Genomic DNA, 569,229 nt, shown 5'->3' on the forward strand with positions numbered 1-569,229 from the left:
AATAGGAGTCTACAGTCAAAAGCTGTGTCCTAATGAAAGACATAACATTTGAAGAAATTAGGGTTTATTGGACATGTGCTAGAAACACTTTAATAACGAAAGTTAATGAAACTGAGCCGATATTACTGAACTAGCAGCTTTCACCACCCCAATCAAACTGTCTTCTCTTTTCAAGTAGAGCTTTTGAACTTTTAAATCTGGCAGTCTACAATATCTGCAAGTCAGTCCCTGCCAATCCAAAGCTGTAAAATAAATATGATTTATTTTTCAAAATGCCAGCACTTTTAAGGAAAAGGAAATGGAAATCTCCTCATTGTTACAGAAGCAGCATACAGTATATAGCACTGGGAGCGCTCTCAGAATGTTAAGTGACCTTGACATATGTTTTTTCCCCCCTCACAAAAATTTTGAAATGTCTTCTCACAAAATTAGACAATGTGCACAGTTAATATTCTGAACCATTTAATCATATGTTTTAACTATTTGTTTTTGATTAAAATTGTTGAAAACATTGAATCAAAAAAAGATTTGAAAAAACAACACTTTTCTAAATGTAAATAGGTTGACATTTTTATATATTCAGTTTATAGAAAAAAAAAAAAAAAGGACAAAATGTTTTAATGTCTGCTTAATTATTACATTTGAAAATAAACACACATTCATAAACTCAATTGCAGTAATCCCTCCTCCATCGCGGGGGTTGCGTTCCAGACCCCCCCGCGAAAGGTGATAATCCACGAAGCAGAAACCATATGTTTATATGGTTATTTTTATATTGTCATGCTTGGGTCACAGATTTGCGCAGAAACACAGGAGGATGTAGAGAGACAGGAACGTTATTCAAACACTGCAAACAAACATTTGTCTCTTTTTCAAAAGTTTCAACTGTGCTCCATGACAAGACAGAGATGACAGTTGTGTCTCACAATTAAGAGAATGCAAACATATCTTCCTCTTCAAAGGAGTGCGCATCAGGAGCAGAGACTGTCATAAAGACAGAGGAAAGTAAACAAATCAATAGGGCTGTTTGGCTTTTAAGTATGCGAAGCACAGCGGCACAACGCAGTTACAATGAAGGCAGCAGCTCACACCCCCTCCGTCAGGAGCAGAGAGAGAGACAGAGAAAAACAAACAATTAAAAATCAATACGTGCCCTTCAAGCTTTTAAGAGAGCGAAGCACCGTGCAGCATGTCGCTTCACGAAGCTGCTGCACAGAAGGTAGCAACGTGAAGATAATCTTTCAGCATTTTTAGACGAGCGTCCATATCGTCTAGGTGTGCAAACAGCTCCCCTGCTCAATCCCCCAACGTCAGGATCAGAGAAAGTCAGCGCAAGAGTGAGAGAAAAGTAAGTTGGGTAACTTCTCAGCCATCTGCCAATAGCGTCCCTTGTATGAAATCAACTGGGCAAACCAACTGAGGAAGCATGTACCAGAAATTAAAAGACCCATTGGCGCCAGGAATCCGCGAACCAGCAAAAAATCTGCGATATATATTTAAATATGCTTACATATAAAATCCGCGATAGAGTGAAGCCGCGAAAGGCGAAGCGCGATATAGCGAGGGATTACTGTATATAACTTATACTCTTCCAAAGTTAACCAACGTTCTAATAAACCCTTACAAGGACAAAAAAATGTAATATGAAAATTTGAATTTAACAATTTAAGTTAAAACATCCTAAAATAATTTATGAACTCAGCATTATAACAACTCATTCTTTCAGAACCAGGCCACATATAGCAAACCAAGTTTAATCTTGGCTTGGAGTTTCGCCAACAATGTATGATTCTTTAGAAAGTATTGTTCAGTCTACAAGTAAAAAGGTTTAGAGCAAAAGAATTGCAAGCTTAACAATTATGTTTTGCTTTTTGTGTTTACTAAAACAGAATTGTTAAAGGGTTTAGAACCAGCAGTACCATAGCAGAACTCCTGGGTTATATTTCATATATGGACTTCAGTATAGTGTGATACTGAATCATATATATTTAACATAATACCATAGAAAAAAAACAAGCGATGTATGGAAATATACTGCAAAATATAAGAACTAGAAAAAAATAGAAAAAAATAGAAAACATTCATTTAACAATTAAAAATACACACAGGGTTGGTGGTCATTAATTAAGGAATTGCTTGGCCACCATTTCAGAATGGCAAGATTTTTCAATGTGCACAGTTTCTTTCATGCTATATTCCTCTGAAGTGATGTGAAGGTATCAAATCAATTCTAATTTTATTTGTCACATACAATAAGAGTGCAAACAGTAGTTAAATGCTTACATACAGGAGCTCAAGAAAAATAAAGATTATCTCTATATTATATAAAAAAATCCTGCGACGAGACGAGACTTTTTGGAAGATTTTTTCAAGTCCTGCAAGTCGAGACTTTGGCCATGAGATGTTTTCAAGTCATGCTCTCCTCTCAACCATTTATGGTTAACGTCCCACGCACATGGTCCTCTCACCTCTCATTTGTGTGAATGCTTTTGACAGACACAGTTCTTGCTCTCTCAGCTCTTAGAAATTTTAACATTTTCCTCACTTTAAGTTGCCAATTAAAGACGACGTATTATGTCCAAATCTTATTGAAGAATTTCATCATGAAGGGTTATCAACAGTAAGAGTACACAGGCAATCCTAGCACCGAGAAACGATGAAGTCAAACGAATTAATGCCAAAAATGACGATCTGTTACACGGCAAATCAGTTAAATGCGTATCAATAGACTGCTGAAACAGTTGGTGGTGATCGTGCAAAAGATAAAAGCATCAACTTACAATATCCCGTAGAATATCTACAACCGTTAACACAGTTCAGTCTTCCTCTGCATGAATTACTGTAGAAAGAAGGATGTATCCAAGAAAGGTAATGTTTATCCCCTGAAGGTGTTCTACATTAGGCACCAAAGGAGATCTTGATATGCCACTTGTATTAAAACGTTAACAGTGTCCCATTAGAATAGCTTTTGCAAAGACAATTAACAAATCTCAGAGCCAAACATTCGAAAAAGTTGTTTTACAGAGAGAAAAACAAAATTCAATCACGGGCAGTTATGCAAGTCCAAACACAGAACCAAAATTCAATGTGATATTGATGAAAATTAAATTCACAAAATTGTTTTTACTGAAGTTTTACAGTAAAAGTGTAAGTTTAAAAAGTTTCTGCGTGTTAATTTCAAAGTCAAACAGAACGAAATCGTATTACGCAACAAATAACGCAACATGAAACATAATTTACTTTCAAATTATTACATTTTACTATTTTTTAATATGGTTAATTACTCACTGTAATGTAAAATAATTAGTAAATTGTACATCTGCATTCCCATACATGAGCGGCAAAGAGGCTAGATCTAATACGAGATCTCTCACAATATGTATTACATGAAGCCTGTGCTGTGATGAGACATTCTTTACTAATATTGTCCAGCCTCTTACTAGGCATTTCATATGCATTGGTGACTGTTGGATTAATTTGTTTTTTAGGAATAGTTTGGCACATAATGAATGAAACATATCAACTCTTCTGTTACCGTATTATCTATATCATTGGGAAGTTAGGTATATGTGCTTCAGATACAATTCTACTAACTTGTAACTCTCCTTGTCATTACTTTATATACTTTCTTCCATATTTCAGCACCTTTTCATATGCTCTACATGAATATTACATTTACAGTAATGACATCAACACTCATTTCAATTTTATGCAGCTTAAGATCTTCAATTTTTTATTAAGTTAATATGAAAATATACTCCCCTCCGTGTGTTCTGTCCCTTTAAATCATCGATTGAGAGAGGGTGAGATGTTAATTGCCAGTGTGCTGTCGTTAGCAGGCAATCAGATGCCAGCTGAGCAAACCAAGGAGAAACACAAGGCTAACAAGACTAGTGGTGGATTAGTAAACTTGGAACTGATCTTATGCCACTGATCACTGAGGCAGCACTTAGACCTGAAGATCATCTCCTCTTAGTACCATACTACATACTCTGGTCTTATCATCTTACTATCTCGGGTACACTGCAACTGACCCACTAGGTCTTTCTGGAACATTTTGAAGGACTGTGGATGAACATCACAGCCACAGAGGCAAAGTGAGCACAGGAGTGATAGTTAATGCTTAGTATGTTAAAGCTGCACCTTGAGGACTAACAGAAGTCTACCACATATCAGCTTATTGTTAAATAATTAAGACTTCATGGGCTGTCATTTTATAAAAGGTTGATTTAAATAAAAAAAAAAACAACTTTGTTATATGATTTAAACTAGAGTGGTCTGTCAAATCTAATAATTTTGAATACAAGCTAACAATAAGCATATAAATGTTCAGGTAAATAACTTTCAAAACACATTTTACAAAGACTAAGTATTTTTACAAGCAAATGAGAATCACTGGAAAACTGTCAAGAAGGCTGGCATGGTTTAACAAAAGACTGCAAAAGAAACACGAGGCTCAAAGATTAACAATAAAAAAATAAAAACAACAACATAGCTTTACCATTCTTAAAGCATAAAGCGAGTTAACTATACACCCACTGAACAACGTATGGTCCAATGTCAAATATCCCTATGTGCTGTAATATTCTTAAATTTAAGAACAAGAGATGTTGAAAGGCTAATTTTAACGTACATTGTCCAACTGCATCTTATGGCCTGTTGCATCTTTCCAAAAATAATGTTAAATTTACAAACTTCATGATAACAGCATTTAATAATTCTTGTTTGAAACTTCATTCTTGGGGGGGAAAAAATATGTAAGTTTTAAAGTAAAGATTTGAGTCTACTGTAATTGTACTGCTTTTTATTATTCAATTTTTGTTCATTTATAATTAGGGATGAGTTTTCTGATACTTGAAATGACACTGTCACAAATTCTAATATTAGAGAAAACATTCTTTTTTGTTTAGGGGTGATTATGTAAATACATTTATTAAAAAGCTGTAACAAGACCACTAGGAGAGTGCCAGCAAACCAACCCGACACAGACAGACACGAGAGGCACAATTATAAAAACAAATGTTTTATTTTTCTTTTCTTCGCCAATGGGCAACGCCTTCCCCATCCCCACAGGCACAACACAGTCCCAACACAAGCACAGTCCACACAATACTTTTCCTTCTCTTATTCATTATCCTCCACTACTGTCCGGCAAGCTTTGTCTCCCTCCTCCAGACTCTGGCTCCCGGAGTGGTGGCTGTTGGCTCCTTTTATAGCCCACCCGGAAGTGCTCCAGGTGTTTGATGACCCACTTCCGGGTGTGGCAGAAGAACCGCCCACATGGGCTCAGGAACCACTGCAGCGCCCCCTGGTGGCACGCCCGGATCCCAACAGGATCGTTGAGAACTCCATCTCCCATGGAGCCCTGCGGGAATCTGAGGCGCCACTGCCACCCAGCGTCCCGGGGGAGGAACTGTTCAGTCCAAGCCTGCTCCCCAGGACCATATACAGAAGAGGCGCCCCAGCCGGGCAAGGGCACAGGCTGTCCACCACAAAGCATACCTTTTCATCTTCTTTCTAAACAAACATAACTTTCAGATGGTGTACTTAAACATTATTACTGTAGTATATTTAGCCGATGCTCTTATCTAAGGTGACTTGCAAGTATAGAATACAGCACTGTATAACTGTAGACAGCTACGGTGGGCTGGCGCCCTGCCCAGGATTTGTTCCTGCCTTGCACCCTGTGCTGGCTGGGATTGGCTCCAGCAGACCCCCTGTGACCCTGTGTTAGAATATAGCGGGTTGGAAGATGACTGATAACTGTAGACAGATTTTTCTTTAAAACATTTGGAACAAAGACGGGTTAAGTAAATTGCACAGCATGACATAAAAAGTCACTGAACTGAATGGACAATCTTGAGGTTTATGGTCCAGTGTCTTGTCCACTTCTCCACAGTGCCAAACACACAAACGTCAAAGTAAAGGATGGCTACCAGGCTAATGCTGGCAAGAAGTACTGCTCGGGGTACACAATGTTAGCATGCTGTGGAACAGACCCTTCTGAAACGGGTGTGAGGCATAATATCTAGAGGACTGGGATTAACAGATTCTTCATAATAGCAAAATGGCATGCAAAACGTACGTGTGTCACATTTAATGTCAAAATACCAAAAGGATTTTTCTCAATTACTATAGTATTCAGCAATAGTGTTTTATGTGGTAGTACTTTCTGTGAAAAGGTTGACATAACAAAGCTCGAAAATAGGCAGCCAGGAAGTTGTCATTTTTTAAAGTTATAATTATAGTACTAGTTGAAGATTTTTCTGCACAATGAAAGTGTAAACATTTATAGTACATATGTGCCAATACCAAGTAACTAAGCATTTTATTTTGCTTTACTATAAATATTTGATAACTGAAATTCCAATCAGACTGACTGGCCTGTCACTTACCAACAGCACTGTACTTTGTAGACTTAGAAGTTAAAAGCCTGAGGCACTGAAAAACCAATAGTAGGAAATCCAATTTTTACTTGAGATATTAAAATAAATCACTGTTATACTCTTACCCATTAAGTGGCATTATGAGAGCTATGGCAGCATTTTCTAATTAATTTGTTTGCTAAGCCCAAGTTTAATCGATTTGCCCTTGCTATTCAGTTAAAAAAGTATTTGTGTCAGGTTTTCCATAAATTAGTAAGCACCGTTATCTGAATCCAATGTTCAAGGGTAAGTTCATCTTCTGTAATGTTCACAAATCAATACTCAAGAAATTTCACATTACAGAAATTTAACAATCGTTTGTGACGACTAACCACCGCGACCTTTCATATTGGTCTTATAACATGGGTATTCGTTCCTGTTCTTACTTGATTTTAATATATGTCTTGAAAGTTTCTATCACTAGATATCTAGTTAGAAAAAAAATGTCTATTATTATTAAAATGATTCCTGTAAACCTTACGATGTTAACGGACAGGAGTCTGGTTGAAAAGGCATGGTTTCTCTCAATCAAAGCAACATCATATTTGCTCACATCTTACTATGAAAGCCGTACAGAGTGAATAAAGAATTTCCATTTAGCCGAAATCATAATCCGTTTGCTAAATAGACATAAAAATATAAATATTTCTAAAGTCTTCAGCGCCCAGTATGGTAGCTTTGCCGGGCCACAGGGATCGCCGAGAGTCCCAACATGTCAGCAACACGCCTCCTGTGTGTTCTCTCGGCTCACGGCACCACGCCTTGCTGTATTTATGTATTTTTTTTAACAAATCCATTTCAGTCTTTGGACTCAAGTTTACACTTTTACAAAACAAACTCAATATCAATTCCATATGCCAGCTATCGCCCAACAGAAGATATACGTCTGTGTTAAGAAAGAAGGGCCGCACTGGTTACTGCCTCATCCTGGAGTTTTCCTGCTTTTCCTCTCAGGCCCCCAGCGCCTCGTTCCAGCACATTTCCCACAAACTTGCATCGCGCATCCTCTGGCATTGAGGAGGGAGAGGGCAGCACAAGAAAAGCCACTCTGGTCGTCTTACCTGGAGCACTGCAGTCCGCGCACACCTCGCTTCTCTGCACCTTACGAGACATCCTGCTTCTTGCCCGCGATCCGCTGTCGCCGCAGCTCCCGTCTCTGGCTCGCAGCCTCAGAACCGTCCCACTCGGCCCTCGACCGCCAGTGCCTTGTCTAGTTCCTGTGACCGCTGTGTATCCAAATGGTCTGAAAGTGATGGTAGTCGCCGCCGCCGCCGTCGTCTTCTTCTTCTTCCGTTTTCGCTCGTTGTCTCCCTGTCCGCTTGGAGGAGCTAAGAATAGAGAGAACCGGAATAAATCACTGGAAACGAAAGGCAAAAAAATCGCTCCCAACTGACGGCGTCTCCCTCCCCAACAGCCGCCACCTCCTTCTCTCTGCAGAGCAGCGGCTCCACCTGGGGGTGTGAAAGAGGCCGCAATTAGGCGGTGAGATCACTGGCACCCCTTCCAATAACCTCTGCGCAGCTTTCAGGCGCAGTCATGCCTGTACATACCGGGAACATGCAGAGTCACGGCTGCGGATTTACATCAGCAAGCATACGCGATACATCCATCCCTATGTGTTTCATATCCGGACTTGCCGCTGCTGTGCATATCATTCGCCACGAAGGCTTTGAGCAACCGCTGCTCCGCTTTACTGTTTGTTCATTCTACATAGGCAGTAGAGAGTCGGTGCGCAATACTGTATACCATAAATTGGCTGACGTATACATACGTATGTGCTAAAGCGATTTTCAAATGGGTGCTTAGCACAATTTATCAGATGCTTTCTAAATCCTTTGTTATACATTCTCTACACTTTTGCTTGCTTTAATTTGGAACACGTATTGGCATCGGAATAAGAATATAAATCCACATGCTGTGTGTGCTATGAGGCCTTTCAGGTATATGGAGCATTTATGAAAATCTAAAGAAAGCTCCTAATATTCTTGGTGATGGTTGTGTGAGTACTCCTAATCACAAATATTGTAAAAGAGGTAATGAGTACACATGTATACATCCATCAACTCTAAATATCTTTATAGAAAAATGATAGATGGATACCACATTATTGTTATCAGTTCATTAATTGGCAAGGGCTCCCACAGGAGCAATCACCCAACACAGGACATTAGACAAAAAAATAAGGTGCAGGTTAACACAGAGCTGGCTCTAACATAAGGCCAAGAAGGCACCTGCTTTGGGCCGCCATGACTTGGGGGCTCCAAAGACCCCCCCCCCCCCCATTCTTAGATGCCTTATAATACTAATATCAACACAGTCTTTTGTTCGATGAGACCCCCCATTCTTATATGTTATCTAATACTGAAATCAATGCACACCTTTAAGGGGGCCCCCACCATTCTTAGATACCATATAATACTAATATCAACACACTCCATGATTAGATGTGATGTTATTTTGGAAGAATTAAGTGGCTAGGACTGATGAGCTTTGTTGGGCTGAATGGCCTGTTCTCTTCTAGATTTTTCTAATGTTCTAATACATCATGTAAAAGTAAAAACAATTGCAAAATGAGCCGCTGACAACAAAGAGTACTGCCGTAATACTTTTGTAAAAGTATTTTAAAGAGGCAAATTTCTTGGAGGGGGTGCCATATACCCTGCAAAAAACAACTCTATACCTTAATAGTTTAAGAGATCAACCCCAGCTCATCATTGAGAGTTATAGCAGTGCGTAGAAATAACCTTAAGTAGCATTCTCTGCAGCTACACATATTCATTTACTAATAAAAGTTTATAATACTGTATCTACTGACAACCCATACCAACAACATGAGGAGGGAGGGGAGCAGATGTCCATCAAAGAGCGTATATAAAAATATTGTGCTCATTGTTCAGAAATGGTCACAATTTTTGTATGTGTAGTGTTCACATCAGGAAATATATGTAGCATGTTCACATGCTTTGGATATTCTACAAATTAAAGACTTGCAGATAGATTTTTCTTGCATATACCAAATTTAGCAAATGGTTCTAGTAATCTCATGGATGGAAACAGCCACAAGAAAATCCCAACTCTAAACGCCCTGAAAATGGTTTACCAGGCCCTGAAGCAAGTATTTCATGCTAGTGAACCTGTAAATGTTATGGGATTGAATATGTTTACTGTAAAGGAATGGGCCACAGTTCCTCCTTAGAGGTATGAAAAACTGGCCAATATTTAAAGAAAGCATTTGGTTCTAGTTACTGCAGTTAAAGTCAGCGCAACCAGTTACTGAATCTGAGGTGAGTGAGTTCCTTTTTCAAAATGGACCTTGGATGTTGGCTGACATACTGACCTAGCCTATCTCCAATCTCCTTAAACCAATTTAGAGTCACAGTAGACCAGAGCCCACCCAGGCAGCATTGGGTGCAAGACAGGATCTAACCCTGGACAGGGTGCCAGTCTATTTCAAGGCCCAGTCACCCATACACTCAAATTCGAATCTTAAATTAACCTAAATATGTGAAACTAATGAGGCTTTTGCTAAATGTTTTAAACACAAAATAAATGATGTTAGAGATAATATAGTACATACCCTCCAAGTTAATTCTGTTGAACCCCAGCATGCCATTTTAAACAAGATAATTTGTTTCACTGAAATACATCTACATGAACAGTGCAGAATAATTTCTCAGCTGAAGCCCTCCCCCTGCAACTTTGACCCAGTACCAACAGGCTTTTTGAAATTTCAATTAAAAAATAACGTATAGTGTACTTGACACAGTGAACTCATCATTAGATATTGGTGTCTTCCCTGACTGTCTAAAGACTGCAGTTGTTAAACCCCTGCTCACGAAAAATAATCTTCACTCCTCTGTCTTTGACAACTTTAGACCAATTTCTAACCTACCTTTCTTAAGTAAAATTCTAAAAAAAAGGCAGTTTTTAAGCAATGAAATGGTTACTTGAATAAACATTTTATTCTTGACAAGTTTCAGTCAGGTTTTAGAACAAATCATAGTACAGAAACTATACTACTAGCTAAAGTAGTAAATGATTTGCGAGTTAATGCAGACAGACACCATATATCTATTCTTGTTCACTTAGACTTATTAGACATGGACGCATTTGACACTATAGACCACAGCATTCTTATAAATCAGGTCTCTCTAGTAGTGTCTTAAATTGGTGTCAGTATTACTTAACAGGTAGAAAATTCTTTGTTAGTTGTGGTGATTGTTCTTCAGAGTTCCATGATATGCTACATGGTGTATCACTAGGATCTATTCTGGGTCCGCTGCTTTTTTCAATCTACTTGCTTCCATTAGGTCAGATTATGTCAAAGCACAAGGTGAGCAACCACAGCTATGCAGATGACACACAGGTTTGTTTATCGATAATGTCTGATGACCCTGACGCTCTTGGCTCTCTGATCCAATGTCTTAGCAGTATTTCCAATTGGACAAGTAGAAACCTTTTCAAACTAAATAAGGAAAAAATAGAAATCTTACTGACTGGCAAATATGGAAATAGTGAGGGCATTATAAATAAACTTGATCCCTCATGTTTAAAAGTCAAGGTGGAGGTAAAGAATTTAGGGGTAACCACTGACTGCCCTGGGTATGATGTTAACCTGCATCCAGCCCTGCAAGTGGTCCTCCAACTTGTTCGGAAATTATGGGGGTTGGTGGCAGGATTGACATTCCAGCCAGTGTAAAAACTTCATGCAGTTCTGAAACGATAGATATGACTCCTTTCTGCTCTCCACAGAAGTAGTTCTGCTACAGCCCCCAATAGGAAGGCTGCTCACATTATGAAGGGAATAGAGTAAAGCCCTCATGAGCCTCATCCCTAGAAGAGTCAAAACTGTTGGAGAGCCAGTGGGGTCAGGCCTGTTGGGGATCAGAGCTGGTGTGGTGCTGAGGTGTCGCCCACTGCACAGCAGAACTTGGGTCCCAATTTGAGGTGGCCCATCCAGGTAGGTACATGGAACGTCTTGTCTCTCTGGCAAGATGATCATCTTCCTCTGCTGTCAGAGGAGCTTTGTAAACTCCGCATTTCAGTGGCGGCACTCTCTGAGGTGTGCAGACCTGAGACCAGCCAGATCTCTGTAGGTGCGTACACTTTTTATTGGTCTGGTCAATCTGATGGCTGTCATACTCAGGGAGCAGCTATTACTGTAGCATGTCAGCTCCTTCTGATGGTGTCCAGTGTCACTCCTTTCAACAAGTGTATGATAAGACTCATATTAAGTCACACTCTGGGTGCCTTGTCTGTTGTCTCAGTGTATGCTCCGACTATGGTGATTGATATCTCAGTGAGGGAGACATTTTATTTGCAACTGTGCTCAGTGTTTAATGGATGCCTACAAAGTGACACTCCTCTGGTCATGGTTGACTTCAATATGACCACTGGCACTGACAGGGCTGGTTATGAGGATTGTGTCGGTCCCTACGGGTCTGGCGACCGTGGTGAAAGTGGCTCCGTGTTCCTTGACTTTACAAAAGGTCAGGGGCTGCAGATTGCTTGATCCTGGTTCCAGAGCCTTGAGCCACTTGGACTTGGTATTTCAATACTGGTGGTGCGGTGAACGAGATCGATCACATCCTTGTGGCAGACGTTAGAGGTTCCTACAGAACTGCAGGGTCTACAGAAGTGCCCAGTTTGTGAATTTTGAATAGAGACTTTGGTTGCTTTTCTGAAGATCCAGCTTAGGTCCAGTAGGCTACCACCTACTAAGAGAATGAGGCTGAACCTGGCCAGACTCCAAGACCAGCCTGTTTTTAATGAGTCTGCACACAGTTTGTGTGAGGAGTTTGCAGACTTGGGTGCGACTGCTGATCCTAATGTGATGTGGGAGACCTTCCGTGACAAGACCCTGAAGGTAGCTGAGTGTGGGTTGGTGTTACCCGTGTTCCCAGAAGGAGGTGTTTCATCTTGCAGGGCACCCTGGGTATCATCAAGAGGAGTCGCAGTGCACAGCTTGATGGCAACTCCGGTCTGTACCAAGAACTGAGAAAGACAGCTGTGAGGGCTCTAAGGACAAACAAGGAGGTGTTTATTAGAGGAATCTGTGAGCAAGTGGTACAACATCTATGATCTAGTGACCCATGTCCTGCTTACAGAGGAATCGAAGCATTATGCACATCTGAATTTGTTCCTTAAAGAGTTGCAGTCAGGGCGGCTGATGGAACATTCCTTATGAATATCGCTGCAATTGTGACCCACCCCACTGGGCTGGCTACTTTGAGCAGCTGTTTAAAGCTGATCCTCCAGCTAGGATATTGGACATCTCTGGGTCCACTGTTCGTGAGGCTGATCCTCCAATTAGCTGTGAACCACCCAATGTCACTGAGATTGCACAGGTGGTAACCAGCTGAGTGCAGGGATCAGTGGTATCCGGGGTCAACTTCTCCAGGCTGGTGGTAAGACGGGCGTCATCTCAACTGACTGGAAAACAGGACTTGTCATCCCTATCTGGAAAGGGAAGGGTGATCGCCTGGATTGTGGCAACTACAGGGGGAATAACACTGTTCACAGTGCCGGGTAAGGTCCTTGCTTGGGTTATGCTCAATAGGATCACTTGCTCACCTACCAGCAACTGGAGCAGCCTGGTTTTACATCTAAGAAGTCTACCATTGACTGTATTCTGGCACTGAAGGTTTTCATGGAGTGCAAGAGCGAATATCAGCAGAGATTCTTTGCAGCCTTTGTTGATTTTTGTAAAGCATTCGACCCAGTTGATTGAGCTGCCCTGTGGGACATCTTGCAACTTCTCAAAGTTACTGGATATATAAGTAAATGTTTTTTTTTTGTCAATATGTACATTTTTGGGGAGTGTGGGAGGAAAAGTGGAGTACCTGAGCACAAACAAGTCAGTGATACAATGAAAACATGCAAATTCAACCCAGATGAGCTGACATGGGATTCATACTAAAGAAGTGTGATTTATGCATCAGTAATTTTAATCAGTGGCTTTCTTCTGTTTGCTGATGACCCTTTATTAGCTGTAATTTTAATGTAAACTAGCCAACATTTTCTCCTGAAAGGCACACATTATATCAGTAAATACATATTCAACATTTATATGCAGTGTAGATAACAGACAAAATATGCACAGGACTCATCCAAATGTTACTTGACACAATGGTGTTTAATACTTAATCAAATTTAGCATCCATTCACCTTTTTAATAGGTAACCTGGGCTTGTCTGATTTTTTACAAGTTTGTCAAAATCAGGGGTAAGTAAAGAGAATACAGACACAAATATGTTTTAGTTTGCATGCAGTTGAATTGTTTAGAATTTCACTGCACTTACTGATGGCAAGATGGGCTGTTCTGCAATGGTGTGCGCTTTCTTATATTTGGGAATTCAATGTGCAACAAGACGATGCCCTGAGTGCCCACTTGACTTGTTTATAAACATGCTAGAATGTTTTTTGTGAAGCCCCAAAACTGAATTTGTTTCTTCATTTAAAACAAATCAATTATTTTCTGTGAAGTAACATATTGTATATTGTTTCAATTTGTCTTTATAACCAAAAGCTTCATGCTTTCATTTACTAGTACCACAACTCAGACAACACACAACAGCTGTTGCTAGCAATGGCTTCACGGTAAAAGTAAATCAGATAATCTGTGTTGTATGTTCCTTTAACATTCCTGTTTGCTTCAGTCTTTTAGAATGAATTTTGTGAGGTTGATGCTGAATTGGAAGAATTCAGAGTAGGTGATGGCATTTGATGAACTTGTCCTTGTTCGCTGGCTTTCTTAATGGAGCGGGCCAGGTTATCATCTGCTCATACTGGACTCACATGAGTTGTTTCAGTTTCCCAATTCATAGCTGCAAAATGTCATTTTGACTGGGTGCAGAAATGAAACCTGCAATTTGGGTCTCCCTAAGCATTAAAACAAAGGCAGATTTCTATCTATCTATCTATCTATCTATCTATCTATCTATCTATCTATCTATCTATCTATCTATCTATCTATCTATCTATCTATCTATCTATCTATCTATCTATCTATCTATCTATCTATCTATTGACCCATCCATGGCATCCAGTGACCTTGGTTCTAATCACACTACGATTAATCACCATGCTGCCTATTTATGTAACTGTTGAAATAAATAAACAAAATAACATACTTATCTGTTAATTTGGGTTGTCTTTATCTATTATAACAGGATTAGATAAAACTGTCAATAGTATGCAAAACCTTTTAAAAAAAAGTCAGAAAGGCTAAGGGAATAAAAACTATATCTAAAATCACCATATTTGTGAAAAATATACACTCTAACTCAGAGTAGCCAAAATATCAAATAAATAAATGTAAAAATAACTGAATCAGCCACCTCTCCAGGCCTGAAAAGATAAGTCATGTCTATCAAAGGTGCTATGATTATGTACAGTTTTAAATTTTTTTTATGCTTTTCCTTGTTTTTTTCATGTTTTTCTGGGCTATTTAGTGGTGTTTTTTAGTAAAGAATCTGATTTTGTCATATTTTATTTTGGTTTTGACTAAGTTAGTATTTTTTCATATCTCATTTTTGCCATGCCACAACGTCATTTTCTTTTTCAAAATAAAGATATTCAGTATAAAGGTGAGCATTGTGCACTTCTAAATTATATAAGATTATGGATACTTTTGCAAAACTTTGAGTATGTCTTTTGTTATCCAGTTAATAGATCTCCAGCTACTTCTTTGGACTTTGATTCTTGCTTAGTATTTTGGGTTTGATGCTTTCCATTCTGATCTCCCTGTTTTGACTTTTGGCCTGATTTTCATCTGACATTTTCAACTCCCAGTCCCTTTGCTCTTGTGGTGTTCCAAATTTTTTATCTTCTGGCAAAACAAATGAGATAACTTGTCCACTTTTCCACCCTGAAGCACTCAACTCCCCCTCTATGTAGCCTGGTCTATCTTCTCGGTAGCATTTGAGCCATTGCCCACTATAATAAACAGCCTGATATTTAGTTAATCCCAAAAAAAAGAACAGAAATGGCTAAACACCAATAGATAATGAAGGTACCAAAGAAGGTTTAAGCAAAATAAAAATAGCCAAAGTTTCAGGCAATGGCAATAACAAAAAGTAAATACAATCTCCAAACAAAACCAAAATGTCAAATAGGAACTGAAGTCAAAACTAAGAGTAAAAAGTTCTAATCATAAGTTAAATTCCTTTCACTAAGAATAATCTGCAATTTTTCAGTGAAGTGATCCAAAAATTCTGGATGCTGGATGATGCCTGCTGGCATTTTAAATATAGTTATGATGACGTAACACAGTGGGTCACATGACAATGAACTTCCGGTTCCCCTATATCACTTCCAGGTTAATCACTTAAAACCGCCATCTTTCCAAATCTTAGTCAGTTCATGTCTGGACTCCAAACCAATCACTTGTCTGAAAACCTAACCCATTGTAGCCAGGGATATTATACGGGTGGCTGCCCCAAACCTTTTTAAGTGTGTCGGGTCTGATCATTTTACAACATATTCTTAAGTGAAGCATAATGCTCAAATGTACTTAAAGTGGTATTCGTATTAAACCTAAACCAAGGCTGCAACTGAATACTTAAAATCTGCTATAGAAGCAAAAGCATAACACACCAACTGATTCCTTTTTTAAAACTATTTTTCTATATCATATCCTATTATTCAGTCATCTTGTCCAAAATCATTTGCAACATTTTTGATATTACTTCACATGAAGAACAGTCAAGTCCTGCACATACATGAAGATCTGCGGGCTGCACACCAGTAAGTCTGACTTTCAATGTGGAGAGAGTCTACTTTTGGCTCAGTGTGAACTGATACACTTACTTTTCCAATGATTCATAAGAGTCACAAACAGAGACAAATGCAAAACAAGTAATGGATAATCAGTTCCTTATTATTTATACTAAGATGGGAGTAGATTCATACCTGGTAGCATGGATCGTGGACTATCTTAAAGACAGACCTCAGTATGTGCGTCTCAGGAACTGCAGGTCTGACATTGTGGTCAGCAACACAGGAGTACCGCAGGGGACTGTACTTTCTCCGGTCCTGTTCAGCCTATATACATCGGACTTCCAATACAACTCGGAGTCCTGCCACTTGCAAAAGTTCGCTGATGACACTGCTATCGTGGGCTGCAGGAGGAGTATAGGAACCTAATTAAGGACCTTGTTAAATGGTGCAACTCAAACCACCTACAACTGAACACCAGCAAAACCAAGGAGCTGGTGGTGGATTTTAGGAGGCCCAGGCCCCTCATGGACCCCGTGATCATCAAAGGTGACTGTGTGCAGAGGGTGCAGAACTATAAATACCTGGGAGTGCAGCTGGATGATAAATTGGACTGGACTGCCAATACAGATTCTCTGTGCAAGAAAGGACAGAACCAGACGGTTGTGGCGAGCGCCCTCTTCTACGCGGTGGTGTGCTGGGGAGGCAGCATAAAGAAGAAGAACGCCTCACTCCTGGACAAACTGGTGAGGAAGGCAGGCTCTATTGTAGGCATGGAGCTGGACAGTTTGACATCCGTGGCAGAGCGACGGGCGCTCAGCAGGCTCCTGTCAATCTTGGAGAATCCACTGCATCCACTGAACAGTATCATCTCCAGACAGAGGAGCAGCTTCAGTGACAGACTGCTGTCAATGTCCCGCTCCACTGACAGACTGAGGAGATCGTTCCTCCCTCACACTGTGCGACTCTTCAGTTCCACCTTTAAACGTTAACATTATACAAAGTTACTGTCTGTTATGCTTGCATTTTTATTACTCTTTAATTTAATACTGTTTTTTATTAGTATGCTGCTGCTGGAGTATGTGAATTTCCCTTTGGGATTAATAAAGTATCTATCTATCTATCTATCTATCTATCTATCTATCTATCTATCTATCTATCTATCTATCTATCTATCTATCTATCTATCTATCTATCTATCTATCTATCTAATAATTTTGTATGATTTGTCTGATTTTAAATTTTAAATCAATCAATTTGTATCCTGCACAATATTTTTATGCTAAACAAGGTACTTATCTAAAACAAAACCTGTGCCGCACCAGTGAGAAGAAGATTGGGTCAGTTGAGTTACTCAGAAAGTGAGAAGTGGGATTTCAATGTGTAATCTCAAACTTTCATTTAGACTTTTTTCATCTGAAAAACCGGATTGCCGGTAATATGCTAAATTCACACATAGTATAAGAATAACAGAGTTCCTCAGGCTCATTTGGTTAGTTGAGAGCGACATTGTCCAAAGCCTCACTTTTACTTCAGAGACTTTACTTCAACTCTACATGACTAGTATTTTCTTTGAGATCACTGTGATCCTGTGTTGTGAAAGAGTGCTGCCTTACTTCTAGCTCAAATATATTTTCCTTTAAATTCCACTAGCGTTCCTAAAAGATTTGTTATTTACAGTTTTTCTAGAGTGGTGCCTAAAACTGCACAGAGTTGTCGACATTTAGACTCAGTAGTTCATTGTACACTTGGAGCATGACATTAATCGGTTTGAATGAAATGGCTTTAATGTTATGAACTTACAGTTTTCTGTCTTTTTAATTATTTTGGCACATTGCCTGGAGGATCAGACTTCTGTGTCATCATAAACCCCACATCCTTTTTGTAAAGGACACCTGTTAAACTAAACACAAAAACAATATAATGTTAGTGGAATTCACTTTTCCAAATTGATGACAAAATTTAATGTTGTAATGTTGCTACATTCAGCTTCCATTTAATACAAATATTTTGCATAGTTAGGTGGATTAAGAAGGAATTAGGGAGCTGATGGGCATGTCAGTCTAAGGGGCGCAGTCTTGCAGGTAAGGGGAGAAAGGAACCCCATAAAGAGTGGAGAGGGCGCTGAGACAACCACCAATCTTTGCTCATTTGATTAACACCCTTTGCCATTTTAATGTCATTCATTGGAAAGCTACATTATATTTCAGGAGAAATTCTGCATTTTTCCCCTTTATTTGGGTACTGAGCTTCTAACACAGAAACTTGTGTACTTTGGGTCCCTATTGTCATTTTGCTGCTGGGGTTGAAGACACAAGAGGCCATATAGCACGCAAGCCTAAACATAACAGCCGTTCTCTAATTCATCTCTGTTTCAGCTTTGCTGAGAAGTCTACTTGTTATCCACAGATGCATAGTGTGAAATTGTTGAAGGGAGTCATTTATAAAGCTTATTTTAAGCAATACTGTTTCTTATCTATTAACTACACTTTAACCACAGTATTTTGAAGGAATTCTTTTTTCCTTTTATATTTACTCCTTTCCATTATTTAAGTTATTTCAGTTATTTAAGGACAGTTGCTCTATACGCTAAGATTCAATAAGTAAACACAGAAAAATCGTTCTGTTTCTGCATCTACTGCTTTCTCATTTGTCCATCCACCTGATTTCACCTGGCAACATCCATTTTAATAGAAGTAACAGTGCCTGTGTGTCTGTCTGTGTGTCTGTCCAGTTGCTACGTCTCTGTCATTCCAAAAGATGACGCAATACAAACATTTCTAGTAATAAAAGGCATTGCATTTGTCATTCCAACAGATGGCACACCACAAACATTAGAACTGCTTTTATGAATCAAATACCAAATGGCATATAACAGAGACATGCGCATTGCATGGCGCACTGCAAAGATTAACACTGTGGTCTACATTGATTAGACTTCAAAATGTCATAGATGGGCAGCACAGATAAAAAAAGTATCTGACATGGATGAGATGTCAGGACATTTTACAGAAACAAATGTCTTCAGTCTTCAGACAGAAGGTGGGTACTGACATAAACATGTGAAAAAATGTATTTCCGTAGCCTGGGATTTAAAGTATGCTTAACAGCAGTGCTGTGCCTTTAGTGTTGTTGTTTTCTTTTGGGTTTATCTTATTATTTAATTCCAAAATTAAAAAATCTTCATATTAGCTTAATTGGTGATTTTACTGGCCGCATATGAGTGAATGGTATGTGTATGGTGGTGTGTTTGGGGCCAGCGATAAACTATCACTCCATCCTGGGTTGTTTTCTTTCATTCACTAGATGCTCCCAGGATGGGATCTGGACCCCCATGATCCTGAATTGGGTTACGCAGTTTGTAAAATGATATGGCATGCCCTTGGACGATGCTATTGTCTTGGGATTGATAAAGTTGATCTAATTTAATCTAATCTAATCTAATATCATCTATGCACTGTGGTATCAAATTTGATTGATAATTTTGTTATCTGTTTACTTTTCCCTACTAGTATTACATTTATACCTATAAGCCTCATGCTTATAATTTGTGACTAGCAAACTCCTCATCAGCCTATAACATCAATACTATTTGTTTTCATTCCTCCCTACGATGTTTATACTAAAACTACATATTTCATGGTCAAGAAAGAGAGGGTGTTATGCTGAAAATGGGTAAAGATAGAGAAATTATGAAATGCATCAAAGAAAGGAAGGTGGGACATTTTGGTCAGATAACAGTGCTAAGCACCATCTCCTACTGTTAATAATACAGGGGAAGGTGGAAGGGAACAGAAAAGCAGGAAGCAGGACAACATTGTGGCCATTAAACCTTCTCCATTGGTCAGGATTCTCATATACTGCATTGCTCCAAGCTGCCACTGAGCATGTGAGATTTATAAAATATAAAAGATTAGTTTAGCTTGTGATATCAAGACCTCTCACCCCAAATGAGCTCCATAATCTCTCTATTATAAATGAAAATCTTGAGACGAGACTATTGCCAAGAGATTTTTTCAAGTCCTGCACTCCTCTCGACCATTTCCGGTTAATGGCCCACGCCCACGGACCTCTCATTCATTTGAATGCTTTTGTCAGACACAGTTCCTGCTCTCTCAGCTCTTATAACTTTTTATGTTTTCCTCACTTTAAGTTCCCAATAAATGAAGACATATTATGTCCAAATCTTATTGAAGAATTTCATCCCGAAGAGTTATCAACAGAAGAAATGAGTACAGGGGCAATCCTAGCACTGAGAAACAATGAAGTCAAATGAATTAACGCAAATATTTTCGATTGGTTACACGGCAAATTGGTTGAATGCGTATCAATACATTATGCTGAAACAGTTGGTGGTGATGGTGTGGAAGATGAAAACATCAACTTACAATATCCCAAAGAATATCTACAACTGTTAACACCGTCCCGTCTTCCACCAGCTGAATTACTGTTGAAAGAAGGATGTATTGAAATGTTATTGCATAATTTATGTATGAGTGATGGGCTATGCAATGGGACAAGATTAGTTGTATTCAATTACTCGCTGTAATGTAAAATAGTTAGTTCTAGTATGCATATGCAACAATTCCCAAGAAAATAACAATGTTTTTAAATTGTACATCCGCTTCCTCATACGCGAGTGGCAGATCCACAAAGTGGCTGGTGTGTAGCGACCACCTGGAGGTTGGTGAGCGAAGCAAGCAGCCCCCTAGTAATATAATAATTTTCTCTCTCTGTCTTCCTGATAACCTCCCACATCAGTTGGTTGTTCTTGAAGTCCATCCATAAACACACACTCACTTTGACCATTCCACCCCACAAACTGCAGTTTAACTACAGTATAAGAACATACCAGACTCTACAGTATAAACAGGGGTGGCCAACTCTGATCCTGGAGAGCCGCAGTGGCTGCAGGTTTTTGCTCCAACTCAGTTGCTTAATTAGAAGCCAGCCCTCACCAATAATGGACCTTATTTAATTTCATGGCTTTTTAGTGTTTTAACTCTACCATGTCAGTTCATTCTTAAGTCAAACATTGTTTTTTCCTTTCTAATGATACATGTATCATCCAAGTGATTTGAAGCCTAAAACTGTTGAGTAATTTTCAGTTCTTCAATTTCTCTTCAGTTTCCTTTTAAGTACTTAATTAAACCAAATAGTGAATGATGTCATCTGCATCTTATTGCTAATAAGGAGTAGTTAAAACAATGAATATAGCTGTTTAAGAGTAAAATAAGCAATTAAGGGTTCAAAATCTTAATAAGTGAGACAGCTAAAATGAACCAGAAAAATGTCACTTGAGCAATAAGTGCTTCATCAGCAATGAATGATTTCTCATGAAGCAACTGGGTTGTAGCAAAGACCTGTAGCCCTCCATGATCGAGGTTGCTCAGCCCTGATTTAAAGGGTCCGAGTCTTAACTGGCAAATAATTTAAATGAAGTTAATTAGTAGCAAAAACTAGTCACCAATTAAGAAAATGGATAGAATGAAAACCTGTAGCCACTGTGGCTCTCCAGGACTGGAGTTAGCCATCCCTGCTATAAACAAAATGAACACAGGAGAAACAAGCAAATGACTCACAGAAGGCATCCCTGCTTGGAAATGAAGCATTATGCTGCACACCACACCAGGATACCAACCCTTAACCACTTGTTACCGAGTGTACACTTAATGTATCTGTTTATGCTGTATATTGACAACACAGTTCCAATACTTCTTATCTCCAGGCTGAATCCATTTTAATGTCACAAATTATGTTTACATATACAGTACCTATAAACCCAGGCAGTAATCAAACAAAGGTTACGTAATATTTAGAAACTGATGGTAGCTCAGATCAGTGCTTGAAGTGGAACCAAATTATTAGTAGTACTCTTTTGAGTATGGCGATACAGTGACATTGGATCAAAGAGTTTTGGCAAGCACGGATGGAGAACCTTGAAAGCCCTGAGTGCAGAGTCTGGACATGACATGTGTCCATTGAGGGTTATATACATTCATACACTAAAACTAAGATGGTGTAATTTTAGAATCAAAAAAATACTTTAGTGTGCATATTTTAGGGCGTGGACGCAGACAGGATTATTTGAAATAAAAAAAAAAACACAAGCAGGAATCGTGCAAACTTCATACAGTAGATACTGGCCAAGGATTTACAGCCAGTCTATGGGCAATGTGGAGCTCTAAATAGCGAGCCAGCATGCCAGAGGCTAATTGCAAGTTTGCAACAGATTCTGAATGAGTAAATTCATTATTGCGATTCAATTTCAAGAAATCGGATTTATTTCTTTTCTTCAAGATTAATTCAATAATCAAATAACCATCTTCATATATGTAGCGTTTCTCTTTATGAATGCCGCATACAACAAATTCCGCCCTGCTAGCTGTTGATTTGAGAGATCCCAGCCAGAAGAGGTCGCTATGAGGCCAACTAAACACTTCAGAAGAAAGAAAATAAAACACCCTCCCATTTTTGTGTCTGTATAGATTTTACAAGAACATCGTTAAACTTTCGCAGATATATACTTATTAAATGATCCTGCACTTTTTGTTTTATTAGTTTAAGTGTATTAGGCTCAACGCTGATATTAAAAGAACAATGTATTTCTTGTATAGCCCAAAATCATAAGGAGTCCCGCAATGGGCTTTAACGGGCGTTTTTTAAACAGCCACCACAACCCCAATCCTTCCTCTTAGCATGTCTATTCGCAATAAAAAGAAAGAAAGAAAGAAAGAAAGAAAGAAAGAAAGAAAGAAAGAAAGAAAGAAAGAAAAACTTTAACATGAACTCGTTTACGTGTAACGCGCTGATCGCAGCCGTGATGTTTCCTGTGCAGAATTCGTGCATTCTCCATCTGTTGACTTGCACTTTTACGGCGTCCTTTCCCCACTTATTAAGGGTCTCTCGGAGGTGATTAACCACTATCAATGAATGCTTTCTGATTATGTTCAGTAGAGAGCACTCTTCATTTCATTTTGCGTAAAAGGCAAGTATTTCACACAATAAATAATCAAAATAAGGTAATCTCAACTGCGATTTATAAATAAATTGTGTGGAGTCAGAGGCTATCCCAGTATTAGACACAAGGCAGGAAACAGCTATGGGAAAGGCGCCAGCTTATCGCCGAGCCCACTGCCACTGTCATCCTCGCAATACGAGCACACGGAGTGAAGTATGGCCATGAAAGGTACCCTGGTTAGGTATTAGGTGATGGACTGTTAAAGGAATACCACACCCAAAAGAACCGAATTGTGGACAACGCTGGACTACATTAAACAACATTAAAAACATTCATGAAAAAATCTCACATAACTTATGTTACATAATCCACAAGACACGTTGTTCAGTTGTATGTCCACAACATGCAAAACATATGTTTTTTTTTTTTTTGCCAAAACATCTTATATATAAATGTCTATGCGTGGAAGTTTGTGTGTCTGTCCGGCCCGGAAGTGAGAGGTGGAGTCAAGGTAAGGGCTCCACCTCCGAAGAAACAGAAAACTCGCTTAGCCGCTAATAACACAAGCGAGGCCAGCACGTCAGCAAAACAAAACCTCAGAAGAAAGACACTCCCTTAGCCAATAACATCTGCAAAGCGGTATGCCTTTTACTTTTCCTCCCGCCGCTGATACACAGGCGAGGCAACCACGTTGGCAAAACGAATCCTCCAAGGAGGGAGATACCCAGAGTAGGTCCTTTCAATTACCTGACATCTCTACATTTCAATATTTTTTTCTGACAATTTCAATAGTTTCTAGGACCCCGGGCTTACACAGCTAGTTGTTAAATAAGTAATTTTGGAAAATGAAAGTAGTCCATAAACAGGAAGCCCTTTCCTGGTTGTGCTTTTGAATTGAAGACATCATTCTTAACCAATGAATGAAAGGGGGAGATTGTTGGTCATCCCATTCCCAAACCATTGGCATTAATATGGAAGTGGCCCTTCTTCTGTGATTTCCAGAAGATTTGGAGTGTGTCTCTAGGAGTTTCAGTCCATTCAACCAAAACAGTATTTGTGGGATCAGGTGCAGATGTTGGACCTTGCTCATAATCGGCATTACAATTCATCCCAAAGGTGTTCATTAGGGTTGGGGTCAGGGCTGTGTGTAGGCCACTCGAGTTCCCCCACACCAGACCTTCCTGACCATCTCTTTATGGACCTGGCTTTGTGCACATGGGAACATAAAAGGACTTTCCCCAAACTGTTGCCACAAAATCAGAAGTGAAAATTAAAAAAAATATATCTTTTTGCTGTTGCATTAACAGTACTCTTCACTGGAACCAAGAGGCCTAGCAAAAACCCTAATAATAGCCCTAGACCATTATCACCCTTCCACCAAACTTTATAGCAAGTGCTGTGCTGTCCAAAAAGTACTGTTCTCCTGGAATCCGTCAAACCCAGATTTATCCATCAGACTTCCAGATAATGAAGAATGATTCATCACTCCAGAGAACACGTTTCCACTGCTCCAGAGTTCAATGCCAGAGACAATGCTTGGCACTGCATACAGTAATCTTAGGTCAGTACACCTTCTCAGTCATGGAAACCTATTTCATGAAGCTCCCAACATACAGTTCTTGTGCTGGTGTTGCAGGCTGGAACTTTGTTGTGCGTGATGTGACAGAGGATTGGCTATTTTTATGCACTATGATCTTCAGCACTCCAAGTTTGTGTGGTCTACATCTTTATGACTAAGCTGTTACTGCTTTTAGACACTTCCACTTCATAGTAATAGCACTTACAGTTGACTGGGGCAGATCTAGCAGAGCAGAAACTTCATTGTGGCAAAAGTGGCATCCTATGACAGTGCCATGTTTAAAGTCACTGAGCTTTTCAGTACGACTCATTCTACTGTTGATGTTTGTCATTAGCGATTGTGTACGTTTGTCAGTAGCGTAGCGTGGGTGTCAGCCGCCCGGGGCGGAGGAAAATTCCGCCACCCCTTTATTTAGGTATGGTTCAAATTTTTACAAGATATTTTTATTATTTATTGTGAAATTTTGCCGCCCCCTAAAAGTGCCGCCCGGGGCGGGCCGCCCCTGCCGCCCCCACTACGCTACGCCACTGGCGTTTGTGCTCGATTTTATGCACCTTTTAACTGTGGGTGCCGCTGAAACACTTGAACTCAGTAATTTGGAGGGGTGTGTAAATACTTTGGACATAAAGTGTATATTCTGGCTTCAGCAACACTGCACTGGATTCAGTGACATGGAGAAATAAATGGGGGGATAGAGGAAAGTTAATATCTAATTTTGGGGTACTTTTAAGGTACTGACAAAAATAAACAGAAATTTTAAAAATAAAATAAAATTGGATCATGGAACACTGGTTTGCTTGAATTTATCTAGATTTGATTTTGTAAATTAACGGACTGTCCAGTACATAATGTATTGATTGTAAAGAGCTCTTTCTTAAATAAGATGGCAACAGCAATAATAATAAGGTTCTAAAAGATTCAACATTTAATGTTCTTTTTTTTGGGTGATGAAGTCAAGTCTAGTCAAGTGGTTTTATTGTCATACCATTCATACACTGTATCGCAGTATACAGTGGGATGAAATGACGCTCCCCAGGACCACAGTGCAACATATACATAAACACAGGACAAGTGCAAGACAGGTAAATAAAAACACGATTAATAAATAATAATTTGAAACAGATAGTAGTAAATAAATAAATAACAGCTAATAATGAAGGTCTACAGGACAGTAGTGAGACCAGCTATGTTATATGGATTGGAGACGGTGGCACTGACCAGAAAGCAGGAGACAGAGCTGGAGGTAGCAGAGTTAAAGATGCTAAGATTTGCACTGGGTGTGACGAGGATGGATAGGATTAGAAATGAGTACATTAGAGGGTCACCTCAAGTTGGACGGTTGGGAGACAAAGTCAGAGAGGCGAGATTGAGTTGGTTTGGACATGTGCAGAGGAGAGATGCTGGGTATATTGGGAGAAGGATGCTAAGGATAGAGCTGCCAGGTATGAGAAATGCCTAAGAGAAGGTTTATGGATGTGGTGAGAGAGGACATAAAGGTGGTGGGTGTAACAGAGTAAGATACAGAGGACAGAAAGATATGGAAGAAGATGATCCGCTGTGGTAACCCCTAATGGAAGCAGCTGAAAGAAGAAGAAGAAGAAGAATGAAAAACAACAGTAGTGACAAGTGTAACAAATGTACTGCATATACATTCTGTACTAAGGAGCAGATCTGAGGATAGGGGTGCAGCACAAAGTAGAAGCTATTACAGAACCTGGCTGAACTAGTTTGGATGCTACAGTACCTTTTACCAGATGAACGTTTGACAAAGAGGCCATGTGGACACATTGCTTTATAAGGATGTCTGTAATGGAGGGCAGAGAGGTCCCAAAGATCCTTTGTGCTCTGTGAACTATCTGTTGTAAGATTCTTACAGTCAGAGACACTGCAGTTCCTAAACTAGGCAGTGATGTAGCTTGCCAGAATGATCTTGATGTTGCCCCTGTAGAATGTGGTGAGGATGAAGGAAGGCAGAATTGCCTTCTTTATTCGCTAAAGGAAGTGGAGATGCTGCTGTATCTTTTTGGCAATGGAGGTGATGTTAATTGACCAAGTAAGGTCAGCTGCTCAGTGCACACCAAAGAATTTGATGCTCTTGACCAGTTCCACTGCAGAGCTCTCGATGTGCAATGGGGTGTGGACAACATGGGCCTTCCTGAAGACAATAATCACCTGTGAAAGGTGCCCAGACACAGACAGCCAGAATCGCCCACAGCACTTCCTGGTGTTTCAGAAGTTCTGCATGGGCACCCAGAAGCACTCCAGGTGCACTCGGTTCCTCTTCCAACAGCACTTCCTCGTGTGGAGGAAGTGCTGCTGTCCAGGGCTCTGGGATCGTCCAGGCGCCCCCTGGCGGTGGCCACAGACCCCAACAAGGTTGAGCTTCCAAGCTCTCCGTTCGTGACCATGATGTAATTCAGGGGGGCTGCACTCTTGTGCCTCGGGGAAGATATTACCCCTCTCCCGGTCCTTCCCTTCTCCAGGCATCCCGGTGGGGCAAGGTTCCTGGTCGTCTGCCACACACCTTTTTCATCTTATCTACATTAAGAGACAGATTGTTACGCTTGCTTGTAGCTGTTTAGTTTATACCTCAGTGTCTTAGCCACTAGACTCGGCATCCTGTCCTAAGTATATGTTTTATAACTGAAACAACAACTCTTACCAGTCAAATTCATGGCAGAAATGAGAAGAAACTGAATACTAACCAAACAATGGACTGGTTCTAGTAGCTAGAAACCGTAGAGGAAGAAAAAAATTGGGAAATGTGCACATACATAGGTGAGTTCTTATGTAAAATAACATTTCAGCCTCAGTTGTTCTTCGCTCTATGGCATCAGTAAGAAGCCATTTCTGTTGCCTGAATGGGGAGGTTGTTTAATTTGAAGAAAAATAATGCATCTGAGTTTTATTTACTGATTTTATTTTCTACTCTATACAGTTATCTGCCACTGAGTAAAATTATGATGTAGGAAGTCAAAAATTCCTTTGTATAAAATTGCTTTTGGAGGAACAGTGCCACTGGCTGGAAGGTGTAGAGCATCCATTTGTGATCTTCACAGATCATCTGAACTTGATTAATCTGACATCTGTCATAAGGATGAATTTGAGAAAAACTAGATGTTTGCTCTTCTTTAGGTGTTTCCATTTTTCTGTTTCATATAGAGCAGTAGATAATACGATAATACCTTAAAAGTGGTTGCTCTTTCATGACAATTTGTGAGTGCAGAATCCCATATTGAATCTGAGAATATTCACCCTGCAGGTACATTTTGGGGACTTCAGTTTTAGACTTCTCTGAAAACTTTACTGATATTGTTAGATCAGTCTTATAAACTTTTCCATCTCCTGCTAATGTACTTTACGATACCCTTATGTGTCCTCCTCAGTTAGCAGGTGAAGGTTTAACTTGGGGACATAGCCTAATTATGATGTGTCACCCTGTTATTATTCAGATGTAAAACCTAATTAAGTTTTATTTCTGATGGGAGAATTTGTTTCAGGGTGTAAAAGAAATTGTACAGACTTGTAAGTTTAGAAACAGGGCTAATTTTCCACAAGGTTAACTTGTGGGACTTTAAGAACTCATTGTACCTCAGGCTAAACCATGGAAAGGAATTACACTGATTTTACTACAATTCTTTCTTTGCCACAGGGATACACCACTGTTTTGGTAGTGCTGGTCAGATTCTCCGGGAGTTCATACTTCAAATCTCTTAAAAACCTTCCTTCATCAAAAGAACTGGCTGACAATTTCACTTGCAAAATTTGATTATATTGTTTTTTGAAGACTATTATTCTGGACTGTGGTCCACAATCCATATCCCATTTTTGGAGGTATATTTGTGAAAAATAGGCATTCGACTTAATCTCATGTCTAAGTAGCACCCTGAGTGTAATGCCAGACGAAGCAAACACAGACTTGGAGAAATTTTAATGGTGCACCACTGATTCATGTCAATTCAAGTGGAGGTCTGGCAGAATTTTTGAGGAACGTTTTTTTTCAATTCTGCTATCAAGGTGTCTTGTTTTGAATGTTGGTATGGATTTAAACCTCATTTGCTGAATATTCAATGAGTCAGCTTCACAGTTCCTGGTCTGTCATATAATTTTATTAAAGTTATGGGACAATCAGAGTACCATCAGGAACAGCTGGATGATGGGAGAAGCCTCTGCTAAACATTTTGAGGACTGTAACAGACGTATTACAACAAGAATGTGGTTTGCTACATGAGATGTCTGTGTAAAGAATGAATCTGGAATCTTGCACCAAGGAAAATACTGTAGGTCACTACACTAACCTTAAACACATGGGCACAATAATAGCTAATAAGTTAGCTTTAACACTGCATTTCAAAACCCACCGTATGTGTCATGTTTCTCACTTAAAACCTGTACGTTCTTGCCTATATACAGCTAAATCTCTATGACTCCTCCTTTTTGTACAGTATGTAGTACCGTGATAAATGTGTTCTCTATTCCATGAGAAAAACAAAATCTCTTGCAGAATGCAACCCATAATTGATTGTAATGTTTATAGTTTATATATATATATATATATATATATATATATATATATACTGTATATATGTATATACTGTATATATATATATATATATATATATATATATACTGTATATATGTATATACTATATATATATATATATATATATATATATATATATATATATATATATATATATATATATATATATATATACTGCTCAAAAATATTAAAGGAACACTTTTTAATCAGAGTATAGCATCAAGCCAATGAAACTTCTGGGCTATTGATCTGGTTAGTTAAGTAGCAGAGGGGTTGTTAATCAGTTTCAGCTGCTTTGGTGTTAATGAAATTAGCAACAGGTGCATTAGAGGGGCAACAAAAAGACGACACCCAAAACAGGAATGGTTTAACAGGTGGAGGTCACTGACACTTTTCCCTCCTCATCTGTTTTTTCACTAGTTTTGCATTTGGCTACGGTCAGTGTCACTACTGATAGCATGAGGTGATACCTGGACCCTACAGAGGTTGCAAAGGTGGTCCAACATTTCCAGGATGGCACATCAATACATGCCATTGCCAGGAGGTTTGCTGTGTCTCCCAGCACAGTCTCAAGGGCATGGAGGAGATTCCAGGAGACAAGTAGTTACTCTAGGAGAGCTGGACAGGTCCTTAACCCATCAGCAGGACCGGTACCTGCTCCTTTGGGCAAGGAAGAACAGGATGAGCACTGCCACAGCCCTACAAAATTACCTCTAGCAGGCCACTGGTGTGAATCAATCAGAAACATACTTCATGAGGGTGGCCTGCTGGCCCAACATCCTCTAGTGGGCCCTGTGCTCACTGCCCGGCACCATGGAGCTCGATTGGCATTTGCCATAAAATACTAGAATTGGCAGATCCTCCACTGGCACCCTGTGCTTTTCACAGATGAGAACAGGTTCCACCTGAGCACATGTGACTGACGTGAAAGGGTCTGGAGAAGCTGTGGAGAACGTTATACATGACCGGTTTGGTGGTAGGTCAGTGATGGTCTGGGAAGGCATATCCATGGAGGGATGCACAGACCAATACAGGCTAGACAACGGCACCTTGTCTGCCATTAGGTATCGGGATGAAATCCTTGAATGCATTGTCAGACCCTATGCTGGTGCAGTGGGCCTTGGGTTCCTCCTGGTACACGACAATGCCAGCCTCATGTGATGAGAGTATGCAGGCAGTTCCTGGAGGATGAAGGAATTGATACCATTAACTGGCCCCCATGCTTGCCTGAACTAAATCCAATAGGACACCTCTGGGACATTATGTTTCGATCCATCCGATGCCGCCAGGTTGCGCTCAGATTATCCAGGAGCTCAGTGATGTCCTGGTCCAGATCTGGGAGGAGATCCCCCAGGACACCATCCATCGTCTCATTAGGAGCATACCCCAGTGTTGTCAAGCACATGGGGGCCATACAAACTACTGAGTACGATTTTGAGTTGCTGCAATGAAATTTCGGCAAAATGGATTAGCCTGCCACATTATTTTTTCACTTTGATTTTCAGGGTGTCTTTGAATTCAGACCTCTGTGAGTTGATAATTTTCATTACCATCAAATGATGTGGCATCCTTTTGTTCCTAACACATTACCAGTCCATATCAGAAGAGATATCAAGCATGATTTTTTTTTCCATTGAGATCTGATGTGTTTTCAAAGTGTTCCTTTAATTTTTTCAAGCAGTTTATATATATAAATGTGCAGCGGCATATGTCAAAAACACTTGCAACTCATATATAGGAACATGAAAATGCAGTCAGAAGAAAGGACCCACAGTCTCTGATTTACACACATACAAATTCAACTGAAAACACATTTAAATGGGACTTGGTGCAAGTAGAATTCAAGGGTAATACTAAAAGTGACAAGAGAACTGGCTGAAATGTGGCTGTCCAATGAAAATGCCATTAACAGACATTTGGACATTAACCCAGCATATACAGGCTTGAAAAGAAGAACATGCAAATAATACATAAGACTTTATAACCAACACCCTCTGAACCTTTCCTCATCAATCCTCCCCTCCTTATTTGCCATATATTGCCTTGGATTCCTGTAAGTCTAATGATTTTCCTCTGATGATGATTCCTGGTAGAAATCAAAGGATTAGAAATTTAAAAAAAAGTGATTTATTTGCTCCCTTTGTGGATTTTCAGGTACAAATTATATATATAAATATAATATATGTATATATAGTAGTAGGGTGAATGATGTAGCAGTGCAAAATCCAACTGCTTGGGATGCCAACCAAGCAAAACCCTGTTTAATTCGAACAAAAGGAAAAACATTTAAATAAAATATATGCTTGATGGCACTCTCTTGCTAGGACAATTCCTTTGGGATACTGCTCTTTTATATAGAACATACTCTTTCCCACTCAGTTTCAATAGCGGTCAGGTCTGAAATGAGACATCACCTTCTAGGAGCGTCATTTTTTTATACTGAATGGACTGGAAGAGGTGGGGTTTCCTGGGATGGTACCATATACCTTATATATCCATCCATCCATCCATTTTCCAACCCGCTGAATCCGAACACAGGGTCACGGGGGTCTGCTGGAGCCAATCCCAGCCAACACAGGGCACAAGGTAGGGAACCAATCCTGGGCAGGGTGCCAACCCACTGCAGGACACACACAAACACACCCACACACCAAGCACACACTAGGGCCAATTTAGAATCGCCAATCCACCTAACCTGCATGTCTTTGGACTGTGGGAGGAAACCGGAGCGCCCGGAGGAAACCCACGCAGACACGGGGAGAACATGCAAACTCCACGCAGGGAGGACCCGGGAAGCGAACCCAGGTCCCCAGATCTCCCAACTGCGAGGCAGCAGTGCTACCCACTGCGCCACCGTGCCGCCCCTACCTTATATATATATATATATATATATATATATATATATATATATATATATATATATATATATATATATATATATATATATATATATATATATATATATATGATACAGTACTTGCCAAATAATACAAAGAGTACACAACACGTGTTTCACCCTAATTACAGCTCATCAGGTGTACGGACCTTTGCTTGCCCTTACCGGGATCAAACCTTGGACTTAGCCTCTGACGTTGTGCCATGGCGGCTAGTTCGCTTATTTGACAGGATGAAGATCAGAGTATTACATTCATAGGTCTGAATCTCAGTCTGATTATTTGGATGGTTACCTATTAGGTAACGCTCTTGTTCGGTCGGCCAGTTGGCAGTCTAGCGTTGCCTTGGTAGTATGCTTGAGGTCATTGTCACGCTGATAGGTGAACATGCGACCCCCAGTATGAGGTCGCATTGCACTCTGGAGCAGGTTTTCTTTAGGATCTCCAACTTGCAGTGAGAACTTGGAGGTTGATAGCAGGTTTGCTGCTCCAGCCACTGTATAAAAACGCCTCACACTTTTCCATTCCATTAGAACTAGTGTAGTGCTGAGGTGTCACCCGTTGCATGGCTGCACTTGCGTCCTAGTTTGGGATACTGAGGCGGTTTGTGGTGTGGTGGGTTTGGCAAGGCGCTGTATCAGTGCATGCTCCCAGTCTCTGTCTCTGTACTTGGCTGCATTCATCCTTCCCTCAATTCTGAGCAGTCCTTATGCCCATGCTATTGAATGATGCCCCCATTATGCTGCCACCACCATGTTTCACTGTAGGGATTGTATTAGACAGGTGATGAGCTGTGTTGGGTCATTATATGCTATCATATATTTTTTTACTCAAGAGTGGCTTCTATTTAGCCACCATACCATTAATTCCTGTTTGATTGAGTGTTGTTGAGGTGTTTTCTTTGGTCACTACCCTGACAAAGGCCCTTCTTGCCCAGTTACTCTGTTTGGCTGGAACTCTGGGGAGAATACTGGTGGTTCGAAACTTCTTCAATTTCACAATTATTGAGGCCTCTGTGAATGTTCAGAGGTTTAGAAATGGTTTTAGACACTTGCCTTAATATATGCCTCACCACAATCTGATTGCAGTTGTCTACTGAGAATTCCTTGGCCTTCATTTCTTGGTTTTTGTCCCAAGATACAGTGTGAATTATGGGACATTATACGCACAGGTGTGTGCTTTTCTAAATTGTGTCCAATCAATTCAATTTTCCACAGCTGGGCTCCACTCGAGTTCAAGGCATTGCTGCCTCAGTTGAAATCCTGGTCTGTGCTCGCATTTATCATCAAAGTGAAGAGTCAGGGTCACATGATCTGTAGATCATGGTGCATAAACAAAATGAAATAAAATACCATAAACAGTGGGAAGGGGATTCTTCTGAAAGCACTGCTATGGCTCATTTATTGTTAAATAAACATTCCCGTAATTGGGCTTAACTCTCATTTGGTGTTGGTATTTTCATCTTAGTGTTTCATATAGTTTTATTCTTGACATTATTGCAGTGTGGCAACAATTAAGTGCTCCTTAGAGAAATATCCAACCTTATTATTTTTTCCTTCTTCTGCTTCTTTGATTATTATCATTATTATGATAGAGCTGCCAGGTAAGAGAAAAAGAGGAAGGCCTAAGAGGAGGTTTATGGATGTGGCAAGAGAGGACATGCAGGTGATGAGTGCAACAGAGCAAGATGCAGAGGACAGGAAGATTTGGAAAAAGATGATTCACTGTGGCAACCCGTAAAAGGAGCAGCCAAATGAAAAAGAAGATTATTATTATTATTATGAAGCCTTACGGTAAGTATCAGAAAACTAAAAAACATTATCATGATTGCCAATTTGCATCTTGGGGTTCCATAAAAATGTGACATCATTCATTCTCAAGCATGGCCTAATACTCCTTACTCAGAGTGGGAGTAGGACATTTCATAACTACTGTTCATCTTCTACTCTGGGGTAGGACAATCCTGGTCAGAATTTTTGTGCAATTCCTAATAGTAGTTCACTAATTATTCTCCAACGTCCCAAATATTTGCAGGGTATAATGGATCAGCAACTCTAAACAGGGTGAATACAGTTGTGTGTTTTGCTTTGCAATGGACTGCCATCTTGTCCTGGGTTGGTTCCTTGGCCCTGTAAATTGGTACAGCACGCTCAGGAAATTGATGGATAAATATAACTGACTATGTAACATATTCTTTACACTTGAAGTGTAAACAAAACAATACTCTTCTTCTTGTTTTTGAATGCAAGTTTTAAAACTACCTTGTTGGTCAAAAAGTACAAGAACATTTTCTATATTATAGGATAAGGGAAAAGAAATGCAAAGTAATCACAGCCATTAAACATTACATGTCAAAAAATAGTTCCATTTTAATTTATAGATATTTTTGTATTTTTTTTGCATCAATTTCATATTCTGTTCATGATTGCATTAATTGCTCATTAGGTATAATAAAAATGGACTTGCATGACACATAAGTCGGAATTGCATTGTATTTATCTGTAATACTAATACTGTAATACCAGGTAGCTTTGTGATAGCACTACCAGCTGTACTTTGAACCTGTAACACAATAAGCTGTTGGTTTTCTGACAGTTGTAATAAGAGCGTAAACTGAGCATACAAAAGAACTTGTCCGCATTAAATAAACAAATGAAGTATTTTACTAAACCCGTATTCATCATTGTGTGGTTCGTCACAAAAGCTAAGTACAGTTGTTAAGTACAGGATACAAAGTATTCACACCTTCCCATGAGTGACTGTTTGCCTATGAGTATGATGTTTGCAATGAGGTGGAAATTAAATATATGAGAGAAGCAAGATCAGAATTATATTTACATACAGCTCAACAGTGACTTGCCAATGTGCACATGCTTTTCCAAATATGCACAAGGTGTTCTAAATGTATAGCCAACATATATTCATTAAACAGCATGCAAATAATAAACTCTTACATATGCACAATTTTTTATAAACACACAGAAAAATAAATACATTACAAAATGGTAAGCAGAGATAATGTACAATGACACACACAATTATTTTTAGATCACAGCACACATCTGAAAAACTGTACAACTTTTCTTTTAAATTGAACTGCACATTTGCATAACTCAAATACAACTGTGTGTTTGCACCAGGACTATTGTGAGTTTTCTCCAGTATTTCTTGTTTTCTCTTCTATATCACAAAGTCTTACGTATGTGTGTTTAGTGAATTGGTGACCCTAAAATGGCCTGGTATGAATGAGTGTGCGTACTGTATATGCATAAGTCTACCCAAGTTCCTTCCTTGTGCATAACACTACTCGGGTAATCGCCAACTTCCCGTGAATATAAAGTGGATATACGGGTTCTATAGTAAAGCATTTCCTTGGAGTCTAACATTGACACAATAATTTGTTAACAAACCAGTATGTTTGTAATTACAAGGTCCTCACTCTGTGAGCCTACATTTATGCCTGCCATCCATGTTAAACAAACAGAGTTGAAGTGTGTGCATATCTACTATATAAGAAAACGCTAAGGTCTGTGTGTGTCCAATTCCTCAGAGCAAGCTGATTGGTCAGTTTGGCTTGGTATGATTGGTCACTTTGACCATGGTGACAAGTGCAAATGTGAGACACAAGAGGAGGACTAAAAGTGTGGAAGGTATGCTGAGAATCGCCTACAAAGATGGGAAGTATAAAAACAGACAGGAGGAAAGTACGGAGTGTCAAAATGGCAGCGTCTGATAAACACGCTTTAATGGAATGCAATTGAGAGAGACAGTGCTGGGCAAGACAGGTTCGGACACACAGGGACACAGAAGAAAGGCGCTTAAGTTACACATAGGGGAAGAGATATTGAATATTTTTAAATGTATTCCACTACCTGTATTCGACAGGTAACATGGCTTGTACTGTATAAAATGTACAAATTCAAAAATACCAAACTTTCAGAACATGTGTTTGAATTTAACATTCATGGCGAGATGGTTGATTAGGTAAGCTGGATATGAGTGGGTAAAATGTGCGTGCATATAGTCCTGTACATGGATTTTCCTGCCACCTCACCAAGATATGTGCATTAGATTAATTTTTCTAGCATGAGCGAATTTGGAAGTGCAAGTCAGTCAGCCCTGCAATATATCATCAGTGTATCATCTACTGTGCCCAATCCTGCCTGGGTGAGTCAGCTGTTACCATATTGAAAAAACAGGTTCTAGCTCACATTCTCATAAGCAGGAGGAGCGCACCCCAGCAGCATCATTCGCAAGGCAGGAATACACCCACAGTCATTCATACTAGTTGCCAATTAAACTAACATGAATGCTTTTGGCATGAAGGAGGAAAACCCCCAACAGACATGGAAAGAACCTAAAAACTCAATAATGCCATACATACCATACATATTACATAATAAACAATCACTCTTCAGGCAACACGGAAAGCACATAACAACACTGTTAGGCTATGCAAGATAGGAAGGCAGAACACATACAAAATGAACACAAAATATTGAGACACCCATCACTATAACCCTACAGTAACAATAATCCCTCAGACAAACAGACAGCTTCATGCTGCTACACCAAATTCAACCAATGACAGAGGCAATGATGCAATATAATTTCGCATTACTGTCATACAAAGTCTAGCAAAGACGCTATAAACCACTCATCACTGCGGTAAGGAGTCCTCCCATCTCTAGTACATCCTTATATACATCTGAGAGCGAATGGAGAGGGGAGTGGAACTGGAGAGAGAGAGCGAGTGAGGGCGAGCGTGTGAGTGAGGGAGCGAGGTGGCTGCGAGTATGTGTGAGCGACAAAACGAGACAGCACAGCCCGTCTGACAGGTTGTAGGGTTTTAATTGATGGCATGCTTGCTAAAAATTGCAATATCTACAGCATTAACCTATATTCAACAAAAGAATACATAACGTTATGGTTATCGTATCCTTTCTTTCCACTTAAACATGTATAAATAGAGATGCAAATTTAGACCTTATTTAGAACGAGAGAAGGTAAAAGACGGGGAGGTGGACAGATAAAAGCGAAGTATGTGCATAAGATGATTTCTGCTAGAAAAACTCCGGAAAAAAGTAAATACCCGCTGCATTTCCTGGTGTGGTACAACCGGCACCGTCAGCTGCAGAAGGAGCTGTCCTCGGCGAAGCAGGTGAGTGCGACTCAACCAAGCTCGGATTGGATCGGCTCGACTCAGCGGGCGGTGTTGTGTTGCGCTAAAATCGCGGGTCTCGGGCGCGGTATAGACGGGCAAAATTCAAAGGAACGACCGAACAGTCCCACGCTTCCGCCCAGACCTACAGGCGGTACCCTAGTGCGGTCAAGCGCAAGGGGCGGTGGAAACCCGAGCGTTTTCTGGACCATAATGAATATATGAATGTGTGACGGGAGATACTAATCTGTGCATTTGACTGCATTAAATGTTCTGAATTTGAACCATTTAGCCATTATTAACATTGATGGTTCCTGTTGCTACTTTGGGTGGGGGAGTTGGTTAGTTAAGAGCTTTCACTGTGGGCGAAAGGCTAGACGCAGAAATGGTTAACAGAAATCTTTATTCCTTCTGCCTTACCCATCAGTAAAAGCCAGCCAGGTCTTGTTATTTATCATTCCTAAACTGGGGGAGCATAAGCGTGCGTTAAGAAGAAAATGCCATCAGAACGATGAACTAAAATGCACAGCATGTATTTGCCTCCTTATGAAATCTCATTGTGGTGGGGGAAGGGAAATGTAAGAATATAAAGTAAAATACAGAACATTGTGGAAACATAGTTGCTTGCCTATCTATCTATCTATCTATCTATCTATCTATCTATCTATCTATCTATCTATCTATCTATCTATCTATCTATCTATCTATGCATTTTAATTCAATTGCACTACACAGGAACACACTGTATGCACATGTAATATTAGAGAATATCTTAATTTGCAAGCAGAATAATAAACTAAACTTTCTCATCAAAATGATGACCTGCTAGCAGTGGAGCAATGCAGATACTGTATGCCTACCTTCTTCCGGTTAGCAATCTTTGATAGTAAAACTAAACATGCAGAAAATTTAGCTTCAGCTTGCAGTCAGAATCCATCAGTTGTATTGTTGGGTCTCATCCCTGTGCTGTGAATGTCTGCTATCCTCCTCAGGGGGGTTTGGGGGGGTGGGCTGGTGAAGGTAAGAGGAAACAATCCTGTCAGTTTTCTCCAAGAGTACTTGCTTGAATCCACTGACAACAGATAAGGTCCGGGAAATCAAAATCAAGATTCATTATAATTACATGTTTTACCAGGGTTATCCTAAGTGGCTTTGTCCCTGCTGACTGTCAGCTCTGTGTTGTTAATAAAGGCATTGATGTTTTGTGAATTATAGTACAGAGTCAAGTCAGTTTTACATTTTTATATATTTGTGAATATGGGATACGGCTGATAGCTCTGTTGACTCACAGAAGATAAGGAAAAGAGTAATATCAATTATTTTATTTTAATGTGTAAGTACATTTAAAATCTTTGCATCGGTTAGTGAAAGTTTTCTGTGAAAGTAGGTGACATATCTTATATAGAATTATATTTTTTGGATGAAAAGAAGCCTTTCAGCTCATGGGGGGTTCTTTTTTTATCACTCAGCCATGCATTTGTAGAAGCTTATCCTAGAGTAAAATCACACCATAAGTGATGAGACTGTCACAGATGAGGCTTTTCTTATTCCTTGTATCCATGACACCTCATGACGTAATCAATTTAAATATTCATGATTTTAGTGTAACAAGTAAAATAGTCTGTCTTTCTTCTTTACATAGTTTCAGCCACTTCATTTTGTTTTACCCAGCATATTAAGATTTTCAGTGAGACACAGTCACCTCCCTCATCCCATCACAGAGGAGCATGTTTAGTGAGTTACTGACTTGATATGAATGAGTTTGGATGGCTTTCCACTGAAAGGAGTTGCTGTCACCTCCACTGTTTGTTTAAGCTTTGCACCAAGTCCTGTTGGAATGTTATATTTAAATCGATGCTTTATCAGTATGAGAACTTCTACATAATGTTCATTCCCTCTATATACAAGCTAATTGTGTTATCTAGCATAGCTATTAATAATAAGCATGTTCTGTTTCATATGTACTAATATTAATATAAATATTTTATGTGCAAAACTAGGACAAGTGGGAAGTGTCACAGCTATGATTGTATGTGGTTCCAAATTATAAAAATGTTACTGATACTAATACAATTTGTTCACTGAACTTATTTATTGGTGATGTAACATGGCATCACTTTGAGCAGCAACTGTGGCAGTGTGTTTGGATCATGAAGTTTGCATACTTGGCACAGAAATTGTAGCTACAGTATATACAGAACTGTCCATGGCAAAACAAAGGTATCTAATTTCTGGAAAAGGGTTTGAACTTTGGAAAATATCAAGGAAATTTCTCCTCAGTTCTTTCTTTGGAAATGATAGTGCTTATGAATTCTAGCCACAGTGGGTCCCCAGGATCGAGTTTGGGAAGCACTGTTTTACATGGTTATGTAATTGTGTTCAGGGAGCCATCAGGTGCTCTTATGTATACCTTTACATTCACACTATCCTACAGGAAAAACAACTCATAAAGCATTTAGGATATTTGTTGTAGGCCACCCATAAACAATATAATCTCAATGATATGAGTGGTTTGGCCTGCTGTTTCCTGTATTTAAATATTTTTGAATATCGTGGTGTGTTTGCTCGTTTGCAGATGCATACTGATCTGGCTAGTCTGATCACAGTTTTACGGGTGTACGTTTCCGATCTTGGTGAATCTATAGATCACATTTATAATTCCCTGCTCTTTTATCATCTTAATAATTTTGAGACTAATTCTGAAGCTTTTTCGGGATATGGTTAATTGGCGATCCTGAATTGGTGAGGTGTGTCTTTAAGTGTAGGTGTTTGGGAGATTGGATCATAGGAAGAACTGGCATCCTGTAGAGGGCTGGTTCCCACAATGCACTGGATTCTGTTGGGATAGTCTCCAGCCCCCTGCAACCCAGAATTGGATTAAATGGGTTTGGGAATTTAAAGGACAAGTTTGGTGTTTTTTAAGTCAAAGTTATTTCGTTACAAACATGGTGAGTGTGCATTTGCCATGCAAAATTGTGTTTTTAGGTTAAACGGTTTTCAGTCTTGGTATTTTACAACGAACCCTATGGGACACAAGGCTCCAGCTGAAAATAAAACCATAAAAACTTACTGAATATGTCCTCTTTGAGTTTTGATAAAAAAAGAATACTTCCATGTTTGTGATGCATGTTTGTGACAACAAAAGGAATCTAGAAATAATTGTTTTATCACATATTCCTGGTATTGTTTTTATCAATGTAAGGATATGTTTTCTATTCGCTTGTATGAGTTCTCATCTAAATACCCAAGTAATGCAAAACAAAACCAACAATGTGACATTAACAGTTTACTGTGATTTGGCCTCTCACCCCAGGAGGTGAAAGCCATTGCAGAAGACGAGCATTGAGGTAGTGTGCACACCTGGTTTTCTTTAAAAATGTCTGAATCTCATAATATTGGTGTTTTTTATTCACAAATTAAATGTACAAACTGTTTTACAATTGTATGTAATCGCAAGACATGGATGAATATTCGACAACTGTGTTGGCTTGAAAAATGGAAGTATTCAGTACGTTTTTATACTTTAGGCCATGTGCCTCATAAGCTTCAATGTAAAAATCCAACCCTGGCTATGTTTTTTTTTTAAATTTATATAACACATTTAACCTTAGAACACAATTGCAAGTGGCAAATGCATATATACAGTATACCACATCTGTGAAGAAATCACTTTGACTTGAAAAATACCAAACTTATATTTTAATGTTATGCCTACAAAGTGTGAAATGTATTGTAATGAATGGCAGATTCATTTGCTTACACTTTTATGTGCAACATTTATTTTTCTTTCTTTTCTTTTCTTTTGTTTAACTGAGGGAAGGATGCAGCTGTATGTTGATAGATGGTGCAATATAAATTTCTGCATCTCTGAATCTATACTAGTATCTGTTATGATGGTGAAGTGGAAGGCAGGCTAACATAGTGAAAAGGTCCATAACATAACATAACATTTCAGAAATCGGCTCAATCCAATTCAGGATTGCATGGGACCCCAGCCTATCAATGAATGATCAGGTGCCAGGTAGGAACCAACAAACGCCATTGCAAGGGCCTTTCATACACATCCAGACTCACATGAGGCAGGTTTAGCAGTCATCCTAATGCATGTCTTTGGGATGAGGGAGGAAAACCTACACAGACACTTGGGCAACATGCATACTCCACCATGGGAATTAAATAACAGGACTATCTTGGAAATAAAAATATTGTCTATATAGTGTGGACCAAAGGGGCACGAACAGCCGCCCTAACCTGACACAGACAGGTAGGACACCTTTATTTACAGGTGGGGAAGCGCTTTCTTCACTCCCCACATGAGTACAATGTCCACAAAAGCAAAGCACAGTCTTTTTCCTTTCTTCTCTCTCTCTCTTTTCTCCATCTCCACTCCCTTCCCGGCAAGCTTTGCCCACCTCCTCTTGACTCTGGTTCCGCAAATGGAGTGAGGTGCCTCTTTTTATTCAGCTCCTGGGAGTGCTCCAGGTGGCTCATCAGCATTACCTGGAATCGCTCCCAGGTGTGGTGGAACTGTACTGTAGGACTCTGTAGCTTCCCTTGGTGGTCCCCACGGAACCCAACAGGGCTGTACCAAACTCCAACTCCCAGCATGCCCTGCGTGAATCCGTGGTGCCATCTAGCGTCCCACGGGGGGTAGTGCCTTGCAGATGCTCTCTCCCTGGTCCATCCATCCAGCTGGAGTCACACTGCCCCTCCCTCAGCTGAGCCTTGCGGGATGAAGCGTCCTGTCCTGCGAGTTCTGTTGTTCTGCCAGATGGGGAGTCAATCTCATCTGGACCATGGTTCCGTCCTTTAAAATAAACACAAAAGGGGGATGGGGAGGCACTGCTTCAATGCCCTCTCCAGGCGTCTATTGGGACCCAATTAGGACAGCACCTCCACCCATGGCTGACGTGATAGCACTCTTAACATCGCCGCTACCCGCCTCATGTCCATGCCCGTGGGAACGTCCACTCTACCTTACGCCCAGCTGAGGTCGGGCCATCCCTCTGCCCCCACAGAGAGCGGTCCTCCATCCCACGTGAGTACACAGGCTCACGTGTTGCACTGTTTGGAGACCCTATCTTTCCCTTCTGGGTCCTTCTTATACTCTGGGGTACAGCAACAGTCTGAGTCTGTCTATGGCATACAGAGAAACCACGTGCTGTCTGGAACCCTTTCGACTTGGACGTGGTGACCACCGGCATAGGGGGCTTGGCACTGTGGGAAGGGGAACAAACAAACTGGCCCTTTATGTGCGCCTCAGCTACTTCTGCTGCTACTGCGCGACTGGCCATTATACCTACGTCTACTGTAGGAGTCGTGGCTATTTGGCATCTAGTACTGGTTACCTTCGCTCTTTATCCCTCTTTTCTGTACGGTATGGGTGTCACTCACCTGTACCACCTCGTCAAGTCAACTGGAGAGTCCCACACTGCATCACTTCAACCACTCGTGCACTGCCTTCAGCCTTCAGTGGGACTTCTGTCATCCTCTCCATCTTCTCGACTGTCTGCCTCAGCAGGCTGATTGCCTCTAAAAGAGACTGTACGGGTTGGAAAATGATCTAGAGAACGAGTAGGATATCCGTTTCAGGTGATGGTGGACTTGGGCTTCCCTTGTCCCTGTCCGTCGGCCGGGAGATATTGAGCGTGTGCGCCTATTGTGCTGCTCTATCAGGAGTCCCTTGAAATAGATGTTCGTTGGCCCCGCTTGCAGCCAACAATCCACGGGGATCTGACACACCATCTATTCCCTTACCTGCTTCATGGAGGGTGGTCAAGCCCTCCACCGCCCCCTGCTCCCTCGGATTAGTCCTGATGGGGACATGAGTCCAGATGGTCTTTCTCTGATGCTTGCCCTTCGGAGAACAGTGGGATTGGGTTGTCCTTGGCCAATTCCTCCGAGGTCGTCTCTCCGTCGCTCCATGGATTAGCATGTTTAGACCAGAAAAGTGGATCCACTCTCTCCCTCTATGAGGTAAGTGTATGGGACTGACAAAGAACCTTCCTAGGACAATCTTTCCCGGTGCCCAACACCTATCCCCAGTATCCTGCGGTCCAGAACACGCCTTCTCCGGCTGGCCTCCTCTTCTGACACTCCGTACTACTTTTGCCGCCCGCCAATTGGACACCCAATATTTTCAGGCCTTTCATGGGCTTGTTCTTCTCCAACGGGTGGGAGTGGTGCTTCCGTGGGCATCTGCGGCCTTGTAGTGATCACTGTGCTGTTGCTGGGTGATGTGCCTCGCACTGCTTTGTCAGGATGGCCACAGAAATTATTTAATTTGAGTCTCCTGCCAGCAGTTGGCCAGGAAGTCCCATCTGGGATGCCAACTGTTGACCAACGGGGCGTGTATAGTCGCCCTAACCCAACACTGACAGGCAGGACACCTTTATTTGCAGGTGGGGAAGCGCTTTCTTCACTCCCCACAGGAGCACAATGTCCACAAGACCAAAGTACAGTCCTTTTCCTTTCTTTTCTTTCTGTCAGTTCTCTGCCTCTTCCCCCAGCAAGCTTTGCCCACCTCCTCCCGGCATTGGCTCCCTGAATGGAGTGAGGGGGCTCCTTTTATTCAGCTCCTGGGAGTGCTCCAGGTGGCTCATCAGTGTTACCTGGAATCACTCCCAGGTGTGGTGAAAGTCCACTGTAGGGCTCCAACAGGGTTGCACCAAACACCAACTCCCAGTGTGCCCTGTGGGAATCCGTGGTGCCACAGCTGCCCAGAAGGGGTACCCTCTAGCATCCTAGGGGAGGTAGTGCCTCGCAGATGCTCTCTATTAATGCTATTATGCAGTGTACAAAAATACAAATTACAAGAGCCTGAAGAAGGGGCCTGAGTTGCCTCGAAAGCTTGCATATTGTAATCTTTTTTATTTAACCAATAAAAAAAGGTGTCATTTACCTGACTTGTCACTAAGTTTGACACACAGAAATCAAATTGTAAATTCACATAAGCAGCTATGGGTTCAAATCAGTTATTAGAGGCTTGTGTTGCCTTATTGTTTCTTGTGGACTTTTCGTGACCGTTCTGTACTGACATTTAAGCCCTCATGTAACAGTCGTCAGAACTTTTGCTATTCAACTTTTTCAATCATTTCAATTAATTTACCTCTAAACACTGGGTCTCGCCACTATATGTTGTTAGAAGAGTACTGTGGGATAAAAGTCTGCATAACTGTTTTTTTTTACTTCACAGTATTAAATCATAAGGTGAGCACAGAGCTATAAAGTAATGCATTGGTTTTCACTTTGTTGCTGCATTACCTTTCCCTGAATAACATGTCAGTCTGAGTTCCTTGTGGCGTTTTATTACAGCTATACACAAACAATTTTAAAAGAACATCTACTCTGCTCAGTTAGGGAGAAGAAATGTATTTGGAATACACAGTAACTACAGTTGCATCTACTTTTAATTTTGAGGAATTCTTGTGTCAATGCTTTAAAAAATGGCAGTAGCCCAGTTTACAGTAAGGCCATTTTTCGGCTATTTTTGAAAGCTCATTTCAATGTCTCATTTTAAGCAAAGGTTTAGCTTAATCTGAAATGCTTAACATTTTCTGAAAACAGAGACCTGTTAAATTAACTAATGCATGCCAAACAGTTATTAAAACAATTTGGAAGTCTGCTTCTTGCTAGTGTTTAAGAGCAAATGCACTAAACTTGTAAATGCATTATTCTTAGTTGCCATGATCACTCAGCTTAAATTACAGAGATTTTAAAGATGTCATATGTCTAACTGTATTGTTTAAAAGCTTATATTTCCTTAACTGTGCACTTATTTAATGCAGATGTTTCACAAATGGAGCATTTTATATCCATTTATAACATAATATTCTCAAATCATTTAATCTTTACCCTTTTATTCATCCAGAATGCTTGTGAACCCACTTATTCTAATGCAGGGTCATGGCATGGGGGTCATTCTATAATGCCTCCATTACAGAATATGGAAATACAGTGTGCATGGAACATTTCATTTATTATTTTCTTCTTGGCATTGGTAATCTTGTTAGCTGTATTGTAATATTAAGAATTATTCAAATTGTATCAAGTTGAATGGCATGTGATCACTTTTGCCTCGCAATGGCTCTCTTTGGAAGATTTTTTCCCTTTATTTTCTTGTCCATTACTTATTATATCTTTTAATGGTATGATTTCTGTTTCAATGCAGGTCTGCCTCACATGCCCAGCCTACTTTAAAAAAAAAAGAATCCACTTCCCAGAAACCCTTGCAAATGCAAATACTTTTATCAGGTATTATTATTATGAACAATAGGTGCTGTTCTTTCCTTATGAAACAACGAAATTTATATAAACACAAGTTTGTTTGGTTAGCTAGTCATTAAATGATACACATCTACCCCTGAGTTGGGGTGAAAAGTTGAAAAAGACTGAGTTATTATTCTTAAACTTGTACCCTAACCTGTATAAAAAGGAAGTGAAAGAAGAAAGTAAAAAATATTAGCTCCTTTTAATTGTAAATAAAATTTCCCTTTTTGTTCCACTACATTTCCAGTATGGAGCCACAATGAAGTCTCTTCATTTTCCTTAGCATTTCAGCACTGGGGCTTTTTTGGTTTCCCTTTTCTAAGAAGATTCTAGTGTTCATTTGTCTGTTAACATTTTTATTTTGGTTTAAACATTCACACTCCAGGCAAGAAAACATGTGTGAATTGTTAGTAACTGATGAAATTCTCCTTAGCGTCAATACCCTCCAACTAAACATATCTCATAACTGCTGATTAGAAGTACAAGGAATTTTAGACAAAACTGTTTCAGTTCATTTATATTTCTGAGATCCCTTAGGTGAATGGTTCATGCCACAGCATCTCATTTGAGTTCAGGTCTGAACTCTGACTTGGTCAATCCAGAGTTCAAATGTTCTTCTTTTTAAGCTGTTGTGCTATTCATTTATTCGTTTATTTAGTCTCATTGTCTTGTTGCATCACCCAACTTCTATTAAACTTCAAGTGGTGGGCCGTCCCCTTGACATTCTCATATAAAATTTCTTGATATAATTTTGAACTCATTTTTCAAAACAGGCTGTCCAGGCCCTAAGGCAGAAAAGCAGTCCCATACTGTGATGCTCCCTCCACCACACTTCATAGTTTGGGGGGGTGTTTGGTGTTTGTATACAGTGCTTTTTTGCCTCCTAAAATACTGCTTCATGTTCTTACCAAAGAGTTCAACTTTTGTCTCATCCAACTATAGCACATTGTCCTGGAAATGTTGTAGGACACCATAGGAGTCTTATGTACACCTTGGGACATGTACTGATGTTTCTTTTGGAGAGCAGTGGTTTCCTCTGTAGTGTCCTTTCCGGAATGTTTTTCCTGTTCAATTTTTTTCTTATAGTGGACACATAAAAAGAGACTATGGCAAGTTCAACAGATTTCTGTAGGTCCTTTGCAATTTCCCTAAGGCTCTTTTTCATCTCCTTTAGCAATGTATACTGTGCTCTTGCATGGCATTCACTCCTAGGGTGCATAGCAACAGCAGTGAATTTCCTCCATCTGTAGACAATTTTGTTACACAGTGGATTGTTAAATACCCAAACCTTTAGAAATTCTTTTGTAGCCTCTTCCAGCTTTATTGATCTCTAAAATTCTTCTAAGGTCCTCTGCTACTTCTTTTGATCAGGGTATGGCTCTCACAAACAGATCTTTCTTAAGTTCTGCAGATGTAGTGTGTGTTTTTGTTGGTCAGGACACCTCAAGCCCACACCACCAGTCGCATCTCATGGTCTGGAACACATTAGTCATCTGAATCTTAACATCAGGAAAACTGAGGAACTGGTTATTGGCTTTCACCGCACCAAACAGTCCCTATGTCCGGTCAATATTCAGGGAGTAAAATTTTAATGTGTTGTGCTCCTATAAGTACCTGGGGGTCCACATCAGTGACAGGTTGAACACAGAGGATCTCAGAGCAGGCTCTTTTGTCTTAGGAAACTGCGTTCCTTTAATGTGAGAAGTGACATCCTTCACATCTTCTACAACTCTGTGATGGCCACTACAATTTTCTTTGTGGTGGTGTGCTGGGCTGGCAACATCACTTCAAGTGAATCAAAAAGCTTATTAAAATGGCAGGCTTAGTTATAGGATACCATAACTAGATCTCCTGGAAGTAGTAGCAAAGGAGAGCATTAAAACAAAACAGTGCCATTATGAACAATGCTGCACTTCATCTCTCTCTCTCTGACACACTAACACTGAGGACTTTCAGCCAACAAATTATACTGTAGTAGCCTGTCAAGAAACGCTACCGGGGCCCCTTTATACAAAGAACAATATGTCTGCATAATGCCTCACTGGGACTGTGTCAAGTCAGTTGTTTTTTTCTTTTTATATTTTCTTCCTCTTTAATTATTTTAGTGTGTGTGTGTGTGTGTATGTATGTATATTTATTTATTTAAATAGCTTCTATAAAATTACAAATTTTCCCCTGAGGACAAATAAAGTTCTGTCTACTCCGATTAGCTTTTGTAGAAGTCATTAACAGAGAGGGTCTTCTAACCCAGACTACGAACCTTTAACCAATATATTTAGTATTGACAAGGAGAAATACAACTGTTTGTGTGGTATTAGTTTAAGCAGATCATGTTTGACTATTATTTGAAGATCAGATCACATTTTTATGAATAATTCTTGCAGAAGTTCAGGTATTTCCAAAGGGTTCAAATACTGTTTCCTGCATCAGTTCCTGTGTGTTAAAGCTCCTGACCTCAGTTGTAATATGCTGCCTTATTTTTAACTGTAATTTAAATTGTTAGAAAATGACCATTCATTTCTAACGTCTTTTTAGAACAATAATACAATTGGCAGCCTATCTTTTGTGTTAGCAACTTTTTCATATCTTACATTGTTAAATTTCATCCTTGTAACTCTAATGCATTTCCATTTCTTATCAGTACATGATGAATTTATATTAAAGGCTATAATGAATAAGTGATGTGTTTATTTGAGTGTTAAACTTATGAAAGGAGGTGTTAGTCAATGCTGCACATAAGTAAACACTTTATTGCCAAAATAATGCCAGCTACGTGGAATTTGCTTCCCAAACAGCCAGCTAAACACATATTTAACACATTCAGACGTATTTATTATACTGTATTATTGTGGATAATTCTTAAGCTCAAAATTTTAAGTTCATGCATCTCACAGATTGGAGATAAATACTTTTATAAAATTTGGAGGTTCCAGTCTCAATTGACCTGGGCCATCTGTTGTGCTGGTATTTTAGGAGATATTTCGAGTATCTATCTGGTAGCTCAGAAGTAATTGAGGTGTATTCCCTGCTCAAATGTATATATTTTGCACTCTTAGCTCAGTAGTTAGAATTTTTTTCCAGTCCTTTTGTAAGTTATTTTGCAGAGAGCTATGAGTACATGATACGTGAGAGCTGAAACCCGTTACTTCCTGCCAGCATGATCAGGCGATGAAAAGCAGAGCACAGTTTCATTGGCAGTTTTAATTAAAATATTACCTTTTACATTATTTAGAGGGCAGCATGGTGGCGCTGTGCTAGCGCTGCTGCCTCGCAGTAAGGAGACCTGGGTTTGCTTCCCAAGTCCTCCTTGTGTGGAGTTTGCATGTTCTCCCCATGTCTGCGTGGGTTTCCTCCCACAGTCCAAAGACATGCAGGTTAGGTACATTGGCGATCTTAAATTGTCCCTAGTGTGTGCCCTGCAGTGGGCTGGCACCCTGCCCGGATTTGTTCCTGCCTTGCGCCCTGTGTTGGCTGGGATTGGCTCCAGCAGACCCCCGTGACTGTGTGTTAGGATATAGCGGGTTGGATAATGACTGACTGACTGACATTATTTAGACACATACATTTATGCTGTTGGCTTGCCTTTATGTGTCAGCTGTATTTTAATTGCAAAAATACATACACTCATACCTCAATTGAATGTCTTTCATTTTATGAACATACCGAGTTAAAATATTGTATTTTAATCCAGATATCAATATTTATATGTCACATGGGTTAAAAGATCACAAGCCTTGCAGGCAATGGCAGTCAGATCACTTCTTGAGGCCGTTACTCTGGAAAACAGGGATCTTTGTTTTTGCACTTGAAATGGTGTGAATGAGGATATTGTTTCATCACTTTAGCTAGCACTGTCTTTTTTAGCACATACATCACTGACAAGAAGTTTCAGGAATATTTGGTTAATTATTGAAATTTATTCTTACATATATATTTAAATTCTTTATAAAATGTTTTTGTTCAGTGTATATAGTGGGAATATTTGATCGATCAAATAGTTTTATTTTATTAAAGAAGGATGTTCAGATCCTGGGACCAGACTGTTCTCACCATGCCTGTGTGGACATTTCACCACCTTTGTTTTTCTAATCCAAAGTGTGTAGATTAGGTTAACAAGCGCAAGCGTCTATAAATTAGTCTGGCAAGACTAAATGTACCCTGCATTTGAGTGGAGTCACATCCAGGGTTGTTTCCTGCCTTGTGCCCAATGCCGCTGAGATAAATGCTCGCTCCCTGGTTGTGTATTTTGAGACAGTGCCAATGGTCTCCTTGTCTCTGTGTTGGTTTTTCTCTTGCTCTTTTCTCTGATATCCCAAAAATGTTAAGTGTTAAGTTAATTGGTAACTCTGATTTGTGCCAATGTGTGTGATTGTACACTGAAATGGGCTAGCACCTAATCTAGAGTTGGCTCCTGCCATGCGCCCCAGAATATGTCCCACTTCTTAGTACCCTAATTTGGGTTAAGATCAAAAGTTGGATGTTACATTGATTTATATTGTTTCTTACGTTGCTGTGGAAAAAAAGTGTAATTTTTGGTCAAAATTCAAATAATTCTCTTTTACATTCCATAGTGCCACCTACTCATAAGTCATTACACTTATTTCTAAGCAAAATGCATCTTAATTCTGCCTACCTAATTACTTTATTGATCATTAATAATTATATACATATATATATATATATATATATATATATATATATATATATATATATATATTAGTTATAGAAATTACTATAATCTGTTAAAAACTGTAAATGATCCAATTCCATAGAAGTATGTATGGGCAATGGTGTAATGCTGTTGTCTGTATTTGTTATATGTGGTCTTAAACTGAAAGTAACATGAATTCCAGGTCTGCAATATATTTTGTATTTATATTGTTAAATACTCTTGTTGCTTTTATATTTTATTTTCTTCTTTTGTAGTATAATAGCTTGACTGGTATAATACTTTACATATAGTAAACATCTAATCAGACAGTTGAAATGGTATTGTACAATAAAATTTGAAATTGCATTTGTACAATAAAAAACAATTTTAAGGAAGATGAATTGATTTAGGCTTGAGGAGAATGAGGCTTATTCTACAGTGCCATTGACCCATATCATGACCTATTGGATAGATCCATAAATAGTTCAATCATACAGTAGATGGAATGAAGATTTATAATTGAGTGGCAGAACCTGAACTTCTCTGAGACAGCTTGCAGTTACATATCTAAAGAGGGAAAGTTGTTTTCAAAATGAAAGCATCAAAACTAAAGTTCCACTAAGCCTTCCTCTGTCTGAGCAGGAAGTGAACTTAATTTGTTTTTACATTTTCTCACAAAGATTTAGCATGGTGGGTAGCTTAAGAACATTTTGGGCCATGAATTTCTATAAAAGACCAGCATATATATGAAATGGCTGCTATTATGTTGTTCATTGACACATGCTTCTGCATGACTGAAGACAACACTTGCGATTATAACATCTTAGTGCGCAGTCCATACAACGTCATTGACACAAGATGTTTAATGGCAAAACCTAAAGAAAATAATAAAATAATAGTATCTACATGATTTGGTACATAAAACATAAAAAAATTAAGAAAATGCTTAGACACCAGTAAATCCTGATAATCCCAACCTACTTACAGAAATCTTTAGATGTCCCTCTCTCATAGTTTAATGAGGGTTTGTTGATCTGCCGGTGGGACATCAATTGTCTACCTGTCTTGTTACTAACATTATGTCATCTAGTAATCCTGTCACAAATCTGTTGTATTCTGTTGTTGGCCATGGTCTGGGACTCTCCTTTGGTTTAATGTTCATCTCACTTGTCTCCTTTAGCCAGGTAATCTTGGTGGGTGTATTCTAAGGTAAAGCACTTCTGTGGATCCTCATCCCTAAAGAAGCCTGTTTGACTGTGTCAAAGACCTCCTATAGACTAATAGTCCGGTAATATATGTGGTGTGGTATAGTGTTCCTCAGGTGTGTCTTTAATTCTGCTCTAGTCTTCTCGGTGTTTTTTTTTTTGGTAGTCCTTACATGTCTACTATGGTATACATAGTAGTGATGTTACTCATCTTGTATGGTCTAGAAAGGATGACATATGTCTACTTGATTCTGTCAAAGATCTGCTATGGCCTAGTAGTCCTGCAAATCCTTGTGCATGTTCTTTTTCTACTAAGTTTTAGGCTTTGTAATCCTGACATATTTCCGTAATTGAAGTACTCTACTTATTCTTATCTTATGATCTAGTACTCTGTGCAAATCTCAATTTTTGCCAAGGATCTAGGAATCTAGCAAATAGTATTTTTGTCACAGTTGTGTTGTTATGTAGTGCTTCTTTCACAGTTTGAATATGGCCTACTAATGGTGATAATTAGATACAATCCTTATACTGATCTACTTGATTTTGTCAAACACATGTTATGGCCATGCAGTCATGTAGTGTATGGGCCTTAGTCTAGTAATCTGACACATGTCTGCTACTGTGCAAATCTGATCTCATTAGTTTACAATAGTCTAGTAATCCAGATTAAAGTCGGGTTGATTCTGTAATTGTCTAGTCCTGGAAAACAATGGCCATGGTCTAATAATCCTGTCACAATGTTTGCTGTTATGCATTTTTCCTATAATGAGTTTTCTATGACCTAGTAATCCTGGCACATTTCTTCTACCATGTAGTATTCCTCTTATGAGGCTTCTGTAGCCTAGTAATTCTGATATACAGTGGTGTGAAAAACTATTTGCCCCCTTCCTGATTTCTTATTCTTTTGCATGTTTGTCACACAAAATGTTTCTGATCATCAAACACATTTAACCATTAGTCAAATATACCACAAGTAAACACAAAATGCAGTTTGTAAATGGTGGTTTTTATTATTTAGGGAGAAAAAAAAATCCAAACCTACATGGCCCTGTGTGAAAAAGTAATTGCCCCCTGAACCTAATAACTGGTTGGGCCACCCTTAGCAGCAATAACTGCAATCAAGCGTTTGCGATAACTTGCAATGAGTCTTTTACAGCGCTCTGGAGGAATTTTGGCCCACTCATCTTTGCAAAATTGTTGTAATTCAGCTTTATTTGAGGGTTTTCTAGCATGAACCGCCTTTTTAAGGTCATGCCATAGCATCTCAATTGGATTCAGGTCAGGACTTTGACTAGGCCACTCCAAAGTCTTCATTTTGTTTTTCTTTAGCCATTCAGAGGTGGATTTGCTGGTGTGTTTTGGGTCATTGTCCTGTTGCAGCACCCAAGATCGCTTCAGCTTGAGTTGACGAACAGATGGCCGGACATTCTCCTTCAGGATTTTTTGGTAGACAGTAGAATTCATGGTTCCATCTATCACAGCAAGCCTTCCAGGTCCTGAAGCAGCAAAACAACCCCAGACCATCACACTACCACCACCATATTTTACTGTTGGTATGATGTTCTTTTTCTGAAATGCTGTGTTCCTTTTACGCCAGATGTAACGGGACATTTGCCTTCCAAAAAGTTCAACTTTTGTCTCATCAGTCCACAAGGTATTTTCCCAAAAGTCTTGGCAATCATTGAGATGTTTCTTAGCAAAATTGAGACGAGCCCTAATGTTCTTTTTGCTTAACAGTGGTTTGCGTCTTGGACATCTGCCATGCAGGCCGTTTTTGCCCAGTCTCTTTCTTATGGTGGAGTTGTGAACACTGACCTTAATTGAGGCAAGTGAGGCCTGCAGTTCTTTAGACGTTGTCCTGGGGTCTTTTGTGACCTCTCGGATGAGTCGTCTCTGCGCTCTTGGGGTAATTTTGGTTGGCCGGCCACTCCTGGGAAGGTTCACCACTGTTCCATGTTTTTGCCATTTGTGGATAATGGCTCTCACTGTGGTTCGCTGGAGTCCCAAAGCTTTAGAAATGGCTTTATAACCTTTCCCAGACTGATAGATCTCAATTACTTCTGTTCTCATTTGTTCCTGAATTTCTTTGGATCTTGGCATGATGTCTAGCTTTTGAGGTGCTTTTGGTCTACTTCTCTGTGTCAGGCAGCTCCTATTTAAGTGATTTCTTGATTGAAACAGGTGTGGCAGTAATCAGGCCTGGGGGTGGCTACGGAAATTGAACTCAGGTGTGATACACCACAGTTAGGTTATTTTTTAACAAGGGGGCAATTACTTTTTCACACAGGGCCATGTAGGTTTGGATTTTTTTCTCCCTAAATAATAAAAACCATCATTTAAAAACTGCATTTTGTGTTTACTTGTGTTATATTTGACTAATGGTTAAATGTGTTTGATGATCAGAAACATTTTGTGTGACAAACATGCAAAAGAATAAGAAATCAGGAAGGGGCCAAATAGTTTTTCACACCACTGTATGCCTGGTTTGAGTCTGGAAGAACATTTGCAGTGGTCTAGGCAGTCCTGCAACACATTGACCATGGTCTAGTAATCTGACACTTGACTGCTATTATGCATTTTTCCTTTCATAGGCCTTCTATTACTTAGTAATCATCACGAGTGCTATTGTGAACTATTCTTCTTACAGGTCTTTTTTGATTAAGTATTTAACGTCTGTCTGATTTTATTAAAGATAGCCTGTGGTGTAGTAGTCCTGTAACTCAAGGACATGGTCTAGTAATTTTGAGATATTTGTGGTAAGGTGTAGTGCTCCCATCATGCTTGTTCTGCAGCCTAGTCATAGTATCAAATGCTGCGTAGCACTCCTGACTCTTCTATATTCTGGATACCCATTTTCTTGATTGTGTCAAATAGTCTAATAGGCCTGTAATACATGTGCCAGTGTCTAGTAATTTTGAAAATGTCTGATACTGTCTATTGCTCAGCTAATGGGTTTTATTTGATCTAGCTACATGGAGACATGCCTGCTTGAGTCTATCACACATCTTCTTGGTTAACCTGTTGGCACCTAGCATAATGTGTTAAGATTTTCACACATTATCTGCTGTTGAGTATCCCATTTACAAGTTTTCTCTGTTTGTGGTTTGCTATCCCTGCCGCAGGTTTACTGACAACTATGGCTAAAGCAGAGTAGTGCTGCTGTCACAGAACTATTATACCTGTTTTGTCAATGGCTTACTGTAGATTTATTACATTTATTATCTACTAGCTGAAGCCCGCCGTAGCATACGGCAGTGTAAGAATAGGAATGGAAAACGGTGAGAAAGGAATTCAGAATTCAAGAAGGAATAAATACTTCTTGAAAGACGCAGTTGTGAATAGGTGTTTTGGTGGAGACGACAGATAATGAGTCGAAAGATCTACTCGTACTACAATATCAGGTCTGTGCTCTGGTCTTTGGGTATCCGACAGTGCATGTAGAATTTCTGGCCAAGCAGGATTACATGTGAAAGTGATAAATAAATCAGGCTTTCCAAATTTATGTACTATGGCCATGGCATCCTGATAGTTTTGTTGCATGTATCTTGGACTTCCTGGAAATGTGGATGGTAATATGATCATTTTGCCTACACGTATGTTGTTATTTTTAGTGTTTGCTTGCAGTGCATCTGATAGTCTTTTGTATTGTTCCACGCGCAGATCTTGTTGATGTAATCTGAGATAGTTGAGACGCGCACCCTCTGTTTTAACATATGCATCTACGACGTACTGTTGGAATAGTTTGCCACTAGAGTGCAAAATACTAAATGTATTCCTCATTGCTAATCTGTACGCGTAAAATTGGCATTGAGTAAGCCTTATTCGCTTGCCGGTTCTTTTATCGGGAACGTATTGTAAATCTTTGTGCCAGCCAATGTCTCCGTAAGGGAATAAAAGTGGGTAAACCATAGGATCGCAATTCATATTGAGTCTGGAAATCTGTTTACAGGAGTTGCCTATGGGATAGATGCAAATGTCCCTTTCAGCAGGCGGTTTGCCATCTTCTCCGACGAAAATGGCTGCAACATCGGTGTGACATGTCGGAGCATTGTATCGTCGTAAATCCTGCCTAGGGTTTTCCTTGAAAACCTTTCGTACAGATGCTGTTGGATTGGACTGAGCGATTTATTTAGTGAAGGGGTTGATGGTTCTGAGAATGGAATCTAGCTGGAGAAGTAAATTTTCGCTGCATGCAGAGTTTGCTTTATTTTGTAAGTGTACTTCAGTAGCTTGCGCTGTGTCAAAAACATACAACTGTCCATATCCTGGAGAGGTAGAAGTGTTAGCGTATAGTGGAGAGATTTGGTGATAAATTTGCCCGTGTATTTTAAAACAGTATGGTCCGTGGCCAGGTGGTTGAGTTATCTGTGCACCCATGGAAGCAAACGCTAGAGAAGAGTTGTATTCTCGAATATGTTCACGATGTAGCTTCTGATGTTTGCTGTGTAAGAAGCTGTTGTAAAGACACAGGTGGCTCCCGCAAAGGTGGTAAAGCTACTTTACCGTTGTGGCAGCACCTCGAGTACTTGTTGGATGTATTACGCTCAGCAGGCAGGTATTGTGCATGACAGTATTTGCACTGCTGGTCTGGAGTCCCAATGTTGTACTCTTGGACAGGAAGACAGGAATTAGGTGAAGAAGTACCTGTTGTAATGGGAAGAGGATTGTGTGTATGTCTGCTGAGACTGCGTTGGTTTGGAAACGTTGCTTTGCAGATGTCGCAATGCAAGAGTTGTGAATGAGTTTTGTTGTGTTTAGTCAGACAATCCTGTGTAGTGAACTTCTTATTGCATTTCTGGCACTCATATAATTGTTGGGAAGAATGCCTTTTCTTGTGTTTAGCAAGTGAGGTTCGCATTTGAAAAGTTTTGTTGCAGGAATCGCACTGAAGAATGTGGATAAGGGTTTGGAAGAGGACGAATAGGAATCGAGAAATGCCATGTCAGCTGCGTGTGAGTGGGACCGGTTTTAAAGTGGAAGCAGGACGAACCAGAAGAGAAATATATATAAGAAATTTTCTGCTGTAACCTAGTTTTCTAGTCATTGGCCATCTGTAATTGTGTAGTGATGTCTACTGCCAGCTGTGGTCTGATAATTATATCATGTATAGTACTTTACTTGCTCATCTTCTGTGGTTTTAGTAGTCCTGATGACTGCCTGTTGTGGTGTGTTAGTCATTTCACTAGTCTACTGTGGTTTGTTAATCCTGTCTCACACAGGGCTAGAGACATCTTTTGGAGCCTAGCCGGTCTAGTAGTCTCTCTATAACCATACTCTGATCTATTAGCATGGCTGATGCTCTAAATTTGTAACCTTTATGTTTGTGTGAACTGGGGCCTCACTTGATCTTTCAGTTGTATGAGAACCTGTGTTTGCCATAAGAGTGTAACACTTGATGCTGTTGTACTATCTGCTGGTTTGTTGTCTTTTATGAACCCCTGTTTCAGACCCTTTTGGGCTTTAACCTAGCCTAAACTGGGACTGAGTTTGCTCCTGCTCTATAAGGAGAGGGTTTTTCTAGATACATATAGGATCGGTTCAGTTACTATGGGGAGAGAGTTCCCTTTGTATGTATTTTATTTCCATCTGTTGTCTTTGATTGAAAAAAGAAATTATAAAGCCATCCGATATCATTGTACCTTCACATGTTTAATGGTAAAGATTAAGAGCATCATCGAGTAAAACCATCATCATACAGCAGAGTGTGGGGAAAAAAGCATAACTCACATAAAGTGGTATGATAAAAGAAACATAGGCCACTCAGAGTGCTACAATAATAATTCATTACATTTATATAGCGCTTTTCTCAATACTCAAAGCGCTATCCACACAGGGAGGAACCGGGAAGCGAACCCACAATCTTCCACAGTCTCCTTACTGCAAAGCAGTAGCACTACCACTGCGCCACCTGTGAGGACAATGAAGAAAATACACCCAATTTTAAAGACCATAACGAGGAAAATCAAAACTAAATCCATCCATCCATTATCCAACCCACTATATCCTAACACAGGGTCACTTGGGTCTGCTGGAGCCAATCCCAGCCAACACAGGGCGCAAAGCAGGAACAAATCCCGGGCAGGGCGCCAGCCCACCGCAGAGCACACGCACACACACACCAAGCACACACTAGGGACAATTTAGGATTGCTAGTACACCTAACCTGCATGTCTTTGGACTGTGGGAGGAAACCCACGCAGACACGGGGAGAGCATGCAAACTCCACGCAGGGAGGACCCAGGAAGCGAACCCGGGTCTCCTTACTGTGAGGCAGCAGTGCTACCACTGCGCCACCCATCAAATCTAAATTCATACCAAAATTCTCAATGAAATCCAGCTCATAAAAATTCGGACATGAGCGTCAGCTTTGCACCCTACAAACCAAGTTACCCAAACTATTCCATAACATTTCAGTAATTATTTACCACTCTGATGCTGACCTTTCTGATCACAAAAAGGTCATTATGATAGCAATTGATGAGCAGAATTCATAATTAATTGCAGAATTACAGTATTTGAGGCTTCTTGTAGAGTGCTTCTTTCTCTTTCATGATTTGACTCAAAAACTAGTCAGCATATCGTCATCTCAAAAACAGGCTTAAGTTTCGAGTTTGGTATTTTTCCATCCAGCTGTTTTAGCTTTAGACCGTCCTCAAGAAACTGTGACACACAGACAGACACAAGGCCATTATTGAGATATCAGTGTTTTCAGGATCAGGGGACCCTAAAACGTCAAGATCCGTTGAAAACCGGATATCGAATTTTTTGACGAAACTAAAGCTTTCGCTCATTCCCTATAGCTGATCGGTTATGGTGGGGAAGGGTTCAAAGCAAAAATTAGTATTGTTATTAAACAAGAGTGAAAATAAATTACTCTGCACATTGAAGATAGTTTACAGTATGTAAAGCCTTACAACAAGAGATGACTATGACCTTTAGTGGCTACATACCAGTGGTATAGCTAGAGTTTTTGTCTCCCGGGGTGGTCTTTGAGATTGCTAACTCCACCCCCTGTCTTACAAAATAAAACATAATACATATGAAACAAAAAATGAAAACAATTAAAATGTTAACTACATTTTTAATTACTGATTACAATTGAGGTATATACATAATGACCTTTTCATTCTGTTTTACTACTTCTTCCCTCATCTTTTTCTTTTTTCTAAAATCAGCAATGCTCTCTTTGTTCACTTCATCTTGAGATTAAGTGAATAATAAAATATTAATAATGAGATTGAAGGGTTCATCCCTTTCGGTCAGAATTAAGTCGGTCAGAGTAAGCTGGTAAAGTGGTCAAGATTGTCATTTGTAAAATATAACTTACCAACATACTGTATGTATTTGTAATTGTGTTTAAACATTAAAAATTGTGTCATTTTGACATAGATTACACACATTAGCTTGCCAAAACCCTGTCAAACAAAATTGTCAAAAAAGTCTAATACTAAAGTTTATTAAAAAATTATCGCCCAGGGCAGACCACCCCTCCACCCCACCCCCACTAGCTATGCCAGTGCTATATGCACAACAAAGGCAGAGTCTTTTTACACACACACACACACATTGAATAAATATAAAAAAATATATATATACATCCATCCATCCATTTTCCAACCCGCTGAATCCAAACAGGGTCACGGGGGTCTGCTGGAGCCAATCCCAGCCAACACAGGGCACAAGGCAGGGAACCAATCCCGGGCAGGGTGCCAACCCACCGCAGATATATATACATATATATATAAAAAAATTTTCAAAATGTGCATCTTCCATCCATCCATTATGGGAGCCTATCTTAGCCCCAACAACAGCAAGGTGGAAACCAAGCCTGGATGGGGCACCACTGCATCACAATCACACTCATATACAGTCCTCTGCTCACTCATAAGGTACCAAACTATAATAAAAGAAAATAAACTCATACGGACATGAAGGGAATAGGATAACTCCCCATAGACAGTGCTTGGGTCAGGCACTGACACTCACAACGGTACCACCATGCTACACTATTTTCAACTTTATCTATTGGAAATATCCAAATGGTGTTATTCAGTTAAGGTTGTATTCTTTTATGAAGAAATCCCAGAACTATTTACAATTTCTATTATTATTATTACGATTGGGGTATTATGGATCTCTTCAGAACTTTTTGGTGCTTTCTCGAGCCCTTGTATTTATCACCTCCTACAGTGACGATGTGTCTGTTTATTCTGTCGGTTTCTGTCAAAAAAGAATTGTGGGAAGGTCCTCTTCCTCTAGATTTTCTTGGGCATACAGTACATTTACATTATGTCACTTCCGAGTCTCTGTCACAGTTAGGTTTTAAGACTTTATTCTGAGAAAAGGCGAAAAAATTAACAAGCCTAGTGGCAAGTGTAATTTCTGTAAACCCTTGTGGTGTTGTACCCTGTGAAAGAACAGAATCCCAAGGTGCCTTAAAAGTCTACACCTGCAATATTCTGTGTTAAAATTAAAACTTGGTCAGGATAAATTACTTGCTTAGGGTCACACTGTGAGCTTGTTGATAATGTTCAGTGTGTTAACCACTTAGTCACATTTCTTGATGCGCAAATCAAAACAACAACAACATTTATTTATATAGCACATTTTCATACAAATAATCTAGCTCAAGGTAACAAGACTGCTTCAATTCTATTTACTGTTCAGAGGTTCAGATTCAAAGTCAAATAAACCAAAGTACTTTAATATACAATTAAATGCTAGAAACAACAATGGGGTCCACAGATAACATAAAAATGGAAATTATATTATTATACAGTGATTTCTCTAAAACTGAATATAGTGAGGCAAAGATTAGCACAGGAAGAGCTTCATGGTTCATATTTTAGTAATCAAGTGTGTATCATCATGCCAAGTCATAATTTCTCATGCAGGCACCTTGATGCCTCTTATAATGGTCTATAATTACCAGCAAGTGCCAAATGAAGCACACCAGTGGGAATGAAAGGCATCTGCTAAGATTACATACAGATTCAACCTACAGTAAGTACAAATGAATACAAAGAACATTGAACAATAAGAGATTAAAATAACAATTGTAAGAATGCTTTCTTTGCATTTTAATTAACTAAACCTGTACATTTATTCTTGAATTTGACTCTTTTGTGCCAAGTTGTGCAGATACTGGTTCTGCTTTTCTACCATCTCACACTGTCAAATCTCAGTCAAATCTCTGTCAGTTTATTGTTATGTATGAAGACTCTTCTAAATGGGTCTCCTTGTAACTTATGTATTGAATGATCTTAATGGCTTTTCTGTAACTATATTATCCAAATTGAATTGTACTAAATGAACTGATCCTGATTCTACTTCATTGTTATCTCACACTAAAAATCTACTTCCATGTTTGTGTTTCCTTATGTAGTCTCCTTGTAATCTGTCACTCTACGAATGATCTTGCTTTTTAACCTGTTACTCTGAATTGTAATCCTGTTTGCCAGGTAAAGCACCCTGTGTTGGTATGTCTTGTGAATGGCATCATTCCACAATTATGTCCTTGTCAGAATCCTATATATCTATATCTTATCTCATCTTAATAAGGCTGAACTACAGACTGATTTGATATCACAATCTACAAAAGTAAAAACGAGTTTTGGAGACAGATTTGTTTTTTCTAAGATGTATTGTGCAACCAACTATCACTTTTCTAGTGTATAATTATGTAGGTCTTTAGCCTTTATTAGCCTAAAAATTAGAAAATAACTGGGATACAAATCAGATAAAATGGCAGTTTTAAAAGAAAATATGTGATATAAAGTAGATCTATAATGAAACCATGGGTGGAAAAATCTTTGAGAATAGTATGGCAAAAAATTGAGTTGGTTATAGAACTGCAGAATTCCTGTAATGTTACAGAATGCAAAATTGGAGCACCATAAAATACATATATTATTAAAATGAATGACCAGAGTCAACTTTATTACCACAGCAACCCTTCAGGTTGCTACATTTTTATTATATTAATAGGCTCATCCAATAACGCAAGTACAGTACATGTGAAAAGCAGATGTAATATTAATCATACAATATAAAACACATAAATGGCACAAACAGCACAATAAGAAGATTACAGGAGACATAACTTATTGTCCACCGCAGGGTGCTCACACACACACATCTGGGATTGGCTCCAGCAGACCCCCATGACCCTGTAGTTAGGATATAGCGGGTTGGATAATGGATGGATAACTTATTGCAGTACAAGCAGCTTGAGTGACATCAAATAGAGAAACATAGGCTAAATAACGCAGTTCAATTTACAGACAAACAGTAAAGCACCAGTGTCAGACATACTCTTACAAGTGGTTATATGAAGAGTGCATCTATACAGTCATATGAAAACGTTTGGGAACCCTTCTTAATTCTTTGGATTTTTGTTTATCATTGGCTGAGCTTTCAAAGTATCAACTTCCTTTTAATACATGACATGCCTTATGGAAACAGTAGTATTTCAGCAGTGGCATTAAGTTTATTGGATTAACAGAAAATATGCATCATAATAAAATTAGACAGGTGCATAAATTTGGGCACCCCAACAGAGATATTACATCAATACTTAGTTGAGCCTCCTTTTGCAAATATAACAGCCTCTAGACGCCTCCTATAGCCTTTAATGAGTGTCTGGATTTGGGATGGAGGTATTTTTGACCATTCTTCCATACAAAGTCTCTCCAGTTCAGTTAAATTTGATGGCTGCCCAGCACGGACAGCCTGCTTCAAATCATCCCATAGATTTTCGATGATATTCAAGTCAGGGGACTGTGATTACCATTCCAGAACATTGTACTTCTCCCTCTGCATGAATGCCTTTGTAGATTTCGAACTGTGTTTTGGGTCATTGTCTTGCTGGAATATCCAACCCCTGCATAACTTCAACTTTGTGACTGATGCTTGAACATTATTCTGAATAATTTATTGATATTGGTTTGAATTCATCCGACCCTCGACTTTAACAAGGGCCCCAGTCCCTGAACTACCACACAGCCCCACCGCATGATGAAACCTCCACCAAATTTGACAGTAGGTAGCAGGTGTTTTTCTTGGAATGCGGTGTTCTTCTTCCGCCATGCAAAGCACTTTTTGTTATGACCAAATAACTCAATTTTTGTCTCATCAGTCCAAAGCACTTTGTTCCAAAATGAATCTGGCTTGTCTAAATGAGCATTTGCATACAACAAGCGACTCTGTTTGTGGCGTGAGTGCAGAAAGGGCTTCTTTCTCAACACCCAGCCATACGGATTTTCTTTGTGCAAATTGTGTTGAACTGTAGAACGATGTACAGATACACCATCTGCAGCAAGATGTTCTTGCAGGTCTTTGGAGGTGATCTGTAAGTTGTCTGTAACCATTCTCACAATCCTGTGCATATGCCACTCCTGTATTTTTCTTGGCCAGCAACTGTGCCTGTGGCCTTCCATTTCCTGATTCCATTCCTTACAGATGAAACGGACAGTTTAAACCTCTGAGAGAGCTTTTTGTAGCCTTCCCCTAAACCATGATACTGAACAGTCTTTGTTTTCAGATCTTTTGAGAGTTGCTTTGAGGATCCCATGCTGTCACTCTTCAGAGGAGAGTCAAAGTGAAGCACAACTTGCAGTTGACCACCTTAAATACCTTTTCTCATGATTGGACACACCTGTCTATGAGGTTCAAGAGCTAATCCAACCAATTTGGTGTTGTAAGTAATCAGCATTACATGCATTCAAATCAGCAAAATTACAAGGGGACCCACATTTTTGCACAGCCAGTTTTTCACATTTGATTTAATTTCATACAACTAAATACTGCTTCACTAAAAATCTTTGTTCGGAAAACACCCCAGTACTCAGATGTTCCTAGGAAATGAAAGACATACCACTGTTATCTTTTTTGTTGAAAGTAAATTATTATGCAGGCTGAGAGGGGTTTCCAAACTTTTTCATATGACTGTATATACACTTAAAGTGTTAATTTAATGCTGGCAATTTTGTGGTGAAAGCTGAGAAATTGTTGGAATACGAGTCATACCATGTAACTCAAAAATAGCACATAACATATAAAAGTCCAATTCATTACCCATTTGGGGATAATAAAGTTCACCATGACCTTGACCCTGGAAGGAACACAAGTTACATAAAATAATGTTTAGTGACAAATAAATTCATCCATTGTGCGTGACCTGTCTGATGCTCCTTCCTGCTATGCAACAAATGCTGCTTCTGGATGACAAATACAACAAATACTCATACAGTATACTACCATTCGATAATAGTGGGGATTATGAGTCACCAAGTGTGACAATAAAAGAACATTAATTATGTAAAATATCACAATAGCGAGATCATAAAACACTGATATCTAAAAAAATCAGAAATGATAGGCAGAACACAGGGCATATATACAGTAGTGGCATGATTTAGAGACAAATAAAGAGAGTATACACTAAAACTTAAAAAAGGGCACATTTTCCAATTACAGCAGACATAGCGAAGGACAGTATTTACAGCTATATAAAGTCATGTAAAACAGCACAAGTTTCAGACAGATGTAACAGATGTGTACTGTGTTCACTACAGCTGAATATGACTCATACAATGTAACACAAAAAATAACACTGATTACATATATTAGACAACAAATTATCAAAATAAAAGAGTTGTGGGTCTAATTAAGAAGAATGACAAAGACAAGTTTCGTAAATTTGCACAATTAATATAGTACAAGTCAAATAAAAAGGCACAATTGACAGCCCATAGTAGCAGAATGAATTCAACATGATTCACATAAAGTAGAGCTCTATAGTCAAATGCAAATGGGGGCAGCATGATTGTACTAGAATGGTAAAGACAACCCAGTTTATATATGATGAGACGTCAAAATGAAGGCACATGTAACCAGGTAAAGTAGGATGGGGCAGACAACATGACTCACCTAAAAATCCCTGACAAAAATATCAATAAGGACACAATAGTTCAATGGAGACAGCATGATTCCAGTAGCAAGGAGTACTAGGCCTGATTTAACTTATGGAAACATGAATCACATAAATAGCTCAATGTAGAATGTGTATATTAATTTACAAAGACAGATGAGTTTGATGACAAGACAGCATGCAAAAATGCAGGAACTTGCACAGTGCTATTCAAGAGAGTCCAAAGGAATGGCGTAGCTTCAGTTCTGGCCTACTGCCTCATGTTTTAGAGAATGGTGCACATCTGAACTTACATCTGGGTAAGTAAAAAGTAGACGCCAAAGTGGTGATGGATGGATCCCCCTGGCTTTAAAAGCATTACAGATCAGCAGGGGTCACATATATATATATTACAACAAACATGTGTCCAGTACAGGAAAAGAAGGCATTTGTGTAGCTGCTTCTATAGTTTCATGTAAATCAATGCTATGTGGTCAAGCCCTACAGCAAAGATACAGTTGCCAGCCCGCATTGGAATACACACAACTCTTAGAAGATTGACTACTACTAGGAGTTCCAGACTTAACACATGCACCTCAGATCAGCAGTGGTGGGTGCCAAGAGAAAAACTGAGTGTAACATTTTGCATTTTGGCTTCTAGTGGTATCCTGATGGGAAAGGAATGGAAAGAAACTGTATAGTCATCCTGTTTAGTAGCAAAACAACAGCTTTTATTTAAGTTCCATCTAACATTCATCAAGGTTATCACATTGAGATGACATCATTTTACCCAAGCAGTATTTACCAATTTATAACTTTTATTTATGACTGGCATACAGAAGAGCTGGTAAAGGTTTGGATAATTAGGTGTCAAAGGCTCTGCCTAACCACTTCAATAAATTGTAACAGACAGTTAGATAGAACTTTATTGTCCACAGGGGGAAATCTGGATTTTTAAAGAAGCTCTTTAAATAAGTAAATACATAAATAGAAGGAGAAATAAATATGCATACATTCACACTATGGCCTGAACACAATCCAAAATGACAAAAAGGCAAGAAAATTTAAACAAGAAAGATAATTTCTGATTTGGCAGTCCCAGTCCCAGTGAGGCATTATGCAGACTTATTGCTGTTGGTATAAAGGAGTCCCAGTCTTGTTTCTTGACACACTTCTACTGAATAAAGCATTGGCTTAAAGTACTCAGTGTTAGTGTGTCAGAGAAAGGATGTGCAGCATTGTTAACACTCAGTTTTGTTTGTTTGTTTGTACAGTATGAAAGCATAAATAGGAAGTATTTGTGGAATTGTAAGAGTGGCCTAGAAGACAGTGCAACATTGTATTATACTGTAACTGGTTTAAGACTGAAAATGGTAAGCCCAAATTTGAGTTAAGAGCTGTGTGACATGTGTAGCAAAGTGATTTTAGGTGTATGGATACCTGCAGAGATGTTCAGTGTGGCAGTGCCTGAAGGTCCAAAGTACACTCTCTAAATAGGTTAGAATATCAACTTCTGCTTCTAAACAGATGTCATTAAACATGACAAACAGTGCTGCAAAAATGTAAGTAAACCCAAGAAAAGTACTGATTTTTTTAACTTATGTGATGGTATGGACATTTTATCTTCTGGATGGCACCCTGGTCAACCTGCTTAGCACCTATAGTACAAGTCCAGTTTCCCACATTGCTCCACAAAGTGCTGTCAGAAGTTGTTTTTACAAGCTGCTATCAGACCTCACAACATATCCTCCAGTTTAAATTAAAATATACTGCTACATGCATAGAGTAAAGTAAATGTCTTGCTTGCATCTCTGACCAACATGCAACATGTCATCACTCTCCATTGCCATGACTGGCAAATATTAATAGTCAAAAGTTAAACATTACCTTGGATTCATGAGTTCTAAAATGCCACTTATACTACATACATGACCTAGATTTGACTAAACTAACTGCATAACAAATTAGTTTATATTTTATGAAAACAGAAATGCTACCTAACATTTTCCTTCCTCTTTTTCAAATTATCTGCACTTTGGCATAGTGTTTAGCTCTGCTGCCTTACAGCTCTGGGCAGCTCCAAGTGTCATTGTGGGTTTTGTTCCAGGTTTCTCATTTTTTTTACAGGCCAAGTTCATTAGTAACCATAAATTGGCCCTGTGTGAATCATTGTGCCCTGTGATGGATCGGCACCCCAACTAGGACGCTTTGCAACTGGTGCTGCCAGGACAGACTCCAGTCCTGGTTAGCTTGCAATATATGGATGGATGGCTGGGTTAATATTTAAAATATAACATTTTGCATTAAACATCATATCTACCAGTTTCCTGGCTTTAGTAGAAAACTGACTGATTTCCATTTTACTTAAGTGAGCTGAGCCTTGTTCATCCATCCATCCATTGTTCACCGTTTATCCGAAGTCGGGTCGCAGGGGCAGCAGCCCTATCAGGGAAGCCCAGACCTCCTTCTCCCCGGCCACCTCCTCCAGGGGGACCCCGAGGCGTTCCCAGGCCAGCCGGGAGATATAATCCCTCCAGCGTGTCCTGGGTCTGCCCTGTGGCCTTCTCCCAGTGGGACATGCCGGGAACACCCCCCTAGGGAGTGATCCTGATCAGATGCCCGAACCACCTCAACTGACTCCTCTCAATGTGGAGGAGCAGCGACTCTGAGCCTTGTTATTTAGTAATAATGAGAGTGAGATGTCATTGAATCACTTTCTCCTTTCTTATTCTTCTTTCTTGTCTTTCTTTTCTTTTATACAGTATTCATGGTCACAGTTTCCAAAATGGATATCTTAAAATATCTCAGTTATAGAGACAACACAACATCCTCCTTCTCATATAGGATCATTAGTCTATGTGCCCAACTGCTTCATTTAAGCCATGTTCACTCCTTTTGACATGCTTTTCATACCCAATATCCAGCTCACAATTGGCTTTCAGAACAGAGCTGCATCATTTCCATAGCATCATATTCTTCAGGGTGGTGTATAAGACACATGCTTCATGCCTCAAAGGGGTACAGTGGTTAGTGGTGCGGCCTCACAGATCCAGAATCCTGTGTTTGAAATCCTGTGCTTAGTCATTGCCTATGTAGGGTTTGCATATAGTCCCCTTGTTTGCAATGGTGTGCAGGTTAGATTAAAATTGTAATACATTTTTGGCTTCTTGATAGTTCACAGCAACCGTGAATATCAAATTCATTTTTTATCTGAAATCTGAAAGCCAATGAGCAGGTGAGTGTTTAGAAGTTGAAAGGAAACTTTTTCATGTAAGGTTGCTCTGGTAAATAATTCAGAAATAGAACCTTGGGCAGCAACTAAGTGAATCGGGGTGACAGATGTCTGTGAAATGGCAACCCATCAAGTATGTTCTTGATCATTCCATGATCCACATGCATGCAAGCATCTCTTTCCCTTCTAACTGAATGCTTTCTTTCAGGATATGTAATATTCAGTTAGAGAGGAATATAGCTGATAAGGTGAAAGAAGAACCAAAGAAATTCCTTCAAAATTTTAGTAGTAAAAAAACAGTCAAGGAGGAGGTGAAGTTCATCAGGAATAGTAAAGGAGAAATCAAAAAATACAGACAGTGAAATAGCACATGCTCTAAACTTGCATTCTTCTGAGGTCTTCACAAGTGGCTGATTAAATTTAATGTAAGTAAATGTAAAGTATTACAAGTAAGAAGTAAAAATGTTAAGTTTGAATACACAATGAACAGTGTTCAGAAGCCATTAAGAAGGCAAACAGAATGTTAGGTTTTATAGCACGATGTGTGGAGTACAAGTCCAAGGAGGTTATGTTCAAGCTTTATAACACACTGGTGAGGCCTCATCTGGAGTACTTTGTGCAATTTTAGCTTCCAGGCTACAAAAAGGACATAACAGCGTGAGAAAAAGTCCAGAGAAGAGCGACTAGGCTCATTCCAGAGCTACAAGGGATGAGTTATGAGGAAAAATTAAAAGACCTGACCCTTTTCAGTTTAAGAAAAAAGAGGTGACATGATTGAAGCTTTTAAAATTATGAAGGGAATTAGTACAAAAGATCAAGACTGTTATTTACAATTAGTTCTTTAAAAACACAGGGACACAGTGGGAAACTTCTTAAGTGAAGTTTTTCTTCACACAGACAACCATAGACAGACAGTAAAACTTTATGGACCTTCAGTATTCGACAATGTTATTTTGGAAGAATTAAATGAATAGGACTGGCACGCTTGTTGGGCTGAATGGCCTGTTCTCATCTAGATTGTTCTACTGGTCTTATGTAGATGGAGCAGTATCAAAAGGCACCCTTTTCATAGTGTTACATGTTGTTTTGCTTTTGGGAAGCTCTGGTTTGTTTTGTCAGTCCAGCTGAATGCACTCTCACCTTATTCCTCACAGATTCTATAGTTGTATCATAGCAAGTTTACGCTGTATTTGCCATACCACACTGTCAGGTCTATGAATGATTAGAGGCCTGGACCATAACTCATAACTTTGATACAAGTATAGTTTGGTGTCAGGGTATTTATAAGCTTATAAATTTTATTTTTTAATGATCACACTAGCTTCTCTGTTCTCTCTTGTTATCCCTGTGAATCTGAATTGTTGCTAAGGTCTGTGTATCAAGTGTTGTGTTACATCAAGCCATGCATAATAAGATCATCTGAATGTTGTTATAAATAAAGGAAAGACTTATTAATGTGAGAGGAATAGCCTCTTCAGAAATTTAATGAAGTTAAACAATAGTTTAGATTCTCAAATTCAACCTATTTTTAGTAACTTAGAGTTGACTGCCCTGTAACAAACATTCTACTGTTTTTTTTTCTTCTTGTTTATCACACTGCACCCAAGTGAGCACTCTACTACTTTTTCCACTTAAGAAAATACATCTTTGCCACTCACAACTTATTCGAAATATTTAGTTATTAAGTCACTTGGAATGATATTAACTGTTTTAGTAGCAGGCAATCTTTGCAGATGATGTGACCCAGAAATGTGACTTTCTTCTAGTGAAGTAAGTTTATTCAAATTCAGATCTGCCACCTGAGATTTATGAAGGATTCATTTTCGATACATAGTGTGTATCAGAGCAGAGTGTCCATTCCATTAACCAATAACACTAGATACCTAAAAGAGCTGCAGCTGCAGTAACTTCAGTAAGTCAAGAGTATGCTAAGTGTTTATGAGTTATAAAGGCAGTCAAGGCTACTGCCCTCATGCAATGGGGCCATGATGATAACTGTTTACAACATCAGTGGCAGAAAACTCTATTATACGTCTTATCTGCAAAAACACCTTAATTGTGTGCCATTGTGTTATTATCATAAACAATTGCTTTACCTGGATTCCTAAAATTTGCATGCCTTCAGATTCACCCAAATTTTCTAATAATACCCAGGGTGATGAAATTCCATATTCAGCCATTGTAGACATTGAGACTTCTATTGAATGAGTGAAACATTACAATTTATGTGCAAAATCCTTTGTATGGCAGATGAGGTGCACGCTTCCAGCATAGACTGCTTGCAGGTAATATATTCATCTGACACACAAGTTCAGGAACTGTTCTGGGTCTCTGTCAAGTCACTCACTCTTTCTACAATGTCTGTCTATCATACGGTTTATGTATTTCTGTGCTCCCTCCATAACAAGTTGGTTACTTTTGGAATAAGTATGAAAGAGTACATAAAATCGTGTGTAAATGATATATCATAAATATTCAAATCTTCAGACAACAGTTAAGTAGAAGAGCCTGTGTGTGCTGTCAATTCAAATGGCTGAATAGTTCCAGATTTTCCATCCATCCATTATCCAACCCGCTATATCCTAACTACAGGGTCACGGGGGTCTGCTGGAACCAATCCCAACCAACACAGGGCACAAGGCAGGAAACAAACCCTGGGCAAGGTGCCAGCCCACTGCAGGGCACACACACATCCACACACCAAGCACACACTAGGAACAATTTAGAATTGCCAATGCACCTAACCTGCATGTCTTTGGACTGTGGGAGGAAACCGGGTTTGGGACAAAAACAGTATTTGTTGTAAGTGCAGGCACTTCAGTTGCTGTAACCTTTTATTTACTAGCAAAATGAGAAATTTTGACTGTGTGATGTAGATGCTAAGTATTAATTTCAATCAGTGGTGGTAGAAACGATACAAGCATACACTAGGGGGACTGTGAAATCTCCCCAGGACTAGCAATCATACCTTAGTGCAAGATTGCAATTTTTACTTTTCACTTTCTTCTTGACGTATTTTGCTTGTACTGGAAGATCTGCTGGCTAAAATAGTGTGTTTATATTTGACAAGCATTGATAGCTTGACTGGTAGTTGGTGCCACTTTCTGTTAAGTTAAATTGGCCTTAGACAGGAAGCATTCACAATTCCAGCTAATGAACTATTTTTCAACAGGTTGGCCTCCTAACCATTGTGGGAACCAGCCTTGACACGGACAGACATCACGACAGCCTATGTTCAAAACACACACATTTTTATTTAATTTATCCAGTCAAGTGAACCAAACTCACAGTCCTTCGTTTTCCTTGTTTCTTTTCTTGCCGCCTCCACTCCTCTCTTGTAAGCTCCATCACATTCCCTCCCAACTCCGGCTCCTTGACTGGAGTGAGGCGGCCCCATTTATACAGTACCCGGATGTGCTCCAGGTGCTTCTTGACGATCTTCCTGCAGCACTTCTGGGTGTGGCGGAAGTGCTGCCTGTGCACCCGGAAGCACACCGGGAGTATTTGCCTCCTGGTCTAGCAGCACTCCCTGTTGTGGCAGAAGTGCTGCAGTCCACGTCTCCTGGAACGTCTGGGCAGACCCTGGTGGTGGCCGCGTGCCCCAATCGGGTGGAGCTTCCCAGCTCCAAACGTGTGGATCACGTGTGAACCAGGGCAGATGCCCTCTTGTGTCCTGGGGGAGGCATTAGTCCTCTCCTGGTCCTTTGACTGTCCAGGCATCCCTGGCGGCGCAGACGCCTTAGCCGTCTGTCACACCATTTTATGTCTGCAAGCACATAACACATGAATTAAGCCATGTATAAGTCTTTGTTCCCATATATATGGCTTTTAATGTTAACATTTGTGAAAACACATGTTCTCTACCAGTATATATGTTTTACCAGGATTGTAAATAGGGAAAAATTCTTAATGTTTCTGTTATAAAGCAATGATGCAGTTTGCACCAGGGCTGGATTAAGACCTTTAGAGGCTGGAAAAATGGCAAAACCTCCATATGTCATGCAAAATAAAAAAAAATAGCATTGCTTGTAGGAAGAGATTGACATCAAAATAAAGTAGGTGAAATATAGTGATCTAGAAATCATTTAAATAAAGAAAAGGAAAATCCAAAATGCAAGACAGGAAGAACTTTAATCAATGAATTGAATAAGCTATATCAAAAAATGAAGGTAATTACAGGAGGTATCATATTGCTATACACAACGCAAACTGAAATAACAAAAAGAAAACTATTAAATTTGGCCAAACTGAAGTGAGAAGGAAAATATGCTTTGGACTGACATTAAAAAAAATTAAAAATAAGAATGGTGATTTTCACTGTAATACAAATGAAGTTCACAACTTGCCAACAATTGATTCTGTAAAGGTGTTTAATGTTGTGATCTGGGGAGTAAGAACTGTAACAGACTTTTTAAGATTATCCTGAGACTGGCATCAAACCAAAGAAGTAAATTACAATAAGTTGTTACATGGGTACTGCATGTAGAGGTTATCATGAGTCTCATGCTCAGACTTCACAATATCATTTTTTCCTGGTAATCTCCCGTTTTCCTGTTGTTGAATCAGGCATTAAGGACTGTCCATAACTCAGCTACATTCATGAAGAGTTGAATATCATCAATATGACCTCATAACGTATGCGTATGAAGGTGAATGAGGCTGATGTTAAATGGACACACACAGTTTTTCATACACAAATTACATAGCACAAAATGGACCCAGGTGAGCTCAGTCAGTTTTGTGACAATTCTCAGTCATCAAGGAAAGCAGGAAGAGAACCAGTGTGAACAGGCAGAGTGAGGGCTTTAACAAAATTGGGTGGGAGAGTCCAGTAGGCAGTTTGGTGTAAAGGATAAGCCTGAGGCCATTGGTCATTACTAAACAGGACAATGTAGCAAATGTGGAATAAAGGTTAAGTTACGATGTTCATAAAGGTAAGGGGGAGTGACATGGCAGAGAGCGAAACTGAGAGACCATTGACTCTTTCATGGGTCTTATGCAAGACATTTGGGATTTCCTGCTCATAATGTGCTACCTCACAAGGAGTTTAGAAGTATGGATCCAACTATCCTGCTCTTAAATGAAGCGAAGAAAAGTGACAACAAAGCCATTACTGCGAAAAGAGTTTTTAATCCACACATTAATACCTGAATCAGAAATTGACTATTTTATTATTTAAAAATTATATTAACAACGATAATGGTTGCTTCCAGGAAGAAATTCTTGTACCATAGAGGCAAAACTAGAGTTATGCCCCAGAGAAACAATATATTCTGCTGTTATTTGCATTGCTGTGTAAATTAAAATGGTGTTGATATTCCATGTCAACATGGTTATCTATAGTATTTCCATATACGGTAACTGGAGTACACCCACACTAGAAGAGGAAGTTGTGGGATGGCTTCATCAGTTGAAAAGTGATGTTAGTGGCCTATGTAAACAAAATAATCAATAACATGTAGAGTGTTAAAGATAAAAAATACAGACCGTACCTTTAAATAAGAGAATATAATTGAATAAGAGGGTTCTGTAAATAGTATGACATACTGACACCCTTTTTATTACTGCTACATTACAACTTCAGAAGGCCTAGCCTGATTAGTTTCTGTGTACTCTGAATTGGCCTGCAGTTAGTGAACATGTGAGTGAAAATGTGTTGTGCACTGCAGTGGTGCAAAGCTGGTTTCTACCTTATGTTTAGTCTGGCTGGGTTAGCCTCTGAAACAACACAAATCTACATTTGAAAAAAGTGGGCCTGACAATAATTGCATGAATTGATATATTGTGTTACAGACCTATAATAGCCCACAATAAAATGCCCCATCTCTCATCTCTGTTTGATTTGTGCCTGCTGCCAGGATAACTCCTGGCTACTAGCAGGAATGTAATGTATTAAACTAGTTCTGATAATGTCATGGCAGAGTAACATAATATGAATAAATAGACGAGGGATACAAAATCAGACTGAGTGATCAGAATACAATTGTGTGGGACAATGTCTGAAGTAATGAAACAATGTTCTGAATATAAAGGAATAGTGTCTGGCATTAAAGAAGAGACAGTGTGGATGGTGAGACTTCTGATAGGAATAGAAAACATGAGGCAAGAACTGAGTTGAGGTGTAAACCGAGACTCAGCATTTACACTTTTTAGTTACCCAGAGAGGGTTAAGAGGATATGCTGTTAAGAAGCGGCAGCTGCATTGTTTTTTTCCCATGCTCTGTGAACAGAGTCTCACTAGAAACAAGCAAACCTGTTTGATTTTGGGCGTTGCAAGTGCAGGGATTTGCACTATCAAGAATCACTTCATGACAGGGTGGAGCATGAACCCAGGGTGACACCAAATCTCAACTGTGGATGGCAGTTCAGCTAAACTTCAGACTAATGTGACAAAAGGGCTGACTCTATAGTGTGTCCTAGATAACAGTTCTGTATACACTGTTGTACACAGCTATAGCAGTAATGAAAAATCATGTAATCTACTTTCTTATTATGCTACTTAGTATAATATCCAGGGAAATGGGAGTTGATATTAATGATACTCTCCAAGTTAATGTCAGTCAGACAGTCATTGTCCAACCCACTATATCCTAACACAGGGTCATGGGGTTCCACTGGAGCCAATCCCAGCCAGCACAGGGTGCAAGGCAGGAACAAACCCCTGGAAGGGCACCAGCCCACCGCAGGGCACACCCACACACACATACCCACACACCAAGCACACACCAGGGACAATTTAGGATCGCCAATGCACCTAACCTGCATGTCTTTGGACTGTGGGAGGAAACTCACACAGACACAGGGTGAACATGCAAACTCCATGCAGGGAGGACCCGGGAAGTGAACCCAGGTCTCCTTACTGCGAGGCAGCAGCACTACCACTGCGCCACCGTGCCACTCTCCATGTTAATGTACCTATCCATAAATACATTTCAGCTAGAGAAATTAATTTAAGCATTTCCACTTTGAATGCTCCTTTCAGTGTATCATGTAAGACATTGTCACCTCATCCAGGGCATTGTTCAGTCCTACAGAGCTGTGTACTACAAGTTTTTGTTCTGGCCAGTCTGATGATGAATTAAATTACACTTCAAAACAAACTCCTTGCTTAATAAGAATGCTTATTTAGAGTGACTTGTGTTGGTTTTCTAGCATTATTCATAAAAATGTTTTGCTTTTCAGTGTGTTCAGTTTTCAGTAAGAACATATATATGTAAAATTCCTTTACAGCCATGAATTTCTGATGAGAAGACTGTTTGAGTTATCAATTATTTTTCAGATCAAGTAGTTCACTCTGATTTCTCCTCTTGACTGGTGACCTGTCTTTTATCTGTAAGTACCGGATTGGATGGACTGGCATCCTGACTGGACTTGGCAATGCTTACCTACCCGGCTGGGATGCCAAAATGGATGGAGCCCAAGATTGGACATACAACTTGGCTTGGACGGTTGTCAGGTACTGACCCGTTTGGGATGACCAAATAATGGCTGGACAAGTGATGAGTGGACCTTTTGTCCATCAACACAAAAGGTAGAAGTGCTTCCCTGGCTGAAGTATAGTATGGACACCCTCAGGGTGCCTGGGTACTGTAGACCAGAAGGGAGATCCTGAAGGGTGCCTTGGGCGCCACAGAGGGGTGCTGTGAAGAATGAACCTTACTATTTTGGAGAACATCCATATGAAGTGGAAGTGCTTCTGGCATGCAATGTAGTGACACCGGAAGTTCTCGCAAGGTCTGGCATTAAAGGAGCCTCTCTGCCTCATCTAGGAGAATGAAAGTCAGAAAGCTGAGGTCAAAAGCTCATGTGGAGTGAAAGGAGATGGAGGAGGAGAAAGGGCTTTATTAACGATGAATACTTTGTTCGATTATTTAAAAAAAAAAAGCCTGTGAATGTTTCTCTGGGTAATAAAAAAAAACTTTTATTTTATCCCTATGCTGCGTTTGGTGGAGTTGTGTCTGGTGTTAGGAGCTCCATAGCACCCCAATATGGTAACAGACTCACATAGCATATACATGATCTGACCAAAACCTGGCAGAGTAAATAGTAATGCCTTTGGAAAAAAATATAAATCCGCTGTTCTTCTAAAGGGAAATGGAAAAAATAATACTGCTACACCATTTTAAATAAATAGATAATAAAACCAAATTAGTGAAGATGTTCCATCAAAGGTACAATGCTCATTTTTTGCACTCAAAATTTACGGCCTTTTATTTTTGGAGTTTTAACCACATTTGGTTTATTAAACCTTGTGGTTGTGATTTGCTCCCCATTAGCCCTTTATGAACTTTTTTCAATAGTTTATATGTCAGTCAGTCAGACATTGTCCAACCCGCTATATCCTAACACAGGGTCACGGGGGTCTGCTGGAGCCAATCCCAGCCAACACAGGGTGCAAGGCAGGAACCAATCATGGGTAGTGCACCAACCCACCACAGGACACACACTCACACACATACCAAGCACACACCAGGGACAATTTAGAATCACCAATCCACCTAACCCGCATGTCTTTGGACTGTGGGAGGAAACCGGAGTACCTGGAGGAAACCCACACAGATATGGGGAGAACATGCAAACTCCACGCAGGGAGGACCCGGGAAGCGAACCCGGGTCTCCTAACTGCAAGGCAGCAGCACTACCACTGCGCCACCGTGCTGCCCAGTTTATATAGTGATCTACAAATAAATACGAGGGTTGTCTGGGTTCAGCGCAGAATTTTATTGTTTGTCGAGTGTCAGCCTGTCGAAACCTGTTCTGCTGTGTAGAGTAAGTGGTTGCATGTTTTTGTTCAGATGTTTTGCTCCCTCTCTTCCTTCAGAATGAACACGAGAAGCAAACGAACTGAGAGTGCGCGTCCGGCGCTAGCGGCGAAGGTCCCGACTCCGTGCGTGCGTGACTTTCGAGTGATGATTTTTTACGACTTTTCTGATGGTTTAACAGCTAAAGAGTACTGCCAAAAACTTTCTCGCATCTTCAAGAAGAATGCTCCAAAGAAGACGATGGTTTTTAAGTGGTTCCAGCGCTTCAGCACAGGCCACTTCAACTTTGACGATGAAGAACGTGAACCGAAACCGCGAAGTTCGACTGATGGCAGAAATGCTGATCGTGTGAAGGAGTTCCTGGAAGAAGATGGTCGTGTGACCATCAGGAAAATTGCCCTGGAACTTGGGATGACCCGGTATGCTGTCGACACCATCATTCGACGAGATCTTGGCTTTACAAAGAAATGTGCCCGATGGGTTCCAAGGCTGCTGACTGTGGAACAAAAGCAAGCTCGCGTGGAATGGTGCAAGTTTTTCCTTGACAAGTTCAACAATGGCCAGTCGAGGACTTTCAAGATGATCACCACTGGAGCCGACCAAAAGTGCATTGATGTTGGCGGTGAATACTTTGAAAAAGTTTAAAAAGGATCGAAGTACATGAGAAAAATAGAAAAAAAAAATCCTTGGCTACTTATTTCGAGTGATTCTGCGCGGAACCCAGACAACCCTCGTATATTTATATTTCCATTATTATTGTATATTTGGCTGATGCCTTTATACATAAATGTAATATATATATATATGCCACGCGGGGACTGGTATCCCAGCCAGAGCTGTTCTAGCGAGCCCTACTTTGTCGGGCTCAAGCCTGACCCGGAAGTACTTCTGAGCCACAGTTTTGGGACACTGGAAGTGCTCCCTGGTTTTACATAAAAAGATCTGCCTGCCTCAACACAGAGGGCCAGAGTCGAGAGGAGGAAGACAAAGCTTGCTGGATGAGTGATGACAGAATTACTGAGTGCGAGAGTGTCATGGAGAAGGGAAGAAATAGAGTGGTGGCTGTGGTGTGTGAAACGCTTGTGTAAGACTACCCTACAATAAAATCTTTTGTGTTCATAGTGAATTTGTGTGTGACCTTTTGTGTTGGGAGTTTGGGGAGCTGCAGTGTCCCCTGGTGACCACAATATATATATATATATATATATATATATATATATATATATATATATACTAGCCGTTCCCTGCGGCTCCACCCGCATAGTAGTGAAACAGGACAAACTTTAAAAACCAATAAACTAAAATGGTATCGCTAGCTAAGCGGAGGCAAGTTCCACTCCAAAACACAGAGGTAGACCGACTCCCCACTCCTGACATCACACTTCCCCCTCCCCTTGGCCCGCAGCTTCTATCTGGAATCAGCGGCACAAATATAACGCTCCAGCAAGCGAACTATGATTCTTAGCGTGATGAGAAAAGTCACAAAATCAACCAGAATGTTCAAGCATATTATAGAAAAAAAAAAGATCTAAATCTGTTAAGTAGTTCTGTCATTCGCTAGCTAAGCGGATGTAAGATACGCCCCGAAGCTGGCACATCAGTGAGGGGGGACCCACCCCCCCTCCCCTTGGCCTGCTGTGTCTCTCTCGGATTCACGCAAATAAATCCGTACCGCAAGTGAACTACGATACTTAGCGTGATGAGAGAGGTCACAAAATCAACCGGAATGTTGCAAATTATAGAAAAAAATATCTGATCTAAATCTGTTAAGTAGTTCTTTCATGAAAAGCGGACAGACATACAGACTTTGGATTTTATATATACAGTATATACATTTATATATAAATCTACGAAGGGACAAAATGAATCACATATCTTAAAATAGTCTTTAATTCCTGAGCTTTTGACACCTATCAGGCATCATCATCAAAGGAAAATGATTAGACATGCAGGAATCAAAGACAATATACAGCAAATTGGTGTGTAAGAGGAGTGGATCAGTAAAGTGGTGTTCAGAGGTGTTAGTCTTGAAGTATTTTTATTATTACATGAAACACAGCGTACAGTATACCATGCAGAGCATGCCCAGCTGTGTAAGTGGGACAAACATCTAAAACACTCTCAAGATGGGTATAAGAACATCACAATGCTGTCAGAAGGAAGGACCCTGGTCTCTGATATATTCTGCCACAAACTCGAACAAGAGCCATAGCAAGGTTTGGGGCTGCCACCCGTATCTTGGCTGCAAAATTGAAAAAACAAGTGATAGCACTGGTATGCACAGATCAGAGTCCAAAACAGAACTGCCCTCCTATGGAGGGGAGTGAAGTTTTATAGGGAGTCTTGGGGAAGTGACGTTGTCCTCGGGGCCGGGACAGGAAGTGACGTGTTCAGAGTCAAGGGACCAGAACCTGGCAGGATTTCCCGGGAAAGGTCTGCAGGGAACTCAGAAAGAAAGTTAGTGTAGCCCGCCACTCCTGGTCAGGTGAGTCAGTACTGTTCTCTAAGCCCTTTAGTCGCCTCCTACTCGAACGTGTGTGACAATGCATATACCAATTCAACAGGGCACACGTTTAACTGGGACATGCTGAAAGTGAGATTCAAGGCAAACTCTAAGAGTGCCAGAGAGCTGGCTGAATCATGGCTATCAAATGAAAGTGCCATTAACAGACATTTGGACATGAACGCAGCATTTGCAGGCTTAAAAAGAAGAACATCCTAATAGTAAACATGAATAGATTTAGATGTTTTAGACATCCTTAAGCATGACTTGACAACTTTGGAACTGGTCCCAGTGAGCATCAGGCTATGGGTCTGTGGACACCAAAACTTCAAAAACAAGTTTATGAATCCAAATGAAACTTGCCACAGTTATTAGCATTGTAAAACACTACACACTTACTGTATTGATTATGAGCAAAATCATTCCAGCAGATTTTGCTCTACAGAGATAATTTTGTGCATGTGTGCCCCTTTTCATTTCACATAGTAGCATATTGGCCCATATGATATAACCCTTTCAGGGTTAGTTTGTGCCTGCTGTAGCTGAGATATCTGCTACATTGTGCGTGAGTAAACAGATCATTAAATGGCTGTCTGGATGCCTTGTTATGTGTGTGGGCTCCTGCTTGCGTATGTAATGTGAACAGTGACATCATGTTGACCATGTTATTAAAAGATGGCTTCATACCATAAACAATGTCTGAACTTTGTCGAAATATAAAGGAAAGAATATGTGAAAAAAGATTTCTGAAGATTATTTCTACAGGAAAATTCTGGTTACAATTCTGATTTTGCTTCTGGCTATGAATTTGGTGGTCCCACTTTAACATTATGATTGATGTCTTGTACTCCCATGTTTGTCATAAGATAAATCTGACTTCTCTTCAGTAATGATCCACTTGATTAAATAAAAGTGGTCAGTTGGGACTTGTACGTAAAATCCTGATGGGCACAAGAAAACAACTCCTACATCACATTTAATGGTATGGTCTAATGCAGGGGTCCCCAACCACCGGTCCGCGACCCACTACCGGGCCGCAGCCGTCTGACAGTCGGGCCGCGAGAGAACTGCCGGCAATGGAGACTCACTCAGACTTTTCAGAATGCTTGGCGGGCGGGGCTTTGCAGCGGCGCAGAGAGAGGAGAGAGACCGAGGTGAGAGAGTATTACAACAAAGTATTTTTATGGTCCCGACAGTTTCCCCATATGACACAAGTCTATAGAAATCTCGTTACTACGAAGTACATTCAGCAGATGCTTTCATTACAACGAAGTGACCTTGAAATGCTTGAATGAATCATCCACAGAGCAGTTAGATCTGTGGTCCCAGCTCAGTTGTACACATTTACACAACGATCCCCAAACAGAAACATTGTAAAAAAAAATCTCTTTCTTCGAACTTTACTCGTACTGTTTTTTTTTGTTGATGTTTTTATTGTCTGTGGTTTTCAGTGATACCTTTTGCTTATTGCTTGTCAACATTTGAAAAACATCCATTGGAATTTAACTCATTCTCACCCTCCTATAGAAACGGCAGACACGAAAAAAATGATAACAGTGTTAATGTTTGTGATGTGCAATCTGTTGGAATGGCAAATGCAAAGCATATGTCTTTGTTATATGCAAAAAAAAGAAGAAAAATCTCGGGTTGCAAACGTATGCGAACTGCTTAATAACTTAATAACAATAGAAATGTTATATAAATTGTATATAAAACTGGCATGTCACCAAGTTTTTGGACTTTTAAACAAATCTCATCGTTCAGATCTTCAGTTGGAATTTCTCTGATTAGTATTGGTTTTGACTTCTTGCTTTTTTCCCATCATTAACTGAATGTTTCTCTCTCATTTTGATACTTCATGTATTGCCCTTTTCAGGTTACTGACTTTACCTGTTTTCTGAACTAGTCTTTCATCTAGCAACTAAATATACATCTTCGTAGTGCCCAGACTGGTTTCTTACCTTTGGATGGCATATTTGTGCTTGTATTACTGTCCCTTTTTCTACAGCAGTTTGAGTGTCTGGGCAGTAATCATGCTGTAACTGAAAATGTCAGAATTCTTGCTATCTTTGTGAAGAAAGCTGCCAGTGACCATTGCATCATTTTTCACTTTGCAATATTATTCTCTGATTTTTATTATTATTTTTACCATGTATGAAATTCCCTTGAGAACTCTATGAACAAGTTAGCACTCTCTCGCCTAGCATGCTGTATATTAGAAAGCATTCATTCTGGTGGAAGCATGTTGTTCTAATTATTGTGTGTCAGAAAAGTTCCTGAGGAGTCTATAAGAAAAACAATTCTATTTTTAAATCCACCCTAAGGGTTTCACCTTTCATGTCAAGTTCACATGTCTCTTTCTCTCTCACACACACACTTTGTCACCATCTGCACTATTGTTAAGGTGAGAAGGAAGCAAGGCAAGGTGAGACACTAGTTTTATGTTTCTTATTATAGTTCTTCAGCTGCCTTTCCACTTTAATTTTCTCCTCTAATATTAAATCCTTGGTTTTCTAGTTTTTACTGGGATGGCCTTTTATTTGTATGATAGTTACACTTCATGATTTTGTGGCAGAGATTTGTTTCTATATTTCTTGTAAGTGGGGTGCCCCTCTGAGGTACATCTCCACAAAATAGGCTCCCATTTGTGGCACATTTTATGATCTACAACAAAGATACAAAGCTCAGATAGTTAACTAATTGATATAAAACTTTGTGAATTATACATAGTTTGTAGAATCTTTTTTCTATTTTGTATTGCTTTTTATAAGAATTCCAGGTTAGCTTCAACATTTTATGAAAATAATTTTTTGGAATTCAATCATATCATAAAATCAAATTAAAAAACAAAGCATGCTTCACGGCAAGAGAGGATCATCCATGTTACTAACCGAGAATGGTAAACCAGATGGCATGGACGCAGGTACACAGCGATGGGACCATGAGACGTACTGCGCAGGCGCGTACAGCGCACGTCTCATAAACCGCAAGCGAAGTCGTATCCACCGCGCACGAAGGAGTCACAGCCCAAAAACGAAAAGGCTCAACTGACGTGAATGAGAAATGAAGCAACAACGCGCCCATAGCTAACGACTAACGACACAGCCACACAAAAAAGAGGATTCTGCGCTGCAGCCCAGATTCAAACGGAAGAGGCTACGGAGGCCCCACATGTCCACAAAGATAGTACGGAACGTGCGGGAAAGTACGAAATGCAAAGGTACGGAAGGCGCGGGCGTCACCGCCATATTGTGAGTGTCACTACTGCGGAGTGCAGTTAGGAATAATGTGCTGCTTGGGATTGTACAAACCGCTGAACGCTTTACACCAAATTCAAACACAATACAGCTCAACGATACAAACACGAGCCCACCTGGATAAGATCAATGAACGCAGGCGCCTACAACGCGCTTCTGAAACTGCGGAAGCAAAGCAGGCATGGGTTCAAAACGAACAAGCTCGACTGACGGATATTCAAACACGAGCCCGCCTGGATAAAATCAACGAACGCAAGCGCCTACAACGCACGTCTGAAATGCCGCAGGCAAAGCGGGCACGGCTCCAAAACGAACAAGCTCAACTAATGTATTTCAGGTTACCCAACGCCGGGGGTAGGCGAGCAAAGCGAGCAGGGGGTGGAGCCCCCTTGTTTAATTTTATTTACTTTAGTCATGTGCTGTGCATGAATTTTGACAGAATCTTGAGAATTAAAGGCAACATTAAAAGTTTAATTGACCACCAGGTTCAGTATTTTATTCTTTTGCTATTCCATAAAAATACCAATACTACTTGTTTTATAATAAACACTTAAACAAATATATACTTGCACACATCCATAGAAAGTATGGCAAATACAAATGGCAACTTTTTGGACTATGAGGGCAAAGTTTACGCAAACATTTGTGTTAAACTGGGTCAGGTGGGAGCTCTGAAAAGTAAGAACTGTTCCTTCCTGCAGCTCCCTCTGGTGGTCCCCATGGGACCCAGCAGGACAGTCCCACTGGACTGCAACTCCCAGCATACCCCAAGGCCATATGAAGGGGCACACTGCCCCAGTAATGCTGCCACCCAGCGTGTCAGAAGAGCATGCACTCTTGAGAGGATGTCTTCCCATGTTTATCCATTATCCCAGCCTCCTGGCCAGATATGGGGAGGCCAAACTGTTCCATTGATTCCTTACATTATATATATTGTACATACTCACTATCTGCTTTATTAGATGCACTTACAGTATCTAGTACCAGGTAGGGCCCAGTTTTAACTGTAGAACAGTCTTAATTTTTGAAGGCATGGATTCAATAAGATGCTCTAAACATTCTGTAGGGATTTTTTGTCCATGATGACGTTAAACAGTTTGTAGTTTGTCAGGCACAAAGTCATGCTGCAAATCTCCAGTTTTACTTCATCCCAAATCTGCTTTGTTGGATTGAGATCTGGGGCTGTACAGGCCCTTGGATTAATCTGAAGTCACAGTCATTTTTGTGAGATGATGTGTGCTTTGTGATATGATTTACTATCCTGCTAAAAATATAGTTTTAAAATTGTAGACTGTGTTCATAAAGGCACTGTATGTACATGGTCACAAGCAAAGCTTTGCTTCACCTCACAATTACACTACCTCCAGCAAGCTTATAGTTGACATGAGCCAGGATGGATTCATGGTTTTATGCTGTCTATACCAAAATCTGACACTACCATTTGCATGTGGCAGTAGAAGTCAAGATTCATAAGACAAGGCAAAATCATTCCAACCTTTAGTTGTCCAGTGTTGGTGAGCACATGCCCACTCAAATTTCATATTCCAATTCTTGACTGACAGGTGGTGAACCTGGAATGGGATTCAGCTACTGTGTCCCATTCACTTCAAGGTCCAATGCGTTGTGCATTCATAGATGTCCCTCTGCTTCTCAATATTATAAAGAGCTGTTATTTTATTATTTGTGGCCTTTCTATTAGCTTGAACAAGTCATTAAAAAGAACTTCCACTTACTGGATGTGTTTTGTTTATCACATCATTCTCTAGAAACACTACAGATTATAGTGCATAAAAACCCTGGAGGGGAACTGTTTTTGAGTTGTTAGAAATGCCATGCCTGACACCTACAATCGCTGCTGGAGTATGTGAATTTCTTCTTGGGATTAATAAAGTATCTATCTATCTATCTATCTATCTATCTATCTATCTATCTATCTATCTATCTATCTATCTATCTATCTATCTATCTATCTATCTATCTATCTATCTATCTATCGTCAAAAGTCACTTCAGAAGGATTCAGACCCTTTCACTTTTTAAACACTTTATTGTGTTGTAGGTTCCATTTTAAATTTGACATTTTTGCCCATCAAGCCACACATATTTTTAGAACAGGTTGCAAATTTATTAAAAATAAAAAAGATCTCATTCCCTGTCCAAGTTAATGTTTGGTCAAACATCTTAACCAAGTCTGTATGTTATATACTGTGCACTGAGTTTTAATCACACAATTGGTTATTTGGAGAATAAAGCTATTGGCATTGAGCAGGTCTACCTAGTAAAGAGACCATTGAATATATTGTATATACATAAACACACACATGTACATGCCATATGGCACCTATGGGACCAGTTGAGAACAATTGTTTCCATATTTTTAAACAAGAGCAAAGGCAGCAGTGGTGGCTCTCTCAGGACCACACAATAGGTCAGTACTGGAATTGTAGTGACAGTCTTGTGGTTTACAGTCCAGTGCCTTAGTAGGCCATGCTGCTTACAACTTCATTTTGTCCCAGAAAAAAACGCTTCAAACAGCCAAATTAGCTCTGAACCTTTTAAAATTTAATTTTGCACCCATTATTTCTTGTTATTTATCAAGACCAATACCAGGACATGTGTCTGAGAGTTTGTCTCAGGTCATACTTGTCCCACTTGAATTAAATAAAAATGTTTATCACCCCAAGAGGAAACAATGCTTTAGTTTATGGTAATTTAAGAACAGCCCACCTAAAAAGACACTGAGTTAACATTTATGAAATTCTTTGGATAGATTTTATTTTCATGTTTGCGTTTAGGATGGTTTCCTAACTTCCTTTATGAGCCAGTGACTGCTGAATAAAGTTTATAGAAAAAAATAACATTATTCAAGCTTTGTACAACAATGTAAGGGTACACAGTATGCACCCCACAGTGGTTATGATGACAATTTATATCATCCATCCATTATCCAAGCCGCTATATCCTAACACAGGGTCACGGGGGTCTGCTGGAGCTAATCCCAGCCAACACAGGGCACAAGGCAGGAAACAAACCCCGGGCAGGGCGCCAGCCCACCGCAGAATATATATCATCCATCTGTTAATATTTGGAAAAGTTGTATAGTGAATAAATTAAATAATTTGCATTTACCTCTTTATGATGCACACCTGTCCTCAAATCCTTTTGTGCCCTTTGGTGGCTGCAAATTCTCTGAGTTTGCAACCATCTTTATGTGTACCTTGAGGTATGATAGCAATGTTTCCTGATATAATAATGTTTCCTGTGACACTGGACTGGATGAGAAATTAAACAGGTGTTACAATATGTTAACTTTTCAGCAGTTCAGACATCTTCATAGATGAATACACAGACTGACTGTAGAAATATCTTTTGGTCATGGGAGATTGCCTGAATAATATTCAAGCCATTTTTCCAAGGGGTTCACCCCAGAGGAACTGGTGTAGGAAGTGTAGGAAAAGCAAAAGTATGTGCAGAAAATTTAGACTGAATGTTTTTATTAACCTTCATGTTTTTATTAACCTTCACTATAAAGAATTCCATAATTAAATATGGAATGTTGCTGGTTCAATGCCAGACTAGGATGTCTTGTTTCTGTGTCTGAATGTTCTACAAGTCCAAATGGTTTTACCTGAACAGGATAATAAAGTATGCCATGTTTTGATCTGCAAGAGAACTTACAAATGTTCTAATTGTTCATCTTGTTGTAGAATAGTACAAAAATATAGAAAATTTTGAATTTATCAGCTATAAATAAATGGTTAATATGAGGTAAAAATGTAAGACTACAGTGACTATACCTAAATGTAAACATTCGACTAAATTATTCCACAGCAGAACAAGAAAACTCACACAACATAGTCCAAAGCACCCCAGGACTTCATCCAATGGTCTCCATACTTTTCCTGCTGCAGATAAAGTTTATGTTCATGCATTCACAGAACAACACAAGCTGAATGTCAATAGCATTCATAGTACAGGAGCCAAAAAATTCTCTCAGAAAAATTACATCACAAATATACTTTGTAAAAGACCATGGGATTGTTCTGTAGATTTTTATTAGGATGTCCTCTGGTTCTGTTTTTAGATCTTGATTCTCTATAGCTCATCATCAAAGGAACAATTAATTCAGAGTCATTGAAGAATATTCTGGACCTTTAACTGTCTTTTAATCTGTCTGTCTGTGAGTTGAAGTAGAGCTGAAAATCAGTGTTACAAAATAGCAATGATCCCACATTATCAGGAAAATTGTAAAGAAATGAATAAGAGAAAACACTTAAGTTTTAGATGTGCCAATTCAAAGTCCAGATCTCAATGCAACAAAAATATTTTAGCAAGACCTGAAGACAGGCTTTTATGCAATACGGTTTAAACATCTGAAGCAGGTAAAGTGATTTTGTGAAGAAATTGCTTAAAGCAGAGGTGGGCGGCTACGGAAAACATTTGCTTGCGATCATAGCTGCCAAAGGATGTGCACCTGATTATTGAATTCATAAATTAGAAGAATGCTTGATTAAATAAACAATGAACCAACTTATGTTTTCAGTTAATGTCTATTATTTGGTGCATCTTCATTAAATATTGGAGTTCATACAAAATTTAGAGGTTGTAGTCAGGGATCCAGCTGAAATCAGTATGCTCAAAAATGTGTGCATGTATTCCATTAAATCTTTAGAAAATAAATATCCTCAAAATTTGAAACTGGTTGATTTTTAAAGAAGTGTATTTGTAACAGACATTGCCTAATCATGTTTGCAAATATTCTCTGTTCTGCTATTTACTTGTATACCAAGTTTTCTATATAAACCCCATTTCCAAAAAAGTTGGGACACTTTCTAAAAATGCAACAAAAACTGAAATCTGTAATTTGATATTTCACTTCAACCTTTATTTAACAGGCAAAAGGACAAAGAAAAGATTGTCAGTGTTTTCATTGACAAGCTTAATTCCATTTGTTGAACATAAATAAATTTGGAAATTGATGCCTATAACACACTCCAAAAAAGTTGAGACAGAAGCAAGTTTACCTTTATTCTTTTAATTACACTTCTTAATCGTTTGGGAACTGAATAAACTAATTGTTAAAGTTTTTCCAAGTGTAATTTTTGCCTATACATGAACTCTCTGTCTATGAAGCCACACTTTTGTAATTTGTGAAAAATGAGGCCTGGCATTGTCATGCTAAAATATACTCAGAGTTTCTGGGAAAAGGCATCGTCTTGACAGGAGCATACATCTCTCTATAATTCCGATGTAAGCCTCCGCATCAATGGTGCCTTCACATATATACACATCTCCCATGCCATGGTCACTGATGCACCCCCATACCGTCACATATGCTGATGTTTGCACCTTTCGTTGATAACAGTCTGGATGGTCTTCATCATCTTTAGAGCATAGAATCCAACATCTGTTTTTCCCAAAAACAAGCTGAAACCTGGACTCATCTGACCACAGAAGATGTTTCCATTGTCTTTTGGTCCATCTCAGATGAGCTTGGGCCCAGAGAGCTCACCAATGTTTCTGCACAAAATTGATGTATGGCTTTCTCTTTGCATAATACAGTTTCAGGGAGCATTTTTTGATGTAGCTATGGAATGGGTTAAGTGACAATGATTTCCCAAAGTACTCCCGAGCCCATGTGGCTATGTCCATCACGGTAGCATGATGGTTTCTAAAGCAATACCGCCTAAGGGCTCGAAGGTCACACATATTCAGCAGTGGTTTCTGCCCTTGGCCTTTACACACAGAGATTTCTCCTGACTCCCTGAATCTTTACACAATGTTATTAACTGTAGATGGTGACAGACCTAAATTCTATGTTTTTAAATTGACATATAATTCTCTCACAAAGTTCAGCACAAAGTGGTGAGCCACAACGCATCTTTGCTCGCAAAGACAAAGTTTTTGGTGGATGTTCCTTTTATACCCAATCTTGATACCCACACCTGTTACCAGTTAATCTGCTCATTGAGGAACCTTACAGAATGTTACTTGTACAACCTTTACAGTCTTACTTTGCCTCTGTCCCAACTTTTTTGGAGTGTGTTGCTGGCATTAATTTCTAAATTTGTTTATTTTTAACAAATAGAATTACATTTTCTTTGTCCTTTTTCCTTTTAAATAAAGGTTCGAGTGGATTGCCAAATTACAGATTTTAGTTTTTCCTGCATTTTAGGAAGTGCCCCAACTTTTTTGGAAATGGGGTTTGTAGTTTTCAGTTGAATATGATGCTTTTCTTTATTTTTTATATGTGTATCTATCACCACTGAACCAACAATGCCCCGTATTTTCCTTCTCTAACAAAAATAACCATGTCAATCCAAAACAGTAGCTAACTATCACATACCAAACCAGTCACTGTAGATGCAGTCAAAAAGTGACACTTATGAAGAGCAGATACATACAAATACTAAATTAATTTCTCCTTGATCTGCAATTCGCATGTCTATGTGAATGTGTTCACGTACAGTACTTTGTAATCACAAGCTCTTCCTCTGTGACCCTTCCACTGAAGTGTTATTGTTTTAGTTTGGGAAAATGGTTCAAAGGTTTTAACAGAAAATAAGCAGGCAAGAATCAGAGAGGAAAGGTCCAATACTTCAATTGTTTACTTGTTCAAATATAATATCAGTTACATACAATATAATAGCAATATACATGCAGATATAGGAATTGTACTATTGACTTACAGTAATATATATAAAGATATATGATTTATACTATTAACTTACAGTAATACAGATATGTGAATTATACTATACTTACAGTAATATCAAAAGACCCAGAGCCATCATCCTAGACCAGTAGACTGAGGGAGCCCGCGTGTCAGTCTCGTCAGAGGATCAACTCGTGAGCCTGGTCCAATACCGGGCGGTGTGCACGTTCCCCACGGTTGAGCTTCCGAAGAAACTGAGGGCGGAACCTTCCCTTATATACTAATTGAGTGTCCTTACCCAAAATGGCTTACGTGTAAGCAGTGTATACAGAAGTGATCAGTTTCTGCACACCTTCTTCCCACGGGACATCTTATTGTTTTTCTTCTACTTGGCCCTCACTGAGATGGTGCCTAGTATCAGAAGACACACAATAACAAGCGTTGCTTGCAATGAAGCCCCTCGAAGTGAAAAACAAGTACATGGCCTTGACTGTATTCCCATAACATTCTGAAACTCTTTATGAGAAACAAGTTTTTGCACATTCTGTCGCTATCATCCCAAACATTCCAATCTTTGTAGCTGGTTTTGCACTGAAGCGACCAACCCCCCCTCTTACTCCTTTATTTCATCCCTTCTCCTGTTACAGAGAAAACCTTTTTTATTACAATCGGTCCCTCGCTCAGCGCAAAATCAGCAACCTTGTCTGTTGTGCTCTATTATTAATTCGTTTTAAAACACAAAACACATAGCAATTGAATATAGTCATTAAAGCAATAATAATAATAAGCAGCACCAAAGGGTATCCGTGTGCAACAACAGGTAAAATGTGATATCTACACAAGGTTATCATAGTGGTAACATTATATTGAAACCAATACCCATTACATATTGTATCATTACACCTAATATATTCAGGTTTAACCGTTAACCATAAGCTACTGCTAATGTTCCATATATCTTGCCATATTTGCATATTATTAGTCCTTAAAGCCATTTGCATGTTATTTTTCTGTATCTGTGCTTGTAATATGTTAAAAGTGCATACAGTCCAGTTCATGAAAGTTGACACATTTAGCCATCGAGTGTCATTGCTAGCCGTGATTATCCAATCTGAAGCGCGTTGTTCCCAGTTTACTGTTTGCTGATGAGAGACCATGGACTGAGGTAACCACCTAGCCATTTGGTCTGCCACTTTGTGAGTATGTCGTCCCACATTCTCAAGCTTGTTTGCAGTTATTTCATTATCTACGGTGTTTAAAGTTCCTAGGGTGGTGCCAACCCCTCCTAAGAAAGTGTCATACCATGCCCGTTTAGCACGCTTACACTGTGGCAACAGTGGAAACGTCACTTGCCATGTAACCTTAGTCCTTTTTGCTGTCATAGAAACAAGTTTACATGTGTCAATTATTGGTTCTACATGTGACTGTCTCGTTATGGGGGTTCTAGCCCACACGGCTATAGCAAGCATTGGTATAGTCCTGTTAATAATTTCAGTTGCATTGATCCAGCCAATGGGCCCAGTCTTATTAGAGGTGTATTCGCTTGATGTTGCATTGTCCTCGCACTGTACCTTGGAGCCGTTCCAGGGCCCCATACACCAAGTTACTTTCGACGTCCAGGTAATATTTAAGTTTTCAGAGCACTCAATCAGATACTTCTGTGGTTTTACCCCCGGCACCTTCAAGTTCGAGGAGTAGATGGTGCACCCGTCACCAGTCGTAATGTTGAGGACATTGCAAGACTGATTCTCCAGACACGTGGTGTTCTCCTGACGTCTGGGCTTAGTGGAATCGTTCCACCACCATCGGACCGGAGTCGTCTCCGTTGCCTCGCCTCCTAATGTGGTGGCTCCTACTTCATTCAGAACACCCCCAATTCTGTAAAACAAGAACACAGCATGTTGCACCCACTCCTCACTCCCGTCTATAGCAGTGTTTTACAGGAACATTTACCCATGCTTCTTCTCCATTGTATAGAACAGTTACAATCAAATCCTGTCCCATTGCGATGATTTCTGCCGGGCGGGGTAGTTCATGGGGTTGTTTAACCCACACCTTCACCCCGTTAACCAATTTAGGAGCATCTGTTGATCCAAATCCCCCCACATTCCGGCCAGTCTTAACTACTGGTGCAGTACTTTCCTGCACTTTTCCCATGTGAACTGGTATTATTAACAAGTGCGCTATTCGATCTCCCTTAGTCAATTTGATCGGATCCCCCATTGAGGATTGTAACAGAACTTTGACGGTCCCTTGGTAATCTGCGTCGATTACGCCTGCTAGCACAGTGACTCCCTTTAGCGCCAGACTTGATCTTGGGCATACATGCCCGTAGTGTCCCTTCGGGATTTTCACCCCTTTGTTTTACATGCTGAGCTCCAAAAACTGGATGGTAAGCCACTGCCTTTCATTTACTTATTCCCCAATATGAATGTGCTGCTTGAAACACCAATAAGTTTTTTCATTCCAACTAACTGCTAAAATGGCCATTCCATTAATTCAAATGCAGTACTTTCAAAAGCTTTCATATACAAACACGTGCTTTGCTTTCATCTCCTCTATTTCTTTCTTTAATTCACTTAGTTTTCAGTCACATTATTCAACTCATGCCCTGCAGTCTACAATGGCTATACAAATCCACCAGTTTCTCCACATTCAATGTCTAAATCAAATCTTACCTTAGCACTGGTTACTTTTACAAAAAGTTATGAATTAACTATTGGTATAACATTTTTAAACCTCAAAATTATACAGAGAATGCAGTGCAGTAGAGAATAAATGGAAGAAAACATTCTTACTCTTTTCCTTTTCTTTCAGTCCTCTGTTTTAACTTGCAATTTGGCATTGGCTGTTTTTATACTGCCACATGCCATTTTTCATACCAATTATTGCATTTAAACAAATGCACACCATATTGTCACTTACACTTTCCTTCATTACTACATACAAGTAACCCTCACATTATAGCAGCTTTACTTGTAAACTGACGTCTCCAATATACATATTGTTTTCTCTGCAGCAATAATCAACACAGGGGCTTTGAAAGGAGTGCTCCCAATAACCAGCTTAAGTTCTACTGCTGTTCCTCAGGGTCAAAAGACCCCGAAATCAAAGCACACACTTTAACACTGAGCGGTCGTTGTTTAATCCGTATGGCATTCTCCTTATGCATCGCTACGTGTACTGCTAGCTGCTCGTGACTTTTTAGCCAGGTATTACTCCTCTCTCTTGCTTTCCCATCTATTTGCTTTATAATAATTATTAACCATACACAATCTGTCTGACCAGCAGAAAAGTTTAGGTTTTCTGTTTCAGCCGCCTTTGCCTCCACTTGATGCAGAGACGGCTTATCTGCGTCTTTGACTAGCGCAGCTGCTGCAGCTGACTCCGCCCTCCTCGAGGAAAGCACAACGGCCTCCGATTCGACTCTCTCTATCGCTACTGCTACGGTTAACGTTGCCGTTAAAGTTTCTGTTGCAACTACTGCTGTCTCCATTTTTAGCGAGGAAAACACAGCTGTAAAAGCTGATTCTACCGTACACCTAAAAAACTTCAGAAATGCTGTTGATGCACGCTGACATTTGCAGGCTGTATGCCAGCATGCGATTACAGCATATTTGCCACCTGTGGACGATCCATCCCTATTATATACTCTTTCACTGGGGTGATTAGTACGGGGTAGGGTCTCACGGGCAACTGACCAATTTGTAACATCACCGTCACCTGAGTGGCAGGGATGTCCGTTCCCCCAATCCCCTGCACTGTCAATCGTTTCCCCTTGAATTTAGATGGATTCTCATATATCAAAGTGGCCTCCGCACCCGTATCGATGAGAGCCTTTACTATTTGTTTGTTTTTAGTTTCCCAATGTATCGTTACCGGTACAAAAGGTCGAATGTCCGCATCATGCCAATTTAGGGCTCTCACCTGTGCTTGGCCCCATCCCTAACAATCTCGTGCTGCGCGTTCTAATTCTTCAACGGGATATAAAGTCCTTCCTTTATTTTTCCCTTTCCCTTTAGCTTTTTTCCCTCCTTTCTTATGCTTACTCTTGCGTCGGTTTTTCTCCCTATCTTCCTCCTCCTCTTCCTCCGAGGAGCTCTCGGAAGATGAAGAGGGGCCAGTTTCATCACGCTTCTTACTCAACTTTTCCCACTCAGCAAAAGTAAGAACTTCGTCATGCTTTTTACTTAATTTTTCCCATTCAGCGAAGGTAAGAAGTGAATGTACTTCTGCCTTTGCTACTCGTTTCTTTATTCCGCCAGACTTATCTATAAGTCCTTTTTTCTTTGCCCTGTCCAGGAGCAGTCCTGTAGGCTGTCCATCTATCTCCTCCTTAGGGACCTTAGCATTAATTAACGCTCCCCATAACTCCTTCCTATTCACTCCCCCTGTTCTATAGGCGCTATTCCTTGATGTAGCCCCAGTGGGTTGTGTTGCAGCTGTCCCTGGCGGGGCTCCTCCCCACTCTCCCAGGTCACCTAAATCCCGTAATTTAGCTACAACTTCCCCCACTCCTGCACCTACCTCATTCAGTAAAAGAGTCATTATTATTCCTTTCAAGTTAGCAGGGGCTGTTTTTATTAGGATGGTCCTGGCTATAGATGTAAATGGGAACACATCTAACTGATCCGCTTGGCCCGCTACCACGGCGTCCCTCATTGCCAATTCTCTAACCACTCGAATTGCCTGCTGCAAAGTCGTCCATGGTTTTACTTCAGGCCAATTCTGTGGGTGTGGATATATTTCATACGCTGCGTTCGCCGCCAGCGCCATCAACGTGCTGTCCCCTTCTAACTTAGTCAATTCTTGTCTCATTGCTTGTTTAAAACGGGGATCGATGGCATAATCTGTAAATTCGTTACCATCCCCCCCATCCAGTGACACATGCCCGGCTCCTGCATCATGCAAGCGTACAAGCCATGTGTCTACTGGCTCATTTCGCCCTTGTGAATAACGTGATCTAAATCCTTCCCTTTCTTGTGCAGTGTAATCTTCATAAACATCTCCCCTCCTAACATTACCATGTGCGTCAGTAAAAAGTCTGCGACGTGTCACGGGTTTAGCCTGTAAAGGCAGAGGATCAATTACCGACCCTGCATCGGGTCCGTCATCATCCTCATAATCATCATCCCAAATGTTACCATCCCATTTTTCAGGATCCCACTCATGGACATTAGCTGCGGCTACAAACGCTTTAACCTTCGCAACATCCGGTCTGCGCTTCTTTTTCGCATTCACCTTGGCTATGCAAAAGGCTGCCTTTTCCGACATCCCCTCGGCTCTCTGTACCCGCGGCAATAATACAGCTACCTGGGATTCGGCCATTGAGGCCCGCCCTAACGCATCCGCCAAGTCCATTTGCATTTTCTTAATCTCCCTTTCTTTTTCGTCTACCAGACTATCCAGACTTCTAACCGCAGTTAGCAAAACCCACCCCCGCGTCTGCAAGCCCGTTATGGGTTCCTTTACAGACACCTGACATTTCTTAAACATCTCTGATTTCCTTTGCCTCACTTAGTAATTCAATATTTTACCAAATTCCCCAAAATCCTGCAGCGACTACGCCAAAATGTTTTAGTTTGGGAAAATGGTTCAAAGGTTTTAACAGAAAATAAGCAGGCAAGAATCAGAGAGGAAAGGTCCAATACTTCAATTGTTTACTTGTTCAAATATAATATCAGTTACATACAATATAATAGCAATATACATGCAGATATAGGAATTGTACTATTGACTTACAGTAATATATATAAAGATATATGATTTATACTATTAACTTACAGTAATACAGATATGTGAATTATACTATACTTACAGTAATATCAAAAGACCCAGAGCCATCATCCTAGACCAGTAGACTGAGGGAGCCCGCGTGTCAGTCTCGTCAGAGGATCAACTCGTGAGCCTGGTCCAATACCGGGCGGTGTGCACGTTCCCCACGGTTGAGCTTCCGAAGAAACTGAGGGCGGAACCTTCCCTTATATACTAATTGAGTGTCCTTACCCAAAATGGCTTACGTGTAAGCAGTGTATACAGAAGTGATCAGTTTCTGCACACCTTCTTCCCACGGGACATCTTATTGTTTTTCTTCTACTTGGCCCTCACTGAGATGGTGCCTAGTATCAGAAGACACACAATAACAAGCGTTGCTTGCAATGAAGCCCCTCGAAGTGAAAAACAAGTACATGGCCTTGACTGTATTCCCATAACATTCTGAAACTCTTTATGAGAAACAAGTTTTTGCACATTCTGTCGCTATCATCCCAAACATTCCAATCTTTGTAGCTGGTTTTGCACTGAAGCGACCAACCCCCCCTCTTACTCCTTTATTTCATCCCTTCTCCTGTTACAGAGAAAACCTTTTTTATTACAGTTATGTAACAGCTCACATTGTATGAGCTTCATTAAATCAAAATCCTTGGAACTGAAGTTGGGACAGTAAAATATAAAGGAGTAAGTAAAAAATTGGGCATGGTTTTACAGTATGTGACTATCGCCTCTTACTCCTCATGTATAAGCAATTCCTTACCACCGTATTCCAAGTTGTTAAGGAACTGCCTTTAACATTTCAGTATCAAAATTGCAATTGTTTTCTGTATCTTTTGCGATTAACCTGCTACTTCAACTCCACCCTCCCACCAAAGAAATACAGTGCAGGCAGCTGCACAAACTGTCTATGCTGGGGATCAGTTTGACGTTCTGTGTGTCTCCGTCATACAGGCACACCTAAGGCCGTTGCTTATAACGATTATACCATGAGTCTGCCCTCTAGACTGAAGTCTTATATGATAGAATGTCTATTGCAAGGTCCTACCATGCCCGTGTTACTGCTAGAATTAGCTTGAAGTCCCTCAGCCTTTTCTAGATTTGATTAAGTATTTTGAAAACCTGATGAATTATTGTTATACTAATAAATATATTCTTTCATGAAACAAAGTAATACATCAAAATAAAGATAATGAACATGTCATGCATGCATGCTAGAGAGTTGCCTTCCAGGCACAGTTAAGGTTTGTGGTACCACCCTGGAACGAGACTGTCGCTGACAATCTTGTCTCCTTTTTCCTTCACAACGTAGAGAAACCGCCCTTTGAAGGCAATGGAGCCAGAGAACTTCCACCCCTTCCAGTCCGGCAAATATAAAAAGGAAACAACCCTGGAAGGTGGCATCTCATTTGAACCTGACAGTCTGACTGTCAGGGATGACTCCAGACCTAAAAACAACAGAGAACGTCGCTAAAGGGCATTAAAAGGCCATCAGCTGCTTTGTTGTGATAGCACCGTCGTGGACCCATTAGGTTTGTTTTTGTTTTATTTTTTTAATTAAACAGGGTTTGCTTGGTTGACACCCTAACTATTTTGGGATTCTCTCTGCCTCTTCACTTGAATCCACAAGACAATGTTTATCCAACAGTCCATTTATTTTCAGACCTGGTTAATCCAATTAAGGGTGGCAAGCAGGCCAGAACCTAGTTGGTAATAGCCAGTGCAATCCTATGATGGGTTTTCATGCAACACTGCCCTCAAGAGCCATCTTCTTTATTTAACAAAACTAGAAACACAGAGACTTATGAATAGGTATAAGGTATAAGTAAATCTTGGCAGGATCGATACAACAGTACGATACAATAATATACTGATAGTCTCTTGCAACAGTCCTGCTGGGCTACAGCTCCACTTCACCATGATAGTCTCTTGCAACAGTCCTGCTGGGCTGCAGCTGCACTTCACCAGGGTTTAAAACTCTTTCCAAGATTAATGGGCCCGCATACACAAGCCATTATAATACCTGCTTCCCAGGCTGATGCAGATATCGCTATTCACTGAAACTTAATTATGGACGTTATTTAGATTACTGTGATACTGAAATGGGATTGCTATATTGCTAGTATAAGGATGCTCTAAAAGCTTGTTCACACTGGATATTTTGTGCAAGAGTGATTGTGTAGGGCAAAGCAGAGTAGATGCACTCTGCTACCCAGGTTTAATTGTGGCTCACTTCACAGATTTGCATGGGAAATCGTAATAGCAAGCAATAACTTCAGAGAGTAATGTTTATAAGGACATCAAGGACATCAGCTAGTTCCCATGGTTAGCTGCCATTCAGTAACAGAAAAAATAAGGGGAGTCAACATGAATACAGCCATGGGTATTGTACTTTAAAGAAAATATCATAAATGTTGAGTATGGGTGGATATCAATGAAGCTAGTGCTTACAGGATTGCAAAAAGTGTGGTGTAGTTGTTAAGGCTTTGGACTTCAAACCCTGAGGATGTGGGTTCACACCCCACTACTGATACTGTGTGACCATGAGCGAGTCAATTGACCTGCCTGTGCTCCAATTGGAAAACCAAAAGAAATGTAACCTATTGTATCATAAATGTTGTAAGTTATCTTGGATAAAGGCATCAGCCACATAAGTAAATATAAAAAAAATATTACTGGGACTGGGCATCATATAATGTTATAGATTAGAGAAAACAATACAGAAGGACTGCCGGCTAAGACTTTAGAATACCACCTCACAAAACTGCAGTAAAACTGTCCCAAGAGACCCATCCTACTTTGTTCACAAAAACATGACAAGCGGCACAATTCATCAGGGTTTAAGCGAGAATGGACATGGTCTAAAATTCCAGTGTAGACAGTGACAAGGATTGCCACTTTGAAAATCTTCTCACTTCTCAATGAGGAGTTTATCTCTGGGAGTACTGAATTTTGAAAGACCCTTTAATTTTTCCATCTCAACCTAATAAAACGATAAGGTGATGACAGGGATTTTTCTGTTACAGGCAGTTGTACATTTCACTGCACTGTTGGGCACTCATTGCTAGGACATGTGATGGTTGCTATGGGCGTGTCCTTTGAGGTTGTGACCTGAGTACTGCAACAGAATGGATATAAAAGGTCTTCTGGGGCAATCTGTCCCTATCTGAGTTCAGGATAATAAAAATAATTTAAAAAAAAAGAATTTGTATCACTTGCTAAAAATCTTTGTGCTTCATTTGTTTTTGTGCTGACATTTTGCTTACATCCTTGACTTTGTTTCTTGCTTTTCCACTTTTTATTGGCCTTGACACACTGTTTTCTTTGATGTCCTGGTTTTGCCCTTTTCAGTTTCACTTCATTCTCTTGGTCATTCCAAATCTCATCTTCTCTAAAGAATTACCAGTTGACTAATACAGAAATGCTTCATGACACCTGTAACTCTTCTAGCTAAATCTGAATATTCACATTGTGCCTTTGTGTCCAAGTGACAAGATGCGGTAGAAGAGCTGAATGCTTTGGGTCTTCATTTCTCCTTTTGATTCTAAAGAAATGGGCATCACACTGTGTTTGACTGAGATGCATAAAATATCTATATTGGTAATGACTTAAAAAAAATAGTGGTATACCCCATCTCTAGTATGGGATGAGCTTTGACTAACAAACTGTGCATGCCTGATGGGAATACACATTTTTGGCATTTCTGCAACGATCTGAAAATGCAAGTGTGGACAGAACACATTTGGAATGAAAATGGCGCTTTTAGATTTATCGTTTTGTTATGGACTAAAACTGACCTGTAACAGAGATATGAAACTTCCCAGTTAGTAAACAGCTAGTATTAATATAAACTACAGGACATATTCGATTATTATGCAGAGATCTTCTCACCAACATGCTTTTCACGTCACCGATTAGCCCAGTCATTGCTGAGGCCTTATTTAACACGTCATGTCATTGTAAACCTGAACGCTTTTATCTTTTTAGAAGTTATCAGAAGTGAATTTCAGAATGTCCTTGACACAATTGTAACAATTCAGGTCTTATTTCACTGTTGAATGATATCTTTTAAACAAAATTGCAGCTACACTTTGCAGTGTATCTTTTTCTTTTAGAGATTTACTGTATGTGAGATTTGTTTGTCACATATGAAACTAATTGGTGTATTAGTTAAGATGAGATTTACTAATTTTAATTTCCTCCTCAGCTGGTATCAAAAAGTTGCACTCCTATTCGGTTAAGCATAGTTAGATGAATAAATTATTAAGAGGTAATGGAAAATCAACAGAAAAATAAGAAAGCCACTGTACAACTAATTAAACAAACCAAACAGGTAAATTCCCAAAAGTAAGATAGAAAAATAAGACCTTTTTTCAATTTATAGTCCTACATATGTGTAGCAAATGCTACATTGACTTATTTTCATTGTATTGTTCTTTTCATTGGACACTGTAAGCTGTGTTATACAGACTATATCTGTTACTGTATCTTTTGCAGCTATGAATTGTTTGCCCTGTTATAATCTGACAACTTCCATGTCTATTAGCCATTGTTAGTGTGATTCTAGCATCCCCGGCATGTGCCTCTCTGGCTGCACATTTTACTCATAGCAGGCTTTAGTTATTAAGGATGTTTAAAGATGGACACATGCTCCCAGGTTTCTTTACATTTTGCAAGTCTATCACAAACATTAATTGCTTTCATAACAGGTAAGTTATGATGTATTTCTTGTATTTTGTGCTGTCAAGAGTTCTACACTAGTTCATTTTTTTTAATTATCACCTGGCTTGTCACCCAGCTCACCCAATTTGCAGAAAATGCACACACAATAAAGTCTAAACCAAAACATACACACACGCACAAAATAACCAAAGCACATGCAGCACCATAAATCACATATAAGAAATCAGTCAATCAGTCATTTCCTAACTTGCTTAGTCCTGAATGAGTTTGTGGGGACTGCTGGAGCCTATCCCAGCTAGCACAGGGCGCAAGGGAGAAACAAACCCTGGACAGGGAGCCAGTCCACTGTAGATGAATAAGAACTGTGCGTATCAGATCACACACACGGTGTGCATAAAACTATATACACACACAATACAAATGAAAACATTCACACCACATGTATAGAAAGTCAAAAAACAAAGACACCATATAGAAAAACAAATCAAACACTGTATACCTAAAACATGTACACACAAGGACAAGTGCTTTAAAAAGCAGTGCTTCTCAAGCCCATTGAGGCCACAGGTTTCATCCCTACCAGCTTTTGGTCTGAACTGAAACCATTCACAAAGTAAGCTTTTATTTCCCATTTCTTTGATTGCTGTCAATCCAGAAACTACAAAACCAGTTTGTTAAATTTTTATTGGAAAGTAGCAAGCATTTATATACTGTATTATTACATGAGGATAATTGAATGTTTGTTTTTTTTATTTTGGAGATTTTAATATTGTCATCATCTTCATGATATTCATTCCACCTCTCCAGGGGACTTATGCGTAGAATTCACACTATAATAGGGCGTACGGACAATGGCGGAAATGTTCGTACGCACAAAAAAATCCAGATGCATAAACCTGTGCGAATGCCAACTTCCACGTTCTTCCGCTCCATAAATGCCGGTCAGCATGAAAAGTATCGCATGTGCACGCGCCTACTGTCCCGCCCCAACTCCTTCCAGAATTACGCCTCTTTGAATATGCAAATCAATATAAATAGCCCTTAAGCTCAGCTTTCTGTGAAAAGACAATGGCAAAAGCACGGGGGAAAACAGAAGAATTTCAGTGAATACCAAGTGAAGGCCAGGAAAAATTTACTATTTGTTGGTTTAAACAGTGGTATAATCAACAAAAGGAAGTTGATCGAATGACAGAGTGTCAGAGAAACTCGAAAGTTCAAGTTCACAAAGCCGCACAGTGTCCGAAATAAAAAGAAGCGGACAGATATCAAAGTCGCCGTGAAAAGGCGAGTCATAGCCCTTCGTCTGAGTGTCATATTAAAGCTTATTAGGGGACAGAGAAAAGAAAAAAAAATAGGGACACAGTGAGAAAAAAGCTCGAAATGCCAACTTTAATCTCAAAATTTCCACTTCAATCACGTAGTTCATTTTGTCATTAACGCAGAACATCATAAACTTCATCTTTAAGTCATTTAATTTACTAGTTTCTCAAATACCATCGTAACTAAACTAGCACATTAAATGCTTTGTTTTGTATATGTTTCTATGTACTCTATGTGTGTGAATCACTATGTGCTTCTTAAACGAGCTTTCTCTTCCTCCAACAGGATACAGAATCCATTACATTCATGATATTACAGCTCTCTGAATAATTAAAATACTGAGATGTATATTTGATATAATTTTCATGATGATAGGGATTAAAGCATGTTATTAAACATGGGAACACAATGGTGCAGTGATAGTGACGAGCAGGCACCTCGTCCACAGATTGTTCCTGCCTCACACAAGATGCTTGCTGCGCCGTGTGCGACCTTCGATGAAATAATTTATTGTAGTACTGTCTCTTTCAAACGTACTAACCCCTAATTCCTTTCCTTCCTTTTCTTTCTCCAAGTAACCAAGCGCCACATAATCAGCTCTGTAATAGATGTTAAGCCACCTGTAAGCTTAGAACGCTGATTCTTCAAAACTTTTAAGGAACATTGAAATACCTTCATAATGTTTAATTTTTCTATCCATCCAGTGTCGTGCCAGCTCCAGCAAGAATACAGTGCGAGGCAGGAACAATCGGGGCACCAGCTCCTTGCTGGCGCTGGGACACTGTGTCCTCACATTTAATTATTAACAATATAGATTATTTAAATGACGTTAACATTTTATCCGTATAATGTAATAAACATATTTTGCTGCATTTCATCTTAAAAATGATATCGTAATCATATGTAAATACGCGCTTTAAAAAATGGAGCAGGTTGTGCAATATTATAACTGTATCGCAAGTTTACAGTGAGGTAATTGTACTTGTATGTACAAACAGTTCTATGAAGAGCACTTGTTGGATTGATTGAGTGTGTTTATAGTTCTTGGGATTAAACTGTTTTTTGAACCGCGAGGTCCATACAAGAAAGACTCTGAGAGCAGTTCAAATATCGAATGGCTGAGGTAGCGTGTGCTTGATTCTGTATATCGATAATTCTCTTTCCGATCAGCTGCTCCGAGTGGTGCAGTGAGAGTAATATGGAAAAAGATGATCCGCAGTAGGATCCCTAATGGGAGCAGCTGAAAGTAGAAGAAGAAGGTGCAGTGAGAGTAACAATGCTAAAGCAGATATGGTATTTGGAATAGTTTGGCCATTCCGTGGACCATTATATTGTTACAGGTTAATTACAATCAAATGCCTTAAACTAATAAACAATATGTGGTTAATTTCAGTGTATATGATAAAGCCGCATCAGGGATGTGGATCTAAAAAGAAAGGGAAACCACACTGGAGCTAAAGCACTGCTTTGACGCTGGGTGCCACCAGTTTGCAAAACCGAGGGGAGAACTTGCATACACCAGGGTTTAAGCTACCATGAAAATGTGTGTGGCTTTACGCCAAGTTTAGGTTTTATACATTGCGATTTGAGTGTGGAAATGGAAGTATGCAACATTTTTGTGCGTACGCATCATTTATACATGAGGCCCCAGATGTTCTTGTTTAGGCCATCATTTACTAATGAGCGTATTAGTGGGTATGACACTGCTGTAGCTGCCACACTGTGTTTTGTTTGCTCTGGTGTCTGCTTGTTGTTAATTGTTATTATTAGGATAAAACTATGGGAGTAAATTCTGCAGACAAAATATGAATTAGTGGGAAAATGAAAAATTGGAGTTGTGCATTTAACAATATGGCAAAATATAAATATTTATAAATTTCTTATAACCCACACTACTGTGCTTAGCTTTCTGAATACCATATATGGGAAGAATAAAAAAGAGGAGCTAATTAAACAGATAGAATGTTTAGAGATAAAATGGCTTATTGAGTATGAACTGGTTGGAACAAAAACCTAAGTCATGGTGTGCACCCAGAACTAAAGAATTACTGCATTCAATTAAATCTACCACATACAAAACATAAAAATTGGTATGATAAACAAACACACAATACTTGCATGAAATAATACACAGAGTTAATCTTACTTATATTATTGACCTATATATTTATTTATGGATTTATTCAGGTTTTTACTGTGTGTAAGGGTAATCTATGCAGGTTTTGTGCACTAGCTACTACTGTAGTCTATTTCTAAAAGGGATAAAGATGTGTTAGTAGACATCAACTGTCCAATGCAGTTATGTAGCCTGGAACTTTGGATAGGTAATTTTATATATACTGACTCCTTGTGAGTGGGAGATAGAATTAGAGAATAAAATATTTATCAACCAGAACGTTTTCATAATAATGACTGTCAACAGTGTGCTTGCATAACTAACCAAACATAATATTGTCAAAGGCTCTTAATCCAATGCAGTGTTGCAGGGGGCTGGGACATATCCTGGAATCACTGGATATAAGGCAGGAATAACTCACACCGACACTTATATATGGCCAATTAACCTTATCCTTTGAGTGGGAAGGATAACTCATGAAGACACTGAGAGAATATGAAAACTCTATACAAACATCAATATACATACATAAAATATACTATTGATATTATAGTATTGCTGACCTTACTACACGTAAGTTCTTCTTGGCTCTTTGTGAGGAGAAGCTCAATAGACACTCTGCCAAGTTAAAGGTGCTCTCCATATGTACCTTCTTTCTCTCAGTTACAAGGACTAGGAAAAGGACATTTAGTGTTGTCTGAAAAATAAATATATATATATATATAGGTAAGTACAACTGAGAACAAAACAAACCCCCAAAGTCACATAAATAAAATTTCCAGCCGTCAGTCAGTGCAGGGTTTTTTATTGTCTTAGTAAACAGTGTCATAAAATTTTTGCATTGTCTAGTTTGCCACGTGTGTGTTGTTGTATCAGTCGAGTCTGAACACTGATCTTGGTGAGCACAGAAGTCTAAAACAACTTAATGTTCACATTTGCCCTTCTGAGAATAATGAAAATGTTGAGCCCTTCAAATATTTATGTATTGCTACCCTGCTCATTTCCTCTTCCCCTTAGTCATGGCAGTCCATGTATGTGTTGTTAACTAGTTTGAGCATAACTGTTTGCTGGATTGGTTATGTAAAATTTGTAAGTTGGTGACTGCTGGCTGCAAAATCAATCTGTGGGGTAAGGTATCATGTGCCATCCTGTTCTTGTTGACCTTTCTTATCGTTTCATTGCCTACTTTCCCTAGAGTTAAAATGCCCATGTGTTACGGTTCATCTGAAATTGGGTGTTTGTCATCTTTAAATTCCTGGAAAAATACGGCGCAAAGGATCCCACTCAGAGAGTGGATGTGTGCATGTGCGTGCATATGTATGTGTGTGTGTGTGTGTGTGTGCATGCTAATTGGATGAAGCACTCAGGGATATTCCCTAATTACTTCTAACTGTACACACAGCCAGGCCTTAGAGACTGAAGCTGGCTGGTGACTCTCTGCCCTCTGTGGGGCTCACAGTGCTGGTCTCATAAGTCTGGTGAAAAACATGTGACTCAAATAGAAGAAAACAGCAGCAGACACTCCCCCCCCAGCACCAGTTTCTAACATTGCAGGGTGTGTGATGAAAGAGAAGGTCTGCTCGTTTTTATGCTTCATTATCTCCTCTCAGATTCTACCTCTAAAAATGGAAATTATCCAAGGTCTGTTCTGCACGCAAACTTGTGCACACACACAGGTGCACAGAAACATACAGTACATATGCATGCATAAACACAAATTGAGGCAGGTGGGTACTGGCCAGGAGATTTCCTTGTCAATTATCAAAAAAATCGAAAAATTCCTGCTTTCCTTCATTGTGAAACATGCTTCATGAAAAAATCATTATGACTTACAAACTTCTGAATTTGGTGTTTACTCCTGACTGTTTTTTAACACAGTCCGCTAAAGCACAAACGCGGGGTGAAGCCTGTCCAGATTTAGTATTTTGTAATAATCAGGACAGAATTGAGGGTCAAGTGACCATAATTTAATACAGTTCTCAGTGTTTTGTAAGAGTGCAGATACAAATACTAAAATTGTTAAGTTTAAGGAAGGGCAAATTTTAAAGAGATGCAGCCAAGTCTAAGGAAGATAGACTAGGATAAGCTTTTACGTATGGAGACAGTCGAGGAACAGTGGAGCTGGTTTAAAAATGCTTTACATGTAATGCAGAAAAGGTACATATCTAAATTTGGAATTAATAGGAAATTTAATTACATCTTGCCTGAAGGGGCCTGAGTTGCCTTGAAAGCTTGCATATTGTAATCTTTTTAGTTAGCCAATAAAAGGTGTCATTTTGCTTGACTTCTAACTAGATAATTAAAAAAAAAACTTCACAGTGAGTTAATAAAGAGTTAAAAAAAAGAAGCTGCAAAGGAAACAACAGCTGTATAAGGTATATAAGACTAATTAGTCTAAAGTGAACCGTTGGGCGTATGAGAACATAAGGACAACCATTAAGAAGGGTGTTATTACACAGGGAACCATAGACACATGGAATAAGTTACCAAGCAGTGTGGACTTTAGGGACTTTCAAAACTAGACTTGATTTCATTTTAGAAGAATTAACTGATTAGGAACTGCAAGCTTTGTTGGGCTGAATGGCCTGTTCTCGTCTAGACTGTTCTAATGTTCGACTTATGTTTTATTTTGGCGGAAGTTAGGGTTCTGCAATTCAGTTTAGTAACGTTCCTACATGTACGATACTACTTAAAGTTGACATAGATTCAGTTAAAACACATAGGTGATGGCCCACTCAAATGTTGAACCTCATTCCTTCTTTAATGGCAATAATGCTGCTGTTTTTGTTTCTTTTAGATAACTCACAGAACACAACCATACTGTAGGCATTCTTTTTCCAGAACTGGCCTGTATGGTGAAGTAGAGTAAGGCCTCCTGTCACCCAAAGGCTGTGAATAAATATAGATAAGTAAGGGTTAACAAGGCTGGGCAGGCTAAACAAAGGATGAAGAGAAACCTTTACAGAATTTTTTCACAATCTCCAAAGCTGCCTACACTTTGAAATTCAAGGCTCTTCAGTATCAGACAATGAAGGAAACATCCTTCACCCCATCTGAAGTTTAAAAAACAGTGTGGAAAAATGAAGAGCTGAGTGTGGTTACTAATATGCCTATTGTAGGACAGTACCCATCCAATAAAATAATTCAGTAAACAAATATTGAATTATCATCAGCAAGAGCATGCAGGGAACAATTGCCCAACATAATTAAGGGGCTCATTATTATAATATTGGACTTTTCCAGGGAAGGGCTTCCTAGTGAAAGTACAATGCAGCTGTGTTACCTGATCTGTGTATGGAAAGGGACCAAGAGGGAATGTGCTGCCTTACATGGATAACAGCTACAGTGAAGATGTCAGGATACCTTTGATCCAAAATACATAATCCTGGTAATACGGACAGTTCAGAGAATACAGTAGGATGGGCTGAGGTAACATTGCCAAAGAATGCAAAAAAGCATACAAATGCTTTCTGAGTCAATGGCTTGTCCATTCTGGGGTATTTTGGTGGAGCTGCACAAAGTGTCATATAGTCTTACTTATGTATTGCTTTCCTTTTTGCTGCTGACGTACTCTTCCCCAGTAAGTTTCTGTCCAGACTAGCCTGACTGCCAGTATATAACATTGCCATCCTTCCTAAAAAATATCCCATCCGTTATTAACCAATGTCACAAAGGGTCAGATTGCCTTTCAGTTCCATGCATTTTCTGAGCATTCAGGGACACCTGAGCCCCGGCTGCTGTTTCATTAAGCGCCTGCTGTAATGGCTTATCCATGTACTGCCCTGCTACTGTCAATTAAACCCTGCAGGTTAGCCGTCTGTCTTGACTCAAGAGGCTCAAAGGGCTCTTTATTTCACAGATACTTTCCAGTCTGCAGTTAACTTGAAGATTGGTCATTGGTTCAAGTGACAGAGCCCTTATATCCTCTCTGCCTGTACTCTTTATTTCTTCTTCACTAAATTTCAGGATTATAACATCACTTGCTTTCTCTCAGTCTCTCAACCCCTCACGTCTTTGGTGGTCTCTGTATTAAGCTGTTTGGAATTTCCTACCTCCTGCTCTGTGTTTGGTTGTACTCCTCTTTTTAGTGTTCTCTGGATATGTCATTCGGTCTCTCTTTCATGGTATATATCCATCCATCCATTTTCCAACCTGCTGAATCCGAACACAGGGTCACGGGGTTCTGCTGAAGCCAATCCCAGCCAACACAGGGCACAAGGCAGGAACCAATCCCGGGCAGGGTGCCAACCCACCGCAGGACACACACAAACACACCAAGCCCACACTAGGGCCAATTTTAGAATCGCCAATCCACCTAACCTGCATGTCTTTGGACTGTGGGAGGAAACCAGAGCACCCGGAGAAAACCCACGCAGACACGGGGAGAACATGCAAACTCCACGCGGGAAGGATGATACATATTCTGTTGTTAATTTTCTAGTGAGTTCATGTGCATGGCAGTGGATTTTATTTATCTTCTTTTTACCTACTTTTTCCTGATCAGAGTTGCTGGGAGCAACATACTCAAATCAAGAAACAAAGGATAGTGGCCTATCACAGGGTGAAAAAGAACCATGTTCTCTAAAAATCAACAAATAATTATAACATAAAATAGTACCAAAATATAATTTCAGTATGAGCAAAACTCCCATTTCTTGCTCTTTGTTGAGTAGTTCATTTTTCAGATTAAGAGGTGTCTATCTGCTGTCCCACCATTTGTTACACTGGCACACATGGACCACTAATTCAGTAGATTACCTGCTTTTTCCTGGTAGCTTTTATAATATTCTGTCGATCCATTTGCCACTCATTCTGATTCAGTTCAAGGTTGTGCTATGCTATGTTCTTTTTTTTTTCGTGGTTTGACTGCTGTTGAACAGCCTTCTCAAACCTGGGCTAAATTTTATTATTATTCCCAGTACAGTATTCAAAAACAATGACCTACTAAGAATGTTGCTTAGACTTGAGCTCTTGCAGGCATCTAATCTGTGTACTGTATTGGATCATCAGATTTTTTATTTTTCCTCAGTTCAATCCCTAGGAATTGTTGATATGCAAGGATATAGTCTAACCTTGTGAAAAAAAAAATGTAGAGGATTGTAATATTTGAGTCTCACCCAAACGTAAACTTGGTTGTTATTTCAAGAAGCACACATCTAGAAGGTGTTTAAATACTTATAAAAGTCTTTAAACACAGGGAGGCAGAGTCTAATACAATAGGGTTAACTTTCCTAGTCCGTGCATGAGTTTTTCTCTGACAACTACAGTCCGCCATGTCCTAAAGATGTGCATGTTAGGTTATTTGTTTTTTCTAAACTGGCCCTGTGTAAGTGTGAGTGAGGGTGTGTGCATAAGTGGACTTTAAGATGGATTAGGACCTTGTCAAGTGCTGGTTCCTGCCATGTACCCATTATTGCTGAAGTAGGTTCTAGCCTCTGTGGTTCTAAGTTAGATTAATCTGAGAATTTTATGTAGGTATTGAAAATGCAAATTAATCTTTTTTTTCCAAAATATGACAAAAAAACTCATTTTGTAACCTTCACAGGTTTACCTTATGAACTTATCAGGCAACACTTTTCAGTATCAATTAAAGAAAGCTCCTTTAACCTTTTTACACAATTGAGTGGCACAGCAGTTAGCTCCAGAGTTATACCGTATGTCCAAATTCTTCCCATGTCAGCGTGGACTGTTCTCTAGATACACTGTATTTCCTTCCACATTGACATGTGTGCCTGTATAAATGGGTGTGTATCCTGTGATGGACTGGCACCCTATTCAGGGTTGATTTCAACCTTGCATCCCATTCTGTCTGGATAGGCTGTGGCCTTCATGATGCTGAGCTTGATTAAGCAGGTGCAGTAATGGATGAACATTCAGATTTTCTCAATGTATGATTTTTTTTTTTTAGTTTCCTCCATTTCCTTTGGGTTTGTTCATTATTATTAACTAAAGTATTCATTTTCTTTCAGTAATATTGTCAACATGTGATGTGCCACTCTAAGCTTGAGTACCTAACACTACTGGATAATCAGGGGGTGCTAATATGATCAGTGCACTGCTTTTTTTTGGTCAGGTCTCCTTTTCCTCAGGCTCTTGTGATGTCTCATCACCTCATTGTATACCTCCTCTTTGTGTTTCCCTTTTCCCTTTCTCTGTGGACAGCTTCCCCTGCTTGTGTCCTGGTTATCCCTTCTGCCTACCAGTCTCTATTTTTGCCCTTTGCACATCTCTATCAGTCTCTTGCCACAGGAGGTACTTAATGGTGTTTCTTTCTTTTTTCCCAATGGTAGCACAGAGAGCTCATTAGTCAGGTCTTGTTAATTAGCACTATGTAATCACTGTGCTCTCACAGTTTCATCTCTCCCTGTCTTTTTCTTTCTCTCTCTCAGATTTGATGAGGTGGGCTTGGTGAGGTGTATGGTTTAGGTGTTATAAAATAAGGATGGGGAAAATCCTTATATCTGTGGCTCCTAAACGTTCTTATATTTCCCAGTTCAATACTTAAAACGGGTCTTTTCTGTAGCCCTGTGTTGAATTGTTTATGTTGGAGAGGCACATTTTTGCTGCCTGCTGTATGGTGCTTACCAGTTCACTTAACAGTTTGAATTCAAGAGATGAGCATGCACTGCCCCCTGCAAGCCTAGTGCAAAGTAGTCAAAGGAACTGCTTGTATGGCACTTCATGAAGTGAAAAGTCAGTGGTAAAGAAATCAGACGCTGACCTGCTGTAGCTCAGTCTCATTTATAGAAAATAAGTTCTGTCCAAGTCAGAACAACAACTAAGTCAAGAATGACCCCCAAGGCACACATACGCAGCTGCTGCAGCGCCCACCTTCTGAAGACTACCATATAGAATATGCAGTCATGTCTTCACCAGGGGCCTCATGCATAATGGCATGCATTGAATTCACACTAAAACATGGCGTACAGACAAAAGTGGAAATGTGTGTATGCACAAAAGAATTCAGATGCATAAAACCGTGTATAAGCCAGCTTCTATGCATTTCCGCTACATAAGTCCCGGTCAGCGTGAAAAGTAACACTTGTGCACGTGCATGCCACCCCACCCTGGCTCCTCCCAGAATTTTGCATATTTTAATATGCAAAGCAATATAAATAGCCCTTTCTGATCAGTGTTCGGTTAAAAGACAATGAAAAAGCATGTGAAAAAAAGAATTTCAGTGAACGCGAAGTGGAGGCAAGGAAAAACTTACTATTTGTTGGTTTAAGCAGTGGTATAAACAACAAAAGAAAGCTGATCGAGTGGCGGAGAAATTTGAAAGTTCAAGTTCAGAAAGTTGCACATTGTCTGAAATAAAAAAGTGGTCAGATATCAAAGTCGCCGTGAAAAGCGAGTTGTAGCCCACCATCTGAGTGTCATATAAAAGCGTATTAGGGTACGGAGAAAAGAAAAAAACAGGGACACAGTGGAAAAAAAATCAAAATCTCCACTTTAATCACATAGTTTATTTTGTCATTAAAGTAGAACGTCATAAACTTAATTTACTAGTTCCTCAAATCCCATTGTAACTAAAGTAGCATGTTAAATGCTTTATATTCTATGTGTTCTTCTATGTACTCTATGTGTGAGAATCACTACGTGCTTCTTAAACAGGCTTTTTCTTACGCCGACAGGACACAGAATATGTTATATTAATGAGAATACAGCTCTCTAAACAATTTAAACACTAAGATGTATACTTGATATTATTTTCAAGATGATAGGAATTAAAGCATGTACAAAACAGGGGGGCAAGGTGGCTGGCGTTGTCCAGAGATTGTTTCTGCTTCCCACAAGATACTTGCTGCACTGTGCGTGACCCTAGATTAAATAATTTATTGCAGCAGTACTGTCTCTTTCAAACACACTAACCCGCAATTCCTGTCCTTCCTTTACTTTCTCCAAATACCCAATCACCACACAATCAGCTCTTTAATAAATGTTAAGCCATCTGTAAGCTTAGAACACTGATTCTTCAAAACTTTTATGGAACACTGAAATATCTTCGTAGTACATGTTTAATAATTCATCCATCTATCCACCCAGGGTCGCGCCAGTCCCAGCAAGCATACAGCGCAAGGCAAAAACAATCCATGAATGGGGCGCCAGTTCATCGCTACCGCTTCTTAATTATTAATAGTATGCATCATTTAAATGAAGTTAATATATCTGTATAATATAATATATCCATCCATCCATCCATTTTCCAACCCGCTGAATCTGAACACAGGGTCATGGGGGTCTGCTGGAGCCAATCCCAGCCAACACAGGGCACAAGGCAGGAACCAATCCCGGGCAGGGTGCCAACCCACCGCAGGACACACACAAACACACCCACACACCAAGCACACACTAGGGCCAATTTAGAATCGCCAGTCTACCTAACCTGCGTGTCTTTGGACTGTGGGAGGAAACCGGAGCGCCCGGAGGAAACCCACACAGACACGGGGGAGAACATGCAAACTCCACGCAGGGAGGACACGGGAAGCGAACCCAGGTCCCCAGGTCTCCTAACTGCGAGGAAGCAGCGCTACCCACTGCGCCACTGTGCCGCAATATAATATATATACAGTATAGATATAACTGTATTTCATCTTAAAAATGATATCAAGAGCTCCAAGAGATAGTGCCTGGAAATCAAAATCGACTTTTTTTTTTTCATCTGTAAATACGCACTCTCTTCTATTGAATTGAATTTCTTCCTTTCCTGGTACAATGAGATTTATGCAAATCCAATCCTTCATCTCCCTCTTACTGTGGAGTTTGCATGTTCTCCATGTGTCTGCATGAGGTTTCTGCCAAGTACTCCAGTTTCTTCCAACCACATCCCCCAAGACACACAGGTTAGAATAATTGTTGATTCCAAAACTAACACTGTGTGAGAGGCCCTACAATGGACTGGTGCTGTGCTTCTAGCCTTACACTTGATGCTGGTCCCCGGATTGAATTTAATCAGAGAATGCAGCACAAGAACTAGCACTGCCAGCTCACAATTCTTGGAATTCTATAAAAGCTGGCTCACTGTAGATACTTACTTGAATGCAGTTTTGTTGTTTTGCAATGTACCTTCCTCAAACTTAAAACAGGCTTTTTCAAATGACTGCAACTTTAAATGGCTTAAATTAGTTTGTGAGAGTTTGTTTTTGTATGTGCCAACATGATGGCCCTTCCAGCTCTGATTGCTGACTTGCACCTGATGCTCATGGGAAAGGTCTTGGTGTCCTGCAAGTATATACTGGAAAATGCAAGTACAGAAAATCAATGGATATGTGAAGCTATTGACTTGTTCACTGTGGTTACCAAGTATTATACTTGAATGTGCTTTCATTATTATTATTATTATTGTTATCATTATTATTATTTACAAAGATTACTGTCTCTCACCTCTAGGAATCTAAATTCAACTTATAGCCTGGTCACTCTCTGCACTGGTGGGTTCTTATGTTTCTTACCATATCTGAAAGACATGCCTAAAAGATTATTCAATATCTCTGGATTGGGCATATGCAAGTGAGTTTTGGTGTGTGCGTGGCCTAGTGGGTGAGAGGATAGGTGTAAACTCCATGCAGACTTGCAGTTAATAAAATATTTATTCATTTTCAAACATACTTATCAGGTTCAGGGTGGGATAAATCCACCTTAATAAAAGGATAAGTGTCTGTGTGCCTGTGTGCCATACAGTTGCCGTGTCTTTGTCATTCCGACAGATGGCGCATCTCAAATATTTGTAGTCATAAAATGTAGTGCATTTTTTGATCAAACAGATGGATCATCACAAACATTAACACTGCTTTTACAAATCACATACCAAGTGATACACAGCAAAGACATATTTATTGAATTTGTCAGTCCAAGAGATGATACATCGCAAACATTTGTAGCAATGCATTTACTTACTACATAAGTTTGTGATGTGCCATCTGCTGGAATGACAAACTACTACATGCATTACAAAATACATTTCAATAAACAGTGGGTGTAATGCAGACGTTAACGCTGAGGTCTACGTTAGTTACTTAGATTTCAACTTGTCTTAGTTGGGCAGCAAAGCTACTAAAAAAGAAAACAGATGGTGCAAGTTATCGAATTGAAATGTTTCATTTATTATTTGATTTGCTTTTGTCCAGTATTTGGCAGTACATCATATTCATGTTAATAATGGTTTTTTCATTTAAAGTTGAAAGAAAGATTTAGCAAAAGCATAAAATGAAAACTGAACCAAAGAGGAGGAAATGAGACTAAAGCGGAAATTTGTAGAAGAGATAAGAAAAAGAATGGGACAAAGGGAGGATGTGAGAAGGGAAGAAGGAAGACTAACAAGATGAAGAATTGATGGAGGCAGAGTGAGGAAGAAAGAAAAGAGAGTGAGCATGACAATAAGGAAGACAAAAATGATAGCATTAAGAATTGAAAACAGAAAAGGGCTGTCAGTCATCTCGAAAAAGAAAGGGAAGAGGAGATAAGGAAAGCAAGAACGGATGACAACCAAATAAGAGCAAAGGTCATAAATAAAATAGTAAAACGACAGCAATCACAGAAAACAAAATAAACTGAAAATAATTTCTTCCATCCATTGATTTTTTGAAACACATTTTTTCCTTTTAAGAGTTGAGGTTAGCTAAAGTATATCCTTGAAACATTTGAGCACAAGTTAGAAACCAGCCCTTGATGTTTTAACCAGGTGGACAGACTACAAATGAATATGGATAACAGCGTTTAATAATCAAAAAAAAAAAAAAAATGAAAGAGTGTGTGTGGGCAAACATAAATACTGACCGTGAACATCTCAACATAAATGACTCTCCGTCTGGAGCAAAGGGTCTCCATCGTTCTGGAGTTCTGTTCTTCATGAAGTTCAGGACAGACTGAGACACCACCTTCTCGGGAAAGTCTGCTTTTGTGATATCTGACCAGAAGGGGCGGAGCCTGCTCTTGGTGCTGGGTTGGGGTTAGGAGTTCTGCCTGGACTCATAACTGTGGATAAACGAGAAGATAACAGTTAGTGACAGTGTCCCCTCTTGTCCCAGAGTGGTATCACTTACCTTAGCAGAGCCAAGCAGATGTTCTCCAGATGTACATGCATGACACCGTACATTCAGCTCACTGCAGGATACACTCACACACACACACATATTTTGGATATAAAAGGAAATCAGGGTATCTGGAGAAATCCCAGAGAGGCAAAGGGAGAACATTTAAACTTCTCATAGTCAATCACTGATCCAGTGATCTGACAAAGGTTGCTAATCATTAGATAGCAACTCTAACCAAGCTGCCACTGTGTCAAGCCTTAATGTTAATTATTTCAAAATTAAAATTAAAGATGAAAAAAATAAAATAAAAGAATATATAATGTTTAGAAGCACATTAAGGCAATAGTGAGCCAGACTGTGTGTAACGTCAATCTGGCTGTGCACTGATTGGATTCTTTCTGTTGATTTACCTAAGCGTACTGCTGTTTCACAGTGTTAGGCTGTACAAAGATATGAATAAAGAATATTAAAGGAAACTCTCCATAGCCAGCAGCACTACCAGCAGGAGCTGAAAGTGTTTTCTGCACTCTGCATTAATGTCTACACTACAACAAATAGAAGTAAGCATAGAATTTAGACAAAAACAGGCCATTCAGTCCACCAAAGATCACCAGTCCCTAAAGCACTACTATCCACCACACTACTTGGTAACTTATCCCATGTGTCTGTGGTTCTTGTTGTAAAGAAAAACCTGCTAATGTTTGTGTGAAGTTTACACTTGACAAGTTTCTAACTGTGTCGCAGTGTTGTTGCTGAACTCATTTTAAAGTAACAGTCTATAAACACTTCAGTCATGTCTCCTCTTAATCTCTTTTTGTTTAAACTGAACATGCTCAGCTTTTTTAACCTTTCCTCGTGACTCATCCCCTGTAGACCTGGAATCAGCCAAGATGCTCTTCTCTAGACTTTTTCTAGTGCTGCTATGTCCTTTTTGTAGCCTGGAGACCAAAATAGCACACAGTATTCCAGATGAGACCTAACCACCTTAGATATAGCTGATGGTGGATTTTGGGTTTAAAAACCCTACAAAGTATATTATATAACAGTTCACAAATAAAATTACGATTCCTGTATTTTTAATCACCTCCTGAATTACTGGCTACATGCACAAAAGTACTATAAGTGGTAAGTTGACCAGATGCAGTAACCTGTTGGGAGGTCAGGATATCCTGCAGAAAGTGCCATGCCAGGTAGTCAACCTTTTGTTCACAGAACATTTACATCACACCTACTAATTTGAGGAAAGGTAAGTCAGGAGAGCTGGCAGAAGTGAATGGATTTTTTTCAATAATACTAGTTCTTAGCAGTCTAATTTGTGATTTTTTAAAATGCTTGTTAAATAAGTTTTTGTGAATTTTAATCTAATTCAAAACAATAACAAGTAGTAAGAGGAGGAATATGAAAAAAGCTTTTCTAATGCAACAAATATTTAAATAATAGATATATTCTGTAGCAAAACTAAAATGAAAGTGAGACAGAAAAATAAAAGTATTAATTACTGGAGGTTCCATCCTCCATAATACTGCTAACTTAATATGCAGAAGAGATCAGGAATTATCGAGGAGCAGGTAAAGACCCTTTGGTTGTAGTTCATAAAACACAAGTGCATATGAAAAAATGTTTTTTTCGGAGACTCTTTCAGCACCAGAGAAAATGTTGCACAATCAGAACACAATATTCAATCATAATTTATGAAAGCAGTGAAAATGAGAGAATCAGAACCGTATCACTTACTGATAAGACTGACTTTAGACTAGTGTTCAAATATTTAACTAGTTTGTAATTTAGAGAACAAAATCCAATAATAGAACAATTCTTTAAAAACATCATAACAAAATATTTTCCAAGACAATCCATGAAACTTGGCACTCAGCGCCATCCCAATTTAGAGAGCCACTGTTTATAACAGGAGAGCACCATCTAAAGTGAATCTTCATATAGAATTAAAAAGCAAATAATAAGGTTCAGCACAGGCCCAAGATACATACATAATTAATTCTTATCAAATTCTGAGAAAATGACAAATAGATACTGTAAGAAGAATTAGATTTTTTCCAATTTGAGATAATGTAGAACATTGCCTTCAAACTGAGTTATAGAAAGTGGATTGGGATTTGTCAAGTTCAGTAAAGGCTCAAAATAAATATATTCAAAAACAAACAAAAATGAAAATACTAAAGATTGACCAAAACTTCTGATTAATATAGATGGAATTAAAATACTGCCAAACTAGGATAAATTAAAAGATATGTGCCTGAACAATTCTGATATAGTTAGTAAACTTGTTAAGTTGTAGATGACTAAAAAATATCCAAAACGTGGCATACACATTGAAAATGCACTTTAATGCAGAACAATGCTAAGTGTTACAAGCAGGACAAAGCAGCATTAATCATAAATACAAGGCGGGCAATACTGCTCTATAGAAGTAACCTCTGAAAAGTATTTACAAGTTGCTCTTGATGCAACACTCCCCTCCTCCAGACAGTGAGCAAAGAAAAGGCAAAATATACCTTAGGTTATATTTAAAAAAAAAACTGAACATAAATCAAGGGGTAGTTAGGGCTGTGAACAGTTTTAGTCACCGTGCATTGAAAAGGACATAGCAGACATAGAGTTTGTAAAGAGAAGAGTTGGAAATTGTATACCAGAGCTAAAGAGCTCATTCTGCAGTGACATGCTGGGAGAATTACACCTCTTAGTCTTGAACAGAGAACAGTGTGTGGAAGATATTCACATTTTTCAAAGTCATCGATTAAGTTGATCTATTAGACATCTTTCATAAAAGAATCACAGAGTGAAAGATGGTAGTTAAGGAGAACTTAATTTAAGAAAGAAGGCCAGTGTTGTTTTTTTACATAAAACATTCTGGAAATCTAGAAAAAAATATAACAAATCACATAGTTGAAGAAGAACATTAATGACTTTTGGAAAGTATCTGGAAGAGATGCTGCAGCATCATAACTATTTGATAACCTGGGGAAGCAAGATGGATAGATTCAATACTTTTCTCTTATTTGTTCAAACTTCTCATACTTTTATGTTGGTGATACAGATGTCCTCCAAGGTGGTCAAATATATCCTGGGACTGAGAGCCCTGTGAACATAGACACATAAAACAGCACTTTATGTCCCAGTGGCAAATTATAAATTTCCCTTTAAACAGCTTCTCAGTTTCCAGCTGAGAATTCCTCTCTGTCTCAAGTCAAAGATGTGTCAACAGGTATCAGGTCAGGTCAGGTTGGGGAGCATGCACTGGTAGCGTGTTGCCTCACCCACCACATGACAAAACAGCTCGGGATCCTGGTTGGCCACCCCTCAGGCAGACACACGGTCCTGTCCCACTCTCTGGAAATGACCATCTATCTGAGTCAGCCAGGTATTATGTTGGCATCCCCTTGGCCTGGTCCAGCCACACGGTCCTCAACAATGAGGATCCCACAAACCGGATCACCCTCTAGGAATCGCGCCACATGGCTGTAGTGCAATAACTGATGCTTCCTCACAATGCAGGTAATGTGTCTCATTCAGGACTCCATGAGCAACCGCTCATTCAACACAGTCAAACCAGCGGTACCCAAGGATCCTTCAAAGATACAGAGTACTGAAAGAGTCCAGTCTTCATCTCAGGTCACTGGATAGCACCCATGTGTCACCTTTACTGAAAGATGCTGCTCTATCCTAGTACCGCTCAAAGGCCAGGAGATGACATTCCTTCTGCACCTTCTCCTGGATTAAAGGAGAGAAAAAGAATCATATCAATGGGTATAAAATTAGAATTAGAGAGCGAAAAAACAGGAACTATCTCAAAGCTTACCCTCTTGTGCAAGAATATCTTATTCTCATTATCACGAGAAGACCTCACCTCCACACCATCGACAGGCCATTGGAAAAAGACAGTAAATTTCCTTAATCCAAATTATTTTAAAATAATTGCCTCCCTATTTTGTCTCGTCCTACCTTCATCAATAAATATAGTACTTCTGCCACTTTGTTGGCACTTCAGATTAACTATGTGAAAGACACGGAGTAGCCATACTTAATGTCTTTACTTCTCCAACCAAACTCTCATTTCTTTTTATCATGCAAAAGTTCAGATTGGGACAGCTGAAAACAGACAACATATAAGGTACTAAATCCAAAAGTTTCCAGGCTTTTAATAAGAAATCTTTGATTAACTTGGCCTAAAGGCATGGTGCAGGGAGACCATTCCCTGAAGATATGGATTATACTGTATGCCCATCCATCCATTTACTTTCTAAATTACTTATCCAGTTAAGGATTATGGTGGTGGAAATATGTATTTTAAAGTCAGTAAACAAAAGAAAAAACAGTTTCCATTTCTGTAACATTCTAAAGACTTGTTCTCGAATCCCAACAATGAACACAAGTAATGGCAAAATTGTTCCACCAGTCTAATTGGATCAGGGAGTCCAATAAATGGACCTTTTTCTGGGGTGGGAGGGAAGATATACAGTGAATGTGTTGCCAAAATTACAACACCCCTTAGTTGACAAATCAGAATAAAATTAAAAAGTATATGTTAACAGTTACTGATTGTCCTGTTGTGTGATACCTGGCCATCAGGCAGCTTGACTCAGAGCACAGAGAAATGGATAGAAAGTGATGGAGAGGAGGTGAGAGAAATCATCAGGGAACTGCACTGATGTTAATCACTTTCTGAATGCAGACAAGTGGAATTGAGGAAGCCTGCAGCAGAGGTGATCTTTATTTAGAAAAAAGCTAATTGATTGGAAATAGTATCACAGTAATGAGAGCCATAAAGCTGATAGATACCATAATTAAAAGTAGAGAGCCATGCCAGGTAGAAGCATTTGAGCTTACAGAGTGACATTTTGCACTGAGTTCTTCTCTGTGCTGATGTGAAGTGCAAACCTGCAAGTTTATTTATGGTGATCTGGCACTGATGAGAAGAAAAAGTGGCAGAAAGGTAACACTGCAAGCAGAATGCATCTTGATTAGGTTTTTTCCCCTAAATACTAGGACTGCGGATCGTTGGTACAAACTGTACTCTTAACTGTTGTTTTAAAAATATGAGTGCAGAACAGAGCAGATATTTCACTAAAACTGATTATCTTATTTGCCTGCTGCTTAAGTTTGCAAAGGCATTCTTAGACGTATGATCTTCTGTCTAAAACCACTAGATACCCTTTTCAAATTCCACTGCAGCCTCATGGTGTAACCCTAAACTGATCACTTCATCGGCTTGTTCTCCCATTATAGTGTAAAGTATAAACTTTATTTATTATAGATACTATTTTGTCTTGAATCTGCGTAAGTAGTAGACTATTTTATCTCTTTTCTTGTTCCAGCTGGCCTTAACTTAGTTTTAGCATTTATTATATTACTAACATTTAGGAATTTTATAATACCATTTAAATATATATACAAGTATATATATATAAAATACAATAAAATATTCTCTGTTGGACTGGCATCCTGTCCAGGGATTGTTCCTGCCTTGTGCCCTATGCTTGCTGGTATAGGCTCCAGCCCCCCTTGACCCTCCTCAGGATTAAGCAGGCTTAGAAAATTGTATTATATGGTATGGTAACATAACATTTCCAAACTGTGTTCATCCAGTTCAAGGTCATAGCGGATGTTGGCTGACTTGCTGACCAACCACAAGCGTTACCTGGTAGGTAACCACCCATACAATCAGATTGTGACACAGACTACGAATGCAATGAATATATATATATATATATATATATATATATATATTGTGGGGGATGGCCGGTCGCTCATCCCGGCCAATACCCCCAGGCCACTAAATGGAGCCCTCTCTGTAGCATGGAAGTGCCCCAAAGTCCAGCAGGAAATCATGGACAATGGAGTTTTTATTCCTGACCCTGCTGGACACCGTGGGGCCCACCAGAGGACGCTGCAGGGAGGCTCAAGGACTTACATGTGCCCTATAACCCGGAAGTGCGTTTTAATTACCGCGACAGAGGAAACAACGTACTTCCGGGATGAAGAAGGAGAGTTTTCATCCGACCTGGAAGTGCTAACGAGTCGCATGGACAAGGGTTCAGGAGCACTTCCGGGTCATGGACTATAAAAGACTGTGGGAAACCCAGACGAGTGAGCTGAGCTGGGAGGAAGGGTGGCTAAGTGTCTGGGAGTGGAGGATTGGTGATTGATTATTGAGTATTATATGAGTAGTGTGGAGTGGAGGGTGCTTAGTGCACATTATTATAATAAAAAGAAGAAGTATTGCACTTTTACCTGGTGTTTGGCGTGGTACCTGAGGGTTCAAGGGAGCAATAGCGCCCCCTACTGCTACAATATATATATATATATATATATATATATATATATATATATATATATATATATATATATATATATATACCATACGTAAAGTATATTGCTAAATAGACAAAGAGAGGCTTAAGAAATGTAGAGGAACAAACAGCTTAAAGGCAAGCAAAGGCGTTATCAGAAGCAGAAACAACAGCGTAAGGCACGCAGTTGAGCTCTGGTCCATTGTCACAAGAAGATTGTTCAGGAAAGCTAAAACTTTTGAGCACCTGTCTCATTTTTTTTCTCATATAATGCTGAATACATCAGCGCTACTTAGACTGCATGTTGACTATCACCAAAAAATACTGTCAGATCCACCTGGTGGCTCAGTGATGCCTATATTTCACATAGTTCTGGTCTCCTTAATCATCAGCAGTACGAAGGAAGCTGTAGAAAAAAGAGAAGCCATTTACTTTTTAAGTCAAATCGCTGAGCTTTGAATTGTAAATCTTTAAACCAATGTGTCTACAAATTTGCTTTTCCTTAATTATCTAATAAATAAATTCCTAACTAAGTGTTGCCAGTTCCAAAATGGACCACATGTAGGCCAACCGAATCACTTGTTTAAACCTCCAGGCCAAGAACTTAACATGTATGAACAAAAACAAAGCTGATATCCTGTGAAACATGAATCGTGTTATTGGCCAGGACCAATTCTAGTAAGTTTTCCTTACCTACACCTAGGGGTGCATAAAGCTGTAAAATATTTAGGTTAAGTATGTAAAATGTTGTGACATCCTTATATACTGTGTTGCTTAGATGTTAATACAAGCCCAAACATCTTGTAATAGATTTATATGCTAATGTTAAAAAGTCTGTGACACAAGTGTAGTTATGGTTTGTTGTTTTGTTTTGCAAGGTTATCTATTTGAAAAATTTATAGAAATTGAAGGGCGGAATTATTAAAAGTGTGCAGAATCTGCATCACAGTCACTTTCATGCTAATGATTTGAATCCTTTTCCAAAAGTAATTGGAGTGATGCGCTTTGAAACAACAGCAAAACATGACTGACTGTGCAGGACCAGCTTTTTGCATCTTCTGATAGCAGTTAAGATATGCAGTAGTAAATCATACAAAATATATTTTAATTGTACTAAGCAACCTCTGAATTCAACCCCTGTGTCACATTGGCTTATTTTATTCTAGACAGAAACGGCTGTAATGGACTGGTTAACACTACATGTGCCAGAGCCTAGCCTTACATCTCAGCCTAGTCGCTGTCTTTATAGAGTTCACACATTCTTACTGTGTCTGCATGTTTTTTTTAAGGTTTTCACCAAAAAGCAATGCATGTGTTAAATTTATTGGTTACTACGAATGGGCCAAGAGTAAGTGAGTGGTAGTGTTTCAACAAATGGCACCCTGCCAAGGGTTGATTTCCTTAGTGGAGGGAAGTCTGATCAGGACCAGGCAATTATGTTTAGCAAAGGACAGCAGTTTCGCCATAAGATGCAATGGTGAACATTGCTTGGAATGCAGTACTGGGTCATCACCAGTAACCAGTGCTTTGTCTCTTAGACTGCAATAGATTTTCAAAGTTGGTTATTCCAGAAGCAATTATTTAATGGAAAGATAGTGAGGGATTGCAAGTGATGGAGCAGTAGTCCCATAGACCAATACACTCTTAAAGATAAAGGTGCCAGAGCGGTGTTTCAGAAAGATGCAACTGAGGAACCATTTTTTGGTTTCCAAAAAAAAAAAAACAACCCACGTGAAGGCTCTGGAAAGAGTCTTTATTATTCAGACCGATAAATACCCATGAAGAGCTTATAACAGCTTTGTAACAAACCAAGGAGTTCCTGATTTTAAAAGGATTCTTGCTGCACACAATGCATCCAAACAGACAATCTAAGTTCTGATCTGTTAATATCCTGCTAGGTAGACTGTTATACATTAAAGAGCTCTATTTTGTCCTCATATTGGGAACCTTTCCAAATCCTAAAGAACCAATGTCAGATACAAAGAATGAAATGGTTCTTTTCCAAGCAGTGTGTCTATGAGGAACCACACAACCCCGTAAAGTGCCATTAAGAAACCAGTATTTTTAAGAGTGCTAGGTGGCAGTGGGGATACGTGTTATGCAAAATATGGCTCTCTGCAACCCCTTGCTATAGGTAAGTGACCTAGGGTTTGTCTGCTCTTATTTAGGAACTGGGGCTCTGGACTGTAGGCACACCTGGGACCGCTAGATGAAGTACTTTCTCTAGTAGTTCTTTCCCAATGCTTAAAAGGACCTTCTTATCACTCCATGACTGAGCTTGAATTTAGGAGGATGAGTTACAGCAAAAGCTTGACAGGAAGCAGGAAGAGAGACAGGAATTAGTATACAATGGTATGGGAGGCATGGTAAAGGAGAGATTATTATATTTTGAAGGGAAAGTCCAGAAGGCAGCTCACCTGTCAATCTGGTGTGCAAGCACTCTATAGTGACAACCAGTGGTGGACAATCCGCTATTTATTTTTGCCTCATTTGTTTGGGGTTTTGCCTTGTTTTACTCCCTAGTCTTACTCTTTTTTGCCATCTGTTCATTTTGCTGCTTTTTGTGTACAGTAATCCCTCGCTATATCGCGCTTCGCCTTTCGCGGCTTCACTCCATCGCGGATTTTATATGTAAGCATATTTAAATATATATCGTGGATTTTTCGCTACTTCGCGGGTTTCTGCGGACAATGGGTCTTTTTAATATTTTTATTTTATTAATTTTCATTGTAATCATTCCATACAAACAGATCAATTTATAACCCAACAAATTTGAAAACAAATCAAACCCCACCCCTGAGAAGGAGAGCTTAGCTAAAGGAAAATTTCTTTAAGCTTTTTAATAAGGCAACATTAGACAAAAGAAGGGGAGAAGTAAATATCTATATAAATAAGAGATGGAGAAGGGAGTTAAATGCAATAATAGTTAATTCTCTTATTCTAAAATAATATTGATTAAATCCTGCCAAGTTTTGAAAAAATTTTGTACAGATCCTCTAACTGAAAATTTGATTTTTTCCAATTTCAAATAATATAAAACATCGGTTTCCCACTGACTTATAAGAGGAGAATTAGGATTCTTCCAATTTAACAAAATAAGTCTGCGTGCCAAGAGTGTAGTGAATGCAATCACCATTTGCTTGTCCTTCTCCAATTCAAGTCCATCTGGAAGGACACCAAACACAGCTGTTAGTGGGTTAGGAGGGATTGTGATACTGAGGCTGTCTGAGAGGCACTTAAAAATTTTTGTCCAAAATGATGTTAGTTTGGTGCAGGCCCAGAACATGTGACCCAGTGAGGCAGGAGCTTGGTTGCAGCGCTCGCAGGTCGGATCCTGGCCTGGAAACATTTTGGACAGTTTTAAGCGAGACAGATGAGCTCGATATATAATTTTTAGTTGAATAATTCTATGCTTTGCGCATATAGAACTCGAGTGAATTCTCTGCTTTGCTACCTTCCACTCCTTTTCTGATATATTGATTAAGAGATCTTCTTCCCAATGTCCTCTTGGATCTTTGAAAGGTAGGGACTCTAATAAGATTTTATATATTACGGAAATAGTGTTTGATTCCTCGGAATTGAGCAGTATTTTTTCCAGCATTGTGGAGGGTGCAAGGTGGGGGAAATCGGGCAATTTCTGTTTAACAAAATTTCTAATTTGAAGATAGTAAAAGAAATGTGTAGCTGGGAGGTTAAATTTTGAACGTAATTGTTCAAAAGATGTAAATATGTTGTCTATATAAAGATCTCTGAGCATTTTAATCCCAAAACTTTTCCAGGTATTAAAAACTGGATATACTTGCGAAGGTTGAAATAGGTGGTTCCCTTGCAGAGGTGCCACTGATAAAAGATTTTCCATCTTAAAATGCTTCCTAATTTGGTTCCATATTCTGAGTGAGTAAAGCACAATTGGGTTATTAGTATATTTGCGATAACTTTCATTTATTGGAGAGCAGAGCAGGGAATATAAAGAAGTACTACAGGATTTTACTTCTATTGCAGACCAAGCCTGTGTATGTGCATTTATTTGTGTCCAGGTTTTTATGGCTTGTATGTTTGCTGCCCAGTAATAAAACTGAAAATTAGGTAAAGCCATGCCACCTTCTGCCTGAGGTCTTTGTAGGGTCGCTCTTCGGATACGTGGGTGTTTTGAGTTCCAAATGAATGAGGTTATTATTGAATCTAACTGTTTAAAAAACGATTTATTGATATATATTGAAATGTTTTGAAATAAAAAGAGAAGTTTAGGAAGGATATTCATCTTAACAATGTTAATTCTTCCGGCTAGAGTGAGATGAAGGGTTGACCATCTATGCAAGTCTTGCTTAATTTTTTCCATACAGACGCCAAAATTTTGTTGATAAAGAGCTTTATGTTTACTTGTGATATTTACCCCTAGGTATTTAAACTGATCTGCTATGGTAAAAGGTAGGGTGTCTAATTTAATATTATATGCTTGTGAGTTCACTGGAAAGAGTATACTTTTATTCAGATTAATTCTAAGACCAGATATCTTTTGAAATTCTGTTAGTGCTGTTAAAACAGCAGGGACAGTGTTTTCTGGGTCTGATATATATAAGACCATATCATCTGCATATAGAGAAATTTTCTGTTCCAGTCCTTCTCTGACAATCCCCTTTATCTGATAAGAATTTCGGCAGTGAACCGCCAGTGGTTCAATAGCGATTGCAAACAACAGTGGCGACAAGGGACATCCTTGTCTGGTACCACGTTCTAGTTTAAAGTAGTCTGAGCAAATTTTATTAATACAAACTGAAGCTTCTGGACTGGTATACAGTAGTTTAATCCAAGCACAAATATTCGGGCCAAACCCAAATTTCTCCAATGCAGTGAAAAGGTAATTCCATTCGATCATGTCAAATGCCTTTTCTGCGTCTAATGATAGTAATATCTCTGGGGTGTTTGATTTTGCTGGTGAATATATAACATTAAACAAGCGTCGGAGATTTGAAGATAGATGTCGGCCTTTAATAAATCCAGTTTGATCTTGTGATATTACCGAGGGCAGCACTTTCTCCATCCTTCTAGCTAGGATTTTTGAGAGTATCTTAACATCATTATTCAGGAGTGAAATTGGTCTATATGATGCACATTGTAACAAGTCCTTATTTTGCTTAGGAAAGACGGTGATTAATGCTTGTCGAAATGTTTGAGGTAGTATTTGGTGGTCTTTAGCTTCTGTAAATGTTACCAATAAGAGTGGAGCTAGCTGAGTGGAGAATTTCTTATAAAACTCTACGGGGTAACCATCAGGGCCTGATGATTTCCCGCTTTGTAGTGACTTTATAGCGTCTAGTAATTCTGTTAGCGTTAGAGGTTTATCTAGTTCCTCAGCACTTAAAGCATCTATTTGTGGTATTTGTGAATTATCCAGAAATGCATTAGATTGCGTGTTGTCTTCTTTGGGCTCAGTGGAATATAAAGACTTATAGTAATCTCTAAATGTGTGCATTATTTTATTATGGTCGATGATTTCTTCTCCATTCTTGTTGGTGATTACTGGTATTGCATTGTGAACTTCTTGTTTATGAATTTGTTGAGCTAAAAGCTTATTAGCTTTTTCTCCGTGTTCATAGTAATGCTGTCTAGACTTATAAATAAGTTGTTCAGTTTCTTTAGTTGTTAAGATGTTAAGTTCTGTATGCAGGGCCTGCCTTTTCCTGTGAAGAGCTTCACTTGGACGCCTGGCTTGTTCTTCATCTATTCTAGTAATTTCATTTCTTAGCTCTGACACTTTCTTGGTTTCTAATTTATTTCTATGGGAAAGATATGAAATAATCTGGCCTCTTAAGAAGGCCTTTAGAGTTTCCCAGAGTGTTCCTGCAGAAACCTCTGTGGACGTGTTTGTCTCTAGGAAGACGCTGATTTGTTTGGATATAAATTCTGTGCAGTTCTCGTCTGCCAATAAAAGAGGGTTAAAACGCCATCTGCGAGGTGAGTACGAGGGGCTTATTGATTTTAGCTCCAAGACTAGAGGGGCATGGTCAGAGATAACAATTGTGTCATATTTGCATGATTTAATTGTAGGCAGGAAATTATTATCTATAAAGAAATAATCAATTCTTGAGTAGCTATAATGCACAGGTGAGTAGAATTACTATTTATTTATTTATTTATTTTTGCCTCATTTGTTTGGGGTTTTGCCTTGTTTTACTCCCTAGTCTTACTCTTTTTTTGCCATCTGTTCATTTTGCTGCTTTTTGTGTACAGTAATCCCTCGCTATATCGCGCTTCGCCTTTCGCGGCTTCACTCCATCGCGGATTTTATATGTAAGCATATTTAAATATATATCGTGGATTTTTCGCTATTTCGCGGGTTTCTGCGGACAATGGGTCTTTTAATTTCTGGTACATGCTTCCTCAGTTGGTTTGCCCAGTTGATTTCATACAAGGGACGCTATTGGCAGATGGCTGAGAAGCTACCCAGCTTACATTTCTCTTTCTCTTGCGCTGACTTTCTCTGATCCTGACGTAGGGGGATTGAGCAGGGGGGCTGTTCCCACACCTAGACGATACGGACGCTAGTCTAAAAATGCTGAAAGATTATCTTCACGTTGCTATCTTTTGTGCAGCTGCTTCCTGAAACGACATGCTGCACCGTGCTTCGCATACTTAAAAGCTCGAAGGGCACGTATTGATTTTTGCTTGCTTGTTTTTCTCTGTCTCTCTCTCTCTCTCTTTCTGTGCTCTTGACGGAGGGGGTGTGAGCTGCCGCCTTCAACAGCTTTGTGCCGCGGTGCTTCGCATACTTAAAAAGCCAAACAGCCCTATTGATTTTCCTCTGCCTTTATGACAGTCTCTGCTCCTGACTCCTTTGAAGAGGAAGATATGTTTGCATTCTTTTAATTGTGAGACGGAACTGTCATCTCTGTCTTGTCATGGAGCACAGTTTAAACTTTTGAAAAAGAGACAAATGTTTGTTTGCAGTGTTTGAATAACGTTCCTGTCTCTCTACAACCTCCTGTGTTTCTGCGCAAATCTGTGACCCAAGCATGACAATATAAAAATAACCATATAAACATATGGTTTCTACTTCGCGGATTTTCTTATTTCGCGGGTGGCTCTGGAACGCAACCCCCGCGATGGAGGAGGGATTACTGTATTGTGTATGTTCTTTATTTCGCCTTATACAATTTCTTGTATTAGGAATTTGTTAGTTTCCGCATACCCCTTGGGGTCACAGCGCAGGGTCAGTCATTGTACAATGCCCCTGGAGCAATTACAGGTTAAGGGCCTTGCCCAAGGGCACAGCAGAGTAGGATCTCTTTTTTGGCAGTGACGGGTATTCGAACCGGCAACCTTCTGGATACCAACGCAGATCCTTAGCCTCAGAGCCACCACTCCGCCCTATTATTTGATATTTATATTAATGAAAGTGGTTTTGTTCATTTCTTTCTGTTTATGTCTAAGTATTTTTCTGCTTTTAGTCATTTGGTGATTTTCTTTTCATCTTTTAGTAATGTCTATTTAATTGCTTGTTGTCCTGATTGGCCATATGTTGAACCTGCTGCTGCCTTGGAGGCCGCCTGAGCACTTCTGAAAGTCTGAGAGGCTGCAGCTCAGGGCTGAGGCATTAGCTGTTCTGATCTTGTTGTTTAGCTGATTTTTTGATTATTTGTACGTTCTCTCTTGGATTCAGTTGGGCTTTTGGAAATTTTTGCTCAGTTTTTCATTTAAGGTTTAGTCTTATAATTTTGGAGTTGTTCACTTTCGGTATGTCTCTTATGCAAACTATTGTTAATTATTTGACCATTTTTTGATTTTATTGTTTTGCTTTATTTTTTAAAAATCTTTTACGTGTATAAATGCTTCAACTATTGAGGAACTTTGCTTTTGTTAATTTGGTCAGGATGTTTTATTGTTTTTGTCTTCCTTTTATAACTTCTATGTATGCTTTGGTCTCTTTTTGTCTGAGCAGACCTGCTTTGTGAGTTTTGGGAGCCTTGTGCTGGTAAAGCTCACTTAGTGTTTCAGACCTGTGTGGGGGCCTTTTAAACTCTGTGAGCCCTACAGTCATTAACGACAGTGCTTACTCCTTGTGTTTGACTCCACCTTGTGTAGTTTGTTTTTGTAATAAAGGACACTCTTTTCTGATACTTATTGAATCCCTGACATTATTTGGGTTTGGGGACTGCTTAAGAGTACTTACTGTTGTTAACACTATTTTGTGCCACATGCTACCAGGTTAGGATCTGGTTCCTCATGACCCTAAACTTGGATGGAAGAATGGATGTATGTAGTAAAATAATGAGTTGACAAAAATAGATATGAGGTAGGGTGTAGGAGTATTCATGCGAAACGTCCAGGAATTCCTTCCATTCCTGGGACTAGCACCCATGAATGCCATTAACCTGGGAAATTAATGGATAATTCAGTGAAGAGTATTGAAAATTGAATGCTGCTAAGATTCCTGAGGAGGCTAACGTGGTAATGCCCCGGAATCAGTATGTAAAAGTGACTTTTGAGTTTGTCACAATTACCATCTCAAGCTTTTCAGAGAGGACGTTTGAAGCATCTTTTATTTTTTCTATAGGTAGAAAATCCTTTTTGTAGACAGCACCTGAATTAATCATCTCTCAAGCTGGCACCACAAAATTATGTCATCAAGGACAGAAACTGAAAGTTTGGCCATCCACTTTTGACTTTCAAATTCCTTTATTCTTTTCTGTAAATGTTAATTTTAAATTCTGATTTTTCAGTTTTTTAATGCTGATTTTAAATAGTTTCATACAAACTGAGTCAACAGCATGGCTTCAAAGAAAACACCTTCTAGTTTCATCTTCTGTGTTCAGGCAATTTAAGGGTGCAGATGTCCTAGACAAGTAGCACAGCTAATGTTTAGTATAATTCTACAAGTGTACATAAATTATAAAGGGCACCGCAGTTACATAGTGGTTAGTACTTCTGCCTCACAGATTCCGTGTTCTGGGTTCAAATCCCAAGTCTGGTTGTTGACCATGTGAAGTTTTCATGTTCATTATGTGTCTGAATATTATATTACTGTGGTACACATCATTCTCAAACCTGCTGAAATCAGCACAGGATCTGTTTGTATTGTGCCATTACCAGCAGAGTTGAATCTAAGCCAAAAAACAGCCCATTGCAATGATCACTCATGCACACACAGACACAGGATCAATTTGGAATCATCAGTCAATCTAAGTAGAATATCTTTGAGGACCCACTGCCCAATATTCAAACACTAGAGAAAAATTTCACTTAGCTTAACTTGCAATGCCATATTAACTTCTCAGAACAAACAGCTGTTTTAAGGCTCTGGAATATAGTACTTTGTAACAAGACACTGTGACCCACACTAGTGAAGACACATTTTCTGTTTCCACTTGGCTGCAGCAGTCAGTGTATGGATGGCGCTCAGCATTGAATCAGTGTCTGATGTTTTGTGACTTTATAATTTTGTTTAAAGTAAGTTTTATTAAAAGTATGTTCTACTAAGTACACTAAATTGTTAAAAAATGGTAGATAACAGATCTGTTCATAAGTTTATCTTTTCTTTCCATCATGTTTCTACTTACATTCTACTTCATTCTGTCCAAGCGTGTTACAGTTTACAAGTATTTGTTAGTGGCTTTTTATTCTCCCTCTGTTTCATTTTTTCGTCCTTATTTTGATGTACTGTATATTCTTGCAATACATCCATCTATATGTGAAATCATGTTTTGGAAGATTAAAGAGCGTAAAAGCATTGTCTTAATGTTATACAGCATGTAACTTTAGATAAAATTTCTTATTTTTTAAGAAATTTTAAAAAATAAGTACAAGATAAGTACTTTAATGCAAAGATAACTATATAATAAGATAATATTCTCAAACCAGCTTAATCAATTTCAGTATCATGGGGAGCCTATCTTGCCAGTACTGCATGTAAGAAAGATAAAAGCCCTGGACAGGGCACTAGTCTATCACGGGCGTAATTCATGCACACACACACACATAGAGGATTAGTTTGGGATGACCACCAACCTAATCAGCACACCTTTGGAGAAGGAAAACTGGATTACCCAGAAGAAAATCCATGTAGACACAGGAAGACTGTAAAACCAACACAAAACAGCTACAAGGCATGGAATTTGAAACCAAAAAAAGTCTTGGATCCACGAGTTAATGGCACTGGCCACTGGACCATTAGTTGCTGCACTTGGTATGTACAACATTTTTAAAAAGGGCTAAACAAAATATAATTCTCTCTCTTTCTCACTCCTGAGCTCAACATCAACAGTTTTCAGTTTGGTATTGGTCACCATTTTGAGGCAACTGACAACCACTTTTTGGTCCCTGGTTGCCAGAATGTCAGCCGTTTTAGTGATATACCATTATTTTGGTCCTGGATTGAAAATGGCCAGTTTTTGGTCATTATGTCTAATTGACAGATCAGTTAACAATTTACTAATCACCTGTTGGTTTTATGATTAAAATAAAAGCTGCACTCATTAAGGTTACCATATTTTCCAAACCAATAAAAGGACATTGTTTTGTCTTGGTAGAGTAATATATATTGCTCTACTTTCCCCTATTGTATTATTAATATGTAGCCTTAGAATGCCTAATCTCACAGACTTACCACTGTTTATAAGGTATTATTATATATAACTTATCCCCACCTTCCCTTCTATATCTATAACCTTAGGCAATTAGATGTAGTAAAAAGACAAGCAGAAGTTAAGTTACAGTTTAAACAATGTATTATTGATAATATTCATAAATAATAACAAAATGCAAAGTACATTTGAATATTGGCAACCATACAACCTGATTAAATGATGATATGTAGTTCAGGTGGCACACAGTCTTCTAGTTACTTAAATGTCTCTAGTTAAGGCATCATTGGTGCTCTGCTTTCAGCCACATGTCTGTTCATAATGGCTGCTGAGCTGTGCTCTTCATCACAGGATAGTAAGAGAGATGCTTCTTTCAGATGTTGGTTAGTGAGAGAGAGATTGTGAGGTTAAACACATACATTTATAGATGTTCTGTCCAACCCTTACAGCCAATAGGACATCATGGTACTTAAAGGCCTCTGAGACAAGCCAATTCCAAACAGCCATACTTCAGACCAATGGGGGAAATAGAACATCTTAACACCTGCCCCCAAACCATATGTTAAAGTACACCTTAGCCAACTTGCGGGGGTTAGAAATGACTTTAGAAAAGAAACACTGCCAAACTGGTTTAAGCACATCCCCCAAATCCTGTCGTAAAATTCAAACAGACCCATTCCTAAGGGGGGGTAAACACTAAATTACATTGCTTTGTCTAAATTACAAATAAAGATATACAGTACAAAATATTCATCAAGTTATATGTAAAATCTCACATCACAACAGACATAAAAATAAACAAAGACTGCAGTTGGAGATTCCCCATGTAGTTTTACTCTGTATAAGAACAAGGGGTTTTTGTTGTCACTTTCCATAATATGCGTCACACACCGTTTGAGAACCACTCATCTACCTCATAATGTCATCTGATGTTTGTTAAGAATATTACCATAGGTAATAATTTAAAAAAAAAAAAAAGATGAATTGAAAAAAGTAAACCTGCTTAGGAACGATGGGCTGCAGTGTGAAACATCCGAAAAAACTGACAGTTTTGTAAAATATGCCTGAACCACCAGATAGACATCATAAAAGAGGACATGCCCAGGGAAACCCTGAGCTTTGATTGACATTTTTGACAGGGGGAAACAGAACTGGATACAAAGTAAAGTAAATGTAATTTAGACTTGCAATGATCCTTAGAGAAGGGCATGATCTAAATTGATTTTGGAATCATCGTGTGATCGAGAAACGTCACACAACACCTGTTGCACTGCATTTCCTGACTTTCCGTTATGCAGGTAAAGAAAGTTAAAAATTAAGAAATGTGTGCATGATCCAAGTGTGAATGTAACAGTGATGTTATAAGTCTCCTTCAGCTTAGGGAGACGAATGTGAAAAGTTTGAAAAATCCTACAGATCCCGCAGTTACTTATAGTTTGTCTGCTGTATGCGAGTCTGTTCAAGTGTGTGAAGATGAAAGATACACTAACTAGAACTTGCATGTGACAGGAAAAAGTCAGATGTGGTGGATTTTTGTGTCATAAAACAGCATTCTTCCGACACCTTTGTTCCCTTCTTTATTATTATTTCTTCAGAGTAGTGCAATGCTAATAAAATGAATTAAACAGCAATTCTACTGGTAATAATTATTTCTTTTTATTTGAATACAAAATTGGTTGCTATAAGGTTGTGAGACATGGACGCTATCTAGTAACCTGAGACGAAGACTGGACTCCTTTCCTATTGTGTCTCTTTGGAGAACCCTTGGGTATCACTAGTTTGACTTTGTGTCGAATGAGCAGTTGCTCACAGAGTCCCAAATGAGGCACATTACCTGCATTTTGAAGAAGAGTCAGTTATGGCCATGTGGCACAATTCCCTGAGAGTGGTTCTGTGGCAGACAGAGAGTAATTTATGGAGGGTGGGACTGGACTGCGTGGACTGGAGGGGTTGCCAACCGGGATCCCCAGCTGTTTCGTCGTGTGATAGGTACAGTGCAAGATACGAGGATCCATATTTTAGAAAGCCAAAAAGGGAAAAAGGGAAGTGTTTGGACTGTGGGAAGAAACACAGGTGAACATGGTGTAAATATGCAGACTCCATGTAGGGAGCACCTATGAAGTGAACCACCATCTCCTTATTGTGAGGAAGCAGCGATACCACTGTGCCACCGTGCTGCCCATACATTGTCAGTCAGTCAATCATTGTCCATCCATCCATCATCCAACCCGCTATATCCTAACACAGGGTCACGGGAGTCTGCTGGAGCCAATTTCAGCCATCACAGGGAGCAAGTCACAAACAAATCCCTGGGCAGGGTGCCAGCTCACCGCAAGGCACGCACACACCAAGCACACACTAGGGACAATTTAGGATCGCCAATACACCTAACCTGGACTGTGGGAGGAAACCAGAGCACGTGGAGGAAACCCACGCAAACGGGGAGAACATGCAAACTCCACGCAGGGAGAACCCGGGAAGTGAACCCAGGTCTCCTAACTGTGAGGCAGCAGCACTACCACTGCGCCACCATGCCGCCCCCATACATTGTACTTTATGAGTCCTTGTTCTGTTGCTTATACTGATGTGATCTGGGGATTTATGTCAAACGTTGGAAAACCTTTTCATTTGGTTGGGTTCAAGAATGGCTTATGGGAAGCCAACTCTGGTAGTTTAGACTTGTTTAGGAAGTTCATTTTCATTTGATGGTGCACAGTAATACATAAAAGCAGGATTATAAAATGGATTTCAGGCTGAAATCATTCAGTGCACTTTAAGTAAATGAATAATATATTTTGTAAGTCTTTTAAAAATAACCATCTTGCACTTTAAACTTCAACTACTAATTAAAAAGTGTTTTAGCTGTGAAAACATTTAGGACAATTGCTCAGTACACTGAGTTATACCTCTCCAGTCCTCATAGGCTAGGTTTGAACAATCCACATGACATGAGGAATGGGTGTGCACAGAGCAGGAATTCAGACATGTTAAGTGATAACACTTCAGACTGAAATGCTGTAAAGTAGCAGGTAGAGAAAGCTCCAAATATATGTTAAAAATGCCAAGCTTGGCAGTCACTTTTAAAAGTCAGTGTTGAGCCTTGCTCTCAATAGTCACTCAAAATATGAAAGATCCCACATGTACAGTAGGTTATCTAAACGGTTTTAAATGACTCAGGAGTCCAATCCTCCCAATCCTTGAGCTATAGACCTTGCAGCAGTGGGATTGGGAGATTGTGTTTGCAAGTAGCTTCTGGAAATATGCTTTTGTCTCTCTTTGCTTTCATTGACATCTTTTGTCTGACTCACAGTGGGTCCCATAAAGAACATGTCATGGTTAAGGTCTCCCAGTTAGTGATGTTAATCAGTAATCAGTTTGTTTTTATGGAAGGCATTAAGAGTGTCTTTGGACTGCCTCCTCTCTCCACTCTAGGTTCTTTGAGTTGACTCAGAGGTGTCTGGGGAGATGGGAAGGGGAATTGGTTCTGCAAGATTATGACTTCAATGCTGGCCATCTTTGCCTAGGTGAATATTTCAGAATTCACAACATTAACCTCCCTGTTGATTTAGAGAATCTCCTGGGGAGTGCTGATGTAATATCTCTTTTAAGTGACAGCGCTAGGTAAACCAGATATTTGCACCATCCAGGAGAGTAATGACACCAATAGTTTTATAGACCGTTGGTCTAGTTACCTTCTTAAGGTCATGGTTCTCAAAGTTTTGGCAGCAGAGTTTCCTGAAGGATGTTCATGCACAGCAGATGTGGTGTTAAAGTTACAGTAAAACCTTGGCTTGCGAGTAACTTGGTCTGCGAGTGTTTTGCAAGACAAGCAAAATTTTTTAATAAATTTTAACTTGTTAAACGAGTGAGGTCTTGCAATATGAGTAGTACGTATATGGTTTGCCTGACGAGCATCATGTGATCACAATTGAGCCGATGGTTCTTCTCTCTCCGCGGGATTGTGGGTAATTGTCTTCCATACTTGGTCTCAGTCGGTGTGCCTCATTCACATAGTCAGCATCCGTATGAGCGGATACTGTTTACTATAGCGTTGTGACCACGTGTGTGTGTGTAAAGCATTTTTTTATTTTGTGTGCGAGCGATGAATCTGTTTAACGACAATGCAATTTCACATTTCCGCAAAATCTTAAAAAGGAGGCAAAAGCAGCTGTCATTGGAGAGGTTCCTTGTTAAAAGTCGCAAAAAAAGAAAAAGATTCCAGTGAGCCAACAGATCCCAGTGATTCCTTTAGTTAGAGTGAAAGTTGTCCTACACAATAAACCTCCTCCTCCTCCTCTCCTCTCTCTTTCGTCTCCCTCACACCAGCCATGATTCTTTTCAAAGGTAAAGTGCAGGTTAATTTGTTTTATGTATTTTTACTTTATATGTTGTATTAATCGTTTTTATATGAATATTTTTGGGTTGTGGAACAGATCATCTGAGTTTCCATTATTTCTTATGGGGAAATTGGCTTTGATATACAGTACGAGTGCTTTGGATTACAAGCACGTTTCCGGAACAAATTATGCTCGAAACACAAGGCACCACTGTACTTTTCTTTGGTTATAATACAAGAGGTGGTGATTGCAGGGGACTCAGTTCCCCTGGCCAGAGACACCTTGGTTGAGGATCTTTGTTTTCTTGTTTTTTATAGGCCACTGAATAAAGACTCAAGAGTAGTCAGGAGTTTTTCCTTGAAGGGTGTATAAACAATACTGTCACATATGCCTGTACAAAAACTGAATACAGATCTCAGTGATGTTACTGTATGTTTACTGGTTATTATTTTTGCCACATGCAACATGTAGCTACAGCCTAACCTGACTTTTCTAAGGATTTCAACATTCTCATGGAGGAAGTCATCCATTGCATAGCTGTATTTAAAATGATACATGACACCACAATCCTTTTATTAGCATATCAAAGAGAACAGATGACTATCCCCTACACTCTCCATGTATTATAAGGTAAAATAAAACCATACAGAGTCTCTGGATTCCAGTGACATCAGTCATGAGTCACTGAGCAGTAGACTTAAAAGAGACAGTGATTTTTTGCTTGTGCCATAAAGTACAAAGGTCTAGACAGACATATTTATTTAAAGTATTTTAGCTTAATTCATAATGTACACACACTTCAGTTTCCAGATGCATGAAGCCATTCATGTGTATATATGTAAAAAATGAACTTAAATCTAAAAGAATATTTTATAGTTGATAATGACAACTTCAGTGTAAAACAAATACATAAACTAGAAAGCTACAAGGAGGCCTTGAAGCTTGAAAAAGCAACAATCTATTACCATAACTATATCACTCATGAGGCAATGAAATGCACAATACTAAAAATAAAAAAATCCATACTGTTTTTAAATTTGCAATAGTGCTATATTACAAGAGCATTATTTAATGCTCCATGGCACTGTTTAGTATCTAGCGATGCTTTGAAATAATACATATTGTGAAGGAGTGGCATTTTAGTTTTCTCTATAATTTTCAGTATGAGACGGTTCATCTATTATTGTCAAATCCACGTAGTTTGTTCAGGTTTGTTGAGACTGGAGCCTATCCCAGTAGCTTTGGACACAAGGCTGGACGCCTGGATGAGGTGCTAGATTATTGCAGGGCACATTTTTGTTCATAATCCCAGTTACTCAAATAGGCTTGTTTTCACCTATTTTAAATGACTTTAGGATGTGAGAAGAAATTTAAAATACAGAAAAATCTAGGCATACATGGGGTGAGAAAGACATTTCTTTATATTAATTACCATATTAATGCAGAGAGCTGTGAAAGATAACTAACTCCCAGTTGAAATGTGTTGAACTTTACTTTGCACCTTATGAGGTGCTGTTTCCGTATACAGTATATATTTTCAGAATTTAACTTTTCACACCCTTTTTAAAAGTCATCTTCATTATTTGGGTGGCATGATTGCTTATTTGGCAGCACAATCACAAATAAATACTATATAAAAGGCTAGTAGGTCCAAAAAAAATACTAAACATGCAGTGTTCATCATTAAAATCAATACAGCCACGACAAATGTGGTTTTGGTATTTGCATAATCCAAAAGATGGAGCATGTTAAAGAGTAATAATGTAGTCTACACAATTTATCTGATCTCTGTTTTCAAATTTCTAGCGGAATCATGGGAACTGTAAAATCATACACAAAAGGACATGAGGGCTTAAATTAAAATATGAGACAAATTATATGAAATGCATTCGATGACTATTTTGATCCTTTGGCAGTTTTTTATGTCATAGGGATTCATGAGTGCTGAATATGCAAAAGAAAAAAAAATCCTAGAAACAGGTTCAAGTGCAAAAAACAGTGACATGGATCTGAATCCATGTGTAATTTAAAAGGTGAGCGAATATCTACCAAAAACTTAGTCCTAAAGCTCCTCACTTTTTAGCCAGTCTACAGTCATATAATTGATTTAAGTGTGGTGGTCAGTGTCTGCTAGCAATGGGCTACTAGCAGGGAAGGAGAAAAAATGATTAGGAGGCAAGATGCTTACCAAGAAAACAAAGCCAGGATTGAAACCAGGTCAGAAAATCAGGCCAAAATGTAATCAAGAATTGTAGTCAAAACACATGGCCTGAAGTTCTAAACCAGTAAAGCTTTAATGCAAGCTTCAAAATGAGGATTCCCTTTTAGTGTTTATCTTATTGAGGGATTTGTGAGACTTACCAAGTTTATATACCAAATTGGTCTACTCTCGCATCTTAAGATTCACAGACATACAGATAGACACACATACACACTCTCACAGATTGTATTCACAAAACTATTTATGTCTGATGTCTAATTGCCAGTCACCCTGTAGTATTCCACATAGGATTCCCCCCCAACACACACACACACACACACACACTGATGCTAGTCACACAATTACATATGTGTGATGACCTACGGCAAGTTTCTTTGTAATATTTGACATAGGATCCCATCCACATGAGAAAATAAGAGTGATGCCTCATGCCAGTCACCCTTCAGTACTCCACATACTGTAGGCATTCACTGTCTCCAGAACTAATAAACGTATGGCTGTCCCATATATGCCACTTACCAACCAGTGGGGTCTTATTTCGACCACACTTGCTCTTCTACTGAGATGCGATCCCTCAGCCTTGATAACCCTGCAGCAATGAGCATATGGCAATCTCCCCTGCACCAGGTGCCCTACTATTTACTTTGATATATCTTTAAGGACTCTACTTCTCTTAATTGTAGATCGTTCTTATGTAATTGTGCATTACTGTTTAATCTTTTATACACTATTTATTAATTATTATTGTTATCATAAATTCAATTTTTTATTTTTGCTTATACAGTAACTACTTCTTTGACATTATGTAAAACACTTTGAGCTACATCCTTTGTATCAAAATGTGCTATAGAAATAAATGTTGTTGTCATTACTTCATGATCCTTCAGACAGGGCATAATTTACACTGAAATTCCACATGGGGGCTCCAGGACATGTGACATTACACACATTTGATTGGCAAGCTGTCCATCGATTGATGATTCTGCTCAAAGGCTTTGATCCTGTTTTCCATTCCTCCTTCCATTAAGCTATAATCTTACTGAAACAGATGCATTAAAGATATAAATTACTGGTACAATACAGCAGAATGTATAAGAGAGGATGCTCTCAATGTAAATTGTTCCTGTAATTAAATTGTCTGAAGGGTTGTAAATTAGTTCATATACTTAATATAAGTAGTCTGCAGTTTCAAAATGTGAAGATTTTCTGCTCTAGGACAAGGTTATCCGCAATCTCGGGATAGTGATGACATGTGTGCACCGACCTTTTATCTTCTTGCCCCTAAGACGTCATGCTCAGCATATAACCCAGACATGACCTAGCAATGCTACAACAAAACACACCAAAAAAATGGCAGTTTTCATGAAAACTAAGAAAACAAAAATAGTTAACATTTTTAAATACACATCAAAGGGTAAAACTATTACAAAATGTGAAATCTCCAATGTTCAAAACCCAAACCAGAAGAGTTATATTAAGAAAAATACAACAAGAAGCTCAGAAACAATTTAAATTAGAAACAACTTCATAACTTTCAGTGTGACAAAAAAGGGAATTAAAAGTAATCATACCTTAAGACTTAAGGTTTTTTTTTTCAAAATTATCTGAGCTAAATGGGTCCCATTTTGAGCATTTATTTGTACTGTAGCTTTACAAGCAGAAGCATTTGTTTGACAAATGAACTATTGCTCCTTCTTCTCAGAGCCATCCTGTAGACACAGAGAACCAAACAGCAGCAGGCTGTAGGTCAACATTCAGATTTTTCCCATGGAATGTCAAAGCAAATGATATAAAGCTAAACATCATGAAAAAGACAGCTTTACATGCAAAAATGTTTTCTGTTAGACAGCCTGTTGGTCATTTTTCACTATCGACTCTTGCTGTGTTCAGAAGGGAAGACATCACTCTTGGCATCCCACTTGGCACAATGCTGAAAGTCAGCTAAAAGTAAAATCAATGTGTGTGACGAGCAACTGCGAAATGGTAAGCTGTTTTCCCTTTGTCTGTTCTTTTCTGACTGTAATTGCCTCCCCACCATGCGGGTTACAAGTATCTTAGTGGACCTTACAATGCAGACAACTGCATGAAAGCAGCAGTGTAAAGATTTGTACAGCAGAATATAGTAACATGCAAAAATACTTTTTGGTGACATAAAATGAACCTCCTAGTGAAAAAAATGTAACAAGCTTCTTTAGAAAACAAAATTACTAATTGTAGCTCAGAGCCTACAATACATTTGATTTTAATTTCAAGATCTTTTTTAGCCTTGGTAATGTTATGTTTTTAAACATGGTGGTAAAAGAAGAAAAACAAACAAAAAATCAAAACCGCCACAAAAGGGGACCAGCACTCTCATGCAAACCCATCTAATAAATCTTCAGAGAAATATGAGAGTCCCTAAAGTGTAATGACATCATACATTTATCAGGCAGTAAACTAACCAGGAGTACAATGGGGGATCAAGAGAATCATGTTAATTGATTACATCATGCAGCATGCCTTGTTCCATTCATTTCTTGTAGACAGACATTGATACTTATCCAAAGGCCAAGCTAATCAATTATTTATTTTTTATCAGTACCTGAAGAAAACACTGGCTAGACTACTGCCCAGGACTAGTGTTTCCTGGATTAACTGCTAGCTCAGTCTGCTCAGGACAAATAACAATGACAAGCGAACATAACCCAAGTGAATAATGCTTTCCTCTGAGGTGATCTTGCACAAACAGCCAGTGCAGTTATAAATAAAATCATCACCTCTGAGTCTTTCAGTCCTGATGAGTGGAGTCTGAGATTCATGTCTCTGACACTTTCTTAGAAGAAGAAGTATTAATCCCTCTCGTGGGGAATAATGCAGTTGGCAAGTGTGATCAGCCTGGCTCATATATCATAGCATTAAGCAGTACGAGCACTTCGGAGGAAAACAGAGCACTGAAAGGAGATGGTCAAGACAAAAAACAACAACAAGTACACTTGTACAGAAATGGAGGAGGAGCATGCCATTTGAATAATATTTATAATGGTTTTGTTACCTATGCAAGTGTCAGGGGAGTAGCCTAAAGTAAAAATAGCGACACTGAAAACAGCACAGTCTAACAGCATTGATTACACTCCTCTGTATTGAATTTATTTACCCGTACCCTAGTCCATACTCAGCTTGTCGTCTCTACTGTGTTGAATTTTGTCTCTCAGTTCTCACTTCTCTTTACTGATGTTTTCAATCAAATCTACTGTGTATTAAGCTTTTTGATTAGTTCTCTATTCTGTATTGATTTTGTCTCATAGTTCTCAGCACTATATTGATTTTGCCTATCAGTTTAGTGCTGTGTATTGAATTTGGTGGTTTTCAATTATCTACGCTACAGTGCGTTTACTCTTGGTAGTTTTCTCACTTTTATATGTGCCTCCCAGTTATCTATTCTGTATTGTTTGTCTCTCAGGTTTTGGAGTGTCGTCCTGTTTTCTCCTCTATATTGATTACGTCTCTCACTTTTCTACTGTCTATAGCATTTAGTCTCAGTTATTTTCTCTGTATAAATGGTGTCTGTTTTCAGCTCTGAAATATGTTTTTCTGTATATGTTTTATTCTATATTGAGTGTCTCTCAGTTTCTACTTTTTGTAAATTTTCTGCACTGCCTTGAATGTGTCTTTCCATTCTTCAGTCTGTATTTCATTAGTTCTTCTTCTGTGACTTGAGTTTTTCTGTGTTTTACTTATTCAGCAGCGAGTGTGTTTCTCAGTTTTCTATACTTTGCATAGACAGTGTCTGAAAGTCTTCTACTTGCTATACAGTTTTATTTAATGTTTACATAAGTTTTCAGTTTGGCACTGAGTATGTCGCCAGGTTCCTTACTTTCTGCTGATGGTGTCTTTCACTTTACTCTGAGATTTTCTGCTTTGTTTTGAATGTGACTGTAAGTCATCTACTCTGCATTACATTTGTCTTTCAGTTCTTTTCTGTGTGTTGAAAGTCTCACTTCGTTTTCTACTCTTTGTTACATTTACTTTTGTATTACTGTGTATTTATTTTTTCATCTTAGTTTTTAAGTCTGCAGGGTTGCCACGTCTTTAAAAATGTATAGCCCTAGGACAGTTCAAATATCAAAAAGTGATGCAAAAAACTAGCACACTGAGAATGATGGATTGAAGATCTGAGAGTTATAGAATGGGATATATACCATCAAATATTGGGGGGGAGCGGTCCCCCTCAGAGATTTTAGAATGATAACATATGTGTGAATGGTAGAGGATGGGTGTCCCCGGTGGATAAAACAAGTGCTAATAAGGTGAAGGAGGCAGTTAAAAATAGCCACAATTTAGCCCAAAAAACCACAACCCTTGAATTCCCATCTTTTCTCATGGATGCCGAACATATTGTATGTAGCCCAATAGGGGGAAAAAACCTGTCAACCAGGCAACATTGCTAGTCTGTAATGAGTATGCCTCTCAGTACTCAACACTGCAATAAAGTAATTTACCAGTTGTGAAACAGGCGGCCCAGACACAGACAGGTAGACACATTTACAGCCATCACCACACGTTTATTTACACTATTATATTACAGTTCTTAAGTGCACCGTCACACAAACAAACCCCAACAGTCTCCCAAAGTCCAGGCTCCTCTTTAAGCCACTTCTCTTTCTCTCTTGCTCTTTGTCTCTCCAGGCCTCTCCTTGCCCGGCTACCTGCCACAGTATACGTACATCAATTTCTACTCTCAATTTTTGGCTGTCTGAGTTTTTCTGCTAATTTTCTACTTAGTATTGAGTGCGTCTCTCAGTCCTACTCAGCATTGAGTTTATTTCTTACTCCTCTATTTTGTGTTGTGTTTATATCATTTTTTTTTCTCAGTGTTGAGTCGTCGCTCCATTATTTACTATGGATCATTTATTGTCATGAGCGTCTGCCAGTCCTGTCTATGTGAAGAAGGCCTATGACCCTGAGCCCAGTATGTTTTGTGGGAAGTGTCACAGGAGTGTGAAATTCCATGGCTGCCATTTCATGTTTTTTTACCTGCATTTTCAGGATGAGGGTGGTGTTTACATTATTATAGTAAAGTTTTTAATGTGGGCATAGGACTCTATCAAGGATGGGCCCCCCTCTCACTCCCCAACACTGTAATTTTTATGGACCACATATCATTTAGCATAATGACATGTGTGTGGTGTCCCTGCTGGAGCTTACATTCTTCTTTCTGTTTTCTACCTGCTTACAATGTGTGCCCCTGCTGGATCATCCACCCCACTGTGGACAGGGATCTCTCCTGTTCAGTGTAATAGCACTGCAACCATCAACAGGACAACAGTACAGAAAATATTTTTACAACCACCAGTTCCCTGTCCAGGAATTGTCCCTGCCTCATGCCAAATGCTTGCAGGGATAAGCTTCAGTTGCCCCACGACCTTGCCCTGGATAAGTGGGTTAGGAAAACGGATGGATGGGTGAATTTTTATAACCAGACAAATGCCAGGTTAAGCAACTTCCTTTTATTTGCAGAATGAGTCAGTTATGAGGAATATTCAGCACATACGCCACACTATGAGCCATATTAAGTGCAACACTAAGATAAGGAGCCAAGTCTTCAATCTTAAGGATGCAGGAAAAGTTTAGGCATACTGGTTTTATTACCCAATATGCTCATCTTCTTATTATCTCTATCTGTCTCACTTTATTTCAGGTGGATATTGAAGCACTGGACCCCCGGGGTCGAACTCCTTTACACCTTGCTGTGACACTAGGACACGTGGAATGTGCATGTGTGCTGCTAAAACATGGAGCAGATGTAGGCAAAGAAAATCGGAATGGGTGGACAGGTATATAACGATAAATTCTTTTAATCCACACTCGTGATATTAAGCATAAAGTGTGATTAGCAGACAGAGAGTACCCAGGCATCTTCAAAGGCAGAGAAAAAAAAACACAACCATACAAAATTAGCATACACGTGACAAATCTCAGTATGGGGACAGTGACAGTATGTAATTGGGAACAAGAGAAATCTCTGGGAAGATGAGGACAAGTTGAAGGGAGAAACAATGAAATATATGAAAGGTATGGATTTCAGGAAATTAATTCTTATTAGTATAATTTATATATGGAGTGGAGAGAAGCTTATTTGGGGATATTAGGTGTGCTTGCATAATTGTAAATGAAGAATGGGCATAAGTTGTTATTACTGTACTAGATGCGCTACCCTTCTAAGAAGTAATCAATGTAGACATAAATAATAATAATACAATAATTCATTACATTTATATAGCGCTTTTCTCAGTACTCAAAGCGCTATCCACACAGGGGGGAACCGGGAAGCGAACCCACAATCTTCCACAGTCTCCTTACTGCAAAGCAGCAGCACTATCACAGGTTAACGTTTGCCATGCACTAACTATTGGAATGAACTTTGTAATGCATGTAGCAATAAAGTGCATTACATTTGTCATTCCAATAGATGGTGCATCACAAACATTTGTAGTAATAAAATGCATTACTAGAAATGGTTGTGATGTGCCATGTGTTGGAATGACAAATACAATGCAAATGTCACTGTTATATGCCATTTGGTATAAGATTAGTAAAAGGAGTGTTAATGTTTGTGATATGCTATTTATTGGAATGACCCATTTAATAATTTTATTACTACAAATGTTTATGATGTGGTATCTGTTGGAATGACAGAGACATAGTAACTGGACTGACACACAGATACACAGACATTTATCCTTTTACAAAGGTGGATAGAGAATTGCTAATAATAGGAGCAAGGAGTATGTGTCATGAAAACTGAACTTTTCCCAGTAAAAAGTCCTGAAATATCTCAAAAATGACCATTACAGGGGGGATCCACCAAACATGGTTAATAACAAGCAAAACACATGTTTAATAATAAAAGATTTATTCTTGAAAAAATGCTCTGAACAAAATGTAAGCTCTGTGGAGTATAAAAGGCAAAAGAAGTTGACAACAAAGGCAATTGAAGGTGAACAAAATCCCAATGTGAAATCCAAAGAGTGGTCAAGAACAGAGCAGGTCAGGTCAGATCGGGGAGCATGCACTGGTACAGTGTGTTGCCACACCCACCACATGAAGAAACAACTTGGGATGCTGGTTGGCAACCCCCCAGGCAGACATGCTGTCAAGTACCACCCTCCGGAAATGACCCTCTATCTGCTGCAGCCAGGTGTTACGTGGGTGTCCCCTTGGCCTGGTCCAGCCACTCAGGTCCTCAACAATGAGGATCCTGCGAGCTGGATCACCCTCGAGGAATCGTGTCACATGACCGTAGTGCTGTACCTGACGCTCCCTCACAATGCTGATAATGTGCCTCATTCAGGACTCCATGGGCAACTGCTCATTCGACACAAAGTCAAACCAGCATTACCCAACGATTCTCCGAAGAGACATAGTACTAAAAGAGTCCAGTGTTTGTCTCAGTCCATATAGCAAGACAGGAACCACCAGGACTTTAATGACTTGAAACTTCGTCCTTTTGCACAGATATTGGGAGCGCCACACACCCCTTTCCAGAAACCTCATGACCCCCCGTGCTCTCCCAATCCGTCTAGTGACTTCATAGGAAGAATCACCAGAGACATAAATGTCACTGCCGATGTAAGTAAACCGCTGGACCCCATGACCTTGCCCAACACCCAGTCCATGCAAGCACTGAACAGAGTAGGAACAAGAACACACCCCTGACAAACCCCAGAATCAACTAGAAAAAACACAGAGGTTCTGCCTCCACTCTGCACAGCACTCACAGTACCAGTGCACAGGCTGGCCATAATATCCAGCAACCTTGATGGGATCCCGCGAACCTTCAGGATGTCCCACAGGGCAGCTCAGTGAACCAAGTCGAATGCTTTATGAAAATCAACAAAGGCTGCAAAGAAACTCTGCAGATATTCACATTTGCGCTACATGACAACCCTCAGTGCCAGGATGTCGTCGATGGTAGACTTCTTAGGTGTAAAACCAGACTGCTACGGTGGCTGGTAGGAGAGCAAGTGATCACGGATCCTATTGAGGATGACCCTAGCAAGGACCTGACCTGGCACCGAGAGCGGTGTTATACCCCTGTAGTTGCTGCAGTCCAGGTGATCACCTTTCCCCTTCCAGATAGGGATGACAAGTCCCGTTTTCCAGTCAGTTGGGATGATGCCATCTCCCAAATGGAAACAAAGATTGTTTGCAATGCCAGGAGGACAACCTTACTACCAGCCTGGAGAAGTTCACACCGGATACCACAGATCTCTGCAGCCTTCCCCTCCCTTATTTGGTTCACCACCTGTACAATCTCAGTGACACTGGGTGGTTCACAGCTAATTGGTGGATCAATTTCAAGAACTGTGGACCTAGAGATATCCAACATCCTAGCTGGAGGATCAGCTTTGAACAGCTGCTCAAAGTAACCAGCCCAACCCAGCCCACAGCCCAACTGCAGTGTCATCCATAAAAACCGCTCCATCAGTTGCCCTGACTGCGACTCTCCGAGGAACAGATTCAGAAGTGCGTAATGCTTCAATTCCTCTGTAAGCAGGACGTGGGTCGCTAGACCACAGATGGTGTGTCGCTTGCTCACAGACTCCTCTAACAAACACCTCCTTATCTGCCCTCAGAGCCCGTGCAGCCATCCTTCTCAGTTCCCGGTACACACCAGAGTTGCCATCAAGCCATATGCTGCGACTCCTCTTGATGATATCCAGGGTGTCCTGTGAGAAGAAACACCTACTTCTAGGAACACCAGTAATGTGAACACAACCCTCAGGAACCTTCAGGGTTTTGTCACAGAAGGTCTCCTACATCACATTAGGATCAGCAGTCACACCCAAATCCGCAAGTTCCTCACACAAACTGCATACAAACTCATTAGAAATAGCCTGATCTTGTAGTCTGGCCAAGTCCAGCCTCATTTTCCTAGTAGGTGGTAACCTACTGGACTTAAACTGGATCTTCAGAGTACCAACAAGTCTGTGGTCAGAATTCATAAACTGGGCGCTTCTGAAGACCCTGCAGTTTTGCAAGAGCCTCCAGTGTCTGCCTACAAAGATGGGATCGATCTCCTTCACCGCACCACCAGTATTAGAGTACCAAGTCCAATGATGTGGCTCAGGGTGCTAGAAACAGAATCCAGTGATTTGCAGCCCCTGAACCTTTGCAAAGTCAAGGAACATGGAGCCACTTTCACCATGGTCACCAGGCCCATGGGGACCAACACAATCCTCATAGCCAGCCCTGTCAGTATCAGTGGTTGCATTGAAGTCACCCATGACCAGAGGACTAAATATGCGAATAAAATGTCTCCCTCACCGAGATATCACTCACCGTGGTCGGAGCATATATTGAGACAACAGACAAGGCACCCAAGGAGTGCTGTAATAGGAGTCTCATAATACACTCGTTGAAAGGAGTGACATCGGACACCATTGGAAGAAGCTGATCCGTTACAGCAACAGCTACTCCTCGAGTATGACAACATCATAGAGACCAGACCAATAAAAGGTGTATCCACCTACAGAAATCTGGCCAGTCCCAAGTCTGCGCGCCTCAGAAAGAGCTGCCACTGAAATGCGGAGTTTACGCAGTTCCTCCGACAGCAGAGGAAGATGATCATCATGCCAGAGAGACAAGACGTTCCACACACCTACCTGGATGGGCCGCCTCAAATTGGGACCCAAGTGCTGCATTGCAGCGGGGTGACACCTCAGCACCAGACCAGTTCTGATCCCCAAAAGGCCTGACACTTTCGAGGATGGGGCTCCCGAGGGCTTTGCCCAATCCCCTTCATGATGCAAGCAGCCACAGGAGAGCTACCCCCGTGAAGAGCAGAAATGAGTTCTTTCTGTTGTCTCACGGCTGTGTGAAGTTTTTTTTACGGTGGCTGGAGTGCCAATCCTGCCACCAACCCCCATGATTTCCCTGCAAGTTGGAGGACCACTTGCAGAAGAACAGAGCAAAAAGGTCAAAAATACATTACATCATAAAAGCACAGAATTAATCACAAAGAAACACTCACCAACTCCCAGGTGCATTCAGAATGAATTGTAAGGAACTGTGGACTGACCTGGCCTTTATAGAGCAGAGGGCAGTCTGTTGTGGTGATGGGCAAGTGGCCCCTCTTCTTAGGGACCCCCCCCCCCCCCCCACAAAGTACAAGGAACATAACACATGTATCAGGAATAGAGGAAATAATTAACAAAAGTAATATTGACATAAATGAATGATTCAAAAATACACATAAAGGACACAAAACAAGTGAATCCCAGGGAAGAACCCTGGCTGAAATAAAACAATATGAAAGCAGGGCCAACGACACCATTAACGCAAATTAGGCATTCACCTAAGGTGCAGATCATAAAGGAGGGAAAAACCCAGCCACACAGGTGAACTACCAAAGAGTCGGTTGGTGCACTAATAAGCTTGGCCTAGGGTGCAAAACAACATAGCAGTGGCACTGTATGACAGGTTATTATCAGGAGAGCTGGAGTATTGAAAAATGCATGTTAGATAATGTAGGATATTGTGAAATGCTTTTTGAAGGGGATGGGTATAGTTAAGCAAAATCAAAGTATAAGAAATTAATTAGGGAGCAGAATGGGTCCAACTGTTAATAGTGATGTAAAAAGAAGCACTAGAGGAGCAACTTAAAGTAATAAAGCATGGTTTTCCTGTTGTTGACAATTGTATCCAAATCAACCCATGATTTAACTACGAGTATCCTGTGATTAATATTTGATACACAGCATGTAAGGGAACCTATTCATTGTGATAAAACATTAATCAATAATGTCAGCCTAGCCTGCATCACATATATAGGCCTTCTCTTGGACGTTCCCACTGCTTCTTTCTTAAAAAACAATTGAAAATTATTGTTGTTAAAGTCTATCAGAATGAAATGCAGGCAATGTGGGGTTTTCCCTGTACCAGAGAAATGTTGGGTTAACTGCCTAAGCACACACTCTGCTCTCCAGGAGAGCCACTCAACATTTTCTGCAAACTTGAAGACCTCAGGGTGTTCCAAGGTGACTGCAGACACTGCGAATTGTAGAAAAAATACCCACACTGTAAATTTGAGGAATATTTTATAATTTGAAGAAGCTCAAAGAGGATCCTTGAGGAGAGAGCAGAGTGTGTGTGGTAAATGCCTATTTCTTTCATTTTTAAAGTATTTTTTATTAGATTGATGTATTAATTCTTTTGTACTTTATTTATTGTATTTTGCTTTATTTCGTTAAAATTGTATCACACTGAGAATTTTCAGCTAGTTAGGATTCTAAGATGCGTGATAAATAGTGGCACAAACCTTATTTCTTGAAAATTAGAATATGCATCTAACCTCCACTGACAGTACATAAAAATAGATTTCACCCTTAAAGTAAAATGCAAAGGAAAATCTAAAAACACAGCAGTTAATAGGTGAGTGAGAGGAACATGGAGTGGTGAGAACATGTTCTTGAAGACTTACCAGATTTTCTGACACTAAAATCTTTATAAAATCATAAAGTTTGTTTAATTCCCTGAACACCTCTATCACTACTGTAGAAGTAAGCAGTGGTGCAGTAGGAGGCCCCAAATGTAACCCAGGATCAGGCAAAAAGCCTCAAGGACAATAAGTCAGCCAGGGCTAAAATTACACAAGTTAGGTGCTACATCCCACACCAGACCCTGAAAACACCACCTCATTTTCAGGATGCACCATGAGTGTGTGCAATTAGGTCACTATTTATATAATGGAGCACGGCGAACACTAAGTCCTTCCACACCTTAAGCCCTATTTACACATCGCAGTTTACTCAATAGACCAGCTATAACAATAGTGGTTATATGATAATTAAATATATTGAAGTGATTAATAAACATACTACCTGCAGCAATGCCAGTATACCATCAAGAAAAAGTCCCACAGACTACAACAATAAATATACAGTAAGTCCAGTAAATGCTGTTGTAATTAAATTAAATAAGTCAACAAACTGAATCAAACTGCAGCTGAAGAATGTGAAGAGGTGAACAGACTAATGGAAAACAGAATATTCCTAACAGTCTGGAGTTTTACAGAAGACTTTCAAGGCACACTCCACTTTGACTTTTCAAAAGCCTCTAAAGTTCCCCAACTGGAGTGTAATGCATTTTCTACTGGAAGACACTGTGATGAAGTAGCTAAAGCATTGGACTATAAAGTGGGACTCATTGTGTGACCCTGAGCAAGTCACTTAACCTGCCTGTACTCCGGTTGTATACATCTGTAATGTGTCCTGAGCTTGTAAGTCACCTTGGATAAAGTTGTCAGCTCAATGTAAAATACTAAAAAAGCAATAACATTTGGTATGCTGACAGTGTCAGCTATGGTGAAGGATCTGCTTGTTACTTACATGAACATGCACAAAACAGCAGAGTAAGATGGTGGAGTCTTTCATTAATGGAAGTGTCCTTTATCTTAAATCAGGTGAGTGTTATGATGCCTGATATTAAACCAAAAGTCCCTTGTGAAAGCTGGCTTGCTCACTGGTTTCAGTGCATTACACTGAAGTCCGCCCTTAACGTTACAAGCATTATAAACTTATTTGAATGACAACAGCAGTGTGAATGTTTCAGTGCATTCATGTGACACTCACTGTGTTCTGACACATTATTGTATGAGCTGCACAGCGGAGTCCTCTGCTAACCTGTACATTTTTGCCAGGAACTAAAGTTCTGGAGAAAGCCCACTCACCCACTCCCACTCCGAGCACAAATAACTGACCTGGCTGGCAACTGAACTAAAATGAACAGCATCATGCCGTCTTGTTTCTACTAATAGTGACGTAATTGTCACCTTTCTTGTAAGTCATCGAATGCTTGTGGTGTGGACTGTAGTTTCAAAAAAATTCAGCTTTTCTCCATGGGTTTAAAATTTTATGCATTGCAGTTTTTTTTTATCTTGTTTTGATTCGTATCTTGTTTGCTTTATTGACAGCCTTATTATGCACAGACCCTATATAAACAAAAGAATGCTTGACTAGTTCATAAATTAGACGTAAATAAGATGTGCATTCTTGCTTTAGTTTGAGAGATATGGTATCTGCTTAGTGTATGTCCTTGTACTGTTTCGATTGAACAGTAAAGTAGTACTAGAGTGTTGTACCATGTTAGCCATTATGAATGTAGAGAAAAGCCAAGCAAAATGACACCTTTTATTGGCTAACTGAAAAGATTACAATATGCAAGCTTTCGAGGCAACTCAGGCCCCTTCTTCAGGGGCCTGAGTTGCCTCAAAAGTTTGAACAGTAAATAAAGAGTAGATTTTGAGCAAACCTATTATGAAAAAACAAGGGTAAAGTGCCAGCACCACACTACCCTTAACCCATTACTAGAAATTGGTATCTCTGTTCTCTTTATCTCCCTTAGTGCTCCAAGAAGCTGTCAGCACACGAGACCCTGAGATGGTACGACTTGTCCTCCGTTACCGTGACTACCAAAGGGCTATCAAGCGCCTGGCAGGCATCCCTTTACTGCTGGACAAGCTGAAACAGGTAACTGCCACTTACAGGACTTCATCCAGTATATGTCCTCTGCAGGCTTGACTGAATGACATGGTGCAGGAAAAAAGCAGTCATAATATTCCAATAACAAATCCTTTGTGCTGCAGGTGGATGTCCAAAATTGTAACTGGCCACCAGAGTATTTTTACAGGGTGCTCTCTTAAAGGACTCTAATAAGCAGAGGCTGTCTTTCTATTTCTTTCTGCCCAGGTTGTATTCTATACCTGTTAACATCAGCCCCCGGGCCAAGTAGAAGCACCTTTACATAGGAAAGTCACTCTATTGGGGATGCGACCAGTCACGGATCTGCCCCTTTTAGTGCCAATTAGTGCAGTATCACTGTGAATGTCATCCTTTAGAGAGACAGTTCATCTTTTCAACCCAAAGCATGGATCTTCCATCTATTATTTTTTGTGTTATTATTTTGTTCTGAATTAATAATATATGGACTACTGCACTTTTTGGTTTTATTTACATTTTCTATTCGAATATCGTAGGTGTGCTATGAATGAAGTTTATTCTGAAGGAGAAAGGGAAATCTCTGTTGGAAATTGAAAAAAAATCCATTTATCTTGATTATGGACCTTTCAGTGTTTCTTTTTATGTACAAATATGCCTTTAATATATTCACCCATTTTCTATATTATAGACATGAAGGCATTTTTCTGATGCCAGCCTTTGAAAACAAATTGAATTAAAAGAAAGGCATAATAACTGAAGGCAAGAAAAAAGAAATGAGGTGGTGTGAAGGAAAGATGCACTAAAATTAGCAGACGGGGCATATTTAATAAAGGATAAGGGGAAAGGAAAGAGAGGAAGATAGGGAGAGAATCAAGGCAGGAAGCAGCGAAGCATGATACAATCACCAGCTGCCTGCAGATAACAGGCGAATGCAGCAGGCGAGGGAAAATGCAAATCTCCACACCCATTTTTAACCTGACAACTGCTTGCTGTTTCCTTGCAATTTCAAGTCTGACAGATAAATTAAAGAATGTTAACTTGAAAACATGATGGAGGCTAACATAAATATTCTGATATGTATACAATAATTATTATGATCACTCCGTGTACACATGCACATGCATGTATGTATACATAATATATGTATATACAGGAATGATAGAACTTTGCATCAGCATAGTTAGAGTATACTATGGAGGTGGGACTTTTCAAGACTGGGGTGCAAGCAATTATGTACACTTTAGTGTACAATTTGACACCTAAAATAAAAAAAATGTATAGGATGCCTGGTGGTATAGGATGCAGCCAGGTAAAATGAGTAACATGTTCCACCAGGATGCCACAGGGCGGGTGCCTCTGGGGTTGAGTGGGTTGGCTGATCCTTCAGTTAAACACAAAAATGTCACCACATTATGGGGCAAAAGTTGAGTCTTGAGATTGAATTTCCACCACTGTCAAGTCAGTAGGGAAGTGTTGGCCTAGTAGCAGAAGTTCTTCAGTTCAAAAAGTGGCAGTCTGAGTTATTCATGGCTTCCTGCTATTAATTATGATCTGGGGTTTTTCTGGATATTTAATATGCTCCACCAGGATACCACAGGACAGTTGCTCCAGGGCATAAAAGTGCATGGCAAATGTTTAAGACCCTGATTTACTTATCCATGGTCCATTGAGGGACACCTGGGGCTGATGAGGGAGTGCTTGGAGGATGGTCCCAGGAGCTTCAAGTACCAGACCTGAACCTAAAAGCTATTTTTGATACAGTACTGGAAGTAGTTTTTAAAAACAGCTGGAAAATATGTATGATGTGAGGAGAAGAATAGATTAATTAATGTTAATCAGTTAGTTATTTAATTATCACTATTGCCTTTTTAAACTCCATTCCACTTTATTTTCCTTATCTTTCTCTGTTTGAGGGATTTCCAGCTGTTAGACTTATATGAAGGTAACTACAGCGTACTCATTGTAAGAGGCAACATAATACAGATGAGACAGACGAACATGTAAGAGGCTGGCTGCTTTCTGGCTATTTAGAGTTCTAAGTTATACTGGCATAAATGAACAGTTTTATGATACCAAGACTTTAAGGATGATATCTGATGCTGTGTGGAGTTGCATGATGTTGCTCCAGGTTCAAATGGAGGACTGTTCTTGCGCTGCGCGCACTCCTGGTTTTTGCTTCATGGTCCTTTGTTCATGGTGTGTGGCTGCCTTCCTCAGATCTCTGTTAGGCTCTTTGCAGTGTCCTTTGGGACTTCTAAAACCACTAAAACCCTAGCAAAATGGGAAATGTCCACTTTGTCTAACAAATCTCTCTTTGCCATTATCTGATCTTGAAGTTGGGAGGACAAGATTTATTAAGAGCACAGCTGATGGTGGAAATAAAGGTCAAAGAGGATAAAAAGACGCATCAAAAGGATTATAACATTGGATTGAACAGTGAAGGTGGTAGCATGAGTGGTTGAAGTTGAAAATTTGTTAAGAATAGAAGGAAGGACATTAGTGTGGAGTACATTTTTGTAAAAGATAAGGACATGGTGCAAGATCTTAATGATAGTGGAGTCACCATAAGAGGAGAGGGTGGGAAGCTGAGGAGAAAAGTGTGAAGAGAAACAGAGCAGATTAGAGGAAAGAGATGGAGTAAAGGTACACAAAGTCCAGGTCTTTCTACGATAATTGATTCCCTACATAATATTATACAGAAAAACAATTGATGTGTCATTACTGATGTTGCCTGGACAAGTCCTACAGAGTTATCTCAAAATTTCTTGCTCAAAATGCATGTACATCTATAGATCCATTACTGCCTACCAGGTGCAGGGTGCTTCCCTCAACATTTTTTCTGCCAAAACTGGGTATAGTTTATCTGTTTCCTAGGCAACCTCATAAACTGTCTTATAGCACCCCACAGAGATGCACCCTAGGCAACCACCCTAATCACCAGTGACACGGGCCAGTCCTGTGTGAGAGCCAAACAGTGAGGCTGCGGCCAGAAAGGAGTGTGACTTCTTCAAAGCTGCCTGACAATTCCACAGACCTTTTTAAAATGAAATGCAGCAACAGCTGTGGATAGACAAAGCAGGAATAATTAAGGCATCATGAATGGTTCTGTGAATAAAAGCACCTGGAGTGTTATATTAGAATGGGGATAATGCATATTTTAAAGGAATATTTTGAAAAAGGGACATGGAAAGAAACACAAGGTATAGCTAATATATACTGTAGAAAATCAGTGAACTCTTATTGATGATAAATTTCTTACATTTACTATTGTCCCTGTGCACTATTGGTTAAACACCTGAACAGACCGTTCTTGATCTACGGTATGTCACTTTAAGTTCCTAGAAAGGTAAGCAACAATGGAAGATAATCAGAAATTGAAAAGTCATGTGAAACTTTCATCCAGCTAGATCAAATGATCATAAAAACAATTATAACGGCAATAGAATAAACATTTTGTAAGGTTCGGCCTTAATGTTCCACAAAACAATTAACTTATTTTCATGTGCCAGTGTTTGGTACCACCATTCAGTAATTTTCCCTGGTTTGTTAAGCCCAAGATACTTAGGAGTAAAACTGGGCTTGACTAACTCTAACCATCATTCTTTGTCAAACTCAACTTTTCCTGTCTAGATAGTTAAAGTTGGATCCTTAAGCACAAGTCAGAAACCAAATGTGGAAAAGTCTCTGGTTTCAGAAAGTCAGCAGCTGTGGTGCTTCAGTGTGCCCAGAGTTTAGTAGTTGTGGCTTCTCAAATGTCAAGGTGTGGTAATGTGATTTTGCAACATTCGGATAATATTGTTTTGGAACAATAAGTCAATCAAGTGTCTAATAATGAGCTTTTCTAGAAATCAAGGAAAACAAAGAACTTCCTTGACATTTATCCTGGCAGAGACCAAAAAATACTTAATTTTCAACTTATATTGCATCAATATGAAAACAAATGCAAGAATGCATAAATAAAAAGGAAAAGCAAGGACTGTAAAATAGTCAAAATCATAAAAGCCAGTTTCTTCCATAGATGATAATAAGTAGAAATAAAAAATATATATATATATAAACAAAGGTTGATCCAAAAATTCACAGAATCAGTCAATAGCACAGGAATAGAGTGTAGTTATCAAATATGCTGCCAGGTATTGTGTGCCTCAAGTGTGGTTAATCAGACTTCCAAGTGGCATTGTGCTGAGTTGATCGAGTGTGTATTTCCAGTGTTTATTCTACAATCGTGGGGTTGACTTTGTCAATTTTTATTCTCCAAGCCACCTGGGCAGATTTTCAAGAGACAATGGTGATCATGTTTTTGACACTGACAGACTTGTTCATAAAGAGTTTGTTCCCCATGAGCAGACTGTTATTCAGTGACATTAAACTGAACTGCTGAGGCGTCAATGGGAAATCAGGATAAAAAATGTCCGGAGGAGTGGTGCACGCGTTTTGCACAATGGAAGCGTGCCTGCACACACAGTATTATCGGTCAAAGATTTTTGGTAACCACCCAGATAGCACCCAATACTGGAAAAATGGTGGGGGCTCTAGACACAGCACAGTTGACTCAGTAACAAAAGAACAGTACAGAAAGTGTAAACAGGAAAGGGGAGGCACTCGGACAAGTGTATTCATCTCAAGGAGAGTAAGTATTTTTTAACAACTCATATATTATAAATTGTTCGTAAGCAGGGTTATTAAAGATACAGACTGCAGTGACGCACTAATTATTGATCTTCCCTGCTGCCTACAGGATGAAAGTATATTAGTGGAAGAAAGCCCATGTGAACATAAGGAGAAGAAGCAAAGGCCACATTAGATCACGACTGACTAAGGAATCAAACCTAATTTTGTGTGACTGTGAAGCCTCCACTGCACCACATGGCATGAATAAATAAAACCCTTGATTATTCATATGACTAGAATTACAAATTACAAAAACAATTAGTGTCCCAAGCAAATTTATATCTGTCCTCGGAATGAAGCATGTATGGGTGACAGGCATTTAACTGATGGAGGTCAGAGACAGAAAAAACATTCATTGAAAGGCAATCACAGAAAAACTGTGTACTGCCTGTAGGCAAAATTGATCAGGCGTTTTTAGAATCAGAAAAAGACATGACTATAGTGTTTGATACTGATTGGCAAAATGCTTCAGGCAGGCTTAGGGGGAGCTCCATGGTCAACAAAACAGGACGCTTCAAAGAAGATATGACAATGTACAAGCAGATGAGGAGTGATGGCAAATGCAATCGGGGCAAATTGAAGGGGTTGATCGTCAGGCTATAAATGAGGTGGAAGAGTGGGAAGGACAAGACGAGTTAATAAGCCAAAAAATGTTGAATATAATTATGATGGCTGCTATCTACAGAGCCTTGGTGATTTCAACTGAGAGGCCAGGAAAACACAATACATCTTAGAACAAATGTGACAAAATAGACACGATTTTGAAATAGGTGTAAGTCAAATTAAACATGTGCCTCAATTCAAAAGTGTCCATAACAAATGAAAGGAATTCAAGACAAGTATATGACACATTGTATTCACACTCCAACACACAGAACTAAAGCATAATTTCCCAAATTGTCTCTCAACTCTAAATGTACTTTTTCCTGCTTGTGTCTTTCAGGCTCAGGACTTCTATGTGGAGATGAAATGGGAGTTCACCAGCTGGGGTATGTACAGTCAGAAATAATCATTCAGCGGAAGGCTTGTTTAGTGATTAGCGTAAGCACTCACGATTTCAAGCATTACAACTGACAAAATGCAGCAAAGACTGGCTGAGAAGGATACCATTAAAATGCATTTGCTTCTATTAACTCTGGTTTCTCAAAGTGCCATAAATATCATGAGTTCCCGGCCTTTGACAAAATTTGTCTGTTAGACATACATCCCTGATAAGCATAAAATATCAATAACATAAAAATATAACAAACACTATTAAGATGACCTAAATGATTAGCAAACTACACATAAACTGGTATACATTGTTATTATTACAAATGGGAAGGTCACTGCATTTGTACAATGGCCACCAACTCATCATCTACTTTCTATTCTTGCATGATTTTTATTTATGTATTTTGCTGATACTTTTATCCAAGTAAAGTAAAAGTCCTATAGATACATGACTTCTGCAACTGGAGCACAGGCAGGTTAAATGATCATCTCAGGGTCACAAAGTGGTTGAGACTGAATAGAGAGAGCCTTATGCTCCAATGCTAGTGCCTTACTGTCTTTATAGATAAGTGACCCAGCTACGTTAAAAATCAAAAATGGACTGAAAATCAGAAAAGGTAAGCATGAATGTCTCTACTTGAATGAAAAGTTAAACAGCAAGTAAAGAACCACAGATCTTCATAAAGTGATCAAAAGAAAGGGCACCAAAGTTGTTCTGTGGACAAAACCCACAAACCAGAAATGCTGACCAAGATGGCATGTTTTAGGATTGATATGGATTTCCCATCAATACAAAGCTTGCTCAGCCGAAACTGAAGTGGAAAAAAGACAAAGAAGATATTAATCAGACTGACCCATACTTACAGAAAGTTTTAGCTTAAAAATAAATACTAGGCAATTAGCAAATATCCACTCATTAGTTAAACACAAACAATAGCTAAAACCAAGCAAGATAATTTTATCACAGTATTTTAGATGTTTGTGACTTACATTTGACCATTATATAACACTAGAAAATCTTTAATATGTCCAAAGGTAGCTTTATTGGTAAGATCTTGGTACTTTGTATTCATGTTTCTTTGACACAGTGGTCTCCTAACATGTTCATATTTAGTCTGTGATCTTCATTCTATGAAAGTCATGGTATGGATTTATTGTGCTAGTCTGTATTGGATCTCCGGTAACCTTGAATTGGATTAGGTCAGTTTAAGAATATTATGTTGTGTTGTGTTCTGCATCTGGCCTTTGTAAAATGTTCACTCTACAACTCTTAAAATTAAAGGTGCCAGGGTGGTTCTTCAGAGCGATGCCATGGGAGAACCATTTTTGTTTCCCAAGAGACCTATCTACATGAAGGTTTATTTATTTCGATCCAAAACAGGCTTCACACAGTAAAAAACATGAATAGATGGTAACAGATTTGTGAAATGCCAATGGGTTCTTGATTTAAATGGGTTGCTACATATGTACAGCAACACAGACTAAGTCCAGGTTTTCTTAATCTATTAGTGTCCTGTTAGGTAGACAACCATACAGTAAAGAATTCAGACTTCTTCTGAATATCAGAAAGTTTTTTCAAGGTACAAAGAAGCAACTTCATATGCAAAGAACACCTCCCAAAATGAAATGGTGCTTTGTCAAGCAAAAGTTCTACGAGGAACCTGACAACCCAGTAAAGAACCATAAAATGCAATTAAAAAACCAGTAATTTTTATGAGTGTAGTTCGTGTACTAATATTTCTTTATATTGGTATTCATCTCTATTCCACACATTCATCTTGCTTTCACATATCTGTAATTACTAGGGGGCTCCACCCCCTGCTCACTTCGCTCGCCAACCCCTGGTGTTGGGAATGACAAAGAGCGTGATGTATGAATGAGATATAGAATAGTGTGACGGTGTAGATGATGCAAATAGAAAGCAAACAATAAAGTGTGTGGCACAGTGTAAAGGTTTATTTGAAAATTTCTTTGTACACGCGTTTAAGTGTAAAAGGTAATTCCAGCTCAGAACTTGTAAGGTCAATGAAGATGGTTATTGTTGTGATCAGAGTCAAGTTTGTCAGAGCTTAGAAAGAGTTGTGTCTCTCCAGGAAGTAATGGAATGACTTGGGTATTTATGTTTTCCACATTAATATTTTTTGGACATAATATAGTGCGTTGTGTTAAAAGGGGCATTTGGTCTAATGAGATTGCTGTTCCAAATCTCTCTGTAACTAAGTGGTCGCAGATAAAGGCTTGAGGAATTATAATAATATGTGGCTGAAGTCCATCTGTATTGGTGAGTGCACCATCTCTCAGTTGTAATAAACAATTGTTATGATCTGGTTCTGGACATCGTATCTTTTTTACTAACTGTATCTTTTGAAAGCAATGCCAATTGTCTGCGTATTTTAAGGTGCACTGAACAATAGCTGAGTGCATGGCATCTGGAAGAATAGCTAATCACTGTCTAAAATATCCTCCTCATAAAAGTACCTTTCCTCCAAATCGAATATTATTATTCATAAACGTTTGTAGAAGTTTATGAAAGGTGTTGAGTAAGTGACGTCATGCCATTGTACATTCATCAATAATTAACATTTTTTCAAGACGGATGTCACGTGCAGTGCCACCGTTAATGTTCATAGTGGATACCGATTTGTAGGATCTAATGCAGTTGATAAAGATTTCACTTTTAGGTACATCGTTAGTTAGAAGCTTTTGTAGATATTCAGTATATGAATGTAAAGGAGGCAGTCTAATTTGACCCTTTTGACAACAACGTGTAAATGTATTACTTGTATTGCCAGTTGTTTCTTCAGGGAAGTGAACTGAATGACAATGATTGCAAATGACATTCATTAATCCGAATGAATTTTCCTGGTGTATGTTTTGCTTGTGCCGTTTGAGAGGCGCGTTGTTGCATGTGTAGTATTTGGGACGTGTTGTTTTGGAGCTGTAATCGATTTGCCTGTGCTGTGTGAGAAGCCCGTTGTAGCCTTCCTTGCCGTTAACGCACATCTGAGACGGGAGGTGTTTTGTTTTGAATCCGTGCCTGTTGCGATGCAGCACTTTGATTGATAGATTGCGTCATGTGGATCTAGGATGTAGATTTGTGCATATTTGCGTTGTTGATTTGTTTCAGGGTGCATTGTTCCAATGCGATGCAGTATTTGTGCACATATGCGAAAGCAGTATGGGCCATTGCCTTTTGGTGGCCTGATATTTACTCCGGTAGATGCAAAAGGAAATAAACTATTGTAGGATCTAATGCAGTTCATAAAGTTTTTACTTTTAGGTACATCGTTAGTTAGAAGCTTTAGCTGAGCTTGGCGTTTTTGGAGTCGAGACATTTTTTCTTTTAGAAATATGGATAAGTAATAAGGAGTATTGCACTCACTGTTAATATGGAGCCTTTTCTGCGGTTGAACGGTTAATAGTGCCTTATTGTAATGAGATCCACCTATGCTGCATAGCCGTCTATTTTGTTGTTTCTTTCGTGTTCGTGTGTTTGTTCCTGTTATCCTTTCCTTTTCGTTTTGTACCCGTGACCGTGTATTCATGACTTGTTTCTTTCTCAGCATGCGAAATATGGATAAGTAATAAGGAGGATCGCAGTCACTGTTAATATGTTTCCTTTTCTGCAGTTGAACGGTTAATAGTGCTTTATTGTAAGGAGATCCACCTATGCTGACACCTATGCTGTCTAGTGTGAAGGTGTTGACGTTCACTTTAGAATATGTGGCTTTGGGTGTCACTTCTTATGGATGTGTGTGTGGGGGGGTGGGTGAGGATTGTTGTTGCGCGAGCGTCTTCTTTCTTTTTGTGTTCCTGTGTCTTGTTGAATCCCCCTCTTTGTGTGTGTCCCGTCCCTTGCTTGTAGGGTCTGTGGGGTGGTTTTGTGTTCTTTTTTTTGTGTTCCATGGGCTTGTTGAATCCCCCTCTTGGTGTGTGTCCCGTCCGGTGCCTGTGGGGGGGGGGGTGGGTGGGTGCCTTGCTGTTGTGTGCGAGCCTCTTTTTTTTTTTTTTTTTTTTTTTTGGGTCTAGTTTCGTGAGCAATGTGTTTCGTGCTTTGCCTGCGTTTGACTACTTTTTTATGTGCCTTTTCCTTTTTTCGGTGCTCGTTGCGCCTCATTTCTCCTTTTTTCTCTTTTTTCTGCGCTCACTCCTTTGTTCTGTGGTCTTGTCCGCCTCTCGCGGCCCCTCATCCACCTCTCGCGGCCTCTTTTGTCCCCCTCTCGCGGCTCCTCATCCGCCTCTCGCGGACTCTTTTTGCACCTGCGCAGTACGTCTTTTTGCGGCTACGGCCCATGGCCGGATGTGCCTGCGTCCATCATCCGGTTTAGCATTCTCGGTTAGTAATATGGATATGACCACTCTAGAATGTTCATTCATGTTGATGATAAATACTGATCTTCTCTCTGTTTTAGCCCATGGATGCATCATCCTACTCAGTACTGGTCTTAGTATCATGCTAAGTCTGGTTCTTTTATTCATTTTGCTTCTCTTCATTCGTCTATATAGAATGGCCACTCTAGTCCATATTTAGTTGGAGTGGAGCCTGGTCTCTGCTCTACGTCCCTTCTGTTTGCCCTTGACTCTGCCTATCAAACTTCAATGTTAAGTAATTACTATTTATACCTCAATCATGTGATGAGGATAAGCGGAATTATAAATGTAGCCCTCTTTTTTTTCAGTGCTCTTGCTTTGAAGCCTTTTGCCTTTCTCATATTTTTGGTGAGAGTCTAAAGATTCTCTTTAAATTTTTGCGATCTTTTGTCTATTTATTTGCTTTTTTTCTCACTTTTGTGTGTTAATAACTTGATTGTTTAGATCCCCTGTCTGTTTTATAGGTTTTCCTTTTGGATTACTGACTTTTTATGTTTGTTTTCCCTGCCATATCCCCACTGTGTATGTGAAAGTGTCTGCTTACCATGATCTGTGACCCTGCTTTTCTCACACTGATGGCCAAGTGCTCTATCCTTTTGTTCTCCACTCATCATGGTTTCCACACCATGAAAGCTGATGTATGTCAAGCTAACACCAACTGATAGTCCATTTAGTAATAGCGGCATACTCAACATGACCTTTCAACATCGGCTTCAATAAGAGTGGACAACACAATGATGCCATGCTTGTCCAGCATTTTTCAAGATGCCTTATACTGAGATATACCATGTACTTTAATGAGTTTTGGTAGCGAATATAACTGCAACTAATGTTGGTAAGGCCTGGTTTGTAATAATTACTAGATCTTCACAGAAGATGTTTTTAAATGGTTAGCTCCACCTGGAATCCATGACTTTTTTTTTTTTTTTACGGATTCAGCCGTTTATTAATATAGACATTTATAGATCATCTTCTGGATCTGTATGAGTAGACAAATTTCAGCAACACCCTTGGCTGTTTCATCAGCAAACTCAATCAATATGAAAGGCATTCTGTTTTCTCAGTCTTCTGTACAATCTAGGTCAGGAACAGCAGGAGGTGGACTCATGTTCACTGCACTCCAGCACAGAATTAGAAACTAGTGTGGAATGCCACGTGTCCAGAATATTTATGTGTTTCAGTAAATCAGAGAACCCAGGTGACAAACCAGGTTGATAGGATGGGGTCTGGTAAGGCTAGGTCGATGTATACTGGGGGATTAGTCCCAATTTCTGTAATTCTGGCTGACTTTTCTTCAGCTTTGCACCACTGCATGAGAAGCTTGCAGTCAACAATATAAGCTGAACCTTAACAGATATGTGAAAAAGTATGTACACACCATGATATATATAATATTAAGTGGACATATCAAGATTTGATCTTCATTTAAACAGAATCTTCATATAAATGTGAGAAAATATAGCAAACATCTTGCCAACTTTACATTCTGTGTAATTTAAATAGACATAAATAGGCATGTGAAAAAGTAAGCGCACCCTACGTTTATCACTACCTAAAATACATCAGATTATAATCAGGTGCAAATGATCAGAACACCATTAGAGATGATCTTGTCTGACTCTGTCTTATTTTAACTTCAGACATTTAGTTTGGATTGCTCTTTGTTGTTGATGTATGTGTTATCAACATGAAGAGATTGAAAGAGCTCTCGGAGGCCAACATAAAGAGGATAATAGACTAAGACTAAGAGTCTGGGAAGGGATTTAAAAAGATCTCCAAACAATTGGAAATCAGCCATTCCACTGTCCTGAAGATCATCTACAAGTGGAAAAGATTTCAAAACAACTGCCAACTTGGCCAGGCCAGTCTACTTCGACTCGTTCAGCCTGACACCATAAAGAAACAAGAATTTAATCATGGGACCACCAGGTAGATCTTGCCACTGTCAATGAAAAATTGCATGAGTTTATCATTAGGAAGAGGCTTCACAAATTATATCTACATGTGTGAAGTACCAGGAGAAAAACTTTGCTGTCCAGAAAGAATGTCAGGGTAAGACTAAAGTTTGTCCATTAACACTTATGGAATGACCAGGACTTCTAGAGCAACGTGCTCTGGACAGATGAGACAAAAAGAAAGTTATTTGGCCACAGTACCAGAAGAAAAATATGGTGAAAACAAAAGGCAGCATCTGACTAGAAGAACCTGAACCACCTCTAAAGAATGGTGGTGAATGGTTTGCGGGTGCCTTGTTGCATCACAGCCTGGGCAGCTCACCATCATAAAATCCACTATGAATTGTTCATTGTACCAAAGGTTGCTTGAGGAGAATGTGACCCCATCTGGCAGAAGATTGAACATGACAATGACACTAAACATACTAGTAATTCTAGCAGGGAATGGATAAAAAGAAAGAACTAGCCATGTCAAGTCCCAGATCTGAATTCTGTTGAGATGCTATGGAGGGATTTGAAACAGACTGTGCACATAAGACATACCTGAAACATCAAAAAGCTGAAAGAATTCTGTATGGAAAAGTGGGGAAATGTTTCTCTCAGTCAATGTCAGACACTGGTAGACTGTTATACTGTAGGAATCGACTACGTCATGGGGCAATACCAGCTATTAGAGCCAAGGGTGGAATAATTTTTTTTGACAGACAAAAATGGCATATCTGTGCACTTTATGTAAATTATTGCAAAATCAAATCTTAATTTTTGTTTTTAATTAAGTCACCTTTATTTATATATATACACATATATATATATATATATATATATATATATACACATATATATATATATATATATATATATATATATATATATATATATACATATATACATACATACACACACACATTGTTTAAATGAAGATCAAATCCACATATGTTAAAAAAAGTTGTGATCCTTTGGGCACACTTCAGTGCTCCCCACCTCATGATAGATTCCAAAAGACATTCACCTCTCCCTCTTACTTCTCTATAGTACCCCTGGTGTCAAAGATCTGTCCCAGTGACACATACCGAGTGTGGAAGAGCGGTCAGAACCTGAGAGTCGATACCACATTGCTGGGCTTTGATCACATGACATGGCAGAGAGGCAACCGCAGCTTCATCTTCCGTGGGCAGGGTGAGTACTAGTGCTGGGCGATATACCGGTTCATACCGAAAACCGTTTATTTTTGTTATGATATGGATTTTTCTTATACTGCAACACCTGTTTAAATAGCCTAAACAATGTTCGGAATGTGGTACAGCTACACTGTTAAACACATGCAATGGAGTACATGTGGTAGTGGATGTGTTGCGCGGTGAAAATGGACAGAGAACATTCCGAAACTGAAGCTGTAGCAGTCGATAAAGTTGAACATGATGACACAGAAGAACTTTTGCTGGAAAAAGGAGTCACGTCTGTTGTCTGGAGATACTTTGGATTTAAAAGGTCGGATGTGGACCATTATGTTCAAATGTGCAAATACTGTTTCTATATTACTGGATAATACTGCAAGCCAAGTTGTACTTGTTTTATTTTTTTCAATACTGTGTAATGTACCTGGGTACTGTGTAATAGTGTGATGACATGTTGACTTTATTCTCAACATTTCTACTTTATTCTCGTCGTTTGTCAAGATTAAAGTCGACATGTTGACTTTATTCTCGTAATTTGTTATAAAAGTAGAACATCGTAAACTAAACTTCATCTTAAAATGAATATTTAATTTACTAGCTTTTCTCAAACCCCGTCATAAGTTATGTAGCACATTAAATGCTTTGTATTAAGTGTTTCCGGAGCCATGTTAATCGCTACGTGCTTCTTAAACTGACCTCCTCTTGCACTAAGAGGAGGCGCTGGCAGCACACAGAATACATTAATTTCATGCTAAGATAAATACTAAATATAATTTTCAGAATTAAATGCATTAAAGCATGATTAATCATGTGGGGGCATGGTGACGTGGAGGTTGCACTGCTGCCTCACAGCAATGGGGTCCCGGGTGTTCCCCGCTTTGAATTTGCATGTTTTTCTGGTGGGTTTACTCGGCGTGCTTCAGTTTCCTTTCAAAGTCATGTAGGATGTGGGGTTTTGTTATGCTATATTGACCCTGCTAGTGTGTTTTGCTCGTATTCACCCTGAGATGCGCTGGTGCCCCGTTCAGGATTTGCTCCTGCCTCACACACAATGCTTACTGGGATGGGCACAAGCCTGAATGGATGGCATAATTAAACATGTATAACAAAGATTTTTTTTAAGTTCTGAACACTCTGTGGTCAAAGTTTATAACTATGTTTAATTTCACAAAGACGTTTATCGTGTAGTGATTGGTTATGTGGAGAAAGAAAAAGGAAAGATAGGAACTGCGGGTTTGGTACGTCAGACAGACAGCACGCGTGCAATAAAGAAAGCCCGCTCGGAAGAACATCCATTGAATTCTGTGTTCGTGTCTCCGACCACCAGATCACAAACCCAATATTTACAAAATATTTAAGTTAAATCTGTGAGATACCCATTCATACATCCAGTTTTTTTGGAGCCTCGTCACACCTGCCATACAGTTCTCTACACTGAACGTACACCTGGGGACCCCTTACTGCGAGGGAGCAGCACTACCATGCATGTTTAATACCTGCTTTAATGCATTTCATCATGAAAATTTATCTTAGCATTCTACATTTTCAGAGAGCAGGAATATCATGAAGTGAATGTATTCTGTGTGGCGATCGCTGCCTGTGCCTCCTCTTAGTGCAGAGGAAGTCAGTTCAAGAAGCACGTAGCGATTAACAACTGGGTTGGGGAACACTTAACACTAAGCATTTAATGTGCTATATTAACTTATGACGGGGTTTGAGAAAATCTAGTAAATTAAAGATTGATTTTAGGATGAAATTTAGTTTATGACATTCTACTTAAATGACAAAATAAACTATGAGAATAAAGTGGAAATGTTGACTTTAATCTCGACATATAGTTTTTTTTTCTTCACTGTGGCCCTAATACGATTCCATAGGGCTATACCACAAATAGCATTATAAATGCAAGTTGCAGTTTTATTATATATGTATGTAGCTTAGCTTGAAGCAAGGTCCATATTAATGCAGTTTGCCTTAATGATGGTTCAGTTGGTAAAGATGTCATCACCAAGTTGCACTTGTTTTATTTTATTTTATTTTAATTTGGTGAATACTGTGTAATGCACCTGGGCTTTGACGTCTTGGAAGTAATAGTATTATTACTGGAAGTTGCACTATCATTTATTGTATTGTTATTATTTATTAGTTTAAATATTATGCAATTTAATGATGGTAAAGTTGTTTAAAAAGTCACTTTAACGTCTTTAATGTGTCAGTGGACAGAGATTGTTAAGATTAACAAAGTGTAGTTGGTTTGCAAAAAATATTTACTATTTATTCCTTTTCTAAGACATGTGCAGTGCAATACAACTTTTGACAAGCACCTCTGGATATTTTACTAAGTCTAAATGCCTCTTTGGATGGTTGAAAATATGTTGTCAAAATTTTAGTTTAAGTTGTTTGCAAAATTTTTTCAATAAAAAGGCTCTATATTTTGACTGCATCCGACATGCAATGTGATTCCTTCTCTTCATTAGTGTCACCCCCTTGAAAACTATCACTTTATGGGGCCATACAAACCTATATTAATACTTGTGTGCACACTGAAATATTTTTTTGTACAATGTACAATTCTCATGACAGTGGAATAGGTTATTCAATGCCAGTAATTGTAGTGGAAAATCTGTTTAACATCCACTCATGGATGGGAAAAAAATACCATCTGATACCGTGAAACCGGTATAATTTTGAAAAATACTGTGATACAGAATTTTGATCATACCACCCAGCACTAGTGAGTACCCAATCTAGTAATTGCCAGGCAGCCGTCCACCAAAAGAGCCATTTACCGCCTAGGGGATAGTTGCTCTCAGTCAGGGAGTTTTTTTATTCCCTCAGTCAGGGAATATTCCTATTCCTGGTTGGCATGAACTTCTTTCAGCTTCGACTGCAGAGTTGAATTTTGCCTCTCAGTTTTTTTAAGGGAGGGACATTTCAAGAGTTGCTAGAGTAAGAAGAGTAGACATTATAGAGCCCAGGGTCACTCAATCATTGTTTAATGAGTTGCAATAGTTAATGTGCTGTGTTACTGCAGGTGCTAGATTACCAGATTTTACTCCTGTCCTTCCTGCCGCTCTGTTTATCCAATTTTTGTTGGACCATGCTGCCCTTTTGAATCATACCAGTGAAAGAAACATTATGCAATTTAGTGAGAAAACCAAAATACCAACAGAATTCTAAAAGCAAAAGTCATAAATAGGCCTTTTTTTCAAGAATTTTTCATTTCACCATATTTGTCCGCCTACTCATGTCCTATCCAAACTCTTCAAAACCTGCAATCTATCCAATTTTTCCAATCACCATCAAGCACAAAACATTAAATGAAACTCAAAGACATGAAGTGGATGATTAAATGACTTACTCATTTTCCAATATTTCTAAACTGCTTATTCATGGCCCTTTGCCCAGCTTGTCTGGTTTTCAGGTTCAGAGGTGGGAAGTGTGTCCCACCATTACAGGCAACTTAGTGAAGAACCATGTATTATACAGTGCACTCCTAAAATGAAGACAATAAACTTGGCAGCATACAGGAGAGCCCTCATTTTTCTCTCTCTCTCTTTCTTCTTTTTGCTATTTTTTTCCTGTGTCCCAGACTCCTGTGCGGTAGTGATGGAGGTGGATCATGACAGACAGCTGGTTTATTCAGAGTCCCTGTCACTGCCTGAACATGACCGAGAAGCCCTACTGAGTACTGTCCAGCCTTCTGATGACCAAGTGACCAGTCGTCTGTCTGCTCCAGTGGTCACTACCCAACTGGACACGAAAAACATTTCATTTGAGAGGTAAAGCTCTGCTATCACAGACTTCTATTCAACAAAGCATGGACCAGCCATTGTCCAAATGTCTGGTCTATTTGCTGTTCCATTGCAAGAGCTAAATTCAAGGCCACTATATTTTCTCCATTTATCAAAGAAGCATGCCATACGGACCTACCTTGCTATTGGGGAACGCATGCTTAACAAAAGTGTAGTTGCCCCTTTCTAGATGGAGGTACACTGCTTTACCATTCTGCTCTTTTTGTGGAAGGCCTGCTGTGTGGTGAAATAGATTTTTGGAAGCTCTGCTTTGCTCTTGTAGTGACCACCTGAGAGCTATGCAGGGAGAACAGTGCATTTTCTGAATACAACAGCACTCAGGCGCACATTTTCTCAGGCTCTGTCCCACCCCACCATACTGTACATAAATGAGCAGGTGTCTGCTTTATTATGACCTAATGGCAATTTTAAACTGTTTCCCAGTCAACCCCAACCAAACATGGATTCAATGCCCCCTTTCAGGTTAAACTCATTCTCTCATCTTGTATGTGCAGTCAGCGCCCCCATCCCCCAGCCTACCACCCTTTTTCTTGTGCCACTCTGTCCTGTCCCGGCCCCCCCAGATGCACCAAAGAGCATCTCTGTAAATATTTCATATCCTGCAAACTAAAAATAAATGAAACACGGTTCCAGGCAGTGTGATGTCGTATCCTAGTGCTGTGGTTCGCAGCACAGCCATTAGAGATCTGCATGTACCCAACCAACCTCCCCCCACCACTAGCACCATCACCATTTCCCCAGCTTCTCCCCTCTCTGTGGATCTGAGATGTATTATAAATAATGTAAAGCCCTGCCTTTTATGCTCATTTGATTTCCCTTTCTTGGGCTTGTGATGAGCTACCGTGTGGTGGGGGTGTAGGGGCAGCTCATTCAGATCTGTCATTTAACATCAAAACCTTGAAATGAACCGACATAAACAAGCAGCTAGAAAATGGATGTAAAGATAATGAGAAAGCTATTGAGCTGGGGAAGGAGATTACATTTCTTATACGGATGGATTCCACCATGGCGGGTGTGCTTCCTGGCATATGTGGCAGCCTTATCCATTTTTAAGGAAGTCGCTGCCACTTAATACAAAATGATGTGATCTGTCAAGAGTGATAAACAAGGAACCCATTCCTGATAAAGGCATGAGTGATACATTGCAAAAATTTTTCCAGTTCTTGGAATAAAATTTTAAAAGGGCCTACTAATCTCCCAAAGAAGTGCCCACGGAGGCTCCTCTGTTTTGGTCAAACTCACATGCTTGTTTAGAGCTCAGTCCTCACTAACATGATCCATCAATCCTTTGCTAAATCAACTTGTTACACTTCAAGGTTGCATGGGCTGGAGCTGCATCTTTTAATACAAAGACAAACAGTCCTGAATATGGAGCCGCTCCACTGCAGGACAAACCTCAGTCATTCAGTAAGAAGTTAGATTAACTAGATTTAGCATCTGAGGGATGTTGGAGAATAACCTAAACACAGAACAGAAAAGACATGACAGCTCTACTGGGAGAAGGAGAGATGAGCTTTAAAACTGTGGCTTCTGTAACCGTGAGGCACCAGCAGCAATACTTGTTGTTGCCACCTTGCTACCCCTCACTTACAAGGTATATGCAGAATTTTCCAGATGGTGCTTTTGGTTTTTGGTTACTGTTACAGACCTGACGGTTGGATAGACAGGGTGCCCTTGAGATCACTTTACTGCTACATGGATCCATTTCTGATTTTCTCAGAAAGGAAGCACTTTGAATGTATGGTCACAGAGGCCTTTCCAATGTCTCATCAATGGTCAGAGTTAATTCTGATTCAGAAAGAATATAGACATTCTCAGTGAATCGGTTCTGACCAAAATATAAGCACCGGACAGCATATTCACATGCTTCCCCTGGAGGCCAGGAGGAGAATCAGTGTGTGGCAGCAGGCACCAACTAGGTAGGCTGTGATCTCCCTGTTTTCTGCATAAAATCCAACATCACCATCAACTTAGCCATCCATTTTCAGAACCCATTTTTTGAGGCAAAAATCTTTAACAATATACATGGGTGCATGGCTGGAATCAACCACACTCACACAACTAAGATCACTCTGATTAGAGTTACCAGTCAACTGAATGCTGCAGTGTTGGAGAAAACCTACAGGAATATGCAGGAAAAAAAAAGAGTCAAGAAGATGTAACCTGCAGACACAGATGCCATCAGACACTGGGGTTAGGTTTAATCCAGGGTCTCATGTAATGTAAAGAGCGGGCCGAGTACAAGTTAAGCTGCCCATTTTCTGGAAGTCACTCACTCTCTTACTTTTACTCTATTTAATTCATTTTCTTGTAGGAACAAGACTGGAATTCTTGGCTGGAGAAGTGAGAAAACAGAGCTGGTCAATGGATACGAGACTAAGGTTTATTTGTTGTTCTTTCTTTTTGATAGGTAATGATTATAAAATGTACAGTTATTCTGTTGTTCAGTTCAACATGTTATTCAAGATTAAGAGACATGGTACAGTAAAAAGCAAAAGGATCAATTTCTGTTCACCACCTCTAGTTTATTTGATCAATTTACTTATAAAGGAGTTGTTGAACACTTCCAGTCTGCACCACCAGGCGTCAGCAGTTGTGTTCCTGAGGCACAGTTGATTGTTAAACTCCCTTTTCTTTTTTAGTTTGGACACTAACTTGGCTCGTTTGTGATATGGCATTAGGGTTCTTTTGCCGTACTAATTTAAGTTTCTTCTTGGAGATTATCCATCCTGTGTTTCTTGCAACATTTGTTTAACATCTCTGCTCACCATGCTCTGATTCAGGCACACAGTTAAAACTATATAATTCACAGTCTCTGTTCAGGGAGGTGACAGGGATGCAGCATACAATGAGGAACACTGCTGCATTTGCTTGAATGCCACTCTGTTAACAACACTGTATCCTTACTCTTGTCAACAGGTATATGGGGCCTCAAATGTAGAACTTATCACACGGACCCGAACAGATCACCTCTCTGACCAGCACAAAAACAAAATCAAAGGTACCTAAAAGGGGTGAAGACTCTGATGGAGGATATGGCAGTGTGCATATTTAACTTGCATATACATACTAAGCAAGAAGGTGGAGCCGAGGTTATACAAAATGTATGAAGCTCATCGGTTTAAAGGACTTGTCCAACCACTCAGCAGGCTGTGTCATTATAAATGTGCACTTAGAGAAACACAGATAAACGCCTGAAAATAGGCATGGCATACATACAATTTATACACTTAAAAATAACCACATGCTTTGCTGCACAAATGATATACATACGTATGTACATGCAATCTTACATTCATTTTCATAGACATGTGCTTTTACATCAGTATACTGTACATGTACATCCCAAAATATGTAAAGGCATACATTCATACAGATGTGCCCACTACCACCCTTACACCTCTGTATTTATAAACATATTCAAAAGAGGTACATATACACACAGAAAGAAGTACACACCTTAATATTAGAATATTACCATATTAAGACAGACATGTAAACATTTCTATGCATACAAATACATAATTATAGGTAAATAAAAGCATGTGGGGACAAGGTTCTAAAATGGCCCCATGTGAGTTACTGGTATTTTCATTAATGAACCCTGCAGTGACCTTACACCCAATACATGTTTGGGTTTCCCCTCCTGCACCTGATAGGCTCCTGCCTTCTGCAGTCCTGAAATGGATAAAACAGGATTTTGAATGTGATGATTTAGGATGTTAGGTTACGTGAATAAAAACATATGCGCCCAGTGTCACCACTACAGCTGTGCACACATATACAATACATCCAAATTTAATTTAAGCTGGCCTCTCTATCAGCTGCTGTGACACCCACCCGGACTGACACAAAGATGAAAGGAAATGGGGGGGGAAAAAAGCTTCTCTATGATTTAGGTGACTGATTTTCTAATTGTCTCTCTCTATCTTTGTTTTTTCTTATAATGCCATTTTGAAATGCTCTGCCACATAAAGTGAGACACACAATGGCCAGGAGTTTATTAACTGGGCATTGTTTTGAATAATCTGAAGGCAAAGACAAATACTACCACCTCTGGAGAGACACTAACAGGATACTTGGGAACTGAGCTGTATTTACACACCTTTAAGTGGTTCAGTGTGCTGGACAATAAAGCCTCTGCAGAACGCTAGCATGCTGTGGTCAGGAGGTTAATATGACAGTTCAGAAGCTTCTAAACCTAAAGTTAGAGAAAAAGGGATAACCATTTGTTCAATTAAATTTTGAAATTTTCACCAGTCCAGCATGCCCCCTTTGTCACCTGTGCCTCCCCAGCATGTGTGCTAGGAAGATGCAAAGGACAGAAATCTCTGAGTCCTTATAACTACTTCTTCTTCTTCTTTTTTTTTTGTAGGTAGTAAAACTCCATTGCAGTCCTTCCTTGGCATTGCCGAACAGCACATGGGACCAAATAATGGAGTGAGTTGGATTGTACATGGCAAGGGAGGGTTGGGTCAAAGGCTTCCATAAAGCGTAAGGTATATATAAATGAACAAATAGGTAAATGCATTCATTATGATACAACTGCAGGAAGATACTTTGGCCATCTCATCATCTCATGCTTTCCAGCTTTTACACAGCAAGAGACTGTGGAATTCTTTGTATAGCTGTTAAATACAAAGTCCACTTCAGTCATTTAGTTTGCTTGTGATACTCAAACACCCAGAACACATCTACTCTCTCGAATACAGACACTAGAGGTGAAACCCAACCTTTCTATTATTGCTCCAATTCCAGGTGAAAACACAAGCTGTGCTGCACACTTAGGATCTCTGAGCTGAAATCTAAATGTTATGACTGCTATGTTAGACTCTGACCCTGAAATGGATTAAGTGTTTTTAAAAACATTATTTCTATTGGTGGCATAGTCCTGGGTTCAGATCCTGGACTTGCCACTGGATATATGTTATCTGTGTGTCCACATGGGATTTTGCTAATTCCTCACAAATTCCAGAAAAGTGAAGATCAGAGTGAATGGTGACTCTGTAATGACCAAAGTGATGCTGCCAGTATGAACTTTGACTCACCCTGACTCTCTTCTGGAATAAGTAGGATTTAAAAAATAAATGACTGTGCGTTACTGCCCTCTGGAGGTAAAACTGAAGTTGTGCATTATTCTTTCCTTTGAAGATCAGATTTTGTACAGCTCCACTAATCACATGCCTACCAGCAATCAAGTCTATGGCTCATCACCACCCTCTGGTGGTACAATACCAACAACCTGACAATTTTCTGAACTCTCTTAGATCTTTTACAGTGTTACGGAGAAATGGAGCCTATCTAAACAGGAACCAAACCAGCAAAGACTGCCAATCTTTCTCAGAAAACACTAATGTAATCATTCACTCACACGCACACACTCTAGCTTGGCCCATTTAGTGATACCAGTCAATAACACAGGTGGTATAGTGGTGAAATGGTAGCACTTCTACATCACAGTAAGGACACTAGGGCTCATGTCTCGGGTCCTCCCTGTGTGGAGTTTGCATGTTCTCCCCATGTCTGCTTAGATTTCCTCCAGGTGCTCCAGTTTCCTCCCACAGTCCAAAAACATGCAGGTTAGGTGGATTGGCAATACTCTTATGTGTGGTTGGGGTGTAGGTATGCATGTTTGTGTGTTCGCCCTGGAATGGACTGACGCACTGTCCAGTGTTTGTTCCTTGCACCCTGTGCTAGTTGAGATAGACTCCCGCATCCCCGGCGACCCTGTTCAGGACTAAGTGAGTTAGAAAATGACAGTCAACGACACTCATTTCTTTCAGAAGGAGAATAAACACTCTCCGGATCGTCAGGGACCAGGCCAGGAGTCAAACATGCTCTGTTCATTTAACATGATACACATAACATGTCTCCTGGAAGTCAGTGCCAGTTCTTGTTGTCTGTGCATTGAAATGCATGTTCTACTTGCCGTCTCTCCTCCAATGAAGGTAAAACCAAGCATACTGCAGATTTCCTCCTCCTATTGCTTAAAAACAAATGCGACTGCACAGTTGCAGCTGTCCACACATCTTCACAGAGTGTGGGTTATTTTGTACTCAAAACTTTCCAGTGTCAGTTTCTAGATGTGGCTAGTAAGGCCTACAGCTGTTTCTCAACTGGCAGCATATGGCTACTAATTGTCAGTCCTCTGATTTTTGAGTTAGACATTATCCAGTTTCTTCCTTTGGTAGTTGTTAATTTACCGGGAGGCTGTTGTTGACATAGTGTGTGTGAGTGTGTGTTTTACTTCTGCAAACAGTTATATTTAACTATCCTTTGCTCAATGTGGCAAATTCAGTGTCATTTACACGTATGACTGTCACATAATGCAGGCTATAAAAAGCTAATAATAAAAGCAATCAAGTAGGCTGAGAAGTGCTATCACACTCCTGCACAAGACAAGTCACATATTTTCAGCACAATACACTCAGAACTTGAATTTTAAATTTTAAAATCACAGAGAAATCTGGAAGGCAAGATATTTGTTAAGTCTCACACAGCAAAGAGGCAAAGGTGATGACTTGTTTCTGATAAAGAGACAAGTTGGAGCGAAAATCAGCACTAAAGCGTACCTATCCTTTACACAACCAACACTTAGAAAGAAACAGAGGAACAATAAGCAAATTTTACATTATAGAATCCCATTCATTGTGAATCCTGTATTATTTTTTTAAATTAGAGTTCAGGCAGGTGAAGTGAGCACCTCCAAGTGAGAAATTGGTAAGATGTTCAGTGACCATAACCCCTTGTTTTTTTTTCTGCCATTGAACCCTCTCGTAGCAAGATACAAAATCAGCTTTATTTAAATCTCCATGTCAGCACTCTTTTGTGCACTGCCTAGTAGTGAGATGTACTGTTGCTTAAACAATAACATGAATTATTGTTGTCCTCTGCCCCTGGAAGGAATCAGTTAATATTGAAACCTGCACCCATGGGGTTTCCATTTAGATCTCCTTGCTACTCTTTGTAATCAAACCCCTTAGTGTTGAGAGGCACAATCTGTTTTATTCAGCACCCTACTCAAACACTACTGTACCTCTGCATCATCTAGTAGTCAAATGTAAACTATAATAATTTTAATTATTTTACAATATGGTGCTGAGGGAACCTTACCTTGAAAGCTCATCCTTCTTTATTCCACTTCTTGTCTTTGCTAGACACTGATCACCCAGACAAGTAGCCACACTAATCCTACAGCCATCACTGCTGAAGAGTACTTTAATCCCTCATTCGAATTGGGGACTCGGGATATTGGACATCCAATGGAACTCACCACGAAGACACAAAGGTAAGGGTGTCTAACACAGAAATCTAACTACAAGAAGGTTAATAAATAATAACAGTTACGTGATCCGAGTGTGCCAAGGAGAATCAATTATAGAGCGACAATGATGGAGATCATAAGTGCCCCCTAAAATCTACCAGTGTGGTGAAGCTGACTTTATGTATTATTGGACCACACTCATCTGCCCTACAGTTGCTGCTAACTACCTTGTTAATACACTGCAATTCAGTTCAGTATAATTTCAAGTAATTTCCCACTAAATCACAAAGCACTACCTTTATTCCAGCTGCAGCAGCAGGTGGCATTCACCTTCCTGTGGTGCCTTTTGACCTAGGAGACATGGGTGCCCCACCAGACTGTTCAGTACTGAAATCTAATCAGATGTTTACATTGCAATGGACATATAACTTGCCAGGTCAACTGGCCTACATAATGCAAAATAGATTTTCAGAGCAGCTATTGCACAGAGCTTGTAATCTTCACACAGCATTCACACCCAGAATTACTCCCCCCCCTCCTTAGTATTTTTCTCTGCACTTCTGATTCTCATCTTCCCTCTAAATTTAACAGCTACATAGTCATGCGTTGTTTGTGTTCCAGATTCACCAGAAAGGAAATCAGTTTCTAAATCTGAAGGTCTCTCTCTGTTCCTCTTAGGTTCAAAGCAAAACTGTGGCTCTGTGAGGATCACCCTCTGTCACTGAGTGAGCAGGTGGCCCCTATCATTGACCTCATGGCAATTAGCAATGCCCTTTTTGCAAAGCTGCAGGACTTCATAACATTACGGCTCCCTCCTGGGTTCCCAGTCAAGATAGGTAAGAGCACCTACTGTTGCTTCTGACTACATTATACTGGAAACTTGGGGTGATGCACAACTTCTCAGCTGTCTGGTACAAAGTTGTAACATTGGATCTAGCTAGATAACCCATGACACCCATCATTTTTGGAGCACCTAACTGAATGTGTATAGAATATGTGACTTTCTTTGACTGTTATAAAGTCATTATTGAGCCTGTAATCTTGATATTTAGAATGTGAGTTGGGGAAAGTGCATCAAAAGTGAATGTATCAATGAGTGAATGAAGACATTAGTTTTTAGTATTCTCTCATTATATAGTTAGACCAGGTTTACTGCTGAATATCTGTGTTCCTTTTTGATGGTTTGTGTGACTGTAGTCTATCTTATATAAAGACTGTGTTTGCTATGAGGGATCACATTATTTACGGTGAGGTCAGGTTTAGTCTTGAATGTTGACTCTTGGTCTTAGATCAGATTAAATCCTTAACAAAAAAAAACATTTTCATTTAGAGTATTCAAAATTTATCACTGAATGTCAATCAGTCATCGTCTAACCCACTATATCCTAAAAACAGGGTCACGGGGGCCTGCTGGAGCACAGGGCGCAAGGCAGGAACAAATCCCAAGTAGGGCATCAGCCCACCGCAGGGCGTGCACACACACACACCAAGCACACACTACACTAGGGACAATTTAGAATCACCACTGCACCTAACCTGCATGTCTTTGGGTTGTGGGAGGAAACCCACGCAGACACAGGGAGAACATGCAAACTCCACACAGTGAGGACCCAGGAAGTGAACCCAGGTCTCCTTACTGCAAGGCAGCAGTGCTACCACTGTGCCACCCATCACTGAATGTTGGCATCTATTTGAATTATAGACTAGGTTTAGTTTTGAATGATTCATCATCCTCTTTAAGCTGTTAGATCTCAGCTCAGCCCTGATTGTTAGATCTTGGTTTAACATTATATCAGGCGTAGTATTAAGTATTGGACTGTAGTATGAGACCAGACCTAATCCTTAATGAGACCTTTCTTATTTAGGGTATTAGGAGAGCAGTAGCTCTGAATATACAGTAGGTTTCATTTGGACAGCTAGATAAGATTTAGTTATGAATGATGAACCTATATAGTGTGTTAGGTCAGATTTGGTCATGATTGTTAGATTTTAGTGTTAGACTGGATTTAATCCTTAATCAGTGCTGTTCCTATGCAGAATAATAAACCTTGTTTAGATCTGTATATAGGCATCTCTTAGACTGCTTTTCATGAAGTGGAGCCTCCAAAAAAGCAAAAAGGCTACGTGGCCCACAAAAGCCTTCACAAGCCAGGCCAGGTCTCCTACACCTGCCTGGTTTAGGCTCCACTCCAAATGGGTTAAACTCCTAACCCCACAGGACTAATTAAGGCCTAGCATATCCAAAAAAGATTTAAGCCTCAAAATGAAAATGCCCAGCAGTGCAGTACAATCTTTTATCTCTTAAATAAATAATCCATATAAACAGTGTGAAGGTGAAGACTAAAAACAGTTCTAATAAATAATCCAATAAACATCAATGAGGTTAAAAGTCAGAGACAGTCCATAAAACCCATGAGCCCCAATAATTCCCTTTAAACCTGGTGTCATCTCCCCTTATCCTGTCTGAACCTTGCAGAAGGAGCATATACCCACTGACAGGTGCAGTTAACCTTCAAATCTGGGCTCTGGTCCCCATTGCTGATGCCTCTGCACCATGGAGTGCTTTGCTGCACCACATACTGTATATCTCCCGCTGCCACTCCCTTGGTGTCTGCAGGAGCACCAAACATCAGGTTGCTCCTGCTCCCAATGTAAGCACTCAGTAAGAGCACTCCTTCCATAGCCTCCAGCCTCTACAGTGGCAAAGCTCACACTCGACCAACTTTCTCTCTTCGTTCAACACGGGCACTCACTTTCTTTTTTTTTCCCCTCTCCTTTTAAGCTCCTTCTCTCTTTTGTCTTTCTCTCTTCTCTCACACTTTCAAGACTACTGTATATCAACCCCCACCCCCCTCCTTCTGCGCAGGCTTCTTTTAAACTATCCTCTCTAATTGTGTGCAGGTGCAACAAGCCACCTCCTCCAAAGTACAATTGAGGTGCCCAACCAATCTGCCTGCCTCCATACATGTATGTGGCGTGATCAGCCAAGTACCCCAATTAGAAATGGAGCAAACCTGCACCTGATTGGAGCCCTGGACACCATTATTTATTTAAAAACTGCCTAACACCACAGACCACTTATTACACTCCACAGAGCAAATGGGGCATTTAAGGAGTTGCCTAAAAAGTCACACACAGTGAACAATTCCCAAAAACACAGCTTAACAATCAAAATCCTTAATACAAGAGCAACAATAATCAAAAAACCATAAAATCCAATACTCACAATTCACAATATCGATTACAATGATTCCCACCTGAACAGTCCATCTCCTTTGCCTTTAAAGGGCTGGAGGCAGTTCACAAACAGATTGATCAGTGGCATTGCCTCTTGGGGTTCCACCCTTAAAGAAAATGGAACACACTTACATTTAAAAGACATCAGTACATTACCACATATGAAATAATATACAAATAACAAAGACCCGAAAGATAACAACTCAAAATAAACAAAAACAATAATAAAACATAAAATAAACATGACATCATTTCTATATGTGACAATGCTTTATTCTGAACAAGAGCTGACCATATTTCGAGCACCCAGTTGGTTTTCAAATGTTGGATCTTTTAATGTTAAATCAGATTTAATTTATTAGCAAAGACTTTTTATTTAGAGCGTGAAACCGAGCATATGGGCTTCTTTTACACTGGGAGATCTACCCATGAATGTGGGCTTATTTTATTTAGAATGTTCTAAATAAATAGTTTTGTCCTGCATACAGACACTTCTTAGACTTATTAACCTTATTATTATTACACTTCTTAGAATTATTAAACTTGATTTTATTTAGGGCAGCACGGTGGTAGCGCTGCTGCCTCACAGTAAGGAGACCTGGGTTCGCTTCCCAGGTCCTCCATGTGTGGAGTTTGCATGTTCTCCCCGTGTCTGCGTGGGTTTCCTCCCACAGTCCAAAGACATGCAGGTTTGGTGCAGTGGCAATTCTAAATTGTCCCTAGTGTGTGCATGGTGCCCAGGGTTTGTTTCCTGCCTTGCGCCCTGTGTTGGCTGGGATTGGCTCCTGTGACCCTGTAGTTAGGATATAGCGGGTTGGATAATGGATGGATGATTTTATTTAGTGTATTAGGCCAAATTTATGCTAAAGTGTGGCATATTTATTATTTAGTAGTAGATTAGAATTGACCCTTAATTTTTGCCCTACAATGGACTGGCACCCTCTCCAGATGTTGATCCTGTCACAGGCTCCAGCTGCCCTCATGGCCCTGCCCTATATAAACAGGTTAAGAAAATCTGTGGATGGATGTTGTCTGTTCTTATTTTGAGTTTTAGGCTACATGCATTTCTGAATATGAGCTAATCTAAGAGCAGAGTATTAGATTAGGCAAAGTATTGAATGAGACTGCACCCTATTTTGATTATTAGGCCATATCTATTATACAATCTTCTTAATCAGGCAACATATTTTAAGAATATATTATTTAGCCCTGGATGATTGATCCCCTATTGGATATTATTCATCCCAATTACATTGTGAATGTTGGATATGTTCAGTTAGGACTTTAGTCTGAATTCTTAATGGTGGGTCTTCTGAAGCAGAATTAGTCCTAAATGCTGATTCTTCTTTAAGACTGTTAGTTCAGATTTATTCTTCTGTATAATTATTTACTGCAAACTCCTATACCACTTGAGTCTTGATTGACAGTTCCAAGTTGGACTAGGTTTATTGCAGTAGACTCCTGTGATTTGGACTATTAGCCATTGTGCTCACACTATTTATAGTTTGGATGAGCTATACCAATGCATGTCCCTAACAAATTCAAAACGCTGTCACTTGTGACCAGTGGCTTGACTTTTTATTGAACACAATTTCTTAGTGGGATGAATGCCTCCATTGCTAAATGCAGTTCTGATTTATGTGCAGCTTGTATACTTTTCTTCTTAATATTCATAATAGATAGAATTATTATTCTCTGGCACTATAGAAACTCTATGCTAGAAAACTCATAAAGCTGGCTTGCATAAATAAGGTGACCCTTATGTAGATAATCTCTGCCTCTGTATTCCTGTTTTTAGTGACACATGTCTCTGTCTCCCACAGAAATTCCAATCTATCATATCCTGAATGCTCGTATCACCTTTGGAAACCTCAATGGCTGTGATGAGGCCTCTAGCACTGTGCGTGCCAGCCCCAGTGGAGAAGCACCATCCCCTGGCAGTGACTCTTCCAGTGTCAGCAGCTCCAGCTCAATGAGTAAGAGGTCTCAGAAAGCACGCTTATCACTTGTTCAACTCCCGCCACCCTCCATCCCCTCAGAAACTGTATACCCTAAATTCAACTTCTCCCAACCTCCAGCACATTACTGAAAACATTCATTGGCATCACAAATTGGTATAAGAGCATGTAGACCCTTTGAGGCCAAAATGAGCTGGAGCCACATGGACAATAAATACATTTTCTTTGCATTGTAAGTGCATTTTATCTCAGTGAGTGGTTGTCCTTTTGCCCTACCTCAATAATCAGGTCCATTTTTTACATTATGCTGTTGTCTCCAGTGTAGGGTTGCCAGATTAGAAAAGTAGAAATATGGGACACTCTTTATATTACTACATATATACATTTAAACATGCCCCCTACCCACCCAGACCAATATATTAGATAGATAGATAGATAGATAGATAGATAGATAGATAGATAGATAGATAGATAGATAGATAGATAGATAGATAGATAGATAGATAGATACTTTATTAATCCCAAGGGGAAATTTACATACTCCAGCAGCAGCATACTGATAAAGAAAATACTATATTAAACAGTGATAACAATGCAGGTATACAGACAGACAATAACTTTGAATAATGTTAACGTTTACCCCCCTGGGTGGTATTGAAGAGTCGCATAGTGTGTGGGAGGAACGATCTCCTCAGTCTGTCAGTGGAGCAGGACAGTGACAGCCGTCTATCTCTGAAGCTGCTCCTCTGTCTGGAGATGACACTGTTCAGTGGATGCAGTGGATTCTCCATGATTGACAGAAGCATGCTCAGCGCTTGCCGCTCAGCCACAGATGTCAAACTGCCCAGCTCCATGCCTACAATAGAGCCTGCCTTCCTCACCAATTTGTCCAGGCGTGAGGCGTCCTTCTTCTTTAAGCTGCCTACCCAACACACCACCGCGTAGAAGAGGGCGCTCGCTACAACCGTTTGATAGAACATCTGCAGCATCTTATTGCAGATATTGAAGGACGCCAGCCTTCTAAGGAAGTATAGTCGGCTCTTTTCTTACACAGGGCATCAATATTGGCAGTATATTAAAGTAGAGACATAAGTTAAAAACATAAACCAAGGATTCTAATGGGTTATGAGGAAAACAAAAGTAAAATCATTTGAAAATTATTTAATACAAGCTAAAAAAAATTCTGTAAAAGTGAAATCATTTGAAAATATTAATTTAATACACACAACAGAGAAATATTATTATTTAATAGAGGCAGTTAGAAAAAAAGTGGGCCGTGGCAAGTAGTAACAACACACTTTGTTGACACTGCATGTTGCAATGCTGATACAGAACTGCACAGCAGCACAGCTGAAGAACAAAACGGTAAGAGTGTCGCTGTCCTCTGAACAAGTTGCAAACAGGCAGCAAACACTAGCTTCCTCGATATATTTGGGTTATTTTCATCAAGAGAATCTGAGGAAAGAAAGTATAATTACTTATAAAGTTACAACTAAGTACCCTAAGAAGGTAGTAAAAATATATTTTTATTACGAAATTTGAAAATGAACTAAATACGGGACAATTGGGTGTCCCTGAAAGGTCAGTAAGAGATAGGGGACAAAATGATCAAATATGGGACATGTCCCGTATACTGTATAAGGGATGTCTGGCAACCCTACTCCAGTGGGATGTTTGTGAAGGCACCTCTGACAGGCTAAAGTCAGTACCCACCTTTCTTCAAACCCACAAAGGTCAATTCAGGTTGCAAGTCCATAACTGGGCACACTCAATCACACACTCAGTTGAATGGTGCCCAGTTAGGAGTAGCCAGAGAGGGAGGTTATTACAAAAATAAATAAAAAACAATACAGTACAAACAGAAACCCCCTGAAGACACATGGAGAATATAAAGACTGCACAGACTAGAGCTGTCAAATATCACTCTTTGAATATAACTCAAATACAGATAAAAAAATTTCTTATTTAAGGCACACAGACATCCGATTGTAAAAGAACAGTCCTTTAGTTTTCCTCTCATTCATGTTGGCTTTGTGTTGCATGCTGCAATACTTTGGTATTGTTAACTTGTTTTGTACATCACTTTCACGATCTGTGTTTCTATCATTTTTAATTGTTAGTTTGCATCATCATTTATAAAACTGACAGATCTTTCTATCATACTGCTCTGTTTCCTGGTTTCAGGGGCATGAAAATATTGTTTTGCTCCTGATCCTGTTCCATTTCACTCTTGAACATGATATCCCTAATTTTCTGTTGCATTCATCGTAGCAAACAAAAACTCATTAAACATGACTGGAAATAATTGCTGTATTTCTGATTTTCCTTTTATTATTATAACAACTTTAAAATTGCCATTTTAAAGAGCATTTTCAATGTCAGGAAAGCACACTTAGCTACCTCAACCAACACCTGTCTTTTGGGGTCTACTGGTTAAACACATAATTCCCATAACAATGGCATCACAAAAAATAAGTATTAAGGCTATATGTGTTATGTTTTTGATGAAATCTGTAAAAGGAGAAAATAATTCCATTTAGTTGAATCCTGTAAAGTATTCTTTGACCACTAGACCCCTGCCACAGCACTCAACTGACACCCCTCTTTACAAATGATCAAATCTGGCTTTTCTAAACAGTTGATTTACCTTCCACAAGCTGCTTTTTTATAAACTATAACCATTGCTTATTGTGATTTGTTTTCATTTTTTTGCTATTTTTTTACTTATTAGTTAAATTTTAAATTGTTGTTAATGAAAAATGTTCACCAAATAAAAGATATAGTGAGGAAGAAATACTTCATTACAATAAAGTCCATGCAGCAACACCATCTGTGAAACACAAATAGACTCACCATGCCTCGATTTATATAAAATAAATATAGACGGTCACTGACTTCATGTCTTTTGCACCCAAACAGCAGTAAAGCACCTAGTGAAGCTGAGGGCCGGAATACAGGGCAGGATGCGGGGGGCTAAAGTAAAAATTGTGTTTAGTAATCTTGGGAGTAGCATCCACTTGCAGAGCCACAGCGCCATACGTCACCGCAGTTGTAGACCCGCAGTTACAGACCCGGAAGTGACGTCACAGTCGTTTCAGGACTGACTTCGTAAAATTACTTTTGGAAGATTTCTGCAGGTCTCGGCAAAGCCTGGCAAGTAACATCGGATCAATGACCTGTTCAGAAACCAAATAATACACATCATTGTGTAGTTCATAGGGTTTCTGCCATCACGTCGTGTCATACATCAAACTAAACAATACGGATCGTTTCTGTGAAATACACCATTAACATTTACGTTGTGTTCGGGTCTGTGGGAACCATTTAACATGTTGTTAATTCAAAATAGATTTTTGTTTACATTCATGAATCAAAATATACATTATAATTACAATGTTTGAACCATGTTAGAGTTTAGTAAAACGTTAATAATAAAAGTGATTATGTTTTTTAAAATGTACTATGCATGTGTGCAATATTGTTCTAAACCAATTTAGAATAAACATTTAAGCCAATCTAATATTTTTAAACATTTATGTGAAGAAAACGGCAATACAGTAATCCCTCCTCCATCGCGGGGGTTGCGTTCCAGAGCCACCTGCGAAATAAGAAAATCCGCGAAGTAGAAACCATATGTTTATATGGTTATTTTTATATTGTCATGCTTGGGTCACAGATTTGCGCAGAAACACAGGAGGTTGTAGAGAGACAGGAACGTTATTCAAACACTGCAAACAAACATTTGTCTCTTTTTCAAAAGTTTAAACTGTGCTCCATGACAAGACAGAGATGACAGTTCTGTCTCACAATTAAAAGAATGCAAACATATCTTCCTCTTCAAAGGAGTGCGCGTCAGGGGCACAGACTGTCAGAAAGACAGAGGAAAGCAAACAAATCAATAGGGCTGTTTGGCTTTTAAGTATGCGAAGCACCGCCGGTACAAAGCTGTTGAAGGCGGCAGCTCACACCCCCTCCGTCAGGAGCAGGGAGACAGAGAGAGAGACAGAGAAAAACAAACAGTCAAAAATCAATACGTGCCCTTCGAGCTTTTAAGTATGCGAAGCACCGTGCAGCATGTCGCTTCAGGAAGCAGCTGCACAGAAGATAGCAACGTGAAGATAATCTTTCAGCATTTTTAGACGAGCGTCCGTACTGTCTAGGTGTGCGAACAGCCTCCCTGCTCACACCCCCTACGTCAGGATCAGAGAAAGTCAGCACAAGAGAGAGAGAGAGAGAGAAAAGTAAGTTGGGTAGCTTCTCAGCCATCTGCCAATAGCGTCCCTTGTATGAAATCAACTGGGCAAACCAACTGAGGAAGCATGTACCAGAAATTAAAAGACCCATTGTCCTCAGAAATCCGTGAACCAGCAAAAAATCTGCGATATATATTTAAATATGCTTACATATAAAATCCGCGATAGAGTGAAGCCGCGAAAGGCGAAGCGCGATATAGCAAGGGATCACTGTACATATTCTACACTGAATTATGCTATATATTAATTGCCTTATATAGAACTGCTTTAGTTTTTGTCATTTATTATTATAAATGATGGGCCATCAAAAGAAAAAAAATAAAAATACTAATAAGAACACTATTTATATAGCACCCTTCCTATGCCCAAAATTCAGAAAGAACAACAGGACCTATATAACATTACCTACAAATTATATCTTCACTAAATAAAGATAAATACAGGATATACAAAACATTCAAATAGAATAAAAGACAATAGTGCAGACTGAAATACAACATATATTATAGCAAAAAAATCTTGAACAAATAACTTAAATTGTGATAAAAATGCAAACCCTGAGTACCTGGACAGAATAGGGGGTAAACTGAAAGAAGGGGCCAAATGTCAGGTCTGTTTAATGTTTTCCTAAACAAATGATTTAAAAATGAATGGAATCAATTGATCTCATTAATTTCAGAAGGTCATTCCACAGTCTGGGCGCTATACAGCTGAAGACCCTGCTGTCACCCACAGAGTGCAGGTTAGTGTGGGGCACAACAAGAAGGCCAGAATCAGAGGACCTTAGTGGGCAGGTTAATAACAGAATTTGATATTCAATCCTGTAAGACACAGGGAGCAGTGAAGGTGCAGCAGGATGGCTGGGATGTGCTCGCTGTTGTTGGTTCGTGTCAGGACTCTTGCAGTTGAGTTTTGAATCAGCTGGAGCTGTGATATAACATAATATTATTATAAAATTAAGATAACTTAATTATTAAATTATAAATTAAGGTATGAGGGTTGCCCTCGTCATAACATAAGCTACATAGTGTCTGACAATGGGTCCAAGGATTTCATCCTGATACCTCATGGCAGTCAAGGTGTCGTTGTCTAGCCTGTAGAGGTCTGTGTGTCCCTCCATGGATATGCCTCCCCAGACTGACCATCACTGACCCACCACCAAATTGGTCATGCTGAGCAATGTTACAGGCAGCATAACGTTCTCCACAGCTTCTCCAGACTCTTTCATGTCTGTCACATGTGCTCAGGGTGAACCTGCCCTCATCTGTGAGAAGCACAGGGCGCCAGTGGTGGACCTGCCAATTCTGGTATTCTATGGTAAATGCCAATCAAGCTCCATGGGGCCCACTAGAGAACGTCGGGCCCTCAGGCCACCCTCATGAAGTCTGTTTCTTTCTGTCAGAAGTCAGAGACATTCACACCAGTGGCCTGCTGGAGGTAATTGTGTAGGGCCCTGCCAGTGCTCATTCTGTTCCTCCGGTCCTCCTGATGGGATAAGGACCTTCTCTGGCCCTGTCCAGCTTTCCTAAAGTAACTGCCTGTCTCCTGAAATTGTCTCAATGCCCTTGAGACTGTGCTGGGAGACACAGCAAACCTTCTGGCAATGGCATGTATTGATGTGCCATCCTGGAGAAGTTGGACTACCTGTGCCAGTGCTGTAGGGTCCAGGTATCGCCTCAGGCTACCAGTAGTGACACTGACAGTAGCCAAATGCAAAACGAGTGAAAAAACAGATGAGGAGGGAAAAATGTCGGTGGCCTCCCTCCAGCTGTTAAACCATTCATTCCTGTTTTGCGGGGTCGTCTCATTGTTGCCCTTTAGTGCACCAAAGCAGCTGAAACTGATGAACAAGCCCCTCTGCTACTTCACTAACCAGATCAATAGCCCACAAGTTTCATTGACTTGATGCTATACACGGATTCAAAAGTGTTCCTTTAATTCTTTTGAGCAGTATATTTTAATTGTGGAATAATGGAATTTATAGAGTTGTGGAATAAAATTTCCTGTGGCCAGCATCCAGCGTAATGTTTTGCCTAAAATCTCCACTCCTCTTTTTGTAGCATTATAGTCCATTATCATTTCTGGCCATGGAATCTCCTATCCCTGTGCTGGTCACATTGTGTCATTTGTTTAGACAAACTTTAATGTCTTCACTGGCCTATTCTGTGTGGCCAGCAGTTGAGATGGGAGCTCTGGCTTATTTTTCCTTATTGTGCTAAGCATTGTTACCTTCCTCTTGAGGAGCTACTGTCCCAGTTTGTGTAAAAGTTATTGCATATAGCATTGTGGCAATGCAGTTTATGTCATGTCCAGGGCAACCCTCACACCTTAATTTCTCACAGGAGTTCCTCCATCTCACTTCCCATTGTTAATGAAATGACATCCTCTGCTCTTCTGTATCTCTATGCTTTTCCTTGAGCATGTTATCCATAGCTTTGGACTGGATTATCTTTTTATGCAGATGATGCTTAGATCTATTTCAGTGTTAAAAGTGACACTTCATCACAGCTTTCTCAGCTCACAACTTACCTCAGTGAAATTAAATTAAAATTAAAACCTGAACAGAGCAAAACTCTTTAAAATTAAATTGCAACATAACTGAACTCCTGCAAAGTGGCACTAAAGTGCAACTTAAGAAAACAAGCTCCTCTTCAACCATTCTGGGTGATGATCTCATCAGACCTTCTTTTACTGCAAAGAACCTTGGTGTCACTTTGATTCCTCCTTTTCTTATTTCACCCATGTAAGCCACATTAAGAAACTTCCACCTGTGTCACATTTCTTATGTTTAATCATTCCTCTCCTTTTCTAATGCTGAGAATCTTGTCCCTGCTTTAATCATGTCCCTCATTGATTATTGTAAGTCACTACTGGCAGGTGCCACTTCTAATCTTATATCACAGTTCCAGCTGATTCAAAACTCAACTGCAAGAGTCCTGACACAGACTGGCAACAGCGAGCACATCACCGCCATCCTGCTGCACCTTCACTGCCCCCTGTGTCTTACAGGATTGAATATCAAATTCTATTATTAACCTGCCCACTAAGGTCCTCTCATTCTGTGCCCACACTAACCTGCACTCTGTGGGTGACAGCAGGGTCTTCAGCTGTATAGCGCCCAGACTGTGGAATGACCTCCTAAAATTAATGAGATCAGTTGATTCCATTCATTTGTTTTTAACTCATGTGTTTAGGAAGACATTAAACAGACCTGACATTCGGCCCCTTCTTTCAGTTTACCCCCTCTATCTGTCCAGGTACTCAGGGTTTGCATTTTTATCACAATTTATGTTATTTGTTCAAGTTTTTTTTGCTATAATATATGTTGTATTTCAGTCTGCACTATTGTCTTTTATTCTATTTGAATGTTTTGTATATCCTGTATTTATCTTTATTTAGTGAAGATATAATTTGTAGGTAATGTTATATAGGTCCTGTTGTTCTTTCTGAATTTTGGGCATAGGAAGGGTTCTATATAAATAAATTGTGTTCTTATTAGTATATTTTTTTACTTTTGATGGCCCATCGTTTATAATAATAAAGTGACAAAAAGTAAAGCAGTTCTATATAAGGCAATTGATATACAGCATAATTCAGTGTAGAATACAGTATGTGTTGCCGTTTTCTTCACATACATGTTTAAAAATATTAGATTGGCTTAAATGTTATTCTAAATTGGTTTAGAACAATATTGCACACATGCATAGTACATTTTTAAAAACGTAATCACTTTTATTATTAACGTTTAACTAAAGTCTAACGTGGTGCAAACATTGTAATTATAATGTATATTTTGATTCATGAATGTAAATGAAAAATAATTTCAATTAACACAGATCTTGATGATTTTAATTTTGTCAACATGTTAAATGGTTATGTACCCCACAGACCCGAACACAACGTAAATGTTAATGGTGTATTTCACAGAAACGATCCGTATTGTTTAGTTTGATATATGACACGACGTGATGGCAGAAACCCAATGAACTTCACAATGATGCGTATTATTTGGTTTGATGTACTGTTTTTCCTTCTCATTTTTATTGCTTAATTTCTGAACCCGACGTAACTTTCCAGGCTTTGCCGAAACCTGCAGAAACCTTCCAAAAGTAATTTTACAAAGTCAGTCCTGAAACGATGGAGACGTCACTTCCGGGTCTGTAACTGTGGGTCTACAACTGCAGTGACGTATGGTGCTGTGGCTCTGCAAGTGGATATTATTGGAATCTTGGGTGATTTTGTACGGGTTTCATATATACATTACAGGCCTGGCTACACTTTTCTCTTTGATCATGTCACTTTCCATGCACAAAAAAATCCAATTTTTGCAAAGGGACATGTTTTCCAAGGAAAAGCTGCGTCAGTGCTCATAAGTACTGCATGCTTTCCAGATGCACTGCATGCAAAAAAGCAAAAAAATAAATAAATGAATAACTGGACATCCCTAACACATACTGTGGCCAAGCTTAGATTTGCAGTCTATTAACCATACTGCCTTACAATCAGAATATTCTGTCAATTTTTAGACACCGTGTACGGAACAGGCATTTAGAAAAAGATAAAATAATCCCGAAAATAATTTAAATGGAGGTTTGTTAGAAGGCTCTGAAGTCAGGATTATTTAAGCAAATCCATAACCCCAAATTCAGAGCCTTCTAACACACTTCTGTTTAAATGAATGGCATACCGACCTCTGGTGACTTGTGTTCAAGTTTTCAGGAGTCACTGCCTTGTCACCAGAATGACTGATAAACACAATATAATCCCCGATTGCCCCTTGCCTTTCCTCCACACACAGCTCTACTTTGCACTTCTAGTACGTAACGGTAATATGAACGCTGCCTCACCCTTCTTACACCTCTCTTTTTCCTCTTGCCTGTTGACTCCTTTCCTAACCGTTTCCTATGTTTGCCGTTTCATTTTCAAACTCAGCCTCATGTCGTGGCTGCGAGATCCCCGCTGGCCTGTTTGAGGTGCCCCGTGGGTACACAGTGATAGGTAATCACCGGGACAACCTGCGAGAGGAGGAGGAGGACGATCTGCTACAGTTTGCCATCCAACAGAGCCTTCTAGAAGCTGGGAGCGAGTATGACCAGGTGAGAAGCAGAGTGGAATGTGTAGGGAAGAAGGGAGCCAAATGCTCAGGGAACCTTCTTCAAACTGTCAGGAAAAAGTAAGTGTGTCACAACTAGACTAGCAATGGAGGTTCTGTAGCCATCAGCAATCCAGCACCATGGAAAAAGGAAACCAAATTAGTTCAGGAACTTACAGGAAAACACAGGCTTGATTTTAATATTTTTCCATATTTGTTTTGTCCAAACTATACTGTAAGTGTCAGTAGCTCGTATTATACAATGCTGTATGGTCTTCTGCAAGAACTTCTCTATCCTGGCAGAGAAGTTTTGCTTCTGATTGTTTTTTCTCATCATATGACATTTGAAAAACTCCTTGGCACTAAAGTTATTTTTAGTGTTCGGTGTACCACACAGTTATGGAATGCCAGAGCCAAGGAAACAGCACTGGACATGGTCTCCAGCTCCACATGGGGGCCACACAAGTCCATTCACATTCACACAGAGACCAGTTTGGAATCTCCAGTTAACCTAACATGTCATAAAAGTGTTCTGCGTATGGCCCTTAATGTTTTGTGGTGAAAAAGTGAGTGGGCATCTGTGGTCACCCAAAGAGCATTGAATGACGGAGACAGTAGACTCCTGTAGTCAGTAAAACATAGAAAAGGCATTGTGACAAACTGACAGCAGGATTGTGGGTTCCTGTGGCTCACTGAAAAATAGAGGAGCATTATGGGAAGTTTATACCCTTTTGTTTCTAATTTTATTTTTAAGTTAGATGTCTACTCTTTGGATTCTCTTAAATAAACCATACTCTCGATAATGTACATAGTTTACTTTCTGAAGGTAACCGACTTAAAATCTCTAATAAAACATATTGTTTATTTAGAAGATAAAAGAAATAAAAGGAGCTTAGAGAGGATTTTACCTCAAAAAATCTATTTTGACTGAAATGTTTTTTTTTCCATCTGTCAAAGTTTGCTTTGTCAAAAACCCATCTGACTTTCCATGAGCTTGTGTAATGTAGTTTATCTTTGTCGAGCAAGTTCTTTTTGAGACTATCTTGGCTATACCTGCTGTTTGACATTTCACTTTATTTACATTCGCTTCAGGGAGGTGCTTTCTTTTACACGCCTTCACATCAGCTTAGCAAACTCACATTCACTTAACACGTTTTGCTGTCTCTATTTGATTAAAATTAGTATTTATGTATATAGCTTGTTGTGAATAACTCTACCTGGCAAAGTCTGAGAAATTATTTGGAAGCTTCATTTCTACTATTTTCTTTTAACATTTTTCTGATTATTTGCTGGACATTTGTTTAAACAAGATGGCCTCTTCTTTATCTTTACTATAGTTTATCAATAATTTCCTTTCATTCCAGTCAGTCATTGTCCAACCCGCCATATCCCAACAAAGGGTCACGGGGGTCTGCTGGAGCCAATCCCAGGGTGCAAGGCAGGAACAAATCCCGGGCAGGGCGCCAGCCCACCGCAGGACACACACACACACACACACCAAGCACACACCAGGGACAATTTAAGATTGCCAATGCTCCTAACCTGCATGTCTTTGGATTGTGGGAGGAAACGGGGAGAACATGCAAACTCCACGCATGGAGGACCCAGGAAGTGAACCCAGGACTCCTTACTGCGAGGCAGCAGCGCTACCCACTGCGCCACCGTGCCGCCCTCCTTTCATTCCATTGGTCATTTATTCCTCTGTATAAGCAAAATTTTTTTAAAAGATTTGACTTTTTTTTTATAAATATGTGTATTTCTAAAGTCTTTGGCTTCTTATTGGATTTTTTTATAATTCCAATTTCCTTATGTTTCTTCCTACCATGTGCCACTTCACTATTTCTGCTTTGTCTTTTCTGTTCATAATAACTATTTTTATGTATGCAGCTGTGTATTTTACTTTTTACATTTTTAATATTGTGTTCATAAGAATTTCTTATAGACACTTTAAAATTACTTAATTTTTTTTTTGTCCAACACCTCCTGACTCACCATTATGAGAAAATATTATTATAACATAATATTCAACTTTTTTGATGCCTTGTTATGCAAGAGTTTTTCTGAACCCACACCCTGCACACCCATTTTTGGTGCTTTAGACCAAATTTTTACGCAATTTGGGACCATATTTTGTACAGGAAATGACACCCTTATGATAAAGAGTAAACCAATAGGTACCTCAAGCTAAAATGATCAGAAGGACTTGAAGTTGTGGTTGCCTCATTAAACGATCCCAAGGGTTCAAAGTTACACCTTTTTACAAAACTTCGGAAAAATGGTGATTGGTAATATAGGCATGTGGAGTGTCATCTTATGGGGTTTCCAGGTTGCTGATCCTGATATTTGACTCTTTACCAGTGGTCCTCGCCTTGGCCACACCCAGAAGGTTACAAATGAGAAATTTCAAACATAAGCATGTAGAGTACTTTTCAAGATCAGCGATTATAAATATGATGTCATTTTTGATTTATGATCCTTCACTAGGGATCTAGCCCCCTATAGACCTCTATCAGAGGGGGAAAAATTACAAATGTCTATTACAATCGAGAATATTTAAACTTTAAACATTTAAATTCAAGCACACATTTTAATATTTCATTTATCTGACTCAACTATTCTTGTTTATTATGTATTAAATAAATCATTACCTTTCTTATAAAACACCCCCAATTAAGGCAGCTAACACTAATGGAGACTTTTTTTCTTTTGTGATTCTCTCTCTCTTTAAGCATTAACTTTCCATTTTCTTAATAATTTTAAGTTAATTTAAGGTAAATCATTAAAACATTAGTTTAGATGATATAACTGTCTTTACTAGAGAGATTTTACTCATTTTCAAAAGTGTAGTAACTATTATTATTCTCTTTTTTTTATGACTTTCCTCTCGGATTTCCCTTCTTTTTCCTCTATGAATCTCACCGTCAAGACTTTCACACAACTATTTTATGTCAGTTTTATTGCTGGGTGAATGCTGCCTGGCCTTTTGCCTTGTCGTCAGCACTCTTGTTTCCTTCATGATAGTGTAGGTTCCTGAAGCTGCGTAGAATTTGTGCATGCGCTTTAACGAGAATCTTACAGATTCTGCATCTTCAGTTAATTTACAGTATATAATGGACATTGTGCCATTTTCACATCCCATCCTGGAATCTCAGTGCATTGAATTTTTTTTGTCTCTTCCTATTCCTGCAAAATGTTTAATAATAAAAACAAATAACATTTTTTGATAAAGGGCATCCTTGGTGGACCTCCAAAGACCCATGCATTTTTATTTTTTCTTTCAAATGTTATTACTAAAAATCTTACTTGTCACACATTTTAGCAGCACTGTATTGTTTATATTACCAATTTTGATATTTTTGATGCATGCCAAACCTTCCACGGCAGCTCATGATTTAAAGTGTCGTGGACTATTAAAAAAAAAATCAATGATTATTCTCTGGGACTTCTTCTGTTTCCTCACAATTTACGTATACTGTGGCCAACATTTTCATCTGACAAAATGTGTAATGCAGCGTAATCAGAACAGTTCAGATGTATTGTCCTCCGAGTACAATAAGCTCATCTGCAGGACTGACCAACGCACAACATCTAGAACTGCAAATCTTGCTTCATAGCTTATTGAAAATATAAAAACGCTAAGTATATTGAGCCAGAATGATCATATGCAGAATCCATAATGATATATACAGTACACATATATATAGAATTCAATTATGATGTAATAGCCTCCTATAAACTGTGATTTTACGAGAAGGAATGCTTGACACAAACATGTAAAACATGATAAAAGGGCACCTGTACTCTTCAATTTATAGTTCTACTTTATGTAAAAGTGGCACCCATCCATACATCAGTATTAACTGTCGTAGGCGCAGATTAAGTTAGACACATCTTGATTTGGACCACCCTGGCAGGAAAAGCTCTGGGCATTTTAGGGGATCCTTTTCATTATTTTATTAAACGTTCACTAAATTAAATTCCATCACTTTTTTCCTCAACAAATGGCTGTATTCTTATGAGGTTCTGCTGTTTTACTTTATGTTCTATATCAGTGCTTGATAAATGGCCATATCGAATTCAAAATTTTTGATATTGATGTGATTTCCTTTAAGTGTCCATTTCCTTCGTTTTTCTTGAAAATGAATCCTAACAAGAACCCTCTTCGGATTTACAGCAGGTTTCCAGTAGACGACATTAAAAATGACCTCTCTTTTTTACTATTAATTCTTATTACATTTATGTGTACTATTTTTATTTTATTTAGTTATGCACTGCTTTTCACTTTTTCCTTTCCTATCTTTCTCTTTATTGTATTTCCCTAGTCTACTGATTTGTCACATAGGAAGGGGTTGCTTTGGTTGTGGTGGGGGGCTTTTCTGTCTCAGTACGGCCTTCAGCCTCTGTATGCTCCTTGCTTAAAAGACTCTTGGGCATGGACTACATTTTTATTTTCTTTCCTTGTTAACATCCCATTCTACGACCTTAGTATTTTTTTCCAGGTTTTGAATCCTATTTTCTATGATTGATATGAAGAATTGTTGTTTGTGCATATAGGACATTTTCCTGCAGTTTCATGTGTTTCAGGAAACAGAGCTGTACTCATTTTAAATTCCCTTTCCTTCTGTAGTTGCTTGGAATAGGACTGCACTACTTCCTCCTCTTCCTCATTTTCACATTCCTAATGTTTATTCTCATGATAGTATTCGTTTTGTTATTTCTACATTTGTATATAGAAGACCACGGACAATTTCATAAGTGTGCTAAACTTTCCACATAGATGCCATTTTTGCATCTGTGCAAAATTGTTGGCAAGAGGCGTTTTATTTCTCTGATCTTATTTGCTGGCAGTCTCCAGTCTTTACACCATGTTTGTTTTTGTCCGTGACTCCTCTTTGCTCCTTACAAAATCTTTCCAGTCATCTCTGCAAGTCTTCAAACTTTTATTTTTTTCACAGAACATCACTTAGGCCAAAGTCACATTATGCGACTTCTAGTCATGGGGTATGCCAGATTTGCGATCTGTAGTCACTGAGCGCGTCGCAGTACCACATCAATAACTTAAAATCGCTGCCCACGTCACATTTAGAGATCACGTGCCGACTCTCTAAGACAGCTGGGCTCACTCCTTTTTCTGACAGCCAAAAGACCACACTGTACAAAGCACTAGCAGCTTCAGCGAGTTCAGCCGCTGTCTCGGCCCTTTTGTCCATTCTGTTTTAAAATGTAAAACACACGACATCAGAAAGATAAGCCTCTTGTCTGTTTCTGAAGTTCGAAAACGCCCACGTTCCTTAGTCCTCATTGCCGCTTTCTACGCCTTGCACTCCGGGACGAGCACTCATTGGTCGCCAGATCTCCTGTACAAACAGCCTGCCCCTATGACTAAAGACAAGTGCGATTTTATTGGTGCGAGTCGTTTGGTATTTCATATTAGAGGATCGGCTTCACCGGATCTCACCACCGAACGTCCCTGACTCGCACCGGTGTCGGGTTATTTTGCGCCCTAGGCCAAGTTTATTAATGCGCCAACAGACTGTTCGGTAGCATGCGGCATTATGATCTGCGCCCTAGACGAATGCCTAATTCGCTTTAATAGTGGCGCCGGCCTTGGCTATAACTGAAAAAGTCAGGTAATGTACACTAACTGATTATGTCTCCCTCCAAGTTTGTAAAGAGAAACTTTACAAGGTTTTGATTTTTTCTTTCTCTTTAAAGACATTTTTGTTAAAAAACATTAGTAAAAACACATTTAAAGCTCTCTCTATTCACATATGCAAATATAAATTGTACTTTCTTTTGGTGTAAATCCCAGGGGTCCCAATACTGGCCTTCCTGTCCATTTTTAGGTGCATTTGCATTTAATACGCGAGGCAGCATTTGCTTCATTTGCATTTGCATTTTGAAACAACTCGGCCCCTCGTGGACATATTTTGTTGAAATGTGAAATTTTAAAATCTCACATTGAAAAGCATTGGCAGATTTCTTGAACTCGTCTCTTAAAACGGAGAAACATTCTTTAAGGCATCAACTACAAATTAATTTACTGTTTTAATTTTACCTTGACACCGTATACACCAACTTTTATATTTTTGTAGATGTCCATCTTTTTCAACCTTCAACAGCCGTTACTGATGGCGAATAGTTCCTGAGTACAAGTGAACGAAGCACCAATGGACTGTGTACGCGTGGCGTGGTAGGAACTCGCAGTCGCGGGCTGATTGCGCACGCGCGAGACAACAACCCGCCATAGTCAAATCTCGCTCAGAAATCGCTGCATCTCCCTCTTCTCCACGCTTTAATTCGCAACGGATAAGGGAACTGATTATACTAACCGTAAAAGTATAAGATGTAAGAAAGAAAAACAACGGGTTGTCAAAATATGAAAAAAGATTATATGGCGTGCAAGCCATTGTGCACAGAGCAAATAAACATTTTGTCAGTACTATTTAACTTGCACGAACCAAAAACTCGCTGCACCGTCATCAGAACGATTCACAGTTTCACTGTAACAATAATTTGCTAGGGTGACCAGACGTCATCGTGACACGGTCAGTCCCGATTTCAGGCCACGCTTAAATAACCATCCATCCATCCATTTTCCAACCCGCTGAATCCGAACACAGGGTCACGGGGGTCTGCTGGAGCCAATCCCAGCCAACACAGGGCACAAGGCAGGAACCAATCCTGGGCAGGGTGCCAACCCACCGCAGGACCGCTTAAATAACCGAAAAATATAAAAATGTCCCGTTTTAACAGACTGGCAAGCTTGTGAAACATTGCTTCGCCGAAACAACCATCCTCACAATATGTTTAGAAAAGAATGTACGCACGGCACTCCAAAGGCGACCCCCAAGTCCGACGGGAAAGGCTTGATTAAGAATTTGTGTTAAATATCAACAACATCACAAGGACGACAACGAAGCAGACAAAAACAGACAGTATTGCCATTTATTTGTTCCCACACCAAGCATTGCGTGTGTTAATTTATGAAAGTGTGTTTTTTTCGTGCCCTGATCCCTCTCTGCTAATAATGAGATAAAACAGACATTAGACAAGTGAGGATGGGCTTTGTGCAATTCAGGAGTCCGGGTCTGGCACTTTGAAAATCTGGTCACTCTTTCATTTACCATCAGAGTGCCACATTCATCTGATATCCATAACGGTCACTCGCTGGTAATAAAGTTTGCCTTTTACTTATGCTATTGCGTAACATTTGACACAACTGAATAGTATTGTAAATCCAATTTCATGAAGATGGCAACGGCAGGACATGCCCAAGCTGAGCAAGAATTAATTGTAAAAGTTTTTGTTTTTTTTAATGTAGATTATATTAATTGGCAATTGCAATTTTTCACCGTGTGTGAATATGGCGTGTGTGTGTTTTATATGTGCTTGAATGAGAATGGGCCCTGTGATAGACCAGAGTCTTGTCCAGGCCTGCTTTCAGCGTTTTGCCCAATCCTGTTTAGATAGTCTTTGACCCCTGCCACCCTGAAATGCATTAAGAAGGTTCTAGAGCCGACCTACTGAACTCACTCCATTTAGGGCCACAGTTCTTACACAACCCTCAAACTCACCTATATGTTACACCATGCATACATTTTCTAACTTGTTGCATCTTGAAGCATTTGGAGCCTGGGGTGGGAGGTTAAACAGCACCCCTCAGTGTCCACAACAAGTAGTCTGTACTATTAGACTTAGATGACTGGAGGGGGTCTTGGTGTCCGGAGCGGGCTCCATTTCAGTAACATAGATGGCTCGAAACAATTCCTAGGATGGGCAGTGGTTTGAGATCAAATGATCATTCATTGCCAGAAGAAATGGCAAAGGAAAAAGAACACTTCTTTCCCAGCTAGTGCCAACTTGGGCAGCCGCCTAGGGTGGCAGGAGGCACCCGAACCAAAAAAATTAATTAGGGAAGTTAAGGGCATACACTCCATAAGTGCACAGAGGGGCGCCAGGGTGTTGTCATTGAAGTCTGATAGTACTGTCTGCCTTCCGTCACCTGAGGGGCCCCTGTTAAGAAGGCGAAGTGGTACACATTCCGAAAATGTCTGCGGTAGTAGGCCTGCTGTTCTGCTTTTGACTCTTCCAGGTGCCATCAGTCTCAGTGCATTGGTGTCTTAGTCACTAAGGTAAGATTTGAAGACCACTAATAAAAATACATTTTTAATGTTTGTATATTACTTAAGGCACAACACTTTACGATTTTGGCCTCCTCCTTTTTTTTTTACCAGCATTCCCAATAACACTATCGTTTCAACAGCAGTGGAGGTGTCTTGTTTTTTATTGTTCTTTTTACTTATTAGTTCTTTTCTTCAATTCCCAGAGTGCATCATATGTTGTTCTAGTATCCAGTCCTCTCTTGCTTTTTCAACATTCTTTTAATATACTAGGGGGCATTGCCCCCTGCTCGCTTCGCTCACCAACCCCCCTGCCTGCACTATGCGCTCGCCTCTTTGAGGTTCTGTCGCTCGCGTATAGGGATGCAGTTGTACATCTGTATGTACAGTTGTAAATCTTTAAAAAGATTTTTATTTCCATGGGAATTGTTACATATGCATAATAGAACTATTTTACATTAAGCAAGTAATTAACCATATTAAAAAAGAGTAAAACGTAATAATTTGAAAGTTAATTATGTTTCATGTTGCGTTAGAGTTATTCGTTGCGTTATACGTTTTTGTTCTGTTTGGCTTTGAAATCAACACGCAAATACTTTTTAAACTTACACTTTTACTGTAAAACTTCAGTAAAAGCAATTTTTTGAATTAAATTTTCATCAGTATTGCATTGAATTTTGATTCTGTGTTTGGACTTTCATCATGACAATGCAACATTTAACTGCCCGTGATTGAATTTCGTTTCTTTCTGTCTATTAAATATAACGACTTTTTCCAATGTTTGTCCCTGTGATTTGTTAATTGTCTTTGCAAAAGCTATTCTAACGGGAAACTGTTAACGTTTTAATACGAATGGCATATCAAGATATTCTTTGGTGTATGATGTTATCCGCGGAGGATATACTATGTTAAGGTGACCACCCGTCCCTGTTTTTCGGGGACAGTCCCCTTTTTCAGTCAACTGTCCCCACTCAGAAACATGTCCCTGTTTTGTCCCCGGTTTAAGATTTGTCCACATTTCCAGTCCTTGCACGATCTTGCGTGAAGTTTTGCTTGTTCGTGTACGCTAGCACGTCGTAATGAAACTGCATTTTCACAACCAGGTAGTCTACGCTCTACTAGCCCCCACCACCCATATCCCCAGATTGGCCCAAAAAATTCTGGTCACCTTATACTACTGTATGTACATTACCTTTCTTGGATACATCTTTCTTTTTACAGTAATATGGCCGGTGGAAGACCGGACGGAGTTAACGGTTGTAGATATTCTATGGGATATTGTAAGTTTCAGCCTAGTCTACTGATACGCATTTAACTGATTTGCCGTGTAACCGATCATCATTTTTGGCATTAATTAATTTGACTTCATCGTTTCTCAGTGCTAGGATTGCCTGTGCACTCATTTTTTCTGTTGATAACCCTTCGTGATAAAATTCTTCAATAAGATTTGTACATAATTAGTTTTCTTTTATTGGGAACTGAGAGAGCAGAAACTGTGTCTGGTTGAATATGGTTGAGAAGAAGGCGTGACTTGAAAAAATCTCATGGCCAAAGTCTCAACTCGCAGGACTTGAAAAAATCTTCCAAAAAGTCTCGTTCCAGGATTTTTTTATATAACAGAGATAGTCTTCAGTTCCATCCATCCATCCATTATCCAACCCGCTATATCCTAACACAGGGTCACGGGGGTCTGCTGAAGCCAATCCCAGCCAACACAGGGTGCAAGGCAGGAACATACCCCAGGGCAGGGCGCCAGCCCACCGCAGGGCACACACACACACCGACTAGGGACAATTTAGGATTGCCAATGTCTTTGGGCTGTGGGAAGAAACCCACGCAGACACAGGGAGAATATGCAAACTCCATGCAGGGAGGACCCGGGATGTGAACCCAGGTCTCCTTACTGTGAGGCAGCAGCGCTACTACTGCGCCACCGTGCCACCATCTTCAGTTCCTGTTCTTGTTTTACACTTGGCATTTCCTTTGATGATATACCAATTGGTTTCTAGCCCACCATATCACACAGCTTCTGTGGTCACCAGAAAATTATTATGGGAAGGAGATTGCAGGCTCCTGTAGTTACTGAAGCCTGGAAGAGTACCGTGAGAATAGGGTGAATGGTCTGCTGTAGTCATTCGAGAATAGAAGAGCATTGTGGGCGTCTATAGTCACTAGGGACTGGAGCATTATAAGAGGTGGATAGTGAGTTCCTGTACCACCTGAAAAATGCACAGTGGGAAAGAAATGGTGGTTTCCTGTGTTTATTAGATGTGTTGGCTCCTGCAGTCACTGGAGCATAAAAGAGCATTGTGGGATGGAGATGGTGGATCCCTATAGTCATGTGATACTTCAAGAGCATTGTTTGAGAGAGAGGCCGGCCATTTTTAGAACCTGCCCATGAAATACAGAAATGAGAAAATGAGCCTCTTGTGCCGAAGGGGGAACAGTAGTGTATTGTAGGAAGGAGATATTGTGCTTCTGTAGAAAGGAGAAAAAAGGTGTTTCTTTTCTAAATAAATACTAATGGTGCAGGGTGAGATGAAGGACTTAGAGTTCTTAAGTTATTAAAGACTGGACATGCATTATGGGTTACATTTTTGGTCTCCCATTACCCAGAGATTAAAACCACTTGGCACAGGAAAATGTGTTGTCCTAATGATTTCTTCTGTATCCACCAGGTGACGATCTGGGAGGCCCTGACCAACAGCAAGCCTGGCACACGCCCCCTGACCTGTGATGGAACCCGGCTCGAAAGGTCCGCAGTCAGTATTGCCATTAATTTCTATCTAATCCACGCCCGGGGTGGGAGGAGGGGGTGACTACTAGAATGGCCCCGATTCTATGGTCTTTTTAGCCTCCAGCTTGATGGGTAACTCTCAGCATACATTGGGTGGGCCTTAGGAGCAAGGAGGAAGAAATGAATACTGGGTGAAAATACTGAAAATGCATGGAATACAGAATTGAGTTGGCCCCCTTAAAAAAGAGATGGGAGTAGATTTGCTCATCTGTCCCTGTGGTGAATATCAGCATCTGCAGATTTTGAGAGAAAGAAGAGAAAGCACACCAAACCTTGTGTTGCGCATGACTGTGTGTGATTCTTGGCCATCCTGCCTGAGCTATATGGTCTCCAAGTAGACAGCACTGCTCGGTTGGCCACTTAAGTGTGGTACAAACTTGGCACAGACAAGCTATCTGCTCTGTAATTTGCTGCAAGATGTGCGGTGTGGGGGCACCGGCAGGTTGATGTCTGAGAAATTTGTGTAAAACTACACACAAACACGAGTGCACACCTTGTTCAGATTGTGTAGTGGTCACATACTGAGGTCACCGTGTGTCCAGCTTATATTATATAAGACTGTTCTGATTATAGATACAGGGTACAGTGAAATTCTTATTTATGGGTCTGATCAACACATGCAACTCATGGCCATTCTCCAGCACCACCATTAGTGGTTACAACAAACTTACCTTGGAACTCCTGTCTTCCTTACCTGAAAAATTTCAGAATATATAACACATTACTGAAATGTCCCAAAATATCAAACCAGTGCTAGTCTTTCAGTAATTGTGGTTATCCCTCCAAGTGTAAAAGTTCTGCAGAGATTGGCTGAAGTGTAATTTGGAACGACACCGAAAACTACATAAATGTTAATGTGTAACCGTGTCTATCTTACAAACAGCCTGCAGCTATTCATCCAAAATGATGCTTCATTATTTAGTGTAACGCTCTCACAATTAGACCCCTATTGTGTAGCAGTGCACTTATATAGCTCACTCCCTGTGGCATCTTGCGCACAAATATCTGCTTTGCTCTCTTTCTCCTCCTAGGACCCCAAGTCACAGGTCACAACCCCAGTCAAGCCCCCAACCCAGTCTGACAAGCCCGGCTCTGCAAAGCTACAACGAGCAGCTGCGCCTGGCCATGGAGCTCTCAGCCCGTGAGCAGGAGGAGGCAGAGCAGCGTCAGCGTCAGGAGCAGGAGGAGCTGGAGCGCATCATTCAGCTCTCTCTTATGGAAAAGTAGCCAAGCTGGAATGTGTGTGCAGGCGCAGCAGGGAGGGGGACATATTAGATCACAGTGGACCAGCTCCCACCTACCTAGCAGCAAGACGCCATTCCTTTGGGCGCCAGCCAAGCATACTGACTCCAGGTGGCAGGAGCCACAGAATATCTGAGTGGAGAAAAGGACCCTGTGGCCTTACCGACACTGACACCAGCGAATGGACATCACCCTTGGTCTTCACTCCTTGATATCCTCACATTCTTAGGGACCAGCGTGGGATGCCCCAGCAGTGCCGCTAACAGCCGTATTATAGGTGTGAGTGGAAACACATCCACCCCACCCCACCAACCCCCCCACCAATGCACAAGTGACAGAAGCACCAAAAAGGACCAAACCTAGGAAATATGTCTGAAGCAAAATGGCTTAAAGAATTCAACACAAATCCTGCTCCTTGCCTCCACTCCACTGTGTGCTTCTGTTTATTTACTTCCCAACCCTCTTCAGACAAAGAAGACATTGAGCCATAAAGCTCAGGTGCAGAGACACTAGTGTAAAAAATAATAAAGCCTTAAGTTAAAAAAAAAAGTGGAAGCCTCACCCCAAAGTATCAAAGAAGCTGTCCAAGAGTGGCCATCAGTGTCTCCTACCAGGAGGACTTGACATCGAGGTGCTGAATGCTTCAACTCCTATGGCTCAGGATGTGCTCCCTTCCAGTCGTAACACAGAATGCACTGCTGTATCATTCTGCCCTCCCCTCTAACGTCACACTGCTTTGACAAGTTGTGCCCTTAATAGCCATAGCAGTTTGTGCTCCACCAATGGCAGCTGGCACCACATCAGCAAAAGGAAAACACTGCCATCATTGATCCTGTGAACTTTAGTCTGGAGTGTCCCTGTGCCATTACCAAAAGCACATGGAATCAAGAATTGCCAATCTCACATTGTCCTCATCCGCACAAACACAGACATTTCAACAAAACAGAAAACTTATAGAAGAAAAACACTTTTGAGGGTGTGCAGCAAACAAGCTACACAAGGATCATATGTGATAAGGTAACATCTATTTCCTGTCCTTTCCCCCATCATACTACACATAAGAAAGATGGAAGTTCAAGAAAGTAGACAATATCCTAATGCTTATGACTTTCATTTTCCACCCTGAACACTGGAAGAAGCCCGGTCTTTCATGGAAATACACAGAGGTCCGTGAGCCTCAAGCAACCTCTGCTTTCAGAGTTTTCCAGTGATAGTCGCACAGAATGGCTAACAAATTTTTCTCTCTGTTCCAAAGATGATGTGTGTGCTTCAGCAGCTCAAAAGAAAAATAGATGTATGGGGCTGTGAAACAAGGGGTAAAAACTGGGACTGAGCCCAAGGAGCTGTGTGTGATGTGTGTCTTAAACTATGGGTGGAGCTTTGAAATGGGAGGAGCTAATAATTCGGTTTCACTAATTTGCTGGTGGAGCTAACAGGGCCAGGGCTGAGATTGGTAGCTGGTGTGGGAAATGTGGGTGGAATCAAAATTAATGGGAGGAGAAATAAAGATGGACAAAAGAAACTGGTGCAGAAGGGCGGGGCTTGAATGGAAGGCATGAAGCTGGAGCTTTGAGTGATTGGTGTTTCAATTATGGGTGGAGTTGTGAAAATGGGAGGGAGTAGACTACAGTTAACATGTGAAATGTGACAGATTGGTGTTTCAACTATGGGTGGAGCAGAACTGCTAACTACCGGCTAATATGTGAAATGTTGGTGGAAGGTGTCTATGAGTGCTGACGTGTGGTAGAGCTTTGGTTTTGACTGAGAATGGTGGATGGACCCAAGAAATAATAGTGGGATCAAGAGTAGTGGGTGACATGTTTGATTTCGGACAGAATTCCAAGTGACAAGTAGAGTTGTAGAATTTCAGTAAGATCAAGACATGAGGTGGAGTTCATATTAAATATGGTTGTCGTTAAGAGCAGAGACTGGACCTGTTGAGATTGTTGAGGGTGATGTTTTCAATGTGGTGGGCAGAGGTGTGGGCTGAAGGATGACACCAGAATCAGGAATGGATGGGTAATGTGGGGGCTGAGTGGAATTTGATGTGAGTGACTGATGTGGAGGTGAAATTGTGAATGAATTAATTATGGCCTCTACACTTCATTTCAACATTGCCACCCATGACTAACCTGAACCCAGGTCCCTTCCATGCTCAAATCTGATATGCCTTAGTGCCGCAGCCCAGTGGACTTGCACATCAGTGGCATGGACAGTTCCTGCAATAAGCTTTTGAGCACTTATATTTTGGTTGGTAGCACCATCCAGCCATAACAAAACTGTGAGGTGGACCACAAGGGGTCATGTGGGGGTTAGACTTTGGCACACAAGGCGATTTGGTCGTCTTCTTTTGAGACTGAAAAACACTGAGCCATGATTTCTTTCTACTGTTTAGTTTTCACTCTGCTAGCCCCAATTGTGGCAGCAGTTTTTAAATTGTTGTACTGATTTGTGGCAACTAGGGGGCATTAGTATAGAAACAGTCACCAAACTTTCTGAGGTGGTACAGAGTTATGAAGGGGCCTTAAACCAAAGCCCCCTGTCCCCCAGCTACCATGCTTTTATTTTCCTTCATGGCTGCTAGTACTGTGGTTCAGCTGCTAATCCTCAAAGCCTTTCTAGCATAAACGTCCTAAGGATCACAGGGGGAAATCAGTACCTCTGGAGTGCCACTGGACACCGAAGGTCAACATTTGTTAAGAACCACTGCTGCTTCTTCCAGAGTGCAGAGGGCGCCATTTGTTTTCCTTGGTAAGAAGTTGCAGGCCTGGGCACCTCAAGTCCACCATATCCTATCCCCTCTAATTAGTGTAAGCAGGCTGACTGAAGTATTGAATTGCTGCTGGACAAGACAGAAGTCCACTCAAATTTTTAAAATGCATTTATCACACAGGTTTGCACACTCTAATCTCTAAAAAAAGAAAAGCAATAGCAGATGCAAACATCCATTCATCGTTTCCATAAACCCACTCGTTTATGTCGACACAGGGTAAGGAAGATCGACTTGCTAATCTATCACTGGGCTCACCGTGTAAACCAACACAACACACACACTTCAGCAATGTGGGCGGAAAAGAGGACAACAAACAAAAGGGAACAGACTAATTTCTTAAACATTTACAATAACTTTAATAGTTTAGCCAACCTCCTTATACAGAATAGTTTAAATCTGAGCAATAACAGCTTCCCATGTCTTTATTGCATGAGCATAACAGCTTTGGAAATTACATTTTTACAGCAATTTTCTAGGGCTCGAAAAAATCACAAACTATTAACAAATAAATATGCAAATTCCACTAAAGCCAGGGTGTCTTCACAATGATAATCGTATCGTATCCAAGTTATGTGCTTTAGGTCAGCATGTTTTGGGATCATCATCCTTCCTCAAGGTCAGGCATCCTGAAGGACTATAAAACAGAGGCACCTAACAGCATTGCATTAAAAATTAGTGACATTTAAGGAATGGGAAGCTATTGTTGCTCAAATTCAAAGTGTTCTGGATATGGAGGTTGGAAAAATGATTGCAGTTAGTGTGAGTGTTTAGGAAATTAGCCTGATGTTTCCTTCATTTGTTGAATACTATATTAACAGATATACGGTCATTTATGACAAGATGGCATGGATACTGATGTAAAAGAAGAATACCCAGAGAAAATGCACACAAGGACAACATGAAAACACCACACAAATGGTGATGAACGCAAAACAGTGCAAGCGTTACTGCACACGTATTTCTTCTCATCTAATGCACGTTGTCTATTAGTATCAAGGCCAATTCAATTCAGCTTATTTCTGTATAGCATCATTCACTGTGACTGCTTCTTCTTTATGTTTTATTCATACACTGTTAAATGTGGACTGCCCAGGCTCTGTGTAGCCCCCCCCCCCCAAAACAGCCTGCTGATTTCGAGGGGCTTGCCTGCCTTGAAAGCCATGTCCCAGGCCAGCAGCTGTCTTCACTGTGCACTGCTAAGCCATCAGTTCAGTAAATAGGGTCCTGAATGTTTGAATGACTGAGACAATGTTTTGATTTTGTTGTCTTTAAATAGGTGAGTTAGGGTATCCAATTTGAACCCTATAAACTTCCATTAAATAAGAAACATAAAAATATTTCTTAACAAGCAGCTCATCAGTAAATAGAGCGGATTTAAGGCTAGCATACTCCCCATCCAGAGTAGTCCTGGTCACACCCTGCAGAGGGTGCCATTTGTTTTCTCTTTCTCTCTTTCCTTCTATAAGGGACCACATGCACCATATTTGTGTATTTTTTTTCTTTGACTCTCTATGTAACATAGTCCAGGTGTCACGTTTTTGAAGTGTTTGGAATGCCATGTCTGCAAGACTTGTTGTCCGTGGGAAAAAAAAATACATGGAATGAATTAAAATTTTTTTAAAGGTCTGCAACATACCTTGTATAATATTGTACCAACAGGGCTGCAGGTGCAGTCAGCGACACGTTTTTAATCCAGTTCAAGTCCAATGTATCAATGAAGACTGGCTTTTTTTTTTGGTGCAACTGTGTGAGACGATCCAAAACAACAATAAAACACTTTTTTGTTAATGGCTGGTGTCATGCACTGCTTCCTAGCCAATGTAATGGTCACTGTGTTCTCTGGAAGCCTAATTTTACACAAGTCTGGAAATAAATCCTAGAGCCCTAAATGTATATACCAAAAAAAGATCACCGGGAATGCTGGCCATTATAAGACACTGCAGCTGTTAACAGTGTCTACGGAAAAGGTAAACCTCCATGACCAAAATGCACATTTTGAGTTGTGAAGGAGTTCAAATTGATTGCTTTCTTTAGAGTCACACATTTTTCTTTATTAATGAAGATTGAAATTCTGAAATATCCTGTTTATTTAAATATTCAAACTCCCTTCATACACACACACACACACACACATTATGGAAACTTGTCTCTTGTCCCTTTGGGGATTTTCACCCACTGGTTTTTACAGATTATCTTGGGATATCTCAAGATGGATTATGACTTTTACAGGCCCACAATCATCAAGTGTTTCCATGGCCATTTTCAAGGGACTTAAATTTGATCATTCTGCTTTTAGGACCTAGACCTCTGTGTCCTGACCATGCTTCAGTGCTTGTCCACCCTTTTGTCCATTTCCAAACCCTATTTCCAGAAACAAACCTTTGACAGCAGTTCAGTCTATCACAAGTCGCACTTCCATTTACATCACACTATTGTGCTTGCCTTTCAAGTGTGGGAGGAAACCAGAGTATCTGGGTGAAATGGCACTCAGAAATGGAGAGAACTCCCATTTCTGTTTGTGCTCAATGTACTTTTCTGTAATCTAGGCAACCACTTAGAACCCCAGATCCAGAGAAAGAAGAGCCCCTGTTGAAACATGAACCTAGGCCCCTGTTTATGATTCCCTGACATTACTCAGCGATGTACCCATCTCTGTAATGTGTGTCACCAAACTTGTTTCACAGCAGAGATGGTTTTTAGATTGTTTGATGAAATGTGCTTGCATTGCACCAGGCTTTCATATCATATTTAGGCCGAAGTGTTCAGATCACATGGACTGAGCACCCAACCTGCACCCCTGAGTGGCCTTTTCTCAGAACTGACTTGTATCTGGCCACTGTTCCATAGTGGCTACAGAGACTCTTCACCTGGTCATTCATGGAGCTCTGCTGTTCATTAAAGTTGGTTATCTTACAAAACATGCACAGATTGAATGGTCTCCTCTTCAAAGGCTGGCCCTAGAAATTTTGATATTGTCTGTTTTTCCAGTAACTGACTTGACAATCCTTCAAGCATCACTTTTATATGGTGGAGTGGTGTGGTGGCTCTGAGGCTAGGGATCTGCACCGGCAATCAGAAGGTTGCCGGTTCGAATCCCGTAAATGCCAATAGGGACTCAGCAAGGCCCTTAACCTGCAATTGCTGAGCGCTTTGAGTAGTGAGAAAAGCGCTATATAAATCCAAAGAATTATTATTATTATTATTATTATTATATTTCTCCATAGATAACTAAGTTGAACTGTAAACTCCTTTATCTTATTTGGTAGACTTTCTTCTCTGACAAGTACAGTCAAACATAGGATTTACTGTACAAGTACTGATTTTCTTTTGAAATGCAGTGACTATGGAGTGCTCATTTGATTTTTAGAGCAACTGCGCAGGAATATGGAGTTGGCTTTATATATGTGAAATCAAGATATAACTGCTTTCTTAATTTCAAACTGTATATAAGAGTATTGTTGATCACATAATGGAGTAATATAAAGTAGTAAGTGATAAAATCCACATACATTTATTTTATTTTAAAAAGAGGCCAGGTACAAGGTGGGAACATAACAGTCCAAAATGGAAGTCCCTTTTTGTTAGAACAATCACACATCCATCCATCTTTCTAGTTTTAACTAACCTCTCGGGTCACTCGGGGCAATGTGGAGTGTCCTTTGAGGAAATCTTTCTGGACGGGACATCAATAAGCAGTAGGGAAGGCACCATCAGTACAAAGTAGACTCTGCTAGACTATGGCACAGCTCACACCACCTGCCTGTGACAGGTCATGCATTACCACTGCAAGGCATGGCAGACACCACCAGACCATAGCCTTCAGAACATGGAGGATTCACATCATCAATCCAAAGCAAGGCAAGGAAGACTGTTTTGTAGGACATACACCACCTGGTTATGGAAGTATGAGGCACATTTTAAAGTCTGCAGCAGGCCATACGCTGCTAATCCATTGCTGGGTTCACACCAGCAGACTATGAAAGCCCATACCCTGCCTGTCCATCCCCGGGCTCACTTTGTGAGTCTGTTGCTGAGCAGAAACCCACACCAGGTCAACCTGATCAGATGGCTTGACTTTGCATCATTCCAGTTTGATGTATTATAAACATGACCCAACTTTTCAAAAAAAAAAAAAAGAAATCAAACACTTTTCAATGTTTTTCTTTTTTATAAATATATTTTTACATACATGATTTATTGTTTATATTTATTTTTTCTATAAAATAAAAACCAACCAACCGAAAGCCTAACAAGCAGATTGAGTCCCAGGCAATGGCAGTCAGCACAGAGACACGGTGACTGCAGGTGCCGGTTCTTTGCCCGTTTTGACACTCTCTGCTCTATCCAGGAATGCTGGAACAGAAACGGGCTGGGAAACGTTAGAGAAAAAAATAAAAAAGGCACAAACCAAAGTAAAGGGGAAGAAAGAAAAAAATGGAAAGGAAGAACAACTTGCAACTCTGATCTCCAGGAAAAGTGCAAACAATTGGGTTTGAATTTGTGTTATTTTGTTACTGCTCAGCACTAAGTGTAAGTCCTCTCTGAGAAATCATTATAATGAATGTTCTTGGTGCCTCTCAAGGTGGACTATGCTGGGCTCAGGGGAGGCTCAGTGTCCTGATTGGCTGCAGGTCAGAGGTCTGCTAACTCCATGAAAAGGTGAAATTTTATAACTGGCCTTCCGCCAAAACAGTATTAATCTGCAGTGCCCTCTGGTGGGCTGGAAATGTCCTGTGATGTCATCATGGAGGCGGAGCCCCAGATTGTACCTGATTGCAACAGCCTGCACCTTCCAGACTTGTGAACCACCCTGAGGGTGCAAGAGAGACGGAGAGATATGAAACGAGAGGTGGGACAGGAAGGGGTGGAGTGTCAGCCTAGGCAGTGCCATTGGTAAATTTGGAGAGCTTGTTCTCTAGATCGCAGATGCGTTTTTCCTGAGACTGAACTGTGACCTTCAGGGAGTGAATCTCCTCGAGCAGCTTCTCTAGGGTGACCTGGTGCTGCTGGTGGAGAAGAAGAGATAACAGGAGAAATGGAGGGAAGAAAAGAGGGAGACAAACAGAACAGGTTGAACATGGAGAAGAGTGAAGAAAAGGAGTTAGTGGGGACAGAGGGATTGGAGAAAGAAAGGGCAATGACACAAAAGGAGGGAAGAGGTGGTGGTGTACAACATGGGGATGATAAAATGTGAGTAATGAAAAGAGTGGAGAAAAATAGACAGGGAGAAGAAGAGGTAAGGGAAAAGAGGAAAAAATAAGGTAGAAAGAAAAAGGAAGGGAAAAGTATGAAAATTAACAAAGGGGAAAAGATTGTGATGGAAAGGAGAAAGGGATGAGTAAAGGAAAGGGGAGTTGGTGGAGTAGATTAAAGAAATTAAGAAATCAGATGGGGAAGAACAGGAGTGCAGTGCAGAGAAATTGAAAGGATGGTGAAAGAAGTAAGCATAAGAAATGGTTAAGATTAAGTGAAGGATGAGAAAAGTGGAGTAGGACAGATTGGCAGAAATAACAAGAGGGAGAAGTAAAGGGAAGAAAGGAAAGAACAAGTGTAAGGAAAAAGAAAAATGAGAAGAGGTGAGATGGGAAATTAAGAATGGCATACAAGAAAAACACACAGGTGGAGAGAGAAGGGAAAAGCAAGAAGAAACGACAAGATAAGTCAGGGAATAAAAAAGAGATGGTAGAGGAAAGGAACAAGATAGGGACAAAAGAAAAAGAAAAAAAGTCATGGAAAGCAATGATGGAAAGGCTGTGCAAGCTTCAGTTACTGGTTAGACCCCCCCGCCTCACACACACACACACACACACATACCGCAAAGTTTCCATCGCACGTGGACATGCTGCGCCGTGGTGCCGGCCGACTGTCCAGGATGTTCTTCTTGACGACCTTTAGTTCGCGGTTTTTGAGAGGTACGTAGCCATCTCGGAGAGATACCAGCAGAGGGTCAGCATTCTTGCCCTCAAGCCAATCCTGGGCCTCAAGAGCAGGCTCAGGACCTGCAGTGTCAGGGTAGAGGTCATCTTGGAAGAGGTCTGACTGCATAGACACAGGGAAGACAAGTGACACTTGGATGCTGATCACAAAATTAAACAGGAAATTTGGAAAAAAATGGGGAAATGTCTCCCAGTTACACCTTAGGCAGATCGCCTCACAAAGCTATAGAAAAGACACTGAGATGGTTAGGGATGGGGGTCTCATCCATTTACTCCTTAAGCAGATCTCCTAAATAATCTTTAAGGGAGATGTAATGGGGTGAGAAAGAGACTTGTCCAGTTAGTTTATTTATATGTTGGCTAAAAATGAAGAGACTGATGGAGATTGGGCTTCCTATACAAAACACCTGTCCCAGTGAGATAAAGTGGAACTACACATATGAAATCCCATTCCACTTACATCTTCACTTTTACACCACTTCTACAGTGGTGCCAAATGGGGTACATGATGGAGAGAACAGCTTTCACAGTTAGGCCTCATTCAGATCCCCAGATGAGCCATTTGGAAGGCATGGCAGAAACTGATGCTCATCCAGCTGAAAATTATTAACACCACATGCACCAAACCGTCAAGTTTAATAAGATATCCTGTGTGGTTAAATATTGGTCCAACATCATCCTAGGGCCAAAGTGGGATATCCAATACATGACTAAATACATAATTTTAAGTTGCATTATAACCAGTCTTCCCAGCTATATTACTGGCAAGCCAATGGAGGTCGTCTAATGTCTCAGCCAGGCTAAATAGAAAGGTCTAGAGGGAGGTCCACTCTCACTTTCACCTTGGCTGGACATCTTGGCTAAGTTTATGGTGAGATACTGAACTGAAATTGTCCCATTTAACAGCTTGACAACAACAGGCCTTACCTCCTAGTTGAGCTAAAAGTTGGATACTGGAGGAGAATGTTCTTCCAGCTGCAATATACAGTATGGGGGGGGGGGGGGGGCTAGCATTTATCCATTGGGATGTCAGCAGGCACTAGAAGATCAGGCCCAATGATTGCTCACACATACCTTCCGAGGGACTGTCATGGTGATTGGCTCACACTTCCTCTCATGAAGTTTGTACAACCTGAAAAGCAAAAGAGGCCAAAATTCAATTTTAGAGCATCCTCAGCCAGTCGAGGCTTAGAGGCAGCAGGCAAATTAGGATAGAATGTCGGATTAACTCTTGTCTTTAATAAGGCATAGCTTGCTATTGGTGCCAAACATGTTCTCATTCATCTTGTAAGTTTTTGGAGTGGTTTTAGACTTGTATGGAAGATCATGTGTAATATTTCACAAGTTTAATCCCACATTTGCTAACAATAGTTAATCCTGTCCAAAGTTGCAGGGGGCAAAAACCTGTCCTGGCAGCATCAGACACAGAGAAGGAACCAGCCTTGGCAGTATATCGGTCCATTGCAGGGTATGCCAACTTGTATGAGGACAATGGGAGGAAAACTAAAGTGCCAGAAATTCCATGCTGATGGTGTTTGGGATTTGGACCTAGCAGTCTGGAGCTATGAAGCAGCAGTATTAACCACCATTCAGATGTGTGTTGGCCAGGTGTATTTCTACAGATTATCAGCATGATATTTTCCAGTATACTCAGCTTGATTGCCCTGCAGAGTGCAATTAGATAGATACACTGTGAAGGTTTTATATTCTCTCAAGGCATGAAAAGCCTGACATTATCCTCCCTCTTGACCACCCTCTACTTGCCAGAATCTGATAACGCAATACAAGTTCTGCTCTCAGCCAAATAATAAGACACAATATATAACCTACAGTAAGTTCTTTGCCCACACTTGTGCTACTAGTATTGTTTTTTCAGATAACGTGCTTTGGAGCAATTTTCTCCATAAAGGGTGCAAAAAATAATTGAATCTAACACGCAATTGCATTGTATTCCATTAAGCTATCAATAAATCGCATAGGTTTTCTTTGAGATTAAGGCATTAATTTAAAATTCATTGAGGGTATAAAGAAAAACAGGTTATGCCTTCATCCTAAAAGAAAAAAAAACTGACCTCCATCATTTACTAAAGCAACTCTAAAGTGGCAGACCTGTGCTGTGGCCTAAAAAAGCAAAGACAAACTGACCTGGCAATCTCACACTTGCTGACATCCAAGCCTCTCTTAGGCATGAATCCCATTCCTCTCTGCGGCTCTTTGCTGCTGAATGTGCTGAGGTAATGGACGTACGGTGGCTCATCGGTGATCTCAAAGTATCGGATACTGCTGTCCCCCTGCAAAGCAAAGAGTCAGGGTAAAAAGAATGCAATGTTAGTCCCTGTGGTACTGACCAGGGAAATGCTACAATGTGTAAGGATTCCAAGAAACAAACACCCTTGAATACCCCAGAAGACATTAAACAGTTTAACTGTACGCTGGGTCATCAGTTACACTGGGACTGGAGAGAGGATGAGAAAGGCCAGGTAGGTAACTGCTTCATGTTCTGGTCATCTGCCCATAAAGCAGTTCACTTATGTCATGGAAGGGGAATATTGACTCATTGATTACTGAGAGCTTCATGCTCACCAAATGATTTTAATACAGTAAAATAATTTGGTCAGACAGGAAACAATTTTAAATATAAAAAGTTTAAGAAAGGGACATTTATTCTTTTTACAAGAGGCCCCAATTGGTCATTGAAGGGCCTTGATGTATACACAGCAATAGTAAAAGCTGACTGGATAATATTAACCTAACATAACACAATGTTCACGAACTTTGCTGAATCTTATTTGGGTAATAATGCACAGTATATTAACAAGGAGATACAGTAAAAATAAATCAATGTTACTGTCTCTTTTTGTGCCAGTGTGGAACACTGTTTACACTCACTGGGGGTAATCAGAGGAAGGGCTAACCAGCCATGCCTTAATGTACTGGAGCATTATGGAGAAGGATCTGGGAGCCATGCTTGTTGTTCCTTTTGGACTTTCAGCTTGAAGGCAACCTCCATTATAAGTTAGAAAGTGAGACACATAAAAAGGAGGACAAGGAGAAATAGTCATGATGTATGAGCACTTACCTTTCCACAGAGGTAGACAATGTTGGTGTCTGGATCATAGAAAGGAAGCAGGACCCCATTGCTGGTGTCCATCTCCTGCAAGGCGATCGGCTCATCAAAATTCACCTAAGAGAAAGGAGAGGGGATCAGCATAATAAAGCGGACGTTGGGGTCTTCTCCCCCATTAATTCACATTGCAAGGCATAGCACAACAAAACCAAGCAAACATCATGCAACATGTTATTTTGTGGCTAAGCAGTTGGACCTGAATGTAGAAAGCTGGCATACTGTATAAATTCCAACAACATCTCTCTTAGTGGCCCTGGGCTAAGCATTTAGAGTGTTGGTGCTCTAAATACAGACACAGCCACAAAGAGTGAGATGTACGCAGGTCAAGAGCTTGAGGGAAGAGCTCAGCATGCATAACACTAAATAAACACATCTGCATCCGTTTATCTATTGATGCTCAGAATCAGCATTCAGGCCATTATGAAAGGTGCTATTTTAGATGGATTTAGGATATAAGCCATTCTTAAAAGTACATTCTCTGAATATATTTTGAGAATTTGTCAAACTGAATGTATCAAACTTGTCTTGTCCTGAAAAATGTCTTAATTCACTAGATATCGGAATTTCATGAACATGGGAAGAATTGATAAAGCTGTGTCATTGAGTGTCCTGTAATCTTTCGTTTTTCGGAGCAGCACAATAAGCAGTGTGTAAGTACAGAACACCCACAACCGGTGACCAGCAGCGTTGGTATGGAGTTGCACTGTTTAATGATACCTTCATGATGAATCTTAAATCAACACAAGCACATGATTAATAAAAACTTTTTTTTTTTCAACAATTTATATTTTATACATGGATTATTCATGATAAGCAGATTCACAAAATCCATCCATCCATTTTCCAACCCGCTGAATCCGAACACAGGGTCACGGGGGTCTGCTGGAGCCAATCCCAGCCAACACAGGGCACAAGGCAGGAACCAATCCCAGGCAGGGTGCCAACCCACCGCAGGATTCACAAAATATCCAGAACTTTATTTATTTAAGGTTCATGGTATTTATTGTGCAATATGAACCATGTATGTTTCAATATGCAGAAATTGCCTTTCAATGTGGAGTGGATGCCTTCTACAGTGAATGCCTGCTTCAGTATACTGTGTAGGCATCTCATTATATGCTGAGGACACTTTAAAGAATGAATTACATCCTAAATAGCACCTTATAGCTTAATGTGTGATAATGCTATAGTGATCTCTAATAATTAGATAGATAGATAACTGTATTTGCTATAAAGTTTCTGGTTGTTGTTTTCTTTTCTCTTAATGACTGACTGCTAGATGACTTTAGGGCAGCTCTTGTCCATTAATGTCCATGTGAACTATCCAGCTTAAGAATTCATGACAGACATAAGAGTCATGTAGCCCCAGTAATTACACATGTCCTCATGTAGAGAGTCTACTGTATTTTCAGAGCCCTCACATGCCTTGTTGTGTCCATTTTTAAAAGCTATCCACACTTACATCTCCATCCTGGAGAGTCATACAAATGTACATAAATGGCTATGCAGCTCCATTTTCTGTCCACTGGAGAGCTCTCCTGGTTTTCATTTCAGATAAGCTGCTGAGATAGCCTACACAGCCTGGAAATTTTCTGTCTCCAGTTTTTCATTTAGCAGCAGTCAGATACATGCAGCCAACAAAACTGTTACATAATATATAAAAAGAGAAAGAGAGAGACACACTCATCTTATAATTCACATCTATTTAAATGGATGTGCTTTGCCCAAGTTCATTTTTATTGATTTACTTAATTCAATATAAATATTGTGTTCTTCTTTGACTATTTATTCTGATTTCACTGTATTCTTGCTTTAGCCATACTGTTTTCTCTTTTGTTAGTCATGCCCATGCCCAGCTTTGAGTCAGAACCTATGCTCAGCAGTCAGAATTAGTGCTGACTACCAGGAGCGCTGAAGCAGGAGCCCAAAGTTAGATAGCACACAGGTCACATCATGCTAGTCTTCAAGGAGCCATGGAACCACGCCACTGCAAACCCCAGGCTGACTCGATGGTGCATCTCAATGCCCTGCTGTGACTCCCACTCAGCTTCAAGCCTCAGGGAGTTGCAGAGCAATGGACATGCCCAGGACCTTAGTCAGCACTTGGCCCATTTTACCGGGTCCCAGAGTCCCAGCTCCCTCTGGCTCATTCGTGTGAAGCCGGTTGTGAAGATGCTGCCATCACGGGTAAAGATGGCCCTCATTGGCCGAATCCCCTCATGGGGACTTAATTTTTCCTGTGAGAATAACATCAATAGATCAGCAAAATAAACCAAACATAAAGAAGAAAAATTATGCATCCATGCAAGCAAACCAAGAATCCTCTTATAAAATGAAAAGGTCAAGACAAATGAGGATGAAACTGAGATGGGAAGCCACAAAACTTCGAAAGGGGCATGTCAGTGATATTTAAATGATCAGATGTGTTGCTGCCTTCAGACCACAAGTCTGCTCCGGTGCCACAGAGTTATAAATTCAACTCTGTTCAGGTGCCAACCCTGTGCACCCCAACTCAACCTGCAGAATGATGGTCACTTTTTCCCCGTAACCTGAAGCCCCCTTCTCCACTTCTGGCTTCCTCCCTTGGCCAATGCTAGGTATATGGGCTAAGCTTACAGAGAAGCAGCACCCTCCGCACTCCCATGTCAGACATCATATCATCCCATGGTCAATGCTGTACAAGACATCTAATCCTGAAGACATCTGTAGCAAACCCACTTTTTTAGGATGTTGGCACACTCTCATTTCATCCTATTTTCACTGGCTTGTTTTTTTTTTTTTTTTTTTAAATATACACCGCAGGATGACATGTGTCTCACACTGATCTGCTGGGACAGGAAGGTCTAATGACCACCATCTGAGTTGCTGGATGTCTGTGGCTTTACCCCAATAAAACAATGACAAGGGCAACAGATAAAAGAAGAGAATCCCACCACCTCATACCGGATCCCACAGGGCGAGCTGCCGTTCACTCATTCTGCTGAAACCAGTAGTGAAGATTTTTCCATTTTGGAGAAATAGACCTCTCATTGGCCGAGAGCCTTCGTGGGCCCTCTCTTGCACCTGGTCCCAAGGGTTAGCATTAAACAGACAGATAGACACAAACTGCAGACAAAGAAATTTCCCTTGCATATGCAGGACAGCACAATGTTTTAGGCAGAAGAGGTACCCACCATAATGTAAATGAAAGCACATGGACCACTGAGCACACAGGCAGCAAACAAGTATATACTTGAAGTGTAAGTCCCCTCTGAGAATTATAGGACATAAACACAAACAGGGTCTGGTGTGTGATTTCCTGCACAAAGGAATAAGATGACTCCATGTGCAAACGTCCTGAATTACCTTATAGTGTGCAGAGCATATAATATCTTCTATACTTCTGACCTAAACAGTTAAGATTCTTGAAGAAATAAAGAACATTGAAGGAATGAAACTAGAACACATCCAGAGAGATAATCAGTGAAATGCATAGAGTGCACTTACTTATTCTGATTATAAACCAAGGTGGCTAGAAATCATGTGCAGATCCTATAAACTATATACCTGACCCCCTGTCCAATGGTTACAATGGTAAATGTGCAGAACTCTAAGTGAATGTGTACCCACCCCACAGCCAAAAATTCCTAGCTCCAAAACTCAAAAATGAGCTTCCGCTAGGTGTTATGAGAAATTAAAACATCACAGAGCTTCAACCATAATTAACATTGCCCGTCCATCCTTCACATTTCCATAAGTTGGTCTCTTCAAGATCTCCTGAAAATTCAATTGCATCCTTAAGTTTCCTGTAGGTTGGCACCTTTCAGTGTTTCCTGCATATACAGTACATGCAGTAGAGGTGGCCTGTCACTAATGCTCTCAATAATAGTCCCTACACAGCTAAAGGATGACCACAACCCTGTCATCTTTCAGAGATAATCCCCATTATAAACGCTAAAGAAAGACTAACTCCACCCCCTTCTCTATTAAACCAATCCAAGACTGGACATCTGCAATTCAAGATCCTCTTCCCAACACGAACTACTTCAGTATTCCAAAAACTCAACCTAATTTCCTTATGAGGTCCATATCAGGGTGATGTAAAGCTAATGGAATGCATTTTGGGATGGTGTTGACTGCACTATAAAAAAGTACTAATGTACTCAAGTGCAGAACATTTGACTGACTTCCAATTACTTGTTGATCTGCACACAATGCATCATGGACCTTTTGCAGCTCATGAATTTTGAGGGAAGTGTCACATATGGTAATGAAATTCCAAAGAAGACGTGACTACCAGATGCCTTTCTTACCGCAACAATCTCTTGCTTGCGGGGGTCAATAACCCGCACCTTCTTGTCTTTACAGGTCGTACAGAAGAGACTACCGTTGCGGTTCCAGCTCACGTTGTAGATTAGGTCGGGATGGTTGTCAATTGTTATCAGATGCTCTCCAGTCCCGACATTCCAGATTATGATCAAATTGTCACTCCCTGGGATTGGAAAAGACAAGAGAAAATATAAATTGAGTGACAAACCGCATGTGATACACCTGCAGTTAGCTCAGGAGGAAGGATGATAGTTCAACACCAGAAGATGCTGAAGGACGTAGAGGAGACATGGCATGAGCACCACTCCATTACCTGCTGTTAGTAAAATGTTACGTGCTGTGGGATGCCAAGTGATGATGCCCACTCTTTTGGAGTGTCCTTCTAGTGTTACAACTGGTTCCATGATTGGTCGTAGTGGAGTTGAGTCGGGAATCTGCCACACCTAAGGAAGAGAATGGCCGCAAGAATTGCAAGTTGGTGTCAATCTGTTATTATTTTATTAGAACTTCAGAACAATTCTGACAAAAACAGAAAAATTCAGCCCAATTTTATACTTACATCTTTTTCAAATTAACATCACGTCAAATTTATGGAGCCAATTCCATTGAAACCCATGAAGTCAAGCACTTTACAAAGGATCAAGACAAGTGAAATTGAGGAGTAAACCATAAGAAATGGAGGCCAGAGAAGATTTAAAAGTCATCCAGGACTGTTCTGCCCCAAACACAGACATGAGACTTTCAGTTCTAACTCATCAAAAAAGGCCAAAATGGAAAAGGAACAATATGAGGCTTACAAAAAACACTTATACTTTTTTATGTCACCTACCCTAAATATTTTGCAGTGATGGCTGAGAAGCATTTTTCATGTCATGTTTTCATGCAGCGCAAGAGAAAACAGCTTATGATATAATAAAAAGTAATGGCGACCTTTTCTGCCCAATGGCCAACAATGTAAAAAAATGTCCATGGAAAAAAGAAATACATTTTCACATTACTCATTCTGCCACATGTCTATTGTGTAACCCACATGTTAACCAATCAAATGCTCAAAGTGTGCAAAATGATGTATTTTTGCAAAATATTATTTAAATTTACTCCTGGAAAAAATCAACATAGAACATAAACAGGAAAGGTGCATGGGTCTTCGGTTCAAGAGCACAGAATTATGTGAATGCATCTTTCCTGTTTATGTTCTACACTCATTTTTCAGGAAGTATAAAAAATATTTTGGCAAAAATGCTTGCGTTTTGCATGTTTTGAGCTCTCAGCTGGATTATGTGACACAAATAACGTGAGAACTGTTTCTTTTTTTCCATGGGTGTTTTTCACATTATTTGCTGTTGGACACAGCAGTCACTATTACGTTACTTTCTATTATAAACTGTTTTCTCTCATTCTGCATAAAAAACATGAGAATAAACATTTCTCTTGGTCCCCGGTACAAACTCCATGGGGTAAGAAACATTTAAATAAATATTTTTTGGGTGGAGTGTTCCTTTAACATGGTGCAACACTGTCTTACAGAAGTGAGCCTCCACCAGATGGCAGTACTTCTGGTACGTAGACTACTAGTGGCAGGAATCTGGGTGCTGGCCCACCACAGGCCACCAGGTGGCAGTGTTGTCTGGTGGGTTGGACACTTTAGCATTACCTCCTATCCTTACTAGCGACCCCAGAATGAGATACAATATAAATGGCTGCTGTCTGCCAAGAAAAAAATGCTAAAATATTTTCCAAATGTCCTTTACTTTTGCACATTTGTGATCTGCCACCTGCTTGGTCACAATCCAGCGTGATGCTTGATGGTTGTAGAAACAACAAGACATTTTGGAAGAAAAAACAAATGTAGTTGTTAATATGAACAATTCAATGAGTAATTCAAATATTATTTCGTTGATCTCACAAGTATCATACAAAATAAATAATTCAGAATTCATTCAATGGACAAAAAGAAATCTCAGTGTCTCAAAGAAGCAGAAGAATTTCCAGAAAGTTTAAGCGTCTTTGAGCTTTTTAAATTTTTACAAATGCCAGAATGAAAAACAGAGTTATCAGTTACTGGATAGCTAAAAAATCATAAATCGTGAAGTGTTCGGCTCCACCTGTTTTTATGGCAGCCAGATGTTGTGCATTTACTTTTGCCTCCCACAGGTCTCTCTGTCATTATCAGCTTTCCTCTCCATAAAGAAGTTTGTTCCAGCTAGTATACGCCACTGGTGCTTCCTAGCTCTCAGACCATTGACACACCCACCCATCTCCATATGGAGTGGTCCACATCCTCTTTCCACCAAGTTTCATTCATTCTGACTACATCTGCTTCAGAAAATGAACTTAGGAAGGGTGGAGTTCATGACCTGCAATCCATTCAAGCTGAAAGAAACTGTTTCACAGGTGGCAAAATGTGTGTGTGCATGGATACCCTCACGTCTGTGCCCCGTACTGGACTGATGCCCCATCTAATTCCTGCTGTGTCCTCCATTACCCTCAGAATGGTGGGCAGCACAGTGGTTATTGCTGCTTCATCCCAGCTTCAGTCTTGCTCCAGTTCTATAATTTCTGACATTAACCTCTCCATCAAAATGGGTTCACTAGGATTGGAGCTAACCAAGGCTGCAACAGAATGGAGCATCAGTGTGACTTTAAATCGTAGCACAGTATATAAAGCACTTAATTTAGGCATGACCACCCACTGCACACTACATGCCTGCTCCACAGATGCCTAGTTTAATAATCATGTTGTGTGCCAGCTCCTGTATCTGACACTTTGATTCCTGGGCCTTTTGCCCACACTTACACTCGGAGGTCACACTTTACCCCTGACAGACAATAAATAAGAAACTATACAGTACACCAAATTCCTGACTAGACCTATTATGTTCCTTCCTTTTTAAGCCAGTTGGTTGTCCAAATGAACCTACAAGCCCTAATCTGATATAACTGAATGCTCCATCTTTGGTTTGATAAGGTACCATGTAGTGCACAGACGTCCGCTCTTGTAATGCAGATTTTAATGTATCTGGTGGGAATTACCCTATATTGATTTTCCCAGATCTGAAACTAGTCAAAAACTTGATCTCTTTGTACTGCATGACACTGGACATTCCACTGAGCTTACCATTGCGGTGCAGTCTTCAGAGCCACTGGCAATGATGTTGTCATTGTGAGGACACCAGTCAATATCCAGGACTGGGCCTGTGTGACCAGCCACCAGCGGGTAATTCTTGTCCACTCTTCCTGTCTGAAAATAAAGATGAATAAACCGATGTGAGTGATCTCAATAGCATGATGTGCTGTATTGACCAAATATAAAGTTAAAGAAACAATTGATATATTGTGTGTTTATATACTATCTACAGTATATATATAATTTACTAAGCAGCCGACCAGGGCACGCAAGACAACCATGGGATATGCACGACATAGCCCTGCCCAACAACTCACAGAGCCCCGCCGACAAACTCTAAGACCATGGGACAAGAACACCTATAACCCGACTGTTACCGGCATTCACCGCAATGTACTGGAGTGTAAAACTATCGCAGCTGCTAAGCTTTCAGCCACGTGAGATTGAGCAATAACAGATCTATGATGCCCTTAGATGTCCGGGGCTGCACGCGCGCTACACTGAATGGATGAACGTGTGCCGAGAGGCGTGGGTATGCCGTTGAACCCCATTCGTGATGGGGACCGGGGCTTGCAATTGTTCCCCACGAACGAGGAATTCCCAGTAAGTGTGGGTCATAAGCTCGCACTGATTAAGTCCCTGCCCTTTGTATACACCGCCCGTCGCTACTACTGATTGGATGGTTTAGTGAGGTCCTTGGATCGGCCCTGCCGCGGTCGCTCACGGCCTCTGGCGGAGCACCGAGCAGACAATCGAACTTGACTATCTAGAGGAAGTAAAAGTCGTAATTCCGTAGGTGAACCAGTGGAAGGATCATTACCGGTTGTGCTGACCCGTCATTGGACGGTTAGGACCCGAAACCTCTCAGGCCCGCTTCCCTGCCCTCTCTCCGGAGAGGCAGAGGGGGCAGAAAGGGCGTCCTCCCCCTCTCCCCCCGTTCCGCCCTCTGCGCCCGACCGCTGTCCAGCCCCGTCCCTCGCTCTGGGAGGTGGGGGCGCGGCGGCAGTCCTCCAGTTTTCAGTCACGGACAATTGTATGTTGCTTTCTCCAGAGTTCCATCTTTTCATTCACTTACAGTCGTATCCTCAAACCCACCCCATTTGGACATCTGTGTCTTTCAGGAAGTGTTCACCCATCAATACATAATTATGCGGCGTATGCTACGCTGTGGGTTGGCTAGTATACTGTATAATATTAACATCAGGGCACTGTGGGGATGAATCATGGTAGCATTCATCCATCCATCCATCCATTTTCCAACCCGCTGAATCCGAACACAGGGTCACGGGGGTCTGCTGGAGCCAATCCCAGCCAACACAGGGCACAAGGCAGGGAACCAATCCTGGGCAGGGTGCCAACCCACCGCAAATGGTAGCATTCATTATTTTCTAAACCTGTTTAAAGGAATACATGCTAATGGTTTGGAAAAACTGGGTACAAGGTTAGTACCATCTAGGAGTAAGTGTCAGCCCAATGCAGGATAGGCTCATTCACTCACACGTGAAGGCCAATGGTCACATTTGCCACTGCATTTCCTGTGCCTCCTCCATGGTGCTGGGCCAAATGAAGGTCTATCAGACCACAAAAGCAAAATCTCTTCAGCTGTAGAGCACCATATATAAGTTTTGTGATGAACACTTTGGAATTAGGACACCCTTACGGCATCTGCAGTCCAACTTAGAAATGAAGTACCGGCAGAGTGTCACTCTCTAGGTCTTTTATCTTCCTGGCTGGCCTCCTCCTCCTGCCATCACTTCCTCAGAGCGCTGACTATTCCTGATGTGAACCCTCTTTAGTGTCATGGTATTTATAGAGATGTGACGTGTCTGATGAAATGGCAGTTTTCTCCACCTAAGTTGTGAGTGGGAAAGGATATTTTTAACAGGGAATGTGATGCCCCGATAGTCAGGTCATTCTGAGCTAAACTGAGAACGAGGCCTTGGTCAACAATGGTGGTGATCTGCACTCAGTCTGGCTACTTGGATCAAGGACAGGATACTTAGGGCATAGAAATTCTAGGTACCTGTAAAAGGATAGAAGAGTGTCAGCCAGTATGCAGGCTGTTCAGATTTAGAAGTCGATTATAGCATCCTGGGGCAGCCACTTGCTCAGTGTGCTAAATACATTAGAAGTCTCAAGGGTTTACAGGCCAGCACATCAGGGGTCAGTGTCCAACGGTATAAAGGGAGTCGGTGTCCTCAGATATACAAAGCCGGCACAACAGACATCAGCATCTGCTGGTATAAGGGGAGACTGCGCCCTCAAGTATATTGGCCTGGCACTTCAGTAGTCAGTGTCCATGGCTTTAAGGGGATTCGGTATCCCTGGGTATATTTAACTGGCACATCAAGAGTCAGTGTCTATGGATATAAGGGGAGTCCATGCCCTAAGGTCTCCAACCATTTTTCCCCTGAGAGCTATTTTTACAAAATGAAAATAGCCGAGAGCTACTCATGTTTTCTAATGTTTTATTCTCATAGCTTATTTCAACCCAAACAAACTGAATAAGCTTGTTTTGTCCGAACATTTACAAAATGTTGGTGCCCACAACTCACATTTTGCATTCAAACATCACGAAAAAATATTTAATTCACATGCAAGTGCATTTTGTATGTCTGCATGCATTTTCTCACACTATTGAATTAAAACAAACAAAACAATGTAATTCCAAATACACAGATATTACTTATTCATTTGTCATTTTGTTCCATGTCACTGTTTCACTGTCTTCACAAGAGTATTCACATGTCCAGTTGCATGTGTGATGTGTTTTTAGTTAGTCAGATGACTGGCACTGCATGGAGTCAACAAGAGCGGTGTATGGTGGAGTGTGGCCTCTTAGGTTCACTCTTCTAGAGTCATTTAAGTGTTCATCTGTCAGTCTTGTTCTGAACTTTGATTTAATGACATTCATGTCAGACTCACAGAGGTATGGAGACCCAAACAAAGCAGACATTTTCAGAGTTGCTTGGTGAAGATTCTTATAGTTATCTGGCTCTACTAAGCTCCAGAAATGCTGAGAATGCTGTTGAGACTTTAACTGCACATTATTTTGAAGGTTTACTAATATATAATATATAAAATCCAATGTCTGTCTGCTTTTCATGAGAGAACTACTTAATGGATTTAGATCAGGTTTTTTCTATAATTTGTTTGAACATTCTGGCTGATTTTGCGACTTTTCTCATTGCGCTATGTATCATAGTTTGCTAGCGGTACCGATTTATTTTCACCGGGTGGTGGGTGTCCGGCTTTTCCTCATTCACTTGCCAGCTTCAGGGTGTGTTCATTAACTCCACGTACCTAGCAAACGAGAGAACAACTGAATTCACCTTTGATATTTAAAATAAAGTGTTACTTAGGTCTTGATGAGTTTGAGTCCAGATATTCTCTTAAGTGTATACCACATTGAAAACATAGATTGCAATTCAGATTGTGGATCGTGATATGATTTTTTGGAAAGATCGCCCACCCCTAATTTGACTAATCAAGTTTTCAAATTTATATACAATTCATTAACCCTTTGGTGAGCTACTTGGAAAGGGGTAGCAAGCTACCGGTAGCTTGTGAGCGACGTGATGGAGACCCCTGACCTAATGTATATAGGCCTGGCACCTGCAGGACTCAGTATCCATTTGTATAAGGGGAGTCAGTATTCTTAGGAATTTGAAGCCAGCACACCTGGAGTCAACATCTAAAGGTATAAGAGGAGTCAGTGCCTCTAGGTATATGAGGCCACTACATGATGAGTCAGTGTCCGCTGCTATAGGGGCAGTCAGTGCCCTAGGAATTACAGTTCTGGCACATTATAAGTCTATGTCCATGTGCCCACAGGTATATAGGCCTAGCACATTAGGAGTTAGTGTCCTTAGGTATATGAAGCCAGCATATAAGGAATCAGCACCCACTGCTACAAGACGAGTCCATAACCTTGAATGTAAGATGCTGACACATTAGGACTCAGTGTCTATGGGAATAAAGGGAGTCAATGCCCTCAAGAATATAGAAATGGCACATTAGGAATGAATCTCCACTGGTATAAGTGCAGATAGTATTCTAGGGCATAGGGGCCCTCCATATTGGGAACCAGTGTCTACAGCATGCTTTTCCAATGCACTAGGCATCAGAACTTTGGAGTAAGGGTTCCTATTAAGGTGGTGTTCACAAGTGAGGTAGAGAAGATCTAGTTTGTCAACTTTAACAATTTATACTAACATGATTATCTAAAATGAACTAATTTTAACACCACAACTGATTTGTTTTTTTAGTCCATTTTGGCATATATAAAATCTGAGCTTCTATGTGCAACATGTTAGGCAGATGCCACACAACATTGGACTACATTACAAGAGTGCCAGTGAATGCATTAAGAATGGCAAACACAACCTCAAACACAACTTTGTGCTAAATCTTCTAGTGTTAAATTGGCACTCGCTCCTTAAATAATCTGCATCAACAGATATCCGTGGAGAATCCCAGTACTCAACATGTGCCGTGTCACGTTTGATCTAGGTATGGCAGTTTCTTAAAGGCTTTCAAATACTTTGATGTACTTTTCACTGGCCCACATATTTTCTGTTGGTTCTCACGATGTAAGGAGAGAGCATTTGGGGTGTGGAGTCCTTGGAGACTGGCATTTGAACAGCCTGGACCTTTGGATTCACCACCTAGGATGTTGGCTCTCAGTTTGTTAAGTTTCATCGGCAGGGGTGTAGTGTTCAGTGTTTATGATGCAAATTCCCATATAATAGCATCAGCACTTGAATTGTGGTGTTCCCAGTTCATTAGGCTTCATCACATTGGCTTTACTGTCCTAGAGCTCTGTGCTAGACACAAATACATTCATTTCCAGCCATAAAGCTTTTTGGGAATAAAGACAAAAGAATGTTACAGTTAAAGGTGTGGTATTCCAGTATGCAAGATTTCAGTCCATAGGCTGCAGAACTCCACAATGCAAGGATGCAACATTTGGCAAATGGGATTTAAGGACCACCAGGTGACACATGAGGCATAAGACAAATAGGTGTCTGGACTCTCACGTGGCAGATTCCAGAGCCTCAAAATTCATTAAATGGGCTGTGGCATGGTGACCATTTTAATATAGAGGCCACCAGATCTATATTGAAGTAATTTTTTCTGTGTAAATAGGCTGACATTTTCTCACAACAGGGTCCTTCTCTCTTTATAGCACCTTACAAAGATGAAATCAGCACTGTACTTCCAGCAGCCCTGTTTCACTAGTGACATACTCATGAACGTATATTACTGCTCTCCATTATACATGACACGTGTCTGGATTGAACCTGGACCCAATGACCTGTTCCCACATAGTAGACTGTGTTGTGACCGCTGTCAGGTGGCAGGCCTCTGTCACTTGCAGGCCGGCAGCCTGACAGCTGTTGAGATTGTTAGCACTCCCCAAGGGATTAGCTGGGCAGCCATGTTACTAAGAATAAATGGCATCGAGTTATGGCTGGGGGGGTGGGGGGGTGGGGGGGGTGGGAAAAAAGTGCCACACAGACCAAAGATCTGTGATGAGGCGATGAGTTGGGCACAAAGGTGAGTGAATACAACCCAGACGTACACCCAGAAGACATCCTTGATCACCCATCATCTGGATTTCAAATCTGTGAGGAGGGGCTCCATCCGTACCCTGTAGGCACTAGGGCAGGAGTCTTGCATTTAAGCTTCTTGGCGCGAGTATATCAGAGGATCCTTTATGAACTCAGTAGCCTTTAAGCCCCCACACCCATTAGCAAACTATATTTCAAGGACAGATGCGTCCATCACTAGAGGATTGTTCTCCAACTTCTCTTATTCTACTTTTATTTTTTAGCAGTTCTACAAATCACTTTTCAATGGTGCTTCCAAAGAAAAAATAGAGATTAATAATTTATCAATTGAAGGATAATTGAAGGATCGGGTTGCGTGCTCACACCCCACTCTGCACTGGTGATGGCACCTGAAGGGTCTTGCTCTTGGTAAAGTTGTTTATGCCATCCCCCTTTATGTGGATCGATCTGCTCCTGAGGTTCTAGCATTTGCAGTGGCATCTATTCTGCACTTAACTCAGTGGGCCTAAACACACTGGCAGTTTTCAGAGTTTGTTTTTAAAAGCCCACTATAGATTTAAAACACATCACCTCACATTCTATTATATTCCCTGTGAACTGCTTGGCAACCAACACAAAGGCCTTTGTCACGCTGTGCCCATGTGTGCTTCTACAGCTGTGCCGTCTGTCTGCAGCCGTCCTGCTCAGCCCCTCACCCAATGCCTAAATATGGGTATGATTTTGCAACCTGGCTCTAGTGGTAGGTGCTAAGAGCTACAGGACAAACACACAGGGAGAAGCGTCTCAGCTGTGTCTGCACAGCCACTGCTCACTGCCCGGAGGCTCCGGCCGACACTCCTTCCTCTCAAAGTACTTTCCAAAATGCAGGCGTGCCCAGTGACTTTTTAAACTGGCACTATTTGGTTGCTTGTCCACAATTCTTTGATGTTCAGCAGCTTCCATTCATCAGGAATGACCTGTAAAATGCCCTCTGGGAAATTTGGCAAAAGAAGACCAATTCTTCTATGCAGTGTCATGTGGCGCCTAGCAAAGCCCAAAAGCATAATGTTTTAATGACAATGACATTCATTCCTCCCTGATCTCAGCTTTTACTGTACATCTGTTTAAACTTTTTTTTTTTTGCACCTTTCAATCCTAACTTGAGCTCAAACTGTTATCTCAACCTGTGCATACTAAGGAACCGATACCCAATGAAAATTACTGTAAATCGACAAACCAACGCACAAATCTACACTCACTGAGCAAATGCACCTGCTTTCCCATGCAAATACTTCTAATCAGCAAATCATGTGGGAGCAGTACAATACATAAAATCACGCAGATACAAGTCAGGAGCTTAATTTAAAAGCTCACATTAAAAAATATGATCTCAAAGCGACTTTGAATGTGGTGTGATTGTTGGTTTCTGTAACTGCTGATCTCCTGGGATTTTCATGCACAACAGTCCCTAAGGTTTATTTAGAACAGCACAAAAATTATAATAACAAATAAATGCACAACATATCAAACTGTGGCACATGGGCTACAACAGAAAACCTGTCGGTCAAAAGTAGAAAATTGAGGCTGCAGTGACAGCAGGCTCACCAAAACTGGACAGCTGAAGACTGGAAAATATTTTTGCAAAAGGACGAGGGTCCAAGTCTTTAGAGTCCTGGTGCTTCCAATTTTGATATATGGTTGTGAGACGTGGATGTTATCCACTGACCTGAGATGAAGACTGAACACCTTTGGTACTGTGTCTCTTTGGAGAATCCTTGGGTACAGCTGCTTTGACTTTGTGTCGAATGAAAGGTTGCTCACAGAGTCCTGAATGAGACACATTACTTGCATTGTGACCGAGCACTATGGCCATGTGGCGAGATTCTCTTGAGGGAGATCCTCATTGTTGAGGACCCGAGCGGCTGAACCAGGCCAAGGTGACGCCCGTGTAACACCTGCCTGTGGCAGATAGACGGTTATTTCCGGAGGGTGGGACTGGACGGCATGTCTTCCTGGAGGGTTGCCATCTAGGATTCTGAGCTGTTGCATCATGCGGTGGGTGCAGCAACAAGCTGTACCAGTGCGTGCTCCCCAACATGACCTGACCTGACCTACTGTTTTTGACTCTGAAGTTTCTGATTGCTGTTTTGGCTTTGATGAAAGCTTTCCTTGTTTTCTGATTTTGATCTTTGGCTCATTTTTTGTGGGGCATGGACAGGAGTGATGGGAAAAAGAAACATGGTGACTCCACATAGAATTGATCGATTATTGATAAGATAAGATGAAAATAGGGGCGCAAAACCGAGCTTTGCTAATGCAGCCTCATTAATCCAGTTTTGTACATACCAGAAAAGGATTTTGCCAAACTTTTGCACAAAGTGAAAAAGGTTGGAGATGAGATGAAAATATAAAGAGGAAAAATATTTATGTATAAAAATAAACACATTTCTTCCTGTGTCAATGGCACAAATTTTGCCACAAATGTAATTTTTTGTCTTGCCTTGGTTACATTTCCAGGTCGCTAGATTAAGCCCTCATTTTTTTTTAATCTCTCTATGCATATATTGGAGGTTTTAAATATTCAAGAAGATATTGATTATCATTAGTTGGTTCTTAGAATCACTAGCTGTGCTATCCGTCTAAGATGGGTTGAAATCTAAGTAATCAATGTAAACCTCAGCATTAATGCTTGCAGTGCATCATACGATACATGTCTCTGTTCTATGCAATTTGGTATGGGATTCTTAAAAGCAGTGCTAATGTTTTTGATGCACCACCTGTTGCAATGGCAAATGCAATGCATTTTATTACTTAAAGTGTTGGTGATGCACCATGATATGGAATGAGAGACATACTGTAGCAACCAGACGTACACACAGACACTTACCCTTTTATTAAGGTGGATTTTTTAATTTCATTTGTGTCTATTGAAGTGCCATTTTGTTTTTCTTGTGGATGCCACATTTTTGAGGGTCACACTTTTAAGATGCCATCCCTAGGTGTTAGAAAGCATGGTTGTGGAAGTCACTAGCTGTGATGTCATTGGCACAACGCTTTACAGGCTGGCAGCATAGATCTGTCATTTTAAGTCCGGTTAGCTGCCTTGTTTATGATAACAGTTAGCTTTGAATATCCAGTTAACAAGTTTGCTTTGGTGGTCCACTTATGATCTGTCCTCTGATCCAAATTTGGATTAAAAAAAGCAGGTGGGCTTCACATGAGCTGCAATCCAGGTGAACCGCTAATTCTAACCGCTGTCTTCCATTTAAAAGAAACAAAACTGTTTATATTTTTTGTTTCTCTCTCTGGCTTTCATTTTTCTCTGTGCCAGAACACACAGTCACTTTTCTAACTCTTCTGTTAAAGACTGGACCCCATTAAATACAGGGTTTGATTTAATCCACAGGTCATAAGACTTCTCAACAGCCACACATACCTACGTATCATTATATTTTGTATATCTTGAATAAATTGTTAATACACAGTAAGCTGCATTTAGTGCATGACGTATTTATTGCCTTTTTATTTTGTCAGCTGTTACTCTTACACTACACTCTTGTTATCATAGTGCCTGGGAGTGGTGATGTGCTGCATATGATGCAAAGAAAAATTTCACTGTGCTCTGTACATGTGATAATATCAATACTAAAACTACTACTACTACCATCACTAGTTTGTGGGAGACATGAAAGTATGAGTTTCTTTGTAGTATACTGTATATAAATGGCAATCAACAGCATGCTAATGCACTCAAACAACACTATGTCCCATATAAGTCTTTTTAGATTTTGAAACCAGTAATTTAAGGAAAATGACAAATGGATATCAGTGCCTCAGCCTGTGCACACTTGTCGCCAGACTTGAAGGCAGCATTTCATGCTTTCAGAAGTGCATGCACCTCTCTGGTGAGCCAGAGTTTCTGACTGGCACGTGTGGTGATATTCTTGATGCCGGTCACATCATCCACACACTTGGATATGAGTCCCGTCACAGACTCAGTATACTCCCCCACATTGATCACTGGTCAACAAGCATTTCGCTACTGGGATTCTTTCACCTGTACTTTACAAATTTCACTTGCTGACTCCAGATTTGAAAACTGTTTTCCTCTTGGATGCCCCGATTTTTAGTTATGATATTCCAGGTCTTGGACAACCAGGGTGACTGGACAGTAAAAGCAGATAACCATATTGATAAATAATGGTAATTCCACCAGGGATTCAATTGACATAAACAAATGTGCCTCATGTTACTAATAGCTGTGAGTTGTTTACCTTGTTTTTATTAATTTTATTTAAAAATTATTAATTTTTAATTAGTGGAAAAGAATATATTTGTTACTAATTTCCAAGTCTTATATGACTCTAAAGCAGGGGTCTCCAACACGTTGCTGACAAGCTACTGGTAGCTCGCAACCCCTTTCCAAGTAGCTCACCAAAGGGTTAATGAATTGAACATAAATTTGAAAACTTGATTAGTCAAATTAGGAGTGGGCGATCTTTCCAAAAAATCATATCACGATCCACAACCTGAATTGCAATCTATCTTTTCAATGTGGCATACACTTAGGTCTTGTTGAGTTTGAGTCCGGATATTCTCGTAAGTAACACTTTATTTTAAATATCAAAAATAGTTGAATTCAGTTGTTCTCTTGTTCGCTAGCTAAGTGGAGTTAAGGAACATGCTGGCAAGTGAGTGAGGAAGGCCAACCCCCCCTTGGCCCGTTGCGTGTTTCTCAGATTTGTGCAAATAAATTGGTACCGCAAGCGAACTATGATACTGTATATAGCACAATGAGAGAAGTCGCAAAATCAACTGGAGTGTTCAAGCAAATTATACAAAAAATCAAATCTAAATCTTTTAAGTAGTTTTCTAGTGAAAAGCAGACAGACATTGGATTTTATAAATTATATATTAGTAAACCTTCAAAATAATGTGCAGTTAAAGTCTCAACAGCATTCTCAGCATTTCTGGAGCTTAGTAGAGCCAGACAACTATAAGAATCTTCACCAGGCAGCTCTGAAAATGTCTGCTTTGTTTGGGTCTCCATACCTCTGTGAGTCTGACATGAATGTCATTAAATCAAAGTTCAGAACAAGACTGACAGATGAACACTTAAATGACTCTAGAAGAGTGAACCTAAGAGGCCACACTCCACCATACACCGCTCTTGTTGACTCCATGCAGTGCCAGTCATCTGACTAACTAAAAAACACATCACACATGCAACTGGACATGTGAATACTCTTGTGAAGACAGTGAAACAGTGACATGGAACAAAATGACAAATGAATAAGTAATATCTGTGTATTTGTCATTGCATTGTTTTGTTTGGACAGCATTCATGTCTTAATTCAATAGTATGAGATACACTAGAAAATGCATACAGACATACAAAATGCACTTGCAGGTGAGCTAAATATTTTTTTGTGATGTTTTAATGCAAAATGTGAGTTTTGGACACCAACATGTTGTAAGTGTTCGGACAAAACAAAACAAGCTTATTCAGTTTGTTTGGGTTGAAATAAGCTATGAAAATAAACGTTAGAAAACATGAGTAGCTCTCTGCCATTTTCATTTTGTAAAAGTAGCTCTCGGGGGGAAAAAAGGTTGGAGACCCTGTTCTAAAGCATAATGACACAACTCTGACGTGACCCTGCACTAGGTAGTCGGTTTTATTGTTTCCTTAACATAACATTGCATTTCAGGACATTTCATTTATCAGATTCGCCATTACTTTGAAAATTGTTGTTAAAAAGTGTTTTTGCTGATTGTTTTACCGTGAACTTTTCAGACTAGTTTCCAGGCATGAGCAGAAGAAGTTGTGTTAACCACCCTGACAATTTTTTAAATGCCTGCGCACAATTTACTCCACAAGACCAGAGAAAGAATATTTCTGTCAGACTTAAAACTGCATACAAGCATTACTTTGGCTGTAAACTTGGTGGTCAAGATAAAGCATGGGCACCTCATGTGTGCTGCACTATTTGCTGTTCAGGTTTAACACAGTGGCTGAATGGCAAGAGGAAGAAAATGACTTACACTGCACCCATGGTGTGGCGGGAACCTACAAATCATCATTCAGATTGTTATTTTTGATGGGTTTTTTTTGAAGATTTCATCAAGGTACTGTATAAAGGTGATGGAAATTCGATATCAGGGAAAATTTAATCCGAGCATGATGGGTGACTACTGTTGGTTCATACAAAGAGAGATGGATGTGCAGTACAAGTGCAAAAGCAAGTGCCTCAAACATTTTTGAACATGTTGACCTCGCTTTTATATTGAGGTAAATTGACATAAACATGTTTTAATGTGTCTCTGGTATCGTCTTCTGGTTTGTTTTCAGAATAAACACATCGAAGCAATTTTGGTGGCCAATAGTTCAAACTCCAGAACTATGTGTTGGTATATTAAACTGATATTCAAAAGTGTTAAAACGTCAACAATGTGTATCTCAAAAACCTGACATGCTAGCTTAATTCCGATTTCATATATGAAATCAGTGTAAAAAACTTAATAAAGAGCTGATCTGAAGTTCTCAGTAGCAAACAGACCAGTGTTAATTACTGGTTTCCAATTCCCATTGGCATTAGATGGTGCTTATTAAGTGTGAACAGAGAGTGGTGAAGATGGCAGAGAAAATCATCGGAACCACCCTAACATCTATACATGATGTGTACTTATCACGCTGCCTTAGGAGAATTACTAAGATAGTCAGAGACCCCACTGCCCACTCTGGCAGAGGCTACTGCAGTATGCGGTCAGTAAGAGTTTCTTCCCACAGGCTATCAGACTATTTAACTCCCACTAATAGCACAGCATGCTGATCTATCCATCCATTATCCAACCTGCTATATCCTAACTACAGGGTCACGGGGGTCTGCTGGAGCCAATCCCAACACAGCCAGCCAACACAGGGCGCAAGGCAGGAAACAAACCCCGGGCAGGGCGCCAGCCCACCGCATGGCACACACACACACACACACACCAAGGACAATTTATGATCACCAATACACCTAACCTGCATGTCTTTGGACTGTGGGAGGAAACCGGAGCACCCAGAGGAAACCCACGCAGACACGGGGAGAACATGCAAACTCCATGCAGGGAGGACCCGGGAAGCAAACTCAGGTCTCCTAACTGCAAGGCAGCAGCGCTACCCACTGCGCTACCGGGCCACTCACACAAAGAATGTTTGAACACAAACATTCAGAATCTCAGATCTCCTAAAATTGTGTCATGTCTGTGCATGTGTTCATGTTTTTCGTCACTTGAATACTTTATAACTATTTACCAATGTGTATATTGAATTATACATATATTCTGTCTGTTTATGCTGTCTATTATATCAATCTGTTGTTGTATAATGTGCACTAGTCTTTATGTTAGTGTTCGTACATTTAGCCTGGAGAAGCACAATTTTGTTCAGCCATGCAATCCTTGTTGTATGGATTCAATGACAATAAAGTAAATGCATCCATCCATAATCTATTGAATTATGGACATCTGTCTGTCACCCTGTTCATACTTCAATACCAGAACTTTAGGATGAAGATGGTGAATGCCTAAAGGTATTCAGACATACAACCAAGTAATTAACACTGACAGTATTTAAAAAAAAAACAAACCTAGAAACTGATATCAGAAATGTAATTGAGAAACCAGCAGGTCTTAATGAAATACGCTCAGGCCTGCTTAATCTGATCCTAAATCTGTCATCAAGCACTTAAGAACTAACTGTGGAGGAGGTATCAGCACATTACAGACCCCACTGACACACACACACGCAGTCTGGCTGCAGACCTCCAGCAGCCGACCCAAACCTGTGGTGTCATTCAGAGGCCTGTGGCTGGAGGTGGAAGTGAAGTGAACGTCTAACACCCTTAAACAGCTCTTCTTCTTTGTTATTAGGTTTTGTTGCTCAGTCTTTTCTGCAATACATGTCTACAAAACATTAATTCACCAGTTTAATAAGGTGAATTTTAAATAGTAACATCATCATATTGCACTGCTGTCTTATTTGTATTTAATTGTGGCATTGTTTCAAGGAAACAATCACAGTGTATTTAACACAAAAGTAAAACTAACACACTACCTCGTTTTTATTATGTACGAAAGAACTCTTTGGAATGTTGTACAAACACTAGATGACTGGCTGAAATCACAAGCTCCAAGAAGTCAACGTTCAGGAGCAGGACTCAGACCAAAGGCAATGAATCCATGAGGCAGCAGGACTAGGCACTGACCGATAACTCAAATAACACTGGAAACAGATTTGTTCAAAAGTGATTGCGATAGACAACATCAAGCTGAATATAAATTAATTTTCAAATTTGTCTCATCATTTCGAAGCTTGAAGAAACATGTTACTCTTATTGAATTTAACATGTTTAATTACTTAATGATGCTGACACATTGCATTAGTTCAACTAAGCAAAAAGTGTTTTGCTGCTGATTTTCATTTGTATTAAGCACCTGTGCTTCACGCTTCAACGTCTAACAACAGTCAGCCAGCACTGACAGAATCCACCTGTCCTGGTGCCACTTTTTCATCATTGCAATGTCCTGGTGAAACCTTTAACCAGATATGTTGCTGACTGCAACAAGATTAGCTGGGAAGAAGCTCAAGGGTGAGTACAGACAATGAAACGTTAGCGACATGCGGTACTTCATGGTTTTGTATGCTTCAATCATGTTGTCAACCAGTTAGATGTAGTTTGGGGCTCTGTAGTGGCCAGTGTGAGATATGGCCGGCCGTTCATCCTGGCCAATACCCCCAGGCCACTAGATGGAGCCCTCCCTGTAGCATGGAAGTGCCCCGAAGACCAGCAGGGAATTATGGACAATGGAGTTTTTATTCCCGACCCTGCTGGACACCATGGGGCCCACCAGAGGACGCTACAGGGAGGCTCAAGGACTCATTCATGCCCTATGACCCGGAAGCACGTCATGATCATATGACTAGAAGGAACGACGTGTTTCCGGGTTGAAGATAAGGACTGTTTACCCTGACCCGGAAGGAATAAGGACTTGTGGGTAATGAAACAGAAACACCTCCGGGTCAGGGAATATAAAAGGACTCTGGGAAAGCCAGATGTCGAGCTGAGCTGGGTGGAAGGGTGGCAACACGTCTGGGAGAGGAGGATTGGTTTATTATTGGTGATTTATTTATGAGTATTGTGGGGAGAAGGGTGCTTGGTGCACATTATTATTATAAAATAAATAATAATTGGATTTTTATCTGGTGTCTGACGTCTGATCTGAGGGTTCAAGGGGACGACAGTGCCTCAATCTTTCACACCAGGAAAAGTCTCACCCACAATCCTGAAAGCCTTCCATGCAATTTCCTTCAGTCCCTGTAGCAGATCTTTAAACCACTTGTCATTGATGATGTGTCTGATTTGAGGGCCAACAAAAATGTCCTCCTTAATCAGTTATTCATGAAAGTGTCTGTCTCAAATATCAAAATCCTTCACCTTGCTTGTTCATCGCTTTCACAGTATTTTTCATCAGTCCAAGTTTTATATAGCAAAAGAATCCTTATTGGGCCGACAAGTCATTTATGTGCCACACTGGAACCAACTGCTTAATGAGCAGCCAGTTCTTTTAAATGTAATGAGACTCTTTAGCATTGCAAACGACAGTATTTGGGATATCCAACCTTCATTCTTAGTAGCACTGCCACTATTTTTAGATCACCACAGATGTTCCAGTTGTAGTTGTTGTACTGTATTTGTACTGTATACTTATAATATGAAAAAACAGGCGATTGCGATAAAAGGGCATGTGATAGGAAAATATAAGCAGGCCAAAATCCATAAGATATATCCAAAAGTGTTCAGGAAGCAAAATCTTTGTTTTTCAGTGCAATAAGAAATTACATGGTCAACTGCAGAACACCAACCATCAGCCACACATATCCAAAGAGTGTTTCTGTAAGCCATACTTCTTATCTTGTAAGTCCTGGCTTTTACTTAAGGCCAATTTATATTTTCCATGTATGTAGATCAGCACTTGTGCGTGTAGGTAAAATGATGAAATTTTCACCGCAATACAATCAGACAACTCCAGAGAGCTCTGCAACATCATATCCACATCAACTGTACCTGTGCTACAAATGACACCTACACTGTACTGTGGTTCTATTCAATAAGGGCGCGCACAAAAAGGCGAGCTTCAAAAGGGCGACCTCAATTGGGCACAGCGAATAAAGGCAAACGCAACAAAATTTATTACAGAAAATGTATTAGATAAAGGCAATGATTGAACGTATAAAAAGGCGAAAGCAAGAATATTAAAACATTCGCTCAATTGAAGTCGCCCTTCTGAAGCTCGCCTTTTTGTGCGCGCCCTTATTGAACGATACCCTGTACTGCCATGGCAGTGTGAGAAAAGAGGCATATCAGGAGATGAAAAGACACAAGAATAGTCGACAAAGAGGCAAAGGTCAAAACCGGCAAAACCCAAAAATATTGGCCACACTGAAGCCCAAACATTGTTTGTCTAAAGAGTCGTTCCAAAGTCCTACTTTGAAAGAAGAATTCAAAAACACTAGTTTAAGCTTGTAATCCAAAATCTTACCAAAATACAATCGGGGTGATCATGTCATGACATGCTACTTACTTGCCATAGGAGTGCAAGGCTAACAGCAACACAACTGCTGATCCACAAAATGGTGTGAAAATGCAACACAATAAATAAAGTCAACAGAAAACGCTCAAAAACTACTAACAACTGTTACCAAAAACCTAGAAACATTAAACACAAACACACACAAGCATACGTGGACACTTTTGAGGTCTAACTGTAGGGATGTTCAGTGCTCTAAGCACTTTTAGGATTCTCTTTGTAAAAAATTATAAAGGTGTTTACCTTTCAAATAATTCATGGAGGGGAGTTATGCAGAGATTTAGCAGTCAGAAATCTAAATCCAAGTGCTAAAGCATTTGGAGATACAGTATTTGTAAGACAGGTTTGTGAAAGCTAAAATAAGCAGGGATGTCATTACTGGGTTTAGAGGTTTACAGTCCAGTCTTTTTTTCAGTAAGAGCTGCAGCTCATGTTGTTATCAAGCTAAGTGGGCTGCACAATAAGAACAACAGGGAACTAAATGTTAGGCTTACACATAAAACATAACTTTTCCCTATTAAATCTTCCTAAAATTTCCAAGGAAGAAGAGCACTTTTTATAATCAGTAATAACAAAAACAGTACTTCCCCACACCCACACCCTTGTTTGTTTAATTAAAGACACACAATACAATTTGCTTGAACAGCTTACTAAATACAACTGCTAAGTATTTATAAATGTCACACGCATCTATTAGTGAGCTTTCTGAAGCCGTCTGTAGCAGATCGATTCTTACACTTACAGTAGGAGACGGGTGAGTGATGGCGCAACGATTACTGGCCGTGAGAAAACACGACTTAAATCGCCACTGAACTTGTTTTGTAATTAATAAACTCTGAATGAGTCAATAAATGACTACTGTACTAAAAGACAAGACTGAAGATGGATTCTACTTTTTCTTTCTACTCGATATTCCACAAATGGAAAGCTGTAAAAGATCGTCCGAGAGCTGAGAGGGTCCTCGCTGGGTTACTATGTAGTGCTCTCACTAAACTCCATGCATGCTAGCAACGAACATTAATTTTCATAAGAAAATTGCACGGACTTTAAGGTGCTGCAGCTGGGCAAATACAAATATACTAGCCGACGCCCGCCGTAGCATACAGCGGTGTAAGAATATGAACGGAAAACGGTGAGAAAGGAATTCAGAAATCAAGAAGAAATAAATACTTCTTGAAAGATGCAGTGTGCATGTAGAATTTCCGGCCAAGTAGGATTACATGTGAAAGTGATAAATAAATCAGGCTTTCCGATTTTTCATACTATAGCCATGACATCCTGACAGTTTTGTTGCATGTATCTTGGACGTCGTGGAAATGCGGATGGTAATATGATCATTTTGCCTACACGTATGTTGTTATTTTCAGCATTTGCTTGCAGTGCGTCTGATAGTTCCACATGCAGATCTTGTTGATGTAATCTGAGATAGTTGAGATGCGTACCTTCTGTTTTAACGTACGCATCTACGATGTACTGTTGGAAAAGTTTGCCGCTGGAGTGCAAAATACTAAATTTATTCCTCATTGCTAATCTGTACATGTAAAATTGGCATTGACTAAGCCTTATTCGCTTGGCGGTTTTTTAATCAGGAACATGTTGTAAATCTTTGTGCCAGCCAATGTCTCCGTAAGGGAATAAAAGTGGGTAAACCATAGGATCGCAATTCATATCGAGCGTGGAAAACTGTTTACAGGAGTTGCCTATGGGATAGATGCAAATGTCCCTTTCGTCTGGAGTTTCGCCATCTTCTCCGATGAAAATCGCTGCAACATTGGTGTGACATGTCGGGGCATTGTATCGTTGTAAATCCTGCCTACGGTTTTCCTTGAAAACCATTCGTACAGATGCTGTTGGATTGGACTGAGCGATTTCATGCATGTGTTTTGTATGATTTAGCGAAGGGATTGATGATTCTGAGAATGGAATCTAGCTGGAGAAGTACATTTTCACTGCATGCAGAGTTTGCTTTATTTTGTAAGTGTACGTCAGTAGCTTGTGCTGTGTCAAAAACATACAACTGTCCATATCCTGGAGAGGTAGAAGTGTTAGCGAATAGTGGAGAGATTTGGTGATAAATTTGCCCGAGTATTTTAAAACAGTATGGTCCGTGGGCAGGAGGTTGAGTTATCTGTGCACCATGGAAGCAAACGCTAGAGAAGAGTTGTACTCTCGAATGTGTTCATGAAAATTTTTAGCTTCTGATGTTTGCTGTGCAAGAAGCTGTTGTAAAGACACAGGTGGCTCCCGCAAAGGTGGTAAAGCTACTTTACTGTTGTGGCAGCACCTCGAGTACTTGTTGGATGTATTACGCTCAACAGGCCAGTATAGTGCATGACATTGAAGAGGATGAATAGGAGTCGAGAAATGCCGTGTCGGCTGCGTGTCGGCTGGACCAGTTTTGAAGTGGAAGCAGGACGAACTAGAAGAGAAATATATATAAGAGATGATACTGCTGCATTGGAATAGGTGACGGCATTGACCTTGCATGGTGATGAATAAATAAACAATAATATTATTGATAACAATCCAGTGTGATACTGGAGATAAATAATTAAAATATCAAAATAAACAAAGTATAATTACTAACAAACTGATTAAATAAATACACATTCAACGGCATACTATTTGGATATGTTAACACTCCAACATCCTACAGTGGAATACTGGAAGGCTCGGAAATCCGGCACCGCCCACACCAGTTCCCGCCCAATCCCACGTCCCGTCCCGTTGTGATAGTCGGTTGCACAGTCTTGAATAGTGTGTGATGAAGTAAGGGCAACATGACCATTTGTTTGCGCTTCCAGGTTCTTTGGATACATTTTAATGTGTTTTAAATAAAAAAAATAAAACACATGCGAGCAAACCTTAAGTGACAAACTACGGGGGACGGGATGGCATCTTTTAAACAGAAGAACAGCCCCTGCGCACTCTACATAAAACATTCTCGATCGCACACAATTTCAAATTGTTTGTACCCACAATATTTGAGACTGATGTTTGTTGGGAAGCGCTCATGAACCACGGTAGGGTGTTCAAATAAACTGATATGAGGGTCTTGTTCAAAAAGCGGACGCCATCAGTATACACCAGGGTTCAACTTTAAGATTAGGCACCCTTACACTATTTTAAGACTAGGCACCTAATCTAAATTTTAAGATTAGGGACTCTGGTGTACTTGGCCTTACCCCCACGAACCTTAAACCAAACCAATTTCGAGCCTATACATATAATCCGCTGTGCAGATTAGTACGCAATGCGAAATGGTTTGGACTTGCGTACTCCTAACATCCAGGAGCTTGAGCTCGTGTTCAAGTGAGGTGAGCGGCTGGTTGAGGACCTCTGATTGATAGACTAATTAACTGTTGTTGAAGTAGGAAAAAACGAAGGTTGGATACTTTTTATACTTGCAAATCAAGGGGGTAAATATACTCAGGGGCACCTTAACGTCGCTAGGTACATAGAGGCCCACGATGTTTCCGATGCCTATATATGTTTGTGTTTTGCTATCAGAACAGGGGCCCCAGTGCACCACTTTGAATAGGGGTCTATGATGCTGCTAGGATGGTCCTGCATATACTTAATTGATATACAAGCTCCAGAATTTACGCTTGAAACAACTGGCTCTCTTCCCCACAACTGGAAGAACTCCTGGTATGTTAAACTGCAAAATTTGAGCACCCACTTTAAACACTGCTCATTGTATTATCACTTGTGGGCTGGCGCACTGGTAGCACTGCTACCTCTAAACAAGGATACTGGGATTTAAAATCCAGGATACTGCCAGTGTGGAGTTTGCCTGTTGTCTCCCATATCCTAGTGGGTTTCCTACAGGTGCTTCACTTTCCTCTCACAGTTCAAAGACATGCAGGTTAGGTTGATTAAGATATGTGTGTGTGTTTATCCTGTGAAGGGCTGGCAACCAGGGATTGTTCCTGCCATTCGTCTAATGCTTGCTGGGTTAGGTTTTCACTTTCCCACAACCCTGCCATGGATAAGCTGATGTAGAAAATGAATGGATTATCACTTGTACAGAGTACTTGCAGCGCTCATCAATAAATTTGAAGTTCCACAAATATCTGTCACTCCTTGATTTAGTTTGATCAGATAAAACCTTCAGCTTGACATCTGAAGCAAGCTAAAGAAGCACTCTAAAAACTAACAGGTAAGTAAACTTACGAGAAGGGTAACCTTCCATAACCTCTAGATCAGCATTTCCCAAACTATGGGTCGCGAGCGAATGTTGAGTGGGCCCTGAAACATAAGACGATATTCCGACCGATCGGGCTAACAGCCGGACGTCTTTTGTTTTTGTGACATTCTTTATCGCGTTGTGTTGTGTTCGTTAGCATATGCCCTTATAATCTTTTTAAAAACAATTATTAACGTTTGAATATAATAATGGAAAAGTGGTTGAAACGGATAGCAAAAACTACGTCGCCGCCGCCGGTTGATTGTGATGAAAAGACAGAAGATGTTCTTATAAATGACAAAAGTGGCACTGAGGCTGACTTCCAAGCTCCGTCAACGAGTTCGCATGAATCGAAACGACGGAAAGTTGTAAGAAAATATGACCCCGAATATCTAAAACTAGGATTCACTTGGAATCATGATACGATAGATCCGCGTCCTCAATGCGTGATTTGCTACGAAATATTAGCGAACGAAAGTATGCGCCCAAGTAAGTTGACGCGTCATATAGAAACGAAGCATTCCCATTTTACGAATAAGCCAGTAGATTTTTTTCAAAGAAAATTTTTGGATATGAAATCTTCAAAAAATATTGTTTCACATTTCATTAATATTAATGAAAATGCTGTATATGCCTCGTACCTCATTAGCTTAAGGATCGCCAGAGCAGGAAAGACTCATACCATTGGCGAAGATTTAGTGTTACCATCAATTAAAGATGCTTTTGGAGCGATGTTTGGAGAAAAAGAAGTAAAGGAAATCGAGCGCATACCACTGTCCAATAATACTGTTGCACGACGAATCGACGAAATGGCTGAATGGGCAGAGGACGAATTAATCCGGAGGGTAGTTTGTAGTAAATATTATACGCTACAACTAGATGAGTCTACTGACGTGCAAGGCCTATCTCAACTACTTGTTTTTGTGCGTTATATATGGCAAAATGACGCGCATGAAGATATGTTGTTCTGCAAGCCAATTAGTCGTGGAACGGCCGAGGAAATTTTCAATGCAATTGATTCCTATATAAAAGAGAAAGGTTTACAGTGGAAGAATTGTTTCGGTATATGCACTGACGGTGCGGGAAAAATAGCAGTGTCGTTACAAGAGTTCTTAAACAAAGCCCCTGTGCTTTGTGGACACACTGTAGCCTTCACAGAGAAGCACTGGTTTCAAAAGCATTACCTAATGATTTCAAAACAGTACTAAATACAGCTGTGAAAATTGTAAATTATATTAAAAAAAAACCCTTACAAGCACGTTTATTTCAAAAGCTGTGTGAAGAAATGGGTAGTCTTCATAACATCTCTTCTTCTGCATACGGAGGTACGTTGGTTATCCAGGGGGAAAGTACTGACACGATTAGTGGAATTACGCAATGAAGTTACAATTTACTTGGAAGGAAAAACTGAATATATTGAATCTTTACTGGACAAAGAATTCATTCTCAAGCTCACATACTTGGCGGATATTTTTTCGAAATTAAACGAACTCAATTTGTATTTGCAAGGTTCAAACGAATCAGACATTTTTGTAGTTCACGACAGAATTCGAGCGTTTATGAAAAAGCTTATGTTGTGGAAAAGTTGTATTGAGGATAGCAAGTATGATTGTTTTGAAACTCTTGAAACTTTTATTATAGAAAACCAAGTGCAGCCAAAGACGAATGTACTGTCTGCAATTTCCACTCATTTATCATTGTTAAAAAATAACTTTGATGCCTATTTCGGGGAAGACATGAAAAGCTCGACTCGTTGAATTGGATTTGTAACCCATTTCAAGACCGCCTACCAAGTAGTATGTCAACAAAAGCAAGTGAAGAACTCATTGATTTATCAGAAGATACGTCACTGAAAAATAGTTTCAATCGCAAGCAGTTAACGAAATTCTGGCTCTCAGTTGCTGGGAACTATCCTTACCTGTTTGATGAAGCTATAAAAGTCCTCCTCCCCTTCAGTACCTCATATCTATGTGAGGCCGGATTTTCGGCTATGATCAGCATTAAAACTAAATACCGAAATAAATTGGACGTATCAAACTCACTGCGATTAAAAGTAACTAAAATTGAAGTTGATGCTAAAGCTGTAATGATAAAAAATAGGAAACAAATACACCCTTCTCATTGAAATAACAGTCCTTGTAGGTATTTAAGTAATAAAAAATTGTAACTTAAAGTTGTTTTTTTTCTTATTTGAAAAGTCCTTCATTCATATTGGTGACGCTTAAATTTCCATAGTGACTGTTTGTGAGCTAAAGTACAATATATGTTGTCTGTGATGATAACAAATTAATGTCAAATGAAAAAAATACTTTAAACAAAATAAACAGCCCGAACAAATAAGACACCATTAAGTAGTTCCGCGACTCGCTACTAGGGAATCTGAGCGTTACCAATATTTTATGCCCCCTTTTTAAGACGGCTAAGAGGTGGGTCCCGAATTTGGCAGTTTTTGTTAGGTGGGTCGGAGCCCAGTCAAGTTTGGGAACCACTGCTCTAGATAGAAACATGTATGTGTGAAATATGCAGTAACTGCAAATTCAGACATACAATATTTAAGGATAGCCCTTGGTGTATACATGCAGGTGTTGTACTGTGTATCTGCCGGAGTATGTGGTGCCTTTAAATCGTATACTGATGATGTACAGTATGTGTATGAATGGAATTGTTGTTGTAGAATGAACCTCAGTTTGCCAACTTTCCTTACTGAAGTGTTGACTTTCAACATTAACAAGTTGTAATTTCTTTTAATATCATTAAGACTCATAAAAACCGTTGACCTGGAAAGCAGATCTTAATGCTGATGACTGGCTGAAGACGATACCTAAATGACTCTAAAGTAATTAAGCAGGTAGCTCAAGACCCCATAGTAAATACTGAATGCATACCCAGACAGGGATGCTGTAGTGAGATTCAGCAAAGCTGGAAAAAGAGAGCAAGAGAGACAACGTTCTGACAAATATGACACCTTCACAGTTGTTACAAGTCAGGGGACTGTTTTGCTTATTAGGGTGGAGATCTCCCTTTAGCTTAACTGGATAAGCATGTCCCCGAGTTCGTAGCCAGCCACTCTGTGTGAAGATGTGAGCAGGGCAAGCTAACTAGGTGGTCACCTACGATGGCAAAGTGTTCTGCGGTCGGCATTTTGTTAGTCGTTGAAGTTGGGAGGTGGTGGTTTCGGGTGATCTTGACCATATTTTCGCAGACTCTTCGGTATGACATCCAAGTTCAGCTCACACGAATCTCCAATCGGGATTCACCCATCACTCTTCAGTCTGACGTTTCTGTGTGACACGCTTGAAAACGTCAAACAAAAACATCACTCCTCGCCCACATTCTTTGATCTACGACTCGTGTGAATCTCCAAGTGGGTATTCCACAGCCATCCCACAACTCTCTGCAACCTGCAATAATATGTATTGCCTTCAAGACTCTGTGATTTGTGTGAAACAAAAAAGCTAGAGCCCACCCTGGCTGTGAGGATTGTAGGCCCAGAGAAATTTCTCAATAGTGGCAGACGCCATGAAGACAAGAGGCTAAGGGCACACAGAATGCAGTCCATTAAAAACCTGCTGGCCACCCAAAAGACGAATGGGAGGAAAGCCTGATCTCAGAAGTTAATGCCCAATGAAATACAAACACCAGCACCCACGGTGTCCAGACAGGAAAATGGAGCCAACAGATAATCTGCGCAGTGGTCCTCATTATCACACACAGAATCAAATCTGAAACACAGGAGCCATTTGATAACAGTGACATATCAAAGTAGGCTGAGAGGCTGGCCCCTGCCACTGGCCAGACAACTCATGGTACACCTACAGGGCAAGCAAACCAACTACCAACATTCTCCTTACTCAGACCACAAGTTCACAAGGCACTGAGAACCAACAGTAGGCAGAGATTCAAATGAGTGGCACATTCATCAAAAGAACTAAAAATCTGAACCACAGATCCTGAAACTGGCAATGGCATCCAGTGAGGCCCAGCAGGAGAGATGGGAACGAACTCCAGACATGTCCTTCATTGACATGTGTCTTACAAAATGAAAAATACTAACAATAAAAAGTAAAATTAATACCACGATAGAGATGGAATTTATACCTTCCTCTAAGCTCAATGCACCCTGACTACCCAACAGGCTGTTTGTCATGTAACCATTAGCCCTATCTTGGTGGCAGTTTCCAGTGCCCTTTGAACACCTCAGAAGACTTCCATTACTTAGCATTTTGATGACATTCATAGCATGCAGATACTTAACTGTGCACATTACTAACTCCAACTTGGCAGTGCCCAATCTGACTGGCATGTACAAATGAAATGAAGCAGCCGGAGAGACTCACCTTGGAAAGAGGCACAACTAGGAAGGCCCCTCCACCTCCCGACTCCACAATGATGGCCAGGAATTTGGGGTTCACAGCACAGAAGGAACTGTCCCATGTCACTCTGGAAACCCGGATGTCCTCATAGGATTGGTCAGCTTTCAGTGGCTGCCCAAAAACATGCCGGAATTTACTTTGGCGCACAACCCGACGGCTCATGCCTGCTTGGGTGGGGACACAGCAAAGTCACTGCAGGAACAAAAAGAGAAAGGAGAAGTTGTTAGAGGTGCATTCTAGTGAAACTTCAGGCAGATGGTACCAATTGCAGAGAGGGACCACCGTGAAATGGGCCACATCAGTAACCGTGCTGCACTAAAGACTGGGACAAAGTGTTCAGCAGCAAAGAAGAGATCAGATCTGGAGGTCACAAAAGTCAAATGCCACAGAGTTAACAGAACTTTGATGGCTCAGAACTATCAGGAAGAAAGGAGGTGTGAGATATGCTATGGGTAGCCTCCAGGGGGGAGACAAACCACAACAAAGGGATGAAACCTCAGCCTGGTGGCATGAAAGTGGTGCTTAATGGGACAAAAAGCAATATGAGCTGCAGACTGTTCAGATGGCATGCTGATGGGTTTAAAGGACAACATGGCACAGACTTGGCACTGAGGATACAAGGGTTATGCCTTTCTACTGAGACTCGTTCTGTAATGACACACGAAGAAAATATCTTGGCCAGAGATCTTTAATAACATGATGCCTAAAAATAACACCATTGTTTCTATCTGATCTTGTAGCTAAAATAAACAGCTTGTGTGATAACACGGCTTACAGCCAGCCATGCCTTTGTACCTTATGAAAATCAGACACTGGCCAGGGTGGGTTATCAGTCTCCAGAGCTGTGACGCAGTAGCTTTACGCACTGTGCCACTTCTGTTCAACCTATTTGCTCCAGTTTTCCCATCCATTCTTTCATTTACTCTGAATCAAGTCGCCTCATTGTCTGCCATTGCTTGTAGACTGGCATGACCTCTAGAACTTTAACGATTTCCTGTTGCTCATCTCATTAAACGTGAATATATACAGAATACTGGGTACTGGCGAGAACACAAAACTTGACACCCACTGGGTGAAAATCTGCACATCCACTCACACACACACATACACACCACCTTCATGGTTGAACTGCTCTTCACAAGTCACATCCACCTAAATAATAATGGAACGTCTTTGTGTCAGTTGCATTGCTATGTTTCTGTCATTCCAAAGATGACGCATCACAAATGTTTTTTGTAATAAAATGCATTGAATTTGTCATCCAACAGATGGCACAACATATAACAACATATGGCATATAACAGAGAAATACACAATGCATGGTGTACTGTAAACGTTAACAATGAAGTCTACATTGATAACCGAGATTTCAACACGTCTTAGATGGGTAGCATAGCTAGTTTTACGTTATCCTTTTTATACCCTCACCATTTTGTGCTGCTGATTCTCTACTGTCTTGTCTGTATTTTCTGTTTCTGTGACCTGCCATTTTTTTATATCTGGATATCATCACTTCAAGGTGGCGTTTGTCTTTTCTGGTAGGTGGACTCACTTCTCAGAGCCCTTGTCGATGCCACAGGCCAACAGGGAGCATTAAATCCCACTATACATACCTCTCAAAGACACTCCCCTCCCCTGCTATAAAATGGAGTTCTGCAGAATTCCGCTATCATATCTTCCAACCACTGTTATTGACATTTTCAGATGTAAAGAAACACTAATGTGTTGGACATGCCGGGGAGAGTTCTAGAAGGAAGAGAGGCTTTCATCTGATATTTCTGAAAGTGGATGGTTGACGCAGATACTGTATGATGGTCTTTGTTTCATTAAAAAGGCGCTGCACTTTAGTTAGCTGTAAAATCATGTTGACATGCCATTATCTGTTAATTGCACAGTACATCAATTTGATTTGGCAGTTGTTTTAGACCACTTTCAGTGCCCCCCACTATTTACCACCTACCTATGCCACATTGTTTGGTGAAATCACAAGTTATGGCACACACACCCAGCCCTCATAGTTCTGCAGGCTTCAGCCTGAGACATCACAATACAAAACCTATAATGGTTTGGGGTATAATAATCCATCCTAGTAAATATCAGAATTAGCTTGGAATTCAAAGAGAGTGAACTACTCTTGAAGCTTTAGGCCCTCAGATCCGATGTCTGTCTTGTATTTCCAAATGGATGAGTAGTCATTTCCTCAAGCTTAGTAAGGAAAAAACAGACAATAGTGAGGGTCTTAGAAATAAATGTGATCCCTTAGCATTGAAAGGCAAGGGGAGAGTAAGGAATGAAAGTGTAGTCATGGCCTCTGACCTATACTTTAAGTCAGGCATGTCAAACTCACTACCATTGGTGGGCCGCTTCGACTGCCATACGTGCGTCAGCGGGCCACACTGTAACAAATACTATTATACTATTATACAAAGTTACTGTAGCTTTCTTTCCAATACTGAAAACTTTAAAAAATGTAACACTTAAAGTTTAAAGAAAAGCAATTTATTTCCATACCATCTCCGTTCAACAGCGTACAATTAAAGTCTTAGCCTCTTAGCTAGGTCCTTATTATATTATATTCATTATATTATATTATTACAGTGTGAGATTTATTTCTTTTGTCCCGACACTTGGCATCTCTTTTTAGTAACCAGTTCGTCAATATCAGGCTTGAAATCTTGTGCAGCTGCAACTTTTATGAGGGATGAAAGGTGCTCGACGGTAAGTCTTGAGCGATGTGGGGTTTTGGTAGCTTTCATTAACAAAAACAATTGCTCACAATGGTAAGTGCTTCCGAACGTAGACAGTACTCTCGATGCCAACTTACGGATCTGCACATACGAGGGTGGAAGGTAAGCATACAACCCTGGCACACCAACTTCGTTGTATTTTGCCTTCAGAATAGAATGTGACTGCACTTCAATCAATCCCATTTGGATATTCTCAGGAGCATTCTCAGTGTTGTAAGAGTATGGTTACGTAAACAGCGCAAAGTCCTGTTCGTGTGAACTGAAATCACGAAAATGCTCACTGAATTCATTGCTCAGTAATTCAAGTTGGAAAACAAATCCTCCAAAAATCAAATTTTACTTTACTAAGTTTACTTCAAAGTTTATATTGTAAAATAAGCCGATATGCAAAAAGCCCCCTGACCTACACTAATTTTACAAACTCAAAATCACAAAAATTTGTTAATAAACAACTCACCAACTTCTCGCGTCCACTTCAGATCTTCAGCTGTAGTCTGCACTAACTGTTTGTTACAATACTAGCACAAAATTACATAAAACTAGAGCAAAAAATGTGAAAATATGCGAGCTATTACTACTCGTGATGGTCAGTTCTGCCCAGTGGCCAGTCTCAGCAGCCCAGCCAGTAGTGTAGCCTGCCAGGGGCGGCTCTAGGCTCGTGGCGGCCCTGGGTAGAGAAAGAATCGGTGGCCCCTTCGCCCGCCAATGTCAATACGGTATCTTATGCATGGCAGATGGCCACATCCGTTGCGGACACTGCATAGCCGCCTCGTGCTCATGACACGCTTCTATATACGCATGTCCATAACTTGAAAACCAAGTGGTGGCCCATGATATTCTAATTATGGCAGAACGTTATAATACTACATATAGCTTACTGCTCCAACTCTAGCGACATTTGTAAATACAGCGTACTAATTAACAAGAAACACAATGTTTTTCGGCCACATCGCCGTCAGCTGTGTGTCGTTATTTTCTCTTTCTGTTTTATATTCAATATATATTGGCGTGGTGGCCCTGTGCAGGTACACAGTTTGCACATGCCAAAGGCCGCCCCTGCTGCCAGGCTGGTGCAGCCTAGCACTTCAGTTGCGATGTCGCGGCTCATTAAATTTGGTCAAGGCTCATGGCTATACTAGCAGATGACGTTTTCGGTACCGTAATGCCATGGGAAAACACGCTTTTGTCAGAAGGCAGAAGTAAGAAAAGTCAATAAGTAACACCGAAGATGCAGAATGATTCAATCACAAGTTTAGTGCTAACTAGGATCTGTCATGCGGGCCGCACAGATTTCTATTGCGGGCCGCATGCGGCCCGGGGGCCGCGTGTTTGACATGCCTGCTTTAAATCACACATTAACCAGATTACTAGGACTGCATTTTTACATTTAAGGAACATTGCAGAAGTTAGACCTCTTATTTCTGAGAAATTAAATCTTACTTTTTTTTAATTGACTAGGTCAGTGCTTCTCAAACTGTGGGACAGCAGGACCCCACCATGGGGGGACTATAGAATAAAAAAATTCTAAGGGTCCGAAACTGATAGTTATGAGGGATATGAGGACATTGAGTTCCTAGAAGGCTATAAAAGCTACCCTTTAGTCTCCATTCCTAGTAGTGTCCCCTTTTTTCCTCCTTGTGGTTCTCTAACTTTTTCATGGAGGAGACTACCCTTTAGTTTTACAGTTCACTAAAAGTTGGACTTAGTTTCAGTGCAAAAGTGAATTAATGTGTTCATAGCCCGGACAGGATTAGTTTTACACCAGGAGGTACCCAAGGCAGATTGACACTCCCAAAGCATTTGACTATAATTTTGCTTTGTTTTAAGTTTAATTTATTGGGGGATGGCATGAGGATCTTTGTTCTGGCTTAGGGAACCTTGGAAGAAAATAATGCGAGAAGAGAATAATGCGAGTACTGCAATGCACTCCCCTAACAGGACCACCTAAGAAAGACATCAATCAACTGCAGTTAGTTCAGAATGAAGCAGCAACAATCTTAACCAGAAAAAGAAAGCCTAAACACCGCTTACCAGTCTTGGCATCATTACACTGGTTACCAGTGTCCTTTTGATTTAATTTTAAAATACAGCTAATGGTACATAAAGCTCTGAATAATTTTGCTTTGTATATTTTGTAATGGCTGTCCCCTTATATTCCTAGTTGTAACGTTTGATCTTCTAATAGTGGTTTGCTTATTATTCCAAGAGCTAACCATAAAAGAAGGGGGCCTTTTGCTGTTATGCACCAAAACCTGATACAGATACCCCAGGCTAACAACAAGGGCCATTTTTTAAAACTCCTAAAAACCCATTTTCTCATAGCAGTATGTTAATTTTATTTCTAATAGATTATACATGCATAGAGCTATCATATTCTTCCTTAATCTGCAATCGTGATTAATCTCTACTGTCTGTTTTACTGTGGTGACATTTTGTGCCACCAGCTGATCAAAGTCCTGTGCAGCTGCCTGTGATGTACGAGACCCAATGCAATGAATCCTCTGAGCATATTTATGTTGGGTAGAATTCCCAGTGATGACTGAGTGGTCTCTGTGGTGGGCTGGCGCCCTGCCTGGGGATTTGTTCCTGCTTTGCACCCTGTGCTGGCTGGGATTGGCTCCAGCAGATCCCCGTGACCCTGTGTTAGGATATAGCGGGTTGGAGAATGACTGACTGACTGACTGACTGACTGACTGACTGACTGACTGACTGAGTGGTCTTTTGGCCTTGGGACCCCTGCAGATTTTTTTCCTGTCTCCAGCACCTTGCCTCAAGTGGGTTTTTTTTTTTTTTAAATATTTCTTTCTTCCCCAGCCATCTGACCATAGCATCAGATTCATCTTTAGAAAACAAATCTACAAATAAGGAGTCTGCTTTATCTACGACTTGTATATATGTGTTATGTAAGTGTGTGTTGATTAATTCCTATTTACTAATTTTAGTGTGCCATTTGTTCATTCCTATTCTTATCAATTTTTTATATTTTTCTTTTTTTTTAAATACTTTTTGTTGACATCTTTTAAAGCAATTTGAGTGATATTTTTTGTATGAAAACCTGCTATAGAAATAAATGTCGCTGTTACTGCCATGACAGGTGCTGTATAAATGAAGATTGTGACCCATAGGTGGACTCTATAGGACGCAGAAGACCTGAGTGACACTGCATGACAACAAAGAAGTGCACACTCAAGTCCCAAACACTCACACACATTCACAGCCTTTGGACTGAAGTGCCCAGAAGAGGCCTCCACAAACACAGGGAGAACGTGTAAACTCCCCAGGTTTCAAAGTGGCACTTTGAGTCGGCAGTATGCCACTGTGCTGTGCCAAATCCCTACAAAGCACAGAAACTGGGGAACCTCTGGGTGCCAGTCTGATTCAGAGCAGAGCACCTCTTAAAACAACGTAAGGGAGTGCTGAAGAAATGGAGCTGGTGAAGTATAGAAGTCAGGGCCCAAATGTAACTGAATGGGCCTAACTAAAGTCAAGGCTCACCCCTGCCTGACCAGAAGGAGACTCCTGTCCACATGTGCCGTTTAAAAACCTCAGGAATACATCCCCATTCAGTTAACAATCATGGCTGCACTACTGCACAACAGCTAACCTTCACCCAAACCAGATGGCCATCTCCATACTTGTAAATTCCAGGATGATAAGGGCATTCACTTCCTGGGTCATATGGTTGCAGACAGGCAGCCATGGCTTTAGACAGAACTGGTGGTTCAATTCCACTTAAGTCAACAATGAGATCAACTGAAAGTAAGGATGACGGGCCAATTGTGAAGTTGGTTGGAATAAAAACCCTCAGTCATGAAGGTCTCCTGGACTGAACTTGACAAATACTGACCTGGGGCAATGGAATTGGGTTGGCACACTGGTTCGTGCTGCTCCAGAGTCCTGGGTTCAAATCTGGACAACAGACAATTCCAAATCAAGCCTTTCTATGCTCTATGGGCCCCTTGGTAAAGCTTATAGCCCACAGTGAGAGGCTCTGTCATCCCGGCTGTTAGGTATAGTAGTAGGAGTGACATGATCAGAAGACATCTGAAGGCCATCACTGAATGAACGTTAATGGTGATGACATAGCCAGGGGACATTCTCTGAGACATCAATAAATAATAATGAATTTGGACTTGTGTTAGAAATTCAAATGAAAATAGGCTAGAGATTCATCATCTGCATTACACAGCAAGACAATGAGCCCAAATACAAGGACATTTGCAACAGAATGATTGAAGAAGAAGAAATTAAATGTTTTAGAAAAATGGCAACTACACAAAAACATGGCAGCAGAAAAAGAAGCCTGAGGTTCAAGGAATAGCTTTGAGATGATTAAGGGTGAGTCCAAACGTTTTTAAAGAATGTTTTTTTTTGGAATTATCCACAATGAATAACTCGGAAATCAGAGATCAGGGTGTGGGACGACCCAAGTGTAGTGTACACGACCCTCTCAACTTGATGTTCCACTTATCAGCTTCTGTGACACAGGCTGGCACTATAAGAACATCCAGAGGTTCTCCAAATGCGAGGAAGCAATTCTGTCAACCAAACACCTAAGAGTTAAGTTGTTCCAATATCTGTCACAGATAATTGTTAAATGTTACAACAAAAAATCTAGTAAAAGAGGGGCAAACACAGGTCACTGATGTCAAGGAGCAGCATTGCTCATTATTCCCTTCAGAAAATCTCACACAAGGGGTCTTCACCCATCATGGCATAAACACAAAAAAGGAGGGGAATCTGCTTCAAAATCACACTGAGCCAGACTGAGGACAAATGACAGCAACTGCTATTTGAATTGTAGTAAGCACATTTTGTCCTTGAGAACAATGTTGGATTCACTTTTGAAGCGTTCGCATACATAGATTATCCACACGACTGTCACACACTCTTCCTCACAATCACTGCATAGGTTTTGTGTTTGTGGATGTGCACCGGGTGTGTGATGGATGGGAAATAGGAGCTTCACATGAAAAACTGGGGAACAATTTTGCTACTCAGTTTCGTTGGGTTGCTATGGAATCCCAAATTCTCATCCCATTTTATTATATGAAATTTTAAAAAAACGTATCAGCTGAGATGATTACACGGCATTTACATCAATCAGATTTCCACCAATGTACTCACTGCGTAACATTCAGGTGTGTTCGGTGACTAAGTTGATTGATATGAAAAAATCAGTTATTACATTTTTTTATTAACTAGTTTTGTAACAATGAGTCATATTCAAAAGTAATAGCAATAATAGAATGCAATTTCATGTGTTAAGAGATGGCATTAAATATGTACTTTTAAACAGCACTTTACAAAGGTATCACATCCTAGTGAGCTGAACGACTTCCGGCCTGTCGATCTGACGTCACATGCGATGAAGACCATGGAGGGGCTGCTGCTTCACCACCTGAGTCCACAGGTCCGCCACACCCTCGACCCTCTGCAGTTCGCATGCCAGGAGAAGGTGGGAGCGGAGGATGCCATCACTAATATGCTACACCGATCCCTCTCTCACTTGGACAGAGGCAGTGGTGCTGTAAGAATTATGTTTCTAGACTTCTCTAGCGCCTTCAACACCATCCAACCTCGGCTCCTTAGGGACAAGCTGACAGAGATGGGGAGTAGATTCATACCTGGTGGCATGGATCGTGGACTATCTTAAAGACAGACCTCAGTATGTGCGTCTCGGGAACTGCACGTCTGACATTGTGGTCAGCAACACAGGAGCGCCACAGGGGACTGTACTTTCTCCGGTCCTGTTCAGCCTATATACATCAGACTTCCAATACAACTCGGAATCCTGCTACATGCAAAAGTTCGCTGACAACACTGCTATCGTGGGCTGCATCAGGAGTGGGCAGGAGGAGGAGTATAGGGACCTAATCAATGACTTTGTTAAATGGTGCAACTCAAACCACCTACACCTGAACACCAGCAAAACCAAGGAACTGGTGGTGGATTTTAGGAGGCCCAGACCCCTCCTACACCCCGTGATCATCAGAGGTGACTGTGTGCAGATGGTGCAGACCTATAAATACTTGGAGTGCAGCTGGATGATAAATTAGACTGGACTGCCAATACTGATGCTCTGTGTAAGAGAGGACAGAGCTGGTTATACTTCCTTAGAAGACTGGCGTCCTTCAACATCTGCAATAAGATGCTGCAGATGTTCTATCAGACGGTTGTGGCAAGCGCCCTCTTCTACGCGGTGGTGTGCTGGGGAGGCTGCATAAAGAAGAAAGACGCCTCACGCCTGGACAAACTGGTGAGGAAGGCAGGCTCTATTGTTGGAATGGAGCTGAACAGTTTGACATCTGTGGCAGAGCGACGGGCGCTCAGCAGGCTCCTATCAATTATGGAGAATCCACTACATCCACTAAACAGTGTCATCTCCAGACAGAGGAGCAGCTTCAGCGACAGACTGCTGTCACTGTCCTGCTCCACAGACAGACTGAGGAGATCATTCCTCCCTCACACTATGCGACTGTTCAGTTCCACTCGGGGGGGTAAACATTAACATTATACAAAGATATTGTCTGTTTTTACCTGCATTTTTATTACTCTTTAATTTAATATTGTTTTTTGTATCAGTATGCTGCTGCAGGAGTATGTGAATTTCCCCTTGGGATTAATAAAGTATCTATCTATCTATCTATTTATAATGGAATTACAAACGGAGCACAGAGAGGCTATGGTGGCTCAATAGCTTTCATGGACAGTAGACTGCAATTCAAGCAATATGAAAATAGCCTCAACTGATGTGTGTTAGTGGCGGAGGGTCTGTAACTAACTGTTTTTTCAATTTTAAATTTTTAGCATTTTTGTAAGTATATCCAATAGAGTAGTATCCAAAAATTGGCAATTGAAAATATCTATTGATACAAAATGACTAATACTAGCATAAAATCAGTATCAATATGAAAGGAGAAAAGGAACTGACGGGTTTGCTTCCCGGGTCCTCCCTGCGTGGAGTTTGCATGTTCTCCCCGTGTCTGCGTGGGTTTCCTCCTGGTGCTCCGGTTTCCTCCCACAGTCCAAAGACATGCAGGTTAGGTGGATTGGCGATTTTAAATTGGCCCTAGTGTGTGCTTGGTGTGTGGGTGTGTTTGTGTGTGTCCTGCGGTGGGTTGGCACCCTGCCCAGGATTGTTTCCTGCCTTGTGCCCTGTGTTGGCTGGGATTGGCTCCAGCAGACCCCCGTGACCCTGTGTTCGGATTCAGCGGGTTAGAAAATGGATGGATGGAAAAGGAACTGAAATAAGTTCCCCATCTAGCTACTACTGTAATATTAGTTAAAACACAGTTAATTGTTAAAATTATATAAATAAGTAAAAACTTGGAAAGGAACTGATTTATTGTATAATGGGGATAAGAATGGCACAGGATGGGTAAGAAGACCAGGGGTTTGCTGTGATTATTTGTGCATATCTGGGACTGAAAGATCAGGGGCCGGACGCCAGAAATCAGGGGCTTAAGTCACTGAAGTCCCCCCCTCGAGACGCCGCTGTCCAGTGCTAAACCCGTTTATATCAGTTAGGGCAGCGGCGGCTTTCTTGTGTTACTGATCAGTCCAAGCCCCTTTTAGCTGTAGGTTGATATCATCGGTTCTTTACAATAATAATCTGCAGATGATATTGTTCAGTCAACTCAGTCTTATATGTGCTCACATTTATTAGCAGAGAAATGACTTTTTTTGCACTCTTTATAGTTAACTTACTCAAAGCTGCAGGAGAAGGCGCTGCTCTGTGAACTGTTTGCAAGCGCATGTGCTCTGTCATGTGTCTGACTTGCTCATACAGCATCCTAGCAGCTGTCAGGCGAGTAAAAGAGGAAAATGTACAAAATATACAAGTTCACGCAACCAGTCACAAGGTAAAATTGAAACAGTAAACTAATTCCTAGTTGTAGTAGCATAAAACGTTTCTCCATTTTAAGGTAGATGAGTTTGCAAATTTGCCAGTGCTTTTCAATGGGAAATTTTGAAGTTTTAAAACTTTGTACAGAGCAATCTGCTCAAGATATCTGAGCAAAAATGTATTTATCTCAACAAATTTCTTTAAAGAATAAGTGTGCCACATCTCGCCAAAATTGGTCCATCAGAGGCTGAGTTGTTTCATGTGGACAGACAGACAGACATGGGCTATCACAACTGGTACTTATTATATGCAAACACAAGTAAAAATGAGAGCAAATGTGAATTTACTTTTGAAGAAGCAGAGTAATACATCCAAACTCAACACTTCATCCAAACCTCCAACAGGAGGCACAGAATGGAGCAGAAAGGTGTGATGTCATAAAATGCAACTTTTCAAACTTCCCAGCTGCTGTGACTGCAGGGTTAGTAATTCGTGCTCAAGTGCTTAAGGAAGTTAGCGAGTGCAAATGCGTAGATAAACCCTTCACGCATATTTTTCAAAAAAGCCTAAAGACAATAAGTGAGGAAATAGTATCCTGTTGTAAGAAGAGGATAACTGTAAAGATTTAAGTAACTGTAGCCCAGAAAGCTCAGCATGCATCCCAACCCAAGCAAATTAGAATAGGTGTCATCATGGGATAGATGGGGAAGGATGCATTTCATGAACATGCTGGAATTTGACGAGGAAGCAACAAGAGCATGAGAAGAGATGTTGCATGTGATATCATTGGTCTTAATTTTCAGAAAGCTTTTAATAAAGTACCACATGAAAGGTTAGTGATCTAACAAAAAGAAGTGGGAATTCAAGGGGTGGTCTGTATGTGGATGCAAAAATGGCTAAAACACAGGGAGCAGAGGGTGATGGTGAGAGGTTTTTCCTAATTAAATGATGTTAAAAGTAGCATCCCTCAGGGATCAGTAGTGGGGCTGCTGTTCTTCTTAATACACACAAATGACCTGGATAAGAACATAAACAACAAGATGGTCAAGTTTGCTGATGATACCAAACTAGGTGGAGGAACAGATAATGTAGAATCAGCGGAGTCCTTGCGGAGGGACTTGGACAGAATACAGGCATGGCAGGTGTAAGTAAATGTAAAGTATTCCATGTAGGAAGTAGAAATGTTAGATTTGAATACATAATGGGAGGTCTGAAACTTGAGGGTACTGCTTATGAGAAGGACCTAAGAGTCGTAGTGTACTCAAGCAATCAAGAAGGTTAATATAACGTTAGGTTATGCAGCACGAGGTGTGGAGTACAAACCAAGGGTGTTTATGCTTAAGTTGTATAACACACTGGTGAGGCCTCATCTGGAGAATGGTGAGCAGTTTTAGTCTCCACATTACAATTAAAAAAAGACATAGCAGCACTAGAGAAAGTCCAGAGGAGAGCAACTAGGTTGATTAAGAGGAATGACTGAAGATGTTGAGCTTTTCAGTTTAAGCAAAATGAGAGTAAGAGGCAACATGACTGAAGTGTTGAAAATTATGAAAGGAATTAGGACAGTGGATTCCAGATGTCACCTTAAAATGAGTTCAACAAAAACACAAGGACATTTATTAAGGTCAGACATAGCACAAATGTTAGGAAATTTTTCTTCTTGCAAACACCTATAAACACATGGAATAAGCTTCCAAGTCGTATAGTAGACAGCAGAAGTTTGGGAACCTTCAAAACTCGACTTGATGTTATTTTGGATGAGCTTACTGGACAGAAAGGCCTGTTCTTGTCACGACTGTTCTAATGTCATCACTGCACAGCATCATGGGAAAAAGCCAGTTGTAATGTGCGAGAGCGGAAAAGTGGAGTGAGGCAGTGTTTGAGCAAATGAGAGATCAATTTGTTCTAACAACGGTAGCCAGCAATTTATTAAAAGAGTCACTGGCTGCTTATGGTGCAAGTAGTGCAAATATGAAACATCAGTGTTTTTATATGGGAAACTTTTTTTTCTTTTTTCCTGATACTTAAATTTCTTACTTTAGAATCAAATATGGTAGTTCATTCACATCTGAGCACATTCCATTTTCATTCATAACAGTGTTTTCTGGAAGTGTTTTTTTAACAATATCTCTCTATTATAAAAGAAAATCTCAAGACAAGACTATTGCCAAGAGATTTTTTCAAGTCTCTCAGCCATTTACGATTAACGACCCACGGTCCTCTCACCTCTCATTCATGTGAATGCTTTTGTCAGACACACTTCCTGTGCTCTCAGCTCTTATAAATTTTTAAGTTTTCCTCACTTTAAGTTCCCAATAACAGAAGATTTATTATGTTCAAACCTTATTAAAGAATTTCATCCCGAAGGGTTATCAACAGAATAAATGAGTACAAGGACAATCCTAGCACCGAGAAATGATGAAGTCAAACGAATTAATGAGAAAATTGTCGATCGGTTACACAGCAAATTGGTTAAATGCATATCAATACACTATGCTGAAACAATTGGTGGTGATGGTGCAGAAGATGAAAACATCAACTTACAATATCCTGTAGAATATCTACAACCATTAACACCGTCCAGTCATCCACCGGCTGAATTACTGTTTAACTCTTTCAGGGCTGATGTTGACTTTTGTCAAAAGGAGGAGTTGACGATGGGAATCAACTGTAAACAGTGACAAAACCAACTGTTATGTTTTAGTTGGACTCTTGTTTCTAGAAGGAAAGTTAGATTCATTGGTTAGACTGAGATTTCCTGCGCTCGCGTGAATAGCAAAGCGCAAACAACAGCCAAAATGGGACTGACATCTGGTGAGAGGTCAAAGCAAATGCATAAAGCAAAATACTCTGTCAGCGAGGTTTTGCCTATTATTACCTCTGAACTGGACTATGACTTGTCAGATTATGATTTTGATACAAGTGATTGAAAACGAATGTGAGGTCGCCAGGTAGGACTGCCACTTAACAATGATAAGAGGTAGAAACCAGTTTGCAATGCATTGCAACCATGACCGCTGCTGCTGCTGCTGCTGCTGCCGCCCCAGGCACATGAAGACAGCAAGCCTGCTGCACATTCTTGGCAAACTGGCAGCCACAGCATGCAGCAAAAGATATTTTATGAAGATTTCTGTGTGAAAACATTGCTTTCAGAAACTGTCTTTGGGAAAAAATATTCAGCCCTCAAAGAGTTAAAGAAGGATGTATCGTAATGTTATTGTGTAATTTATGTAGGAGTGATGGGCTATGCAATAGGACAAGATTAATTGTATTCAAAATTGGTCGAACAATTCTGACATGTAAAATTTTAACAGGCGACAAGAACGGTAATGTAGTAAATCTTCCGTGGATAACATTAAACACCAAAGGAGATCTTGATATGCCATTCGTATTAAAACGTTTACAGTTTCCCGTGAGAACAGCTTTTGCTATGACAATTAACAAATCACAGGGACAAACATTCGAAAAAGTTGGTTTATTTATTAGAGAGAAAGAAACGATATTCACTCACGGGCAGTTATATGTTGCGCTGTCACGATGTAAGTTCAAACACGGAATCAAAATTCAATGTGATAATAGCGATAAGTCAATTTCAAATATTGTTTTTACTGAAGTTTTGCAGTAAAAGTGTAAGTTTAAAAAGTATTTGCGTGTTAATTTCAAAGCCAAACAGGACGAAAATATATAATGCAACGAATAACTCTAACACAACATGAAACATAATTTCCTTTTAATTTATTATGTTTTACTATTTTTTAATATAGTTAATAACTCGCTGTAATGTAAAATAGTTCTATTATGCAGATGTAACAATTCCCATGAAAATAACAATTTGTTTAAATTGTACATCAACATCCCCATACGCGAGCAGCAGAGTTGGGGGTTGGCGAGCGAAGCGAGCAGGGGGCAGAGCCTCTTAGTATTTTAGTAAAAATATGCGTTTTGCAGGGCGGCACGGTGGCGCAGTGGTAGCGCTGCTATCTCGCAGTTAGGTGACCTGGGTTTGCTTCCCGGGTCCTCCCTGCGTGGAGTTTGCATGTTCTCCCGGTGTCTGTGTGGGTTTCCTCCGGGCGCTCCGGTTTCCTCCCACAGTCCAAAGACATGCAGGTTAGGTGGATTGGCGATTCTAAATTGGCCCTAGTGTGTGCTTGGTGTGTGTGTGTATCCTGCGGTGGGTTGGCACCCTGCCCTGGATTGGTTCCTGCCTTGTGCCCTGTGTTGGCTGGGATTGGCTCCAGCAGACCCCCGTGACCCCTGTGTTCGGATTCAGCGGGTTGGAAAATGGATGGATGGATGTGTTTTGCACATTGTGAGCATTCGACTGTACAACTTGACATGGATGATGCAACACGAGTAACAGGAGATTTTTTTTCCATGGAATTTCTGATACGGTTTGTCGTTGTACAGTATGGGTCGCCGTTAGGTTCTACAATATCAGAGATTTTAGCCTCTCCATTCTGCATGAAAACATGAGATTACATTTTTTTGGCCATCACTACAAACTACATGGAGTAAGTAAGATATAAAAAAATATTTTTGGTTGGAGTCTTCCTTTAAAAGGTTGTTTCCAATCATTGTTGTGGTGATTTGGGAGCAGGGAGTACAAGAAGAAGTGGGAAGGGGTTTTATTTTCTGGGAAATTGGACCACCACAAGGCAGGCGGCACAGAGACTTAGAGCTTTCTTTATGTTTCTAATATTTTGTGTATATTTTTCATTCTCTGTTGTTACCTTACCCTGTTTGTGTATCTTTGATTAATGAATTACCTTTTTTTTTTTTTATCATTTTGCTGGTATTTACAGGGGTGTTGTATGCGCCCCCTACTGGCCACAAGACAGATCCAGCTCTCAAATATAGGTTTTGTCCTTTGCTCACCTTTATTTATAAAAATTGGACAAATATTTGATAACAGTAGATGTCACTAAAATGCAATGATCAAGAAATTACAAAAGGAAACAAACATTTCTATGGAATTGTACAAAAAAAACAACATGAAACTGACCTTCAGATCTCTAATAAGTGCTATTTGTCCACTTCTGTGGAAAACCCGAGCCTTGACTTGGCAAGCGATGGCCATGAAAGAATTTGTCACGCATGGCAGCCATTACCTGCAAATCCTGGGCTCTGCTCTTACGTCCTCGCACAAGGACGACAAGCATACTGTATAACCCTAAATAGCCAAAGCGCCCAATGCTCCATGTTGAGTGGACGACACGTTAAGCTCCTCTCCTTGTCAATAGCAGTCCTGGCGGGGGGTACAGGGATCTGAAGTCAGAAGCCTGTAATCCAACAACAGGGCTGTGCACCCCCCCCCCCCCACCCCCCCAACACATAGCAGCAGATTAAAGTCACCAACTGACCCCACCAGTGAAACTTTTGAATTCGGAGTAAAACTGGGCCATCCAGAAAAAGAGTCAGGAGTCACAGGGAGGACATGCAGACTCCACACAGATGGTGCCCAGGCTGTGACTCGGAGTGCACTGAGCCACAGACACTTACAGTTTTTATAATAATTAAAAATATTGTTGGATGAGCATCTTGCATTTTGGATACATTGCTTAGTCGAAAGCTCTCACATTGGCCAGTGTTCCAGGTTGGCCGAACACTGAAATCTCCAAAGAGCAACTTCTGTGCCATGAAGCCCATTAAGTGTGTCGGCTAATAAAAGTGTAGCACAGCAATGTGCTGTTCATCCACTCATCGTTTTACTGACGCTGCCTAATCCGGTTTTGGGTCTGCGGGTAGCTGAGCTCAACTTGGAAGAGCCAGTCCTGGATGTGGTGCCAGTCCAGTGACGGGCACACTCAGACACCAAGGGCCAGTTCCGAGGCCTCAATTGACTTAAACTGCACATCTTTGGGAGGTGAGAAGAACACCTGGAGAACATGCAGACTCGAGACAGACAACAACTGGGCGAGATCTCACTTCAAGAGAGGCCCACCGATCAATAAGTTAATTTAAAGGGCAAGCTTGGTTATAGGACACAATCAGGACCCCCTGGAGTCCGTAGCGAAAAGGAGAATTAAAACAAAACTGAGTGCCATTATGAACAGTGCTGCACATCCTCTCTTTGACACACCAACACTGAGGACTTTCAGCCAATTAATTATTCAGCAGAAGTGTGTCAAGAGGCACTATGGGGGCTTCTTTATACCAACAGCATAACACCTCACTGGGCCTGAGACAGCCAAGTAGGAAGTTTTCTTTCTTTTGAATTTTTTTGCTTTACATTCATTCTGGTGTGTTCAGACCATACTATGTGTGCAAATTTAATTATTTATCTTTGTTTTTATTTATTTAAAGAGCTTCTGTAAAATAAAAAAATGTCCCTGGAGTCAAATAAAGCTCTATCTATCCATCTAAAAACACATGATAGTGCAACATGAGTCCTTCAACTTCTTTACTTCAGAGGCGCTACAAGCATCTTTCCCCTTCAAATCTTTTCGACTACTTTCCAGTTTTCGATCGGTGTAATTAGCTTGCATCCATTATATTAATAATCGTTTACTTTTGATCAACAGATACGTCAGGGGATTGAATCTTAATGGTCACTTCTGTGTCCCACACAGTTCCTGGGGTCTTGCTATATAAGGTTTGCCAAACTGCACCACTGATAGGAGGAACACCACCGTCCATCCTTGCAGGGGCGCGTCAAGCTGTGTGGTGAAGGACATGCAAGATCTGTTTTTGGGTCCTCATTCTGCATTCCTTATTAAACACTGCGTTCTCCATATTTGCACCCCTTCATCCAGTTTTCTGAGCCCAGCACACGCAACGCAGAGTCTTCGCTTTACTTAACAGAAGCCTGCGGGAGCAAATCCACGCGTTTACGTGGAGAACATGCAAACTGCACAAAAAAAAGGGGGAGTCGAACCGGCGATCAAATCGTTATATGAGGCGGCGGGTCTGCAAATCGCGGGCGTGCACACTTATGACGTGGATGGGGCATTTATATTCAAGTTGTCCTCATCTCAGCCAGGCCCTCTTATGAAACCTGCTCACCGTTTCAAGCGGGTCGGGTCACGAGAGATGAGATCCCCAATTCGGGAAGCGCCACGTGACGGTTCAGCCTGCGGGACTCAAACCCGCGACGGCTCTCGTGGCTTTGGCCTCACGAGCTTCTCCTATTTTTAAATGTCAGTAAATCGGTTCTGTTCCTGATGGGGGGTGAGCGGCGGGTCTTTGCTTTTAACAGTCTTTCGTGATCTTCCTTAATAACACGAGCTTATTTCGTCTTACTTTTGAAGTGCAAACTGGTATTTCTGTCAGGATATGCTTATGAATATGAGCGATTTTTGATTTTTTTTTACTATTCTCTGAAATACATGCTTGCCCTAAAAAGCATAAAACTACCTACCCAGATTAACTCCATTAAGTGTCCTGTGCTGGTGGCAGCGGCGGGGGTTTAACCGTCCGGCAGAACAAGAGAGGAGAAGCTGGCAGCCGAGGTCATTTTCCTAATATAGTAGCAGCCCCGCCGTTCTCCTCCAAATCGCGCCCCTTTCGCTCCTCCAGCTAACTGCGCGATTCGGCCCGATGCGCAATGACAAAACGGAGTGGCAGAGCCCAGAACCCGGCGCTCACCTTGATCCGCGTCTCACTGGGCTCCCCTCTGAAGACTTTGGGTTTAAAAGTCCCGGATCCAATCAGTCGACAGCTGCCAGGCTGGGCCACATGTGCTGCGCACTGCTCCGCTAGTTGGACGCCGCAGGTGACGCGTGTCTTGCGCTGTCGTCCCCACAGTTCCTTGGGATGCGGCGAGCAGCTCCTCTCTCTGGAGTGTCCGAGACTGCGGCTCTGGCGGTGCTGCAGCAAACCCCCACCAACCCCCCCTTCTCGTGCTGCTCCGCAAAGTAAGGCGACAGCTGGGCAGCCCCACCTGCTGAGGCAACAAGCAGCGTAACGAACACCGCCACCTGATGGGGACAGGACACACTTGCACAAGGACTCGTACAGGACAGGGCACGGAGACGTAAAAAGTTTCCCGCAGGGTGGCTACGCTCCGCCGCCGCACACAATCTCCATCTGCATGCCAGTGCCATTTCCATCAAACAGCACAAAGGTGTAAACTCCACCCGAAAAGTAAAAACAGCAGAACAGCAAAAGACGTAACAGTATGGAAATTGTGAACTATTAAAGCAAGCCCTTCTTGCATGCTTTTCGTAATTTAATCCCGCAGATGCACCCAGACCGCTGCAGATTAAACGCCACAACCCAAACCACCTCATTCTCACCTAAACAAATTAATCGAAATAGCCAAATACGTACAAATACATTTACTGCACTTTATGAAGAGGTAGGTGCCATCTGGTGGTAGAAAAGCGTTACTGCATACACACCTCCAGGCAATGACCAGGACATACCGAATAAGAATCAAAACCAGTTCAGCAAGACCTGGACAGTCTTCAAAACTGGGCAGAGCAATGGCGTTTAATGTAGGAGACTACAAAGTGGCAACCACAGGCGAAAGGAACATTAATTCTAAATACAAGACGGAAGATGCGATCTTACAGAAAGCCACCATTAAAAAGAACATGGGGTCTTAAGTTGGCACAATGATCTAATTACAGCACCAGTTACAAAGGCAAATAAAATATAGCATACTAACTATTGAGCACAAATTTTAAAATGTTGTGCTGAAACTGTGTAATGAATTACAAGAAGAGTAAGATCACATCTGGAGTGGTGTGTGCAGCACCACACCACAAAAAGTCAGCGAAGTTGAGCAGCCAAGAACATCTAAGAACTGGAGGACACATCCTATGGAGACAAACCCTGGGTGCTGAATCTCTTTGGAGCTGAGGGGAGGAGGACATCTGGAGACACAAATCCATCCATCCATCCATCCATCCATTTTCCAACGCGCTGAATCCGAACACAGGGTCACGGGGGTCTGCTGGAGCCAATCCCAGCCAACACAGGGCACAAGGCAGGAACCAATCCCGGGCAGGGTGCCAACCCACCGCAGGAGACACAAATCCAAGTATCCAAAACTCTCAAAGAGCACTGCAGGAGCATTCTCTCAGTTAAATAGCGAAGCACATACAGTATTAGAGGACATGAGGGAAAGTGGACTGAAGAATGAAGTCAGGGTGTACTCATGCATATAAAAAGATGATGGAATCTGGAACAGCAGCAAAAACAGCATTTATTTCTATAGCACATTTTCCTACACAGGATGTAGCTCAAAATGCTTTACAAAATGTCAAAGAAACAGCTACAAGAAAAGAAAAACTAATTAAAATTAGATAAGAATACAAAAAATAAGTCAAAATGCACTTGAATAAAATCTTCTCTCTCTTGATACATGTACAATATATGTTTCTTTTATAAAAGGAAATGTTGCGACGAGACTTTCTCTGAGATAATTTAAAGTCCTGCGAGAGATAATTTTAGGTCCCGCGAGACAAGATTTTTTGCCAAGAGATTTAGACTGGTCCTGCCCTCCTCTCAGACATTTATAACCAAACCCACGGCCCACTCACTGCTCATTCGTGAGAATGCTATTGTTAGACCCAGTTCCTGTCCTCTCAGCTTCAAGCGGGGTTCGGAAATAAAAGACGAAGAGTAGAAGACAAAGTAGAACGTTGTAAAGAGGTTAAAAAATGTTGCAACGATACACATGCAGAGCAGGTTAGAGATTATGAAAGTGCTAAAATTTGAAAGTTTCAAAAAACTGATAGTAAAGATCGCATCAGTGCTAACAAACGAAAATGATTACTCGGTGAAATAACAGAACAGCGAGAAGAGATTAAATATATTGTTTGGTTTTAAACTTTAAGTCAGAGACTTGTAGATCGTCTAATTCGTGTTGCCATCAGGTAAAAGTAGTGTTTCTTCCCAATGAAGAGGCCTATCTGCGAGAATTAAAAGATTTGTTGTTTGATGAAAGTGAAATCCACATACGCGAGCGGCAGAGACACGAAGTGGCTGGCGCATAGCGCAGGCTGGGGGGTTGGTGAGAGAAGTGAGCAGGGGGCAAAGCCCCCTAGTATATAAAAAGATTAATGAAATTGTACAACATTTTCATGTAACATTCACTTTTCTTTAAATTTGTACATCATATACTGTAGTATACATTCTGAAAGAAACACAAAGTAGAAGGTTTGGGGTTCCACCCCGTATATTAACAATAGCTTTGAAAAAAAGACGCAATGAATTTCACTTGAGTAGCCTCAAAGGACTGAGTCCAGGACAGGACTGAACGGAATGGAAAGGAATTAACTGGCTTTACAGATGGAGGGGAGAAAGAGGAGCGTCCCAAGGGCTGTGGACGGGCGGCTGTGAGGTCAAGAGCAGGAAGTTGCTGCGTAACAGCAGAAGGTAACCTCACCACTTTGTTTTTGCTTAAGTCTTGCAATAATAAACAGATCGCGATTAGAAGATCTAAAGTCATGTCTTGGAGTGTAGGTGGACAGGCATTCCAAAATATAGGACGGAGCGAGATTATTTAAGGCTTTATACGCCATTAGTAGTCAATTCGAATGACATCTATTTCGACACAAACTGGTGAGATGCGTTCAGATTTTCTTTTTCTGGATAAGATTCATGCTATTGCATTCTGAACTGCCTGAAGTCGATTGACACCTTTCTTAGGTAAAGGTAGACCTGTTAGCAGTGCATCACAGCAATCTAGTTGATTAAAAACAAAAGCGTAAATTAATTTCTTTGCATCTTGCAGTGTCGTAAGAGGTCTAACATTTCCAGTTTTTAACAAATGGAAAAATGCAGTCCTAATAATCTGGTTAATGTGCAGTTAAATTTTAGGTCAGAATCCATGCTTACATATAAATTTTGTTACTTCCATCTTGACTTTTAGTGATAATTGATCAACTTTATTTTTAAGACCTTCATTATTTTCAATTTTGCCAACAACTAAGATTTCCGTTTTTTCCTTACTAAGCTTGAAGTTACTACTCATCCATTCAAAAATACAAGACAGACATTGGATGAGAGGGCCAACAGCATCAGGCTCATCAGGTGTCATAGATAAGTAAAGCTGCGTGTCATCTGCGTAGCACTCTGGTGGTTCACCTTGTGCTTTGAGAAAATCTGACCTAATGGAAGAATGCAAATTGAAAATAACAGTAGGCCCGTGTGGTACGCATATAGAATGTCATGGACCTCAGAACTACAGTTATCATAACTGACAAAGAATTTTCCAGCCGGAAGATTGCCAGTTCAAATCCTGTAAACACCAAAAGTGACTCTACTTCGTTGGGCCTTTGAGCAAGGCCCTTAACCAGCAATTTCTGTGTCCTGGGTATGACGTTAATCTACATCCAGCCCTGCATGTAGGCCCTCCAACCTACAGGGAAAACCCGGGGGTTGGTGGCAGAATTGGCACTCCAGCCATCATAAAAAACCTCACAACTGTTCCATTCCATCTGAACTAGTGTGGTGCTGAGGTTTCACCCGTTGCATGGCTGCACTCGGGTCCTAATCTGGGATCCTGAGTTGGTTTGTCATGTGGTGGGTGCGGCAATGCGCTGTATCAGCTCGTGTTCCTAACCTCATACGAGGGGGGACCCAAAAATAACCAGATATATTTTTAAAACGTGTTTAATTTTCTGTACAAACTGCAATTAGTCTCCTTCAAAGTACTCTCCATTGGCGGAAATACACTTATATAACCGTTTGTTCCATTGTTCAAAACATTTTTTAAATTCGTCTGAAGTAATGCCCATTAATGCTCTGGTCGTTTCTTGTTTTACCTCTTTGACGTCAGCAAAATGCCTTCCTTTCAAGTCTTTTTTCATCCGAGGGAACAAAAAGAAATCACACGGAGCTAAATCCGGTGAGTAGGGTGGGTGGTTCAGGGTTGTCATACCGTTTCAATAACAATAGTTTCTGCAACACTTTTTTCAAGAAGAAAACAAAATTTCACTGCCGCGCATTGCTCACGATAATCAGCCATCGTAAAAAAACAACGCTTGCACAAAACTACTTTTACAAAAAAATTCACTGAACACAAGCACAACCTTCCAGACTGATGGCACTTGGCAGACTGACTTGTGAGGAGTGTAACTAGATCACCCTAGCGGCCCAACCACGTACTACAAGTACCAACCTAACAACAACAAAATTCCGGTTATTTTTGGGTCCCCCCTCGTAAGTGCAGCCAAAAGTCTACTCTCATGGAGAAGAAATTTAAGGGAACAGCACCAGGGCTCATGGCTCCTGCTGAAGTCTAATCCAACGGTCTCCATTTCCAGAGATCCAGAAGCTCGGCCTACACCACGTCACGACTATACCGAACTGCACCAGATGGCAGTTGAATTGAGGATTTGGAATTGTGGGTTCGAATAAACAAGTCAAGTTCATAACTGGGAGTCTAAGCGTCTGATGCACAAGGATCAGGACATGAAACAAGAATTGTAGTCAAGAAATGGCAAGAATGGACCAGACACCAAAAGTTCATGTATCGAGAGCCAAGACGCAAGACAAAAATAGTAGTTGGAACAGAAAAAAGGAATTTCTACCCAGAGAGCCATTCATTTTGCCAGAGTGTCTTCTGCCCTTGACCCCTTATGGACGTCACCCATAATAACCACATAGCAACTGTCAACACTTAAGTCTGAAAATGGAGATGCCCATTGAAGAAAAAAAACAAACAAGATGTCACTGTAGGATGTCGCAAAAAATAACTAACATAAGTAAAGATTCATAGAAATGAAAGATAAAGATAACCATTGGATTCTTGGATCTCAAACCACCACCCCCCCCTAAAAAAAAAAAAATGCATAAAATATTTTTTGAGACCCACGAGCCGTTCAGAAAAAAAATTAAAATGAAAGTCAAATCATGATGACAGCCAAGACCACAGTAACAGGGGTGTCAAAGCGCATCTGTGCCGAGGACTTTGCTGTGTGGCGTTGCAGCAAAGTGCTGCCCACCAGGTGTGAGTTGGGAGCCTCTGCCAGGGTCTCATCTTCATGTGCCATAAAGGAGGACGCCGCATCTCCACGTGTGCGACATCCATGCCAGCCTGCTGCGCCCAGACTGTTACAAACCCCATGAAGCTGCTCAGATTTTTGAACAGATCAGCGTAATACCCACAGGCAACTGAACAGCACAAAATCTTTTATCCTTTTGAACTTCAGCAGCATTTCAAACAATAATAGAATTCAATTTTATGAATAAAGAGATTTGTTAACTCAATGTTAATAAAATTCAATATTAATGTGCCAAAGGGAAAAATCAACATCAGTTTCCGTGCTTTTTATTATTCACCAACTATCCTCCTCCAATGTGAAGGATTTTATTATCACCCCAGGGGACATCTTGGTTGCAGTATAAAACCACAACACAGACACACAAAAAATCAATGCTAAACACAAGCAAGGGCTGTCAACTAAAGCAAAAAAATAAATAAAAATAGCTTCCTCCAAAATGTCTGTTGGGTGGTCTAATTGCAGTGGACATAAAAAAAAGTGTTGACAGCATACCTGCGGCTGTTCATTCTAAGTACCTCTGAAAGTTCCAGTGAACTGTGGAATACACATAATAAAGTAAGTACAAAGGGCGTTCAAATATAGACAGGAATTTATGAGCTACTGTCCATCCATCCATCCATTTTCCAACCCGCTGAATCCAAACACAGGGTCACGGGGGTCTGCTGGAGCCAATCCCAGCCAGCACAGGGCACAAGGCAGGAAACAATCCTGGGCAGGGTGCCAACCCACCGCAGGACACACACAAACACACACTAGGGCCAATTTAGAATCGCCAATCCACCTAACCTGCATGTCTTTGGACTGTGGGAGGAAACCAGAGAGCCCGGAGGAAACCCACGCAGACACGGGGAGAACATGCAAACTCCACGCTGGGAGGACCCGGGAAGCGAACCCAGGTCCCCAGATCACCCAACTGCGAGGCAGCAGCGCTACCCACTGCGCCACCGTGCCGCCCATGAGCTACTGTACACTTTATTTATTGAATACAATGAAACGACTTACACACTGTTTTTCTATGCTGTCTCCTGCCACTGCTGTACACTTGTTCCAGCGCTCTCCTTAATCGCAGAAGGGTAGAAGTCTTCTGACTGCATGTTGACTCACTTCTTGCACAGCATCAATAACCTCCTCATTCGACTGGAATTTCTCTCCTCCTAAAAATTTCCTTAAGTGGACTGAAGAGATGATAGCCCCTCTCAGAATGACTTGCAGCTCTAGACTGACACAGACAGGGCCGGATTAAGACGAAATTGGGCCTGATGCTGCAGCGCAAAAAAGGCCTATTTTTTCTCGGCATTGGTACATGCGCACTCAGACCGACCAAGGAGCCTTAATTGCTTGCGACGCAACCAGTCAGCCTTTATTGAACATGAATAATAATAACGACGTAGTATCGTAACAACTCGAGATTAACATCAAACTATGCAACATCAACATTCAATAGCAATTGTCTGAAAAGTGCACTTAATACAGAAAAGGCTAAACCAGATCAGCTTAACCTAGACATATTGTCACCCTAACTACTGCGCTAGTGCTGCTTACTTATATTGCTGTTTTTTGAGCCTTAGCAAAGTTAATATAGCAAAGGAAAACTGTTCAGCTTCCGGAAAATTCTCGTCTGTTTTCATCTGGGCCTATTTCAGGAATGGGCCTAATGCTGCAGCATCAATAGCACCCACCTTAATCCGGCCATGGAGAGAGAGACACTCATCCCCAAACTGATTTTTAAATCTTGAATAAATCTGATAACTTCATTTGTCAAAAATTGAATAATAATTTGCCGAGCAACACTGCTGTGTACTTCCTGCTCCGCCATGTTTATTACAACTTGACAGGATGGGGGAAAGAGCAGCTAGCACTACTAACGTCAACTTTAAACATGCATGTGTTTGTCCAATGAGTCAGAGATACCTTGCACTTTTTATGAGAGTGGAACATGAAAATTCCTGTTTATAATGGAAGAAGGGACAACCTATTTAGATGGGGCCTCACAAAAAGCGCTGAATGTCTCTGTGGTGAGCCCACCCAAACAATGGACCACATTCTCCATAAATGTTTCTGAGGCCTTCACATGTACCGATGAAAATCTTAATGATGCTAATGACGCTGCTCTTACCTGAATACGGCAGTGACGTGATAAGATATGATGAACGGAACACCCCTTGTAATACATTAAAAATGGCCTGCATTAATGCTGGGATTATTAAGAATAAAAGAAGTCGGATTTATACAGGGCGAGCTAAAATGAAGCACCACATTTCACATTTCTCAAGGTCATTGTGCGAGGTAGAGGCAGCCAAGTGGGTTGGGGTGGGGGTCCTTTGATAGGCGATCCCTTGTAGTTTTCAGTCAGCAACATGCCTTGGTCAGGTGTGCACTGTGCTTTCGCTGTTGGAAGTGTTCTTCAAAAACAATGAATCCATCATCACTACGCAACGCGTCTTCCAAACGCACTTCAGGATCCCTCCTAACGGTGACATCCCAAATCGGAAAACAATTCTTCAGTGGGTGGCTAAACTTAGACAGATGGGTACAACTTTGAACAGAAAATTTCCAGGCCGTCCTCGAACTATGAATTCCTGAAAACATCCAAGTTGTAAGAGCATCAGTTCTGCAGTCTCCTAGACATTCACAGTGCAAACATGCTTCTGCCTCACGAATTTCCAACACTTGTTTGAGGAGAATTTTGCATGAGGACCTTATTTGCCATCCGTACAAAATGATGGCAGTGCAGGAACTCACTGAGAGAGACTGGGAGAGCCGTAGAGAGTTGTGTGCAAACATTCTGCAAAATTTTCAGTGAGATGTCAATGTCATGTGCAGCGGCAGGTCACATTTCCCGTTTGAATGGTTGTGTAAATGAGCAAAACATTCATTATTGGGCTTAAACCAACCCTCGTGAACTTCATCAGAGATCCCTGCACAGTGAGTGCGTTACAGTTTGGTGCGCTGTTGCACAATTTGCCATTGTAGGCCCTTACTTTTTTGAGGAGAGGGGAGCAATGGTCACTGTTACTGCAGAACGTTACATTGAAATGTGGGAGAAATTTTTGTGGACCCAACTGGAAGAAATGGATGCCTGGTTTCAACATGATGGAGCAACAGCTCATACGTCACGGAGATCCATGCAAGTTTTGTGGGAGATGTTTCTGGGGAAGCTGATCTCCCTGCATGGCAATGTCGGGTGACGTTCATGTTCACCTGATCTTGCTCCGTGCAATTTCTTCTTGTGGGGGCTCTCTCAAGTCGATAGTATACACACACCGACCTCAAAACTTTGAAGCCCTCAAGGGTACTATTTGCCATGAAATCGCCGCACGACTCATGCGAGTGTTCAGAAATCATCTTGAAGAGTGTGTCACTAATGATGACCACCACCTTGAAGACATCATTTCTAAAACACATTGAAAAAAAATCTATTTTGTATACCCTTTCTTGTGTCGTAATGAAATTTATTTTATCTTGTAGCGTTTTTGTAGAATAAACGTTTGAAATTTGGTACTTCTTTTTGGCTCATCCTGTATGCAGCTGCACATAACTATGGCGAATAACAGAAAAAAGGCTAAACAATGAAGATGGGTACACATTATTAAGGAAAAGGTAGGGGAGTCACCGTTAATGTAGAACAGAACTTGAATACAAGTCTTCTTCAATTTGATGGTGAGCTGCACTCTAGTGCAGATGTCGGGTTTCAACTAGACAGTAATAGAGATTGAGGCTTTATATTAAGTGCATCATAGATCCCCTTAACGCTGAAAATAACTTCAGTTGACACCTTTTAATATTATTAAAAAGGCAAATTTAGAAAGAGATATTATAGTTCTGGGGGACTTTAATTACCCAAATATTAAAAGGGCTACCCTTACAAGTATCAGAGCACAAGAACAGTAGCTTTTGTAGGTAATAAATGGTTACTTTTTAACACATTATGTTGAAGCATATGGGGAAGCAGGTCTAGATTTAGTATTCTATAATAATCAGATACGATTCAGGAGACAGATGTGATTGAGCTATTAGGATCTAATGACCATAATATAACACATTTCACAGTGCCTTGGATGAGCACAATTGTTATGATGTTCTAAAAGCAAAAGGAAAGGCCAAACACTTAACACACAGAGGGTAGCCACATTCAAAAAGGAGAGCCTTAGCCTTCTATAATACATGCTGTACCTCTTAAAGTCCACACAAGTAACTTCAGTTGCAACACAAAAAGATCATAATGTCCATTATGTTCAGATGCAAGCCATACAATAAATTGCTCCATTTTTACATTTAAGCCCATGTTAGCAACGGCTGCAAGCCTTGCCCACCTCGAATGCTAAAGGAGAACAAGGGGATACAGGACATTATCTCCCCTGGAATACCAGGTGGCAGCCCCCCTGGGTTACGATGGGGCCAAGGATTCCCACAGAGCACCATGGGAATTAGAGTTCTTTGGATTCTGTAAATGCTGCCAGGGGGTGCAGCAGGGACCAGCAAGCCCTACTTCATGAGGCTCCCGCCTTAACCAAAGTTCTCCCTGGCCAAGCCCTTGGGACACTAGAAGTATTTCTGGGGATCACTTAAAAGGAGCTGCATGCCACTGCTCCAGGAGCCAGTGGCGAGGGGGGTGGAATACAAATCCTGCCAGGAGCAGCAGAGGAGCCAGAGAGACGGTGATTGCTTTGGCTGTACTGTGTTGGTGCTGTGGCAAACGCTTGGGAAAAGCGAGTAAAATCCTCTTTATTACTGCACTGGAGTCTGGAGCCCGTCTGTCAGGTGTTTGGGGAGCTGAAGCACCCCCTGGTGGGCACATCCAAAATAAGGATTGCATCCTATTGCACAGGCCAGTGAATTTAGCTGGGCCATTGCTCCTAGCTCAAGGGTGGGAAAAGTTGTTCCTGGAGGGCTGCAGGTTTTTCTTCCCACTCAATTGCTTATTGCTCAAGTAACACTTCTGCTTCACTTTAGTTGTCTCGCTCATTCTGATTTTGAACCTTTATGGCTTATTTTAGCCTTAAACAGCTGTATTCTTGGTTTTTAATGGTTCCTTGTTAACAATATGATGCAAATGTATTTCTCCATTTAGCTTGTTTCCATGTATACCTGTGTGTATGTATTGTGCACTAATTAAATACTTGGAAGGAAAGTGAAGAGAAAAAAAAGTGAAGGATTGAGAAGAACTAATTTGTTTTAAACTTCAAATTATTTGGATGACACCCTTAGAAAGGAAAACAAAGTTAACAAGCCATGAAATTCATTATTGGCAAGGATCGTTTTCTAATTAAGCAAATGTGTTGGAACAAAAACTTGCAGCCACTGAGACCCTTCAGACCTGACTTTGCCCACCCCTGGGTGGTTTTTCTTGTTATTAACACACAGTGAAGTCTGACGACAGTCTCTCGTTCTTGTCTGTGTTAAATATGGTGGAGCTTAAGGCAAGAACCAAATCCTTTTATCTCACAGTAACATTTGATGGAATTTTTGATTATGTTAACTGTCATGGATGTTGAAAGGAGTTCTTACAATACACATCCTCATCAGTGATAGATCAAACATCAGACCTTCAAAGCATAATACCCTCAATCCCAATTAATCCACTCCAAGGTCATGTGGTACTCGAGTCTACCCTGGCAGCATCGGACATAGGATGGTGACCACCCACAGACAATCCACCATAAGACACACTCAGAGTTTCTCTAATGTTATCTGCAGTGTAGGAGGGACTGGTAGACAAGATGGCAGTTTTCTTAATTTCTTTTGCCACATAACAGTATCAATCTATTCATTTTACTGTATTGTTTGTTTTATGAACTAATCCAATAGGTTTATGAATATTTGTATAGAAAATGATTAAAACTAACAGCATTAATTTAAAATTAACTTACTCAATATATATGGTCTAACATCCAAATTCTATTTATTAACTCAATAAAATGAGACAACTCTTCAGAACAGTGAATATCCTTTATAGAGCCTGAAATTTCTATTTCACAACTTTCACACACAAAGAACAAGCTCTGTTCTAATTAAATGAGAACAAACACAAAATATTAACATTTAAAATTTCTTAAATATTTATTCATATAAAAAAACACCCACACAGAGTTTGACCCTTAAATTTTTGCAAATTTAAACAGTGGATATCAATTTTGCACATTTTGTATTTGCACTTCTCCAACTGTACATCGGCCTTGGGCAACAGCAAACTCTTAACAAGAGTTTATGGCTTTTTCTTTGCAGGCTCAATGAAAATTCAGTTATCAAACAGGCAACTTACTCAACATCTAAATACTAAAATATCTTGACAACTGTTCTTTTCTTTTTAAGTTGTCTAGCGATATGTATGTAAAGGAAAAACCACCGGAGAACTAGAAGGTTCATAAAACAAATTCTGTACATTTTTTATATTCACATTGTAAACAGTATTGTCTTACACCACAGACAAGAAAAATACAACTTAAAAGCATTCCTGTATACACCCCCCGCACTTATACACGCACACGCACGCACACACACACACACATACACATACATACACTCGTATAGTAGAATCCCTAGGGGACTGCCGAGTTCCAAAGAGGGGGTGAGGGGGTTTTGGTGAAGGTGGTTTCGTTTTTTTTCTTAATTTTCGACACATCTGGAGGGTTGCTTCCCCACCTTTCTGCTCAGAGATGGGCAGGGTCACCTGATATGGTAACTCCTGACTGGAAGTCTTTGGTTGATGTGAGGAAAAGCAAAAGATGCCACATGGAACTGAAATAACAAACACAATTTTGAAAGAGGAAAGGCAGTTACTTGGTAAACAGGTCAAAAGAAACTGAAAATGACATTTTTTACAGTAAGAATCCCCAATCAAACAAATCCCCACACTGTGGTGCTAACTGCACCACCACTGTATGCTACTGGGATGAACATGATATTCCAACACTCATCTCTAGTATTTTCTATGCCTATGAACATCCATATAATCTGCAGGTTTTTCTCCCATTTTGCATATTCCTGCTGGTCCCGGGAGCTGGTATGACACTTATGCACATGGCAGAATCAATCCTTCTCGTAAGCAACAAAAACGGCACTGACAAAAACAGTCCTAAACAGCCAACCTGGAAGAGGTAGTTCACATAATGCTTAAAGCAGAAATACAAATTGATTTGTCAACTTGTAAATCCTCTAGGGGCATTACTGTCTGGTGGATCACTTGCCAGTAAAGGGATATTTCCGAGTGACGTGCAAAAAAAAAAATAAAATAAATAAATAAACCAAAACAATAAAGCGAACCTCAGAAGGATTGGCAATGCCTAAAAGGGTCAAGATCGCTGGTAGATCCAACAAAATGGGTTGACTGCCTCTCCCTTCTTTAAGCACTCGTTGTCACATTAAAAAAAAACATTTAAAATTCTCCTATAGTGGGTTCAACTGAACCAAAATGGCACATAAAAAAAGATTTACTTACAACAGACTTTCAGATAGAATTGGCTCATATTTGTCCCTCTATTCCACTTGTAATGAGGCACTATTTTCATCACCTACTTCTAGAAATGCACAAAGGAAATACAGCAAGGCTTTCTAGGGGATTCAAGACACCATGGTATCAACAAGTACGCCAGTGATCGTTAGGTTTCAAGGCCGACACATTTACAAGAGATACAGAAAGAAGAAGTCAAAAAGCTCTTTAGAGGAAAATTACAATGCAGTGCTACACAGTTGATCTCTGAAGGTGAGGTGGACAACCAGGAGTGAGGACTAAGAAAAATGAAGTGATATTGTGTTGGAACAGAAGACCAGCACCAAACAGGAGTCGGTCAAGTGTGAATGTCAGGAAATCTCCTGTTGCCAACAAAGTTGAAGCCGACAGCCACAACGGTCCAAGTTAACAGAATGTAGCATTCCATCCATTCATTTTCTACTAAGGCTTTTGTTTCAGCTAGAACAACAAAGAGTATGCATCGTTATTAATGGTGAATCAAACATTCTAGACTTTCTCCTAATCTCGGAAAACCTATGGGGCTGAAAGCTCAAAAGCAAAGAATGCAGTCAGCCAGTATTCAGCCATGCAATGCTACTTCAACAAGTCATACGCCTGATATACACTGTCTGAAAATAACTGAGAACGGCAGATGGCAAAACAACGTAGTAACTTCTTCCACTAGCTGCTGTTCTACACTTTTTCGTTAACAACTCTCCAAATAAGAGACACCATCCTTTTGCTCAAAATTTGTGGTTGGAAATTCTACACCATTGCCTTGCAGCAGCAGCAATGTCCTGTATATCTGGTCAGCTGCCTAACATCCAGAAGAGACAAGAAGGGTTATATTTATAGCACCGTTGGAGCTCCTCAAGTGTTATAAACTCTCTAACATTCCAGTTGTTGGTGGCAATACTTTGGCACCGAGCATAATAAACACACTTGATTACTCTGGAAGAAGACTTTCGAGATCTACATGGATGCACCTTCTAGAACCACTCACCCCCTCCACATTTATTTCCAGTTGGGTTTATGTATGTTTTGCATTTTAACCGTGTGCACTCTGCACACAAATAAACAGAATAAAACACATTGACAATCCAGCAGCAATGTAAATAATGTGGCTCTTGACACAAAAAAAAAAAAAAAAAAACACATAGCAAAAATTCAGGTGTGGAAATGAAATAAAATTTAACTGCCCACCATTTCACTTCATAATTAAAGGCTCATTTAAAACAAAACAGGTAACAGCATCGCTGGAAATCTATATTCCCAAGCAGCCACAGGCAGCAAGAGTTATTAAATAGTAATAATAATTACAAAGTCCATTTTATGCTTGTCTCCACAATTCCTGCGCTTGATATGCTTTTTTATTTTCTTTCAAGGCCAGCAGGGCTATTCAAGTAACAATCAAGTTTGTGCAGTTAAAGTGATGTACCCTTTTAAAGAAAGGCACAAACAGAAGAACGGAAGGCAAGGTTTTAGCATATTTGCCCTCACACCATCACACTAAAAATGCACTGTTTTGTTAAATGAAATTAACAAAATAACTGCTTGCAAACACATCTTAAAAGTACTGAAAAGGGTCAGAATTATTGCATGGAGGTTTCCTTCTCTGGGTTCAAAATGAGTTTCTAAACTTGATATCTTCTTCACTTATTTGCCAATTTTGTTCATCACTTTATAAAATAGATTACTGCATGTAGGGTAAGCAATTTTGACAGTCTAAGGTAAAACTTTATTGCAGAATATGTAAATATATTGAAAATGTAGAAAGGTCCACCTGATCCAAGTTTTAAAATACAAAAGGTACAGGTAAAGGTGAAGGAGGAAATTTCTGCCAACAGTTACCTCCTAATGTTTGCAGTTTGAAGAACTGTAAAGAAAATGGCAAATGCTAAATGGTGGGTCAAGTAGGGGCCATAGAATTTGCAAAAGATATGAAGGTGAAGCAATAATCTGGTGGTTTCTGCTAGAGGAAGAGATGAGAAACCACAAGAACATGCAATAAAAATAAACATTTAGTTTTGATTGCAAACTCAAAGCCAGACCATGCCTGCCATCCACACAGAATCTGTGCCCTTCTTTAAAATTATAAAGGATTCTAGGTGAATGTAAAAACTAAATGCACTTATAATATACTGTACAAATATGACAAATTATGACAGCTAGAGAACAAGGTAAAATCTTTAACATTTACAAGGCCTTTTTTAATATAAGTTTTAAAAAATACAAAAAAAGGAAACAAAACACCACCACCCACAGGATAAAATTCTAAGAGAACACCACAAGCAAGGCGGATAAAGTGCATGTTTGAAGTCAGCCCCCAAACAAATACAAAAGGCAGTCTGCACCTCCCTCCTGGAGGGCGGGCGGGAGGAAGGAGTCACATGGTATTGTATTGGAAGCTTGCTGTCCTTTTCTTTTCATTAGCTTTCCTCAGCTTACGGAGTGGATGTGTCCTGCCATACTGCTGTCTTGGAGCTACGCCAGAGAAAGGGACTGTCTGTTCAGTTGCCTGTACCAGTGAAGGACAGCTTTCCAGACACCCCTCATTGCTTTCCCTGAATGTACTGGTATGCAGGATGGAAGGCAGCTCAACAGGTTGGCTTAAGGAGCCACAGTCTGACCGACATGATTGTTCCCCAGGCAGGGTTGATTCAGATGCCATACAGAATTTTTTTGAAGGATCCTCTGCCATTAGATGTGCCCTACATGACTCGGGATGCACAAGTCTAAAGGAGCATGCTGGGCTAGCTAGGCCTGATTCAGCTTTTCCCACCTCTGACAAATCATCTGTTGACAGCTCAAGACATCCCAGTTTGGCCAGGGAAGCAGACCGTTTCATGAGAGATGGAGTGGTCAGGCCAGCCTGACGGATTCTAGCTTCAATCTCCTGAGCACGTTGCTTTACCATACCTGAATGGCCTTTGGTAACAACAGTCAGCTCAGACACACTACTGCTACTTGAGCTGTGAGGTAGACTTGCCCAGTTTGGTGGTCTGGATACAGTTGGTGTGACACGATTCAAAAAGGCCTGCAAATCACTGAGTGTCTCTTGAATTTTTAGAAGCTCTTCTGTACTCCGCTGCAGAGTAGAACTCTCAGTCGGCCTGTCCGGCAGTATATCTGTGTCGCTGCTGCTCTCAGTGGCTCCCTCCAGCAGCAGGCAAGTTTTTGGGCTCAATGACCTTGTGAGCAGAGGAGGGTTCTGCAGATGAGAGATGTAGCAAAGGTCATCATCAACAGTTTGCTTTGTCCCCATCCCAGGTTCTTGCGAGATGAATTCACAGAGGTCACTACTAGGATCCTTCCTTCCCTTATCTGAAACATACACATGGTTAGAATGATCTGAAGAAGACTGATACTCTCTCTCACTTAAAGGAAACATTGGGCAACTCCCTTCTGTTTCTAATGGTGAATGATTCGAGGCAAGTTCAGTAATCTCCACTCTGCAAGACAAGAAAGGAGCTTTCACAGTGGAAGTAATGGGTGCTTCCTTTTCTTTGGGCTTTGACTCTAAAGGTTTCCAGAATTTCTCTGCTGAATCGCTGTGACAAGAGCAAGCTTCCTCTTTGTCAGAACTGACGGATATGTCCCCGGTCTTAGGCAGCTTTTGCAATGGAAGCATAGTTCCCTCTTCCAGTAGAGGATTGTGCAGCTGATTGTCTCCACATTCTTGGGGATGTACTTCAATTGAAGGCACCTCATCATGGCGGGAGTTCTTTCTGATCCCTAAACAGTTACCTGGCTCTTGCTCCTGCCGCAATCGCTGTTCCAGTTTATTAGTGGCACGTCTCACAGAACCAGACAACCATTTTTGTGTCTCCAGCTTGGGTGTGAGGCTGTCTTGGGAGGTCTCGCAGTGACATGTGGAAGAGTCTCTTAGATCATCTGAGGGAGATTCACATATTGATGTGGGTTCTAAGTCTCCTGGAGGTTCACTTTGCAAACTGTGAACCACAGCCTTTTTCATTGTGGCTGGAGAGGAGATTGTAGTGGAGGAATCAGTCTTGCAGGGGCTCGGTCCACAGCTCTGGTTGATGGACTCCAGTTCTATTACAATATCTTTAACAGAGATTCCGTTCTCAGACTGCGATCTTGGGACACCCACTGTTATGTCCAGGCATTGCTCCTAAGAAGAGAAAGAGAAATAAATAAAGAGCACTTTTGTACAGCGTGAACTAAACAGAAAAATACTGTGTAAGGTAGTTAATGCAGCAAGTCTTTAAGTACATTAAAAATGCACACTGGGTGTTACCCATTATGCAGACATATGAACCAGTAAGATACTGGGCCAGAATAAGTGGTGAGTTTTCCCTTTGCAATGTGAGGTATTATCTATCACCCATCAGTGGGACAGAGAAAACAAAGAAGCTTAAACAAGTTAGGCATTTGAACTAACCCTTCTAAGACGGTCAATTGTGAGCTATACACATTGTCTTATAAACTGTCTACATACTTTGTAAGTTTCCAGTTTCTACTTTTATTGCACATTCAAACCCTAAAGAAGAAATAAAACACTACTTTTTCATTAAAATTCAGACGGTATCTTCAAGTCCAAAACTGTAATATGCCACTTGTGCAAGTAAAGATATTTTGTTAAGACATTCTTACCCCACATATTACCAACCTTACCAGCTTTGCACACATGTAGTATTACCAGTAGCAGCAGCATTGTCATATTCATAAAGTACAGTAAAATTCTTACTTTTATGTCCCAACAACATGCAACGTAAGGGAGTGATGGTCCCTTCCTCTTGTCAGATTTGACCCATTTTAGCTTATTTTTAGGACAGTGCTTGTGGACCATAATTTTCATATCCTGGAGTTGTAACCAGGACTTTGACTTGTCTACTCTTCTCCGAAGCATTTTTTTTTTTTTTAAATTGTTTTTGGATACTATGGTCCATTAATTATCCCTTTACATCATAAAAAAAATTTATCTGGCCCCACAGCTTGTGGTTGATGCCACCATATGTTACTGTAAGGATGGTGTCTAGACGGTATGGGCAGTTAAGTGGGTGTCACGCAGTAACACTTTGAATTTCAGCCAAATAGTTAATTTCTGGTCTCTTCTGGCCAAAACACCTCCCAAAAAACTCAGTGGTTTAAATTTCTGGCAAAGTGTGCAAAGCAGCGTGTATGGGTGGTTTCCATAGCCAACAAACAATAGCAATATAACTCTGCAGGTTTTCCAAGGTGGGCTCAGAGTGACTTCCTCAAAAGTATTTTTTTTTTATTCTGGGTCTTGATTATTGTATTTATGCAGTAAAAAGAAACATATGTTTCATAAGTATTGGGTCAAAATTGCTCCGAGGGAGATTAAACAATTTAATACAAATTGTATACCTCAATCCTAATGCATGCATTTTACTAATTTACCTCTGATTTTATGATATCCTTTAATTATTCTTTGTATTATTATACACCAGATTTATTATGTGACTGAAGATTTTTAAATAGACTTAAGTTGTTGTTCATAAAATACTTTAGTAACTTTCACGTTGCCCCGGTAGTGGTCAGAGATAAGACGACTACAGACATAGACAAAATGTGTTGGTACTAATCCACCAAAAAAAGAACCTTCAATTGAAATAACTTCAAACTATTCAAAGTAATTGGCACCCATCATTGTGTAATCTGTATTTAATATTATAAATAAATAAATAAATAAATAAATATAAAAAGACTATGCTTTAGAGTTTTGATTCAACTGAATTTTTCAAATATTTTCTTGCACAACCTTTAGAGGCAATTACTGCACAAAAAGTGGTTCTTGTCACTGTCAATGGGACTTCTGCACCTGTCAACAGGTAGTTTGTCCAATTCTTCTTGAGGAAACAGCTCCAGTTGCTCCAGCTATTAGATGGTTGTCTTCTCCAGGCTGCACATTTCAGTTTTTTTCCAATAGATGCCCGACAGGGTTAAAATCAGGGCTCAAAGAAGGCCACTTCAGAACCTGTTTGTTCTTGGGCATTCTTGGCTGTGCGTTTTGGGTCATTATCTTGCTGGAGGATCCGTGTTCTGCAAAGGAGATGGAGCTTTCTGACAGTGGTCAGTATTTTTCATTCCAGAATGTCTCGATAATCTGGAGATTTCACTATTCTTTGTACAGAGACGCGAGACCATGCCAGACACAGCAAAGCAGCCACAAAACATAATGTAGCCTCTTCCAGGTTTCACAGTAGGTATGGTGTTCTTTTCTTTGAAAGCTTGATGTTTTTTGTTTGTCGACATAGACATAATGCGACTTGCAAAAAAACTCAAGTTTGGTCTCCTCCGCCCAAAGGACATTCTCCCAGATGCATTTTGACTTGTCAATCTGCATTTTAGCAAAATTCCTGTCTGGCTTTTTTTTTTTTTTTTTTCTTTCAACAGTGGGAGTCCTCCCGTGTTTCTTTTCATTTAGCCCACTGTCACTGAAAAAGCGACACATGGTGTGATCAGACATTGATGGATCTTGACCTTAAGAGTTCAGCTTGTGTTTCTTTGGAAGTTGTCCCTGGCCTTTTGTCTGCTATTTCCCACTATTATTCTGCACATTATGGGCAATTTTAGTGTTGCTAAAAGCAATTTAGTGAAGCAGAAAGCAATTCTTGATCATATGTTTGCAATAAAAACACAGATTTCAATAATATGTGAAAATGAATTTTGTAAAACCAACATCTGAAACTCTGAAAGGTCACTTTAAATATATTTTCAAGGTGATCTAGGTCTTCTGTTATTATTAGAAATAAAACGCCCTGCTTATAATTTGATGAGTATTTGGTAACTTTACACTTAACTGAGTGGAAAAACAGACCAACCCATAAAGAATATTAATGAACACATACCAGCAGATGATAAAGCAAACTAATCTAACATTATAAAATAGAGGTTTTTTTTAAGTATAAATGAAGCAAGCCTTCAAAGGAGGTATAGGAGCGTAAAATATATTAATTTAAAAATACTGGCTGTATACCTTTTTATTCCAAAGTGCTTAGATTTTCAACACACTGGCTTCCCAAATGCCTAAATCCCTCCACCTGAACTGGACTACATAAAACTATCAAACAGTCAACTTACTTTTGTGTGTTCGTCAACAGGGTGTGCACTATCCTCTGTATCAAGCAGGTCCTGGCCAGGACTTCTGGGCTGAAGCAATTTTGGTGTTACCAAGTCCTCATTTCTAGACTGAGATAGTGCTCTAGCACGACCCTCTTGGGATAATTCCAGGAATTTTTCTCGTGCACTGAAGAAGTCAATGCTATCTGTACTTAGGCTAGGAGATTGCACAGTATGAGAAGGGGACCTTGGGTTATTATTGCTGTTGTGCTGACCACCTGTATCCTCCAAAAATTCAGTCTTCAAATCAAGGTAGACATCTACATCTGATATCCTAGCATTGGCGGTTAGGGACAATGAGGGAGAAGACTGGCCTGTTGGAATTGTATTCTTTTCTTGTGTATTAAGCTTTGGTTCCAGCAATGGCTTATCTCCTCCCAAGTCAACCAGTGAGGTTGGCATAATTGAAGAAACCTCCTGGAGTGGCATGTCTCCTACACAGGGGAGGACTACAGTGGTAGTCTCGGGTGAATCTGGACAGTCTGAGAGGCCATTTGAAGCAGACTGTTCTAAACTTTCTTCATTTGTACACGGCTGGAAATCCAGCTGCAGACTGTCATGGTCCTCACATGGTGTAGGTGGATCTTCATCAATACTTGAAGGCATAGTTGTGAGTGCTTGTAGGACTGCCATTCCCAGGAAATGTTCCAGTGAAGGATTATTATCTGCATCCTTTTGGTTGAGGTTCATGTTAAGAGGAGTCTTGTTGATGGGGTCATGATGATCTGAAAGATCACTGTCAGAGTGTGATCGCCAAAGCTTGTTGTGCCGCTGTTTACTAAAAAACACAAAAAGAAAGATGGTGGAGTAATCAGATTAAATACTACAGTCTTATAAATGGGGTTAGCAACACCAAGTGTTAATCCAAACAACGAAGTGACCACAAACAACACACCCCTTGATAATCTTGCACAACTGACATATTTCAGTCACCCAGTTTCAAAGTAGGTGACATTTATCGTGGGGTTTGTGCAATTGAATTGCACATGAGGTATTTTTCATTACAGACTCAACAATTTAATCATAAGTAGTAGTAACAGCTACAGATGTAAATCAAGTGATAAACTGCTAGACTGGGCACTTGCAATCAAAATACAACAGTTTGGTTCTCATCATGCCAAGGCACTACTGAAGCAGAGAATGGTTAACTAAAACTTCAAAAAAAGGTCCAGGTTGATGTCAGACGAATCACATATTCATTGTATGCCTTGTGTATGAAAGTTCACATATTGTCAAAGTCAAGGAAGCAACTTTCAGGGTTCCAACTCTTCTCTCCATGTGTTACTGGACCATAATGATTCACTGTTAATTGAGGATTAATATTTCTTTAACATAATGTTTACCTTGCCAAGAGTATGCCCTGATACTCCTCAAGCTGCCTCATAAAAGAGGGATTCGGTTTAGTGACTGTGCGGCGTTCCTTGACATAGCTATAAGCATGTTCCAGATTCCAGCCATATTCCTTCATTGCATAGGCAATAACAGTTGAGGCAGAGCGGCTCACACCCATCTTACAATGGACAAGGCATTTGGAGCCAGTTTTCCTGTACAGAAGAAGACAGAAGTGCAAACTTAATACATGAATTACAAAACAAACAAATTACCACTCTCTATAGCACTTGTACAAAAAAATTAAAAAAAAAATGCAAACACAAGCACACTCTAGAAGGTGACAGACTTTCTATGTGACAACTCAATTCAGATACTCTGAACTAAATAGAACAGTTGCTCACCTGTAAATGCATTTATTTAATAGGGAAAAGAAAGAATTATTCAAAAATTCAAACAAATATAAGCTTTTATGCAGACTAAAAAAAAAGTACTGTTTTTACACTATCCTGGATGTAATCTGTATGCTGCAAATATATGCCTTTGCATTCATGACTTACTTTGCCTTAGAGATGAATTTGTAAGCATCATTCCAGTAAGCCAGTAAATCTGTAGCTTCTTCATCATAGACCCGAATGTTGTGATACTCAAAGAGGCCTGGAAAAAAGTTATCAATCTCCCGTGTGACATTCAGGATGTAACGAACCCTGAATGATAAAACAAAAAAAAGACAAAATAGCTGAAAAAACAGCAGCACATGCTGAAGATAAAATTATTAAACATGCAGAGAGACTATTAAGAGATTTTGTGAATATCACACAAATTGCTGATAATAAGGAATACAAGAACAGGATTAAAACAAGGTTCACAAAAGCCAAGACAATTTAGGATACATTTCTAATTAATGGTTTTACAAAGTCAGATATGTTTGGAACAAATAAGTACACTTAATTAATCACTGTTTACCAACAATAAAAACAGCAAAACATTTCTATAATAGTCTAAGGATATGGGAGCTCATCAATTATCAATAGGACACACATGGATCAAAGACCAAAAAAAGAAAAGGGTTAAAAAAAAAAAATTAAAACAAGAAAACTGGAGGCGAGAGGAAGACTAGATAAATTCCTTCTAACTTAAATACTTACAGGATATAGCCAATTAGATTATAACAATAGAAAACATGCAGCTATCTCACCAACCAACAATTTAAAAATACCACTCCTCAAAACCTTAAGAGGTATTAAATTACTTTTAAGACATACCCTCTATTCTGCAAGTCTTCAAGATTGGAGGCATTCCACTCTGAGCCCTACAAAAAGATCAAAAATAATTTTAACATCATAGCTAACGTTCGTAGCTTGTTCAAGATGTAGCTTGTTCAAAATGTACCTAAGTTTTATCTTAGCTGCTCTGCCATTTTAGCAACATTTAACTTAAATTAGCAATTACTCAAATGTAAATTTCAGATATCAGACCTGTGGACATTGCTCAACATAAGAATTTACCTTGGCATCTACTGCGGAGCCATAAAGCTGTGCTCCTCTCAAAAAGGCCTAGTTCAACTACTGATTATTAGATCCAATAATAACATGCACATAAGGTGCACAGGGTTCATAATTATAACTACATGAAATTCTTAGAAAAGAGATCTGGATATCAGAACAAGATTTCACAGTGGTAAAAAAAAAGATTTTAAACTGATTAACACCACCTACTACATTATTTTATTCATTTTTCATACAATATGGGCTTCGGACTGTGTTAGTAGCATCAGGCACAAAGAAGTAACCAACCCTTGCTAGGATGCCAGTGCACCACATACTCCGGTACATACCCACACTCCCTTACACTGGGATAATTTGGGGTCACCATCTCACAAAATGTGGACAGAAAACTGGTATAGCCCTTAGAAAAAACCCATACAGTAATGGGGAAAATGTGTAATTTCCATAGTGTGGGTGGCCTAGAATTTGAATGTTGGAGGTGCAAAGTAGCAGTGCTAACCAGGTAACACCTCTACTAATCACTTACAGTAGCATAGAGACAATAATCAGGCAGCTATAAAAATGTTGACCTTAATGCATTCCCAATATGATGACATGTAGTTATCTGATGAAATAATGTGATGTTTAAAAAGCGCGCAGAAACAAATGACAAGTAAAGGAAAAGAACTGGGAAGAAAGGTGTGTTTATGCTGAAAAGAATTTGTGAAGGGTGTTAATTTGAATACACTGAAGTATCTTTAACAAAAACAGAAGGGGTGATCAATTTGCAGAACTGCAAGCATTTATCTTCATTTAATTGACAATTTTCTGGCATCAACAGAAATATCAACCCTTAAAAAAACAACAAAACAGAAACACTTGTGGTTTTGTACCAAACAAATGAACCAAAGCTAATTTTTCAAACAATGAACAAAGCTATAACAGACAGCATCAGTGTCTAACCAGTTCATTTGACAGGAAGTCCAACAGAAAAAGCAGCACAAGAACATACGCAAATGTTCAGGTGAAAGATGAACGAGGGAGGTGTGAGGGAAGATGGGGTGGGGGTGGGCGGTTAGTGTGAGGGCATCTGGAATGGACAGCCAGCTGCTGAGACGTTGGGCCTATGAATGAGTACAACTTAAGCATAGGATAAAGTTAAGTGGGGGTTGCATTGACATGTGCCTCTAAGCACATTAGCACATTAGCACTTAAGCTTTTCCTTTGACCAAAGCTACTATAAACTGATGAAGAACTTGAACATTTTTTCAATTTCAGTTTGAGATGTTTTACAAACTTTTAAGTTACCAACTTCAACCGTTACTTTGAAAATAATTTTAGACAATCCACACCAATAAATTTACCCAATGGATATCTTAAGTGTTGTACATTTCAGGTGCACATCTGTATGTGTCATATGTTACTGCTATGATGCATCTTTGTATTCTTTTCAGACTAGAACAGGCTTTTTAACAAAACAAAACAAAAAAAAAAAAAAAAAAAAAAAAAAAAGTACTGCTGATTAATTGTGCACACTGCTGCGTATCTAATCCATCATGTTGCTTGTTATCAAATCTGCTTTGAGTAGCAGAGCACTAGCAGGTATTCACCTCTCTCAAACCAATAAAGCATAGGCTTTTTTCACCCGTCATTTGTTCTATGCTTGCTGCTGTTGCCAAGCAAAAAAGCACAAAAGATTTCTTCCTATCTATGTGAGACATCACTTTTAAGACATACACACAAAAAAAATTTCATGTCTCCTTTTGCAAGTACAGATTTGCATAGTTAAATGTCTTCACAAGTTTTCCATTAATTTTTAGCACAGCAGTAAAATGTTTTTAATAAAATCCATACCAGAAGGAGAATTACATCCAAAATACCAGATCAACCAGCATATTACTCAACTCAGGTATATACATTATTTAAAAAAAAAAAAAAACTGGTCAAAGAGAATTTAACTCACCAGGAAGACATGGTCAAATATCTCAGTAGGGCTATCCATTTGTCCAAGAATGACAATCATTTCATTGTCAATAAATTCCTTGAATTCCCGTAGGTTGCAGACCATCTGCATCTCAAGCTCAGTGCGGATCTGTAAAGTAGGCAAAAGGAGGCAGATAAGTTGAAATAACAAACTGAAGGAATTTGTGTGGGGAGCATTGATGTTTGAAAATGTTCTTGAAACCAGAACGTTTGGTCATCAAACTGCAGAAAGGCCAACTGCTGCACCTTATTATTAACCTACTGACCACTAGGTGGAGTCAAAGCTTCCCTAATCTAAATTTTACACTATCTAATATACAGTGGAACCTCGGGTCATGACCGTAATTCATTCTAAAACTCTGGTCGTAACCCGATTTGGTTATGACCTGAAGTAATTTCCCCAATAGAATTGTATGTAAATACAATTAATCCGTTCCAGACTGTACGAACTGTATGTAAATATATTTTTTAAAAGATTTTTAAGCACAAATATAGTTAATTATACCATAGAATGCACAGCATAATAGTAAACGAAATGTAAAAACATTGAATAACACTGAGAAAACCTTGAACAACAGAGAAAACTAACACTGCAATAGTTCGCGCTATAGCACTACGAACCGCTCGCTTTTTTTTTTTTTTTTAAATGAGTTTTAAGCACAGGGAAAACATGAACATTTGAAAACTCCAGAGTTTAATAAACCACCAAGAAAAGTAACATTGCAACAAATCACGCTACGAACCACTCACTGTAAACAGAAGTGGAGTGGAGGTTAAAATCCAATAGAAAAAAAGTCTTCATTAAATACAATGAGGTTAAAACAATGCTCGAATCAGTCTCTTTAAAAACAAGCCCGGTGCATTCTTTAACTGCCTTCTTGGCCTTATGCGGCCAGCTCTCTTGCTCTCTGGAATGCACAGGGAGAGACTGAACATGTGTGGAAATCATCGGCACGCACAAACCGAAAGGGCAACTGGCTTGTTCGTATACCGAGTGTGTGGTCGTGAACAGATGCAAAAGTTTGGTGAACTTTTTGGTCGTAACCTGATTTGTACGTGTTCAGAGACGTTTGTGAACCAAGGTTCCACTATATATAGTGGAATACATATACACTATATATAGACCCTGGATCTGTGTGTGCTCAAATCCTTTAGATAACAATGTTTTGCTGCCTGTTGTCTTATTTGATGTTGGTTGTAAGTAGGGCATGTCTTGCCAGAATCTCATGTTCTACGTCATCATGAGACGGTCCTGGGTCAATCTCTTGGCACAAAGTCTCATGTTTAAGGTCCCTGCGAGACGCTCCATGGCCATTCTCTTTCATCTTGCGGGTCTTTTAAGTGTCTTCTGTGAAGATCACGTCTCGTCTCCGGTCTTTCTCTCCCAGGATTTTTTTTTAATAATATATATATTATAATAATAATAATAATAATAATAATAATTCATTACATTTATATAGCGCTTTTCTCAGTAGTCAAAGCGCTATCCACACAGGGAGGAACCGGGAAGCGAACCCACAATCTTCCACAGTCTCCTTACTGCAAAGCAGCAGCACTACCACTGCGCCACCTGTGAGGATATTATATACACACACACACACACATACATATACATATATATATACATATACATATATATACACACACATATATATACATATACATATATATACACACACATATATATACATATACATATATATATACACACACATATATATACATATACATATATATATACACACACATATATATACATATACATATATATATACACACACATATATATACATATACATATATATATATACACACACATATATATACATATACATATATATATACACACACACATATATATATATACATATATATACACACACACATATATATATATACATATATATACACACACATATATATACATATATACATATATATACACACACATATATATACATATACTGTATATACACACACACATATATATACATATACTGTATATACACACACACATATATATATATATATATATATATATATATATACATATACATATACATATACAGTGGTGTGAAAAACTATTTGCCCCCTTCCTGATTTCTTATTCTTTTGCATGTTTGTCACACAAAATGTTTCTGATCATCAAACACATTTAACTATTAGTCAAATATAACACAAGTAAACACAAAATGCAGTTTGTAAATGGTGGTTTTTATTATTTAGGGAGAAAAAAAAATCCAAACCTACATGGCCCTGTGTGAAAAAGTAATTGCCCCCTGAACCTAATAACTGGTTGGGCCACCCTTAGCAGCAATAACTGCAATCAAGCGTTTGCGATAACTTGCAATGAGGCTTTTACAGCGCTCTGGAGGAATTTTGGCCCACTCATCTTTGCAAAATTGTTGTAATTCAGCTTTATTTGAGGGTTTTCTAGCATGAACCGCCTTTTTAAGGTCATGCCATAGCATCTCAATTGGATTCAGGTCAGGACTTTGACTAGGCCACTCCAAAGTCTTCATTTTGTTTTTCTTCAGCCATTCAGAGGTGGATTTGCTGGTGTGTTTTGGGTCATTGTCCTGTTGCAGCACCCAAGATCGCTTCAGCTTGAGTTGACGAACAGATGGCCGGACATTCTCCTTCAGGATTTTTTGGTAGACAGTAGAATTCATGGTTCCATCTATCACAGCAAGCCTTCCAGGTCCTGAAGCAGCAAAACAACCCCAGACCATCACACTACCACCACCATATTTTACTGTTGGTATGATGTTCTTTTTCTGAAATGCTGTGTTCCTTTTACGCCAGATGTAACGGGACATTTGCCTTCCAAAAAGTTCAACTTTTGTCTCATCAGTCCACAAGGTATTTTCCCAAAAGTCTTGGCAATCATTGAGATGTTTCTTAGCAAAATTGAGACGAGCCCTAATGTTCTTTTTGCTTAACAGTGGTTTGCGTCTTGGAAATCTGCCATGCAGGCCGTTTTTGCCCAGTCTCTTTCTTATGGTGGAGTCGTGAACACTGACCTTAATTGAGGCAAGTGAGGCCTGCAGTTCTTTAGACGTTGTCCTGGGGTCTTTTGTGACCTCTCGGATGAGTCGTCTCTGTGCTCTTGGGGTAATTTTGGTCGGCCGGCCACTCCTGGGAAGGTTCACCACTGTTCCATGTTTTTGCCATTTGTGGATAATGGCTCTCACTGTGGTTCGCTGGAGTCCCAAAGCTTTAGAAATGGCTTTATAACCTTTACCAGACTAATAGATCTCAATTACTTCTGTTCTCATTTGTTCCTGAATTTCTTTGGATCTTGGCATGATGTCTAGCTTTTGAGGTGCTTTTGGTCTACTTCTCTGTGTCAGGCACCTCCTATTTAAGTGATTTCTTGATTGAAACAGGTGTGGCAGTAATCAGGCCTGGGGGTGGCTACGGAAATTGAACTCAGGTGTGATACACCACAGTTAGGTTATTTTTTAACACGGGGGCAATTACTTTTTCACACAGGGCCATGTAGGTTTGGATTTTTTTTCTCCCTAAATAATAAAAACCATCATTTAAAAACTGCATTTTGTGTTTACTTGTGTTATATTTGACTAATGGTTAAATGTGTTTGATGATCAGAAACATTTTGTGTGACAAACATGCAAAAGAATAAGAAATCAGGAAGGGGGCAAATAGTTTTTCACACCACTGTACCTATATATATATATATATATATATATACATATACATACACATATATACATACACACACACACATCCTCTTTAATAAAATCCCTGTGTGCGTCCGTGTCTTCTGGTGAAGTGCGCATGCTCGGGGCATGGAGCGATGCTTCAAAGGCCGCCTGACATGTCACACAAGACAGAGAGGGCGGGACCTATAAAATATTGCGCGGCAGATCCAATCGAATTTCAGTAAATGAGGTAAGACCTAAAACAGAAAACACGAAAAATCTAAATCGGGTACTGAGACGCGGAGACCAGCTTCCCCATTGTTGTGCAAGTGTTCACTCAGATTTGCGAATTAAGAAGCTTGACCTGGTAAAGTGTAATGTAAAAGTAGATTTACTTTCACGCACATTAAATCAGTTGCTAGGGAGAATCTGCTGATTGCCCACTGTTGTCACAGAAAATTAAATGCATATTACAGACAGCAAAGCCAGTATTACTGTCAGAGAAAATTACAGGCATTTTACAGAAAAAATTTAATGAGGTAAAAGGTCCCTTGCCATTTAATATAGACTGCTCCTACTAATGTTTATGGACTACTGTTCTAGCGCTCGTTATTGTAACGGGCTTAATGACTAGTCTATATATAAAAAAAATATATATATATGAAAAACCCAACATCTGTCTGTCTGCTTTTCACGAGAGAACTACTTAACGGATTTAGATTGGGTTTTTTTCTATAATTTGCTTGAACGTTCCGGTTCATTTTGAAACTTCTCTCATTGCGCTATGTCATAGTTCGCTTGCATGTTCCTTACCTCTAGCTAGTGAACGAGAGAACTACTTAACAGATTTAGATTGGGTCTTTTTATGTAATTTGCTTGAATATTCAGATTGATTTTGCAAGTTCTCTCATCGAGTTAAGAATCGGTTTGCTTGCAGGAACGATAAATTCACGCTAATTCAAGGCAGAGGCTGCGGGTCGAGGGGAGGGGGAAGCATGACGTCAGGAGTGGGGAGCCAGGCAGGGCCCTCCTCACTGTCCTTTTTCACTACTATGTGAGCTCTGGGCAGAGCCATGGGGCACAGCTAGTAGACTAAGGCCCTTTTCTGCAACTTTGTTACTGTACTTTTCTGAATGCCAAATAACAAAAGAAAACAATTTGCTAATTAAAACAATGTGATTAATTAGAGGTAAAATGACTCGCTGGGTGTGAAAATGTTTGGAAAAAAATGTGCAGCCACATTTGCCCTCCACGACTGAGACTGACAACCACTGACTTGGAGTTTTCACTTACTCACAAGTACTCATTCTTAAATCTCTTACTGTGTAATACTGTGGTATCAGTGGTTGAACAATAGCTTCACCTTAACCAAAGTTTAAAAAAATGCTAATAAACATTCCAAAAAAAAAAATTAAATTACATCTGCGTCAATTTTAACAAGAGACATATGTGCTATAAGAAGACAAGGCTGAGCTGATATTTTTGCCAATTAAAAAAAAAAAAAAAAAAAAGAGATTAAGTATTGTAGAACTTTTATTATATACATACACACATTCATACATAACACACATAAACACTATTAGATATTACATACACAAATTCATAATAATGTTGAGGTAAAGTGATGTTGCCACTAAACAGACCAAAACGCTACAAGCTATACGGGTTATCCATTTAAGTTTAGAAAATATGACACTCTGCTGTAAGAACTAGACTGGGGGTTGCACACTTGTGTGAAATTTAAGGTAAGGCAACAAGCTGTAGCCATTGGAATCTCAGTCTTGGCTATATTAAAATATCTATATTATGCACAAGTTTATAATTGTTTCACTTTAGGTCATTGTTCTAGTCATTATTTGATGGTTACACTGGATGTTCAATGGGATTAATTTCAGAAGCAGACAGGGTTTTTAACCATTTGTTATCATCCAAATCTACCTGAAAGAGGGTCCGACAAGTGACTATAAATGATGATCTGAAGGAAGGCATGATTGAAAGGATGCCACCAGTCCTAGACTAAGAGGATCTTTCAATAATACAAAAACATGTCCAAAACATACATGAACATCCATTACAAAAATGAAATCACAGAGGATGTTACACATGCAGGAAAAATTGTCGACGAGAGAATACTGAGTACATTTTACACAGGTGGCTACATGCCATTACTTTTATGCAAATGTAAAACTGCTTATGTAACTTGTTTCATATTTTTTAGCATCCTTATTGCCATAGACTATATTATTTTATTTTATGCTCATTGATTTTCATGTGGTTTAGTGTTATTTTCTCAAAATATTACATTTTTTCCACTTACAATTACATAATAACAAAAGTTCATAAAAAAAAAAACTATACTCTCTTGTGTCCTTTGCTACCAATTAATGCTCTCGTATATGCAAATGTGACCAAGAGAAAGCAACAGGATTACCAGGAGAGAACCATCTATATCTGCTATAAGCTGATGATAACAATACTCTTCCTACAATAGCATACATAGCATTACACATTTCATTTTTTAGTCATACTGGCATACCTTCAATTTCTACTCAAAAATATAAGATTAAGTGTTTCCAAAGGCCACATTGTTGTAATGAAATCTGAATCACATTCTCTGTCTGGATAATTTAAAACTGTATGAAGGTTTCCAAGTATGATGTGGGAATCTAATTTCCTCTAAAATAATACAAAATACAGAGTAGACACAAGCTTCTGACCTCTTTTGAAGTGATGTTTTCCAAATCTTTCTGCATCATGATTTCTCTCAGCTTAGTTTTAATAAGTCTCTCTGTACGCTCCCTCTCTGTTGGACTTTTGAGCATAAGGGGAAAAAGTAGAAACTGAAGTTAGACCCAAACATGAAGCAGTAGGAAATACTGTATTTATATTATGATTCAAATATAATCATGTCCATTTTCTTTATTACCTGCAAACATTTGTCTTAAAAAAAAACATCACATGCTATTGCTACCTCAACTGTTTACCCCCTGCACTGGCAAAAATACAAATTTCTACTTAACAAAAACCTCTCTAGACCCTCAAATGTATGACACCTTTCTGGGTGTTTCAAATAGATCACCTTAGCTTTTTGCCTCCTTTAGAGCATGTCATGTACCTCCTGAAGACAGACTGTTTTAATCGATTATATTTAAATACTACTTCCGGCATTGATGCTACATTGTGGACAAGACCAAGGCAAATCAATGTAATAACCTAGTCTCAGCAGCTGGCCTAGAACATAAAATGGATTAACTGATGAATTTTCACAGAAAATACAAGATGGTGCACCTGCTTTTAAAAATGATTCACTGTCTTCACAAGTTTAGTAGCTTAAATGGAATGTGTTAATGTGGTTTCCACAAGTTACATGAGTGAACCTTTGGAAAAAGATTAACTGAACTCCACGATCTGAAAATGCCAGACTGTTTATAGCACTTTCAGCAAGCAAGAGAAAGACAGTAACAGTTACTGTGAAATGGTAATGTTGTGGGAGAAGCTATGTTTATGCAGTATTCTGGCCATTAATTAACTCTTTTATCACTTCAACAAGTTATGACACAGTATTAGCAAAACTGGAAATCGCTAACAGCATGTAGAATGAACAGTGCTAGTTGTTTTAATCTACTGTAGGCCAATCTGCATTTTGGAAGCATGCCAAGAAAAATATGGCCAATGAAACACCAGAGAGAAAAGTTACAAAAGCCAAATGAACCCTAATGAACAAATGAACTCACTAACCATTATCTACTTTGTGTTTCCACATAAGGAACAGTAAGGAATCACAAATTCAGACAATGTGAAACCTAAAATGACACATTCTATGTATGCATTTTACATATGTGGGCAGCAAATGCTATATATGCTTTTCTCTCTGAACTTCGTATTCCTTGCTTGTCCTCTATGGCTGGAGGCTCAAAATGTCTCTTGCTTTTCCTAGAAAGGTATTACAAGAGGCAGACCTAATAAGGAAAGTGGGATCCAGTGTCTGTTGCCTTATCTCACTGTGTAAAAATAGTTCCCTCACTCAACACTCGCTGGTTGCAATCATCTCCCCCTACCTTTCAATCAAAGTCATGGCTCAACTAAGCCTGATCTTTATATTGGCCTACAAGATTCATATTAAAAAAAACAAAAAAAACAAAAAAAAAAAGTACATACTATCCACCTAAAATTCACACCAACCTTATCTTGGTCAATGTCATGTAGTGCTAGAACCAAAGCCTTGAATATGGAGAATCCACAGTGGTGCATCATTAATATACATCAATAAATGAAAAGAAGAGCGAGACTTGTACCTGTTCAGCATATACTACATAACTAACTAAAGAAAAGAAAAAAAATTCAGAATACAATCAATTAGTAGAAACAATGCAGAATACTTACACATCAGTGAATAAAACAGGGGAGTCAGCCCGGTGAGATTGCACATCCTGCATGGCATTCCACTCATTGATGCACACTTGGTCTGAGCTGATATGGCTCTCATAGTAGCTGGTCCACGTAAGGAACAGGCTGCCAGGATAGTAATTGTGGCAACGGGCCACTTCACATGCCTTATGCAAACTCTGGAGAGCTGACCTGTATAGAAAAAAATATACCTTATTAGAAGTGAAGATGATGGGAAGCAAAGATGAGGAGAATCCAAGGAGAAAAAAATAAAAAAAACCACTAAAAACACCACAAGAAAAAAAAAATATATACATTTCATTTTTGCTTAATTTAAAAAACAAAAAACAAAAAAAAAAAAACTAAAAAGCATATTTTATATTGTACAATAACTATTATAATTTAATGAGGGTGGCACGGTGGCGCAGTGGGTAGCGCTGCTGCCTCGCAGTTAGGAGACCCGGGTTCGCTTCCCGGGTCCACCCTGCGTGGAGTTTGCATGTTCTCCCCATGTCTGTGTGGGTTTCCTCCAGGTACTCCGGTTTCCTCCCATAGTCCAAAGACATGCAGGTTAGGTGCGTTGGTGATTCTAAATTGTCCCTAGTGTGTGCTTGGTGTGTGGATGTGTGCGCCCTGCGGTGGGCTGGTGCCCTGCCTGGGGTAAGTTCCCTGCCTTGTGCCCACTGTTAGCTGGGATTGGCTCCAGCAGACCCCCCGTGACCCTGTAGTTAGGACATAGCATGTTGGATAATGGATGGATGGATAATTTAATGAAGACTATTTAGTAATGGTATGTGCTATGTGTATATTTTTTAAAAAGCATTTATAAGCCAAAATTTAACTGTGGCATCTAAAGTTTACATAAGCAGCTGATTTTATTCAGATTGGTGATACTACAAGTCTGAACTAACTTACAAAAGAAAAAAAGACACCACCAAAAATAGTAAAGTGAGATTCAGTTGAAAAGTAAGAAACACACTGCTGATCATACATGAAAATTAAAACAGTCCTGGCAAACACTTTATGAACTCAAAAATGAAATTCTAACTCTAGCACCAGTCTGACCTGTATTCCTAATATAGTAGAACAAATATGCCACTATCTATACTTTATTTTAAAAACTAGAAGGGGGGGCATCTCTCTGAGCTGAGTTGCATATTGGGCCCCCCAATAAACTGCACTGACTGAGGGATCTCCACATTATAAATTCACCACAAAACAATAATGTCAGTGCTGCAAAGCAAACCAAAAAAACTAAACACTAATAAGGAGATATTACTTCCTAATTTTCACATCTAAAATCTTAAAACATCTTCTATCTTCCTGAAGGTTTTCCATAGTTTTTTTAAAATTGTTTTTAGGTTCAGTATTTTTTATTATGGAAATAAACAGAAAGCATCATTGAAAGTAAATAAATGAATTATCATTCCTTTTACATATAAAAAATATTTATTTTATTCCCTATTTTACATTTTAAAATGTTTCTTAACACTCATTTGCAAGTAGCAAATATCAGTTTCCAAAATAATGTGTATTCTCAAGGAAATACTAACTTGGCCAGAACCATGGCTCATTTTTCAAATGTAAGATATTAAAAGAAAAAAAAAAAAACTACTTTACAATCAAAAAGAATGGAAAATAAATTATACATAACTAAATTCTAGATAATGAATAAAACAACTTCAAAATGCCAGACTTTAATATGGAGATCAAACAGCATCGATAAATCGAAGCACTTCACTCTCATGCTGTTGTTACTTGTGACTACAAGAAAAGGAAAATTGAAACTGTCTGATCCTTGCAATTCTGCAGCCTAATGTATAGTTCCAGTTCCTTGTACTTTTTCCATAGAAACTTGCATAAAACATTGACTATTTTATATACAATTTCTTACCACATGGCCTGGACGGAAACCGGCTTGAAAATGTGGACTCTGTTGACTGTGGACACACTAAAACCGCTAGAAACAAAAACAGATTCTAGTTAACTTGTAAATATTTACTGGATTGCTTAACATTTTAAAACTTTCTTTTAGATTCTGTGAATTTTCAGCTTCAAAGCTTGTCAATCTTCCATAATATCCATCTTGTCCTTGCAAACCTTTTCTTCTAAAGTCGCACAACACTCCACTCCAGATTAATTGTTTTGAACTTACCCATCACCATCCAGGTGGATAAGGGTGTCACTCCAAAGAGGTAGGACAAGACCCATAGTGCAACAGCTACTGCAAAGGAAAAAATATAAAATGTTACGTTTTGTTATGGACATCCTAGTACTTGATATTACTGCCCTCTTGCAGTATGAAGGGCATCTCCAGAAAATACCATACTAAGAAAGGGGACAAATTAGCACCATATTGAACCTCTCATACATTCAATTAATCATCAAGTACATAAATACCTTTCTTTGTTCTTAAAGTCCATCCCCAGTACTATGCTCTCTTCAGTGTCCTGACGTCCATTGGTAGAAACCACCACCATGTAGCGTGTGCAGCTCTGATAGGCACTTTCCAACCTCACAGCCTGTAGTACAGAACAAATTCTAGACTGAGAATAGATAAGGCAGAGCTGGGCAAACTTTCTGTAGTACCACACATGCAATCTAAACATCTAATTCACTACAAATCGAGTCAGATAGAAAAACAAACAGGGAACTGCTAACTATAATTTAGTATGGGTAGTTTTGAATAAAACCTAACACAGATAAAAGAAAACTGAAAACATTCTGATGAGCCACAACAAAAGCATATAAAAAATAAAGAAAAAATACAACAGTAATTAATACTATAAGGCAGTTTATAAACTTCTCCATATAAAGCAGGCTAGGCACATGCATCTGTTTATGATCATACAAACCTGAATGCGTACCCTGCCCTATCATTATTTATTCTATTTGGGTAAAATAAATACATAAATTAAAGCAAAATCATACCACAGCCCGTATTCCAAAAAAGTTGTGATGCTATGTACAATGTAAATAAAAACAGAGTATGATGACTTGCAAATCATTTAAACACACATTTAATTGAAAATAGAACAAAGACAACATATCAAATGTTGAAAGTGACATATTTTATTGTTTTATGAAAAATATATCATTTGAATTTGATGCCAGCAAAAGTTTTTTTTTTTAAAAGTTGGGACAGGACAACAAAGGACAGAAACCTTTTTTTTTGGCATTACACAAAACACCTGGTGGAACATCTCACAACTAATTAGGTTAACTAGCAACAGGACAGTAACATTATTGGGTATAAAAAGAATATCCCATAGAGGCAAAGTCTCTCATAAATGACGATGGGGAGGAGTTCACCACTCTGTGAAAGACTACGGGGGCAAATAGTGCAACAATATACCAATAATGTTTTTAATGTTAAATTGCAAAGACTTTGAGGATTTCATAATATACAGTACAAAAATATCATTAAAAGATTCATAGAATCCAGAGAAATGTCTGTATGCAAGGGAAAAGGCCGAAAACTAATATTGGATGGCTTTGATCTTTGGGCCATCAGGCGGCACTGCATTAAAAATAGACACGATTCTGTAGTGGAAATTGCCACATGGGCTCAGGACAACCATAGTCTGTGAATATTTTGCTGCTGCATCGACACATGCATGTTAAAACTCTACTATGCAAAAATGACTCAGAAATGCATGCATTACAATAGCATGACTCCAGAGTAATAGAGTTAAAGTGCTAAACTGGCCAGCCTGCAGTCCAAACCCATTCAGAACATTTGATGCATTTTGAAACTGAAAAAATATGAAAAAAGAGAACGCAAAACTGTTGAGCAACTTAAATCCCGTATCAGGCAAGAATAGGACAACATTTCACATTCAAAACTAAAGCAATTGTTCTCCTTAGTTCCCAAATGTTTACAGAACTGTTAAAGGAAGAGGTGATGCAACACAGTGGTAAACACACCCCTGTCCCAACTGTTATGAAACATGTTTCTGACATCAAATTTAAAATAAGCCTATATTTTTCAAAATACAATAAAATTTCTCAGTTTCAGGAATCATGTTGGTACTATTTTCTATTACATATAGGGTGTATGTAATAAAGAAATCAATGCATTCTGCATGGCAAATTTTTTTGGAAACGGGGTGGTATCACAAGAGACAATCTGTGATCTTATTAGATTAAATAAGAATTTATTTAGGGGTATGTGAAAAATAATACTAATGAAAAGCATCATCATATTAATCTAGTTTACTGGAGAAAAAAAAAAATCTAGGCAACTGATCTAGTACTAATACATTTTTACTCCTTCATTAGCCAATGCCATTATGATGTCCCAATTGTTGTTCACACCTACTTAGAATCGCCTCTTGCATGGTTGAAAAAGCTGTAGACAGAAAATGAGTACTAATCACACAGCCAGAAATGCAAAACAACACAAGTAGCTATTGAGGAAATGGAAGAGAGTCTACTCACATTCAAGCACACATGAAACAACTATGTCAAAGCAAACCATAGAAGGAACTCACCAATCTAATGTTGTCTTCAGGTCGTAGCAGCAAAAACATGGCCTGCAAGTGTTGCTGAAGGTCTCCTGAAAAAAGCACAAAGTGGAAAAAAAAATTTTCTTCACAACAAAAATTATGTTAAGCTTTTCTTTCATTCAACACTTATTGATAAACAAAAAATATATATGTTCACACCAATGTACAGATTAACTCCTAATATTAGCAAACACTGTCTTAACAGTCTAGCTTTCCTTTAGACTGAAAAGACAAAAGAAGGAGATGAAATGAATTGTATACTTTTTATTGTTAATAGCTAAAGCAAAATGCCCCACACTATTGACATACCTAATTTAAATAATATTGTTCATGCCCAATTACCGTATATACTTGCGGATAAGTTCTCCCGCGGTTAAGTTGGGACTTGATTTTACAGTATACTTTCTGGTATTTTATAATGTCGCTTGTATAAGTCGAATGCGGAAAACACACGCTATTGGTACAAGGGATGATATGCTAACACCCACCTGAGAGAGTAGCCACAGAGCATACTGCCTTTTTATTCTATGTGGGTGCGGCAATGTGCTGTATCGGTGCGTGCTCCTAACCTTTCTCTCTCTCCCTCTCTCTCTATTGTGCCTATGTGATCACATGTTTGCACTGATATGTGTTTTTTGTATCTCACACCCTCATACACCTTTTTCGTAAGAGCATCCTTTATCTACGATGGAGCGTTCGATAAGAAGAAAACATGAAGCTGGTTTTAAATTAAACGGCATTGAAGTAATGAAAGAAATTGGTAACTGCGCTGCTGCAACAAAATTCGATGCGTCTGAGAAACTGTCGCATTTTTGAACAGGCGTATAAGTCAGGGCTTGATTTTATGATCGATTTTTCAGGTTTCAAGACCCGACTTATGCGAGAGTATATACGGTAACAAAAACTCTTTATTGGCTGAAGATTTTTAAAAGTAACACCTTTAGTTTACCTGCTTAAAGCAATGCATATACTGATCATACGGCCCATAGCATAAGAGGAAATTTAACAGAGTTTGCCTTTCTAATCAGTGTCACTTGTTATTTATATATTTAAAAAAAAAAAAAAAAAAAAAAGCTGATAAAGGTCAGAGGTTTTCAGAGTTCATTTATTACACACAGGCATTCTCACACTACAGAATCTCCATCAAGTGACGTTTAAGCTATAAATGTATCTGCTACTGGATTGTGCTAAAATTTTGTCAAAGAATGTCCCTGGAGCAACAGCAGTCTGTATTAGGTGCAGGAGCCACCCTCTATCCGTGTGCAACAAAAAAAAGGAAAGATACAAAATAAAAATCAAGGAAACAGGTTTGACTGCATTGGAGTGCTGCTGCAGGGGACAGGTCCTCTGAGGAGAAGTACGTACGTGCTCATTTACCAAAAAATAAATACGTAAATAAATCCCTTACACTAACAGAAAATAGAAGTACTGTGCAAATCTTGTCTGACGTAGATGGTTTTAAACACATTTCTTTTTTGCAATTACAAATTTATACAGTATCTTTCACGGAGTATACTAAAAGGTGGAGGAATAAAATATTGGCAGAAAAATAATGACAAAAATATTAAAACAGAATAAAAAATACAACACAAAATTAGGAAAAGATTCTCAAAAAAATCACAGTAGACAAAATAAGGAACTGAAACAATCAAGAATAGACTAGTTTTCAAATTTATAGCCCCAAAACAGGCCACAACAACCAGCATAAACTGAAGAAAAACAGTAAATCAAGGCTGAACATATACACTTATATATATATATATATATATATATAAAATGTTTTAAGCACGTACTGCATACTGCAAACCAAATTTGAACATGAAAAACTGCCATTTTTGACATTTTATTCCTTATTTTAACGAGGTGAATGGTCATATTTAAACCAGAATTCAGCTAATTCAGGTAGCATTGTTTTCTCTGAATGGGCTAACAGGTGCTCCTACTTCAAAGGGCTTACCCATCTGTCAGACACTGGTTCATGAGAAGTTACATATCAAAGATTGTGAAACACTCATACCCATTACCACATACATGAGAATTGTGTGTTGGAGACAGATTTGAAAGCTACATTTTGGAGGATTTTGAAGTTGCACAGTGGTTTGTTTACATTCTCTCCTTTTCCATTCTTAACCAGGAAGTAGTCAACTCTCCAAAAAGACCCTTGACATTTCCTCAGGCTCTGCCTTGTCCCTCACCTCTTCTGTCCTTAAAAACCCTCCAAAGCAGGAAGCCATGAATTTCAAATATCTTATAATGCAGTTCTGCTTTTCACATATCAAACTCATTGCAACATCATTCTGAATAAGCTCCTTTATGTGTTACGAAACCAGGAAAACACTTTGATATCTTGAATGAGTTTTAAAATATCTCAAAATAACTTCCTATGCATTTCAAAATATCTCAAAATGATTTCCTGTAAGATTTCCCATGTTTTCAAAAAGGCTTCTGTCATTTTAAACAATCCTGAAACACACTTCAGGTATATGAATTTCTGTTGAGTTATATCAAAACTCAGTTATTTTAAGAAGTAACAAAATAAATGTGAAAATATATTTCAGACACCAGAAATTGACCATGATATAATTTTAAGATACCTGGAAACTTTTGAAGTATCTGGAAATGTAATTCAGATATTTAAAAATGCATTTACAAGGTAACTTAGAGATATGCTTATATGTTAATGCGGTTTGCCATAATCAAACATTACAGAAGAGAAATACAGAAAGAGATCAGAATCCCACGTTCCCTGGAGGAAGGCTATAGTTCTATAATTATGAAAATCTCTTCCCAATATGGAGACAACCTTATTTATATTTCAAACAACAGAATTATCTATTGTTTAAACATTCTCAAAAATCAAAAGGTACACAGTAAAAGATTCAATCAATTTCTTTTCTAGCTCAGAAATTCCCCAAACCTTTGTGTCTCATCACTCAACTGAAGATGAAACCATGCCTCAGATTCTACCTTCTCTAGCCTGCCTTTGGCCTTACAATATTAACACCATTTTTCCTGCCAGTGCATGGTCAAAAAGTAAATACATTTTTTTTTCCTCGTGACATTTTTCTTTTGTACCTAGTGGTCAACATGAGCGTTTAGAATGGTTTGAACATTAAAATCAAAAAGGTGATGCAAGTGCAGTATGGAACAAATCGTCCATATTGACTCCATTAAGTCCCATAGTCAGAATAACTTCTTCTACCTCATCCCATTGACTGACAAGCCTTCTCACTGGATCATTACCCTGGTGAAAATGCCCATTTCCATTGTCACCATGAAGAGGATTTACTGTACCTAATTAGCAAGCTATTCCAGCATTACTCGGTTTGCATTAATGAACTCAAATGCATAGAATTATAGAAATGATTATATCTACAAATACTGAGCTATACATTATGGTCATTAATATCTGAAAAAGCCCTTATAGTCTGTAACAGAAATGGTTAGGGGTTGTAGCATATAATCATACAAAAGCTAAATAGTATCTGGTTGTACATCTAACTAAGCATTCCTTAACCACTTCTCCAGAGAAACAATGATCTTCAGAATGTGTGGAGCAGTTGGGAGTTGGTGGCCCAAAATGACCTACACTAGCTGTTTCACCATCAAGTACTATTACATTTCTGGGTAGGGAAAAATACAGGGGTGATTAAAGTATTCTCAGAAGACAACAGCTGTCACTGTTCAGGTGAGGTCCCACTGTAAAATTAAACAATGGAAGCCTCTAACAAAAAGTCATACAATGGATGACAGGTGATCAAAATAGCTGCCCAGCCAAATGGTTATCACAGGTGCTGGCACCCCACTCAGTTGCAGAGTGAAATCTTCTGTTCTAGAATTTTGTAGTTCTAGAACCTTTCTAGGCAGAATCACAGTGATAAATCTTTTGACATACAAATCTGATTGTCATAATTCCCAGATAAGAAGCAACAATCATCAGTAATATGGCCCCTCAGCTTTCAACAAGCAATTAAAGACAGTAAGCAGTCAACAGCAAATGATAATGGAGTCCTCTTTTCACGAATCACAAGCCCTTGACGAAACGGTTTATTTAGCAAAAAGTGGAGAGTGCTACAACACAGAAGATAACAGAAAGTATTGATAAATGTACTGTGACAGAGTGTTATAAATATGCTCTTTTTATTGGTGTTGTGTCCTTCTGAGACGTCAAATTCTTTCTTCACCAGTAACATCCCACTGCAGACTACAAAATACGTCACACAATATTGTGAGCACCATGCCTCACAAAGGCCAACAATTCGTCTCCAATCAAACTCACTATGCTGTTTGAATAATTCAAATAACAAATAGTTAAGGAATTCTTGGTATGCTCTAGCATACGGTTATTATAATTCTACCCTATCCACTTATTACAATTTTATGGAGAAATCAAAAAGCGTCCCTTTAGCAGCAGCAGTAGTAAGTGTAATGGACATGCACACTCAACTTGCATACCTAACCATCCAAATCTTCAAAATCAAATTTCAAGCAAACTGAACAACTCTTTCAGGATGCAACTTTTTCCTTAAGGTATGATTTGTGTTGCAAAAGGTGAAAGGCAGGTGATAGAACATTTTATAGGTCTAAAGGAGAGAAACTGCAACTAACTTGTGTAGAAATAAAGACTGCAGCTTATTTTCTACTTCCATTTGGATACAGTACAATTGGAACCATTCATACTTAGCATGGGTTGTGAGAAAGCAGCTCCTGTTTAAACTGTGACCCCAATATACCTTGAAGCCCAGTTTGTCAACTTACCAGCGTGTTTGTTGCGTCGTTGGCTGATCCTTGGTGTTGTGGATCCATTGCCTCTGGGAAGAAATAGGGCAGCTCCTTTCACAGTAAGGAAGCTTTCACTGATGCTGCAAAGGATAAAACAAACTTAGGTCACAGATAAAATCCACTTTCAAACCTTAACTATACATCATATAGTTGTTAAAGAATAATCAATGATCAACTCATAAAAAACATTTTTTTTAATATCTTGCTTAAATTAAAACATAAAAATAACACAACAGCAACATGGATTTAAAGTAATACTAAACAGATAACGCATTTGATTGTATCGAAATGTGGCAATTTACAGATACAGAGGTATCCTATGAAATATCAAAACATTTTCTGACATTCTCCCCATTTTTAGAAACAACATATAAGTGGAATTAAAAAAAAAATCTAAAGTCAGTGGCACTCTCCCATAACCTCTTAACCTATTCCCCATGCAGGCCACTTCCTTACTATTCTCTGCTTACGTTACAGCCTAAAGAGCTATTCAGATAAGTCACTTCCTGTGGTGACACAATAAATGCTAGTAAGTAGATGCAAGCATTTCTCGCGTGGAAGCAAAACAGCAGTGCCTAAAAACCATTACAATTAGCAGGACCCTATGATATATAGGCATTAAGCTCTTTTATATTTGGTGTTAAGGATGAGAAGCTGAAGTAAAATACCTCCTGAGAGCTACCAAATAAGCCCACCATGCAAATTTACATTTTCTGGCAGTCAGAAAAAACAGGTATCACTACTTTCATAATTCAAGTTAAAAAAAAAAAAAAAAAACCAGCATGGGTTTGCATGGTTTGGTTTTGTTAAATGTACTCAACCATATTTTATTATTTATAATAGGTTATTAATAAAGATGTAGCATGATTAAATTTCTAGCTTCTTAAGGAAAAAACAATAGCTCTGCTACGGACTACAAAAAGCATCACATAGGACCTACTTACCACAATGTGGTCAGAATTGTGATGTGAAACTAGGGTGCGGCTGAATGTTCAGCTCAGTTACAAGGTACAAGCACACAAAGGAAATGCCTTCCAGCTAAACCTTAAACAGACTAGTCAGCCTACATACAGGAAACTGGAGAGGTAAGACCTTCCAGTTATATACATGCCTAGAAACGGTAAACTCAGATAAGCAGGAAATTAAGAGGAAATGTCTTCCAGTTAAACACTGCGATACACTGTTACTTCAGATGTAGGGTTAAAGAGAAGAAAAAATATCTCCCAGCTAATATCAGCCACACCTGGTAGTTTAGATACAGAGGAAGTAGCAGGGGTTATATCTTCAAGTCACATGGTCCGCCACACATGTGTAAAAATGAGATTTCAAGCACAGGACTGAGTCATAAGGAGTGATGCATAACCAATCAAATGATGGCCAAACATGTATAATAAAACAAGTAGTGGCAAAGCTGTTAGCAAAGGTGAACCCAAACGAAACAACTACATATCTACCAGTACAGCATGAGAAAGTTGAGCTGCGGTTTGCAACATGGCAAAGAAAGGGGAAACGGAGTATTGCTGAACAGGAAGCGCCTAGTACTTCTTTGTTCTTAAAAACCTGCTTCAAAATGCCAGCTACTGACTTAATCAAGTTTTGCAATATTTCATGAAATTTTATTTAGTTATGCTGAATACTCAATTGTTTCTTAAGAAAAGACAATTTCCCAGAAACATGCAGAAACTAGCAGAGAGAAAAGTTATAGTAAAGTCTTGTGCAAAAAAAAAAAAAAAAACCCCATCAGCGAACACTTGCAACTGCAACATAGTAGATGGTAGTAGGATAGCATGTTAATGCTGCTGCTTAACAACTCAAAAAACTATCATTGTCTAGGTGGAGGTTTGGGTGTTAGAATCTTAACACTGGAAAACTCTTTAGTTCATATGAACTCCAATATGTTTCTAGAAGTACACAGATGTACAGCAGCATATGGTATGTGTATGGCAACCATTACAATGTAGGAAAAATAGGTAATGTCTTCTCTGCACCCCTGTATTAGTTTACTTTGAAGACATTTCCACTTGCTTTTAAAAATATATGTTACAAAGCACTATACAAACCAGGTACATGCAAGAAATGCATTAACCTGGAAAATAAAACCCCAAAATAACATCAACTTCTAAAAATAGTGATCTGGATGAAGAAGGAAGCAAATCTGCTTGTGGGTACAAATATGTAAGTACCCAAAACCACATGGCCATCATCCAGTAAAGCTTACAGTATGGAGATTAGTACAGTAATTAATATCTGTAGAGTAGAGAATGGATTCCATCCTGCCAGAATACAGGGGGCAAAAGTAGCAAGCTCCTGGCACTTTGAACTACTCCATAAGTACTGCTAAGGTGACCCTATCTGCCCTTCTCCATATTAGTAAGTGCTGCTGGCCTGGTTGGACTATGAATGATAATTATAGAGCTAAGCACAGCCAATCACTATGTTTAGCTGTGTATGTGTTTGTGTGCAAAAAAGTAGCATACTACTTTTGTTACACACAGATATATAAAATCCATTATGCAAGTCTAGATCAAGAAATTAATGGTGTGGTTTAATAGGGCACAAAACAACTCTCAAACATATGTATCAATATACAATTATTAATGAATCATATTTTAGGAGACAAAGGGTTGCTAATCTTTTGTGACAAGAGCACAAATAAAGATATATCACCTACTATATTATAACTTATTTTAATTCTGTTCCAGTAGTTAATGTACTTGATTATAATGGTTTCCCTCAATTTAAAAAAAAAAGAAAAAGATTTCTTCTAATCTGATGTTGTATGTTACTGTATATACCTCATGACACACAACTATATCTACACTCTTAAACTTTTCTAAATCACTTTCTTCTTACATTTTAACCTTTGCTATAGGAAAAGTCGGCAAAACTGACAGCAAGCTGAGGCACAGACACTTCTGACCGAGCTAATATTACAAATCATGTGTAAGCTCAGCCAGAATGGCTAGTAACTGATCTGCCTTGGAAAGATTAAGGGGATTTTTCAGTGTCCAGGCAGACATGGCTATTCCTGTATAGAAAGACATTAGAAAGAAAATGTTCAAAAGCAATAGACTAATTACAGAGGTCTTGGCTCAAGTCAGCACGTTGAGCAAACGGAGTAGTCTATCACAGGACAGCAAAGAGACCTTGCCAATTCAGAAAACAAAACAAGCATTGCCGATTATTACAGCATATCAACTATAAGCATACGAAATGTGGTATCCATCCCAACCCCAATTTTGGTATGTGCCTTCAAGTTCAATATAATCAAGCAAATTAAAATACAAACACATTTACCACATCAACCTAACAATACACCAAGACTCTCTTCCTGAGTATCTGTGTAGCCATATTTTATTTCTAACTGAAGAGAAATTAATTAATAGGCACATTTTAGACACCCTTTGTCAACACAGATGCTATATGACTTCTGCATGCAGGCAAAGAGATTCAGCTTATTTAGCTAAAAGAAATGCAAAATGTTGGCCCCCGCAATTTAATAAAACTGGGAGTGTGCTCCCCTCGACTTTCTCGTATATGGAGATAGAGGAACAGGTCATCAGAACCACTTCCAGTTGCGCAATATTTCTCAAATATCATCTGTTTCTCATCATAACTAATTGACAATATCAAGACACAATAATCTCTCTTTTTATAATCAAACTTTATATTAAAATTATATTTTCGCACTTAGGGATGTCAAAAACATATGCATTACCTAGAATATGTGCAAAGTAAAAAGAGTTATAGTCACCTAAAAACATAGAAAAAAGTGTTATTATTATATAATATTTGTTGCAATAAATTGCTATAGCTAAAACTGCATTTGGCTATATTTAATTATGATAATGATGGGGAATAATGGTGGGGAAAAAAAAAAATCCTAAAATTAAATGTATTACCAGGAACACAACGGGGACGCAGCAGCTCATTGTTCCCATTATATCTTTATATTTACATGTGATGATGTATAATTTAAAATAAAATTAATATTAGTTACTGAAAGAATATGCGTCATATTGAATACAGTTTTTAATATTGTGTACACATTTATATTTCCACAATACAAAAAATTCGGATGGTTCTTTAAATAAAATACTACTTCCGGCTGAGTCATTTTTTAATCATTGTACAAAAAATCTCTGTACAAAATTTGAATCATCTATCTGTAATTATAACCATACCTTAACTGAATACTTTGGCGAATTTTCAAGTAAAGTATGACTTCCAGTTGCTGGAAGTGCCCCAAAATTTGATAGGATTCCTTATTTTTGATATAAAACAGGTGTACAAAAATCTTTTGAGTTATTGTGTTTACACACTGACAGATAATTTCAAAAATGGTATTTTTGGACCCAGGAAGGTCTAAAACATCAAGATTGATCAAAATCTCGAGGTTGAGTTTTTTCATGATTCCTATATTTTCTTTATACTATGTATACAAGAAAGTGAAAAAAAAAAAAAAAAAAAAAAAAAAAAGTAATTTCAGTTATTTCTCGCAAATGGAAATCTAAGGAGAATTTTTTTTCCTTTTCATAGCATACAGTAGCTGATCCAGAGTTATGGGAAAATCAGCTCAAGAAATCACATTCAATACTTTTAAAAAGAAGTTCTAAATTTGGTTAGGTGCTTTATTGTTGCACATCTCAAAACATTTTCTCATCAGTGGTCTTCAGGAAAGCAAAAAAAAAGTAGAACAAACACAGAAAATACAATATGCATGACTACCACAATCACTTATAAAATATATGTTACGCTCTTAAGAGGTCATTTAATATTAGTTTGATGCTATTGTCGGGCAAAATGGCAAAATCTAGTAGAATATACAAAAAATAGTAATCACAGTAAGTGCACTCAAAAGTAACTCGTACCTGCTGTATGTTTTTTAATGTTAACCTTCACACTCTGCAGATATTTTAAAGGTGTTGTATTGTATACATATTCAAAGGGTCATTAAACATTTACACTATTTACTGAGAAATATTTGACCTCACATGTGCCAACTTAAAATGCTAAGAAACAGGTTTAACACATGACCAGAAAATGGGGTTATGCAATGAGCCACTTGGACATCCTGGCTTGTATAGTAAAAATGCAAAAATGCAAACCAAGATCTTACAAACTGTGGAGTGGGAGATACATTAAGAAGATGTTCTCTGTGAGAAGTGGCTGATGCACGCATGTAAAATTTTGTTTCGGGAGAGCACATCCAGAATTTCTTATAGGTGAATAGAGTAAACTAATAAACTGTTTTCCATCTAATATAAAAGAATGAGAACAAGTTAGTGTAACAGCAAAGCAGTTCCCTTTTAACAACAAAACTTTACCATGTTTCACAGCCATAAAACCAAGCTACTCATTCAGAATCTGGAAATGAATTTAATTAACATAGTGGATTTAATGGGGATTTTGACTTAAAAATGTCAGGATTACATAAGAATCTCAGTCACCTTATTAGAGCCACAAAGGTTTAGATGCATTTTATAATAAAAAAAAAAAGAAAAAAAAAAAGTTTGCTACGTTGCATTAACACTTTCACAAAAACGGGGGTGTTTCTTTATACTGTAATGAATTTAGAAAGTAACACAGGAATTAACAGGTTGGTTTCAAGAGGACAGCTTTTTAAAGTTTTTTCTTTTTTTTAGAATATAAACACAGGTAATAAAACATAATTGTAAATAGATAGCATCAGGAAGCATAAAAATGGGACTGTAAAGATAAATGATCCCCAACACACCAAAACAGTGACCATCTGTAACAAAGACGGCTCTGTCCTCCACAAAAGGACATGATTGCAATCTCAGGCAAAATAGGCTCCATAAGCTCAATGACTAATATGCAGACCTCCAAGTGTAATATAAAAAAGGTTTAAAACTGTAGCAGTTGAATATGGGCTGTGATTAAAGATGCAGATACAGTCCTCCTAAACGAAAATTGAATAGTCAAAATCTTGTCCAAAACAAAGGTGCTAGTGAGCTGGATCATATTTTTCAAATGAAAGGGGACCACTTAGAAAATAGTTCATAAAGCTCAACAGTCATCTTTAAATTAGCAGAAGACAGGATCCAAACAAAACATAGCTGAAATCTTGCTTTACAGATTCAGCACAACAAAGCAGAAAGTCAGAAGTGGATTAGCCTAATAGCGGACCTCAAAGGCCATTCATATAGTCAGTTCTGGCATGCTCTAGACCAGTGTTTCCCAACCTCGGTGCTGGGGGCACACTGTGGCTGCAGGTTTTTGTTCCAACCAGCTTCTGTTTTTAATTGGACTCCTGGGCTAATTAGGTGATGTGTTACTTCCCAAGTTCTGTGTTTTGGGAACAATATAGAAATTAGAAAACTAATATTGGTAAAAATAAATAAATAATTAATTAATTAAAATGTACCAAGCAGTTATATGGGAATAATGTATTTTTTTTCTTTTTAACAATATTTTCATCTTGATTTTCATTCTACTTTTCTAGGTGCTCTAATTGTTTAATTCATTCATTATTTACTAATTAGTGGGTCTGATGCTAAAGTACTTGCAGCCTTTGATTATTCAGTGTTGTTTGCCAGCGTGTCTGCTCTGCTCGTTTTTAATTGTCATTAATAAGATACAACAAAGGGGAAAAACTGCACAGAGAAAGAGCAAAATATAATGAAATCAACAAAAGAGATTTAAGCACTTAAATGTACAGAAAAAGCAGAAATATTTCTAAATGTCTTATAAATGTAAAAATCATGCTGCTGTGCTTTTCTGAATGTAGAATAAAAGAAAAATAATACCAGCTAATTAAATGAGATCAGTGCTATCAGGTGTTACCACTGATTAGGAATCTGGTTGGAACAAAAACCTGCAGCCACAGTGTGCCCCCAGGACTGAGGTTGTAAAACACTGCTGTAGACTTACTATCTAAAGTGCATTCGCTACAAAAATTACAGGAGAGAGGAAGAACCCACTGGGAGGCCCTAACAGACAGACTTGCATCTGCTCTATCTCATTAAATCCATTTTATGTTACATACGGCACTTAAATAATCAGTGTTTTAAGTTAAATAAACTAAGAGAAGCATGGAGGAAGAATAAAATACAATTTCCACAATACCATCACCAACTATTCAACAGTTAGAAACTAAGGAACCACATTTAGCATTCTAGTAAATAATAGCATATCTTTGTGATAGTGTTGTCTGTAGAAGACTAAAGAAAGGTTAAAAAGAAAACAGTTTATAGAGCTGACAGTGTTAGCCTCAATTACTTTTTACTCCTCCCTTGCACACTATCAACTGAAATTTCAAAAATTGCTCATCATTAACTTCAACTCATTACCCAGACAGTCACGTTCGCAAGAAAATACAAGCAACATACTAATAACACAAGGAGAGACGCAATAATTATGATGCAGCATGTGGCAGGCCATATCGCACAATGGAAATTGACATTAAAGAAAAATATACATGGAAACAGAATTACCAAACGAACAAGGAATATTAACTTTCCTAATTAACAGATTGATACTGTAGATGGGATCTTGACAGTTCTTAGTGAGTGCACTTATCACAAAGGACATTTTATCTTTTTTTTTTCTCTTTCTTTTTTCAGTAGGGGAGTCACTGTCATGTTATTTTGCCTTTAATTCCCATCATTTTCCTAGACAGGCAGCAGACCAGATTTTAGGTAAAGGATGTGAAGTCGGTAATATCAACTGACACATTGTTTTACTGTTAAAATGAAAACACAACCGTCAATTAGGTATAAAAACTGTACATCTACACAATAGATTTTTATTAAAAATATAAGAGAAATTATAGATTATCTCCCAATCCAAATAAAATAACCACGTGCAACAAGTTAGATAAAATGTTTTAATTCATACCATACTTCTTACACATTTTATATCTGTGAGAACTGGTGATCTTTGTATAAATACTGCTTATAGGATTCTTAAAGAGTGCAACTGAAAAGCCTACCAACATTAACAGAGAGATATAGGTGGAAATGTTAAGATGTAGGACTGCAATGTACGTTTAAAAGTTGTCAAGCTGGAGAAACTGATTAGGAGAACTAGTGTATGCAAATGCAATATGCTGAAAATAACTAACTTAATGTCAAAATAAAAGATGCATGTCACTCTGACGTAATATTTATCTGTAGTTCCTCATTGAAACAATAGGACCCTTTCAATGATGCACACAAGTGGCAGTGAGGCACATGCGTCTATTAAAATGTCTTTACAGTGTACCAAAGGCAAATGACGAAACATAAAACAGCAATAAAAAAAAAATACAACAAAATGTGTATTTTACCTCAGGAAGCATAATCACTACATTTTGTTCCCTAATGAGTACTATTAAAATGAGTTTTAAAAATGGTTAATAACCAATAGTGCAACATAGTAAGCTTAGATAGAAAGAGTAAACAGAATGTAAACCAATAAGACCAGAAATTTAGAAAGAACAAAGAACATGGAAGTATAAGGAAGTACAAACAATCAGTCAAAGTTCAACAGAATGCATTTTTTTTTTAAAACTACAACAAGAAATGTGATTCATTTGTATGTGAATGTGAATCCTGAAAAAGCTTCTCAGTTAAAGCAAAGAAAGAAAACAGGTTAAAATACCAGAGGTCAAAATGCTGTAACACTATTTATGATCAATATTCAATTAATGCTTTGGAATATACAGGATAGAAATATACTCAGGGTAATCTTCAAGACAGAAACTGGAACTTAAAAAAAAAAAAAAAGCAGTCTTAAGAAAAGAAAAAAAAAAAACGTTGATTTATTTGTCTGCGGTGGGTTGGCACCCTGCCCGGGATTGGTTCCTGCCTTGTGCCCTGTGTTGGCTGGGATTGGCTCCAGCAGACCCCCCGTGACCCTGTGTTTGGATTCAGCGGGTTGGAAAATGGATGGATGGATGATTTATTTGTTGATGGCATCCATGCATCTAAACTAATGACAGGGAAGTGAACTTCTAGAAGTGAATGCATCCTGGGGACAAATCATGTTCCATTTGTCTGTCTATTTTCATGACTAGAAGATCAAATCCAGTTTAAGTGTTTAGCATGATGCTTAAACAGTTACGTTTCTGACCAATTTCAACACAAAGAGGTCAGCTTTACCAGGATATGGAAATTACAATAGAAACTATTCCATTTTATTGACATTTTGAAGAAATATCTTTTTTCCCCCCAAACATCCAAGCACCAGAATCTCTGAAAGAAGAACAAGCATTTAGCATGGACCACAAAGCCCCGTCATTCAACAGCTTGTGCACAGACAAAGTGGTTTTGGAAAGTTAGTTTACTATTTTGAAGCATGATGGAAGAGAAGGAAGACACACAGCCTTCCAGAGATCACAAATTAAAAAGTACAGGAAAATGCAAGATAAAACCTATAGCCGGCCTACAATATACAGTCAAAATAATCTTTTTCAACCATCACAGAAATTATTGAAACAAACTCAGATATAATGCTGGGCTGCTGCAAGACAAACGATGACAGGATAATTAAAAAACTTAAGAGCATTTAGATGAACACGGGAAGCTTAACACAACAATAACGATTAAATTTACATTAAACTTCATCTAAAGAGAATTGTTTGGTAAGTTACACTAGCATTAAGCCAAAGTAATCCTTAGGCAGTGTTATGCTCACCACAGATGATTCAATATTCTAAATATTATAAGATGAGGATGTCCAAGATTAACCCTTCCAGGAAAAAAATCAAAGCAGAAACATAGTTACACTTACCATATGAGCAAAATGTAGAGCAGAATCAGACCACTAGCATAACACAAACAATGCTTTCCATTAAGCAGTAAATGAATCAAACAAAATACAGTAAGCCAAGCAAATCTCTCTGGTCTAAATATGGGAGTTCTGCCCCTGAACCTTATTACCTTTGCTAAAATAAAAGTCAGCAATAACTGCATTCCTGCCAAGCATCTACTCTTTTCCTCTAAAATCACAAACATAAAAAATCAGGCAAAATGTAGACATGGTGAAATTTTCCATTTTACTGGATGTAGTTTTATTCTAGGTGGAAAATACTTCATAAGCATACCAAATAAACAAACTAACCATACTGTCACAGCATGCAGTTGCTACCTTTCTCCTGGTGCACAGCTCGAACAACCAGGAAGTATAAATTGTGAGGTTCAGCACCATCTAAAAAATGGGGGTAATATAAACTAAGTTACTAAAACAATCACACTGCTTAACAAAATAAGTACAATATCTACCAAGAATCTACTAGAGACTTGCTAAATAAGATAAATTTGCTTAATTGTCTCAGCACTTAACATATAGCCTACAGATTCAGATTGGCTGATTACATATAATTTGAAAGACCGTTTAAAGAAAAGGATAAATGCTGATCACTTTTTTTGCTCTTCGATTACCTTAATTTCAGTTAGTAAATGTTATATATGGATACTGTACTACATGGCCCAAAATAAAACAGCTAGAATACATTTCTATACAGAAGGTAATAGAAATGTTTCCCTTGTACTTGAACCAAATATAATTCTTGATCACATTCAAATTTTAAAACAGAACATGCAACCGTATACAACCTTAGACAATGTAAGCTGTGTGCACAGCTCAAGGAAATATACTGAGCATACAGGGCTAACAGAGTAAAACTTATGTAAGGCGTTCAGTACAAAAACTGCCCTAGACTATGATGAATCTGACTATGACTCATTAAATGTCTGTGATTAGAATGCACAACTGTTGTGTACATTCTAAAAGTTTGGAAAAGAGTAGTGCAATCTTAAGTGCTCTGGTAGTTGCCCTTTGTTCCGTCTATTTTGTGTTTAAAGGAAAAAATGTATTGATCTAATCAGCTAAATGAAGGAAAGTACTGAAAGTCGAACAGGATACCTTATGCAGAATTTAATCAGCAGCAAATTCACAATACCTTAGACACTTAAAGTGCACTGGATAGTAAAGAACGCTGCTAAACTACAGCCAGTTATAAAAGCTAACAAAAAGAATATTTTGAAATATCTACAATACAAATGATCAATGACAATAATACTGCATTTCATGTACTACATAGAACCTTTCCCTTGCCCAGAGAAATTTTTTTTAACCACACAAATATCTGCAGTTTAAGTGATTTGGTCAACTTCATGTTAAATGAGTGAGTGACAAGTATTAAACCAGCAATATAAAGTGCAATATAAATTTATTATTATTATTATTATTATTATTATTATTATATACTATTAAAATACATACATTCCAAGTACCTGCAATCCTACATTTTACAAAAAGTACACCTTTTTGTAAAGGATAAATATTACAAAGTATTTTGGACAGTAATAAACACAGAATTCAGGTTGACCTTTATATGTCAATGTTAATAAAATGCAGTAGCATTATGAAAACGTGTGCATGCTCAACACTAACAGTTCATATGGTGCACTGGAAAAAAAAGATCACAAGTGCTGGGGAAACTAAAAATCAAACTCTTTGTATCAACTTGATTTAATATATCAACATATGCAACATGTCAGTCAAGATTTTTTTTTTTTAACTGAGAGACATTTGAAAATTAAATGATGCAATTAATGCAGGGTAAATGTTACAATATTACAAAGCAACACGTAATATTTGCAGGACAAAGGAAACTCCATTTAGTGTAAGCTGCAAAAACACTAGTTTTATTAAGTTTTCTGTAATTGCGCATGTATCCATGTGTTACAATCCAATTGAAAACTGAATAAAAAAATTTGCCCTCTGGCCCACAGAAAGGCTGGAAGCCGGTGGCTAACTGTATTCTGGGAATCGTAAACTGACAATATTAGCCATGACCCCAATCAAATTCGCATATAAACCTTCTATCGCCTTCATGTATTTAATAAGACTAGCCTTGTGTATCAAGTAACAAGTTCGTGATTGCGAAAAATAAAAAAATAATAAAAAAAGTAATCAAGTTTCTTCTGAAGCAAAAAAAAAAACCCTTTACATAATGAAACACCACTAAAGTTTCGCGTGTTTATGTATACATCTTACAGTGTGTTGCACGACGTAAACACCTGCTTTAACTTTGTTTTATGACTCGAGAATCTCGACTTTCTGCTGAGATGACTCACAGTCAAACTGGCTCCACAATACACACAACCGGTACAGCTACACACGTTTCTAATGTTCGAATACTGGTAGTTTACGCGCGTTTCCTGTACTTACATCTGGTTGATGGTGTTTTGCGAAATTACTGCATTTTCAGAGAAGTAGGGCATCATTTTCTCCCCGCAGCAAGAGCAGATGTGTCCGGCTTCACACCTCCCACCGTCGGAGACGCTGCCCAGAGTCATCGGGGCAACTTGGACAGCTTCATTAAAGATCTGCTTAACAGAGTCTTCCGCAGTTATCCCGTATTGTTTCCATTTTTTGCTCTCACGAGACAAACGTCCATAATAGTTTGAAAAGGTAAATAAAAGCAGCCACTCCGTATAGTTGTACAAGCAGTTTAGCTTTGTTTCCGTTTAGTTATACGTTTTTATAATAAATAAAAAAACATAATAGCGTCCAATTTCATAGAACCTATTAAGTGTCTCCATTGTCTTATGATAATTCTGTTATTAATAATCGATGTGATGAATTGTTCAAGCTAATAGCGTCTCGTACCTCACACACAAATCAGAGCGACTTTTTCATTCTCCTAACTCTCATCCGGTCTCGCAGACTACACAGCTGCGCTAAGCAAACGTCTTCTTAAAACAAGTCACTTGAGCAGCCGATAAGGGCAAAAAGAAAAAAGGGGAGGCGGTACTTGCTGAACATGCTCACCCGGCAAAATAGAGGAGGGCGTGGTACAATATACATTCCCTAACCACACCCACCATAAGGCGTGACGTAAAGAGCAATCCGCAATTTGGAAATATATTTCCGGCTGTTTCATTCTAATCTGACAGGCAACACAAACCCTAAAGCAGGGCCATAATTTTCTTAATGTATTTTTATTAATTATTTTCTCACAGTTTTCAGAAATTGGCTTTTACATCATTTTGCGTGGACTGGCATTCACAGGAAATTTTCTGCTTTTCCTAATCGTTCTTCCTTAAAATGCCATCCCGTACCACTTAATAGGTGACGTGGAAGTCTTGAATTTTAGTAACAGAATCTCTTTTATCATGTTTGTTACTATGATTCTGCTGGATTTATATTTACAACGGCTTTATGGTATAAGTAACACATATTAAAACAACGTGTTCTAGTATTGCAATTTTATTTTAAATACCACGAAAATTATTCTGATTTTCATATACAATTACTTTCATGGCATTACTATGGCATTACTTTTGTAAGCAATTCTTTTTTACTAATTGTTTTTTTATTGTTTTGGGAATAGTTTTTGCCAGAACCTCTGTACATAATAAGCAACAAAATCTTCTCAAACATACTTAATATGATTCAGAATTTGATGAAAAAGAACCAGTACCAATCTTAGTTAGGAAACAGCACTGGACAGGATGCCAGTCCATTGCAGGGCACTTTTAAACATACATACACTCTTGCACTCGCACAGAACCAATACAGAATCAACACACAACTTAACATGCATATCTTTAGATATGTGGAAGGAAAACCAGAGTACCTGGAGAAAAAAACACATACAGTATAAAGAGAGATCAGGTACGGAATTTTAACAATAGACAGGCAAAGCCTGGGCATAAGACTTTTAGTTTTGCAGTAAAAAAGCAGTATGTTGGCAGAAATTCAGAAGTTAAGTCTTTCACAGCATTTAATATTCTTATAAAGTAACTATTACTAATGATTAAAATAATGACAATGGACTCTAGCAGCAACGTGTATGCTTGTCAGACATGCAAGAATTCACTGTAAACTGTACTTGTGACATAAACTCTGATTTAAAACTTGAAAGAAGCAGCCACTCAACTTGAGAAAACATTATTAGTATACTACATAATCAAGAAAATTATAAGGAGAAAACATTTATCCACCATATATTAATTTAATTATTGATAGATTTTCTTAAAATTATTTCTATTTTTGTGATATAAAAATAACCATTGATTGGTTGATGGTCTAGGATTAGTCAGGCATAAAACAAAACATGAATACAAATAGCATGTTTAGTACAATTACTTTGTATTTATTTAATTAATAATTTAATTAAGTTTTAGGTAAAATATATTAATATTTCCGAAAAACTCAGCATAAAATATAAACAAGAAAAATGCATTCCAATAATACTGTGTTTTTGAACTGAATACAGGACTCTTGACCAAAGAATATATAAAAATATTATTCTTAGGCAGAGCATCTTTTTAAAAATGTATTCCTTTTATATTGTCTATTGTATTCCATCATTTATTTGAATTAAAATCTAATATGATTTCTGTGGTGGGCATTTCAAGGCATTCCCAAAGTTTTATTTCAAAAAACATTTTTAACTTATCCAGTGATCAGTTTAATTACAGTTGCATGGAGAAAAACATGGAATTGAAGAAGGAAGTTAAGTAAAAGCGTAACATACTGTACTTACAATGTTATGCATGCCAGCTACAATCATTTTTGTGAGCAGGGCATATGACATGGCTTCTTAATTTTAAACAGAGCTTTAACAGCATTATATAAGCATACATATGTCAGGTATGTCATGTGACCAACACATAAATAAAGTGACCAGTATGAATGATGAAGTTTACAAGTTTTTTTAGTTATAGGAAAACAGTTTAATTTGAAGTGATGAATTCGACAAAAACGTTTCATATCTACTACTACAGTTAGGTCCATAAATATTTGGACAGAGACAACTTTTTTCTAATTTTGGTTCTGTACATTACCACAATGAATTTTAAATGAAACAACTCAGATGCAGTTGAAGTGCAGACTTTCAGCTTTAATTCAGTGGGGTGAACAAAATGATTGCATAAAAATGTGACGCAATTAAAGCATTTTTTTAACACAATCCCTTCATTTCAGGGGCTCAAAAGTAATTGGACAAATTAAATAACTGGAAATAAAATGTTCATTTCTAATACTTGGTTGAAAACCCTTTGCTGGCAATGACAGGCTGAAGTCTTGAACTCATGGACATCACCAGATGCTGGGTTTCCTCCTTTTTAATGCTCTGCCAGGCCTTTACTGCAGCGGCTTTCAGTTGCTGTTTGTTTGTGGGCCTTTCTGCCCGAAGTTTAGTCTTCAACAAGTGAAATGCATGCTCAATTGGGTTAAGATCAAGTGACTAAATTAAAGCTGAACATCTGCACTTCAACTGCATCTGAGTTGTTTCATTTAAAATTCACTGTGGTACTGTACAGAACCAAAATTAGAAAAAAGTTGTCTCTGTCCAAATATTTATGGCCCTAACTGTATATAATAAAATGCTAAAGTCTATGTTTGTGTCCAATCCCTCTGAGTAAACTGACCCATTAAGCTTTAGTGATGCAATTGAAAGAGGAAGTGCAAGTATGACACACAAGGAAGAGTAAAAGCATATGAGTTATGCTGGGAGTCACCTTCAAAGACAAAAGGTATAAAAGCAAGATGCGGGGCAAACAAGGAACCTCGAAATAACAGTCTGAGAAGTAGACTTCACAGGAAAGCACTTTACAGAGGGAGCACTCGTTCAGAGAGTTTCAGACACAAGGGGATACAGATGAAAGGTCCTGAAAATACATGTCAGACAAGAGATATGAAACATTTTAAATATACTTTATAACCTGTCTTCGAAAGGCAATATGGCTAGTCAGTAATAAAACAGAAGGGAGCTGGGTACTGTTGGAAGCTGTTAAAGGCTAATACTGTATATTAAACACTGGAAATGACAAGGAACTGTGTTTACCTGAAAAAAGGGCTGTGAGGATAAAGGTTTTCATTTTTGTTATTTTAGCATATACAGGTTATACAGTTATAGAAGCAATGAAGCACCCCCAATAAAGCATGTTTCATGATAATGCAGAGTTACAGCATATATGACATGAAATACTGGGTTACAGCACATTTCATGATGTAATGTATGATAATACAATAGAAATTTTATTTTCCATCCATTCATGGATCTATTTTGTGACCTGTTCAATTGAAGGTTGTTAGAGAAGAATGGTTGTGAGAGGTGGGGGTAGCCACCTAACCTGGGAGCAATGGACGCAAGGTGGGATCCAATCTTGAAAACAGCATCAGTCCATCACAAGGAATGCTCATGAACACACCCACCCCTTTCACAATAGGCTAATTTAGAGATGTCAATTAACCTTAACATTCTTTGGGATATAAGAAGAAAACCAGAATACATTGAGACCCCTCACTTCAAGCTGACTTTGGGAAAACTTTAAAATTTCATACAGGCAGTGCCTAGTCCGAGCTTCATGATCAAAGCCATGTAACTCTTTTACTCTTATCCATTTTTACTTTAAAGGCCTACAAACACCAGTTGCTATGTAATAACCTGGGTTTAAATAGCATTTTCTTCAGATATGATTCCATCACAGACTGTGGAATTACATGGACAGGGAAGAACAGGTGTATAGTGATTGCTCAATTAACACAGTGCATGTAATAAGTACATGTATGTGATTTTGCACTTGTGTGTGTGCACATGGCACAGAAAATAAAAAACAAAAAACAAAACAACCAGGCTCAGAATAAAATCAAAGCACATGCATGAGGCAGGAACCAACCATTGGAAGGAGGTCATTCCATTTCAAAGCATACAAAGTCTGCACTGTTGACCGCTACACCACCATTTCACTACAGATACATCAGCGCTTAGTCTACTGACATTCAGATGCACCATGTCAAAGACACTGATAAAGTAGATCCAGCTCAATTCTTTTGACTAAATGCCCAATCCAGCAAAAGTTAAGGAGAAGCACATTTAAAACTGAAGCCAGGAAATACTTCTTTACTCAAAAAGCTAAATAAATCTGGAACAAACTACCAAGTCATGTTGTTGAAACCAAAACCTTGGCAGCCTTTAGCAAATATCTGAGTGAGGTATTTGAACATATAGGCTATTAACTAAACAAAAGAGTTAGATGAACTGAATGGTTTCCTCTTGTTTGTCAAATTTCTTATGTTCCTATCTTGAAGATTAACACAACATCATGTAACAATTTTACTTTAATTACCATTCTGGTTATCTTACTGTGCTTCTGTTGATATTATGATAATTCGCCATCTAGAACTAGCACTAACTTTAGTGCTATCCTAAAATAGCCTGTTAACTTTGTACTGCTTTTCTGAGCACTGAAATATTTTGTATGTATTCTGATTTTTTAAAGTTAACTAGATAAAGGTGCCTATTAAATAAAAAAATGTAGTTAATTGCTTATTTTTTCAAATTACAACAATCTTTAATATATCAATAAATATTTGGGTCTTGTTCAAAAAGCGGACGCCAAAAGCGGACCCTGATGTACTTGGCCTTATCCCCATGAACCTTAAGTTTAGAGTTTGTAGTAGGGTCTAAAACAAACAACAAGGACAATTTAAAATTTAAGGTCAGGCACCCAATCTAATTTTTAACATTTGGGACCATTAAATAAATTGGCGGCATCAGCTTTTTGAACAAGACCCAAATATTTTTTTCTCTACTGCAGACCTCATCATATTTTTGTATTTTGGCATTCAATATTTAATTTTGATATTTCTCCATCTTGCATTTCCTTTAACTTTTTTCCATTCATTCACACATTTTTCCAAGTTCACCTTTTCATTACAATTAAGTAGAAAGCTTGAGCCTCTCTTGACAGACATGACAGCAAAGCAAAGCATGGAGCAACCCTAGATGAGATATGAGTCCACCCATGTACATAACCACTCACTCATATTGGGGCAATTTACAGTTGTTGGGCAGTCTAACACATATATACTTTGTTTGGTATGGGAAATAAATAGCCCAGCCCTAACCTTACAGAAAAGTTATACAGACACCAGGCCATCATTTAAACACCACCCAGAAAGAGACTTGTCTGGGAACAAAGCTAAGGTTGCTGGAAGTGTGAAGCAGCACACCACTTACTTTGCTACCTTCTATTTATTTTAATATGCACCTAATCCAGTTCACTTATGTAGCTTACAGTAGAAGAACAAGGTTGTATCACACCCAGGTTTGTATACCAGTTAATTACAGAGCAGATCCACATAAACAGTCAACCCAAAGCATTTCAGGACAATAATAAACCTGATAGCTGCTCTTTGACCTTTTGGTGTAAACTGTAACTCCTTTCAGGAAACAGACCCCGGAGCACAAATGCTAATTCTGCTGTTGCTGCATGCTGCTTACTACATTACTGTGCAGCACACATATTATAAATTACAGCTCAGCTATTTGTCCATATTTATTAGTAAGATTTTTTTAAATATCACAGAGAATTAACAGTGATTGTTAGGTCAAGAAGACAAATGATTAAATCTTGTGTTAATAACAGCTTCCAGTCTATTTCCTGTTTCTCACCTTCATGTCACCCATAGCCTCTGCAAGAATGCACTACTTAGGCATTGATTAGATTATTATTCTGAAGGCAAACCACTAACCAATCAAAGACATATATAACATGACACAATTCAAAGAACTCTGCATGCATTTGCAGGGTAATTTACATGTTTCACCTTACAGCAATCAGTGACCTTTAATCAAAAGCACTTAGGGCTTTATTGGATTAGAGACAATTATGGTAAGTGTGTGAGTGCTAATTAAGTTACTCTTTATTAAAGAGGCACACCTCTGGAGAGTGGAGAGGTCACTGCCCAACAGAAGGATGGCAATTGAAAAGTCTAATATATTTAATACTGAAATGTTTGTTTTTTTGTATCAAAAATATCAAAACTGAGAAAGTGCTGCTATTAAGAAATTATACAAATAAGACCACAATATCTTCTTATATAATACGCTACCGTGGCTGTCCGTTTGCCTGTCCAGGATTTTAAATCACCTGTAGCTTGCAAACTGTTTGACCTACTGACCTGAAATTTGGTACACATATACTACATGATTTCTACTATCCGCTTTTGGGGTGATGATTGACCTCTAAGGTTATTCCTCTTTTATTTTATTTTATTGTAGAATCAACTCTCGGCAGCGGTCAGGAGGGTGGCCATGTGGCGCATGGGTAAGGGCACCGTTCTCATCCCTACCACTTTTGCTGTCATTCTCCCAACCTCTTCATATCTTAAATCATTCTTGAGGCAGATTGAAGAATTAAGTGCCAGCTTAAGTGAAAAATTAAGGAAAATGTACAAACTAATTGCAACACAAACACTGACTTAATCACTTTTAACATGAAAAGATGCCGACGAAAGGAGAGAGGAAGCAGGCTGCTAGGGTGGACAAAAGAAGAGCTGCTCTGGAAGCAGCAAGCGCATCAACCTCTGAGCAAACAAATGCTAAACATATAGAGAAAGAGTATGAAAACTATGAATGCTCAAGTCAAGTATATTCACTGCACGTTATCGTGCAGTGCGCCATTACTGATATTACATATTAAGTAGAAGGGCAAATAAGTCCTACGAGAAGTAGTCAGTGAATCAGAGTGTTTCAGACTGAAAGGACGCATGGACTGAACTATGGAAACTCTGAGAAGCTTCTGGTCCTGAACATGACACACTAGGGCACCGAGTCCTTACACTGCAGGTGTGAACAGCATAATACTCTAAGGCACTGTTTCTCAACCACTGGGTGGCGACCCACTTTTGGGTCAATGTCAGTGGGTCGTAAGTTACTGTCTTTGGGCAAAATGCCATTTTAGGTCTGACTTGCTCATGGTAACACAACCCTTGCTCTTATAATCGAGCTTGTCTCAGTACGGGGAAGCATGTCCACCATGGGGGAAACCAACACCATCCCCCGCTCTTGTAATTGTGCTCTTTTCACCAAGGTGGGAACCAACTGCTACCCTCTTTTGATTTCTGCATGTGAGTCACCAGTGACCTTACAAAAGTAAAACTGGGCCCTAAGACCATAAAGGTTGAGAACCACTGCTCTAAATTACTGAAATAAATCAGTAATAATCAGTAAAATTAGCGACCATCTGTAATAGAACTGAAGAAATACTATTATATATTCATTGAAGTGTGTTTATGTCCAATTCTCACACAAAAAAAAAAAGTAATGTTAAAATATTTCAAGGGTTAGCAATGTAATTTTTAATTATCACTACTGTGAAAAGTTGCTTTGCCTTAATATTTAACATAAGCTAAATTTCCTCTTGGGACAAGTAAAGAGTGTTCATTCGTTTGTTCTATTACTATAAACAGAATCTTAAACTGAACAGAATTTCACTGGTGAAACTACAAACTAGTGTTTACAGGCAACATTTGTTTCAACAGGATTATAGGTTGTTTTGCATTTGTAGAACTAGAGTTACACCTAGCTAATCCTTGTGAAGTACAGCATATACACATAGAAAAAATTGTTCCTGTGTGAAATAACATTTTAAAAAGCAGAACTGGAACATTCATGGTGTAGGGCAGAATTAAATTTATTTTCTGCTACCTGAACAAATGAAAACAACTAACTGTAATTCTTAAAAGACTGAACCTGACAGCATGACAGTATATTATGGTGGTGAGGGCACTTGTTTTTAAATCTTCATTTTCAGAGAAAGTACAGTGAAATCCCTAACAAAAATCTCCCTGAAAGGCCCCAAAAGAACCAGCTGTTTGTGAGCTGTCTCAGAAAAATGCACCATATCAAAATGTGAAGGTTTAAATGTAATCAATTTTAAAGGGAGGAGAGAAAACTGTGATGCACTTAAAACTAGAAGTTAATATCAGATGACCTTCAAGAAGCAAAAGCAAGGGAGCAAAACACTCTTTAAACAGGTGAGAGGAGAAATAACCTTGTGCCAAATGATTAGAAACATGATATGTATTGGTTTGGTTGGAAACCTTGAGAGCCCAGTCATTGAGGCAAATACTAAACCTGTCTGACAAAAGACACACCTCACACCTCTGGCCAATTAGCCAGCGAACAGTGACACCCCTTCCAGTACATTTAATTAATCTCTCAGTTACTATAAATCAGTCCTTTCCAAAAACCCTTGCCTACCATTATTTATTTTGTTTTAGACAGAGCAGTACAATTTTACTTTGAAAAAGAATTTAATATTAAAATACATCAAATCTATACTAAATCAATTCATCTCACTACTAACAAGACAGGTTTCTTTATCTGTTGAAAACGCCTAGGCTGTTTCATAAGAGTGTAAGGTTCATTACTTCCAAATACCTGAAGGCAACTGTCAAATTTATGTATCGTCTCAGAATAATTCCATCTTCGTTCTCCAGAGGTAGTTCTTTACTTAGGCATTACAATTAAATACAATTGTGGAAAAGGTGGTTGCAGATGGTGGTAGATGGACCCTTTAGTAAAGGGGGTGGGGAGAGCAGGGTTGAAATAAATTTCAGATTATAGGGCATTCAATGTATCTCAGAAAGCAAGTGTTTAACTTCTACTACTGGAGATTGGGTTTTGTTTACTACTGCCCCAGCTGAACAGCAAGTTCTAGCCAGTACCACTAGAAAAGAAGGTCTGTCTCTTTTCATTGCCATTAGTTCAAAGATGAAAGTGTATGAGATTGAATTTCTATAAACCAACATGCCTGGTGTTTTGATCAGTAGTAAACAATGAGGTGGGGCAGTTCAGCTATAAATAAACCTGTAGCAAGCTGTAATACTCACATATTAGAAAACAAAACTTATGACATGTTATAGTTTTTTTCATACCTTAACCACAGTTTGTAAATCTATAAAGTGAACCATGAAGCACACTTATCAATCACACACCTTTGAGCTTGTTACTCCTTTTCCTGTTTATATGCTGACAGACCACAGCACAGAGTTCCACTAAATCAGTCCTAGATTCTATTAACTCCACAGTGTTCCTGAGGGCTTAGATGTGAAGGTTTCAAGGCAGAGTGCACAAAAGTACCAAAGGAAAAATTAACTATAAACAACCCTTCTTGAACCTTCAAGCTAAAGTGTCATGAGTTATCATGCCCTGCAGCACACTCTAAATAGAAACCAGGAAACTGGCAGGTTTTTATTGCTGTTTATTTTAGAGGGCTGTTGTTGGAATACGTCACACTGCTCTACTTGTCAGTGAATGAGTCAAGTACATTGTGACAAAGTCCTCACTTGAGATTTTCAGCACCCAGAAGATATCTACTTTAATGTGTTTTGGCTTTTGTATGTACATGCTAATATCTACAATAACAAACTTTCCATGTTTGTATGTACTAAACTCTATTTGCAAATCTGAGGTTTATATAAAGTTATACACATATGTTACCCAAGTCAAATAGGCACATACAAGTTACCAAAGTAATGCTAAACCTACTTGTTTCACTTGCATAACTTTGTTCCCCAATATTCACAAATCATATAGGTATAGAATTTTTATTCTCCAATCCAACATCCACAAGAGATAATTTCTTTGCTGACTTTCCATTTGGCACTTACTAGGGAGCACTTAACAACTCAGTGTTATACAGCTGAGAGTTCATATTAAAATACATCACACCGTCAATCAGTGGTGTGCCAAGGTGAGAATGGTCTGTAACCTAAAAAAACTGATTTCAAGAAATAGCCTTACAGGTTCAAAGTGATATCTCCCTCAAACCAAACTTTAGCTGAATGATACGCTCATTTTGTTGAGTAAATGTCACAGTTGAAACCTCCAAAGCTTCCTCCTGCCAATCTCATGTGACTCACAGACACTCAAAAACAAAACATGCATACACACAGGTTGCCAATGAAGAAGCACAAAACGACATAAAGCCTGCTGAAGAAAATAAAATGAAAGCAGGCCTCATCAAATAACCTCTCAAAGTGATGCATACAGTGTTTAACACTCCTCAAAATACAGGTCTAGGTATGCCACTGACAGCCACACCTGTCAATCCTGTGCATGACAAAGAAAGGAAAATTGTATTTCTTTACCTACTCTTTCTTCAAGAGAAGACTGCTTACAAAATGTGCAAAAGTCACACTCTCATATGTACACAACTTTCAGTTTTATCTACATTGCGAAATGCAAATCTAGTGGCTCAACAAGTTAATGTCATTTATAGAAGTTGAGAGTTCAAAGCAACTAGACACCAAAAAGATCACTTAATAATGGGGTAAAGGAAATTTAAAATATATCAAGTATGTGCTGTTGCACCTTGGAAACAATGAGACAGTCTTTATTTTACATAATACCATTTACAAATGTATATATATTATATATATATATAAATGTATATATATTAGTATACTACAAGTATTCACTCAGTTGTGCAGACCAGTAACTTGGCGGTTGTTACTACTTCTTCATAATACTCAAGCCTCAGGTACAATTTCAAGAAAGGTTAATTTCTTTGTCAAGTTTACATGATTTCCCCACAACTACATGGATATTCTCTGGAATTTCTTGTTTCCTCAAATGTGCCCAAGACACCTGAGCTCTACAGGTCAATATCTACAGGTGCACTCATTATTATTACTGTATATTGTGTTTCTACTGTATATTTGGCTGCATGCATCTCTAAAAAGACTGGAGACCCATTCTGCATTTTGTCCATTGCTGCTGGTACAGATTCTAACTCTGATGTAATCAAGATTAGAATATAGTAGCTAAATATACTTAAAATCAAGGTCCTCAAAGATAATTTCTGTCATAGATTTTTGTAAACTATGACTAATTTCTGAACTTGCAACTCAAGCTCATCCCCTCAGTCAATAACCCTTCAAGGAAAATTACTAGTAACATCAAGTATCATTTGTTTACTTACATACATTTTAAAAAGTTATATTAAGAATTCTTTTACAAAATAAAGATTACAAGAACACCAGCTTATTAGGCCAAATTGCTTTAATCAAATTTTGGCCGGAACACTGTAGATAGTTTTTCTGATTAAACATTTTGTTTAATATATTTTTATAAAAGTTCTGAATTAATACTGTACCTAGCTAAATTATTCCTTGACCACAGACACTACTCATTTTTTAATATCTTTTAGATTTGAAGAGAGATTTGTTAATGATTGGTGAATTAATCTTCAAGACATACAGTATTTCTTAATTGCTGAATTATTAATTGGCATCTGGTAAAACTATGTCCTATCCAATTCTGGTGCTTCTATTTTATGGTTTAGCCATGAACAGGTATGCACTGTATGTCCAATATTATCTGATACAAACAAGTGTATTAATATGTGAAAATAACTTTGGTGTTTGTGGGTAATGTTTATAGATACAGATGGAACTATGTGTTTGTTTATACTAATTTGTTTATGCACATATATCTTTTTATACTTTATTTTTTATATATATGACATATACATGTAACATATACAGTATTGTTACCAGTATATGTCTGATAGATCTGAAGTTCAAAAATACATGGTAAGTTAGTAAATAAAGTATTGTGACATTTCTGACCTTATCAAGGACATTGCATTCCAAGGTTCAATATTTTGTTTCTAGACATTGATTTCAGAAGCTGCTTGCAGCCTAATAATGTACCCCCCCCCCCCCCCCATTTATTTCCTCAGCTGCTCAACAACACTCCAGACCAGCTGTGTTTACACTGCGGCCTGGTAACGTTGCCAAGCATTCTCTGGCAGGATTTAAATTTATAAAAAGTAGGTATGAACTTTGTACTCTTCACATGATCACCAGTTATAAAAAGTGTTGCATCAGAACACACTGGGACACACTGTCACAAGAATAAGGGAATGAACAGTAATTGGGCTTGACTCATTAATTTCCATGCCCTCATTTACCTTCAGCAAAGCTTTATTGTTCAAAAAACCATTTTATTATGAAGCCTACAGTATCCTGAAGAAAGATTCATTACGTTTTGCATCTCTTGTAAATACGTAAGCTCTCACCTGAAAAAAAATCAGCTGGAGAAACAGATACATGGAATAAAAAAATGATAAGCTTGGTAAATAGCACAAAACACATTTATTCAAAAATTGAATTTCAATAAATAAAAAACTCAGAGATATGACCATATAACATAGGCAGTACACAGAAGAAAAATGATAAAATAGGTTTTATAAAAAAAAAAGTGTTAGAAATTATTTTATGATCTGTACTTTTGTACAATTGTATAATTCTTGTGAAACTAAACATAAATGTTCAAGGCTGTGGTAGTAAGGTTTGCACAGCACATACTAGTAGTATCTGTCATGAGACAGGAACCAACCTCTGCATAGTATTCAAATCCATTGACTAGCCTCACTCATTGATTCAACAATACACCTAAAAGCCTGCCTTTGGGCCATACCAGGAAACCAAGATCCCATCAGAAAATGAATGAGGAAAAATGCAGACTCCACTATCAAAGTCACTGGAGTCCACATACTGCCATGCAACAAAGCTATCTACCATGTTACCTTGAAACCAACCCTCACTTGATTCAGGGCCAGACTATAGTCATCTGTTGACAAAGCTACATGTCTTCTGATTGAAAGAAGAGATGAACATATCCCCAAAAACGTAAGAATATGCAACACCATTGCCTTTAACTGAACCAGGTTCCAAACATTCTTGAAGCAGTAATTTTTACCTCAGCATCACTATGTTGTCCACATTAGCATAACTTCTTGTCTATTAAAAACTGTGTCTAATTTTGTGTATACCTATAATAAAAGCTGATACACCAATAAAAAGTACAATAATTACAAATGTGAAGCTAAATGTTATGAAATAAAACAGGCACATTAGGTTCTAAATCTTTTTAAGAATTGGAAGCTACCAGTTAAAGATTCTTTAATACAGCATCAATCTTTTATGTTTTAATTGCTTGCAACCCATGTAGCACAAAGACTTTGCTCATGTAATACTGAATGTGAAGGAAATGTGCACACTTGCAAAGGTAATTTAATATTTTTGCTATACAATATCAGTGATGAGTGGGGGAGGTGAAAAAATAATATAGTGAGATATACAAAATAACTGGAAAAAATATATGGTGTTTCTGTAAGATACAATAAATATAGTATATCTTGAGCCAAGCTTAATTTGATCCGCTGTGGCAACACCTAACGGGAGCAGCTGAAAGAAGAAGATCTTGAGCCAAGCTTAAGTTACATTAAATGAGACAGTTTAACGGTGTACAATGAGGAAACTATGTTATTTAAATTGCACTTTTAAAAGGTTTTCTTATTGAATTTTCAGCTTTCATGTGTAAGCTTTAAGATGGATAATTTAACAATGTAATTCCCCTTGCTCTATCATCGCAGCAATAAAGTTTGTTGCAGCTCTTTTAACATATAGGTGAGAAATAAAGCATTGGTTCACTAAAGAGTCACATTAATCAAACTACACCAACCTTTAAAACAAAATCAATTGCCTATGAACAATCTTTGTTTGATTCACTAAAGCTGCATATACTGGTGCTGGTAATAAAATTAGAATATCATGACAAAGTTGATTTACTTCAGTAATTCCATTCAAAAAGTGAAACTTGTATATTAGATTCATTCATTACACAGAGACTGATGTATTTTAAATGTTTATTTCTTTTAATTTTGATGATTATAACTGACAACTAATGAAAGTCCCAAATTCAGTATCTCGGAAAATTAGAATATTGTGAAAAGGTTCAATATTGAAGACACCTGGTGCCACACTCTAATCAGCTAATTAACTCAAAACACCTGCAAAAGCCTTTAAATGGTCTCTCAGTCTCGTTCTGTAGGCTACACAGTCATGGGGAAGACTGCTGACTTGACAGTTGTTCAAAAGACGATCATTCACACCTTGCACAAGGAGGGCAAGACACAAAAGGTCATTGCTAAAGAGGCTGGCTGTTCACAGAGCTCTGTGTCCAAGAACATTTATAGAGAGGCAAAGGGAAGGACAAGATGTGGTAGAAAAAAGTGTACAAGCAATAGGGATAACCGCACCCTGGAGAGGATTGTGAAACAAAACCCATTCAAAAATGTGGGGGAGATTCACAAAGAGTGGACTGCAGCTGGAGTCAGTGCTTCAAGAACCACCACGCATAGACGTATGCAAGACATGGGTTTCAGCTGTCGCATTCCTTGTGTCAAGCCACTCTTGAACAAGAGACAGCGTCAGAAGCGTCTCGCCTTTGGACTGCTGCTGAGTGGCCCAAAGTTATGTTCTCTAATGAAAGTAAATTTTGCATTTCCTTTGGAAATCAAGGTCCCAGAGTCTGGAGGAAGAGAGGAGAGGCACAGAATCCACATTGCTTGAGGTCCAGTGTAAAGTTTCCACAGTCAGTGATGGTTTGGGGTGCCATGTCATCTGCTGGTGTTGGTCCATTGTGTTTTCTGAGGTCCAAGGTCAAAGCATCCGTCTACCAGGAAGTTTTAGAGCACTTCATGCTTCCTGCTGCTGACAAACTTTATGGAGATGCAGATTTCATTTTCCAACAGGACCTGGCACCGGCACACAGTGCCAAAGCTACCAGTACCTAGTTTAAGGACCATGGTATCCCTGTTCTTGATTGGCCAGCAAACTCGCCTGACCTTAACCCCATAGAAAATCTATGGGGTATTGTGAAGAGGAAGATGCAATATGCCATACCCAACAATTCAGAAGAGCTGAAGGGCACTATCAGAGCAACATGGGCTCTCATAACACCTGAGCAGTGCCACAGACTGATCGACTCCATGCCACGCCGCATTGCTGCAGTAATCCAGGCCAAAGGAGCCCCAACTAAATATTGAGTGCTGTACATGCTCATACTTTTCATGTTCATACCTTTCAGTTGGCCAACATTTCTAAAAATCCTTTTTATGCATTGGTCTTAATTGATATTCTAATTTTCCGAGATACTGAATTTGGGACTTTCATTAGTTGTCAGTTATAATCATCAACATTAAAAGAAATAAACATTTGAAATACATCATTCTGTGTGTAATGAATGAATCTAATATACAAGTTTCACTTTTTGAATGGAATTACTGAAATAAATCAACATTGTCATGATATTCTAATTTTATGACCAGCACCTGTAAATATGGTACCAATGTGTCCACACTGATGAAGTGAATAGTTACTAAAGCTGAAGCACATACAGTGGTGTGAAAAACTATTTGCCCCCTTCCTGATTTCTTATTCTTTTGCATGTTTGTCACACAAAATGTTTCTGATCATCAAACACATTTAACCATTAGTCAAATATAACACAAGTAAACACAAAATGCAGTTTTTAAATGATGGTGTTTATTATTTAGGGAGAAAAAAAATCCAAACCTACATGGCCCTGTGTGAAAAAGTAATTGCCCCCTTGTTAAAAAATAACCTAACTGTGGTGTATCACACCTGAGTTCAATTTCCGTAGCCACCCCCAGGCCTGATTACTGCCACACCTGTTTCAATCAAGAAATCACTTAAATAGGAGCTGCCTGACACAGAGAAGTAGACCAAAAGCACCTCAAAAGCTAGACATCATGCCAAGATCCAAAGAAATTCAGGAACAAATGAGAACAGAAGTAATTGAGATCTATCAGTCTGGTAAAGGTTATAAAGCCATTTCTAAAGCTTTGGGACTCCAGCGAACCACAGTGAGAGCCATTATCCACAAATGGCAAAAACATGGAACAGTGGTGAACCTTCCCAGGAGTGGCCGGCCGACCAAAATTACCCCAAGAGCGCAGAGACGACTCATCCGAGAGGTCACAAAAGACCCCAGGACAACGTCTAAAGAACTGCAGGCCTCACTTGCCTCAATTAAGGTCAGTGTTCACGACTCCCCCATAAGAAAGAGACTGGGCAAAAATGACCTGCATGGCAGATTTCCAAGACGCAAACCACTGTTAAGCAAAAAGAACATTAGGGCTCGTCTCAATTTTGCTAAGAAACATCTCAATGATTGCCAAGAGTTTTGGGAAAATACCTTGTGGAGTGATGAGTCAAAAGTTGAACTTTTTGGAAGGCAAATGTCCCGTTACATCTGGCGTAAAAGGAACACAGCATTTCAGAAAAAGAACACCATACCAACAGTAAAATATGGTGGTGGTAGTGTGATGGTCTGCGGTTGTTTTGCTGCTTCAGGACCTGGAAGGCTTGCTGTGATAGATGGAACCATGAATTCTACTGTCTACCAAAAAATCCTGAAGGAGAATGTCCGGCCATCTGTTCGTCAACTCAAGCTGAAGCGATCTTGGGTGCTGCAACAGGACAATGACCCAAAACACACCAGCAAATCCACCTCTGAATGGCTGAAGAAAAACAAACTGAAGACTTTGGAGTGGCCTAGTCAAAGTCCTGACCTGAATCCAATTGAGATGCTATGGCATGACCTTAAAAAGGCGGTTCATGCTAGAAAACCCTCAAATAAAGCTGAATTACAACAATTTTGCAAAGATGAGTGGGCCAAAATTCCTCCAGAGCGCTGTAAAAGACTCATTGCAAGTTATCGCAAACGCTTGATTGCAGTTATTGCTGCTAAGGGTGGCCCAACCAGTTATTAGGTTCAGGGGGCAATTACTTTTTCACACAGGGCCATGTAGGTTTGGATTTTTTTTTCTCCCTAAATAATAAAAACCACCATTTACAAACTGCATTTTGTGTTTACTTGTGTTATATTTGACTAATGGTTAAATGTGTTTGATGATCAGAAACATTTTGTGTGACAAACATGCAAAAGAATAAGAAATCAGGAAGGGGGCAAATAGTTTTTCACACCACTGTATACACACCTTACATTTACTATAAAGAAATATCCCACATAAAACTCACATAAGATTACCGTTATTTTATTTTTATACTGCTTTGCAAGATCATTATTGGATTCCAAACGTATTTGTTTCAGCTTGGGATGTAAGGAGCTGGGACAATTACTGGCCACACTTGGTGCTAGGCAGACTTCATTCTTGAACTGGATGTTAGGCCATGGCAGGGCAAAGTGACTGATGAATTGCCAGTTAACCTGGCTGTTTGACTTCAAACTATAAGACTCGAGAGTTCCCAGAGTATACTCATGCAACAAAGGAATTTAACAGAAGGCAAAGTGCTTTCATTTAAAAATTTATATAAAGAGCTGAATTGCAAGAACTTATCAAAGGCATATTACTACCTGGTACTGCTAAAAGTAGAATAGGAGTGATTTTTATATCACTTTTATGTTTTAGAGGAATCTTTATTCTAAGCATTTTTATTAGGGGTTGCAAAAATTGTGCCTACATCCTCCATGTATTTTTTCTTAATTTCATGCATTATTTATAATATACGTAACAGGTGGGTCTCTCTTCAAGGTTCTCTTCACCAAGAAAGCACATATCAGGTAAATAATTTCATATTGATAATTTTCACTTATAAAGTACTCTAATGCATTGTATGTATCCAAGTTTTGTAAATTGCCTTGGGTAACTATCTTAATCCTATATTCAATTATATTGCAGGGAGGTGTTTGATCAGTGCCATTAGTTGTACCACTGGTTTTTAAAAGCCCTGATTATTTTAATTTTACACAAATTGTTTTTTAATAATAAGGTATGAAGTGTGATGAAAACATAGATTTTCAAAGTGGAAATAACTATTCTTGTTTTGTTAATTTTGCTCATGGGTGCAGAAGCAGTCATTAAATTCTGCAAAGTGTATAGCCTCATACAAAAAGTGCTTTATGAAAAACAAATGTTAAGTAAAAATACAAATAGTTGTTTTAGTTTATATAGCACCCAGACACATGTGGCTCAGACACGTGTAGTATGCACTGTTTATTTGTAATATTCTTAATAATAAATTACAACTATGTAGATGCAGAAATGAATCTCAACATAATCAAATAATATATTCTGGATGTTTATTTTTAAACAATAGAGGAGTCCAATGATAAAGCAAGTTTAGATAAAAATACAATAGAAGATAGATACATTTTTAGAAAACAATCAACTGCTTTTACAGTATGTGCTGTTTCTCAATCTAACTGTTTCTCAGTTTCCTCTGAAACATTCAAATAAGTTGTGGCCAGAACTTTTTCATAACTTCCATCTCCAGTGACTCCATATTTGTGCTCTTTCTCCAGCTAACCCTCATTAATGTCCAGTGAATAGTCTTCAGTCTTTGTTATAGATCCACAAATGCAAGAACAAGTCTTTATATACCATGGGCATCAGTTACAAAATACAAAACAGTACTGTAAATGATCGACAGGTAACTGCAAGGAAACTTAAAAAAAAGTATTCAGAATAGTATGAAGTCAATTGTGGATTAGCTCTTGGGTTGGTGCTAGAACAGATTCAGCAACAGTAAGTAAATTAATGAAGTTTGCAAATGATACTACATTAAGAAAGAGAATGAACTACATCAAACAAGTCAAACTCATGTTTTTGTGATGAATAAAACAAGAATTTTCAATGACAAAAAGCATGACTCATTAAATACAGCAGATTTACTTGAGATAACCAAATTCAAGACACACAACTTTACCAGAGAGAAGAGAGATATTGGAATTTATATATGTAACCATCTGTGTGGAGACTGCATATTCTGTCATGTCTGCACAGTTTTTGTTCTGGGTACTCTGGTTTTCCTCTCACATTCTAACGACATGCATTATCAGTTTGAGCTTGCATGAGTAAATAGGCATTCGCTGCCTATGATGAAATGCAAGACAAAGGAAAAATCTTTGTTGATACTATACTTCCATTACAGCTGTTTAGAAAGCATAGACCAATACATATGCTATGTCTAGCTTCTTCTTGACTCAGCAGGAGACTATAACTACTGTATATATTCAAGGTGCTAGCCACAGATGTGGTAACTGTAGAAACAAAAGAGGTCAGTAACTGTTCAAAAAAAGTGTCAATAGTGAACATTTTCAAAAACTTCTTACCCAAATTATATCTAAGAACTGCTGTGGGTCTTAAGTAGGTGGCAACATCTACTACCATACTTATGCATCTCAAATAGAGGAACAACTCATTTAAACCTAGCAATGATTTCCATTTTTAACTTAGCGAGACGCAGCTTCACAATTTAAGAATGGAAAAAAAATCCCAACCCAAACTAATACAGCGATCCATTACAGACTGTAGCATAATCAGTGACTTGGCAATTGCTAGGTAATTCATAAAAGCAGCAAGGCACCACCCCACATTGTGTTCCAGGAAATTACAGCAAAATAAAATGAAATGTAGCTCTAATATAAATGTACATACGCTTCAAAAAACAGGTAAAAGAAGTGAATAATAATCCCATAAAGGAAAAGTGTACTTTAATAATAAAACTATCATTGTAATTATAAAGAAAACACTTTTTTAAATGTATTATTAAAAAGTGTTTACTTGATCAGACCTAGTTTTATTCCATTTAACAAAATCTAAAATAAAACCTGTCACTACTGAGAAAAAATTGTTTTTTTTAAGTAAAACAAAAAGAAAAATTTCTGAAAATGAGAAAATAAAAACAAAAACAAAACTAGTTTTCATAATCATAATTTAGATTTTCAGCACACTAGTTTTTGTCCATAACATATATGTGAACATGCAGTTGCTGGCATATTTATTAAATATTATTTAAGAGTGACTACCAAAGCCTAATCACTTGACAATGACTTATTCTCTGGATTTCATTAGCCATAATTGACCGACAGTCATAGATACCCTACTGCAAGTGAATGTCAGGGTGCTTTCACCAAACTTCAATGAAAAGGTACATAAATTCAAACATGCCATGAGTTATTTTGGAAGATACAGCTATATAGTTTAAAAATTAGAGCCATGGAGGATTTGTCCAGCTCGAATAGCCATCCCCACACTTCAGAGTCAGTCAGTATTTAAACTAAAAATATTAGCTTTATATGCCAAAGGTGGTAAGAATTTCAGCAATTTCACACTTAATTTGCATATATATTACTTGTTTGTGAAGGGTACCAGTGCAGTGCAGCATAGTTTTTAATCAATTTTATCAAATCAAGCCAATGTTACATATAGGCATTTTGTTTTAATCAGGTTACTAGTACTGATGTTAAAACGTGGGGGTGCAGAATGTATCCCTGTCACACTGGGGTGATTTCTATATGTTAAATGCTTCATCGATAGCAAATGGATGGTCTGCAATTATCTTAATATATTTAGAATTACACAGTATTACAAAGAGTGGGAGCTCATCAGCACTGTTCTATACTAAAATAAACCCCAATGATGAATCTGTGTACAGTGAACTTTCTTTAACTAACATTGCTATGCTTGTACAGTATGTTATGCTGTAACATACTGTGCTGCTCATCAATCGTAAAACCTAGAACCATTGAATTAATTGCAGACTGCAATCTTGATATGTCATGCAAAAAAAAAAAAAAACATCTTGAGGAGATTGCAGCACTTTCTCTGGGTTGTTCACTTTATAGCTGAACATAGATCTGGCTGATACTGTTAGATCAGTACTGAACAGTGTAAGTGGATAGCCTTTAAGTGGTCAATGTCGTTCAGAGTTTGGCTGTGAAACTGACAACGAAATCTGCTCTTAACTTATTCATTGTTCCTTTTCACTGTGACTGTAACACCTATATTTATATTCATACAGGTAAATGTACAAAAATTGTGTTATTTGTTCCTGGCTTCCATCTTTTTAAATCTAATTTAAAACGTTGACTTTCCAATATTTATCTGTTATCCATCCATCCATTTTCCAAACCGCTGAATCCGAACACAGGGTCACGGGAGTCTGCTGGAGCCAATCCCAGCCAACACAGGGCACAAGGCAAGAACCAATCCCGGGCAGGGTGCCAACCCACCGTAGGACACACACAAACACACCAAGCACACACTAGGACCAATTTAGAATCGCCAATCCACCTAACCTGCATGTCTTTGGACTGTGGGAGGAAACCAGAGCACCCGGAGGAAACCCACGCAGACACGGGGAGAACATGCAAACGCCACGCAGGGAGGACCAGGGAAGCGAACCCGGGTCTCCTAACTGCGAGGCAGCAGCGCTACCACTGCGCCACCATGCTGCCCTATTTATCTGTTATTTGGTGTTTAATATTTGATATAAGCTTGTATTAGTGTAATCCTTGCTTTTATTCCTATTGTACGCCTTTGACTATATGTGAAGTGCTTTGAGCATGGGAAAGGCACTACATAAAAAATATATTATTATTACTTTGTGGCATGAGTTTAGGTTTGATTGCTAACCTGGTCAGTGTCTGTGTGGAGTTTGCTTTTCTCCCCATGTGTATGTGGACTGAGTAATACAAAACTAATAAAATGTGACAAAAATTAAAAGTTAATTGCTAAAAAAAGTCTAAAACTAAATAAAAACTAAAATTACAAAATGGTGAAAAGCAAAAACCAAAAAAAAATCTTAAAACTAGAAAAGCACTTACTAAAACATGTTAAGCCAGTGTATTATAAGGAAATAATTTTTGTAGAATGTGGGTGTGTCAGCAGGCCCTGATGGTTACCCCGTAGAATTTTATAAGAAATTCTCCACTCAGCTAGCTCCCCTCTTATTGGCAACATTTACAGAAGCTAGAGACAACCAAATACTACCTCAAACATTTTGACAAGCATTAATCACCGTCTTTCCTAAACAAAATAAGGACTTGTTACAATGTGCATCATACAGACCAATTTCACTCCTGAATAATGATGTTAAGATACTCTCAAAAATTCTAGCTAGAAGGATGGAGAAAGTGCTGCCCTCGGTAATATCACAGGATCAAACTGGATTTATTAAAGGCCGACATCTATCTTCCAATCTCCGACGCTTGTATTAATGTTATATATTCACCAGCAAAATCAAACACCCCAGAGATATTACTATCATTAGACACAGAAAAAACATTTGATATGATTGAATGGAACTACCTTTTCACTGCATTGGAGAAATTTGGGTTTGGCCCGAATATTTGTGCATGGATCAAACTACTGTATACCAATCCAGAAGCTTCAGTTTGTATTAATAACATTTGCTCAGACTACTTTAAGCTAGAACGTGGCACCAGACAAGGATGTCCCTTGTCGCCACTGCTGTTTGCAATCGCTATTGAACCACTGGCGGTTCACTGCCAAAATTCTTATCAGATAAAGGGGATTGTCAGAAAAGGACTGGAACAGAAAATTTCTCTATATGCAGATGATATGGTTTTGTATATATCAGACCCAGAAAACATCGTCCCTGCAGTTCTAACAGCACTAACAGAATTTCAAAAGATATCTGGTCTTAAAATTAATCTGAATAAAAGTATACTCTTTCCAGTGAATTCACAAGCATATAAAATTAGATTGGACACCCTACCTTTTACCATAGCAGATCAGTTTAAATACCTGGGGGTAAATATCACAAGTAAACATAAAGCTCTTTATCAACAAAATTTTGCCGTCTGTATGGAAAAAATTAAGCAACACCTAGACAGATGGTCAACCCTTCATCTCACTCTAGCCGGAAGAATTAACGTTGTTAAGATGAATATCCTTCCTAAACTTCTTTTTTTATTTCAAACCATTCCAATATATATCAATAAATCATTTTTTAAACAGTTAGATTCAACAATAACCTCTTTCATTTGGAACTCAAAACACCCACGTATCCGAAGAGCAACCCTACAAAGACCTCAGGCAGAAGGTGGCATGGCTTTACCTAATTTTCAGTTTTATTACTGGGCAGCAAACATACAAGCCATAAAAACCTGGACACAAATAAATGAACATACACAGGCTTGGTCCGCAATGGAAGTAAAATCCTGTAGTACTTCTATATACTCCCTGCTCTGCTCTCCGATAAATGCAAGTTATCGCAAATATACTTATAACCCAATTGTGCGTTACTCACTTAGAATATGGAACCAAATTAGAAAGCATTTTAAGATGGAAAATCTTTTATCCGTGGCACCTCTGCAAGAGAATCACCTCTTTCAACCATCGCAAACATATCCAGTTTTTAATACCTGGAAAAGTTTTGGGATTAAAATGCTCAGAGATCTTTATATAGACAACATATTTACATCTTTTGAACAATTACGTTCAAAATTCAACCTCCCAGCTACATTTCTTTCACTACCTTCAAATTAGAAATTTTGTCAAACAGAAATTGCCCGATTTCCCCCACTTTGCACCCTCCACAATGCTGGAAAAAATACTGCTCAATTTCGAGGAATTAAACAACATTTCCGCATTATATAAAATCCTATTAGAGTCCCTACCTTTCAAAGATCCAAGAGGACATTGGGAAGAAGATCTCTTAATCACTATATCAGAAAAGGAGTGGAAGGTAGCAAAGCAAAGAATTCACTCAAGCTCTATATGCGCAAAGCATAGAAGTATTCAACTAAAAATTATGTATCGAGCTCATCTGTCTCGCTTAAAACTGTCCAAAATGTTTCCAGGGCAAGATCCAACCTGCGAATGCTGCAACCAAGCTCCTGCCTCACTGGGTCACATGTTCTGGGCCTGAACCAAATTAACATCATTTTGGACCAAAATTTTTAAGTGCCTTTCAGACAGCCTTGGGGTCACAATCCCTCCTAACCTATTAACAGCTGTGTTCGGTGTTCTTCCAGACGGACTTGAAGTGGAGAAGGACAAGCAAACGGTGATTGCATTCACTACACTTTTGGCACGCAGACGTATTCTGTTAAATTGGAAGAATCCTAATTCTCCTCTGATAAGTCAGTGGGAAACCGATGTTTTATATTATTTGAAATTGGAAAAAATCAAATTCTCAGTTAGAGGATCTGTACAAATTTTTTCAAAACCTGGCAGGATCTGATCAATATTATTTTAGAATAACAGAAATTCTAAAATAATATTACCGCATTTAATACCCTGCCCCATCTCTTATTTACATATATATTTATTTCTCCCTTTCTTTTGCTTATTGTTGTCTTATTAAAAACACCTAAGCAATTCTCCTTTAGCTAAGCTCTCCTTCTCAGGGGTGGGGATTGATTTGTCTTCAATTTTGTTTGGTTATAAATTGATCTATTTGTATGGAATGATTACAATAAAAATTAATAAATATCAAAAAAAAAAAAAAAGAATGTGGGTGTGTCTGTATTGCACCTAATTTTTACCTCTTCATGACATGACTTCTACTGTAATTGCGCATACCTTCAATTTCAAACACAGGTATTACAAGTCTGAATAGTTAACATAAGACTTTCTCCCTGGGATCAATCTTTGACCACAGCTCTGACTCCTGAAAGGCAAGGGGACTTCCTGTTGTGTCATCTAACTAGCAGCCAGCGGAATTCCCCACTGGTGCCCATCTTTATCTTTCTCACTACTTTATATATAAAATGATAAGAGGAAAAAATCAAGATGATGGTTAAGTTACTTTATGTATACCATATCTTTTACAGATAAAAGGAGTTTCAACTATTCAATTGACAGATGGATAGTTAAAGTGTACTGTATGTATGACACATTACATGTTAAATACAGACTAAAAGTAATTATAAATTAAATAAACAAGCAACATTAAAATGATTCTCCCTTTAAGCATGCATTAACATATTTCTAGTTGTTATCACATTCTTTCAATTAAGAGAAACCTCTTAATTATACAGATTGATTGCCTTTTGGTTATTTACTAAATAAAAGCCCCAGTATTATGCTTCATTTTGTCCAGGTGTTTAATTTTCTCAGATAAAAAAAGAAAATAGTGGATTCAGAAAACATCACAAGAATTCTTAAGGAGCCTGGCCATGCTTTCCGTGGTCCAGATGTGAAGTCAGTCAGATGACTGATGTAATGGGATCACAGATGAACATGAGGTGCCTGTATTTCCAGAAAGCCAGAAGACATATTTGGAGAGACAACATATCCAAATAAACAGGCTTAAGTATGTGTGTTGAACTCACAGTACATTCCTCCACATCACATGACTTGCACATCACAGCTCATATTCTTTCTTCATTCAAGTCTTGGCATGATAAAAGTGTGTTCACTTCAGTGTACAAGCAGGCTCTCCAATCCTGTTTTCCGCAAAGAAGGATGTGACCTACTTTTAAGATCTAGCACTGCCTCCAATTGTCCAGTTCCAAATCGCTGATCTTAGCCAAAACATCTTTGGGTAATTACAAGATCTGTATCTACAGGCTGGTAGTGTATGCCTTATTATGTGCACCTACTAAATATCAAAAATGGTAAGTTCAGTACCCAGGATCACCACAGCACTTTTCCTTTTTATTTTTAATAAAATGTCCCATTACACCCTTTAATTCTGTCTATAAATACCCTGTCTTTTGGGTAATCCATCCTTTTCTACAACCATTTTCCCATTTATAGGGTCAAAGGACTCATGAGGATAATAATAAAATAATAATAATACATTTTATTTATATAGCGCCTTTCCCATGCTCAAGGCACTTACAGAATATAATAAAGAACGGCAGAATATACAGTATATAGTATTGTACAAACCAGATAAATAAATAAAGAAGATTAAGACAGTAAATTCTGAAAAAAAAAAACAGACAACATAATTGATGGTCTAGCACACACATACCCTCATAGTAAGATGCAATACTAAATACAATTCTAATCCATTAATATAATACATTCACTATTAAACCATCCACCCTCGATAAATTTGGTGTTGCCAAAAAAATGCATGTGGGAGAAAACTACAATATCTAAAAAAAATCAAATGCACACATCAGGAGTAAATATAAACTCAGCAACAAGCAGTGACAAAGGTAAGAATCAAACCAAGGTCGCTAGACTTGTGAGCCCTCAGTTTTAAATACTTTGCCATTATGTTACACTCTGAATTCCTTCATTTTCTGCATTTACCATCGAAAATTTTATATTCCTGTATCTTTTCTCATTCATATGGACATGTTTAAAAATGTGAAGAACAATAAAACTTCCATACAATCAGTAACTAGTACACTAGACTAACTAGTGTATGTCACAGGAGTTTTAAGATAAACCAACACATTTCACAATATACCCCTTCACACCATACCTTCCTTCTTCATTTATTAATTCAGTCATTAATACATCATTAATACACCGGACAATTTTCTAAACCTGTTCTGTCTTATCAATAGTTGGAAGTATATCAGGACTCTCATTCTTAGTAAAAAGAAACAGTCCACACTATTAATAGTAAATATCAGTGTTAATTAATATTTTTTGTGCAAAGATTCTCAATCATGATTAATTATGAACACATTCTGCTTATATGATAAATAATGTATTCCTTTAAATAACTCACAAGCATTGTGGTAGTATTTAACTTTATCAATGAATCCTAGTACTGGAGAAAAATTCATTCTGATCAGTGGGTACTATATTTCGGTATTATGGAAAAAAGCATACAAATTAGTTTTGCAATGAGCCAACAGTTCAATCAATACTAAGGTCATTTTGTGGAATCTAACTGAAAAATGTAGGCTCCCAATCTTTTTAAAGATAATAAAATGATAAAACTTGGATTTAAAAAGACATTATTCACATTTTAATATTTACTTAATTAATAATATATGTGTTGACTGTGTGAGAAGAGCATTTAGCCCCGTAGAAGTAAAAATAGTATTCTCTTATCCATAAGTCCTCTTATCCTTAGTGTTCAATGTATTAACTAACAATATGCATCAATAGGGACAGGCACTCATATACAGCATAAGAGATAAAGGCATTTTCTTTCATGTCCATGCTGTTGTAACTTGACAATGAGAATTGATTAAAGAGTCTCTTCTGAGGTCTGTGTGTACTTTTGTACTAAGGTTTAACTTTTTATCTACATATACTGATCACTGAAATTAATTACTTGCAGCTATGCACAACATAATAGAGCTTATTTCTAAAAACATAAAATCACTGGCATAAAACTCACCAGTGAAAGACAATGTATCTCTATATGTTGTACTGTACTAAAATATTGTAATTCTCTCAAGGATGTTTTAAATCATGAAAAATAAAATTGAAGTAAAGTTTGGTTAACTGATACACTGTATATTAAAACAGTTAAACCCACCTCCTGGGCTGACACCGTCGCTCCTCCTCCCCACTGTCTGCCTCCTAAAAAAGAAAACAAAATCATCAATCTCTTTTTACTTCATGGAAAATTAAGCTGAAAGCTTCAATAATTTAATTAAAAATGGAAGTTAAAGCCAAATAAGTCATGCTAAGTAAACTTCACTTCAAAGAGAGTCATGTCACTTGTTCTGTCAAACTGTGAGATCTAGTCTTCAAAGATTATGGGTTTAAATGGTTTTAATATACTGCTGTCATTTTTCTCAAACTACAAGTTCAGCATTTCTCTTTGTGTCTGGCCTGCTGGGTCAGGAACTCTTAAAATTAGGCCTGTCAATTTCCCCAGTGGCCATTTGTTGTTTCAAGGAAATTCTTAATAAAAAACAAAGTTTGCTTTAAATAAGATTCTTTATTTAATTAGTTGTTTTCCTGCTAATTTGAGCATTTAGTTTGAGGAGGCCTCAGCAGTGGTCACTTTTGTTTTGTGCAAAGGAACATATGACATAAAATATACTGTACTTCACACTTAGGAGGGTATCTATTGCTAAATAAGTTTTTAAATTTATTAATTTTATTAGTGTTGGACACAGTATTTACCTCTTCCTCCATAAGATTTTTTCCACTATTAATTTAAATGTTTTGCTGCCTTATAGAATAAATACAAGATTGGAACAATTTAGAAGAATTCAGTTCAAATAATATTAGAACAATGAGAACAGGCCATTCAACCAAACAAAGCTCGCCAGTCCTATCCACTTAATTCTTCTAAAATAATTTTGAGTCTAATTTTTAAAGGCCCTACAGTTCTACTATCAACCACACTCCTTAGTACAAGTAAAATTCTGTTATAACGAACTCCCAGGGACCTAAAAAATATTTCGTTGTAACGAAAATTTTGTTGTAATAAGATTCTGTATTTGTTACTATAGTGCTTTCTTTAACTTGTATCCAGGTGTTTGCAATCATTTCAATAGCTTCTTTTGTGTTAATTTTAATCTCCTCCTGTCTACAAGTTATGCTGAGGAGAATTTTTCTCAGCATTTCCTTGTGATGATACACTTTCAGGGTGCGAATGATGCCCAAATCAATGGCTGAAGCGCTGTCATGCAATTGGGTGGGAGGAATTCAACGCAAACATATCTAAATGTGGAAAGCATGTTGTGGGCAGCACAGTTATCAATCAGAAGCCTGAATCATCCTTTTTTTCTTCATATTGTGAGGTTTCTGAACTCTTTTGAGACCCCCCCACTTCCCACCCAACGGGAATGACACGCTGAAGTGCGTCCTGAAGCACGATTGCAGCGTCTGTGGAAGATTGTTTGTCCGTTGATGGGGCAGGGCAATAGGATGCTCACAGTGCTGCAGTGAAGCGCTACAGAAGCAAATCATAAAGATCGGGGTCGCGCTATAAGTCCCTGTCTTGCACCCCAAAACATGAGGCTGAGTCTCAGTACTTTAGCAAAACCAGCTTTATTCAGCTTGAAACAGGAACAGCACAGTTATTTATTATAGCGTGATCTGCCACTCTGCTATACACAGACACAGCAGTCCGGCAGGGTCGTGCAGGTCAGAGATCAAGTAATCCTGTTATCTGTATTTACAATGTACATGCTCCTAACCTTGCATCACCCATCGAGATCTTTTCTGTTTACTTTGGTGGAGAGACGCAGCATATCTGTGAGCCTGCTATTGCCCGCTACAGATACAGAGATCACACTTCGGGACGCTCTTTGGCTTGCTGTCTAGTTGTGGGAGGTCCCAAGAGAGTTTACAAACCTCACATTTTCTTGAATGAGTTCCGCATTAATAGGAATGTTTCTTGAATGAGCATCACTGAACCACATAACAACGGCTTTTTTGACGTCGTCAAATGCAGCAATACAAATATGTTTGTAACCCGAGATTTTTCTTCTTTTTTTGCTCTCTTTCAAGAAAGTTGACATTGTCGATGGTGAAATTCCGAATTCACTGGCAACGTCTTTTTCTTTTTGCCAGCAATCGAGAGCCGGCAAAAAATTCAAGGTTTTTTTTTCTAATATGAACTGTTATCATTTTTCCGTGTCTGCCGTTTCTATAGTAGGGTGACAATGAGTTAAATTCCAATGGATGTTTTTCAAAAGTTGACGAGCAATAAGTAAAAGGTATCACTGAAAACCGCAGGAAACAAAAAAGGCAAAAAAAAAAAAGTATGAGGAAAGTTCAAAGAAAGAAAAAAAAATTACAGTGTTTCTGTTTGCGGATCGATGTGCACAACTGAGCTGCGGCCACAGAACTAACTGCTCTGTGGATGATTCATTCTGGCATTTCAAGGTCTTTTGTGCACTTCGTTGTAATGAAAGTATCTGCTGAATGTACTTTCGTAGTAAAGAGTTTCTATAGAGTCGTGTCATATGGGGAAGCTGTCGGGACCATAAAAATACTTCGTTGTAAAGAAAATTTTGTTGTAAAGATATTTGTTATAATGGAATTTTACCTGTATCTTATTCTATGTGTCTATGGTTCTCCATGTGAAGAAAAATTTTCTTACATTTGTGCAAAAATTTACCCTTACAAAGTTTTCAACTGTGTTCCAGTGTTCTTATTGAACACATTTTAAAGTAACAGCCTCAATCCACTGTACTAATTCTATTCATAATTTCAAACACTTCAGTCATATTTCCCCTTAATCTCCTTTGGCTTAAACTGAAAAGGCTTGGCTCTTTTAATCTTTCTTCATAACTCATCCCTGTAGCACTGGAATCAGCCTAGTTGTTCTTCTCTGGACTTTATCTAATGTTGCTTTGTTCTTTTTGTCAGTTTTATAATATGGAGACCAACAGTGCACATAGTACTCCAGATGAGGCCTCACCAGTGTGTTATAAATCTTAAGCATAACCGCCTTGGATCTATACTCTGCATATTGTGCTACATAACCTAACATTCAGTTAGCCTTCTTAATTTCTTCCAAACATTGTCTGGCAGTTGATAGTGATGAGTCCATTACGACTCTGAAATGTTTCTCATAAGGTGCACCTTCGATTTTCAAACCTCCCATTGTGTATTCAAACCTAATATTTTTACTTCCTTCTTTACATTTACTTATATTAAATATCAACTGCCAAATATCTACCCAACCCCATATACTGTCCAAGTCCCTCTGTAAGGATTCCAGATTATTTGCCAATCCGTGATTTATATGTATTAAAATTAGTAGCACCCCTAGCACTGATCCCTGTGGGACTGACCACTCTTAACATCAAGCAATTCTGATAAAGTTCCTTGCACCATAACCCTCTGCTTCCTTTGTCTGAGCCAATTTTGCAACCATCTACACACTACACCTTGAACTTACAATTCTTTTGATTTGATACTCAATCTCTTATGTGGCACTTTATTGAATGCATCTGAAAGACAACATAAATATCATATGCTCCGCTTTGATCATATCCTTTTGTTGCTTCCTGGTTAGTGAAACATGACCTCCCTCTTCTGACTGTTCAGTAAAACCCCTGGCTCTTGCCACGTGTTGCTCAATCTTTTCCTTAATAATTCCTTCCATTAATTTACCCGTGATGCTCCTTAAGCTTCGTGGCCTATAGTTGCTTGTATCTGTCCGATTACCCTTATATAACAGGATATTTGCTATTCTTCAGTCCTTCTGAATTTCCCCAATGGGCAGTTACTTCCTAAAATATGTAACAAATATGACAATGGTTTATGTATGTACTCATAAACCTCCTTAAGAACATGAAGATAAACATTATGTGGTCCTGGTGATTTGTTTGATTTCAGCCTATTTAATCTGAGCAGTACTTCTCCCTCTACATACTGTACATTCATTCATATGAATGAACAAAATGAAAGTTGTAATTGTGATAAATCATTTCTAAACTTTCAAAATCTGAACATTGCATGATAGGTGAATTCTGATTTAGCTGATCAAAATGGTAAAAGGCCACATACCGGTGTACGCAATTCCATGAAAGGAGGATTATGAAGAAAAAATTATTGTAACAAAAACACGGAGCCACAGCTAATCTCCAAATTAAAGAGAAATGCCTGAACAACCAAAGCCACAAGTCTCAATAAATTGCCTTAGAAACAATACTTTCTGCAACATTTCTTTCACATTTAACTTAGCGAAGCTACAGTAAAAAGGCGTGGCTTTCATCAAATGTGAATGTGGTCTGGAATCTTTGTAACACTTTATGAGGAATCACCATCAAAACTGCAGTCAAAATAAGTGCAGCTAAATTATTTGTAGCTGACATTGGGTGGCTGTGAATTCTCTTTTTCTGCCTGATCTATTGCTAAAATTGTTTTTCCTTTGTGGCACCAGCAAAATACAGTAAACGTATGTTGAAGAAAGAATAACAAAGTATTTTTTAGCCACTGGAGGGCAGGGCAGACCAGGTCAAATAAGTTACAGGCTAAATTCTATCACACATTCTACTACAGTATGTTAGCAGTGCACTTTAAACTAATTTGAAATTGCAGACATTTAGTATTAGCACAGAGGTACAGGTTTAATGTTTTATTATTTTATTGTATTTTAGAGATTATTATAACAATGCACTTATAGAAAAATGCTCTCTTTAGGCACCCTGTGTGAACCATATGGCTCACTAGGACAGTTTTACACCCTAAGTAGTTACTTCATTGTCATTAGCAAGCAATCACATAAATAACAGAAGCTATCTTAGACTTTAAAGTCTTAAATTTGAATCTTCATGCAGTCAAAGGCTAAGGATTATCAATTTGTTTCCTTTGCTAAAATGTCTGTTAATTCAAAAGTGACAGTTCACACTTATTTAGCTTCTGATAAGGTAGAACAGTGTCTTGGTTTATAATATTTCTTTAAAGAATAAGTGCATACTAAACTTTAAATTCATAAAAACGAATAGTAGTAACTTATCTTCTCCCGTTGTTCTGTATTGATAAAGGAAAATTAAGATTTTAAAAATTTTCACAATGTATTTTAAAGCTACCTGTGTTAACTGGTTTTCAAGAATGTTTCAAATTACAACCTTTGGAACCTATCTGTGGTCACTTCAATTAATAAAAACGATTAAAAAAAAAAAAAAAAAAAAAAAAAACACACCAAGTTTATTTAGTCGCACTGTTGATAGCCAAGTCAGATCTGGAGCTTCTTTCTCCACATAGTCTAATTTTCTATCCCGAAAATTTCATACCAAAATAGTGATAATTTGTAAATCAGATGTATTAAAAATGACAATATGTTATAAATTTCTACAAGCACCATCACCCTTATCAATTACTCTCTTTGTAAAGCAGTCTGGTCTTCAAAATTAAATAACAGAAAAAAAACCTATTTATTAGATAGGGGCTAAAGAATGGCTATACTGATACTGGTAATTTCAAAGGTAAAAAAGGTAGTTTCATTAGAACTGTAATGATTAAACACAATTTGTAACACTATTATTTTTCGTAAATGCATAATTCTCTGCATTTTTGTAAAAAAAAAAAAAAAAAACAAAAAAAAAAAACAAAACATTAATTTTGTGAAAAGAAATACACTCTTGTTAGATAATACTTTAGCAAAAGCAACTTATCTCAGGAATATCAATTGACAGGCGTATGTGTTGCAACATTAGAGTCAATAGCACAGGCCAAGGCCTGGTTTAGTTGGAATTTCTTGGAATTCTGTGGCCTCTTTTTATGTGTTAAAAAATTATAACATTTTCAATTTACGGCAAGTGAGACAATAATAAGAACCTTGGTTGATGTAAGTGTTCGACTATCTCAATAGTTCTCACAAACAAGAATATAACTCTCAGACAAAACAGAGGAGAAAAGCAGTTAAGTGATAGTAGCATTTTTCACCTTTAATTATGCAAGGAAGCAGATGACAAAACTAGGGTTTATACAACTTTCATGAACAGCAAAGGGTGCAAGAAATAGTGCATGGCTATGTAAGTACAAAAAGAATAGCATTTTACCACTTACCATATATACTCACATATAAGTCGGGGTCTTGAAACCCGAAAAATCAATCATAAAATAAGACCCGGATTTATTCGCCCATTCAAAAATTTGACCCTTACATTTTTTTTTTTTTTTTTTTTTTTTTTTTACAACTTCTTGGCTCCTCTGATCTCGCATCACTTTCTCAGACAAATTGAATTTTGTTGCAGCAGCACAGTTACCAATTTCTTTCACTGCTTCAACGACGTTTAATTTAAAACCAGCTTCATATTTTCTCCTGATCGAACTCTCCATTGTAGATAAGGGATGCTCTTACGATAAAGGTGTATGAGGGTGTGAGATACAAAAAACACAAAACAGTGCAAACATAGCTTCGGAACAGTTCAGATATTACAGTGTGGTCACATAGACACAACAGAGAGAGAGAGAGAGAGAGAGAGAGAGAGAGAGGTTAGGAGCACACGCTGATAGAGCGCATTGCCGCACCCACATAGAAAAAAAGGCAGTGTGTTCTGTGGTAACTCTCTCAGGTGGGCGCTAGCATATCATAATCTCTTGGACCAATAGCGTGAGTTTTCTGCATTCGACTTATATGACCGGCATTATAAAATACCAGAAATTATACAGTAAAATCAAGTCCCGACTTATCTGCAAGTATATACGGTATTCAAACATGGTGAGCTAAATTATTGCTGTTGTAGCACAAAGCAATCAGAGACCACCAGTTGAACATCCCTAACTAATAATGCCATGTTTGCTGTACAAATATACAAATAAAGATGATATTTTGCAGGATGGTACATCTAGGGAAGTAGGTATCCACTAAGAAAGGATAGGTATCCACTAAGAAAGAACAATTTGACATATCAACATTAAAGAGTTAAAAAAAAAAAAAACACAATAGATAAACTAAATGTTCCAAAAACTCAAAATGCCTTGATGGAATTGAGTAAATTTTGATGATGTTGCACAAAAAAGAAAATTAGTCAACACATTTTTTTAATTTATTGATATTAGTTACTAATAAGGTTTTAGCAAGTGGGACATTCCAACATACCACATCCCCTGTTCCACCAGATCGCTGACAGCAACTGCACTAAGAAGTGGGATGTCCCTGTTTATGCAAATGAAGGCCATCAGTGGAAGCAAATTGAAAGGAGCATGGTTCAAAGAAGCTCAAAGAAGAAGCATTTATCAAGTGCTTCTCAGGTACTGTGGCTAAGTGAGCTTAGTCAATTTTGCACAACTGATCCAGTAAGAAAGGTATTTAATATATATTATCACCCACTTCATTTTATCAGCAAGCTTGTGCAAATGCCAAAGTGAGGACTACAATTCCCATTTCTCTAAATAAAAGCTAATTCAACATTGGAGTACCTACTCCAAAACTCATGCTCCATTTCTGATTCTGAAGCTTCCTGGGTATCCACATTTAAACCCAAAACAAAGACGTTACTTCAATATTGTATGGAAATATTAATGTTTAAACTATGACTCTCAAGCAATACAACCATTTTTACACATTTTTTGTGTATTGGGTCGTTGTTGAAGTCTATCCTGGCTTTAACAGGCACTAGACAGGAACCAGCACTGGTTGTGATGTCAGCCATTTGGATGACACAAACAACACAATCACGTGGTGCCAGTTTAGAGTTACCATTAAAGTTAACAGCATGCCTTTAGACAGTGGTAGGAAGCTATTTAGTTTTCTGGTTCACTCTTATCATTTGGTCTTTCCTTTACATACATTTTAGTGCAGCTAAGAGCTCAGGAAAGCAATTACAGTTGCTAAAAGTCAATACCAGGATAAGCTAGAAACAGGACACAGCAGTAAATGCGATCCACTTAAGAAGTGGCAGAGAATACAAATGCCTAAAGATTACAAACTAAAGGCTCATCCAGTCTCATCAACAATTCCTCTTCTGGAGTAAAGTATTGCTTTCTACATGATCACTACAAAAAAGTTCTTCCAGCACTAAATAATTCTGCCTTCCCTGTTTCTGTGGAATTTGCAAGAAGGATTTTTAAATGAGTCCACAACCTTAAAGCAGATGGACAGAATGGAGTGTTGGGGCAGGTTTTAAAAACCTATAGCTATTAAGAATTTTTAGTGGCATATTTAATGCTTCACTGAGAAAATCTAAAGTTCCAATCTGCGTAATAAAACCCCAGAAATTATGCCAATACAGGCAAAAAAAACAAAAGTGGACTGTCTCAATAATTACTGACCAGTGGTGCTATTTTTTATTAAATACTTTGTGAGACTACTACTTTTACACATTAAATTTAAATGTAATTAAATTTAATACTCCAGATAGACCGGACCACCTCTACTTTGCGTGATACTGCAACCTGTCTGTAAAGCACTTCATTAAAATCCTGGAAAGCCTGGGAAATATAAAAAAAAACTGGTATGGCAGAGTATAGTATATGGACAATAGCTCAGCATTTAACACCAAGAATTGTGACCAAGCCCTTCAGTTTTGGGCTAAGTGTCGGTCTCTGGATTTTTACCTTTCTAACTGGAAGATCATATTACATGCAGATTGGCAATGTACTGATCCTCAAACACCTCATCATTATTTGTATTGATATCACCATTATAAGCCTTATTATCAACAATAATGAGATTTTCCAGAGGAGAGATTTGCTTTCTGTTATTGTGTTGCCAGGACAACAATCTCTCTTTAGTAAAACTAAGGAGCTAGACTTCAAGAAGAAGGAAGCAGATCACACTCCCATTGAAATCAGGAGGGATTCTGTGGAGAGGGTCAGCAGTTTTAAGTTTTCTTCCATCTCTCTCACTGATGACCTAAAGTAGACATAACATATCTTAGCCATCTTTAAAAATGTTCATAAATGCCTTTACTTCTTCAGTTGTCTGAAGAAAGCCAACTTGTCTCTGTCTATTCTTACCAACTTATGAAGATGAACAGTGGAATCCCCTGCATAACATTCTGGTATGGCATCTGCTCAGATTAGAACTGCAAAGGTGATGGAGACAATTCAGAATATTACTGGTAAACAGCTGCCTTTCTCTTCTAGGGCATTTACAACACTCAGTGTCACAATAAGGCAAATAATAATAAAGACCTTAGCTATTTCACAGTCAGTTTTCTCTATCCTCTGTTCTGACAAAAAGTCAGGACTACTGTACTCACACTACCAAATTCTGATTCATTTTTTTGTCATAAGGCTACAGATTACTTCATTAAAATACCTGGTGTGTGTTTTTAAATATAACCCTCTGTTGAATTTAGTGTGTTATATTCACTGTCCATTATTTTTATTATACTATTGTTATTAGACTGTAAGTAAAAAAAAAAAATTGCATTGTACTGTGCAAACTTAACAATAAATTTTGAATTTTTTTAAACTTTTGCATACTATCTATTGTATATTCCAAATTATCAATAAAACATGGAATAGATTCCTTGAATTAGGGATGTCCTGATTCAAGTCATTTAATATTGAATATCTGCTGATACCAAGTCCCGTTCCAAACTTGTATTTTACTAGATAATACATTTGCACAGTACCAACTCCAAGTATATAAAAGTTATTAAAATCAATCTAATGTATATGCTTGACAACTGAATAGGCTCTGCAGCGCATTAGGAATACATTGCCTGCATCAAAGCTGATTCTTAATTTTTTAACAACATAACTAAGTAAACAAACTAAAAAATATTTTGAGATGGCTCTTATCACAATTCCACTTTGGCAGCATTGTTTTTCATTTGTTTATTTTTAAACAAAATAACCAAGTAAACAAACTAAAAGATGTCTTTACAAATACAGTGGTGTGGAAAAACTATTTGCCCCCTTCCTGACTTCTTATTCTTTTGCATGTTTGTCACACAAAATGTTTCTGATCATCAAAACACATTTAACCATTAGTCAAATATAACACAAGTAAACACAAAATGCAGTTTTTAAATGATGGTTTTTTATTATTTAGGGAGAAAAAAAAATCCAAACCTACATGGCCCTGTGTGAAAAAGTAATTGCCCCCTTGTTAAAAAATAACCTAACTGTGGTGTATCACACCTGAGTTCAATTTCCGTAGCCACCCCCAGGCCTGATTACTGCCACACCTGTTTCAATCAAGAAATCACTTAAATAGGAGCTGCTGACACAGAGAAGTAGACCAAAAGCACCTCAAAAGCTAGACATCATGCCAAGATCCAAAGAAATTCAGGAACAAATGAGAACAGAAGTAATTGAGATCTATCAGTCTGGTAAAGGTTATAAAGCCATTTCTAAAGCTTTGGGACTCCAGCGAACCACAGTGAGAGCCATTATCCACAAATGGCAAAAACATGGAACAGTGGTGAACCTTCCCAGGAGTGGCCGGCCAACCAAAATTACCCCAAGAGCGCAGAGACGACTCATCCGAGAGATCACAAAAGACCCCAGGACAACGTCTAAAGAACTGCAGGCCTCACTTGCCTCAATTAAGGTCAGTGTTCACAACTCCACCATAAGAAAGAGACTGGGCAAAAACGGCCTGCATGGCAGATGTCCAAGACGCAAACCACTGTTAAGCAAAAAGAACATTAGGGCTCGTCTCAATTTTGCTAAGAAACATCTCAATGATTGCCAAGACTTTTGGGAAAATACCTTGTGGACTCAATGATTGCCAAGACTTTTGGGAAAATACCTTGTGGACTGATGAGACAAAAGTTGAACTTTTTGGAAGGCAAATGTCCCGTTACATCTGGCGTAAAAGGAACACAGCATTTCAGAAAAAGAACATCATACCAACAGTAAAATATGGTGGTTGGTAGTGTGATGGTCTGGGGTTGTTTTGCTGCTTCAGGACCTGGAAGGCTTGCTGTGATAGATGGAACCATGAATTCTACTGTCTACCAAAAAATCCTGTAGGAGAATGTCCGGCCATCTGTTCGTCAAACTCAAGCTGAAGCGATCTTGGGTGCTGCAACAGGACAATGACCCAAAACACACCAGAAAATCCACCTCTGAATGGCTGAAGAAAAACAAAATGAAGACTTTGGAGTGGCCTAGTCAAAGTCCTGACCTGAATCCAATTGAGATGCTATGGCATGACCTTAAAAAGGCGGGTTCATGCTAGAAAACCCTCAAATAAAGCTGAATTACAACAGTTTTGCAAAGATGAGTGGGCCAAAATTCTCCAGAGCGCTGTGAAAGACTCATTGCAAGTTATCGCAAACGCTTGATTGCAGTTATTTCTGCTAAGGGTGGCCCAACCAGTTATTAGGTTCAGGTGGCAATTACTTTTTCACACAGGGCCATGTAGGTTTGGATTTTTTTTTCTCCCTAAATAATAAAAACCACCATTTACAAACTGCATTTTGTGTTTACTTGTGTTATATTTGACTAATGGTTAAATGTGTTTGATGATCAGAAACATTTTGTGTGACAAACATGCAAAAGAATAAGAAATCAGGAAGGGGGCCAATAGTTTTTCACACCACTGTAGCTCCTCTTAAAGTGTCAACTTTAACTATAAAAATACCACACTATAGATCACAGGTGTTTTTATTGACAAAATGGAATCCTGTAGGCTTATTGTCCAGTGACCATAAAAATACTAAAATAAAAAATACCTTAAAATACTAATTTAACTAATAAAATATATGCAGAAAGTATTTATCCATAATACATATGGCATAAAAGAAAGTAAAATGCTTCTCATGAATACAAGCTGCCATATTATCTGAAGGAAACCTTAAATAAAAAAAGATGTTTTCACCATATGTCTACAAAAAAAAAAAAAAAAAAAAAAAAAATATATATATATATATATATATATATATATATATATCCATCCATCCATCTTCCAACCCACTGAATCCGAACACAGGGTCACGGGGGTCTGCTGGATCCAATCCCAGCCAACACAGGGCACAAGGCAGGGAACCAATCCTGGGCAGGGTGCCAATCCACCGCAGGACACACACAAACACACCCACACACCAAGCACACACTAGGGCCAATTTAGAATCGCCAATCCACCTAACCTGCATGTCTTTGGACTGTGGGAGGGAAACCGGAGCACCCGGAGGAAACCCACGCAGACACGGGGGAGAACATGCAAACTCCACGCAGGGCGGACCCGGGAAGCGAACCCAGGTCCCCAGATCTCCCAACTGCGAGGCAGCAGCGCTACCCACTGCGCCACCGTGCCGCCCTATATATATATTATATATATATATATATATATATATATATATATATATATATATATATATTTATTGTATGTATTCTCACATATTGATTCAGTTAATTGAAATTAGTAGTTAAACACTGCTTAAATGTGACTACTCATGCACTTGTAATTTCAATATTTTTAATCAATAATTCCACTACAGCTTTTTTGTTGTTAAAGTAAGCATTTACTATATTTATACAGGTGTTTTTTTTTGTGTGTTTGTCTGTTTTTTTTTTTGTACCACTTGCATGTTACTAATTCTTGAGGTGTAAGTATAGGTATGGATTACCATTTTAATTATGCAATATTTACAAATAACACACACAGTACACACTTTTTTAAAAAGCTGCAAATTTATCAAATGTTCGTAAGATATTCATTAAGAAGATACATGACTAACAAGCTTAAAAGTTTACAAGTAAAAATACACAAATTTGATTTTTAAGATAACAAACCTATTGTTTATTATTCAGCAATCACCAATAAAGTCTTTTCTAGTAAAAATCAGCTGATTTAGATTGGCAGCAGATCAATCGGGACATCCCGACTTTGAGTCTAAATATATTCTAATACTTTTGATTTTCATTTATAGTATTTTGTTCACTAATAAAAGCAGTTATCCATCCATTAATTTCCTAAATCAGCTAACCCAATACACAGTTGCAGGTAACCAATATCACACAGAATCACCTCAACTTGACAAAAATTCTTAAATGTGACATTCCAAACTTATATTTTAAGCAAAATTACCTGGGAGCTGATCATTTTTATTCATTTGGTTACTTAATTATACTGTATTTATAAAAAATCAAGTGCAATTTTTTTACTGTTTCTTCAGCAACATTTTTTCCAGTTTATAATTACTTGATGATGAGCACTGCGTTTAAACAAAATATGATTCAACTAATTTTGTTTCGGCATTGTGCAAGGGAGAAAACTGAACTGAATATTTTTCTTCTGAAGACTTTAAGATGTTTAAAAAAACAAAACTTGCTCTGCAAACAAAGTGCAAACTGAAAAAAAAACTCATAAAGTGTAGCTCCAAATGTATTACATTACAGTTTCAAATGACTTTTTGTAACTAAAATATAAGTCCCATGCTGAAAATTGTAAGAAATTAACTTTCAATTCACTCCCACAAGGTAATCTACAAATGGAAAAAAGAGACTCTTATAATGCAAGAAATTAAAACAGAAGATAAGGCTGACCTGAAAATGCCAGTACAAAAGAGTATACATCATTACACTGGGCATTCAGGGCCGGTGAAACACCTGGGCTGTCAGGTGATATCTGATATACCTACCAGGAAAAGGCATTTTTGTAGGAACTAGCTCTAATTGCTAAGAATAGCAGAATGCATGACTGCAGTAACTTTAGCAGGAAGACAGGTGAGAGGTAAGACTAGTAGAAAGAGACCTTAACACTTTACACTTCTACATTGTTTTCTTCTTGTCTAAGTAAGTTACATGTCTGTCATTAAACACTTCCACATTGCACCTTATTTCTATTATCATTCACTGTTTTACATGAAATAAAATATGACTGTAAACTCAATATGATATTTAAAAAAGAAAAAAAAACTTTTCTTTTCAGGTGTTCCAAATCACAGAACTTGACTGCAAAAAACTATTCATATACAATGAAATATGATTTATGAGAACAATTTATGTGACCTTGAGTCAAGGTACATACAGTATACTGTATATACTTTGTCACACACGTGCGACTAGGAAGATGTTGTATGGACCAAGCAGAGGTAATTCCACACCAGGCCAGGGGGGTGGCGGGGTGCACTAAACTTTCTCCTGTTATCTCTGCAGACCAGCCGCGGGAAAACCTGTCTGATTTAGAACAGAAGACATCACTTCCGGTTCCGACACCCAGAAAAATATCACTTCCGGTTCCGGCGCCTAGAAGATTATCACTTCCGGAATCTATTCTGACAAATGAAGAACATCACTTCTGGTTCCCTTTCATCACTTCCTGTCCTATCCCTTAAAACCACCATCTTGACAAACCATCGCAGTTCTGTTTTGGGACTCAGTATAGAGAACATCTCTGTATTTAAAAGACTCTTTTGCAGCCAGTAATAATATACGGATGGCTGCCCCAAACCTTTTTAAATGTGTCGAGTCTATTCGTTTTACAGTGGCGTAGTCGGCAGGGTGGTGACCTCCTGGAGAGAACGGAAGTCAGAACAAAACAAAGACTCGACAAACTACACCCAACGCAAGAAAAGTCAGATGGGTAAGTACCGCTCCCAAATTGCTGAGTGGGGGTCGGTCAGGACGTGTCAGGGAAAACTCGAGTATGCTTCGACCCATCATCCTGTTAAAGGTCCAGGGAAAAGTAGAAACGGGAACCACAGGATAGAGCCTGGTGCGTTTGGGAACACATTGAGGACTTATTACGGTCTTTTGAGTATGGGGACTGCCCCTAAATACCCCACAAAAGGAAAGCCTTTTGATAAAGGTGGGAGAAACCCAGGCTGGCAGGTGGAAAACCTAATGGCCTGGACCTATAAACCTGCTCAAGCAGTGAAAAAGCAGGCCATGGCTTTATGGGCTAAAGTGGTAAGGTGGCTACAACCACACAAACAATCAAGCCATCAAATAGCGGAGCAGGTAGCCTGCACCTTGTTGCTCCGTGCCCTACCTGGAAAAATCGCCCAGCCAGCCTGGGGCTTTACTGATATTGTCTCGCTAGCCGAGGCTATAGAACTCCTCAGGGCAGAAACCGGCTTGGGAGTATCAGAACGGGACTCGTGTGAACCCGGGCGTACTTGCGTCCCTAACATAGAGTATCGGAGCTACAATGTGAAGCGTACTCGGGTGGAACCTGGGACGTGTGGGCAGGCTCCGCGAAGCAACGACGGGGTCTGTGGAGTGATATGGGGGGGAGGCACGGTGTTCACTCGCTAACCCTCTGACCTTTACACATATGGGAGAAGTGTTAGTTAATGGAATTAAAGCTACAACTTTATTTGATTCCGGCAGTAACATTTCTATTGTTGCTCGCCATCTGGTACTACCGCGACAATGGTTAAAGATTAAAACCCGCATTACCTGCATTCACGGGGATGTCCGGAATTATAAATCCGCCAGATGTTATATATGTCAGGACGGCGTATTCAAAAAATTAACGGTGGCAGTGATGGATAGTCCTCCCTTCCCCGTGATATTAGGCAGAGATTGTGTAGACATTAAAAGCGGTAGCACAGACGCTTCTTTCCCAAAATCACTAGGTCTAGTCACGGACGCGGAATCAGCGCCCTCAACTTCTTCCACGCCGTGTTTACAGCCAGCTGGGGAGCGGAATTCGGCCTCTGGTGATGACGGGGAAACACCTGGGACGTCTCAGTCACATACGTCATCATCAAGTGCGGAGTCGACTCGGGATGAAACCCCGCCCCTTGAGGTCGAATCCGATCCCCTCACATGCCTGCAGTTTCAATTTAGGCAGACCCCAGCTTCATTTAAAAGGGAGCAGTGGAACGACGACTCCCTTAAGTTTGCAAAGAATGCAGTCGTTCTGATAGATGGCCAACGCACATTATATCCAATGCCACAAGGTCCTCACTTTGTGTTAAATAATGATCTGTTATATCGGGTAGCTGACCAAGAGGGGGAAATGAGGTCACTGTTGTTAATACCATGGACTTAACGGCGACAAGTCTATGAATTAGCACATACCCATCTCCTGGGAGCCCATTTGGGACCCGAAAAAAACACTTGAGTGGATTAAGCTCAGATTCTTTTGGCCCGGAATTAATGAGGAGGTCCGCCGCTTTTGTACATCCTGTCCGGAGTGTCAATTGAGGCAGATTCCTAGGAGGGACCGTGCTCCTCTAGTTCCATTACCCTTAATAGATGTCCCTTTTGAGCGTATTGGGGTCGATATAGTAGGACCCCTAGAACCCTCAGCCAGAAGTTATAAATTTATAATGGTCCTGGTAGATTATGCTACCCGGTTTCCAGAAGCTGTTCCACTGTGCTCAGCTACTACAAAATCTATCGCACGGGAATTAGTGGGTGTATTTGGGCGTGTTGGCATCCCTAAAGAAATCCTGATGGATCAAGGGATGCCTTTTACCTCGCAGCCTTTCAGGGAGACTGCCAAGCTACTTCAAATAAAACATTTAAAAACCTCGGTATATCATCCTCAAACCGACGGTCTTGTACAGAGGTTCAATCAAACTCTCAAGCAAATGTTACGTAAAGTAGTCAACGAGGACGGAAGGAACTGGGATCAGCTCCTCCCCCTCGTCCTTTTTGCATATCGGGAAGTCCCTCAAGCCTCTACGGGGTTCTCACCTTTTGAATTGCTATATGGACGACAACCCCAGGGCATATTAGACATGTTAAAAGAAGGCTGGGAGGAAGAGGCCCTCCCGTCAATAAATGTATTGGAATATATTGCACAGTTACGTGATAGATTTGAAAAGATTAGACCAATATTGAAAACGCATATGGAAAAAGCGAAAGCAGCCCAGGTCCGATGCTATAACCGTGGTACGTCTCTTTGGGAGTTCCGCCCGGGAGATCGAGTCATGGTTTTAGTTCCTATATCACATTCTAAATTACTGACTCATTGGCAAGGCCCCTATGAAATTAAGGAGAGAAAGGGATTGGTCGATTATTTGGTGAAACAACCAAATCGTCGTCCCAGCGAGCGGATTTATCATGTCAATCTGCTGAAACCGTGGAAGGACAGGGATCTCGAGCCCTCCTCCGGACAGCCTCGCTCTCTCTTTGCTCATAAATTAAACCTTAATTTCGGAGATAATCTGACTCGCCAACAATGACAGGAGCTCGAAGTAGTTATCCTGTCTGTCCCTGAGGTAGTAAGTGAAGTCCAGGACGGACCTCCCTGACTGCGCATGACATTGTGACGAAACCTGGGGTTATAGTCCGAGAACGCCCATACAGAATTCCCGAAGCAAAAAAGGCTGAAATGGAGCTGGAGATCAGATGCATGCTGGACCTTGGTGTGACTGTGGAAAGTTATAGTCCCTGGTCTAGTCCTATTGTCATGGTCAGTAAGCCTGATGGAAGTTGGAGGTTCTGCAATGACTTCCGTCGGCTTAACCAAATCTCCCAGTTCAATGCCTATCCGATTCCGCGAGTGGATGACCTCCTCAAGCGGCTAGGTAACTCTAAATTCTTGACTACTTTAGATATGACTAAGGGGTACTGGCAGGTTCCCTTAACGTACTCCGCTAAGGAAAAGACAGCGTTTAGCACCCCTAGTGGGCACTGGCAGTATCACGTTCTCCCATTTGGATTACATGGGGCACCTGCGACATTCCAACGTCTGGTGGACAAAGTGCTCCGTCCTCATAATTCATGTAGTGCTGCTTACTTGGATGACGTTGTTATCTATTCCAACACATGGGAGGAACACTTACAACAGGTTCGAGCTGTATTGCGGTCACTAGCAAAAGCTGGTCTTCGTATTAATCCGAAGAAATGTTACTTTGGGTTGGTCTAAGCCAAATATTTAGGCTATCTAGTGGGCCGGGGTATGGTGAGACCACAGTGTTCTAAAATAGATGCCATTTTGAATTGGCCCCATCCGATGAACAAGAGGCAGATTCAGGCCTTTCTCTGCTTAGCGGGTTACTATCGCCGGTTTGTACCCCGTTTCTCTGAGAGAGCGAAGCCCTTGACAAACCTCACAAGGAAGGGGAAACCGAATCATGTGGTATGGAATGAGACATCAGAGGCTGCATTCAGTGACCTGAAAATGGCCCTTACGTCAGCTCCTATATTGAAAGCGCCTGACTTTTCTATGCCTTTCATCCTCCAGACGGATGCTTCGGACACAGGTCTTGGAGCCGTGCTGAGCCAAAGTGTCGATGGAGTTGAACACCCCATTATGTACCTGAGCCAGAAACTGCTGGATCATGAATCCAGGTATGCGGCAGTGGAGCGGGAAGCTTTGGCTATTAAATGGGCGATTACTCAGCTGAGATATTACCTCTTGGGGTGTGAATTCACTCTTGTGACAGACCATGCATCTTTACAGGGGATGGCCTTGCATAGGAGTCCAATCCACGCATCACGAGGTGGTTTTTAGATCTGCAGCCTTACAAGTATTCTATCGTTTATCGCCGTGGTGTACTGCACGCCAATGCTGATGCCCTTTCTCGATGCCACGACTTCTTGGACCGGTACGCCCGACCCGATGGGTCTGGGCCGATAGTGGGGGGGGTCATGGGGGTGCATGTCACACACATGCGACTAGGAAGACATTGTATGGACCAAGCAGAGGTAATTCCACGCCAGGCCAGGGGGTGGCGGGGTGCACTAAACTTTCTCCTGTTATCTCTGCAGACCAGCTGCGGGAAAACCTGTCTGATTTAGAACAGAAGACATCACTTCCGGTTCCGGCACCCAGAAAAATATCACTTCCGGTTCCGGAGCCTAGAAGATTATCACTTCTGGCATCTACTCTGACTAATGAAGAACATCACTTCTGGTTCCCTTTCATCACTTCCTGTCCTATCCCTTAAAACCACCTTCTTGACAAACCATCGACAGTTCTGTTTTGGACTCGGTATAGAGAACATCTCTGTATTTAAAAGACTCTTTTGCAGCCAGGAATAATATACGGGTGGCTGCCCCAAACCTTTTTTAAGTGTGTCGAGTCTATTCATTTTACAACTTGTATATATGTTTATCACATTCAAGCAATAACAGCTGTTTTTCACTTTGAAAGTAAAAATGTGGTCGCATCATAAGTTTTAACAGAGCTTTGCAGTATGTGAGGGTAGGTGCCATGCGGGCTAAATTTACTACAGGCAATACAGTTTAGACATATAGATCATACTCATAATTTTTCATGACATAACAAGAACTATTGAAAATAATTAGCCACTGATAACAGATCACTCCAAACATTTCCTTCAGTGGAGGGCACAGATTATCCTTAATATTAGTTGTTTTCAATATCCATCCATCCATTTTCCAACCCGCTGAATCCGAACACAGGGTCACGGGGGTCTGCTGGAGCCAATCCCAGCCAACACAGGGCACAAGGCAGGAACCAATCCCGGGCAGGGTGCCAACCCACCACAGGACCATCCTGGCATTATAATGGTTAAAAGGAACCAAACACACTCTACTGGCAGTGCTTCAAAATGCATCTGGGTGCTCCCACAGAATGCATGGGTAATCTAGCATAGCAAACTATGTTGAGGAAAGGACACTCATTACTATGTTGAGGCCAATGGATTTCACAGGTTAATGGCATTTTGAGCCTCAGTACGTTATGAAAAGCTGTCATTTTATAACTCAAAACGATGTAAAGAATAATAGAGAAAATATGGTGGCTGTGATAAGAAAATGGTGTAACTGATTTGACAAAGTTATGAGTCTCTGTCACTTGCAAATTCAAAGAAAATTGGGAAGTAAAAAGTATGGAGCTGCAAATCTGAGAATTTAACACACATTCTATGAATATTGATATATCTTGAGGACTACATGAAAAAGTTATTACTTGATGTAATGCAATCAAAATTATTTTAGACCAATCTGAACACTTGGGGGTAGAGGCGAGTCACTGCTTTGTCCATCTCTCATTCTACAATGACTTTAAACTGAAGACTAAAAATAACCCAGATATACTGTACAGGAAATGGAATTCAGTTATGCAAAAATAACATTGTGAGGAATGGAGTTTCTCTATGGCTGGACACATTTTTACAATTATTACATATTACTGATTACAATGTATTTTTAAAATAAAATGAAGAGATTTTAAATCATTTTTCCTTTAATTTGAATTTTCCTTCAAATTACATTAACATATTTATTAAAATAAAACTAAAGTAGAGAAAGTGTCAGGAGACGAGCACAGTTGCCTAACTATTTTACATTCTTACAAGAATGCCTGACCCTTTTAGTATAAAAGGGCTAATGAGGTTTTAGGGATGCCTGTGCCCACCGATGGGGGAGATCAGGGAGTACAGCCCCCAGGAATTATACCGTGATAATACTATTCCTGTGAATAATTTTCAGGTTGGCTTAAAACTGCATCAGGGCAGGGGTTTAAAAAGATCTCATTGTAGTTCAAGGGAACTTGGAGTTGAGTGTGAATTATCGCTTAGAAGAAAACAGGGAGGTAAAAAAGAAAGTTGAGAAATGTGCTCAAGTGGAAAAGTGGACCAGCCACCCCATGGAGTCCAAATAGTCTTTATTGTGTTTAGAAAGGACCAGAGGCAGGCAGATGTTAGTTATTTGTGTGCATTGTGTTGCACTGTACTGCCACTCTTTGTGTATAACCTTACCGGTGTTCACTTACTGTTTCACAATAAAAGTCATTCTTTATTGCTATTAAGGTCATAGCTATGTCTTTCTGGATTCAGTTTGCTCAGAAACACACCCTAAGATCACAAGGTGAACACACCAAATACAGATTATAAAAGCCATCAAAATTAGAATTAATTTTCCATTTAGATATGTTGAAAGATCTTGGAGGAAAGCAGCATGTGCTGACTGTATTTTACAAATTTAGCAATAACAAACAGCAAATATCACTATAAATAAATGTTTAGGTACACGACTGCAGGAAGACCTTCTATGTGTAAAGATACTACATAGAAAACAGAATGCCAATGTACATCATTTGTTAGTGAGAGGAAACTGAAATACAACCCCCACTTATGCCCAGCCCCCCAAAAAATGTAAAGGTCTAAATCTCTAGGAGCTAAATCAACACCTCGTTTATGCAGAAGGTGATTTCAGTAGGGAATCAAGGTGCAATAATGTACAATGGCTGCTGAAATTTTTTTTAATTTTATTGAAATCACACAACATTCCATACAAATAGATCAATTTTACAAGAACAGGATTGAAAACAAATCAACCCCCACCCTTGAGAAAGAGAGCATGGGTAGCAGAATAAAACTTAAACCTAGTAAAAATAAGTAAATAGATAAATTAATAAGTGAATATAGATAAATGGAGAAGAAAAAGAAGGAGAAAAAAAAAGAGAATAGGGAGAGAATCTGCTTCCTCAGTGCTTTAAAAGCTTATTCTAAAATGTTATTGATTAGATCCTGCCAGGTTTCAAAAAATTTCTGCACAGATCCTCTAAGTGAGAATTTTATTTTTTCCAATTTCAAATAATATATAACATCAGTTACCCACGGACTTAAAAGGGGAGAGAGTTAGGATTCTTCCAGTTAAGCAAGATAAGTCTATGTGCCAATAGTGTAGTAAAGGCAATTACAGTTTGTTTGTCCTTCTCCACTTTAAGCCTATCTGGAAGGACACCAAACACAGTTGTTAATGGGTTAGGAGGGATTGTGACACCAAGGCTGTCTGAAAGGTATTTAAAAATTTTGGTCCAAAATGATGTTAATTTGGTGCAGGCCCAAAACATGTGACCCAGTGAGGCTGGAACTTGATTGCAGCGTTCACAGGTTGGATCTTGCCCTGGAAACATTTTGGACAATTTTAAGCGAGACAGATGTGCTCGATATATAATTTTGAGTTGAATAATCGTATGCTTTGCGCATATGGAGCTCGAGTGAATTCTCTGCATTGCTACCTTCCACTCCTTTTCTGATATGTTGAGGGAGAGATCCTTTTCCCATTGTCCTCTTGGATCTTTGAAAGGGAGGGACTGTAAAATGGTTTTATATATTGAAGAGATGCTGTCTAAGTCCTTGAAACTGATTAATATATTTTCCAGCATACAGGGAGGTGGGAGGTGAGGAAAATTGGGCAGGTTCTGTTTAACAAAGTTTCTAATTTGAAGATAGTGAAAGAAATGTGTTGCTGGAAAGTTAAATTTAGAATGTAATTGTTCGTAGGATGCAAAGACATTGTCTATGTACATATCTCTAAGTGATTTAATCCCAAATGTTTTCCAGACATTAAAAACTGCATATGTTTGCGAGGGTTGAAAAAGGTGGTTCTCGTGTAGAGGTGCCACTGATAAAAGATTCCCCATCTTAAAATGCTTCCTACATTGGTTCTATATTCTGAGTGAGTGAAGCACTATTGGGTTATTAGTATATTGGCGATAATTTGCATTTATTAGGGTGCAAAGAAAGGAATATAAAGAGGAACTGCAGGATTCTATTTCTATTGCAGACCAAGCCTGCATATGCTCATGTATTTGTGTCAATGTCAAGGTTTTAATATGTTGTATGTTTGCTGCCCAGTAGTAAAATTGAAAGTTAGGTAGAGCCATGCCTCCTTCTGCCTTTGTAGGGTCGCTCTTTGGATACATGGATGTTTTGAATTCCAAATAAATGTGGTTATGGTTGAATCTAATTTCTTAAAGAACAATTTATTGATGCATATTGGAATAATTTGAAATAAAAAGAGAAGCTTAGGAAGGATATTCATCTTAACAATGTTAATTCTTCCAGTTAAAGTGAGATGAAGGGTTGACCATCTATGCAAGACTTGCTTGATTTTTTCCATACAGACAGCAAAATTTTGTGGATAAAGAGCTTTATGTTTATTTGTGTTGTTTATCCCTAGATATTTGAACTGATCTGCGATGATAAAAGGGAAGGTGTCCAATCTAATATTGTGTGCTTGAGAATTCCCTGGAAAGAGCACACTTTTAGTCAAATTAATTCTGAGACCAGAAATCTCCTGAAAATTATGATGGTGATAGAGAATCACCTATGAATTACGATTTAAGGAATATGGGCAGTTATAGAATGTTAAAAATGAAAATAGGTATAATAACTCAATGCAAATATAATTTACAGTCAGTAAAATGTCAGACATGACAATTCTACTACTCAGCAAAGAGGCATATTGAAATGTTACTATTATGCTGTCAATGCCTAAATCAAACGTCTCAGCTACAATACATGAATAAATATCAGAAATGTCCACCTCATATCTATTTGCAACAATAAGCCATACTCAAAAAATAGTGAATAACCAGATGGTCTCTGTCAGTGTTAAGATCAGCTTGACTTGGCAGCGGATGTAGGGTCATAGGGAGAAACAGAAAAAATGGCCTTTTGGCTAAACCTCGGCTAGACTAAATAGATCAACTTAAAATCTAAAAAAGACTTTGCTGCACAATTTTTCCATTATGATTTCAAGCAGACCATTGATCTGAAATGAACAACAGAAAAACAAAAAATAAATAAATAAATAATACTGTAAATCCTATTCTGATCTTTCATTTCCTTTTATATTCATTGGGAACACATGTTTAGTTGTGGGTATTCATTCTCACTTGTTTTCCCTATGAGCTGTTGTGGCACCCGGACGGGGCTCATGCCCGGCCGGGATGCCCAGGAAGACAGGAGGAGGGCTCATTCCTCCTCCAGACTGCGAGGGGGCATCCGCCCTGGTTGTATTGGGGGCCATGGGTACAGGGCTTGGAAGCCCAACCCTGTAGGGGCCCGTGGTCACCGCCAGGGGGCGTCTTCCTGCCTGAAGGACCCTGGACCCCAGTACTTCCGCCACACCAGGGAGTGCTGGGGGGAAGAAGAGAGGGAACACCCGGAGTGCTTCCAGGAGGACAGCCGGCATTTCCGCCACACTGGGGCGTGTCCGCGGGATTGCCGGTGCACACCTGGAGCACATCCGGGTATGAATAAAAGGGGCCACATCCCTTCATTCGAAGCTGGAGTCGGGTGTAAGCAGGACAAGGTTTAAGAAAAGAGAGAAGGAGGTGGTCCGAAGAGGCAGAGTGGTTGGCCTGGACTCTGGGGAAGATTGGGGTTTGTGGCACCCCAAATTGTGTAACTAAACGTGTATTGGGTGACATGAGTGTGTCTGCCTGTCTGTGTCCGAGCCAGTCTTCACACTGTGAAAAATCATGTTACATTATATTTCATCAACACTTGCTATAAAAACAGGTAGACGATCAGAGAAATGCATGTAAACTTTAAAATAAGCTAAAACACTGTTCTGGTTGTGTTTAAAAAGTCCTTAATAAAAGGGCCGATTCTAAATTTTTGATTCGAAGCTACCTTCAAATGTAGTGAGGGTGTAACAAATAGCAGATATAATCATCATTATGCTTTAAATGGTTATGCAGACATGCATATATATTTTTTGCTGTATGTTCATATTATACACGTACAATTTAGCTTACATCACATAAATATTTTAGCTCTTACTACTGAAAATATGGAATGCTATATGAGCTGCAGAGCAAGGTTCCTACTGAAATGTAAAGTGCCAGAAAGAAGTTATTTAAAAAATGACAGCTGTAGATCTGGAAACTGCCAGAATATTCTAGACTAAGAAAGAATGGTATATCACTTATTGGTCAAATTTTTATATAAATAAAAGGGTAGGAGCTACAACAGCTTCTTGCAGCAATCTATTGTGTCGTCAATGGTTTAACATCTGAGTACTGAAAGTTTTGCACCATCCAGGTTTTTGACCATTTCTCCAAGCCTAGCCACCTGGATACAGTTTGAGAGATAAAGCGTGTATTCAGACAAAACCCTTCCCCTAGTTACTGCTATCACACATATGCATTTCATGATGTTGATGAGATGCCTGAGCTGCTTGCTGATTGTTCCAAATTAACAACATTAAAAGTTAAGCTAAACTGTATTATTCTCTTTCCCCATGCAATATAAAGAAAATGTTTGAATCTAAATTCTGCAATCAGAAAATAACTTAGAAGAGTTACAAATGACAGGAACATGCACCAGAAGACACATTTACAAACACTGACAGAATTAGGATCAATCCTGAATGTAAAAGTAGGAAGGTTTAGGAAGGTAATACAAGACCATTCCAAATGTCATCTAGCCTATATTTTGGCCTATATCAACCCACACTCAGTCAGGCAAAAAGTGGTATTCATTTTAGGATAATATTCTTATTCCACTAGTTGCAACCTCAATGAACCTATTTTGGAATAACAAGGATAAAAAAATATGGATAAGCAAATTAAATTAAACCACTGCTCTCCATAAAGAACCTTGCCATCCATCTTGAGTTTGCTATAGACAACCTGAGTAATCCAGAAGACTATCGTGTGCATGAAAACAGTACATTTTAACTAAGAACCTCATTACAAATATGAAGTGTAGCGTTGGAAATATAATGGTATGGGGCAGCAGTGTAGCCTTGGGTTTCTGTAATCACTGGGGGGACAATGAATACTGGATGTTTCAGTTGTGACCTGTAACTCAGAGTTAAGGCCATGCAGCACAACCAAAATCACATAGAAATTGTCAACAGAATTATTAAAGTGAACTAAACATTATGTTTTTGTAATGACTTTAACCTAAATAAAATGTTACAACATGACTTGAACTGAGGAATTTGTGAAAAACAGACCAAATAAATGTCAGTAAGATGATGCAGTTCTATAAAGTGGCATGGATCAAACTACCCTCCAGCAAATGTGCAGCACTAATCAACAGGTACAGGAAATGTCTGCTTTAAGCCATTACTGCTACATCAGACATCTCCAGTTACCAAATCCGATGATGTGTATATTTTGTTCCAAAAAAACACAGAGAATGTAAAATAAGTACTGTGGGTATAAGTACTGTATTCAAAGTGTAATTTTTCATGCATAGTTTTTAATCAGATATTTGTTATCTATTATTAGGATGCATTTTAGATAAAATAAGAATTCCTCTTATTTAGAGTATTCATCAAGCTTTTCTCATAAGTGAATAGTGTGACTAAGCAGAATTCCTCATTAATAAATTTATGGTGGCTGAGGCATTACCTCTTCACTGAGTAAACTAAAAGGATACGTTTTACAGGATATTAATATTGATTTCCTATTGATAAAGATAAAAAGGAGAATTCAATTTTGTATCATGGATAAAAAAATTGAATTCTGTCACTCCCCAGAGAAACAGAGAGCGAGAGAGAGAGGCAGAAAAACATTCTGTTTCTGACAGCTGCCGAAGGCTTCCAGCATGCATAACCCTCTGTTTAGCACAATGATTTGTGTGTACTGGCTCCGTTCAAGATGCACACAGACACAAACCCCTTCAGTGGCAGATGTTGCCTGTCAGTAAGCAGTAGACTAGGACCACCAGTGACCCCAAGCCACTGATGCATTTTCAATATACTGGCATGTATCTATGGCAACAGTGCTACTCCCACATAGACGGAACTGCTGCAGCCAATCACCATCAGGCTTAGCAGGGCTGTCACTATGCAAAATCAGGAAAGCAGATTCTTAAATGGCTTTAAAATGAAAAAAATGTAGGCTTTAAAAATAACTACATTTTAATTTTCTCAAACATAGATACAATTTGTGTTTGTATCACAAACTGTAACAATAAACCAGTTGACATTTTAACTTGTGTTATTTAACTTAATAACATTCATCAAATGTTCCACACTTTAGGCCCCTTTGTCAGGCTGATTTGATTACCCAAGCTCTTATTCTCAAAATTACCGTCAAATGTTCGAATGTGCCACTATAGACTAGCAAAGAGGGAAAAAAGAAGATACTAGCTGTTAAATTAATACAACATTATAAAAAGCACAGTACTTCTTGCATGCAATATACTTTCCAATGTACTTTCTTCTTTAATATACAATGAATCATAGAATACTCTTCTTTATATAAGGAACCCTTCACTTTTTCCACACTTTATTGTTTGGTAGATTTAATTTTTAAATGGATACATTTGCCATTTTTTGCCCATCAATCTGCAATTACCCATAACAACAAAGTGAAAATGTGGTTTTAAAGGTCTGCAAACTTATTAAAGTCAAAAAATGAAATGTCTCATTTATATAAGCATTCAGGCTCTTGTGGCACTCCAAATTGTGACCAGATGCAGCCTGCTTGTTTTAATTATCCATGAGATGTGTCCAGAACCTGATTTGAGTCCACATGTGGCAGGTTGAATTGACTGGATATGATTTCAAAAGGCACAGACCTGTGTATATAAAGTAGCACAATTCGCAATGTATGTCAGGACAGAACACAGGCCGTGATGTTCAGGAATCTCTCCGATAAAATTGTGATGAAGCATAGATCAGAGCAAGGGTATGAAACTATTTTTAAAGCTTTGGGTGTTCTCTTAGGCACAATAACTGGCCTCAATAACTGAAATGGAAGAAGTTTGGAACAACCAGGACTCTTCTTAGGGTTGGCAATCTGACTAAACTGAATAACCAGGCAAGAACAGCCTTGGTCAGGGAGTTGACCAAAAACCCAATGATCACTGTAGCAGAGATTCAGAAGTCCTCTGTTGAGATGAAAGAACCTATCAGAATGACGACCATCTCAGCAGGACTCCATCAATTAGGTGTTTATGGTAGGGTGGCTAGACCGAAGCCATCCATCCATCCATTCATTTTCCAACCCGCTGAATCCGAACACAGGGTCACAGGGGTCTGCTGGAGCCAATCCCAGCCAACACAGGGCACAAGGCAGGAACCAATCCCGGGCAGGGTGCCAACCCACCGCAGGACACACACAAACACACCCACACACCAAGCACGTACTAGGGCCAATTTAGAATCGCCAATCCACCTAACCAGCATGTCTTTGGACTGTGGGAGGAAACCAGAGCACCCGGAGGAAACCCACGCAGACACGGGGAGAACATGCAAACTCCATGCAGGGAGGACCCGGGAAGCGAACCCAGGTCCCCAGGTCTCCCAACTGTGAGGCAGCAGTGCTACCCACTGCGCCACCGTGCCGCCCTTAGACAGAAGCCACTCTTGATTAAGGAACATATGACAGCTCACTTGAAGTTTGCCAAATGGTGTTTAAAGTTAGAAGGGTCTGATATTATAGCTCACATGCAGGATGGCTCCAATACCCTGTGACGTGTAAAAAGTCTGGGCTGCATGTTACCACTAGGTATTATCCCTGCCGAGGCACTATGGCAACACTATAATGATATGCATTATTTATATGTTTATAAAAATATAATTTGAATATTTGAAAGAATGCAGTAAATGAAGAACTTATAGCAACACCATAAAATAGAAAGTCTTCACTGTTCTCTGTACTATTTTTACTTCTAAATGTCTGGCTGATATGTTTTCACAGTCAAGAGACTTTGCTTATGAGCACAAAGTAAGGCACTGCCTTATGCAGTGCAGGTTTATTTTTATTAGTTGTACAGACATTTCCAATGTATAACTTTTCTTTTTTGTAATGAAAAAATGAAAAGGAAATGCCAGAGGTAACAGAAAGAAATAACTGCTTGTGGTTTATACTTTTTCCACTCAATACACTGTTCATAAAACACATTTTTAAAAATGTGGAGACGTGCTTGGGTGGTATAGTGGTTCAATGGTCAGTGCTGCCGCCTCACAGCACCAAAAGGCTAGGTTAAAGTCACACCTCAGTGACTGTCTGAGTGGAGATTTCATGTTCTCCCGATATCCTTGTGGGTTTTTCTACAGATGTTATATTTCTGCGGTTTACAGTAACTGGCGACTTTGATTTGGCCTAGTTTCAACAAAAGTGGTTGTGTCCATGAGTGTGTCTTGTGATATTTAGTGTTCATTTCTGTCTTACGCTTAATACTAACACAATAGTCTCTTCCTATCTGTAACTCTGAAGTGGGAAAGAAAATTTTAAAAAAATGGTTGGATTCACAGATTTACTCTTAAGTATAATGTGTATGTCTTTAATTTATATTAAAAGAGCAACAAAATGAAATTCAGGATATTTGATATCTAATTAGTAGGTAAATTCCAACAATAAGAACAATAATTAATGCTTCACTGGGGTTTATAAGCCTAATTCCTTTATAGACATGTATACTCAACTGATATATATGTGATTAATTTAGTGTGGGGCAGATTCCTTTATTCTTTTCATACAGTATATTTCAAAAATCACTTGTTACATTAGTTTTATTGTGTTAATAAAATGTAATTACAACAACTTAATTTCTTGGACTGTTAATGAGAATTATTTGTTGAGCATTGGGGTTCAAATTACATGCTCTATATCAGTCACTATAATTCAAAGCACAGCGTGACACTGAGATTTTTTTAATATATCCATGTTCAAAGCCCAAATCACTGGTTATAAAATGAGAAGACTAGAAACAGTGAATAATCTGAATGAACTGTGACAATTCCAACACAAACATCACTGGATTAACAAATGTGAGGATATATGAAAAGAAAAAAAAAAAAAAAAAAAAAAAAGACTGCCCCGTCACAGTGACCAACAGGCACAAGTTTATTGTATTTTATGCTAAACTTTCCAATTTTAGTATATGTGCTGCCGAAGCGAGCACTATTATATTTTATTCGGTGCTAGAAATGCTCGTATAACAAAATAACATGCATTTGAGATCTAGAAAGTTAAGATTTCAGAGTCTGAAAAACATGGCTATTGTTTTTTCTTCCCCTTTTATTTTTGGAAGGTTTGTGGGAATTATTTCAGCACAACTTCAAGCTTGCATTAGCAAATGTAATCATTTAATTCCCTTTTACACATACGGCCGTCATCCAGAGAAAATAATATATAGAAAAAATCATGGATATGCTGTGTCATGCATGGAAAATTAGTACTTCTACAAAAGGTGTTCACAATGAAACTTATTAAAGAATGATGTTAACACTTAGAATTCTCTAGAGTTAAGGACTGCTGCCTCATAGCTCCATAATTTTGTATTCAAATTACAAGTGCAAGTTGTGGGCCAGACATCTGTGTGGAGGGGGCGTTACATGTTCTCCCCTATGTACATCTTAGGCTAACTGGTGACTCTAAATTAATAGGCATGTGTGGGCACTAGAATGTATAGGTTCACTAGCTACAGTTGATTCATGCCTTACACCTGAGGTTGCCATGAGGGGTTCTAGCCATCTACACCCTAAACTTGATAAAGTAGGTTTGGAGATATATGAATGTGTGTTTTAAGCATTTATTTAAATGACATGGCTGCAGTTGCTTGTGAAAAATCTATTTAAGTCACAAAAATAATGGCTGATTGCAAACTGTGCTCTATCTTTTATTTATCTGTGGTCCAAGCCTTAATTTCTAAGGTAAGCGTGTTTTTTTTTTAATCATGTTTGTTGTCCAAGGTAAGTAGAGGTGGGTGGTGCAGTGTTACATCAACATCAGGGCTTCAGATGCTTCCATGAATAGGGTAGGGCCTATACTTTATTATACAAACAATATACTGTATTTTAAAATTAATAAACTTAAATGGCAGCTCTAATATTCATGCAAGAAGAGTACTACAATAGTACTGCAAAGAAAGTAGACCTAAAATTAGAAAGGAAAAGTGGGTTTTAAGGTTAAAATGTGAACATTTTAGAAGTGCAAATTCTGAGATAGAGTTTTATAATAAATAATCAAGAATGCTTAATCTTAAATCTGTTCTGAATGACAAAGTATCTTAAAATTCACCACTATAGCATATCAAGAAAGATGATCTACTGGATATTTTATATACAGACTAAGCATGTGATTCATTCACAACTAGGAGTAATGGTATTATAATAAGAGTCACTTTTCTCTGCAATTCCTGTAGTAATTTACTCTCCCCATTCATTTTTTTCCAAGACTCATAAAGAATTGTGGGATGCATCTAGGATAATATTTGACAGCGCATCATTTTGTCAACATCCTCATTAATCATGCTCATCATTTATTGTGTTTAAATATATAAAACAATCACTTTAAAATTTTTTAACTGATAATTTTTGAAAAATTTAAATGACATCAATTCAAGGTTTCAATGGAATATATAATAGAAAACATGAATTTTCCTAATACTTCAACTGTTACCAGACAACTGCATAAGCAAGAACAAAAAAAGAATTGAAAATCTTTCTCAACTTTCTTTTTTTTTTTTTTTTTTTTTTTATAAATAAAGAAGAAGAAAACTTATCTTCCTCAGGACTACTAAGAAATAAACCGAACTTGTTGTTTGCTTGAGTTAACAATGGCTAATGTGGTACCAAAAACAGTTTTGTAACAATGGCCTCAGTCAAAGTCCTTAAACACAGAAATCAGACATACTCCTCTATAATGTTAAACTCTACAAAGACCAATAGCTAATGGCGTCACCAGACAAACAATTTCAAGAAAAAAAGAAAAAAAAAAAAAAAAATCAGGTGACTGTAACATGCATTCAGCCTCAAGCACAATTATACAGAAGCCATGAGATCTCTTTACTCCTCAGGCAAATCACACGCTGCCTCAAGAATCTGATACAGACATTTTTAACAAACCATAAAAAGACACAAGAAAAGACCATGCAGTGATCATTCCAATGATTTGCTTATGGCAGCAGACTCTGGACAAACTAGCATATTAATTCTGTTAGACCTCAGTGCAGCATTTGACACTGTTAGACATGACATCCTACTGTCCAGAATGGAGAACATGCTGGGTATCTCTGGCACTGCCCTCCAGTGGTTCAAGTCCTATCTGACTGATAGGCAAGAGTTTGTTAGTCTTGGAAACAGCAGATCCAACTCCGTGCCAGTCACACAAGGAGTCCCTCAGGGCTCTGTCCTCGGTCCCCTGCTTTTCTGTACAGTAATCCCTCGCTACTTCGCGGTTCACTTTTCGCGGATTCACGACTTCGCGGGTTTTTAAATACAACTGATTGCCCGCCTATCGCGGAAGTTATGTTCCAGACCCATCAGCAACAGGAGAAAATCCGCGATATAGAAAGACCATATAAATAAACATTTTTATAGTTTAAGCCTTAAAATACCCATCCCACATGCTTTAAACACATGTAAACTTATAAAACACACTTTGTTAACACATATGATATGTGGATGTTGGGCTAAGGATATGAGTAACATCTCACTATTATAAAACATTTTAACTTCACGCAAGACAAGACAGTGAGACAGGAAAATTGGTGATGTACAGGCTTAAAATTATTGACACGCAGAGCGACAAGCAGCACAAAGCCAGCACAAAGTCCACTTCTCCTTAGCGTTCATTCAGCTCCCCACCCCCTTGACAATGCGAAGTGGCAGGAGCGTACTGCGCTTCCGGGGAGGGGGGGGTTTGAGCGAAGGTGCGTTCAGCTCTCACACACACACTCCTCCTTCCAAACGCGCAGAGCGACAAGCAGGCATTTTGGCAGAAGCAGCACAAAGTCCATTTCTGCTCAGCATGAGTTCAGCTGCCTCCCTTCACAAAGCGAGTGCAGACACATTGACGTCTGATCGCTGCGTGCAGTGTGCAGTGTTGGTCTGAGGTGTTTAAGAATGTAGAAAGTGTTTAAGAGCATAGGAAGTGTTTATAAGAGCGTGGGAAAGGTTAACAAGAGAGTGAGAAAGGTTTATAAGAGTGTGGGAAGGGTTTATAAAGCCTTAAAATATGTATAAATAATAAAATAAATATAGGTCGCTACTTCGCGGATTTTCACCTATCGCGGGGGGCTCTGGAACGTAACCCCCGCGATAGGTGAGGGATTACAGTATTTATATGCTTCCCCTTGGCCATATTATCCGTAGTTATGGATTGGGTTATCATTTTTATGCAGATGATACTCAGCTCTACTTCAATGTTAAAAGTGGAACTTCATCAGAGCTTTCTCAGCTCACAACCTGCCTTAGTGAAATTAAAACCTGGATGGAGCAGAACTCTTTAAAATTAAATTGCAATAAAACTGAACTCCTACAAATTGGGACTAAAATGCAACTTAATAAAATGAGCTCCTTCCCAGTCCATCTTGGCAGTGATCTCATCAGACCTGCCTCTACTGTAAAAAATCTTGGTGTCATTTTTGATTCCTCCCTCACTTATTCCGCCCACATAAATCACATTAAGAAACTTTCTTATTTTCACCTCCGTAACATATCCCGTGTTCGCTCCTTCCTCTCCTTCTCTAATGCTGAGAAACTTGTCCATGCTTTTATCACATCCCACATCGATTATTGTAATTCCCTACTGGCAGGTGCCCCTTCTAATCTTATATCACAGCTCCAGCTTATTCAAAACTCAGCTGCAAGAGTCCTTACTCGAACCAGCAGCAGCGAGCACATCACACCCATCCTGCTCCGTCTTCACTGGCTCCCTGTGTCCTACAGAATCGAATATAAAATCCTACTAATAACCTACAAAGCTTTAAATAACCTCCTACCAAACTACATCAGTGACCTTCTCCATCACTATGTGCCTGCCCGCCCACTAAGGTCCTCTGATTCTGGTAATCTTGTTGTGCCCCTCACTAATCTACACTCCATGGGTGACAGGGCCTTCAGCTGTATAGCGCCCAGATTCTGGAATGACCTACCGAAATTAATCAGGTCAGCTGACTCCATGAATTCTTTTAAAAACAACTCAAAACTCATCTGTTCAGGAAGGCTTTTAGCTCTACTTGACTTTATTACCTTTCTCTCAGTTTACCTCTATGTCAAGATGCCAATGTAACCTGTATGTGTGTGTGCTAGACCATCAATTATGTTGTCTGTTTTTTTTTCAGAATTTACTGTCTTAATCTTCTTTATTTATTTATCTGGTTTGTACAATGCTATATACTGTATATTCTGCCATTCTTTATTGTATTCTGTAAGTGCCTTGAGCATGGGAAAGGCGCTATATAAATAAAAATGTATTATAAATGTATTATTCCTAAATGGGAAAAACAGCTACAGTAATAAAAGGCCAATTTACATTTTAAAAGACTGAAAATCAATGTTTCTTAAACAATGGATCACAACCCAAATTAGGTCACAGACTTGTTTGTGGTGGGTGGCCACTTGATTATGTAGTAAAACTGCTAAGTTCATCCAAGTGTACATTTTATGTATACAATATTCTGTGACTATTGTAGCAGTATGTGAAACAAGCTGTTAATGTATCACTGAGAACTTTCATTTCTGTGGCATGAAAATGTAATCAGTATTTCCCACCTCCCATCTCACAACCTATTAAACAATCAATCTGAAAATACTAAATAGCATTGCATGCCTGCGATCCTCATTCACACTAAATAGCACCACTATCCTTAATACACTTTAGTCACTTCCCGCATTGATTATTGTAATTCTCTTCTCTTTGGTCTCCTGCATAAGCTTCTCCATAAACTCCAGTTTGTTCAGAACTCTGCTGCCCGTATTATAACTCAGACCTCTTCCATACAATACATTACTCCATTCTTAAGCAGCTTCATTGGCTTCCAATAAAATTTCACACTGATTTTAAAATCCTTTTACTTACCTTCAAAGCACTTCATAACCTTGCTCCATTATACCACTCTGACCTCATACAGGTTTATACCCCCAATCGCAGTCTTACATCCTCCACATCTGGTCTCCTCATCACCCACCTCTCCACACCTAATCACCATGGGTCCCAGGGCATTTAGTCGTAGTGCTCATCATCTCTGGATCTCACTATCGCAAAACATTTGGGATATTGATTCCCTATCCGTTTTCAAATCCTGTTTTAAGACTCACCAATTTAGATTAGCTTACACTACATGCCCTTAGGCTGTATTCCTATTTGGTTTGTTTATTTTCAGTTTTTATATATATATATATATATATATATATATATATATATATATATATATATATGTGTGTGTGTGTGTGTGTCTGTGTGTGTGTGTGTGTGTCTGTGTGTATGTATGTTTACATGCATGCTTTGCTTACTGTTAGTTTTATGATTGCATTGTTTATACAGTGTCCTTGGGTGTTTACAAAGGTTCCTTGAAATAAGATGTATTATTATTATTATTATTATTATGGACAGCAAAGAAAGGGGGAGAGAGGAGGTAATGACAGACAGACATGCGATGTGAAGAGACAGTGGCCCTAAATTCAAAGGTCGAAATGAAAAAAACAGGTGAGGAACAAGAAGGTGATGATTTTCTGGGTGTTATGAAGGGCAAGTGAATTGGATAGGAGTACCAATGGTGTGATTGCAGTATTGCATGCTAAATGCAGTTTCATTGGACATGAACAAGCTCTCGGTGCCTCATCATATGCTCACCATTATGGCAACCATTCATTGAATCCAAATCTGTAGCAGAGTTGCAAAGAATATTTTGCATTAAGTTTAACGTGCCTTGGCAAAGTTGAATTCTTGACTATTTAAAAGTGGCTCAATAAATGGCCATTAATTGCTAGTATTTGTTATGCCAGAAAACTGAAAGAATATTAGAAAATATCAAAAGGTGTGAGGCAAGCTGTAAGCATTCAGAATAATGTCAGTTAGCAGAGTTAAAGATTTCAAGCTGGACTGTTTGTGAAAATCTTCAGCAAGATTTATCCTACCACCCATATAAAATAGAAATAATGCAGGCTTTTTTTTTTGTTTACAATTTTTCATTTTATGTTTTACTCTGTGAATTAAATTGTTAAATTGTAACTGGGGGAATGTTAAACTATTTCCAAACTCATTCAGAAAAAATAGTTAATGGAAAAACTTTATTTAAAAAAAAGAGTAATTTAAGACAAATCTTTGAACTACTTAATTCCTTAACTGGGGCTATGAGTCAAGTGACTAAGTTAAATGACCTTCAATACTATCCTTTTCAAAATCATCACATCCTCGCCCCACACCCCAAGAATTTACATCTCCCAGCTTTACTGAGCATTTCATCTGGCAGTGATATGCCTCATATGTCTTATTTCCTGTTTAAGTGATATTAATTGTTTTAGTTTTAAACCTCAGGTGCTGCCTGCATGGAGTTTGCATGTTCTCCCTGTGTGTAGGTTGGTTTCCTCCAGGTGTCCTTTTTTCCTCCCACAGTCCAAAAAAAAGCAAGCAAGGTGGGTTGCCATTGGTAAATAGGCCATGATGTGAAGGGAGTTTGTGTGTGTGTGTTCACCTTGCGATAGACTGGTGCCAAGTCCAGGGTAAGTGGGTAAGTTGCTTTGGAAAATGGATAGATGGAGTATTGTTTAAACAATACATTTGTTTCCCACTTTTCTCTTTTAGTAATATTCATATGAGAAATATGTTTAAAAGGAAACAAAAACCTAAATTTTAGTTTATTATATGGCCAAAGTTATGTGTCCATTTAGGACTCTGCTATTGTTATAATAATAATCATCTGTTTGGGTTCCATTACAGTACTGATTTTCTTATTTGAGTCCTCAGATTAATAAAGGTTAAGAACCCTTTACTCTAAATATAGCCTAAAATCTCCTAGTGGTTCAGTATGCACAATACTGTAACTAACAGAATTTTTATCTACCATTCAAAATCAGTCAAAGCTGTAAACATGATGACAGACCTAATTGGTCAAAACATAGAGTATACAATACATGATCCACATACTAAATCTATAAGACAGATCAGACTAGTCAATAGAGGAAACACTACCAAATCACAATCTTAAAAAGTAAAATAAAGTCACCATGCAGCCACAGGAAGGACAAAAACACAGAGATACATAAATTTATACTGTTGAAGAAGAGACAGCTCAATATTTGGAGGGAGTAGTCATTACTTTCACTTATCTCTTACAAAGTAAAATGCAATTAACACAAAACTCAATCACATTTCAAATCTATATTTGCAAACTAACAATACTGTGTTCCAGCTAATAATGTGTAGATTAAATCTAAGGATTTCTGCTACAATCCCCTGAAAAACACCCTTTTACTTAGTTCCAGAAGAAGACGTGCCACTGGGGAATGCTTACCAAATCGTTTAATTGATAAATACCAAATACAATCACAAAAATGGGAATTGGATGTGGGAACATAAATTAAAATGGTGAGAAGCTAAACAACTTCAGCTAAGTAACTGTTACACTCTTTCTACACAAATGTAAGCTAAAATTGGCATTTAATTTCAACAAAAAAAAGAAATCAACACCTAACTAATTAAATATTTCATAATTAACATAAGTCAAGAAAATATAGAGGTACAAATGTATACCACTGAAACAAGTAAAACAAAACATTTCTTTGTAGTTCAGGAACTGATTTAAATATTAAAAAGCTTAGAAACAAGAAATGAAAACCAGGATCAAACAGCCCTGAGGAACATAAAAAAAACACATAATGAAACTACAGAAAGGATAATATGTATCAAAATGAAACCTCCAAACAATGGTTAACTGACTACACATGAAAAGCCATTGAAAAGAGAGCTGAGACGAAACTGATTTCCCCCCCCCCCCCCCTAACACTAAATCTGCATGTCAAAAGCAAAAGAAAAAAACATTCACCTACAGTACACTTAACAAAGTACTAAAGAAGAGGGTAACAGCAGATAGTGAATTTATTACTTAATGAAGCTTTTCTAAGTTCACTAAGTTGTAAATAAGGCTGGATGTATCGAGAAGGCAGCAGCTACAAGGAAATAAGAACTATTTACAAAGCCATTGAAAGTATTTGTCAGTGAGTCAACCCAAGCTAAATCATAGGTCAAACATTTTAAAACAGTTAACAGATCCCCACCTACCACTTCCTCGAAAGGCATAATAAACCTTCCATCATTACAAATTAAGATAAATCCTTCAAAACACAGAGGATGTACAAAAAGCTTTTATGTCAGACAGAACAACAAATCCCTAGGCACCAACTGTATTCAATCTGAGATGTTCAAAGCTAAACCTGAACTTGTAAAAACAGGCACTGACTGATCTATTTGAATAAATACTAAACTAAAGAAGTCAAGAACACCCGTAATAATGAAACTCTTGGAAACTTTGACAAGTGGAGTGGAGAAACACTGATGAAGAATTCTAAGGAAGGTCTTGTAAAAGTCTCTGCGACAGAATAAGTAGCGTCTTACATACCAAACAACAAAAAGAACAGAAAGGGCGTGGCTGGTGGTTTTATATCTTTGCATTACATATAATTAAACTATAAAGAATGAAAAGCTCCACTACATATGATATTTATTGACAATCTTTTACCAACCTACATTGAATCATAATTTCTTCATGCAATATCCTGCATAGACTTACACTTATTCCTTCCTCTACAAGGAATCTGAATGTAATTTTTATAGGTTGGAATTGCCATTGACACTATAATATGATACAGTGGTGTGCAGATGTATTAAATCCTCTTGAAAATCATAATAATTTTCAGCATGACAAAAGATTTCCATCCATCCATCCATCCTCTCCCGCTTATCTGAGATTGGGTCATGGGGGCAGCAGCATGAGCAGAGATGCCCAGACATCCCTCTCCCCAGCCACTTCTTCTAGCTCTTCCGGGGGAATCCCGAGGCGTTCCCAGGCCAGCTGGGAGACATAGTCCCTCCACCGTGTCCTGGGTCTTCCCCGGGGCCTCATCCCAGTTAGATGTGCCCGGAACACCTCACCAGGAAGGCGTCCAGGAGGCATCCTGATCAGATACCCAAGCCACCTCATCTTGACTCCTCTCGATGCGGAGAAGCAGCGGCTCTACTCTGAGCCCCTCCCAGATGACTGAGCTTCTCACCCTATCTTTAAGGGAAAGCCCAGACACCCTGCGGAGGAAACTCATTTCAGCCGCTTGTATTCGCGATCTCATTCTTTCGGTCACTACCCACAGCTCATGACCATAGGTGAGGGTAGGAACATAGATCGACTGGTAAATTGAGAGCTTTGCCTTACGGCTCAGCTCCTTTTTCACCACGACAGACTGATGCAGAGCCCGCATTACTGCGGACGCCACACCGATCCGCCTGTCAATCTCACGCTCCATTCTTCCCTCACTTGTGAACAAGACCCCGAGATACTTTACCATTCCTTCGCTTGGGACAGGATCTCGCCCCCAACCCTGAGAGGGCACTCCACCCTTTTCCGGCTGAGGACCATGGTCTCAGATTTGGAGGTGCTGATTCCCATCCCAGCTGCGAACCGATCCAGAGAGAGCTGAAGATCACGGCTTGATGAAGCAAACAGGACAGCATCATCTGCAAAAAGCAGTGACCCAATCCTCAGTCCACCAAACCGGACCCCCTCAACACCCTGGCTGTGCCTAGAAATTCTGTCCATAAAAGTGATGAACAGAATCGGTAACAATGGGCAGCCCTGGCGGAGTCCAACTGTCACTGGAAACGGGTTTGACTTACTGCCGGCAATGCGGACCAAGCTCTGCCACCGGTTGTACAGGTTCGGTACCCCATACTCCCGTAGCACCCCCCACAGGATTCCCCGAGGGGCGCGGTCGAACGCCTTTTCCAAGTCCACAAAACACATGTAGACTGTTTGGGCAAACTCCCATGTACCCTCCAGGACCCTGCTAAGGGTGTAGAGCTGGTCCATTGTTCCGCGACCAGGACGAAAACCACACTGTTCCCCCTGAATCCGAGGTTCGACTATCTGACGGACCCTCCTCTCCAGGACCCCCGAACAGACTTTTCCAGGGAGGCTGAGGAGTGTGATCCCTCTGTAGTTGGAACACACCCTCCAGTCCCCCTTTTTAAAGAGGGGGACCACCACCCTGGTCTGCCAATCCAGAGGCACTGTCCCCGATGTCCATGCGATGTTGCAGAGGCGTGTCAACCAAGACAGTCCTACAACATCCAGAACCTTGAGGAACTCTGGGCGTATCTCATCCACCCCCGGGGCCCTGCCACCAAGGAGTTTTTTGACCACCTCGGTGACCTCAGTCCCAGAGATGAGGGAGCCCACCTCCGAGTCCCCAGGCTCTGCTTCCTCATTGGAAGGCATGTTAGTGAGATTGAGGAGGTCTTCAAAGTACTCCCCCCACCAACCCACAATGTCCCAAGTCGAGATCAGCAGTGCACCATTCCCACCATATACAGTGTTCACACTGCACTGCTTCCCCCTCCTGAGACGCCGGGCGGTGGACAAGAATCTCCTTGAAGCCGTCCAAAAGTCGTTCTCCATGGCCTCCCCAAACTCCTCCCATGCCCGAGTTTTTGGCTCAGCAACCACCGAAGCTGCATTCTGCTTGGCCTACCGGTACCCATTAGCTGCCTCCAGGGTCCCACAGGACAAAAGGGTCGAAGTTCTGCCGGAGGTGGTAGTTGAAGCTACTTCTGATGGGACTCTGCCAGACGTTCCCATCAGACCCTCACAATACGTTTGGGCCTACCAGGCCTGACCGGCATCCTTTGCCACCATTGAAGCCAACTCACCACCAGGTGATGATCAGTTGACAGCTCCGCCTCTCTCTTCACCTGAGTGTCCAAGACATGTGGCCGCAAGTCCTACAACACGACCACAAAGTTGATCTTCGAACTGAGGCCTAGGATGTCCTGGTGCCAAGTGCACATATGAACACCCTTATGCTTGAACATGGTGTTCGTTATGGACAATCCGTGACGAGTACAGAAGTCCAATAACAAAACACCGCTCGGGTTCAGATTGGGAGGGCCATTCCTCCCAATCACGCCCTTCCAGGTCTCAATGTCATTGCCCACGTGAGCATTGAAGTCTACCAGCAGTACGACAAAAGACAAACATATTTATTCATTCAGTATTTTCAATGTGAACTCTTATGATGTAACAATACATTTCCAAAGTCAAAATAAAACATTTTCTGCAGATATTTAATTGGAGAAGAAAAAGTTGGAAGAAGTTAGTGTTTGCATAAGCATTGAGGCCCAACACATTAATACTTTGTCGAGAACTGTTTTGCTGCAATAATAGCCTCAATTCTTTTCGGGTAAGTATGTACCAGTTTTGCATATTGTTCGGAATTTATAGAGATCCTCTAGGTTGGTGGGACGGCACCTCTGAACAGCAGTTTTCAAATAGCGCCACAGGTTCTCAATAGGGTTAAGCTCAGGGCTTTCACTTGGCCATTCCAAAACATTCACCTTTCTGTTTTTGAGCCATTCCAATGTCAATTTAACCTTATGATTTGGGTGATTATCATGTTGAAAGATGAATTTGCTCATGAACTGTAGGTTCATAAAAGACTGGAACAAATTCTCCTGAAATATTGTGCAGTATTTGTGTCCATCCATTGTCATTTCAACTCTGACAAGATTCCCAGTCCCAGCACATGAAAAGCATTTCCATAGCATGATGCTGCCACCACCACATTTCACTGTAGGTATGGTATTTCTCGAGGCATGGGCAGTGTTAGTTTTATGCAACACATCCCACTTTGAAGTCTGGCCAAAAGGATCTACGGTATTTTGGGCTTATTTGACCTTAAAACCTTCTCCCACATCTTAACTGGGTCTTCCTCATGCTATGTAGCAAATGTCATACGTGCTTTTATGTGGGCCTTCTTAAGGAAGGGCTTCTTTCTTGCTACCCATGCACCTTCACTCCAGTTTCAGCAGAACAGCGCTGCAGACTTCTTAGGAGAGACAGTTGGATTTTCAGAGACCTCTCTCATCAGTCGATATCTTGCTCTGATGTTTAGTTTTTACACTTTCTGATGATGGATCCAACAGTGCTTAACAGGACGTTAAAACTCTTCAATATTTTTGCAGCCATTTCCTGCCTTGTGCATTTCAATAACTTTGTTTATCACATCAGCAAACAGCTCCTTTGTCTTCATTATTGCAGTGATTATACAACAAAGACTACGGCCCTTATAAAGGGTGCTTTTTATATCCAGAGATATGAAGGACCCACAAGTAGTACCTAATTATGTTTAATTACGGTCAAGCCACCTTGTGTTATTTGTGATTAATTTGTCATTTGTATAAACCTGGAGCTTCCAAATCAAAGATGTTTAAATACTTATGCAAACACTAACTTTGGAGTTTTTCTTCTTCAGTTAGATATCTATAGAAAATGGTTTATTTTGACTTTGGAAATGTATTGTTTAGTATAAGAGTTCACATTAAAAATACTGAATGGATAAACATTTCTACAAATCTTTTGTCATAAATCATGATGACTATCAAGGGGATTGAATACTTTTGCGCACCACTGTATCATGATATCATCATAATGTAATCATAAGGTTTTTTTTTTTTTTTTTTTTACATTTAGTGATATCTCATGTATTGTTACTGCAATCGGGGCTACATTGCAATTTGTACCCCTATTTTCATGTTACTAAAATTAAAGTTGAAACCATAACCCTGATGATCCCTGCAGCAAAATTGTGTCAAATCTGTTACCTTCAATAAGAAACATTTTTCAATATATTTATCACATTTTTTACATTTATTTTTTGAAAAACTAACTAAAATATCGGAATTGTCTACATGATGGAGAATATTCAATTAAAATACATGAAATGCATCAATACACTCATCCTGCAATGGATTGGCACCCTGTCCAGGGTTTGTTCCTGCCTTGTGCCCTATGCCTGCTGGGATAGGCTCCAGTACCCCTGCGACCCTGATCTAGATTAAGTGGGTTAGAAAATAAAATCAATACACTGTCTAAAATTAGTTTTCAGTGATGCCATGTAAGATTAACTTTTATATTTGTAGTGCTGCAGGAGTTCTTAATTTTCCTATCACAATTCTTATAAATTGCATGTTTCATATCAAACTTCAATGTAGCATGTGACACAGAGAAAAACAAAATTAATCCAAGTAGTCGATTAAAATGTAGATGCAGCATTTTTGGTCAGACCCTTGGCAGTCATACTTGTTGTAGTGAATACCATAATTCCCCTTACACCACATGGAAGTAAAAGAAAGAGATGAGTACACAATCTAAGTGACTTATAAAATTAAAATGCTTTGTTATATAAATACCAAAACCAAAATTATACTTCTCATTAACACATTGATATCACAGTGAAAAAATAAAGTTACACTAAACTGACTTTTCCAGAAATCTAGTTGCTTCAGCTTAAACTTTACTTCCACCAAATGTTTCCCTGTTATGTTTAGAGTACACCAAACAATAATCAAAGGAATGCCACAGAAGCTAAGTTAATCATTTTCATACCTTAACATCAACAGAGGTACATTAACCTTGAGCATAATGAACATCAAATCCATAATATAAATGGTAACAACCACCTTAAGCAAAATTAGAAACTAATGGAAATCTGACCTAAACAGTTTAAAGACCAATGTGTACATCTATAACATGAATACGAAGTTACCTAAACACCAAGTGGAAACAGAAGTCATATTGTATTAAAAAATAAACAATTAAATTTTCTACACAGTATTTTACAAGGATGTGATCAGACTTAAGTACTAACTAAGGCGATGTTTAAAAAACACCCATACATTTTTTAACATACCTATCCAGTTCTGGTTCCTGGGGAGATTAAGAAACATAAAACTTTATTGAATTTTATGAGATATATTTAGTTTGTTTTTTTTTAAACTGAAGATAATTTTGTTACCAAGGATTTTGCATCCGGTTTGTATGTTGTGTGCTTGTTAAGCTACAATGTACACCACAGCTCACACTAACGCTCTACACCTTGTGTGTCAAACTCAGCTCCGAGAGGGCCAAATTTGCTGCAGGTTTTTACTCCAACTAATATGATAACTAGAATTCAATCATTGGTGCTAAAATTAAATACACTATTTGGTTTACTTTTTGTTCACTCACTTATTAACTAACAGAATTTGTCATTGCTTATTTTACTCTTAAGCAGTGGTAATGTCTAATAATAATAAATATAATTTTATTTACAGTATATAAACATTATATACACAGAACATAGCTCAATGTTTTACACACAAAATGACAATATCATTTGCCATTAATACATTTAAAAGATGAAAACAGATATTAGTAAGAAGCTGCTGAAATAAGAAAAAAAAAACAATAATAATGATGTAAACAAAAATACACATTATTTTCTTTTTAACTAGCCTATAGCCAAGAATAAGATGTAAAAAATAAAATCAAGGCTAACCATCTAATTGTGCAAATTTGTGTGTTCATCTTAAAAAATCTGTTTATAACAAGCAGCTTGAAATAAATTGAAGTGAAAAAAGTTAATGACTAACTAAGAATGCTGATCTGCTCCAGTCCTCAAAACATTTTACAGAAAAGGAAAGGCTACAATTTTAAAAATGTCTGATGTAGTAGAATGAGAGCCATAACAAGTAATGTAATTAAACTAACTACAAGAATTAACTACTAAGGAAGAAACTGGTTAGAGCAAAAACTTATAGCAAACAGCTGTCCAAAAGGAACTGAATCTGCCACCATCATAAAGGACAAACAAACAAAGTCTTCTACACTACGGGACTGTTTCTTAAAAATGTAAGAAACATGCACTTAATAACCAGATATTAATCTCTGCCACAAGAAGACATATGTGTGATTCAAACTAGCAGCTATAACTTTTATAAATGTCAAATATCTATCAATAATCCACAATTTAAATCTATCTAAGTAAAAGGGACCTCATTTTATGCAATTATCAGTATGAAATCCTGGATACAGCATTAGCAAGTCACCAAGGTACACACATAAAAGTACAAATTAAAAGTACCTAATCAACCAACATGTGATCACTCTGAGCAGTGAAATCTTCATGAACACAGCATGATGACAGCATATACAGAATATAAGAATAGAAGGTCACCATTAGAGAGCTGATCAGATGCCAGTTTTCTTAAGCCATTTACCTCCTCTCTGGTTTTCTCACCCTAACCAATGCTAATTTATTGATTAAATTCAATTTGCTGAATGAAATTCACCTCACTTAAATGATACCACTGAAAATCTGGATCTTCCCAAATGGGACATCCAATTAGTATGTATGTGCTCTCCAATCAGCACTTGAATATTCTGGAAAATTAGGAAATCCCAAAAATTATAAGGATGCATTGGTGGAATCCAGTCCATGCATTAGACCAGTGGTGAAGGACGAACCAAGAAAAAGGAGTAAACCATCTGAAAAACTGGAGCTGGACTGTCAATACAGTATTCTATTTTCGCCGGTATTAGATCATACACGTTTTTTTTTTAATCACAAAACAAAGGTAATGGTAATGAAAGGAATGAAATCTGAGCGCTTTTCACTGTTTACGCAAGAAGCTGGATAACTGCTCCCTTCCCTACAAATTTTAACTTATTTTTTTAACGATTTTCCAGCTGAACAAGTTCCCTACCTTTAGGCAAAATGTAAGCTTAAATATATACGCAAAATGCAATTCATTGTACCATTTATGGAAAAAATGCATACATGGGAAAAATCCTTAAAAAGTAACTTATTTTTTGCACGATTTTCCTGCTGGACAAGTTCCCTACCTTTAGGCAAATGAATGTTTAAATCTATATGCAAAACTTAATTCATTGTACCATTTATGGAAAAAATGCATACATGGGAAAAATCCTTAAAAAGTAACTTATTTTTTGCACGATTTTCCTGCTGGACAAGTTCCCTACCTTTAGGCAAATGAATGTTTAAATCTATATGCAAAACGCAATTCATTGTACCGTTTATGGAAAAAAATGCATAAAAGGGGAAACAAGGTATTTTTGTTAATCTACGTACTCCAAAAAAAGCAAGAATGTAATCGTCATACACCAAAATCTCGCAGCAAGGAAAAAGACACGTTGTCTCGGGGACGCGTTGCTACGGCAGCCCGAGGCTGGCTGAGCGGCCTCCCAGCGAAAAAGCAGAGACGTTAATGCTGCGAAAGTGGAGTGAACCTCGGCACGGAATCACATGAAGTGATAGCTAAAATCGTACAGTAACCACTAAAAATAAATAAATAAAAACACAACACTATAGGAAGTACTAACAGGAAGTTGCTGCTGAGAACCACCTACTAAAATGTGGTTGCCGGTTCCCGCATGAGGCCGTCTAAACTACCTGTTTGTTCCCCTTATTATGCGCTTATCTTTATTGTGAAAACTGGAGCGCGTTATAAACTGATCAGCACGCATACACGTCTTAAAGAAAATACTGACAACTTTATGAATTGCAATAAAACATGCAAAACGACACTACTCTTCTCTGAATCTGTTAAAAAAAATCATTCATATATTTATATATGTGTATCTTGTATGCCTTCTTTCAACAAAACTCCCATTCATCTTTCCGTCCATTTCCTAAACCCGTTTATCCCTACTGTTGGATCGTTTTGAGCTACTGCCTCTCTAAACTGCATGTAGTTCAAGCTAATAATTAACCCTGGAGGTAGCAACAGTCCATTACTACACACGCAAAAGGCTTCACTTTAGAGTCCCCAAGTAGTCCATAACAAAAATGTGTCTTTAGAATTTTGGAGTGGAGGAAAACACACATAAAGGGAGCAGGTTGTAATTCCAAACTAGTAATTCTCCTTGTGCTCTAAGAGAACAGTGCAAACTTATTTTGTCACAACAACCTTTCACACATTATTGTTGCAGTCGGCAGGAAATGAAGACTACAGAATAAGACACTAAAACATTTGTACAATTTGTTTCTCTAAGAAAGAAGACTCTCAAGGTCAACAAAGTAATAAAAGTGGGTTCAGAGTACAATGTAGGCACTTAAGGTGTTTTAAAGGGTACCTAAATCCTGCCAGCATGGCTGTAGTTCCTTTTGCTTACTCAATGACTGCTCTATACTAACATCATTTTTACATACTGTATATTACTTCGACATATGAAGCATCACATTGACTCCACTTCTAAAAAGGTGTTTTAAATGAATGTGGTTCCTACAAACTTACAGAGACAAAGAAAGAAACCATCAAAGCAACAGTGTGTTTTACACCTTTGATGAGCCTTGTCTGTAGTAATACCCCAAACTTCAAAAAGAAGAAATTGTTTGAAATTAATTATTACACCTGTTATATTTTTTAAATACAGATGATTGTGGTGATGACTAGTTTACAGCATTTGAAGTACACATTTTCAGTTTTATCGGAACACAAATTTTTAGGGCTTGATGCCAACTTCCTATGGCTATTTACAACAGTCACAGAACAGGATGGAAGTGGAGGAAGATGAAATCTAAAGAAAGGGTCTCACTCTTGGGAATGCCTAATCACACGGAAAGCAGAGGAAGGGAATTTAGCTAATCAGCATGAATTTATATAATGGAAAATATGACAGTAGTTACTGTTGATGGACAGGATGTGAGAAAATGTGAGACAAAAAATGTAATTTGGTATATTGTTATAATTTCACTAAACAGGATATTACAGTACTTGCTAAACTGGGAACTAAATATCTGTTTCTACACCTGATTAATCCTCTTTATTTAAACATCAACTGCCCCCCCAGTCTAATGTAGTTTTGCACCCAGTGTTCCAAGGATTGGCTCAGACCCCCCCCCCCTCCCCCCATATACTACATTGGGTTAATTGGGTTTGAGAATGTCATGTTACTTTATGTTGTGGAATTTCCTACTCCACTTAAAAGTTCCCTTTGCTCCTCAGCCAGTAACAAATGCATTAAAAGCCAAACGAGATAGATAGATAGATAGATAGATAGATAGATAGATAGATAGATAGATAGATAGATAGATAGATAGATAGATACTTTCATCTGTTTTCTAAACCTGCTTAGTCCATTATAGAATCACAGGAAACCAAAACTAAACTAATACTACCATCCACACTAGGGGAAATCCAGGACAGTGTTGATTAACCTAGCATGCATAACTTTGGGATGTGGAAAGAGTTCAAATTCCATACAGACCATAACCAAGCTGGGAATTGAATCTGGGTCCCCTGAGCTGTAAGGCTGCAACACTAATCAAAGTACTATGGGTCCACTCTTAAGTGTAATAATGCATCATTAATTAATGTTCAAGATAATGTTTACTTTCTTGTCAGTCCCTTTCAAAAACAAAACATGCACAGTTTTCAGGTGTAAATAAATATGTTTTTTTTTCCATTCTTGGAAAAAACCCTTTCTTAAAAACAGAAAATGATACTGCAGCCTTCTCTAAAGTTACTAAGCAATACTGGGCTTAGTCCACACCATTGGCTCACTGTCAGACAGCAGCAGTGAGAAGACAAGATGAGACTTATTTAATCTGGAGAGAAAGATAAAAAATGCCACAACCACATCCTCTCATTATTTTCTCACAATTATTTTTAACTACTGGTGCATTTCTTTGTTCATCTTGCATTATGGTCAAGCCTATCAACAGTTACTAACAATAATTAGCTAGAAGACTAACCTTAATAAGTCTTAATGGCAGCACAATGTTTAAAAAGGTCATTTCATTTTTATTTTCCATTTATCTTTTATAATGCAACATCACAAATACTTGGCAAAACAATGGTATTACATAAAGAAGAATTACCACCAAGATTTTAAATCAGTAGATTTAATATCACAGTTCACTCTTACAAATTACATTGATTGAACGTTAAGTGACTGGAGTGATTACTGTAACTAGGTTGGTTGAAAAATTCAGTGATAAAGTAAACAGACTGTTTTATATCATTGTTGTGTGCCACAACTAAAATTAAATGCATGTTGGCAGAGGACCAGGTACTGCAATCAAAGGAGGGAGTACAATGAAATTAAGGATCCACTTTTCAAATGGATAGTGCAATGTAAAGGAAGGTGAGAGTTCAAGATCACGTGTGGTCACAAAAACATAAGAGTCAGTATTAGTAAAGAGTGAAAGAGGAGCAAAGTACAGGATATAGTTCAATAGCTAATGTCAAGAAATGGAACAAAGTGAGGACTCACAGTTGAGACCTGGAGAAGTTGTTCCCCTACCTGGCCCAGAATGCAAAAACAGTGATTGCCCATAATGACAATATAAGAAAAAGTTGAAACAGGGCATCAAGGTTCATACAGGTACAGCAGGATGCTGCTCTATATATAAAGAACATCCCTTATGTCTTTGTAAAGAAAAGAAATATGCTGGTATCATACACAAGGGAAAATGGAGCACAATGCATATTCATAGTGATACAAATGTGACTAAATTCACGGTTTAAAATAAAGCACTAATTTATTGATTGATAGATATACAAAGAGTGACAACACATATGGCAACAACTATTGTCCACAAGCATCCTTGTTACATTTTATTAAAAAAAAATCAGTTTTGGGTATTTAATCCTAACTAAACAGTCTCTGTATCATCATCTAGTATACACACATACTAGGTGGTATATGATAAAGACAGTGATCAGGTATTCAAAGCTGCTCTGTTTTTAATGTTATGCTCTGGGGAAAAAACCTTTGTGGTCAAATAAATGTCAAAACTTGAAAAGGGGGCTCACTTTATTGAGCTTCTGTGATTAGTTTTGTGAATTCAACTCTTATTTTCTCTTAATATTGTTTTACAGCATTTATGTTAATTTGGATTAAAAATTTCAAGAGTTCTCTCTTTCAATGAATAACTTTAAAATGAAACTGGTTAAAAATACCTAATGTACCTAAATATTGTGTACATTGTAACTGGTTCACAACAAATTAGTGTGTCATTATAGCGAAAGTGGGTCTAAGTAAGCTTTACAGAAAAGACGGGAAGAAAAATGTAGACACCCACACTACACAGAAGGCCAAAAATAATGACAACTCGTGATGCTGAAAGTGAGAGGGCTTGGAATGGAGCAGTGAATTCAGATAAATGCAAGGTGAGCTAAGCAGTGAGAATGATGCAAACTCGAGATGATGACAAATGTGAAGACCCGAGAAGAAAACCCCAACGCCGAACAGTTTGAAAATTAGCAAAGCAGTAAAATACCAGGAAAACTGTGAGAATCAAAGTGAAAAAAAAACACCAAAGCTGTACACGTACACTGGCAAAGTCTACATCCGGAGATACACGGAGTGCACCATGCCAATCGTTATTAACCATATTAACTTTTCTAAAACGATTTTAAAAAGGAGCCACAATAACATATCAGATACGAGTCTTACAGTTTACGCTCTGGTAGATTAATGCGATCGCTGGGGGGTAAACGATGTGAAACAGGGCTGTGATTTTGGTCTTCAAACGTGTGGTTTCAAGCTCATCTCCTCTGCCATCAGACCATACTGATGACCAAGTTTAGGCAATACACACAGTGCTTGCCGAGGAGCAACACTTTACTCTATACGATTAAGAGATCGATATTGCATTTAAAATCAAGTCTGTACATCAGTAATTCGCCGGAACCACAATGCTTCGATTTCTGTAGAAACGGAAACGCTCTTCACGGAGCCAGCGCGGGATTTAGTATTGAAACGCTATTCTGCCACTCCATCACTTCAGATTCTGTTAACGAAATTATTTTAGTTTCTATCAGGCATTTTATCACCAGACCGGGGTCTCGTAGTCCAGCGCCTGCGCAGTACACCTAAGGCGGGACACTATTATGCAAAGTCCTTACAGACACACAAACCCTGAGAAATCCACCCAAAGATTAAAAAATATATGGAAGAGGGTGTAAACATTAAGAAACCAGTCGTCTGGACTCACCGACACGCTGGGGCTAGAAGTGGCGCTGGGGGTAGGAGACCTCTGTACGGTGACTAACGCCATTTAGGAGCAGCGCGCTATCGCAAGCGCATCATCTTCAGCGACGAATCTCTCTGTCGAGCGGCTCACTTCCAGCTCATAGCCGGGAAGCGCAGGGTGTTAAATGCGCATGCGTGCACTGTTGAGCTGTCAACTTGGGTTTAACTCTTGCGAAGCCATTGTCCTTTATTTCCAAACCAGGAAAACTGCAGAATTGGTGAATCTGTATTATGCAGTATATAATGCCTATCACGCAAGAGAATTTACTTTGCAGTGCAAGCGGATATCAGATATTTCTGTAATATTTCCATCCTTTTTCAAGAATAATTATAATTAGTTACAGTTGGGGTTAATTCGCAACGTTAAAATGGCCCTGAATGAGAACGATGAGGGCGTCAGTGCGACTTGTGCTGGACCAGTGCCGTTGCTAGCCAGGTTTTGTTCCTGCATTCCGTCAGATGCACCAGGAATACGTTTTGGACACTATTACCCTGAAAAAGACTAAGCTGGTTAGCAAATGGATGGACTGACGCTATAGAAATGTAGCAATGTTCACAATTACGCCTGCGCATCGGCGGAATCAGGAGACCCAAAAGATACTTGTCTTGGCTTAGATTTACAGTTACTTTTTCGTTTTATAATCAATGATTTCAAATATCCCACCAAGCATGTTTATTGCATCTATTGCCGTTAATGATATGAACCAGTACTAAAAGCTTTAAAGAACAACAGATTCATTCATCCAACTATTTTCAGAATCTACTTTCCACGGTATTCCTTGAAACCTTTTTATAATCCAGTGCAAAACGCAGAAACCATTTCTGAATTCGGATTCATATAAAGGCTTTACTGTTATGGGACTGTAACAGGAAATAGGGGAAAGTGGAGAAAGCCCAAGTTGTAAAATAGCGCTAACCACATGAATAGAACTGCATTAAATCTGTCCCAAAAAGAAGAAAGAAAAAATAGTAAAAACAGACACTGTGTTTAATAATCACTTCACGACACATTTATTTATTAACATTATTTATTAACATTTCACGGCCGAGTGGTGGGGGAGGGGGCTTGGAGGTTTGACGTTAGGACACCACTAACACTGCGGCATCCCCAGCAGGGACTCCAGTTAGGTGCCGTTGATCAAACATGTCACGCCGATCGGGTGCTCTGCCTATTGCGACTGCGGCAGTGTTTCTATTTGCATTGTGGGCCAGATGGAGGCATATTCTCTTGGGCTTCAGAAGACCTCGTGCCCTTAAGTCATTTATCCCGACTTCATTTACCCCAGGGGATACTGAATATAAATCTATGCGTCTGCTGCCTAGGGGTCTGGGAGCAGGGAGAAAATAGAAATGAAATAGAAACAAAAAATGATGGAGGGAGCTAAAATCAGAAAATCACCTGTTTCAAAAACCAAGCATCACTTGAGCAGCAGTCTGTAGATGATGTTTTTTCACAGAAGCAGGTCATTTGGGAAATTAGATGCAATGATTTCCTGCAGCATAAACATGTGCTTCTGCAAGTAGAAACGCTTTGGTACAACACAAGGTATAACTCGTCTCCTGAATAACTGGCATTAATGTTTTATATTTTAATGAGATGATGGGGAGAAGACACCTAACTGGTGATAACATGGAGATCTGTAGCAGACAATCTAGTAGAGGAGGAGGCTAGGAGCAGGCGCTGATACAGGCATTGCTGCACCCACCACATGACAGATCAATTTAGGAACCCAGATTAGGGTCCGAGTGCAGCCATGCAACAGGTGACACCTCACCACCACACTAGTTCAGATGGAATGGAACAGTGGGAGTTTTTTTATGGTGGCTGGAGTGCCAATTCTGCCACCAACCCCCAGATTTTTCCCTGCAGGTTGGAGGGCCACATGCAGCACATGTCTTAAATCACTGGGTAGAGAGTGTTGGATTGGTCCAGCCCAGGCAACATTTTTGTTGAGTTTGCTCTTTCTAAGAGTTTGAATATGGTACTTCATTGTTGCACTCAGGTAGCCCTCCCATATTTCAAACATTTGTTTGTTACATTAATGGACAACACTTGATTAATACTTGAATGTACCCTGGACTGCGGTGGGTTGGTGCCCTGCCCGGGATTGGTTCCTGCCTTGTGCCCTGTGCTGGCTGGGATTGGCTCCAGCAGACCCCCCGTGACCCTGTGTTCGGATTCAGCGGGTTGGAAAATGGATGGATGGATGGATGTACCCTGGATGAAGAGTGGTTGTGCCTAGGGTTGGTTCCAGTCTTATACACAATACTTGTGGAATAGGAATCTGTTCACATGATTAAATAAATTCAGTGATGCCTGGATAGAACCCAGCCACAGGGGATGCACAAACCAGTGTGTTTCTTTGTGCCAGTCCCAAGCTCGGATAAATGGGGAGGGTTACGTCAGGAAGGGCATCCGGTGTAAAATTTTGCCAAATCATTATGCGGACAAGATGATCCGCTGTGGCGACCTCTAACGGGAGCAGCCAAAAGAAGAAGAAGAATGATGCCTGGATGGACAAGTGAGTTTGGGCCCTACAATATACTGACAACCCATTTATAAATGATTCCTGCCCGGCACTTGTTATTCCTTGTATAAGCCTGAACTGTCTCCTGGGTTAATTGGTTAAGGCAGGTTTGGAGGGATAATGATGTTTCTTTTTATTGACACACCAGAAGATTTTTTTTTCAAAAAGCATAGAAGAGCATGCCCTACAGGTAGCTCAGTTCGGCCTTTTACATTAGGGTTCTTCAGGTGCATGAGGTTAGCCCACGCTGCAACTAAAAATTTCCTGTTGATCACATTGTAACATTTACATAACCAACAGAACTACTATGGTTGGGAACACGTAGCTTGTTCTCTTTGCTTCCAGGATGCCACTGTAAGGAAAGAGTGTAATATGAAACACTGAAAAACTAAAGTTATTAATATGCCCATTTACAAACTTAGAAAAAGGAAATGAGAGTCATTGTCTTGCTGGTATCCACTAGAGCGGCATTTCACCTGAGAGCTGAAACCCTCCTGAGTCAATGTGTTTACAAAACAAAGTCTCTGAGCTACCAGTTACCTCCACAGTAGAACAAGCTTCTGCCTTCCATTTGATTGCTTAGCAACCTGTGGAGCTGTAACACTCCCTAGGAAGGGTGAAACAGAAGAAGGTATAGGGGGCTGGGGACAGAGGGGACAAGAAACATGTAGAGAAGAAGAAAAGGAGAGAGGCAGAAAGGAAAAGTGAATAAGCGAGGCGAAAAGCTGAGATCAGGGGGAAAAGGAAACATTAGCCATAAGAAAGAGAAGGAAAGAGAAAAACAGAAAACATGTAAAGCACTACAGAGGGAAGAAGGCAACAGAGGAAATAATAAAAATGGGGTGGAAGGGTTGCAACGAGGAGAATAAAAATCCAGAGCTGCAAAAGGTGGCAAAGTATAGTATAACTGCTTGTGCATGACAATCTTCCATCTAAGCATCTACCTCCTTTAACAAAAGCCGGTTAATCCTATTTAAGTGTCACAAAGAGACACAGCATATCTCAGAAATGTCACACACAAGGCAAGAGGAAACCATTTATTTTTGTAGCTGAACACATTAGCACACCCATACTTAATCACAGTGGACCGAATTAGAGTGGCAAACGTGACTTTAGATAGATAGATAGATAGATCTTTATTGTCATTGTCACTTTTACAAAGGAGCAACGAAAATGAAGTATGTAGGAGGAAAATCCAGAATGACCTGGGGAGAACATGCAAAATCCACACAGCAAAAGTGGCAAGTAATTCCAGCCTATAACTCTGCAGCTGTGAGGTAACCATGCTCATCAAAGTGTCACACAATTAAAATCCTGTTTTACATTTGACATTTGATCATCATGGACTGACATGGAAAGTGAAAAGGTCAGTGCTGATGACCTTTGGAAGTCTACTGGGATATTTCAAAGGTCATTTCCTTGTACTACACTTTATTCACACTTTCCAAGGGTTTGTACGTTAAACTAATTGCTTATTTTATTTTGCCATGTACAAGTAAGTGTGCCCTGATGTGGACTGGAGCCCCATCCAGGGTTGGTTTCAGCTTTACTTTCAATGTTGCCATAGGCTTCAGTTTTCCATGTAAATTGGAATAACTGAGTTTGAAAAAAATGAATAGCTGAGATAAATAATTGTCAATAATAAAATAAACAGCTCATATGTGCCATTAAAAGAAACCTAAAAAAATAAATCATGCTAACAAATCATCATTAGTTATTAAAGGGATTTTCTACAATTAGTGCCATCCTAAGATAGCTTATATGTACAGAGGAATAATACTATTATAATAATACACCCATTTTCAGAATCTGTTTTTTCCATTATGGTACTTATCCAGGAAGCATTGATCAGAAGAAAGGAGTCATCAACGAACGGAATGCAATTCTGTTGCAGAACACTTTCATTCACATCTCAATAGTTCTTCTCCTACTCAGTGTAACAGTTTAGAGTTGCCAGTTAACCTTTTTGCCAGTGTTTTGAAAAAATCCAAGTATTCCTAGAAAACCTACACAGATAGAGGTGGGTGTTTATAAAGTCCACTCAGATAATGCCAGGACCGGGAATCAAATCCCTGGATCCCTAAGCAAGTTCCTGCATAAAATATCTCCCAACAATCGTTAAAATGGAAGCAAGAATACAGTAATAATAGACACAACAGTGTGGCAGAGAAGAGAATTGAACTGTCAACTGTATGGTCTCAGGGTCAGCCCCCTCATCACTAGGCAACACACACCCTCTGACTGGAGCCTAATGGGTTTTTCAAATTAGGATGGCACTTAGGATCATGCAGTGGGGTCTGTTCAATTAAAAAAAATGATAGATAATGAGAGTAATGGAAAACTTCTAGTATAGGATAAGGGGTTGAGATTAGCTGCTATGTAATACTCCCCATTTGTGAGGATCCATTTACTCCAACTTATTCAGCCATTCCATGAACTCACACTCCCCCACTACACTTTCACAGGGAGTTAGACCCTATTCTATCAGCACTGGATGGGAAATTACCACTTACATTTAAATTAAGTCAATGACTTATCACATTTTTTGTGTTTGTGCTGGAAGACATCATTTTGTGTTATCCTGATGTAACAGAGTCAACTGTGCTCTGCTTTGATGTTTAAAATGAGATATTTATACAGTTCAGCATTTTCTATTTTGTGATGTCAGTTTTTTTGCAAACTTCTCCTAGCATGTAATACTATCTTCATTTTATTTTGCTAATTAGTTTGCAGATTTGATAGCGCCATAATTGTCTTTACTCTATATAGCACCCTGTAATGATGCAATAAAATAAAGATTGATTGACTGCTTGGTTTACTGACACTTTCATTTGTTATGCTTCCCTGCAGTATATGATGATACAAACCCAAGAAGCTTTATAGTCAGATTGAAGCCCAGTATTAGCCATGAAGAGCTTCAGCTGCCACTTAATGCATAGCACTTTGTAAAGGGAAGAAATCTACCACTTAGAACAAGACACTGATGATACAAGGTCTTAAACCGAACAAAGACGCCTGAAGTGTGGCTTTTCCCTGGCAGGGACAGAGTCTGAGGCCACAGGAAGAACATTGAGATCAGCCTGCAAAAACAAGAGAAGAGAGACTCTGAGACAGGAGATGTATAGACAGAGAAGCACTTCCTGTTAGTCTGTTCCAGACAGAAAAGGAAGAGCAAATTTCTGTTCACAAAATTCAAAGCCAGACAAGATAAAACAGTTTTCTTTCCTTGCAATCCCTAAGAAATTCACATCATGTTGACAGAATTAAAACTTTCACTAGATAATTGATAAATTGATTGTCTCTGATTTTTTGCCTATATTTACTCATCAATACTTCAAAGTTTTTGCTTATTTCTTTACCTACAGTATTAATAGCATGCTATATTAAGTCATTTGATAGAGTTTTTGAATTGTATAAATTTGATATTGTGAAAGAATGAGGCAGACAAAGAAGATAAGGAAAGTATGTAGAGGGAGAGAAATAGAGTGAGAAAGAGAGGGGCGGGTCTGGTCACCAGCAGTGCATGACAACACAGACAACACAGAGGCTGCAGTGAGTTCAGCTGTTCACAGAAACGGACAATATCTGGTGAGTACATGGGGAGCATAAACTTTGTAAGAGAAATGGAACACTGGTACCTGGAGAGGTTAAACAGTAGGCCAAAGGTAGTTGGGTTTGGTCAAGAAGTGACTAGTTTAAAGAAAAGTAGTAAGATGGGAGTGGGGATCTGTCATAGGAATGAATGGGCAACTGCAGACAAAAGAACAATTCCTTGCATTAAGCATTTAGATATATTGCTATCATTGGTCAGTATTTATAAAGCCTTCAAACAGTCCAGCTTTCACTAATACTAGAAACTGTTGGTTAAAAATGCAGGAGTCTGGATGATGTTTACTCCCTTTCATATTCATGTACCTGTTCTTTCTGCAAGCAGAGTGTTTCCTTTCTGAGGATCTGAAACTGACTCACTTCTGACCTTCAAGACCTGACTTTGTGTGGCTTTATTGGCTGCAAGGGGGGTGATCTACAGAATGTAACCCTTATCTCACTGCCACAAGGCACATAACACTATTTCTATTGATTATATATTTTTCTTGTTTCTTGAGATAATTATTATCAAGATGGCCACAGCCTCAAAACATAAGGCTCATTTAGCTGCTTCTACAGAAGAGACAGGTCAAGAAAAAGGAGTCACCCCACCCACAGATCAATGGGATGCCATACTGGAAGCCAGGGTGAGACGAAAAGCACAGAATCTGCAACTTCAGAGAAATGCAGAGTTGCACCAAAGGCAAGAAAATGAGAAACACTCGGGTATGCTTCCCACAATGGAACTTTTGAATGATGATTGGTTCAGCTCAGACATGACCAACTTTGAGTCCAGGTAAGTCTACAGATGTTTTTACAGAACTTTTTTTTGCAGTTTCTCCACATTATAATCAGGAAATAGTATCCAAAAATTGTGGCATTCATATTTATATATTTTCTTTGTTTAGTTTGTCACTTGTCCTGCAATATTAAATCCTGCAGGGTTGAAATTTGTGGTTGACTTTATGCCTAAACTGTGCTTACTGAAACTGTATGCAAATCAAATTTTAGGAGCAGTGCAATGCATCTGCTCCCCTTACCCTTAAATCTCACAAATGTGTATTCAGCAGAAAGCTGTGTGACTGGCTTAAAACAATGTTGGTTTAATGGAAGTTCCCACACTCCAATTCTTAGAATGTACCTCCTTGAGAAGCTACTACCAACTCTCATGCCTGGTGTGGACAGTCTTCTGACTGAAGCAGAGAAGAGGAAACTTCTGGAAATGGGTAGTGTGGACACAGAAGTGGCAGGAAGAAAAGAACCTAGACAGACGTTTGACCCCTTGAACTACCTTGCTCAATATCTGATGAGAAACAACCCACGTCACTGTGTCCTCAACCCAGGAGGGCCTTATGCTCAAGGACTGAAACAGGTTGTGCAAGAACTCAAGCAAGGTGTTGTAGATGAAGAAAACAACAGGTAAGAGAGTTTGGATGAATATGAGATTTCAGTGCCAGGCCAGGCTGTCTTAGGCATCTGAAATGTGGCAGAGGTTAGATTGGTAGAGCTTTCAGAATGTGCATACAGTCTTGTAAAAAACTGGGATATGTATCTGAATATTGAACCGGACATGTTTGGCATGAATGTTGAATGTTGATTAAATTGTTCAGGACTACAGTATCAATATCAGTAACAGTACAGTACCAATATCAATAACAAACAATATCAGACTTGTTTGCTTAGCATGAACACATAGCCTGGAATAGACAAGGATGGATAGGTGCAGTGTTTATGCAACTTTGGAGTGCATTGTTTATGAGCTGGAATCATGACTGCCATTAATAGGGTGTTAGAAGGGAAATTGCACCTTGACACATTCACAAAGAAAGGAACTTCCATGCCCCACAGTCTAAAATGCAACTATAGCCACACAGTCTTAGCCACTTTTCTGATAGCTATGAAAAAGGAAGCCATTCCCATGAAACATACTATAACAATACATATGGTGGTGCAGGATGTTGGGAGATCCAAAAAGTTGTCTTGCACTCTAACCCAAAACACTCATATGTCAGTCCTTAATGGTCTAAAGTGTATTGAAGAGAGTTAATAGTCTTGTATCATAGTCTGGCATGGGCCTCAGGTACATGGGCTAAGATGGCTTGGGATTGTCATCAGGTTTTGGGATGAGTTAAAGCAACAAGCTAGCTAAACGGGCAGCATTTTAAGGTATGCAATTACACCTCAGCCTAGACATTCAAGTGGAAAGGTAATATAACTTAAAGAAGTAAGTACATGTCCAGCAAATGATTAAGAGCTCAGCTAACCTCACACTCCATAATGTAAAACACAGAGACTGTTACAGAGATCCTACACATTTTCATGGTATTCAAACAACCTTTATGTTATACAGAACCTTTCTCTATCAGTCACCATTCTGTGTGAATTTATTTAGTAACATTTTTTTAAATGTTGAAGCACACATAGGCTAAACTAATTATTCAGGGTCAACCAATGGCAGAGAGATACTGGAAATGAACCATTGACCTTGTGAGGCAAAGTTGTGACCTTTAGCCCCAACACAATGGAAAAAGAACTATCCCACACTCCCAACAAAGAAATGCTTAGTTTTCTAATAAGTAATTAAAAGGGAAACTGATTATGGAACAAGAGGAAGGGAGTATGCTTAGGTCCCAATCCACAAAGTGCAGGCTCTGATCATGGTTTGTCAACAGAAACATAAAAATGTTAAAGTTTATAGTCTGTTTAAGCTGGCATGTGTATTACGTATGGCATGGCAGGGCATGATCATCATACATAGGAGATGGACTAGATGGAGATGGATAGCATATTTATGTGGAACAGTATAGAGGTGCATAATCATCATTTGGTGTAATGGACTAAACTGATGATATTGTTTCTACTTGACAAGCTACAGTATATTGGGCTGAATGTTCTTATCAAAACATTTCATATGTTTATATGTCCTGAGACTGATGTGATTTGGGAAAGGATTTTTTTGCTTTTAAAGATTGTAAAGTCACTGTTTTGCATTCAGCTGCATTTTTTGTTTCTTGCTGGCATGAACTGTCTTCATCATTTCATATTAGTGCCGCTCATTTAACATCAGAGCCTTTGCTTCGGATGAGTGTAATGTTGGTTTCTTCTTATTCACACCTCATAAACCCTTTGATGAACCCTTTAATCGATGCCAGGGTACCTGATTGATAGCAGGAGAAGATATGTTGAGGCCTCACGGGACCTGTTTCTTTTGCGTGCTTCAAGAGTATAAAAAGGCTCCTTTCTCTAAATGTCAGTTATAGTGTCTCAGCATTACAGGCTGCAAACAACTTTAAGAGCCGTAATACTGGATATGGAAGCCTCGCTGGATGGAAGATCTAGGCCACCCTCAGGGCCCAATTGTCTTTGTGTTTACCAATGGCACCAGGCAACATGGCTGGGGGATGGAGCAGAACTTGTCCCCCAGCATTTCTTAAAAAATCACTTCTTGAGTTGAAGTTCTAATTACATACTTTAGGCACATGTATTGAAACATGCAATTGTTACTTTGTGAATGTAAGATTTTCCAAGGGTGTTCCTCTTGAACCCACAGTTGCTTGCCTCCCATTGACTCAGAGTAAGGAAAGGTCAGTCTCCTTTGAATTCTGACATGCTTCTCAGCTCTTTCAATAATGATCCTGGGGCATCTTTCATAAATCTACTCCTGTTAATGCAGTTGTTGAACTTGATACGGTTTGACTAGTAAGCAATTTGACAAGAGCAGACAAGAAAGCAATGCATTCTGACTCTGAGGTCTGGGTTACTAGGGAGATCATCACATGAGCTACTTTCATGCTGCATGCTGAACTAAAGATGGTTGCTCATATCTAAGCATTGTGTACTAGAGTTTACCTTAGACTGTAACTGTTCACTTGGAATATGGTATGAGGTGTTCCTGTTTCAATATTATCTAAAGGATTCATTTTTGCAAAGCACAAGGACTGGTGTATACACCCTGCTATATACAGTATATAAAGAAATAAGTTGATTGATCCTCAAACGGCATCCTGGGTTAGAATGAAATTCCCACTAATTAACTGTTGAGTTTGCAAAATTCCAAATATGTGCTTACTGGTTTAGATGACAATTCTTAATTAGCCCTGTAGTTGTCCTGTAGGATTGTTACTGCATCCACAACTGGGTTTTGCCTTGCACCCTATGCTTGAGCCCCATGTGATCCTGAACTGGATTAAGCGTGTTTCAAAATGTTATGTTATGCATTTAGTAACTGATCCTTTTTACTCAAAAAATCCTTTGCCAGGTTGGCCTTCCTGAAGCAGCAGATTCGAGAGAAGAGAGAACAACAGAACCGGGCAGAGTGGTTACAAGCACAAGTAGGAGAATGGAGGAGAAATGCCTTGCGTGCTCAGTTCTCTGAATGGCTTCTGGAACCTGGTGAAGGCCTGCAGCTCAAACTGGTAATCTCTGGTGACAGCCCTGCCTGATTCTGTTTGGGCTTCAGAGCTTAAACCACTGTTAGTAAGAGTGCTGCGATGGTCTACTAATTAGATTAAGAAGCCTTAGAGAGGACAGAGGTAACCAGATTGCCAGACGGGGATGGCGCAAGTTGATGGGATAGACGGGGGTTAATAAGAAAGAATTAATGCTGTCAATGGGTCACAGCAGAATAAGGAATGAGTCTTTCAGCCTGACAAAGCAGGCAGAAATCACCAGATGTCTGGATGTGGATTGCAGTGGGGGATGTTTTCCCTTTGTTTTTGAAAGGATTGGGTTCATGAAAATAAGAATAGTGTATTTCAGTAAAATATGGTGTTAGGAATTACCAAAAGAGGCACAGAGGTCATGGGTTCCTGTTTGCCCCTGTTATCAGCCAGAGGCTATATGTTTTTATTCCACACACTAACCTGTGACCTTGTCACTTCTCCGGCCATCCAGTAGATCAATCAGAAGAAACTGATCATCTTATTGAGTCAAACGAACTCTCTTTTAGCCTGAAAATCCAGTTTTGTGGTTTGGCTTCATCCCCTCAGGTGGCACTCCTGCTGAGCACCTGCATATCTCATACCAAGTAACAATCACACTGGCAGAATACAATAAAATGAAAAACAAACATGACATGAGAAAAAAACTTGCACCATTGAAAAAATAGTCCCTACAAAAGCCAGCGTGGTTAAAACTTGCTGCTACAGGACAGCAGGCTATATGGGTGTGCCAATGATCTATGGAAGAAATTCTCCAAGGCACTACATGAAGACAAGCAATGAGAGATAGAATTATGACTTTTTTAATCTCAGCTGCTAATTTTCATGGACTTATATCCAGATTCCTAGGCCTGAGATGCAGGAGTGCTAACACATGAGACACTAGGCAGGAAGTCCTGCGACTCTGGCTATTTGTAATAAGATGGATCCCAAAAGGGTGGTGATGGGTACCGTCAGCCTGACCTACGATCCAAGAATCAGATTTGTTGCGGAACCAGAAGCGACCAAAGGGCACTGTGGAAGATTACCTGATGAATTTCACAGGATACCTCTTTTCTTTAACATAAATCCTACAGTGAGTGGTCATTAGCTGACTGATATACTTTGACTTTAAAATTGGGGGTTACATGTTATTGAAGATTTCATGCCACCCCCATACCAATTTACTATTGTATTACAGCATTAATTGTTATATAGTCCCCAGAAGTTTTTTAATAGTTTATACTGGCTCTTTTTGTTTACTAGAAATTGATCATTCAGACAGATTATCAGGTCTATATATATATTTTGAGTACCACATGGGATGGACTAGCAACCTGACCCGGATGGAGGATGGTTCTCTGCCACGTAGGGTGGCCGTAAGGGAGGAATATAGGAGGACTGGTATCCCAACCTGGATGGAGGTTGGTTCCCTGCCAGGAAGAGAGGCAGAAAGGGGAGGTCCTGTAATGGAAGGCCAGTGATGGACTGGAGGTAGGGAAGTCTGGTCGGAGAGGCAGAAGGTGTCTATTGATGGGGGTTATGTGCTCCCTGGTATACATAGTGGCAGCATCCCACTAATGGAACTCCCATAGGGATACCCACAGGGCAGGCTGGGGATTGAAGGCCCATGGGTCAACCCTGCCAGGGTTCTTCTGTGCCGCCAAGGGGACCTGCAGGGGACCATTTTACCTTCTTTGTAGGGCTTTCATCTGAATCATAAATGCTTCCAATGTGAAATGGTGAGCCGCTGAAAGTACTCCTGGGTCTATTTTCAAAGAAGCCATTTATTCTGCATGAAGAGGAGAATGAGCCTATGCGGGAGGTGTGGAAAGAGAAGAAAAACTTACTTTGTTGTGCAGCCTGAATAAGAGCCCTGTGAAGGTATTGTGTTGAATGAACACCTTGTATTGGAACCCAGGACTGTGTTGTGTAGTTGTGTCTGGGGGTTTGGGGTGCTGCTATGCTCCTTGGTTGTCACAATATGTAAAATATACTATTTACAATGTTACTATAATATCTCTCTATTATAATAAAAAAATCCTGGGACAAGACATTTTTAGCCTGGGACAAGATGTGACTTTTTCAGAGAAATACTTTCATGTCCCGCGAGAGGAGACTTTGTGCCAAGAGATTTCACTACACCTGGGGCCAGAAATAAAAAACAAAGAGTAGATGACAAAGTAGAACATAGTAAAGAATTAAAAAACGGTGACTTGATACACATGCAGAGCAGGTTAGAGATAATGAAAATACTAAAATTCGAAAGTCTCAAAAAATGATAGTAAAGATTACATTAGCGCAAACAAATGGAAATTATTACTCGGTGAAATAAAGGAACAGCGAAAAGCGATCGAATATATTGTTCGGATTTAAACCTTAAGTCTGAGACTTGTAGATTGTCTAATTCGTGTTGCCATCAGGGAAAAGTATTGTTTCTTCCCAATGAAGAGGCATATCCAGGAGAATTAAAAGATTTGTTGTTTGGTGAAACTGAAATCCACATACGCAAGTGGCAGAGACGCGAAGTAGCTGGCACGTAGCACAGGCCGGGGGGATTGGTGAGTGAAGCGAGCAGGGGGCAAAGCCCCCTAGTATATATAACATATACTATAATATAATGCATACTCCTCCTGGCAAGCTTTGTCCTCCACATCCCGACTCTGGCTCCTGCCTTGAGGTGAGGTGGCTCCTTTTATGCTGCACCTGGGAGCACTTCAGGTGGCTCATCAGTATTATCTGCAAGAACTTTGAGGTGTGGTGGGAACCCAAAGTAGGGCTCTGTAGCTCCCTCTGGTGGCCCCCATAGAACCCAACAGGGCTGTGCCGAATTGTAACTCCCATAGAGCCCTATGGGAATCTAAGGTGCTACTGTAACCCAGGTGGGCTGCCATCTAGTGCTCCAAGGGAGGAAGTGTTCTGTGTACATCTGCTCCCCCTTTCCTTCCAGTATATCGGAGTCCTAACTGGAAAAGGGCTCCAGCCATCTGTCACACTATATATGTGATTATGGGTATTATGAGAATTGCTGTTAAATGCATTGTTTGTTGGATGAAATGATGACGCAGTGGTTAGCACTGCTTTATCACAGCTCCAGTAGGCTGGGTTCGATTGTAGTGTGGCCACCATCAGAGCAGAATTTAGATGTTCTGTTTTTATCTGTGTGATTTTTTTCCAGGTGTTCTGGTACTTCCATATGCCAAACACATTTAACTTAAGATCATTTCTAACTCAAAAGTCGCCCAGTGTGTGTAATTGTGTCCTAGATGGACTGCATGTAGTCTAGGGTGGGTTTCTGTCTTGCATCTGATGCTACCATGATAGACTACACCTTCTTGTGATTTTGAACTGTATTATATGGATATAGGAAGTGGGTGGATTACTTATCAATTGACTTATTGATGGATTGGTCAAAAAAAAAAAATCAAGAAGGGAACTAAATTTAGAGGTCTGAAGTGAACAACAAAAATATAACCATATCATAGAAAACACGTTTGCATCTGCTCATTTTATACATTCAACAAGGGCTTACTACTCCCAGGAAAAATGAAATGCTACATTTAATGTCTCCTCTGCATAAATTCTCCTGATGTTACAAAAAGAACTAAACACAAACAGTGCCTATAACCAGCAGAATCCAAAGAACAAGCTTGAGAAGAGCAATGAAGTTTATAACATGGTTTTATTACCAGCTTCATGATCTCTCAGCCTTGTATAGCAAACAGTACACAGTAAGGTAGAATTTGATAAATTCAGAGTGCAGCAGTGACAGACAATATAGTAGAGGATTGCGGTAATCAAGCGGAGATTTAATGAAGGCATGTTAAAGCATTGCAGTTGTTTGAGGTTGGAGATTAGTTTTAACTTGTCCCTGACATTCCATCAAGAACAACTTCTGTTTTATTGGTAATAGTTGTAGAATATTTTCAGATGCTCAAACACTGGCATCCATAGACAGGCAGCAGGACTTGGATATCATCAGAATAAGCCTGGAACAGTGACTCACAATGGTGAATCAGGCTGACTCAGATGCTGACAAGGACAGAGGGAACTACAGAGCATTAATAACACTGCAAAAGAACAATTTGGTCAGGACACTTTATTTTCACAACATCAATTGGCCCTGGACTTTCATCTTTTCCTTGTATGACCAATCTCAGACTGAGTGAAAGATTATAATTTAGTGGGCATTGTCCTAAAGTGGTCAGAAGTGAACAAATAAGTGTGTTACTAAAGGGACACTTAGAAGATGTGAGTCAAACAGAGAAACAAGGAGATGATATGTCAGTTCATCTGTTATCAACTTCACTTACTTAAGCTCAGGGTCAAAATGCTTGGAGTTATCCTGTAGCACAAGGCAGTAATAAAATAGTAGAGGGGTCAGTAAGAAAACTGTAACTAGAATAGAAATCTGGGAGCATGCAAATACACTGTCAAAAACAAAAATCTGCTAAAAAAATCTAAAACACAATGTAGACAAACACAGGAGGCTCAAAATAAGGAACTAAGACACAAGATCCAACAACACAAAAGGCTAAGCATGAGAAACAAAGATGTAATTCAATAACAGAGTATTGCATCAGTGCAAGATGATTTTAAGAATTACAGCCAACAAGAAAAATCTGGTCTCAGGTAAAGTTTGTAAGTGTGAATGTTAGGTATAAATCGTGGCCCTGGGTTGAGGCATGGAAAGATTTAAAAAACTTGTTTTTGCCTTCAGAACAAAAAGGAATACATTTGGCCGAAAAGGTGGAGAAAAAACATAACTATTATGTTCCATTCGTTTTCTAAAACCACATAGTACACTGCAGTTACAGGGAGCCAGAGGCTACTTCAGCACTAGTGTGGAGAAGGCCACAACTAACTGTGGGACTACAGTCCATCAAATGATAGATGGTTGATTCACATATGCCCCTCAATAATAGGAGGATAATTTAGATAGGTGACAATTCACCTAACTTATATGTGTTTAGGATGTGAGAAGAAAGCCAGAGAAAACTGAAGAGAAAACAACATGGACATGAGAGAATATTTGAGAACTCCAAGCAACACAACAACAACAACAACAACATTTATTTATATAGCACATTTTCATTCAAAAAGTAGCTCAAAGTGCTTTACATATTGAAGAAAAGAAGAATAAAAGACAAATAAGAAATTAAAATAAGACAACCTTAGTTAACATAAAAAGGAGTAAGGTCCGATGGCCAGGGTGGACAGAAAAAACAAAAAAAAACTCCAGAAGGCTGGAGAAAAAAAATAAAATCTGTAGGGGTTCCAGGCCACGAGACTGCCCAGTCCCCTTTGGGCATTCTACCTAACATAAATGAAATAGTCCTCTTTGTAGTTAGGGTTCTCACGGAGTCACTTGATGCTGATGGTTATACAGACTTCTGGCTTTTAATCCATCCATCATTGTTGGAACATCATGGTGCTTTGGGTAGATGGTGGTGGCACAAGCCACCACCAATAGGACACCGGAAAAGGAAACAGAAGAGAGAGTAGGGGTTAGTACAAATTTTGAATGAATAGTTATTATAATGAATTGGATATACAGAGTGTCAGGATTAAATTACAGTGAAGTTATGAGAAGGCCATGTTAAAGTAATGTGTTTTCAGTAGTTTTTTAAAGTGCTCCACTGTATTAGCCTGGCGAATTCCTACTGGCAGGCTATTCCAGATTTTAGGTGCATAACAGCAGAAGGCCGCCTCACCACTTCTTTTAAGTTTTGCTCTTGGAATTCTAAGGAGACACTCAGTTGAGGATCTGAGGTTGCGATTTGGAATATAAGGTGTCAGACATTCCGATATATAAGACGGGGCGAGATTATTTAAAGCTTTATAAACCATAAGCAGAATTTTAAAGTCAATTCTGAATGACACAGGTAACCAGTGTAGTGACATCAAAACTGGAGAAATGTGTTCGGATTTTCTTTTCCTGGTAAAGATTCTAGCAGCTGCATTCTGCACTAATTGCAAACGATTGATGTCTTTTTTGGGTAGTCCTGAGAGGAGTGCATTACAGTAATCTAGCCGACTAAAGACAAACGCATGAACTAATTTCTCTGCATCTTTCGATGATATAAGAGGTCTAACTTTTGCTATGTTCCTTAGGTGAAAAAATGCTGTCCTAGTGATCTTATTAATATGCGATTTAAAATTCAGATTACAATCAACGGTTACCCCTAAGCTTTTTACCTCCGATTTGACTTTTAATCCTAATGCATCCAGTTTATTTCTAATAGCCTCATTGTATCCATTATTGCCAATCACTAAGATTTCGGTTTTTTCTTTATTTAATTTGAGAAAGTTACTATTTATCCATTCTGAGATACAGGTTAGACATTGTGTTAGCGAATCAAGAGATTTGGGGTCATCAGGTGCTATTGATAAATACAGCTGTGTGTCATCAAGAACATTATCACTAAGCACACCCGATACTTCTTTGAAAAAATTTGTTGGTATTGGGTCAAGGGCACAGGTGGATGGTTTCATTTGAGAAATTATTTTATGTAAATCAGGTAAATCTATCCTAGTGAAAGACTCTAATTTATTTATTATGGAGTACTGGGGTTTCGGAGGATCCTTAGTGTTGGGGAGATATACTATGTTATTTCTAATATCATTAATTTTTTGATTGAAAAATACAGTGATAGCCTCACAGGTTTTACTGGAAGTACTTAGGAGGCATTCCTTTGAGTTACCTGGGTTTAATAGATGATCAATTGTCGAAAATAAGACTCTGGGATTACTAGCATTGTTATTTATAATCTTAGAGAAATAGCAGCGCCTCTCAAGACGGACTGTGCAGGGAAATAAACCCAGGTCCCTGGGACTGTGAGGCAACAGTGCTGTCTACAGTGACATTCTTCTGCTGGTCAGCCTAAAATAATCATCTGCTTGCAAAAAATGTAGACACTAATAAAATTATAGTTGTAGGATATTAAGCACATAATTTGATGTAATATTTCAAGTTAGGTGAAGGCCACTGGTAATACAAGTGAGAGCATTTTAGGAGATACAGTGGCATCAAAGCCAGACATGATAGATTCACACACTTAGTTATCATTCTGGTTTTGGGAGACTGAACACTAAGCAATGACCAAGATAAGAAAGGCTGGAAAATAGACATGGTATTGCAGAAATTTACTTTTACATTATGCACAGTTAAGATCAAGTGGAAAAAAGAGAAAGAAGTAAAAGATTGACAATGTGTGACTTGACCCCACCACCCCTCTGGAATGGGCCTACTTTTGTTAGAAGATAACATTTGTTTCATTAAACTAATCACTCTTTAGTTGTTTTAAGAGACCAAGCTACTGTGCTGAAATAACTGGCCACCCTGGTTAGCTTCCAGTGCAGAATTATTTTGGCCCAATCATCCATGTCTGGCAATTTCCATTTCTTTTGCAGGCCAAGTTAATGTATTGAATCAGCTTCATTGCCATCAGAGTTGCAGTCATATCAAGTCAGACCAGTATACTGCTTACTCACTGCCATCAGATCATTTAAACACTACCCACACAACCCATGGAGCACCCACAAGTGGCCTGACAAGGAGAGATTTGCCTTGCTGGCTATGAGGCTGTCCTTTGAACCCTTCTCTATTCATTTTATTTCTTTTTATCTCTTCAGGTTCAGAATACTTTGGCAGCTTTCCTGGAGATCCTAGAAACGGACTCATTCCTAAGTACTCAAGGTAAGGTCTTAAACTGAACCAGACATGAAATGTCTGTTTGAAAAGATGACAACAAAGCACTGGAGCCGTAAAATGTATTACTCTTACTCTATTACCCCAACATTTGTTTTGACGGAATCACACATTGCTATTGTCTCTGTCCACATAACTGACAGACCTCTTAATATTGCTACTTCTACATAGGCCCACTGTGTGTGAGTCTGAAGTCTGCCCCACCTAATCTGCATATCTTCATCCCTCCAGGTTTAAAGCTTGATAAAGAACTAAGTGATGAAGACCAAATATTACAAGTACTACAGCAAGAGGAATTTGTGGAGGTATGGTGTCCACTACTAGTGTTACCACAATGAGTCTCATCCTATTAAGTCCTGAGAGAACTATAGATTAGACTGTAGAACTATCAGATCTGACAGGAGTACCGTTTGGTGACCTGGAATTCTAATTGTTTAAGGTGTCAGAAGACATGTGATTGTATTAACACTGAATAAACTGATCCTGTCAGATTCAAGAGGATTGTTTCTTTGTCCCGTCAAAGTTTGATTAGGTCAAGTCTGAAAGGTTACCAGAATTCTGTAAGATTGAAAGGTCCGCATCTTTACAACCTCAAATTCTGATATTAGATCTGGTAGGTCAGAAATATTGTGACACCAGAGCATGCTGCTTCAGTTATGAGGGTTTTGCAATGATCTTATTATTTTTGAGAGAACTAAATCTTTACAAAACCTAATTATGCTGTATCTGAATGGTAAGCAGCAGGGCCATCTTAAGGGATGAGTGAATCACTAGGTGAGACTGGCGTTAAGTTTGGGGGTATGGCGGCAGAGAGTAGATTTCTTAATGTGTAAAATAGCAGTATAGACCACTGTATCAGTGGTTGTCAATTTGGAGAAGAGGTTATGTGGTGTTTTGCCTGTACAACGTATTGAGCCCAGTGTTCCTGCCTCCTTTACCTCCCCTTAAATGGTTCAGGTCAGCAGGACCATAGAGTTTAGAGTTTGATTCTGAATTATTGTGAAATTGTTACATTAAATTTGAAAGAACTGCAGTTATATTGGTTTTATTGAAAAAATCATGAGAGCTCACTGATGGTACCTTGGTGTCTGATCCTGTTATATGATTAAGTTACATCATAACTGTCAACCATATTGCAGTGCACCACTTTGATGTCTTACCTAGTCAAAGGCAAGATAACTACAGCAGCAACCCAAAAAAACTAATTTTTATATGGAAGGTAGAATTGATACTTTACTAGTTTTGAATTTGATCTCGGATCATCTCAGATGACTACATTTTTGTCTTATTGATATCTGATCCTGTCAAATTACAGAGAGCAACACTTGATTCACTTCTAGTTTAAAACAATTCAGATATGAACTTGCTTTAACTTCAGTTATGTAGGTATAGCATTTGAGCCTATTAGATCTTTCAGCCCTCAACAAGTCAGTGGCCAGTATTAAATGTTTAGGACAGACTGTAATGTTATTTACACATCAGTTTCATTCACCATTATGCCTGACATGCTACTGTATCTAAAGTCTCTTCCATTTTCTCCTTCAGTACGTGCTCAGCTTCATCAGCAGCTTCCCAACGGATATTTTTGAGAAGTTTCTTCATCATCTGTCCCTGTGTGCACAAGATTACCGGCATGCACACAGTCGGAAGGGATGGAAGGCCACATTCTCACAAGTGTTCCATGACTGTGACTGTGGAAAGGTACAGCTTACTGGGTTGGTGACCATTAGGAATCTCAAAACATATGTAATGAGCAAGACAAGAGCCCAAAAGGGACAACAATTCAGAATGCCACTAAGTACTAGGTGTTTCACCCTAGGCTGGTTCCTGCATTACATCCAATGATGTCAGGATAAGGATTAGGTACCAAAGAACTTGTAATACAAGATGCTGTTTCAGAAAGTATAACCATGGATGGACTTTAATACATAAATATTTTTTATGAGAACAAAAGTGACAAAAACAAGTCAACAAAATAATTTTTGTTAAAAATGAAAACAAGACACATAAAAAGGGGTAAACGGGGCAATATAAAAAAACAATAAAATAATGAAAATGTTAACTTTAGCTACCCCACTGAGCCTGGCTTTACAGATCTATAATGTGGGGTGGCTTATTCATTATGCCACAAACAACAAAAGAATCACCAAAGTTCACTGCTACTCTTACTTTACTCTGACTGCACTATTATTGCTTTTTAGTCTTTGCCTCACATACCATCTCCAAAGGGATGGCTTTATACTAGAGAACAATCTGTGGATCCACCTCCAGGGTCAGCAATGCCCCAAGAAATTCCTGTGACCCCAATCCCCCATGAGCACTCACTTTTTGTCCAGATCTCTCTGCATTTTTGAACCTGGGCACACTTGATGCCCAAACTAACAATAGGATCCCCCTTCAGTTATGCAGCAAATCACTGATGATAGCTATGAACATGGGAGAAGTTAGTCAACCCCACCTGACCTTGCGCCTAATCTAGTGCCACAGAGTCCTTGGCATGCAAACACTTTCTGGGCACACAGCTGTCTAACCACACAGTGTTTTCTGGAGGTAGATGGTCCTTGAGTGACTGCTGACCATTACTGTGCACCTTCTTACCAAACCTGTAGTGTGAACAGTCTCCTGCCATCTGTTTTTTCCCTCAATGGCAGTTTAAGAAACTCATTTGCCATGAGCTTGGGTTAATGTCTAGGACAGTTTTAGTCAGGTCCATCCTCAATCTTGACCATTTCCTTTCTCCCTGTCGCCATCTTACCTTATTGGCACCCTATTAATACAATATTTACAGCACATTGCAAAAGTGCTCAGACCCTTTACCAATTCTCTAATTTTACTGAATAACATATCCTACAATTCTACTCTGATTTTTTTTTTCTCCATGATAATTTTATTTCAAAACACTGAAACTGTACATAGTTGCATAGATTCCCAATTGGATTGAGATTAGAGCTTGAAGTAATCTTTGTAAATCATTCAGGTTTTTGTCTTTGAGATAATCTAAGGTTACGCTGGCCTTGTGTTTGGGATTTTTGTCTTTCTAAAAGATGAACTTTTACTCAAGTTTCAATTCTTTAGCAGACAGAAACGGGTTCTCTTGCAGTGTTTGCTTGCGTTTTTCACCATTCTGTTCTTCCTTCTATTTTAGCCAAATATCCAGCCCCTGTTGAAGAAAAGCAACCCACAGCAAAATGTTACCACCATCATAGTTCATATGGTGTTTTTTTTTTTTTTTTGAGGTGTGGAATGTTACATTTGCATCACACATCTCTCTTTGAACTTTGGCCAAAAAGCACTATCTTCCTCTCATCTGACAACAAAACGTTTTCCCACATTGCAACTGGGTCAATATTATGTGTTTTTTTAAGCAAACTCCAGATGTGATTCTATGTGGGTCATTTTGTGGTAATAGCTGCCTTTTTGACTCCCTTCTATACAGACCAGTGTAATGCAGAGTTCTGGATACTGTTGATTGGTTCACTTTTACTCCAGTTTTACCTACTGATTCTACAACTCATTTAAATTTTTGATTTATCGTGGTTTCCCTCAAAAGTTCCTTCTTTGTTTGAGTTTTTGAGAGATGACCTTATCCAGGCAGCATCTGAGTGGTTTGACATAGTTTCCACTTCTTCATAACTGAACCAATAATGCTCAGTTTTGATGTTGTTTTGTAACATTTTCCTAATTAATGCATTTGTCATTTTAATGCATTTGTGATTTATTTAGAATGCTCTTTAACCTCTATTTCAAATTTAATACCAATGACCCCTTAACAGCTGAGTTTTTATCCAGAAAATCTGGCCATTACTTAATGAGTCAATTGTGGAGACCAGTGATGAAGGCTTTATACTAACCATATAAACTCAGAGGTTACTCAACACAGGGACTGAATACTACACAGACAATATTTTCTTTTATTCTTCAGTTTTTTAAATTTATAACAATGTCTGATTAACAAAGTAATTTTGTGTTTTAGTGGTTTGAAATAAAATATCACAGAGAACCAAATTTCAGGGTAGGATTTAGATTAGATTAGATTAGAGTAGATTAGATTAAAATAGATTAGATAAACTCTATTAATCCCTTTGTTATTCAGTAAAATTACACAACTGTTTGGAAGTCTGAATACGTTTGTAAGGTGCTGTACATAGTTCAGTATTAAAACAGAAATTTCAAATGAATGTTACAAAAACCATACATATTAGAAACAATTCATTTATACACACAATAAAACAAAGAACACCAAGGCCTTATTTTGTGACAACTGTTTGAAAATACTTAATACCATCAATCTGATAGCTTGAAACTCTGTCCCTGGTCTCATGTGGGTCTGGCAATAACATCCTTATAGACTTCACCTTGAGATGTTCACCCTATATTAACTTGTCCTTTGGATTCTTTACAGACAGGATTGCTGGACAGGCAAAGGGTGCTGGTCCTCCTGGAGACATTTTACAACACCAGCACAGACAGCATTCGGAATACCCTGCTCAGCCCTCAACATTGTGAGTTGTTCAGTCTGTCGTGTAAACCTTGCATATATAGCACTTACTTGGTCACGTACAAACATGGTGGCTGGCGTACACATAAACATTATGTGCTTCGTCCCTCATGCACCCAACCCGGCACATATAACTAGATACTAACACACAATGTTACATAAGAATTTCTGTACCCACGCAAGCAATATAAATTAATAATAAAGTAATTCTTACTTTGAAAATTAAGTAAACTTGTCCTTACATTTAAACATGCTATAGATTCCTACTATTATATTTGGCTGATGCCTTTATCCAAGGCATTTTACAACATTTAAGATACAATTGGTTACATTTCTGTTTGTTTTTTCTCCAGATTGGATCACAGCCAGGTGAGGTGACTTGCTCATGGTCACAAAGTGTTAGTAGTGTGATTTGCACCCACAACCTCAGAGTCTGAATTCCAAAGTGGTTTTATATATACAGTATATTCTCACATACAGTATAGGGAATACAATAAATGTTAAAATATTTGATATTGTATTTTTCTTGTCTTACATGTATTCTCATCATTCCTCCTATTCCTTTCCTTGGTATCCTTGGTGTCTGATCCTTTCTTGCCCAGTACCTCCCTCTGTTGATCACATTTCAATAAAGCCTTGATCGCTCTGTTCACTTTTTGACTATCACCAATTGTAAAAAGGTCAGCATTACACACTCTGAAAACATCAGTCATATTCTTGCAGATATTTTCCATGTTCGAAGAACACTCTCAGCATTCCTCTCAGGCCTTTCCTAAGTATACTTGTGTGTGTGTCAACCTCCCTTGCCGAATACTTCCTGTCTCAATCATGTTTGACTGAGCAAAGTCGAGCAATCAGACCAAAGACAATCTAACAAATCAGATTGCTGGGAAGGAACAGACATACACACACACATACACACACACGCACACACACGGCCACACGCACATACACACACACACACACACATTAGCATTTATTATATGTAGTGTATAGTTGTTGGTTCCACATTTGCCTTCAGAAGTGTCTTAATTTGTTAGAATGTGGACTCAACAAGACATCAAAAACCATCAAAAGATCAGCATGGGAATGGTGACTCATGATGAGTTCACTGGGCCCCATTATTGGTGCAAATTAACATTTGGAAGACCTTTACCAACATCACTCATTTCATCTCATCCCATCCCACATATTTTCGATTGATGATCTGATGATTGGGTAGACTGCTGCTGAATTAAGTTGAGGCCACTGTCAGGTTCCTATAGTCATTCAAGGACATTCTTAGTTTGTGCCACGGATCATTGTTCAATTCATAATGTTATGGTAATGTTTTTTATGTGCTGTGTTCATTTCTGCTTCATTTTTTATTTTCATTTTGATTCTGAGTTCTTAATCCAGTTTTTTTTTTAATTCATTCTTTTTTTTACTTTGTCAGCATGTTTTCCCTTTATATTTTTGTGTGGGTGATGCCATTTTGCGGAGTTTTGTTGCTGGTAATGGCTCCTGTTGCTGTCTCACAGTAACTGAAAGTTGTGGTACTTTCAAAGGCGTAGCTAGGGTCAGGGGAAGGGGGCGGTCCGTCCCGGGCGGCACATTTTTGGGGGGGCATTATTGGCCAAAAGGCTCAGTACAATTCGTGTGTAAGCAGCAGGGTTCGGAAAAATATCACTCATGAATGAAAAAAGTAAAATTCTCTGATTTTTATCCACAAATGCTTCAAAAATAATTTTCAGACTGTCCTTCTGTGATGGTATAAGACACAACAGTTGAAATTTATGAGGCAATAGCAAAAATAAACATAAACATTACACAGATAATAATTTCTAGGAAGATAAACAGCTAATTTACAATTTATAATTTCGTTTTGTTATCAATCCGAATGCGTTCTTGATCTGCACAGAAAACATCCCCACCTATCACTTGTACACTACACTGGTTCTGGTTTTCGCAGCATAATTATATTAAACTAATAATCAGAACACGGCTTATCAGTGCGTCTATACTATATTCTTGTCTAGTTGATGCTTATAAATAATTATATGTAAAAAATTATTGCTGTTTCTCTATATATAAATTAAACTATGAAAGATTTATCTTAATTTTTCTGCATATGTCATTTTAATTTTATATTTAAATAGGTTAACATATTCAGATATATTGGAGGGTGGTAAACTGAAGCACCGCCCCGGCTTGAGCGGCATGAACTCGAGCTATGCCACTGGTACTTTACATTAGATATACACCGGTATTTAAGCAAATGATGTGTACTCATTGACATCCAAGTCTGTGGATACTAAAGAAAAGTTTGTGCATTATTAGTGTAGGGTTTCAAATGTTCTTCGACTGTGAGTTTGGTTTTTATATCAGGTATGGGTGTAATGATATGTAGTCTTTTTTGGTTTTAACCTCAGCTTACCTACAGTTATGTTTTCATCTCCTGGTGCCTTTTTTCCTGCCTTCATGGCCTGCCATTCTTTTTCAACTTGTAAGTGCAGATGAAGCCCACTCTGCTAAATTATGGGGTACATGTATACGTAAGAGGTAGCAATGATCAGATATCTTGTACCAATGAAACACAGCTCTACTTGTGTACCATGAACACATGTCCCAAATTGTTTCACTCCATTTTGATCATTTTTTTTACTCTCATAAATTTCTTCCTAGTTTGTTTTGAACACTTCCTGTGGTTATCAACCTCAAGGAAAACTTTTAGACTTATTATTACGTTTTATTTTTTGTAGTGTCTTGGTTTGTAAATGTTGCATGGCTGTTGCTTTTTCCACTCTCCATTACTATTCTGCTGTCACTAAGCATTTCTCAGTATGTTGTCATCTCTACAACAAATTAAAAACTGGTGCCACATGCAGATAACTTAACACTTCTGACTGCATAAATATATTCAGTATATATGTATTTTTATGGATTTAGGGCTTTGAATTCTACTTTCTCTATTGATTTTGTGTTTTGAATAACATTCTAGTTTGAAACTTTGATTTAATGACTTTCCTGGTTTTGACTTTGTATGCAAGAAGACTTTAATCTCCCAGTCTTGGTTTCTGTCTTTGCCCTTGTGCCTTGCAGTTTCACAGTCATGTGGTGTAACACTCACACTATTAAGCTGCATTTTTCATGCCAGCAGAATGGATCCATGGACAAATGGATTTTTTGCAATAGCCATCCTATTAGCATGCATTAGCAAGAAAAAAGGTTCATCATTGGAAAAGGGAGTTTTTTTTCTAATCCTGTAATGTCCATTGTTTGTTGTCTTAACCCACTGGACACAAATCCTCTTGTTCTAATCTAAAAGAATAGAACGTAGCTGTTTCATTGGCGGCCATATCCATCTTTGACTGCTGGCAGTTGTCTGTTCTCTTATGGCCAACTTTTACATTCAGCTGTTAGCTGTGAGAATTTTATTATTTTTAATTTTATTTTTGTTTTGTTTTTGACATTTTGGTGGTCATTAGATGATGATGTAACTGCTTTGCCATTTTGGATTTCAGTCACTCTAATGCCACATGTCACTAGGTGGTGTGGCTGCTTGTGTTTGCATGTGTGATGTCCCAGTAGTCATCTCATTTAAGGTTGCTCACATGCACTAGTATTGCCCAAAGTTCTATGGAGAAAAAGAAAACAGGTTTCTATATTACCTTTTTATTTGGAGCCTGAGTTTTCCTCAGTTTTTTAGTTGCCAGTCTTTGCGACTTTAATGTTTTAACTGTGCTTAGTCTTGACCACTTTTCTTGTACACTTCCATTAACCTGCTGACTCAATCAGATTTAAATGTAAAATTAAACAACCCTTTGTTCTTCTTTTACAAAAGGTCATATTGGTTATGACAAAAGCTCATTTGTCACTCGTCACTAATACCAATCTCTTTCATCTGCTCTATTATTACCACAGAACTGGCATTACCTGGATATTTTATGGAGGGAGGTGTACCATACACAATACAACTGTGACACTAAGTGTTTCTCCATCAAGCTGATTTCAAACTCACAAAGCTAATAATGGAGTTTTCTGCAAAATTCAAAATTTTGCTATATTCAGTAGATAAAATTGTTCCTATTAAGCTTTCAATTAATTGTGCACATTACAAACTTCAATGATTACATATGCAAAAGTATCATTTTAAGAATATCATCAGAAGTCATGTGTCAGACAATGGCTTCATTAGAATATTTCATGTATATTTAATATTACATGCCTTCTTAATCCAGACCGGAGTCATAGAGAGTGCTGGAGCCTATCACAGCCAGCACAGGGCTCAAGTCAGGAACAAACCCTGGACAGGGTGCCACAAAACAAACACACACACACACACACACACACACGCACACACACACACACACACACACACGCACACACACACACCAGACACACACTAGGTCCAATTTTAGCATTCCCCATTCACCTAACCTGCATGTCTTTAGCGTGTGGGTGGAAACCGGAACACCTGGAGGAAACTCAAACCAACACAGGGAAAACATCCAAACTCCATGCAGGGACTATGAAACCTGGATCCTTACTGTGAGACAACAGTGCTATTTGTACCACAGCACCACTGTTAATGTTACATGTTAAAATTAATATTAAAGGAAGGATGGTGGTGTACTGGTTAGTACTGCTCACTCACAGATCTAGCGTCCTAGTTTTGAAACCTGTGTTCAGTTGTTGTTCCTGTGCAGTTTACATGTCTAATTAGGTTTTTTCATCCTGTTATGCCACTTTCTCTCCCACATTCCCAAAGATGTGAAGATTAGCCTAATCAGTGATTCCAAATTGGCCCCAGAATACGTAGGTCCTGTTATGGACTCACACATTGTTCTGCTTTGCACTAAGTGCTACTGAGATACACTAACACTCCACCCAAATTAGATTAAATGCTTTTGAGAATGCTTTGTTATCTGACACTTTTTTAATACAAGTACTCACATAGAAACCGCCAGGCAGCAGCACAGATACTTTTTTGTGTGAAAACCTCAGCTGGGGTATTGTTCACTATAATATCATGCTGGCTTGTGTGGTACTCACTAGCATGCCACATTCAACCCTTTTGCCATTCTCCATCATACGCTCATGCTGTTCACACTTGCCTGCCTGCTTTACTTAGCATTGTCTGTAAATAAGAGGCTGTGAGTCCGTTACTGGCAGTCAGTTGTGTATTAGGTAGACCTAATAAGGTGAGCATCACTCAAAGTATTTTACAATATTTAAGAACTTTGTTTTTGCACACATCACTGTACACACCAGTAGAAATATACCAACAGACTTTAACAGCTTTCTACAAGGACACAAAGCAGAAAGATCTGTCAGCAACAACTAAATTTAGCTAAGCCTGCCCTCTAGTGGATTTTAAATATTATGCACAGTTTCTCTATAAACATACAGTCTGTATTTTTCTGTTTTTCTTATAAAAGGTGTCATTTTGCTTGGCTTTTGTTTTGCTTATAAAAGGAACTAGCTGTGTTAAGACAATGGACGTCATTGTCCCCTGCAGATTTTATTTTTTTTCTCTCCAGCCGTCTGGAGTTTTTTTTGTTTTTTCTGTCCTCCCTGGCCATCGGACCTTACCCTTACTCTATGTTAATTAATGTTGTCTTATTTTAATTCTTACTTTGTCTTTTATTTTTCTTTTCTTCATAATGTAAAGCACTTTGAGCTACATTATTTGTATGAAAATGTGCTATATAAATAAATGTTGTTGTTGTTGTTATTTATAGTGCCGGGTTATTTGGGTGCAGAAGAATTGCGAAGTAACTAAATAAGTGCTTTTCTGTATGCAGTTTTTTTTATCATAATATTACTGGCAGGCAGTGTGGCCTAGTGGTTAAGAACTTCAAACAGATGGCTAACTTAGCTGGAGACTCAAACTCCAACCAATTTCACAACAACTAATTTATTAATAATTAGCCAATTTTATTTAATTAAACCCGTTATTTAATTCCATCGCTCTTTGATGCTCTCATTCTGTTACAGCAGACATTTTCAAAAATGTTCTTTTTTTCTAACAGTATTATCTGTAGTACTCGGGTGTTGTACTGTGTTAGCCATTATGTAGTGAGAAGTCAAGCAAAATGACACCTTTTATTGGCTAACTAAAAAGATTACAATATGCAAGCTTTCGAGGCAACTCAGGCCCCTTCTTCAGGCAAGATGTAATCATTACATCTACATCTTGCCTGAAGAATGGACCTGAGTTGCCTCAAAAGCTTGCATTTTGTAATCTTTTTAGTTAGCCAATAACAGTATAATAAAATTTTGTGGACCTTTGCAGATCAAAATTACTGAGACCTTCACCTTTCTTTATTTCAGATATTGTAGGATGAATAGTGGACACAAGTTAGCTCGTCATGTGTTGCCTCATTTCATATGTCATTATTGTTTACTGGCTACTTAAGGAAAAAAAGAAAAAATTAAGGAGCCTAACTTTTAAATAGCAAGTCAACTAGGATTAAGGCAAAAGAAGTTAATTACCAGCAAAAACTGGTCACTAATTAGGAAAAGAGTTAGAATGAAAACCTGCAGACACTGCTGCCTTTCAGGACTGGAGCTGGACACTCCTGCCTTAGGCATTATTGGTATCAGACGAAGGCTCCATATTTGGAAGGCTTTCATTGTAAGTTATGTGTCTTGATCAGGCACTATGTAAGATGTTGCAACATAAAAATGAATAATGTTGTTGCATTATGTTAGATCTTAAAAGTATATTGACTAAAAAGTCTACATACACTCAGTGGCTCTTTTATACATCCACCTGCTAGTTAACACAAATAACAATTATGTGCCTGTAACTCAATACATACAGAAGACAGACATGCTCAAAGTTTAGCTGTTGTTTCATCAAACATTAGATTAGTCAAAATGTGTGTTCTAAGCGATTTTGGCCATTATAAGATTCTTGGTGTCAGATGTGGTGGACCCAGCAATTCATAAACACAACCCTCCTGGGAGTTTCACACACTACAATCTCTAAAATATATCTACTGAGTGGCAGTTCTGTGGATGAAAACACTTTGTCAATGACAGAAGTCAGAGGATAATGGCCAGACTCAGTTAAAGTGTCAGTATAAATAACAATTCCATAATAAAGTGGTATGTAGAAAGGCATCTCTGAAAAGCAATGTCAGACGTTGAAGCAGATGAGCAGGAGACAACCATGCCAGGTTCCACTTCTGTCAGTAAATGGCAGCAACATTGGATTACTGTGGTAATTTGTTCACCAAAATTGTACAACTGATGGTTGGAAAAATGACGTGTGGTCACACAAATCTCAATTTCATCTGTCCCATGCAGATGGTGGTATCTCAGTTTGGTGCGAATAGCATTAATCCATTGGTCTATTCTATTTTTTTAAACGGTACAGGCTGGTGGTGGTGGTGAAGTGGTGTGGGGAATGTTTTCTTGGACTTTTAATACACTCTGGGCATCACTGGAAAGACACAAAGGACCTAAGCATTGCAGTTATGCATCCCTTAATGGCTACCCTCTACCATTTTTGAAATTAACACTTCTATTCGGAAAATGCGCCGTGTCAACAAGCACATATTATCGCAAGATGGTTCCACAAACATCACATGACTTCAGTTTACCCCAGTGGCCTGCACAGTCTCATCGTCTCAAGGCAATAGAGCTCCTTTGGGATGAGTTGGTAGGTTAAGGTTACAGCCGAAAAAATCTGCTGTGGAGTCAGTATGGATGAATATCTCTAAGGAATGTTTCTAGCACTTTGTTGAAGCTTACTGTACCTTGACCCGGTGCTAGCTAAATATATCTAATAAAGTAGCTGCTGATTGTTTACAGATGCAAACAACTTTTTAAAATAAACATAGTCACAGCCAATATTTTATAAAGATGATTACAACGTTAAACCTTTTTTTAGTTACAATAGCACTTTTCTTTGAAGGAGAACTTGCATTTTGTAAAAATTCTGCAATATTAAATAAAATTGTGTTATTTAACTAAATGCCAATGTTTATTTGTATTTATAAGGCATCAACGTGATATAATAACTTCATTATACTTGCTGAGTTGATAGCCAATACTACATAATTATAATATGAAATTTATAAAACAATACTTTCTGTTGGGATTAGCGTGCTTTACATGAAGAACTGATATTTGGGGAAAATTTCAAAAGCTTTCATGTATTTTGCATTTAGTAATAAAACACATATACAGTTAGGTTCCATAATAACATGCAAATGTAATACAATCATTGTTTAGCTGCCTTCCTTTCCCACAAACGGTCATAAAAATCAGTCACTAGTTTGCTTGAACTTGGACTATTCTTACTAAAGTTGCACAAATTGATTTTACTGACGTTATAAGTTGCCTTTTAAATATTAATCGCTGCAGTTTGCAGTGTAGTGTATCTGACCAGTTCTATGGAGTGACAAACAATAATGTTATAACCATCAGCATTATCTTTGTATTCTTCAAGGTGCCCAAAGTTGACGAGGGCCCTGAAATATTCCTGGAATGGCAATACTGTACAAAAACAGACCTTTCCAAGGCCCCAAAAGTCCTTATCACACTGTACCTGGCTTCAGCTTCTGAGGCTCAGCTGGTTTATTTGTCATGAGGGAAACCAAACTTTGGGCCCAATAGGCATGTTCAGGTATCCATATATGACTGATGATATGATTTTTTGTGGTGTGGTAACCAACATAGCATACAGTATACCAAATAGGATCTCACTAGTGCGTTATAGATTTTGAACATACTGTATCATTGCTTCTATTCATCACTAAGGCAAGAATCCTTTGCAAATCATTTACACAAACAGTTCTGTTTATAAATGTGTGTAGCTTGTGCAATGAGAATTTCATATATACTGTAGATTCAGCCTTCTCACTCTTGGTGGTGTCACTCTTTAAGGGCCTGTTCGGGAACCTGTGGATATGGAATATTCTGTAGAATCTGACACGGAAGATGAGGTCGATAAAATACAAACCCCCAACAGTTCAGACACAGAGATGGAAGCTGGGGACAGTGAATCTGCTGGAAGAAGGAACAAAAATGTAGAAGAAGAACTACAATTAAATTCACCCGTTGATCCACAGGAAACTGTAGATTTGGTTAAAAATGAGTTGGCAGACTCCACAGAAAAGAATTTGGTGGTCATGGTCAACACTCCAAACATGAGCTTTGAAGTTGGGGCACCGAGTCCTGAGCCTGACTCTGAGGACACAGGTGAGTCTACACACATTTAAGTGATCTGCTCTGAAAAGGCACCTAGAGTACCAAAAGTTACCATTTCCTATATTTATCTTTTATTACTGTGTCTAGTGACTCCTGCAGTTTTTTTTTCTGGGTTTCTTCCATAATAGAAAATCATCTGCCATTCAGCCTCAATTTTAATTTCAGGAACAAAATAGTCATACGGATTGAGATTTAATGAATCTGGAAGGCGCAAAGCGACAACCACATTGTTTTTGGTCAAAACCTCTTTGGCTGACAATGTGGTGTGTGCAGATTTGCTGTCATGGTAGTTTCACATGTGCCTCAGTTCCAGACGTTTTTTTTCCTCATGCTTTCCCACAGGTTCCACAGCAGTTTAGTGTAAAGTTGCTGAATAACAGTTTGTTTACTCTGAAAGTCTTTATTAACAAGTCAGTTAATGCTGAAAAAATGCGATCATCATTGTCTTGTTCGATATGACCTGATGTGCTTTTTTCAGTAAATCATCAAAGTCAACTGTGCGATTGTAGAATAAATGTCAAAAATATGCATCTCAACCAGCTTGGCGCAATGTCACTTGGCAGACTGTTTGATAAGACTTTAGGCATGTGATACCTAGTGGCATAGCTGATAACTTCAACCCACTCCAGTGCTACTGTCCGATTCTGGGAATATTTAGGTCCCTCCTTATTAGAGTATCCTTGTCAGATGGACTGAAATATCAGTCTTAAGGATAAAGAAGAGGTCCCCAGTCCCTAAAGAGCTCACATGTGGACTGGATATAGAATCATTTCATCTCTGTCTCTCCTTAATAAAGAAATAGACTGATGAGATGAAACTATGAATTGTTTCCTCTCCATATTTACCTATATCAAAAATGGAGGGTCACACAAATGCATGTGTTTCCTTTACCAGTCACTGCTTATTGTCTCTTCTATTGATTATTTTACAGCTACAAGTATACAGATAAAGAAAATTCGTATTAAAGTGGTATAGTGCGGCGCCAAGGCATCCATTTTTACATGCAATGTTACATGCAATATAATTTGACCTTTCACCTGGACAGAAAGAGAAAGATAGACTCCACCTGCCTAATGGCAGCAGCAAACAAATATAATCCTATACACTGTATCCACTCCACAGATCTTTTATCTCCTTTGGACCAAAAGAGCTGGAGAGAAACAGAAAGGCTGAGTGCTTTTAATCATAGTACTGTGAATGAGACCCAGTTCCTTCTGCTTCTGGACACTTTCCTGAGGGACACTGTTACAGCCGGGACAATGAACCGCCTAGCGGGTTATTTGAGAGAGGGCTACAAAGAGACAGAACAAGAAAGGCTTGACAGACTTGAGCGGGTGAGTAAATAAACATTCACACAACAAAACCCTTGTTATGTGTGGAGGTAACAAATTGAGTTTATTAATATGTAATGTATTTAGCATTTAATGGGTGGCACTGTGGAATTAATTTCAGCTGTATCGGATTCAGCGGGTTGGATAATGGATGGATGGATGTAACAGTATAACCACGAATTCAAAAGAAATCATAAATTTTCCTTTGCTGTGATGGTGCATGATTTTAGGGTCTTGGCTTCTCTTGGTATGTGACCACAGATACATGAGACATCATTACAGTCACTCTGTTTAAGGCCTGTCTCTTTTCTCGATCATTGTTGAAAAGAGAAAATATTTTTGCCGGAAACAACTTTTCTTTCAAGGATGTTTTTTGACTTTGGATTTGCTGTTACTTTAACCTGATGCTCATCTAATTCATTTGTTTTAGTTTCTGATATCTTAGACCTTTTGTGAATCAAATCCTGCCTTGTTCAGACTACACGTCTTCATCTGCCCTTAAAAAAGACCCCTACTTAAATCTAATAACTATACCTACTGTAACAGACTGCCAGAGTCCTTGCCCGGCCAGGACACCTCTTCAGTGAGAAGACCGGGGGAGCAAGCGTGGGCACAACATTACCTCCCCCGGGACGCTAGATGGCAGCCCCCATGGATTGTAGCGGTACCTCAGACTACCGCAGGGCTTCATGGGAAATGAGGTTGGATACAGCACTGTTGGGATCTGGGGTGCCGACAGGGTGTGCTGCAGGGGTTCCTGAGCCACATCCACAAGTGCAGGTGGAAGTGGGGCAACGAGCACCTGGAGCACTTCCGGGTGACTTATACAAGGGGCCAGCAGACATTACTTGGTGAGCCAGACTAGGGAGGAGGGAGACAAAGCTTGCCGAGGAGGAGAGAAGAAGAAAAGGAATAGAGAAGGAAAGCATTGTGCAGTGTTGTGCTTAGTGGGACTTTGTGTGCCTGTGGGAAATGGGGAAGGTGTTGCCCACAGGTGAAGAAAAAAAATAAAAATATTTGTGTTTTAATAAGTGTGCCTCCTGAGTCTGTCTATGTCGGGTTGGGTGGCTGGCATGCCCCCTAGTGCTTCTGTCACACTACCTTTTCAGTTTAGTCAAATGATTGAATTGCTTAATGATAACCTGCTGGGAGCTGGATATCTTTTTTTATTTTTGTATAGGGCTCTTCACTGAACGTAGGCCCAGAGCAATGTGCAAGTACAGATTTTACAAATTACTAAATACATAATTAATACACATAAACACACAGATTTATTAAAACACCCAGAAAAGAAAGTAGAAACTGATTAATGCAAATGGAAACCAATAATATCTGTCCATTAATTAATTTTTGAACTATAGCAAGTTGATAACAGATGAAAGGAAAACAAAAATTCCAGTCATCAGCATCCCTGGAGAAAATAAATCACTGCGGGGTCCAAGGTCAATTGTAAGAGAACAAATCAAAGGCAAAATCAGACACAGTCACATTCCTAGTGACCTCGGTCAACTAGCCAACAACCCCATACTGGGAATTCTACCGCAGAATCTGTGGTGGGCTGTCCAATCTGATGAAAGAACCTTTCCATCCAATGTTTCCAATGCTCCCAGTATCTCAGATGACTTTTCCATGGGCAGAAGAACAGTTTGGAAGTGAAGTAGTGGCACCAAGTACCATATCAAGATAGCAAAAATACCTGAAATACCTGACTCTGTATGGAGTTTGTGCATCTCCAAAATGTCAGTGTGGGCCTTCTTTGGCTGCCCTGACTTTCTTTCCAATCCTAAGTAAAGCCATGCTTCCTTAGCAGGTGACTCTCGGATGACATAGAAAGAGTAAGTGGGAATGTGCCTTGCATTCAATGGTGCTAAGCTCCACTAACAAGGCTTTAGTGGAAAATGAAGATGCACTGTGATGAATACTCCTGAAGTTTTGAACCACAATGCCTCATAAAGTACATTCACACAATAACATACAATAAGAAGGCATCTGCAGCTCTTATTTTAATACCGCGTTGTCCAGTTGTATGATGCACAGCTATTTATTGAATAGAAAGAAACAAAATCTTAAATAATCAATATGGCATCCATTCTGGATCTCCAGTAATCTGTTTAGCGTAAAATATCAATATCCAATTGTTAAATTGTTATGTCACATGCATTCCCAGCATTTAGCTAAAGTAATGTTGGTCCATCCATCATTTTTAAACTGCTTATCCAGCTCAGCGCTGGATGAAAGACAGGGAGCAAACCCTGGTGGAGTGCCAGTCTAACACAGGACACACCTACAATCATCAACACTAAGTCAATTTATATCTTTCCATTAAATAAATATACACTTCTTTTAGGATGTGGAAGTAGAATTTTTTTTCTAATATACCAACCTTTATGCAATACCTAGCATGACATATCACCATCATTCAGTCTATCTCATATGATTTATGAATGTTTAGCAATCTGTTTATTACAACACATCCATTTCCAGGCCTATAGTATGCTTAATTTGTCTACAAAGCTGCATTTTATATCACAACCTATCAACATTTAATAATCTTTTCAGCCAGCTGTGTAGATTTCTAATAATAAAATTCACAAGATCTGATTGCTCCAGTAAATAATACAAAGCACTGTGTGACTCACCTCCAGTGAGAAATGTAATCAGGTACAAACATAAAGCTGTACATTGTTTGTTTATAGGCCCAGAGGGAGGCTGTCCTGGCTCAGTGGAGAATTGCTGTGGATGAGCTCTTTGATAAGTGGGACAATGAGGGCAGTGGGTTCCTGGAACAAGAGGAAGTGGAGAGAGTGTTGAACAACTACAAGCAAGGGGCAGAGATAGCAGCCATGAAGAGAGGTGCGGAAATGGGAGAATAGTAGGACAAAACAAAAAACAGTCATCACATGGCTCTCACTCATTGATTGTGCTCTCTTTTTCTCTGCAGCATGGAACAGCCTTGCCAGCCACACTTCCATCCTGTCCCGTTCTCAGTTTCATTCTCTCCTTCAAGCAGTAATTTCAGAACTACCCCCTGAGGGTGGAAAAGACAGTGGTTTTCATGGATTATTGGGTTTCCTGACTGAAAGTGTGGAAAGGTCTCTGGCAGAGAGGACCAGAGGGTCCACACGCAGAAAATGGCTGATGCAGATCCAGAAAGCAGCCCAGGCCGTTGGCACAAGTCTGGAGCCTGTGTACCGTGCTGTTTTCCAGTGTTTGTACAAAGTGAGCTGACCATCAAAGAGTTGGATTCTAAAATATTAAAAAGGGAAGAATATCATTGCAAAATAAGAAAAGGAGTTAGAGGGAAAGGTAGTGAAATATGATTTGTTAAGTAAAATATGATGAATGACAAGCATGTGATTTCAAGTCAGATCATCGCTGTTGCCCAGTTTTGCTATCTGCTGCATTTGTGCAGCTGAACTGAATAACTGATGAGTTAAGGTGAAACAGACTACAAATCGCCTGTAGCATTTGATTTTTTTCTTTCACAGCCCACTCAGTGCCCTAGTAAACCTCTTGTCCTCTTTGCAATACAGACTGTCTGAAGCAAGAGTTTCCCCAAACATCATTTCAATGTGTTTTAGAAGTCTTAGTATTCTTCCTTTAACAATGTGTAGTAATGCCATTGACATTCAGTGAGTTTTCAAACTATCTGTGGTAAGTGTTTTGTTGTGAAGTTCCTTTAAGGCATTAGTAGCATGATCAATAAGCCCATTGTTTTGAATTCTAGAAGTGATGGATATTCAGTGCAGTAGTAATTCTCATCTTGATGCAAAAACTTCTTCATTTTGACTTGTGGTTGGCAGGATGCAGAGACTTATGGAAATGGAAAGAACATTAGTGCCTCAATAGCTTTGCTTGAAGGACCAGATCGTCTTCGCTATGTTGCCTGCACAGCAGCGGATGCCCCATACGTACTGAATAAGGAACTCAGGCGTGAAGATAAAGGAGTGAGGTGTGGCTGAACATTATGAGAGAATTATTATTATTATTATTACTTAGATGCTGCTTTTATCCAAGGCATATGAAACAAATGAGTAAGTAGGAGAGGTACCCACTGTCCCCCAGGGTTGAATAAAGTGCAAGTGAACCCAAACCCCTCGAAACCAAACTTTTTGCCCCAAACCAAAGTTTTACTGGCAAAACCCAAATTTGCATGTCACAAAAATAACACTTGGGAGCCCCTTACTAATAAAGTGCAGGTTCAGTCATTAAATAAAGTTTTCAGGAGGAAAAATTTCAAAATGAAACATAGCCTGTGGTCTTCCCCGTACAAACAGGGAATCTGTGCAAAGGTTGGCAGAGATAGATTCAGCACTGTGGATTTCCATATCAGACAAATACACAGGCACACAAACACACATTAGTCTTTATATATTAAATCAGAAGGTGTAAAACTCACCAGTAACAAAGAACAATGTTCAAAGTGGAACACATGAAATGTAGTATTATAATTCAATCTAAATCAGTGCTGCTTAACAGTTCATTATGTTGGTGCAACTGCAGATATGCAGGAGGACAGAAGAGAGAATAAAGGAAAACATTAAAATAGATATTTTTATCCCTTGCTTGAGCTGAAGTAGACTTGGGGACATTCAGCACAAGAAACAAAATGCAGAATTATTGCATTTATTTACCCTTTAAATTCTCATTTACTCTTTTGTACTTTTCTTGGTAGCTTTGCTGCATTGGATCAAGGAAACCCTGTGCATATCCCTCGAGTACGCCTGCACGGAAATGTTCACTTCTGGAACACGTCAAGGTCTGAATCGGAGCGGAAAGGTTCATTCCTAGTTTTGCCACTTAAAGATGCCCATGGAAGATCATTTGGGGTCATAGGCATTGACACACTGAGAGACACAGAAGAAAGGAATATTTTCTGCAGGCATGAGATTGAATTTTACCAAGTGAGATTTCAATCTATTATTTTCATACTTTGATTCAGTGTGCTGGCTACCTGCCTTGCTTCTGCATCTTCTGTTGTACTACTCAATCCTTTCATTCTCTAGAAGTCTTTTCCTAATTTCTATAGTAGTAGTAGCAGTAGTAGGAATTCCTAGTCATAGTATTGTCAGGTGTACTGAGCACAATGAAATTCTTTTTCTTATTATTTGCACGTTTAACCAAGCCAGCCACAGGAGATGCACAAACCATTGTGTTTCTTCGTGCCTGTCCCAAGCCCAGATAAATGGGGAGGGTTACATCAACAACAGACAACAATACAAATTTCCATACCGGATCGGTCGAAGGAGGTGAGACAGGCACTGGGTGGCAGTGAAGAGTTACCAGACAGCTGGGAAACTACAGCAGATGTAGTAAGGGTGACAGCAAGAAGGGTGCTTGGCGTGACATCTGGAAAGAGGAAGGAGGAAAAGGAAACCTGGTGGTGGAATGAGGAAATACAGGAGAGTATACAAAGGAAGGGGATGGCAAAGAAGAAGTGGGATAGTCAGAGAGATGCAGAAAGTAGACGAGTACAAGGAGATAAGGCGCAAGGTGAAGAGAGAGGTGGCAAAGGCTAATGAAAAGGCGTATGATGAGTTGTATGAGAGGTTGGATACTAAGGAGGGAGAAAAGGACCTGTAATGATTGGCTAGATAGAGGGACCGAGCTGGGAAAGATGTGCAGCAGGTTAGGGTGATAAAGGATAAAGTTGGAAACATACTCACAAGTGAGGAGAGTGTGTTGAGTAGATGGAAGGAGTACTTTGAGAGGCTGATGAATGAAGAGAACGAGAAAGAGAAGAGGTTGGATGATGTGGAGATAGTGAATCAGGAAATGCAATGGATTAGCAAGGAGATAGTAAGGACAGCTATGAAGAGGATGAAAAATGGAAAGGCTGTTTGTCCAGATGACATACCTATGGAAGCATGGAGGTGTTTAGGAGAGATGTCAGTGGAGTTGTTAACCAGATTGTTTAATGGAATCTTGGAAAGTGAGAGGATGCCTGAGGAGTGGAGAAGAAGTTTACTGGTGCTGATATTTAAGAATAAGGGGGATGTGCAGGACTGCAGTAACTACAGGTGAATAAACTTGATGAGCCACAGCATGAAGTTATGGGAAAGAGTAGTGGAAGCTAGGCTAAGAAGTGAGGTGATGATTAGTGAGTAGCAGTATGGTTTCATGCCAAGAAAGAGCACCACAGATGCAATGTTTTCTCTGAGGGTGTTGATGGAGAAGTTTACAGAAGGCCAGAAGGAGTTGCATTGCGTCTTTGTAGACCTGGAGAGAGCATATGACAGGGTGCCTCGAGAGGAGCTGTGGTATTGTATGAGGAAATCAGGAGTGGCAGAGAAGTACGTAAGAGTTGTACAGGATATGTATGAGGGAAGTGTGACAGAGGTGAGGTCGGCGGTAGGAGTGACGGATGCATTCAAGTTGGAGGTGTGATTACATCAGGGATCGGCTCTGAGCCCTTTCTTATTTGCAATGGTGATGGACAGGTTGACAGTCGAGATTAGACAGGAGTCCCCATGGCCTTTGATGTTTGCTGATGACATTGTGATCTGTAGCGATAGTAGGGAGCAGGTTGAGAAGACCCTGGAGAGGTGGAGATATGCTCTAGAGAGGAGAGGAATGAAGGTCAGTAGGAACAAGACAGAATACATGTGTGTAAATGAAAGGGAGGTCAGTGGAATGGTGAGGATGCAGGGAGTAGAGCTGGCGAAGGTGGATGAGTTTAATACTTGGGATCAACAGTACAGAGTAATGGGGATTGTGGAAGAGAGGTGAAAAAGAGAGTGCAGGCAGGGTGGAATTGGTGGAGAAGAGCGTCAGGAGTACTTTGTGACAGATGGGTATCAGCAAGAGTGAAAGGGAAGGTCTACAGGACGGTAGTGAGACCAGCTATGTTATATGGGTTGGAGACGGTGGCACTGACCAGAAAGCAGGAGACAGAGCTGGAGGTGGCAGAGTTAAAGATGCTAAGATTTGCACTGGGTGTGATGAGGATGGATAGGATTAGAAATGAGTACATTAGAGAGTCAGTTCAAGTTGGGCGGTTGGGAGACAAAGTCAGACAGGCGAGATTGTGTTGGTTTGGACTTGTGCAGAGGAGAGATGCTGGGTATATTGGGAGAAGGATGCTAAGGATAGAGCTGCCAGGGAAGAGGAAAAGAGGAAGGCCTAAGCGAAGGTTTATGGATTTGGTGAGAGAGGACATGCAGGTGATTGGTGTAACAGAACAAGATGCAGAGGACAGAAAGATATGGAAGAAGATGATCCGCTGTGGCAACCCCTAACGGGAGCAGCCGAAAGAAGAAAGATTATTTGCACGTCCAACCAACATGGAACATGTTGATACCCTCTAGAACCATGATAAATGAGACTGTATTAAAACACATAAGGGAAGTATGGTGGTGCAGTGGTAGTGCTGGTCCCTCACAGTAAGAAGACGGGGTTTGTGTCCTCACTGAATAGAGTTTACATGTTCTGCTTGTGTCTACATGGGTGTGCTCTGGTTTTCTCCCAAAGACACACAGTATAGGTGGATTGGCAATACAGTACTAAATTTGTTCTAGTGTGTGGCTGAACTGGTGTGTATGTGTGTGTGTGTCTGTTCGCCTTGAGATGGGCGATTGCCCTAATTCACAAACATTGACTAAAATGGCAGTGGCCATAATCTGAGACTACTGTAAGGAATATGACCTGACAAAATTATAATAAAAGTAGATACGTCACTAAGAAAATCTCTATTGGGAAGAAAAAAGTAAGAATAAAAATCAAAAAGTCTACACAATCATGTAGATGCTTTAGTAGTATGTTCTTTTTTCTTCTTTACTTCTTTATTACTATCTAACTTTATTTTCGTGCAGGGAGTTAGTGCAGTCTTCAGTTCGGCATTCCAGTTTATAGTCACCAGAAGAAATATTCTCCGAGTTCTGGACAGTGCCTCCTATTGGCTGCACTGCAGAGTCCCAAGCATGCGCAGTCTCACTACCTACTTGATGGAAACCAGTGGACAAGTAGTAAGTATCCTTCTGAAAATGATACTCTTGAGATATCAAGTGTTTCATAAATCTCAAAAACAATATAGAATTCCTTAATAACTTGTTTTGATGTCACTTTATCTGACCTATAGCTACATGATTAACCTATAGAGAGGCTATTTTAAAAATTTAACTGATAATTTAATTATAATTTCTGATCAAGTGTAAATGTGTGGAGTATGGAGTAAATATTAATAAAATGGACAAATGCTCTATTGTAGGCTTTTGTAGAACTTACAGCAGGCAAATTCCAATGTGTGCCTTCATAGAACAACTACATGCTTTCTCTTTTTTATTTTGGCATTTGCAGATCAACAGAACACCCTGGACTTTGCTACCTACATTTATTTAATATGGCCGAGGAAGATGAACCTGGAGATGTAGTGTTTTGCTTAGTAATCAAAATGTTCACATTTCTACAGTATCTGCTATGTGCACTGACAGCTGCTTCTTTTTCTTTCAGAATAGAGACAACCTTAGTTCCATATTTTAATGTACATTCTTAAAAGTCCTAGGTAAAAGCTGATTCAGCAGCAGTCTATTCAGACCTTTTCAACCCCTACTTACATCTTCCTTTACAGGAATCCAGCTACTTACTGAAGAAGATGATGGTCTTAGATAACACAACAGGTCGCTCTAGACTGCTTACTCGACCAGCCCCTCTGCGTCGAAAAGATCATCTCTTCAGGTAGAGCCGTGTTTACAAACAGTACAACTGTGTTTTTCCAATCAGTCATCTGCCACATCCTCTCTCATTAAGAGAATATTTGGATCATACACTATGGAGCTTACAGGTGCTGGGGTGGCTAGTAGTACTGATCAAGTTAAAATGTGTTTCTTCTTTTATTTGGAGAATGACAATACTAGGAAGAGGTTCAGGAAAACTACTGATGATAAAATTTTAATATAGTTAGAATATACTAGTAAATGTGTCTAAAAAACATTGATTTTGTGGACAGACAGGTGGTTAGTGCTACCTACGTGTATTTTGTGGACTTTGTAAAGTTTATGATAATGTATACTGTTGTTTCTTCTGCAAAGTGCTACAAGGGCATGCGGTTCTGAGTGTCAACTTCGTCATGCTATCAGTCCCTGTTTTGATGGGTGAGAATTGTGTTCATATACTTGAAGTTAAGTTGCGTATTCAGTATGGACATTTGACTCTGCCAAAGGTTCATGGATAGAATACCAAGCTACAGCCAAGGATTGCAGAATATTTAGTTCAGGAATATAATGGTTTCAGTTTTGTTGTCTGCAAATTAAGTTTTTATGATCTCTGGTAAGCACCTGGTACAGTGTTTTATGAGCAGACTGGAAATGCTCACCCAAAATGACAAATTCTAGTACTTTGAACCAGGAAAAGAAGACCTAACAAAAGAGCGAAGTACAACATTAATAGTAGGGATAATGAAGGGGGTTATTAACCAGGAAGTAGACAATCAAAAATAAGATCAATGAAACTCATGAAACTGGGCAACAGCTCAAATTCTAAAAGGAGAACAACATTTTTTCTTACCTAATATACATTACCTGTTCACTAAACATAGTAGGTTGTTTGATGTTTTAGAGATGTTGAAAAAAAGCTTAGACATTCTTTTTACCATATTGCCATCTTAAGTAGTATTTTTGTAATGTTCTGACAAGGACAAGTGGAAAGAAAATTAGTAAACAAGTAATTTCCCTTACAGGTACAAGAGACAGCAGTGATAATTTCAATCTTTTTCATTTCCAGAGACTATCTCTTCAAATGTTGCGACAGCTCAGAGACACTTAATTGCATGGCATATGGGGAGTGGCATGTTGCGGTACCCATGCGTGACATCGATGGACATGCCCTGGGTGTAATGGATATAGTGTTCAGTCATGAAGGGGCAATGCAACCTCATGAGCGGAAAGATCTTCAAGAGATGGTTCGTGTGACTCAGATGGCCTGCTCTCAGCTATTGAGAGAAAGCTCTGGCATGGCACGTCAAACCTCGTTGCTGGGTGAAGCCTTATTTATTTGTTTTGTGGAAGCTGCATTATGTCAAACACTCATTTGAAGTGTACAGCTTAGGAAGTATGCTGAAGACTGGTGTAGCTTACAGTGGGCAAGTGGTGGAGCTGCCTTGGGTAGCATAGTCCAGAGGATGGGCAAAATTAACAATTCCTTAATCAAATAATTTTGTACCATCTATGCTCCAAATATTTTCAATGATAGCTGAAGACCCCATCTATTTGTGCCATACTGCCACCCTGAAATAGATGATAAAAGTGTTTAGCTACAGTGCCACCTGTCACTTCTGTAAGCATCTGAAAAGAGGGGCAGAGCAGGACTAGTAAAACAATGACTACCTTGAAACCCCAACCCTGAGATAGGACTCATCATCAGAGACAGTGTATTGGAAAATTATTATCACTCACTCCAACAGAAAAAATATCTATACCACTTGCTCAGTGGAGACTACTATTCAAACTTACAAGCTAATCAGTGCACAGGGCAGTAAATACTATTGTAAACTATCTTTTGCTTGTTTCTCTACTGTTTTAAATGATCTTTTTCTCCCTCTTCACAGAGGCTGAGGGAGCAGGTGGGGAAAAGCGTGTGGGGCTGCTCTTTCTTCGCTTCATGCTTCAAGATCTGCGGAGCTGCATGCGCCATCTAGACCAACGTTCCTTTGCAGAGCTCAAGAGTTATAAGGAGCCACCCAACACTGTACTGCAAATTGTACGAGCTGTGCTTATCATGCTTAATCCACAGTGGGTGGAGACAAAGGAGACTGACAGCTGGAATCAGTGCCGACTGGTAAGTTGGCCTCCATCCTACACCTCAGTGTTCAACCTTAAAGCACCTCCTGGTTAAACCCTGGGAGAAAGAAAGAAAGAAAGAAAGAAAGAAAGAAAGAAAGAAAGAAAGAAAGAAAGAAAGAAAGAAAGAAAGAAAGAAAGAAAGAAAGAAAGAAAGAAAGAAAGAAAGAGAAAGAAACTTCAGTATTCTAAGAAAATGACTTTCTTTCAAATGTATCCTACTGTCTTAATGAAGTATACATTTAAAATAGGGCGGAGTGGTGGCTCTGAGGCTAATCCCTGTCATTGCCAAAAGAGATCCTACTCTGCTGGGCCCTTGAGTAAGACCCTTAACCTGTAATTGCTCCAGGGGCGTTGTACAATGGCTGACCCTGCAATCTGACCCCAAGGGGTATGTGAAAACTAACAAATTCCTAATACAATAAATTGTATAAGGTGAAATAAAGAACACAAAAAAAAAATGAAAAAGTGTATTATTGCAGGCAAAAGCAGAAATTTAGGAACAACCTGCATTTTGTCATTCGGGATGATTCCAATGATTTCAGTCCATGTCATCCCTTCCAGTTCAACTCTGCATGACCCCTGACTCATAATACATTATGAGATTAACTCAACATTATTACTTTTATTTCAGACAGAGAGAAGATACATGCCTATTTCAAATTTCTTTTTTTTTAATATATTCTCATACCATTCTGGGCCAAATAAGACCGAGGTCTCCTGTCTTTCCTTTTCTGTCTTACCAAGTTTGTGGACAAATGTGATATTATTAGGATCATTGAATTTTAACGTTGTATAATCATATTTCTCCATTGGCTCTTGAATCCCTGATGATATTTCTAAGGTATACATAAAACTAATATCTGATAAATGGTAAAACCAAAGGATATCACACATTTACTTTTATATAGGAAACCATTAAAACATTCAAATCTTAACAAGAGAGTGATTTAAAATTAAGAAAAGACTTAATTACAAAAGCAAATAGATACTTTTGTATTAACTCTATGATATTAACCTCCCATATCTCACTCCTTCACTCATTTTATGTGTTTTTCTCTATATCCTCCCTTTTCTTTATGTCACTCACACACGTTCTACTACCATTTTCCCCACAGAAGGTGAACAGTGATCTTATTCGAAAAGTTGCACTATTTGACCCAACAGCCAAATCAGTGAAAGTGGACTTTGAAAAACTTCAGCAGTGCATATCAGGTGAGGAGTTTACTCCAACAACTTCTAATGAAAGGGCTACTGCTGAAAATATATATCTAGTTTACATCTTGTCCCTCAACATTTTTTTAATATTGACTCTGGGTGGAAGAAGATCTGGAAAAGAAAATGTAGGTACTTGCAACAGTGACGCAATATTGATAATCATACTAATCTTTTAATTGAAACTTGTTATCACTCTCAACAAGAGCCATTCATTTACCAAAAATATTAATTCTGTATACAAGGAAACTCTTATCTTCAAGATTTCTTCTCTACAATATCAAGACGATCCATCCCTATTTGTGTGCATAAGACCAGCTCCTGGTCCAAGCAGTGGCCATGTTGACACTTGACTATTGCAGTCAAGCTAGACAGAGAACTGTACCATCAGACTGCTCTAACGCATCCAGAATATCCCTGTTCAGCATGCCTACAGCATTCTGATTTTTTAACAAGCTATGCTGTCACTTATCTCCTATTCCTGACTACTTATTGCTGCTAGCTATGGTGATGTATATTGCTAATGGCACTAAATAGAATAAAGATTGCTTGCTTCATTGTCCTGTTACTGCCCTGTTTAGCTGCCAGAGGAATCAGCTCATTATTAATTTATAAATGAATACTTGCACCTTACAGTCTGCTTTTTCAAGCTGTCTGAAAGTGCCATTGATGAAAGGTTGCAAAGTAGCTTGCTCCCTCTTCCCACCACAATGACAGAATAACCTCTCCACAATGCTTACAGCTGCTCAAACACTCCACACCTTTGGGACTAGAATGAAAACGAACTCCTTTGGACTAAACCTGCTACTGGCCACTAAATTCCAATTAGTGTTTTCAGTAAACTTCAGTAAAATTCAGCTGCATGTATCATATTTTGATCCATTTATTTTCAGTTGTCAGTTACTTGTTCTTTCTTGTAATCATTACAACGTTTGGCTGTTATCTGCAGGTAGTGAGATCAAGTAGATAAAGCACTGAGCAGTAAACAAGAAGTGCAGTTATATCTGCTGAGTCACCATGTGAGGCTGTGCAAGTTACTTCATTTATTGCACTCAAAATGAGTGTTTTCTTTTAAAACATTAGTTTTATGAACATTGTGATACTAAATTGTTGTTTAGTTAGTGGTTTCAAATTCATTCTATGATCTACTATTCTTTTGGATTGACATGTTGGTTTACTGCAATCACCAACATTTTTGGGGTAATTGCTTATTCCCAACAACCATTATCTAATTAGCAACACAAACCTAGGAAATATGTGTCATGACCTAGAATATATTTGAAGCAGCAACTCGCTCCACTTTGTACTCAAGATTCTGGATTCTCTAAAATATATTTTTAAGAATTTTCAGAACAAAAATTGCTTGTGCACATTCATTTTGCTTTTGATTTTTGGGTGACATTTCTAATTTAGATTTTGACTTCCCAGTTTTTCTGAGCCATTCTTTTAATTTTGGCCACGTTATCTACTTCTCCCATCTACTGGTCCATTGCAAATCATTTCTCTCTGCCTTTTACCATCTCTGGACCATTTTTTGTCACTTTTGGCAAAAGATCTGATAAATAAATATATGCCAATGATAATTAATTATTAAAAATAGCAGCCATTTAAAAATGAAAAATTTACATCAGGACTTAAGAGTGATATACAGCATGTAAAGGTCAGTATTATGCATCAAGGAAAACATTTTATTTATTATTTTTTCACTGTCATAAGCACAAAAGAACACAATTCTAAGAAAGAAAATAAAGATATAACAATATATGGTAACTAAAATCCCAAACATTATTGAGAATACTGTTGTATTTTCTTCCTTAAAACTTGCTCAGACGTCAGTTTTGTAATCATTTATACTTTGCTAAGTTGTATTCTATAAGGATTCCTTAAAGAGCTAATCTGGATTCTCGGCAGGTATTCCTCGTGGAGATGTGTGGAAACATGGCTCAGTCCCTGCAGAGTATCTTTACAACTGGGTGTCTGTCTGTTTTGCTTTGTTGGAACAAACTGGAAGGGTAAATCAAGGCAAAGGGGACACCCTCTGTAAAGGCCTCCCTGTAAACGAGATATCCAGGAAGAATGAGGCTGCATGATGGGAATGCTCTGTATTCAGGTACACAACCTTGCTGCTTCTGTCACAGTACATTTAGAAATTAGAAAAAATAGAGTTCCTTAAGTAGAAAATAATCAATCATGCAGAAAATGATACCACAGCTAACTCTGAGTCAAAGTTGTTACAAGTCAGTACAGTATCAACCTACAAGGTGGTATCGTAACAAGATTGTGAGCTCAGAGCTGGATTACATTACATCTGCTTTACCTCTTTTTGACTTTGACTTTACCAGTCTGTACATTCACATCTTTGTATTCTTGGGTGAGATTAACAGTGAGATAGATTTGACATTGAAATATGCATTAAGAACAATCTGGATCAAACTCTAAGTAAGAATGCTATGGGAACACAGAAATCTGACATCATCACAATCTTGGAAAGTGTACAGCGTATTGAAATTTTACTTAGTCAAACATCATGGAGGTAATATTGTAAGATACTGAAAGGATTAGCCCTTAAGAATGTATGAAGTTCTGGCATGGTCTGACGCTGGTGAGATAATGCTACAAGACATATTTTTGATGTTTTGTACAATTTACAAAAAGCATTAACAACAGGACACTTTAGAAAGCACATCAGAATATAATTCAATTCAACAAGACTACAAAATAAAATGCTTGATCATTCAATAATATCAGAAATCAAAGGGAAACAAACTAGGTCTGTCAAAGTTAAAGTGTTAACACATGAAATTAATATCAAAGGTATATCTGGTAGTTGAGTCACGGCAACTGGACTTCGTTCTTGTTAGGTCCAAACAGCTTCTTCAGTCTGAGGAATGTTGTTAAAGACCACAATTTATCCTCCAGGTTAGTTTCACTTCACACCTTCCCTGAATAGGCTTTTTGAGTAAAACAAAGGAAGGGGAAGGTGTTAGTAGATGTAACAGTCACACCTTTTAACAGCCCCTGAAACTAACCTGGAGGATAAATTTGTGGTCTTTAACAACATTCCTCAGACTGAAGAAGCTGCTTGGATGAGCAGTGAAATGTATCTACCTAACAAGAACGAAGTCCAGTTTCCATGACTCAACTACCAGATAATTTCACCTGGATGACTGAAAATCTTCACAGACATATCAAAGGTATAATGTGCTGTTTTTCTAAATTGCAGTTTGCACATGTGACTTAATGAAATCCCAATGAAACCTCCTAAGGTGGCTAGGGAGCAGCCCTTCAGAATGGGAAACTGGCTAATATAACTTCATTAAATGTCCAAAAAATTATAACATGTAGTCTCACAAGAGGAAGGATCTGTCAACCAAAAAAGAATCTTTATAAATAAAAAGGTTTATTTAGCAAAAATGCTTTGAAACAAAGAAAGCTCTGAGGAGCACCAAAGGCACAAAATTGATTGCCTTAAAATAGGCAATCCAGTAGCAAACAAATTCCACACTCAGCTGAACTTCAGCTACATTGCTCAGTTTCACGGTGCTTCTGCTGTCTCTCCCACCACCATTCTCCAGCTCCAAGTTTATTGCCCCTGTCAAACTGAAGTCTTCCAGTGCTCACATTGTCTCTGCGGGAATAGCTCCCTCTTGCTCCACACTTCATTGAGCACATCCATTCTAGGATGGAGGCTGCTCGGAAACCACACACCAAGATCAATGACTTCCTGTGAAAGAGAGGGTCTCAGGTGAGTGCTATCTTTCTCACTTTCTCTACCCACATGAGAAGTCAGCACAGCATGTCTGCTTTTCTCCTTCATGTCTGGTCCCCCAATGTTGCAAGATATTCAGTTGTGGTGAACATGTTTTTTGTACCATCATTTTCAGAACAATTTTAGAAATTGGCAGACTAAGACTGAAGAATATACAATGAGGAACAAAGAAACATTTTATAAATTACAAACATGTTTCTAACATTGCATTTTAGTTATATTAATATTAATTAAGCTATTGTTTCAGATCGAACTTCCAATGTTTGGTAACCTTCATCCTTCCTTAAAAAATAAATACAGGAACAGTTTGAACTTAGAAGCCACAGTGTGCTTAAAATTTATCAAAACTGGAACCTGGCATTGACTATAGTGACCCCGTAAAACAAAGACGTTCAGCATTCACAATTAACTTTGAGTTATCTTCCACTTTTTTACCTGAAGTCATATGTAACTTGCGTAATACTTTTTCTGTTTCTTTTGATCTGGATTCATATGTAACTGTATATTTTTTGTAAATTAAAAATATGCAAATTGTAGTCTTTCTAATATTTACTCTTTGTCAAAACATGCTAGTGTTCTTACATTAAAAATAATTGAAAAAAATATTCAATGTATGTAAGAAAAACTCAAAAACCATACACAACCACACAAAAACTGCTGCAATCACTTGTTGTTCTTCTTTTTCTTTCGGCTGCTCCCGTTAGGGGTTGCCACAGCGGATCATCTTTGGCTGAAATCACTTGTTAAAATCCTTAAATACAACAATGGGGATTGGGTAAGCGTTAAGATATCGCCAGTTTTGGTTGTGCCTAATAATAACAGTTTTTGTTTGTTTCCTTGCATACCACCTAATAGTTTAAGAGTGAAAAAAATGATGGTACTGTACATACTGTACATGAATATTTCAATTCTGGGAGGTGGTAAAACAAGAAAGAATGCTGAAAACACCTGACCGACAGATATCACACGGCATTGCGTCACATATGTGTCAGCAGTCTGCTATACTTAAGCATTTGCTTTGATTGATAGGTTTACTTTTATACAAAATCCTGAAGTGTGACTGCTGTTAGCAGTAACTGAGATCCAAGATCATGCTCTGCATTGGCTTTATATAAGTGGGGCCTATGACCAGGTGGTACAACATTTTGGGCGGCCTTAACTTAATGTTTTTGAATCCCTGATCTAAGCTATTCCATTAAAGATGGCTGAGAAAAATGAAATTTATGATGGCTGCTTTTGATTTAAAACTCTTACAGATGTTTCAATGGACAATATTGTTGAAACTTAGTGCAGGCAAATCGATTAGGCTTACCACTGATGTATGTTTCCACTGTGTGACAGACAGAAGCTTTGTCCACCTCTTGAACCCTCAGGTACCACTCTGAACACCAGGTAAAAGTATAAATATTCTTTATTTTATAAGAATACCGTGCACAAAGCACTCTCCACACCCCACTCATATAAATCAAACTCTCCAACAAACCAATCCTCCTCGCCCAGACACTTTGCCACCCTACCTCCCAGCTCAGCTCAGTGTACTGGGCTTCCCAGAGTCCTTTTATACACCCTGACCTGGAGGTGTTCCCGTTCAACAGTCCACAGTTCCTTTTCCCTTCCGGGTCAGGGTAAACAGTCCTTTTCTTCAACCCGGGAGCACGTCGTTTCTTCCTGTCACATGACCGTGACGTACTCCCGGGTTATAGGGCACATGCGAGCCTACGAGCCCCCCTACAGCGACACCTGGTGGCCCCCAAGATATCCAGCAGGGCTGTGTATAAAAACTACATAGTCCATGAGGCCCTGCTGGAACTCGGGGCATGTCCACGCTGCTGGGAGAGCTCCTCCTGGCGGCCTGGGGGTGAGGGCCGGAGAAAGAAGCCGGCAATCCACCACTACTGTTAAAAACTCTACAATTAGGCAGCCAAATCAGTAGCAAGCCACAATTCATGAAAATACAACTCCATGACTGAAACAAAGCATAAAGCATTAGCTGCTGCTACATATTGCAAAATAGATAACATCAAAATGCAGACCTCTAATAATACTTGAAGATACAAGGCCGAGAGATGTTATTCAATAATTTCTAACAATTATTACATATTGCTTTAACATGGAACAATTTAGTCATATATCACGATTTTTATATGAAAGTCTTTGTAGTCTGACCAGCTAAGAAGTTCTACAGTAGTGGCATTCACAAGGTACTTCTGGAGACTGCTGAATCACCTTGGTTAAATATGCAATTAACTGAGATTAATCAAGTCATATTTTGTGATTGATTGCAATTAAAAATTGTAATTGTTTGACAGCCCTAAACCAAACAATGAAACAAATCTATAAAGGGCCTGACAAATTAAATAAATGAACTGAATGAGGAGGAGGAGGTTAGGAGCACACTCTGATACAGCGCATTGCCGCACCCACCACATGACAAACCAACTCAGGATCCCAGATTAGGACCCAAGTGCAGCCATGCAATGGGTGACACCTCAGCACCACACTAGTTCAGATGGAATGGAACCAATGTGAGGTTTTTTTATGGTGGCTGAAGTGGCAATTCTGCCACCACCCCCCGAATAGCCATTAATTGATAGACAGTAAAGTAGAATCAACACCAGTACATAGATAAAGAAGAGTCTGTTCAAAAAATTAATACCGCTATAGCAGAAACAAAAGGCAAAGGACTTCATGTGTAATCTGTCATTTTAACATGAATGTCCTTATAAACAGAGCTATGTAGAGAATTTCACAAAGTAACAGCCAACAATCCTAACAAAAAATAAATAAATCATTCAAATCTAACAAGGGATTGGAGTACCAGGAAGGTTGAGGCAAATGATATCTGGCAGACCAGGCCAAGATGACAAGTAGCCTGGGACATTTACTTTAACAACTTTATAAATACACAATAGAAATTTGAAAATCATTCAATATCTGAAAGGATGCCAGTGTAGTCAAGACAATGTTTTCTTCATTATATTTTGTCCAGATCAGGGTAACATCTTAAGCTTATTTCAGTATGTTAACAATTGGGGAAGAAATCTCAGAATATAGAACTGCAGTAACCCAACCCTTCAGTGGTTTCACAGGGGAGGAAAGGAAAACCTGCACTGCCTTATAGGCACTATTATAGAATATTAATATGGTAAAACATGCAAAAGCTGAAGGACAATAAAACACAATGGTCAAAAGCATGTAAAGCTTTGATAAAAATTATGAATCAAACTAACTCACTTTTTCCACCTTTGATTCTCAATTCAGAGAGCAGTGTATTTGTGCACATACCAGTCAGCATATGGCAAATGAAGATCTAAGAGTACAATAAGCACATGCCCTGCAGTGACCTGGCAAGAGATAAGGGATCAAGAACTAGCAGGAGAATGATAAAGCCCCTTCAAACAGACCACTCCTAAGGAAACACACTGGAGATCGGCCGTGCATTGACAAAGGAAAGAAAGGCTTGTGTCTTTGCTAGATTATTTTCCCCAATAGATTGTATCTTTTTTAATACACTATTGCATTTTTTCAATAAAAACTGAATATTAACATTGTGACTCTTTGACTTCAGCTCTTTTCCTGTTATTAATACGATGTGTCTTCATTTTATACAGATACACAAAGAATTTTAGCCAGACGTCTTATGGTTAAGGATGGCATGGTGGTGCAGTGCAAAACATTGCTGCCTCAGATATTTTGTATCCTGGGTTCAAATCCAATGTCTGCGTTGTCCATTTGTCTGTGCATGTCCTCCAATTGACCGCATAGATTTTCCTCTCACATCCTCAAAGATGTACAGATTAGGTTACTTGATGATTCCAAATAGACTAGCAATGAGCTGGTTCCCTGTTCAGGCCTGTTTTCTACCTTGTGATTAGTTTTGGCAGGACAGGTTCTGGCACTTTGTGATCCTGAGCAATTTTAGATACGTAATTGTAGTGAGCGTCTTTTTATGTACAGTAAATTGGAGTTTCGGAGAGTTAAGACAGACCCATTCTTATTTGTCCATGTACATAAAGATTGATGCTTCAGGACTGCACAAAAAATGCTCTATTTTTATCCACTTATTTTTAGTTGTTAACATGACAGTGATGTCATAATTTGCATCATTTTGTAAGATTATTTTTAATGGGCACCCTCTTCTGGAGTATTTGTATGCATGCTGTCATTTTGTGCATCTGATTTTCAAGGGTGCCACCGTTTTATATGTCTAGTTGCTATGATGCCACGTGTTTACTACATTATGTGAGACTCAGGTTAAAACCCAATTTGTCTCCCCTTTTGCAACATCCCTAAATTTCTGACAACATTTTCAGTTTAATTAAAGTGGTCTGTGAGGAGTTATATGGAAAAATCCCAACGGTCATGACAGATATATTAGTGCTGAAATCATGTTGAATATTAAGTTATCTATAACCCAGGACCTGATTCTATCTTTGTTTCTCATGCATTTGGATGCCTCTGATCCTGGCCCAGCTAACCCTGGCCTGCATTTACACATTGTTAATAACACATTCAAATTCTAGCTGTTAGGAATAGACAGTCTGTGCCAAGATAATTATGAATAATGCGACCAGGAGATTAAAAGAACTATACGGAAGCAGAAACAAGCTCAAAGTCAAGGAGAGGCAGAGGTCAAAACCAGTAAAAGTGAAAAAATAGCAAACTAACTAGTGTGACCACCAGGGGGCACACCAGTTCCCCAGATACCCGACACAACAGATACCAGGCACAAGTCCAGCACAACACATATTTATTTAGATGTCAGAAACTCTTCCCTTTCGTTTCCCACTTGCACAGTACAGTCTAAATCGCTAGTACTGTCTATAAAACAGCACACAACACTTTGTCTCTTCTCTCTCAGTCTTCTCTATTTCCGCCTCCACTCCTCCACTCCTCCTTTCATCCTCTTCCTCCTGACTCTGGTTCCCTGAATGAAGGCACCTGGGAGTACTTCTGGTAGCCTGTCAGCATGATCTGGAAGTACTTCCAGGTGAGGAGGAAGCCCAACATAGTAGGGCTCTGCAGCACCTGCAGAAGCCCCTGACTACACCCATAGAACCCAACAGGGATGTACAAAACTCTAACACCCAGGAGGCTTTGTGGGAATCCAAGGCACCTCTGCAATCCAATTGGGCTGCCATCTAGGTGATTCAGGGGAGATTATTTTCTATGCTTATTCTATTCCCTGGTCTTTCTAGTATCTGAGCGTCTCAGCCAGGTAAGGGTCACGGCCGTCCGCCACAGTAGTTTCTTGGTGCAAAGATGGAATCAATGTCAAAAATCTGACCAAAATTCAACAACTAAACTAACCAAGAATAAAACCCTAACCAAACAAAACCTGCACACATACAGCAAAGATTTCTTTTGAAAATACAAAATTAGGATAACCAGAGGCTATGCTGCCATCTTTATAAATGCAGGCAGTGATGATCTCACTCACAACAAGGCCAGGATCATTTGACTATAAAATGGACGATCAATACACAACAAAGGTGGCCGCCAAAATTAAATGTGAGCTCACACCTTACCAAAATGGCAGGTAAAAAATTAAAAATAAGCAAACATAAAAAAGTCCACATTAAACTCAAAATGGCACATGAAATTAGTTTGTGCATGGCACAGCGGCAGAATTGATGGTACATGAAATTAGTTTGTGCATGGCACAGCAGCAGGAATGAAACACCACTAGAAATTTGTTGACAGGTAGAAATCTTCATTTAGCATTTTTATCACAGTATAGCACATCAGGAAGCTAACTTTGTTACTTGTTGCAAATGAGACACGGATTGTGGGGAGTGGAAATTCTGTTACCTTTTGACACTGCATGGTATATGAAGGTACAAATGTGGAGATGGAAAAAGAAGGCAAAAGCAGAAGCCAAGGCGGTTTTACATTAACATAACAAAAGCAATAAAGTGCTGGTTAGGATAAAGGTGCCTGCTCAGTCCACACAGGCTTCAACATGCTATAGCTAAATTTAAATGTTCACATACAATTAAGTAGCATTATGGCCTACATGTCCTAAAACTGATTGTGTGTTTATTGAATTCATATAAATGCCAAATAAATACATGTGTATTGCAGAAAATGCATGCTATAATAATAATCATAGAACTGGAATGGCAATAGGAGTCTGGCTACGTTTGTTTTATTAAAGTTAACATTTGTGTTTTTCATTATCATATTTTGCATTGTGTGCAGTATGATTTAATGACATAACATTTCATTTTTTTCTTGTCAAAACTTAAAATTATTGGTTTTGAAAGGGTGAGTACAATCTTATGTGTGGTTATGTGTAGAATGTTCATGTATGCATGTTATAAATATTAAATGACTGAACAGCTAAAAATAACACAGAAATACAACAAATTAGGAAAATGAAGTACTACAAATGAATGTTGATTATTTAAATGTTGCCAGGACAAAGAGCTGCCAAGAGGAAATACATTTGTGATGTACTTTAATATATACATGCAGCTTGTAGGTAACTTCCAGTCTATGATAATCGGTGCCTGAAGTGGGCTGGCATGCTCCAATTTTCTGTTTTTGCTTTACCAGCACCAGCAGTAAGTGTATGTTTGCCGGCACTTCTCACAACAGACAACCCCCAGCCTCTGAAACTGTTTTTATAGTTTCTTTGGACTTTGAAGGGGACTCTCCCAACACCCATTCCAATCCAACTCGCCACTGCTTTCCAAAGTTATCTTTAGATTTGATCATGTCTTCAGATTTTTATTCCCCCACTCCTTCCATCGTAGAAGAAGCTGATAAAACAGAGCACTAACAATTATTTGTTCCACTTTAACCACTGATGACAATAACAGTAAGATAATCCTGGCTTAACCATTAAGGAAAACAAACTCACACTTAGGGCACCAAAGGTACTGTAAACACATATAAGGAAACTTTAGGTATAGAGTTATAAGTAGGCAACAATAAGTGTTATTTTTACATCTTTTTATCCATGTATTACATCTTGCCTGAAGAAGGGGCCTGAGTTGCCTCGAAAGCTTGCATATTGTAATCTTTCTAGTTAGCCAATAAAAGGTGTCATTTTGCTTGGCTTTTCTCTACATCCATGTATGTTGAAATGCAGTATATCTTCAAGATAAGAAACAATGCAATGAGAGTTTTGTTTCATACAAGTAATGATGATTCTTCATTAGAATTTTTTTTTAATTGTCCACCAATATCAGTTTCTATAGAAAGAGGATTTTCTCTGCTTTGTCTTTATATAATTTTTCTTCATGTTTATAATAATGTTTGGAAAGACAATATTAAGGTCTAATTAGGTCTGCTTTTTATGTTCAAAGTGAAACCAAGGGAACTGGTAAGAATAGTTTTTTTAATATTTATTTTTTATTGTCAATCTTAATTATTTTTACCGTGTAGTCTATATAACACACAATTACAAAGATTCTGTTTCTTTTTAATTGCACGTGCAATTTATGTGTATTTATTTCTAGTTCAGTTTATGAACCTTAGCCCAGGCACAGACAGGCACGGACGCAGAATGACCCAAAACACACATGTTTATTAACATTTTGTACCACCACAATGTACACAGTGCACAAACCCCACAAATGCTCCGTCCTTATCTCTGTTTCTTGTCCTTTTCTTCTGCCACCTCCACTTACAAGCTCCATCCTCTTCCACCCGACTCCGGCTCCCCGAGTGGAGTGAGGCGGCCTCTTTTATACCACACCCAGAAGTGCTCCAGGTGTTCCTCAATCAAGTTCCTGCAGCACTTCCGGGTGTGGCGGAAGTGCTGCATGGGAATCCAGCTCCTCTTCTGGCAGCACCTGAGTGTGGTGGAAGTGCTGCAGACCACACCTCCAGAACTGTCCAGGTGGCCCCTGCTGGTGGCCACGGGCCCCCACAGGACTGAGCTTCTAAGCTCCAGTCCCATGGCCCCGATGTATACCAGAGGGCCTGCCCTCTCGTGTCCCGGGGGAGGTACTGCTGGTGATATGTCCACTCCCCCAGTCCTCTCCTCAAAAGGGCATCCCGACCGGGTAAGGTCCCCGGTCATCTATCACAAGTTCTTATTTTACTATTTTGCATAACAAAGACATTTTGTGTTTAAATTAATTAGATCAACTGACTCAATTCATTCTTTTAAAAAACAACTTGAAACTCATTTGTTCTGGAAGGCATTTCACTTACTCTGACATTCTGACCCTTTCTTTCAGTCCCATTGCTAAAGATGATTTGTATTTGCATCACAAATTACAGTATTTTGTGTTTTCTTGTAGTGTATGAATTTTTGTATTTTATTACGTTTTTTTTTTGGCTATTATCCATCCATCCATTTTCCAACCCGCTGAATCCGAACACAGGGTCATGGGGGTCTGCTGGAGCCAATCCCAGCCAACACAGGGCACAAGGCAGGAACCAATCCCGGGCAGGGTGCCAACCCACCGCAGTTTTTGGCTATTATTCAAATTCAAATTCAAAGTTTTGTGTTTGCTGTATTACCTTCACTTAGTATTTTATGCTGATATTATTTTGTATCCAACAATGTATATTTAATCATTTTCAACTTTCTCCTATATTCATTTTGAAATTATGTGATGCCATTTAAGCATGGGAAAGGCACTATATAAATAAAATGTATTAATATTATTACTATTATAAATTTAGATTATTAAAATGGTCCTTATGGAAAGAATCACCACAATAGAACTCTCCACTGTTAACCTATGAAACTGAGCCAACAGAAGCATTAAAATTAAAATTCTGAAAGTTAGAGTGGCTTCACCTCAAATAACAAACGTTTTGCTGGTTTTCAAATCAACTTTTACTGTCTTTTCATTCACATATACAAAATGAATACCATTGCCAACATAATGATCAATCGGGCATGAAAACTCGTTCTTGAAATGTAAAAATTCTCTTAGTAAAATGGTTCTGTGCTTACCACTCTTCTTTATTACCCAGGACAGTGAGTTCTTACTTAAGAGATTCCACTGGGGAAAAAAATGTAGATTCATAATCTGAACTTGGCAGAATGTCCGGTTATAGAAAGAAAAAGTTTGATGAAGATGCAACTATGTAATATATTGGACAAATTTTTTAAATAACATTTAAATAAGATGATTGAGATGATTGAATGGGACAATCTGCCAGGCCCTGCTGCTATTTACTACAACCTCTTAATGCTATCTTGCTGGAAGTCACTGCACTATCCATGCTTTGAACCTTTTCTCAGGACCAAGCCAAGACTCAGCTGAAGAGACAAAACCCAAGCCTCAGAGAACAAACTTGCATTAATCCTATTGTGCCAGACACCAATGTTTGATGATGTTAATATACTGACTTCACAGCTGTTTCTTCCAGGTTAAACCAAAATTTAAAGCCAAGTGAACTGCTATTTTTATCTGATTTTCAAGTATTTTGTCCTTAACTGCCTGCTTTGAGATGTGTGCATGTTTTTGAGCTAGCATAAAGCTGCACTGTAAAAGAACCTATATTTAGGGAGGATTTGTTGGCTGAAAAATATAGACTTTAAAACTGTTAATAATTCAGAATCTCAAAGAACACAAGGAAGAAACACACGTGTGAATGACTCCTTCAGCTCAATTACTTCTTTTTATACTAATCATGAAAACCAAAGCATGACATTAATATGTAACAATATACAGTAACAATTGGACTGCTAACCTGATTGTTAAATGATTATTACCTCTAGGTCAAATAAACTCTCATAAGTTATTTAAAAAAAGAAAATGAGAAGAAAATGACACTTGTAAGTCTTAAGTAATAAAAGCCTTCAGTATATTGAGGAGCATGCAAAATTTGGATCTACATACAATGACAGTGACAATGCTCAACCATTTTCTGAATGCCTGAATTCATATTTTCTGACCATTCAACATGTTTTGTCTTGGTAGAGTAATATATATATTGCTCTACTTTCCCCTATTGTATTATTAATATGTAGCCTTAGAATGCCTAATCTCACAGACTTACCACTGTTTATAAGGTATTTTTGTATATAACTTATCCCCACCTTCCCTTCTATATCTATAACCTTAGGCAATTAGAAATAGTAAAAGACAAGCAGAAGTTAAGTTACAGTTTAAACAATGTATTAGTATTATTGATAATATTCATAAATAATAACAAAATGCAAAGTACATTTGAATATTGGCAACCATACAACCTGATTAAATGATATGTAGTTCAGGTGGCACACAGACTTCTGGTTACTTAAATGTTTCTAGTTAAGGCATCATTGATGTTCAGCTTTCAGCCACATGTCTGTTCAAAATGGCTGCTGAGCTGTGCTGTTCATTGTGTTCTCTTCAGGTTAGCAATAAAGATGCTTCTTCATTATATGTTGGTTGGTAAGAGAGAGATACTGAGGTTAAACACATACATTTATAGATGTTCTGTCCAATCCCGAGAGCCAATAGCACATCATGGTACTTAAAGGCTTCTGACCAAACAGCCATACTTCAGACCAATGGGGGAAATAGAACATCTTAACACCTGCCCCCAAACCATATGTTAAAGTACACCTTAGCCCATTTGCGGGGGTAGAAATGACTTTAGCAAAGAAACACTTGCCAAACTGGTTTAAAAGACACATCCCCCAAATCCTGTCGTAAAATTCAAACAGACCCATTCCTAAAGGGGGGGGGGGGGGAGAGACACTAAATTACACTGCTTTGTCTAAATTACAAATAAAGATATACAGTACAAAATATTCATCAAGTTATATGTAAAATCTCACATCACAACACAACACTAGTTGGAAAACCAACTAAAATTTCATGTCAGGGCTCACCAACTTAAAATTACAAGAGAAACTAATTACTACTGCGGTTGTCCTAGGTAATAATGGGTTGAAGACCATAATAAATGTTGGAAAGCCAACCCAGCTGTCCCCATTTACTTCAAAAATCAGAAAACTCTGCTTGATGACGTGATTACAGAAAGAAATGTCACCCTCTGGTGTCCTTAACAAAAAAGTGCTGCCTATCATGGCTTCTTATTACTACTCGAAGGAATACCATCTCTCCAGCTCTCGTGTCAAGAAGTGATGCCTATTTCTGGACGGCTGGGCTTTTATGGTCTGGAAGCTAGAAGGAGTGGAGTCAGTTGCCCTCACTGGGTGGTCTCTCAATACTGTGGAGACAAATTAAGATGACACAGTTAGTGGCAGCACCACTCTGTGCCTGCAGTAGTATGACATACCTAGGATGAACCTGAAAAATGACTCTCAGCTGCACCTGCGTGACACTATGTTATTTAGAGCTTTAATGTACCCAAAAGGATTTGAATGTAGTCACTTCAAACTCAGAACATCCTGGTTCAATTCACATTTCCTACTCACTGATGACCCTTGGTAAATCTCTTAACCTGCATTGAATGCAATTGTAAAAAAAATGTATGCAAACAATCCTGATTTTGTAAGTCAACTAGGACAAAGGAGTCAGTAAAATATATAATAACAGGTTAAAATATAATAAGGCTAAGGCACCCACCTTTAAAATGACAAGGCTGTTTTTGCAGTTTCTGTCTTCAACTCACTATGTGACCATGAGCAAGCTACTTAATTTTTTGAGCTCTGATTTAAAAACACATGTAATAACTGAACTATAGTCTGATTTGTGTAACTCACCTTGAGTAAAGCTGTTAACTGAATAGACAATAATTGAATAATGTGAAGAGGCACAGGATGTTAGTGAAACTTTTTTGTCTGGGTGGTGTGGGCATATAGAGAGTTGGGTCTGGAGAAGTGTTGATTGACACTAAAAGTTTCGAAACTGTTTTCTAATGAATATCAGAAAGGTCATTTAACATGAAGGCAAAGATTACTTATAGACTTGACACTGAGAACAGGCACACAGCTTACACTGTCATTTTACAAATTAAAGATATTTAACTAAATACTTTGATTTTATTTGCTAGGTGTCTAGGTGTAAGAATTTTATGGATTTTTTTCAGTCTGCCTTAAAGAACAAAACCTCTTTGAAACACTGGATGAATATGTAACTTCAATATGTTTGAGGAATAACAGTCTGTTTCTTCTTGAACACAACACATGCTGACAAAACCACAAGAATTAATTAATCAGAAAAGTTCAAAAAATTGTTTCACGTCCACATTTTATAGCTTTGTGCACTGATTTGGGTATTGGGCATCACCTACTGCTTTTATTTAAGATATTGTACTCTTCTGAGGATCTGTCCAGCAGTAAATGTCTGACATACATGCCACAAGTTCACATTTTTAATTAGTTTTTCACCAATTTAACAACTATTTAAATAAATAGTCTATTCTTGATTAATTTAAATCAGATTTTAGAACAAATCATAGTAAAGAAACTACACTGGTTAAAGTTTTAAATGATCTGTGGTTTAGTGCGGACAGTAGTTTGTTGTGGTTCAGAAATCCATGATAATGTATACAGCGTAACACAAAGATCTCTTCTGGGCCCACTACTATTCTCATGCTCACATTAGGCCAGTGTGATTTAGGACACTATATAGCACCCGACCCGGCACAGACTCAGACAGAGGCACGGGCAAAATAAAGAAAAGATTTATTTTTGTTCACCTGTGGGGCCTGTCTTCCCCATGAACCCCACAGGCACAACACAGTCCCAAATCACAAATAAAACACCCCAAACCACACTATTCTTTCCTCCACTTCTCCCAGGGCAGCAGCAGCAGCAGCTTCTGCTTCTGCTTCTTCTTCTTCTTCTTCTTCTTCTTCTTCTTCGTCGTCGTCGTCGTCGTCGTCGTCGTCGTCGTCGTCGTCGTCGTCCTCCTCCTCCTCCTCCCGACTCTGGCGCACTGAGTAGTGGATGCAGGCTCCTCTTATAGCCCACCTGGAAGTGCTGCAGGTGCTCATTGACCTACTTCTAGCTGCACCTCCGGGTGTGGCTGCGCTCCCACCCAAACGGGCTTATTAAGCCTTGCAGCTCCCCCTGGCGGTGGTCACGGAGCCCAACTAGGATGAGCTCCGGTGTTCCATATTACTGGCCCCAATGCAACCCAGGGGGGCTGCCACCAAATGTTCCGGTAGATGTGGCATGCATCCCATGGCTGCTCCCCCAGATCCAGTGTCGTAGGGGCGTCCGCCACACCAGATTACATTGAAACACAAGAAGAACTACCACACCTATGTGAATGATACGCAGCTTTACTTATCTATATCACCTGTTAACCCTGACACTCTGGGCTCTCTGGTCTATAATATCTTACTTGCATTTCTGAATGGATGTGTAGTAATTTTCTCTAGCTAAAGGAAAAATCTGAAATCTTATGTCAGGTCAGGTTTGAGAGCATGCATTAGTACAGCGTGTTGCCGCACCCACCACACGATGAAACAGCTCAGGATCCTGGCAATGCCCCAGGCAGACAAGCGGTCTAGTCCCATCCCCCAGAAATGACCATCTATCTGCCACAGCCAGGTGTTATGTGGGCATCCCCTTAGCCTGGTCCAGCCGCTCAGTCTCTCTAGAAAGCCCCACTCACAGCCTCCATTGACTTCTCAAAGATCACAGCATCTTTGGCAAAGTCAGGATCAGTGAATCTTTCTTCACCAACAGATGCCCCCACAGCCACTGGACCCCACGACCTTACTCAACACCCAGTCCATGCAAGCACTGAATACGGTAGGAGCAAGAACACACTCACAATGAACCCCATAATCAACTGGGAAAAACCGCAGAAGTTCAGCACTCACTGTACCAGTGAACAGGCTGATATTCAGAAACTTTGGCGGGGATCCCACGAAGTCTCAGGATGTCCCACAGGGCAGCTCAATTACTCAGTTGAACGCTTTACGAAAATCGACAAAGGCCGCAAGGACACTCTGTCGATATTTGAGGTTATGCTCCATGAGAACTCTCAGTGCCTGGATGCTGTCGATGGTAGACTTCTTAGGCATTAAACCAGATTGCTCCGATCATTGGTAGATGAGCAAGTGATCATGGATCCTACTGAGGAAGATCCTAAAGAAAAAATCTGAAATCATAGTTGCTGGGAAAAATGGAAATAATGAGAGTATTAGAAACAAACTTGATCCCTTAACATTAAAAGTCAAGGAGAAAGTAAAGAATTTAGGTGTAATCATGGACTGTGACCTAAACTTTAAATCACGTATTAACCAGATTACTGGGACTGCATTTTTCCATCTAAGAAACATTGCAAAATTTAGACCTCATATAAAATTGCAAGATATTGAAAAAATAACTCATGCTTTTGTTTTTAATGAAATAGATTACTGTTGGGCACTCAAAACTGGATTACCTAAGAAAAACATCGATCAGTTTGTAGTTAGTTCAGAATGCAGGAGGAAGAATCTTAACCACAAAAAGAAAATTGGAGCACATCTCACCAGTTTTAGTGTCATTACATTGGTAACACATGTTTTTAGAATTGACTTTTAAATATTACTAATGGTATATAAAGTCCTAAATAATTTTACTTTTATTTTGGAGTCCCCATCCCCCTACATTCCAAGTCAGTACTTTAGATCTTCTAATAGTGGTCTGCTTATTAGTCCAAGAGCTAAGCATAACAGAAGTGGTGAGGCAGCCTTTTGTTGTTATGCACCAAAAATCTGGAATACTTTACTGATAGAGATATGGCACAGTAACACCAGGGATAAAAACCTTTTTAATTAATCCTTTTTTTTGCTTGAGGTTGTTTGGCCATTGAAATTTTCATGAAATGGGACTTGCAAAGCTATTCAGTTATGATAAATGTTACGGAATAACAGAAGTGAAAGGCAAACTTTATTACAGCAAGTGACCATTATGGATATTTACATTTACATTTACAACATTTAGCAGACGCTCTTATCCAGAGCGTCAGGCACTTACGGCAGGTATCAGGCACTTACGGCACTCTGATAGTAAAACACAAAGTGACCACATTTTCAAGGTAAGATTAAAACAGTAAACTAATTCATAGCTGAAGTAACACAGAACTTTTCTCTGTTTTAAGAGATAAAATTTGCCAACAAAATTGGTCCATGGACAGACAGACTGACATGGCTACCACAATAGGTGCTTTGTGCATTATATCCGAATGCATCTAAAAATTGGTTTATTTGTTGTTGAGCGCTACCAGCTTGCAAGCATTGGATATCATGACATAAACACTATGAAGTAGGGGTGCACAATTATGACAAAATTAACAATTATTGCCTTTGATATTATAATTAGTTATTAATTTCAGTTATCAGGACAATGAAATATGCAGATTGTCTTGCCAACTGTATATGCTGTATTTTGTATACACCCAGTTCAGTGGAACATTATCTTTGCAGGAAACCATTTAAATTGTTAATCTGATATTGTTAAACACTGGATTAGTTGAAAAAAGATAATTTTTAATAAAGTTTCCTTTTTTATTTTTTAACAATACAGATGCAGCACACACAAAATTTGTCAGTTTTTCACAGTAAATACAGTAAATTATTGATATACACATATTTAAAGAATTATATTTAAGTGTAAGACAAACATATTCCTCCTTTTTCAGAAAAAATGTCACTTCTAAAAAACAGCCATCATTACCACTCCACTCACCTTTCAAAAATATAAATGTGGAAAAAAGTTAAACATGATGGAAATTTTAAATTGATGTTCAGTTGTATTAAATAAATAATAATAATTCTTTGTTGTACTGTATGTGTATTGAAAATCAATCCATCCATCCATCCTCTTCCGCTTATCCGAGGTCGGGTCGCGGGGGCAGCAGCTTGAGCAGAGATGCCCAGACTTCCCTCTCCCCGGCCACTTCTTCTAGCTCTTCCGGGGGAATCCCAAGGCGTTCCCAGGCCAGCCGGGAGACATAGTCCCTCCAACATGTCCTGGGTCTTCCCCGGGGCCTCCTCCCGGTTGGACGTGCCCGAAACACCTCACCGGGGAGGCATCCAGGAGGCATCCTGATCAGATGCCCGAGCCACCTCATCTGACTCCTCTCGATGCGGAGGAGCAGCGGCTCTACTCTGAGCCCCTCCCGGATGATTGAGCTTCTCACCCGATCTTTAAGGGAGAGCCCAGACACCCTGCGGAGAAAACTCATTTCAGCCGCTTGTATTCGCGATCTCGTTCTTTCGGTCACTACCCATAGCTCATGACCATAGGTGAGGGTAGGAACATAGATCGACTGGTAAATTGAGAGCTTAGCCTTATGGCTCAGCTCCTTTTTCACCACGACAGACTGATGCAGAGCCCGCATCACTGCGGACACCACACCGATCCGCCTGTCGATCTCACGCTCCATTCTTCCCTCACTCGTGAACAAGACCCCGAGATACTTGAACTCCTCTACTTGGGGCAGGATCTCGCTCCCAACCCTGAGAGGGCACTCCACCCTTTTCCGGGTGAGGACCATGGTCTCGGATTTGGAGGAGCTGATTCCCATCCCAGCCGCTTCACACTCAGCTGCGAACCGATCCAGAGAGAGCTGAAGATCACGGCCTGATGAAGCAAACAGGACAATGTCATCTGCAAAAAGCAGTGACCCAATCCTGAGTCCACCAAGCCGGACCCACTCAACACCCTGGCTGCGTCTAGAAATTCTGTCCATAAAAGTTATGAACAGAATCGGTGACAAAGGGCAGCCCTGGTGGAGTCCAACTGTCACTGGAAACGGGTTCGACTTACTGCCGGCAATGCGGACCAAGCTCTGACACCGATTGTACAGGGACCGAACAGCTCTTATCAGGGGGTCCGGTACCCCATACTCTCGGAGCACCCCCCACAGAATTCCCCGAGGGACACGGTCGAACGCCTTTTCCAAGTCCACAAAATACATGTAGACTGGTTGGGCAAACTCCCATGCACTCTCCAGGATCCTGCTAAGGGTGTAGAGCTGGTCCACTGTTCCGCGACCAGGATGAAAACCACACTGTTCCTCCTGAATCCGAGGTTCGACTATCCGACGGACCCTCCTCTCCAGAACCCCCGAATAGACTTTTCCAGGGAGGCTGAGGAGTGTGATCCCTCTGTAGTTGGAACACACCCTCCGGTCCCCCTTCTTAAAGAGGGGGACCACCACCCCAGTCTGCCAATCCAGAGGCACTGTCCCTGATGTCCATGCGATGTTGCAGAGACGTGTCAACCAAGACAGCCCTACAACATCCAGAGCCTTGAGGAACCCTGGGCGTATCTCATCCACCCCCGGGGCCCTGCCACCAAGGAGTTTTTTGACCACCTCGGTGACCTCAGTCCCAGAGATGGGGGAGCCCACCTCCGAGTCCCCAGGCTCTGCTTTCTCATTGGAAGGCATGTTAGTGGGATTGAGGAGGTCTTCGAAGTACTCCCCCCACCGACCCACAACATCCCGAGTCGAGGTCAGCAGCGCACCATCCCCACCATACACAGTGTTGACACTGCACTGCTTCCCCCTCCTGAGACGTCAGATGGTGGACCAGAATCTCCTCGAAGCCGTCCGAAAGTCGTTCTGCATGGCCTCCCCAAACTCCTCCCATGCCCGAGTTTTTGCCTCAGCAACCACCGAAGCCGCATTCCGCTTGGCCTGCCGGTACCTATAAGCTGCCTCCAGAGTCCCACAGGACAAAAGGGACCGGTAGGACTCCTTCTTCAGCTTGACGGCATCCTTCACCGCTGGTGTCCACCAACGGGTTCGGGGATTGCCGCCACGACAGGCACTGACTACCTTACGGCCACAACTCCGGTCAGCCGCCTCAACAATAGAGGCACGGAACATGGCCCATTCAGACTCAATGTCCCCCACCTCCCTCGGGACATGGTCGAAGTTCTGCCGGAGGTGGGAGTTGAAGCTACTTCTGACAGGGGGCTCTGCCAGACGTTCCCAGCAGACCCTCACAACACGATTGGGCCTACCAGGCCTGACCGGCATCCTCCCCCACCATTGGAGCCAACTCACCACCAGGTGGTGATCAGTTGACAGCTCCGCCCCTCTCTTCACCCGAGTGTCCAAGACATGTGGCCGCAAGTCCGACGACACGACCACAAAGTCGATCATCGAACTGAGGCCTAGGGTGTCCTGGTGCCAAGTGCACATATGAACATCCCTATGCTTGAACATGGTGTTCATTATGGACAATCCGTGAAGAGCACAGAAGTCCAATAACAAAACACCACTCGGGTTCAGATCGGGGGGGCCATTCCTCCCAATCACGCCCTTCCAGGTCTCACTGTCATTGCCCACGTGAGGATTGAAGTCTCCCAGCAGTACGAGGGAGTCCCCAGAAGGTGTGCCCTCCAGCACCCCCTCCAGGGACTCCAAAAAGGGTGGGTACTCCGAACTGCTGTTCGGTGCATACGCACAAACAACAGTTAGGACCCGTCCCCCCACCCGAAGGCGGAGGGAGGCTACCCTCTCGTCCACTGGGGTAAACCCCAATGTACAGGCTCCAAGTCGGGGGGCAATAAGTATGCCCACACCTGCTCGGCGCCTCTCACCGGGGGCAACTCCAGAGTGGTACAGAGTCCAGCCCCTCTCAAGGAGATTGGTTCCAGAGTCCAAGCTGTGCGTCGAGGTGAGCCCGACTATATCTAGCCGGAACCTCTCGACCTCGCGCACTAGCTCAGGCTCCTTTCCCTTCAGGGAGGTGACATTCCACGTCCCAAGAGCCAGCTTCTGTAGCTGAGGATCGGACCGCCAAGGTCCCCGCCTTCGGCCACTACCCAACTCACACTGCACCCAACCTCCTTGGCCCCTCCCATAGGTGGTGAGCCCATGGGAAGGGTGATCCACGTTGCCTCTTCCGGCTGTGCCCGGCCGAGCCCTATGGGTGCAAGCCCAGCCACCAGGCGCTCGCCATCGAGCCCCACCTCCAGGCCTGGCTCCAGATGGGGGTCCGGGCGAGGGAAAACGCTGTCCAAATTTTGTATTCATCATGGAGGTTTTGATGAACCGCACTTTGTCTCATCCCTCACCTAGGACCAGTTTGCCTTGGGTGGCCCTACCAGGGGCATAAAGCCCCGGACAACAGAGCTCCTAGGATCATTGGGACACGCAAACCCCTCCACCACGATAAGGTGGCGGTTCGAGGAGGGGAATATAGGAGTGAGTGGGGATCGAACTGGAGACTCTTGATTACAAGTCAACAAATCTTACCGCTACGGCACAGAAGGTGCTAAAATGATACAAATATACGATTCAGACGTTAATGTACACACAACCTGAGAGTTCCGTAAAACATGTAACAATGTGAATATATACAGTAAGCAAGCTCAAGTAGTATTTAGATAGTAAGACATTGTCACATGCTGCCACCAGACTCGGTCCTTGAGCAGTTGTGTACCCGTTCCTGAGAAAAGGTATTTTAACGAATGGAGCACTCATTTAAAGAAGAATCTCAAGTATCTGTTTTTCAGTGTATATTCCTCATAAATATAATGATCAGGCTTGCTTCTAAAGATCTGCTCAACACCAAATCAAGCGCTACTTGTTTCAGATTCGTCTTTAACTCTTTCAGGGCTGATGTCAACTCTTGTCAAAAGGGGGAGTTGACAATGGTAATCGACTGTAAACTGTGACAAAACCAACCGTTATGTTTTAGTTGGACTCTCGTTGCTAGAAGGAAAGTTAGCCTAATTGGCTTTGACCAAGAATTCCTGCCCTCGCATGAGTAGCAAGGTGCAAACAATGGCAAAAATGGCACTGACATCTGGCGAGAAATCAAAGCGAATGAGTAAAGCAAAATACTCACTGGACGACGTTTTGCTTGTTCTCTCTGAATTGGACTATGACTTGTCGGACTCCGATTTTGGTGTATGTGATCGCAAACGAATGGTGATTGGTCCCCAATTGTGGTGCTGAACAGGTTCATGTAGCTGACACACCTACAGCAATGTTCAGCTGGGAGGACTGCTACTTATAAACAAGTGGTAAAAATCAGCTTGCAATGCATTGTGACCGGACCGCTGCTGCTGCCCCTGCCATGTGAAGACAGCCTGGCAGCAAGCCCGCCACACATTCTTGTCAAACTGTCAGCCACAGCATGCAGCAACAGATGTTTTATTTTGATTTCTGTGTGAAGCCATTGCTTTTCAGAAAACTGTTTTTTGGAAAAAAATTCAGCCCTCAAAGAGTTAATGTTGTCTGACATTTGGAATACAGTAAAGGCAACATAACCTTGGAAGAATAATTTCAGGACAAGGTGACTTCTCTTCCCCTGAGTGTTGATCATTTTTTAAATCCTTCGTTGCGTTGTTTTAATCGGACCCTTGCCTTTTGATAAGTAAAACGTGATGACTACTGTTAATCCCATTTTGCTTTCAGTAACCTGTGGGATACTTATATGTGTTAAAACTGAAACAGGGTATGTTTAACTGTGTCGCGGACCTAACGTTACTGGAACTTGTGCTGGTTGCTTAGCTTTTATGCATTCGTCATACTGGACTATGTGGTTTAATCTTAAACGGTTGAATACAAGTTTTTTCTTTCTTGATGAGCTACCTGCAACCTTAGAGTTAAGTCTTCATGACTTCGCTGTGCATGAGGTAATTGCAAACAGAAGGCTACGCGTGCATGTTTACTAACTGACAGAGAGGCATTTTACACAGAGCACTCGTTAAATCAAATGAGAAATGCCGGTCAAAGAAGCGCCAAGTCGAACACAACGAGATCCTTGACAATCACACCTTAGTGCGCCATTTGCTTCACACATCACAAAAGAGGAACCAGACAAACCAATTGCCGACCGTAAATGACCTGTCAATCTTATTCGATCCGCCCATATCTCAATTCCTCGTCCCTGAATTTCCGCCCTTTAATCAATAGCGTTTGCTGGTAACTACGGGAACTAATTGATTTACATTGAACTCGGCACTTTCTACATACGAATAAACTCGATAGTAGTTTAACATTGAAACATTTTCTGTTTTGTCTTATAAAAACTGTCTTTACTAAACAGGAAAATGCCTTTTTTTCGTTTATTTTACTTGTAGTGAAAGTGCAGCAGTAAATACGACGTCAGCTTTCGGCAGTGGCGGATGAAAGATGGCGGCGTCCAGTAAGCAGTGAGTATTAAGGGGAAGGGACTGATTTTAACAATCATCTCACCCAGTAGAACTGGGTTATATCGGAGAGTTTGTGTTTACATTATAAATTGTGTTTAATTCTTTCACCTATATGTCCTTTGAAAAAGTGTACCAAGCCACTGTAGATAAAATAAAAAATATTTTTCTTTGGTCGAAGAATGCACATTGAGATCACGTTAACTAAAAATTAATTAACCTGTGAATACTTTACCATATTTTTATGAGCCAGTAACAGTATATTGTAACTGAGCACCAGTATCCCGTGGGCAGCCTGCTTCAATTATAATGTGCTTTACAATGTTGGCGTTGTGCAAAGTGAGCCCGACGATGTTCCTGTGTCCTGTCAACACTTCCCTTCAGAGTATTGTCTGTGTGCGATTAGTTTAGACTAAAAGGTGTCATTGGAGCAAGTTGTTCTGGATGTGTCACTGACATTTTTAAAGTGAAGCTGATTGTACATAACCTCAAGTTTTGTATTCATTGGCCTTGCTTTCATCCCGTTCAGTTACAAGATCATTTGACACATGCAGCGTACAATGCACCTGTACGTACGTGCATTATAGTTTAGAAGATATAATCTATGTGGATTTTTTCATGTTTTCACCGTTTCGTGCAGGGCTCTGCACACAAATATTAAAACCCGCCTTTAAGTAACTGCGGCAGATCGTAACCGGTTGTGTATAAATGAATGCGTATGCGGACACAGCGATATCACGGAATCCAATACTGGGAGCGTTTTACTAAATCATATATGAAGAATTCAAAAGTGACCATTAAAATCTCCTTTGATGGGAAACGAAGAAACTCAGTTTGTATTTTTCTGTCATTTGATCAGACATTTCATTTTGTACATAATACACCCAGATGCCTTAATATATGACACTAGACCCTGTTAATACACATTGAAATATACAAACCGATGTTATTTCAATGTAAATGGAAGTTTGGCGATAAGAAAAAAAATCGCTGTCGATTTAAGTTCAGATTCAGATTCTACACTTTTCAAAACACCTCGAAAATGCGATTTTTGCATTTTCTTACAATTACAGTTTTCACTGGAAAATTATGCGTTTTTTTGCGTTTGTTGGATGGGTACAGCCAATAGTAAAGACAGAGCATTTTAGAACAAGCTAGAACAAAGATAACAATGATAGAACAATGATAACTTCCCATAAAAACGACCTGTCTTTTTCAGATAACGGTACTCCTGTGTTATAACCCTGTCACAGGCAAGAGAAAAAGTCATCTTTGTTTACATTCATTTATTTACAAAATAAAAACAAGAATCTGTAAAATTTCATTTTTAATTACTTTTGAAGAATTACTTCTGTTGCGAAGTTTCTAAGATCGTTAAGTATAACATCGAAAGGGTCATTGCTGTTGAGCTTAGTTCTCCACAAGCTCTGTCTGGGTTGAGTGGCAGGGTTATAACACACGAGTACCCAAATAACTGGCCTCGTGTTGGCCTTGTTATGGGCTCCAGTCCGATTGTTTTTAGCCTGCATCACTTAAAAACAGTTCGACCTGTGTCCAAGGAATACTACCATAGGAACTGTTTAATGTAACCTGAGTTATTGCAGTGTGCTACATGTAGGCATGCAAGCAGGTCTATTGGCCAGCAATATTTTTGCTCAAGTAGTTTTTGAAATACATAGTTTTAAATATGCTTCAGAAACCCTTTTTTCACCAGTACTTATTTTGTAGGAATTTAGCTTTGGGGCCACTTTTAACAGAATACAACCTCAAGTAAGTTCAACAACATTAATTATAAACAGTTACATAATAGTGGAAGTATAATGGACATGTACACATACTCACACCTTCATACTGTCTATGAAATAAGACATGAGGACGACAGACTAAATTGCTGGTTTGTGAGGGCTGTGTCCCTAAGAAATAAATTGTTTAGTTGTCTGTGAGTTTTAATTGACCTAAAGTGTTTACCATATGGGAATTTTTGGAACACATGATGAGTTGGCGGTGATACTTTTGACTTGATTTACTGTATGTCACTAGATGCATAAATGGAATAGCACAGCTAATTATTTTCTTAGTAGACTTCACAACATGGTATCATTTATTTTTGGAGTGGACCATTGCTGACCAAAACCAGACAAAAATGGAGAGTGTGTTCAGTATGGCATTGTTGAATTGTCATTAGATGGGCTGAGAAGTATTTCCATTCTGGTGATAGACAGGTTGACATAGATTAGGCAGGAGTCCCCATGGACTATGATGTTTGCGCCACAGATGACATTATGATCTGTGGCAAGAGTAGGGAGCTGGTTGAGGAGATCCTGGAGAGGTGGAGATATGCTCTAGAGCAGTGGCGTAGCTAGGGAGGGGCAAGGGGGGGGTCATCTGTCCCTGGGTGCAGCATCCAGGGGGTGCCGAATTGATGTTCCCCATTGCATTTTGGCAAACAGGAGGGGGCGCGAAATCTTCAGTTGTCCCCGGGTGCTGAAAACCCTAGCTACGCCTCTGCTCTAGAGAGGAGAGGGATGAAGGTCAGTAGGAACAAGACAGAATACATGTGTGTAAATGAGAAGGGAGGTCAGAGGAATGGTGAGGATGTAAGGAGTAGAATTGGCAAAGGTGGAGAGTAAAGGTGATTGTGGATGAGAGGTGAAAAAGAGTGCAGGGAGGGTGGATTGGGTGGAGAAGAGTGTCATCAGTGATTTGTGACAGATGGGTACCTGCAGGAGTGAAAGGGAAGGTCTTCAAGACAATAGTGAGACCAGCTATGTTATATGGGTTGGAGATGGTAGAACTGACCAAAACACAGGAGACCGAGCTGGAGGTGGCAGAGTTAAAGATGTTAAGATTTGCACTGGGTGAGACGAGGATGGACAGGATTAGAAATGAGTACATTAGAGGGTCAGCTCATGTTAGATGGTTGGGAGGCAAAGTCAGAGAGGCGAGATTGCATTTTTTTTGGACACGTGCAGAGGAGAGATGCTGGGTATATTGGGAGAAGAATGTTAAAGATGGTGCTGCCAGTTAAGAAGAAAAGAGGAAGGACAAAGAGAAGGTTTATGGATGTGGTGAGAGAAAACATGAAGGTGGTGGATTTAACAGAGCAAGATTCAGAGGACAGGAAGTTATGGAAAAAGATGATCTGGTGTGGCAGCCCCTAACGGGAGCAACCGAAATAAGAAGAGTTGGTGTTAAAAATAAGTCAAGTGCTGAGCCTTCTTGGTAATGGAAGTGGTGTTAATGTCCCTGGTGTGTGTATGATAGTTGTGACCAAAACCTTGAAAAATTCTACCAAATTGACTGTACAATCATTCATTTCTAGAGGGTTTGTAACTGCTGTATGAGAGTCAATTTCTCTTACTACTATTTTAATGGAGTAGAGTACCAGGTTATTTGTAGTACACTAAGACAAAAGACGAGTCGGACCCTTTTTACTCAGATCAGCCACAACTTTGATAACGAATAACATTGATTATCTCGTTACAATGGCACCTGTCAAAGGGTGGGTTATATTATAATAATTATTTAGCATGTGAACAGCTAGTTCTTGAAAGTGGTGTGATGGAAGCAGGAAAAAAGGGCAAAAGTAAGGATCTGAGTGATTTTAACAAGGGCTAAATTGTGAAGATGACTAGATCAGAACATCTACAAACCAGCAGTCTTATCAGGTGTTCCTGGTATGTAGTGGTTAGAACCTACCAAAAGTGGTCCAAGGAAGGACAACTAGTGAACCGGCGACAGGGTCAAGAGTGACCGAGACTCATTGATAGGCATGGGGAGTGAAGGCTAGCTTGTCTAGTCTGATCCCACTGAAGAGTTACTGTAGCACAAATTGCTAAAAAACTAGTGCTGGCCATGAGAGAAAGGTGTGAGAGCACACAGTGCATCGTAGCTTGCTACATAGCTGCATATTGGTCAGATTGACTGTACTGACCCAAATCTGTCGCTTAAAATGCCTACAGTGGCCATGTGAGCATCAGAACTGGACCATGGAGTAGTGGGGAAAAAAGTGGCTTGGTCTGATGAATCATGTTTTCTTTGAGATCATATGGATAACCAGGTGCATGAGCATTGTTTACCTGGGAAAACAATGGCAGCAGAATGCACTATAGAAAGAAGGCAAGCTGTTGGAGACAGTGTGATGCCCTGGGAAACCTGGCATTAATATGGATATTACTTTAACATGTATCACCTCTCCAAAGATTGTTGGAGACCACCTACATCCTGTCATGGCAAAGGGGTTTCCTGATGGCGGGAGCCTCGTTCAGCAGGATAATGTGTCCTGCCACACTGCGAAAATTGTCCAGGGTTGGTTTAAGGAACATGACAAAGAGTTCATGGTGTTGATTTGGCCTCCAAATTCCCTAGATCTCAATCCGATTGGTATGAGCTGGAAAAACACGCCATACCTTGCAACTTACAGAACTTAAAATATCTGCTTCTAATGTATTGGCGGTAGACATCAAAGGACACCTTCAGAGGTCTTGTGGAATCCATGCCTGGAGAAGTGAGAGCTGTTTTGGTGGCATAAGGGGGACCTACAAAATATTAAGCAGGTTGTTTTAATGTTGTGGCTGATTGGTGTGTATGCTCTTCAGTTTCATTAGTAATTTGTCCAATAATGGTGATGTCATCTGTGAAGTTAATGATTTTTCTTGGTCATTGGCATTCAGGGAAAACAGCAGGGGAGAAAATATACAGCCTTAAGGGCCAGCTGTGCTGATACAGAGACAGTCTGAGGAGTAGGGTCTCATTTTAACATATTGTTTCCTGTTTGTCAGAAAACTAAATCCATTTATAGATGAAAGATTTCAGTTCAGTACAAAGACATTTAATTAACAACAGTTTTGTGGGCAGTGGTGTTATTTTAAAAATAGCTGGTCTGTTTATGAAGTTTAAAACTGGACTGTAAGATACCCTTGTCCAAAGGTGAAAGAAGGAGCCTTAAAACTTACCAAATATGTCCACTTTGAAGTGGCAAAGGTTTTGATTCAACAAAACGTGCCTTCCAGGTTTTATGAACCATCCTTGTGATAATGAAAGGAAGCTAGGAATAATTATTTTATCGTAGACTAACAGTTTTATTTCCTCGAGGTAGGGATATGTTTGTTCTTGCAGCTACAGTTGGTGGATGGAGTAGTGACAACCGAATGCCAAACACCACCCCCCCACCTCGTGTTATTTTACAGATTTAAGCACCACAAAGCAATTATTGATTTTTTAATGCATGATAAGTTGCTCTTGTTGAGGATACAGTAATAAAAGAACTGAACACAATGTTTTTTGAGTAAGTAAATTCACTGACTGTGATGCCAATGAGAACATGTACCTGTAGAGTCCTGCAGTGTGAGGCAGGAAAGACAACTCTGCCCTATCACTCTGCTTTTGGTAAAATATTTGAACTAAACTTACCAAACTTCATGCATGCTTCACTTTTGAAAGTACATTGCATGTGGCAAACTAATACCATATATATCATGCTTGTGAAGAAATAACTTCAACTTAAAAATACCAAACTTATTTTTTTAACTGTTTCACAAATGTAAAAGCAATTTTTATTTTTTTTTTTTTTACTAAAAGCACATTTTAAGTATTTGTCTAACTGTGTATGCCTTTGATCACTAAGGGAAAATTGGAGTGCAGTGTAAAACTACACAGATAAACAAAAATGAGACAGAAGGTGTCTCATTTCAAAATAGAATTATAGCCATATCCATGAACTCACTCCATAAACACCATGCCATATCCTCATATTTAGTTTTAATGAGGCATTTATAATATAATAGTAGTTTCAAGAAGGTAAAAAATATTTTTGACGTTTGCTTAATATTAGGAAATCATTTTCTGAGTCTTGCATACATTAATTTAAGTAATCTTTATTTAATATATTTATCAATGTGAAATATTATTTACAAAGCAGTTACCATCCATCCATTATCCAACCCGCTATATCCTAATTACAGGGTCACGGGGGGACTGCTGGAGCCAATCCCAGCCAACACAGGGTGCAAGGCAGGAAACAAACCCTAGGGACAATTTAGGATTGCCAGTGCACCTAACCTGCATGTCTTTGGACTGTGGGAGGAAACCGGAGCACCCAGAGGAAACCCACACAGACACACGGAGAACATGCAAACGCCACGCAGGGAGGACCTGGGAAGCGAACCCAGGTCTCCTAATTGCGAGGCAACAGTGCTACCACTGCGCCACCGTGCTGCAGCAGTTACCATAGCAAAATTAATTTAATTATCTTTGACATTTTATTTTACTTAAAGTTGATAAACTCCTATTGTAACTTATTGTTGCATGTTGTCCAAGTATTGTGTTTGATGTATCGGCCAGATAGCTCCATTTAATAACAGAAAGATAGCCAATTTGATTCCATAACAAATTAATAAGCATAACAAAACTGTGGCAATATACTCATCAGCGGCAATCAAAATGTTATCAAGAGCACTGTCTCGAATAGTAGCAGGTCCAAGAGTGATGGCCTTTCTCGTGGGTCGTCTGGATAAATAGATCTGAGTCCAGAAGTGGTAGGCGTATCAGGATGGGGCTAGGCAAAGTCTCCCCTGTCTGAGCTGCAGAAGAAATTTAAAGATATGGTTCGCAATAGTGTGGTATTATATAGCGATAGAGTGGTATTGACTGGTTTACCTGAGCCTCCTGGGTGGTTCTGATGCAGGCACATGTGACAGTGTTTACTCTAAAAATTGATCTTTCATGCATTTGAAGAGATATGCTCACTCATATTTACATATCTGTAAAAGTGAAACTTCAGTCTGCAGATGGTTATAGAATTACAGCAAATATTTTGCATTTGATCAGTTTCCTGCAAGAGAAAATTCTCCACAAAATCAGAAAATGTAAAATAACAGTAACTCATTCTAAATATGCATCTCCTTGAAAATTATTACATACAGCCATAAGACTAATCATAAAGGATATGCAAAAGAATTATAGGACCTCTTTGTAGGAAATATTGTCCATGTTTATGCTTATGTTGTATTGCACAAGCTGAATATCATTCAAAGAGAAAATCTTTGTTCACAAAATAACAGTAGTACTACTCATACTTAGTTTACAAATGACAATCTTGAGTTTTGCAGGTTGTCTTTTGATAGATAAATATCATTTGCTCTTTTAAACTGCAATAGAAAAAGGTCACTTTCTAAAAAAACATATAACCTTATTCCCACTGTCAAAACTGTTGATGGATGTATCTATCTGTGCTTGAAGATCCTCTTCAACCCACAGATAAGAACAATTTACCAAATTGAAGGAACTTTTAATTTGAGACATACTAAAATATTCAAATGGAGCATATCGGGCCCTCAGTCTGTGAGTTCAAGCTGATCCCAAATTTAAGCTTCCAGGATCATCGTAATATTTAATGTTCATACTAGAGAATGTATTAAACAGGAAATGTAATGTTTTAGAACAGTAGAGACAAAGTCCCTTGGCCCTTAACAGGTGTTACGGTAAGACCTGAAGAAATACTGTCAAGCATTTGCAGAAGTTAAAATAGTTTCATAGGAGAGAATCTGTAAAAATGTATCATTGCAAGGTTAAAGACTGATTAGTAATTTTAAGAAACATGTGGCTCTGTTCATATCTTGTATTGGATGTATTGCAATTTATTCATTACAAGGTTTATGAGCTTTTGTACATATGTTCATATGTATTTACATTTTTCTGTTGTATGCTCTGTCCAGGGTTGGTTCATACCTATCTTCCAAAGCTGGTGGGATATGTTCTTGCTCCCCAGGACCATGAATTGGATTAATTTGAATTTGAAAAAACACAAGTTTCAATTAAAATGTTCTCCCTAGCACCAGTGAAACATTTTAAAGAAATGTTAGTAATGGGAAATAAAAGAAAAGCAATGCAAAAATGACACTGCTCATTGCTGGACTGAAATTTTAACCTGCGTTCCTTAGAATGAATATAAATAATTAACAGGCATTGGCGTGTATTTTTTTCTTGGATTTTCCACCTTTCCTAGACACCAGTCTTTTTATAATCTACATGTGTAGTACAGTTTTTAAATTGAGATTTTTATCATTTATTTAAGGAACTGGATCTTCATGTGAGTGTTTATGCATATAACAGAAATAGCTCTTTTTTTAAATTCACATAAGTATGACCTGCATCTGATCCTTTTTTCATGTGCAGGTATGGGCTGATCTTGCCCAAGAAGACCCAGTCAAAGCCAGCAGCTCTACAACGACCATCTGTATTTGGGGATGACTCTGATGAGGAGGTGAGCATTCCTGCTACTTAAATTAATGGCTTTCAACGTTAGTAACTTGTGGCATTTGGTGCTCTAATGCAGTACACATAGCTTAATAGTCAGCACCTGGAAAAAGCCTTCTAATTTAGGAATTGAAATACAAGAATAATAAATTAGACTCATCTATTTTTATAGATTTCTTTTTTTATTTACCTAATTTTCAGTCCATCATTTTTTTTTTTGTTTAGCTGGAATATGTTTTTTATTGTCATGTGTATTGCTTGCACTTCTTATTTTAGGTAGCAGATGTTGCTAAAAGATACAAATCAAAGGATTTCATAAAGATTGTAATAGAAAAGTTTAAAAGAAGTAATACATCAAATGAATACTGTATTAAGGACACTGTATACTGTGTATGAGTGCAAAGTGTATCATAAACATGGTCCACGGTCCACAGTGACATGTTGAATATTGCTCTAATTTAATTGCTACCTAATCTGAGTTGGGGTTAATGAGGCATTAAGTAAAATGTTACTGTAATCTAAATATATTTTCCAATAACAAAGTAGTGTAATGCTTTACAATCTTGAATTCTTCTAATAACATCACATTTACAGACTTAACTAAAACTGCCTGTATTACACATTTCTAAAACAAATAATAAGTACATTTCATCAATATCTTCAATGGATAGACGTTTCACCTCTAACATTCGCAGGGGTGGTAGGTAGTGCCCAATCTGCAGTCCCCAGTCTTTTTTTACAAATGCAAACTATTTTAACACAGGCGTAGAGTACATTGAATTTCATCACAGTGCCTGATCTGTACTAGAGATGTGTGTTATTTAATTTTCAACATTGCATAATACTTCATTTTTTGAGGCTGTATTGTGGTTGACTTTGCTTACTAAGATATCAAATTTAATGGAAAGAGTTTAATTGTAGTTTAAAGGAAGACAGAACAAAGTGATCTGTTGTGTGTTGACTGGGGACTTTCCTATTAGAATTTACGGTACTTTTTAATCTAGAATTCTCTTTTATGAACTAAAGCTCTCAACATGCTGGTTCATTTGTTTGATATACAGTGCTAATGCAAGTTGCACACATACTTGTTTAACTGCTGAATTAATGTTCATTGTTATTTTTATATCCTCTTTTTTCATACTTACTTTCTTGTCAGTAAAAGATTTTACATTTATGGCAATCACTTATGATTGAGGAGCAACATGGTGGTTAGTGTTCTGAGTTAAAAATACCTTTGCTCTTTCACTGTGCAGAGTTGCATCTCTTCTCCATGTGTTAGCATAGGGTTTTATTCTGATTTCTCTTATATCTTAAAAAATGGGCAGATTTGGTTGACTGGGATTCGAAATTGGACCACTGTGAGTGCATGTGTATGTGTGAGTGGGTCCTGCAATGGACTGATGCTATTTCCATGGCTGGTTTCTACATTGTACCCTACATTGCCAGGATGGGGCTTGGCCCATCCTCTACCCAGAACTGGATTCAGTGTGTGAGTAATTGTTTTCTTTGTCATGTTGACCCCTTGGTACCTGAAAAATTTCTATCTTTCTCGCAACTGAAAGGACATGGCAGATGTCTGCCAGCCGGCCAACCAACCACACACGTTACTGATAGGTAACCACCCAATTATCAGATTGTGATCAAACTTATATATAATAATGCTTCAGTTTAGAAAGCAATTTACTGTGGTAAACTAATTTATACCATGAGTGTGAAGAAGTAACTTTTATTTGAAAAATACTAAATGTATCTTTTAATTAGAATTAAAGATTGCTGAGATGTAAGTGTTAGGTTAATTAGCAACTCTAAATTAGCATGGCATGAGAGTCATTAAATGTGTCTGGCAATGCATTCATGCTCCTTTCATTAATTTTTCCAACACCTTTACAGTGTTGTAAAGGTATGCTTCTGTTTACTGTGATCATAAAATTCAGTTACATTTGTTCAGTGAAAAGATGAACTGAATGATTTTTGGCTTTAGGATCTATACATCTTTTCAGATGGTGTTGTTCATTATTAAAACAAATAAGTAATAAATGTAGTACTTTTTAATATAGCTGTTTAATTGACAAAAATAGTTTTTACTTGGGTAAAAAGGGAATTAACTGCCTTCATAAATAGACATGCCCAGCAGAGGGCAATGTTTTCTAATGAAAAGTGCAGTACTGGATACTATAGAACAAAAATGAATGGGATGCAAATTAATGTTTGCTGCATGTGTGTATAAATATGTACATGAGTTTAATCTTAACAATTGTTTTATTTGCCAACAAACTAGAATGCTATAAAATGCATATAATTAATGTTCTGAGCTAACAGTTCCCTGTATTGTGTATATAACATGAAGAATTACAGGTGCTTCAGTTTTCATTCCATTGACACCATTTTTTTTTTTTTTTTTTTTAACTTATAGACAGTTGTGAAATTGCTGGATTACTGCATAATAATTCATCAGATGTGGTCTTATCTATGTTATAATGCTAGTAATTGAATTAAAATAATAGCATATACATTGTCCTATAGTTAAGCCACTCTTTTCATTGATGTACTCCTGCCTCAGGGGCCATTGTCATCTTGTTTAACCCAACCTTAAATATTTGATAGAGTTCCTAAAACAATTTTGAGAATGAAGTCATCCAGGCCTAGACACTAAAGTAGCCCCACATCATGATACTTTTTTCATCATACTTCACAGGTATGATGTTTTGGTGCTGGCATGCAGTGTTTTATTTTCTCCATATGCATTCTTGTGTACATTTACTAAAGAGTTCAACAATTGTCTTTTTTACATACACAATGTGTTGTATAGCACCAGAAAAAAGAAAGTGGGGAGGAAGTTGGAAGAATGGAGAAGGGCTTTGGCATATAGAGGGTTGAAGATAAATAAAAAGACAGAATATATGAGGTTTAATGATGATCAGGATTCAGAGGTTAGCCTGCAGAGAGAGCTATTGAAAAGAGTGGATACATGTAAATATCTAGAATCAGTAGTAGTCCGAGATGGAAAACTAGATGCAGAGATAACCCATAGTGCAGTGTGGATGGAACAATTGAAAGAAGGTATCAGAAGTATTGTGTAGTCAAATAATTAGGGTGAAGGTTAATAGTAAGGTTTTTAAGACTGTGGTAAGACCAGCAATGATGTATAGAGCTGAGACATGGGCAGTAAAGGAAGCACAAGAGAAGACGTTAGATGTGGCATAAATGAGAATGTTTAAATAGATGTGTGGAGTTACAAAATAGAACTCAATAAGAATTGAGACAATCAGAGGTACAACAAAAATGGGAGCTATATCTAAGAATGTACAGGAAAGTAGGTTGAAGTGGTATGAACATGTAATGAGGAGAGACCATGAATATGTGGGCAAAAGAGTGATGGGAATGGAAGTACAACAGAAGAGAAAGAGAGGGAGGCCAAAGTGGAGGTGGATGGATAAAGTAAAAGAAGATCTGAAGAATGGGTCTGACTGGTGAGGAGGAGCAGGACTGAGCTGTTTGGAGAAGGTCAATCAAGCAAATCGACCCCACATAGAAGTTGGAAAGATGAAGAGAAAAAAGAAACCGTCCTGTGTTGTTGCAGAACATAAACTTTATTAAACCTTATTCTTTGGAAAGTGTAGGTTTCCTAGAGGTTAACCTCCACTAAAATCTACTCTTATAGTTTTTTACTCAGGCCATCTTACTCTTCAACAGATTATTTTAAAATATTTAACCCACACCTGTATAATTAAGGCATCCACATTACTAGAGGATGACATTCTTTTTCTATCCGTGACCTTGAATATTCAAATAATATTTTCAGTTTATTTAAAGCATTTATTTTTGTGTGTGCTATTTGTTTAATCATACTGTAATTTTCTATTATTAGTGACTTAAGATGAAGATCAGATTTAGGAGTCATTTAGCAGGAGTCTTGAACATTCACAAACTCAATTTTTTAACTTTATTTAAGAATTGAATGATTTGGCAATTTTATTACCAATAACTAGTAGGTAAGGATAAACATTACAGACTTTTAACAAATATTTTTTCTAAATCTGTTTTCTCCAGTAATTGTTATGTTGAAACTTTGCACATCTTGATATGTCTGGGAGGGTTTTCTTTGGATACACCGTTTTCCTTCAACATTTCAAAAATGAACATGCCAGTTTAATATATACTGCTGTAGACAGTTTAAGGTTGATTCCTGCTTTGCTTCTCGTGCTCTAGAGAGAATCTCACACCTCACAAGGCACTGTAATGAAAAAAAGAATTAAGATAATGGATAGGTGATTTTTCTGATACGTGTACAGTAACTTCTTGTCAACATTCTGACACATTTAATCCAATTCAAGATTGCAAGAGGCCAAGTCTATCCCAGCAGCAAATGAAAACAAGTATATGTTAAAGAACAAGGCAGTCTTGCTTTTTTCTTATCTTATGTATACATTTCTATCAAAAATTAATAAAAGTACATATGCCTTTAGGCGTAATTTCTGTCTGATATAAATTTTAAGACATTAAATGGACACTCTTAGATTTATTGTCCTATTACCCTAGGATGTCTCTTGGGAGCCACTTGTATGCATAGCATATTTTTTAGTAAGTCATCTTGCTATCTTTCCAGACTTTTTTGCTTGAGGTCCATGTTTCAGTTGATTATCGTTGTGCCTCATGGAAAACCTCTTTTAATTTTTGCTGTTTATCCTAAAATTTTAGGCATGGAAGCTATTCATTTTACCTGGCTTGTGACTAAGTTTTAGTATATGCAATTTAGAAGTGTTTTAAAATAATTTCTGAAAATCTTAAAAGCAGAATTTTGAGATAAATAATATTTTTACATCTCTTTCCCTCAATGAGTTCACAGACCATTTTTTGTAATACTAGGGGGCGAACTGCTCGCTTCGCTTGCCAACCCCCGTATTTGGTTTTCCGGATGCACACTTTTAAGATTTTTTTTTTCTTTGAATTGTTGCTATTTCATTAGTTTCACTTTTATTTCAGAACTTCTGTAAAAACAATATTTGTAATCTTGCGAGTCCCAATATGCTGAATCTTTTTAATGAGGTCAGGATAAGGTTCTCTGTTTGGAATTTCAGCATAGACAAAACGATCTACATCATCAGCATTTAATAATTTTTTTTTTACAAAGTAACAAAGTAAGTAGAGTTCTGCATTGGACTCCTGTCTGTAAAGTCATGCTATTTTCCTCTCCCAGTTCCAAAAGTACATGGGTTTACCAAGGTGATACCCCAGCTTTTGTCTAGGTTTTTGTACAAGGGCTAGACAGAACGTTTTTGACTCCTGGGGTAAATTTAGGTTTTTAAATAAGCAGTCAGATAAATTATATATACATTAAAAAGTAACCAATAAATGCATGTGTGGTAAACTCCGTTTTTGAAATTCTCAAGATTCTTTATTTGTCACATGCATAGTTATACAGGACAACACTCAGTGAAATGCATCCTGATCCGGTTATCAAAAACTGTGCAAAGTTAGAAGAATATCAGTTAAATTAACAAAAAGTCATAGATCGAAAGATAACAGTATAGTAGAACATAATAAATAAGTAAAATTATGTGAATAAAGTAGAATTAAGTGTTAAGGTGCAATAGTGTAGTAATTATTGTGCAAAACCAAAGTTAGACTGGTGCATAGTTAAATGAGGCAGTTTGTTTGTTTGCGCTACTGCGATCTTTACTTTTTTATATTTTCTAATTTTCCTACTTTCTTATCCTTTTAACTTTCTCCACATGTGTATAGCGCCAATGGTTTTTTTTTTTTTTTTTTTTTTTTTTTTGAGCCTATCTAATTTCCCTGGTTTCATAGTCTCTAACCTGCTTTGCATGTGTTTAGCGCCAACGTTTGTAAACATCTCTATGAAGTTCTACTTTGTCTTTTACTCATTGTCTTTTAATTCTGAGCCGGATTGGACGTGCTTTTTTTTCAATTCCACTTGTTCCGGGCTGATAATTACTTTCCTTATTTTCTGAATTTGCACCTCGATTATTCTTTTTTGCTCTTTTTTTCCGTCCAACGCATTTGAGTGTCTTTTCTCCGCGCTTTTCTTTCTTCTTCGTTTAATCGTCGACGTTTCATTTCTACCCTATTCATTTCATTTCTACCGTATTGACCTTATACACTTTATATGCACGAAGAGCTGTGTGTGCTGCATGACTGCCTTTACACTACTGATTTGTTTTTTTTGATATTGCTTGTAAGTAGGGTGTGTCTTGCAAGACTCTCGTTCTATGTTCCCGTGAGACGCACCGTGGCAGGTCTCTTTCGTCTCGCGGGTCTTTAAATTATCTTCCGAGAAAGATCACATATCGTAGACTATCAGGACAGGGGACAGGATTTCTTTTTATAATAGATAGATCTTTATATCATAAAGATTAAGCAAAAAGAAGAGGATTGATCAATTTTAGGTAAACATCGGCAATCAACCCTTGAAATGGATTCTTCTAGGATTTAAAATACTTTTTCTAGGATTTAAAATAAAATTTAAAATATATTTAAAATACACTAGCCAAAACAGTTTATTACTAAGCATAATACATAAGGAGGTGAGATATCTTAGTTGTTGATCATGCAATGAATCAAAAGGCCATATTTCAAAAGGAATTTGGCAGACTGTTTCAAATGGATACTTCTAGCTAACTGGCTTGTTTTACACGGTATCTCCTCCTGCTGTGCGCCATGACACAAGATCATCAGAGTGTTCTCTGTTTGTCTATATGCGAAGGCTTTAATAAAAAGATCAGAGATGTGTTTTCTTTGAAACTTTAAGTAATATTCCCAAGCTAGCTGATTGAGCAGACAGATAAGATTGCTGCTTGCTGTACAAAATTACTTCATTAGTTCTATGATGCCTAAGAACACATTCTTCAGATAAGTACCGTGCACTTGGAAAGGGGATTCATTTCCTGCCTGCCTTTGCTAGTATCAAGAGTGGATCTGAAAGCAACGAGGACAGAATTTTGAAAATTGAATGTTGCTCTAGGAACGTGATTGCAAACCCACTTGTGAGTCAGTACTGCAAGTACAAAACATCCTAATGTTAATTCTGATTGCTTAGCTTGAAATTAACCTTGTGGGAAACATTCAGTGATCATAACCTATGTCAGTCATTTTTTTCACACTGTGTCCTTCTAGCAAACTTTTACAGAGCAATCTGAACTCTTATCTTTGTCCGTACAAAACAGGAAGGTTTTATTTTAGTTGGGTGAAAAATGGAGCTTGTTTTACAACATAACATTTTTTTAAAGGTTTACTCTGCCAAGATTCTTGCAATAAATACAGTACAGTCAGATAAGACACTTGGGGAAACCCAAAAAAAACACCCTTTTTATGTAGAAGAGTTCTCTTTAGCCCTTGGCTCAGGATGGGTCAAAAAGAGACTAGACTGTAAAGAGGTTGTGTTCAATTTAGGTCATATTGTATGTTCAGTATAAATCTTTTTTGCAAATTGGTTTATCCTATAGTAAAACATGTTTAAAGTGGTCTTCCTGCCTGTGTGAGGGATCTTTTTCTTGTGCTGCCATGAGATTAGGAATGACCAATTGACATTGTCTTAATTGTAATGGTTATCAAAATTTGTGCAGCATGTTTAAGGAATCATTAGCAGTTTCCGAAGGATATCTTGTCTTTTTCTTGAACAAATATATATATATATTTTTTTAATAGATAAGGTTTTTCCATTGTGTATCCATATTTTTTAGCAAAGATTAAACATGAATAGGTTTTCAGCATAGCTGCTCCCATCTAATAGGCCTCTTAACATTCTTCAACTGAAATTATTTCAGTTAATGAAAGAAGTTACAGTAGTTTCCTTTTCAGATGCCTGGTTACAGATATTGGATGCCTTTAGCTAAGTAAAGTCACCTTATCTGAGCTTCATGGAAGAATCACTATGCAAAATGATTTTCTTGTGGTGGAGAAAAACACACTTGACCATGTGTACAATAACCTCAAGCATGGGTTTAAAGCATTACCTCTCCCACATCTGGGCCTGACTGACCATATCTCTCTGTTTTAGCTCTAGTATACAGACTTAATATCAACACAGTCAAACCGTCTGTAAGAGACATACAGGAGTGGCCAAAGGGTGCTTTTGAGCAGCTAAAGAGGCTGCTTCAGTAGCATAGACTGGACTGTATTTGAAGATGACAATATTGATATATGCAACTCTTCTGTACTGTTTTATATAAAAAGCTGCATAGACAATGTCACTTGTCACAAACTCCACAAAGAGCCATAGCAAGGTTTGGGGGCAGCCACCCGTATATTTGGTTTTCTGGCTGCAAATTGAGGCTTAAATGGTAGCACTGCTGTGCACAAAACCGAGTCCAAAACAGAACTGAGGGAACAGGGAAAAGGTGAAGGCTTTTAAAGGGGAAGACAGGAAGTGAGGTCAAAGGGGTCGGGCTCATGAGGGTCTTCAACCATAGGCTCGAGCCCGGATGTGACATCATAGGGGCCAGAGCCGGCAAGGTCTTCTTCCATAGGCTCGGACCCGGAAGTGACGTCAAGAGGGCCAGGTGGAATCTCCCGTGAGTGGTCTGCAGGAAAGGGAGAAAAAAAGTCAGTGCACTCTGCCACATCCTGGTCTGATTCGGATTTCCCCTTACTCAAGTCCTTTAGCTGCCTCCCATGCGCACGTGTGTGACACACTATAACAAAATAAATCTGTGTTTTCTCCAACAATAAGCTATGGATGGCAAGAGATGTACAACTCTTACTAAAGACTCGCAATAAGCCCTTCAACTCTGGTGATAAACAGCAGTACAGTGATGCCAGGTTGGAGCTGAAGAGGGACATTAGAGTTGCCTGACCAGCCTACAAGCAGAAAATTGAGCATTGTATGGACAAATCCGACGTCTGCAATGAATGGCAAGGTATATGTCACACCCATAAACAAAACAATAATACCAACCCTGTTACCAGTATTAGCAGTTCCTCACTGGCAGAGCAGCTTAACCACTTCTTTGGATGTCATGGGAGGTGAGACCAGGAACTGTCAAAATCGCCATTCCAGCTCCAGATACCAACAGCCCGGTACTTGCTGTACAGTCTGCTACTGTTATATGCACATTCCGGAATATCAATGTACAGAAAGGTAGCTGACCTAGATGGTGTTCCATGTCAGGTTCTCCAAAACTCTGGTGCGGAGTTAGCGGAGGGTTTTTACAAATATCTTCAATCGATCTCTGTACAATGCACTGTCCCTACCTGCTTGAAGACATCCATCACAGTACCAGTTCCATAGCAGACTGCCATAACCTGCCTCAATGGTTACAGGCCAGTAGCATTAACACCAGTAATCATGAAATGTCTGGGAGGATTGGTCCTCAAGTTCATCAAGACTGCTCTCCCAACCACAATAGACCCTCACCAATACGTATATAGATCCAATAGGTCAATAGATTACGCCATTTCCGCTGTCCTCCACACTATACAGTACTGCTCTACCTGGAAGAGCAAGAAACGTACATATGCAAGTCTGCTGTTTTGGGGACTATACTTCTGCTTTTTAATACCACCATACCCAACAGACTATTTTTCAATATGTCTATAAGATGACTTCTTAACAAACCGGCCACAGTCAGTCAGGGTGGGCCTCCACCACTCCTCCACTTTGTCACTCGGCACAGGGCACTACAAGGCTGTGTGTTTAGCCCTTTTCTTTACTCTCACCATACGTATTACTGCATACCAGCCTACCACACAAATGCCATTATTAAATTTGCAGATGATACAACAATAGTGGGGCTGGTCACTGATGGAGATGAGTTTGCCTACAGGGAGGAAGGTATGTAGACTGACAGACTGGTGCATAGAGAATAACTTGATACTTAACACACAAAAAAATAAATGATCATTGATTTCTGAAAAAAGCAAGATGACAACTGGCCACTGTATATAAACAGTGACAAAGTGGACAGAATCTCTAGTTTTAGGTTCTTGGGTACTTACATGGTTTAAAAAGCACAACAGCCACTTGTGTCACAAAAGCTTCTGGTGTCTTTCTATCTTTGTTCCACTGAGAGTGTCTTGACTCATGGGATACTAGTGTGGTACAGCAACAGCTCAGCAGCTGGCAAAAAGGCTGAACTGAACCTTTCCCCTCAGGGAAGAGATATAGGGCAATCAGAGTGCAGAGCAGAAGACTGAAGAACAGCTTCTACCCCAAAGTGATTACTACACTAAATTCTGTAATGAATTTGCATACCTCACAGAAATAATTGTGAAATATTGTATCTATCTATCTCTATCTCTCTATCATTTTTCTTAACTTGTGGAATATCTTTAGAAATGTGGAATATCTTTAGAAAAACTTTTTTTTTTTTTTTGCATATGATGACAATTGTGTAATGTATGAGCTATCTATATCAGAATATTAGATGTGTGGTTTTTTAAAAGTATAATTTCGAGCATTGTTTCAGATAGTGTACTGGAATCTCAGTGTATGTGTTATGTAATGACAATGAAGGAATCATATCTTATCTTATCTGGAAGCAGTTAGTTCATAGTGAAGATCCTTCAGCTCAGTTGATCCTCTTCACTTTGCAGTACTTGTGAGATAAAATGTAAACGGAGTACATTTTTGAGAAATAACGGTCTTTAGCATTTTATACTGTGGAGTTCATATTGCAGACTTGTTGAGAGGAATTATTAGTAAGCAAAATTTGCTTGGGGAAGCATGCTTGGATAAAGGGAAAGGTAGCTGTCTAACTCTCCATCTGTCTTCAACATCCAACCTGGCATATCTCCTAGTTGTGAAAAATTAGTACTTTTGCCACTGGTCTGTTAATATTTATTAGTTTGTGCTCCTGATTTCCACAGTCAAACTGGGGGTATACAATATCTTTCCAGGTTTACAATGCATAGTAGACCTTTGTAATAGTGAACAGTTTGTTATAAGTTGTAAATGGTGATTCAGTATTTTCTGAGCATGTTGTAGGCTTCAGTGCATGATGTGTTTTAATAGGAGAATCCAAAGTGAAAGTCTGCAAACCTAAAAAAGAAACTGTTTTTTTTTAATCCTCAAGAAGAAAGATAGATAGATAGGTACATGGTAATGAAAAGGCGTGCTCTAATAATACTTTATAAATGCAATGTCTGTTTAGGCTATTCAGCTGAATACCTTTCTGTGTCTGCCTATTCATTTTGCTGTAACCATCACTTAATACTGTATTTTCAAAGTTCTTTTTCAGCTTAAATCTGAAGAAATTCTCAATGTAGTTGGACGTGAACACAGAATATTTTCTTAAAATCTATAAAGATTTGTTACTTTGTTTATTTGCTGGTCTTGTAATTGTATAGATACTGGAATGAGTCTGCATTAAAATAAGAGCATAAAACAAGAAAACAGATGCTAGGATTACAATTATGTTGACCTATTATACCCCACCCCCTCCCTACCTTTCCCAGCGCTTCCATACCAGGCATAGATGAAGGATACAATGAAAAGTTGCATGAAAGCAAACTGACACGGTACTGAGACTCGGCAGAGTCGAGCAACATTTAATATAGATTGTGATGATAAAGACCGACACACACATAACAGAACAGGAAGTGCCCATCAATCAGGTTTCCAGGCACTGCAGGAAATTGTCAGCCTATAAAACATACAAGGTGTTTGAACTAGGATTGTGTTTCTTTTTTTCTTTCAACTTTTTGATACCTTGAACAAATAGTACTGCAGGTGAAGCGGCTGCCTTTCTCTCTTTAAGAAAAATCTTTGCTTGGACCTATAGGTTTCACAAGGGCAAAGCGCACATCTTTAGTTGATATCAGTACTTGTTGCTGTTCAAGTCTTCAATGAATTTCCATTAATACACTCACTATTGTCAGCTAACCATGCAAAATTAAATTTCCTGTTGTGTAACACAGTCTGCTTAGTCTGTTGCTTTCTATAGATATTAAAGTAGTCAGCTGCATTTAATACTCTACTTAAGCTCAAACTGAACATTATCTACAGTTTGTCTCTCAGTACTAATAATACTGTATATATAATAATGAAAAGTGTGAAGTGTCAGTGTTTATCTGATTGAAGCTGGTTATAATAAATTTAGGTAATGTAATATTATTTAGTGTATTTATTTGTCATTTACCAAGTGATCATGTGCCCATAATTACTCTAAATATAACTGATGCATAGAGTCTCTTTCATGCATTTTAATCTGTTAATCAATATGAATGTGATCTTGCAGTAAGAATAAATCTCGCAGTGGTTCCTAAAATTGCACATGTGAATTTATAATGCTAGTATTGTAGTGATATCTCTATTCTTGTAATTTATATTGAAGATGATGTGCACATCTGTGTGGACGTTGATGGCATTCATTTCTTCTGAAACTACCAAAATTTTGAATTAGCTACCCTTTATCTAAACACATTGTTTTCCATTATTTTATAAGTGGCACAATGGTTATCTCAGTTTTCTTTATATATACAAAGTCCTTTGTTCAAACCCCAGCTTAGGGGCAATCTTTTTTTATGAATTTTGTACTTTGTCATTTCATCTTTATAGGTTTTCTGATTATTTGGGTTCCCTTCTGAATCCCAAAACCATACATTCACTTTAACTGGTAACTGTGAGTTAATTCTATGTGAGTGTTTAAAAACACTTAAGGCTGATTTATACTTCTGTGTCAATGCTATGTACAGAGGCTGTGCCATAGGCTACACCATTAAAAGCAGTTTATATTTCTGTTTTGCACAGCTCCACAGGCACATGCCTGAACACTAGTTGGTGGTGTTTGTAGCATGCAAGAAAAGTGAATAATCCATTAAAATGCAGAAAATTAATTTTGCCCTCTATTATCACTGCTTCTCTTGCTACACATTTTCTTCGATAGGAGAATATATTTGTCCCTCACATTTCTCCACTTTTTCATATATTCTCCGACTTCCAATCTGGAAGACAAATGGAAAGGTGTTTTAATCATACAAGCATACATATTTTTTTGCTTCAAATTGTTAAATGAGCCTTGCATGCTTTGCATATTGTAGTTTTGTGTTTTAAGAAAATGTTCTCACTTTGTTTGTTTCTTTTTAAAAGTTTAGCTGTTTGTATTTTCGTCAATGCTTTCTATTCTTAAAACAATATAGTATCATGGCTGGCTGATTTGAAATAAGTCATCGAAATAAAAAAATCGGCAACAAAAATATTTTTTGACAAATTTTTATTATGCACAATATTCAGTACTTGTTTCAGCCCTATAATTTCCAGACAGAGAGAACAAAGTTTGTATTTCACTTATTCTTATATAGATAGACCAAGAAATATACAGTAATATGTCAAGATGTTGGTAAAGAGACTCCAGGCAATACTCAAATGTCAGATTTAAACAGAATAATGCACATTGTGTCCTGTCCATGAACAGTGGATCAACCTCCTGTCTTTGCGCATGTTTTGAGTTTGTACACAAACGAAGAATTATGCATATCACTCTGTTTCTGCAGTTATAAAATGAGTTGTGTTTGGATTTTTGTCATTAAGTCATATCCATTCAGTGTGAAAGTAGGACTATACTAAGGATGTGTCTTATTTTTCCCACTTGTTTGAGTTTTTAATGAACATGATATCAAGGCACAAATAAGGTCTAGGGTGTATTTAGTTTGTAGATGTTGAGTTGTGGTTTGTTTTTATGTTATTTTTCTGAAAAAATGCACTACCTTGATTTTATTAATGAAAGGTTTGTTTTCCAAAATATAAGAATAATCCTATTGTGGATAAATTGAGGGGTTATTATGCAAATTGCATTGCTGATTTAGTTTATCTGTTTGTTTATTTTTCAAAGACATCCGTTGGTGAGGCACTACAGAAGGAAGCTGCTAAGAAGAAAATGATGAAGCAGGTAGAACACTGTACCATATTTGCTGTTTAACTTTTGTCATTGTGTTAATTTACTACATTGGTTTCATATAGCTACCATATTTGTGATTTTCTTCAGGGCATTATCTTTGGGAATAGTTTACTCTTATCTACCTGGTTGTTAAGTTATTTGTTCCTGGAACAAACATTTTCAGTTATTTGAGCTTCAGCTTTATAATAGTTTGGCTTATACATAGTGTGCCTTTTAGAATATGCATTTCTGTGTTAATCAAGATTCTGAAAAGGAAATAATGAACATTAAAGGTTGTTTTACTTTTAAATACTAGTTGAAGAAACATTGCTTGTGTTATGCAGTAAAATGCTTTAAAGATGCTTCAGTATTAATGAGTGTCCCTAACATTTCAGTAATATAACAGCAAAATTCACCTGAGTGTACAGCTTGCCACCAGGGGATTCATGGTAATCATTGTTAGGTCACCTGGGAAATTCAAAGAGACGAATTCAAGTTGTGTACATTTTGTAGACTCGTCTAGAGATGCAGAGAGCTCTGGAACAAGATGCCAGCGTTTATGAGTATGACAGCATCTATGATGAAATGCAGAAAAACAAGGAAGAATGTACAGCAAAAGTCCTCTCCGGGGCAGACAAGAAGGTACATATTTTAGAGTGGATAGCTTGCTCTTTTGCGGTTATTAGATATACCAGCAAGAAAAATCATGAGTTACTGGACTCCTCTGGTATTACCTTACTTTGGTCTTTAGAATAGTTTAAATCTTTCTTACGGTGTTACATCAACTAATTAAATTTAAATATTCTCAGTAAACCTAATGTATTTCTATTAATAAGCAAATTATTATTTTCTGCCTCACTGTTATTCAACATTTTCTTTTTTTCTTTCTTTATTAATAGCCAAAATATATTTCAAGTTTGCTGCAGGCAGTGGAGAAAAGGAAAAAGGAGCAGGAACGTGTAAAGGAAAGAAAGATCCAGAAGGAACGTGAGGCTGAGGGAGAACAGTTCAAAGACAAGGATGCCTTTGTGACCTCTGCATATCGACAGAAGCTACTGGAGAGGCAGATGGAAGAAGAAAATGAGAGAAGAGAGGCAGCAATGGAGGGTGAGATAGCTGGAACTTGCATGTGATTATGACCTGCCATCCATTTGTCCATTTTCTGATACCATATATGATGAATAGATTTGTAAGTAAGCACAGTAACTCCTGCAGTATTAGGACACCATTCAATGTCTGGGACATTTGGAGACGCAATTCTGCATGTCTTTGGGTTAGCAGAGGGACCTTACAGGAATACTAGGAAAATCTGAAAAACTGAGCAAAAGTACACCCAATCATCATTCATCGTAACTTGTTTTATTATAGAGGCATCCAGAAGGGACAGCTACTGGTATATTCTTTCATCCACCTTAAAACATAACTCTGTCATAATCAATTGAAATTTTGCAGTTAATTCAGGTGTCATTCCCAAATTCAAAGTTATCATTTCTTGTTTTGTATTGTTGGCAGTATATGCCTTCAAAGCTTCATGTTGTTTTATCATGGGTATCTCTGTATTAATAGATCTTGCTGTACAAATCTCTACACAATTCAGTTCATGTAAATATGTCATCTGCACTGTCAAGATTCAGTCACTGCAGAAATATCTAGCATACAGGTGATGAGCTCTCATACAACAAGCACATGGCAGGGTGTATAAAACATAAAGCATAAGTGTTTGATGAAAGGAGAGACGTGTCAAAGTGAAACAGTGATGCTTGCTTTCAGATGTGCTCCCCTCCTTGTCCTTGTTTCACCATCGCCTTACTGTTCATTTCAAAAGTCCATTAGTAGACAGGTTTAAACATGTATGTGGAAATATGAGGGACTTTAAGTAATGAATGGAGCATTTCTGATTCCTTTACTTGGAATGTGATAAATTTGCAAAATTGTATTTTAAATGTTTGATTTACAGGATGAGCACAGAGAAGTGAAATTCTTATGGAGAGGCTAAATAAAGCCTTCATTCTGTTCTTGCAAATTCTTAGTTGCATTCACAGCACACTGTCTTCATAAAATTAGGAAAATCTGGAGCTCTTGATAGCTTTTATTGACGAGTCACTTTTAAATAGGGGACATTTTTAAGAGCTTTGAAATCATTAGATTTTAAAGAAGGAATTATACCTAGTCTTCTCCAAAAGGATGAAATAAAGTTGTGAATTAATATTTTGTTGGAATATAAATAAACTGCAGCTTTGCATAAGTTACAACTGTCAACAGCTACTTGTGTCATTGCTTTTAAAAGTGAATGCAGTTCATTTCACTGCGGTGGGATTTTGAGATTTTTTAATAGCTTATATAAGAGAGGCCTAATGATCTGCTTAATTTTTAAGCCAAGAGTTTTATTTTAACAAGCCCAGTCAGATTTGCCTGTGGAGGCTGCATCATCTGCTTGACCATTGCTGCAATTCTAGGTTGTGCATCTTGTTAGAGGAGCAAACGTTGTTTTCAATTGCTATGATCATATTCCTGAAATTATTTGAACAACATTAACAATATTCATTTTTGCTTGTTTTAGTGGTTCATAATTGTGCATTCTATATAGATATTTTACCAAACTGTTGTATTGAGATTTCTGTAGAGCTATATGCACCTTACCTGTTAGATCAGAAAAGTAAGAATAAATTTGTATAACTATATAGAGACACTGTGATGCTGTGATGTTAAAAATTCTTTTCTTTTTGTATCATATCATTTTAATCAATAATTCATATTGTAAAATGAATTATTTACAGGATGCTTTGTAAATTTGTAATTTACTAGATTTTTAGCAATTTCACGTGTAAAAATATTTTCATTGTAATGGTTAATGCAGCTCTTTTATTAATTGCACCTTTACCTTTACTCCTTTAGTTCTTTGGAATGACTGCAACAGTAGTTCTCTACGGCAGTTTGATTTTGCATAGTTTATGCGCACATAATATTCTGATTAGAATTTGATTGTTTTCCATTGTGCTGACTCTTTTATATTTTGTGGTGTAAAATTAAATTGTGTTTCACTGTCATCTGTTATAGCGGCCCTTGATGTTAAAAAGCAGAAGGATCTTAGCGGATTCTATAGACATTTACTGAATCAGACTGTGGGTGAAGAGGATCTCCCAGACAGGGGTCTAAAGAGGTAGGTATGATGGATTAAACATTTAAAAATAATAATCTCCCAGTGACCACTATCTCCACTACAGTCATAATAATTTACTATGTCTAAAATACAGGCATCTGAAGTGTGATTTGACAAGGGGGAATTTTGTCTATTGTCTAGTGTTTTATAGTCCAGTTTTTTATTCCCTGTGACAATTCAGTCAGTGCTTCCCAGCTATTTTCCATATATTTAGAATTCATATGTCAGTGAAATCTCTCTCTGTGTGCGTGTGTGTGTGTGTATATATACAATGTTTTTTTTTCTATAATTTGCTAGAACATTCTGGTTGATTTTGCGACTTCTGTCATTACGCTAAGTATCATATTTCACTTTGCACTAATCTGAGAGAGAGACTGTGGGCCGAGGGGAGGGGCAAGCATGACGTCAGGAGTGGGGAGCTGGGCAGGATACTCCTCAATTACTCACACACCAGCCTCTGCTTGAACAGGTCTACCTCTGGCCACGTTTTGGAGTGCACCTTGCCTTCACTTACCTAGCGATACCTGTTTGTTTATTGATTTTTAAAGTTTGTCCTGTTTCACTCCTATGCGGGCGGAGCCATGGGGGGACATCTAGTAGGTTATATTTTTATTATATTCATCATTGCATAACTTCTGTTTCTACTGTTATAGATGTTCTCTGTCTATCTCTTCATTTTTGAACCTAACACATTTTTTTTGGAAGGCTACTAAACATAATATCATGCTCATATTTGTGGATCTCCTGGGATATATTCTGATGGATTGTTTGCAGTCAATATAATAATTCTATTTTGTCTCTGCACTAATAGGGATCACCAAAGTAGAGAAGAGTTAAGTAAGGAAGAGTGCAGCAAATCTCCACATCATGACAATCAAGACAGAGACAGTGACTTTGAAATTGACAGTGATGAAGAAGATGAAGGATTGAGCACAAAATTCAAGAGTTCTTCAGCCAGCAAAACGGAACGAAGCAATTCTGCACGACATTATAGACAGAGATCCATGTCTTCTGAAAGTGAACCAGATAAAAAGAATGAAAGACACAAAACCAAAGAAAGACATAGACATAGAGAGAAAAAGCATCACAAAGATAAAGAAAGAGAAAGAGATTACAGGGACATAGAGAGGAAGACTGAGAAGGAAGCCAGACATTTAGATAGATGTGAGGAGAGGGACAAAATGAAAGGTGTCAGAGACTTAGACAGAAGAAGGGAAAGAGATCGCAAAGATTCAGAAAGGTTGAAGGAAAGTGATGGAGGAAAAGAGTTTAGATCTACTGAAAAATTGAGAGAAGATACCTCAAAAATCTTCAGGGATTCAGAGAGATCAAAAGATAAAGAAACACAGAGAAGTTCCAGAGATTTAGACAGTCAACGGGAAAACCGATCTCCAGATTCAGACAAAAGAAAGGAAAGAGAAGAAAGAGACTTTGACAGAGGGAAGCAAAGGAAGGCAAGTTATAGTGAAAACCAAAAACAGAAGGAGAGCATAGAGCAGAAAGACCAAGATGACCACAAAAACAAGCGCAAGGGTGATAAGGAAGATCAAGATAAGGGTGATGATAGACTTGTGGTAAAAGAAGGAGCAGCTGCAATAACTGAAAATGAACATGTTGCTAAAGAGCTTCAAACTACATCTTCACTTGCAACTATGGAGGACAGAAGGGAAGGTGAACCAAGTCTCAGCAAATTTGCAAAACGTTGTAATGAAGAATCTGTTTTGTCAGCTCGAGAGCGCTACCTGGCAAGACAGATGGCACGGTCATCAACCAAAGCATACATTGAAAAAGAGGACGATTAATCGCAATAACGGCTTAGTAAATAGCTTGGTAAAGATTTGCATTCATTAAAGTTGAAAGTTACCTTTGGGGAGATGAAAGACTACTCTTCTGTTTTACTTTCTAATAGACTGTGTCAAATATTTTGAATTCTAACATTTGGCACATTCATAAGTAACTGCCTGAAATCACTGACTGCCTGTGTTCATTTGAAGATTTTTTTTCAATTTTTGTTTAACAAGTTCATCTTTCTTGATTATTCTCACCGTGTACCACATTTATTGGAGAAACAGGATAAAGAAAACATGATTAGGGTTTCTGAAGCTAAGGTTTGAAAGTATGCTGTAAATGCCTCTGTAAATGGAAATGGCCAAACTCTACAGGTCCCAAACACCACAGCTATAGTACATCTTATTTGACAGGTAGCTTTTTACTTTAGTCGTGACAGGTGCAATGCAAGAAATTGTCATCAGTTTTTGTAGGGAGTTAGTTGCAACTATATAAGGTAACTTTTTAAATAAACAACATTTTGGTATGTTACACAGGATATATTATTGTATATGTAGATTGATTATATGAGCTTGAGTATTTGGTAGACAACCTTCTGTGTTTTTTTTTTTCTTCTAAAAGTGCTGCATAATATAGTGCTTAGCCTGTAATGCGACACTGTATATCCTGAATGGTTGGATTTCCTAATCACTAATGTGATGACTTCTAAAATTGAATTGTATTGGAGCTGGTTGTTGATAATAGCCTTAGTTACCTTATGAATAAACTATTTAGCTACAAATACATACATACATACATACATACATGATTTTGATCATGAATTTGACAGTAATAAAGATGGGTTTTTTTACTTTCAACTTATGGTTGGTGTGGAATTTCTCAGGGTACTTCCGAAACATGTAGGTGCCAAGTTGATCCTCATCTCTAATTCTGTACTCGAAGTATGTTATTCAGTGGACTGGTGTCCTGCTCAGGATTGATTCTTGCCTTGTATGTGATGCTACTGAGAAATAGTAGGTCTCTAATCCCTTTTTTGGACTAATTAAGTACACAAAATGGGTGAATGGATGGACAGTAGCATGTGCAAAATATATATACACAGCCCAAAATGATGGTCTAAATTGGACAAGTTTGAGTCATAAACTGTAAAATGTTATAGTGCCCTGGCATAGGTGCTCTAGCAGAAGTTAAGGGGAAAATAGGGAAAATTAAATTAAGGGAAATGGTGGAATTGGATAGAAAATATGCATTTAACATGGAATGGTTTCCTGTGACGTATTCCAGTCATCACTTTAGAAATGAACTTGTAGACATGCAAGTGTTTTCTTGCAACATCACATGCCAAAAATGTCTCTTGTTATAAATGAGTAATTCTTTTGGTGAGACTAAGAAGAGAGAAATAGGACAAATCAAATTTAATCAAACAATTAGATGCATTTATAACATTTAGTCTAAAGGCTGAATGAAATCACTAAACCTTTGTGGTTTATGAAGCTGAAAAACTGTACCCTTTGTGGTAAGCCAGCCCCCTGTACACAGCAGACATGACACCAAATGTCCAAAGCACACACGTTTATTATGCTTTCAATCTTACACGGCACCTCACAATGCCCTAATCAGCCAACTCAGTCCCTTCTTTCGTTTAGTCTCTGTACTTCTGCCGCCTTTACTCCTCTCCTCTCCTCCAAAGCTCCATCTTCTTCTTCCCAACTACGGTTCGTCTACTGGAGGGAGGCGGCCTCTTTTATAACAACCCGGATGTGCTCCAGGTGCTCTGTGGCGATCTTTCGGCAGCACTTCCTTGTGTGGTGGAAGTGCCGCATGAGCACCTGGAAGCACAGGTGTCCCTGGAATTCCTTCCGGCAGCACTTCTCCTGGCCCGGGGAGGTATTGGCCCTCTCCCGGTTCTTCCAGGCGTCAGCCACACCTTGCTGATCAAATATTTTACTTTTGCTGTATAGTTGTATTGCACATGTCTGTATAAGTAATTAGTATTCATTCATCATTTTCGGAAACCATTTATTTCATATCTGGGTCATGAGGAGCAGGAGCATATAGCAAAAGAACTGGTCACAAGGCTGTACCAACTGTAAACAAGGTGTCAGTCCATCAGGGTGCATCCAGTCATGCATACGTACTGGGCCAATTTATAGTCCTCAGTCACGACATGTTGGAAAAGCTTATGAAAACTGGAGCACCCAGAGAAAAATTGGCAAGGAGAATTTGTAAATTCCACACAGATCATGACCAGTACAGGATCTGAGTCCAGTCTTCTTGAGCGGAGCTATAGAACAGCAGCACTGATTACTTTGTCACTCTAGTAAAATAATCATATCTGGTCAATTAGCTAAGATGACAGAAGAAAAATTTGATGTTATTGTTGATTCACGTCAAGACTTTGAGACTTATAGTCAGCTAGGCACACTGTAGTCAAAATCTGTTGTTAGCAATTGATTTTTCCAAGATTAAGTTTTAATTAAAAAGGCATCTGACCCTTGTTCAGTTCTGTAATACTAATTTGAAACATCTATATTTTATTCTGTTTCATATTAAAATTACATGACTAGTTGTACATTGGGTTATATTCAAATTCAGAGTAATTGCTGTCTTTCATTGTTTCTGTAGCAGTTTAGACAAAAATAATTCTGCTTCCTTCAACATAGATCATTTTTATTTGTTTCGATAATGAGATACAGTTGAAATTTTCACAAAAGACTAGGACAGATGCTTTGAACATTTTCACACATCACTGATAACAAATGAGAACTTGTTGATAAATACAGACAGGTCTTTATGCATAACAGACTCATATATAAAGAAGAAACACATGATCCTTATACTGTACACATATTTTAAGACTGGCATTTTCCGTTGGGATACTAGAACTCATTCTTTGCTGTAACAGCATCATTTACATACAGTACATTACCACACACACACACACATATGTATATGCAGATTCACACATTCAACACTTAGTTATGTTCTTTGTTATAATAACACATTGCTGACATTGGTTTGGTTAGTCACTAATGCACAGGAATTCTATACATCTGTTGTCTGTGATCTTATTGCTGTTATTTGTCAGTACAATAACATATTAGATAGTGGACTTAAAAGTTTTTGAAGAGGTTGTGGGTTTCTTTGTATTTTTGTTTTTGGAATGGATTTTGTTAATATTAACACCACTGCATTATGTGATGAGATCCTTAATAGACTTCTCCTTGCTTTGCATTTTTTAATAGTAAGTTAATAATTGTAGAAGCACTTTGTTGCCATAAAATGAGAACAGTTACCATCTTAGATTTTTTCCTGTAATGCATATTTTTACATCTGGTAAATAGTATTAAAGGTTAGACCTTTTAATGTACAGTGAACAGGTAAAATGTAATTTTTTATATTGGTTCTACAAGTGTGTTGATTAATTTGTTTTAAGCTAAACTCATCTCTAAGCCAGCAGCAGGTTTATATATACAGATTTTATCTACCTGAACCAGACAAAGCCTTTGTGTATGTGCATTAACACACATTTGATTGTTTTCTACCCCTCCACAAAGGGCAAGAATAAAATGTCATTTAGTGCAGAAAGCTGGGAAGTAGAAGACATTAGCTATTTCTGTTGAACTTTCTGTGGTTGTCTCCTACCTTGTAAAAAGAAGACAGATTTTATTTGTTTAAAAACAATTGATTTAAATAAATTGCATATCATTCAAGGTCTTACCAAGGTAAAGTAACACATAGTAAATTTCTGATTTCAGCACCAACAGTAAATCTAGCTTTTTGTGGGCCAAGGATGGTTTGTGGCTAGATATGAATTTAGATTTAAATGAAAAGAGCAGGAGCAGCAGGTCTTCATTGAATTGAGCAAACCCAAGGGAACACTATCCTGATGTTTCGTTGGTCTTTTAATAGGTGATGAAGTAGGCAGATAAAGGAATTGAAGGTTTTTTGAGTCTTTTAGACGATGAGAGATCATGTCATTGCAAAGCTTACATAAGGCACATAAAAAGGGAAACGCACAGATTGAGATAAGTTTGTCTCGTTACTGTTTACTAGGTGCACAAGTGGCTGTACTGAAAGTAAATTTTGATCACACCTCGGTGTGAGAGGATGGAAGATGAAAAGATTGTCAAAGTCTGCTTAACTTTCAGCATCATATTTTTCAGTTAATACCATTATTCAGTAATACTCACTTTATGTCTGTATCGATGGAAGTACTCCTGATATGAAGGACAATTACATCCTCAATGTAAATAGTAATACATTCCAGGAAGAATAATTTTACTTTGATAACAGTATATCAAAGTGAGGGCCTCATTGCTGGCACCAGACATATCAAAAGTGGCAGCTTTAGAAAATAGTCGTGATAGGAATTGTACAGGTAAAGAGCATCAAGCAGCTACTGCTGTACAATACTAGCTTTCCGTGAGCATTACTGTTCCTAACATTATACTTGTATGTTTTGATACACTAGTAACGTATGCATTTTAAGGTTGAATGGAGAGAGCAATGGTTCCAACATAAATTCATGCAGCTAGCGAAATGATTTGCTAAATTTGTTGACTAGAACACAGTAACCAAATGCAGAACTGCTTTTAGTTTTACCAGTATCCAAAACGGTGGCTTGTGCATATCAAGATATACTACACAATTAACATTCAGCTGTTTAGAGGGATTTAGCAATCGACATGTTTGCTTGCAGTTGGAACTGTAACATGTGGTTCATTTAGCTAAAGGTGGACTGAAATTTAAGTAATACTATTACTTTACTCTAAGTTAAACTCTGAATCCTAGATCAGAAATAACTGAATGGTTTATTGGTAATAAACGTGACAGTCGAGGGAAGTAAATTTCTCATCTTCCAACGTGGAGATCAATTGCACGTCAACATTTCTTTGGTTGACCACATAAAGAGGACATATGTGTGTGGCAAATACAAACACATGTACATGAGGCCTGCAGCTGTTTACTCATTTTCCTATGTAAATTACAGGCAGATAGATGGAAACAAAACTATATCTACAAAAGGTTCCATGAAAACAAAAAGAAAAAATTCATAAAATGCCATGCTTACTTTTTTCTGGATAGGGTATTGTCTCAAGTACAGTGCACAAGATATGAATGAGACAAATTTAGAGACATTTGTTTAGCTGAGCATTAATTTGTTTAAAACGTGTGGATATATACATATAAAAATCAGAATTACTTTCCTGTTCAGGCTATAGTCATTCATTCTGACAACAAGTGGATGTTATATACTGTAGCTATGTAAAACACATCACTAATGTTGCTGTTTGGAAATACTTAAATAGATAAAGCAATGCTCACATTTCATTATACTTTTTAAACACATACCTACAGATAAGCATTCTGTACTACATGGACTTGATGAGAGAAAATACCCAAACAACTTGCATGCCAGGTGGCCAAGTAAACTGCCCATTGTCCAGAAATACTCATGGGCTCAAAAACAAAAAGTAAAGTGAGCCTATTCTGCAGCTGTCCTCCACTCCTCTCTGTCCCTTTTCCCCCTCTGATGGCAGGAGCAGCGGCAAGTTTCCAAGTGAGGGTCGCAGTCCAGCATGTACTCGTAGTGCTGGGTTTGGATTTGCCTTGAGTTTGACCCTCTTTGGCTGTGCTGTAAATGTAATCATGTATTTATGCACATCGTGGCTCCCACTTTACACTGCATTGGTGATGATGATGTCACAGTGTTGGGCCTGGGCTCCAGGCTGTGGAGTTATGCTCTTTAGTAGACGCTGTGGATAGAAGAAAATCTTTAAGGGGTGATTGAAAGCAACTTAAAGATGGCAGCTCACTATTCTTGAGCCGAGTCTGTCTCGCTTCATTTAAGGGAATAGTACTACATCTAACACCACCTGTAACCTATTTGAATCCGTCAGTCAGCTTTGCACCATGCTTATATACAGCTGTTTACACTGGGTATAATGGGGGGTGAGGGTTAATTCATTCTCTAAATTCTGCAAGCCTTTCAAATGTAACCTTGACTTCTTCTGGGTAACAGATGTGCATAGGTTGTTCAGCCCATGTTGTTCTCTTCTTGTAACTGGTTGGGTAGCTAAGTGGAGTCCCTCTAAGAATAAATCTAAGTTCATTAACCCTTTTACCAAAGATACCAGCACTCCTGTGGCCTTTGTAATTTTACTCATGCCCTTTTGACAGCAGCTTCCTCTTAATTTATTCAAAGCCCATCGCTCAGTTTCAGTGGTTGTCATTGCAGTCCACCCTCTCATTCCCTTCAGTGAAATCTGTGCTATCTTCCACAGGACATCCTAAGTTCCAAGTAGTAATTTACAGTTAGATATCTGTCTGATGCCCCATGCAGGCCTGTGTTTCATTCTTTTAGAATACAGAATCACTTTTTTTTTTTTTGCAATTTTTCTTACTTTGGAACAGACAGCAAGTGGTTAAGTACATTCTGGTTCACAATTTATGAATGTGTATACAGTATATTAATTGTCTAGGACCTTTGCACCCAGTTTAATCAAATAAGAACAAATATGCTTATCTTTAGTGTGGTTAAGAAGGCAAACATCATTTTTTGAAAATGCTTGTCACACATTTGGCCAGAAGAGATCAAAGCTGGGCTTGCTGCCCATCCAGCAAATCTAGGCAGCAATGCAAGTTGTCAGCCAGTTCCTTGGAATACTTCAATGTTCTAACCTAGACTTTTAAGTCCACTTAAAATTTGGGATTTTTTGAAGCTACTATCATCCATTTCTTTTTAGCTGCTTTGTAGAACTTGTCACCCATCTACAGTTTAGTGTAAAAATGATAGTAGTTTTAAAACTGATAATGAAGTAACCCCTTTATTTGATCTATTCATTAATCTGTTTTCCACACCTGCTTATTACAGTCTAGAACTTGCACTAGAAGGGTTGGTGGGCTGGATGGAATGAGGGGAGGCTGGTTTGTCGAACTCTAGCCAAGCAAAATTGAACTTAAAGCAGGAACCATCACTGCATTATACTACATTACAGGACACATAGCAAACAAATCAATCTACCGGTAAGTTAAATCAGTTTGCCAGAAAATCCTGCTTAATTTAATTACTGTCACTGTGGGTAGAATTGCAACATGAATTGCAAGAGGAGCTAGAATGTATGTTTATGAACCAGTGTTTTTTCTCAGGGGAAAAAAAAAACCTATACAGTAATCATCTTTTAAATTATTATTAAGAGGATGTTTTAAGTAGTGTCTTACCTGGTACTCTTTTAATGGGAAACTGTTGTATTGTATTAGCATATCAATTTAGTCTATTCTAGCTAAATCAAAAGCAGCTTCTTGAGCTAAGGGTAGTGTCATTCAAAAGCTAGACTAACATATCAGCATTCTCAGTGGTGGCATACATCTATCTTGTCTGCATTTCTTTTCATACTTCAGTTACAGGTTCTATTTTTTTTTTTCAACCATTAGAGCCTTCTGGAAGGAGCCATGTTTTCTCAATGCATGAAAGAAAAATTTTACTAAAGTCTGAGGTCAGGCTTGATCCAGAACTGACCTTTAGGAGTGTAATGCACATCTTGTTTTACAGGTAATTCCTCTAAAAACACAAGTGTTTTTTTCACTCTGCTGTCTTCATGTCTCAGCTTTCGTAGCTAGATTTTGCTATTGGAAAAGCCACTGCTTTGACAAATGTGATTTTCATTGTCAATTCACTATCTCTGGATTGAATCATCCTTATCACGTATTGTCTTACTTGGTGAATGCACCATTAATTCTTATAGAGTTTTGAACCCATTTAATTGTTTTTATTAATCTATCCCAACTTGTCTATGAATTATTTGGCATAATATTATTACTATTGAGCAGCAGGTCAACATTCACTGTTCTTTCCTCTACCCTCATTAGTGTTTTCCTATCATACCTATTATAAAGTTGTAACATAAGGTTGTGTTTAGTTGAAACAAAAGCCTGCTTAAAGGCTCTGTTCAATAAATTATTTGATAGTGAAAAGCTTCCACCTTAGGAAGAGCAGCAGGACTGATTTTGGAAGGCAATAGGAGACTAAAAATACAGTAGAGACAGAGAGAGATGAAGCTGTTGGCTTTGTAACATTAACTAAGGGAAAAAACTGTCCAATCAGAAGAATGTTATCCAATGCAAAGTGGCAAGAATCCTAGGGTAGAATGCAAGACCATGACAGAGCAGCTCCTTAAAACCATGTCAAAGTTTACTATCAGTTTTACACAGTTTACCCATAGTGTAGAAACAACACTATACAATAAATTACATTTTGAAAGACGGACATCGGAGACATGATGAGTGCTTACCAAACTATCCTCAGCCTCATGTCACTGGTCCAGATGTATGAACAACTCCTTTTCCCCAGATGCTCCCAACAAGTAAGAGTAAAACCCGCTCAAGAGGCTTCTGTGCTGTCACCCATGTTGATTTTATGTCACCTCAGTGACCGTTCTGATGCCTATCACCATTGGCCAGGTTTTACAAAGTAGAGAATAATTACCTTTGCTCGATATCCTCATGTAAATGGAATAGTTGCTTTAAATTTGATTAACAAGCTTTAGTGTTTATTATCTCCAAAAATAGAAGAAAGTGTGGGCATAACAGATGGTGTACTCTATGTAAATATTATGTATACTGTTTTTTTTTTTTTCTTCTCTATTGGGAAACTAATATTATTTTAGTTAACTTTAGTTCTCAGTAAACACAAAGTCCTATTGATAGCTTCCGTGCATGAGGGAAAGGTAAGCAGTGTACCTTCCTTCTTTGTTTGAATAAGAATTATTAAAGTCATGCAAGCCTCTCATACAGGTAGACATTCATGGATTAGAAGTGGAATATTACAACAGATGTAGCCCGTAGAGAGAGAGAGAGAGAGAGAGAAAAAAAAAAAAAACGTACTAAATGGGGAAAAGTAATGGCACTGAAATACTGATTTGCCTTTTTTTCCTCCCACCTCTTCAATGTCCTTTTTTAAACTGCTTTCCCAAATTTCAGTTGTCCTGCAGTTAATCCAAACATAGGTTTATTTGTAGGATTAAAAATTGTTTTCTGAGATTGTGCGGTAAGGATTAACGGAAGTTTAGAAGCTGGCAGTAGAGAGCAGCGATGTGTTACATGTTCATTAGCACAGGCAAGTAAGAGTTCTACTGTACTTGTAAACATGACAATAATCGCTCTATAATAATATCTAGGGAGTCTTGTAGTTGGTCAGCTATCCAGAAATATTCACACATCGTCGAGTTGTACAACTTGGGTTTCCACCTGTATAAAAGTTATGCTAAAGTTTTAGATGGATACTGTATCACACTGTCTGCCTAATATCTTATTTTAGTGAGGGTAAAAGTTGCAGTAAAGAAAGAAAGTGTCTATTCTTGTGAATTGTTAAGTGTGTAGAAGATGAACATATCGTCAAAAGGTGTAAAGGTAAAGATGAAATATCCTTTACAGGATTTTAAACAAAGAATTTTGTGTTATTTTTTGTTTTGTATAATTGTACAGTGAAAAAAGGAAGGGAGCACCTTGCAAATGTTTGAGCACCCCCAAGAGCTATGAGGTCTCGGATAACTTTGACCAAAGTGTCAGACCTTAATTAGCTCATTAGGGCTAGGAAAGGCCAGGTGATGCACATTTCAAAGCTGTATAAATACTCTGGACTCTTCAAACCTCATCCCAACCTGGGGCTCCTCTAAGAAGCTGCCTAGCCCTCTAAAAAATAAAATAATGGATGCCTGCAAAGCATTTGCAGGTAGCCGCTTCCTCCGCTCGGAATGAAATTAAGAAATGGTAGTTAACAGGAACGGTGGAAGTCAAGTTGAGATCTGGAAGACCATGAAAATATTCTAAGAGAACTGTTTGTGGGATTGTTAGAAAGGAAAATCAGAACCCTTGTTTGACTACAGAAGTCCTTCAGGAAGATTTAGCAGACTGGTGGTGCACTGATACCTGCTCAAATATGCCTTTTTCGGAGGAATCAACAGAAGAGCAACTTTCTTGCCTCCTAGCCACAAACTTTGGCTTCGCTCACCAAACAGGCCTGCGCCAAGCGCTAGCCTCTCTGCGGTTCTGCCACTGGCGTATGGGGATGCGGATGTACAATTTAAACAGATTATTTTCATGGGAATTGTTACATATCCATAATAGAACTAACTATTTTACATTACAGCGAATAATTAACCATATTAAAAAATAGTAAAATGTAATAATTTGAAAGTAAATTGTTTCATATTGCGTTAGTTATTCGTTGTGTAATACAATTTCATTCTGTTTGGCTTTGAAATTAACACGCAAATACTTTATAAACGTACACTTTTACTGTAAAACTTAAGTAAAAACAGTTTTTTCAATAAAATTTTTGTCAATATCGCATTGAATTTTGATTGCATGTTTGGACTTGCATTGTGTCAATACAACGTGTAACTGCCCATGATTGAATTTTGTTTCTTTCTCTCTAATAAATAAAATGACTTTTTCCAATGTTTGTCTCTGTGATTTGTTAACATTTTAATACGAATTTTGTTGTCTTATGTTATCCACAGAAGATGTACTACATTACCTTTCTTGGATACATCCTTCTTTCTACATTAATTTATGTGGTGGAAGACTGGACGGTGTTAACGGTTGTAGATATTCTACAGAATATTGTAAGTTGATGTTTTCATCTTCCGCAGGATCACCACCAACTGTTTCAGCATAGTCTATTGATACGCATTTAACCAATTTGCCATGTACAGTTAGGTCCATAAATATTTGGACAGAGACAACTTTTTTCTAATTTTGGTTCTGTACATTACCACAATGAATTTTAAATGAAACAACTCAGATGCAGTTGAAGTGCAGACTTTCAGCTTTAATTCAGTGGGGTGAACAAAACGATTGCATAAAAATGTGAGGCAACTAAAGCATTTTTTTTTTAACACAATCCCTTCATTTCAGGGGCTCAAAAGTAATTGGACAATTGACTCAAAGGCTATTTCATGGGCAGGTGTGGGCAAGTCCGTCGTTATGTCATGATCAATTAAGCAGATAAAAGGCCTGGAGTTGATTTTGAGGTGTGGTGCTTGCATGTGGAAGATTTTGCTGTGAACAGACAACATACGGTCAAAGGAGCTCTCCATGCAGGTGAAAGAAGCCATCCGTAAGCTGCGAAAACAGAAAAAACCCATCCGAGAAATTGCTACAATATTCCGAGTGGCAAAATCTACAGTTTGGTACATCCTGAGAAAGAAAGCAAGCAAGCACTGGTGAACTCAGCAACGCAAAAAGACCTGGACGTCCACGGAAGACAACAGTGGTGGATGATTGCAGAATCATTTCCATGGTGAAGAGAAACCCCTTCACAACAGCCAACCAAGTGAACAACACTCTCCAGGGGGTACGCGTATCGATATCCAAGTCTACCGTAAAGAGAAGACTGCATGAAAGTAAATACAGAGGGTGCACTACAAGGTGCAAGCCACTCATAAGCCTCAAGAATAGAACGGCTAGATTGGACTTTGCTAAAGAACATCTAAAAAAGCCAGCAGAGTTCTGGAAAAACATTCTTTGGACAGATGAAACCAAGATCAACCTCTACCAGAATGATAGCAAGAAAAAAGTATGGAGAAGGCGTGGAACAGCTCATTATCCAAAGCATACCACATCATCTGTAAAACACGATGGAGGCAGTGTGATGGCTTGGGCGTGCATGGCTGCCAGTGGCCCTGGGACACTAGTGTTTATTGATGATGTGACACAGGACAGAAGCAGCCGAATTAATTCTGAGGTATTCAGAGACAAACTGTCTGCTCAAATCCAGCTAAATGCACTCAAATTGATTGGGTGGCATTTCATGATACAGATGGACAATGACCCAAGACATACAGCTAAAGCAACCCAAGAGTTTATTAAAGCAAAGAAGTGGAAAATTCTTGAATGGCCAAGTCAGTCACCTGATCTTAACCCAATTGAGCATGCATTTCACTTGAAGACTAAACTTCGGGCTGAAAGGCCCACAAACAAACAGCAACTGAAAGCCGCTGTAGTAAAGGCCTGGCAGAGCATCAAAAAGGAGGAAACCCAGCATCTGGTGATGTCCATGAGTTCAAGACTTCAGGCTGTCATTGCCAGCAAAGGGTTTTCAACCAAGTATTAGAAATTAACATTTTATTTCCAGTTCTTTAATTTGTCCAATTATTTTTGAGCCCCTGAAATGAAGGGATTGTGTTAAAAAATGCTTTAGTTGCTTCACATTTTTATGCAATCGTTTTGTTCACCCCACTGAATTAAAGCTGAAAGTCTGCACTTCAACTGCATCTGAGTTGTTTCATTTAAAATTCATTGTGGTAATGTACAGAACCAAAATAAGAAAAAAGTTGTCTCTGTCCAAATATTTATGGACCTAACTGTAACTGATTGACAACTTGGGCGTAAATTTGTTTGACTTCATCGTTTCTCAGTGCTAGGATTGCCCGTGTACTCATTTCTTCTGTTGATAACCCTTTGTGATGAAATTCTTCAATAAGATTTGGAGATAATACGTCTTCTTTAATTGGGAACTTAAAGTGAGGAAAACATTAAAATTTATAAGAGCTGAGAGAGCAGGAACTGTGTCTGTCAAAAGCATTCACACGAATGACAGGTGAGAGGACCGTGTGCTTGGTTGAATATGGTTGAGAGGAGGGCATGACTTGAAAAAAATCTCATGGCCAAAGTCTCGTCTCGCGGGACTTGAAAAAATCTCTTGAAAACAGTCTCATCTCCTCTTAGGATTTTTTTTAATATAATACAGAGATTAAATAACCACAAAATGTATGCAGGCTGCTGAACTGTATTAGATGTGTGTGAAAGGGGGACATAAAACTTCTAAACAATAGCTAACTATTGGCAAAGAATGGGCAGCATGTGGCTAAGGTGGGACCACTATATAACAAAAGAATATTTACCTCCCAAGTGCACTGCTATAATAGAAAATGCTAGAAATTAAGCAATGTACAAATGGTGTAAATTATGTGGGGATTAATAGATACACCTCAGCATTTTTTTTTATTTTTCCTTTACAAAGTGACATGCAAGAATGAACTGAAACATTAAATGTCAACATCCTGTGACAATGTGAATTATATCACAGGGATTTTTTTTTCTGTTCAAAAAGTCTGAAGGTGCGTCTCAGTAAAAAAACCCTTGAACTGATAATGTTTAACAGATATGGTGGCTGTGTGAAGTATTTTTTAATGAATACAGTATATTTAAGATAAAATATTCCTAAAAAGGAAATTTTTATACTGGATACTTTCTTCCCAATCAAAGTAAAATAAGACTACTGGAGAGGTACCCAGAATGTTTGTTACTTACTGGTTTTTGACCAAACTCCATTGTTTAGTTGCAAGTATTTCTGTGCTAACACAGAGTGATGACATTTTTAATAATGTGCAAAACTGACAGCACCTACCTGTTTTAATGTGCCCGGCGTAACAGCAATGATATACAACATATATGCAGGAACGCAGATGAATGAGGAAACTCCAATACAGTAGCCGAGTACTGTGGTCCAAGGAGGGTAGTCATAATCAAACAGCTTGACATTTGGAGGATAGATCACAAAACTGACAATAATGAACTGCACCCCAAGAGAAAGAGAGAGAAAGAGACAAGGAATTTAGTGTTAAGCAATGGCCTTTTAGTGTCTTCTGATGATTCTGGATTTTGTAGTCACACAATTGTTTCTGCCCGTGGTGTGTGTGTGTGTTTTCTTTTTCTTTCAACAGATTTATTCTCACTGAAATGTTGAAATTTATTCTGCATTGGACGTATATATTGAAGTGTTGATAGTGTTACTGAGACAGGATGGTCACCTTAGCTGTACTTCCCTCCATTTATTTTTGTTTTTGTAAAAATTTTCCTCATATTGTATTACCTAATAATCAAAAAAAAAATAGCACTTTAAAGCAGTGGTTCTCAGCCACGGCCTGCGCTGTAAATATCTACATCTGTTGATTACTGAAAAAAAAAACTAGGCACAGTAAAATGCCCCAGATCTGACTCCATTTCCCCCACCAGAATTTTGAAGAGATACTACAGAAATTTTAAGAACACCGAGTTTAACCCTGGATTTAAAACTTAAAAAAAGGAATCTGATACACTTTGCTGGCTGGTACTGCCAATGCAAGCTTTATGAATATAAGGATAGTCTTAAAATTTGGATCCACCCAACTCCAAACTAGAGATGCAGTTAAAATGTTAAGTATTTCACTGAAAGATGGTAAATTAGAAGGAAGGCAGAGTGATGGCATCCAAGGGCAATGAGAGAGAATATACTGTATGTCACACAACCTCACATTACAGAGCTTCACAGTCCCCATATGTTGCTGAAATGGAAATGGCTTCAATATTATAATAAGGCTTCTTATATTCTTTTCTTTAGAAAGCTTTACATAAGGCTTTACATGCATAGTGCACAAGTATTTATGTAACGCACTACTTCACTTAGTACTTCTCTGTCATGTGCTGTAATACTTTAGTGGCTTAATACAATTGTACAACATTAAAGGTTATTTTTTCTAAGATTTTCTGCTCATAGGAGTATCCTGAATGAAACGTGTCAGAAGTTTTCTCATTTGTTGGCAAACTTTAATGCAAACTAAATATGTTGAAAACTCAAATTTGGAAAGAGAGAGAGAGAGAGAGAGAGATAGAATTAAGACTTTACAGAAGCTCAAGATAAACAGAACTATTATAACAAATAATAACAACATCACCATCCTCAAAAAAAAAAAAACAACACACACCTTCAATGATAATGATAAGATGCAGATCATTTAGTGTTCATAATTCCATATAAATTGTACTTTACTGGGTGGTCAGGCAAGCATTTCAGATGGCAGTTAATTTATCAAACCATTGATGGCTGCTAACAACTGGAATATGAAAAACAACTCTGTAGGAAGCAAAGTTATATCTGAGGTATGTTAGATATTCCTCTAAAACTGATAGATGACTAAAGGCAATGCGCTGCTATTTAATTCGGAGTGCTTTACCTGCACAATTGGAAATCAGCCTTTTGGACATTGAAAAATAGTACCCTGCTGGTCAAAACTAATAATCCCTTTATGGCTGCAGTGTACCCATCTTAGATGCTACATCCAGCAGGATAACGCGCCATGTCATAAAGTTCAAATAATTTCAAACTGGTTTCTTAAATATGACAATGAGTTCACTGTACTCAAATGGCCTCCTCAGTCACCAGATCTCAATCCAATAAAGCACCTTGAGGATTTGGTGGAACGGGATATTTGCATCATGGATGTGCAGCCAACAAATCTGCAGTAACTGGACCAAAGTCCTCGAGGAATTCCAGCATCTTGCTGAAACTATGCCACGTTAGATCTGAAGGCAAAAGGGGGTCCAATCTGGTACTAGCAAGGGGTACCTATGTGTATCTAACAATAATAAAGTAAATATTTACTTAATATGGGGCGGCACGGTGGCGCAGTGGGTAGCGCTGCTGCCTCGCAGTTGGGTGATCTGGGGACCTGGGTTCGCTTCCCGGGTCCTCCCTGCGTGGAGTTTGCATGTTCTCCCCGTGTCTGCGTGGGTTTCCTCCAGGCGCTCCGGTTTCCTCCCACAGTCCAAAGACATGCAGGTTAGGTGGATTGGCGATTCTAAATTGGCCCTAGTGTGTGCTTGGTGTGTGGGTGTGTTTGTGTGTGTCCTGCGGTGGGTTGGCACCCTGCCCAGGATTGGTTCCTGCCTTGTGCCCTGTGTTGGCTGGGATTGGCTCCAGCAGATCCCCGTGACCCTGTGTTTGGATTCAGTGGGTTGGAAAATGGATGGATGGATGGATGGATGGATTTACTTAATATTCAAACTACTATGATGGCAAGAATTATAAAATAACAATGGGCCCACCCTTTTCTTGGCTAGTACACTAACCTATAGGAGATTTAAATTCTCAAGATTCCTTAGCATACTATATATACTGAGCTATGCAGATACACTTTCTTACCAACAGAAAGATAGGACTGATTGCTACCCAACAGATTTTCCAATACCAGCCAGGGCTGAAGCCCAGCATTGCTTCAATGTCTCGGCAAAAGCGAGGCATCCCTACAGACAAAAAAAAAAGTCAAGATTTCACAATTACAGTGTGTTTCTTATTAGCCCCGTCTCTCATATGCCATAGAACTCAGGCACTCCCAGTAGGTCAGCCTCATCAGAATTATCAGAGACCTTACAGGAAGGGAGAGGAAATTTCTGAAGGACCCCCCGCAAACCTCTACAAGCAGGCAAAATAACTAGCATGACACATTAAAACAAACAGTTAAGAGGCAGTACTAAGGTCATAAGGAAACTATTAAGCTTGTCCTTCGTATTTATTGACAGTTTTAGATGGTGTAAAATATGAACTGTAGATCTTACCATAAAACCAAGAAACTGCGATGACTTCAAGGAAGACAACAGTGATGACAGCTGCACCTGTGGCATATTCTTCAAAAAGTTTGACCACATAAGCACCTCCCTGGGGGTCAGGAGAAAGAGCATCAGTTTAAAAATTCCTGCTGTCAAAGTAGGGAATTTCCAACCCATCTGAGTGCTGTCTTGTAGCATCTAGAGGCTAGATTTTCTTAATACAGTATATACAGTACTCGTATATATGTTAATTGAGCATCTCAAATACGGAGCTTGTCCAGGTGTGTGTCTAACAGACACCTGCTCAGGAATTCTTTCGTACAACAGAGTGCGAGGATACAATCCAAGATTTTCCTATGAAAAGAGATGTATGTGATCCAGGTTAGAGATATTGAAGCTATCTATGTATAAGGTGGTGTCAATGTTAAAATTGCACATTCTTTATTTTTGCAACTATGATGCTGATGCTGACTCCATCATGCTATTGGTCATATCTTGCTATTAATGAACTATGTGATGTACTTTCAGTTAAAATTATGTGTTGGCTCGGATTACTATTTTGGTCTTGTGCTTTAGCATGAATTGCCTTGTTGCTTTGAATTATATAAGGCAACTTTTGACGATGTGCTCTGTAAAAGGTGCAATAGAAATACTGAGACAAATTACAGAGGATTGAATTCTCCCTCCATAAGGCAGCACAAATTGGAGCTAAAACGAATTGTAGCTTATAAAATATACGAGTGCTTTTGCATAGCATTCTCTCCATCTGCCACATGAACCCACATTCAGAAGAGTCAAGATATTCCTCTTGACAGTACAAGTCTATGAAATAAGAGTATAGAAGAACAGAAATTAGAGAAGACAGCAGTGTTTGGTGGTTCAGGATACTCGGCATGGATCTGCCTACAAGAAGAAAACTTTCAAACACCTTGATATTTTAGAGAGATTTTGTTCATGCTATTATATAAAAAAATCCTGGGATGAGATGAGATTTTTAAGCCTGGGACGAGACGTGACTTTTTCAGAGAGATACTTTCAAGTCCCACACGACGAGACTTTGTGCCAACAGATTTAACCATGCCCAGGGTCGGAAACAAAAGACAAAGAGTAGATGAGTAGAACGTTGTAAAGAATTCAAAAATGTTGGCGTGATACACATGGAGAGCAGGTTAGAGATAATGAAAGTACTAAAATTTGAAAGTCTCAAAAAAATGATTGTAAAGATCGCATTAGTGAAAATAAACGGAAATTATTATTCTGTGAAATAATGGAACAGCGAAAAGAGATCGAATGTATTGTTCGGATTTAAACTTTAAGTCAGAGACTTGTAGATCGGCCAATTCGTGTTGCCATCAGGGAAAAGTAGTGTTTCTTCCCAATGAAGAGAATTAAAAGATTTGTTGTTTGGTGAAAGTGAAATCCACATATGCGAGCGGCAGAGACGTGAAGTTGCTGGCGCATAGTGCACGCCGGGGGTTGTCAAGCAAAGTGAGCAGGGAGCCCCCTAGTAAGATAAAAGAACCCACTGTTGTCAGCTAATTAAGCGATGCTACTTTTAAAGCACACTAAAGCTTAACACTAAATCAAAATAAACCTAGAAACATCTTCAGTTCTCCTCCTTCTCATTGCTTTTAAACTTTATGCCACTATTATCCCTCCTTTGGCACTTTCTAGATTTAAGTGTCACTAATCACTTTACTCAAATTAATTTAGTACACTGATCTGTTAAATAAATGCTCTCAGGCTGACCTCAACTCCAAAATGTTTTCATCTTGCCCTATACCATGGATTGCTGGGAGCTGCTTTTGTTTCTGTATGCCTCTTCAGTCTATGTTCTACCTGTAATAAGCCCTTCAGTTTGGCTGAATGGAGAGCTGGGTTCAGCTAATTGTGGAATTGACAAGTGCATGTAAACTGCAAGGTGCTGTCCTCCACACCTGTCGTGTCATTCAGTACAATAACAAGAGATTCACGCTTGCAGATTCTATGGCATTATAGCAAGGACGGCTGGCAGACAACGTGCCTGCCTGAAGCGAGATCCCCGCGTACAGTGGCAAGTGATGAACAATTAAAGACATGCTGACAGGAATCTGATAAGCCTTGTGAATTACTGACACGGCATGAGGTTTGTTGAGCCCACTCGAGTAGTCCAAGGGTGACAAATAAGGAGAATGGCAGGAGCACAAAGGAGAGTACTGTTTGTGCTGTATGTGTTTGGGACAAAAGTGTACAAGATAACAATGTGGTTGCTGTGTTGAAAGAAAACTGTAACTCAATCTAAACTACTCCTGTAATGGATGGCCACAGTTAATTTTTTTTTGTTTTTCATAAGAATTTCAGAGATGCTGAAAAGTGTTTCTTGTTACCGTAGCAGAAGACTCAAGTGCAGCACAGACCCATTTGAACAATTTAGATTACAACAGGCCATTCATCTCAATTCTTGCCAGTCCTATCCACCTAATTCTTCTAAAAAAAAAACCCAATGTTTTAAATGTCCCTGAAGTCCTACAGTCTACAACACTACTTGGTTGCTTATTCCAAGTGTCTATGGTTCTCTGTATGAATAAAAACTTCCTAATCTCTGTGTGAAATTTAACCTTAAGTTTCCAACTGTGCCCTCTGTCTTCTTGAAGAATTCTCGATTCACTGGAATAAGTCCCTTCATAATTTTAAACACTTCAATTATGTCACCTCTTAATCTTCTTTTGCTTAAACTGTAAAGGCTCAGCTCTTTTAATCTTTCCTCATAATTCATCCCCTGTAGCCCTGGAATCAGCCTAGTCGCTCATCTCTGGACCTTTTCTAGCACTACTTTGTCCTGTTTGTAGCCTGGATACCAAAGCTGCACACAGTACTCCAGATGAGGCCTCACCAGTGCATTATAAAGGTTGAGCAGAACCTCCTTGGACTTGTACTCCACACATCAGGGCGCTATATAACCTTATATTCTGTTTGTCTTCTTAATGGCTTTGAACACTGTCTGCAGTTGGACTCTTAAATTCTTCTCATAAGGTGTACTTTCAAGTTTCAGTCCTCCCATTGTGTATTCACACCTCACATTTTCACTTCCTACATGTAATATTTTACATTTACATTTACTTACATTAAATTTCATCTGCCACCCATGTTAGAAATAAGGATACCAAAGAAGCTATTTTTTAAAGCATAACTACACTTGTCCACTCAGTGAAAAGCAGTGTAGTAAAATAAATTGTATTGTGTTGTACTAGTGTAAGTATCGGCTTACTTCACATATAGAACAATTAGAAGAATTCAATGGTATTTGCTTTCATACATACAGTATAATTGGATATCCAGGTACTTTTCCTTGCCCTAAAGCATTTACTTATTACATCAGTCTCATGAAGTGGGGTAGGCAGCGTGAAAGCTGCGTAAAAGTCTATAAACTATAATTGTATAGGAGGTATTTTTGTTTATATTTGTAAGTTAATTGGCTGGATTGCAGCAGAGGTAGAAAACAAAGATGCAATACTATTTTATACTAAACATTTTTTGCACAATTTACTCTAATCATAATTAACAATAGAAACATACTGTCAATACAACTTAAAAAACTAAGATAGCAGTCAAATATGAGCCCATAATAATCTAACGATAAAGCGTTACTCTTTCTGAAATCCGCATTAAACCTCACATCCACCGTACACAAGCCAACAATTACCATCCATTTCAGTGCTTTCTCATTCTTCCTTTTTCTGGTGGAGAATTCTTCCATTTACTTATGCTAAAATAAAGTGGGCATAGCTGATGATATTTGGTGGAAATCGCTCTCAACGGAGTCCACCTCTCTAACATTTACCCCCTTTGTTGTGATAACTATGGATGGCCAGTTATAGATTTTAGTATGACATTGCCCAAGTATCAAATGATTGGGTCATTAGATGCAAAGTGTTTAAATTAATTACAAATATAAAACTGAAAATAACGAGTGCATAAATATTCACTGCCTTGAATAGGACACACCTAAATCATCACTGGTGCAGCCAACTGGTTTTAGATGTCACAGAATTAGTTCAATAGAGATTATCTATCTGGGATTTCAATTGAGTGTAGTCTAAACTGGAAGGTCCAACTTGTGGTGATTTAGCATGGTGGTCTGACCTACACAATGAGAACAAAAGAACAGTCCAAGCAACTCTGTGAAACATGATTGAAAAGTACAAGTCAGGGGTTGGAGACAAGTAAAATCCAAGTCACTGAATATCCTTCAATCATTAAGAAATGGAAAGAGTAGGGCAGAGCTGTAAATCTGGAAAGAGCAGGCTGTCCATAAAAACTGAATGATCATGCAGAACAAGTGAGGAAGGCCATCAGGAGACCTATGAGAACTGCGATGGAGTGACAAGCTACAGTAGGTGTGATTAGAAAGACTGTGCATACAACAGCTGTTGGCCAGGAGCTTCACCAGTCATAGCCTTATGGTAGAGTGGCAAAGAGAAAGCTACTGTTAAAAAAAAAAAAAAAAAAGAAAAAGAAAAAGGCAGATGACATCTCAGCTACAATTTGCAGTCTGTCGTCTGATGAGAACAAAATTGAGCTTTTAGGCCATCAGACCAACTGCTATGCAGTGCACATTATCAAAAACCCAATCCCCACTGTGACACATGGTAGTTATAGCATTATGCTGTGGGGGTGCTTTTCAGCAGCACTTCCTGGTTGGCATGAGAGGGGAAAATGAATGCAGCAAAATACAGAGAACTCCTTGAGAAAAATGTGATGCATTCTGCAAGAAACCCACACCTTGAGAGAAGAGTTGTTTTCCAGCAAAAACAATGACTCCAGACATAAATCCAAAACTACACAGTTTCAATGTGCTAGAGTGACCGAGTCAGTCCAGATCTCAGTCCAACTGAGAATTTGTGGGTGGACTTAATAAAGGCTGATCACTCACAATCCCTGTGCATGTAATGGAGCCTGAGCAGTTTAGGAAAGAAGAAAAGGGCTTGTCTGCTAGAACACGTTCTGCCTGTGTACTTGGAATGCTCACTAATAAAAATATTATAGAAGGCATACATATAATTGGACATCCAGGTACTTTACCTGGCCCTGAAGCATTTACTTATTACATCAGTCTGAGGAAGTGGGGTAGGCATCCTGAAAGTTGCATAAAAGTCTATGGACTACAATTGTATAGAGATATTTCTGTTTTTATTTTGTAAGCTATTTGTTTGGAGCACAGCAGAGGTGGAACACAGAGATGCAATACTATTTTATACTAAACACGTTTTATGTACAATGTATTCAAATCATAATTAAACAATAAAAACATACTGTAAATAAAACTTAAAAAAAAAAATAGCAGTCAAATATGAGCCCACAATAATCTAATGATTATCTGAAATCTGCATTAAGCCTCACTTCCGCTCACTAATAAAGATATTATATTGTCTCAACAATGTCACCTCGGGTCAAAAAAATTCTCCATTATTCTACTGTAAATAAAACATGGAATGAAAATGAATACCTATGTAGACTTTAAGAATAAAAAGTTATTTGCAGTGCATAAAGAGATGAGAGAGGTTAGGAGCAGGCGCTGATAAAGCGCATTGCCGTACCCACCACATGACAAACCCACTCAGGATCCCAGATTAGGACCCGAGTGCAGCCATGCTCAGCATCACACTAGTTCAGATGGAGTGGAACCAGGATGAGGTTTTTTATGGTGGCTGGAGTGCCAATTCTGCCACCAACCCCCAGGTTTTTTCCTGCAGGTTGGAAGGCCTACATGCAGGGCTGGATGCAGATTAACGTCATACCCAGGACAGAGCAACTGTAGGTTAAGGGCTTTGCTCAAAGGCCCAACAGAGCAGAGTCCCTTTTGGCATTGACGGAATTTGAACCAGCAACCTTCTGATTACCAGTGCAGATCCCTAGCCTCAGAGCCACCACTCCAGGTAAAAATACTGGTAAAAATGGCAAGGTCCAGATGTGCAAAGATAATTGCTGGAGTATGTGAATTTCCCCTTTGGATTAATAAAGTATCTATCTAATAGAATACCTGAGCACACAGACTCAAGGCTATCATGGCTGCCAATGGTATACGACTTGAAGGGAGTGAATACTTACACAATCCATTATTTTTTGCTTTATGTTTGTAATTAATTTAGACCACATTGCAGAAATCTGCCTTTACTCTGACATTATTTTTTCTGTTAATCATTGTCAAAAAAGACAAACCCACTGTGATTTAATGTTGTATATTAATAAAATGTGAATACATGTCATAGGCACTGTAGTTATGGTTATTTCATCTACTGGCTTTCTCTTTTCATTTTCCCCAGCTTCTTTTTAGGTTCTTAGCCAGATGTGCTCTTCTTGCTAGCAAATATGAGGCATTATTACTTGTCTGATCCCAGAATTGGACTTGATCTGTCACTTTCCCTATCAAAGCTCATCTAAATGTTTGAATTCGAAGAGGAGAGCTGGATCCTGCTGGACTGTGGGCACCCCAAGGTTTGTTCTTTTCCAAACTTTCTCTTTTGTCTCTAAAACAGTGGCTTTTAGCAAGTGCAATATAACAATTCTCTAATTAACTAACTTCCTTTCTGCTTTAATTAAGAGCTCTGCATGTGATGATCTGTGAAGCACATTGAGGTGCTAAATAATAATAATAATAAAAAAAAAGATTATTATTCATATTTGGGGTTGGTGGAGTAGCCTCATGGACCTTGGTTAGAACCCCCAATCATTGCATTCAGATTCTTGAGCTATTCTGTTTCATGAAAATCATGAAAATTAGGTTATTTGGAGATTCTAAACTGGCACAGGATGAGTGAGCATAGATATGTGCAGGACTATGTCTTCTGATCCTCCATGACACTAAAAAGGAAAATGTGTCTAATGGATTGATGGGTTTTTACATGTACTCATTTACATATCACATGACAACACAACTTCCAAACCTAGTATTTCAGAAGAGGAAGGTTAATCAACTCACTTGGGGTCACACAGGAAGCTGCAGTGAGATTTTAACCTGCTACCGTGTGGCTTGACTCCTAGGCCACATTTTCTACATGCTGCTTGGAGTGCTCTATTAAAGATACTGTACTGCTGCAACAATTTCACTTTGGGTCAAAAAAGTGTCCACTTATCTATATAAAATATAAGGAATGAGAAAAAACGCCTAGGTAGAGATGAAAAACAAAGAGGTATTTGCTGTGCATATAAAGATGAGATTCTGGTACCTATTTTGTCAAAGAGAGGCAGAATATCAAAATAAAAAGACCATTTCAAGTTTTATTTATTTTTTTTATTTTTGCCTGCAATAGTATACAACTTTACTTCTTTTTTTAATTATTGCCTTGCTGTGTAGTCCCTCTTCGGACCCTGCATTTGCATGACTGGGGCAAAGGCAGTGGGTTAGATTTGTTCTGCGGCAGACAAAAATATTTAACCACAGAACAGAGGGGCACAATTTGATGCACAGACCAGAAACTTATTTAAAATGAAAAGAATGTACTCCCTAAAACAGGCCTCGCCAGTTCAGTTCTACTTTGAAGTCCTTGAGTTGATCAGTTTAGTGAAATTTGATCCAAGGAACAGAGCATTCAGCTGAGCGCTGGTGGGTAACAATTTTTTTAGAATTGATGAAAACTTTTGTTCATGTACAGGACTTTTGGATTAATACAGGCAGCTAAGATGAAAACCAACAGGAGGGAGAGAAGCTGCATGCATGCAACACTTTGGGGAGCAAAAAAACACCGCTCTGTGCACATTGTATGAACACACTGGCTAGGAGTTAAAAAATATGTGAAGTGCCACCTGGCACAACATCAGTTTAAGAAGGTTTAAAAATGGTCATACTATCAGGTCATGATAAAGCAATCAGGGATGGCATCCCTTATGATATGATAAGAGCTTCATTTTTTTAAGATGTAAAGCTAACTGGAGGAGCCCACATTGGGCTTTCTCTTGGAACAGCAATCGTCTCTTAACCAAGATACTCACATAAGTAAGTGTGCTGAGGGCTCCCAGAAAGCACACTGTGATAAGGCCCAGGACAAACCATTCCCTGCGCTTGCCTAAGACGTCCGGAAACTCATCCAGTACTGCTGTGATGACACCTTCCAACCCTGCAAACTAAGCACGAGTACAACATTATTATGGCGTTACACCACTGAAACACTGCACTAGCCAATAGCCACTGGGCAGGCAAATTTGAAAGGAAAAGTGTGAAGAGACTTACAGTGCTGTCAAGTCCCAGCGTGATTATCATGAGGAAGAAGATGATCGCAAAAAATGTGGAGGCAGGCATGTTGGCGATGACTTCTGCATAGGTGATGAAGAGTAAACTGGGTCCTGTAAATTACAGACATGTCTAAAAAAAATTATGTAATGGGCAGATATCCATTTCAGTACCAGTGGCATCATTGTAGGTGGTTTCAGGCCTTTAGCCCTTTAATCTCAAGCCCTTCTTCCTCCCATTCTGTGTTCTGATATGTATGGATGACTGTTCAAAAACTCCATGGATACCCCCCCCCCCCCCCAACCCCGCCCCACCCCCGAGGACGACTTTGAATGTGTGAAAACTTCACGGGGAAACCAGTCTTAGACTACATATTGGGCTAACAGCATTATCAGAGGGTAGCAAAACCACCTCCAGTAAGTGCTAAAGCTAGCGATGCCACTGGTCAATACCTCAACATACTCAAGAGTCTTAGGGACCCCCAGAGAATGAGGTACAGGGCAAGCAAAGAGTGTAGAGTTACCACTGCTTTGATATTCTTTGGCAACAGCAGCCTTCCTTGAAGTTTCCAAAGTTTCAGAAGAGACAGAGGCATCCCTTGGCTGGAAGTTGCTAGTTCTTGTTAGAAAATGGATTTGTTTGAATGTAATGGGTTATTACCCCTTCAACTACCTTACTGTAGTTGCTTACTGTAGCAATAACTCACCTCAACCAACACCTTTTCCTCCTTATGTGTTCATGAGCTAAGTTAACAGTCACTGAGTTGTGACCCCTCTTTGCCTAACCCAGCCCTGTCCTGCATTATGTCCCCTTCTAAGTTAACCATTTTAAAAGTAGATCCACTAACCCACAGACCAATAAGTAGATGTACCAGCATTGACACTGCTGCAGATTTCACTGTAATATCACCCAAAATGTAATGTATGTGATAATCCTTTTATAAATGTTCCCTAGCATTCTCAAAAAAAGTCCTGATCTCAATGTTATTTGTTATAATAAAGTACTACTCAAAATTGAATATTTTAAGCAGAATACAGTTCACAACAACCAGAAATATAAAAACCCATATAGTTTTCAAAAAATAAATAAAGGAAATAGAAATAGTGACAGCCCAGGGTCACTCACTTTCTGGGGTGACAGAATGCCATCAGTTAACCTAAAACACGTTTTGTATTTGAAACCCTGAGAAAATCCATGAAGACCCTGGTCCTCAGAACTGTAAGGTAGAAGCACAAACAACTGCACTGCCATGCCAGCCCCTGTTTATCATTATATACTGTAAGCAATTATTGTTTGTGTGCTTTCTCATTAACATAAACTAGAGGAAGACTCTCAGGGTCTTCATGACTTAAAGGATTAGGCTAGGTTATGTGGCCATTCAGGTTATGAAAGTAATCCCATAATTTTAAAGGATGTCTGCAATAGTGTAGGGAAGTCTATACAGCCCTGAAAACAAACATACCCCGACTGCTCTGTTGACATCTGCAGAATGTGCTCAGCCCCCAAAATCTTTGGTATCTGTCTTACCTGTGTCTTTGGCCACATCAGCCACCTCACGCTGCCTCATTTCTGCCATATATCCAAGCACAGTAAAGATGACAAAACCAGACATGAAGCTGGTCAGGCAGTTAACCGAGCTGGTCACCAAGGCATCCCTACAAACCAGACAAGAAGGCTGTTAAAATTTCCAGATACAGAGCAACAACAACAGTCAGAGAATTACTTGGATACTCTGACACAAAGCTGTGGGGCTTGGCAGCCTTGCTGTTCACTGCCGGAGGTTTTGTTCCAGAAATATCAGAACAAAATTGCAACTTGCTGCAGGCACACTTCCCAACACACGTCCAGCCACCTTACACTGTTTCCTGCACCTCTTAGCTGCTTGAATCTTCCCTCCATATTGGCTGATCACTCACTTGTAGCAGTTATTGTGGAAAGGATTGTAGCTGGCAAAGGCTAGCAGGACACCGAACCCCGGCCCGAGGGAGAAAAAGATCTGAGCCGCAGCGTCAATCCACACCTAACAAAAAGGGAAAATAGAAGAAGCAGCCAGTTTATGTGAGACACCGCTACCAGTGTGCAAAGAAAGTGATACCTCACCAGAACGGGGTGTGACTAATAGGGAAAAAGCAGAAATCAACGTGGATGTGTGCCCACCATTAAGGCACGTCTGGGTTATAGATACAGGATTATGTACGTACCCACTGGTCACTTCCACACTAGTCACATATCTGGTTCTAATGTATAGTAGAGCAGCGGGAGACTTCACCTGTTTGTTAAACTGTTACTTCTAACTGACTTCTGTGTCCATTGAGCTCATGTTGATTTATATTTTGAATCACAGGTTCAACAGTGACTCTGAGAGGTGCTATGTGCAATAAAAAAAAAAAGAGTAAATCTCTTAATGCAGAGGCCATAACCAAATACTATTGAGATCAAGAAGCCTCTTGATATTGCGTTGTAAGAAACTGAGAGAGATATTCCTGCCTGCGGTTTCAATCACCCAGTGGTCTGATGTGATGAACAAATACTCTGGCAGCAAAGTCACTGATGGGAGTTACAGGACTATCCCTATAATTATCATGGCACCAGAAAGTGGCAGCACGTATGCTGGATGTCATTTGGACATGCAAGTTAGAACTTCATTATGCTCTGTACATGTCACAATACTACTACTAGGCAGTGAAGAGAGCCATTAAAGTGGTGCATTTATAAGGGGGTCCCCATCAAGTGATCATAATGAGGCCCTGATTGCTCACTTTCCTCCAGCCTGTGTTAATTTGCAAACCTAATGAAGGGTAAAAGTACCACTACTACTGAGTAGGGCCTCTGTAGCCCATGCTAGCCAACACATTTTGGCGGACCATGGGGTAAGAAAAATTGACTGATTGGTTTTAGCAAGTTGCAGTCAAGCTCAAGGCAGAGATGCCTTGAAGTCTTTTATGTTTTTTCATCATGTGTTACTTTATAACTGCTAGGAGCTTTCTTGCCAGCCCTTCCCTCGACTATCTGATAGATCTTTCCTTTTAAATGCCACAGTTTTTGCACCATCCTGACTGTCTCATTGCACTGGCATCAGTAATCTGCAAATTTTCCCCTTACTGTAGTGTCCATCAGCCGGCTCCAGTCAGGTTTCAGGTAGAAGACCACTCCTCTCCAGGCGCCTTTAAGGGTTGCTCCTCGAATAAGCAGCACAAACAACACCACATATGGAAAGGTAGCTGTGACCCAGACTACCTAAAGAAAAAAAAAAAAAAGGACATAGAAAGCTGGGGGTGTGAACAAGGATTACTCAGATGATTGCACAGATTTTTCACTTTAAAGTGGCATTCAAAAGATTTTGCTAGCTTTTTAGCCACTTGAGTGGTAAGTAGAGCAGAAATAGAAACATAAAAAAAACACACTTTTGAATAAACAGACACCAGCGTTTATGTTATTAAGCATTGACTCAACACACCTTGCCTGAGGTCTTGACACCTTTCCAGATGCTGAAATAGACAATCGTGAAGATGAAGAGCAGACACAGAGCCAGCTGCCAACTGATAGCTCCCAGGTCGTGAAGTCCCTGTGAACGATGCACCTGCAGCACATGTCTCCTGCCACCGAGAGAAGAGGAGGAGGAGGAGGTCAGAAAGAGAGAAGCGGGTGGGGAGCTATGCTTTACCTGCTCCCTCTGCTTTGTTCAGGTTATCCCTTTTGTCCTCATTTGACTAATTTGGTGGTACTGTGGCACAGTGGCTTGTACTGTTGACTCACAGATGACGGAGAATAGGCTCAAATACCCACATAGTCACTGCCTGTATGAAGCTGGTAGGTTTTTCCTGAGTTTGTGGGGGACTCTAAACTGGCCTGGTTTATGTGAATGTGGGTGTGTATTTGAGTCTGTACTCCATCTAGAGTTGGTTCTTTATTTGTGTCCAAAGCTGCTAGCATAGGCTTAGGTACCATTCAGTCAACACCCTGGGGTTCCCATAATTGATTTAAGCTTTACTTCAATCCTGTTTGCTCCATCCAGTACTTTTTCCCCATCCCTTTCATTCGATGATGTCATTGTCATTTTTTTTTTATTCTGGAGTACTCTAGGCCATTTGAAAGTTTCAGAGCTGCACAAACATGCAGCTGCTCCATCTCCCTACATACAGAACATACTCGTTCAGTTGGTTGACAATGTACTCTACTATGTAGTGACACTCTGAGGTGAAAGAACCAACTGAGAAGTTAGCAAATAACTGATTGCATATTTGCACACCATTGCAGTCATTTTAAAAAATACATCTTAAAACAGGTTATTGTACATCATGTCTGTAGTGATTTTCCATTAACCACAACACCACCACACCAGTACATTAGTGTAATATATTTAACATCTTTTCCATAGTCATTTTGATAACTAATTATAACATATAGCTGTAAGGATGAAGGTCCGCAAGTGCTATATTTCAGTGGGGTGTTGCACCAATCTCTGTTACCCTTACCCTTACCAGCTGTGTTTTCCTCGATTTGCTGCCCTGTCTTTACACTTGACTTCTGTTTAACATTTGCACCCCTGTCCAAGACTCTGTCCAACTGCGCTTCTGATTTCTATTTGGTTGTGTTGCTAGGAGAGTCCTCCAACTGCACCCACGTACTCACTGCCACAGAGCTCAGGGATCCAAAAATATATAGCCTTCTGTCTGGGAGATATGGCCATAAACATCTGTTGAATTAATAGGCAAGTCTTCTACCTCACTATAAATCTGGTACAGAGACTTGCAGTTGGATGGATGTGCACCAAAGGGAGCAGACATCTTCCTGTCACTTGTGGTTCAGACACAAACTGTTTGGCACACAATTCCCCGCTTACACTCCAACTTGTGGAAATGTTCTCAGCGTCTGTCATGCCATGGGCCTTCTCAGATTCCCACTAGCTAAACAGTGTTGGAACCCTAAGAAACATCTCTGCCTTGCAACCCGCTCCTCCAAACCCAAAACGTCTACTGGTCTCTCATAAAACAGAAAGACTGTGGATTCAGGAGTTTTTGGGTAACAATGCTATGACCATCTCATGAGCTTATTCTAGGAAGTATAAATGAGTAGTGTTTGTTTTTTTTTGGACTGAAAGGTACCCATTGGAACAACGTGTCCGGCGTATTCCCAATTATCAAGCTGTTTTGGCATAGATTGTATTGTTTTGGTATGGCTCACGATGGCTCCTTTAGAACTGCAACAAAACAAGTGAAGATCAGGCATCTAGCTGCAGCAGCAATATCCATATTTAATGTAGTAGTGAAAGAGAGACTAAGGGAAAAGTAGAAGTAACTTTTGCCGATTTGAGAGTGTGACCATGGAAATTTTTTAAATAGAAATGATCTAAGACCCAATGTGGTTCCTCATGAATATACTGTATGTCACTTTATATTATACCATCTGTCCCCCGCGGCTCCGCCCATGTAGTAGTGAAACAGGACAAACTTTAAAAATCAATTAAAAAAAATGCAATTCTGGCCAAGTGGAAGGTAGGTACACTCCAGCGTCAAACACTGGCACTTTATCTGATCGTATTCAGCTCTGAGAGCGTCTCCCGTGTGGGGAGAAAAGCATGTGGCTGTGATATCTCTGGCGATCGGCAGCCACCCTCTAAAACACACATAGTTCTGATATCTCTCTCAAAAACTTCAAAAGTTACTCCTTAACAATCTGTAGAAGATAATGTCTGTTGAACAAACAGGTATTTCTAGCCAAGCGAAGGCAAGGTACGCTCCAACATGTGGCGAGAGGTAGACTGACTACGTTAAGTAGTTCTCTCATGAAAGCGGATAGACCTGTAGACGTTGGATTTTATAAATTTAGTGTGCTCTACTGAAAGCTTTTGACTGGTCAGTATTGAGACTTTTTATTTTGTATTACCTATTTTATTTATTTGGAACTGACCAAAGAATTTAGTTGTGAATTTCGTTTGAGCTCTCCTATAACACTTGAAACTTTTAACTGGTCAGAAGTAAGAATTATTATATATACGTATTTTATTTATTGGAAATACAGTTGTATAATGTTCTATAGCACATTTGCCATGTTCAACTTCTCACACAAAATAAATATTTAAACCAAAATTAACCTTCACATATCACTTAAGGTGTAAAAAGGAGCCTTTAAGCTTGACAGAAATAGCGATATTATATATATGTCTCTCTATTATAAAAAAAAGTCCTGAGACGAGACGTGACTTTTTCAGAGAGATACTTTCACGTCTCGTGAAATGAGACTTTGTGCAAAGAGATTTAACCACGCCCAGGGCCGGAAACAAAAGACAAAGAGTAGATGACAAAGTAGAACGTCATAAAGAATTCAAAAAAGTTGGCGCGATATACATGCAGAGCAGGTTAGAGATAATCCATCCATCCATTTTCCAACCCGCTGAATCCGAACACAGGGTCACGGGGGTCTGCTGGAGCCAATCCCAGCCAACACAGGGCGCAAGGCAGAAAACAAACCCCAGGCAGGGCGCCAACCCACCGCAGGTTAGAGATAATGAAAGTACTAAAATTTGAAAGTCTCAAAAAAATGATAGTAAAGATTGCATTAGCACAAACAAATGGAAATTATTACTTGGTGAAATAACGGAATAGCAAAAAGAGATTGAATACAGTGGAACCTTGGGTCACAACCGTAATTCGTTCCAAAACTCTGGTCGTAACCCGATTTGGTCGTGACCCGAAGTAATTTCCCCCATAGGATTGTATATAAGTACAATTAATCCATTCCAGACCATACGAACTGTATGTAAATACATTTTTTTTAAAGATTTTTAAGCACAAATATAGTTAATTATACCATAGAATGCACAGCGTAATAGTAAACTAAATGTAAAAACATTGAATAACACTGAGAAAACCTTGAACAACAGAGAAAACTAACATTGCAAAAGTTCGCGCTATAGCGCTACGAACCGCTTGCTAAAAAAACTTTTTTTAATGAGTTTTAAGCACAGGGAAAAAAATGAACATTTGAAAAATCCATAATTTAATAAACAACCAATAAAAGTAACATTGCAACAATGCATGCTACGAACCGATCGCTGTAAACAGAAGTGAAGTGGAGGTTAAAATCCAATAGAAAAAAGTCTTCATTAAATACGAGGTTAAAACAATGCTCGAATCAGTCTCTTTAAAAACAAGCCCGGCCAGTACGCACATTGCTCGTGTCTCTCTCTCTGTCTCTCTCTCTCTCTCTCTCTCTCTCTCGCGTGTGTGTGTGTGTGTGTCTCTCTCTCTCTCTCTCGCTCACTGCACAGGGAATGCACAGGGAGAGACTGAACACGTGCGGAAATCATCGGCGCGCACAAACCGAAAGGGAAACTGGCTTGTTCGTATACCGAGTGTGCGGTCGTGAACAGATGCAAAAGTTTGGCGAACTTTTTGGTCGTAACCCAATTTGTACATGTTCAGAGACGTTCGTGAACCGAGGTTCCACTGTATATTGTTTGGATTTAAAACTTTAAGTTGGAGACTTGTAGATCATCTAATTCGTGTTGCCATCGAGGAAAAGTAGTGTTTCTTCCCAATGAGAGGCGTGTCCGCGAGAATTAAAAGATTATTTGTTTGGTGAAAGTGAAATCCACATACGTGAGCAGCAGAGACGTGAAGTGCAGGCCAGGGGGTGAAGTCCCCTAGTATATATATATATATATATATAATAGTCTTCATTATTACACATAACAAACCACAGTAAGAAATTAAAAAGGGAAAACCTCAGAAAATTTAATTCTCTGCTCAGAGAATTTATTCTCGAATGGTGAAGGTCCGTTTTCTAATTTGGACTAAAAGCGAAAACATTTCTTACTAAATTAGCACCATTAATACTGGAAACATTAACAGCATTTTACTAGAATGTTCTCTAGATTCTATGTCATATACCAATCAAAAAAGACCTACTTGAGTGTGTATGCATCTACAGACCAATCTCTCTTCTCAATAACAATATTAAGATCCTTGTTAAAGTTTTAACTAACAGAATAGAGAAAGTGCTCTCATCAGTGTATCTAGATCAAACCAGGCTCATCAGACGTAGACATTTATTATCAAACGAACATGTAAAATATTCCCTTAAAGTATCAGAGTCTCCAGAGATTCTACTCTTTCTTGATACAGGAAAAGCTTTTGATAAAGTCAACTGGGGTTATCCGTTTACTGCATTACACAAATTTTAGTTCTGCTGTAATATATGTACGTGGATAACATTACTCTATTCCTGAGACTTCAATTCATATAAATCAGGGGTTTGGAGAGCTGCAGTGGCTGCAGGCTTTTATTCTGACCCTTTTGCTAATTAGTGACCACTTTTCACAGCTATTTAACTTCTTTTCCTTTCATTTTAATAGCCACGTTTTTAAGGATTCAGTCCTCTGAATTGATTCTTTTCTTCATTAAATGGCAACAAAATAGAAATGAGATGTGAAACGAGCCAACAGATGTGATCAGCTCAATTGGGGCTTCAGACTCCAACCAATTTCACTCCAACCAGTTTCTTAATTAGAAGCAGTTGTTTATTAAACCAGTTATTTAATTCCATGGCTTGTTGCTGCCACAGCAGACATTTCCAAAACTGTTGATTGTTGGTTATTCCAAGAACACTGTCAAAATGTTTTGGTGACCTGGGCAGATCTTCCTTACTAAGACCTTCACCTTTATTTTCAGATACTGCGTGATGGGCACAGGGAGCTGGTCATGTTTTGGCTCATTTTGTATCTCATTGTTGTTTGGCTGCTAATTAAGGAAAACAAACTAAGGGGTCTGAGTCAAATTAATTGAAATTGAGGCAAAAGATGTTAACAGCAGAAACTCGCCACTAATTAGGATGATGGTTAGAATGAAAACCTGCATTGGATAGGAGCTGGACACTCCTGATATTAATAATTAAATTTTTGACTATTTTAAATTAGAACACGGAACCAGACAGGGATACTCAATATCTCCATTGCTTTTTGAAATAGCAATTTAAGTCTTAGCTATTTATTCTTGAATGCAATGCAGTATAGAAGGGATCATAAGGAAAGGCCCTAAACAAAAGTATAAGTTTGATATTTTTCAAATCAAACTTAATTTATCACAATTATAGAATATATAGCATAAAACTGCATTCTAATATAAAACATTATTTATGAATTAAAAAAAAATATGTACCCTTTTCTTGCACTTTACATTGGAGGTGATGTGGCAGGGATCCAAATGTAAAAACAAAATCCTTACACTTACAAAAAAATAATTTTTTTCAACCAAGAATGCTATTGATCCATGTCATGTGATTGAACAAATACTGCAAAACAGCATATCCATGTTGTTTTCAAAAGGAAAAAAAAAGCAAAACATTTTTGTGAGATTCAATCAAGGAGACAGGCTGTATGCATCACTTTGATGATCATTTAACTTTGCAGCAAACCATCTCCAGTGGTGTTTCAATTTGAAAAGTTGTTTCTAGGCACTGATACAATTGACTTGTGTTTAGTAGACAACTAGGCAATAAGAACTGGAAAAAAAAAGTCACACTTACAATCACTTAGCATAATATACACAATCACATCAATTTTCTAAGCCTGCTTAATCCTGAGAAGGGTCATGGAGGCTTCAGCCTATCCCAGCAAGCACAGGGCACAAGGCTACTGCAAGACAAACAAACACACTTACACCCAGGCCAATTTAGCATCGCAAATTCCCCCAATCTGCATGTCTTTGGATATACGCAGACACCAGAAGAACATGCAAACTCCATACAGGGAGTATGCCACCGATTCCCATGCCGCCCCAGCATGCTATAAAATTCAATAATAGTTTTGTGGCACTTCAGTCTATTTTGTATTGGTTTGGCTTTATCACATAATCTGCCTTTTTTCATTTTCTCAATATTTTTTTTAATGTGCATGCACATGACATGTCACAGTAAGTGCACAATGCTGTGTATTGATTGGCACTGTGAACTTAGTGTTGACATGCAGATGGCCTTGGTTCTTACAAATATCTGAAGCTTTTATAAAAAATGCTGTGAACTGTAATCAGTTCAGGTCTGATTTATTGTCATGTGTACTAAATGCAATGAGACTCCTATGTGCATCCTTCACCATGACTCACTACACTGCCACTTGGCAGGAACCTTGCTTGGCAGGCTATGTAAAGTAACAACACAGAATGAAAAGCGGCACCATTTAGGGAAAAAAAATCATATAATTTAAGTGTATGTCTATCAATAAACCACAGTGTCTGTATGTGATGCAGTTGTGTGTGTCAGCATCGTCTATATAAAGAATACGATTTGATTTTTGTACACATTACAGGAAATTATTATGAACACCTGTACACCTGTTTATTTTTGCAATTATCTATAATCAGCCAATAATGTGGCAGCAGTGCAGTGCATAAAATCCGGCAGATACAGGTCAGGAGCTTCAGTTAATGTTCACATTTACAACCAGAATGAGGCAAAAAATGTGATCTTAGTGATTTTGATTGTTATTGCCAAATGGGCTTGTTTAAGTATTTCTGTAATTCCTCATCTCCCAGGATTTTCACATATAGCAGTCTCTATGATTTATCCAGAATTGTACAAAAGACAAAAACACATCTAGTGAGCGGCGGTTTGGGGGATAAAAACATCTTGTTGGTGAGAGTGGTCTGAGAAGAATGGCAGGCCTGGTTCATATTGACAGAATGGCTACAGTAGCTCAGATAACTGCTGTGTACAACAGTGGTAAGTAGAAAAGCATCTCAGAATGCATAACACATCGAACCTTGAAACGGGTGGGCTACAACAGCAAAAAACCATGTTGGGATTCCTATCGTGTCAGCCAAGAACATAAAGCGGAGTCTGCAGTGGGCACAGGCTCAACAAAACTGGACAAATGAAGACTGCAAAAATGTAGCCTGGTCTGATAAATCTCAGTTTAGGCTGGTGGTAGTGATGGAGCGGGAATGTGTTCTTGGCACATTTTGGATCTGTTAATACCAATAAATCATTTCTTGAGTGTTAATGACTATTTGAGTATTGTTGTTGACCATGTCCTTCCTTTCATGGCCATAATTTACCCATCTTCTAATGGCTACTTCCAGCACAATAATGCACCATATCACAAAGAAAAAGTCATCGCAAACTGGCTTCATGAACTTGAGAATGAGTTCAGTGTCCTTCAGTAGCCTTCCAAGTCACCAGATCTGAAACCATTAGAACATCTTCTGGGTGTGGCAGAACAAGATAGTTGCAGAATGAATGTGCAGCTGAGAAATGTGCAGAAATTGCGTGATGCAATTACTAAATCTCAAAGGAATTTTTCCAACATCTTGTGGAATCTATGCCACAAAGAATTAAGACTGGTTTGAAAGCAAAAGGAAGTCCACCCAGTATTAGTATAGTGTTCCTAATAATTTTCCCAGTGAGTGTACAAGTTGAAAGCTTTTATTTTAAGTAAATAACTAGCATGGTAACAGCCATCGGTCCATCTAGTTCCTGCATGCACCAATCCATTATGGCCTGTCCTGTTAGATTTCAGCACAAGGCAGGAACCAGCCCTGAAAAAGATACTAACCTATCATGGGACACATTGGTCTCTGTTATGTATTGCCATTTAAGGTTAATCATGTTTTTGGACTATGGAATGGGATGCTAGTCCATAAAAACGCACACCTGCACATCAATACCAGGACAAAAAAACAGCTAGCTTCTCCAGTGTACTTTAACATACGGAAGGGAAAAACTATGAAAATAAAGAGAACATGCAAACTGCATACACAGGGTGACCTGGTGCATGGGCGTCATAGTGGGGGGAGAAAGGGTAATGATTACCCACGGCCTGCTGGGGGAGGAAGGCCCTTGAAGCCTGGAATGAAGTTTGTTTTCGAGAGGAAGAGGCCCACAGATACTGCTTATGTATAGGGCCCAGAGTTCTGTGCTGCATCCCTGCCTGATGATTAATCTAACCCAAGGCCTGGGAGGTGTGAGGAAGCAGTGTGCTACCTGGAAGAGCAAAACACAACAGCAGCATTGTGCTACCTGGAAGAACAAAAGTAAAGATTGATACATAACAAAGCACTGCACATGTAAATGAACAAATAAACAATAAAATGACTCTCCACCGTAACTCAGGTTGTGCCAGTGGGGCAAACACAGCTCAGCTTTTTCTCAACACCAGTAACACAGTAACTCTTAGCTTCTATTTGACAGGCAGGGCAGTCATTATAGCTTCCTCTATCACACTGTGAGGACTCTGCCTTCTTTATGCCCCGTGAATGCGAGTGTCCCTTTGAACGCCAGGGTAAACTAGTGCAGGCAGCACTTACGTGCACTTACGTATAGAACTCCTCTGCAGGGGATGTAGAGTGATTCGTCCAGTTCATGTTGCCTGGGCTCAAGAAGTAGTTGGTGCAGTTGAGTGTGTTCCATGGGTTGTTGCAACTGACCCATGGCAGCTGGGAGCTAAAGGACGACAAGAAGTAGTAAAGAGCCCACGCCATGATGGTGTTGTAGTAGAAGGCAACGTAGAGAGCAATGATGCAGATGGCAAAGCCGATTCCTAGTAAAGAGAAATGCTGAAGATGAGCTTAACTTCCAAGGGGGCATCCAAAGTACAGCAAGAAATATAAACAACACCTACTAAACGCCACTCCAATTAGTCTTTATTTTATTTAGTACCTTTCATGCTGAGTGCTTTGTAATGCAAGCAAAACAATAAACTAGTTTGAAGTAGCTGCTACATTACTACCCCCTTGTATTTCTCAAAATAATAGCTTTTTCTGCTTTTGATCTTTATAAAGTTTTACATTTAATTAAATTTAAAAAGAACATAATGAATGAGCAAAGTGTGAATCCAACAGTGGAGATCATTGGCAACTGATGGATTAATCATAATAGCCTACCTTTAAATATAGGGCAGATGTTCTTCCAGATGGAGATGCAGCCACTGCGATGGTACTGGCCCAGAGCAAGCTCCATATAGAACAAGGGGACTCCACCAAAGAGTGCCATCAATGTGTAGGGCAGCAGAAAGGCGCCTGCAAGGAAGAACATACAATAGAACTACAATAGCCATACTAAGTCACCATATAACCAGTAAACTGTTTTTTTTTTTGCTGGAAATTAAATCTTTTCAGGTACAAGTCAACTACTTTCCCCAAGTTTAACACGTGATTCAAGGGCTGCAAGTATCAGCTGGCTGATTGCCAATGACAGTATTCAGCCCTTCTGCTCTTCTGGGTGCTAGAACCTCATGATATAAGGACACATTTAACCTTCTTTTGAAGGCAAATGACATGGCGGAGTCCTGTTCTCAGACCTGTCTTTTTCCTCATTTCAGTTTTTAAGGATCTTACATACCCACACCCCCAATGTAATCCCCTTCTAACTGATCACCAAGCTCTTTGTTCTGGGTCTCAGTACTTCTCTGTGCAACTGGATCTTGGACTATCCAACTGGCAGACTCCAGTACATATGCACTGGCAGACACACCACCTCCATGCTGATCCTGAATACTGGTACTCCCCAGGACAGTGTACTAAGCCCCCTGCTGTACTCCCTGTTCAGCCATGACCATATGGCCAGATATATCTCCAGTACATTCATGAAGTTTACAGATATTCTACCATTATAGGCTTGATCACAGGTAATGATGAGGCGGCCCAGTGACAGGAGATTAGGCTTCTGTCTGAGTGGTGTCAGGACAGTAATATCTCTCTGAATGTCAGCAAGATTAAGGAGATGACCATTGATTTCATGAGGCAGGACATAATCACAACCTCATTTTAAATTCCAGGGGGTTACCATCACCAATGGTCTTAGGTGGACAAAACACACTACAGGGGCACCAAAAGACCCATCAGCAACTTTACTTTCTCAGACGTCTGAGGAAGGCCCAAATATATCCAGCAGCCCTCATCCACTTTTATAAATGTACTGTAGAGTCCATCCTGACAGCCTGGATGGTGCACTGGAATGGCAGCAATTCAGCTAAGGCATTGCAGAGGGTGGTGAAAATAGCGTAGATCATATTTGGCACAGATACCATCTGTGCAGGACATATTTGCTAAGCACGGTTAGGGAAATTCAAAATGAATTATAAAGGACCCCACTCACCCTGCACCCCTTTCCATTAAGTAGATGCTATAGAACTATTAAGACCTGTATTTTTTGATTTAAGTTTCTACCTGCATGTAATAAGGTCGCTCAACTGTCATAATTTGCTCACTTGACTACACATAAGTGTCACATCTTCTGTGATTCTTGTGTATGTAATATCCATCCATCCAATGTCCAACCCGCTGAATCCGAACACAGGGTCACGGGGGTCTGCTGGAGCCAATCCCAGCCAACAAAGGGCACAAGGCAGGAACCAATCCCGGGCAGGGTGCCAACCCACTGCAGGTATGTAATATTATGCTTATTATTTACTGGTATTGATATTAACATTAGATTTAAGTCTGAGCTTTTTCTCTTCCTGATGTTTTATGTTGATTATTGTGTCTGCAAGGAACATTACACAAGTAAGAATTTCACTGTACACTGCACATATCAGCAGCCATAAAACATGCACTTCAGAACAGATCATCCACCTGAACGTAAGCATGTTTGGGCCTGGCCAGTACCTGGAAGGGAGACCATCTAGGAAAAGCTTTGGTTGCTGCTGGAAGAGGTGTTGGTGAGGTCAGCAGGGGAAGATTACATTGTGGTCTGTGTATGGATTGCAATGCCCCTATGTGGGTGGAAGCTACACATTGGTGGTGGTTGAAGTGATTCCTGTCTGTCGGTGTAAGGTGCTTCAAGTAGTGAGAAAAGTGCTATACAAATGTAATTATTATTATTATTATTATTAATACCTGTGACAATAAAAAGACCTTGATGTTGAATACAGCTTAAGTCCTTTCACACCAGTGTAGATAGAGTGTAAGAGAAAAATATAGCCACCAAAATAAACCAGGGGGGGGGGGGGGGTGGATTTGGCAAGCGCCATGAAACTAAGTTTTAGAAATCAAAAAGCACCTGCTCCAAGGTAGTGTGTGCCCCTGCAAATGTACCTAACTCACCATGGGCACTGTTCACTCCATCTTTAACGTTACTGTAAGCAGGTATTGTCATTATTAAAAACTGATTATTGTTAGAGCTGTAGCTTGTCACCATGGGATTCTGCTTTTATTACAGTTCTCAATTATTATTAGAGTTATGGCACCACCAAACAGCAGGTTCACTTTTTCTTTTCTGTTTACCTGTGCTGTTATGTCTATTTCACCATTCTGATGGAGCATTTGGTACCTGTAAACTTCAGGGTAAGAGGGTTGATGTCTCTTGATGGTCCTTTGGTGAGATTGTTTTAGTTGAGTATTGCATGTTATTATGCATATGTGTTTTGATGCCACTAGAAGACTTTGAAAAGGGATACAAAAAAAAAAAAAAAACGAAAAGTCCAAAATATAACCTTTGGAACACATCAGTATTAGAGGAAAGAGGCAGCTGTGGTATTGAATGGAGGATTAAAACCAACTGAAATCTGTCAGATCACCAACTGGGAGGTCAGTTATTGGGAGAGGTGGTCACCTTGTACACCAAGCCTGGCAGAGTACTGGAGCAGCTTGAGAGAAGTATGAACTGCTGGTGAATGGGCACTCCTGACATTAACATGGTGACCTTCATAAGGCTCTACTGTATTTGTCGCAAAAGCTTTGCGGGCTCATATCACATTCCATTTGTTGCTACAGTTATTTTAAACGGGACTCTGTTTTGTCTGTGTTAATCTGTAGTTTATATTTATGGAGTAAAGAATGTGTAATGTGATAAAAGCAAAGATTTTATCATGTTTTAAATTTGACATTGAGTCTTGGTGGGGGTGGGTGGGGTGGAGTTAACTGGGTGAGAGGGTGTTGACAAAATTTTATTTTACATGTTTCACAATAGCAGAGTTTCTTTTATTGCATTCTTTGCTGATAATAACGTAAGTGGATTTTGGTAAGGGGTGGGGAGAGCTTGGAATGAAATAAAATTATAGTTTTGATTCTCATTTCAGACTTTACCTTGTCCTAAATAGGTTGGTGAGGTGTAGCAGATCAGTCGATGAGACTTGTCACAGTGTGGCACATTGAAGTAGTGGGCAGCTACACTGCCCTAGGACCCTGGCTACTTTCCTGCCTGGGGGATTTTCATTCTTTATGTATGTTTTTTAAGGATGTCCACCCCAGAGGCCAGCTTCATGCTGTTTTCTTAGTTCGCCTCTTGTAATGTGTGACACTGCTTAGCAATGGACTCATCTCTTTCTTTGTTTGTTTGTTTCTGATTCTCTTAGGAAGGTTCAAGCTCGTAATGCTTATTTTATTGAAAAAGTTTTTTATATATATATATATATATATATATATATATATATATATATATATATATATATATATAAAATTAAAAGGTATCCTTTTTGTAGTTAGATGATTACCCAAGCTGTGTGTTGGTTACATTACTGAGGGCCTGGAAGATCATTTGTTCATTCTTTATTATAAAGGGCTAAACAAGTGAAAGCAGCCATCCACAATGACTTTAGGCTTGGTGTTTCAAAACCTTGCCCCAGCTTCTCCTACATTCTTCAGAATAATGTTGAGTTAAAATTAGTAATTTATTTCTTGTGTCTATGACTATTTGTGTGAAGACGAACATTCTAACATTTTGGCAAAATTTGCCCTTAAACAAGTTTCCAACTGTGTTTCCGTGGTTTTGTTGAAGAATTTACTTTATAGTAACAACGGAGATCCACTGCACTTCATAATTTTAAACAATTTAGTCTTGTCACTCTCAGTATGTTTGGTTAACTGTTACAGTTTCTCTTCATAGCTCATACTTCTCAGTCCTGTGGTCAGTCTAGTCACATTTCTCTGGACTTTCTCTAGCAATTCTACACCTCTTTTAATATGGAGACCAAAACTGTACCCAGTACTCCAGATGAGGCCTCACTAGTGTGTTATACAACATAAGAATAACCTCCCTTGTCTTGTACTCCACACATCGTGATATGTAACCTAACATAATATCCTGTTAGCCTTCTTCATCACTTCTGTACACTGTCTTAATGGAGCTATGACAACACTACTAGGACTCCTTGGTCCATCTCATACTTTCAAGTTTCAGACTCCCATTGTGTATTCAAATCCAACATTTTTACTTCCAATGTGTAATTCCTTACATTCACTTACATTAAATTTCACCTGACACAAATCTGTCCAAGCCTTGATTCTTTCCAAGTCCCTCTGTAATGATTTTGTGGATTCTGTGCTATTTGCCCTTTCACCTAGTTTAGTATCATCTGCAAATCTGTCCAACTTTTTAATGTTCTTAATCCATATTGTTTATGTACTTTTGTATACTAAAAAGTGCAGCAGCCCCAGCGCTAATCCCTGAATTACATCACCTAATTGTGAAGAGGTTCCATTTGCCATAACCCTTTGTCCATAGTGTTTAAGCCAACTGTGTGCCCACCTACACACAGTGCCTTGAATTCCCACTTCTTCTAGTTTGAATACTAACCTGTGTTGAGAAAACAGACCACCCTGGCCCACCACTGAAAACTTGGCCCAAGAACCAAATTGGGTCAGAAATGGACTGGTGGAACTCAAATATCAAAAAACTGAGATTTGCATAAGAATGCATGAAAGGCAAAAAAATGTGAAAATTGAGCCATGTTCCGAACATGAAGATAAGGATATCAGTTAAAACCACAAAAACACTTCCTCTTTTAAGTGCCCCATGAAAAACTGAACCTCTTAGCCATGTTGTTTTTTTGCTCAAGTATTATACTTTAAAATGATTAGCTGATTATTTAATCATAGTAATGTTTTAGATAATAGTAAACATGAAGCTTATGACAAAAGCATGTAAAGATAGAATTAGAAATAAGGAAAGGTTACTTATGCAAAAAAATGTGTAGTTTAAATCATATGTCTAGGAATTATTAGACATAAAAAGAAACTGTCTATTTCAAAAGAAGCATTACATCTTCTAAGAAGGGACAATTCTGGGTAGGACAAAAGCCAATTAAAAAGTTGCTATTTCTAAAAAGTACTCATTTTTGCATAAAATTTCTAAATAAATGAAACCTTGTGAGATACAGACAACTTGAAGATAAAGAGGAAGGTCTGAATATTTGTCATTGCTGCTGATTTTTTGTAAGAATATATTTTTCCTTTTGTTACTGATAACTATTACAGAAGCTAATAGTTAAATCAGGCAAAGGGTTAAAGTATATTAGATAGAATTTACATTTAATCCTTTGTCTTTGTACTTTAATAAATAAGATAATCTCTTAATATTAACTGATGTATATTTTTATATTTTTCTGGTCTCAGAGGTTTAGGTGGGAGGAGAGTATCAATTTAGGGGTTTCATTGAAGTGTTAAGCTGGGTTAGCGATTTTCAATACAGGTCTTTGGAGCATTGCCCTACAGCAGGTAAACCAAACCTCTTAAAGTCTCAACACCAGGTGCTAGGACCAGAAATCTGGGACTGCATGGAGATCTTTAATGGCTCTAAAGTCACCATTGCCTCTGTATCGCTCACCCCATAGCCCAGGAAAGAGATGTATAACCTGGGTATACCTCCAGACCCAGATCTAGACACCTCTCATGTGGTATCTTATCCAAAGCCTTCTGAAAATCAAGGTAAGGAATATTGTATGCATCTCTCTTATTGTATGCTTTTGTTGCTTTCTCAAGGAATTCCAGCATGTTAATGAAACATTATCCCTACCATCTAAACCCACTCTATCTATTGGTAGATTAATCTCCTCTGAGAAAGAAACAGAAGTGCCTCCCAGTTACAACAAAGGTAGTTCAATCACTAGAGCTTTGGGCAGAAATTGGATAGAACCGTCACCTGATTATTCCTCAGGCCGACCAGTCAGCGACATTACACTTTGAAACAAGAGTGAAAGTTTCACCCGGAAGATACAGTACGTGACTCCTCCTATATACACCTCAGTAAATCCATAAAGTTGCGGCATAGACAAAAAGCAGCCCCACACACAGGGCATTTCAGCGAAACAGTAACCTTGTATCATCCATTAGAAGTACTGCTTCCCATTACCACCACACTGGAAATTAGTGAGGCCTGTTAAATATAGAAATAGGAGACTCTTCCCAGTTATATTTCAGCTAGTCCTGCCAATAGCACTAGAGACAGATGTATGGTGGAAACCTCCCTGCATTACACAAAACAGACCAGTCAGTCCATTACTCAGTAAAATAGGAAGTGCTACACAATTATGTTAGACAGCTCAGTCTTGTATATAGATAGAATAAAAACTCAAAGTGTCTTTCAGTTACACCTAAATGTGACCAACCTGAACCACTATAGACTGAAATATGACAGATGTATTTCCTAATTACATGTCAGGCAGACCAGTCTGCTCCGTTACAGAGAAAAATAAGAAGTGCCTCCCAATTACGTGACAAGTAGATGAGACAATTCATAGTGTGAACGCTTCCCAGATATAGAATATAATAGGAGCAGAAACTCCTCACAGATACAGTTGAGATAGTTGAGTCAGCTCAATAATAGGCAGAAATGTTTCCATATTATGCCTCAGAATGAGAACTACTTTACAAGCAGATCAGTCAGTTTAATTCTGAAGAAAATTGGATGAACCTAACAGGTATACAACAGGCAGATTAATCATCATTAAAGATAGAATCATAATGGAAATGTCTATAAGTTGCAGAGGTGGACAGTCAAACCAACTACAGACAGAAAGAAGGGTAGAAATGTTCACCAGTTACACACTTATGGGAATATGACCACATCTCAGTTGTTCTCCTTTCAGACGCCTCTGTCTCAGACACATTGGCCAACTTCTACTTCCATGGAAACAAGGAAGAACAAATCTTTCACTAAACTTTGCTCAAACAACCCAAACTTCTCCTCACACGTGAGTTACAGGTGAACAATAGCAGGTGTTTTTCTGGCCTGGTTTACCTCTGCGAGGTTCAGTCATCCTCACTACAGGAGAAAGGAAATTCATGTGTAGGACTGGAGAATTTTGCTGGGCTGAATGGCCTGGTCTCGTCTAGCTTGTTCTAATGTTCTAATGTGATGTTAGAGCTCAAAAGGGGAGGTTAGGTTGGTCATTCAGGGACATCTGAATAGCCCATAGTGAAACTTCCTCAAGTAGCCTGCCAGCTTTGACGTGAACAGACGTCGTTGCTTGGTTGTACCCATGCCAGATGGGAAATGTCTCCCCAATACACCTGTCACCTAGTGATAATGAGAGAATCTGCAGTCTAGAGCCTGGCCAACCTTGCCAAAGATTACATAACTGGCTGACCGGACCTTGAAGCAGCACCATTTGTAGTCGACTTGAACTTGTACAATAGATCAGCTAATGGGACAGAACAGTGGGCTGTGAACCTCCACTTTAGTTCAGTCATAATCTGAGTGGGAAACTGGGGAAAACCATCCACCTGGCTGCATCTTGTCTAGACTGACCTGCTGATTTGAAATGGGGGGAGATAAGTCACTCATAGTAAATCATGGATATTGCGGGGAAAAAAAAAAAAACAAAAAAAACCACACACCTCTTCTCACTTGATTGTATAGCAAAATAACAAAATGCTGTTTGTAAAACTTATTCAACCAACTTACCTCCTCCATTCTGGTAACATATATAGGGAAAGCGCCACACATTGCCAAGATCCACAGCATAGCCAATCACAGATAGAAGGAAATCCATTTTCTTGCTCCAGGTCTCCCTGTGGATGCTGGGGGTCAACTGATGAACCACTAAGGTTCGTGGACAGGCTGTGGTTGTGCCCTCTGCTGGAGTCTGTGGAGCCGAAGAGTAGCCATTGGACACTTGTCCAGCTGTATCACTGCCTTTGGCTCTCCCAAGCTCCTTGTCCAGCCCAGTTTGGCTGCCATTGTTTCCCTGAATCAGCAGTCCATTGATTCGTGGCAGTTGAGTATCAGGGGTGCAGGTTAGAGGGCTGCTTTCGGTCGTCTCCGGGTGCTCTGCCTCCATCTTGATGGCTAAGGTTGTGACGATGATGATAAATTTGACATTTTGGCACCCATCTCCTGTTAAAAAAAAAAAAGACAAAAATTGAATATATCAGGTGTCAATCACAATTTAGTAAACTGGGTTTTGATAGGTTTACAAGATGAAAAGATTTGGAAGGTTGAAAAACTGAAATTTAATGTCAGAGAGCAACATAATAGAGCTGTGCGATTTTTGACTTTCATTAATACATTAGGGACCGCATGGTGGTGCAGCAGTTAGCACCGTTGCTGCAGAGCTCCAGGAAACTGGTGTTGTGATCAGCATCCATGGGTGAAGTTTGCACCCTCTCCCCATGTTTTAATCCCACACCCCATAGACATTCATCTTATGTCTAATGCACCTGTTCTAAATGTTTACTGTTGGACAGGTCTTTTGCAATGGGTAGGCTCCTCTCTCTAGAGCCTTAGGATCTTTTGTTCATTTATGACCTCTTTGGATTAGGTATATTCTTTTTTATTTTGTACAGTACCTTGTAGTACTGTGGTGTGTGCTGTATAACCTAAAGACCGATTGAAAACTAAATTGGTATGTTGTTTATGAGTGTGTCCACTGATATCCTGCACTCTGTCTAGGCTTGGTTTCTATCTTGTGCGTGATGCTACCATTATAGGCTCTGGCCTTCTGAGACTCTGGACTGAACAAAACAAATACCAAAAACAAAGGAGATAGATATGGGTTTGCGTTTGGGCGCAAGTGGGTCCCAAGATGAACTGTTGTCTCCCCAGACCTGTTTAGCAAGGGATGAAAGATGAGGCTGTAAATGTGAAGGCAGTACAAGCCATATGCAAATCTCACCTGAGACTGACCTCACTGTGTGTGTGTTTGGATGTGCATTTTGTTGTAAAATAAACATTCTATAAAGCATAACTCCAACTCCATAATATTTCAAAGTAGATCCACCCACGTTAACACTTAGTGACCTGCACACACCCAACCCATGATCTTAAAAAGAAGTCACTTAAAATTATGGCAAAAAATAATCCTGTTCATTAAGCAGCGATAATGGTTTACTAATTAAAAATGTGTCAGGAATGAATATGTGCACCCACTCTGGCCCTCCGGGATCTGAGTTTAACACCCCTGGCCTAAAGCACCATTTCTGAATTCATTAATTTACACAGTCCATATATCTATCCATTTTCTGAACATTCTTATAAAAATTACAGGAAACAGATGCCTGCGATTAGGTCAAGGCAGGAACCAGTTCTGGATGGGATGCCACTCCATTGCCAGACATGCATACACAATCACTTATTCATATTGGGCCAATTCAGAGCCCCCATTTAACAAACAATGTTGAAATTTAGGGTGTGGATAGAAAAACGTAGTTGAGTGAGAAAAGTCACATGAATGAATACAAGAGCCAGTGCAAAAACAGATGCAGGTCAATGGAGCACTTGCACCTTCATGTACAGAAGGTGAAGATTTGTTTCCTGTCCTTTTTTTATATCTTGACTGTGTAGAAAGTGTAGTTTGGGGAAGGGGAAAAAAAGTTAAATTGTCCATCTTCACCTATAAGCTATTGCCTGTGCCCCCCTCTTTAATGCTACGTTCACGTGCCTGTAACACATTTTGGGCTGCTTCACTTCAGTGTCAGCTGGGAACAGCCAGTCCTTTGGATGGCATACTTTGAGAGGGAAGGTATACCATAAACTACAAACAGCTATGAAGTGACCTTTGATGGTCCTGGTTGTTCCAGCATCCCTGTTGACTACTCTTTGGTAGAATTTTCAAGTGTCTGCATGTATTTAGGGGGTGGCATAGAGGGCACATACAAAACTGGCTTGTCTCTGATATTCCCAACCCCTCTCTCATTGCCAGGCTGGATGGATTTCATTTTCTCTCTTTTTGGCCCTTGGTGGGTTAAGTCATCCACTGTCCTGTGCCATTTTGGCCAGAATCCCTTCTCAGTCAGGCAACTCTTTGCCAAGTCAATGTGGCTAAGTAACTGGAAAATTAAGAACAAGGCTTCCACTGTAATCCACACCTCAACCCATAGGGTAACCCTGATGAAGTTATGAAAATGGTGGAAAAGGTTAAACTTGTAAGACACTTTGGCTAAAACATAAAATGTAAAATTCTCAAACCTACTTAAACCAGTTTAGGGTAAGGGAATCTATCATGGTAGCATGAGCCATAAGGCATTGCCCATTGTGCCCATTAGGGGGCGCCCAGAGCCCAAACACTAGACACAACTCAGTCACTTACCAGTTCAAGATAAAATGAAACTGGTATTTACTGGGTAACATTACCATATTAGAACAACAAATCAGTCCAGCAACATACCACTATCCATTAAAGCACCTCCTTGTCCCTTTGTGACTCCTCAGCGACTGTCGTCAGCTTCCACCTGACAACCTGTATGAGGCGAGACGCCTCTTGTTATGTCAGACCGGGGAGCACTTCCAGTGTCATGGCATTCTGGGTCATACAGAAGCTCCCTGAAATAGGGAGGTCTGTTCTTCACAACACCTTTGAACAAACTGTTCAAAATACCAATTTGTCCCTGAACCATCCATTATCTGGGCATTCCAACTGGAACAGAAACCAAGGACCGGCCAGGATATGCCTCCATTTTTGTACTCTATCCATTACGGCCTCCTGGCTGGGTATGAAATCAACCTCTTCCCCAGTCAGCCCCAGGACTGAATTTAGATTTGCCAATAAACCAAGCACAAATTTTACTTTTGATTGGGTGAAAAAATTGCTACTGAGTTCAGTTCATATTGTAATTCTGTGATGTTCAAAATGTCGAGAAAAGTTGATTTTAGAATGGTGCCCGAATGGGTGTCAGTGAAAGACTGAAATTGATTTTCACATCTTTTTTTTGCATTGTGTAGAGCCCTTGGATGAGTATATGCCAGCAAAGATACAACATTTTAAAACAATTGGTTTCCAAGATAGGGTGGCACGGTGGCGCAGTGGGTAGTGCTGCTGCCTCGCAGTTGGGGGACCTGGGTTCACTTCCCGGGTCCTCCCTGTGTGGAGTTTGCATGTTCTCCCCGTGTCTGCATGGGTTTCCTCTGGGCGCTCCGGTTTCCTCCCACAGTCCAAAGACATGCAGGTTAGGTGGATTGGCGATTCTAAATTGGCCCTATTGTGTGCTTGGTGTGTTTGTGTGTGTCCTGCGGTGGGTTGGCACCCTGCCCAGGATTGGTTCCTGCCTTGTGCCCAGTGTTGGCTGGGATTGGCTCCAGCAGACCCCCGTGACCCTGTGTTCGGATTCAGCGGGTTGGATAATGGATGGATGGATGGATGGATGGTTTCCAAGATACGTATCTGCCCTGCATACCAAAGCTTTTGTACAACGATAACGTCGGAGTAAATTGACATATCTTCTTCAAACATCGTGTTTGCCTGGTTACAGGTTCCAGGCCTGTTTTTTTGGTGCAGTATTTGTCCCCATATTCTTCAGACACAGTCTGAATTATGTCCTGACATGTATGGGAAAAACAAAGAAACAACTATAATTATTGAAATATTTTTGGGTTATGTTAAATATAATGATTATAGAAATGACTCTTTTACATATCTATGTTTGTATATACAATATAAAGAAAGTTCAGTTTAAGTGAAGTTTTTTTTGTAAATGTTAAAAGGTCAAAATCGGGATATTAAAGGAGAAATTGAAGAAGATTGCATCAGATCAGAAAAGAGTGATCCAGAGAAGGAACTAGACCGACAGCAGGAAGCAGCGGCCTTTCAATTAGCAGGTGGTTGTTTTTTTCTGTTTTTTGTGGAAATACAATTATCGTTCATGTTATTGAATAAAGGAAGACGACACCTGTTGTTAATCTGCGTGCCATCTGAATTTGTGCAAAGACACAACATGTCCAATGATAAATGCTGTAGAGTTTGTTTAATTTAACCAGGAGTTTTGCAGTCTGCTCCATTTTGTCATGGAACTAGGCCTATAATTTTCAAAATGTTTGCACAAGTAGTTTTTGAGATGCATAATTTTTTTTTTTTTTAAATATTAATGAACTATAAACACACCTCGATATGCAAATGTCGACATGGAGAGAGATATTAAGCCACCCCTTTACCAGTTTGTCTATCTATGCAGCATGGTTACTTCATTTGACACAATGTGCTCAAAGTTGTTCATTTTACCTTATGTTCATTTGTGTACATAATAAATTTTATATAAGTTAATGTAGATGATTGTATATTATTGTACAGTGCAATCAGTTTTATTGTATTGCAAAATATTCCATTGAGTGATTTCTTATGGTGTCACTAAAATGCAATTTATATGGATATACTGTATGAGCCATTCCATAGTACTTTTTTGATAAAAATGCCAGCTAAATTAATATAATTAATGTTCAAAATGAATACCTGATATTATATAGTGCCTGTTTTAGTGAGCACTCACATCAAAGTTTTGTGAAAACATTCCAAGCTTCCTAATCAGCTATGGGAGACAAGCATACATTTTATTCTGTAACAGGGGGCTCTGGGGGCAAATAAATGATTAAAAGAGGTTAGCGTCTTTACTTTGTAATGCTTACTCATGTAAGAGTGGTTCTGTTTGGTTTGGCAAGTTCATTCAGTTGAATGAGCCTTGACCTCAGGCAAGGGTCAGAACTAGCTCCTAATGAAACGTAGGAGATAGGGATAGTTTTATTGACCCAGAAGAGGCATAAATTAAGGACCAAGCCCTGCATGAGAAAAGCAGTCCATGGTGAGAGTCTGGGTAACGCGAAATAAAGGAACACATTATTGTAACCTAACAAAGTATGAGCATAATATAATCATATTAAAGGTTTAAAGTCTTGTAATCACATTGCAGTTACATACTTAACTAGAATTTCGTTACACATTTCCTTTTAAATAATATATATTCGTCTTGATGGGCAGGGATTCAGTCTCATGTAATGTTGGCTGGGATGAGTGTGGCTACACCTTCCGTGTCTCCCACCCAGTTTGCACTGCACTACGTTTGTGCGGGGGGAGTAGTGTACATTCACTTTTATGACAATGCCTGATCTTTTCTGAGATTTTATTTCAACAATAAAGTTTACATACAGTAATATGCAACATATTTTTTATAAATAAACATACAAATAATACATTCAAAATAGTAGGGTAAAGTAAGAAAGAAAACAACCAAACAATAATAGTCTCATAAGGATAGAAATTATTAGGCAATAGACTGGAAGGCTTTGACCAACTTCGAAGCTTTATGGTTTGTACTTTGCTGAAGAGACTTTACATAAAACAGTAAGGAAGAGCTGAAATAAGGGACTACATCTGATCCATTTACATTTATGCATATTTTCCAAATAATATAAAAACGACCAGAAATTAATATAATTAAGAGATCTGTTCTCATAAAAGAAAATTGTATTATTTAATATGAAAAAAAAAAAAAACATTTCTGTGACACCCAGGCAGATATTTCTTCCCATAGGTTTCTAGTGAAAGGACAATCAAGAAAAGGTAATGAACTTCTTCTGGTTGTGAATTACAACATGTACAATTAATATCAACATCTGGAAACATTTTACTTATAAGGGCATTAACTGGGCACATTCTATGGAGTTTATTCACAATTATTCATAAACCTTTTTGTAAAAGAAAATATTCCTAAGCAATTAACCATGCTTTCTGTCAATTAATTTTTATCTTTAATAACCGTCCCCCATAAAGAATACACTTTTGTAATAATCTGTTTTAAATAAGAAATATGAATCCTAATAAACGTATTATTACATTTTTAGAGTACCAATAAATAGATAAAGAAAGCTTAGTGTGTTTAAATGAAAATTTTACATAAATACAAGTTCGCAGGAATAGCATTCAAAACTAAAATAAATTCAGGATAAGACACAGAGAAGCCATAATTTTAAATAAATTTGGAGTAACCTAAAATGCTTACATCAATATCAAATAAATCCCAAATAAAAACAAAATTGTAATTCGCCCAAATTTCTGGAAACAAAGACTGATCAGTAGTATTTTACCACATTACATGATAGTTCACTTACTTTGGCATTGTATTGAGGTCGGCTTTGTCTTTATTAAAAAATAAACTTTAAAATTTAACATTTTTATTTTTACAGCGACTTGAAAGATTATGGGTTACAGAGAGAATTTAATTCTAGTTTAAGAAAGCAGTGGAGAAGTGAATCGTGGGGTGTATAATTAAACATATATTAGCTGCGTTAATATTTTTTGCTCCTCGTGATGTACAATTTCGATCAATACTCAAAACAAAGTCCGATTTTCCGAGCCCGGCAAGCCTTCGATATCCAATCAAATGGAAACTATCTGCGTCATATAGCGGCGTATCCCGACATGCATTTCGATTATTTCGTCACATCTCTTTAACATTCCCGCAAAAACGGAGAAGTCTGTGTACGGATAAGGTAACTGAGTCTTTACCTCTGTTGTGAGTGAATATAAAATTGTTAATTACAAAATGTACATGATTTATTTTGCGATAAGTGTAAAGAACACCAAGGAAAGAGGAGTGAGAGCCACGAGCGTGTTGATTATGTTACACAATAAACGCTGCAGGTACCTGGGACTACCCGAACAACAAGTGCTCTCGTCTTTTGGTCGCTGCAAAGGTATTCATTTTACCGTTTACCGACTCCACGTTTACGTGCTCGAGTGGCTAAGTCTGTTTTGTGTCCATAACAGTTACTTATGAATGCTTTGAAATCACTTCAGTTTTTAGGATATACAGTTGTACTCCTCTTGATATCTAGTTATACAAGATGAAGAGCTTTTTGGGTACTTCCTTTTTGTTTCACCAGACCCAAAAGACCGTACATTTTGGGTCATTTTTATACGATATTTTGTGCAGGAAAGTACACCCTTTTGATAAAAAGTAAACCGAGAAGTGCCTTCAGCAAAAACGATTACAAGGACTTGAAGTTGTGCATGCCACATCAACGTGTGGTCAAAGTTATACTTTTTCACAAAACTTAGAAAAATGTTTTATTCTGTTTCGAGATTGCTGATCACAAATATGAAAATTTTGATATTCGATCCTTTACTGGTGGTCCTAGCCCTCTAATAGCCACTGCCAGAAGGTTAAAAATGACAAATTTCAAACATAAGCATGTGGGCGTATTGTTTTGGACCATTTCATGGTTGAGGCTTATAAATCTGGTGTTATTTTTTTACCCTTGAATAGGAATTTAGCTCTCTGTTTCAGGGGGTGAAAAATGACATTTCTATTACAATCCAGAGTATTTAAGCTTTAAACATTTGAAACGAAAGCACACATTTTAATATGTCAAATATATGATGCAACTAATCTTGTTTACTATATGCGTCTTACCTCAAAGTAAATCATTACATTTCTCACTATCATCCCAAATTAGGACGTTTCTTGCTAATTTAGACCTTTTAGTTTTAATTACTTTTTTTGTGAACAAAAGGCCTCCAACTACTGTTTCATATTTTTAAAATGGCACATTTCTAATGTGAGTCAATTTGTTTACTTGTTTATCTGCACAATTGCATTCAGTGTTATTGGCCATATCTTCTTTTTTAAAATGTGGAAATGACAGCTGGGTTGTTATCCTTGTATTTTCCATTTGGTACATTTTTTGCCTGGGTTTTGAGAGTAAAGTAAAAGTAAAGTAATTAGTGATACCAATTTTTCCCTGGTAATTAATGAGTAAAGTATTCCTCTTACAGTTGGAGAAAAGTTATTGGTACTTTGTAAAGGATTACTTTCTTTGACTCACTACCTCAACTTTGTCCAGTATGCATGCACTTGCACAGAATGGGACAATTTAGAGTTGCTGGTCAACCTAAAGTCTTTGGACTTTATGTGGGTGTGATAAACCTAGGAGAGACCCACAGGAACATGAAAAGAGCAAGTAAACTGCTAAAAGAATGCAGTAATCGGTGTGAAAAACCAGAAAGGTAAGTTGACTTGTTGCCCTGTGACTGACTTAACCACTTTTAAATAAACTAAAAGTCCAATTCTAATCGATTTACGCTTTGAATCTCCTGAAACTTTTTCTGACAATGTGGTTTCCTACTCATGGTGCAGTAGATAGATGGGCTTTGGAAACATTGCCATAAAGAAATTTATCTAATTTCCCACTGTAACATAATGCTGGTGGCATTAAAATGGGCTGATCAGTGCCTGTGTACATTTTAATGGATAAGGTCGGATTAGTTTGAACCCAGTTTAATTGCCTGTTGGTCTCTGAGTCTGGCTCTGAATAAAAGAAGCCATCGTCTTTATTAACCAGTGTTTTACTACCCTAGAATCTGCTTGTTTTACCCAAAAATGTAAAATGACTTGATTTATGGGCATAGTTTTCATTTATATCTAATCTCTCACTTGTAAAATAAGGTCATCTCTAAAAGTCACCTCCTCAGATCTTGTTTTTATTAATTTCCTATTAAAATTGTCTCAAATATTTTAACATCACCAAGTCACATCACTTGTCTGAACTTTCCTAGTCACACTGAATATGGTCATGAGGCCAGACTAAACTTTGTCTGTAATCCAAAACAAAACTAGTGCTTAGTGCTAATGATCCATGCCAAACCAGTCAGTGACTACTACGTCACAATGGATTCACTGAAGACATTGCTAGGTTGGCTCATAAAGGAGAAGATCTGAGCCAACTCCCGTATTTCATGGGCGGTTCAAGGGATACTCTGGGGGGGAAAAAAGGCTGTGGAAACAAAACATTCGACTAGGTTTATCTTTTCACCAGGTTCTGATGGAAAACTAGCATTAGAAGAGGAAATATAAGGAGGTAAGCAGACTGGATCTCGGACTACTCTGGAGGGACACAAGACAGTATGATGTATTAGTTCAGGAATGCCCAGGGGATTTGGAAAAAAAAGTTAATTTATTTAGGAAACTCTGGATTTATAACTCTTTACTCACCAGTACCTGCAGTGTGCAAGGGTATGAATTGGGACGGTCTCTGAAAATCTTCATACACAACATTTTGTATAATAATTAGGGGACTTGTCTCTACGACACAGAGGTATAAAATGGAATCCACCTGGTTTTAAACTATTTTAATAACTGGGTTGTCTCAACAATGGGTGCTGAGCTGGGATTTAATCTGAACGCAAATTACCAAGCTTAGTAGGGCCACGATTCGATCCTCTGAGAGTCACCTAGGTGACAGAATTTAATACACTGGAGTATGGTTTTAAACCAGGGAAATGCTTTCAATTCCTTGAACTACTGCATCATCTTGCCTCCTTAAGGGATATTAGATTATTGTGCATCTGGGTCAAACACAAAAATGCGAGACCTCAATCCCCTCCTCCCTGGTAAGAAATTACTTAAGAGTCCTGACCTGCTCAGTTTCAACTCTTCACATGCAGAGGATGACTGTGAACTTGGATACTCATAGTCGGGAGCAGCAGCTCATCCAGTTGAGTTAAAGGGAATTTTTCTCTTTCAGCTGAGAAAGTAGGTCTTTTGACTTCTACTGTAGTTGGGAGGGTATCACATTATATAGTATGAGCCTCACTGCCCTCTCTATACACTTATCTCCACTGTGAGTAATCCCAGGGTCCCACATTTTACCATGTGAGGAAGTAAAATAATAAAGCAATACCTTTGCAGCCTGAAAAACCACAGCATCTAGCTAGTGATAACTAGTGGATAAGGCCCTAATGATGAGACACTATTTATATTTTGGGCAGTGTTTAGTGTTTGTGCACAATTCAAACCCTGGATGCTATGAAGCAACTTTTTACTGTGTGTTGCTTTCCTCCCACATCTCCAATTTGATAATCTGGGATTGACTTTGTTTGGATGTGTGAGTGGACCATCCAGGACTGCCTCCTACATTGTGTCCAATCCTGCTGCAATAGAGCTGGATCTATTCCAGAATTGGGTTTGACGTTATTTTATGCTACATTACTGCTTCCTCAGATGTGGTGCGACCCAGATTTATCCATCGGGACTATTGAGTCAACAAGTAGGACCACATATGAATAGTGGGCAGAGCAGCAAGAGGAGGTGAGTTACTATGGGTCTGTGCACTTATAAATCATATTAGGCTGCTAAAATTCTGTTTTGCTACTAAAACCTTGGGCAGTAACTGCCTCCTAACTTGAGTTTGCACCAAATTTTGCGTTCTCCTACTGAGCACTGCTGCTGCTGAATTGGGATGTTTTTCAGTGACTATTGGGGAGGCAGGGATGCTGGGCCATTGCTGAATGTGAACTTTCCACAAGGTCTGCAGGCCCCAAACGTTTATTTTCCCTTTACATCAGCATTCTGCTGGAGTGATTTTAAATTCCCTCTGATGTTACCCCATCAGTGGCATTTCCTACTGCATAATCTACTACTGATTTTTCAGTTTCATTTAATTATTTTGTATTTTAACAAAACAGGAGCTGCTTTGTACCCAGGAGTGCTGTATAAAAACAAAATCAATATAAATTGGCTTTACCCTGAACTGCTCTGAGGTTAAAAATAGTTGGACTGATGGCTAACTGTATACAGAATTAGGATTGAGACTCAGAGTCATAAACCAAGCAAAACGGAATAGTGGGTAAATTGGAAAACAGATGTTTGCCTTTTTCAGGCAATTCATCAGAAGAGACACACCTGGGCCATGGAGAGATGTTTCAAATTAAAAAAAATCAGATTTACATTTAGTATTTTTTGCAAAAATATTCAAACAAACCAAACCCCTATTCAGTGTTAAATCATTATAAACAGTTCAGTTTCCTTGGTGGACGGGGCTGCATCTGATGCTTCCAGGTTAAGTACCAAGACTGCGTCCTGTTGGATTAAATGATTTTGTTGGTAGGGTGACAGGTTGGGACTGTGACCCAGTGATTTAAACAGAAAACCCTTTAAAGAACAGTAGGTCTGAATCCTGACTCGCTCTGCGCCTGTGTAGAGTTGGTAATGCCAGTGGCTTCAGACTATACTGGAGCTGTGGCAGCCACCTACCCCCAGGGCTGGAATTAGATTAAAAACATTTTCTATTCTAAATTATTCATGTACGAAGGCGGATGTCCTGCGATGCTTTGGCGCCCCGTCCGGGGATGGCTCCTAAACCATAATAGAAAACACGCGAGTGGATATCATGAGTCAGATTGCCGAATCGATCCTCTATTTCTCCGTCTTCTGTCTAACCCGAGTGGGGTGAAAGGTTTGGATAATGGACGGATTCGTTGCAGTTTGGAAAGGGTTTTTTCCCCCTGTGTTAGCTGTACCTCAGATCACTGCATAAACTGCACGAAATGTCCTGCTCCAACTGCCTCGGGTTCAAAGCGCTCCTCAGAGAGCAGGTGGCTGGCACAAGTCCGACCGCCGACCTCACGGCGCCGCCTCACCAACGACCACTGCAAGCCAAACATGTGAAAATCATTTCAGACAAATTAGAGCATTCTTGCAGAAAGCAACAAATTAGACCAATTACAGCGAAATCATCAGCCCCATAGGATTACCACTCCATGGTGCTTGATCCAGCTGCGCAGGAGTTAGGGCGACATTCGAGACTCTTTGGACAAGACCGATGGGTCCCGTACTGTCATGCATAGGACATAAGAGACGAAAGTGGAATCTCGGGGGTGCTAAATACTGTCACCCATGCATGCAACTAGCGAAGAGTAATAGAGTTGTGAAAGGCGCCATATAATAAATAATATGAATGCAAGTAGTGAGCCAACATGGATTTGCACAAGAAAGGACTCTGGGCTACTAATCTAGAGATTAATTGTGAGCCACAGCTCGGCTGACCTCCTGCATCCAGAAAAGCAGATCGTAGTCGGCAATTTAAAATCAATCCCCACAGAACGCTCAGTTTGCCCCACAAGGTCAGACTTTTAATTTCGCCTTGCTTCAAATGAACGTTCGGAATCCTCAGGAAGAAATATTTGATTTTTATTTTTCTGGACTCGTGCTATCGGTTTTACGCAAGCCTTACTGCGCCACGGGGATGCGTCTCTTTAAGGATTTCGAATTGATGTAAATTATTAATTCCCCATCTACCCGTTTCCCGAACCCTCGTAATCCAATTTAGGATCCGGGAAGCCGTAGCCCAATTCGGAACTGCCGTTTAAACTGCCACGAGTGTATTTGGAGTGTGAGAAGAAAAAGGAGTATTGTAACCATCAATTTAACTACCAGTTATCGCAAGTGTGGAGAACTTGGAACCTCCACTTAGACCTGGACAGAGGAGGCATTCGCACCCATTATCGACCAACGACGATAATGCCCTTTTTAATATCAAAACGCCTTTAAAACAAATGTACATTTTCACAAAATATCTTTCTTGTAAGATTTAAAATTCTTGTTAACATTTAAGAAATAATTGAAATTGCGGAAACATTTAGCTCAAATCAGTAATCAAAATATCTAAAAACGTTCATAAAGTATTAATTCTAAAATTCAAATCTATTCTTTTTAAACAGTAAACATTAAATGTAATTTTAAATCATGACAATGTGACTTTTTTCGTAAAAATTTAACTGACATTTCATCGCATGCAACGATTTTAACATTCTATTGCATTCACTTAAGTCCGTGTATTCTTTTATACTCGCTCTGTTTCATAAACCTATACTGAAAAATACTTTTTACGTATTACCCATTATTCCACGTCCCGGAGCAAGTTTTACATGTTTTTTGAAGGGATTGTTGAATTAATTTTCCTGAATTTGCTTTTAATTAATTTTCTTTTAAATAAATAAATTTAAAGCGTAGGTATTAAATTGTGAAGCTTTCTTTTAAGGAAAGAAAAAATAATATATTAATAATGCCTCAAGTTAACCCGTTTAACTGGAAGTCAAGATTGAGCGATATTTTTAAAAAGTACTTAAAAATGAAGAAATGTTTCAGCAGTAGGGATATATTTAATCCCATGCCTTTGAAAAATGTAAAATCCTAACCAAGAAGTCAAGGTAATTTACAAACGTGACTACTTAACTCCTCGCCGATAGTTTTCTTTTGATTGCCGATAAAGAACATAAATATTTAAAGCAAAACCAGTTTCGAATTATAGTTAAAAAACTGAAAATAAGTAAAAAGAAAAAAAAGTGTGTTCTGCGTGACTATGTGTGCGTATTTTGTCACTCGTCTTGAAAATCGTTAAATTATGATTTTTAAATACTGATTTATAATAAAAGCCACATTCGCACATCTCTGTCATACATCACTCACCCCCATGGGCTTTTAAAATAAGCGGCCACAAGTGTGCGTACTTACCTCTTCTTTGTTTGGGTTGCTTGTTTTGGGGAGGCTCAGCTAGAGCCCAGTCGCCGACCCCCGGAGTTCCGTGCTCTGTGCTCGCTGCCTTTCCGAGTGTTCGTGCTCAAACTCTGGATGAGTTTTAGTACGTTACCTCAAAGTGCCCGCCCGCCCCCCCTCACATGGGCTGATTTCAGATAATCCACTACCAGGCACATCCACAAACTGCGCAACGTCACACTGAAACCTTGGGTTTATGCCGTTTTTTTCCTTTGCCTTTATTTGAAAAACGTCCGTCCCTCTGCCTCAGATACCGTCAGGTGCTGCTGCACTTGGGAAAGAAATGAGAAAGCTTCTTTTCGCAGTACACCCAATGCCACTTAACCGCATGTTACGACGATGATAAAGTGATCGATGCCAAAGAGTTAAACAAGACAGGCGGCGGAGGTGAAGGGATAATCTAGTTAAATAAATATTTTCATACTAATTTGTCTCCTGGTTCTTCCCGTGCAGTTTTCATATGTCTCGCATTTTTTTTGCCTGCAGGTGAGATTGCGAAAGGCTCCTGGTATCGGTAGTGAACAGAAAGCGAGTACCAAATTGGTCGGAGCGCATCTTATGCTACAACTGGAAGAACTTCAGCACTACTTATCTGCTTTCATTTAGGAGGGATTAGGCCGCCGCGTGGCTGGGACCAGCCCAGTGAGTCACCGAGGGGAGAAATCTGAAGAGGCTTAGGGGCGAGGGTCAACTAGGAGGAAGGTGACGGTTGTTACTGCCCAGCCTGAATACTGTATATTTCCGTTATTACCAAATAATAAGCAACGGCTTTGTGCTCGCAACTCTGCCAATGGAAAAAGGCACATGAAAAATGAATGGACGGCGGTAGGCAGTGTACGACATGGGCACACCCTAATTCTTCTGTTAAGTCTTTGTGTTAGTATAGTTTGGGCCTCACAGTTGGATAGGTGACTGGGTAGACAGAGAGGACATTATATTAGATAGGTAAAGGTACCCTAATATACAGAGAAAAAGGGCACGACATTACACTACATTAGGTAAAGGAATCTATATTTGAAGGATAGAAAACTATATTAAACAAATAATAAGGTAGGGGTCAATTACTCAGTTATGGATAGATGCATGTTCAGCCCTCTTGACTATAAACACTAACATTATTCAAAGTTATTGTCTGTTTTTACCTACATTTTTATTACTCTTTAATATTGTTTTTTTTTTTTTTTTTGTATCAGTATGCTGCTGCTGGAGTATGTGAATTTCCCCTTGGGATTAATAAAGTATCTATCTATCTATCATTGCAATTTGATCTCCCTGATCACTGATTGTCAAATCTGTCCTCCTCCCAATTGCTTTCACTCCCAGCCCCCATTGGAACATTTAGTTTAGTTTTTTTTTTTGTGACCTCCCAAAACATTTTGCAATTCTTGCTTAACCATTTTGAGAGCTCTCAAGTGGTCCGGGTAATTCTGTTAGTTGTTACTCAGAGACCTTTCAGGGGGAGACATAGTCACCACAAAAAGTTAATTCTAGAATTATATAGTGGAAGTTAACAAAATAAGCATTTCTGGCTAAGTGTTAATCTTTACAAAAGATCAACAAGGAACCTCAAATTATTAAGCAGTAGGTGGTTGCTTTATAACCAGTGAGGAGGGTTGGTGCTGTTACTGGGTGGAGGTTAAACTAGCTGTAACTCGACTAGCGTTTTGCACCTTTTGTCCCCTCTGTGCATTACTGAACCTCCCTTAACCATTCTTGGGTCACCTGGAGTCTGAGGATATCCAGCCAACAGCATGTACGAGTAGGAACCATCTTTATAAAAGACATGAAAGCACACTGACAACGATAAGTAAATTTACATTCATCATTTATTCATTTTCCTTATTATCTTAACCCAATACAGGGTCTAGGGTGGAATGGAACCTATCTTGACAGCCTTGGACTTCATTAAATGTCACACCTGTTCACACTTTGCCTAGGGCTGCATGAGGTGTTACTGGCCAATAAAATAGCTGGGAAACCACATTAAGGCACAATGGGAAAACGTGCACATTGGTGACCCCAGGTAAAAGTCACAGATGCTTATGACCCTGCCATGACCTTTAGCAAGTAGAGGAATGTGCTATAAAAATAAAAATGTCAAGGCATTGATAATCAAGGCTGAATGGCATAAGCATATTATAGAATAAAAGCCTGGAATTACACGGAGCAGAGATTTACTGAAGTTAGCGGTCACTCTGTAGTCTCTTGCAGCTCTACCTGTGTGGGCCACAGTTACACAGCAGAGTCCATAGAGAGCTGCAGTAAAGCCAGTTTCCTTGTCAGAAACTACTTTTTTGGTTATATTTGGCATGCTTGTAGCCTAATTGCTTGGCTTAGGTTCTCAGCCTGGGAATTTAGAATTAGCCTAAAATATATTACTTTCTACACCATTGTGACATGTTGGTCCACACAAGTATTTTTACACTAATAGGCAGGACAGAGCCGAATGCTATTCTCCCCCTTTACTACCTCATGCTAGAATGACCCAAACGCCATATCCAAAAAATGCTTATATTCTTTCTTGCCATTTAGGTAAAAGAGTCCTTCTGATTTCTGCTCTGGTTGGTTTTTCTAATCCTATTTTCAGGGATTTGTTTTAGGCAGTGACCTAGTGTTACATCTTAATGCCTTTCACTGCTTTGCAGGACTCTGTTTCTGAAGGAAAAGATCTGATTTAAAACAGTACTGAAAGGCAGAAAAAAAGGAAAATATTTGCTTTATGAAATAAAAATATTGATGCAATTGACATTTTTCTCTTCTCATTACAAAAAAAAAAAAGAAACTCTAGATTAATGAAAAATATGAACTTGACTAGCTCCCAGCGGCCAAACCAAAAAGCAGTCCTTCATGAAATGGGATGAGAGCCAGAGCAAGGCGTGCGCACACCACACATGTTTTTTATCATGTTGAAAAACCTTCCGTCACCTTGGTGTTTTGTTTTTTTCCTGGTTTTAATAAAACCAGGCCCCCCCATTCCATCACTGGTCCACAGATGTTTTTCCAGCAGATGTCAGATCCCAAGATTAAATGGCGATCGCTCTTTCTACTTGGTGATGTCTTTTTGGAATGAGTGAGCCCCCATTTAATCCTCAACTGCCCAGCCTTTCTCCCACTTATCCCATTTTGTCTCAAATATTTATACAAGACTGGTCCTCTCAGAGAGGCCGACACACTCCAGGGACATTTTGCTGTTAGGTTTCATTATTATCTCTTTAAACAAAACCATTTTCACTGACTAAGCGAGATTCCACGCTGCCCAGAGGAGTTATTGGTGCAATTTTCTAGTGAATGAGAGTGGCAAGCTGTTTTTTTAATGTACTTTTCTCTAGATTCTACACCTGGTAACTCTTAGCGGTCCTTATTCTTTGACCTGGAAGCTAAAAGTGTCTCCTGAGATCCTCAAAAGGCTTCCTGGATTTCATTATTGCGATTAGAACTGATTTTCTGAGACTTGTCATGGATCATTGAACTATTTACACAGCATACCACAATAGTTTAAGTAATGAATGCTTTGTGAATTTTATATTTTTTGTCCAGTTTAATAAAGAAATCAAGTTATTCACACTGTTTATTGTAGAAGAAGAATGTTCTCCTCAGCACCATGTATTTTGTGTGTTTAGTAAATTAGAATTTTTATAATAACTATTTTGTAACTTTCCAGTGAGAGACGCTTTGGCTTATGAACTAACAAAAATATGTTATTTCAGGGTTCAGGAGAAATAGTGTCCACATGAATAAAATCTAAGCTGTTTCTTGTTTTCCCTTTCTCAGAGTGAATGTTTCAGGGACAAGGTCACAAGGCTGCAGAAAGTACATGTAGTTTATGCAAAGGCGTCTCTCCTGTGCTTAGCTTTGAGAACACAGATAATGCTTAGCTCAACAGACATATTGTTTAACTTTACTGTTTTGATAAGGATGTTCTTTCTGTCTTATTAATCATGAAATGCTGAATTATAAAAACCCCTCCTAATTTTTTCTCGGTGTTCAATTGAGCTTTGCGGCAATAAGTTATGCTCTTTTGAATCTCTACTTACTGTGACTCCGAATGAATAAAAAAGAGAATTGAGAAATATTATTTGCCTGTTGTCAGTGTGCCTTTTTCGTCCACATTATTTTCCACAAACATTATATTAGTTTCCAGCTTTCCATGAACCTGTAGTAGAAAATCCAAGATGAGAAAATTGATAGAATATTTTAAAGAGAAGCTAATCTCACCTTCCAGTTATATGTTTTGAAATATGTTGTCATCCAGTAAGTGGAAAAAGAAGCATAAAGTGGATAAGTGAACAAGTCCCCCTCATCCATCCATCCTGTAACCAGCTTATCCAGTTCAAGGCAACACCTGTATAGCAATAAAATATTATCTCAGTGGCACATCTAATGCACCTGGGACAAAATTACGCCAACAAAAGTGGTAATAATTTCCCCATTTTCCAAAAATAAGTTGTTTTTTTTTTAATAGAAATAATATATTCAAATGAAGCAAATCTGGTAAAACAACATATAATGAAAATCCAAATACAGAAATGGAGAGAAAATACAAAAGCATGTAAAAAAACAAACTGAATCCTGTACATTATAACATCACATTATGTGCAATCCCTCAAAATGTCCAAAAGCAGCACCTGTCCATATGTCAGTATTCACTGCTGCTGGCTGTAGTTACGCTGGCCATATCTTAATTTCGACATTCCTAGCTCTAAATGGGAAAACTCACAAGCTTTTCAAAAGCAGCAGCACAAAACATAAAGCTAGCAACATTTTATCGTGTTGGTAAATTCTTTCCTTATTTTTAGGTGCATTCAAATATAATGACAAAAAGTCCCTACTGCAATAGCCATATCTGTCTGTCCACATGAAACAACCCTTCTAACCAGTGGACCAATTGTGTTGAAATATACCATACTTATTCTTTGAGGAAGTTTGTCAGGACAGTTCAGTCTTTGAGACGTCTTGAATAGAGTGTGCTTTACAAAGTTTTAAAATTTCAAAATCTCACATTGAAGGTATTGCCGAATTTGAACACCTATCTATTGTAAAACAGAGGAACATTCTGTGAAGCTTCACATATGTATTAGTTTTAAATTTAAATAGGGAGTGGTTACTTCAGTTTGTATATTTTGTATATTTTCTTGTTTTACTAGTCTGGCAGCTGCTCCTATCAATTCAAATTAATCAAAACCCTGGGGAATGCACACATGCAAGCTGCTCATACAATGGCTCATGTCTCCTGCTTCTTGATTTAATTTAAATATAAGCGTTAAAAAAAATATATATAAGTCTCTTAAAATGAATGGAAGAGGAACATAATTATGTTAGTCTGTCTGTAAGATTAAAGTGAGCAAATATGTACTTAATATTTACATTACACTAAAAACAAGGTCACGACTGCATTTTGTGAACGCTATTATTGTAAGTTGTTTGACCTAATTAATTACATGGGAAATGTCAGGTTCTAGTAGAACCATAAACATGGAATGGGTTTAGAAAAAGAGCTGCAGTTGATATGTGCACTGAAGATCTTAGTTGGGGGGCTTGCAATAAGGACTGTGCTGTGGTGAACAAAGAGGCTGATTGCGGTGCAAATAGCAAGGATGAAACAGAACTGCAGCTTGTGTTGCTTAACGATAAGACGTAGGATAAAGACTGAGTTAGGGTTATGGTATATATTGAGACTGAAATTAAAATCTTTAAGATAATGTCACCTTTGGTGTGTTCCCATTGTACAATATGTCAGTTTAGTACCAAGTTCATGGTTATTTAAATTTGTAATGAATTATTGGGTATTTACTAATACTAATAGTTATACAGAGAACTTAGTGCAACTGCTTTTCTATTTCATGGAATAATATTGATTGTGATATTTTGGTAGGATTAGTCATTTTGCATTTATAGTTTTTCTTTTGGTAATTTTAATTTATTGTTAAAGTACTGACATTTAGTGGATAATTGAGTGGTGTGGTATTGTTACTACTGTTGAGAATGAGGGGATTGTATTTACTAAACTAAAAACATGCAGGGGTGGTTATTGGGTTTTTTTTTTTTTGGACTCCCTTACATTAAATAATATTTAAATATTTGTTTAGCACTAGAATCTATTAGTAAAGCTCTGCTCCAGACCTGCTCTCCACCCTGGTCTGAAACAGCTGGCAGTTTTACCTTGTGACTTTACCAGAGATTTTAACTCTCTATTTTGTGCTTCTTGTAAAAATGCCATGTTTAAGAAATTTGAATAAGTTAGTCACATTTCCTTCACAACTAACAACAATTTTTGCATTACTTGAACTGGACTCTGCCATGTATGAAAGTTCTTCAGCCACCTCAACAAAATTATTGTGGCTATGTTTTTAACTAAATGATATTGTAAATTGCTGTTTAAAAGAATGTGTTTAATATAGTATACAAATTCATATAAGTGCATATAGGGTGTGAATGACTTATTGCTACAAAAATATTTAATAAAACAAAAATGTGAAAACTGTTTGATAAACTAACTAAAAATGTAAAATGCAATAACTTTCAAATCAGTTAAATCCCCATCCTTAACTTTATGACCGGTGTACAAGTTCTATCTGGATGTAAATCTCCACTAAATTAAATTTCTGCACTGTTCTCTATTTTCACTGTAATTGATGAAAAGAGCAACCCACTGGCTGTATAAACAGTTAGTTCCATAAGTACTTGGACAGTGGTACAGTTGTCATAATTTTGGCTCTGTGCACCAACACAATAGATTTGAAATGAAGCAATCAAGATGTGATTGAAGTGTAGACTCGCAGTTTTAATTTATGGCATTTAACAAAAACATTGTATGAGCTATTTAGAAAATGCGGCCATTTTTATACATGGTCCCTCCATCCCACCAAACACTTTCAGGGGCTCAAAGGTATTTGGACAAACTAACATAATCATAAATATAATGATCATTTTAAATACTTGGTTGAAAGTTCTTTGCAGTCAATGACTGTCCGAAGACTGGAACCCATTGCCATCTCCAAGTGCTGGATTTCCACCCTACTGATACTTTCCAGGTCTTTAGTGCAGCTCTCTTCAGGTGCTGCTTGTTCATTGGATTTTCTGCAATCAGTTTTGTCTTTACCAAGTATCCATCATTCTGGTACATATTGATCTTGATATCATTTGCCCAAAGAAAACTCTTCCAAAATTGGACTGGTTTTATAAAAAATATTTTCTGTCAAAGTCTAATCTGTTCTTCCTATGCATGAGGATTACCAGTGGTTTGCACTTTGTGGTAAACCCTTTGTCTTTACTTTCAAGAAGTCTTCTCTTGATTATAGACTTTGGCAATGATAGCCCCACCTCCCAGAGAGTGTTCTTGGTTTGGCTAAATGTTGTGAATTGATTCTTCTTCATCAGTGAAAGAATTCAGTGATCATCAAGCACAGTTGTCTTCCATGGTTGTCCAGGCCTTCTGAAGTTGCGGAGCTCATCAGTGCATTCCTTCTCTTTAAGAATGTACCAAATGGTTAATTTGACCACTCCTGGTGTTTCTGCTCTCTCCCTAAAGGGTTTGTTTTGTTTTCTCTGCCTAATGAGTGACTATTTTTACTTGCATGGGCAGCTTTTTGGACCTCATATTGAGAGTTGACAGTGACAGCTTCCAAACGCAAATTCCACATTTGGAATAATACTCTGATTCTTCTACCTTCTACCTGCTTAATAGTCAATGAAATAATGAGGGATCTGCTCACACCTGCCTCTGGAACAACTTGTCAGTCAATTGTCCAAATACGTTTGAGCCCCTGAAAATGCGGGGACCATGTATAAAAATGGCTGTCTTTTCTAAAAATATTTCTGTGAAACCCCTAGAATTAATGCTATTTAATCACTTCAAATCCCCTGTGGTGCCAAAATTAGCCAAAATTATGAAAAATGTATCACTTTTCAAATACTTTTGGACCTAACTGTATTTGTTACAGTACACCTTTGTTGGTGTGTACTCAATATAATCATCCATCTTCTTAAACTCAATTATGACAATTCAGGGACAAAGTAATCAGCTAGCAGTGAGTTCAAGAGAGAACAAAACACTGGACAGAGCACTGCATCATCACAGACCACAATATGTACCTTAAAGGATTAAAATGAAGTTTTTTTAGGTGCCCCTGGTTGTCAAAGCAAACTTTATTGTCATCTCAACCATATACAAGTGCTGGTCATAAAATTAGAATATCATGACAAAGTTGATTTATTTCAGTAATTCCATTCAAAAAGTGAAACTTGTATATTAGATTCATTCATTACACACAGACTGATGTATTTCAAATGTTTATTTCTTTTAATGTTGATGATTATAACTGACAACTAATGAAAGCCCCAAATTCAGTATCTCGGAAAATTAGAATATCAATTAAGACCAATGCAAAAAAAGGATTTTTAGAAATGTTGGCCAACTGAAAGGTATGAACATGAAAAGTATGAGCATGTACAGCACTCAATATTTAGTTGGGGCTCCTTTGGCCTGGATTACTGCAGCAATGTGGCGTGGCATGGAGTCGATCAGTCTGCGGCACTGCTCAGGTGTTATGAGAGCCCATGTTGCTCTGATAGTGGCCTTCAGCTCTTCTGAATTGTTGGGTCTGGTGTATTGCATCTTCCTCTTCACAATACCCCATAGATTTTCTATGGGGTTAAGGTCAGGCGAGTTTGCTGGCCAGTCAAGAACAGGGATACCATGGTCCTTAAACCAGGTAATGGTAGCTTTGGTCCTGTTGGAAAATGAAATCTGCATCTCCATAAAGTTCGTCAGCAGCAAGAAGCATGAAGTGCTCTAAACCCTCCCGGTAGATGGCTGCGTTGACCTTGGACCTCAGAAAACACAATGGACCAACACCAGCAGATGACATGGCACCCCAAACCATCACTGACTGTGGAAACTTTACACTGGACCTCAAGCAACATGGATTCTGTGCCTCTCCTCTCTTCCTCCAGACTCTGGGACCTTGATTTCCAAAGGAAATGTAAAATTTACTTTCATCAGAGAACATAACTTTGGACCACTCAGCAGCAGTCCAAAGGCGAGACGCTTCTGACGCTGTCTCTTGTTCAAGAGTGGCTTGACACAAGGAATGCGACAGCTGAAACCCATGTCTTGCATACGTCTGTGCGTGGTGGTTCTTGAAGCACTGACTCCAGCTGCAGTCCACTCTTTGTGAATCTCCCCCACATTTTTGAATGGGTTTTGTTTCACAATCCTCTCCAGGGTGCGGTTATCCCTATTGCTTGTACACTTTTTTCTACCACATCTTGTCCTTCCCTTTGCCTCTCTATTAATGTGCTTGGACACAGAGCTCTGTGAACAGCCAGCCTCTTTAGCAATGACCTTTTGTGTCTTGCCCTCCTTGTGCAAGGTGTGAATGATCGTCTTTTGAACAACTGTCAAGTCAGCAGTCTTCCCCATGACTGTGTAGCCTACAGAACGAGACTGAGAGACCATTTAAAGGCTTTTGCAGGTGTTTTGAGTTAATTAGCTGATTAGAGTGTGGCACCAGGTGTCTTCAATATTGAACCTTTTCACAATATTCTAATTTTCCGAGATACTGAATTTGGGACTTTCATTAGTTGTCAGTTATAATCATCAAAATTAAAAGAAATAAACATTTAAAATACATCAGTCTCTGTGTAATGAATGAATCTAATATACAAGTTTCACTTTTTGAATGGAATTACTGAAATAAATCAACTTTGTCATGATATTCTAATTTTATGACCAGCACCTGTACAAGTATACAGACAGACGAAATTGTGAAGCTCAGGGTCCACAGTGTAAAAACATGATGTGCAAATAAAAATTTAAAATTAAACTAAAAATAGAATTAAAATTTAAATTTAAATTGAAAATTAAAATGAAAATTTAAAATTAAAATTGAAACACAAGCAAGACAAGACATTGTGCAAAGACAAGACACTTTACAAGCAACAGCTTTAGAGTCTAATTGCTATCATACTTTACATGTCTGTGCTATCTGGAGACACAAAAGAAACACACACACATTTAAGATGTCAATTAGGCACATACGGTATATATAAAAATCTTAAAATATTTTATGGGATAGAAACACTTGCCGATGGAAACCATTTCTTCCCCCTTAACAATCTTAGTGTAAGTTTTGGCAATGTCACTTTCATAAAGCAGTTATTGCTGCCAGGACTTTGTCTCTTAAATGTTTGGGGACAAGGAACAGGAGTTTGAAAGGACCCTCACCAGCAAGAACACTAATGACTTAGAAGGAGGTCTTTGCAAAGCTACTCCTACTCTCAAGGTCGTACTGCCTAGGGATACATCAAATGCCTAAGTCTGCAGTTCAGAATGTGCAAATAGTGGGTATTAGTCATAAGTGGAGGCAATTAATGGACATACATTGCTGTGTGAATGAGGAAAGCACTTGTGAGGGAGAGTAAGGCAGTTATCTTCAGGGTTACTGTTTCTTAAATCTCCATACATTTTCACTCCCACACATTTTCCTGCTTTATTTCAATAAATGCACAACTCTTAAGGACTAGTTGGAGTGGGAGCTATAGGAAAGCACCATAAAACAGTACTAGTGAGGATGCAAAATTAAAATTACAATTTCACAAAAGCGGTATTTCTGGACTCATTTCTAAACCTATAAAAACTGATGAGACAGATCTGTCTATACTAATATGACACAGGAAAATTCATCACTCCAGTTTTTTTTTTTTTATTTGCTTAATTTGATGTTATGGTCAAGAGAAGCTGGTGCCTACCCTGGCATCATCGGACACAGAGCAGGAGCCAACTCTGGACACATCCTCACTACCTCTTATGAGGCTAAAGGAGCCTACCATGTGGGAGGAAGACTAATGTACAAAGAGAGAGACCCTCATAGAACAAGGTGGAAACTCCAGAAGAGGGAGTGACTAATATTGCATGATGCTTAAACCATATAAGCAAAGGTCTGTGGTACGATTTACATATTTATAGCAAGAAGTCCACAAAGGGAGAAAATGAATAGTGTATCTTAAAATAATCTTTTATTCCTGAGCTTTCCACACCTACCAGGTGTCATCATCAGAGGAAAATGATTAGACCTACAGGAATCAAAGACAATATATAACAAATGAGGAAAGCAAAAGCAAGAAATCTGTAGCATAAACACAAAATGCAGCATCATAGGAACCCGGGTAAAGTAGTGTGCTGGGGCCCCTGTTTTGATAGCAAAATAGAAACATACCTAGGCATCAGAAACATCGTGGGTCCCAGTGCTCCGCCTGCCAGTGCCCATTGTGCACATATGTTAAGATGGCCCAGTGTACAGTGGGTGCCCAGCTGTGTACGTCTAAAGCACTCGCAAAGTATACAAGAACATTACAATACAGTCCGAAGGAAAGACCCACAGTCTCTGATAATATGCACATACCAGTTCAACTGGACACATGTTTAACTGGGACACGGTACGGTGCAAGTAAGACTCACAGCAAATACTAAGAGTGCTAGAGAGCTGGCTGAATTGTGACTACCAAATGAAAAGGCCATTAACAGAAACTTGGACATGAACTTGGCATTTGCAGGCTTACAAAGAAGAACATTCAAATAATAAAAGACTTTACGATCAACACCCTCTAACCTTACTAATACACCTCCCCACCCACATTTCCTCATTTGCTATACAGTATATTGCCTTTGATTCTTGTATGTCTAATCATTTTTTTCTGCTGATGACACCTGGTAGATATAAAAGACTATTTTAAGATACGTGATTCGTTTTCTCCCTTTGTGGACTTCTTGCTGTATCTATATATTTTGTAATGAATGGAATATTAACATGCATTTAATTTTTTATTCCAACAAATGGAACACCACAAACATTAGATTTAATTAATTAGGTTTAATTTAATTAAGGAAAATTTACATAGAAAAATATATGAAATAAAAATGAACGATGGAGGGATTTATCTCATTTGAGTTCATTAAATGTTCTGTTGAACTGTCCTCACTAATGTAGCAAAATGAGAGCAGATTGGTTGTACACACCATCTGTTGAAATGGGGAAAATGCAGTGCATTTCATTAGTACAAGTAATAAAGCCCTTACATTGGACAAGCAGAGTATGACGTCTTTGAGTGAGTGTGGCATGAGCAACATCGTAGGAATTGCGGACTGCTGTTTGTGCCATTGTGTTTATTTCAATGAGATTATGCTCCTGCACTGAACGTTAGCTTGTAGCTAATAATAATTTAACATTACAAAACAGAGTTAACATGTTTAGCATAAGACATGTTGTGTGACAGATTAACGTATTATAGCAAATTAGAATATTTGCTATAGTACTGTACAACTGAAACCGTAACATCCTTCTTAAACATCATAAGCACGTCAGCAAAATGTGTAGTGTTGAATAGTAAAAGAATATAACAAATAATGTGTATCCACTTTTCATGTTTATATCTGATCTATGTTAAATAGGAGTACATCAGGTAAACTGATTTATTTTCTATTACATAAAATGAAGCTGTGTATTTTAATACATTGTTTATCATGGCACTACACAGTGGTGACATGTTGCATGTAGGTAAGACATGCAAGTGACAGTTTTACTGTATTCTGTATATGTGACAATGCTACTAAAATTAATATTGATATAAAAGAACCTTTGAAAAAAAAATGTAATAGGTTTTTCTGTTTTTTAAGAAATGTGTAAATAAACTTGCCTGATGTTAAGAGACACTGGTCAGCAGTGGTGTCCAAAAGAAAACAAACGTCTCATCTTGATGAAGATTTATTTTAATCGACCAGAAATTGTGATGACTGTGTTCACAGTGAAAATGTTAGAAATTCATCTCATCTTCCCTTCTCATACCAAGCGCTTAAAAGCATTTGTCCTTTGTAAGTGGGGCACAACTTTTGTTAAATTCTGTCCGCCCTACTGGCACCACAGCAGAAAAGCAAAACAAACATGTGGATACCAAATCGTTACTAGCATACACGTCTTATTTATTCAGTTTTTTACTGCCCCATGTTTAAAAGAACTGTGCGCTCTCTAAGCATTCATGTGATTGATAGCAGAAGACTTTATTTCATAACTATCTGAGCTATATATAGATTTAGGACCTTACTTCCAAACTATCCATCCAGTACCCTGGCTTGTAAGGACTTGCCTTCTGCGATCGTGGACTAAATGGGATGTTTCAAGACAGCTTAATTTACGAGGCTATAAATTCTAACATTATAAGCAGTGAACAGACAGCAGTGTGACCAAGCACTGCTCTCTAGAGCGGAGTACCCTGGAGTTGTGATAAACAGTGTGGATTGCTGAATGAAAAGTGATGGAGAATGCATTTTAAAACTAGCAAAGCCTGTTATTTGAGGTTTGCACAGTTCTGCCATGACTTGTTCATTAGTGATCAATATACTCCCAATTTAGAGGATCACTTTCCTGGCATTGCACTTTTTGGGTTTTATATTGTCAGAACAAATCAGGGAAGGAATTTGGAAAGTAATATCAGAGAGAAGAAAAAAATTGAGCACAAGTCTATAGAATGTTGCTATATTTCATTGTCGTCTCCTCGTTTGTTTACCTATCCTATAAAAATATTTTTCCATCGTTTTTTTTTTTTTTTACCATCTCCTTCCTAATTATAAGGAAAACGAGCCAATCTTAACAGTTCGCAGGAAACAACACCCACCTCAGTTAAGCTTAGTGTTTGTACACATTGATCATTTTAGAGTAGTGAATTACTGCAGAAGTGAAGAAAGGTAAATATGTGTGGTAATGGTGGAAAATCAGCACAACCTACAGATTCTTCTGGGGTGGACTAATGCAGTTCATGATAAGACTACATGACATTTTTTTTCAAAGTAACAGGAGACCATTCACCCTATCGAGTCCATTTGGTTGGCTAACACTGCACAGCAGTTGTCACCCAGCCAGTGTTCAAATGCTGCCAAGATATTCACATCAACTGCAGTGAATGAGGCAAAGCCGTAGAGAAATTTACTGAGAAAAATGTTTAAACGATAAGTTATTCCTTCACAGTCAAAGTATATATTACTTTGCTACATGAAATTGCATTATCAAGTGAAGCATGTTTTAAAAAAAATGAACTAATCGGTACAAGGTATTTAAAAAAAGCCTTCAGACATTCCGAATATGTCCACTTTGAAGTAGCAAAGGTTTCAAGTTAAGAAAACATGCCTTCCAAATTTGTGAGGCTTGCTTGTGACAACAAAAGTAAACTGGAAAGAATACATTTTATAACAGATTCTTCGTACTGTTTTCTTCAGGTAAGGATATGTTGCTTACTCGCTTATCTGCTCACAGCGGCATCATGGGTAGTGTTACGACTTCCCCTTCTCCCATTCATCCAGGTATATTCTGCTTATTATCTTTTGTTTCTGCAGTTCAGTTTCTTCAGCAGTTCTGTTATGCCATGGCTAGTAACAGTAGGCAGATGCATGCTCAAATCATATGATTAATTTTTCCTAAATGGTGAGAGTTTAGTTGTACTTTACACATTAGATTTTCACTTGGGTTGCATTTTACATGGCATGGCAAAAAAAAGGAAAAGTATGTGTGAGAGCCCATCCATAATGAGTGCCACAAAATTTTTTTATAGCACGGTGAGTCACTTTTTGCTGCAGATATGGGAATAAAGGAACTGAAGATAATGTTTTTTGAGAGTGTAAACTCACTGTTAGCCATTAATCTGGAAATGCACAGGGAGAATGTACAAATTCCATGCAGAGCCCGACACTGAGGCAGGAATGATTGGTCTTTGCTACCACTCTGCCTATGCTAAACGTCAATCTGATTAAAACCAAGTGTATATCTGTAAAGTCCATTTAGTTCTTGTCATCTGATTGCATGCAATGCATGTGCTCAATATTTCTCTCAAGAGATTACTCAAATATACGTATGCATGTTGATACTGGGCAGTACCCGGCAACATCTTTGCAAAATAAGCTTCTGTATAGTGAAAGACCGTGAGTTGAGGCAAGTGTGACTTTCTGTTATTTTTGTGTAGTAGAACAGAGCCAGCAGTTCACTTTCAGTTTCAACAGTAGTGCCTGGCATTGACTTTCCATGGTGAATCCAACCCCAGGCCTGGAAAAGTTGCTGCAAAAGAAGACGAGCAGCAAAGTTAAGCACAGAGCTAGTCTCCTTTTAAAATGGCTGAATCTCACAAAAATGTTTAGCTTTTTGCTTTGCTTTTTTTGTTGCCATAAAACACAATGGATATGCTGTTTTGCAATATGTGAGAAATCTCAAGATGATATTCAATACTCAATAAAATTTTTGGCTACAAAATATGGACACATTTGGTAAGGTTTAACACTTTTTTCACATTGCCCCCAAGTTAGCTACTTTTTATAAAATACAAGAACATGCTGGTTATTTTTTAAAAGTCTAAAATATGCTTCACTTTAGAACCAAATTTAATGTGGAAAATTGCTATATACCATGATTGGGAAGCATTGACATCGACTTGAAAAATACTGAACTTATCCTTTAAATTTAGTTAATGTGGACAAAAGATAAACCATAAAGCATACTTCATGTAGTGGAGGATGACAGAGGATTTTTTTCTTATCTTTACTCATTCCCTAACAGTTTTACAAAAAATAACTAAACCACAAATCTCTTAAAGCAATGAAAACAACTGTTATTGTAAAAAAAAAAAAAAAAAAATTCAGCTAGAAAAAGCATTGCTAATACAACAAATCATCCCAAATATTTTACTCAGTAATACTGAACTAAGAAAATGTGAAAAATACTGACAAGGACATGGCAACTGTCTGCAATTTGCATTTGTCTTGCATCTTCATCTACAAAAATGGCAGTGAAAATACCGCCAAAACTTAAGTCACTGTGGTTACGATAACGTGTCTTTATCACAGTATAAGCTAAGTGCACAAACTATTCAGACTGAATCCAGTTTAGGTGCTTCTGTTGCCTCAATTTCATGGGTTAATAGTTGGTACTTCTACTGTCAGGTTTCTTTTCGTTTTTTCTGCTCACTCGTTTACCGTTTGTGAATTGCATGCATGAGCATTCTGTAGGAAGCGTGTTGATAGTGCAATAACCGCACGAGTTTTAGCCGACCCCTTCAAAAATCGATAGTTTTAAGTTTTGACAAAAAAAGAAATTGTTCCGCCATTGCATTATTCAGCATGCAAAATATAATGCAATAACCCGAGGTACGGCGAAAGAAAGGCGGACACACACATTGAATGGTAAGTTTATTGTCAGGGCTCCGATCCGGTGAACTCTTGCTGTTAGCCTCGGGACACGCCACTTTTCGCTGTCCTCACAAGCCTCGAAGGACTTCTTTTATTTGCTGGGTTTGTCCTGCCAGGCTGCCAGCCACGCTGTTCGTTGCACCTCCTTTTAAATTTGGTCAGCTCATATGACTCCGCCCATGAACCAGAGTCTCACTCCTTTTCTTACAGGTCACGTCGCGACAACACAATACACATTCTAACATTAATGACACAAAAGTAGCTGGAAGTCTACTCCCATCCAGTTCCGATCTTCGCAATTATTCTAGCGTGTATATTATGTAATACACACACGCGTTTATATAAATCTGATTGCTGAAACAAACACGGTCGGTTTTAGGACACGTATACTGCACGCTTCTTAATTCCATCCATCCATTTTCCAACCCGCTGAATCCGAACACAGGGTCACGGGGGTCTGCTGGAGCCAATCCCAGCCAACACAGGGCACAAGGCAGGAACCAATCCAGGGCAGGGTGCCAACCCACCGCAGGATACACACACACACACCAAGCACACACTAGGGCCAATTTAGAATCGCCAATCCACCTAACATGCATGTCTTTGGACTGTGGGAGGAAACCAGAGCGCCTGGAGGAAACCTACGCAGACACGGGGAGCACATGCAAACTCCACGCTGGGAGGACCCGGGAAGCGAACCCAGTTCCCCAGGACTCCCAACTGCGAGGCAGCAGCGCTACCCACTGCGCCACCGTGCTGCCACACTTCTTAATTGCATATGAATATTCACATTTAGCTCTAGCAAGCTGATGCTTGTGGACTGAGCGCCAGCTCTTCGTGGCATGTCCTGTAGATATGATGGCTGTCTCATCCGCTGCGTCTTTTTTATCTGCACGGCTGTTGGGAGCCCAAGTGTCTGCATATTGAAGCCATTACAAAGGCTAAAATAACCCCAAACAATAGGTCATGATGGGTATACTACAAAGCAGGGCAGGCCATGCTGAAGCTGTATAATGCACTTGTAAAACCAATCTGGGACTACTGCGTGCAGGTTTCAACTTCATATTACAAAGACATACACTTGCTAAAAAATGTTAAGAGAGCAACTAGTAGTCTACATCAAAACTCTAGGGAATGCAACCGAATAATTTCAAATCTTTAAGCAAAAGGTGATTAGGAGTATGTGACATGAGTGTCTACATGGAAATAGCAGGGAGATGGGGGGTAGAGACCCTTAGCAAAAACAAGCAGATATTTTACATATGTTAATAACTT

At 39.1% G+C, this 569,229-nt stretch overlaps 8 protein-coding genes and 1 long non-coding RNA gene across 18 annotated transcripts in view; 3 read left to right on the forward strand and 6 right to left on the reverse strand.

Moving 5' to 3' along the window:
* git1 (G protein-coupled receptor kinase interacting ArfGAP 1) overlaps nucleotides 1-8,115 on the reverse strand; it is a 121,751-nt gene extending 113,636 nt beyond the window's left edge. For 2 of the 4 annotated variants that reach the window (XM_051930847.1, XM_051930848.1), the window contains exon 1: nucleotides 7,487-7,840. In XM_051930847.1, coding sequence (XP_051786807.1) covers nucleotides 7,487-7,538 — 52 coding nt within the window. In that variant the 5' untranslated portion in view covers nucleotides 7,539-7,840. The other 2 variants (XM_051930845.1, XM_051930846.1) reach the window with 2 other exon arrangements.
* A 28,756-nt stretch (nucleotides 8,116-36,871) lies between these two features.
* On the forward strand, nucleotides 36,872-206,074 carry ankrd13b (ankyrin repeat domain 13B). 2 transcript variants are annotated; one of them, XM_028806670.2, is made up of 15 exons: nucleotides 36,872-37,280; nucleotides 142,767-142,902; nucleotides 150,473-150,597; nucleotides 156,182-156,227; nucleotides 163,590-163,733; nucleotides 167,325-167,514; nucleotides 169,862-169,928; nucleotides 170,467-170,548; nucleotides 171,923-171,987; nucleotides 174,705-174,835; nucleotides 175,490-175,647; nucleotides 179,872-180,024; nucleotides 189,192-189,355; nucleotides 200,153-200,236; nucleotides 201,303-206,074. In XM_028806670.2, exons 1-15 carry the CDS (start codon nucleotides 37,173-37,175, stop codon nucleotides 201,414-201,416), a joined length of 1,767 nt encoding a protein of 588 aa, XP_028662503.1. In that variant the 5' UTR covers nucleotides 36,872-37,172; the 3' UTR covers nucleotides 201,417-206,074. The 2 variants fall into 2 exon arrangements, with proteins under 2 accessions (XP_028662503.1, XP_028662502.1); XM_028806669.2 differs by having other exon boundaries at nucleotides 36,875-37,280; nucleotides 200,153-200,229.
* Nucleotides 88,854-94,785, reverse strand: LOC127528957 (uncharacterized). The gene is made up of 2 exons (XM_051930857.1): nucleotides 94,541-94,785; nucleotides 88,854-90,600 (listed from the first exon to the last, which is right to left on the reverse strand). Exons 1-2 carry the CDS (start codon nucleotides 94,567-94,569, stop codon nucleotides 89,403-89,405), a joined length of 1,227 nt encoding a protein of 408 aa, XP_051786817.1. The 5' UTR covers nucleotides 94,570-94,785; the 3' UTR covers nucleotides 88,854-89,402.
* LOC114655578 (uncharacterized) lies at nucleotides 115,938-195,501 on the reverse strand. The gene is made up of 3 exons (XR_003716922.2): nucleotides 195,410-195,501; nucleotides 178,038-178,155; nucleotides 115,938-117,372 (listed from the first exon to the last, which is right to left on the reverse strand). It is a non-coding gene; the product is annotated as an uncharacterized LOC114655578 (long non-coding RNA).
* Nucleotides 206,075-208,434: 2,360 nt separating the features above from the next.
* Nucleotides 208,435-263,950, reverse strand: coro6 (coronin 6). Its single transcript, XM_028806671.2, has 11 exons — nucleotides 263,711-263,950; nucleotides 245,495-245,722; nucleotides 220,776-220,898; nucleotides 217,971-218,100; nucleotides 217,642-217,820; nucleotides 215,467-215,586; nucleotides 213,302-213,406; nucleotides 212,368-212,513; nucleotides 211,297-211,354; nucleotides 210,101-210,325; nucleotides 208,435-209,289 (listed from the first exon to the last, which is right to left on the reverse strand). The coding sequence occupies exons 2-11, from the start codon at nucleotides 245,690-245,692 to the stop codon at nucleotides 209,164-209,166; spliced, it is 1,410 nt and encodes a 469-aa protein (XP_028662504.1). The 5' UTR covers nucleotides 245,693-245,722; nucleotides 263,711-263,950; the 3' UTR covers nucleotides 208,435-209,163.
* An 11,167-nt stretch (nucleotides 263,951-275,117) lies between these two features.
* Nucleotides 275,118-396,069, reverse strand: LOC114655580 (protein phosphatase Slingshot homolog 2-like). 3 transcript variants are annotated; one of them, XM_028806676.2, is made up of 15 exons: nucleotides 395,821-396,069; nucleotides 345,638-345,681; nucleotides 305,756-305,859; nucleotides 300,983-301,047; nucleotides 298,890-299,011; nucleotides 298,645-298,713; nucleotides 298,384-298,449; nucleotides 296,487-296,681; nucleotides 294,821-294,914; nucleotides 288,419-288,547; nucleotides 286,234-286,280; nucleotides 285,529-285,675; nucleotides 284,983-285,183; nucleotides 283,601-284,417; nucleotides 275,118-280,667 (listed from the first exon to the last, which is right to left on the reverse strand). In XM_028806676.2, the coding sequence occupies exons 1-15, from the start codon at nucleotides 395,881-395,883 to the stop codon at nucleotides 278,919-278,921; spliced, it is 3,912 nt and encodes a 1,303-aa protein (XP_028662509.1). In that variant the 5' UTR covers nucleotides 395,884-396,069; the 3' UTR covers nucleotides 275,118-278,918. The 3 variants fall into 3 exon arrangements, with proteins under 3 accessions (XP_028662509.1, XP_028662506.1, XP_051786803.1); XM_028806673.2 differs by lacking the exons at nucleotides 345,638-345,681; nucleotides 395,821-396,069 and adding an exon at nucleotides 317,960-318,502; XM_051930843.1 differs by lacking the exons at nucleotides 345,638-345,681; nucleotides 395,821-396,069 and adding an exon at nucleotides 315,845-315,931.
* Nucleotides 396,070-401,896: 5,827 nt separating this feature from the next.
* Nucleotides 401,897-448,438, forward strand: LOC114656538 (EF-hand calcium-binding domain-containing protein 5-like). The gene is made up of 21 exons (XM_028808182.2): nucleotides 401,897-401,974; nucleotides 402,493-402,770; nucleotides 403,109-403,393; nucleotides 406,233-406,389; nucleotides 414,028-414,091; nucleotides 414,335-414,408; nucleotides 415,649-415,804; nucleotides 418,506-418,605; nucleotides 427,482-427,796; nucleotides 428,928-429,139; nucleotides 431,833-431,989; nucleotides 432,078-432,355; nucleotides 432,940-433,088; nucleotides 433,812-434,040; nucleotides 436,948-437,100; nucleotides 437,703-437,809; nucleotides 438,854-439,107; nucleotides 439,677-439,906; nucleotides 441,027-441,123; nucleotides 443,035-443,233; nucleotides 448,154-448,438. Exons 2-20 carry the CDS (start codon nucleotides 402,508-402,510, stop codon nucleotides 443,211-443,213), a joined length of 3,459 nt encoding a protein of 1,152 aa, XP_028664015.1. The 5' UTR covers nucleotides 401,897-401,974; nucleotides 402,493-402,507; the 3' UTR covers nucleotides 443,214-443,233; nucleotides 448,154-448,438.
* A 17,221-nt stretch (nucleotides 448,439-465,659) lies between these two features.
* nsrp1 (nuclear speckle splicing regulatory protein 1) lies at nucleotides 465,660-493,442 on the forward strand. Its single transcript, XM_028806679.2, has 7 exons — nucleotides 465,660-465,878; nucleotides 474,051-474,138; nucleotides 487,919-487,975; nucleotides 488,477-488,605; nucleotides 488,863-489,070; nucleotides 491,021-491,123; nucleotides 491,935-493,442. Exons 1-7 carry the CDS (start codon nucleotides 465,859-465,861, stop codon nucleotides 492,923-492,925), a joined length of 1,596 nt encoding a protein of 531 aa, XP_028662512.1. The 5' UTR covers nucleotides 465,660-465,858; the 3' UTR covers nucleotides 492,926-493,442.
* Nucleotides 493,443-495,564: 2,122 nt separating this feature from the next.
* Nucleotides 495,565-552,302, reverse strand: slc6a4a (solute carrier family 6 member 4a). 4 transcript variants are annotated; one of them, XM_028806678.2, is made up of 15 exons: nucleotides 551,691-551,958; nucleotides 549,698-549,826; nucleotides 538,102-538,533; nucleotides 530,364-530,498; nucleotides 529,798-530,020; nucleotides 520,946-521,084; nucleotides 520,591-520,725; nucleotides 519,405-519,508; nucleotides 519,016-519,143; nucleotides 517,489-517,601; nucleotides 517,251-517,382; nucleotides 509,292-509,391; nucleotides 508,879-508,979; nucleotides 506,326-506,493; nucleotides 495,565-498,670 (listed from the first exon to the last, which is right to left on the reverse strand). In XM_028806678.2, exons 3-15 carry the CDS (start codon nucleotides 538,475-538,477, stop codon nucleotides 498,593-498,595), a joined length of 1,932 nt encoding a protein of 643 aa, XP_028662511.1. In that variant the 5' UTR covers nucleotides 538,478-538,533; nucleotides 549,698-549,826; nucleotides 551,691-551,958; the 3' UTR covers nucleotides 495,565-498,592. The 4 variants fall into 4 exon arrangements, with proteins under 4 accessions (XP_028662511.1, XP_051786811.1, XP_051786810.1 ...); XM_051930851.1 differs by lacking the exons at nucleotides 549,698-549,826; nucleotides 551,691-551,958 and adding an exon at nucleotides 552,157-552,302; XM_051930850.1 differs by lacking the exon at nucleotides 549,698-549,826 and having other exon boundaries at nucleotides 538,102-538,530; nucleotides 551,687-551,958.
* Nucleotides 552,303-569,229: the final 16,927 nt, after the last annotated feature.

The sequence above is a fragment of the Erpetoichthys calabaricus genome, chromosome 8 (assembly GCF_900747795.2).
Source record: "Erpetoichthys calabaricus chromosome 8, fErpCal1.3, whole genome shotgun sequence".
NCBI classification, from domain to species: Eukaryota; Metazoa; Chordata; class Cladistia; order Polypteriformes; family Polypteridae; genus Erpetoichthys; species Erpetoichthys calabaricus.

Coding starts and splice junctions, on each gene's coding strand:
- ankrd13b (XM_028806669.2), top strand. CDS start 37,173: ATGATTTCTGCTAGAAAAACTCCGGAAAAAAGTAAATACCCGCTGCAT. Junction 156,228..163,589: donor ATGGGAGTTCACCAGCTGGG/GTATGTACAGTC, acceptor ACTTCTCTATAG/TACCCCTGGTGTCAAAGATC. Junction 175,648..179,871: donor TGGGTTCCCAGTCAAGATAG/GTAAGAGCACCT, acceptor TGTCTCCCACAG/AAATTCCAATCTATCATATC.
- LOC127528957 (XM_051930857.1), bottom strand. CDS start 94,569: ATGATGGCTCTGGGTCTTTTGATATTACT. Junction 90,601..94,540: donor CTGGGTCTTTTGATATTACT/GTAAGTATAGTA, acceptor CTTGTTTTACAG/AATTGGGGGTGTTCTGAATG.
- coro6 (XM_028806671.2), bottom strand. CDS start 245,692: ATGAGCCGTCGGGTTGTGCGCCAAAGTAAATTCCGGCATGTTTTTGGG. Junction 220,899..245,494: donor TAGTTGTGCCTCTTTCCAAG/GTGAGTCTCTCC, acceptor CTTTATTTTCAG/ACAGGAAGAGTGGACAAGAA. Junction 210,326..211,296: donor CCATGACAGTCCCTCGGAAG/GTATGTGTGAGC, acceptor GTGTCTATGCAG/TCAGACCTCTTCCAAGATGA.
- LOC114655580 (XM_028806673.2), bottom strand. CDS start 318,087: ATGACTCTGGGCAGCGTCTCCGACGGTGGGAGGTGTGAAGCCGGACAC. Junction 301,048..305,755: donor ACGACGCAACAAACACGCTG/GTAAGTTGACAA, acceptor TGCTTTTTTCAG/GAGACCTTCAGCAACACTTG. Junction 298,450..298,644: donor ATCCACCTGGATGGTGATGG/GTAAGTTCAAAA, acceptor TTTTGTTTCTAG/CGGTTTTAGTGTGTCCACAG.
- LOC114656538 (XM_028808182.2), top strand. CDS start 402,508: ATGGCCACAGCCTCAAAACATAAGGCTCATTTAGCTGCTTCTACAGAA. Junction 431,990..432,077: donor GATAGCAGCCATGAAGAGAG/GTGCGGAAATGG, acceptor TTTTCTCTGCAG/CATGGAACAGCCTTGCCAGC. Junction 439,907..441,026: donor GCTGGAATCAGTGCCGACTG/GTAAGTTGGCCT, acceptor TTTTCCCCACAG/AAGGTGAACAGTGATCTTAT.
- nsrp1 (XM_028806679.2), top strand. CDS start 465,859: ATGGCGGCGTCCAGTAAGCA. Junction 465,879..474,050: donor ATGGCGGCGTCCAGTAAGCA/GTGAGTATTAAG, acceptor TTTCATGTGCAG/GTATGGGCTGATCTTGCCCA. Junction 487,976..488,476: donor AGAAGAAAATGATGAAGCAG/GTAGAACACTGT, acceptor TACATTTTGTAG/ACTCGTCTAGAGATGCAGAG.
- slc6a4a (XM_051930851.1), bottom strand. CDS start 538,477: ATGGAGGCAGAGCACCCGGAGACGACCGAAAGCAGCCCTCTAACCTGC. Junction 519,509..520,590: donor GCCGGCTGATGGACACTACA/GTAAGGGGAAAA, acceptor CCTTTTTGTTAG/GTGTGGATTGACGCTGCGGC. Junction 508,980..509,291: donor CGCAGTTTCTTGGTTTTATG/GTAAGATCTACA, acceptor TTTTGTCTGTAG/GGATGCCTCGCTTTTGCCGA.